The following is a 466,483-nucleotide window of genomic DNA, read 5'->3' on the forward strand; positions in this document are numbered from 1 at the left end:
GCATTTTACTAGATTTAGGACCACAAAATTGGCATATCAAATTACCCCATCAGTCCAGCACTGAAATAATGCCCATTTCTGAGAATTAGGTTTAGGCCTTGTTAGCAGGGGGCTAACCTCATCAAATTCCAATGTTGGGGTTGGGAAAGTGTTCACTGATTACCTCTCTCCCTTTTGGAACTTACTCGAAAATGAACACGGGAAGTTAGATGTGAATTAAAAAATTGTTTTTAAATTGAGATATAATTGACATATAACATATTAGCTTCAAGTGTACAAGATAATAATTCAATATGTGTATATATCATGAAATGATCACCACAAGAAATCTAGCTAACATCCATCACCAGTTTAAAATTTTTTTTGTTATAATGAGGCTTTTAAAGATATACTCATTTAGCAACTTTCCAATATACAATAAATACAATATTATTAACTATAGAAACCATGCTGTACATTACATCTCCAGGACTTATTTATTTAATAACAAGAATTTTTACCTTTTGGCTGCATTCATGTATTTTTCCCACCCCCCTTATCCCCCACCTATAGTAGCCACCAATCTGTTCTTTGCATCCATGAGTTTGGTTTTGTTTTTGTGTTTGTTTGTTTGTTTGTTTAGATTCCACATGTCACTTAGATGATATGATATTTGTCTTTTTCTGCCTGGTTTATTTCACTTAGCATAATGCCTTCAAGGTCCATCCATGTTGTGGCAATGGCAAAATTTTCTTTTTTTTATAGCTGAATAATATCCCATGTATATGTATGTGTATGTGTGTATGTATCCATGCTTTCATTCATCAATGGACACTTAGGCTATTTCCATGTCTTGGCTATTGTAAATTGTGCTGCAATGAACATAGGGATGCACATTTTTTTTTCAGGTTTTATCTTTGTTCCCACTGGATAAATACTCAGAAGTGGAATTGTGGAATCATATGGTAGTTATATTTTTAACTTTTTGGGGAACCTACATACACTATTTTCCATAGTGGCTGCACAAATTTGCATTCCCTACAACAGTGCAACAAAAGTTCCTTTTTCTTTACCTCCTCACCAACATTTGTTATTTCTTGTCTTTTTGATGATAGCCATTCTAACAGATGTTGAGATGATCACATTATGGTTTTGATTTTCATTTCCTACAAATCAAAACCACACTGAGATTCACCTCACACCAGTCAGGGTGGCTAAAATGAACAAATCAGGAGACTATACATGCTGGAGAGGATGTGGAGAAACGGCAACCCTCTTGCAGTGTTGGTGGGAATGCAAACTGGTGCAGCTGCTCTGGAAAACAGTGTGGAGTTTCTCAGAAAATTAGGAATAGATCTACCCTACGACCCAGCAATTGCACTGCTAGGAATTTACCCAAGGGCTACAGGAGTGCTGATGCATAGGGACACTTGTACCCCAATGTTTATAGCAGCACTTTCAACAGTAGCTAAATTATGGAAAGAGCCTACATGTCCATCAACTGATGAATGGATAAAGAAGTTGTGGTTTATATATACAATGGAATACTACTTGGCAATGAGAAAGAAGGAAATATGGCCTTTTGTAGCAACATGGATGGAACTGGAGAGTGTTATGCTAAGTGAAATAAGTCAAGCAGAGAAAGACAGATACCATATGTTTTCACTCTTATGTGACTCCTGAGAAACTTAACAGAAGACTATGGGGGAGGGGAAGGGGAAAAAAAAGTTAGAGAGGGAGGGAGCCAAACCATAAGAGACTCTTAAAAACTGAGAATAAACTGAGGGTTGATGGGGGGTGGGAGGGAGGGGAAAGTGGGTGATGGGCATTGAGGAAGGCACCTGTTGGGATGAGCACTGGGTGTTGTATGGAAACCAATTTGACAATAAATTTCATATTAAAAAAATGATTTGCATTTCCCTGATGATTACTGATGTTAAGCATCTTTTCATGTACCTGTTAGCCATCTGTATGTCTTCTGTGGAAAAATGTCTATTTAGATCCTCTGCCTGTTTTTTAATCAGATGGTTCTTCCTTCCTTCCTTCCTCTCTCTCTCTCCCCCTTCTGGTCTTCCTTCCTTCCTTCCTTCCTTCCTTCCTTCCTTCCTTCCTCCTTCCTTTTTCTTTCTTTCTTTCTTTCTTTCTTTCTTTCTTTCTTTCTTTCTTTCTTTCTTTCTTTCTTTCCTATCGAGTTGTATGAGTTCTTTATATATTTTGGATTTTAACTACTTATTAGACATACAATTGACAAATATTTTCTCCCCTTTAGTTGGTTGCTTTTCATTTTATTATTTCTTTTGCTGTGCAGAAGTTTTTTGGCTTGATGTAGTCCTACTTTTTAAGTTTTCCTTTTGTTGGTGTACAATCCAGAAAATCATTGTCAAGGATGAGGTCAGGAAGCTTACTGGTTGTTTTTTCTAATTTCAGTCTTTAATCCATTTTGAGTAGATTTTTGTGTGTGGTATGGTAGTCGTCAAATTTCATTCCTTTGCATGTGACTGTCCAGTTTTCTTAGCATAATTTATTGAAAAGACTGTCCTTTCCCCATTGTATATCCCTGCTTCCTTTGTAGTAAATTAATTGACCACATGTGCATGAGTTTATTTCTGGGTTCTCTGTTCTGTTTCACTGATCTTTGTGTCTGTTTATGCAAATACCATACAATTTCGATTCTATAGCTTTGTAATATAGTTTGAAATCAGGGACTGTGATGTGTCTAGCTTTGTTCTTTCTCAAAACTGTCTTGGCTATTTGAGGTCTTTTGTAGGTCCATACAGATTTTAGGTTTATTTGCTCTATTACTGTGAAAAATGCCATTGGGATTTTGACAGGGATTGCACTGAATCTGTAGACTGCTTTGGATAGTATCGACATTTTCATGGTATTTATTCTTCCAAACCTTAAGCAGGGAATATCTTTCCACTTATTTGTGTCTTTTTCAGTTTCTTTCTTTTTTTTTTTAACTTTATTTATTTATTTTTGAGACAGAGAGAGAGAGGGAGAGAGAGAGAGAGGAGCACAGAGTAGGGGCAGAGAGACAGGGAGAGAGAGAATCCTAATCAGGCTCCACACCAATAGCACAGAGCCCAGTGCAGGGCTTGAATTCACAAACCATGAGATCATGACCTGAGTTGAAATCAAGAGTCTGAGTCTCACCTGACTGTGCCACCCAGATGCACCTTCTTTAGTTTCTTTCATCTATGTTTTATAATGTTCAATGTACAGGTCTTTCACCTCTTTGGTTAAGTTTATTCCTAGGTATTTTATTCTTTTTGATGCAATTGTAAATGATATTGTTTTCTCAATTTCTCTTTCTGATAGTTTGTTAATAGTGTATAGAAATGCAACTGATTTTCATATATTATTTCGTATTTTTTCACTTTACTAAATTTGTTTATTATTACTAACAGCTTTTAGTGGAGTCACTAGGGTTTTCTGTATATACTATCACGTCATCTGTAAATACAGATAGCTTTATTTCTTTCTTTCCTATTTGATTGCCTTTTATTTCTTTTTCTTCTTTGATTGCTGTGACTAGGTGTTCTAGTACTATGTTGAATTAAAATAGTGAGAGTGGGCATCCAAAAGCTTTCAGTTTTTCACCATTGAGTGTAATGTTAACTATGGGTTCGTCTTATTATTTTGAGGTATGTTCCCTCTATATCCACTTTGTTGAGAGTTTTTGTCATGAATGGATGTTGAATTTTGTCAAATGTTTCTTTTCCACCTATTGAGATGGTCGTGATTTTTTCCCCTTCATTTTGTTAATGTGGTGTATCACATTGATTTGTGGATGTTAAACCATCTTTCCATCACTGGAATAAATCCCACTTGGTCACGTTGTATGATCTTTTTAATATATTGTTGAATTCAGTTAATGAATATTGTGTTGAGGATTGTTACATACATCATTATTGGGGCTATTAGTCTATAATTTTCTGTTTTTGTATGTCCTTTTCTGGTTTTGGTATCACAGTAATGTTTGCCTTGTAAAATGAGTTTGGAAGTGCTCCCTCTTATTTTTTGAAAGAGTTTGAGAAGAATTGCTATTACTTCTTTTTTAAGTATTAGAATCCACCAGTGAAGTCATCTGATCCTAGACTTTTGTTTGTTGGGAGGTTTTTTAGATTACTGATTCAGTCTCCTTACTAGTGATCAGTCTGTTCAGATTTTCTGTTTTTCTCCATGACTCGGTCTTGGTACATTATGTTTCTACAAATTTATCCATTTCTCCTAGGTTGTTTAATTTTTTATGTATAATTGTTCAGATAGTCTTTCATGATCCTTTGTGTTTCTGTGGTATCAGTTGAAATGTCTCCTCTTTCATTTCTGATTTTATTCATTTGAGTCCTTTATCTTTTTTTCTTGTTGAATCTAGCTAAAGATTTGTCTTTAGCTTAAAAACCAGCTTAGTTTCATTGGTATAAAATGCATCTTTCTTATGATAAAGCTAAGTTGTAGAATGCAATTTGGGCCTTAGGTTAAAATTATCCTTCTACTTCTCCCCCATTGCAGTTGTGCCTACCTTTGTAGGACAAGTCTGTGTAGACTGCATAAGTGAACAGAATGTAGAACTTAAGCTCCAGTTTGTCCTCAGGACAATATCGATACCAATGTATTAGAGATGTCTCCATTCCAGTGATAGCTCCTATCAGGAAAACTAACCATATCTAGGACCAACATATCAGGGTTCACTAAGTATACAAATAGAGGCACCTAGGGGGCCCAGTTTGTTGAGCATCCAACTTTGGCTCAGGTCATGATCTCACAGTTCATGAGTTCGAGCCCCACGTCAGGCTCTGTGCTGACAGCTCAGAGCTTCCAATTCTGTGTCTCCCTCTTTCTCTGCCCCTCCCCAACTTGTGCTCTGTTTCTCTCTCAAAAATAAATAAATATTAAAAAAAATTTTTTTTAATCCTTGTTATTTAGAACTTGATGACATCTACTTCTGCTGCATAGTATCTGCTGTCACTTTTTTTTCTCTCATATTGAAAGATCAAATCTCTGGGCAGAAGCTCTGAAAGTCAATGTGACAAAGGCCTGCATAGTGATTCCAATCCATAGTGATGGACTAGGGGGCCACTTTGAAGAGAGAGAGGTCCCTACCACAAGATGATTACTGGACCATCACAGACACACACCTAGAGGTTAAGAGGTGGCCTTCTATACCTACTACAAGGGTGTGTGTGTATGTGTGTGTGTGTGCACGCATGTGTGGTGTTTGTTCATTTAAAAATGTAGTTTAGGTGGATTAGTTTTATCTTGGATTTTTTTTTAATGTTGATTAATTCTACACTTACATATTCCATAAATGGTTAATACATAAAATCTATATAAAATATTTGTTACGTGATGAATTTTGTCCCCCCAAAATCCATATGTTGAAGCCCTAACTTCCACTTTGGAGACAGCACATACACGTAGAGGAAAGACCATGTGAAGACAGGGAGAAGATTATCATCTGCAACCACTCTTATTGGCACCTTCATCTTGGACTGCCAACCTCCAGAATTGTGAAAAAATAAATCACTGTGTTTAAGTCACCCAGCTTGTGGTTGTATTTTTATGGCAGGCCTAGTAGACCAATATAATATTCTATGTTATTCTATAAATTTTATACTTATCATAATTTTAGAGTAGTATAATATAATAAATGTAAGCATAATATAGTAAGTCATTAACAGGACATATTATGTGTCATATTATATAATTATTTTGATGTGTTCTACATTATAGTATACATGTAGAATACTAAAATAAATGTAAATATAATATAATATGAATATAGGTATGACAAGTATAAATATATGCACATATTTGGTATTTATTATGCTAAAATAAATATAAGTAATATGAACACACTCTCTCTGGTTGATGTTTGCATTTTTATTTGTTTTTAACATTTATTTTTGAGAGACAGAGAGAGACAGAGCATAAGTAGGAGAGGGGCAGAGAGAGAGCGAGACACAGAATCCGAAGCAGGCTCCAGGCTCTGAGCTGTCAGCATGGAGCCCGATGCAGGGCTCAGTCCCACAAACTGCAAGGTCATGACCTGAACCAAAGTTGATGCTCAACTGACTGAGCCATCCAGGCACCCCGATGTTTGCATTTTTATATCAAAACCAGTGGAATATCTATAGTACAGTTCACCATAGGTCATAGAATCCCCCATAGTTTTACAACCTTGCGTTTCACTTCAACGCAAGTGGGCTTCTGGAATTCAAGAGCTAGAGCAAAGAAATAGATAGCATTCTGTTGTCAGCAGTCCTCAGCAAGAAAGAGCAAATGCAGTGTGTTGGGCCATGAGGAAACAATGGCCTTCACCTCCATTTTTCGAATGCTACAGGGGAGAGATTCCTCACCAGAATGCCCTAAAGAAAGCAAGCTTTTGTTAAATGAGCCACTATATGAAGTGGGGTAAGATAGAGAATGGTTTCCCTCTACTCTCCTCAGCTTCTCATTCTATTATCTGGTTAGGTTTTACAATCACACCTATGGGGTGGCTGTCACACTTGAGAAGGGGCCACCAACAGCTTGATAAGATAAACCTATAATTATCCTTGGGAGTCTCCCCAACAACACACACTGCTACTTTATTTTATGCCCAGTGATGGGCAGTTTAGTTTTTATTCATAGAAATTTCTGAAATAGGTCATAAATAGGTTGTTAATTCTAAAACACTCTATGTCTTAGGTCAAAATTTAATCCCATTTATTATTTTAATCTCCAATTATGCCCAAGAAAGCACACTTGAGGTTGTACAGACAAATTTAGAAATCCATGATATGGGAGCCAAGTTAGAATGTATGAACCCCTCCACCCACCCTGCTACTTCTAGGAGGAGTTAAAGTGAAAAGAAATGCCCTTCCAAATTAGGTCAAAATTCACAATTTTCCCCTCTAGTTTCTTATTCCATTCAGTCTATTCAGTGGGATTTCACTGCCCTCTGGGTGAATAGGGTTCCCTTAAGTTTGGACTGTCTGGTCCTGAAGGGATGCTGGTACTTTCTTTGGCATCCTTCAAACTCAATCCCAGTCTCTCACGTGTCCCTTTAAAAAAACAGTCAACAGAACACATAAGAAGACAGACATACCTCATTCTATTGCACTTCACTTTATTGCACTTCACAGATACTATGTTTTTTAAAAATTGGAGATTTGTGGCAACCCCGCACCAAGCAAGTCTACCGGTGCCATTTTCCCAACAGCATCCGCTCGCTTTGTGTATCTGTGCCACATTGTAGTAATTCTTGCAATCTTTCCATTTTTTTTCATTAATATTGTATTTGCTATGGTGATGTGTGGTAAATGATCTTTGATGTTATTATCAGAGACTGAAGATGTGAGTGAATTGCTGCAATCTCAGATGAGTAGTTGATTCTTATGGATGAGCAAAGAAAGTGTTTCTTAAGATGGAATCTACTCTGGTTGAAGATGCTGCGAAGATGGTTGAAATGACAACGAAGGATTTTAAATATTACATAAACTTAGTTGATAAAACAGTGGCAAGATTTGAGAGGACTGGCTTCAATTTTGGAACAAATTCTACTGTGGGTCAAATGCTATCAAACAGCATCACAAGATGCAGAGAAATCGTTTGTGAAAGGAAGAGTCAATCAGTGTGTCAAACTTCACTGGTGTCTTATTTTAAGAAACTGCCACAACTGTCCCAACCATCAGCGATCACCACCCTGATCAGCCAGAAGCTATAAACATTGAGGCAAGACACTCTGCCAACAAAATGATTATGTATGACTCAATGAAAGCTCGGATGATGGTTAGCATTTTTTGGCAATAAGGTATTTTTAAATTAAGGTATGTACATTGCTTTATTAGTCATAATGTTATTGCACACATAATAGACTACAGTATAACGTAAGCATAGGTTTTATATGCACTGGGAAACCAAAAAAATTATTTGACTCGCTTTATTGTGATATTCGCTTTATTGTGGTGGTCTGGAACTGAACCCACAATATCTCTGAGGTATACCTGTATTACAGTTACACACATATACACCCCATACCCCCAACCCCTTAAAGACTTTAACCAAGCTGTTCTTAGGCCTTGGTGTATGAGGTGCATCAGTCAGTATTAGTTTTAGCTGCATGTAAAAGAAAACTCCTAGGTAACAGTAGCTAAAGCAATATAGAAGTTATTTCTCTCCCAAATGAAAGACCAAAAAGAAATACTCCAGGGTTGGTGAAGTGACTCCATAGTATCAATAGAGACATAGACTCCATTCTGTTGTTCCACCATCTTCCAGTCTTAGATGACCACTGGCCAGAAGGAGGAAAGGCAGAAAAACAAAAGGGGTCCTTCTCTGCTGAGTCATCTCCCTTTAAGCTAAATCCCACACATTTTTACTAATATTTCATTGGTCTGAACGTGGTTACATTTTGGGGTGAAGGTGTGGGAGGGTAGAAAAACAATGTTTCATTCCACATGTTTCACCCCCAGCTAAAACTCTGGGATCTGCTTCTAAGGAAAAAGAAAATAACTGATGAAGTTAGAGTAGACAACTTAGTTTCTAACATATAGTACAATCCGGATCCACATTGCTTCTGATCTACTTGTAGTAAGAGAAGAGAGGTGCCTGGGTGGCTCAGTTGTTTAAGTGTCCAACTTTCACTCAGGTCATGATCTCATAGTTGGTGAGTTTGAACCCTGTGTTGGGCTCTGTGCTGACAACTCAGCCTGGAGTCTGCTTTAGATTCTGTGTCTCCCTCTCTCTCTGCTCCTCCGCTCTCTCTCTCTCTCTCTTTCTCTCTCTCTCTCTCTCTGTCTCTCTCAAAAATAAGTAAACATTAAAAAATTATAATAAAAAGAGAAGAAAGGTAAGCAAAGAGAATCATGAAGAAAATAAGAGAAAACAGTTTGGTTTGAACCTTGCCTATATGGCAGTAGTTAATTCAGAACCAGCTATTCTGAGTCCAAAACCTATCAAATTCAACTCAATTAAAAGTAGTCTTCTATTAAGCTATTAATTCTACTGCCATGTTTTCAACATATTTGGGGGATAATATCCAGCTATGCACATGGTTTTATTGTCCAGAAATTTCATTTGACTCATTCTTGTCTTTGAAAAATTAAAAAATTTGCAATGTGGTCTCTTCATGTGACCTATCATGAATAGTTAAAACACTTATTCCCAGCCCCCTCTTTTGTACTTTCTGCTGGCACCCAGGAATGAACTGAGCATGGGGTTTAAATCATGGCAATGTTCCATGTCGTGTTTTGGACATATTTCTCCACATTTGTATCAAGAAATTATTTAAGTACAATTCATTTCATGGCTTCCTTCATTCTCCATATCTCCTACTGTCTGTATTTCTTCATTTCCTGAAAAGTCCCAAGGCATTTGTGGTTCTTTTTTTATTGCCCTGGAAATTCTTAAGCCTTTGAGTCTGGCGTTCTTACTTGTCTCATGTATATTCAACCAGAGAATCCAACTCAGAATTGTGAACTGTAGCTGCTGGTGATACATCCAAAGCTGATCCTCAAAGATCCAATAAGGATCAATATGATCTGTCCTCTGCACCCTTCTAAGCCTTATTTTTCCAGGCCTAGAGTAACTGTTGTTGCTTTGATTGCATCAAAGATACTCCCTTTAAACACCCCTTTGCAGCATCAATTGGGATAAACTTTACTGATCCATTTTGTTTTCCCCGTCATTTACTCATTCTTTTTGACTGCCCTAGTTGAGTTTTTACATTTTTTACCTGCTTCTAAGTTTGCTCCATTTTCTTTTCTATCAAGAGGAAACCTAGCACTGATGGGTAAAGCTTAACATTTCTCTTCTAACATATTCATCTAGATTTTCTTGGTGGGGGCCCATGGCAGGAGACCCACAGTGAGAGACATGAAGTCAAAGATTCTGGGTCTTCAAAAAGCATCTATTGTTCAAACAAATTTTGTGGAGTCTCATCAACTCAAGCTGAATAATTTCACAAAGGAAATATCTTCCCACCATTCCCAAACATAACCGAGGACTAAACTCAAACTATTGTCACCCAGCTTGTTTATGATGTTCTTTGTCTTCCCAGTGCTCTTCTTAAGAATCCTGACTCTTACATGTCATTTATGCCTTACACTCACAATAATTCTATCACCTTAAAACTCATATGCTCTTAACTTTGACACTTTGAAGTATATTTTTTATGCTGGTCTTGTCTCCAATATGTTCAAATCTTATATAACCACTTGGTATAATTGACTCAGTTCTCAAAGTATCAGTAGTAGAATTCCACTTGTTCATTGCTGGTAAAAAAATAAAACTATTACCTTTTGTACGTTAACCGTGTATCTCAAAACCTTTCTATAATTGCGTATTAGTGGCATGGGTCCTTTTGTCAATTCTTTCTAATTTTCCACGTAGATGACTGTGTTATCTGTTAAGAAAAATAGTTTTATTTCTTGCTTCCAAATCTGTATACATTGTATTTTCTTTTCATGTCTTATTTCATTAACTAGGAGTTTCGGTACAATGCTAAAAAAGAGTTGGGATAGGGGACAGCCTTGCTTTGTGCCTGATCTTAGTAGAAAAGCTTCAAGTTTCTTACCATTAAATGTGATGTTAACTGTAGGATTTTTGTAGGTATTCTGTATCAAGTTGAGAAAGTTCCCTTCTAATCCTATGTTGAAAGTTTTTGTCACAGATGCACTTTGGATTTTATCAAATACTTTTTCTCCATCTATTGATATGATCATTTCACTTTTCTTTTTTAACCCATGGGTGTCATGGATTACAATAATTGATTTTTGAATGTTAAACCAGACTTGCATAATTGGGATAAATCCGACTTGGTCATGGTGTATAATTCTTTCTATAAATTTTGTTGAGGTTTTTTGCACCTATGTCCATGAGACAAATTTATAATTTCTTTTCTTGTAATGTCTTTGTCTGATTTTGATGTTAGAGTAATGCTAACATAAAACAAATTTAGAATTATTCTCTCTGCTTCTATCTTCTGAAAGAGAATGCAGAGAATTGGTATGCTTTTTTCTTTAAATGTTTGGTATAATTCACCAATGAACCCATCTGGACCTGGTGCATTCTGTTTGGGATGGAAAGTTATTAATTGTTGATAAAATGTCTTTAATAGGTATAAATATTGTCTTTTCTTGTGTAAGTTTTGGCAAATTGTGTCTTCCAAGGAATTGGTCCATTTCATCTGAATTATCAAATTTATGAACATAGAGTTTTTCATAGTATTCCTTTATTATCTTTTTAATATCCATGGGATCTGTAGTGATGACCCCTCTTTTGTATCTGATGTTGATAATTTGTATCTCCTCTTTTTTATTTTTCTCGTTTTAATTTTTTTTTAATATTTATTTATTTTGAGAGAGAGAGAGAGAGAGAGAGACGAGAGGCAGGGCCAAAGGAAAGAGAGAATCCTAAGCAGACTCCACGTTGTCAGTGCAGGCCCCATCTTTCAAAGAGGAAGATCATGACCCGAGCCAGACACTTAAGCAACTGAGCCACCCAGGCACCCCTCTTCTCTTTTTTCTTAGCCAACCTGGCCACAGCTTTATCAATTTATTAATTTTTTAAAGGCAACTTTTGGTTTTGCCAATTTGTCCTACTATTTTCTTCTTTCCAATGTCATTAATTTCTGTTTTAATTTTTATTTCCTTTCTTCTGCTTGTTTTAGGTATAAATTGTTCTTCTCTCTCTAGTTTCCTAAGCTAGATTATTGATTTTAGATTTTCTTCTTTGCTAACATAGACATTTAGTGCTATAAATTTCCTGCTAAGCACTGTTTTTCCTGCATTCCACAAATTTTGCTGTCATTTTTTTCATTTTCTTTCAGTTCAAAATTTTTATCTTCTTACGAGGTTTCTTCATTGACCCATGTATTATATAGATGTATGTTGTTTAATCTCCAAATATTTGGGAATTTTTCAGATCTATAATTATATTGATGTAACTTAATTCCATTGTGATCTGAGACCATACTTTGTATGATTTCTATTCTTTAAAAATTTTAAAGGTGACCTTTATGACCCAGAGTGTAGTCTACCTTCATGAATGCTCCAGGTGGACTTGAGAAGAATGTGCTTTCAGCTCTTATTGTACAGAGTATTCTATAAATGTCAATTCAATCAAGTTGATTGATAGTACTGTTGTAGTCAATTATATTCTCATTGATTTTCTGCCTGTTTGATCTATGCATGACCTACAGAGGGGTGTTGAAGTCTCCACATATAATACTGGTTTTATCTATTTCCCCTAACAGTTCTATCAGTTTTGCTTCATGTGTTTTGAAGTCCTGTTGTTAGGTACACATACATCAATTGTTAGGTCTTCTTGGAGAACTGATATCTTTATCCTTATGTAATGTATGTCTTTATCCCTAAAAATTTTTTTTTCTGATGTTTGCTTTTTTCTGAAATTAATACAGCTACTCCAGCTTTCTTTTTTATTAATGTTAGTATAGTATATGTCTCTCCATATCTTTATTTTCAATCCATTTGTGTATTTATATTTAAAGTGGCTTTTTTGTAAACAGCATATGTTTAGTTTGAATTTTTGTATCCACTCTGAAATCTCTGTCTTCTAATTGGTGTATTTAGGCTATTCACATTTAAAGTGATTATTGATATAGTTTGATGAATATCTACTTTGTTTATAACTGTTTTCTATTCACTGAACTTGTTATTTTGTTCCCTTCTCCTTCCTCTTTTTCTGTTTTCTGTGTTTCAGCTGGGCATTTTGTGATTCCATTTATCTTTTAGCATATAAATTATGCCTCTTTAAAAAATAATTTAGTATAATTTGCAGTATTCATTTTTATTAATCAAATTTTACCTTCAAATAACAAGGGAGGCTGGGAAAGAAAGTGGCTTCTGTCCTGGTGATGCTCATAAGGTGGGAAATTCCTCAAATATTGGAAGGTTGTTCAAAATTGCTGAGTAGCTAGAAAGAATTACAAATGGCTACTACATATTTTCTTATACTTTCCACCTCTTTGTTTAGTGCCTAAAACAGTGAATTTCTTCCTACTTTATCTTTCAGTTATTAGGTTGTTGTAAAAATATTTTATTGCCCTTCGGTCCTACAATGAAGTTTTCTTTTCTTTTTTAAAAATATCATAGGGCTTTTAAATTCCAAAAATCCTCTTATTCTGATAGTTTCAGTTTTTGACTGCAATAACCTTCAAATCTATTTGAAGGTATGAATTATAAATTTTTAGAAGATTATCTTTTTTCTCAATATTTGTGTACTGATTTTGGTGTCTCTTTTACTATTCATTTTCCTCAAAATGCCTTGTAACTCATTTTTTTTGGTATTCATATTTATAAATGAAAGATTTGGTTCATCAGTATAGTAGTCATGAACCTTGGCCATTTTCAAGCTTTCTATTCTGTTGAGAACTGCCACCCAGGAAGAAGTGATTTAGGTTCCATAAATGTGGTAGAGAAAAACTTAAGGAATGTTTCTTTCCAGGAGATAAAAGGCAACTTTTCTGAAGGGCCTGTAGATAACCAGACAACCTACTGAATTACCTGAGATGGTGAGATAAAGAAAGGATCACTTGGTCCAACTCATTTTAACTTAAAGCTACATGTCCTTGTTGTTTTCTTCATGTCCACTCATGCCCATTTGAGTGTCAGATTTTGCTTTTTTACCTTATTCGAGCCACGAGGCTCATAGTAAATTTTCATTTCCCATAAGTCAGAATTTCCACCTTAGTTAGCTCTTCTAACGGGAATTAGCCTGTGAGATGAAGATCATTCAAGTTGGGACTGCCCCAACTATTGCACAATTCTTTAATGAACTGGTTTACTAACTGGCCTGTGGCCAGCTCACATTACCAACCCTGCTGGCTCAGTGCTTTGCATTCCTCTGAGGTTTCTAACACTCACCCCACTATCTACTGTATATTTTCAAGAAATTCCTCAAATTTTCTGTATGATAAGGATACCCTGCTTTGTCTTCAGTTCTATTAGATTTGTTCCTTTTCTTATATAACTCCTATTTTTCAAGGAGACTTTACAGATGAAAATAAAATGTCCGTCATCTCAGTGTGGTGGTGGCATTTGGTTTTTTCCATTTCACATGGGTAAATATATCAATGGATAAAATCAGAATGAACAGGTTAGCTTAGACTAAATATGCATTGGTCTGATTAAAAATTCAGCTTTAAAAAAAATAAAGAAAATTTAGCTTTTCCATTGGTACTTTGGAATTTGTACTTGTGCTAAAATTCTTAGACTTAGGCTTTTTTACTATATTACTGTAAAAAGCAAAGTATTACTTGATGTTTTTACAATTCATTTCAAAACTTCAGAGAATTTTTTCTTAGCTCTTTTCTGAGCCATAGATATGTCTGTTAACATAAATATATTTTCCATACACTGATTAAAATATTTATTATGTTTATTCTGGAAAGTGGAATTTTGAGTGACGCCATTTTTGCTTTTAGATTGTGTGTTGCAAATTTTCTACAATAAACATATATATAATTAAAAAGGGACATTAAAAATAAGTGTATTTCTTTCATTTTCCTTCAGTTTGCTAGAAGAATGTTATACCATGCCTGTGGCTACATAGAGAACTGATCACATTTTTGAGCAGTATATTTAAGGTATGGAAAAATCTAAAAGCATGAACAGTCTTATCTGTACCAGTTGCATAGAGATTTTGGGGTATACTATGAAGTTTAAAATTTCATGCATTATTTCTTTTCTACTTTCTCCTGCCAGCTGCTGTCCTTCAAAACAACATATTATTGAGATGACTCATGAGAATCAGCGTGAAATAGAACGTGTTATCGCTGGAAGTTTCTTCCTCCAGAGACTGGTTAGAACTGCTTCAGAGCATTGTATTAAGGAAGAACAAAGTTTTAAAAACTGAGATTGGAAATTAGTCTTGTCAGCACACCTAAAAAGAACTATAATTTTGTTAGGAATGTGCAACAAAAGAATCAATGTTAACTATTCATTTAACAATAACATTTATTATGCAGAAGAACTAATACATTACCAACCTTATAACATGAGATTTCTTCTAAGGTCTACTGTGGCAAATACAAAGCTTTGTAGATTTCATTATAATTTGGCTAACAACCCATATCTCTCAAATTTTCCCATAAATTATAGGAAATTATGTGCACAAAGATTATTTTATTTAAATATTATAACATTAGCCTTTCACTTTATTTAATATTTGGGCCTCTTCCTATAAAAAGCTCTGAGGAGTAAGAGACAGAAGATGACCCTAAATGTGAAAGTGACATTGGGAGGCATTTTCAAAACCTCAGAAAAGTAAAGAGTACAAAGTATTAACATTTTTAGTTGCTATGAAAAAAATAGGCAAAATTTGAAAGTGAGGTGAAAAGTTGGGTACAATGTCCCTTCAGTGTCATACTGAGGTGACAACCACCAAAGCATTATCTAGCAAAAAGCTTCTCATATCTCAGTGTCTGTCAAAATCGTCCAAAGGGCTTTGTAAAAATACTTTAATACAGATAAATGAATCAATTTCGCCTGAATTTTGGTGCTTTTCTGGACTCTATTACATAATTTTAATCAAGCACTGTACACACACCATCTTTTAAATTGAAAGTTACAGGGACATCCGGGTGGCTTAGTCGGGTAAGTATCCAACCAACTCTTAGTTTGGGCTCAGATGGTGATCTCATGGTTCATGATCTCACGGTTTGTGAGCTTGCCCCGTGGGCGAGAGCCTGCTTGGGATTTCTCTCTCTCTCTCAAAAAGTAAATAAATAAACATAAAAATTTTTAAATTGAAAATTCCATATTTTGTGAAACATAAAACTACTTCAAAATTTCTTGTGTTATTTTAACAGATTTCCTTTTGTTGCCTCAGATTTATGTGCTTTTACATTTTCTTAAAGCTGTATCAAAAAGTTGTGTTAGGGGTGCCTGGCTGGCTCAGTCGGTGGAGTATGTGACTCTTGATTTCAGGGTTGTGAACCTCTGTAGAAATTACTTAAAAGTAAAATCTTTTTTTATTTTCTTTTATTTTTTTAATTTACATCCAAGTTAGTTAGCATATGGTGCAACAATGACTTCAGGAGTAGATTCCTTAATGCCCCTTACCCATTTAGCCCATCCCACCTCCCACAATCCCTCCAGTAGCCCTCTGTTTGTTCTCCATATTTAAGAGTCTCATGTTTTGTCCCCTCCCTGTTTTTGTATTATTTTTGCTTCCCTTCCCTTATGTTCATCTGTTCTGTGTCTTAAAGTCCTCATATGAGTGAAGTCATATGATATTTGTCTTTCTCTGACTAATTTCACTTAACATAATACCCTCTAGTTCCATCCACGTAGTTGGAAGTGACAAGATTTCATTCTTTTTGATTGCTGAGTAATACTCCACTGTATATAGATATAGATATAGATATAGATATAGATATAGATATAGATATATATATATATATATATATATATATATATATATATATATACCACATCTTCTTTATCCATTCACCCATCAGTGGACATTGGGGCACTTTCCATACTTTGGCTATTGTTGATAGTGCTGCTATAAACATTGGGGTGCTTGTGTCCCTTCAAAACAGCATACCTATATCTCTTGAATAAATACCTAGTAGTGAAATTTCTGGGTCGTAGGGTAGTTCTATTTTTAATTTTCTGAGGAACCTCCATACTGTTTTCCAGAGTGGCTGCACCAGCTTCCATTTCCACCAGAAATGCAAAAGAGATCCTCTTTCTCCACATCCTCACCAACATCTATTGTTGCCTGAATTGTTCATGTTAGCCATTCTGACAGATGTGAGATGGTATCTCACTGTGGTTTTGATTTGTATTTCCCTGATGACGAGTGATGTTAAACATTTTTTCAGGTGTTGGTTGGCCATCTGGATGCCTTCTTTAGAGAAGTGTCTGTTCATGTCTTTTGCCCATTTCTTCACTGGATTCTTAGTTTTTTGGGTGTTGAGTTTGGTAAGTTCTTTATAGATTTTGGATACTAACCCTTTATCTGATATGTCGTTTGCAAATATCTTCTCCCATTATGTCGGTTGCCTTTTATTTGCCAATTGTTTCCTTTTTATTTTGATGAGGTCCCAGTTGTTCATTTTTGCTATTGTTTCCCTTGCCTCTGGAGACATGTTGAGTAAGAAGTTGCTGCGGGCAAGATCAAAGAGGTTTTTGCCTGCTTTCTCCTCCAGGATTTTGATGGCTTCCTGTCTTACATTTAGGTCTTTCATCCATTTTGAGTTTATTTTTGTGTATGGTGTAAAAAAGTGGTCCAGGTTCATTCTTCTGCATGTTGCTGTCCAGTTTTCCCAACACCACTTGCTGAAGAGACTGTCTCTATTCCATTGGATATTTTTCCTGCTTTGTCAAAGATTAGTCAGCCATAAGTTTGTGGGTCAATTTCTAGGTTCTCTATTCTGTTCTACTGATTTGAGTATCTGTTCTTGTGCCAGTACCATACTGTCTTGATGATGACAGCTTTGTAGTATAGCTTAAAGTCTGGCATTGTGATGCCTCCTGCTTTGGTTTTCGTTTTCAAGATCGCTTTGGCTATTCGGGGTCTTTTCTGGTTCCATACAAATTTTAGGATTCTTTGTTCTAGCTCTGCGAAGAATGCTGGTGTTACTTTGATAGGGATTGCATTGAATATGTAGATTGCTTTGGGTAGTGTCAACATTTTAACAATGTTAACATTTTAACAATGTTAACAATTTTAACAATTTCTTCTTCCTATCCAGGAGCATGGAATCTTTTTCCATTTTTTTGTGTCTTCTTCAATTTCTTTCAAAGCTTTCTATAGTGTTCAGTGTATAGATTTTTCACCCCTTTGGTTAGATTTATTCCTAGGTATCTTATGGGTTTTGGTGCAACTGTAAATAGGATCTATTCCTTGATTTCTCTTTCTGTTGCTTCATTGTTGGTGTCTAGGAATGCAACCGATTTCTGTGCATTGATTTTATATCCTACAACTTTGCTGAATTCATGAATCAATTCTAGCAGTTTTTTGGTGGAATTTTTTGGATTTTCCATATAGAGTATCATATGATCTGGGAAGAGTGAAACTTTGACCTCCTCCTGGCCGATTTGGATGCCTTTTATTTCTTTGTGTTGTCTGATTGCAGAGGCTAAGACTTCCAATACTATGTTGAATAACACTGGCAACAGTGGACATCCCTGTCTTGTTCCTGACTTTAGGGGGAAAGCTCTCAGTTTTTCCCCACTGAGGATGGTATTAGTATTTTGTCTTTCATATATGGTTTTTATGATCTTGGGTATGCTCCTTCTAGCCCTACTTTCTTGAGGGTTTTTATCAAGAAAGGATGCTGTATTTTGTCAAATACTTTCTCTGCATCTATTGAGAGGATCATGTTGTTCTTGTCCTTTCTTTTATTGATGGGAAGAATCACATTGATTGTTTTGCAGATATTGAACCAGCCCTGCATTCCAAGTAAATCGTGCTTGGTCATGGTGAATAATTTTTTAATGCATTGTTGGATCCAGTTGGCTAATATCTTTTGAAGATTTTTGCATCCATGTTCATCAGGGAAATTGGTCTGTAGTTCTCCTTTTTAGTGGAGTCTTTTTCTGGTTTCGGAATGAAGGTAATGCTGGCTTCATAGAAAGAGTTTGGAAGTTTTCCTTCTATTTCTATTTTTTGGAACAGCTTTAAGAGAATAGGTGTTAACTCTTCCTTAAATGTTTGGTAGAATTCCCCTGGAAAGCATCTGGCCCAGGACTCTTGTTTTTTGGGAGATTTTTGATTACTATTTCAATTTCTTTATTGGTTATGGGTATTCAAGTTTTCTGTTTCTTCCTGTTTCAGTTTTGGTCATGTATGTTTCTAGGAATTTGTCCATTTCTTCCACATTGCCCATTTTATTGGCATAGAATTGTTCATAATATTCTCTTATTGTTTTTATTTCTGTTGTGTTGGTTGTGATCTCTCCTCCTTCATTCTTGATTTTATTGATTTGGGTCCTTTCCTTTTTCTTTTTGATCAAACTGGCTAGTGGTTTATTAATTTTGTTAATTCTTTCAAAGAACCAGCTTCTGGTTTCATTGATCTGTTCTACTGTTTTTTTGGTTTCAATAGCATTAATTTCTGCTCTAATCTTTATTATTTCCTGTCTTCTGCTGGTTTTGGGTTTCATTTGCTGTTCTTTTTCCAGATCCTTAAGACGTAAGTTAGGTTGTGAATCTGAGATCTTTCTTCCTTCTTTAGGAAGGCCTGGATTGCTATATACTCTCCTCTTATGACTGCCTTTGCTGCATCCCAGAGGTTTTGGGTTGTGATGTTATCATTTTCATTGACTTCCATATGCTTTTTAATTTCCTCTTTAACTGCTTGGTTAGCCCATTCATTCTTTAGTAGGATGTTCTTCAGTCTCCAAGTATTTGTTACCTTTCCAAATTTTTTCTTGCGATTGATTTCGAGTTTCATAGCGTTGTGGTCTGAAAATATGCATGGTATGATCTCGATATTTTGTACTTACTGAGGGCTGATTTGTGTCCCAGTATATGGTCTATTCTGGATAATGTTCCATGTGCACTGGAGAAGAATGTATATTCTGCTGCTTTAGGATGAAGTGTTCTGAATATACCTGTTAAGTCCATCTGGTCCAGTGTGTCCTTCAAAGCCATTGTTTCTGATTGATTTTTTTTTTGATTACATGATCTGTCAGTTGTTGTAATTGGAGTGTTAAAGTCTCTTACTATTGTGGTATTACTATTGATACATTTCTTTATGTTTGTGATTAATTGATTTAAATGTTTGGGTACTGATTTAAACATTTGGCACATAAATGTTTACAATTGTTAGGTCTTCTTGGTGGATAGACCCCTTAAGTATGATATAATCCCTTTCTGCATCTCTTGTTACAGTCTTTATTTTACAGTCTAGATTGTCTGATAAGTATGGCTACTCCGGCTTTCTTTTGTTGACCATTAGCATGATAGATGGTTCTCTGTCCCCTTACTTTCAATCTGAAGGTGTCTTTAGGTCTAAAGTGGATCTCTTGTAAACAGCATATAGATGGATCTTGTTTTCTTATCCATTCTGTTACCCTATGTCTTTTGATTGGAGCAATGAGTCCATTGGCGTTTAGAATGAGTACTGAAAGATATGAATTTATTGCCATTATGCTGCTTGTAGAGTTGGAATTTCTGGTGGTGTCCTCTGGTCCTTTGTGGTCTTTGTTGCCTTTGGTCTTTGTTTATTTATTTTTTATTTTTTTATCTTTTCCCCCACAGAGAGTCCCCCTTAAAATTTCTTGCAGGGCTGGTTTAGTGGTCACAAACTCCCTTAATTTTTGTTTGTTGGAAAAATTTCTATCTCTCCTTCTATTTTTAATGACAGCCTTGCTGGATAAAGAATTCTTGGCTGCATATTTTTCCCATTCAGCACATCGAATATTTCCTGCCACTCCTTTCTGGCCTGCCAAGTTTCTGTGGATAGGTCTGCTGAAAACCTGATCTGCCTTCCTTTGTAGGTTAAGGATTTTTTTCCCCCTTGCTGCTTTCATGATTCTTTCCTTGCCTGAGTAGTTTGTGAATTTGACTATGATATGCCTTGTTGATGGTCAATTTTTGTGTAATCTAATGGGAGTCCTCTGTGTTTCCTGGGATTTTGATGTCTGTGTCTTTCCCCAGGTTAGGAAAGTTTTCTGCTATGATATGGTCACATAACCCTTCTACCCATATTTCTCTCTCTTCCTCTTCTGGGACCCCTATGATTCTGATGTTCTTCCTTTTCAATGAGTCACTGATTTCTCTAATTCTTAAATCGTGCTCTTTTGCCTTAACCTCTCTCTTTTTTACTGCTTCATTATTCTGCATAACTTTGTCCTCTATATTACTGATTCTCTGTTCTGCCTCATCTATCCTTACTGCCGCATCCATTCAAGATTGCAGCTCAGTTATAGCATTTTTTATTTCATCCTGACTAGCTTTACTTCTTTTATCTCCACAGAAAGGGATACTACTATTTTCAACTCCAGCTAGTATTCTTATTATCAGGATTCTAAATTCTGGTTCAGACATCTTGCTCGTATTTGTGTTGGTTAAGTCCCTGGCAGTTGTTTCTTCCTGCTCTTTCTTTTGAGTGAATTCCTTTGTTTCATCATTTTGAAGGCAGAAAAGGAATTAATGAGGTAAAAATTAAAATTAAAAAAATTAAAATTAAAAAAACATTAAAATTAAAAATTAAAAACAAATACACACACACAAAATCGCATAAGTGATGCTAGATCCTAGGTGTGTTTTGGTCTGAGTGTTGAAAGGGGCTTGATGGATTAGAGAAAAAAGGGGAAAGAAAAAAAGAAAACAAAAAAAGGAAATCGTTTGAAAATTTGAAAAAATGAATACACTTAAGTAGACTAAAATGAAATGATGGAAGTAAAATAGAATTTTAAAAAAATTACACAAAAGTAAAAAGTATAGTAGAAAAAAATTAAAGAGAAATATTTTTTATAATAATTGAAGATAAAAATGAAGTTTTTCTCCTTCTGTATTCAAGAAAAAGAAAAGAAACAAAAAAGAGAAGAAAGAAAAAAGAAAGAAAATTGAATAGATGGACCAGCAAACAAACTGAAATATGACTGAAATTACTTCGTTTTCCCCTAGAAGTCAAACTATGAAGCGCTTTATAGTCCATAAACTAAGCAAGCAGAGAGACTGTGTTCCTGAAGAGGGAGGTTGGCCCAGTTGGGTGGAACTTAGTGTAATGGCTCTGTTCTCCACTAGATGGAGCTGCTTAGCTTACTGGGGTGGATTGTTGTGGTGCATGTAGGTGCGAATGTACAGGTGGGGGAGCGGTGAAAATGGCGTCATCCATCTACTCAGTCTCTATTATCAGAACTCTGCTCTCCCCAATCAGCAATCGCACACCTGGTCTTTGTCTTTGGACTCTGTCCACTCCCTGCTTTCACACAGTTCGTGACCAAGCCCCAGGCAGCACCTCCCTCCTGAGTTTTGTCTCCAATGTGGCTGTTTTCCCGACCCCTTACTTCTAAGGGACTACAGCTTTGACCCGTTCTGCCCCTCTGTGGAAGATCTCACTGAGCAATGGCTGGGTGCCGGCTGCACCCAGGAACATTTGCAGGTCCATGCTGCCGCCAACACCCAGAGACTGCGGCTGGGTGCCAGCCCGCCCCAGAGAAAGTTCACAAGATAGTGTAGCCACAGCATTTCAGGGATTATTGAAAATCACAACACACATCTGGCACCAGGCTTCACCTTCAATGACTTTGTTCCAGCACCAGCAAAGTGGTTGTTCTCCCATGTCCACTGGGGCCTTGTCTTTGGGGGACCCACACAGCCTCTACCAGGCGTCCTTGCAGCAGGGAAACCGCCTCTCTCCTGTGAGGCCTGAAGAAAGCCAGACTCCACTCTGCTTCCGGGGATTCGCCCCTCCCAGCAGAGCACCACCAAGTATTGAGCTGCGGAGTTTCAGACTCTCCATTCCCGCTGTTTGTAGTCTTAATGGAATTTAAACCCTCTCATTTCTCCTTTCTTCCGTTTTAGTTCAGTCCCTGGGGCTGTTTCCACTTTTCCACTTTCTCTCCAGCTGCTTTTGGTGGGGGGTGGGGAGTGCTTTTCCCATATTCTCTCCTCTTTCCCCCACCCCCCCTTCATGCAAAAGCGGCTCCCTGCCCTCCGTAGTTACTCTCTCCCCCAATTTACCTCTCCACGCCATGTGCCTGCTGAATTCTGTAGTTCAGGTTGTGCAGATTGTGTTAATCCTCAGATGAATTTTTTTAGGTGCACAGAATGGTTTAGTGTTGGTCTGGCTGTATTTCATGGATTCGAGACACACAAAAAACTTCCATGCTGTTCTACCATCTTGGCTTTTCCCCCAAAAGTAAAATCTTAAAAAAAAAAGTTGTGTTATGGTCACTATTAATCAGAAATTATTTTCTCTTCATTTTCATGTAAATAATTTATTGAAAAGAGTCCTTTTTATGTTAACATGTAGAAAAATACATAACTTTGTGTATGTTCTTCATAAAAATTTGGTGGCATCAATATTAATGTAAAAAAGTACATATTTAGCAAAGAGAAATAATACCAGAACATAGAAACCAGAAGTTTATGTATACCTTCAGGAATTAAGTAAATAACTGGAGGATTTATAATTGCAAATTCAACTCCCAAATCATCACCAATTTCTTGTGAGTATTGCAAAATCACAAAGCTTTTAAATTCTTGTGTATCATTACTTGCCAAGTATTGTAATATTTGCAGGCTCACAATATTATAATTTAGTGAAATTATAGGCAACGTTTATAAATTGGAAAAAAAGTAGTATCAAAAATACAAGTCTTCAAAACCACCATGAGATATTATTTCACTCTTACTAAGACGGCTACTCTAAGAAACCCCAGACAATAACAAGTGTTGGCAAAAATGTTGGAACCTCTGTACACCATTTGTGGAAATGCAAAATGTTGCATTTGCTATAGAAAACAGTATGGAGGTGCCTCAAAATATTAAAAATAGAGTTAACATATGATCCAGCAATCCCACTTTGGGGCAGGTATCTAAAGAATTGAAAGAGGATCTTGAAGAGCTATTTGTCCACCCATGTTCATAGTAGTGTTATTCATAATAGCAAGGAGGTGGTATATGCCTAACAATGGAATATGATTCAGCCCTAACAAGGAAGGAAATCATGTCACAAGCTACAACATGGGTGAAACTTGAAGACATTGTGCTAAGTGAAATTAGCCAGTCATAAAAAGACAAACACTGCATGATTCCACTTATAGAAAGTATCTAAAGTAGTCAAATTCATAGAACTGTAGAATAGTGGTTGCCAAGGGGTGTGAGCAGGGAGAAATGGGGAGTTTTGTGTAATGGGTATAGAATTTGTTCTGCAGCATAAAAAATTTCTGAAGATGCATTGCACCACAATGTGAATATACTTAACCCTACTGCACTGTATTCTTCCAAAAGGTTAAGATAATAAATTGTATGTGTTTTTTTATTACAATTAAGAATAAGAAATACATAACTCTTTCTGGATAGGCCTAATTTTATGGCTTTATAAGAAGGCAGCTATAGGAATGTAATTTAAGGCTCACCGGAGGATTCTTTTCTCTCTAACCTGCGTTTCTGTCTTAGATGCCAACCTTAGAGCATCATTCCTTGTGGTTTTGAACATATTTCCTATTGTGAGTAAATATCTCAAATAACGACCTACAATTAAATATTTACTTTTTAAAGAACATTTATCCAGATTATAAAGAGTAAGCTTTGATACAATAAGGGAGGAAGACAGCATACAATACAATAAAAAAAGATACAATAAAAAAAGAGCAAGACAGCATAGGGTCCTTGGTGGCAAGAGAGTTGGAGCTGGTGAAGTCTGATTATTTACTAAAAAATTATATTTAACTTCACCTCAGACCTGCAGAAACATTTTCCTTTCTTATTTCCTGTTGCCCTGGGGAAAGTTGCTGTTACCATAGAAAAAGGGATTTTATGTGCATAACCTATGCATTCCTTTCTGGGGGCCAGCAGAAAAACATCGTGAGGGACTCACTTTCACAGCCCATTAGCATGCTCTCTTAAGCAGTATTTTTTTTTTCCTGTTTTTGAAGTTAAATCCCTATTGATTGTTTCTTCTCATTTCCACATCTTCTTTTAGTTTGACGGAGGAGAATTATGTTATGATCCTTACAAAGGGACCAGAAGTGCCGATCTATTTTAAGGTCCATTCAAACACAGACCACCCACCTCTCCTCTTGGTGCTGTGGAAGTTTCTGGAAGAAACTCCATTCTTAATTTTGGGATTCTTACACATGTACCAAAAAAAAAGGAGTTACAATGGAAACTGGGGGAGTAAGTAAGTTGGTAACTTTAACAGAAGTGTTCACTTGCTATTGCTAAAGCTGGAATAACAAGTGTGCAGTTACCAGGGGAATACAGAACTTTCTATCACAAAGTTGGCTACTTTTCTTTGCCAGGTGCTCCATACCTCTTCAAGTGTATTCCCAATACAGGAGCAATATTTTCTGTATTAACGATGTAGAGAAATGTTCGTTATTGACATAGCAGTATGGCGGTTAGTAAAAAAAAAAAAAAAATTAAAATAATTAAGACAATTTATATTACTTTCTGTGTCTATATTTCTCCCTTCTCTTCTGTCTGAGGCTTCAAAAGGGCATCCTTGAGGGTTTTGTGGGTCTTGGTTTCCTTTACTTTTAAACATTGAAGTGATTCATTATATAAAATTTGGATAGCAAGTTAAAATGTAAAGTAAGTAAAAAAAAAAAAAAGACAATGAACTCCTTATCCTGACTCAATTTTAGCTAATAATTTGATGCGTGTTCTTCCAGGATTTTTTCCCTAAGCATTTTTTTTAAACATAGCTGCAATTATTGAAGGCTTTACTTGAAATTATAAAAGGTAATTGGGGAGTCCTTGTTTAAGTGGCTGGGGCACATGTGTAACACTGCTTTACTCAGTATTTATTTTCCTTTATTTTCTAGCAGTAGGATTTATCCAAGCCACCCGTCATTCAGCTTTTCCTACTAATATGTCTTACTTTTGCTTTAGAATGCTTATTTTACCTCGTTGACATGCACGGTTTATATAATTTGGGAATTTTTAACCTGATTAAAAACAACTTATTTGATTGATGAATACTTGCTATGGGGAAAGATACCACGCAATAGTTTTGGGGCCACAGTATTAGAGTTTGGATTTATCTGCAAAATACTCACTGCTGACAGGTGAGTGCCATGGGACTTTAGATGCCCGGAGGACATTAGTGATGGTGGGATTGAGACTTTGTGGCTGTAGTCATGAAGTGATTGTTTCTTCCCTCTCTCATGATAATGCTCTTACCTGCATCTCATGGGGTTGGCTCTGAAGGTGATAGGGCTGAGGAGGTGTGCGAATGGAAATTTCAGGGAATTGGAAAATGCTGTAATCAGAGAAAGGATTTTGAACTCATTTAAGTTTCCATCAAAATATACTCTTTATAAAAAGCCTGGTGATATTAATAGCCTTTCTCTCAGGATACTAATAGATAGCATTTACTGAGTGGTTACCATATGTCAGGTACATGACATTTATTACCTAATGAAATCTTCTCAACGGTCCTATAAATTAAATCTTGTTACTGTTCTCATTTAAGCAATGAAGAAACTGAGTTATAGAGAAAATACATAACTTGCCCAAAGTCAGTAGCTAGTTAGTAATGAAGTCAGAACGTGAACTTTGGCAATCTAACCAGAGTCCATTTTCTTAACAGTGTTTTACTGTGATCCTTCTGATAGATTTAGATAAATAAACCTTCTCAAGAATATGAGCCTTGTTATTACTTTTTCCTGAAAAAGTAACACCAATTGCCAAATGCCAAATATAGAGAGCACTTGTCAGTATTTATTTTTAAGTCTCTGAAAAAGATATATTCTTAAAATTTTTTTTTAATTAAAATCATTACATTTTGTCTTTTGAAATGGATGTCTTCAATGGAAACTTAAACAATTGTTTGGGGCACCTGGGTGGCTCAGTCATTTGGGTGTCTGATTCTTGATTTCGGTTCAGGTAACGATCCCAGGGTCATAAGATCAAGCCCCATGTCAGGTTCCTTGCTGAGCATGAAACCTGCTTGGGATTCTCTCTCTCTCTTTCTCTCTCTCCCCCCACCCCAACTCCTCTCCACTTTTCACACGGTCTCTCTCTAAAAAAACAAAACACACAAAAAAACAGTTGCCTAAGCACACCATTATTGGTATCTGATTCTATACGTTCTCTGTACTTTTCATTGTCTTTGAGCTTCTTTACCATTTTTATAAGTTGTAGATAACTAATAGCTAGTACAAATGATTGCTGTCCAAAATCATGCATATGAATTTCATCTGGAATAAATGCAACTGATTTCTCTCTACCTCCTGGGTAGAGAATAAAACCGGAATGAGCCAGTTTTGCAACTATTTGCGAATTAATTTTAGCATACTTAATCTTAATATATGTGTGATTCTGTAAATCTCATTTGCATCAATTGTAACATCTATGACTTCCTCATTAGTTAATGAATGAAATAAGATCTTGGGCAGGTGTCCAATTTACTTTTGTATGAGAGTCATGATTATATCCTCTTTTAAAATCTCAAACTTTCTATGGCACCTGGGTGGCTCAGTCAGTTAAGCATCCAACTACAGCTCAGGTCATGATCTCACAGTTTGTGAGTTCGAGCCCAAATCAGGCTCTGTGCTGACAGCTCAGAGCCTGGAGCCAGCTTCAGATTCTGTGTCTCATGCTCTCTCTGCCCCTCTGCCACTCATGCTCAGTCTCTCTCTGTCTCTCAAAAATAAATAAATGTTAAGAAAATTTTAAAAATAAAATCTCAAACTTCCTTTTCTTATTTTATTCCAATCAGTCTCCATATTCTATACATTTTACCTCAAATGTATTTTAAGCCTCTCTTTCTGTTCCTTTTGCCTGATCTAGACCCTCATCTCATCAGTGCACTCTAACAGCAGTATAAGTGATATATAAATGTTTGCTGGATAAATGCATGAACACCCAGGTTTGGGATTAGGATCGTAATATTATTGTGGATGATAAGAACAGCTGGAGTGGAAATAGCAAGAGATACCAACACTCTAAAAAGGCTGTTTTTTCAAAAATGTTTCTGAAGTATGGTTTTGTTGATACTCTTTTTTCTGATAAGGCATTTTAGTGCAATATGCACAATAATATAATTGTTCTTGCACTCAAAATTCAACCAGCTTTCTGGTGGCTTGATGCCTGGTTCTATTTCTTCTTCCATCTCTTCCATTTCTTTGAGCATGGCTAGGTAACACCAAATAGTTGTTCATCACCTAGAGCTTATACCATTGGGATATTCAAATTAACAATAATCCATTCAGTTGTTTCTTGTATCTTAGGCTCAATAATAAGTTGGGTTTGACTGGTGGTAGTAGGAGATGGAGAAGGGGGCATCTTCAACATGCAAAATATCCTTTGTTATTCAGAGTATAAAATAGGTGATGGGAATGAAGGAGTGCACTTATCATGATGAGCACCAGGTGTTTATGGAACTGTTGAAACATCGTATGAGACACATGAAATGAATATTACACTGCATATTAACTAACTGGAATTTATTTTTTTATAATTTTTTTAATGTTTATTTTTGAGAGAGAGAGAGGGACAGGGTGTGAACGGGGGAAGGGCAGAGAGAGAGACACGCACAGAATCCGAAGCAGGCTCCAGGCTCTGAGCGTCAGTACAGAGCCCAACGTGGGGCCTGAACCCATGAACCATGAGATCACGACCTGAGCCAAAGTCCTACACTTAACCGACTGAGCCACTCAGGCGCCCTGAGAAGTATTGTTTAGAGGAAGAGGAGCTTAAGGAATTTTTTAAAGCTTTTATGCAAATTCCAGTTACTTAGTGCCACCTGGGTGGCTCAGTCCATTAAGCGTCAGACTTTAGCTCAGGTCATGATCTCACAGTTCATAAGTTGAGCCCCAAGTCAAGCTGTACAGACAGCTTGGGCCTGAAGCCTGCTTTGGATTCTGTGTCTCCCTATTTCTCTGCCCCTTCCCTGCTCATGCTCTGTATCTCTCTGTCTCTGTCTCTCTCTCTCAAAAGTATTAAACGTTAAAAAAAAATTTTTTTTTAAATGTTTTTTCCATTGATGAGGCAAAAATGGTGTTTTCAGGCTATTTCTGAAAATCTTTCCACAAATAAAATAACTACTTTGGGGTATAGTAATTATGTCACAATTCATGGGTTACAAATTGTGCTTTTGAAGTCTTTCTCTTGAAGAGCTATTTAAGAATATGGCTTCTGGATCTGGTAAAGCATACTTTTTGTATTATGACTACCAAAGAAGCAGAACTGCCTGCTAATTGGACTATGATAAGATTGATATATTACAGTAATGAACAATAACAAAATTGAGGAGAGTAAACTTCTCCATTGCACTATAATACATAACTCTTTCAAAGAATTATAACAAAACTTTTCTACAGTTAAGATCATATCGTGGACAATGAAAGCATTAACAAACCTCTTGAGGCTGTCAATTTGTTTGGTGCAATGTACAGTCTCAGAAAATTTTATATGGATAATATTTTATCTGTACAAAATTATCTTTTCACTTGACAGTTCTTCCCAGGAATTTTTTATAATAGTGACAAGCTAATTCAGAAATATAAATTATATCAGGGCAACCTAAAATATTTCTGGCATCTCTGTTTTTATAAGGTAAATATATAAATCATTGTGATTTTCCAGGGGCTCCTTGAGAAATCTCAAAGATAATTTTAATTTTAATTTTAATTTAAAAAGATATCGAGTGGTTGTTTTGGGAGCACATACACTAAAATTGGAATGATATAGAGAAGATTAGCATGGCTTCTGTGCAAGGAGGACATGTGAATTTTTAAAGCATTCAATATTTATTCAGCAAATGGTGCTGGGAAAAGTAAACATTCACATGCAAAGAATGAAGATGGACTCTAACATTATACTATCTACAAGAGATTGGCTTAAAGTGAACCCAAACTCTTAAAAGAAAATATATGAGAAAAGCTTCATGACATTGGATTTGGCAATGGCTTCTTGGATATGACTTCAAAAGCCCAGACAACAAAAGAAAAAATAAATAAATTGGACTATATCAAAATTAAAAACTTTTGTACTTCAAAACACACTATCAACAGAAACCCATGAAATGGGAGAAAATATTTGCAAATCATGTATCTCATTAGGGTTTAATACACAGAAATATATAAAGATTCCTACTATTCAACAAAAAAATAAACAACCAGATTTTAAAATGGGCCAAGAGAGGCGCCTGGGTGGCTCAGTTGGTTAAGCATCCAACTCTTGATCTCAGCTCATGTTTTAATCTCAGAGTTGTTGAGTTCAAGCCCCACATCAGATTCCACACTAGGTGTGAAGCCTATTTAAAAATTTTTTTAAATAAATAAATAAATAAATAAATAATTACAACGAAATTGAATTAATAATTCTCTAAAGAAAATATACAGATGGCCAATAAGCACAAGAAAAAAATGTTCAAATCACTAATCAATAGAGAAAAATGAAAATTAAACCCACAATGAAATATCATCTCACAACCATTGGGACAACTGTTTTCAAAAAACACAAAGTAACAAGTGTTGTCAAGGATGTGGAGAAAATGGAACACTTGACATTCCTGGTATAAATATAAAATGGTGCAGCCACTATGAAGACTGGTATGGTGGCTCCTAAAAAAAAAAAAAAAATTAAACATAGAATTACCATATGATTCAGCAATTCTACTTCTCAGTATATACCCCAAAGATTTCAAAGCAACTTCTCGAAAAAGTATTTGTACACCCATGTTCATAGCAGCATTATCCACAATAGCTGAATAATGAAAGCAATCCATGAGTCCATTGCAGGATGAAGGGGATAAAAACAAAACATGGAATTTACATGTAGTGGAACGTTATCCAACGTTAAAAAGCAAGGAAATTCTGGGGCACCTGGGTGGCTCAGTCAGTTGAGTATGTGAGTTCAGCTCAGGTCATGATCTCATGGTTCATGAGTTCAATCCCCATGTCAGGCTCTCTGCTGTCAGCTCAGAGCCCACTTTGGATCTTCTGTCTCCCTCTCTCTGCCCCTCCTCTGCTTGCACTCTCTCAAAAATAAATAAAACATTTTTTAAAAAGCAAGAAAATTCTGATACGTGCTACACATGGATGAAGCTTAAAGACATTTTAAGTGAAATAAACCAGTCACAATATGACAACTACTCAACGATTCCACTCACATGAGCTATTTAGAGTGGTGAAATTCATGGAGACAGAGAGCAGAATTGTGGTTGCCAGGAGCTGCAGGGGAGGGAGGAACAGGGAGATATTGTTTAATGGGTATGAGGTTTCAAGTGGGGAAGATGAAACAGTTCCGGATGGTGGTGATATTTGCACAACGTGAAAGTACTTATTGTGCTTAATGCTACAGAACTGCCCACTTAAAAATGGTTATGATGGTGCCTTTTATGTTATACATATTTTACCACAATTTAGAAAATGAAAAAGACATCCTAAACATTTATTTTCCTGAATTTAGGATCTGATCTTGAGGAAACAAAATAAAGAATTGTAAGAAAAAATTTGGTCATGGGCTCCTGGGTGGCCCAGTTGTTAAACGTCTGACTTGGGCTCAGGTCATGATCTCATGGTCTGTGAATTTGAGTCCCACATGGGGTGAACACGAGCCCTGCTTCAGGTGAACATGAGCCCCAGGTAAGCCCCGCTTCTCTCTCTCTCTCTCTCTCTCTCTCTCTCTCTCTCTGCCCCTTGCTCAATTTCACCCCCTCTCTCTCTCTCAAAAAAAAAAAAAAGAACAAAATGATTTGGTCATTTGTTTGAGACAGGAGCACAGTTACCTATGGACAATGACAAGTTATAGCTTAACTATACATAAATAAAAGTTCCAACAATATACAATAAAAACAGAAGAAGGTAACAAACTTGTAAGGAACTGAATTTTAGCTGTTCTGAAAAGATGTACTTTTTTTGAAGTCATCAAGCATATAATAAAGTCAGCACAAATGACAGGAAATTATTCTGATGATACATGGGATTTCTGCTACATTTTCAGATTACACTGAAGATAAAGAACAATCTTTTATTATGCTTGTTAAAAGCAGACTATTTCAAGATCAATTTATATTTTCATAGGGAGAAAATAAAATTCTAATATTACATTAATTTAGTCTTGGGCAGTAAAGAATATTAACATATCTTATTAAAAAACACATCAAAATTTTGCCAAAATCTTAATATATTTTGTCTGTTTTCCTTCAGACTCAGATATAAAGTATGGCAAATAAAATTCATTTTCCTCAAACCTCCTATAACTTGCTATACACACTCAAGTTTTATCCTTTACAATGTTCTTTAATATTCTGGCACAAACTCAACGCTACAATAAATCTATTCTGTTTTTCCTCAAAAAACATGCTAGGCTACCTGTCCTGATTGTCAAGGGTTGTATTTCTTTCCTTTTTTTTTTTTTTTCATTTTGTATGATTTCATTTTTTCTTAGTTTTTTGAGGTTTGTTATATGACCCATAGTATGATCTATTAGGAGAATGATCCATGTTCATTTGAATGATTATTATCTATCTTTCTTTATCCTGGGTAATATTTCCCTGGTTTGAGGTTTCCATTATATGGTATTCACATATCACACTAAGTTTGTGGGGGGTTTTATTGTCTACATAGTATATCTTTCAAGTCATTTTAACCTACCTATTGCAGGGAGGTAAGAAATTGCAAAAGAGCATGAGGAAATCTGGGGGTTGATGTAGTAATTCAACATGTTGCTTGGCAGTGATATCATGAGAGTTGCAGATCTATTAAAACTCATCAAATTGCATACTTGAATTGAATGCAGTATTTGGTACAAAAATTATACCTCAACAAAGTTGATTAAAGGCAGAATATACTAACAAAAAATATCTAGGAACTCTCCAAGTATTTGGAAATTGCACGTCTAAATAAACCATGGGTCAAAGAATAAATCACAATAAAAATCTAAAATATTTTGAGCTGAATAATAATGAAAAGACCTCATATTAAAATATTCAAGATGCAACTAGAGCAATGTTTAGAGGGGAATCTATAATTTTAAATGTTTATATTAGACATGCAGAAATATTGAACAACATTGTCTTAAGTTTCTACCTCAGAAACCTTAAAACAAGAATTAAATCCAAAGTAAGTCAAACAAAAGAAACAAAAAAGAGGAGATCAGAAATCAATGAAATTGAAAATGACCAACAATAGAGAAAAGTAAAAAAGCAAAAAGTTTGTTCTTTGAAAATATTCATACAATTGATAAATCCCTGGATAGGAGACATGCTGTTTTCTTCCTTCTGGGATACGAGCAAACTTATCAAAGAAAATTGGATATCTCAGTGTTCTAGATATTATATTTTACTCTGAATATTACCACGACAACTATGAGCATTAGTCTTTGTTAACAACTTTGGGTAAGATTTTGAAGGATGCAAAAGTGTTTACTGTGTAAGCAGTGAAGGTAAGTATATCCTCAGTATCCATGCAAAGACATGAAATGATGAACAAGCAGGTTATGTTCACAGTTTATGAAAAATTATCCAGAGCTGGGAAATAAAGCCAAGAAAGTACAGATATATTTTCAATGTCATATTGGATCACTATTAAATTTTTAAAAATAAATATTATGTAATTCTTTAAGAAAATTAAACTAGCACTTTTACTTGTATTTTATTGTTCTTTTTTCTGTTTGATTAGAGCCTAGACACCATGAAATTCATGTTATCTTATAGATTTCTGTGTGAAAGAAAAGTTAACTTCCAAAGTTGTGTTGCATTTTTTTTGTTTCTTACTGTGAAGTAACCAGTTTTGTATCTAACCCAGCAATTTTATACTAACATTACTTTACTCAAGTGCCAATGAATAGTTTTTCAAAATGTTTTTTGAATTAGGTTTAGCATTTTAATTGTTAATGTTAGGAGACAATTCTCCGTGGGTCTCTCACATATCTGCGTGTCTTATGGGTAGAGGTACTAATTGCCTTTGTTCTGAATTATCATTCCAAAAATGTTTATACAGCAACAGCCTTGGATGATACATTTACTTGCTTCTAGGATGAAGTGCAGTTTTGCTTACAGCCTTGGAAGGTAGAGATAGACCCCCCTCCTGAGCTGGGGGTCAGTCATGCTTAGTGTGTATACCTAAACTCAGAGGTCCTCTTCTAGAATGCAACCCACTACATGTGGAAGTGGCACCTGGCCATCTTCATATCACTATGTAGAAATTAGGGTTTGAAGAACCAGCACCAAATATGCTTATGCTTGTGCTGCTTGCTGTGCCGTAAGTAATAAATGTCTTTTTGCTTCTGTCCCAGGCAACTTGTGTCTTCTTCCAGCATCCACGAATCCACTGCAAGTAACTTTTTTGCCTGCAAATAGTGTAAACCCTCAGATCCTTCACAGTACTTTTTTTTTTTTTTTGAAAGAAAGAGAGAGAGAGAGAGAGTGTGTGCATGCACAAATGGGGAGGGGCAGAGAGAGAGAGAGAGAGGAGAAAGAATCACACGCAGGTTCCAGGCTGCCAGCACAGAGCCCCATACGGGGCTAGATCTCACAAACTGTGAGATCAGGACCTGAGCTAAAATTAAGAGTCGGACTCTTAACCAACTGAGCCACCCAGGTGGCCCAGACCCTTCACAATTCCTGACAATTTAATATTTTGAAAATGGACAAAATGGGTGCCTGGAGGGCTCAGTTGGCAGAGCATGTGACTTTTGATCTTGAGGTCATGAGTTTGAGCCCCATGTTGGGTATAGAGATTACTTTTTAAAAAATATAAATAAATAGGGGCGCCTGGGTGGCTCAGTCGGTTAAGCGTCCGACTTCAGCTCAGGTCATGATCTTGCAGTCCGTGAGTTCGAGCCCCGTGTGGGGCTCTGGGCTGATGGCTCAAAGCCTGGAGCCTGCTTCAGATTCTGTGTCTCCCTCTCTCTCTGCCCCTCCCCCGTTCATGCTCTGTCTCTCAAATAAATAAAACATTAAAAGAAAAATTAAAAAATATATATATATAAATAAATAAACAGTTGGACAAAATATTTGACTTGTGTTCACTTTATATTTGTATGAGAACTATATTTCAATTCTGTGTTATACTGTACTTTAACATGTTGATAGGTCATCCACTGAGATACCCAAGTGGATTTATCTGCTGGATTCAATAGAATGTCATTGTCCAGGAAGTGAATTCAATGAGCCACTAAGCCAAGCCATGTTTTTTCTTGGCTCCCCAGGGTTTCCTGATTAACGGTGGAAACTTTTCTTTGCTGACTCACAGTTTCTACTTTTTTCTTTCCTTTCCTTTTTTTTTTTTCCCCATTCTGAGTTTTGCTTTATTTTTGGTGTTTGGTCAAGTCTGTTGGTTGCTTTCTATAACCAAGAGCAGGGAGGAATGATATAGTAGGCTATCTTGACTGTGCAGTCAGTTGAGCACCTTGTGTTTATGTGAACTTGGTTTGTGTGTGGCCAATAAATGTCTCCTAATTGACAGGAAAAACGACTAGTAGTCTGTTTGTATGGTCTTGCCATTTAGTAATCTTCAAGGGGTGATGGAGATCTGTTCCTTGTCAGGTAAGAGACAATAGAGAATCTAGCTTGTTTTTCTGTTTGACTATTTGTGAACTCATATCAATTAAGAAAATATTTTTCTGTTCATTGGAGAGAATAGCCCTTTGATATCTGAACTCTGGAGTTTTTGTGTTGTGTTTACTTTTACTTGAGATTATAGACTCAAAGCTGCAAGCTCTCTCTGTGTTTTTGTGATTGAGGAAAGTCTTCAGCTTTTTTGGGGTGATTTTAAATATTTTCTTATTCCAGAGGATATTAATAAATTAGATTGTAAAGTCTTACAAAAGAAAAGAGCTCTATGCTGATTGGTTTATACAAGTTAATAAGTTACAATAATATAATATGTTCCCAGAATTTCTAGAAATTAAAGAAACTAAATTTTAATATTTTATACATACTAGTCTTTAAAAAAAAAAACCTTTCTAGAGGACTTAGTTCAGAAGCATTTTTATATAAGAATCCACATCCACATTATCAAGGTGAAATCTTGGACAAATTAAACTAGATTCATAAAATTGGGTTTCTCCACTTTGGCACTATTGACATTTTGGGCAGAAAATAACAATTTCGAAGCTTAAGCTCTTTCCAAAGACATCTCTCATTACATTTTCATTGAAAAACAGCTTTATTTATTTTCTTAATCCTAAAAAATTTGTGGAAACACAGATAACTTACTGTATTCATGGAACTAATGTAGGAAATCTTAAATATTTAAATGATTAAAAATTAAACTCATCTTGTACTAATTAAAATATTTTGCTAAATATTTTTACATGTTGATAAAATTAGTAAGAAGACAATGTTGATTTTAAGCTACAATTATTCTGATTTGTCCAAAGAATTTTCTATTTAAGAAGAATATCATTTCCTGATTTTTCAAATATAAATAAATCTCTATATTAAAAATATCAAAAAATTTAAAGACTGGAGTTTTGCCAAAACATTTCAGTGTTGAATTTTTCTTTCTAGCTCTGAACCATGTCTATTACTTGAATTCACAGTTAACTTTTTTTCTGAGTTTCACTCTTGGCAAGGGAAAACATACAGAAGAAGCACAATTTAGTATCTCTCCTGCTCTTCCCTTTTTTTGGAAAGACTTCACTTTATAGATGCACTATATAGTCCTAGTATTTGCACATAATGACAGAGCATGTGCATGAACAGATTCATTTCCAAATTTCCAAAGGGAAAAAAAAGTAAAAGAAAGGAGGGGGGTGGGGTTAGAAGCAAGGGGAAGCCAGCTTAAGACAGTTATAAAATTTCACTGTAAAAGTCTAATTACCTAAACTCTACAAGGAAAGGAGAAGGATTAGATGACAGAAACCCTATTTTTACATGTATACACACCAGAGAAAAAGCGTTACAGCTTATTGAAACAATAACTAGGGTCTTTAATGATTCAGTCAAACCATATGATTAAAAAGTTGGTACCCACTCAACACCAAAGTAGGAAAATCTGAGAAGGTTATCTCTTATGAGAAAAAGTGATCTGTCATTTAGACAAACAAGTCAGAGAATGTCTTCCCAAGGTTTTCTTCCTACTTGTTCTAAATGGTCCCTTAAACGATTTATCCGGTTCATGTCAGAAATACCCCAAAGTGGTCACAAAACTTCTAAATTCTCCTTGGTGACATTAGGCCAGTTAAAGAAATACGCACCTGCATGAAAGTGTGAAGGTGGCACAGGTATTGTCCAGGGTGTCAAAGAAGATCCTGGAATTCCTGCAGCACCTGTAGGAATCTGGCTGATGAGCTAGTCTCACAGCTTTGAGACTTCTGGCTCCAAGCAAAAGAAACTAAATTAAGTAATTATCAAAGAACCCGAGGTGAGACAGAAGAAAGGTCTTACTAGGTTTGGATAGGTGGCCCATGGCAAAACTTGTCCAGTAAGGATGCTGGTCTGATGGGACCCTCTGAACCTATCAGCCTTAGAGGATGCATTGAAAGACTATTGAAGTTATGTTCATCCCTTCCCCTCCAAACTTTGTCTCGTGGACTCATGACAAAAAGTGACAAGGACAAAAAAAGAACCAAAACATTGTTTTATTGATAACAAACCAGCTTTCCCTTCAAATATAAGAGTTTTCAAAGCTGACCAGATAACCAAAGTGTTCCTGAGAGGAATCCTCATTTCCAGGACACAAAAACTGTTTTAGAGACGACTTCACATAAATCTGATGGTCTTGAGCACCAATGCAGGACCTACCTCACTGCTGTGGTGGGAGAGACCCCTGAGCATGAAGTTCAAACCTCAAGGGTACATGTGGTTTCAGAGCTGAGGACCTTGGGCAGTGTCCGCCAGGGGCTCTCCATCAGATCTTTTCCTGGTCTCCAGGATTGTCAATGTCAATCCTCCAAAAGAACATCAGAAAAGACTGTTGATCAAGCAAAACTAAGTTTATTAGACTTAGTGTGATAAGGGAGAGTATCACTTTCAAAGGAAGTCCCATCTCAGAAGGGAGATTTCAAGAAAAAGTATTTGTAGGGCTTAGGTGACTAGGTTTATAAGGTTTAGAGCCAATCTTTCATGGCAAGTAACTGACCGTGATAGTTTTGACACAATAATTTGTGATGGATGGACACAGCAAGGTGTTTTAATGAGTAAACCGTTAAAGGATAAACAAGCTGTTTGCTCAAGCCAGCTACCTACTGTCCTAAAAGGAGAGCCCTTTATCCGAATGAACCAAGTATTTGCTGGGACAAAATTAGTTCTCCGAAATTCTTGGACAAAGAGTAAACTTTACTGATTTATCATCTTCTCTCCCTGGACCAGACTTCTCTGGAACAAACAGCGTGTCATGATGGCACAGGGAGTCTGAGGTCTCAGAACCTTTCTAGTCTGTGACCTCTGCTACAGCTTGCCAAAGGGTATACCTGCAAGGCATCTTTGTCTTAAGATGATGTCCCACATAAAAATCAGTTAATATTTTTCAGAGGAATAATTTTCTTCTGTCTCCTTATAATATACCCTTTCTTCAGAATGGTATTATCTTTCATTTATCTAGTAATAGTTCTGTTCCCATTTTCTGGCAAGGAAGATACTGGTTGTTAATACATTAAAGTGGAAAGAGGTTTCATCAGAGTATGGATCTCAGGTTCTTTCAGGCTTCCTGGGCACACTGGTCTCTCCTTCCTGAACTTGCTCCCATTTGCATCTAGCAAAAATTCACCAAACTTCTTCTGTTTTTTTTTCTTTTTTGAGAGAGAGAGAGAGAGTTTGTGAGTGGGTGGGGAGGTGCAGAGGGCCAGGGAGAGAGAGAATTTTAAGCAGACTCCACATGTAGCTTGGAGTCCATCACCAGGCTCAATCTCATGACTCTCAGATCATGACCTGAGCCGAAATCAAGAGTCATATGCTTAACCAACTGAGCCACCCCAGGCACCCTCAAAAAATTCACCAAACTTCTTTTCTTTAAACAAAAATTTTTTTTTAATGTTTATTTATTATTGAGAGACAGAGAGACGTAGCATGAGCAGGGGAGGGGCAGAGAGAGGAGGAGGCACAGAATCTGAAGCAGGCTCCAGGATCCGAGCTGTCAGCACAGAGCCCGACACAGGGCTTGAACTCACAAACCACGGGATCGTGACCTGAGCTGAAGTCAGACGCTCAACTGACTGAGCCATCCAGGCGCCCCAAAATTCACCAAACTTCTAGGGCTAGTAACAATTTCTTCTAACTTTAATATTTTCAGGTTTGAAAAAAAATTTTTTTAATGTTTATTTTTGAGAGAGAGAGACAGAGACAGAGGGTGAGTGGGGGAGGGGCACAGAGAGAGGGAGAGACAGAATCTTAAGCCGTCTCTAGACTCTGAGCTGTCAGCACAGACCCTGAAGTGGAGCTCAGATTCATGAACTATGATATCATGACCTGAGCAGAAGTCAGACGCTTACGTGACTGAGCCACCCAGGTGCCCCTATTTTGCAGTTATTTACATAAAAAATTTAGGTTAAGAAAAATTAGCAGCTTGCCCTTATGACTCTTTTGTAAAGCAAACAGTTGGACATTTTCCTTCCAACATGACTGGTAAGTTAAAAAATAAGATTATAGATGACAGAATGACTCAGGTTACTTTGTAACAAGAACTCTTTCATCGTTTTGGACTAAAGCAAAAATGTCTGTCAATCGTAATTCAGTGAAGCAGTTTGGATTGGAAGCCTAATACACATATTTTACTGCTTACATTTATTAAAACAGAGAAATTAAAACATAATTTGATGCAGCAAATATCAAAAACATGTCTATAACCCATCCAAAAGAGCTTTTTAGTGTGACAACCAGATTAAGAGGCAGACATAGGCAAGCAATATAGATCTATAAAGAAAATGATCATAGTGCACATACAAATGTCACTAGAAAGATCTTAAAAGTCAGGAGTGTGCTCAGTGATCAAAAAGAATGAAATCTTGCCATGCAAGAATGTGGATGGAACTAGAGTATATTATGCAAGGCAAAATAAGTCAGTCAGAGAAAGACAAATATTATGATTTCACTCATATGGGGAATTTAAGAAACACAACAGATGAACATAGGGGAAGGGAAGGAAAAATAAGATAAAAAACAGAGAGGGAGACAAACCACAGGAGACTCTTAAATAGAGCAAACTGAGGGTTGCTGAAGGGGAGATGGGTGGGGGGATGGGCTAAATGGGTGATGGGCATTAGAGAGGGCACTCACTGGGATGAGCACTGGGTGTTACATGTAAGTGGTGAATCACCGGGTTCTACTCCTAAAACCAATGCTACATTGTATGTTAACTAACTTGAATTCAAATAAATAATTTTTTTAAAAAGTCAAAAGTGTGGAAACCAGACAATGCCATAGGGATGCCTGGTTTTTAAAATTTATTTTATGGGGGAGCCTAGGTGGGTCAGTCAGTTAAGCATCTGACTTCGGCTCAGGTCATGATCTCACCATTCATGAGTTTGAACCCTGCGTGGGGCTCTGTGCTGACAGCTCGGAGGGCCTGCTTCGGAATCTGCATCTTCCTCTCTCTCTCTCTCCGCCCTCCTCCACTCACACTCTGTCTGTCTCTCTCTCTCTCTCTCTCTCTCAAAAATAAGTAAATATTAAAATTTATTTTATAAATATCCTCTAATATTTATAAAAAATTATAGTCCTAGAAGATAAACCGTGAAAAGAATGCAAGATATGGTCAAGTCAAAGATTTATGAAAGTGGACAGGAAGATCTTTAAATATCCAAGGAGACGAAGAAGTGAAAATCCACCCGAAATGATGAAGCAAGGGGCAACAATCCTAGTGCGGCTGCACACTTCTAGAACAAAAGTTCAGGCATTGCCTGACCAATGTCAGTGAACTGTTCCTGACAATCAGCACTTACACACACAGTTGTTAACAGAGACCCATGCCCGATTATTTTAAACTGAAAACTTTTAATATGTTAACCATCAACTCAATGCCTCCAAACAATTTTTTTTTAAATACAGGAAACCAGTGCATATGAGTAACGGCCTCTATTAGTAGGATGTGAAACTATTATAACTAAGCGTTGTGTCATATGCAGTAATGCTGTAATGTCTCTCTTTACACTATAGATATGCTAAGAGTCACATCTCTTTTATTGGCATGATGTTATGCTTGTCAAGGCTTCTACATGGACCCTGTCATTCTGTCAATTGTGTTTGGACCTCAACCCAAGGCTTTTCCCTCTCATCATTTTGATTAAAAAAAATATTGCATTGAGTTTTGGGGACATAAATATACTCTCCCCCACCCCGTAAACAACAACTTAAAATATTGTTTTGAGAGAGAAAGTTCAGGGTATTACAAGCCAAGAGGCATCCTAGTGGAAAGATCTTAACTCAGGAAAGAATGGCAGCTTATGTCTATATTAGGAAATCTGTTACTTATTTGTGACTTAAATTCACGGACAAGAACTCTGTGAAACTCTTCTCCATACTCCTTTAAAGGTATAGTGATTATAATTAAGACTTAGTTTGTCACTGTTGTCATTAAGAATTCTGCCTGAAAAAGGAAGGAAATTCTGACATATGGATGAGCCTCGAGGACATCATGCTAAGTAAAATAAGCCAGTCACACAAAGAGAAACACTGTAACTGTATGATGCTGCTTATGTAAGGTATCTAAAGTGGTTAAATCCATTGCAAGAGAAAGTAGAATGCTGGCTGTCAATAGTTGGGGGAGGGGAGAAATGGGGAATTATTTAACGGATACAGAGTTTCAGCTTTTTCAAAATGAAAAGTTGTAGAGATTGGTTGTACAACAATATGAAAATACTTAACATTTCTGTAATGTACACTTGGAAAAGGTAAAGATGGTAAATTTTATGTTATGTATTTTTTACTGCAATAAGAAAGAACAAAAGAGGGGGGGAAAGAATCATTCTAGAACTTCACCTTATTCAGAAGGCATCTCCAACAATTTTTTGGTATGATATTACTATCTCTTTAGTGATGATGCATCTTTTCACCCAGGGAGAATAAGGAGTTTATATAAAACTCTTAACAGAATAAAATCCATGGTGTTGATATTTTGCATTAAGGAATCTTGCATATTTGCTACTATATTTTATTATAATGTTTGCTTATTAGCCTCATAATTCCATTTTCTAAAGTGTATCTGTGTAGTGATATTAAATTCAATTCCTAGTAAATTTGTGTACTTTCTTCAACAATTTAAGATAACTTAATGTATTTATAAGTCTAGTTTATGACACTATCAGAGTTAAGTCATAAGGAAGACTATTTAACTTAGGCAATTGTATTACTGAAAAGAAAATTGAACATTTTAATGTAAAATGTTAAACATAAAAGGAAATTTAATAAGTTGCAATGTTTAAGGGAATTAAATAAGGTTCTAAAAACCCCCTTAAAAGTTAATTGTAAAAATTTGCTAAACTTTTAAAAAGAATTCAGGGAGATAAATTAAAAGCTTAAGAAAGAAGCAAATGAATAAAATAATCATTTAAAACATACCTAAGTAAACTTCTAAGTGGTCTTTTCCCCACATAAAAGTTGTTATTGAGGGCATCAAAGATTCACTTTCAAAAACAACAACAACAACAAAAACCCCAGCAAACCTCACTTTCATACTAGTAATGATATTTACTGTAAAGAAGAGAACTGGGTTGTAGCAAGTTAACAAATAGTTAACTACCAGTGACAAAGCGTAAGCAAGTCAGGCTGGTATCCTATAGAAGAGAAATAGAACTACATTCAATGATTGCAGAGAACCATGGCTAAAAATGTAGACGTGGAGTATTTGTCTTCCTATTTGAACTATAGCGAACCCTTCTTGGTAATTTTTAACCTCAGAACCTTTACTCAGTTCTTTATTCATTAACTGCCTCACCAGCAGGCAATTTGTGAGTTCCAGGGTCAGCCTGAACCTGTGGGGCCAAGACTACCAGGAGCCTTGATAATGAGCAACCTAATTCTCTCTTCCTCCCCGGGACAGAGTAACTTATAATTCTGCTCAGGTGCACAAGCAGTTTGAAACTGACTATGTCTCTGATTCTCAAAGATTTTCTCACAATCAAAAATAGATTTTCTTTGCTTTTTAAGTAATCTGCAAAGCACCCTGCTCAGTAACATGTACATTTAATAATTTGGGGGGAAGATAATAAGGATGACCTGGTGTGATACCATTTTAATGAGCCAGTTTTCTCTCTGAGCTGTGGGCTTCAGTGAATCCGAGGCACATTTTTAAATGACTCTGAACCACTTATTGATCACCCTCTGTGTGTAGATGACTATGTTAGCATTATTGACAATTTAAAAGAATAACAAAAGGAAAAGCCTTGGACTTCAAAGAGTTTCTAACAGCCTTTTTGGAATATGGAACACTTCTGGGCGGGCAAGGCCAGGGCAACATGCTGTAGCCATATGTCAGCTTCAGGGCACTAGGTCACACAGCAGGATAAGAGGAAAGGAAATGAGAACCAGAAGTACGCTACAAAAATGAAAGTGCCTCCAAAGAAATCCTCAGACCAATGGCCCAATGGAACATGTCAAGCAGGGGCTAGAGAAATCTGTCCCAAATTATACCTCTTACTAACCACAAGACCTTCTCCTGTTCCAACTATCTGTTCAATGAAGATTTTTCAGATTAAAAAAAAAAAATCACTGCTCTCCTTGAGAGAGTGAAAAGACAAACGGGCGATGTCAGACCACGTATGACAATATAACTCTGCTCACAACCTCTGCAGCAATCAGGCCCAAATGATCAGGACTTAATCAATGACTGCCAGCTTCCTGGTTATTGCCCTATCTCCTGGCTCAGGACCAACCAGAAAAATTCAGGTACATTTACCAAATCAAGCACGTCAAATACCCCACATCTAGCTAGCCCCTCTGGCTTCCCCATGCCAACAACTTCCAATCAGAGCATAGCTGACGCCTACCCCATCTTTTTTTTTTTTTTTTAAGTTAAGCTTCCTTGTCATGGAGTCTCTGCCAAAGCCAAGTGATGGTGGCTGACCCACACACCCATCCCCATTTGGGTGGTATTCATTTATTTCCACAGTTTCATGGGGAGCCCCACCTGTATATGATCAGCACCACCTGTTGCCACAGACCCCAGGTTTTGACCACTTGCATTACCCATGGAGGCCCCTAGTGCCTTGCTGCCCTTGACCTACAGAATACCAGCCTACATGGTAAATCAGCCCCGGGTCTGAACTCTGCTGTCTTCACAATGAGTTCCCCGCTATTCTTCCTCCATCTGATGCACAGACTTTGTTATTGGTTTCCATCTACTTGGCATTCTTGGTGGAATCAGATCACCTGTTTTCACCCCTCGTGCTGTGTTTTGTGCTTCTGCTTTGGGTTGTGCTGCCTGGAAGCGTTGATTGTTTTAAGAAGGAAAACCATGGGTGAAAACACAGGCCCTATAAGCCTGTTGCTCCAGCTGACCTCACAGAGTCATGAGTTTCCTGTTCTTACTGGCCAGGTGTCCATTTGGACAAACTCTGCAGAGGGTCACCAAAAAACAAAAAGTTGCCCCTCCCGCCTTGACTTTTGGTCTTGAAAGCTTGCCCTTGATCCAGAGAGAGTGTTTCCTCTGGTTTTATCCTGCCAGTGGGGAGTTCGGGGGTGCAGATTAGTGACTCTACAGTTGAAGGCCAACCTTCAGGTTAGAAGACTGAAATATTAAGTGCACGAGCATCATGTTTCTATTGACCACTGCCAACTATCAAGGAGTCCTCTAAGCCAAAAACCTCTTCTCCCGGGAACAAAGTCTTCTTATGTATTCCCTCATTGCAATCCTCACTCGTGTGTCTACCTTTCAAAATGGCATAATTGGGTCTTCAGTGGCTCTGCTTTGCAACATTTGATGTGAACAAAACCATTCACTTGAGAGGTACATGAGAAAAGAGAGGTAATAAGATTTCTTGGGTCTAATGAACAGCAAGTTTTTTGGGTTTTTTGTTTTTAATTTTTATTTATTTCTATTTGTTTTAATTTGCATACAAATTAGCATATAGTGCAACAATGATTTCAGGAGTAGAATTCTTAGTGCCCCTTACCCATGTAGCCCATTACCCCTCCCACAATCCCTCTAGTAACCTTCAGTTTGTTCTCCATATTTATGAGTCTCTTCTGTTTTGCCCCCTCCCTGTTTTTATATTATCTTTGTTTCCCTCCCCTTATGTTCATCTCTTTTGTTTCTTAAAGTCTTCATATGAGTGAAGTCATATGACTTTTGTCTTTCTCTGACTAATTTCACTTAGCATAATACCCTCCAGTTCCATGCATGTAGTTGCAAATGGCAAGATTTCATTCTTTTCCATTGCTGAGTAATACTCCATTGTATATATATGCCACATCTTCTTTATCCATTCATCCATCGATGGACATTTGGGCTCTTTCCATACTTTGACTATTGTTGATAGTGCTGCTATAAACATGGGGGTGCAAGTGTCCCTTCGAAATAGCACACCTTTATCCCGTGGATAAATGCCTAGTAGTGTAATGGCTGGGTCGTAGGGTAGTTCTATTTTTAGTTTTTTGAGGAACCTCCATACTGTTTTCCAGAGTGGCTGCACCAGCTTCCATTTCCACCAGCAATGCAAAAGAGATCCTCTTTCTCCACATTCTCTCCAACATCTGTTGTTGCCTGAGTTGTTCACGTTAGCCACTCTGACAGGTGTCAGGTGGTATCTCACTGTGGTTTTGATTTGTATTTCCCTGATGACGGGTGATGTTGAGCATTTTTTCATGTGTCGGTTGGCCATCTGGATGTCTTGTTTGGAGAAGTGTCTATTCATCTCTTTTGCCCATTTCTTCACTGGATTCTTTGTTTTATGGGTATTGTGTTTGATCTTTATAGATTTTGGATACTAACTCTTTATCTGATATGTCATTTGCAAATATCTTCTCCCATTCTGTTGGTTGCCTTTTAGTTTTGCTGATTGTTTCCTTCGCTGTGCAGAAGCTTTTTATTTTGATGAGGTCCCAGTTGTTCATTTTTGCTATTGTTTCCCTTGCCTCTGGAGACATGTTGAGTAAGAAGTTGCTGCGGGCAAGATCAAAGAGGTTTTTGCCTGCTTTCTCCTCCAGGATTTTGATGGCTTCCTGTCTTACATTTAGGTCTTTCATCCATTTTGAGTTTATTTTTGTGTATGGTGTAAAAAAGTGGTCCAGGTTCATTCTTCTGCATGTTGCTGTCCAGTTTTCCCAACACCACTTGCTGAAGAGACTGTCTCTATTCCATTGGATATTTTTCCTGCTTTGTCAAAGATTAGTCAGCCATAAGTTTGTGGGTCAATTTCTAGGTTCTCTATTCTGTTCTACTGATTTGAGTATCTGTTCTTGTGCCAGTACCATACTGTCTTGATGATGACAGCTTTGTAGTATAGCTTAAAGTCTGGCATTGTGATGCCTCCTGCTTTGGTTTTCGTTTTCAAGATCGCTTTGGCTATTCGGGGTCTTTTCTGGTTCCATACAAATTTTAGGATTCTTTGTTCTAGCTCTGCGAAGAATGCTGGTGTTACTTTGATAGGGATTGCATTGAATATGTAGATTGCTTTGGGTAGTGTCAACATTTTAACAATGTTAACATTTTAACAATGTTAACAATTTTAACAATTTCTTCTTCCTATCCAGGAGCATGGAATCTTTTTCCATTTTTTTGTGTCTTCTTCAATTTCTTTCAAAGCTTTCTATAGTGTTCAGTGTATAGATTTTTCACCCCTTTGGTTAGATTTATTCCTAGGTATCTTATGGGTTTTGGTGCAACTGTAAATAGGATCTATTCCTTGATTTCTCTTTCTGTTGCTTCATTGTTGGTGTCTAGGAATGCAACCGATTTCTGTGCATTGATTTTATATCCTACAACTTTGCTGAATTCATGAATCAATTCTAGCAGTTTTTTGGTGGAATTTTTTGGATTTTCCATATAGAGTATCATATGATCTGGGAAGAGTGAAACTTTGACCTCCTCCTGGCCGATTTGGATGCCTTTTATTTCTTTGTGTTGTCTGATTGCAGAGGCTAAGACTTCCAATACTATGTTGAATAACACTGGCAACAGTGGACATCCCTGTCTTGTTCCTGACTTTAGGGGGAAAGCTCTCAGTTTTTCCCCACTGAGGATGGTATTAGTATTTTGTCTTTCATATATGGTTTTTATGATCTTGAGGTATGCTCCTTCTATCCCTACTTTCTTGAGGGTTTTTTATCAAGAAAGGATGCTGTATTTTGTCAAATACTTTCTCTGCATCTATTGAGAGGATCATGTGGTTCTTGTCCTTTCTTTTATTGATGGGAAGAATCACATTGATTGTTTTGCAGATATTGAACCAGCCCTGCATCCCAAGTAAATCCCGCTTGGTCATGGTGAATAATTTTTTAATGCATTGTTGGATCCAGTTGGCTAATATCTTGTTGAGGATTTTTGCATCCATGTTCGTCAGGGAAATTGGCCTATAGTTCTCCTTTTTAGTGTGGTCTCTGGTTTTGGAATGAAGGTAATGCTGGCTTCATAGAAAAAGTTTGGACGTTTTCCTTCTATTTCTATTTTTTGGAACAGCTTCAAGAGAATAGGTGTTAACTCTTCCTTAAATGTTTGGTAGAATTCCCCTGGAAAGCCATCTGGCCCTGTACTCTCGTTTTTTGGGAGATTTTTGATTCCTAATTCCATTTCCTTACTGGTTATAGGTCTGTTCAAATTTTCTGTTTCTTCCTGTTTCAGTTTTGGTAGTGTATATGTTTCTAGGAATTTGTCTATTTCTTCCAGATTGCCCATTTTATTGGCATAGAATTCCTCATAATATTCTTATTATTGTTTTTATTTCTGTTGTGTTGGTTGTGATCTCTCCTCCTTCATTCTTGATTTTATTGATTTGGGTCCTTTCCTTTTTCTTTTTGATCAAACTGGCTAGTGGTTTATTAATTTTGTTAATTCTTTCAAAGAACCAGCTTCTGGTTTCATTGATCTGTTCTACTGTTTTTTTGGTTTCGATAGCATTAATTTCTGCTCTAATCTTTATTATTTCCCGTCTTCTGCTGGGTTTGGGTTTTATTTGCTGTTCTTTTTCCAGCTCCTTAAGACATAAGGTTAGGTTGTGAATCTGAGACCTTTCTTCTTTCTTTAGGAAGGCATGGATTGCTATATGCTTTCCTCTTATGACTGCCTTTGCTGCATCCCAGAGGTTTTGGGTTGTGGTGTTATCATTTTCATTGAGTTCTATATACTTTTTAATTTCCTCTTTAACTGCTTGGTTGGCCCATCGTTGGTTTTTTTTTTTTTTAATGTTTATTCATTTTTGAGAGAGACAGAGCATTAGCGGAGGAGGGGCAGAGAGAGAGAGAATATGAAGCAGGCTCCAAGCTCCGAGCTGCCAGCACAGAGCCTGATGCGGAGCTCGAGACCACAGACTACAAGATCATGACCTGAGCCAGAAATCGGTCACTTAACCAGCTGAGCCACCCAGGTGCCCCACCTTTCATTCTTTAGTAGGATGTTTTTCAGTCTGCAAATATTTGTTACCTTTCCAAATTTTTTCTTGTGGTTGATTTCGAGTTTCATAGCGTTGTGGTCTGAAAATATGCATGGTATGATCTCGATATTTTGTACTTACTGAGGGCTGATTTGTGTCCCAGTATATGGTCTATTCTGGATAATGTTCCATGTGCACTGGAGAAGAATGTATATTCTGCTGCTTTAGGATGAAGTGTTCTGAATATACCTGTTAAGTCCATCTGGTCCAGTGTGTCCTTCAAAGCTATTGTTTCTGGTTGATTTTTTTTTTTTTTTCGATTAGATGATCTGTCAGTTGCTGTAATTGGAGTGTTAAAGTCTCCTACTATTATGGTATTACTATTGATACGTTTCTTTATGTTTGTGATTAATTGATTTAAATGTTTGGGTACTCCCACATTTGGCACATAAATGTTTACAATTGTTAGGTCTTCTTGGTGGATAGACCCCCTTAACTATGATATAATGCCCTTCTGCATTTCTTGATACAGTCTTTATTTTAAAGTCTAGATTGTCTGATATAAGTATGGCTACTCCAGCTTTCTTTTGTTGACCATTAGCATGATAGATGGTTCTCTGTCCCCTTACTTTCAATCTGAAGGTGTCTTTAGGTCTAAAGTGGATCTCTTGTAAACAGCATATAGATGGATCTTGTTTTCTTATCCATTCTGTTACCGTATGTCTTTTGATTGGAGCATTAAGTCCATTGATGTTTACAGTGAGTACTGAAAGATATGAATTTATTGCCATTATATTGCTTGTAGAGTTGGAGTTTCTGCTGGTGTTCTCTGGTCCTTTCTAATCTTTGTTGCTTTTGGTATTTATTTATATATATATATATATATTTTTTTTTTTTTTCATCTTTTCTCCCCTCAGAGAGTCCCCCTTAAAATTTCTTGCAGGGCTGGTTTAGTGGTCACAAACTCCTTTAATTTTTGTTTGGGAAACTTTCTATCTCTCCTTCTATTTTGAATGACAGCCTTGCTGGATAAAGAATTCTTGGCTGCATATTTTTCTGATTCTGCACACTGTATATATCCTGCCACTCCTTTCTGGCCTGCCAAGTTTCTGTGGATAGGTCTGCTGCAAACCTGATCTGTCTTCCCTTATAGGTTAGGGACTTTTTTTCCCTTGCTGCTTTCATGATTCTCTCCTTGCCTGAGTAGTTTGTGAATTTGACTATGATATGCCTTGTTGATGGTCGGTTTTTGTGGAATCTAATGGGAGTGCTCTGTGTTTCCTCGATTTTGATGTCTGTGTCTTTCCCGAGGTTAGGAAAGTTTTCCGCTATGATTTGCTTACATAACCCTTCTACCCCTATTTCTCTCTCTTCCTCTTCTGGGACCCCTATGATTCTGATGTTCTTCCTTTTTAATGAGTCACTGATTTCTCTAATCCTTAAATGGTGCTCTTTTGCCTTAATCTGCCTCTTTTTTTCTGCTTCATTATTCTCTATAAGTTTGTCCTCTCTATCACTGATTCTCTGTTCTGCCTCATCCATCCTTGCTGCCGCTGCATCCATCCATCATTGCAGCTCAGATTTTACCTCTTTTATCTCTGCAGAAAGGGATTCCAATCTACTTTTGACTCCAGCTAGTATTTTTATTATCGTGATTCTAAATTTTGGTTCAGACATCTTGCTTGTGTCTGTGTTGGTTAAATCCCTGGCTGTCATTTCTTCGTGCTCTTTCTTTTGGGGTTAATTCCTTCATTTTGTCATTTTGAAGGGAGAAAAGGAATTAATGAGGTAGAAAAATTGAAATTAAAGAAATGTTAAAATTTAAAAAATATTAAAATTAAAAATTAAACACACACACAGACACAAATCGAATAGATAATGCTAGATCCTAGGTGTGTTTTGGTCTAGGTGTTGAAAGTGGTTTGACAGATTAGCAAGAAAAGGGAGGGAAGGAAATCGTTTGAGAATTTGAAAAAATGAATAACTGAAGTAGACTAAAATGAGATGATGGGGGTAAAATAGAATTTGAAAAAATATACACAAAAGTAAAGAATATAGTAGAAAAAAATTAAAGAAAAATATTTTTAATAAAAATTTAAAATAAATATGAATTTTTTCTTTTTATGTATTCAAGAAAAAAGAAAAGAAATGAAAAAGAGAAAAAAAGATTAAAAAAAGAAATAAAAAGAAGGAAATCATTTGAAAATTTGGAAAAGTTAATACACTGTAGTAGACTAAAATACAATGATAGAAGTAAAGTAGATTTTGAAAAAATTTACATAAAAGCAAAAAATATAGTAAAAAAATTGAATAAAAATATTTTAATAGAAATTGAAAGTAAAAATGAAGTTTTTCTCTTTCTGCATTTAATAAAAGGAAAAGAAATGAAAAAGAGAAAAAAGAAAAAGAAAAAAAGAAAAAGGAAATTGTTTGAAAATTTGAAAAGGTGAATACACTGAAGTAGACTAAAATAAAATGATGGAAGTAAAATAGAATTTGAAAAAATTTACACAAAAGTATTTTTACTATGTTTTTATGTAGTAATAAAAATTAAAGAAAAATATTTTAATAAACATTGAAAATAAAAATGAATTTTTTCTCTTTCTGTATTCAAGAAAAAGAAATGTAAAAGAGAAAAAGAAAAAAAAGAAAAAAGAAAGAAAGAAAGAAAATTGAATAGATGAACCTGCTGACAGATTGAAGTAGGACTGAAATTACTTCATTTTCCCCCAGAAGTCAGTCTATGTAGCTCTTTATAGTCCATAAACTAAGCCGGCGGTGAGACTTGTGTTCTTGAAGAGCGATTGGCCCAGTTGGGCGGGGCTCAGTGTAACAGCTTCGCTCTCCACTAGATGGCGCTGCTAGCCTACTGGGGTGAATTGTTGGGTGCTCCTAGGTGCGTATGCGCATGTGCGGTAGCGGTAAAAATGGCGCCACCCGGCTACTCAGCCTGTTCTCCCAGATCAGCAGTCACGCACCCCGCCTCTCTCTCTTCAGCTTTCTACCACTCCCTGCTTCTTCACTGTCCGTGACCAGGCCCCAGGCAGTACCTCTGTTCCAAGTTTTGCTCAGATGCGGCTGTTTTCCCCGGCCCCTTACTTCCGAAGAACTGCAGCTTTGACCCGGTCCGCCCCTTGCGGGAGGGTCTCACTGAGCAATGGCCGAAAGAGCAGTGGCCAAATGTCAGCTGTACCCAGGAATGCTTGCTGGTGCCGCTGTTGCCGGTGCCCCGAGACTGTGGCCAGGTGCCAGCCCGCCTTAGAAAAAGTTCGCGAGGTAGTGTAGCAGCAGCTTTTCAGGGATTGTGGAAAATCACAACACAACATCTGGCACCAGGCTTCACCCTTAACGACCTTGTTCCAGTACCAGCGAATGTGGCCGTTTTCTGGGGTCTGCTGGGACCAGGTGTCTTCAACAGTGTCTACCAAATGTCCTTCCGGCAATGGAACTGCATTTCCCTGTGTGGCCTGAGAACTTCCCGGACCCCACTTTGTTCCTGGGGATTCGCCTTTCCCACCAGAGCACCGCCAGATATCGAGCTGTGGAGTTGCAGCCTTTGCGCTCCCCTTGTTTATAGTCTTAACGGAATTTAAACCCTCTCCTTTCTCCTTTCTCCCTTTTTAGTTTAGTCCCTGTGGCTGTTTCCAATTTTCCACGTTCTCTCCAGCTGCTTTTGGGGAGGGGTGCTTTTCCTGTATTCTCCTCCTCTCCGCAATCGCTGTCCTCTCTCCCCTGCAAAAGTGGTTCCCTACTTTCAGCGGCTTCTTGCTCCCCAAATTCACCTCTCTGCGCCGCATACCTGCTGAATTCTGTGGTTCAGGTTATGCAGATTGTTGTGTTAATCCTCCAATAGGTTTTCTAGGTGTGTAGGATGGTTTAGTGTTGATCTGTCTGTACTTCATGGATGCGAGACACACAAAAAACTTCCATGCTGTTCCTCCATCTTGGCTCCTCCTAGTGAGCAGCAAGTTTTGATGGGAATAGAGAGACCTAAATGAAATTCTGAATAAAAAAATGTACTAAAAGAGTCTTTGGCCAAAGCAAGGAGCAATTTAACAAATTTAAGCAAAAACAAACTGGACTAATTTCCCTAGTAAATCCTTTCCCCCTTTGTCCTCCAGCTGCCTTCTTATAGCCAACTTTCCCCCTTGCTCTTGTCCTCTGATCTCTCTCCTTCTGTACTTCCATGGACTCTTCCTCTTCTTCCCCTCGTCCAGAATTTCCCTAAACCCAGACAAAACCGACAGCTATTTGTAGATGAGTTTAGAATTCTTTCAGGTACCTATACTCCAGGGTTACCTGGCTTACATGTACATGTACCTGTTGATCAAAACCTCAGACACCAAATTCTGGATGGCAAACGTTGGTTGGATCAACTCATAAAGAAACCTACAAAATCTCTCCTTTGACAGTAAATCTGAGAGTCAGAAAAAAGTCTCAAAAATGAGGTTAAAGTCGTCTAAAAGCCATGTCTGAAGCGTTTCCAATAAAATTTGATTGGACCATAATTGAATTATGGAAACAGAGAAAACATGAAACTATAGGAACAGGTCCTCGATCAACATTTAAAAAATCTAAATTTCCCTTGTGATTTAGTTCTGCTACAATATGTAGATGATGTCATAGTTTGTTTAGAGAACAAGGAAGCCTGTAGAAAAGATTACTTGCTCTCAGCCATAGAAACAAGAAACATGAAGTTTCAAAAGATGTTACAATTTTACTAAAATATCCCTCATTGTTCAGGGCATGACCTAATTGAAAGGGAAAAAACACTCTCCCCCCAATGGACTAAAGATGACCCAAACATATCCTATGACCATTGTAAGAAGACAATTGAGGGGATTTTTAAGTGTAACTGGATGTTGCAGACATTTGGTGCCAAATTCGTCTGAGCTTATAACATCTGTTTATGAATTGAAGAAGGTCTTTCAGTACAGGTGACTAGAGAGGTGACTGAACAATCCCCAATTGGTGAAGATCTAGATCTCTAGCCATCCCTCAATTGGTCAACCTCTCACAAGTGAGAAAATTACCAAAGATTGGTGGGAGGGAGACTGGGAAGCCAAATATCAAACTGACAATGACCAGACCATAAATGTAATCCAACTCTGACCCACAACCCCTGCTCCAATCAGCCCAGGACGATCAGAATGGAATCAATGCCTGCCAGCTTCCTTAATTTTTGCCCTCAATTCCAACTCAGGATGAACAAGAGAAAGCTAAATAATCTCCCCAAACCAATCAGATGAGACACCCTGTTTCTAGTTAGCCCTTTTTTCTACCATAAAGTTTTGTACGACCCTGTCTGCCTTTGAGTCTCTGCCAAATGCAAGTGATGGAGGCTGACTGTTTTGATAGAGCAAACTGAGTAAATAACTCTTGTCTATTCTCACTTGGGTTATCTTTGTTCATTCCACATCCTCCATTCAGAATTTTCCCATTTGAAAAATTTTGGTTTCTAGCTGTGAAAATTTCCTGAGCCCCATCAGTCATACCCACAGCCATTATAAAGATTATGCTACCTGATATCCAACACCAGAGTGAACACATCTGAGTAAAAAGGCATGTTGCCTATATATATATACATATATATATATATATATATATATATATAATCATTTGTATGTGCCCAAAGCTGCATGTGACTATGAGTTTATCCAAAAATGAATGAAGGTCTCAAATTCAATGGTCCTTGGAGTCAAGCTGACTTATCCATGCTTGCCTGTCTCTCTTTAATGAAACTGGGTTATGATCATCCCACTCTCCAAGTCACCTCTGAAAACTAACCCTGTAACCATAGATATGGATCCTGAGTAATAAATTGCAAGTGACTTCCCAGTCATCTCCACTAGCTGGTCTATTAAAAGGGTTGCTGGTAAGAAAGAAAGCTTAGGGAACATATTTTCTAATCACATGGTATTACAGAAATGTCAAAATTACACTCATTAAACACCAACCAGCCCAGGAAACATAACATATCCTCACCAATGTGATAGAAAATTATTCAAAAACCAGAAATAAGCAAAAGTGAGTACTGTGTATTCTTTAAGCATGGTGCTGGCTTGCAGTTCTGATTAACTTCCTATTGCCTGCATTATTTAAAACTCTGTAAGGACAGAAATTAACATGCAGACTTTTATCCAGTGCAGATGCACATAACTTCTACCCTGTATCATTTATCATTCTGTAAAATATAAACCAGCTTAGTATCTACCCCAGGAATCTAATACTAATATTCTTTCATGAAATTACCTCTAGATTCCTGGCTCCTTAAATGCTCTCTGAACTAGTTTTAACATCTTATTGATTCCCTCATTAACTGATAAGTTGAACAAAATCTTTGACATATGTTCGGTTGATATATTCATGAGACACGATTTTACCTTTTTGAAAATTATACTTTAACCATTAAAAATTTCAGCTGTTAAAGGAAAGATGTGGGGGGGCACCTGCGTGGCTTAGTTGGTTAAGCATCCAACTTTGGATCAAGTCATGATCTCATGGTTTGTGAGTTCAAGCCCTGCGTTGGGCTCTGTCCTGACAGCTCAGAGCCTAGAGCCTACTTCGGATTCTGTGTCTTCCTCTCTGCCCCTCTCCCACTCATGCTCTGTCTCTATCGACCTTGCATTCTTGAGATATAATATATATGATATTGTGGTACCAAATTCTATTTGCAAGTATTTGTTTTTAGAATATTTACATTTATAATTATTAACAAATAATTTTAAGCAAAAGGGAAAATCATGACGCTTGTACAAATATAAAAATATATACATGTTAAAGAATTTATTTTATTCATACCGTATAAGAGAACCAAAGAACTGTTATAACTAGTTCACAAAAAAAGTCGAATAACAGGAAAAAGTTATATGAAATAAAGGAATGTGGAGAGGAATTGCAAATGGAGGCAACGCTATTTTTTCCAAAGAGGAGAGGAAATCAATTAATATCATTACTAAACAAAATAGTATTTACATATTTATCAGTTACCTAAACATAAAAAGAGATGCAAAATAGCTCAAAGACAATGAACAGGGCTAGAATCTGATAACCTGGAAGGATATGATATAAATAATGCATAGTTTCCAGAGAAACACACAAAATTTTTTGACATAATTGCTGATAAAATTGGTCTGTAATTTGAACTTTATTTATTTTTATTTTGTTTTAATTTAAACTTTTTTAAATTGAAAAATATTTTTAAATGTTTATTTATTTTAGAGATTGAGACAGAGTGTGAGCGGGAGAGGGGCAGAGAGAGAGGGAGACAGAATATGAAGCAGGCTCCAGGCTCTCAGCACAGAGCCTGACATGGGGCGCAAACCCATGAACTGAGCTGAAGTCGGATGCTTAACCAACTGAGCCACCCAGGTGCACCTGTAATTTACATTTTTTATGCAAGCTTCACTGTATTTTGGCATTGTAAAGGGGGAAAACATTTCTCCATCCCTTCCATTAAAGAAGAAATTCAAGACACGTGGATGTCAGTGGAAACGGTGTAGTACAAACCACCAGGGTCCCGTGTCTCCCAAAGAACAACAAAAAACCTGGCAAAAACATTCAGAATCGACCTCATAAGAACCATGAAAGACAGTCAAGGGTTTGCAGCAACCAGGAGAAAGGCTACAGATACAGGGTAAGAGAATTTTGGAACATTAACTTTGCTTTGCCCTGTCCCTGTCCTCAGCACAACAGCTGTACTGATGTGGAAACATGGTTCCACCATGAACCAAGCAGATCTTCCTCCTAGGAATGGCGTTTTTCTCTTTTGACCTCTCTGTAGGTTTCCTGAGAGACTGATGCAAGAGCCCTGCCTTTGTTTCACCTGACTTGAAACTCTCTGGGTGGAGAAGCAGCTACATGGAGGATGTTCCTCTAAAAGATGGAAGGTCAAGAATGGGCTCCCATCAGCTGGACCAGAAAAGAACAATTGGGACAAAGGATGGACACACGGAAGTGGGGATAACAGCTTGGAGAGTGAGAATCTTTGGGGACTAAAGGCTTTGCAAAGCTCCTGCCTGTAAAGAAGAACCTAGAAAACCACATACATGCCCAGGGCAGGATGCCTGCTCTGAAGAGAACTAAAAAGAGCATTACCTCCCACCTCTGGGTGATCTTTAGGTTCAATGAAAGCAGGAGGTGAAAGTTAAGTGAGAGCTGTGGTAAACAGACCAGCTAAGCAATGAGGAGCACCTCAATCCTTCACCAGTCTTCAAAGACCCGGAGAGTACTGTTTTCTTCTTTCCTCTTTTCTTTCTTTTGGGTCCAGAAGTTTGAGGAAATCTCTGTCAACTATTAGCAAACAACTAAACTAGAGGAACAGAAACTTCAGAGTCAGACATGACAAAGAAAAAAGTCTTTACAAAAATAGTTTAGGGGCATCTGGGTGGCTCAGTCAGTTAAATGTCCAACTTGGGCTCAGATCATGATCTCACAGTTCGTGGGTTCAAGCCCTGCATTGGGCTCTGTGCTGACAGCTCAGGGCCTGGAACCTGCTTCAGATTCTGTGTCTCCCTCTCTCCCTGCCCCTGCCCCACTTGCACTCTATCTCTCTCCCTCTCTCAAAAATAAAAATAAAACATTACAAAAAAACAAAAATAGTTTAGAAAAATCACAAGCACAAACAATGACAACCCAGAGCAAACAAAAAGAGCAAAACTGGAGCGAGGGGAGAATTTAATTTCCAGAGTTCTTGCATCATAATATTCAGAATGTCCGGTCTTCTGGGCACTTGGATGGCTCAGTCGGTTAAGCATCTGACTCTTGATATCAGCTCAGGTCATGATCTCACAGTTCATGGATTCAAGCCCCACATCAGGCTCTGCACTGACAGCGTGGAACATGCTTGGGATTCTCTCTGTCTCTCTCTCTCCATGGCTCTCTCTCTCTCTCTCAAAATAAATAAGTAAACATTTTTTAAAATGTCCAATTTTCAATAAAAGATTATGAGGCATACAAAGAAAGAAAACAGCAAGGCTCTTTCCCAGGAAGAAAAAACAAAATGGATAAGAATTGTCCCTGCGGAAGCACAAACATTATACTTAAGTTGACAAAGACTTCAATAAATGGTCTTAACATGTAGTCAAAGAGCTGAAGGAAACCATGGACAAAGAAATGAAGGAAAATAGGAAAATGATATTTCAATAAATTGAGGATACCAACAAAGAGAAATCATTTAAAAAAAGGGACCAAGTGGAATATTTGAAACTGAAAAATAAAATAACTGAAATGAAAAATTCACTGGATTCAGTAGTAGATTTGAGCAGAGAAAAGAAAGAATGAAAGAACTTAAAGGTAAGTCAAATGAAATTATACAGTCTGAGGAACAGAAAGAAAAAAAGGATGAAGAACAATGAACAGAGTCTAAGAGAACTGTGGAACACCATCAAGCATATCAACAAACACAAAATGAATATCTCAGAAGAGGAGGGTGGGGAGGCAAGAGGAATATTGAAAAATACTCAATATTTCAAGAAAAAATGGCTGAAATTTTTCCAAGAAAGACACAAATCTATCCATGCAAGAGACTCAATAAACTCTCAGATTGAGCAACTTTTTATATTCTTAGTAGTTACTTTTGTTTTTTCTTCTAACTGCCCGTAGATTTTTGCTCATTCTCTGATTTTTCTAATATTGTTTTTATGTATACATGTCTATATCATCCATGTGTGTCTTGTGTCTTATTGGCATGTGTCTTATTGACAGATAATTTCATTTTTATATGAGCAATTCTGTCCCTTTGTTTATTTATATCCTGGGTTTCCTGTATTGCTTAGTAGTACTTTCTTCACCTCAAGATTATACAATTATTCTGTCATATTTTCTTCTAATCCCATCAATAATTTACATTTTCTGTGTGAGATTGAGGGACCTAAAACCTTTCTCTTTTAAATGTTTAACCAGTTGCATTGACATAATTATTGAATAATATATTCTTTCTCTCACTAAATTTTAATGCTACATTTCTCTCCCCCGCTTTCCACAATCTCTCTTTAGGATTCAATATATACATGGATACATTTGCAGATTCTCTTGATCTATTTGTCTATTTCTATACCAGTTTCCAACCATTTTCATCAAGCAGCCTCAAGAAAAGTTTTCACATCTAGGAGCACAATTTCTGCAATGCTATTCTTTTTCACAAACTTCTTGGCACATTTCATGTGTTTATTCTTTTATATTAATGTGAGAATGATTTTATTGAGTGCAAAAGTTAAATATCTTTGGGATTCCAATTGGCATTACATAGATGTATATATTATTCTGGGAAGACTGCACATGAAGTCTTCTCATCCTGGAAAACGATGTCTTTCAATTTAATCAGATTTGGTTTATGGTACTTAACATTTTCTCAGAAGTTCTTTTCATAAAATCTTATTTTTCTTGCTAAACATATTCTTACATATCATATAATTTTTCACTGATAGGGATGCAAGACATTTTTCTACTTTAATTTCTATCTGTGATTTTTAATATAAGAATTATTGATTTTTATAGGTTTATTATTAACCATTTATTACATTATCAATTATTATAGTTTATAATAACTATAAATAATAATAATTCTAGTCTTTCAACAGTGGTACTCATTCCTTGTACTTCTTGCAGTAGCTAGAATCTTTAGGAAAAAATTGAATAGTGTCAATAGCAGATATTCCTGCCTTTTTTCTGGTTTCAATGGCAATGCCTTCAGTATTTTTCTATTTTGTGTGATTTTTGTTGTTGTTGGTTTCTAGTAAAGACTCTGTCTTTAAGAAATTGCTTTCTGTTCATCTGTGGTTAGAGTTGTAATCAGGAAAGGGTGGTGAATTTTACCAAATTAAAAAAAAAAAACCATCAATTAAATGTCATTACATATTTTTTCTTTTTATAGTTGTAAATATTACATTGATGGATCACCTAACTATAATTATCTTTCTATGGTAAATTCTACTGCTGAGTAGAATCCAGTCTTCTTCTGCTCTGCAGGATCTGTTTCTTACCTTGGCCCTTGCTTATTACTATTCCATCCCCTTAGCCTACCTTCTATTTCCTGAGATCATTAGTCTTTCTTACATATTGTTATCTCTGCTAGGAATGCTCTCTCTCTAGTTCTTCACATGTCAGACATAGTCTCATCCTACAGACTTCTTTATCTCCTCAGGCTAGCTTTCCCTGACCAATCTATCTAAAGATGACTCTTTTGGGTACTCTCCATCTCATTAATTGATTTATTTGCTTTACATCAGTTTTTTAAAACTGTAAGTCTCTTGCTATTTCTATTTTAAGATCAATGGATTTTTTCCATAAAGGGCTATTCTATCATATTTCTGCTTTTTCTAATATTTTTTTACATATATGTGTCTCTCTCATCCATGTGTGGATGATCTGCATGTCCATGACTTTGCATATGTATCTTATTGGATAAGGTAGTGGATATTTTAGGCTTTGTGATCCCTATGGACTCTGTTTCAACTACTCAGTTCTGGCACTGCTGTGTAAAGCAATCGTAGGCAATACACACAGAAATAAATGTGGCTACGTTCCAATGAAACTATTTACAAAACAGGCAGCAAGCCAGATTTGGTCCATAGGCTGGAGTTTGCTGACTCTTGGTTGTTACTTTAGTTACTCTTGTTCTTTTCTCAGTTTACCCAAATGAATACCATGAACTTCTACTTGAAGCATTTGTTCAAGTAGAATTTTAGCTGTGTTGTTTTAGGTTTTTATCTAATATGTTATGTTTTCCATGAATTTCCTAATGATTTTACACTTCATTATAAAATTCATAGTTCTTCTTGGGTTTAAAGAGTATTTTCAGTTACAAAGCAACTAAGTTGATACTGTTTTTTCTTACTGATTTTAGTTTTTTTGCATTTTATTTTATTTTTTTAAATAATTTTTTTTAACGTTTATATTTGTTTTTGAGACAGTGAGAGACAGAGCATGTGCAGGGGAGGGGCAGAGAGAGAGAGGGAGACACAGAATCTGAAGAAGGCTCCAGGATCTGAGCTGTCAGCACAGAGCCTGACACGGGGCTTGAACTCACGGACTGTGAGATCACGACCTGAGCCGAAGTCTGATGCTCAACAGACTGAGCCACCCAGACGCACCTAGTTTTTTCACATTTTAATGAAAGAGCATTACTTACTCTCTTCATTTCAAGTTTCCCAAGTATTTTATCCGCCCAATCGCAGATAATTTTTTTACAATTGTTCTATGACTGTAATGAAATAAAAAATAAATATGGGTCGTAATAGAGATAGCTAGATACAAAATACAGTATACATATACATATGTTGGTGATTGTTCTTTTCAAAATCTCTGTATACTTAGCTATTTGGTAAATAGATATTAGTGACATCATATCAATTTCTATTATATTTTTTATCATTATAAATATCACTTTTGTTGAATACCTTTTAATTTTACCATATCTGATATGGATAATATCATTGTCTGATTTTTTAATTTATCTTTGCCTGATGTATCTTTCTCTATTTCCTTATTTTCATTATTTGTTTCTTGTTTCTAGATTTTATTTCTTTTTTTTTTTTAATTTTTTTTTTCAACGTTTATTTATTTTTTGGGGGACACACAGAGACAGAGCATGAACGGGGGAGGGGCAGAGAGAGAGGGAGACACAGAATCGGAAACAGGCTCCAGGCTCCGAGCCATCAGCCCAGAGCCTGAGGCGGGGCTCGAACTCATGGACCGCGAGATCGTGACCTGGCTGAAGTCGGACGCTTAACCGACTGCGCCACCCAGGCGCCCCTCTAGATTTTATTTCTTAAACCAATCAGAACATCTGTCTTTTTATGAGGGAATTTAACCAAATCAATTATTCAATTTGATTTTTTTTTTAAGTTTATTGATCTATTTTTGAGAGGATAGAAACACGTGCTGGAGCAGGGAAGGGGCAGAGAGAGAGGGAGACAGAGAATCCTAAGCAGGCTCCCCACGGCCAGTGCAGAGCCCGACATGGGGGCTCTAATTCACAAACCATGAGATAATGATCTGAGCTGAAATCAAGAGTCATATGCTTAACCTACTGAGCCACCCAGGCACCCCAAGTTTGATTTTGTTTTATTCAACTTGTCTTATATTTTCTCCTTAGTTTATTTTGATATAAACTAGTTTTCCCTTCATGTATTTCTTTTTTTTTTTAATTTTTTTTTTCAACGTTTATTTATTTTTGGGACAGAGAGAGACAGAGCATGAACGGGGGAGGGGCAGAGAGAGAGGGAGACACAGAATCGGAAACAGGCTCCAGGCTCTGAGCCATCAGCCCAGAGCCTGACGCGGGGCTCGAACTCCGGGACCGAGAGATCGTGACCTGGCTGAAGTCGGACGCTTAACCGACTGCGCCACCCAGGCGCCCCAACCTTTCATGTATTTCTTATACTGAACTTTAAAAAATTTTTTTTAGTAAATTATTCCATTATATAGCTTTCTTTTAATGTTTTAATCAGTCACATTTAAACCTCTAAGTTTCTCTACTGAGCTGCCAAAATGGAATAATAATCATTGTATTGCTCTGCCTTGACTCTCTTTTCTAGTCTCTTTTACTCTTTTCTACTCTCTTTTCTGTGTTTTTTTAATCTTTTGATTTATTTCTCTCACATGAATTTCTTTTCCAGTTTTCTTGAGAAATAATTGACATACATCAATGTATGAGTTTAAGGTATATAAGGCATGATGGTGTGACTCACAGGTACTGTAAAATAATTACCACTGTGGATTCCACCTACATCCATCTTCTCCTATAGTTACAATAGAATAAAAAGAAAGAAAAAAAGAAAAAGGGGAAAAAAGAAAAAAGGAAAAATATTTTCTCATTGTGATGAGAATTCTTAGGATTTGCTCTCTTCAGAACTTTCCTATATGTCACACAGCTGTGTTAGTAATAGTCATCATGCTGTACATTCCATCCCTAGTATTTATTGATCTTATAACTGGGAGTATGTACCTTTTGATCACTTTCCATTGGTTGTTCAAGAAAATATTTAGTTTCCATGTGCTTGTGAATTTTCCAGTTCTCCATTTGTTACTGATTTCTAGTTTCATGCTATTGTGGACAGAGAAGATACTTGATATGGTGTCAATCTTCTTGAATTTGCTTAGACTAGTTTTGTGGCCTGATATATGCTCTATCCTAGAAAATGTTCCATGTGTGCTTGAGAAGAAGGTATGTACCACTGTTGTTGGATAGAATGTCCTGTATATGTCTTTGCCCATTTGGTCTATTGTGTTATTGATTTTTTAAAGTTTATTTATTTATTTTGAGAGAGAGAGCATGGGTGCTCACATGTGTGTGAGAAGGAGGAGGGGCAGAGAGAGGTGGAGAGAGAGAGATAATCCCAAGGAGGCCCTGCACTGTCAGCGCAGAACCAAATGTGGGGCTCGAATTCACAAACAATGAGACCATGACCTGACCTGAAATCAAGAGTCAGATGCTTAACTGACCGAGCCACCTAGGCATCCCTGATTTATAGTGTTATTCAAACCCACTGTTTCATTATTGACTCTTTGTCTGGATGGTCTTATACTTACATTCCAAGCACTCCCTTTAGCATTTTTTATAAGACAGGTCTGGTGATAATAAACTCTTTCGGCTTTTGTTTGTCTAAGTCTTTATCTCTTCTACATTTCTGAAGAATAGGTTCTCCAGCTGTTGAATTCTTGGTTGACAATTATTTTCTTTCCATATTTTAAATATATCATCCCATCCTTTCCTGGCCTGAAAGGTTTCTGTTGAGAACTCTGCTGATGGTCTTATGGGGATTCCCTTGTATATAACTTTTCTTTTGCTGCTATTAAAATTCTTTTTTTGTCCTTGGCTTTTGACAAGTATAATATGTCTCAGTGTAGCCCTATTCATGTTCAACATATTTGGAATTCTTTGGGCCTTGTTGATCTGGATGTCCATTTATCCTCCCAGGTTTGAGACATTTTCAGTCATTATTGCTTTAAATATACTTTCTGTACCTGTATAGATTGTTTAGGAACCCAAATCAGGCCAGAGTGTGCACTGAATTCTCTGGTCAGGTAAGACCACTGGTTTGCTCTACAGACAAGGTAAGGCACAGGTTGTGCTCTCTGTTGAAGGGCGACTATGTATAGGGCTGTTGAATGGGCTATGCAGCTTCCTCTGTATTCTGGTTCTGTTCCTTGGTCAGACAGGCTAAAGGCTGTATTCAATAATGAGTGGGGCTATGAATTAGATTCCCTACTTGGGTGCAGTGGGAGAAGCAGCTCTAAAACCAATAAAGCTCTTTGCTCGTTGTCTTAACTGAAGCCAACGTGCTCTCCAAGTTCCCTGACCAAAAAGGGCCACTGGTTTTGTTCTACAAACTACTGGCTGTGCCCACCCTCTTCTTGTCTTGAATGCCTCTGGGCCACACAGCATCTGGGAGTTATTGCCAGCCCTCCCTGTCAGATGGGGCTAGAAGATACTCTTCACCAGGGGTGGGGCTGTGATTTAGCTCCTTGCCTGGCCGGGAGGGAAAAGGGCTGCTCCAGGATACTCTCAAACTGGCTTGGGAGGTTCTGGGAGCTATTTTCAGTCTTTGGCAATGAATTAATACCAAACCTTTGCACAACACCGGAATATTCCACACCTGGTATTGGGGGCTTTGCTCTGGGGGCAATCAGTTCTGCTCACCCACCTATTGGCTTGAGCATCACTGGGCTGCACAGATTCCAAGAGTTGTCACCAGCCCTTCTGGTCAGATGGAGACAGAAGACACTGTCCACAGAGGGTGGAGCTGTGATTCACTTCCTTACCTGCGTGTGTCCAAACTGGGTCCTAGGGCCAGTAAAACTTCTTTGAGGACCTGAATCAGGTAGATCTACATCCAGACAAGTTCCTTGGTCAGAGTGCACTCCTAACTTGGCTCTGTGGATGACCCAAACTGCTGGTTAAGATTACTACATGGGCACTGCAGATATGAACTCAGTCAAGATACATGTGCTAGTTGCTGCAAGCCCTTCCCCCCTTTTTTGTCACTGTCAGATTCCCTATGGCTGCTTCAGCCTCACCCCCATGTTCTAGGATTCTTTCAGTGGTGTCTTATTCTTGAGTAGTTGTTAGTTGTTCTTGTGACAGAGAGCAAAGTCAGGAGTGACCTATATCCCTGTCTTGATGTCACTCTCTCTGCTTTTTCTGATGCTGGGATTGCTGGTCTTTGACAGAGCTTATTACAAAGCAGAGCTGTGGAGGCAAAATATCCACTCTGATAATTCTCAAGGTCTCTAAGATATTCTAAACAAATGTAGAAAGAATGAGCTAATGAGGGGCTGGGTACAGGGAGAAGAATCTGCTCCCTCAGAAAATATCTGCAACGAGAAGATGGTGTCCAGCCAATTTCCGTGTTGTTGACCCTCTTCCTGTTAGAGGACTGCATCCATTCCCTATTGCATTGTTCCAGGGCAAAAGGTCAAGCATTCATTGGCTATGATTAGACTAGTTTAAAGCTTAACATCTGCTTGTAATTAGTATACATCCTTCCAAAATTCTGATATATGATAAATTCTAATCCTTCGTTTCCAGGGCCATTGCACATGTTTTTCTAATGTGTGTTTTCGTAGATATTTCATAAATTTTTTGAGGGTCTTGTGAAAGTAGTTCTTGTGAAAGTAGCACACAATATTGTCTAACATTTGGAAAATGCAAAAAGACCTCCCAAAAGAAAATACCCATAATCAATTTATAAAGAGGTAACCTCTGTTATCAGATTGTTTTTATATATTATTCTAATTCTGATTTTATATCTGTTTTTGTAATGAGAGAGTCAATCTATTTGCAAACTGTTCTTTATTTTTAGATGTGTATATCACAAGTATTTCTCATTCTATTTAGTGTTCTTCAACAGCATAATTTTTGTTGCTACTTAGTATTCCATTTTTCTCCATAATTTCTGGAGAATTATTTTCAAACGTATCGTAGAGTTGTGCCAATATTTTCTTTTCACCTTTTAGTATCCTCTGGATTATGTATTTATCTACTTCTTCATTCTTAAATTTGTTTATTTGTGTTTACCTTCTATTTATTTTTTATTAGGGTATTTAATGGTTATTATATTTATCTCCCGTTTCTTTAATCCATACTTGTAAAAACTTTCTTGGTAAAATTTTATTTTAACATATTCAATTTCAAAAAAATATATTTAATTTCAAACTCGTCCAAAAGCTGATAAGTAGGACTGGAAACTCCCAAGTATGCCCATTACCCAAATGCACCAATTGTTTACATTTTGCACATTTTCTGTATTATTTTATGTAAGTATGTTATATATAAAATGTATATCATATATGTATTTCTGGTGCTATTCTACATTATACTAATTTTTTCTGAAGTGTTTTGGGAATAAGTTGAAGATATACCTATATTTCTCTAAATATTAGAGAATTTAAATGTGTCCATTTCCTAAGGACAAGGATATTTTCTTGTAAACATAGTGCAGTTGTTAAAATTAGGAAGTTAGACATTGATAAACTATTGTTGAACCATAGTCTGTATTCAAAATTTATCTGTGCTGTAATAATGTCCTTTATAGCATTGTTTCAGTTAGCACATCTCTTAGTTTTTCCTTAGTCTGGAAGAACTTCTCTGTCTCTCCTTATCTTTCTTGGCTTGAAATTTTGAAGAGGTCTGAGCAATTATTTTGCAAAATGTCTCTCAATGTGACTTTGTCTGATCTTTCCTTGTGATAAGATGTGGATCATACATTTTGGAGGAAATATCACAGAAAAGATATTGTGTTATTGTCAGTGCATGACATATGGGGTAAAGTGACCTTAGTTTGGATCACTTGGTTAAAGGGGTGTCTGCAGCTTTCTACACTTTGGAGTAATTTTGTGTCCTTTGTCATTAATAAGTAATTTGTGAAGAGATAATCTGAAGCTATAAAAATGTCCTGATCCTTCTTATTCACTAATTTTAACATCTCTTGATGATTTTTAACTCAATTATTCCTTCTGCATTTACTGACATTCTATTATAAGAAAGACCATGTATTTTCTCCTAGTTACTTATACCTGCATGAGGTCATGGATTTCCTATGTTATTAAATTTGTTGTAATCCATTACTATATTTATTTTGACTACAACTCATTCCAAAATTACCCACTGTGAGTCCCTTGAAGTTGTCTTCTTTCTTCCTTGTTTTTTAACCTTAAAACTATGTTGTTTTTTTCATTAGAGCTTCAACTGTTTCCTATTGTTAAGTTTGTTTCTATGTGTACTCAAGTGTATACTGAATTGTTGATGTATAGGAGATGCCTCATTAAATTTCAACCTTTTACTCGAAAGTCTTGAAACAGCATAATCTTGACTTGGTAAGAAAGTTTCTACATTGGAAAATAATTTGCAGGTAAAACAGAACATCCTATTAGATGTCAAACACATCAACGTTCTCTCTTGTTTTTCACCATCTTAGTTTTTAATGCAGCACTTTTTGGAAAGGCATCTGTTGGTTTTTATCTTTAGGATAACTGTCTTGTTATGACATGGGAAGAGAACCTCATGAGATTTATAAATGTTCTAAACCCACCTATTTTCATGTTTAAGCCATGAGTCTGTATCATCCATCTCAAACTTTTGATTTTCAGGAACCACTTTACTATCACTTATAAGAGTTTGTAGATCTTTATACACTCCATGCTTTCATTTTTTAAATGTTGACACGATTATTTTTGAGTTCATCAATGTATTTGTAAATGTACAAAGGCAATGTAATTTCTTTCTAGATTTCTGTGTCAGGTATACAAAAAGAAAGAGGAGTTCAGATCTACTTTTATGCATTTGTAAAGATGAATTCTCTGTTGCTTAACATTCTCTTTGTCTTGAATTTTTTAAATCCTCTTTGCATGTACACTGGGATTCTTTCTCCTGTGGTCTCTGGTTTTTGACTTGTAATGGTGGGTTTTTTTAATTAGTTACCTAAATGTCATTGTGAATGAGCCTGCTGAAAATGCCAAAGAGCCAGCATTTGTTGGGGACTCTGCTCTCTATGGAGTCATTCCCAACCAATGTCCCTGGTTGTTCTTTTCTCTGCTCAGAAAAAGAAAAATTCCCTCATGGCCAGGAGTTACAGTCCATGTTTCCACCTAGGTTCTTCATTCTGATATAGCTCCATGATTCTTTGAACACTTACTTCCATTTTCTCGAGGTAACCTGACTGTTTTCAGTCAAGAATGGCATTTTGATACTGGTGTCTGCGTTCTGATCATTGCTGCTGATGTTCCTCTAGTTCCTGTCAGCAGAGAGCTAGGAAATATCTTAATTTATATCTACATACTATATCTGTATGTATTGCAATATCTGTGTTTCTATTTCTATATCTTAATAACTACAGTTTCATTTTTAATTCAATACCATAGTCACATATGGTTCTCCTCTTTCTATATTATTATCCCTCTTTCACTGTTTGAGTAGTGAGAAATCTGGATTCCATTATCCTCAATACTTTTACCCATTTGCACAAGTCTATAATACATAGATGTTAATTGCAGAATTGTTAACTCATACCACTGAGAAAAGTAAGCCTACTAACAAGAACCTTGTTCACAGATTTGATTTGAGGCAAAATGTATATACAGTTAGCTGCACAAAAACCTAAATCTATAATTGATGAATTTTGACAAGTTCATACATACACGTAATCCACATTCAGGGCTTTAGAGAGATGTCTGATTTTAGGACCAGGACAGGAAATAGAAAAGATGAGCTGGAGCATCTTGTAATGCCAAAAGTGTGGAAGTGTTGGGGAAAAAAAAAAAAATCATAGAGGCATATCAAAAGGCCACATAAGCAAAATGAAAGATATTCCAATGGTCAGAGCTACAGCAATTTGAGAAAAGAAAACAGTATTGGATTATAAGACAAAGTATAAAATACGTATTTAAGAGTCTATCCTGATAGTACTTGATTGAATAAATAAATAGACCTGAAGAGACAAATTTCCCATGCAGAGTGTTCCAAATCATTTGTGTAGATACTCTGCTGGCAAGAAATAGGGAGCGGGGCATGTCAGTGGCTCAGTTGGTTAAGCATCCCACTTTGGCTCAGGTCATGATCTCATGGTTTGTGAGTTCAAGCCCTGCATCAGGTTCTGCACTGACAGTGCAGAGCCTGCTTGCGATTCCCTCTCTCTGTCCCTCTCTGCCCCTCCCTCACTTGCACACACTCTCTCTCAAAATAAATAAGCTTAAAAAAAAAAAGAAATGGGGGCATAACCCCCACTTTAATGTGGATTGTGCATAGCAACTTGCTCCTAAAAGATACAGTATCAAAAAGAGGGGGAAAAGTTACTTTACAGTGGAAAAATCCACCTCAGCCTATAGGTCAAGGTTAATGTCAATAGTGAGGAATCATATTAACAGTAGGTATGCTTGGTAGAAAGTAATGGAAATGGCACTTTATCTCCGTTGTCTTCCTTCCAAAAATCTATAGACCCCATCTAATGATGAGAAAAATATCAGACAAATTCCAACAGAAGAGACTTCTCCAAAATCCTAACCAGCACTCCTCAAAACTGTCAAGGTCCTCAAAAATGAGGGAAGTCTGAACAATTGTCACAGTCTAGAAGAGTATAAGGAGACATGGTGAATAAATGTAATATGTTATCCTGGATAAAATCCTACAACAGAATCTGGGTTAAAACTAAGAGAATCTGAATAATATATAGAATTTAGATAATAATAATATATCAATATCAGTTTATTGTGACAAATATACTGATGTAAGATGTCAACAAAGGAAACTGTGAGATATAAGGGAAATTTGTAGTATAATCTCAATTTTTCTGTAAGCCTAAAATCTATAAAATGAGGTCCATATTTTTTAAAGTATATGTTGAATTATAAAAAGCCCACATGGTTTGGGATTGTGTGTAAAAACTCTTAGCAGTCTAAAGGTCAATTGTATTGAGTTATGATTTATTATTCTTTCCTTGGTTTACAATGTTAACTGCATTCTTTTAATAAAATAATTCAGAGTTATTTACTTTCACTCCCTCAGGTGAAAACTTCCACATATGCTCTCCAATACGCTGTTTTGTAACCTCTTATTGCAATATTTTTTAATAAAAATTCTTCTCTGCAACAATACATTATGGAGTTGGTTTTTCAGCTTTATTAAGTGAAGGACATTTGTTCTTCCCATGATAGGTTCAAATAAATCTTGCATTCAAAACGCAGATCTCACATATATTACTTTTGCTCTGGAAAGGAAGATGTGCCTTGTGTGATAAACAAAATAATACAGTGCAATATGTGACAACTGTGGATCTTGAGGGCTGAACATGACCCTGAAATGAGGAACGCCAAGTACAGCATTGTGCAAGTTATTCCAACAATGCTAAATTGTAACAGCCAGGGCAAAAATAAAGTACAATAAATAAGCAAAGCAAAACAAAATAAGCAAACAAAAAAGCACATCACTAATTGAAAATATTCATAAACATGTATGTAATAAAGCTTATCACTTTTTTTCAGAATTTCTCAACATGTCATAAGGAAATATTTGTGGGACTGTTTGCCATATTTATCTAAATATACAGCCAATTCCGGTTTCTCTGTTTGGGAGATACCTATTAAGATCAAAGACTTTTCCCAGATATTAAAGTTCTGCATAACCTCAGCCAAATTCCGGAAAGAAATTTATTTTTCCGTTTGGGCAGAAATTCATATTCTATGATGCTAAAGGGGGATAATTCAGTTCAAAATAGGGGGCTTTCACTAGAGTATGATGCTGTTAGAACTACAGACAGCAGCCTTTAGACACTAGAAGAAATTGGTATCACTAAAGAAAATCGTACTAATTCAAAATAGGACAAAAGCATAAATATACGCCCTTTGAGTATCCTATCAGAACATTGTCCAACACGACTGCCCAAGGATTATCTAATTCTCTAGGGGATTATCTAGGGGATTATCTAATTCTCTGTGTTTGACTTACTAGTTACATTTGATTAGGCCCAGGTTCTGTGAATTATGTGTCAATGATATGGATTTTTTTCCAGTAGAGATGCAAATGATTTCTCTTTGGTAGAAAAGATAACCCAAAAGGTTGTAGTTTTTATTGCCCTGTACGATACTAATCAGTTCTGTCTTTCACTGAGTATACTTATTTAAGCAAGTCTTTTTTTCCTCACTGACTTAATATAAATCAATTTCAATCTCATTCTATCTCTGTCTCTTTCTGTATATATGTACACACACGTGCACAGATAGATATACACATATAGATACATAATATGTATGTATAACATATATTATTATATATCACAAACATTCTTTAGATTAGCTTCACCATTCTGCTGGCCCCCTTAATGATAGATCAAATACATCTCTGACACACATTGATTCTACATTTGTATGAGAGTCCTGCCATAATAAAATAATTTGAAGTTATTTACTTCTTCTTCCCCAGGTGAGATCTTCCACATGTATTCTTCAACCCGCTAAACAGGTCACTGAGAAAAGATTTATGCATAGATTCATTGGTTTAGAACTACATAATGGCCAACAGAGTTCACCTCTTCCCTGCTGCCCCATATGCTCTCATGTATTTATGATTATGAGGTGGCTCAAGACAGTGTTTGTGAGCTCCATGAGTGCTGACAGAACACAGGTGGGCTTGACTTTTGCGAAGTTGAATAGATGCGTGAACAAGTTGAATGTACTAGAAGCTTGCAGAGCTTTTAAGCAGGTAGAGAAAATGCTTTTGTTTATTTAACATTTTACACTTGAAAAGAAAACCACTTCTTAAGGAAAATCAGTATTTACTCATTTCTTTAAATAAATATTTTTAATGTTTGTTTATTTTTGAGAGAGAGAGAGACAGAGTACAAGTGGGGGAGAGGCAGAGAGAGAGGGAGACACAGAATCCAAAGCAGGCTAGTATTTACTATTTTCTAATCAAATATTATCCTCAAGGTTAATGAGATAGATTTAATCTGTCAATTATACAGGGGGAATTAACATAATTAACATTATTATTTATCAAGTAGTCAATTTTATAAATTGTCCCTTTTGTGATATAGTGACCACAGAATCAAAATATATTAAATAGTTAAAATACATAAAACAGGGACAGAGTAACTACAATGTTAAATTTTATTAAATAGTCATCTAGACAGATTCATGAACAAATGTTTCGCTACTCTGTCAGCCTAGGAATAAAGTTCCATAAGGTGATGGTCATCCTTGAAACTCTCTTATGTGTAGCTTCTGGAACAAAATAAAGAATGTCAGTAAAATACCTGTGCTGGTGTAGCCAGTATTAAGGATGAGAAGGCCCTAATTGTTAGACTTTTACATAATACAGTCAGCATCTTACAAATAAATGGTCATAGAAGTACAAATCTTGTCCCAGGAAAAAATCCCTTGTTTTTTCTGCTTTAGTTCACTTGTTAGGTTCTCACAGAATCTGTAATTTACAAGTCACTTTCAAGAACCAGTATAGTGTCATGGTTAAAATTTGAATTAAAGACTTTTAACTCTACATTCAGTGTTTTCTCCAAAAGATGATAGTATCCATATTCTGACTTTTGATTATTTTAGGTCAGGGTTTATTAAAACTTCATTTCGTGTTTTAGCATGGGCAACAATATTTTCAGGGTTTAATTCCACAGGAACAGGATGTACGCATATAAAGTAAACTGTGAATTAGCCATGTCAATGAAAACATTAGCATGAGAAATGAAAACTTCATAACTAGTGTAGCACTTGAAATGGAGTTAGGTACCACCTGCAAAGAAGTGAATGTGTGTTTCCATGTCCATTCACATTTATATGTTTCATGACAAACCTTAACTTCTGTCTCCCACATAGTTTCAGTTAAAAATATTTAGTGCCAGCCACACTGGGGTTTCCCAAAGCATACGTAGTCAGAAAACTTGAGGGGTTATTATTCTTTTACTAAAGTATTGTCTTTATTACAGAGACAAATATTGCTTTTGACCAAAAGGCCAAAAAAATCTAGTAAGCTTTTGGGTTTTCAACTACTTTAATAGACATACATAACACTATCACTTGGACAGTCTTCAAATAAAAAGATGACTTATGAAATAAGTCACATTGAAAGGCCAGACACACTGGATTGGAGACTAAGAACCTCAGGTTCCAACAGAATTCACACTACAGGTGTGTGTGACATGACAAAACTAACAAATCACTGGGGACTGTTTTTTCCTCAAGTGGAACATCAGAGGGCTGGATTGACTTCTAGAAAATGTCTAGGTTCTTTGCTTCCATTTCACAATTCATTGACTTCTCTAAATTTTCCCATCTGTCATGAAAAATAAATTCCAAAAAAAATTCATATATTTATGAAAACATAAACAAGCATCTAAAGTTTAAATAGAATTTCTACTGGGGAGAAAAAAGAAAATGGTTGTCATAATTGGACCTAGTTTTTACATTACTAAAAAAGCTAAAATAACCTATATAATACAACTATGAATTTCTATTATTGGAGAAATGTTCAATTTATTGTACATTACCTGTAACCGTACCAAATAAAACAAAATTCTAAATATCTCTTACACTTGGAAATGCTGCAATATTTTTGATGTACTGGCTAAAAGTACAACTATATTAAGTGACAAAGGTTATAAAATAATTTCTAAAAATAAGCATCTCACAGACTCTCACTTATTTTTCTGAGAACATGCAAATACAAATGAATATGAAATCAATAGTAAAACCTACGTAGGTGAAATGCCCAACTTTGAAAACTAAAATTTATGTTCATCAGTATGAATTCTGTCAGCTTTGTTTTCCAATCCTCTCACTCTTTCCCTATCAAATCAAATTTTTGCTCAAGTATTATCTTCAGAATCATTTATAGCCAAGTCATTGTGTTCTTGCTGAATAATTTGGTACCTCAGCTAAGACAAAAAAAAAAAAAAAAAAAAAAGAAAAGGCAAATAATATCCAGAAGAATTAAAACATGGCTCTTTCTATTAGTGTTGGCATTTCAGTTCTGTTCAGAGACCCTCTCAAATTTAGCTGGAGATAGTTTCCATGGTAACTGAAGAATGTGCTCTGATGAGTCTTGAAACAGACAAATAAGAATCTTTGCTTCTTACAAGTGGGCAAAAATTTAATGCTTAAAGCTTCATGCTCTCTAATGCTTAATGGAAGACAGTTGAATCTATTTTGGTTTAGACAAAAGCTGAAAAAAAGCTAGTTCTGTCAATTACACAAAGTATAAAAGGTAGACATTAGTAAAGTTGAGGGTAATAGAAGATATTGATATACATCCTAACTGTTTTAGCCTTTTCAAGATATTGTTTTTCAAAAGAAGGAATATATTACTATCTTATATTAAATATTTTACACTACCATGAAGAATTTTAAAACCAATTTTCTTAATCCAAGCAAATATACCACTTTCCATTGTTATTGTCAATGTTTTAGTTACTTCCTAAAGAATTTAAATGCAGTTTATAAACACTGCAAAAAAGTCAAAATGGTGTTTAATTTTTTATGTGTGTATGGGGAATTTATTTGTTTTTGGTAGAGAAAAATTGGGGATCAGTTAATGGAAATGTGAAGTCAGTATGTGAAGGAATGAAACACTAGCAAACGATTGAGTTGAAAAATAGGTCCGCCTTTCAAAGTCTAAAAAAAAATACCCATGAACATAAAAAAGAAAATTAGTATTATTCAAGACAAATTATGACCCTACTGGAAAGTATCTCTGCATAAATTTGTATAACAGAGATAATGAAAATAGATAAATCTACTCTAATCCCCAAAACAAAATCAACAAAAAGGACAGTTAACTCCCTAAAGAGGAATCTGTGTCTTTCTTGGTTGTGACTGTAGTTACCAAGGTAGTGATTATATTTGAGAGGCCCCTGGCTACAAATCCAATCTCTTGAAGACCTTCAGTAGAATCTAAATCAAACAGACTTTTATAAAGGATTAACTTGTGCTCCCTAGTGCTCAAACACCCGACCTTGGCAAATGAAACTTGTTGCAAAGCAAGACAAAAATCAAGGTAATTGTTGAAAAATGTGCTTTAAAATTGCTTTCATGGCAACTCTCCAAAACAGAACTTAGAACATGTCCAGCTGGCCTTATTTAGAACCCTGTGACCCAGGCATTGTAACTGACAGCATAGCCACTAGACCATATGATGTATTTGTGTGATTTAGAGGGTACGAATGCTAATATTAGGGCTTACAGCAAATAAAGCACAAGTTGGATTTAAGCTACCTTAAACTCCTTCATCTAGACATATTTGTGCAGTATATTAACTGTACAAGGCAGCCCTAGTATAAGGTTTTGAGTATGCAATGATGTGTAGAACAGACCAGTGAATACCAACAGAAAAAGAAAAAAAAGATGGGGATCTGGTTATTTTATAGGACTATTAGTATTTAAACAAATTTGGTCAACATTCTTTAAGAACCTACTATGTGCCAGAAATACTGTGTAAGTATGATAGGAAAAGATAGGTTAAAATAGGCAGAGAGGGAAAGGTTAGGACCTGAGGTCCCTGGGTGAGGAAAAACACATATTTTGGAACAATGCTGGGAGCGTTTGACTACAGCAAACCCTCTCGAGCGGAAGGTCCCTCTTAAGAATGTGACAGACACCATCTACTCCCCTTCAGATTTCCCTCAGGAGTTTGACAATCAAAATACCTAACTAAAAAAGTAAACCATAAAACTTATGTTATATAGGAAGAACAGTATGACTAGTCTGACCCCTCACACAATGGAGTCGAGTCAATTAGGAATGGACAACCCAGCACCTAGAGTTATCCAGCCAGTAAGGGCAGAACCTGAGAAGGAAGGAGGAGGAAGGGAAAGGAATGCTGACCAGAACCTTATAAAACCAGAACCCTTGCCTATAGTCCGTGGGTATTCACCTTTGAATGCCCACTTTCTGTAAAGAGAGCTTTCCTACTATTCTTACTTTCTAATCTTATACTGTAATAAACTTTTGCCTGTTGCCCATTCTGTGTCCACCTCTTCATTCTTCAAAGTGGTGAGACAACAAATCCTTGATATTGAGGTAAAAATCCTGCAACATAAGGGATACAAGGATGGGATTTCAGAAGTACAAAAGAACTCTCAGTACATAGTTACTTCTTCAAATCACTACACTAAGAGACTTTACCAAACCAATCATGATTCTTGGCAGCCTAAGACCACATTTCTGGGACTACCCAGTCTTTCTGTGATGTGAGTTCCTGCCTGAAAAAGCTCAAGGCTGTCAAAGGAATTTACTGTTTGTTCTATCCAAAGCCTGATAATAGGCACCTGCCCCCACATTCTTAGAACACTTACTAAAAATAAATAAAAAAGTAAAGCTTACAATTGTAAATCCTTCTCTATCCCTTTGAGATATATGTTTACCTCCTACAATATAGGAGGGTCTTTCTCAAGAATCTGAAGCCATCCCTTTGAAATGTAAACTTCAGGAAGGATAGCATTTTTATCTCCCAGTCTCTGTGGGAGGACATAATCCTAACCTCAATAATTGCTAGCTACGAGACACAGCTGACCTAATTGCATTTACACTGATGACCCTCTTACCTACTTTTTGTAATTTTTGACTCCCCTGACACTGCTTGGATACTCCCTTTCCCTAATCCTTCATTCTTCAAGACATTCGGTCACCTCTGACCCAATTAGAAGAGAGCTCAGTCTTCCCCTACTGTCAGTATTTACTCAATAAAATCTGTTTTCACCACTTTAACTAATGTTTGACTATATTTATCTTTGACAGATCTAAAGAAACTATTTTAGTGTGGAAAAAAAAGTTAAAAAATGACCACTGGAAATTAATATTACACTGTATGTTAAGTAAGTGGAATTTAAATAAAAACTTTTTTAAAAGACCAAAAAAATACAGAATAAAAAATGCTATCATAGTACATTTAATTAATTAAGTTGAAAGTGTGTGATATTAGGTCTCCACATTGATACAAATGATAATATAATACGTGAGAAGAAGGGAGACCTCTATTGGGCACAAGAGGAAGGCAATGTGGTTGGAGTGGAACTTTAACTAGGCTCTATGAGTTTGGATTTGGATAAGGGAAATAAAGAGAATTTAACTTAGTATTGACATATGTTCATTTTATTCCAGAAGACATAATTGTCATAACCATGTTAATAAATTCCAAGATCCATATGGGGAGAGTTCTTGTCTGATTGCTGTTTGTACCTGCATCAACAATGTGTAAAATACAATGGTCTCAACAAAAATTCATTGAATTAACAACTTATTTAAATAAAGAGAGACTAAATATGTGAACTAAAAGGCAGCTTACAGAAACAACCAGAAATGAAAGAAGAGTCACTACAACTGATGTTACAGAAATAAAGAGAATCATAAGAGACTAGCATGAACAGTATACCAACAAACAGAATAACCTAGAAGCAATGGATAAATTCTAGAAGTATACAACCTGATAAGAAGGAATCACAAAAACCAGAAAGTCTAAACACACCTATAACTACTATGGAGATGGAGTCAATAATAAAAAACCTTCCAACAAAGAAAAGCCTAGGACCAGATGACTTCACTGGTGAATTCTACCAAACATTTAACAAAGAATTAACAACAATCATTATCAAACTCTTCTAAAAAACTGAAGGGGAAGGAAACTCATTTTATGAAACCAGCATTACTCCAATACCAAAGCCAGACAAAGACACTATGAGAAAAGAAAACTATAAGTCAATATTCCTGATGAATATGGATGCCAAAATCCTCAGCAAAATAATAGCGCATTCATCAGCGCATTAAAAGCATCATATATCTTGATCAAGTAGGATTTATCCCTGGGATACAAGGATGGTTCAACATAGAAAATCAATTAATATCATATATCCCATTAACAAAGTGTACAATTATCTCAAGAAATCAGGAAAAGGCATTGAAAAAATTTTGTACTCTTTCATGATGAAAACTCTCACCAAACTAGGAAAATACCTCAGTCTTCTAAGACTGAGAATGTAGCAAGGATGTACATTCTTGCCATTTATATTTAACATAGTACCAGAAATCTAGTCAGAGAAATTAAGCCAAATAAATAAACAAATAAATGGTATAACTGTCAGAAAATCAAAAGTAAAATGGTCTCTGTCTGCAGATGACATTATCTTATATATAGGAAACCCCACCAGAAAACTGAATAGAATAAATGAATTCAGTAAAGTTGTAGAATAAAAAACCAACAAATAAAGTCAGTTACATTTCTATACACTAACAATGAACTATCTGCAAAGGAAGTTAGGAAAACAATATCTCAATAGCCAATTAACAATTAACAAAAGTAAAATACTTTGGAATAAACCTAAGAAGGTGAAAGACTTGTATATTGAAAACTACAAAGCATTGATGAAAGACATTAAAGAAGACACAAACAAATGAAAAGACATCTCATGTCATCGGTTGGGAGATTTAATATTGTTATATAGGTCAATGGAACAGAATAAAGATCCCAGAAATAAATCCACGTGTATATGGCCACGTGATCTTTAACAAGGGTGGCAAGAATGCACAATGGAGAAAGGACAGTCTCTTCAACAAATGGTCTTGGAGAATTTGAATATCCATATGCAAAAGAATGAAATTGGACCCTTATCTTATACCAAAAAAAAAAAACAAAACCCTGCAAAATGGATTAAAGACTTAAATGTAAGGCCTGAGACTGTAAGCATCCCAAAAAACTACATCAAACTAAAAAGCGTCTGTTCATCAAAAGAAATCATTAACAGAGTAAACAAGCAACCTACAGAATGGGAGAGAATGTCTGCAAACCACATATCTGACATGAGATTGATCTCCAAAATATATAAAGAATTCCTACAACTCAATAGCAAAAAAACCTAGAAAACTGATTTTCAAAAGGGCAAAAAGCCTGAATAGCCATTTTTTCCAAGGAAGACATACATATGGCCAACAGGTACATGAAACAATGCCAAAGGTCATTGATTATCAGGGAAATGCAAATCAAAACCACACTGAAGTGTCACCTCACACCTATCTGGATGTCTATTATTAAAAAAAAACCAAAAGATAGTAAATGTCAGCAAGTTATGTGGAGAAATTGGAACCCTTGCCTACTGTTGGTGGGAATGCAAAATGATGCAGCCGCTATGGAAAACAGCATGGAGGTTTATCAAAAAATTAAAAATAGAACTACCATATTATCCATTAATTCCATCGCTGGGTTTTTATCCAAAAAAACTTGAAATCAGGACCTCAAAGCAATATTAGCACTCCCATGTTCACTGAAGCAGTTATTCACAGTGGCCAATAGGTAGGAACAACTTAACGCTCATCAACAAAAGAATGAATAAAGAAACTGTGGTACATACATACAATGAAATACTATCCAACCTTCCTATTTAAAAGGAAATTCTTCAATATGCAACAACAAGGATGAACTTGAGGACATTATGTTAAGTAAAATAAGCTGGTCACCAAAAGACAAACTGCATGATTTCACTTATGTGAAATTTCTAAAATAATCTAACTCATAAATCAAAGAACAGAATGGTAGTTGCCAGGAACTAGGAGGAGGGGGAAATGGGGCATTACTACTCAATATGCATAAAGTGTCAATGAAGCAAGACAAATAACCTGCTTTATAACATTGCACCTCTTGTCAACAGTTATGTGTTATACACTTTAAAATGAATTTAGAGGGTAGATCTCATGTTAAGTGTTCTTACCACAGTAAAATAAAATAAAACAAACAAAAAAAAAGATTTGAAGGAATGTCTTATGGTGCATCTAGATAAGTTCCTTGAATTCAGTGTGATCTTTTTTCAGTTTTGATTTTTAAGTTTCATGAATTAACATCATTGTCCTTTAGTCAAAGCCTGTTTGGCTCTACTGCAGAGGCAATTCATTTCTGAGATCTCTGTTTGATGTCTCCCTTATTAGGAAGACATTGGACTTTAGGTGGTTAGAACATAACATGTTCCCACTTCCCTGTGAGCTCCAGGAGTTGTTATGTCCACTTTGTTCTGGCATTTCTTCAGAGTCTATAGTTTCCTCTTGTGCATGCACAGATCAGTATTTAGTCAAAGACAGGAAGACTCTCCTGCAGAGCAACAGAACTCTTCCCTGATAGTTTCAATCTCTTTAGTATTATGTCCTGAAAATTGTAGCTCCCTTGGCCTCTACAAAGTTTGAACCATATCCTTTACTCACCAACACTACTCATGTTCAGCTTTGTTTGGACTTAGCCCCAGTGTGCTGCTGAGGAAACACTGTCTCCAGGCAATAAGCTAGCTATAGGGCTTACCTTCTTTGTACCTCTCCTTTTAAGACTGTGAATAAGAATGAACACAGACCACTAGTCATAAATAAAGTAAGTTGGAAATCTATGAAATGACATATTTTAAATATTGCAAGAAAAATATTGCCAACCTGAAGTTATCTTCCAAAATGAAGACAAACTAAAGACTTTATCTTAGACAAGCAAAAGCTGAGAGAATTAGTTACCAGAAGACATGCACTACAAGAAACAGTTTTCAGACTTTATAGAACAGGGGAGCCTGACTGGCTCAGATGGCTGAACATCTGGCTCTTGATTTCAGTTCAGGTTATGATCTCACGGTCGTGGGATCAAGCCCTGCATTGGGCTCCACACAGAGCATGGAGCCTACTTACAATTCTCTCTCTCTCTCTCTCTCTCTCTCTCTCTCTGTCTCTCTCTCTCTCCCCTGGCTCCATCTCTTTCTCTGAAATAAATAAATACATACATACATACATACATACATATATACATAAATACATAAGTACATAAATAAATGTGTGTGTGTATCTTATAAAATTTATAAGATGCAACTAAAGCAATTATTTATAGGGAAATTTATAGCTTTGAATCCTTATATTAGGAAAAAAAGGGACATTCTAAAGTCTATATTCCAAGGTTCCCCATTATGAAATTATAAAAAGAAGAGAAGTATTAAACCTAACATAAGTAAAAATAATGATAAGAACAGAAATCAATAAAAAAGAACAGAAAAAATTGAGAAAATTAATGAAACACAAATCTGTTCTCTGAAGCTGAACTGAGCAGTAACAAAACAAAGACAACTCAGATTACTGGTATCAGGAACAAAAGAAGAGAAATGGCTAAAAATATGACAGTCATTAAAAGAATAAGAAATTACTTTAAAAATGTATGCTGGTAGTCTGAATAACCTAGATGAAATGAACAAGTTCCTTGAAAAACAAAAATTACAAAATAGACTCAAGAAGAAATAGAAAAGCCCAACTGGTTGAGGACTTTTCTAAGAAAAACACATATTTACAAAACAGGCTCTTGAAGTCAAATAGAAAGTCCTAAATTTATTAATAAAATTAAAAAATTTAAGTTTATTTATTTCTTTTGAGAGAGAGAGAAAGAGAGCCCACACATGCACACACGCAGAGAAGGGCAAAGAGAGAGAGACAGAGAGAATCTCAAGTAGGCTCTGCATTGTCAGTGTGGAGCCCAATGTGGGGCTTGATCCCATGAACCGTGAGACCATGACCTGAGCTGAAATTAAGAGTCGGACACTTACCTGACTGAGGTATCCAGGCACCCCTAATGAAATTAAATTTCTAATTAAATATCTTTCCGCAAAGAAACTACACAGTGCAAAAAGGCAAGAAAATGAAATAAAAGGGCAAAGAGACTAGTGATGAAGAAGTAAGTCTCTCTTCATTCACAGATAACATGATCATTTATGTAAAAAATGCTAAGGAATCTACATAAAGCTACGAGAGCTAATCAGTGAAATCAGCAACATAGTAGAACTCAAGTCAAGATACAACCAATCATATTTCTCTATGCTATAAATAATTAATAAATTGTGTAAAATGATACCATTTACCACACCATCCCAAAGCATGAAATGCTTAGGAATAAATTTAGCAAAGTAACTGAAAGTAGTGTAACTGAAAATTACCAAACATTGGTGAGAAAAATCAAAGAAGACTGAAATAAATAGATGTTTGTTAATGGATTGGAAAACTAAATATTTAGAGTCAGTTTTCCACAAACCGATAAATAGATTTGATTTGACAAATAAATAAATAGATTGAGAACCACAGCAAGACTTTTTGTAGAAATTACTAAGATGATTTAAAAATGTAAATGAAAGAGCAAAGACCTAGAAGAACCAAATTAATTTTTTTAATTATGAAGTTGGAGGAATTAAGCTGCCTGATATCAAGACACATTATAAAGCTATAGTACATAAGTAGATATAAATAGACCAATGGAACTGGTAGAGAATTCAAAAATAAACCCAAGAATCCACGGTCCTTTAACTATTACAAAGCTGCCAAGATAATTCAGAGGAAAAGAAGAGTCTTTACAAAAATGATGCTAGAACAACTAGATTTCAATATTTTTTAAGTGAAAGCATGTGTACTTTATTTATTATTATTATTATTTTTAATGTTTATTCACTTTTTGAGAGACAGAGACAGAGTGTGAGCAGAGCAGGGGCAAAAAGAGAGGGAAACACAGAATCCAAAACAGGCTCCAGGCTCTGAGCTGCCAGCACAGAGCCCGACATGGGGCTCAAACTCATGAACCATGAGATCATGACCTGAGCCGAAATCGGACGCTTAACCGACTGAGCTACCCAGGCGCCCCCAAGAATGTGTACTTTATAACCTACACAAAAATTGAAATAGATCGTTGACCAAAACGTAAAACCTACACTACAAAATTTTAGAAAGAAATCCTAGAAGAAAATACTAGGAATCTTGGGATATGTTTCTTTAATAGAACAGCAAACAAAAAACATGAACTACAAAAGGAAAAATTGGCAAAATATACTTCATCAAAATTCAAAATGTCTTTTACCAAGAACTATGAAAGAACTGATGTTTCATCTAACTTGCGAACCAATAAGTTAGCCTGCCATAGTTCCATAGATGCTGTCACACAAGACTCTCGCATCAGCACTTAATTACTCATGGAACGGAAGAAGCATGGCCATTAGCCTATTTCCACCAATTCTCTTTGTCCCCAAATCCCACTGGAGTGAGGCAGATGGGCCCAGATGGATGCCTGAACATGCATCGAGTTGCATTGCTGAGGAAGAACCCTGAGCTTAGGGAACTCAAATCTTTTATGATGTGCATTATGCATAACTGCCTTTTGCTCCTGAAGGAAACATTACCTTTATTATCCTGGACAGTCAGCATACCCATCGTCTGCTCTGGAGAGAGACACCATCTCTTTCTTTCAAGTCTGAGTGCTCTACAAACATCCACTAAAAGATAGTCCAGAGAAAGTTTCAATTAGCAACTTGCTCACAATAAATGTAGAAACACGAGGGGCACCTGGGTGGCTTAGTCGGTTAAGCATCTGATTCCAGCTCAGGTCATGATCTCACGGTCTGTGGGTTCGAGCCCCAAGCCCGGTGTCGGGCTCTGTGCTGACAGCTCGAAGCCTGGAGCCTGCTTCCAATTCTGTCTCCCTCTCTCTCTGCACTTCCCCAACTCATGCTCTGTTTCTGTCTCAAAAATAAATAAACATTAAAAAAAAAATTAGAAACACAAGAAACCTATGAAGAATTGCCTCCTCAAATTGTTCTTCCAGAGATACTGTAAAGTACATGCATAAGGGCCCACCCATGAAAACATTTACAACATATATATGTGACATGTTCTGTGACTCAAAATGTATACATAACTTCCACTAATTGATAAAAATACAAACAATTTAAAAATAGACAAAAGATTTAAATATTTTACAAAATATATCTGAATGACCACTCAGTATGTGAAAAGATGTTGAACGTCTACCACTTGGCAATTTAAAAAATCACAACAGTAGTACCAATATGCACAATAACATAGATGAATTGCAGAAATACTGTGTTGAGCAAAAGAAACCAGATGCAAAAGAGCATACTGTATGATTCTAATTTTACCAAATTCTAGAAGGGACAGAAACAATCTATTGTGACAAGAAGGAGATCAATATACGCTTTTGGGTTCAGAATAGAGTTTGACTTCACAGAGCTAAAGGATCCTTTTTGAGTAATTGAAACATTCTGTATCTTGATTATAGTGGTGGTTATCCAGTTGTATACATTTGTCAAAACTCATTAAACTGTACGCTTAAAATCTGGGTACTTTATTGCATATAAATTATGCCTGCATAGAGTTTATTGAGGAGATAGTCCAGTGACATAAAAGATGACTTGAAATAACAAACTCATAGGTAAAGATACAATGCACATGGTGCATGAAAAATACGGTGTTGGATTTGAATACAGTGAAACATAGACTTAAATATAAACGTCTAGTATCTATACAAAATAGAATGCAGGGTTGTTTTTTTTTTTTTTTTTAATGTTTATTTTAGAAAGAGAGAGAGACAGAGAGACAGAGCATGAGCAGAGGAAGGGCAGAGAGAGAGAGAAAGAGAGAGAGAGAGAGAAACAGAATCAGAAACAGGTTCCAGGCTCCAAGCTGTCAGCACAGAGCCCGACGCGAGGCTCAAACTCATGGACCGCGAGATCGTGACCTGGCTGAAGTCAGACGCTTAACCGACTGCGCCACCCAGGCGCCCCTAGAATGCAGCTTTTTGTAGTCAATATTGAAAAGGTATTAGTAATTATAAAACAATTCAGTAAGGTATGTGGACACAGAATTAATATTTAAATCTTAATTGCTTTGCTACTTACAATTTTAAAATACAACAATGAATATTTCAAAGTAAGAATGTATAAGCAAAACCTAAGGTATATACTTGAAAGGAAATATATAGGACATATATGAAAAATATTTTTCATTTCCACCGTGGAACACAAGATAGACTTTAATAAAATAAGACTGTTTTGGTTGACTGTTGCTGCATTTAAAAACCACCCAAAAAGTAAGTGGCTTAAAATATTCACTTCTTTGTAGAAGAAGTGCTGGGGTGTAGCTGGCCTGTGAGGAGCTTGGCTGGGCAGCTCTGCTTTTCCCTATAATTCTGCAAACTGGCTGGGGTACTGCTTTTTCAGATTGTGACAACTGGGACAGATCTGCTCTACACATGTTTCGTCCACTCTTGGGACTCTAGTAAACATGGACAATGTTCCTCTAGTGGCAGTGGCAGTGGCAGTGGCAGAGGCTCAGAAAGGCAGACCCGTGACTCAAGAGCATTTCAAAGTCTGCTTATATCACTTCTGCTAATACATCGTTGGCCAACGCAAGTCTGCATGTTCAAGGACAAAGTCAATGGACAGGAAAACATTTCTCCTATGGAAGGGTAGAAGGGACTGCAAAGTCACATGGAAGAATTGCACTATGGACTAAATGTTTCTGTCCCCACAAAAATTCATATATTAAAGCCCTAACTCCCAACATAATAGTATTAGGATATGGGCCCTTTGGGGGACAATTAGCTTCAGATAAGGTCATGAGGGTGGAGTACCCATGATGAGATATGTGCTTTTATATGAAGAGAAAGAGACACCAAAACTTCATCTCCCTGCCATGTGAGGATACAGTAAAAGGGCAGCTTCCTGGGGCGCCTGGGTGGCTCACTAGGGTAAGCGTCCAACTTCGACTCAGGTCATGATCTTAAAATTCATGGATTTGAGCCCCAAGTCAGGCTCTATGCTGAAAACCCAGAGCCTGGAGCCTGCTTCAGATTCTGTGTCGCCCTCTCTCTCTGCCCCTCCCCCACTCACTCTGTCTCTCTCTCTCAAAAAATAAACATAAAAAAAATTAAAAACAAAAAACAAAAAAAAGCAGCTTCTTGCAAGCCAGAAAGAGAACCTTGACAATTACCAAATCTCTTAGCGCCTTGGACTTCCAAGTTCCAGAACTATGAGAAACAAATGTCTGCTGGTTGAAGCCACACAGTCTCTAGTATTTTGTTATAGCAGGTGGAGCTAAGACAGATTGTCATTAAAGGGATAGGTGAAGAACTGGGCCAATAATGCAATCTACCAAAAAAAAAAAAAAAAAAAAACCGGATTTTGGAAAGAATCTTCAGTTGTGGTGATTATTAAGCATTTGCACAAATTCTTCGACATAAGTGAATTCTTTGACTTCTCCCATGAAGAGGGATCTATGATTCTTCCACTTAAACCTGGGGAAGGCTTTGTCTATGAATAGAATGTGCCAGGAAAGATGCTACATGACTGCTGAGGCTTCTGAGTCAGCAAAGGCTGTGCTTAAAAAAAAAAAAAAAAAAACCCTCATATTTCAGAATGATGATTATTGTGCTAAATAAGTTTGTAAATTTGCATAATGTGTCAGTACACATGTTTTGGCTGGAGTAACTAAAATGTATCCAATAATTAACCAATACAATTGTGCTTACCTTTACAATTTAAAAATTGTTTTATGTAAAATTCAACAAATTAATAAAATAGACAAATAGACATTTAGTTCTGCTCCCAGCACTCAGCTTTCAAACCATACAAATCACAATAGTTAAGAATAAAAATAAAACAATTGCGTAAGACCAATTTTTCCTGATTCTTCTACAAAGAAGTTGTGAGGGGCTGGCGAGTGGCCACACTGTTGTTATAAGACAAAGTTAGGGGTAGATGAAGTTAAGAAGGCCCCGTCCAAGCCAACACAGTAAGGTACACAGAGATGAGTTCCCTAAATCATACAGAGCTAAAGGGAGTCAGTGCGGTACCATGGAACTGAAGTTGCCCATCCTAGACTAAAGCCCTCCCAAAGTTCTTCATCTTTACCGCCTTAAGAAAGAACTACATTGAGGTCCACAAATGCAGTCAATCTGCTCACACTGAAAAGCTGAATTCACGGCACTACATGTCAGCTGGCCAGGACATATACGAAAACAAATGAGAGAAATATTGCTGAATGGTGTCTGTGTGTTGTACAGAATTAGGGCAGCAGCATGCACAGCATCCAAATTAAATTGATAGAACACATAAGCAAAGCTTGAAGTAAAACTGCTTAGCAAAAAAATGTGAGATAGGTGGGTAGAAGTTGATAACAGCAATTGAATTTGCAGGAATTGGTGTAAACATATTGGTTTTTTTTTCAGCAGGACAAAGGCATGCTCTCCATGAAATGAAGATCGGTAATACCTAAGTCGTGTTTGCAGAGACTACCATATCCCAGGAGAACAGCATGAACTTTCTGGTCTGCTTGTTCCTTTAAAACAAGACACAAGAATATATCTGCCTCCTATTCTCTCTCTTCTTCCAGTTGAAAATAACTTCTTCACTCCTGCTATCGCTACAAGGTCTTCCTCTACTTTAACATCTGGTCCAAACCTCCTTGATTTGAGTCCTGCTCAATTTAATCAATCTCTCGCCTGCTTTAACATTTTTCACCAATTAGCACCCTTTTTGATGTTGCTTTGTAAGTATGCCTAAGGGTTATAGAATGTGTGGTTCTATCATTTTGACTAGATTGCAAACTCCTAGAGGTGAGCCTCTAAATTTTTTCCAGCTTTATTGAGATATAATTGACATCGTACAAGTTTATGGTGTACAATGTGTTGATTTGATGCCAGTTATATATTGCAGTATGATTACTTCTGTAGCATTAGCTAACATGTCCATCATGTCACATAATTACAACTTATTTTGGGAGGTGAGAACATTTAAGATCTACTCTTTTTGCAATTTTTAAGTATATAATACAGTAGTGCCAATTCTAATTACAATGCTATGCACTAGTTCCCCAGAACTTACTCATCTTCTAACCAGAAGTTTGTACTCTTTGACCAATATCTCCCTAATTCCTCCACCCCAAAGCCCCTGACAACCACCATTCTACCCTCTGTTTCTATCAGTTCAGCTTTTTTAGATTTTACAGATAAATGGTGTCAGTATATGTCTTTCAATGTCTGACTTATTTCACTTACCACTATGCCCTCAAGTTTCGTCCAAGTTGCCACAAATGGCAGGATTTCTTTCTCTATCATGGCTGTGTGTGTGTGTATGTATATATACATCTTTATCTATTCATCCACTGACACAGATTGTTTCCATATCTCTGCTATTGTGAATAATGCTGCAATAAACATGGAAGTGCAGATATCTTTTCAATATCCTGTTTTCATTCTTTTGGATATATACCCAGAAGTAGGATTGCTGGATCACATGGTAGATCTACTTTTAATTTTTTTTTAAGGAAACGTTATACTGTTTTCCACTGTGGCTGCACCAACTTACATTGTCACCAACAGTGCACAAGGCTTCCCCTTTCTCCACAACCGCATCAACATTTGTTATCCCTTGTCTTTCTGACGCTAGTCATTCTAACAGATGTGAAGTGATATCTCATTGCATTTATCTGATGATTAGTAATGTTGAATGTCTTCTCATGTACCTGCTGGCCATTTGTATGGTTTCTTTGGAAAAAAAAAAACTTTTAGCAAATTGAATCCAACAGCACGTTAAAAGGATCATCATCATGGTATTTATCCTTGAGGTGAAAGAATAGTTAACATACACAGACCAATGAATGTGATTTACCACATTAATAGAATGAAAGATAAAAATATGACCTTTCAATAAATGCAGTAAAAGCATTGGACAAAATACAATATCCTTTCATAAATTTCAATTCCAATTTCAAAAACTTGGGCATACAAGGAGCATACCTGAGCATAATAAAGGCCATCTATGATAAGCCACAGCTACCATCATACGTAATGGCCAAAGCTTGAAAGCTTTTCCTCTAAGATCAGGAATAAGACAAGGTGCCCACTCTCACTAATCCTATTCAACAAAGTACTGGAAGTCTTAGCTAGAGCAACCAGGGAAGACAAAACAAAACAAAACAAAACAAAACAAAACAAAACAAGGGGCGCCTGGGTGGCTCAGTCGGTTAGCGTCTGACTTCAGCTCAGGTCATGATCTCACGGTTCGTGGGTTCGAGCCTCATGTCAGGTTCTGTGCTGACCGCTCAGAGCCTGGAATCTGTGTCTCCCTCTCTCTCTGCCCCTCCCCCAGTCACACTCTGTCTCTCTCTCTCTCTCAAAAATAAATAAACATTTAAAACAAAACAAAACAAAACTAGGGACACCTGGGTGGCTCAGTCGGTTAAGTGTCTAACTCTTGATTTCGGATGAGGTCATGATCTCCCAGTTTTGTGTGTTTGAGACCTGTGTTGGGCTTTGCTCACTGACTGCACAGAGCTTACTTGGGATTGTCCCTCTCTCTTTCTCTCTCTGCCCCTCCCCTGCTCATGTCTGCCTCTCTCAAAATAAAGACAATTTATTTTATTTTATTTTATTTATTTTTTTTAATTTTTTTTTAATGTTTATTTTATTTTTGAGAGAGAGAGAGAGAGAAACAGAGCATGAGCCAGAGGTGGGCAGAGATTGCGGAGACACAGAATCCAAAGCAGGATCCAGTCTCTGAGCTATCAGCACAGAGCCTGATGTGGAGCTCGAACCCACCAACTGTGAGATCATGACCTGAGCTGAAGCTTAACTGACTGAGCCACCCAGGAGCTCCAAAATACATTTAAAAAACTTAAAAAAAAAATGTAAATCATCCAAATTGGAAAGAAGTAAATTTGTCTTTATTTGCAGATGATTATGATCTTATATATAGAAAATTCTAAAGACTCAACCCCAAAACTGTTAAAACTAATTAACAAATTCAGTAAAGTTGCAGAATACAAAATCAACACACAAAAGTCAGTTGCATTTCTATGCACTAACAGCAAAATATTCAAAAAAGAAATAAAAAACTAAATGAAAATGGGCTCAAATGGTTTATTTTAAGTGTAATTGGGGACCCAGGTGCAAGAGAGAAGGAGAGGGAAAATGAGGCAGAAACAATCTTGGAGACGATATTCAGGAATTTCCTTAAACTAATGAAACATATAAACACAGAGATTCAAGAACTCCAAGAAACACTAAGCAGGATAAATAAAGAAAACCACATATTAGACTCATTATAGTAGAGCTGCTAACAATAAAAATGAAGAAATTCTCATAAAAACAACCAGAGAAAAAGATCTATTACATTATAGTAATAGAAATAAAGTTGACAGATAACTTTTCAAAAGAAACACTGGAAGCAGAAGATAAGTGAATGATCTCTTAACACACTGAAAGAAAAAACCCCACCAGATTACAATCTTATACTCAGCAAAAACATCATTTAAAATGAAAGTGAAGTAAAGATGGTTATAGACACACAAAAGCTGAAATAATTGTCAACACACCCACAGTACAAGAAATACTAAAATAGATTATGCAGGCTGACATAAACTGACATCAGATGGAGGCATAAAACTGCAGAAAGGAATAAAAAATATTGGAAATGTAAACATGTAGGTGAACACAAAAGAGTTATCTGTTTAAATGTGTTTAAGACAATAATCAATATCTTCTAGGGTTTATAACAAATTAGAAGTGAAATATATGTTGGTAATAGAATGAGGGCAGGAGATTGGTAAATGTAATTAAGCTGTCAAAAGATTTCTGAATGGTAAAACTACTAATAGGACAGTCTGAAATAAGTTCAAGGATGACTCATAACAGGCAACATAACCACTTAAAGATTAATACAAAGCTATAGCTAAAATGTTCGAAGAGATAAAATACAATAACTTTTAAAATATTTGTTTAATACAACAAAAAGGCAGAGAAGAGGAAAAGTGGAACAAAATAGATGGAACAAAAATGGAAAATAAACAAGATGGCAGATTAAATCCAACTATACCAGTAATCACACTGTGATGGAATGTGATGAAAAAAAAAATCTTTTTTTTAGTGTTTATTTTTGAGACAGAGAGAGACAGAGCACAAACGGGAGAGTGGCAGAGAGAGAGAGGGAGACAGAATCTGAAGCAGGCTCCAGACTGAGCCATCAGCACAGAGCCTAATGTGGGGCTTGAACGCACGAACCCACGAGATCAAGACCTGAGCCGAAGTCGGACGTTTAACCTACTAAGACACCCAGGCACCCAGAATGTGATGACAACTAAGAGAAGATGGTAAGACAGATTATTTTAATGGCTCAACATATTCTATTCACAATAAACACACTTAAAATATGAACATTGATAGGCTGAAAAAAAAATGAAAAAATATATACCATGCAAATATTAGCCTACGTGGCTACATTATTATAAGACAAAACTTTGATGCAGGTGTTATTACTATAGTTAAAGATAGACATCTGATGATAAGAGTCAATCCACCAGGAAGCATAAAAATACTAATGATGTTAATACAACTAAGATACTAGCGTAACTCTCTCAGCAATTATTAAAACAAGCAGTACAAAATCATCAGCAAGGATAGAAAAGACATGGATAAGACTATTAACCAACATGATCTAAATAACATGTTTGGATTGCTTCATAGTACAATTGCTGAATAACTGTTTTCTGTAAGTACACAAGAATCTTTATCAAAAATCGACCACATACTGGACCGTTAAAGCATGTCTCCAAAAATTACAAAAGACTGAAAAATGGAATAATAAATTGAAAATCTAAAGCAGAAACAAAAGCAGAAAATCCTCCAAATATATTAACACCATTCTAAACATCTTAATGGGTAAGAAAAAAATCACAATGAAAATTAGAAAGCATTTGAACTGAACATAATGTAAGTATATGACTAAATTTGAGGAGTAGAGTTAAGTAAGTGCATAGAGAGAAACTACTTGCTTTAAATTCATATCTTAGAAAAAAATGAAAAATGTAGAAATTAAGTTTTTATCTCAAGAAGGTGGAAAAAGAAAAATAAGTTAAACCTAAAAAGCATAAAAAGAAGGAAATAATAAAAGTAAGAATATAAGATAAATAAAAGACATAATAATCAATAGAACCTTAAGTTACTTTTTTGAAAATATTTTTCAAAAAATTTCAATTTTAAAAATTGATAATCCCTTGGAAGATTGATCCAGAAATTATAAAAAAAAAAAAAAAGAAAAGAAAATGCAAATTACACTATCCAGAATGGAAAGGAGACATCACTACTAAAAGGAAGAAAGATATTCTATGTGCATTAAAAAAAAAAAAATCATAGAATATTGTAAATTTAACAGATTGAATAAAATAAAAACACTTTCTTGAAAAATATAACAAAGTTAATACGAAAAGAAATTGAAATTCTGAATAATCTTTTTCTTATTAATGTAACTGAAACCTTCCCACAATGAAAACTCCAGGCAAGGATGACTTCCAAATTTTTTCAAACATTTAAGGAAGAAATAATATGAATTTTATGCAAAATCTTTGACACAATAGAGGAAAATGAAAGACTCCCCAATCAGTTCCATGAATCTACCATAACCCTGATACCAAACCACCAAATTCTTACAAGGACATTATAAGAAGGAAATATAACAGGCAATATCTCTCACGAGTGCAAATTTTAAAATCCTCAACAAAATATTACCAAATAAATCTAGCAATGAATATGAATATGTTGTACATAACCATTATACATATCATATTAGAGATAGATATATATGCTATTGTTTTACATTAGAAACAATTGATTTTTATTTCAGGAATGCAGAATTCGTTTAATATTTGAAAAACAATGTTAATTTGCCACATTAATAAAACAAATTTCAATAAATGGAAAAAACAACATTTAAAAAAAGATTAAAATTCTGTTCATGTTATGAAAATGTATTCTTCTCAGGAAACTAGGAGTAGAATGTCCTTAATCTATAAAAGGGTACCTAGCAAGATCTATTTCTATCATCATATTTAATGGGGATATATTGAATACTTTCTCCCTAAAATCCAGAACAAGACAAAATGGATATAAAGAGAATTCTATCCAGTATTGTGTTGGAGGTCTTTGTCACTACACCAAGACAATAAATAAATTAATTAATTAATTAACATAAGTTTTTAAAAAATCATAAAATCAAAAGAAAAAGATGGGAAAGAAAAGAAAGGAAAGAGACTGACCTATATTATTTTATACATAGAAAGCCCCCACAATAATCTACAAAGAAACCCAATAAATTAATAAGTAAATTTAGCAAGATTGATATGGGTTAAATATACAAAAAAAAATCATTTGAATTTCTATATACTAGCAACAAAATTATTGGAAAAAGAAACTTACAGGTACCATTTATATTAGAATTTTAAAAACATTAAATTCTCAGATATAATCTTTCGAAGATGTGAAAAGCTTCTTCTCTAAAAAGTATAAATACTGAGAAGTTCATAGTATCTCTATTTATTTGTATTGTCTGAAAGTTAAAATGAGCCTTCTAGGGCAGGGACAGATTACATACTCATAGCAATAAACATATTAATTCTCCTCTGCCCCAATTCTTTTCTCTTCTGAGAAGAGATGAAAAGAGTCAGATTGGATGTCACCTTACCAGTACTGGGCTGAGGTCTATACTGTGGCCTAGGAACCATAAAAATATGAACATGAACTTTAAATAGAAGAAGGATAGCATCCTGACTTTCCTTTCTGAGAAAAGGAGAGAAAACTTTGCTCCCTAGGGTAAAAATTCCTTGAGAAGAGAAAGGGAATGAAACTGGACTCTTACCTTTCAGAATGTAAATAGATATCTTTAGGGGAAGATAAGAAAAGCACTTTTGAGTTTACCATCAAGGTTTTATCTCCTGGGCTTCAGGACTCATCCCCTTGAAATGAAAACTCAGACCTGTGTGAAAGTAAATCTCTTCAATTCTCACTACTTCATTATTATGTAATTTCCAAGGCTTGTGTTTTACCCCAGGTTTTATTTTTCTTTCCTTCAGAAAGCCTTACCCATACCAAAAAAAAAAAAAAAAAAAAAAAAAGTTCTCTATAGCTCCATCACTACTTCTCAAATGAAATTTTAATATATCTTAATAAATATCCATGGACAATATTTTCAAGATCTTAGTTATTGATGATGTATGTGATGATAAATGATCGATATGTGTGATACAATTCCAGTTCAAATCTCAGAAGGTTACTTCCAGAGGAAATTGAAAGGTTGATTTAAAAATATATATAACATGGGGATACAGCACGGGGAATGTAGTTAACAATATGTAGCAACTTTGTATGGTGACAGATGGTGGCTAGATTTATCATGGTGATCACTTCGTGGTGTATATAAATGTTGAATCACTATGTTGTATCCCTGAACCTAATGTAATACTGTATGATGACTACACTTCAAAAAAAAAAAAAATGTATAGGAAACTACAAAGATGTAGAATACTCAAGAAAACTTTGAAAAAGACCCATGTAGTGCATATGGCACTGGGTTTTAAGACTTACTATAAAACTGTAAAAATTAAAGCAGTATGATATTAGTGCAAGGGATAGACAAATAATCCAACATAATAGAAAACTGTATGGAAATAGATCATATATACACGACCAGTTGATTTAAGACATTAATTTTATTTAAATTTCAAAAGCTAATGGATTGTTTAAAAAGAAATAGTGCTGAAACAATTGGATATTCATATGTGTACTGAAAACCATAAATTTAAAAGATAAAATAAAACATTAAAGCATCTGGAACATAACATAGAATACTTTCATGGAAAACAAACAAAAAAACCTTTCATGGCATTGGAATAAACAATATTTCTTAAACAGAAAACGAAAGAACAGCAAACTATTTTAATTAATAAATACCATTAAATGACCAATATTAGTAGTCATCAAGGAAATATAAATTAAAACCACAATGACATAGCATTTCATACTCAATGGAATGACTAAAACATAAAAAGAAAAAAAACCCCACAAAAACTGTATAGCAAATGTCGGTGAATATAGAGAAACTGGAACTCTCATACATTCTTTTTTTTTTTTTTTTTAATTTTTTTTTTCAACGTTTATTTATTTTTGGGACAGAGAGAGACAGAGCATGAGCGGGCGAGGGGCAGAGAGAGAGGGAGACACAGAATCGGAAACAGTCTCCAGGCTCTGAGCCATCAGCCCAGAGCCCGACGCGGGGCTCGAACTCCCGGACCGCGAGATCGTGACCTGGCTGAAGTCGGACGCTTAACCGACTGCGCCACCCAGGCGCCCCAGGAACTCTCATACATTCTTGAGTGGTGAGAGCCATTTAACAATTTAGGAAAACTGACAATATCTAGTAAAGCTAAACCAAAATCTATCCCATGATGTAGGAACATCCATCATTCTAATCCTAGCTGTATATTCACAAAAATTGTCTACATGTCTATGAAAATACATGCACAAGAATGTTCAAAGCAATTTTGTTCATCATAGCCTAAAACTGGAAGTAACCCAAATGTCTATCAACTGGAGAATGGATAGATATATTTTGGCTAATTCATACAATAGAATACTACACAGTGATATATAATGAATGCACTACTAATAAATACAATTGTTACACAGATATTATGTTGACAAAATGTGATAGGCGCCCAAGGGTACATATGTGATTCTATTTAAACACAGTTTAAAAAACAGACAAAATACATAGTAATGATGTCAGAAGAATGCTTACCTCAGGATGGGGATGTTGACTAGGAAGGAATATGAAGGAACTTCATTGGAATGTTCTATATCTTGATTCAACTGATAGTTTCACAGTGTGTATGTGTATTTAAAAAATCATTTAACTCTTCATTTAAGATTACCATATTTTAGGGACACCTGGGTGGCTCAGTCGGTTAAGCATCCAACTTTGGCTCAGGTCATGATCTCACAGTTTGTGGGTTCAAGCCCCATGTCAGGCTCTGCACTGACAGCTCAGAGCCTAGAGTCTGTTTTGGATTCTGTGTCTCCCTCTCTCTCTGCCCCTCCCCCATTCTGTCTGTCTGTCTGTCTGTCTCTCTCTCTCTCTCACACACACACACACAAATAAATATACATCAAAAAAAGATTACTGTACTTTATGAACATTATTGAATATATGTTACTATGTTACAAGCCAAATGTGAAAAATGAGTATTTTTATCTGTTAAGAAGTGTGTGAGCTCTTTTTCAAACATGTTTTCTGTGAGACACAAGAAGATTCTTAGAAGGAAATACAGTTGTTTCTTGTTATGCATAGTAGTTATATTCTATAAACTCCCTATGAATATTGCAATAGCAAATACTGAACCATTGCTCATAGAATAAATACAAGGTTAGGTTCCTGCTAGCACCTGTTCACAACATTTTTGTCAACTGATAAATCTACAACCTTGTTTTATGTGTATTTCTGTTTAAAGACACCTTGTTTACTATATATTGTTAATTCATTAACATTGAACTCACAGCTGTTAAAAAAAATCAATTTGAAGATTGAATGGGTTTTGTTAAAGGATTCATGAATTGGGCAGAATCCCATCTAGCAAATAGAGGGAAGTGTGGATAAGTTATAGCAATGGAAGCCTTCCAGAAGAATGAGGATGAATCAAGAAGTTATTAGCAAAAGAAAAGAAAGAATTCTTCCAGGCAAGATCACTTTCCCTTAGGGGGCAGGGCAGGGCAGCGTATCTTATTAGGTGGATTACCTCATCTTTTGGGGGAGGAAGAGGGCCCATGTGACATATTCCTCATCGAAGTTGAGCAGAAAATTCCTGACTCACCAATTAAGAATACATTTCTGAAGGAGGTTGAAATTGCAGTTAGGTTAGGTACTAAGTCCAGATTTGGTGCCTTGACTTAAGCAATGCCATTTTGAGCCTGTGATTTTCTTTATAACACAGACAACAGCGCTATTACTCCTCCTGAACAAAGCTTATCTGAAACATATTTGTTCTGTATAAAACACATCACAGCCTTTTTGTTCTTAGAAACACTAGGTAGCACTTCAACACTATGCTGAGGGACCATTTGGAACAGCAAAATCACCAACAAAAATCACAAAAGAGGAAAAACTGTGGCTCTAAATGGACCCCAAAAATGATGGTACGAGAGCTGAAATGAGACAGCATTACCTTGTTCAACCTCAGCTGGGAACATGCATGTCAAACTCAAAATTTTCCCCATTCCATGAATGTCCACAAATTACCACAAAAATGACACAAGTATTGTTTTGGGGGAGGGGGGTCACAAATACATTTTAGTGAATAGGCAAATATGCAAATACAAAATCCATGAATAATTATTTGAGTATAACATGATGCTCTAAAGTACATAAATCTTTCATCAGTTCTCAAATTCAGGAATAGTGTCCCTTATGGGGAAATTGATTTGGAAGACATCTAAGTTGACACATAAGGAAGTATGTAGAAATCAATAAAATATCAAGGCAGTAATGAGAGTGAGAATAATAAAGCAAAATTGGATCTTTGGGCAATGGTTACACAGGGCAGTCAGAAAGAACAAGAGGAATCACTAAAAGAAATACTTAGAAGGTAACTGGACTGTGTAGTCTCCTAGAATCAACTAAAAACCCAAACGCATCATTTTTGCTTCCTTCTAAGCTTTTTCAACACATCTTCTGGGGGTCCTGATCTAGAATGATCTCATGTTTTATTAGTTTGTAGAAATTTATTTAAAATTTATTAATCCCATGATAACATACCACAACAACATTAAATAGATATTACAAAATTGATATTTAGAACGAACATACATGCACATCTCATAGCTTATCAGTCAGGATAGTATAAGTTTTGCTGCATGAACAGAGAATTCCAAAATCTCAGTGGCTGTACACAGGAAAGCTGTTTTGGTTTGGTTGGTTGGATGGTTTTTGTTTTTGTTTTTGTTTTTGTTTTGTTGTTGTCACACAATAAGCCCTTTGCAGGTCAACTGGAGGTTCTGCTTTAGCTACAACCTCATTCTAGGGAATAGCTACTATCTCAAAAATTGCCTCTGGAGTGTAGCAAAAGGAAAGAAATAGTTTGGAGAGTTTTATATCAGCAATAAATGCTTCAACAGAGAAGTGATACATACAGATTCTACCCATAATCATTGACCAAACATAGTTAAATAAACTCATCTAACCAAAAGGGACCTTAATATTTTGGTAAAGATATTTGTGACTGTGTTCATGAAGAATATTTATTTGTAGTTTCCTTTTCTTGTAATATTTTCATCTAGTTTTGGAATGAGGGTCATGCTAGCCTTATAAAATGAGTTGACAAGAGTTGTGTCCTTCTCTATTTTCCAAACGAGATGTCTAGAATTGGGATATCTCACTCTTAAATGTTTATTAATTTTACCATTCTGAGCCTGAAGGGTTTTTTCATACTTAAAAGGGATAAGAGCTATTAGATTTTCTAATTTTTCTCAAATCAGTCTTGGTATGTTATGACTTTTAAGGAACTTGTCCATTTAATTTATTACATGTATCAGCATAAAGTTGTTCACGATATTCCCTCATCACCTTCTACATCTGCAGAATGTGTAGGTAATGTCTCCTTTTGCATTCCTGATATGGCTAATTTTTATAGTCTTCTCTTTTTTTCTTTAGATCATTATGAATAGAATTTTATAATTTTATTGTTCCTTTCAAAAGAGTTTTTGCTTTTACTTTCTCTATTATTTGTCCATTATTCTAAGATTTAGAATGAGTATGAGAGAGGTGACATTTGGAGTCACAGTGACCCCACTATTGAGTCCAGTGTTTGGGGTGGGGGTTGAATTGTAAAATAAGGAGTTAGTTCAAGGGGTAGTTTCCCATAGATCTGGCACCCAGAAGCTAGAATTGCAGTGTAAACAGGAACTGAGAACATCAGTTAGATTTTAAAAATTCCTCAAACTTCTCTTGTAAATATCTAAGGTGCTTAGTGGCCTGGCAAATATTAACGTTCATGAGTAACGTTTGTTAAATAAATCCCCCAAAGATAGTGGATGACTTGGATGCCTAAGAGAAGGCATGACCAGGAAATGTTGGGCTGACCAGCAGAGGACAGTAGAGCCAACAGGGATTCTACAATGACTGTCACCAGGGTGACAGTGGAGATGGTGGAGATGGGATATTGCCATCACATCACACCAAAGGGACCTGGAAAGCCAGGGGTCATTGCAGCTAGTTAAATGAGGCATACTCTGGAACCTGCTGAAGATTCCTTATTCTGTGAACGAAACATTGCAACAACAGACTATTGTTTTCCCTACTTAATCTTTTTAACTTTTCGTGAAACTCCACTCAAACTCTGTGGGCATGTGCTTGCAAGAGAGGCCATTGATAACAAAACTTTGCTATCAGTGCAGATACATCAGCAGAGAGATTTTATGAGGTTTCTTGGTGAAATTCAAATCAAGTGATTGAATCACGTGCTTGATAATTTTTCCTGTTTGTATTTTATCTCCCTAGCCAGAGTCCAGAATATTTGTATCCCAAATGATGTATATCATATCTGTATCCCCTGATTTATCATGTTCTGGGCAGGTGTAATATTAATACATACAAATACTCAGACACACAATATGCATCATCCTCATACCTTTCAACCAAGTTCACAAATTATCTTTCATTTCGTCATTGTCTTGGATATTTCCCCTACAGGGTGCTGTAAGGCAAAGCCAGAAGAGCATTAAGGTTGGGTAAAGGTGGATGTTATGTGTGGGTTTGAGGTTGAAATGTGACAATATGACAGTAAATGATACTCTTAGTCACCCCTGGGTCCTCTTTTGTTTTAAGATACCAGTGTTCTCTCTCTTAAGCATTAGTGTAGATAATGTGAGTTGACTACATTTGTGAAATAAAAGAGAAACTAAGCAAATGCTGCAGGGGAGGTAATTTAACAAATTCACAAAAATCAACATTGTAATAAAACTGTGCAAATATTTAGCTAAATTGCAAAACTGTTATGAGTGTTCCCAGCATGCAATTTGGCATTATAACAAATCAGAAGAAAAAACATGTCTTTGTGAAATAAGCAAACATGAAATCAATAAAGCTATACAAGGTTGTTTGCTATCTCTAAAACAATTGCTTATTTGAATTTTTCATGAAGGCTATTTAATTAAATATGCTTGATATCTTGAGTTGCATGTCATCTCCAATTTCCTAGTGCTGTGCATGCTTCATATTTGAGAGCTGTGTACAACTTATTCCAAAAATATAGCTTCAGAGATCATTTGGACTGTTCGGGAATGATTAATTTTATTGCCAATATTATTTGGCCAATTACCAAATGTTCTTCTGTCCAGTCACCTCTATCCTTCTAAACCATTTTTGGGACCTCCACAATTTTTTGGACTGAAGATTACAAAAAACTCGGCAATTTAATAATATATCTTGAATGTATAATACTGCTTATGCTGATATAGGGCTTAGGAGGATGGGGAGGAAAAAAAGGTTAACTAGAATGTTTATGTTCTAATAGCAAGATGATGATATTAAAAGTAAAGAACTAATTAATTTTGCTTTTTTTTTTTTTAAAGCTTTTCCTTATCATGACTGTACATAGCCAGAGCAAGCCTGGGAAGTCTCTTACTCTCACTGTGATCAGTTTTAATTTGGAACCCTGGTTATATCGGTCAGCATCTGTCATTCTGAGCCAATTTTTTTCCAGCCTTAATTAAATTCCCACTTTCTTTCTTCTTTCACTCAGCTTTTAATTAATATATGCTACGTTGCTATAGGCGCTTGTAAGTTTTTTGTTGTTGTCATCCATGATATCTTAACTTCTTCAAACTAGTCACGTAGACATGTAGACTTGCAGCTGTATGAAACATGTAAATCTTACCATTTCTCTCTTTCAGTTCCCTACCAGCCAATTCCAGTTATATTTTGTTAGAATTGTCTAAAACTCACTCTAAATACCAGTCTGGACATATTTGCTTTGTGCACGTTAATGTATTACATATTTCACTCAGTTTATTGGCAACATAAATAGTGAGAATCTATCACGCTTACTCATTTTACATCCTGAGGGATGCAAACAAGAGTGATATTCTAAAATCTGGACAGGGTGAGAGATTATACACAGAAAAAGTCATCATTCCATATTAAATATACAATGAGGGCCACAGACAATGCTATAAGAATATTAATCACGGGTTGCTGAATTAGTCAGAAAACACTGTTTTTGAAATTCAGAGTAATAATGTTATTTTTAATTGTCATAATTATGGAATTCAATAAATTTCTGAATTATTAGCATAGTGTCAGGAAATAATTTTTGAAAAATTTAAAAATGATTCTTATACACATATAGAATAAATACTTGTCATAGATATAGTAGGTTAAACTTGTCCAAAGATCATTTTGAGAAACTGGTTACTTAAAGGCATTTTGGGAGTGGTAGGGGAAGAATGTTAATGCCCTATAGGACAATTAAACCATAACCTTTATCGTTACCATTTTTGACAAATAGAAATCTATAAGGTAACATGTCATTCTTAGTATCTATGTTCTAATCAAGCAGGAAAATAGCAAAGTCCAGCATAGGTACATTTTCTTAGAGAATTAAATAGTCTTTGAGTGGGTCTTTAATACAGTGGCCTATATTATATTGAAAAGTCATACTGTTCATGCCCCCTCTCCCTCATTTCCAAGTTTTGGTAAATTCTTTTTGACATTAGTTTACATTTTGGTTACTATAATTAAAACACAAAATTGGCCTCATCTTTCTTGGTATTAAAAGGAATTCAAGATTTATTTTTCTCACAGCAGGGCTAATAAGCTAATGTGCAGAGGGTCTTGAAAAGATAATATACTTCATAGTTACTAATTATTAGTATTATCTCACTTTTGATATTATTGAAGAAATGTTTACATATTTACATGGGATTCTATTTTCTCTTTTTCCTGGCATTAGAAGTTAGGAACCTGTCTCTTTCCTATCTGAATTTCAAGTGTTCTTGTACATTCTAACTCATGGTAGACATCAAACAAATATTTTCTGAATGAATACCTAGTTTTTGTGAACAATGCTCTTTGTGAATAATGAATACATGGTGTTCAAATCCATGTACACATGCATTTTTTTATTATGGCCATTAATGCTATGGTTTTCCTCCTTAAGCAAGCACCCCTTTTCTTTATTCCAACAATGCTAGGTCTCCTTTGTAGAAACATTAAGTTAGCCTTGAGAAGTATTTTTGATTTGCCTGTCACACTTATCTTTGATAGTAGACTGCGGGTGTTGTTCACTTTTTTATTAATAGTTTTTTGATATATTTTTTTTAGCCAAAAATAAGTAATAGTCCACCCTCCTATCTTTTTCATTAGCCTTTTATGGCAATGAAGTGTCAACACTTTTCATGACTAAGCATCAGATTATTAATCTTTTCTTTTCCTCATCTGTAAAGTAAGAAGATCATATTTTATTATTTTTAAAGAATCTTTGTAATCTGTAATCGTATATTGAAATATTGAAACATTGAAGCAAATTTTTTTTATAGTTTTCTCGCTTAAATCACAAGCAACAGGAGCAACAACAACTTCATGGACCTTCATGGTTGCAGTGGTTCTTAATTCAATACTGTAATACTATCTTTATGTGGCATAAATTGTGTAATGTATTCACTATTGTTAGAGATGGTATCATATAGACGAAAATAAAAAAGTAACAAGTCAGGACTGAGTTTAAATTCTGGCTATGCCCCTTACCAAGTTGAAAAGACCACACATGATTAATTTTCAGGAGTTTGTATGAACCTCCTAAAACTTAAAATCAACAGGAATGGGTCTTACAAATCCCAAATGCCTATTATTCTTACAAAATCTGCACATTTTCTCACTGATAAAACTAGAAATATGTGAAACAAGAAATTCATCTTATGACAATCATCTTATAGACACGTGATAGAAGAAGAAAGGGAAAAACATGTTCTAGTTACAGAAAATCACATAGAAGACAAGTTTGGGGTGAGTGTCTTCCTTGGGCTGTATCACAAAACACCATAGACTGAGTGGCTTAAACAACAGACTTCCATTCCTTGCAGTTCTGGAGGCTGGGAAGTCTGAGATCAACATGCCTGCAGATTCAGTTCTCCCTTGCTTACAGTTGGCCACCTTATTGCTGAGTCTTCTTCATGAGGGAGAGAGAGGAAGTTATGGTCTCATTTTCTTATAAGGTCACAAATCCCATCTTAGTGACTGTAGCCACCCTTGTGACCTCATCTAAACCTAATTCCAAACCTAATTACACTCTGATGCCTCACTTCCTAATGTCATCACATGGAGGGGAGGTTTCAACATTTGAATTTGTGGGGGACACAAACATTCAGTGCATAACAGTGGGTATTCAAACCAAATCCTATGAACTTGGGGGAAATATGGGGAATGGAGGGCCATGGGCATTCCTCTATGAGTCCCCCATGATGTCTGTTGTGAATAAAGAAAACATTGTATATATTCCAAGTTAGCAAGCTTCTCTCCAGGAGAGATTTTGATTTAGTGTTTGGTGTGATTTCTTGGAATATGCATTTTTATTAATCATTCCAATTGATTTTGATTCAGGTAGTCTCTGGACAACAATACTATTACACATTGGATTAGATTATCTGTGAGGTCATTTAAATATCTAAAATGCTGATTACAAACACCTAGGAATTCATTAAAATTCCATATGATTTTTCTGTGTGCTGGCACAGATTGTCAAAGAAAAAGAATACTACCTGTAAGTTATCATGACAATTACCAAGGAAGATTCACACATCACCTCTGAGATTGTTTTTCTAAGAAATCTAAACTAAAAGAGATAAATAAGACTTTTTTTTTTTTGTCCTTTGCTTGGCACAAGACATTTATTTTGCCTCGTTAAGAAGAGATATTCAATATTAGTAAATCTTCCTTTTCATAATTATTCTTTTTTCTTCATTTTCTTTTTTTTTTTTAACTTTTTAAAAATTTTTTTTAACGTTTTATTTATTTTTGAGACAGAGAGAGACACAGCATGAACGGGGGAGGGGCAGAGAGAGAGAGGGAGACACAGAATCGGAAGCAGGCTCCAGGCTCTGAGCCATCAGCCCAGAGCCCGACGCGGGGCTCGAACTCGCTGACTGCAAGATCATGACCTGAGCTGAAGTCGGACGCTCAACCGACTGAGCCACCCAGGCACCCCCTTCATTTTCTTATTTATTCATATTTTCTCTGGAACACTAAAAATGCAACTTTGTATAATTTCTATATAACCATTATCATTGGTAAGTACTCATGTGCCCTTATAACACATGGCTAGTTATTATTTTCCCTTTTATTTTTCTAATATTTTTTTTGTTTATTTTTGAGAAAGAGAGAAACAGAGAACAAGCAGGGGGTAGGGGCAGAGAGAGAGGAAGACATAGAATCCAAAGCACAGAGCCCAATGGACATGGGGCTCAAACTCACGAACTGTGAGATCATGACCTGACCTGAAGTCAGATACTTAACCAACTGAGACACTCAGGCACCCCTCCCTTTAATTTTTTTATTCAATTTTATGAAGGAGTTTAGGCCACAGTGTCCATTCTGTACTTCAAATTGTTTCTAGTTAGAGTTGTCAGCCTCATTTGCTTTTTTATAATGCCCCTGAACTGTCAATTCCATTAGTGTTCAAGGAGGGGGCAATATAGAGGAAGAAGTCACAGCATCCGATTTCTACAGTCTTGTGGAGTCTGTAAAGTTACTTTGTGTCTCAAGGATTCTTTTTGTTTGTGTTGTTTTCCACTTTTATGGTAATCTGTGCCTACCATTAATAATTTACAGGACATATAAGTTGGACCAATAGAGCAATATGTACCCAGTGATAGTCTTCTTTTTGCTCTGGTTCTTAATAGTACAAGAAATGAGTTTTCTTGGTGTAGTGGCCAACTCTACTGTCAAGAGTTCTTGGCCAATTTCCAGGTCAGGGCCTATTAAATGAAGCTTCTGAGAAGCCAGAAGATTTAAATACCCCGGAGTGAAATGCAGTAGCTCTATTCAAGTAGACATCAGCAAAGGTGACAGAACTTTCACAATCCCATTAACAATTCCTGAGTTCTCAGCAAATGTTGATGAGTTAATTCAATCACCCTGGTTAAAATAAATGGAGCTTAGATCCTGTTGGTTTTTCTTCTTCATCCACAAGACTTTAGTTTGCTTTTTTATTTGTAATGGAAGATATTAAGTAGGAAGGAGGGCTTTGGAATTGTACTAGTTTGGTTCATATTCTAGCCCCACTACATATTAGTAACTTTAGGGAGATTAAAGTCTCTGAGTTTTAGAGATTTTTTTCCCAACAAAGTAGGAGAATACAGCCTATCGCATAGAGGTCTTATAGAAATTGATATGAATTAATGAAATATGCTTAGTACAGTGCCTAGCATATACATTGCTCTAGTAAATGGTGGTTATTATTTAGCAAAGGGCCAAATATTGATGTAGGTGAAGGTGCATGCCTTTCTTTACTCACTATTTCCTAATCCTTGTTTATTGTTTTCATCTAAACTACAACAGATGCTTACCTATCTGCTCATTCTCTTACCCCTATGACTTCCACATCCATCTCTTCCCCCAGGTGTCTGATGGAGCCCTGTATTTTCCACTCTGGCCTCGCTTTTCTTGTTGGTGTGCTATTTTTTAGAACATCTTGATTCCATTGTTATCAAAACATAACTTACCTTTTATTTGGGTTCCATTGCTTTACTTCCATATCCTGTATATTTTATAGTGAACGTACCAACCAAAAGTGGTGGATAACAATGACAATGACTTTCAGGTAACATACTGGGGAAAAGATCCCATCTTTAGGAGTGAGTCCAGAGTGGAAACTATCATCACAATAGCAAGTCCATGTGGAACATTGTGGGGTGGCACATCCTGATTTTCTTTAACTTCACACGACATCATATAGATAGATGGCTACCCAAGCACTTATTGACTCAGTCAGTTCTATTTTCATGGTATACTCACCATAATCTCACAAATGATGTTAGTATAAACTGTGCATCTCCTTAAAAATGCAGACTACTGGGACACCTGGGTGACTCAGTTGGTTGAGTGTCCAACTTCAGCTCAGGTCATGATCTCACAGCTCGTGGGTTTGAGCTTCACAGTGGGCTCTGTGCTGACAGCTCAGAGCCTGGGACCTGCTTCAGGTTCTGTGTCTCCCTCTCTCTCTGCCTCTAACCCACTCGCATTCTGTCTCTGTCTCTCTCAAAAAGAAATAAAACATTAAAAAAAAATCTTTTTTAAATGCAGACTACTAAGCTCTCTTTCCAAACCTGTCTCTGCATCAGCAACAACCATCCCAAGTGATTGTTATGCAGTTTAAAATTTAAGGACTCCACTAGTGTCTCCTTAGACATACATGTCATACGACAAGCAATAATGTTCTTACAAATAACATTTACCAGATTTTCAATAAGGCCTGCATAATGAGTCATAAATTATGTCTTGGAAGCAAATGGAATCCTTTTCCCTTAGGTGAAAGAAATTGCTAAGCCTCCTGCTGTTTTACTTTGACCAATCCTGGAAACTGGGTTATATACATATATATTATATAATTATATATATTATATATTATATATTACATATATATACATATATATACATATATATTATATATTATATAATTATAATATAATATATTATATTATATTATATTATATTATATTATATTATATTATATATATTTTTTTACACATGTTTTGTCCATTACATATGTTGCAAGTATCTTCTCCAAGTGTATGGCTTACCTTTTTTTTTTTCAAATATAATTTATTGTCAAATTGGTTAACATACAGCGTGTAAAGTGTGCTCTTGGTTTTTGGGGTAGATTCCCGTGTTTCATTGCTTATGTACAATACCCAGTGCTCATCCCAACAAGTGCTCTCCTCAATGCCCATCACCCATTTTCCCCTCTCCACCCCCCCATCAACCCTCAGTTTGTTCTCTGTATTTAAGAGTTTCTTATGGTTTGCCTCCCTCCCTCTCTGTTTGTAACTTTCTTTTCCCCCTACCCTTCCCCATGGGCTTCTGTTAAGTTTCTCAAGATCCACATGTGAGTGAAAACATATGATATCTGTCTTTTTCTGACTGATTTATTTCACTCAGCATAATACCTTCCAGTTCCATCCATGTTGCTGCAAATGGCATGATTTCATTCTTTCTCATTGCCAAGTAGTATCCCATTGTATATATAAGCCACATCTTTATCCACTCATCAGTCGATGGACATTGAGGTTCTTTCCATAGTTTGGCTATTGTTGAAAGCACTGCTGTAAACATTGGGGTACACGTGCCCCTATGCATAGGCACTCCTGTATCCTTTGGATAAATTCCTAGTAGTACTATTGCTGGGTCGTAGGGTAGTTCTATTTTAATTTTTGAAGAACCTCCACACTGTTTTCCAGAGTGGCTGTACCAGTTTGCATTCCTACCAACAGTGCAAGAGGGTTCCCTTTTCTCCACATACTTGCCATCATCTGTTGTTTCCTGGGTTATTAATTTTAGCCACTCTGACTGGTATGAGGTGGTATCTCAGTGTGATTTTGATTTGCATTTCCCTGATGAGTGATATTGAGCATCTTTTCATGTGTCTGTTGGCCATCTGGATTATTCTTTGGAAAAGTGTCTATTCATGTCTTCTGCCTATTTCTTCACTGCATTATTTGTTTTTTGGGTGTGAAGTTTAGTGACTTCTTTATAGATTTTAGATACTAATCCTTTTTTTGATATGTCATTTGCAAATATCTTTTCCCATTCCATCAGTTGTCTTTTAGTTTTGTTGATTGTTTCCTTTGCAGTGCAGAAGATTTTATCTTGATGAAGTCCCAATAGTTCATTTTTGCTTTTAATTCCCTTGCCTTTGGGGATGTGTCGAGTAAGAGATTGCTACGGCTGAGGCCAGAGAGGTCTTTTCCTGCTTTCTCCTCTAAGGTTTTGATGGTTTCCTGTCTCACATTTAGGTCGTTTATCCATTTTGAGTTTATTTTTGTAAATGATGTAAGAAAGTGGTCTAGTTTCATTCTTCTGCATGTTGCTGTCCAGTTCTCCCAGCACCATTTGCTAAAGAGACTGTCTTTTTTCCATTTGATGCTCTTTCCTGCTTTGTCAAAGATTAGTTGGCCATACATTTGTGGGTCCACTTCTGGGTTCTCTATTCTATTCCATTGGTCTATGTGTCTGTTTTTGTGCCAATACCATACTGTCTTCATGATTACAGCTTTGTAGTAGAGGCTAAAGTCTGGGATTGTGATGCCTCCCTCTTTGGTTTTCTTTTTCAATATTACTTTGGCTATTCGGGATCTTTCATGGTTCCATACAAGTTTAGGACTATTTCTTTTAGCTTTGAGAAGAATGCCGGTGCAATTTGGACTGGGATTGCATTGAATGTGTAGATTGCTTTGGGTAGTATTGACATTTTGACAATATTTATTCTTCCAATCCATGAGCAGGGAATGTCTTTCCATTTCTTTGTGTCTTCAATTTTCTTCATAAGTTTTCTATAGTTTTCAACATACAGATCTTTTATATCTTTGGTTAAGTTTATTCTTAGATATTTTATGGTTCTTGGTGCAACTGTAAATGAGATCAATTTATTGATTTCTCTTTCTGTTGGTTCATTATTGGTGTATAGAAACGCAACTGATTCCTGTACATTGATTTTGTATCCTGTGACTTTGCTGAATTCATTTATCATTTCTAGCAGCCTTTTGGTGGAGTCTTTTGGGTTTTCCATGTAGAGTATCATGTCATCCAAGAAAAGTGAAAGTTTGACTTCTTCGCCAATTTTGATGCCTTTTATTTCATTTAGTTGTCTGCTGATGCTAGGACTTCCAACACTATGTTATACAACAGTGGTGAGAATGGACATCCCTGTCGTGTTCCTGATCTCAGGGGTAAAGCTCTCAGTTTTTCCCCATTGAGGATGATATTAGCTGTCGGCTTTTCATATATGGCTTTTATGATGTTTAGGTATGTTCCTTCTATCCCGACTTTCTTGAGGGTTTTTATTAAGTATGGATGCTGTATTTTGTCAAATGTTTTTTCTGCATCTATTGACAGGATCATATGGTTCTTATCCTTTCTTTTATTAACATGATGTATCACATTGATTGATTTGCAAATATTGAACCAGCCTTGCAGACCAGGAATGAATCCCACTTGATCATGGTGAATAATTCTTTTTATATGCTATTGAATTCGATTTGCTAGTATCTTGTTGAGAATTTTTGCATCCATGTTCATTAGGGATATTGGCCTGTAATTCTCCTTTTTTGTGGGGTCTCTGCCTGGTTTGAGAATCAAGGTAATGCTGGCCTGGAAACTGGGGTTATAAATGGAACCAAGCTGAGTTCTCTTCTGAGACATACTAGCATCCCCTGGAGAGCTCTTAAAAATCCTAATGCTCAGGCCACACTCAGGAACAATGAAGTCAAGACCTTGAGAGTGGGACCCAAGTATTTTTTAAAAGCTCCTCAAGGGATTACAACATGTAACCACGTTTAAGAATCCCCATTTGCTAGAGTCCTGATTGTCAACCCTTGGCTGCATATTAGAATCATAGGGATAGTTCACAAAAACAGCTACCTGGAGATCCATTTCCAGAAACTCTCACTGAATTGTTCTAAGGTTACCCAGTTTATACAATGGGCAGCCAGGGTTGAGAGCAAAGACATTAGAGCCATAATCTAAACTGGGAATGAGGAAGGGTAGTAAGGAGGAAAACTTAACTTTCAGATTTGACACAGAGAAGAAAAGGAAAGAGGCAAGGGGAGGATTAAATTTAGAGTTTCAGAGCAGGAAAGAGCCTAGTTTCCATCAAATGACCCAGCATAAGCACTGTAATAGAGAAGTAAGCTAGTATTTCAAGCACTCTAATCCTGAATGCACAGCCCTGGGAGAGGTTGTTTCTATTTGAAAGGCTAAGCAATTCTATACTCTAGACTTTAGAGAGGCAACTATTCTAACTACTATCAACACAGGTATGTTTAAAAATAGCGTAAGAAATACCAGAAATTTTTCATTGGTGTCCAAGACATGTGGTTGGCTAGGAAGACTGTGTAGACCCTCCTGCCCCTGCATGAACAGGGTTTTAAGTTTACCAAGATCAATGGTCTGTACCCTTGGTACTCAAAGTGTAGTCTAGACTATCAGCATCAGCAACAGGAGGTTTTTTAATTAGAAATGTACGATCTCAGGCCCCATTCTAGATCTACTGATGGTTGATTTAGGTTTTTAACAAGATATGCATTTGAACAAGATCTGTATGCACTTTAAAGTTTGAAATGCAGTGAATGACATCCTAGATTTAATATTTGGAACCAGTTCCATATTCAACCATGTAACTTAAGAATTTGTCCTCTCCCTCCTAAAATGTTAGTTGGATCCTGCTGCTATAATATTGTACAGTATCCCAAAATTAAACTTCCATACAAGGAGCTTGTTGGAGTGCCTAAAAGTACAGAACAGAGAATTGGAACTTCCATGAGCTCACAGAACAGCTTGTGTTTGCTTCCTGATAAGTGTGTGCATGTGTGGAGGAATGTTGTCTGAGATTTCCTTCATTGTAATACGTCTCACCTAATAGATTGTGCTAGTTTTTCCTTCTAAATATTGATGGATACATATAGTAGCTATTTTAAAAAAATGTTCTGATTAACCATAAATGATAAAATCAAGTCAAGTTGGTCACAAGACTAGTCCAATCTCTACATTTGATGGATTAGAATATTGGGGTCCAAAGACGCTAGGGACTTATTCAGGATCTATTGATTAATGATAGCTACGACTAGAACTCAAAACTTCTCACTCTAAAGTTTAGCCTTTTTTTTTTTTAACTTCTACTGAAAGAGGACTTCTAGGACCTCAAACTTTCTACCTGGGTTCTTCTTTCTAGCTTGTCTCTAGGCTTAGGTGGACCCTGAGGGCAAAGCATCCCCTGAGGGGAACTGAAACTAGCCTCTCAAGCAATAAGGACTACCTTGAACTACCAAGACCCCACCCATAATGGACTCTAAGACAATGATGGATTTGACCTTCACTGCCTACCTGCATTTACCCACCCACTTTTGCCCTCCATTTTCCTTGTATGAACCTGGAGGTATTTTTGGGATGTTGGAGACAGTCTCTGAGACATTAGTCCACTGACTTTCCAGTGTTGGCCTCATTGATATAAGTTCCTTTCTTGTTTCAACACCACTCATTTCTCTGCCTTTGGATTTTGTCAGCAGTGAGTGTTCAAACCTGTTGGAGACCCCTGAAGGTAGGTGCTCTTGCACCCTTTCACCCCTGCACCCTGGCTATAATGCCACCCTATTTCTTTAGAAAACCACTATGTCCTTTTCTATTTGTCTAGGATTAGAGGAATGAAAACAAAATTGAGGGAATGAAAGCCATGGTCATCACACTGAAAAAAGCAACCTCAGATCACTTGCTCAAGCATCTCTTACACATAAGCTGACCAGAGGCCACTATAAGATATGCTTTAAGATAAATGAAGGGCTTCTTCAGATGCCTGGGTGGCTCAGTTGGTTAAGTGTCCAACTCTTGATCTTGGCTCAGGTCTTGGCTCTTGATCTTGCAGTTCATGGGTTTGAGCTCCACATCTGGCTCGTGCTGACAGTGCAGAGCCTGCTTGGGATTCTGTCTCTCCTTCTCTCTGCCTCTCCCCATGCTCTCTCTCTCTCTCTCTCTCAAAATAAATAAGCTTAAAAAAAAAAAAGATCAACAAAGGGCTTCCTCCTTATATATAACTATATAAGCATAGTTATATTAATGTCACATCTCAAGAATCATTTCAATTTACATATGGCACTTTTAAATCTGTAAGAAAAAGTTGTTGGCTAGCTAATATGTCACAAATAATTGTTTTGTGTTAAAAGAGAATTCTCAGAAGAAAGTAAAATGATGACTGTCATAAAGATATAAAAAATAGTTCTCATATAGTGTTAAAGATTTTATTTTACTGATTAATTAATAAGAGAACCAGACAGATGTTAAAACTGGTTCAAAGGAAAAGTAAAAAAGCACATATTTATATGAAATAAAGGAATTAGGTTAGAAAGGAAGGCAAAACTGGTTTTTCTACAGGAGTTACAGAAGTGCAAACAAAACTCTACTGGACAACACAGTTTGCATTTAAATTGTTCATTATCTGCAATTTAAAAAGAGGTGTAAAATAGCCAAAGACAATGAACAGGGTTATTATTAGACAACCTAGAAGGTTGTATTATAGACAATCCATAGTTTTTGTTGAAGTACGAAATATTTTTTTCTGCAACTGATTAAATAACTCATTATTCCTTATTTTTTCATAGCTATTACAATGAATATGTGGTAATTTCCCATAAAAACAATCCACAATTATGAAACATGATCACTATATAACACTACAAAAAAGCAGACTCCAGATGGATGAAAGACCTAAATGTGAAAAGTAAAACAATCATGTTAAAAAAAGATAATATAAGAGAATCTCTTTGTGGTATTGAGATAAGGAAAGATTTCTTAAAGAAGACCCAAAAGGCATAGATTGCAGGGCAAAAAAAGAGATGAATATGAGTACATTAAAATTAAAGATCAAAATTAGAGACATGACATATTGGGACATATGATATTTACAATGTCTAGAACCAGAAAGGGCCTAATATGTAATGTTGTAGGAACTCCTACATACTGACAAGGAAAAAGCATGAACCCCAATAAAATTACAGACCAAAAATTTTATGCAAGACTTTCTTTCATTATAACATACCACTTGGTCCCAAGGTCCAGCCACTTGCCTTTAATTGATGAGAATCACTAATATTTTTTAAAATAAATTCAATAATTGTTGAATGGCCAACTAGGCTTAGTTGGCAACAACAGTCAAAAGTTGCTGTGATGAAGCACCAGCCTGGAAAGTTTTGACATTGGAGAAGAGGAAGTCAAGAAATGAAACACTGCATTAAGAGATTCCGCTGGGGAAAGGAAATGTTTGTGGCTGGAGAAAACAAGGTGACTAGTTTCCAAGGTGCCTTGGGAGTTGAAGAGCATTAACAGAACCAGCCAGACATTTATTTTGATGAACTAAAGACACAGTTTGCCATCTGGACTGGTCTATTACTGCTTCTCACTCCCTCTACTCATCAACCTTAAACTTGAGAAGCTACTGCACTTACAGACTTACAGACTAAGAAAACCAAGTCTAAAATTGTGCATATGCATCTATGTACTTATATTTGTGGATTTGATCATTTGTGTAAGTTTAGTATACTCATACATGATATAGTTTGCTTTATGCGATAAACAAATACTCAGGAGATAGAGCTAAATTAAAATCTGTATTTTGATAAGTGCCTATTGAGTATATATGTCTAAGAATAGGTGTATCACAAAGATCAGAGAAAATATACTAACTAAATAACTAATGATTTGAGGGCTCCTGGCTGGCTCAGTTGGTAGTGCATGTAACTCTTGATCTCAGGGCCATGAGTTCAAGCCCCACATTGGGCGTGGAGCCTACTTAAAAAAATTAATGACTTGGTACAATTTATGGGTGACAGTTACTAGTGTTTAGCATGATGCCTCATATATGGTAAATGTTTTGCAAGTCATTGTTGACCGAAGGGGCATAAATACCAGTATTCTACATCCTGATTAAATACATTTATTGTCAATGAATGAATTATTACCCCAAAAAACTACTCATTATCTTATTATTAAATTATTCTCAGAAAGAAAGATTTAAGAGCAACCAGTATTAAATGTAAGTCATCATTTGGGGTAGATATTTGCCAATATTTGATAAACTTATATCTAATGATATAGCATTGATCCTATATAGGAGATTAACTTTATATACGTAGGAGGTCTATTTTGCAACTACTTCATCTTGGAAGGTTCACTAGAATATCGTATTTTTAAAAATGCAATATTTTATGGGTGCTTTATTGAGTTATTTTATGTGTCATTTCCTATAAATATTCTCCAGGCAAAAATAATTATGGTAATGTACTGTTGCTCTCCAAAGTAGGACACTGAGGTCTCCCTCATACATTTATCTAAGTACTAAGAAGATCCAGAATTACTTTTGGAAGAAAATCTTGGCTGTGTCTAAAAATAGATTCTTGGCCCAACTCTGTTGGAAGTACTGTGGCCCTCTATTCAAATATGTGCCTCCTTTGTGGCCTTAATTTTTATAAGAAGGGATCTTCCTACTTCAACAATCAGTTGATTGTCAGAGCATATCAGTCTGTTTTTATTTGGCAAAATACAAGATGTTCATTTCAAATTCCTACCAAAGAATATGTCTTAGACTACTTATTGCCCAATTCTTACAATCCCTGTAGGGAGAAAAACTATTGGAAGGTTGGTAGGAATTTTTCAAGTACATTTCTTCATTTGTATTAATCAAGCCTTTTTATTTTCTGGGTTTTGACATCTGGAGCGCTGCTGACCCTGGAGAGACTGCTTCTTCCAAGCCACTGCCTAGAGATTATCATTAACAATGTACCTGTGAGAGCACCTTTCAAAAGCAAACCAACCAACCCAGAGCCCATACCCAGAAAGGTCCCCTTTACTGGGCTTTCACACCCAGGGCCACTATTCCCCTGCCCTAATCACCTGAAGGCCAGGTATCAGGCAGCTAGAGACAGTCTTTATACCCCAGAGACTGCTGAGATTATTCAAACTAGCCAATCCTAAACCTGCTTACCTTTTCACCTGTTCTTCCCACAGAAAACATAGAGCCTCTTCCCATGTTTCTCTCTCATTCCATCTGCTTCCTGACTGGTGCTTCTCTGTGTGGTCCTGTGTGGCATGGTGTGCCCCCTTCCTTGCTGTGAATCACAAACCATCTTTACAGTGGCAATCACTTCCTGATTTGTTGGTTTCACCAAACCTGAATAATAATAAACCTATATTTTGAAACACCTTTGGAGCAGACTGGACATTCACAATCAAGCCAAGTCTCAAATCTAACTGTTTGAATCTCTCAGTGACTGGCTTTTATTGAATAATCTTTTACACTCACACCATCCACCTATGTCTCAGGATTTTAAAAGAAGTAACAGTGCAAATCATGTTAATAAAAGTGACATTGTTGCTGATGACACAACCTACTATTGCCATACAATGGCAATGTATAAATTTATACAAAAGGAATATAGTCTCAAACATACTTTAAATCTTATATTTTAATTTGAGCAATATATTGCTTAAAATTTACTGAAATGTATATGCACATATATATTTTTTTACTGAAAAAATATTCTTTTTGATAATATATGGATTGTATCCAATGATGAATGAGTTGGAACTGGATTCTATTGGCTTGAGAGCTGACTGTTAAGTTTTCAGGAATTATATGTTGGTAGTTTGAAACTAGCCATGGTTGGAATAATGACACCATGGAAATTGGCAAATACTGCAATCCCCCGGGCCCCCCTAATCCCTGTGCAAAGCCTGTTGTTAAGCATTATCAGTACACCATTGACATGGTAACCTGTTTTCTCACATTTGTTTTATAAACGAGTGTATACTGGGGCACCTGTGTGGCTCAGTTGGTTGGTTAAGTGTCCAACTCTTGATTTCAGCTCAGGTCATGATCTCACGGTTTGTGGGTTTGAGCCCCACCCACATCAGGCTCTGCACTGTAAGTGCACTGTAAGTGCAGAGCCTGCTCGGGATTCTCTTTTTCTCTCTCTCTCTCTACCACTCTCCCCGTTCACCCTCTCCCTCTCTCTCTCTCAAAAATAAATTAACATTAAAAAAATCTGTTTAAAAAAGCTAGTATACACCTAAATATACAGGAAAAGTTTTAACACATTTAGAATTTCAGTCTAGTTTACAAGAAATGTTTTAAAAATTTTTAATATTTAATGAAAATAAATGTAAAGTTTCAGGCCAATAACCAAGCTGCCTGATATACATTAGACCTATAAAATGTATTATTAATTTGCTTTTCAAAAAAGTAAATAAATGCAACTTGATTCCTTAGGTTAAAGTCAAACAGTGAAATGAACATGTATTTGGCATTTATAGATGTTCAAGTTTAACCAGATACACAGTTCCTACTGTTATTTTCTGGTAAGAATGATGAGAGAAAGAGTCTCAAGATAGGGAGAGGTAAGGCCCAATGACATAAGAACTCCAGAGTTCAACATGATCGGAGACCTCTGTGGCTCAAGTTTAGGGGATTAACTTTATGGAAGAAATACCAGAGAACTGACAATATCTCATTCATCAGAGTAAAGATAAATCTGAGTTTATTTGACCAGCTGAAATCATTCCTTATGAGACGGGACACAGTGTCTCCACCTAATCCACTACCCTGAAGAGGAATCAGAATCAAAATGGCATCTGGATTTATGAGGAAATAGTTGTTTGACGTTTTGTTCTGCATTAGTGTAGTCAGACCTGAAATTACAAGTACAAAAGTCAAGGTTACAAGAGCTTAAGGATTTGTATACTTGCAAAGTATTTGGAACTTAGGTTTTATAACCCAGCTGTGTAATAAAGTCCCTGAAAAGTAAGGAAGTAATTTCCATACCTTCTGAGGCATTTGTGAAGCTAGAAATGTGGAACCTGGCAAAATACACTTGTGTAGGAATTACCTTCTCCTGCCAATTAACCTTGATTTTGATGATTCTCCAGGGACTGTCATACATGTAAAATTGGTTTTCTTTGTTATAGGTTCACCTTGCAGAAACAGAATCACACTTCTTTCTATTGTGGTCAAAAAGACATAACATAGGGGCGCCTGGGTGGCGCAGTCGGTTGGGCGTCCGACTTCAGCCAGGTCACGATCTCGCGGTCCGTGAGTTCGAGCCCCGCGTCGGGCTCTGGGCTGATGGCTCGGAGCCTGGAGCCTGTTTCCGATTCTGTGTCTCCCTCTCTCTCTGCCCCTCCCCCGTTCGTGCTCTGTCTCTCTCTGTCCCAAAAATAAATAAACGTTGAAAAAAAAAATTAAAAAAAAAAAAAAAAGACATAACATAAATTTATTATCAGCTTTTAAAAATTGTGCGATGCAGTAGTATTAACTACATACACATTGTGGTGCAACAGAACTCTAGAACTTTTTCATTTTGTAAAACTGAAACTCTGTCCATTGAACAATTCCTCTTTTGCCTCTCCTCCCCAGCTCCTGGCAACCATTATTCTACTCTCTTTGTTTCTAAGAGTTTGACTATTTCAGATACCTCCTATGGGTAGAATCATGCAGCATTTATCATTTTGTGACTGGCTTATTTCACTTAGCATAATGCAATCAAGGTTGTAGCAGATGACAAGATTTCCTTCTTTTTATTATTTTTTTAATGTTTATTTATTTCTGAGACAGAGAGACAGAGCATGAGTGGGGGAGGGGCAGAGAGAGAGGGAGACACAAAATCCGAAGCAGGCTCCAGATTATGAGCAGTCAGCACAGAGTCCTACTCGGGGCTCGAACTCACAAACCATGAGTTCATGACCTGAGCTGAAGTCGGTCGCTCAACCGACTGAGCCACCCAGGCGCCCCTGTTTCCTTCTTTTTAAAGGCTGAACATTGTACGCATATACCACATTTTCTCCATCCATTCTTCTGTTGATGGACATTTAGATTGTTTCCACATCTTGGCTATTATGAATAACACTGCAACGAACATTGGTGTGCAAATATCTCTTCAAGATTCTATTTTCAATTATTTTGGGTAAATACCCAGAAGTGGGATTACCGAAAGATTTGGTAATTCTATTTAAAAATTTTTGAGGGTCAACAATAGCCAAACTATGGAGAGAGCCAAAATGTTCATTGACTGATGGACAAAGAAGATGTGGTATATATATAAAATGGAGTATTATTCAGCTGCCAAAAAGGATGAAAGCTTGCTATTTGCCATGACATGGCAGCTAGAATGTATTATGCTAAGTGAAATAAATCAATCAGAGAAAGAAAAATACCATGTGATTTCACTCATATGTGGAATTTAAGAAACAAAACAGATGAGCATATGGGAAGTGGGGAAGGGGGGAAGAGAAGAGACAGAAACAAACCACAAGAGACTCTTAATGATAGAGGACAAACTATGGGTTGACAGAGGAAGAGGGGTGGGAGATAGGCTAGATAGGTGATGGTTACTAAGGAGGGCACTTGTTATGATGAGCACTGGGTGTTGTATGTAAGTGATAAATCACTGAATTCTACTCCTGAAGCCAATATTCCACTGTATGTTAACTAAAATTTAAATTTAAAAAATAATAAATTTTTCCTATAGTTACATAATAATAAAAAAACTATCTTTGAGAAGCCTCCATACTGTTTTCCATAGTGACTGTGCCAATTTATGTTCCCACCAACTGTGCACAAGGGTTTCAATTTCTTCACATCCTCATTGCCAGTGAGAATTTTCTTGTTTTTGATTTTGTTTTGATAATAGCCATTCTAATTGGCATGAGGTGATATCTCATTGCAGTTTTGATTTGCATTTCCCTAATGATTAGTGATATTGAGCATCTTTTAATATGCTCGCTGGTCATTTGTATATCTTCTTTGGAGAAATGTCTGAGTCATTTGTTCCTCTTAAAATTAATTATTATTATTTTTTATTATTGAATTGTAGGAGTTCTTTACATATTCTGGATAGTAACCTCTTGTCAGATGCATGGTTTGCAAGTATTTTCTCCCATTTTGTAGGTTGCCTTTTCACTCTGTTGTTTCCTTTGCTTCACGAAACTTTCCAGTTAATACAGTTATATCTGCCTGCTTTTGCTTTTGTCACCTGTGTTTTGGTTTCATATCCAATAAATCATTGCCAATTCCAATGTCATAAAATGTTTCCCATATGTTTTCTTCTAGGAGTTTTATAGATACAGGTCTTACATTTAGGTCTTTAATCCATTGAGTTCATTTTTGTATATGGTGTAACATAAGGGTCCAACTTCCTTCTTTTGCAGCTTTATATTCTATTTTCCCCACACCATTAATTAGAGAAACTGTCCTTTCCCCCTTGTATAGCCTTGGCACTTTCATTGAAGATCATTTGGTCATATGTGTAAGAGCTTATTTCTGGATTCTCTATTCTGTCCTATTGGTCTATATATCTTCTTGCCAGTATCATAGTATTTCGATTACTATAGCTTCATAATATGTTTTAAAGTCAGAAGGTGTGAGGCTCTCAGCTTTGCTTTTCTTTCTCAAGATAAAATCACACTATAAAAATTTTTTTAAAGTTTTTATTTATTTATTTTGAGAGAGAGAGAGAGAGGGAGAGAGAGCACAAGTTGGGGGAGGGTCAGAGAGAAGGAGAGACAGAATCTCAAGGAGGCTCCACACCATCAGCACTAAGCCCAATGTAGGGCTTGAACTCATGAGTTGTGAGATCATGACCTGAGCTGAGATCAAGAGTCGGACGCTTGACCCACTGTACCACCCAGGTGCCCCTTAAAAAATTTTTTTTAAAGTTTTTTATTAATGGAGTCACACTTTCAATAATGAAAATGAAACAATGAAAATTGACTAGGAGACAATCACACTTTTGACAATGAAAACTGGCTTTGAGATAATACTCTGTGTTAGCCTCTTATACATTTTTATCCAGTGTGGTAGGGTCAAAAAGAATTTTTAAGCAAAGAATAGTTAACTTTAGCTTAAGTCACAGATTCTGTAAATTTCAACACAGAATGAAATTATTGATCTAATGTTTTGGTACTTTGATGAAACACATTTTTATTTCCAATTTTGTTTACGTATGGTGTATAGGCTCTCATATAACTGTGGAATTTAAATTATTCCACTTAGTTTTAGCTTAGCAATTCCTTTTTATTTTAATTTTTTTAATGTTTATTTATTTGGGAGAGAGAGCGAGAGAGAGCATGAGCAAGGGAGGGGCAGAGAGAGAGAGAGAGACATAGAATCTGAAGCAGGCTCCAGGCTCTGAGCTGTCAGCACAGAGCCCAATGTGGGGCTCGAACCCACAAACTGTGAGATCATGACCTGAGCCAAAGTGGGATGCTTACCCGAATGAGCCACCCAGGCGCCCCATAGCTTAGCAATTCTTAGGCTATAATAAGAATTAGCCCTGGCTGACCTATCTAGTACCTTAAGAGAACCATTCAGTGAAAGACAATAGCATTAATCAATAAAATAACTCAGTTTGAAATATGGAGATCATACTAAATCTAGGCAGTTGATTGGGGGGCTGTGGACTTCATTATAGATTAGCCAAAGAGTTTCTCTTACAGCTTTAATATAGATAGATACATAGATAGATAGATAGATAGATCTATCCACACACACATATAATATACATACATTTGGCCCATCTAAAGTGTACAAATTGATGTGTTTTAGTATATTCACAAGATTGTGCAACCACCACCACAAAGTTTAGAACACTTTTTTTTTTTAAATGTTTATTTATTTTTGAGACAGAGAGAGACAGAGCATGAGCAGGAGAGTGGCAGACAGAGAGGGAGACACAGAATCTGAAGCATGCTCCAGGCTCTGAGCTGTCAGCACAGAGCCCCACACGGGGCTCATACTCAGGAACTGTGAGATCATGACCTGGGCCAAAGTCGGACGCTTAACCGACTGAGCCACCCAGGCGCCCCTAGAACACTTTTTAATCCCCTAAAAGAAACTCGATACACATTAGCTGTCCCAGCTCCATACCTCTAGTCCCAGCCTTAAGCAAGAGCTAATCTAATTTCTGTCTACAGATTTACCTATTCTGACATTTTGTGTAAATGGAATCATATAGTATGTGGCTGTTTGTAATCAACTTCTTTAATTTTGCTTAATGTTTGCAAGCTTTGTTCATGTTATAGCATGTATCAGTACTTCATTTCTTTTTGTTGCCAAATATATTCCATTGTATAGATATGCAATATTTTATTTATTCATCATTTGATGGACACTTGTGTTGCTTTCCTTCTTTGGCTATTTGTTAATAATGCTGTTACAAACATTTCTGTGTATAGGCCGAAGATTGCTAATGTAAGTGTTTGAAAATAAAGAAGGGAAACCTTGTGGATGTCTGACAGCGTAAAAAGAACATTATGCTTCAACAGAAAACTATGCATTGTTTATTTATTTATTTTTAATTTTTTTTTCAACGTTTATTTATTTTTGGGACAGAGAGAGACAGAGCATGAACGGGGGAGGGGCAGAGAGAGAGGGAGACACAGAATCGGAAGCAGGCTCCAGGCTCTGAGCCATCAGCCCAGAGCCTGACGCGGGGCTCGAACTCACGGACCGCGAGATCGTGACCTGGCTGAAGTCGGACGCTTAACCGACTGCGCCACCCAGGCGCCCCAAACTATGCATTGTTTAGATCACATTCCTTCAGGGATCTGATTCTAGTTTCTCATTGTCTTTGAGCTATTTTACAACTCTTTAAAGTATAGGTAGCTGATAGCAATACAAAATAATTCCCATCTCTAGACCTACCACTTTTGTTTTCATGTATACATGAATTTCCATATTTCTGATCTATATATGTGTGTTTTTTAAAAATACTCTCCCTTCAACTGGTTGTAATATCTTGCCAGTTTCCTCATTAACGAATGAAAATCGTGAACATGTTTTTATTTTTAAATCTGCATGGGAGTCATGATTTTACCTGTTTAAAAAAGTTCTTCAACAACATGCTCAATATTTGTCTGCCTCCAAAACTTCTGCATTTTCTGATGGAATTAGAGGTTCACTGGCTCTGAGAAGTATTCACCAGTTGGTCCAAAAAATTCTGAAATCTCAACAAAGGTAGCTAACATATCACTGTACTCTCAGATTTAAATACATTCTTTTTCTTTTTTTTAAGTTTATTTCTTTTGAGAGAGAGAGAAAGAGACAGGGAGAACGCAAGCAGGGGAGGGGCAGAGAGGGAGAGAGGGAATCTTAAGCAGGCTCTGCACTGTCAGCACAGAGCCCAATGTAAGGCTCAAACTCATGAACTGCGAGATCATGACCTGAACCGAAATCAAGAGATGGACACTCAATTGACTGAGCCCCCCGGGTGCCCCTCAAATTTAAATACATTCTGTCTAAGAGATTAAAATTTTCATGGATAGTTTTGAAGTTAGAGGAAAGTTTTGAGCAAAAGGACTCAAGGAGACCTCATAATTCTTAGAAATGTTGAGTACCACATTTATAAATTTTTCTAGCCTGCTTGAATCAGTGTAGAGGGCCAATCAAAACAGTACTTTAAGCAATGGTTGCCATTATCTTAACCAAAATAATGTTATAGCTTAACATTAAGCTAAGAGGAGAACTCCACAACCAAAAACATAGCAGATAAGATGGTGTAGCATGGCTTCTGATACCTCCTATTCATGGTCCCAGAAGCTTCCCCACATAGATGACAACCCTCTATACTGTGGTCACCAAATAGAGATTCAAGAATAAGACCTGTAGGGACACGCTAGACATTAGCAACTTATTAGATTCTAATATCAGTTATATCATCTAGTGTTTCCCAAACATCCATCCTCAGTCCAGCTGTACAACAGAATTACCTTTGGGACATTTTGGAATTTACTAGATTCCACCCCAGAGATTCTTATTAGGAGGGCTGGCATAGGATCCAGGTGTTTGAATCTGATCAAGCTCTCTAGGTGATTCCGATTTTCACACAAGGTTTGGATATAGTGGATACAACACCTAACAAAGGGAAATATTTTCTAAATATTGCAATATAATTTATGTGTTTTCTTACATTATTATCCAAGCATTCTTTACCAAGCCAAGGGTAGCTAACATTTGTCTTTCATGCCTCACACTATGCCAGGGAATTAAATCCAGATAGTCAAATTTTCTATCAGCAAAGAATATAGCAGAGTTTTATTATTTAATAAAGTTTCTAGGAGCAGCTGGGTGGCTCAGTCCGTTAAGTGTCCAACTTCGGCTCAGGTCATGATCTCGCGGTCCGTGAGTCCTGGTCCGTGAGTATAAGCCAGTGTTGGGCCCTGTGCTGACAGCTCAGAGCTGAAGACTGCTTCAGATTCTAGGGCTCTTTCTCTGCCCCTCCCCCGCTTGCACTCTGTCTCTGTCTCTCAAAAATGAATAAACGTTGAAAAAATTTAAAAAAAAATTCTATAAATCACATAACTGTTTTCTTTTGAACTTAACTAATATACAAGGCATTTATGTTTTTTCTTTTAATTTCTAAATCCTACCAAGAACTATTCAAAATCAATTGTGTGTCTGATTTCTGCACGGTGAGCCTAAAAGATAGTGATTTCTAAGAAACATTTTGTGTCAGTTCTGAGTGGTTTGCTTCTTGTATTTCTTAGGTTTACATCCCCAAACACATGGTTAGAATCTTGCAGAGAAGTCAAATCTTCCATAGTTGGAGAAAATTTCAGTGAAAGCAAAATAAAAGTCATTATAGTACGCATTGACCTTGTGATCAGAAAGGTTTCAGTGAGGTGACGATTATGTACAAATATTTTGGAAACTGTGTCTCTATGTAAATATGTAAGTTTCTGGGCCAGCACTCATCTGAGAGTATCTCAGTGTCAATTTTAAGCTTAGTGCTAGATTTTTAAAGGTGCACTGGCTTTCAGAAAATAAAGCTACATCACATAATAACTATTTATACATCTAAATGCCTCATTTGGCCTTGGTCCAACTCTACTCTGGGTGAGCATGTGCTAGTCTGTCATTTGGTTGTATGTCATTGGCTTTGCTTAATCTCTGAGGCTCTTGAGATGAGCTCAACTTATGAATTTGCAAAATATGTATACTTTGCTAAATTATATCATAGCACATTGTACTTAAATACATGTAATTTATTATAAGAAAATTATTCAGGCAGTCTTCACAAAATCATGGCAGAGTAGCTTGTTAAATTCTAGAGAAATGCAAAAATTCTTTTAAAATCCTTGAAACTTGGTTCCCTTCCCTTTAAAGCTACAACAGGTCAAATTTACATTCCTGGCAAAGATGATATCTTGTTTTTGTTTTGTTGAAACTGTAGTATTGAACTCCCTTCTAAAATTTTAATTAATATCAGCTCAATTTCATTTCACATTAATGTGTTTGTTTCTATTCTCAGTATCATAAAATATGAATTTCATTTCCTTTGAGGATTCAGCTAGGTGTTAGGCTGTTTTCAACTGTTCACTATGCTGTTTCTGTATTCATAAAATAAATAAGATGTTTACATTCTTATTTAAGTTTTGGTTACAATTCAATATGGGAAATAAATAGCATATTGACTTTTTGCATGGACATATACCACTGTGCCCATGGTGTCCATGGCTTTCTTTTAAAAGTAACTTGGTAGGGGTGCCTGGGCAGCTCAGTCGGTTAAGCATTGGACTTTGCCTGAGGTCATAATCTTGCAGTTCGAAGATTTGAGCCCCGCATTGGGCTCTGTGCTGACAGCTCAGAGCCTGGAGCCTACTTAGAATTCTGTGTCTCCCTCTCTCTCTGCCCCTCCCCTGCTCACATTCTCTCTCTATCTCTGAACAATAAACATTAAAAAAAAAAGTAACTTGGTAAGGGAGTAAACACTTGGTTTGTAGGGCAGAACATTATTAATGTAGAATTTAACAGTGTTTTGTTCTATTAAACAAAAATCAAGAGCAGGATTAAGACACAAGATTTTCTGGACTAACTGCTTTATTTTAACTTATACAAATACATTTTTAGAAAGCTATAGTCTTATAATTTCAGTTTGGAAGCATTTTCTTCTAACAATACCAAGAAAGCCCAGAAAGTATGTGATCCATCCACACATTTAGAATCTAATCAAAGACACTAGTTGAGTGAAGAAATTTGTAATGGCTTAATCAAGAAACAAAGATCAGCAACACTTCCAAATACAATTACAGTGCTGGGTACTGTCCTAGGACATGAATAAGAATATTGGTTTCTCTAGATCTGTCCAGTGATTAGGGTAAATATTTATTTATTATTCATCCAATTCCAAAATTAATGGTATAGAAACATGTAAGGCATTATGATATGTTTTCAAACTTTATGTTAAAATAATGCTAATTGATAAAAGTCTATGCTGGACATCAGGATTATGGCTAAGAACCTATGGGAAAATGTAAGAACAACTTCAGTGCAAATTTTTTATTTTTTCTAAAAGTAGATAATCAATCACAGGTGCAGTTCAAATACTAGGTTTTTTTTTTTTTTTAATGTTTATTTATTTTTGAGACAGAGACAGAGCATGAAGGGGGAGGGTCAGAGAGATAGGGAAACGCAGAATCTGAAGCAGGCTCCAGGCTCTGAGCTGTCAGCAGAGAGCACGACGTGGGACTCGAACTCACAGACCGTGAGATCATGACCTGAGCCAAAGTCGGAAGCTCAACCAACTGAGCCACCCAGGTGCCCCTAGGGTTTTTTTTTTTTTTAAGTGCAGTTTATTATAACTTGGATTTTATACCAAATGGGTCTGTAATGGACCTCCTCATGGTCTAGTTCTGTTACAAGAACTAGACTGAAAATGGAAATAAAGTCAGAGAAATTTCCTGCCTAATTGTAAACAAACTTTATTTACTTTAATAATTAATTCACCAAGACTAATGCCATGGAATAGAGAAGCTACTGACACACCTTTGTTATTCTTCGTTTCCTTTCTCCATATTTTACAATAAGAGTGTTTGGGACAACTATTTCCTCCAACAGTTGTGTGCAAAGAGCTATGCTATCATATGGCTTGAGAAATTCGCTTAGCATTTCTAAGGTAAAAGAATAGTGAATATGAATTCCAGTAAAATGTTTTCAATTTGAATTTCAATTTGACACTTTGCTAACTTCTTTCAGTGAAGGATTACTTTGCTTCTCCCTTTTTGTTTCTGTCTTGAAATATAAAGTTATTCTGAGGCAGAGTAGACAACACGTCAATCCCATGGATGCTAGAGTTCAGGTGCACCCTGTGGGTGGAGGATTGGCAGATAGAGTACCACCACCAGAATCCTTCTGCCAGAGGGGCTAATCTGCTGAAAGTAAAATGGGCTTCTGTAGAAATAGATAAATACCTCACATTTGTTTTTAACATGCATTTTATACCATTATAAAACTGAAAACTGAGAAGAATGATTGGAATAGCTATTGTTTCAAGCTTAGAAGCAGTGACAGTAATGAAAACATCTTACCAATGTAGAGTCCAATAAAACTCTTGGTTTACTGTGTTTTGTGTGGGCAACCGTAAAGTAAAAAAAGGGAAAAAAGAGAAGATGCATCACTTCGGCCTAATCACATTGTGTAAATCTATTATGCTTTATTTGTAGAACTAAGGTATTAATAGGAATCCCAAGAAGTTCTGTGGTTATTACTTGTAGCAAATAAAAGTAAGTAGCCAAACCTACCACGAGCCTACTTTTAGGCTGAAAAGCCAAGATAGTGGATGTATTATAGAATGAGAAATGGATCAAAATAATGGTATAAATTTTCAATGGCATGCTCAAGCCATGAATGTAGGTAGAAAGCAATGCTGAATCATTATCACTTTATCTAGGAAGCAATGACACCTTCTAGATAGAAAATTTATTGATTTAAGCTTAATTTTATAGTTAGTATCATAAAATCAGACTGATCATAGAGATCTCTGATGTATTCTGAACGTAAGCCTGAAGACTCTCACTATTTTACAGAAATAATATTTCACCTCTACAGTGGAGTGTGTGTGAAATATCAAAAGACTGAAATACTTACTGTAAGATAGAGGCTCCTGGGTGGCTCATTGGCTCAGGTCCTGATTTTAGGGTTCTGTGTTTGAGCCCATGACCTGTTCTGTGCTGACAGCGTGGGGCCTGCTTGGAGCCTCTGTCTCCCTCTCTCTCTGCCCCTCCCCTGCTTGTGCACCTCTCTTTCTCTCTCAAAAATAAATAAACATTAAAAAAAATAAAGAAAAAATACAGTACATGGTTATTTTAAATGGTGGACCTTTAAGATAATTGAATACCAACATTTACATCTGAAGGGGACAAAGCACCCTGATATTTGCAAATGTGAAATAAGCAGTTATAAACTTTTGGTAAAAAAGTTGCTTCATTATTTCATTACTATCAATTCTTTCTTTCTTTCTTTCTTTCTTTCTTTCTTTCTTTCTTTCTTTCTTTCTTTCAGTGTATTTATTTTGAGAGAGAACTTAGATGAGAGTGAGAGCACAAGGGGTCAGATGGTGGTGATGGCCGGGAGGGCCAGAGAGAGGAGAGACAGAATTCCACGCAGGCTCCTCATGCTGTCAGCACAAAGCCCGAGGTGGGGCTCGAATTCACAAACCTTGAGATCTTGACCTGCACTGAAATCAGGGTCAGACGCTTAACCTACTGAGCCACCCAGGCACCTCTGAACACATTTTTCTTATTAGTATTGGTAAAGAAACAGTAGTAAAAGTAAAATATCCTTTTATGCTAAAGTTATGTGTAAACTTACCTATACAAATTGCTCTTCCATTACTTTGCCTATTCCATAAAGAAACTGTAGACACCTTAACTTTGTTCTATTCTTTTCTCTCTGTGACCCTCTGTTAACATACAAATTAGCCCGGGGCCTTCCTGCTTTAAGGAGTGATAGGCAGTCTTCCGGTTTAGCTTAATTTAACCTAGTCTTAACATTTGATTCAGGCTTGATTTAGGCTTAATTTTATAACTGCACCCGATGTTTCACTTACACACATGAATAATTTAATATTTGACCAGTTACTCAGAGTACCCATTATGAAAACTTAAAGAATACATTGAGGAAACCCCTGAAGCAACATAAAATACATTTTATACTTAAACTTTTTTTTTAATTAATTAATTTAAATTAAATTAATTTTTTTAATTAAAAAAATTTTTAAGTAGGTTCTATGCCCAACATGGGGCTTGAACTCATAACCCTGAGATCAAGAGTTGCGTGCTCTATTGACTGAGCCATCCAGGCATCCCACATTTTGTACTTTTATTGACAAATCTTATGGTCCATTTTTACTAGTCATGGTGTTACTCGTTACAAAGGAAATAAGAATAATAGCTCACAATATTCTCCAGGATTTATGAAAGAAATTATATGTGAAAATCACTCCCCCTCCAAAGTGTACTTTGTATATCTCACATATCAATACTAAATATCATCTTTTACACCCTAATACTCTTCCAGCCCCTTTCCAATTGGAACATGCAAAATTTATGACCTTGAATCCTCAATACACTAATGATCTATTGATCATTATAACCCTTATAAAGTCAGTATATCTTTTCTAATTTATAGAAATACAAATGTCCAGGATAGTGCTGTCTGAAAGACATTTCTGTGATGGAAATGTTCTGTATCTACACCATCTAATGTGGTAGCCACTAACCACTTATAGCTACTGAGTCCTTCAAATGTGACTAGTGGGACTAAGAAACTGAATTTTTAATTGTATTTAATTTTAGTTAATTTAAATAGCCACATTTATTGGATTAGTACTGAGCTAGTAGACCCTTGAAACATTCAGAAATGTGTTAGAAATGTAAAATAGATTATGGGCAATCCAGAAATCTTAAAATTATCAGCATGATGTTTTAAAAACTGTCATTCATTCCTTCAGTATTATGAATTTTTCCAGAAGGTTCACATAAAAAAAAAAGAAAGAAAGAAAGAAAAGAAGCCCAAAGCAACCAAATTCTTTAGGCTGCTTTTCTGTATGAATCATCTTTTTGCAAAGAGGTGTAAGACTGATTTTATTGCCAACTCTGCCCCCTCTTCTACAGACAGAACTCAGTGATTAGGTTCTTGCATTTATTTAGGTTATTCTCCTAAAAAACATGGTTTCCATACTGCAAATAAGTGACAGGAACTTTTCCACTAAATTATCCCAGACAGCACAAATGTTCTTTCCAAAAGTGGAGACTAGAACCACAGCCCCCTCACGTTGCCTGCTACATCTGTTTATGCTTATAGAAGTGACATCCACTTGTAGACAGAGAGTGCCAATTTCTTGGGAAAGCACCCAGAATTTGGTGAAACTTGAAAAAATTTCACTGTTCAAAATGAAAGATACATAGAATTGAGTAGCTACAAAGGCCTTTTGAAATTAAGCAAGAGATTTTGCTCCCAGAGTAGAGATTCTGTATACAGATTTGCTGGAGTTCATATCAGACTTTAATTATTTACTAGTTGATAAAGCTGTGGGTAAGTTATAAAACCTAAACCTCAGTTTTCCCATCCGGAAAATGCAGATAATAACAGTTCTGTTGGGAAAACTGGTGTAAGACTTTGAAATGGGCAAATATCACTGGGTGTCCTTTCAATGGAAGGCTGGATGTTATCTATGGGACTTTGAGTTTTTGGTTCTACACCTTTGGTCTGCACCTTTGGCCTTTGACAAAGCCATTTTACTCTTCTGTAGGTTGTAGAAACTTATGGTAATGTAAATGTTCTTATCTATAGAAATGCAAAATTATTTTGTTTAGAGATACAATTGATTACTGCCCTGTAGAACAGATAATTCAAAACATTAAATTTTTGTGCCTTATAGAATATTAACCAGTCTTCTCTCTTTGCTGTTTGTCCCTAAAGGTCTCTTTTCCACATCCTTGTTTGAATGGGTTGTAGTATCTTGCGATTCCCTCCCTAATTAATGTGCCAAATGGCATTTTGGACACACTTTCATTTTATATTTCTATGAGAGTTATGGTTTACCCTCTTGAAAAATTGTCCTTTAGTCGTTTTTACTCTATGGAGTTTTTGGAGGATTGGCTTAAAGATCTACATTGACAGAAATGATCAGTTTCATAAACATTGCCGCAAAAAAGACACTTGGGGTATCTTTTTAGGGAGGAGGTAGGAGTGGGCACTGAGCATTTATAAAAGAGGAGGGTGGGGCTGAGCAAGTCAGAAGACCTCCTAATCCTTTTCCTTTTAACAATGGAGACTTGAGGTCAAGGTGGGTGTTAGGCCGGGCAAGGCGGCCTAGGTGTGGGCCAAACCGGCCTGGAGAGTAGCCTGGGGTTTTAGATGCCCTGGGGTCATGAAGTTAACTGCATACTTTGTGCAGGCCCAGTAGCAAGCGGACCAAGAGCCCAGTTTCTGCCGAACCAACCCCGGTAGCAGAAAGGCGGACGGGCCCCAAAAGGGCAGGCCTTGCCCTAGGCCGGGGAGGCCCCTAGCCCACGGCCGAGGGGGTGGGGCGGCCTCGCCTCGGGCCGGTGCTTTTCGCCCTCGGTTGGCCGCCAGAGGCTCCCTCTCTCTCCCTCTCCTGGGATTTTGCTGCCGGGCTCCCTCTCTCTGCGGCCCTAGAGTTAATCCCATCAGCCGAGGTGAGGCACCTGTTACCCTGGGCCTTCCTCACCCCCGCGGCCTCTATCCCACTACACCCTGGCTCCCGGGCGGCCCAAACGGCCCGCAGCGGGTGACCGCACGTGGGCCAAGCCCCTTCCGCGCCCCGACCCCCCTCCCCGGGCCGGCCCGAGTGGGCGAGCGTGTCGCGGCCCGGGCCGCCGCCCGCCCGCAATGGCGTTGGGGAGCGCAGCGCGCCTCCCGGGGCCGCCCGCCGCGGGCAGGGCGCGCGTGGGGGCCGCGGCGCGAGTGGAAGCGGCCGCCGCAGCCGCCCTCCGCGCTGCGCGGTGAGCGGCGGGTGGAGGGGCGCCGTGCGGGCCGGCGCGGATAGAGCCGCGGCCACAGTGGGGCGGGGGGCGCCTCTGAGGAGGGGGTGGGAGCCGCGGCCGTCCGACCCTCCCCGCCGGCGGCGGCTCCCGCTCGGGTAAGGGGGAGGCTGTGCGCGGGGCGAGGAGTTGGGGAGGGTGGAGATGAAGAGGAAAAAAATCGGGATGTACAAAGGCTGAGTTGCAGGCTGGGGGTGGGGGTGGGTTGTGGTTGGGGAGCGATAGGTTGAGGATCGGAGGCATTATCAGTGGGATCTATTGTTTCCTGGCACATTGGGAGGAAAAACAAAGGGATTTATTATCATTACCCTGTATTTTTTTTTTCTTTTTCTTTTTTTTAATGTGGCCAAGGAGCCCGGCTCTCTCGGTGCCACACTGGGATCCGCCTGGCAGCCGCCGGGAGCCGCAGCCAATGTGTTAGGACTTCAGGTGCTTTTTGGCACAAAGCTAGACTGCGACCTCCTACCATAGCGCTTGGCGTCACCTGCTCTCCCGGCCCTGCCCCGGGGCCGAGGGATTGCGTCCCGAACCAGGCTTGGGAACCGGCTGCCTCTCAAGTTGGTGTTATTTATGTTTGTCTTTTGTGAGGGCAGGTTTTGAGTCCCCCGGCGGCCTCATCTCCCCCGCCCCCGCCCCCTCGGGTTCGAATTGGCCGGGGAGGGAGTGGGGTGTATGTGTAGGGGCGGGGGGAGGGTGTGTAAGGCTTAAACAAATGTCAGGGTACAAGGAGATTGTCGATGCTTTACCAAAAAACAGGCACCACACTCTCAAGCCTTTCTTGTTTGTCTGCATGGGCCATGCATGCGTGCTGGGCCAGGAGCCGAGTTTGGAGGCGGTTTCAGTGAAAGTGTGTGCTTCCTCAGCTGATTGTGCGTGAGGGTGATATGGCTCGGCCTAATATTAAAAGACAAAACAAAGCAAAACAAAATGAAAAATCTTTAGCACGACATTGTCTGAGCCTCAGCAGCTCTTGAAGTATTTGATTACTGGCATATTGATATAAAATCCAGCTGTGGGCTAGTGGAGACCAGCAAGCATGCATTGCGTTGCATTTTGAGCTTGTAGGAAGTTAGAGGCAAGTAGGAATAAACAAATCAGGGTTATGAGAAGAGGTTTCATGTTATGTTTGCTTTCTGATCGTCACGTTCTCCTACATTTATTCCCATGATATTCTACACCTCACTCTATAATGAATACTATCCACTCTTAGAAAACATCCAAATATTAGATGTAACTGAACTTAGAGTGAAAGTTACTTTCATGTGAGAACTTTCTTCTGCTTGTTTTGGTCTGAAATGTACTAATGTTGTTTTGGGGATGCTGCAAATCAGAATATTGGACCAGAAAGAGTGAAATAAGCCTCTGTAGGCATATTATGGACTTTGTAAACATAGAATCCAAACTTTGAATTGTGCTTACCCAGAAAGATTAAATTCTACCTGATGTGGAGCATCCCAAATGAAATTCGTTTTTTTTTTTTTTTTCCTGGACAGTTTGATGGTATCTTAAAGATCTAGGGACTGCTGTTTTTTTTTTGTTTTTTTTTAAGACCATTCACAAAAGCAACCAAAACTTAGGCTAAAGTAGTGTGCTTATGTGTAACTCGTGTGTGTATTAGTGTGTGATTTCGGTAGGGACCTCCAAATTGTGTTTGAAACATTTTTGTTACCAAGGACCAATCAGAGTTATAACTTTTAAATTCTTGGCTTTTAAATGACCATTTCAATAAGTAATTTTTTTTTCTGTTTGATATATGACTGAGTCACTTTGAAAAGTGTATTCTTGGTTGACTAAACGTAAGTTTTCAAATAAGTAAATGAATGCAGAAATTCATTCTTTTCTATTACAGATGAACCTCTAGTCTTGCTTTGAAAAAGCCATTTTGTGTAACTCTTGACTGAATAATTTCCTAATACACCTGTTGGGAGGATCACTGATACACTATGCCATTTGAGAGGTACTTTTTCTTGACCAAATACTCTCTTGATTAGAGAAGAGAGGTGTTTTGTTTTTTTGTTTGTGTTTTCCTGGTCATTATGAACATTGGCTTTTCACCCCTGGAGTAAAAATGTTGAAAACCGAGTCTTCAGGTGAACGAACCACTCTCAGAAGTGCCTCTCCTCACAGGAATGCATATAGAACTGAGTTCCAGGCACTGAAAAGTACCTTTGACAAACCCAAGTCAGATGGGGAACAAAAAACAAAAGAAGGTGAGGGCTCCCAGCAGAGCAGGGGGAGGAAATATGGCTCCAATGTCAACAGAATTAAAAATCTATTTATGCAGATGGGTATGGAACCCAGTGAAAATGCTGCGGTCATTGCCAAAACAAGGGGGAAAGGTGGACCTTCATCTCCACAGAGAAGAATGAGGCCCAAAGAATTCCTGGAAAAAACAGATGGCTCAGTTGTTAAGTTGGAGTCCTCTGTTTCAGAACGAATTAGTAGATTTGACACAATGTACGATGGCCCTTCATATTCTAAGTTCACAGAAACTCGGAAGATGTTTGAGAGAAGTGTGCATGAGTCAGGACAAAACAGCCGCTATTCCCCAAAGAAAGAGAAAGCTGGAGGGAATGAACCTCAGGACGAATGGGGTGGCTCCAAGTCCAACAGAGGCAGTACTGATTCCTTGGACAGCCTTAGCTCCCGGACGGAGGCTGTTTCCCCAACTGTGAGTCAACTGAGTGCAGTATTTGAGAACACTGATTCCCCCAGTGCCATGGTTTCTGAGAAGCCTGAAAACGAATACTCAGTGACTGGGCATTATCCCCTGAATCTACCATCTGTTACTGTTACAAATCTTGACACCTTTGGTCACCTTAAGGATTCAGATTCTTGGTCTCCTCCAAGCAAACACGGTGATGATGCAGAGGATGCTCAGAAGAGTATTACAAGTCCAGTACCAGAAGTGGCTTCGAAAAGTACCTCTCTAGCTTCAGTGCTTGGTGAAGAAACACAGCAGAGCAAGGAAGCCGAGGACTCCACATCTAACCAAGAGACTCCTGACAGAATTGACAGAGATCTTCCTGAGGAACCTTGTGCTGCAAATAAGGCGATGCCAGAGTCTGAAATCTTTTCACCACAAAACGAACCTTTAGAAGATGCCGAAGCTAATTTAGTTGGGAGTGAGGCAGCAATGCATCAGAAGAAAGAACTTGCAGGTGGTGATTTTACCTCTGCTGATGCTCCTGGATCCAGTTGTGGAAAGGAAGTACCTGAAGATTCAAATAATTTTGAGAGTTCCCATGTTTACATGCACAGTGACTATAATGTGTATAGGGTAAGATCCAGGTATAATTCAGACTGGGGAGAGACAGGCACTGAACAGGATGAGCAGGAAGATAGTGATGAAAACAATTACTATCAACCAGATATGGAGTACTCGGAAATTGTTGGATTGCCAGAAGAAGAAGACATCCCAGCAAATAGGAAAATTAAGTTTAGTAGTGCTCCAATTAAGGTAAGTATGTTTTCTCAGTTTGGTTTTGAAGTTTTTCCTAAGTTTGTTTGTGTTTGGTTTTGTCTTTTTTTTTTTTTTTAATATTTGGGCCTAAATGTTTGCAGCATAGATTTGACAGCCCTAAGGATTTCGAGGTTGTTGAGATACCCGTGTTGTCAGGTGATTTTAAAAGTTTGGGAGAGATCCACATATTTCCTTAATATGCTTTATGGTTGCATAAACCAGTATTGGCTAAGGGTAAAGTTGAAGAAGTTTGGGGATTGTGAGATACATTCCAATGGACTGGAGTATGAATGACACGTACACTGAAAACCAGGAGGGTTTGTTTGAAACAGAATTACCTCTTTAACTGATTTTACCTAAAATTAGCCAGAAGTGAGAAAATTTCCTGAATCCGAACACTCTAGGATATGAAGTATAATGTACAATGGGAGAGTTATGGTGACCTTGAAATAATAGTCTTATTTACTTGCTTAAAACATCTGAGTTATCTCTTACTTGAGTGTAAGTGGATTGTGAGGAATGTTGAAACTTATCTCTTTTTTTGTACTGCTACTTGGTAGTGAAAGTTTGATTCATGGAAATATATTAGCGGACTTAAATGCTTTAATTGGAAAGCTATGACTGTAAGTAGCTTTGAGTTCAGGATTTGTGATGTAGCACTGAAATGAAATTTTATGAAAGGAAATTAAATTGATTTGTCATTCCGGGATATATTTTTACCTCTTAAAAACTGAATAAATGCCAGTTGAATTCAGATTCTCTATTCTAATGACTTCACTTAGTTAACATTCGGTATAGAAGAAATAGCACAATGTACATCAGTAGCGGGTAGTGAAACATTATTAGCTGATAACGGCAATAGGGGCAGGAGGTAGTGGGTTGAATATCATAGTCTCCTTGGAGTGGTTTTTCAACGTGTACTTGCGCACCAGCTCTGTCCTAAGATTGTGGCATGCCCTCCTAGGGGAATCTGGAAGGTTGTGGTGGTAGAATGTGTAGTCTGAAACCACTTCCTAGGGACTTCTAGCTTATCCAATATGTGTGTGTCATAGATTTGGAATTTGATACGGTATCTTTTAAAAGAATCTAAAATCACTGTCTGTTGTTATTTCCACCTTATGAAACTTCCATATAAGGCTGTAAGATCTGTAGATTTACAAAGCAAAGAGAAATTTGACTTTGTCTTAATTATGAAATACTATTTTGAAATAAAGTGATAACCTGTGAAATTATTTACGGATGTTAGCAGGCAAACTTTCATGTCATTAGTGTAAGACAAAAGCTCTGGGACAGAATGGGCCATGTCAAGTTAAACTATGTTTAAAATAACTGTAGATGTGTTATAAAATAACTAATATAGTGTGGTTTCAGAGTAAGCCAAGTTTCTTTGCTGTGCTTTTCCACTTTCCTTTGTGAGCCTCTCCCCTACCTCCCCCCCCCCCCCCCAATTCTAGGCTCTCTCTTTAGAGGTGTCTTTCCCTCAGGCCTAACCAGAGAGCTCCAAAATTTCACCATGCGTGTTTCCTTCCCAAGTGTTCTCCTTTGAACATCATCTTTTTACCCCTTAGGAAGAAAGCAATAAGATTAAATTGTTTCACATTGAGCAAGGCAGGAATAACTGAAATGAACTCTTCAAGGAGTTTGTTAAAACCAGTGACTAACTCCCTAATGGGGATAGCAGCTTATGAAAATTTATCAAGTCCAGCACTACCTACTCACCCGAAAGGGGCACCAGCCTTGTATTTGGGTCCTGTGCTGCCCCAAACGTAACTGCACAGTAATAGATGTAATGAATTTTAAAGGACTTCTCTTTGAAATATGGCTGTTTATATGTGAACAAATGAGGTTTGGGGTATGATATTCTGAAATTCAAGTGATTTTTCCCCCCTACTATTGCTTATAAAAAAAGCATTTTGCCTCTTAACTGTCACGTAATAAAGAAATTATGTATTTCATACAACAAAGAATGAAATAGATTACATGCATAAAAGTTTAACACATTTTATCAAGAACATAGATCAAGATTAAGGTTTGTGAAACAAAAATAATGCACTGCGTTTTAGTGGGCAGTTAACAGTACTAGTTGGAGTGGATTAAGTTTGCAAACAAAAGATTCATTCTTAGCCCTTTGTAATGAATAAGACAATTGCTCTTTGTTGTTGTTCTGATTGTTTAGCATGTGAGTGGATTCACTTGGGAATTTTGAGAGCTACTTTTCTACTGGTGGTGGTGATGGTAGAGTTTAGATTATTCTCCATTTAAGATTTTTGCCTCAGAGGGTGGTGATAATTAAATTCAATAAGTATTTATTGAAGGCTTGTCATGTGTCTGTTTTCATGCTGTTAGCTGCAGAAGACACACAAATCTGTAATGTTACCTCTTTCTTATGTGAGCTGGTGGAGTCAATTCTTAAACTTGATATTTAAAACCCACATAACAGTCTGAAAACCTGTGCTGAAATGTCTAATGTCCTATGAGGACTTTAACTGTCCTTGGCTGTGCTAAATGCATGGACTGAACAGGATTTGATAGACCATTTGGAAGGGAGAAAATGCTGAGCCATTCCCTATGTATGTTTCCTTATTCTTTTTATAAAGATTCACTTATGGGATGGTAGATTATGATTTCCAACTTAAATCTTTTTCCTTTGAAATTTAAACATACTTCCTCTTTTAGCAACAATAAGTGGACATATTCCTTACAAAAATGATCTTTAGAACTTTTACATTCTTTTCCTGATAGTCTCATCTTAAGTCTTCACCAGGGTAGAATTTCTCAACACTTTCAGACTTATGTTTTACGTCTTGTTTATGATCTTTGTATGTGTGATCATGTCCTCGGTTTTTATTTCAATTCTTCTATAGATGCCTTGAGTCTGTATTTTCCTAAGATACCTTGAATCTGGACCTAGGAAAACATCAGAGTAATAGCTGATCTTCCCTGTGTAGCATATTACTTATAAATAATTGTTGGTGAAATTTAGAAATGCATTGTTTCTTAATGGATTGGTTGATGTGTTTCATAGTGTTGTCAAAAATGGGATTAATAATGGAAAATATAAAATCCAAGTTTGAGATATGGAATGAGAGTGTTATGAACCATGCTAATTTGAGATGTGGAATTATGCCTTCATTCTCAGGAATTTCTCAAAACCAAGAGATCCAATTCATTGAATTTGCTTTAAATGAATCCAGGATAGAAAAGGTGACATTTTTCATTGTTTGCCCCCCCCCCCCCCATTATTTCAGAACATTTACTGAGCCCTTACTATGTGTCAGGAACAATGCAATATACAATAAAATGTAATAAATGCATAAAATGACTGGAGCTGATCAGGTCAGCGAGTGCTGGTAGATGAAATGTATAGCCCATTAAGGACGCTTCTCAGGCTATTCTGCTCAACTGTTCTTCGATATTCTTTCTTAGGTCACTGCAACCTTCTTAAGGAAGTCCTAACCCTTTCTCTGTTTCCGGTAGCCTTTTGTCCTTTGGATAGGTGTTCTTGAAACACAGCAGAGATGAAAAAGGTTATTTTCCTAGTTTACAGCAAGAGGGAGATTATAGGGTTAATGATAGTGTAAGATATATTGTGCTGTACTTTTTTCAGTGTTTTCTCAAACTGTCTGGAGCTTTACAGAGCTGAGATTCAAAGGAGAATCACCAAGGGCAGTATTGCTTCTCTAAACCTTACATGATACTTGTTGAAAGTGGGTCTCAGCATTCTCTATCTCTTCTGGAACTCTGAGTTGGTACACAGGGCATATATGAGACTTTATATTCAGGATACTGTTCAGGATGTAGTGCTGAGATCCAAATTTCTGTCTTTTTCTTTCTTCAGATAGTCTCCCTTGGTGCTCTTAAACTTTAATATGCTTATAAATCACCTGGAGATCTTTTAAAATTCAGATTTCCAATTCAGTAGGTATTTTGTGGGAAATTATCTGGATGCAATGGTTAGCCTCCAAGTACACTACCAGCGTTCCTACAGGTTGTGGAATTGACAGGCTCAGCAACCAAATTAAATGTTTGAATCACACTGTTTCAAACACACAGCCAGTAGCAAGAGGAAAGCCATGGGGTAAGTTAGCACACTTAAGGTGCAAAGGTTGAAAGGACCACACTATGGGAGGCCTGGGTACACAATATTCATGTGTCCTGACTCTCTTTCACATCACTCTTCCCATTGAGGGTGTGGTTATGAGGGTCAGAGTTGATTTTTGAGTAAGGGCTCTACGTACTAGTAATACTCTGGGCTCATGATAATTCTTGCTCTATAGAAGAGAGTAGGTACAAGCACACTTACATACAACTGTAGTTTTGCCAGTTTCCCTGGTTTTATTTGTGTTTCTTGGGTAAAGCACCTGTGGGTCTGGAATAAGACCAGGATGGGCGTCCTCGGTGGGTGGCTGATATGGAGATGATACAGCTGCCAGTCCAGAGATAGAATGATGATGATTTAGTCTTCCCATGTCTTTCTTTCTACAAGTGAACCTCTCATTTGTTCCATCATATTTTCTACTTGGGGATGTCTTATGGCTTACTAACTTAACTATTTTTAACACATCTTATGAATTTTGCCTTTGTTTTAGAAGTTCATAGGCTTTTATTATCTATACCTAATTGGGTCTCTTGAGTGTTGCCTTTACCTCATAAGCTATTAGCTTCCTTACCATCAATGCTATCACTTCTTATGAGTTTTATCCATCCCATTTATTTTCTTGACCTTTATAACAGAATTTAATATTCTTGAATAATACAGCAGATTCACAGAACATTAGGTCTCAGGTGAGACTGTGCATTCTCAAGTGGGTGCTGAGGCTGCCGGTCAACAGATCAACTCTTTGGAATCTGATTGTGAAGTACAGTCTTTTGGCTTCTGAAAGGAGCCGGTCACAAAATGTTGGGGAAGCCCATTTAACACATTTGCTTTCCAGACCCATCTGCTGTGGCTGTTTGTGTAAAGTAATATTCTTTGCAGCTGAAACAGGTGTAAGGAGAAAGAAGTTCTTGATAGACTCAAATTCCATTTTCTTCTTTTTTTTTTTGGAACCCCTAATTAATAAACAAGAGAGAATATAAGGATTGTCATCTTATTTAGTTTTTTTTTTAACTTGGATAACTTTGATGTCATAATATTTAAGTTGGACTTCTTTAAAATTTTGATGTCTTGTACCTGTGGCTTATAACTAGGTAAATATATAAAACATTTTAGTGTACTCTCTAAATCCAATAATGAGTATTTGCTGAATTAACCCCTTTTCTAATATTGAGTGTGTACACAAATACCTCTTTTCTATTTCACTAAATGTTGGTCATTTGGTATATAAAAAGGGATTCTTTACTACAGCAAACTAGTAGAAAGGTTTAGTTTTTCGGTTTTTGTATCATCCATAATGTTTTGTCTTCCCATGTAAACTTACCTACAAAGGATGCTAGTTGTTGGGTTAATGGGTTTTAAAGGTAAGAGTAGCTGAATTTCGGGGAAAATAATTTTCTGTTATGTTATCCATACCTTGTTTACCTTATTAACCCAGTTACATGCCCATCAATAGTAATTTGATTTAAATCTCATCTTCACTAGATTTTTTTTTCTTACTTCTTCACTACTCAAGGACAAAAAAGTATTGGAATTTCTTTAGAGAAATACAGTTAGATATGGGATAAATTCTGTATGAGCAAAACAAATATTGGTATATTAAACTCTGAATATCATTTGGTTTTTGTGCTGTTATTTACTTAATATTTTTTTCATAATTTTCTGTGCCCTTCCTTTTTGGATCTGTTTCGTTTTTATTCTTTTGCTTCATTATATTCTGCAGTTCTCATTTTGAATGGGAATAAATGATTCATACTTTTTCTTCCTGGTCACTTAAAAATTTTCCTCCTGGTTCTCATTTTTTTCATTTTGGTTTGTGACATAGAAACTTAAAGATGAAAAATACTTCAAGGTAATCTAGTGTAATTTTCCACTCAGTTCAGTTAGCTCTTCAATAGCACATTGCTGACAGATGATCATTCGGCCTCTGCTTTAATAATTCCACCTTTGGGGAGTTTATTATTTTTCAAGGTGAAAGGAAAGTTAGAAGAAGTGTGTGTGTGTATGTGTGTGTGCGTGTGTGTAGTTGTAAAACATTGTGAATGTGCTTATTTTCATTTATTTTTAATTTGCAATTGTTTTATTGAGATAAAATTCAAATAGCATAAAATTCACCATTTTACAGTGCGCAATTCAGTGGTTTTCGGTATATTCACAGTGCTGTGCAACCATCACTGTTATCTAATTGTAGAACATTTCCGTCACCCTAGAACAAAACCCTGTGCCTGTTAGCAGTCACTCCTAATTTCCCTTTTTCCTGTATCCCCTAGCAAACACTAATCTACTTTCTGTCTCTATGGATTTGCCTCTTTTGGACATTCATATAAATGGAATCATGGGCATGCTTTTTAAAAGGGATGTGGGGAGGGGGGCGGCGCCTGGATGGCTCAATCGGTTGTGTCCGACTTCGGCTCCGGTCATGATCTCATGGTTTGTGGGTTCGAGCCGTGCATTGGACTCTGTGCTGACAGTTTGTTTAGAGCCTGGAGCCTGCTTCAGATTCTGTGTGTCCCTCGCTCTCTGCCCCTCCCCACACACTCTCCCTCTCTCTCTCTTTCTCTGTCTCAAGAATAAATAAACATAAACAAATTTAAAAAAAAAGGATGTAGGAGACACCAGGAGTTTGGCTTGCGATATGTTAAAATTTAAGATATCCTGAGGACAGCAGACTATGGGAAAGTCTAAAGGGCAGGGGCAAGAGAATTTTCTGGGTGGTGACATGGTCTAAAGATTAAGTGACAAGAGGTGGGAGCAACAGATGCTGTCTGCCCCTTATGCAATTTCATGGAGAGAGGAGAAAAAAAAACAAAAAACAGAGGAGACAGCAGGATCCAGGAAGGGATGAGGGTATTTGTAGGGATGAGGAAGAATGGTGTCTGTGGCAAAGAGGATGGTTGGAGCAACTCCCTTGTGGGACACTGCGCTTCTATTCGCGTTATCTGAAATTGCTACTGATGAAGCCCAAGTGTTTGCTTCAGCATGAGGTATCTTTAAAAGCACAAATAGTACTAATGCTGATTCCATCTTTATGTTGGTTTTAGCACAAGGGACCCTTGTCCTTTTCTGGTGATCTGGTCAGCTTATTTCCATCCTCCTGCTCTTACGTTGTTGCTTTCATTATCCTTTTATGTTGATTGAAATTGTTCATAGACTCTTTATATTTAAAATTCTCCTCACTCTCCAATATTTTAATAAAGATTTCATATGCCATACTTGCTGTTATCTGTAATATAACCATTTAGGAGATGAGTAATTTGGGGCAGGCATTTATTTAGTTAATTGCACATTGTTTACTGAAGCATAGTATATATATTGCTATTAAATATTATTAGCTGGTAATGAAAGTAACACCAAGAGTGACTTGGTATTCTGTAAACTAGACAAATCTGCCTCTTGAGGCCTTGGTCTTCTTATTTATAATTGAGACTGTCTTACTTGTGAAAGACCCCTTCTCAGCTTTAACATCTTGTGGTTCTCTAATTATCTCTTACACATATTTGTATAATAAGTACCATTATCATAAATGTGCTATTATTTCAAAGGGAAAATTTTGGACATCTTTTGTTGGAATGTGGAAGTGAATTTATATTGCTCTTGAGAATGATATTTATGCTATAGATTACAGTAAAAACTTTAAAATGGTTAAAGTTTTAAATCCAAGGGAGTACATTTTCATAGAGTGGCTTTTTAGAGCAACTCAACTTTTGAAAGTATGGGTTGAACTATATATTAAACACCCTGCTGAAGAACCTAAGAATAAAGAAATGTTTTGTAATATGGTTGCTGACATATTAATTGCTTCACTCACTTTTGTTCTGGAAATAGCTTCATAGCACAGCTCAACATGAGTGAGATATTGATAATTTTTTGAAAAATTCCTAATTTTCCAGTCGAACTTTCTCATGCATCTATTCCTACAAAAAGGACAATGAAACAGGCAGAATATAAAGATCTTTTATAAAATAAAAATTTTATTTTTCAGGAGGAGGAAAGTTTTTCTCTTCACTTACATCTGTTTTCAGAGAGATTTAAGAAAAGCATTTGTAGAATTAAAACTTTCCTCCAGATATCTATGTCTCAGGAAAAGTGGTTTTAAGTGAAATGGCTCATAGACCTGTTAGTCTCCTCCCTTTTTTAAGTCAGATAATGAATTTTATTTTGTGGGAAGATGATCTTTCAAGTTAGTTTCTACACCAGCTGAAATACAGTGGCTATATTGGAGCACATATAGGTTGACAAGGGTCAAAAAAGATAAAGAATCGTGATTATGGAGCCTTCTTTCCTGGAGTGACCAGGTGAGAGGTTGCCAGAGTAACTATCTGTGGAGTTTTCCCCTTGATTCTTTTGGACTGGCCTAGCCTTAAGAACCTGGGTGACTCACTGCCTTCAATCTGTCACTGTACAGCGAGGGGGACCCTTGTCCACTTCAGAGCTCTCCTCTAAAAATTACTTTCTACTTCTACTCCTCTTTCAAAGTATGTCAGGATAGAGTTGTGGGGAGGGTACATTCATGCTGGAAAATTTGTCTAATCTTGAATACAAGGATTTTAAATAGTACTGAGTCAGAGGTCCCTGTTCAGGGTTTTGAGGAGTTTTCTTTCCTGTGTAAAGGACCTCCACAGAGGAGACGGAAAAGCAGGCTTATTGGTTGGCATTTAAAATCCACTTGTGAGTCACTGCGGTATTGATGGGTTCTTTTACTAAGCAGTTGTTTCAGATAAAATGGATGTGCAAAGTTGTTTTGTGGAAAGAAAAAGACATAAATTCACACTGTTCACTTTGAATCTATCTATCTATCTATCTATCTATCTATCTATCTATCTATATTGATGTTAGAAAGTTTAAGATTGAGCACTAAACATTAAACACACAAACAAACCTTATGAAAAATAAAAACTGGATCAGAAATGAGAGTCTATAACATAATAGGGAGAGCAGAACACAAGAATGATGACAATATAGATTAAGTCTTCATTAACTTTTGATATATGTGCATAACGTTAAATTAGCATTAAAAGGGAATGCTATTTACAGTTTTTTTGCTTGGGATCTAGAATTATCTATGATTGTTTAGGATAGATTTCTGAAAATTGGCTAAAATATACTGCCTGAATTATTATTTAGAAAGGTTGTATTAGTGTATAACTAGCATTGCATTGGAATGGTTTTCTCATAATCCCCACACCAGCACTTGGTGTTATTTATATGTTTTATAGTTTTCAGTTTGGTGGGTGAGAAATGTCTCTCATAATTCCCATGTATTATGTTGATTTATTGATGAGATGAAGTGTTTTCATGTGTTTACAGGCTATTTTTGGAGATGAGTTGTGAATATTGTGTTTTTGGTCAATGTGTTTTCTTGGTCCATGATTATTAGTAAGGAGTACATCAGAGTTGTTATTTGTCTTGGTAGAAAGTTAAAAGAACTCACATGCCTAGTAATAGGGGAATGGTTAAATTCATTATGATATATACATTTGGGTAATAGGACAAAGCTATCGTAAGTCATGTTTTCTAAAATTTTAAAGATAAGAAATATTACTATGCCCAGTATGTTACAGGGTAAAAACACTGGTTGAATACTTAATACGCATTTTTATCACAATTTTATTTTTAATGTACGTATATTTGTACCTATAACAAAGAGTCCGTTAAGTGTCCGTTAAGTGTCCGACTCTTGGTTTCAACTCAGGTCATGATCTCAGGGTTTCATGGGTTTGAGCCCGTATCCGACTCCACTCTAGCAGTGTGGAGGCTGCTTGGGTTTCTCCGTCTTCCTCTCACTCTGCCATTTCCCACTAGCGCCGTCTCTGTCTCTCTCAAAATAAATAAACTTTTTTAAAAAACTAGAAAAAAAATATTATTGAGCGTCAACAGATTTTCACTCTTAGGAGTTGAGAGTGTGGAGATGTCAAGTTTAGTATCTTGACTATATGTAATCCTATGAAAACACTGGCATGCTCTCAGTTAAAAACAGGAATTTGAATTCTAGGACTCCACGGTGTCCTTTTGAATATGTTTCCTGTTCCAAAACACCAGCCAATATGTCGTTTCCTGTTGTTCTTTTTAACAAAAGTTTTAGCCGTAAAGAGATTCATTTGATGTATGATTAGACTATATGGTAGTATATAATATTTTTAGTTAGAGTCAAAGGGTCAGTTCCTCTCATGAATTGGAGAGCATTTCACCTTTGAAAAGCTTTGGTAGATAATCTGGAGCATGTAAATGATTAGAAAAATATTTTTGTCAGGTAGCAGAGTTTTCTGAAATTAGACGTTTTAAAGTATTGCTTCTGGTCTAATTAGATCAATTGATAACTCATCTCTTACAATTTTAAGCAGTTCTGGCATTTTGTAAGCTCTGGTGAAGTCCTAATTAAATTCCCTTGCTGTATACTCTGGTGCTGCATTACCATTTTTCATTAGGTATACTTTACTTACACCTTATTACAATGTGGCTAATAAATTCTATTTGTATTTTATTGAATACTGATTTTATAGTAATAATACTTATATGATTGTATATAATTATAAGGATTATTTAAAGGAAAAAAGGCAACATTATTATGCACCCAGCTAACTTTGAGATGAAACTTGTGTTTTTCCATTGGAGATTCTGATGCTTGTGGAATTTTTATGTTGCTGGTTCCTTCTCTGAATAATGAGTTCTGTGAGTAGTATTTTTAAGGAACTAGAGAGCTCTCAGGAGATTGCCCCATTTGCAGATACAGCAATCAGAAGTTTTAGTTTTTTTTTTTTTTTAATTAAAACAGTTTTTTTTAATGTTTATGTATTTTTGAGAGAGAGAGAGACAGAGTGGGAGCAGGGGAGTGGCAGAGAGAGAGGGAGACACAGAATCTGAAGCAGGCTCCAGGCTCTGAGGGCTCAGCACAGAGCCTAACCAACAAGGGACTCGAATTCACGAATGGTAAGATCATGACCTGAGCTGAAGTTGGACGCTTAACCGACTGAGCCCCAAGCAGGTTGTTTTATGGCTGTGTTCTCTGAACTGTCACACTGCCTGGCACACAGTAGGTACACAATTGGTGGTAGTAACCTTTGATGTCCCTCACCCACTCCCCTTCCCCTTTCCTTTTCCCTCCCCCACCTGAAGGACGATGGTGATAAAATTTGTACATGTATAATGATTGTATAATTTCTTTGTAAGTAAAATTCTTCAAGTTAGCAGTTATAAATGAAAGCCGAGCGATTCCATTATAGATTGTAATCTTTTCTGGTCCCTGTTCTGGCTTGCTGAAGCTGTTGTGCTCTTTCATTTGGGAAATCTCAATCTATTGCCCTGTAAGATAATGACAGTTTATAAGTAACCAGAAACAGTCATTAAAGTATGGTTGCATGAGATATAGCTGTGAGGGTTGAAGGGGGAGAGTATTCATTTTGCTTTAACTTTATTTCTGCTTTGAGTGATCAACCAAGCTTGTAATTAGTTGCCAGAAAATACAAAAATTGAGGCTCCATACTAAAGTTGTAAAGCTACTTAGAAATTTCAGTCATTTGCCACAACTATGGTAAATTGTGTATGTGAGTATATCTGTATTCTTACATGAAAATTATTGAAAATTTAATTAAAGAAGGCAATTGAATTATTTTTTACCATTTAGTCTCTTCCCCACATTTTATTTCCTGAGCTGTTTATTAAAATGTGTTTTCTTTTGTACTTTTCTGTGATTAGAGAGGAAATACTTTTGGGGGGGGTCATTTCTGGCCCCAGTCACCTTGATAACTGATTTTAGAGATGTCTTTGGTTTTAATTCCAGACCTAAGTTATAGCTCTGTAATTATTTTGGTAGCCAGTTGTCTCATTCTCTAATCAGATTCTTGCTGAGTATGACTTAGTTTATCCAGAAAACAGCTTTCCATTTTTCTCTGTGACTTGTAAGTAATTAGTAATAAACTGCATGGGAACAAATAATCCAAGGTCTTCAAATCATATTTTTTGTCTGTATGTTTCTTCCACGAATTATATTATCTGGGAGAAGTCTGACAATTGTTATTAGGCTAAAATATGACATCCTTTGTTTACTCATGTAAATTTGCTTAGGTACAAAATGTATGTCATTTTCCCCAGACAGAAATAGCCTTTAATGACACTCTAAGGAAGAGAATTGCCAGGCTGTTTTCTGCATTTTTATTAAATAAAAATACAATAACTTTTTTGGGGGTTTACGTATATTCCTGGTGACATAAAAAAGTGTTCTTTAAAAAAAAGAATTACATTTTGGGTGGTAGTAGTGTTGGTAAGAATATGTGACAGTATATTATGTTCATGTTATTTGAATTGAGCCAGTATGTGAAATACTGTTATGTACTGTATGTTATTACTGCTAACGATATTTTCATTTTGAGATTAATATGATTATAACATTTTACAATTACTGTCTGGGCATTAGTCAAGGTTGATAGATCACTTATTATTCAGGTGTTTATAAATAACTGGTTATGCTGCAGCTATTTAGAGAAGTGTTGTCTTCTAATTGATTGATAAGTCAACAGACATTACTGAATATACTTAATATGTGTTGAACATTGAGCTCTGATGTGTGGATATTAAGATAAATAAGACAAGCCCTTGCTTATCAAGAAATTTATAGTCTTGTGAAGGAGATGGAGAATAAAACATTTATAGGCTAGTTCCGTAAGTATTGTGACATAGTTATATTCAAGAAGTGACTGTATGTGTTTTATTCTCCAAACTGGGACACTTTTCACAATAAAAAAGAGGTGAATAATAATAATACATATTTGAGAAAGTAGATAATCTGAGTGTGTGTACGTTTTTATTTATTTTTATTTTATATTTTATTTATTTATTTTTAAGTAATCTCTACACCCAACATGGGGCTCGAACCCACGACCCCGAGAACAAGAGTTGCACACTACACTGACTGAGCTCGCCAGGCACCTCTATTCATTTTTTAAATAAGAGCATAGGCAAGTTGCTTAGTCTTCTTTATATCCTACAATGTCTAAGGTGACTATATGATTTATTGTCAAACTGGGACACTTTCTGATAGTGAAAGGACTATTGTTAACACGTAGGCAGCAACAACAGGCATAACCTAGGACTGACCCAGCGTGGCCAGTACACGTGGTCACGTGCATATTAACAGGGCGCAGAGGTGTCCCCCTTCATAGGAGGAAGGAATCATCAGGAAGGGCTTCTTAGAGGAAATGGTACTTCATTTATTTATTTTGAATGTTATTTATTTATCTTGAGAGAGAGAGTGAGAGTGTGCATATGAGCAGGGGAGAGGCAGAGAGAGGGAGAGAGAGAGAGAGAGAGAGAGAGAGAATCCCAAACAGGCTCTGCACTGTCAGCGCACAGCCTGATGTGGGGCTCGAACTCATGAACCCTGAGATCATGACCTGAGCCAAAATCAAGAGTTGGAGGCTTAACCAGCTGAGCCACCCGGAACTCTGGCACTTGACTTTAAAGATGAATAAGAGTCCATCAGGTAAAGTAGGATATCCTAAATCGAAGAAAAGTATGTTGGAGGTAACTGTATGTAAATCAGAACTAAGGAACATTAGGGGTGTGCGTGTGCGGTGTGCGTGTGCATGGTGTAAGAATGTAGGCAGGTAATATTTCAAGGAGAGACTTATATACTAAATGGTTGGAATTAAATGCAAACTCTGGGGAGTCACTGAAGAATTTAAAGGGATAGTTGACCTCATCATTTTGCTATAGTGCTTCCCTCTTAATTGTTGCTGATTCTGGAAAGCTGGAGGAAGTTCATCAGTTCTCCATTCTTCTGTTCATTCCCACTGTTCTTGCAGAAACATTTATCTTAGATGCTTTCTACCAACTTATTTAACCAACTTATTCAGATAACTGATATTTTCCATACTGATGGGGGCCCATCTGACTGATTCTGGCTTACTTACAGTCTGCTATTTAGTATGCCCTCACTTTTCATCCTGCTAAGTTGAGTTGTAGGCTAACTAATGAGTTGGTTATGTACCTTTCTAAACCTGTTTTTGTTGGTTTCTTATCTTTCTAGGTATGTGTTTAATTGAATATTAGGTATATCGATGAAATATGAGTGTTAAAAGAAATTTTTTTCTATAAAACCCTATATTGAAATCTTCAGAAAGGTCTGATAAAGAGGTTACCTAAAAATCTTGCTGTTGAATTAAATGAAGGTGGAATGGATTAATAAAACTGTTTGAACAAATATCTAAAATGATCAACTACTCCAGTTATCTTTCAAGTGTCTTTCAAGATTTTGGTCCACTCTAAGAAAGTCGGGGCGCCTGGGTGGCGCAGTCGGTTAAGCGTCCGACTTCAGCCAGGTCACGATCTCACGGTCTGTGAGTTCGAGCCCCGCGTCAGGCTCTGGGCTGATGGCTCGGAGCCTGGAGCCTGTTTCCGATTCTGTGTCTCCCTCTCTCTCTGCCCCACCCCCGTTCATGCTCTGTCTCTGTCTGTCCCAAAAATAAATAAAAACGTTGAAAAAAAAAATTTAAAAAAGAAAGTCAAACTGGTCATTATAGCCGGTGCATAATGCCAGTTGTTAATTTGTAGACCTAAACTCAAAGCAAAGGTCCTGGCGTGATATCCAGAGATCAGTGAATGAATGTACTTTTAGATGTCTTATGTTAATATAGACCTGATGAAATATAAATCAGATTTTATGGTTCTTTAACTGCTTTTTTCAATTAGTTGACAAATTCTTAGTCCAAATTGCTTCTGCTAAGAGGGCATCTTCTTGTAAAGAATGTCTGCTGTAAGCCAGAACTCAGCACATCTCCTGAACTACATACTGGAACGTATCCTCTTTCAAGGCGTCTGAATTCTAGTGGGAAAGATGGACGGGTAAGTCAGTAGTTATAATGCAGTGAGAGATGCACTGTGTTAGAGGTTTTCACAGGACACTGAGCGCAGAGAAAGAGCACCTGGGTTCTGGACATAAGTTAGGGGAAGCTTCTGGGAGAAGGTGAAGATCTAGCTAAGTTTTGAAGGTTTAGTAAGTGTTTGCTGAGAAAGGGGCAGGTGTGCAAAGTAGTAGGAAGGCACAGAAGAAAGAAAAACACATTATCTGTCACAGATCTTTTTTTTCTTTTTTAGTTTATTTATTTATTTTGAGAGAGTGTGTGTGAGAAGGGCAGGGGAAGACAGAGGGAGAGAGAGAATCCCAAGCAGGCTTCACACTGTCAGTGCAGAGCCTGACACGGGACTCAAACTCACGAACTATGAGATTATGACCTGAGCTGAAATCAAGACTTGGATGCTTCACCGACTGAACCACCTAGGCACCTCTCTGTTGCAGATCTTAAAGTAGTTTAATATTGTTGGTGCATAGTAAGGCAAGTTTAGATCAGGAGGGTTCCTTTGTGCTAGACTCAGGAATTTGCACACTTTTCTGAAAACTTACCAGTCATGAGAAGGGATTTTGAGCATAGAAAAAGGCATGATTGGATTTGTATATTAGAAAGGTCACTGTGATGGAGGGTGGAAGATGGATTGCAGGAACAGGTCTGGAGATGGGGGTGGAGTGGATATGCAGGAGTTCAAATTAACAGGGCTAAGACTGGTAAATATTTATAAGAATGGGGTCAAGACAGGCAAAGGTCAAGCTGGGGCAAGACATAAAGGCAGAAGATGATGAGAGGTGCAGTTTTTTATGAAGTTAACTTTTAAGTACAAAAATCATATGCAACTATTTCTTATTCATCTCCTGGATTTCTCCTTCCCTCCCCAAAAAGCACCTTGGCCTAGGGCTTGGTTTATAACAGGTAGTTAGTAAATGGGAGATAGTGAAGGAATTAGCTGGATATAAAGAGGGAGTTGATTGTCTTTGATCCACCAGTTGCAAAATCGGATGGGTGAACTAATGGGGCCCTCAGGGGAAGGCAGTGGGGTCTGAGAGCTAGATCCAGGTATCTATGGCATTGGGGTACTGTGAGGAGAAGAAACACGAGGATCAGGAAGTGGGACCTGGTGAGAGTATGGGGAGGCAGCATGATGGGTCAGGCCCACATTTTGGAGGAATAAAGTTTGAGAAATAGCGCTTTGTAGAAACTTCCAAAGAGGAGAAGATTTAGGAAGATTTTAAGAAGTATAAAGGTTTAACAGCCTTGTTGGTGGGTTGGTAGGTGAAGTAGGGTTCTCTGAGTAATTCTTCTGAGCAGAGCTGGTGGTATTTATGGATTGAGACTACGGAAGAGCACTTCTATTCAGGGGAGGCCAAAGAGGTACAGAGATGTAAAGATACTGACTCACATTTATTTCTGTTAGAATAAGTTAGTACTGCTGGGCCATTTAAAAACTAAGAGTAACTCAGGGCTGTGTACAAGCTTGGTGGCAGATTTGGAAGAGAGTTCAGGGCCAGGAAGAACCAGCGCTGTACTTAGCTGTCAGGGTCTTGCAGGGTAAGCCTGGGTTGTTAATGCACCCGTCCAAAATAGTCAGGTAGGCAGATGGTGGACACCTTCTGTGGAATTACTTTGCCTGGTCAGCTGGAAGTTTTTCTTTTTCCTTTGTAGATTTTTCTAGCTGTGTTTTGCCCTCTGATACTGGATCTGCAGTGATCCCAAATAAAGGCTCCAAAGTGACAAACATGAATATTATTCTAAAGCATCAGGAAACTGAAATAGTACTTCTTTCAGTCTTAATTTGCATTGCAAAAATAAGTGCTCATCAGTAAGATATTGTGTTTGTTTTCTTTTCTGAAGGCACGGTGAACTTCAGATGATATTCCAGTACTTCCTAATTTGATTTCAGGCAGTAGCCTTTTGACAGGTCATTGTAAATTAAAATCTTTTTCCTATTGGCCTGATGTCATACAGGGAGATATTGTTTCTACAAAGGGATGCCACCTCATAAAAATACTAAAATTAGTCATGAAAGAAAACATACAGTGCAAGTTAATGCAAATAGAGGAAGTATACTAACCAACACAATAATAACGGAAATGTTGCTTTTAGGGATTTTTCTGCACGAATTAGACTGGCCGTGGGTTCTTAAAATACCACTTCTATGTGTATGAATGTGTGCCTCTAAAAGTATTTGAATGGGAGTGGCTGTTTCCATGGCTATTTCTTCTTCAGTGAATTTTTGCTGCTGAAGACACCCTGACCTGGCTCTTGGCATTTATTTCACTTGAGGTATGTGTTGGGCTGGGCATTAGCCGGCTTTAAAGACAAGTTCAGTTTTCTTTGTTGTTATGTAAAATTACCTAGCAAATGCTTGTGCTTAGTCCATTCTATCTCAGGGGTGGCTGGAAATAGATCTACTCAGTATTGCCCTTCTTGAGAAAGAATGGATTGTAATGATTATTATTTTTAAGCAAATCTGTGTCTACCAGCTGAACGGGACTTTGGATTTTGTGTTGTATTTTGATTACTGATTCTGTAAATGGTGTCAAACAGATTGAATTGGTACCAACTCCATAGCCGAATTCTCTAAAATGAAGGTGCTGGATTAGAGGATCTTTAGATCTAGAAGTATCTTGTAGACATAAAATTTCAAGCCTTTATTATAGAATTCTTAATTAGTTACATGAATATTCAGACCCCTTACTTTCATGAATGTTGTTTGGAGGTGTGAATTTAGTGTTTGCTAAGTCTATGAGAATGGAGGTAAGGTTTTGGAGAGTTAGTTCTGGCAGTTAAATTTAGCTCTGTTAAAATTGAGAAAAATATATATTCACAGCATTTGACCTTGGAATTATAGGTAGGAGTGCTTGAGAGGAAGGGAAAGGGGGATGGTGGAGCTCATCATGACAGTTGATGAATTAAAATGAACCACCTACTCTACCAATAATAATTATGATACATCTTTTTTTATGCTGCTCTTCATTTACAAAGATGGAGACGGAGATTCCAGTCTACCTGGGGCATATACCTTTTTTTTTTTTTTTTTGGCCAGGAAAGGTAGTATTGTTTTGATTCATCTACATTCTATCATCTGATCTCCTGTGTGACTGGTATCGTATAACGTTGAAACAGATGGTCAGGAAACAGTATGTATCTGCTGAGTAGCGCTATGTGACAAAATATGTGACTATATGATTAAAAGTCAGGAAAGAATTAGCTTTCACTCTGAAGCACACACACATACACAAGTTGTCTTTGGCTGTATATGTATACCCACGTGTCTATGGATATATAGATTTATAGCATATATAGTGTCCCGCCACCATGTAGGAAAATTTCAGTGCTTTATTATTAAATTTTTTTTAACTTTTTTTTAATTTTATTTTTGAGATGGAGAGAGACAGAGCATGAACAGGGGAGGGTCAGAGAGAGGGAGACACAGAATCTGAAACAGGCTCCAGGCTCTGAGCTGTCAGCACACAGCCCGACGCGGGGCTTGAACTCACGGACCGCGAGATCATGACCTGAGCCGAAGTCGGCCGCTTAACTGACTGAGCCACCCAGGCGCCCCAGTCCTTTATTATTAAGAACAGTTACATTATCAAACTACAAAGCTCAAGGAAATTCTCTGGGAACATAGTTTGCCATGAGTCGACTGGAAATGTGCACATCCATAAGGAGATTAACAGAGAAATTTATTATGGTTCAGTTTTTAACTGAAGCTGCTTCTCTGAAAAGTCTAAAATACAACAAGGTGAAGTTAAAATATTCTGAACTATTTGCAGAAATGCCACTGAAGCATGTAAAGTATCAAAGTGCTTCTTAAGTCATCACTGAATTCAGGTAGACAGGCAGAGAGATCAGAATAGAAGGTGCAGTGGGAGTCATTCTCCTCCCTGCTCTCAGCTGTACTGGAGACACTTCCAGTGTAGTTGAAGCTCTGTGCCTATATTTAAAAATCAGTGTGGTCAGGGCCTCTCACCTGTCAAACTTGGATGTGCTGAAGAATGGCATCATAGGGCAAAAAGCAGTGAGATGTAGGAGATTAGGCTGCTTACACCCGCCCAGGTAAAGTCACCTGAGTAAATTGTTAGTTTAATTACTTTGTCTCTATTCGGTGACCACCGAGGGATTTCTTCATAATTGAAGGAATTTTCCTAACCACATGAACACTTCACAGTAATAGAATAACAGGAAACAGTCGTGATTCCAGAGCTATGAATCTCTATAGGTTTGTGAGTATAGGTGTGCTATCCATTACCAGTGGACCAACAGTCGAAAAGTATTTGAGTGCCTAGCCATCCTAGATCTCCAGGAAATTCGTCTGTACTCTATCTCATAAACTTTCCCTTTAAAAATCCGTTTGTTACTCTGCTTCAACCAGATGATCCACATGACTGTGAGTTCTTTCAGGGCAGGGAGCTCTTTGTCTTTGTAATTTTTGTGTCCCCTTTGTGGCACAAATTGAGTGTTCAATAATTAATTGTGAATGAATGAAATTTTACAGCCATCTACCAATATTAGTTATATGAGCATATGTCCTGTTTTCCAGAGTTCTTAGGCATTAGAGTAATGAACCCTGTGAATTCTAAGTATATGGTGATAAGTGGTTTGGTTTAATAAAGAACTACATGCATCTCATGTAAACTGCCTTTCAGGGAAAAATTGGAGAACTAAAACATTTCTTTTTTCTCTTTTCTATTTGACTTTTGAGGTGAAGATATTCAAGATATCTAATGGCCTGGTTCCTCAGCCAGGCCGTTAGATAGGTGGCCCTGTGATTGATACTGGCCTTTCCTATAAAGGGTGATATAAGTAAAAACTGGTATAGCATTTTGGATAGATTGCCAAGCCATCTCATTTCTTAGTTTAATTTGGAATAACTTTGAATTAGTTTTCTTTTATAGGTTTGCAGTATTGCATATACTTATTTGTTGAGGGTTTGCTTTGGGTATGATGATACTGTAGACATCTCTCCGTAGGCTCATGGAAGGATTTAGTTTTTACCTTGCCATTATCCCAGCAAATTTATGATGGTACTTATGGAAAGGGAACAGATACTTGAAATATTATTTATTTAAAGGACATGGTTAATTCCTTTTCTAGTGGAGGAGATGCTTTGTGAAATTCGGGCATCTTACTGTATCCTTGTCTAAGTCTGGTAGTGTACAAATGTGGCGTTTCAGTCTTTTATTTATTTGGGCTTTGCTTTTGTTTAAAATGTTTATTGTGAAATTATATGCTTAGGTTTTTATATTATTATAATTATTTTATGTATAACTTTGATTTTTTCTTACTGCATTTCTATTTTCGATGTTTTCCTTTTATATGGTTTAATTTTTCTTCTGTGAGAAAGTAATTAGAGCCCTGGAATCTGCTGTCTTTGTCTTTTGTAGCTTGCTATGCATAAACATCATATGGTTGGAGTTGATATGATCAAATAATTTTTTTTCTTTTAGTTAACAAAATTAAATTGCGATTCTGTTTCAGCAACAGAAATTTAAATCTGGTTTTATTTCAGATGTATTTTGGTTATAGTTTCCATAATAAGATCCAGACTCCCTAGTTAAGTTGATACGTATCATTTTGTTATTAAATTGCCATTTTGAGCCTGCATTTTCACCCATAAACCTCTTTATAGAATCCCCCCACTGCCATCTACTTAATATTCAAAATTTTGTCCTCATTTCTAGGGTTTTCCCTCTATGCTTTTTTTCATTAGTTCCCTTTTTTACTAACATTTCCTGCTGTTTTCCATTTCATTTTGCTTACATAAACAAATTAGTTTCTTACTTGAAAGGCTTCAGTATATATATATATATATATATATATATATATATATATATATATGAAACATTTTGTGGATGGTATTTCCCAAAGGATTCCAAGTAATTTGCAACAAGAAAACACAATAAAAACAAATAAAATTAAATAGAGAATCAGGATTAAAACGAAGAGGAGCCCAACTGTGGAGACTGTAAATCAGCAGAAATGGTTGCTCTGTTTGTGCTTCACATGTGATCTTAAATATCCTGTAAATCATAATGAAAAGGAGGTATACTCAGTTACATATTTCTTTTTTTTTTATTTTTTATTTTTAACATTTATTTGTTTTTGAGAGACAGAGAGAGCACAAGTGGGGAGGGGCAGAGAGAGAAGGAGACAGAACCTGAAGCAGGCTCCAGGCTCTGAGCTGTCAGCACAGAGCCCCACGCAGGGCTCAAACTCACAAACCGTGAGATAGATCTTGACCTGAGCCGAAGTCCGACGCTCAACCAACTGAGCCACCCAGGCGTCCCTCAGTTACACGTTTCTAACACTGAGGACAAGCGGCATTTTTTTTTTTTTTTAACCTCAGAAGCAACAAAGCTTTTGTTTTGTTCCTAAAGTTTTTACGTGGGACATTATTATGTTGATGATAATAATAAAAAGAGCTAACATTTACCATGCTAGACACTACTTAAGAGTTTTTTTTGTATTCATTTGTTTAGTGTTTAGGATAGCCAGTCGCTTTACAGCAGCAGAAACCCACACCCAAGGTACTTGAGCATGGAGTGAGCCCACAGTTTATGGGTGGACCCAGCATGTAGCTGAGGCGATCTGCCCCAAGAGCCTGTGCTCTATCCTAATGTAAGATAATTTTTTTCTCTTTCTTTTTTGCAGCTGAAATAGATGTTGACATACAATGTTATATTAGTTTCAAGAGTACCACATAGTGATTGGACATTTATATAGATTGCAAAATGCTCACCATGACAAATGTAATTCCTGTAATAAGTGTCAGTCTTTAGAATGGGCTCTTCGTGATAAGCTGGCTATTTAATTTTTTAAAAGTAATCTCTGTGCCCAACGTGGGGCTTGCGTTTATGGCCCTGAGATTGAGAGTTGCATGCTCTACTGAGCCAGTGAGGTGACCCTCATCTTTCTATGTTTTAGCCCATTTGGAAGATAGTTTTTCTGTCAATGCTCTTAACTGAGTTCAGAACTGATTGCCATTGCATAGTATGATTAAAGTAAAGTCACATTCTCAATTTGAGACATATAAAACTCTAACATTTTTAGTTTTTCTTTGTTAATGTTATTTTATTGACTAGTCTTTGAAAAATTTGAAATAGTGAAATAATGCACACTGACAAATGGGGAACCAGAGGCAGAGTGTCAAATCCACAAGATCAGGGTAAATTAAGAGATGATCCAGGAGTAATTTGAATGTAGAACTCTGTTTAGGCCACATTTTTGCCTTTTCCTGGATTTATTTATTTATTTTTTGTCCAGAATAGAGTACTGGACCATCAGTCAGTTAATGTGTTTTTCCTGTATCGGATTCACTGACAGCTCAGCAAGTATAATTGAGTCACAGCAGCATACCCTTAACAATTTAGACATCAAACACTTGCTTTGAACATATTGTCCGTTGTTTAATATTAAATCCCCTAATATGACTGTTCAAGATCCCTAACATGTGGTATAAATTTGAAAGCTACTCAACCTTAAATGCTGACATCTATCCTGAGTTTTATCATCCAGTTATTACAATACCCTTATGTTTACAAATTATTATTATTTTTGTTAAAAAGATCTGGCCTTTGAATTCAGAACAGATTCAGTGCAGTTAAGGAAATACTTCAAGAAGAGTGTAATCAGCAATTCACACTACCTTTGTATTCTGTTTAGTCTATTATCTGATACTTTGTCCTTTTTTTGCCCTTTGTTTTGTACATTATTCTTTTAAAAAATACATACATGTTTCTGGCATAATGAATATAATCTGTTGATTAGCAACAATTCTAGCAGTTTTATATAATAAAATGTGAGAATAATAGATGCAGTGGCTTAAGCCTTCAGACATGTAGACTGTATGCTCGTGAATGATGTACTTTATGTTTTCATACATTATCTATAAAGAGGTCATTTTCACTGCCTGAAATTGGGGCACCTTAGTTTGTTCTTTTCTCTCTTCCAAGGAAAGAGAGGATGGTAGACATTGATTCCTTTCCAAAGCTCTACTTAGAGCACCAGAAAGCAAGGGCTTTGTCCAGTCTAGAGTCAAATGATAAGATGTAGTATATCCCAAAGATGTATTTTACTGGATATTAGGTCTTTAGGGAGCACTTTGAAAATATGGTTGTGTAGTTAATTACGTTTGGGAAACGTTATACTAGAGCGTCTTCTGTCACGGGACTATTTAGTAGCCTATCCAAGGCTCCAAAAGAGACCACACTGTTTTATTTTTTGAAAAAATGCTCTTCCCACCTTATTCGTTTTCATTTAGCATCCCCTGACGTCAATTAGCATTCCATGGCTCATGGACATACTTTGGGATAAATTGTTGGACAGTTTTCAACGCAGAATTTTTCTTTTAAATTGCATTTTAAAAGTTTAGTTGCTCTTACTGCCTTCCCCTCCTTCATTGATTATCCCTGAAATCTTTATTTTTATAATTGTTAATGTTGGGTGATGATAAAGTGGTTTCAATTCACGAAAGCACTGCTGCTTTTAACCTGCAGTAAACCTTGTTGATTGAAAGGAGTAGTCCATTTTTGCCATTTCCTTGTAGAAACCAGAGATTCCGGATTTACAATTTTCTGTTTATCTCTGGAATCAGCCCGGAATATAGCATGCTATATTTTCTATCTAATGATAACCATATTGCTGTAAAATATAAGAAAATTAAAAACATTGTTTTCTTATTGTTTAAATAATCAGTGAGAGTGAAGTACATATTTTCGGCTATGTTTGCACTTGGAGATTTGAGCAGTAATCTCACCCCCTCGAGATAGCCCATTTGGATAATTAAGCCTAAATTAAGGTAGTTTTCTTCAATAACTAGGTTTAAGTGTTGCTGTGGGTACCAGAGAACGCAATAGGCTTGCAGTGAGGATACTTTCAGACTTTCCTTGCTGTATTCTCCTGTTGGTAATCATTAGCTATGATGATCTTTTTCTAAAGGGCCTTGGTTTCCTCTTCTGTAAAATGAAAGATTGCTATTAGGTGATCTTTTTAAGATCTCTTCCAGCTCTTAAAATCAGTTTTCTGTACTTCTGTATCTAAACAAAAATTGCAGTTCTTACTCCTGTTTTTTTGTTTTTTGTTTTTTTGTTTTTTCTTTGGCCTGGAAAGCTTTTAACATCAAATGAAGCATAAGCCAGTAACATTCTCTGTTCTTTTTTTTTTTTTTTTAATTAAAAGTTTATTTATTTTTGAGAGAGAGCGCGAGCCCGACGCAGGGCTCGAACTCATGAACTGTGAGATCATGACCTGAGCCGAACTTGGACACTTAACCGACTGAGCCACCCAGGGGCCCCTCTTTGTTCTTTAATGATACTGGATGTCCAGGAAAAAGGACTTCTCTATTTTCATCTGACTCTTCTCTGTCTTATTTCATGTACTGGCTTCTTTATTCTGTGGATTTGAATAGACCTATAGTATCTTATTTGTGTGGGACATATTTATGTAGGATTGTAAATAAGGAAACCTGAGCAAAGATCAGATTGAAAAAAATTTGGAAGTGCTTTACCCTGGGATAATATTTAAGTTGTTTAGATTGATATATTAATAAAACCTTCTACTACGTATGGGGACAATGAAAAGGATATATACATATACATTTATTCATTTCCACGAATAACCTAACTTAAAATAATTAAGAATTCTAAAATTACTAAGGGGAAATGGCAAAACGTTAATTCTGTAATGTGTTCAGTGTAACGAATGACCAGCTTATAGTCATTAATTGCTTCTTTGACTTTGGGAAAGTCATTTCTCCAGTTCCTAGATTCCTCGGTTCAATGTATGTACTTAGAATTCTCTGAATAAATTTACACATATAAAAGTAAAAATAGGACCACATTGTTTTGTCTTTATGATGCTTTTTTCATTTTTCAGTTAATGGTCTGACAGTTAAAGCTGTTGTAAGGTCATTCCACATGTATCTGTATATAAGGTCTGTGTATAATTTTAAATAGCTCCTTAGTATAAATATGATTTATTATTTAATTTTTCCCTATTGATGGATATTTGGTTATTTCCAAACTCTGTTTTACTTCTGTGAACAGTGTTGCAGTTGACATCTTGATATATTTTGTGCACATATGTGAGTGTTGTTGTGGGATGGAATCCTAGAAGCACTGTTACCCAGAGTCCTTTCCCGCCCTTCAAACTGGGTTACATCTGTCTCTCCTAAGTTCCCAAAGCTCCCTGTGCATCCCTCTAGCACAGTACTGAACCACTGGATGTCCTTAAGGAATATAGTCTGTGACTTATTTATTGTATCCCCAACACTGAGCACATTGTAGTTAAAAATAAAGTTGAATTTCCAACTAGAAAATCAGCATCCAACTACTCCATTTTATTTACTTAAATTTTTTAGATGTTTATTTATTTTTGAGAGAGAGAGAGAGAATGAGCAGGGGAGGAGCAGAGAGAAACAGAGACACAGTATCCAAAGCAGGCTTCTAGCTGCACAGTGTCAGCACAGAGCCAGATGTGGGGCTCGAACCCACGAACCTCGAGATCATGACCTGAACCAAAGTCAGAAACTTAACTGACTGAACCACCCAGGGGCCCCTAACTACTCCATTTTAAAGTTTTGGCCTGTACTTTTTTTCCCAGTGTATTTGGAATCATGGCAACATAGCTCTCCTGAAATCTAGAGTTGTCAACATGTAGAGTAGCTCCTCTGATCTTTGCAACTTAAATTTCAGAAGTTTGGCATGACCCAGTTACATAGGTGTGGTTTCTTACAGAATGAAATGTTTTACAAGTCTCTTGAGATAATTCTCCTAATTAGAAATCGGGATGGGAACTCTTATGTAATGAGCATTGTGGTAGAGTGAAAAGAATCCGGGTTTGGGAGTCATGTTTGAAAGCATCTTCTCTGTGGCATAGGGCAAGTTTATTGATCTCTTTGAGGCCCGGTGTCCTCATCTGTAAAATGACATAGTATTACATATTAAGATCGCGTGTTAGAAGGACCAAAGGAGGTCTTAAGTGTGAAATGCCCAACATGGGCCTTGGCACATGGTAGGTACCTGGGAAATGTTAGTTCCCTTTTCCAGGTACCTTCAGAAATTTCCTTGAGGGAATACAGCCTCACGAGGCATCCACAGTAGTTTTCCAGACTGCTGAGAAACTCTGGTAGAGTAGAAGGTTGTTATAATTGACAGGTGTTTCAGAGATTTTAGACAATTGCTGTTCAGTTTTGTTCATTCATGCATATCTGCTACCTCCCTCTTTTTTTCCCCCTTGGGATTGAACATATTGACTGTGGCATTGCTCTCTTTACCAGGGGAAAAGTGCCCCTAATTTAGCACTGTTAACGATACCATGTTTTTATTGCAAGTTCTTGTCTTTTTTTTTCCTGACATCCACCTTAATGTAGTTTATTAGAAAAATTTCCTTGATTGATCCTTCTTCCAAGTGGTTAGATTACACTTGTCAAAAGATCAGAAATGTCCCTGGTTCTCATCTTTCTTCATCAAACCCATTTTAAAGCTAATCTGTAAATTTCATCATACCATTCTATAAACAAACACATACTTTTAAAAGCATAAACTACCAGAGATGGAATCAGTTGGTTCTTTAAGTAGGTTCTCCTTTTTGGGGGCACAGAACTGAAACGTGCCATGTTGTATGTAGCTTTGAGGATTGAATGAGTTTTTGCAGTATTTTCTTGGATACCCTTTGACAAGGGTACACAGTTATGCTACTACTATGTCTTGTAAGGGAGAAATAAATGGTGACTTTTCTTCCCCAAACTGTGAAAGAAATGTATAGGAACTTTATAAGCAAATGCATTATTAATCGTTTAATGGTACAGGGATGCTAAACCAGGAATTCATTGATGTGTGATGTACGGCTGTGGAGACCATGAGGCGTAGTAGAGAGGATGACAGTTTTGGAGGGAGAAGATCCAGGTTTGGGGCTTACTGGTTGTGTAACAGCACATCTCTCTTCCTAGTTGCAATTTTTTTCATACAGGAGAAGGGATAATAATACTTTTTCATAATGTTGTTTTGGGAATTAAGTAAGTGAATATCTGGAAGCAATTTCTAAACTTAAAAGTATTGTCTATATTGATTAACCGAATTGTTACTATGCCAGTACCTAGCACAGTGCTGGTAGACCATGAGTACACAGTAAATACTTGCTGAATAAAATGAACCAGGAGGAAATTAAGCTGGGACAATTTGCTTCTTAAAAGAACATTCAGGTTACTGCTTTTTATTTCCTTCTTTCTTATTTTCCCAATCAAGAAATAGCAATCTTCTAATACATTTCTGGCAGAGATAAGATTTGATAATGATAATGGGCTGCTCCATATCCCATTGGGCATGTTAGGTAAGAAAAAAGACTGAATGTACAAATTATTTATATTGCTAAACACTCTAATAATAAGCATTTATCAAACATGTACTATGCACTTATTATTTAATCAGTTAGGTAAACAATACCTTGTGTTCAAACCCAGGGGAATGTGTAGTAGCATTGTGGCTAACTCACCCGACCGTGCAAGCCCATCAAATATGCTGTCTTTTTCTTTCCTCCCTTGACCTGTCCTGATTGGTGATTGCTAGCCCTGTAAGTACAGGGTTGTGTCTTGTTCACTCCTGTACCACCAGCACTTGGTACAGTGCCTAGGACGTAACAACTGATTAATAAATATTTGTTGAATCGTGAATACGTATAGATCCTGATTTAGCAGTGTTTGTACAGAGAAGAACTTGAGTCATAACAATCATAATGGCTAACCTTAATTAAACAACACACTGTGTCATTTCCTCTGCTAAGTGATTTACAGGCAGTAACTCATTTAATCTTCTCAATACTTTTGAGAGGCTACTGTTAGTATTCACATTTTACCGATGAAATATTGGCATGTCAGAAAGCCTTGATAATTTGCCTGGTATCTTAATAGCCATCTCCCATTTCTTTATTTCTTCTACTTAGGAAGATCCAGCATAGCATAGCCTCTTGTTTTTTTTCTTTTCCTTTTGCCACAGTGGAGTTAACTTGAGTTTAGTCTGTTTCATCCAGATGTCCAGCATCCTCCCTAACACTGTTTCTTTTCCCTTGTACCTTATTCCTAGTTACTCCAGAGTCTGTCCCTCATGTGAGCTGTGAGCCAAAGATGATGCTAATCATAGTTCCTAAACATTAGATTGGTAGGAATATGTGTTTAAATAAGGGAAAAAGAAAACTTCGAGCTTAAAAGTAAAATGAACCAGTGCTGTTAGCTTCTAGAGTCCTTGAAAATAATTAAAAGTTTATTCTGAATTCCACCAATATCTTCCTCTACTTTGTTAACTTTCTCTGCTTACAAACCTGTTTCTCTTTCAAGATCAGAATTCAATATCAAAAAATAAAGTATTATATATATAAGGTTTTGGTAGATTCATAGAATTTGGAAACTGGAACAGGCTTATTTTTTAAAATGTTTATTTATTTATTTCTGACAAGAGTGTGTGCCTATGGGGGATGCATAGAGTGAGAGAGGGAGAGGGAGAGGGAGAGGGAGAGGGAGAGGGAGAGGGAGAGGGAGAGAGAGAGAGAGAGAGAGAGAGAGAGAGAGAGAGAAAGAGACAGAGAATCCCAAGCAGGCACCACACCGCTGTCAGCACAGAGCCCCATATGGGGCTCGAACTCACGAACTGTGAGATCACTACCTGAGTCGAAATCAAGAGTCAGATAGTTAACCGACTGAGTCACCCAGGTGCCCTGAAACAGGCTTATTTTATTTTTTAAATTGGGAAAAATAGGGGCGCCTGGGTGGCGCAGTCGGTTAAGCGTCCGACTTCAGCCAGGTCACGATCTCGCGGTCTGTGAGTTCGAGCCCCGCGTCGGGCTCTGGGCTGATGGCTCAGAGCCTGGAGCCTGTTTCCGATTCTGTGTCTCCCTCTCTCTCTGCCCCTCCCCTGTTCATGCTCTGTCTCTCTCTGTCCCAAAAATAAATAAACGTTGAAAAAAAAATTAAAAAAAAAAATAAATTGGGAAAAATCTTTTATAAACTAGAAGACTTAAAAAAAAGTTGGGATACTGAAAATCTTAGTGTTAAGTCTTCCAAAAAGCACCTTGCCCAACTCTCACCTCTCTGTAAGCCATAAAAAGTTTTTTTGTAATGAAGAAACAGACCTCTTCAAGCAATAGTAAAATCAGAGAAGAGCTGAAAATTTGAAGATTACATTATATACACGGTCACTGTGATTCTTCATTTTGCCAGAAAGAATGAAAGACAAGTAGCTTTTACTTGGTTTTGATGTTTTCTGTGAAAGACCAACATTAAAAAAAAAAGTTGAGAAACAGTAGGGCAGATGGTCACATACAAGAGACAATGATAAAATGGAAGTAGAGAGAGGAAGAAATTTTTTAAAAACTGTCTTTAGAAGCTATTGCAGAGATCAGATGGGACAAATAGAGTTGGTAACAAAGGGACCAAACAGAGCTAGGTTTTGCCATGAACAGGTACTATGGTGAGAGTACGTTGTGGGCAGGGTTGCCTCGACTTCAGTGAAGATATGGACACGAACTGCATCTTTACATGTATCTTTAGCCTTAATGACTAGTGTATGTGATGGCATGATTCAGTGATGATTTGAGCCTCTGCAGTGTGCCCTCTTTAAAAATGTCTATGTTTGTGTATTTCAGAAAGGAGTCTATTTAAAGGTTCCCAAAATACGATTTCATACCTAAATGGTCAAACCTCAGTTAATTGTCAACTTTTTTTCCCCACCCCTTTTTTTTCCTAGGCTGACCCATTTCCCAAAATTAAAAGCCACTTGTATTTGGGGGGTCTGATAGGCTTCTGTTGCCTGGCAAGTGTGGGAACCTAGTTTCCATTTAAATCTTGATTTTTAAACAAGTTTTAATTTTTATGCATTTAAAAATCTTTAAAAAATCATCTTGATAATAAGAGTTGGGGTGCTTTTTTTAAAAGTAGTCCAGGAAATGAGAACAAAATCATTGAATTTTTAGCTTGGGAATATGGCTCATTAGAAAGAGGAGGGGCGCCTGGGTGGCGCAGTCGGTTAAGCGTCCGACTTCAGCCAGGTCCTGATCTCGCGGTCCGGGAGTTCGAGCCCCGCGTCAGGCTCTGGGCTGATGGCTCAGAGCCTGGAGCCTGTTTCCGATTCTGTGTCTCCCTCTCTCTCTGCCCCTCCCCCGTTCATGCTCTGTCTCTCTCTGTCCCAAAAATAAATAAACGTTGAAAAAAAAAATTAAAAAAAAAAAAAAAAAAGAAAGAGGATGGATTTGGTTATGTAACTTTCAGGTTTTACATCTTTGTTGTAACCTTTGGGCTAAAATCACTTTGATTCTCAGTTTCCTCACCTGAAAATAGGAATCATTTCTGCCTTATACAGTTTTGTAGATTACATGAAATGCATATAAATGGCCTAGTTTATTGTGTCTGATGTATAGACTCACTCAATAAATGTTACTTTGGGGCATCTGGGTGGCTCATTCAGTTAAGCATCTGACTTCAGGCGCAGGTCATGATTTCACGGTTTGTGGGTTCAAGCCCCGGGTCGGGCTCTGTGCTGACAGCTCAGAGCCTGGAGCCTGCTTTGTATTCTGTGTCTCCTCTCTCTGCCTCTCCCCCACTTGTGCGCTGTCTCTGTCTCTCAAAAATAAATAAATGTAAAAAAAATTTTTTTTAAATAAATGTTATTTTTCCCTCTTCCATCTTTCCTTCAGTCAGATAGAACATTTCTCTCTAATTCTGTCTCTGGGTGAGTCACTCAGAAGCCATAAGAGTACAAACATTCGTTTCCTTAGGCTATAGACTTCCCTTGAAGTTTAATTTCAACTTCAAATTTGTTCTCCTTCTGTGTTGTATGGTGGGAACAGCCACTTCCTAGATGTGGTGGTTGGGGGTGGGGGGTGGTATGGACCCATCTAGGAATAAGTCAGCCATCTCAATTAAAAGGCAATCATCATAATTGAATAATTCAGAGCAGAGGTTGACAAACTATGACCTTTGAGACAAATCTAGACCTCTATTTGTTTTTGTAAATAAAGTTTTATAGGAAACAGACCCATTCCTTTAAGAAATGTCTGTGCTATAGAAGCAGAATGAATGATTGCAAAAGAGATTGCATAGCCAGCAGAGTCTACTCCCTGCCCTTTTCAGAATAAGTTTGCCAACTGCTGATTTAGAAGATTGTGATAGTTTCTTTAGGTGAATATTTCCTGACAAACTTTGGTTATTCATGTTTGAACAACTGTGTTGATTTTCTCATTAAAAAAACCATCTTACACCTTCTGAGAGTTTGCTACACTGAAACTATGTAAGCTACAATATGATCTGGAATGCATAGATCTCATTAGTTCACTATTTTTGAGCTAGTTAGGGGTTTTGGGCAGAACGTGTAGTCTTCATTATTACTATTTCATGTATTTTTTTCCCAAAATTTCTGGAAAACTGTTTCAAGGTTATTAAAACTTAGTAAACTGCTGATTAAAATAATTTAATAAGCATTTCTTTTGTGTTATGTGGACATCTGTTTTTGAAAGTAAAGCTTTTGTCTGCATGTACTTCATCTGATGATATATTTTGAACCATTACAGTTCAAGGCAGTTATTGAGTATGTTTCAGACACAAAGGTAGGCTCCTTGTTTATATTTACATTTTAAAAGATAGGTCTATGAGGGGTGCCTGGCTGGCTCCGTCAGTGGAGCATGGGACTCTTGATCTCAGGGTTATGAATTTGAGCCCCATGTTGGGTGTAGAGATACTTTAAAATAAAATCTTTAAAAAAAGTCAAAGATAGGTCTATGAATTATCATCATTTCTGTGCTTGGCAGGTAGTGATAGCTTATAAAAGAGGTTAGAAACGTGTTGAGAATTCAGCATCAAGGAAGGTCAAATTGTGACTTACATTTTAGCGAAACTGGAATAGTGATTTCTTAATAAGTTGTGAGCTTGCTCATTTCTGAATTTGTTCCTTTGTTTATAAAATGCTGCCTCCTTCTATTTATGTGAGTGTCCTGCCTTTACTCCCAGTCTATTTCTAGTAACATGTCCTTGCTGAGGCTGTCCTTCCTTCCCTGCTTTCCCACCCCAACACATATAGCCCACTTTGATCACCTGCCTCTTTACACCTCTCATATATTTAGATGAAATAGTGCGCAGATGTTGTTACCAGTAATGCTAAGCATCATGTCCTCTACACATTTATTAAACATATAACTAGTGTAGTTTGTGACTCCAGTAGAAATATGCTCCAGTAAAAAAAATAAATAAAGATCATTACTACTGTTCCTTGGAGTTGATTCATGAGTCTTTAAATCAGCTATTTAGTACTTAAGAGGGAAGAGGGCCCCTCATTTCCTAAACATGCTATTAAAGTAAAGCTTGGACTAAAACCATTGTGATGATCAGAATGATCAAATACATTCCTTTGATAGATTTGTTCATTTGTAGAAATCCCAATCCCTTTTCCAGTGCTGTTTCTATAGCCACTTTTTGTATACTTTGTTTGACCCTCTTATTTATTTATTTATTTATTTATTTATTTATTTATTTATTTTCTTTATCAAAATAGCAGTTTGCCTGGATTTGGGATTCCGGTTACTTCTGAGAAGGATTTTGAGAGAGCTACTCTAGAATCTTAATTGAATTCCATCATTGTAGGGATGGATGAATGAATTCCATCATTTTCAGATGCATATGGATACTTAGATTCCAAGGATTCAAAAAATTGAAATTCTTAACCAAACTTTGGGTTCTAAGTCCAGCTTCTCCACCCAGTTCCAATGGGTTTGAGGGAGGATGGTCTGTGTTGTCTGTGTTAGTAAAACTGCTTAAGAAAATACTTTTTGAAAGCACATGGTAGCCAAGAAGCAGACTTTTGTTACTAAAGATCCATTGATAGCCTTGATTGCCTTTCCTTACATAAGGTACATACCGTTACTTAACTTTCACAAGATATACATGTATATTAAAAAAAGAGCAGTTTGGTAGTAGTAAAAGCATTTAGGGTAGGTCCCTCAGCTCTTTGCAAGCTTGAGTAACCTCATGTTAGCTACTTAACCTCTGGTACTTTTCTTTCCTCTTACAAAATGAGCTTGGTTATATGTTCTTAAGTGGAGATTGTAAGGCTTATTTTCATGACATATACAAAAGACAGGGATGCTTAAGGTCAGATGAACGTAGTGCGGGTTATCTGGATAATTAAGTTTGAAACCTTGAAGAAAAACGTTTTATGGGGGTGGAGGGACATATTTTAGGGAGGATGTCTAAATAATTTAAATTGATTCATTGTACTTGTCCTAGTTCACTGAAAAATTGCCAATCTTTTGTTTTGTTTTGTATGAAATTCACATAAAACTGCCATTTTAGTCACTTCATATTTATGCCCAGTTCCACAAACCTCCTCTTGCTGTTCTGTCACAGTAAGAAGACAATAACATTCTATTAAAGTATATCAGTTGAAGTAGGCTAAAATATTTATGAACATATGTTTTGAAATTTGGAAATGTTGGAGGAAGAGAATCAATAAAGATGTAAATTTGTTTTGTTAAAACAGTTTGAATCTGTTAAATATTTTCTTAGTAATCTGCTTGACATGCACAAAGCACTATAAATAGAGATAAAAGAGCTTGTTAACAACGTTTGTGCAAGTACAGAATTTATTTTTTGGATTTTGTTTCATTAGTCTGAATATTAATTTCAATTTATTTTACTAGATCAATGTCCTGGGATTAGTCCTGGGAACTTAATAGTCATCAGAAAGCTAATATGATGCTAAGAATGTAGAGAGATTTTTAATAAAGCTTAAAATTACATAATGAAAAAGATGTATTAAGACTCCTCTCAAGTAATGTAACATCTGGACTATGGCAGAGGTTCTGAAAGTGTCTTTTCCTCTCTATAACTAGCACTTTAAAGCTCTCTGGGAATACCCTGGGTAAGTTACACCTTAATGCTCCTTAGAAACCTGTGGCCTTAAGGTTGTGGTCCAAGTATGGTCCAATTTTTTTGGTTCTTTAAGCTGAGATAGGTTAGTATTTTCAAAAAGTTCTTAATTACTAAGGGAGGGATGGTCAGAAATTATGACAAGATTTGTCCAGATATGTTCCAGTTTTGGCTAGAGTGAGTGAAACCAACTTAAACCATTGAGTCTATAGGAGCACTTTGCTGGGTTTACCTGGGGCAAAATCCAGGGCTAGCATTTACCTCTGGGAGTCTAGTGTCTGATTCTCCTGGAATGTTTGCCTTTTGTTTCTACCCACCCAAACTTCCATTATTCCCCACTGATAGAAAAAGGAAGAGAAGCAATAACAGGTGAATTTCATGAAGACCATTTGGTTCAGTGGTTATATTAATAAGGATAGTACTCAGATTTCTTGCTGGTTCGGACTCTAGCAGGGAATGGGACACCTAGCCCATTAGTTCAAGGAGGCTCCTCAGTATAGGGGGCAAATGCTGTGACTCCCAAATAGAACAAGAAAGGGATTTACCTAAAATAAAAGACTACTTACTTTACAGACTTTGAGACTGCTATTAGGCCAGTTAGTGGCTCATACTGTGGTAGGAATTCATGAAAGTGTGGTGATGTCTGCTGTGACAGCGGTGTTAACAAGGATACACAGCTCTAGAAATCTTAATAGTGCAGGAGCCTCACCTATGGGCAGGTGGGGTGACGATGGGGAAACAAGTTAGAGAGCCTTAAGGAAAGGTTAATTGTGGCTTATCATGTTGAGATCATTCACTCCTCTCCGCTGGAACATTTCTCTACTATTATGTCCTCTGGCAAGTAGAGTGGGCATTTCAAAATGACATATGTTACCTTTCCCAAAAGTCCCATTCTTTTAAGAGGTAACTTTTTTTTTTCCTTTTTAGAACAGCAATTTTCAAACTTTTCGGTGTCAGGACTCCTTAACACAAAAACTATTGAGGACCTCAAAACATTTTTTTCTAGGCGGATTATATCTGTTGTACAGTGAAGAGTAAATTAAGTTTCTATGGAAAGTATTTGTCTCTGTTCACTTATCTGCAGTAATTTATACCTCTCCCCACCAAACTTCACTTAAGAAGACAGAATGGTTTCTACTTGTCATTCTTGGAGTACAAATAGTGGATGTCGCAAGTTTTACATTTCTGTAGTATAGTGTATATATATATATCAGTATAGTTCAGAGAGCCTGGATTAAGCCAGACATAATGGACTAGCCCCCTCTTTCTGATGGTTATTTCCATGTAAACAGAGTTCTGTTTTGGGATCCCTTTACTGTTCTGATGATTGATTTGTCTTTATTTCTTTTTTTTTTTTTTTTAATTTTTTTTAACGTTTATTTATTTTTGAGACAGAGAGAGACAGAGCATGAACGGGGGAGGGTCACAGAAAGAGGGAGACACAGAATCTGAAACAGGCTCCAGGCTCCGAGCTGTCAGCACAGAGCCCGACGCGGGCTCGAACCCACGGACCGTGAGATCATGACCTGAGCTGAAGTCGGACGCCCAACCGACCGAGCCACCCAAGCGCCCCGATTTGTCTTTATTTCTACATCACTCACAAACTCATTTTGTCAATTGTTGTGTAAGTTTTGGTATCAGATCATGTAAAATTCCCTCATCTTGTTCTTCATTAAGAATGGCTTTGCTTGGGGCGCCTGGGTGGCGCAGTCGGTTGGGCGTCCGACTTCAGCCAGGTCACGATCTCGCGGTCCGGGAGTTCGAGCCCCGCGTCGGGCTCTGGGCTGATGGCTCAGAGCCTGGAGCCTGTTTCCGATTCTGTGTCTCCCTCTCTCTCTGCCCCTCCCCCGTTCATGCTCTGTCTCTCTCTGTCCCAAAAATAAATAAACGTTGAAAAAAAAAAAAAAAAGAATGGCTTTGCTTGTTTTAGCCCTTTGCTTTTCTGTGTTTTAGAATCAACTTGTGAAATTCTTAAAAAATCTTTTTTTTTTCCACTTTGGTTGGAACTTCTTTGTTCATGAAGTTGGGAGAATTTTTATGTTTTCTAATCCTTGGCTATGAAGAGGTATATGGCTATCCCTTCTGTTTCTTTGGATCTTGTTTAATATCTTTATTTTGTAAGTTGTATAATTTTTTTAAAAAGTAAACATTCAATTTTATTTTTTAATTTATAAGTTATATAACTTTTGCTTAAATTTTTTTCTGTTGCTAATGTAAATGGTCTCTTTGTTTTTTTATCCATGAATTGAAAGCTAATTAATTTTTAATATTATTGTGACGATGACTTTTTTTTTTAATTTTTTTTTTCAACGTTTATTTATTTTTGGGACAGAGAGAGACAGAGCATGAACGGGGGAGGGGCAGAGAGAGAGGGAGACACAGAATCGGAAACAGGCTCCAGGCTCTGAGCCGTCAGCCCAGAGCCCGACGCGGGGCTCGAACTCCCGGACCGCGAGATCGTGACCTGGCTGAAGTTGGACGCTTAACCGACTGCGCCACCCAGGCGCCCCTTCGACGATGACTTTATGATACTATTTCTAAAATTCTTGTAGATTTTTTGGGTTTTCTAAAAATGATGATCATATAATAGCTTAATAATTATAATTTATTTCTTCTTTTCTAAGCCAATGCCTTTGTCTTCTTTTTCTTGTCTTATTAGGACTTCCCTTAAAATATTAAAAAAAAATTTTTTTTAATGTTTATTTATTTTGGGAGAGAAAGAGAGACAGAGCATGAGTGGGAGAGGGACAGAGAGAGAGGGAGACACAGAATCAAAAGCAGGCTCCAGGCTCCGAGCCATCAGCACGGAGCCTGATGCGGGGCTCAAACATGGGTTCAAACCATAAGATCACGACCTGAGTCAATGTCGGACACTTAACTGACTGAGCCACCCAGGTACCCCAGGACCTCCCTTAAAATATTGACTAGAGGTGGTTGTAGTGGGCTTTTTTGTCTTGTTCTTCATTTTAATGGAAGTTATTTTAATATTTTTTTTATTATATGTGACATTTGCTATTATGTTTTGGTAGATATCCTTTTCAGGTTAAGGAGGGTCTATTCAATTGTCATTTATTTGGTGTTTTGTTTTTTAAATTTTGAATGGATATTGAATTTCATTGAACTTTTTTTCTGGATCTATTTAGATGATCACATAGGATTTCTCCTTTGATTATCTTAATAGGTGTTTTTTTTTTATTAAAAAAATTTTTTTTAACGTTTATTTATTTTTGAGACAGAGAGAGACAGAGCATGAACGGGGGAGGGGCAGAGAGAGGGAGACACAGAATCTGAAACAGGCTCCAGGCTCTGAGCCGTCAGCCCAGAGCCCGACGCGGGGCTCGAACTCCCGGACCGCGAGATCGTGACCTGGCTGAAGTTGGACGCTTAACCGACTGCGCCACCCAGGCGCCCCTTCGACGATGACTTTATGATACTATTTCTAAAATTCTTGTAGATTTTTTGGGTTTTCTAAAAATGATGATCATATAATAGCTTAATAATTATAATTTATTTCTTCTTTTCTAAGCCAATGCCTTTGTCTTCTTTTTCTTGTCTTATTAGGACTTCCCTTAAAATATTAAAAAAAATTTTTTTTAATGTTTATTTATTTTGGGAGAGAAAGAGAGACAGAGCATGAGTGGGAGAGGGACAGAGAGAGAGGGAGACACAGAATCAAAAGCAGGCTCCAGGCTCCGAGCCATCAGCACGGAGCCTGATGCGGGGCTCAAACATGGGTTCAAACCATAAGATCACGACCTGAGTCAACGTCGGACACTTAACTGACTGAGCCACCCAGGTACCCCAGGACCTCCCTTAAAATATTGACTAGAGGTGGTTGTAGTGGGCTTTTTTGTCTTGTTCTTCATTTTAATGGAAGTTATTTTAATATTTTTTTTATTATATGTGACATTTGCTATTATGTTTTGGTAGATATCCTTTTCAGGTTAAGGAGGGTCTATTCAATTGTCATTTATTTGGTGTTTTGTTTTTTAAATTTTGAATGGATATTGAATTTCATTGAACTTTTTTTCTGGATCTATTTAGATGATCACATAGGATTTCTCCTTTGATTATCTTAATAGGTGTTTTTTTTTTATTAAAAAAATTTTTTTTAACGTTTATTTATTTTTGAGACAGAGAGAGACAGAGCATGAACGGGGGAGGGGCAGAGAGAGGGAGACACAGAATCTGAAACAGGCTCCAGGCTCTGAGCTGTCAGCACAGAGCCCGACGCGGGGCTCAAACTCACGGACCGCTAGATCATGACCTGAGCCGAAGTCGGCCGCTTAACCGACTGAGCCACCCAGGCGCCCCTAATAGGTGTTTTTGATGTTAAGGTGCTTTTGAATTTTTGGGTTAAATCTAACTTTGTTACATTTTAAATAAACTGATTGCTTTTATTTACTAACATTTTCTTCAGGAGGCTTGCACCATTCAGTCTTTGTGAGTGAGAGAGGCCCATGATTTCTCTTCCTTCTACTGTCCTTGCTTGGTTTTGGTATAAGGGTTATATCATTCTCATGCAAGGGACCCAGGCAGCGGTCCTCTCCTATTTTTGAAATAGTTTGCGTAACACTGGATTGATATCTTTCTTGAGTGTAGATAGACATTTTTTTTTTGTTTGTGAGATTTAAAGTTTTCATTCAATATCTTTAAAGATTATAGGCACTCTTAATTTAAAAGCTATGTTTTGGTCAATGTGATAGGTTATATTTTCCAGGAAATTGTGCACTTTGTCCAGTTTTCAAAATTATTAGTGTAAAGTTGTTTATAATATACTCTCATTTTTAAATTTCTGCTGCATCTGTAGTTTTTAATATTACTAACTTGTCTTATTAATATATCCCAGATATGCCATATTTAGTCTTTTCAACAAAACTAACTTGTGTCTCTCTTGATCTTCTCTGTTATTTTTTGTTTTATTAATTTCTGCTGTTTATTTTTTCTTCCATTTTCCTTGTTTTTTTGGTGTGTTTATTTTTGTAAATTCTTAATTTGATCCTTTAACTCATTAATTTTCAGTCTTCCTTTCTAATAAGAGATTTTAGGACTGAATTTTACTCTATGTACTGCTTTAGCTAACTCTCACTAATTTGTATATTAATATGTTTTTATTCACTTTTAAGTATTTCCTGGCTTTTATTGTGATTACTCCTTTACCCCTAAGTTATTTAGAAGTGTGTTCTAAAAATTTCGAATTCATATCCCCCTATTTGGGTCTTTATTATTTATTTTGAACTTAGCCTTCATTATGATCAGAGAATATGGTCTATATGATACTGAGTTTTTTTTTGAAATTAAGACTGGCTTTAAAACAGTTAGCATGACCAGTTTTTGTAGCTATTCTCTATGCTAGAAAGGAGTTGGTAGTCTCTGGTTCATGACAGCAGTTTTCTGTATGTGCACGTTAACTCAAGTTTGATACTTATGTTTGTTGAGTGTTTTGTTAGCTTTATATATTAATAGTGAGAGAATTGGGTGGCTCAGTCGGTTAAATATCCAACCTCAGCTCAGGTCATGATCTTGCGGTTTGTGGGTTCAAGCCCTGCATAGGGCTCCCTGCTGACAGCTTGAAGCCTGGAACCTGCTTTGGACTCTGTGTCTCCCTCTGTCTCCGTCCCTGCCCCGCTCATGCTCTCTCTCTCTCTCTCTCTCTCTCTCTTTCTGAAAAATAAACATTAAAATTTTTTTTAAAAAGTGAGAGAATTGTATTTCTCTCTAACATTTTTTTTATTTATGTATTTTGAAGCTATTTGTGAAGTATATACAAGGTTTGAGTTGTTACGTTTTCCTTTATATTTTCTTTAAGTCAACCTTTCCTTATATATTATTATATGTCATTGCATTATTTCTGCTTAAGGTCTATTAAGTTTGATACAAATATAGCTATATCAGCCTTGTTTTGTAGTCCTTGTATATCTTTTTAAAAAGTTTTTTACTTGCAAACTTTTTGTGCCCTTATGTTTTAGGCATTTCTTAGGAACAATGTACCACTGGATTTTTAAAAAGTCAAACTTTTCTTTTAAATACGGGGTTTGGTCTACTTAGATTTATTATGATTACTAATGTATTTGTGTTTATTTTGAGCACTTTTTGTGTATACCCCCACTTTTGCTGTTTTTCCTTTTTTCTTCTCGTTTTTAATTTTTTCTTCTGACTTGTGTTGTATTCTCCACCAGTTTGTAAGTTATAGGGTCATTTTTAATTGGTTACTCTAGAAATATATGTTTTTATGTGTTTATGTATGTATACATGCATATGTGTGTATGTATATATATATATATATATACACATACACACATATATTAAAGTCTAACGTTATTCAATGGTTTTACTCCCCTCTGAACCACAAAAATAATTTTTATTACGCCTTATGTTTATAAAGTTGTCCATATTTAAGGTCTTTTAAAAAACTTATCATTAGGCAATTATTATTAACACTGTCATTATTTATTTTTGTACAATTTACATACCTATTTTTCATTTTATTTTTCCACAATTTATTTATGTATTCCAGATTTTCCTTTGGGATTAATTTCCTTTTTTCCTGAAGTGTACCTCCTTTAATAAAGGACTATTGGTATTAAGGATTTTTACCTGAAAATTTATGCTTATTTTAAGCAACATTAAAAGCATACTACCTGATTCATATTGTAATAAAACAAATATAGTGTAAAATGTTTGCTTCTTAAAATGTATATCAAAGTGAAATGATTTTTGTAATATCTGTTGCTTCATTTTATCCATACCCCTGTATTCTTCCTGTGGCATGGATAATCAAGAATAGCCTGTAGGAGATTCAGAATCTTTTTCTATTACAAAATGCCCAGAATAGTCCTTTTTTTTTTTTTTTTGATTCCCACTGGATAGTACTTTCTTTTTTGCTCTAATTTCTGTCCTATAAAAATATCTGAACCCGACTTGTGTTAGTTTTCTTAGTTCCTCTGTCTTGGCAGCGAATTTCCTCATAAAAGAGGAATAGATGTTCTTAGTCCATTCTCATTTGTTGCAAATACGTTGTTTCTGCTGGTTTTAAAAATCAATGCTTATTTGAGGGAGAAATGGGACTTAGTATATTTTTATTTGTGTATTTGTAGTTCTGACATCGTGATAACGTGCTTGACTAAGTGTCTCCAGATTCTACCAGATTCCCATAAACATGCCCCACTTTTGAACCAGTCCTGACTTAGGCTTTGGGGCTATATTGAATTGAGTTGGGGAAGATTAGGTGTTCATGCTGCTGTTGGAGGATGAAACTTTCTGTCTTGCCTCCTGTGCTTGGTTATCTGCCTTCCTGGTACCTTGGCAACCTGAGCTGGGATCTCGCTATCTGCTGCCAGGCCTGTCTACCTGCCAGCCTGTAACTGTCACAATGTTGCTCACTCTATCCTTCCTGATGCTGTGTTCTCCAGTTACTTCTGGCCCCCAGCTTGGTTGGATTCCTTCCATCTGTGAATGCTGCTGGATAAACTTCTAAGCCAGTCATTTCAGTAGGCATGTCTAATTTTCCAGGATGGTCCATTTTGTTGCTATGTGAACCCTTATTCTAAAGTACCTGTGGGTATTTCAGAAAGGACAAAGTTGGTTTGTTACACAAGCTTTCAAGGGAAATTAGCTGCAAGTAAGAAACCTTCTTATTGGAAACATATTGAGTGTTAATATTCTTGGGTTGCAGTTTATTTCCAAACAAAAATATAACTTCCACCTGGTGCCCTAAGAGTAGAATTTTAAATCTTTCATTTTGTGTGCATATTTCGATTTCTTAATTTAATTCTTCATTTTGCATATCATATTATTTTGTCATATTCAGTTTGACTAAACAAATGGATTATTTTTGTACAGTACTGAAATATTACCTAATTGAGTTCTTTCATGTTTTAGTTGTTACCAAATGATTAATATTGGTAAGTCAAGAGAAGTTGCAGTATAGTATGACTGGTTAAAATTTATAGTAGGAAATTTTATAAATTTGATGCAGCAGTGGTAAAAAAGTGTTTTTCAGAACGTGGATTTTGTCCCTGTGAGTTACACTTCCAGGTACAAAGGCAAATGACCCTAGTAAGTGTATCAGAGTTTTTTTCTCAAATAATTCTGTCATCATACTGCTATCTTTAAGTAATTTTTCTTTCTTCTTGATTCTCATGCCTAATGGCTTTATGTTAACTATTTTTTATGAATACTCACTTTTTTACTTAAAATATAAAAGTAGTGTATATATAGATTGCCAGCCCCCTGAGAGCAAGGCTTATCTTTCATTATTCCACAGTCCCTTGCTCAGTGTGTGTTCAGAGTGTGTAGTAGGGCTTTAACCAATGTTTCAGTAAAAATCAATCAAATGAGTTAGTGTGAAAATTTAGATTCAAAATTTCATTTGTCAGTATTTGCAAAGATGTGGGTTATTAGAAGATAACTACTTTCCTGTAGTTTCTTATACCCAGATATCAGTGTACATAAGTTTTTCTTTTCATAAATTGTTTCACATCAGAGTGGTTTCCATTATATTTAAATATATGTTTCAAAATAGAATTATCATTGTATTTCTTTATTTTTTTTTAGCATGTATGAGACTTATTAAATCACAGAATTCTCAAGTTTTGTGTCTTATTTTGGAATAAGTAGATAATTTGATTCCTTATGTCTATTGTTTTAAAAGCATACTGCAGCAGATTTATCTGTTAATAGTGGACTTGTTCTTGGCAGTGTATCAGATGGCTGAAGGGGAAGATAGTTTCTGCCTCAGTCATTCATAGCATAAAGGGATAGGACAGCTCAGATTCCAGCCAAGCTACTCAGCCATCATCCCTGACCAGGGTCAACCCCAGAGTTCCTCATCCCTTAAAAATTTTTGTGTTTCTGAGTACAACGCTGTCAATATTACTGATAGCATTCTTGGAAGACTGTGTCTGAAGGAAGGGAGAGTCTTGTAAAAAAGTGATTCTGCGGGGGGGCACCTGGGCACCTCAGTCGGTTAAGCATCTGACTTCGGCTCGGGTCATGATCTCATGGTTTGTGGGTCTGAGCCCAGATCAGATTCTGTGCTGACAGCTCCGAGCCTGGAGCCTGCTTCGGATTCTGTTGCCCCCCTCTCTCTGCCCCTCCCCCACTCGTGCTGTGTCTCTCTTTTTCTTTCTCTCAAAAATAAATAAATACTTCTAAAAAAGTGATTCTGCTGAATAGAAAAGGAAAAAAGAATGTTCTTGGGGAATGTTGATGGAAGGATGAAGGCCATAACTGTAGGCAGTTGGAAGTGTGATTAGCTGGTATTGTCGTGTGGGTAGTGCAGGGTTCCAAAGGTTAGGGTGTTAATAAAACTACATTATCTTTAATTCATTTTCTGTATATTATCTGTTACCTTTGACATTATCTGTGTAAAATTCAGGGGCAAACTTTTGTCCTTGAACAAATAAAGGAATCTGGATTATTATTCTTTCTGTTGCTGTCAAAGGGACATATAGTGATTAGCTTTGGTGCTGGTAAAAATTGGTATCTGGGTTACCACACTTAGCCAACTTTGCTGGAACCCATTCACCATACCTCTTTTTGTAGGAACAACAGTAATAGTAGGAAGTAGGCCATACTAAGTGAAACAATTTAAATTTTTCTTGCTACCTTTGGCCAAGTTATTATGAGAAAGCATCTGTAGATTTGATAGGTCTGCTATCATGATTTCTGAGTAGAAATTTTATAAGCCACTAATAATCTTTTTGATGTTAAGAAGTGCCTTAGTGGGTGAGGCATTGATATTTTATTAATCGTTAATCAGCTGTAAGTGTGACTTATAAGTACCCACCAAAGGTAAGACATAATGTGTGCTTTGTACATAATGTGTGAAAATGCCTAAAATGTTGCTGGTCTCAGTAGACCCCACTCCCCCCCAACACTTGCCAAGAACACAGTAGAAGCTAGGTAAAATTTGTGAATCAGGTACCTACTGTAAGTAGTTTATAAATTTAGCAGCTGACACTGTGGCCTCCATTCTTGCATCTGTCTTCTGGCCTTGAACTAGATGTCTCTGTAGCCTGAACCTCCCCCTTCTTCCAGACATCTGTGTGGCTGCTTCCTGATATCCCGGTCACAGGCCTTCCCTGTTCTCCAGTTCACATTAGCCTCTCAGCCTCTGTCAAATCACACTTCTTGTTTCCACAGTAGAACTTATCAATACCTGATGTTATCTTCTTCAGCTGTTTCTCTCCTTTTAGAATTTATGCTCCAGGGGCTTCTGGGTGGCTCAGTTGATTAAGTGTCTGACTTTTGATTTCAGTTCAGGTCATGATCTCACAGTTGTGAGGGTGAGCCCCATGTTGGGCTCCGCGCTGACAGTGTGGAGCCTGCTTGGGATCCTCTCTCTTTGCCCCTCCCCTCCCCTGCTCTCTCTCTCTGTCTCTTTTTCAAAATAAATAAATAAACATTAAAAACATACTTAGCATTTACCCCTTTAAAAATACGCTCCAGGACACTGTCTCTCTCATTCACCTCTTTATCCCCAGGGCATAGGCACAAGACAGGTGCTCAAAAATGTTCACTCGCTGAATGCATACATTTTCTCATTCAGACATTTTGTTGGTTGTTGTTATTTGTTATGGAGGTACTGTGGGAGTTATTACAGGAATAAGTGAGAGTTGAGCCCTAAAACTTAACAAAAGTCTGTATCAAATTAAGGCTCTGAGGCTATTATACTGTAGCTTCATTAAGTCATCAGCAAAATTAAGCTTTGTGATTGCATTTGCATTTTTGTTACATTGATTATACATTTATGCCCATTCATAAAAATTAAAACCTGGCTAAAATCCCAGATTATATAGACAATTTCTTTTTTAAATTGACTTGGTTATTTTCAAAGAAAGGAAACATTTTCTGTATGGCTGCCCAAATTCCATTTAAGGGCTTTTGTAATAGTAGTATGGTTTAAAAATACCAAAGACGAATGTAGTTATATATTTTACGGATTACAAAGTTGGGAAAATATTTAATGAATGACTACAAAGTTAATGAAAATAGTTAATGAACAACCAGTAGAAAGTAGAATAAAAGTTTTCATTTATATCTAAACTAAATCTAGAGTGTTCTTTCTTTATCACATTCTAGACTTAGTTTGGATATAATAGAGCAAAGAAAGTGTCAAGATTGGTAAGTTTTTCATTTTACTTTTAGAAGGGGTCATTTACTTATACTTTCAATATTTAGTAACCACCGATAGCTGTAAGGATTAAATGAATTCCTATTCTGTAGAAGTGGCCACTTTTAAGACTGTCATTAAATTTGCCTTGTTTAATATAATGTTTTTAGCACCCCTCAGCATAGTGGTTGTGTGCAGAAAAAATTATCCAGGTGTCATATGGATGTTAAAAATTAATATTTAAAGTTAAGATTCAAATTCCTAGTTTTACCTTTGATGTGTAAGTTCAGTTTATATAAATCATATTATTCTTGTTACAGGTCTATCAAATTTTAACACTTTAAAGGTTTTGAATGATACTTAGTCTGTTTACAAACTTAAACACCTTAAACCATTTGGGGCGCCTAGTTGGTTGAGCATCCGACTCTTGGTTTTGGCTCAGGTTTGGATCCCAGGGTTGTGGGATTGAACCTTGTGTTGGCCACTGCACTGGGCATGCAGCCAGCTTAAGATTCTCTCTCTTTCTCCGTCTGCCCCTCTCTCCTGCTTGCACCTTTGCTCTCTCTCTGAGAAAAACAAAAATAATTATTAAAACACTTCAAACCATTTAAAAGTCTATATAAAATTTATTATATTTGACTTAAATATGTTTCTGAGAACCAGCATATTTCTTACACATCTCACAAGTTAAACTTATAAATATGGTGACTCCAAAGTTCCCCTAATATGTCAACACTATGTATACAGTTAGAAGACTTACGATCATTGATCTAAATCAGTTACTCAATTTTGTATTTTGATTGAAATAACAAGACTGACCTATCACTCTAATAGACCAAATTCTCTTATAAGTTATAAATCTTTGGGGCACCTGGGTGGCTCAGTCGGTTAAGTGTCTGACTCTTGATTTGGCTCAGGTCATGATACCATGGTTAATGGGATCGAGCCTGCACTGGGCTCTGCACTGACAGTGCGGACCCTGCTTGGGATTCTCTTCCTCTCTCCCTGCCCTTACTCCCTCTCAAAATAAATAAATAAATAAATAAATAAATAAATAAATAAATAAATAAATGTTAAAAAAAGTTATAAATCCTTAGGACATAATTGAACTTATTATCATGAAATAGTAATGATAGGAGTTTGATTCTCCTAAATATTTTTACATTTAATTATAAATCTCCTTAGGATTATGTCATTGCAAGTAATTTTCTCAGTCTTTGAGACTGCATAAGGAATGTGAGCAGGATGCTTGTCAGGTTCTTGTCAGTTCATTTCATAGATACATTAAACTTTATTTATAGGTAACAGGGACATACCAAGTTGGTCCTTTCTTAACCATATAGGCCACAACCCTATTCTACTCAAGTAGAAAATGTAATCTATAATGTGAAGTTGGATTTTGTATTTCTTTGGATCATAAGATAATTAAATATCTTTTCCCCAGACTTTAAAGACCTTTTAAATTGATGGAATTAACTTTTTTTTTTTTTTTTTTAACGTTCTTTATGTCTGGCTGGAGCACAGAAATCTTACTGATATTAAAAATATCTGATAGAGTGCTGGCATTCTCTTAAGACTTTGTTCAGGTACAACTACCAAAGTCATTGTACAGATACTAGGGGCGCCTGGGTGGCTCAGTCGGTTAGGCTTCTGACTTCAGCTCAGGTCATTAGTTCCAGCCCCATATCGGGCTCTGCGCTGACAGCTCAGAGCCTGGAGCCTGCTTCAGATTCTGTGTCTCCCTCTCTCTCTTCCCCTCCCCTGCTTACATTCTGTCTCTCTCTCTCTCTCTCTCTCTCTCAAAAATGAAATAAAACATTAAAAAATTTTTTTCAAAGTCATTGTACAGATATTAAGTAAAAATGTTAAAAATGATCACTGACCTCTGTTAGTCTCTTGACCCTTCTTCAAGGGTTTGTGTATGTTCTCTCTACTAGGGGATAGAAGCGGGGGGTGGGGAGGGTAGAAAGTGCTCTCAAAGGTGTGCTGTCGCTAGTCCTAAAGCGTCTTCATATTATAAATGATAGTGCCTGTTCCTTTTGGTTTAGGTCCAAAATAAAATGAAAAGAGAATTCTAAAATCTTTTTAGAAAATAGGGGAAGATAAAGGAAATAACACGAAGTCCTACATTTTGCCAGGTGTTGTACATTTATTATCCAACTTAAATTTTATTTCATTCTTACCATATACCTGCCAGGTAGGTGTTATTAGTTCCTCATAAAGTGTCTTTATTTATAGCTAGATAGTAGTTCAGTGATGATAAGAACTTGCCAAAGGTCATAAACCTGTGAAATGGTGGAGCCAGAATTTGAGTCTAGATCTGTGTCTAGATCTCTTTCTCTGCCTTGTCAGAAGACACATGACAATAAAATGGATATTGTGGTCATTTAAAAAATCCGTTTCTTCTGGTTGATGTTTCCTCATATTTGCTTGCTTTCCCTGCTAGTGTGTTAGTAGAAAAGCCAAGTGTAATGCATTTCCTGAATTGCCCCTGTTGGTTTTTGTTTTGTTGTTTTTTTTTTTAATTTTTTTAATTTATTTTTTTATTTTTTTTATATGTATGAAATTTATTGACAAATTGGTTTCCATACAACACCCAGTGCTCATCCCAAGAGGTGCCCTCCTCAATACCCATCACCCACCCTCCCCTCCCTCCCACCCCCCATCAACCCTCAGTTTGTTCTCAGTTTTTAACAGTCTCTTATGCTTTGGCTCTCTCCCACTCTAACCTCTTTTTTTTTTTTTTCCTTCCCCTCCCCCATGGGTTCCTGTTAAGTTTCTCAGGATCCACATAAGAGTGAAACCATATGGTATCTGTCTTTCTCTGTGTGGCTTATTTCACTTAGCATCCCACTCTCCAGTTCCATCCACGTTGCTACAAAAGGCCATATTTCATTTTTTCTCATTGCCACGTAGTATTCCATTGTGTATATAAACCACAATTTCTTTATCCATTCATCAGTTGATTGACATTTAGGCTCTTTCCATAATTTGGCTATTGTTGAGAGTGCTGCTATGAACATTGGGGTACAAGTGCCCCTATGCATCAGTACTCCTGTATCCCTTGGATAAATTCCTAGCAGTGCTATTGCTGGGTCATAGGGTAGGTCTATTTTTAATTTTCTGAGGAACCTCCACACTGCTTTCCAGAGCGGCTGCACCAATTTGCATTCCCACCAACAGTGCAAGAGGGTTCCCGTTTCTCCACATCCTCTCCAGCATCTATAGTCTCCTGATTTGTTCATTTTGGCCACTCTGACTGGCGTGAGGTGATACCTGAGTGTGGTTTTGATTTGTATTTCCCTGATAAGGAGCGACGCTGAGCATCTTTTCATGTGCCTGTTGGCCATCTGGATGTCTTCTTTAGAGAAGTGTCTATTCATGTTTTCTGCCCATTTCTTCACTGGGTTATTTGTTTTTCGGGTGTGGAGTTTGGTGAGCTCTTTATAGATTTTAGATACTAGCCCTTTGTCCGATATGTCATTTGCAAATATCTTTTCCCATTCGGTTGGTTGCCTTTTAGTTTTGTTGGTTGTTTCCTTTGCTGTGCAGAAGCTTTTTATCTTCATAAGGTCCCAGTAATTCACTTTTGCTTTTAATTCCCTTGCCTTTGGGGATGTGTCGAGTAAGAGATTGCTACGGCTGAGGTCAGAGAGGTCTTTTCCTGCTTTCTCCTCTAGGGTTTTGATGGTTTCCTGTCTCACATTTAAGTCCTTTATCCATTTTGAGTTTATTTTTGTGAATGGTGTGAGAAAGTGGTCTAGTTTCAACCTTCTGCATGTTGCTGTCCAGTTCTCCCAGCACCATTTGTTAAAGAGGCTGTCTTTTTTCCATTGGATGTTCTTTCCTGCTTTGTCAAAGATGAGTTGGCCATACGTTTGTGGGTCTAGTTCTGGAGTTTCTATTCTATTCCATTGGTCTGTGTGTCTGTTTTTGTGCCAGCCCCTGTTGGTTTTATAGACTCACTTGTTGGCAGGGAAAGATGCGTGTTCTGTAGTGCGGGCATCCACTTGCAGGATGCATCCATAGGTTTGCATCCGTAGGTTTTTCACTATATACGTTTGTTTTAATAGGTAAAGGGGAGAGTTGAATAATGATATGATACAGTCTGGAAGGAAGACTCCTAAGGTCACTACCTTTCTGTTTCTGGTTTGTCTTCTGCTTCATAAAAAGGAAACAAAAAGTGTCCAATAAAGTGATAGACTTGCCCTTGAGGCGGATTAGGATATGCTACCCCAAAATACGCTACACTGCTTTGGTGTAAGGATTATTTTGAGCTGAAGAAAATTCAGTCAGAAGATGCATCAAGAGTTCTCTGTCCCTCCCGTATCTGCCTAAAAAGCAGGGTGTAAATTTCTGTTGTGAAGGTATCACTCGTACTGTACCATGGAGAAGAAAGAGGGTGACTCCTATCGCTGGATTTGGGGAGTTGGTACCGAGATGAGTCTGCATAAATAAACTTTATTAAAATAGCCCTTCCGTTAGTTTCCCCCATATATTTTCTAGCTGCTTACCCACAAATTGTCGCTTAGTCTCAATCCCCTTTTCTTTGTTAAAATGTTATATAAGCCCCTGAGTGTACTTCCTCGTTTTACTTCTTTTCTGTGACCTCCCATGCACCTAAGATATTAATAAAAATTGGATGCCTTGTCTCCTGTTAATCTCTTTTGTTAATTTAATTTGCAGGCTAATCATTACTGAACCTACGAGAGTAGAAGAAAAGTTTTTTTCTCCTCTACACCTAAAAGGGAAACTTGAGCCTTATGAGGGGTGGCTTGTTTTTCATATAACTGGGTTATCTTGTGGCTCTATCAAATGTTATGCTTTTCAAAATGGTATCATGACTAGTAATATTAGTGTATTATTCTGATTACCCAGTGAGTTGGGTAGGACAGGTTATTATTTTTTTAATGAGTAAATTTAAAAAATGAATAACCTGAGTCCTTACCTCAGGCTAATTGAGAGTAGAAAAACTATAATCTTTTAAACAAAACAGAAGACTATGAGGTTCCTTATTCATAGAAAATTAGGTTTAGGAGTTCCAGCTGGTTATCCATGGGACATTTGAGCATCTAAGGAGTTAAGGTTTATTTTAGAAACAACTGGTGCCCCCTTTGCAGAAACTACTTAGAAATATTTTACCCACTGTGGTAGCAAATAGGGCCAAATTTGGATGTAAATGGTTTCTTAGGCAGCAAATTACTATTTAAAGTTTGAGTTGAAGTATTTGGAAAATGCTTGCCTTAGCCCTGTAACACACTCTTGTTTTACTTGTGATTTGAGCACATCTCCTAGAACAAATTTTTGTTGGTTTAACCCATGTATCTGGGCTGATCCCAAGATCCGCATGTCAGAGAATGCTCATTTTGCCTCAATTTATGAATTTCGTTGATTGTTACAGAAATGCCTGAATGTTCCATGTGTGCCTAATATGCATCTTGTGATAGATACATTGAATCTACCTTTTGAATCTTCAGTATATTTTAGGATGCAAACTTAACAACTTTAGATTCAAATGAATTTCCCGGGATTCATTGCAGCTCAATGAATCCCCTCCTCTTAACTGAAATCTAATCAACTATCGGGAGTGTCAGTACTCATTCTCCTAGAATCCTCCTCCAGCTTTTTCTTACAGTCCTCCTGAGTATCCATCCTTTGTATAGAATGGGTGTTTAAAGAATACTCATTTAGGGGCACCTGGGTGGCTCAGTCGATTGAGCGTCCGACTTCAGCTCGGGTCGTGATCTCGCAGTTTATGGGTTCGAGCTCTGCTTTGGGCTCTGTGCTGACAGCTCGGAGCCTGTAGCTTGCTTCAGATTCTGTGTCTCTCCATCTCTCGGCCCCTCCCCTGCTCATGCTCTGTGTCTCTCTGTCTCTCAATAATAAATAAAAACGTTAAAAAAAAAAGTACTCATTTATATCCAGCTCATCTTACATAAGTCCATGCTGTATTTCTGTGTGATTTATTGTTCCTAAAATTTATAAGTCACAAAAATGTGCTACCGCTCAGATATGTTATTAATTAATTTCATCAAATATATACTGTCAGTTCTAGTGGCTTAGCTGTTCTTAGGTTTTTAAAGAAATTCATGATAAAGCAGGATTGTTTGATATTATTATATTGGGTTGTCAGTTGAAACTAGTAGGTTTCAAAAAAAATCCACTCAATAGTTTTACAAACATTCAAAAAGAGTTTTCCCTTATATTGGGGTTTATGACATAGGCCCCTAAATTGGATTTCTTTAACCTCTTCGTCATAAGAAAACTTCACTTTTCTGTTTGAAGAAACATAGAGGTCATTCCATACAAGGAGAAAATCTAGAGTTCTATCTATAAGCATATAGTATTCAAGTTAAAAAAAAAACTCTCAAGTTGAAGATTCAGATAAATAGCTAGCAAAATCATCTTGCATTAAAAAAATACATTGAGGGGCGCCTGGGTGACTGAGTCAGTTAAGTGTCCTACCCTCGACTTTGGCTTAGGTCCTGATCTCATGGTTCGTAGGATTGAGCCCTGCGTTGGGCTCTGGGCTGACAGCATGGAGTATGCTTGGTATTCTGTCTCTCTTTCTCTCTCTGCCCCTCCCCAACGCACGCACACATGTGCTCTCTCTCTCTCTCTCAAAATAAATAAACATTTAAAAAAATACATTGAGATTATGCATGTGGATTCTGAAAAATAAATATACCTTCAGTGCAATGAAATCCACCTTAATTTTAGACTTGTTCTTGGGACTCTGACTAATTACACTGTCATTGACTTGAGTATGAAGGGACTGAGTATATTCCCACCAGAGTCAGTCTAGCATATTAACACCATTCCTTTGAATTTCTGTGTCTGTGAATTTCCATGGAGGCCGAAGACTTGCCACAGAATAATGGGATAATACATAGTACCTCTTAGAGAAAGAAATTTTCTTTCCTGGATTTGCTTCCTCTTCATGTATGGTTTCTTACTGCAACAATTTACTTTTGAATATATGAAGTCATATCATTTAACATTCCAAATAAAAATCTTTTAAATATAGCAAACATCTCTATTCAAGATCCTTGAGGAATCAAGCATCCAGGTTTATAGACTCACATAGCCTTTACATGGACAACCAACTCTCCAAATATGAAAATAAAATATCTTTAATATAAAACATCTTTAAATATAGTGTTTTTGTGCATGTGTGATGTAAATATGACATTTTAGGCATTTGAAATGAATTTTAGATTTTTATCAATTAAGCAACACTTACTCTGCATTAGGGAAGCATGGAATGAAAGTTTGTGGATGAGAATTTCAAAATTCTGTTATGCCAGATAAATCAGTTTCCAACTATAATTACTATTTTTATAATAATTTCATTGAGATACAATTCACATACCATGAAATTGTTTCTAGTATGTTCACAGAATTACTCAACCATCACCATAAGCAATTTTCGAAATTTTCATCACTCCTAAAAGGAATGCTATACCAAGTGACTCCCCTTGTCCCTATCACCCCATCCCTAGGCAACTTCTAATCTACTTTCTGTGTCTCAGTCTTCCTGTTCTGCACATATTATATAAACAGTTGTAAGGAATGTGGTCTTTTGTGTCTGGCTTCTTTCACATACTAAAATGTTTTCAAGGTTTATCCATGTTGTAGTATGTATCAATACTCTATTCCTTTCTATGGCTAAACAATATTCCCTTCTGCGGAAATACCATATTTACTTATCCATTCATTAGTTGATGGCCATTGTTTTACCTTCTTGGGTATTATGAATAATGCTGCTATGAATCTTTATGTATAAATTTTTGTAGGGACATAGGTTTTCATTTCTTTTGGATGTATGCCTAGAAGTGTAGTGGAAATGGGTTTTTTAATCCTGGCTCTAGCATTTAAACCTTTTATATCTCTGATTTCTTATATGGCAAGTGAGATTTAGACTGGACGATCTCTGTCCATTTAAACTCTAAGGTGTGTGTGTGTGTGTGTGTGTGTGTGTTCTCATTCAGCAAATGTTTGCTGCATATCTAATCTGTGGCTGATTTGTGCAAAGATTTGGGGATAGTGCATCTTCAGAGGAGCTCGGAGACTAGTAGCAAGGTAGGGAGAAGGGGAAAAAAGCAGAATCGTAAGTTAACAGATAGAAGCCAGAGTTGTGCATGCCCAGAGGGTGGTAATCGCTGAATGCTGGTGGACCACTGAGGGGTGGCACCTCACCCATTTTGGGCCAGGGTGTAGGTGAAAGAGAGGTCTGGGAAAATCTCATGGTGAAAATGACGCTTAAGCAACCCTCTGGAAGCCAGCCAACTAGATTAATGGGTAGATGACACTTTATAATCAAAGCTACTTGGTAATCATTTTATGTTTAGAATTTTGGCTAAATGGACTGTTAAAGTTGACTGAGCAAGAAAAGACTGCAACATTTTTTTTTCTTTACTGTTCACTGTCAGACTTCCTAGTTGTTTTTCTCATTGCAGAAGAATGTAAAACAAGCTGATTAAGCTTAAAAATAACTCTTAACTCTTACTCAAACTCTTACTTGAACTAGTCACTTTAAAAAGTATTTGGGATCAGCATGAGCAAATTCAATTTTTTTCAAGAAGAAATTAAACTTAATTTATTTAAATTTATTTTATTTGCTTAATAATCATTTAAGTTTTGGGCACTTAAAATACCTCCTGACAAGGAAATGCCTGGGAATGGTCTAGGCTGAGGGTCTCTTGATGAGAAAGTCTCAGAATGGAGTTCTTTGGGGGTAGAGATGCAGATCTCTGTACTGCATAGTCATGGCCAGCTTCAGCCTGGGTATGGCTGGAAGGGGGGTTATGAGCTTGAATCTTGACCACAATTCCCATCAGACTATGATGCACTGGCTGAGCACCAAGTGTGTGGAGGGCAACTTTCCTCCAGGAGACATGCCAGGAGAGGCAGATTTTTTTGTTATTTTTTTGTTTTTGATTTTGTTTTTGTTTTTGGTTACTTTTGAGGGTCTTGGCCTCACCTTTTTCTTTCTTTTTTATTTGAGATATAATTGGCATATAACATTGTGTCACGTTAAGGTGTGCTATGTTTTGATTTGATACATTTATCCATTGCAGTATGGTTACCACTGTGGCATTAGCTAACACATTTATCGGGTCCCATAATTATCATTTCTTTTTGTTAGCATATTTAAGATCTAGTCTCTTAGCAACTTTGAGGAATCTAATACAGGATTGTTAACTGTAATCGCAATGTATTAGATCTCCAGAACTTACTCATTTTACTGGAAGTTTGTACCTTTTGACCCATACCTCCTTAATTCCTCCACCCCTCTGACCTTGGTAACCACCATTCTGCACTCTGTTTCTTTGAGTTTGACTTTTTTTTTTTGTTTCCAAATGTAAGTGATATCATATAGTATTTTTCTCTCTCTGCCTGACTTACCTTACTTATACTGTCTTCATGGTCCATCCATGTTGTCATAAATGGCAGGATTTCCTTCTTTCTCATGGTGAATAATATTCCATGGTGTGTGTGTGTGTGTGTGTCACAGTTTTATCCATTCATCCACTGATGGACGGTTAGGTGGTTAAGTTGTTTTCATACCCTGGCTGTTGTGAATAATGCTGCGATACACACGGGAGTGGAGATACTTCTTCCAGATCCTGTTTTTATTTCCTTTGGATATTTACCCAGAAGTGGAGCTACTGGATCATATGGTAGTTCTATTTTTAATTTTTTTTTTGAGGAACCTCCATGTTGTTTTTCATATGGCTGCACCAGTTTACATTCCTAGCAGTGTACAAGGGTTCCTTTTTTCCACATCCTTGCCAACTCTTGGTATCTCCTGCCTTTTTGATGATAGTCAGTCTGACAGACATGACGTAGTACTTTCATTGTGGTTTTGATTTGCATTTCTCTGATGATTAGTGATGTTAAGCACCTTTTCCTGTATCCGTTGGCCATTGGTAGGTCTTCTTTGGAGAAATGTCTATTCAAATCCTGTGCCCATTTTAAAATGGAAATTTTTTTTTGTTATGGAATTGTATAAGTTACTTATATATTTTGGATGTTAACACTTATCAGAATATGATTTGCAAATATTTTCTCCCATTCTGTAGGTTGCCTTATCATTTTGTTGATTGTTTCCTTTGCTGTGCAAAAGCTTTTTAGTTTGATGTAGTCCCACTTGTTGATTTTTGCTTTTGCTGTGAGAATGCACAGTTTTCTTTTTTTTTTAAATTTTTTTAATGTTTATTTATTTTTGAGACAGAGAGAGACAGAGCATGAATGGGGGAGGGGAAGAGAGAGAGGGAGACACAGAATCTGAAGCAGGCTCCAGGCTCTGAGCTGTCAGCACAGAGCCCGACGCGGGGCTCCAACTCCCGGACCGTGAGATCGTGACCTGAGCCGAAGCCGAACGCTTAACCGACTGAGCCACCCAGGCGCCCCAGAATGCACAGTTTTCTGTTCATCCTTTATAAGCAGGGGAAGTGTATGTAACTTTGGAATCTTTCATTTGTGGTAATCTGTAGTAATCATGGTGATGTTCCCATAGGAGTATTTGCAAGTGATTGCTGGTCACTGGAGAAACAAAACAACAACCAAAAAAGGTGATCTGAGAGTTATTCTAACTTGTAGAAGCAATAATCTAGTTGAAGTATAAAAATCTTATTTAGTGCTAGTAAAAAGGAAAATACAACAGTCTTTGTCCATAAATTGAAATATCCAGGTTTTTGAAATTGGTCAGGATATAAGAATTCTTTCTTCTCCTCTTAGTTTCTTTTTTGTCTTTTATAACCATCATTTCCTTTTAAGCTTGGTTTAAAGATCTGCCTTGAAAGAAGTCTTCCATTTTTAAAAACTCCCCTTATGTTATTTTCTTACATATGGATCTATAGTTTATTACCTAGTTTGTAGTCTCATAGTGAATTGATTTAAAATAAAAGTACAGAGATATTTCTGCCCAGGCCAATGATAGAGGCATACATAGAAGGTGACTCTGGGACATGAAGACAACATTTAATTTTAATTCATAAATGTAGTTGTCTGTATTTTCATATGTCCTTGTTTTTGTACATATTATTTCAAGGTCTTGTTATTATAATTAGGCAGTTTGTCTCTTCTGCGTTTTAGTTCCAGATCTGTAAGTGGGTAAGATTCATACTGACCTTAGCTTTCATGATTTATTACATCGTTGCAAATCAAACATAGAACAGAGAGAAGGGAAATAACCTTTTGTAGATGAAGCAATGCATTCTTAACTTATGCTGTTAGGACTTTTTTCTTTTTCTTTTTTTTTTTTTTTGCTACTAATGTGACAGGCTGCTCATTCTCTGGCAGTGACCTCCACCTTGGCCCTAAGTCAGCTCGTATGATGGCTCTTTGTGCAAATATTTTCTCAACCTTCAATTTGTCACAAGTAGCTGGGCATTATCCCATGAATAATAGATCTATAATTTTTCTAGCATTACCAGAGTGGCTAGGATACTAACTTGTTCCAGCTGTGTTTCCTGGATTTGGTTTTTCTTCTCAGGAACTGGTTTTTCTGAGCAGGAAGAAAAGGAATGGCCAGTTAAATAGATTGCAGTAGGGGTGTACTGGCCTGGCCCTGAGGAAGATTAATTTGGGGATAGGTTGAGAGTGCCTGAAATACTGTAGGCTTTTGATGATCTGAATGTTCAGTGTCACCATGTCAAGGGATCAGGTAGCTACAATGTTACCAGCAGGAAGATTGAATCTTGGATAGAGGGACTTGCCCAAAAGTTGTTCCGTTCTGAATTTAATACACACTTTGATTCCAAGCCGCATGCTCTTTCCAATCCATTATAGTGTATAAAAACCAATGAAGTATTTAGATTTTTAATGGCAAAAAAAAAAAAAAAGATTATTTCCTGGACAGAGCAATTAAAAAAAAAAAAGAAGTAGAAATTACTCCATTTCCTCAATGTTTCAGTTATTTAAAACACTGGTGAGATTTCAATTTCTTCCGGTTTTTGTCCTATGAGATTTTTGTCCATTTACTTAAAAACTGTGAAAACAAGGAACCTTCACAAAACAAAGTGAAAAATATATCCACTTGCATCATAAAAATGATATATGTGTTTGTGTATTTTGGTTATTATTGTTATAACCAGTTATTTTGTGCCTTAGATTGTAAATGCCTATAGTTAAAAGGGCCAACCTGTTATTTAACTAATGATGCGGAGTCTTATACTGTATATTGAAAGAACTATAGGATTTTGGATTGGTAGAGTGGGAGGACAAGACCTTCCTAGATAAGAAGAGTAGCTTGAATAAAGTCATGTTTCAGGGAGAGCTGGAGTTATGTGATCTAGTGTAGTTGATGGGGCCTTTTATGCTAGTCCTGGGATGTGGACATAATTGAAGGGTAATAAGGACCACTATTGCCTTTTGTTGAGAAAGGGAGGGATTTTTAAAAAGTGCTTTTAGTAAGATTGTTGTTTAGAGGATGTAGAGCAAATAGAAGGCCAAGAGAAAATCTGAAAACAATCGCAGTAATGTGATGTGTTGAGAGCCAGGAGGGTGTTTGGGACGTGAGCCTTCCTTTGAGGGATACGTCGATAAGAGAGGAGTGGATATTATAGATTTGGGGGGAATTCAGTTGTCCGTGGTGGAGTATGTCAGACTAAGATGAGTACAGTCATGGAAGTAGGAATTACCATTTTGAATCAGGGTTTGTGACGGGAGTAGAGAGTTCATGGGGGATAAGAGAGAGAGAGATCTTGGGATCCATCAGATTATAAGAGGTCTCAAACATTAGGAAGATGAGTTTTAATTGTGGTGTGTAAGTCAAGACAAGTCATAGAGAAGGGAAAACAAAAAATGGTGTTTTAGAAATTTCAATTTGAGCAATTGTTGACACCATTTAAGAAATGGATTGTAGTTTCAGGTTCTTAGACTCTGACAGTAATAGGATTTGCAAGAGAAAGGATGTGATATTAGATGAACTGAATGAGTTAAAGGATGAATCAACCCTAGAGGTTCTCACATTTGAATGTGCTTAAGAATCACCTGAGGAGCTTGTTAAAAACTCCCCGATAACACTTTTTAAGGTTCTGATTTTGGAAGGATGGGTGGAGGGTGGACATCTGCATTTTTAAAAAATTTTATTAAAAAAAATTTTTAATGTTTATTTACTTTTGAGAGAGAGGGAGCGCGTGCGGCGCGCGCGCGCACACACACGCGCACACACATGCGCGCGCGCGCGCACACGCACACACACACACACACACACACGTGCACGCAAGTTGGGGAGGGGCAGAAGAGAGGGAGACATAGAATCCAAAGCAGGCTCCAGGTTCTGAGCTGTCAACACAGAGCCTGACACGGGGCTCGAACTCAAGAACCACAAGATCATGGCCTGAACCAAAGTCAGATGCTCAGTCATTGAGCCACCCAGGCACCCTGGAAATCTTCATTTTTTAAAGGTACTGTAGGTAATTCTGATGTAAATGGTAAACAAAAGTTTCTAGTTTCAGATACCGGGGTAATCATAAAGAATGGAAATTAGGGGAGTAATTCTGAGGCAGATGGTGGGTTTGGTTGTTGACAAATTGAGTGTGATATTTATATTCTACAGTGAGTTTGATGGCAGGACATCTGTGTGGAAAGAGCTGTCCTATAAAAATAGTTCCTTGCATTGCATAGAGTGGATTGTCTGGCTGTGAGAGTGGATGATGTATCCAGAGGAAGGGTGCTGGAGAAGGTTATGACCTTTTTTTCCTGATGAATTTACCCTAGAAACACCAGGGCACTGATGGATCATCCTTAGTTAAGTCATTTTAACACAACTTCATCCTTGCTTTTCTTCTAAAAGAACACTGACATTTCTTGTTTTGTTTTCTCAGGTTCTGGGGAATAGACATAAATGTCTTTGGCAGAGTCAGGCTGCTCCTTGACATAGCTAACAGTATTTTCAACCAGCTTATCTTAGCTGTTCAGTTGAGGCACATTAAAATAATTCATAAATAAATAAAACACTGTTAATAATTATAGTTCTGTGGTGATATGGCAGTGACTGTATACCCTCTACCTGCTTACCTGTTTCAATATAGGCATTGACGTTGTTGTTGGGTTGATAGTATCTGAGATATCCCTATTGACAAATAGTTCTTGATCCATATTTTTCAGGACCCTCAGAAAGTTTTCCAGGTAATTTTAGCTAGTCTCAAACATTAATTCTTACTTCTTTTAATTTGGAAAGCAAATACTATGTTGCACTGTTTAAATTCCGCTGGGTATATAAATTGCTGTGGTCTCTAAATCAAATAAGTAGTGACATCGTACTTCAGTCCCTAAATTGATGTGAATCACTGTGATAAAGGAAGTTTAGTTGATTCATAGAAGAAAAAAAAAAGTAGCTTGGTAGCTTGAAGCCCTTCTTTTGGCTTTGCTATAGATTTTTAAAATGTTAAGCAAGCTAATTCAGCTCTGGACAAGCTGGAGGTCTTTGAAATTGCACTATCTGAGTGGAAGAGGCCTAATACAAAGTGACTTATTCTTAAACATACTCAGAAATGCCATGGGCCAAATTGAATCCCATGAAACCTAACCTATATGCAGATAGTTTCCAGCACATGAGCCAATTGTGTTTCCAAAGTTTATGTGTAAGGCAGCTGTTTGGAACTCAGAACACATTTTTTTTTTCCCTCTTACTGAAACAGTATAAAAAAGTATTGGCTGTGTTCCCAGGCCAGCTCACAAATCTTTTTAACCCCAAATGTACCTTAAGTTTTAACTGTACAGTTTAGTTTCATTTTATTAAGCTAATATTTTTTTGCTTGTGTGAGAAATGAAAATATATCCCAAATTAGTTTGAAAGAAATAGGTTATCTTTACTTAGCTGGGTTAAGAGTCTTCTCAGAAGACATCACTGGGTTAAGCTGGGAACCAGTAATTTATTAACCGTACATCTGTAGATAGCTATCCTCTCCCCATTATAAAGACACATTTCTAGGTTATTCGTTCCTTTGGTGATAACTGTTTCAGAAAGATGGCTTCAGTTTCTCACTATTTACTTTCTCTCCTTTCTCCTCTTCTCTCCCCAAATGTGGTTCATTATTAAGTGCATGTGTGTAAATCAGGGTTGCCTATAACAGATTTGGCTGTGAAATATCTAGTGCGCCTGTATTTCATAACCAGAATTAATTAATAGGTTCAGTCACTTTCTGTCTTAAACGAGGCTGGTGAGGTCTTATGATAGAAAGCTTGTTTGGGAAATTATCTGTTATCTGGCAAGGATGGTGATGTTTGGTGTTGTCCAGGGCAAAAAACTGAAATACTCACTAAATTATCAGTGACATAAAATTATATGAAATATTATTATAGTATTGTTTATTATGTTGGATTGTAATGATTTGAACTTTAGTGAGCCATGCATAATAAATTATCTCTATTACAAACAACATGTTTTATTCTTAATCCATATTTCGTTTTGACTGGTCATGTTGATGTATATGTATGTATTCAATGAAAGGGGTTCTGTGAAACAATGATTGAGGCTCTTTTAAGTCAGCCTTAAGGAATGTTTTACCTTGATGGGATTGCTGTTGTCTTGAGTGGACTTGAAGATATGGAACCTCTCATTCATTCCATTATTTCACATGTATTTACTGAGTGTCTACCATGTGTCATGTTCACTTCTAAGTACTGGGAATACTGCAGTGACCAAAACAGATATGATTCCTTCCCATGTGTAGCTTATATTCTTGCTGGGAGTACAGAGAGAAAACAGTAACCAATAAGTAAATATATAGCATGTCTGGATACATTGTGAAGGTAGATCCCATTTGGCTAACAGATTGGCTGTGGTGTGTATGAGATTCAAGGATATCATCAGCAGAGATTTTGGCTTAAGCAAGCAGAAGTATGTAATTGCCTTTCCTTACTTTGAGAAAGACAGCAGGAGATGGGGGCTTGGAGGTACTGGTGTAGATCAAGAATTGTTATTATGTATTAAAGTTGAGCTACTTGTTAAGCATTGAAATTGAGATATTCAATAGGCAGTTCAGGGAAGAAGTCTGGGTTGAAGATAGAAATTTGGCAGTTTTCACTAGAGAGTGGATATAAAAAAAAGAGGTCCAAAGTATGAGCCTGGAGCACTCCAAAACTGAGGGATTGGGTAGATGAGGAATCAGTAGATAAGACAAAGAAGAGTAGCCAGTGAACTTCGAGAAGAACCAGGATAGTCAGTGCCAAGTTAAACAATGTTTTAAGAAAAAGGGGATGATCAGTTCTGTTAAATGTTATGTATGGTTCAACTAATACAAGAACTGACCACTGATTGAGCAACATTGAAGACAAGTCCTTTTCATGTGAGATGGAGACAGAAGCCTGAGTGAGGTGGGTTCAGGAGAGAGTTTAAAGGAAATAAACGAAAGCCAGATATACAGACAATTGACAGTAAATTCCAGAGGGCACAGAGGCAGCATTTCAGGAGCTGAGGAAAAATGGAGGAAGGAACAAAATCTGGCAATACAGAGTGCATCATGGGGATGAGAGACCAGGTGGAGAAGAACAGCCGGGTTCCTTGGGATTCCTGTAAGGGTGATTGATGTGAAGTGGAACACAGGGCAGGATGTGTTCAGCTTGATTGTCTTCTAAGTAGATTGTGATGCAAAGCCACAGAATGTGGAGGGGTAGGGAAGGGTGGGTGTTTGGCCAAGATCACCTAGACCTCTGGGTTACAGCCTTGATCTTGGCCAATAAAATGGTTTCTTATAGAGCTCTAGCTTACCTGAGATTGAATTGTGCCAAAAAGACAAACTGTGGCTATCTAGTAGATAAAGAGCCTGTATGTTTTAAATCAAGTTATATTATAAAATAGACTAGATTTTTGTATGGCATGTTACTAGCTGTTGAAAGAATAAATCCTTGAAAGAATGAATAAATGTTATGGGCTGTCCTTTCAGTAAATTTCTTATTTACTGATAAATAAGTTTAGGTGGGAATAGTATTTTTCTTATACATTTACTCCTTTTCTCAGAAGTTGCTTAAAAATCCTACATTGCCACTTTACTCCTCAATATTTTTTCTGTCTCGGTCTTTTTTACTCATTTTAATTCAGTGAATGTATGCTGAGTACTTCTCTCTGAAATGCACATATTTACAGGGAAATCATGGCCCAGTGTCAGTATTCTGAGTACTATTTCAACTTTTCAGTTGAATTCTAAAATTTCTATAAATTCTAGACTAATTCATTTTTCAGTATACATTTGACTTAGGTGTTGAGAGTAGGGAGGGGTTCCTCTAAAACATCAAAATTTGTAATGATAGAATTTGAGTTATGTTAAGTTTATGGAGCTTTCTGACAAATTTCTGCAGGAAAAAATGATTCTTTTACTATTAGAATTTGCTTATTTGAGTAAACTCCTACTATTTCCTAAGTCAAATCTCTCACTTTTTTTTTTTTTTTTTAGTTTTTAAGCCATAAATTGCATTAATTTCCATTTAATAATGGCCAGGCATATTCTATATGTCTCCATCAGCAAGTGTTTGTAGGACGCCATGGCCACGAATCAGTGCTGTCTCATGTGAATTCTGTCGGAGGTCTCTCAATGGGATGTGTGGTTTGAGTGTGTCACCCTTATGTTTTCACTGAAGATAATAAGCACTGATGTTAAATGCTATTTAGCAAGTGGATACATAGGATTGACAGTAATTTTAGGTTACCTAAAGATAATGTCTTAAAAAATTTTTTTTAGAAAGCTGTTTTCAGTTGACTTGCAGTTACTTGTGATCTGTTATTATCAAGGTCATCTCATGGAGGATTCCCAAATACTCACCGAACCACGTATAGTTGTTACCTCTTAATTGTCTACAGAGGAAATATAAAATTCGGTTGTGTCTTAGGTGGAAGGGTGAGGGTCATCACTCAGTTTTGTTTTGAATGGTAATTGTGCAGCTGTCTTCCATATCCTATGGCCATTTAACATAGGGGAAGCCAAATTCTAGCTTGTTGTTATGTAGTCATAACTCTCAATTATCTAATAACAGGAAGACAGTAGTAGTTGGGTGTAATTTATACTGGTTGACAGTGTAAAAATTATTATCTTTTGGCTTTGGAAGACCTTTTAGTACCTACCAGTGAAGATTGAAGTATTAGATCTGAAAATTAATACTTGTGAAGAGCCACTGGTGTAATTGTTTAGATCAGTGTATTTTCAAAAAATTTGACCACAACTCATAACTCATACTAAGAGTTCATTCAATGTTCTAACCTGGTGCACCATCTCACATATTTATTTCTGTGTGTGTATATGTATGTTGCGTGCATGTATGCAACTGTTGTATGTGTGCATATAGTGTTGAAAGTTATAATATATGATAGGTGATATGTATACTAATACATATAAAGTTTATATATAAAATATATATATGTATGTGTGCGTATAAGTGTTAACAGTTACAATATCTGATTGGTGATAAAAGTTTATATATATAACATATATATAAAAGTTTTGTGAAATATTTAATCTTCTCACCATGCAGTATGTTAGAATATTTTCATTCTAATTAATTTTTGAAAAACATACTGTACATGAACTAAGTTGATTTCATAACCTGTTACTGGGTCATGTCTTGTCTACTGGAATAATCCTGGCCTAGCTGATCTGTTGAACTGTGACAGTGTACGTAAAAATAACTTTCTTGTTTCCGGTTCTTATGAGAAAGGTGGTAGAAGTATTAAATGCTTGCTAGAAGTTTACCGATCCTATGGAAGTAATCTTCACCATCATATAATTTAAGAAACACTTCGGACAAAGTTATTTATTCATGCAACTGATCTTACTGAGTGGCAGCTGTGTGTCAGGCCCTGAACTAATCACCTCATATTCTGAGGTGAGGAAACAAAGGCTGTCTCTAGCTCGGAGGAGATTGCTGTGTAGTGGAAGAGAAAATAGACACATATAAATTGCCATGGAGCTCTGAGAGAGAATGATGGAAGACGGTTGCCTGCTCATAGTTTTACTCGCCTTATTTATGTACAGTTGCAAGAAGGAAAATGTCAGCTAGAAGCTGAGGTTTTTGGTCCGAGAATGCTGATCCTATTTGTCAGGTCGGGGGTACTCTCCTCTCTAGATGGCCTCTGAGGCAGGAGCTCTAATGTGCGCTTTTTCAAAAAACTTATGCTATTAAAAAATATTTTTATTTTTGAGAGAGAGAGAGAGAGAACAAGTGGGGAAGGGGCAGAGAAGGCGGGGGACAGGATCCAAAGCGGGCTCCTTGCTGACAGCAGAGAGCCTGATGCGGGGCTCGAGCCTGAGAACAGATAGATCGTGACCTGAGCTGAAGTCCAACACTTAAGGCATTGAGCCATCAGTGCCATATATGATCTTTAAAAATATGTTCTCCCAAAAATAAATATAAACGTGAAAAACAATAAAAATAAAGTAAAATAAAAGTATACATTCTATACAAAAGTCAGAATCATGAATCCCTTCTGTGAATAATATTTTAATCCACCTGTGACAATAATTTTAGTATTTTACTGGAAGAGAGAATGAAATCAGGTAGGTAAACGTGAAATATTGGAGAAGCGAAAGAAAACAGACCAGGTCCTTCTAGAACTTGAGCAATGGAACAACAGCTTTAACTAAAAAGAGAGTGACAGTAGTGGTAAAGGCGGGGCACAAACTTGAAAGAACCTATGTAACATATCCAATATTACTCAACTACAAAAAGGTTATTAGTTTCCTCTCTATCTACCTATTTTCCCTGTTGTATTTTTTATCTGTTGACCTCAAGTCAGTTTCCACAGCTTCAAAAAATTCCAGGGGCACCTGGGTGGCTCAGTCCGGTTAAGGGTCCAACTTCAGCTCAGGTCATAATCTCACTGTTTGTGAGTTCGAGCCCAGCGTCAGGCTCTGTGCTGACAGCTTAGAGCCTGGAGCCTGCTTCAGATTTTGTGTCTCCTTCTCCCTCTGCCCCTCTCCCACTCACACTCTGTCTCTCTCTGTCTCTCAAAAATAAATGAACGTAAAAAAAAGTTTTTTTTTAAAGATTTTATAGTCCCTCTTCCATTGAAAACTTACAAAGGGCTATCCCTTCCCCTCCACCACCTGCTAAATCTTATTTAATATTATTTTTCTCAAAACTTTCTCATAGACATCCACATATAGTAGAATTAAATCGGAAAATAGGAAAATTTTATGATCCCATTTCATATATAAAAGAAGAGTATAGGGAAACACTCTCATTCATGAGAAATCCTCTTCTATAATAGCTACCATTTGTAACAACCTCAGTTTTATTTCATGTCTGCTATGGAAAATATTAAAAGCAGAAAAGGTGTCCGCATTAAAATATATAAACACATGTATATACATATAATTACAAATATGTTAACCATGGTAAACCACCTAACAGGATTTTATGTGAAAGTGATAAACAGAAGGGGTGCCTTGGGTAGCTCAGTTGGTTAAGCATCCGCCGTCAGCTCAGGTTATGATCTCTTGGTTTGTGGGTTCGAGCCCCGCCATCCAGCTCTCTGCTGACAGCTCAGAGCCTGGAGCCTGCTTCAGATTCTGTGTCTCCCTCTCTCTGCCCCTCTCCTTGCCCCTCTCCCTCTAGCATTCTGTGAGTGTGTTTCTCAAAAATAAACCTTAAAAAAATTATAGGGGTGCTCGGTTAAGCATCCAACTTCAACTCAGGTCATGATCTCACCATTCCCGAGTTCAAGCCCCATGTCAGGCTCTGTGCTGACAGCTCAGAGCCTGGAGACTGTTTCAGATTCTATGTCTCCCTCTCTGTCTCTGCCCCTCCCTCATTTATGCTCTGTCTCTCTCAAAAATAAATAAACATTAAAATTTTTTTTAATTATAAAAAAAGAAAATACTCAACAGAAAAGGAAATTATTTGTCACACAAAGCAAGAAAATCCCCGAAAGAAAATGATCTTTAAAAATATGTTCTTTATATGATCTCTCTTCATATGAGAGAGAGAGAGAGAGCGTGAGAAAGGGAGGGGAAGATGCAGAATTCAAAGCAAGCTCCAGGCCTCGAGCTGTCAGTTCAGAGCCTGACATGGGGCTAGAACTCACGAACTGCGAGATCATGACCTGAGCTGAGGTCAGACGCTCAACCAACAGAGCCACCCAGGCACCCCTAGGATGCATACCTTTAAAAAGCTGAGGTTTCTACAACCCAAGCACCCACTGATAGATTTATGGATAAAGAAGATGCGGTACACACACACACACACACACACACACACACACACACACAATGGGATATTAAAAAGAATAAAAAGCCATAAAAAAGCATGATATCTGGTCATTTGTGACAACATTGATGGATGTAGAGGGTATCATGCTAAGTGAAATAAGACAGAGACAAATACCATATGGTTCGCTTACATGTGGAATCTAAAAACCAAAACAAATGAACACACACTACACAAGTTAAATAATGGACCAGATTTATAAATACAAACTGGTGGTTGCTAGAAGGGAGGAGGTGGGGGAGGATTGAAATAGATGAGGGAAAGGTATGGACTTCCAGTTATAAAAGAAATAAGTCATGAGGATGAAAAGTACAGCCTAGAGAATATAGTCAATAATACCGTAATAACATTGTATAGTGACAGGTGGCAACTACACTTATGTGAACTTTGCATAATGTATAGAATTGTTGAGTCACTGTGTTGTACATCTGAAACTAATATAACATTGTGTGTCAAACATACTTCAATTTAAAATGAGCTAATGCTGACAGAGCAGGAAGATGGCGGCGTAGGAGGACGCTGGGCTCACCGCGCGTCCTGCTGATCACTTAGATTCCACCTACACCTGCCTAAATAACCCAGAAAACCGCCAGAGGATTAGCAGAACGGAGTCACCGGACCCAAGTGCAGACGAGAGGCCCACGGAAGAGGGTAGGAAGGGCGGCGAGGCGGTGCGCGCTCCACGGACTGGCGGGAGGGAGCCGGGGCGGAGGGGCGGCTCGCCAGCCAAGCAGAGCCCTCGAGTCCGGCTTGCAAAAGCGGAGGGGCCTGACGGACTGTGTTCCGACAGCAAGCGCGACTTAGCGTCTGGGAGGTCATAAGTTAACAGCTCTGCTCGGAAAGCGGGAAGGCTGGAGGACAAAGGGAGGGTGAGCTGCGGAGCCCCCGGACGACAGAGCTCAGTTTGGCGGGGAACAAAGGCGCTCGCCAGCGCCATCTCCCCCGCCCATCCCCCAGCCAAAATCCCAAAGGGAACCGGTTCCGGCCAGGGAAATTGCTCGCTCCGCGCAAACACCCAACTCTGTGCTTCTGCGGAGCCAAACCTCCGGCAGCGGATCTGACTCCCTCCGGCTGCCACAGGGCCCCTCCTGAAGTGGATCACCTAAGGAGAAGCGAGCTAAGCCTGCCCCCCCTCCCGCCGTGCACCTTGCCTTCCCACCCCAGCTAATACGCCAGATCCCCAGCATCACAAGCCTGGCAGTGTGCAAGTAGCCCAGACGGGCCACGCCACCCCACAGTGAATCCCACCCCTAGGAGAGGGGAAGAGAAGGCACACACCAGTCTGACTGTGGCCCCAGCGGTGGGCTGGGGGCAGACATCAGGACTGACTGCGGCCCCGCCCACCAACTCCAGTTATACACCACAGCACAGGGGAAGTGCCCTGCAGGTCCTCACCACACCAGGGACTATCCAAAATGACCAAGCGGAAGAATTCCCCTCAGAAGAATCTCCAGGAAATAACAACAGCTAATGAGCTGATCAAAAAGGATTTAAATAATATAACAGAAAGTGAATTTAGAATAATAGTCATAAAATTAATCGCTGGGCTGGAAAACAGTATACAGGACAGCAGAGAATCTCTTGCTACAGAGATCAAGGGACTAAGGAACAGTCACGAGGAGCTGAAAAACGCTTTAAAGGAAATGCAAAACAAAATGCAAACCACCACGGCTCGGATGGAAGAGGCAGAGGAGAGAATAGGTGAACTAGAAGATAAAGTTATGGAAAAAGAGGAAGCTGAGAAAAAGAGAGATAAAAAAATCCAGGAGTATGAGGGGAAAATTAGAGAACTAGGTGATACACTAAAAAGAAATAATATACGCATAATTGGTATTCCAGAGGAGGAAGAGAGAGGGAAAGGTGCTGAAGGGGTACTTGAAGAAATAATAGCTGAGAACTTCCCTGAACTGGGGAAGGAAAAAGGCATTGAAATCCAAGAGGCACAGAGAACTCCCTTCAGACGTAACTTGAATCGATCTTCTGCACGACATATCATAGTGAAACTGGCAAAATACAAGGATAAAGAGAAAATTCTGAAAGCAGCAAGGGGTAAACGTGCCCTCACATATAAAGGGAGACCTATAAGACTCGTGACTGATCTCTCTTTTGAAACTTGGCAGGCCAGAAAGAATTGGCACGAGATTTTCAGGGTGCTAGACAGCAAAAATATGCAGCCGAGAATCCTTTATCCAGCAAGTCTGTCATTTAGAATAGAAGGAGAGATAAAGGTCTTCCCAAACAAACAAAAACTGAAGGAATTTGTCACCACTAAACCAGCCCTACAAGAGATCCTAAGGGGGACCCTGTGAGACAAAGTACCAGAGACATCACTACAAGCATAAAACATACAGACATCACAATGACTCTAAACCCGTATCTTTCTATAATAACACTGAATGTAAACGGATTAAATGCGCCAACCAAAAGACATAGGGTATCAGAATGGATAAAAAAACAAGACCCATCTATTTTCTGTCTACAAGAGACTCATTTTAGACCTGAGGACACCTTTAGATTCAGAGTGAGGGGATGGAGAACTATTTATCATGCTACTGGAAGCCAAAAGAAAGCTGGAGTAGCCATACTTATATCAGACAAACTAGACTTTAAATTAAAGGCTGTAACAAGAGATGAAGAAGGACATTATATAATAGTTACAGGGTCTATCCATCAGGAAGAGCTAACAATTATAAATGTCTATGCGCCGAATACCGGAGCCCCCAAGTATATAAAACAATTACTCATAAACAGAAGCAACCTTATTGATAAGAATGTGGTAATTGCAGGGGACTTTAACACCCCACTTACAGAAATGGATAGATCATCTAGACACACAGTCAATAAAGAAACAAGGGCCCTGAATGAGACATTGGATCAGATGGACTTGACAGATCTATTTAGAACTCTGCATCCCAAAGCAACAGAATATACTTTCTTCTCGAGTGCACATGGAACATTCTCCAAGATAGATCATATACTGGGTCACAAAACAGCCCTTCATAAGTTTACAAGAATTGAAATTATACCATGCATACTTTCAGACCACAATGCTATGAAGCTTGAAATCAACCACAGGAAAAAGTCTGGAAAACCTCCAAAAGCGTGGAGGTTAAAGAACACCCTACTAACGAATGAGTGGGTCAACCAGGCAATTAGAGAAGAAATCAAAAAATATATGGAAACAAACGAAAATGAAAATACAACAATCCAAACGCTTTGGGACGCAGCGAAGGCAGTCCTGAGAGGAAAATACATTGCAATCCAGGCCTATCTCAAGAAACAAGAAAAATCCCAAATACAAAATCTAACAGCACACCTAAAGGAAATAGAAGCAGAACAGCAAAGGCAGCCTAAACCCAGCAGAAGAAGAGAAATAATAAAGATCAGAGCAGAAATAAACAATATAGAATCTAAAAAAACTGTAGAGCAGATCAACGAAACCAAGAGTTGGTTTTTTGAAAAAATAAACAAAATTGACAAACCTCTAGCCAGGCTTCTCAAAAAGAAAAGGGAGATGACCCAAATAGATAAAATCATGAATGAAAATGGAATGATTACAACCAATCCCTCAGAGATACAAACAATTATCAGGGAATACTATGAAAAATTATATGCCAACAAATTGGACAACCTGGAAGAAATGGACACATTCCTGAACACCCACACTCTTCCAAAACTCAATCAGGAGGAAATAGAAAGCTTGAACAGACCCATAACCAGCGAAGAAATTGAATCGGTTATCAAAAATCTCCCAACAAATAAGAGTCCAGGACCAGATGGCTTCCCAGGGGAGTTCTACCAGACATTTAAAGCAGAGATAATACCTATCCTTCTCAAGCAATCCAAGAAATAGAAAGGGAAGGAAAACTTCCAGACTCATTCTATGAAGCCAGTATTACTTTGATTCCTAAACCAGACAGAGACCCAGTAAAAAAGGAGAACTACAGGCCAATATCCCTGATGAATATGGATGCCAAAATTCTCAATAAGATACTAGCAAATCGAATTCAACAGCATATAAAAAGAATTATTCACCATGATCAAGTGGGATTCATTCCTGGGATGCAGGGCTGGTTCAACATTCGCAAATCAATCAACGTGATACATCACATTAACAAAAAAAAAGAGAAGAACCATATGATCCTGTCAATCGATGCAGAAAAGGCCTTTGACAAAATCCAGCACCCTTTCTTAATAAAAACCCTTGAGAAAGTCGGGATAGAAGGAACATACTTAAAGATCATAAAAGCCATTTATGAAAAGCCCACAGCTAACATCATCCTCAACGGGGAAAAACTGAGAGCTTTTTCCCTGAGATCAGGAACACGACAGGGATGCCCACTCTCACCGCTGTTGTTTAACATAGTGCTGGAAGTTCTAGCATCAGCAATCAGACAACAAAAGGAAATCAAAGGCATCAAAATTGGCAAAGATGAAGTCAAGCTTTCGCTTTTTGCAGATGACATGATATTATACATGGAAAATCCGATAGACTCCACCAAAAGTCTGCTAGAACTGATACATGAATTCAGCAAAGTTGCAGGATACAAAATCAATGTCCAGAAATCAGTTGCATTCTTATACACTAACAATGAAGCCACAGAAAGACAAATAAAGAAACTGATCCCATTCACAATTGCACCAAGAAGCATAAAATACCTAGGAATAAATCTAACCAAAGATGTAAAGGATCTGTATGCTGAAAACTATAGAAAGCTTATGAAGGTAATTGAAGAAGACTTAAAGAAATGGAAAGACATTCCCTGCTCATGGATTGGAAAAATAAATATTGTCAAAATGTCAATACTACCCAAAGCTATCTACACATTCAATGCAATCCCAATCAAAATTGCACCAGCATTCTTCTCGAAATTAGAACAAGCAATCCTAAAATTCATATGGAACCACAAAAGGCCCCGAATAGCCAAAGGAATTTTGAAGAAGAAGACCAAAGCAGGAGGCATCACAATCCCAGACTTTAGCCTCTACTACAAAGCTGTAATCATCAAGACAGCATGGTATTGGTACAAAAACAGACACACAGACCAATGGAATAGAATAGAAACCCCAGAACTAGACCCACAAACGTATGGCCAACTCATCTTTGACAAAGCAGGAAAGAACATCCAATGGAAAAAAGACAGCCTCTTTAACAAATGGTGCTGGGAGAACTGGACAGCAACATGCAGAAGGTTGAAACTAGACCACTTTCTCACACCATTTACAAAAATAAACTCAAAATGGATAAAAGACCTAAATGTGAGACAGGAAACCATCAAAACCTTAGAGGAGAAAGCAGGAAAAGACCTCTCTGACCTCAGCCGTAGCAATCTCTTACTCGACACATCCCCAAAGGCAAGGGAATTAAAAGCAAAAGTGAATTACTGGGACCTTATGAAGATAAAAAGCTTCTGCACAGCAAAGGAAACAACCAACAAAACTAAAAGGCAACCAACCGAATGGGAAAAGATATTTGCAAATGACATATCGGACAAAGGGCTAGTATCTAAAATCTATAAAGAGCTCACCAAACTCCACACCCGAAAAACAAATAACCCAATGAAGAAATGGGCAGAAAACATGAATAGACACTTCTCTAAAGAAGACATCCAGATGGCCAACAGGCACATGAAAAGATGTTCAGCGTCGCTCCTTATCAGGGAAATACAAATCAAAACCACACTCAGGTATCACCTCACGCCAGTCAGAGTGGCCAAAATGAACAAATCAGGAGACTATAGATGCTGGAGAGGATGTGGAGAAACGGGAACCCTCTTGCACTGTTGGTGGGAATGCAAATTGGTGCAGCCGCTCTGGAAAGCAGTGTGGAGGTTCCTCAGAAAATTAAAAATAGACCTACCCTATGACCCAGCAATAGCACTGCTAGGAATTTATCCAAGGGATACAGAAGTACTGATGCATAGGGGCACTTGTACCCCAGTGTTCATAGCAGCACTCTCAACAATAGCCAAATTATGGAAAGAGCCTAAATGTCCATCAACTGATGAATGGATAAAGAAATTGTGGTATATATACACAATGGAGTACTATGTGGCAATGAGAAAAAATGAAATATGGCCTTTTGTAGCAACGTGGATGGAACTGGAGAGTGTAATGCTAAGTGAAATAAGCCATACAGAGAAAGACAGATACCATATGGTTTCACTCTTATGTGGATCCTGAGAAACTTAACAGGAACCCATGGGGGAGGGGAAGGAAAAAAAAAAAAAAGAGGTTAGAGTGGGAGAGAGCCAAAGCATAAGAGACTGTTAAAAACTGAGAACAAACTGAGGGTTGATGGGGGGTGGGAGGGAGGGGAGGGTGGGTGATGGGTATTGAGGAGGGCACCTCTTGGGATGAGCACTGGGTGTTGTATGGAAACCAATTTGTCAATAAATTTCATAAAAAAAAAATAATAATAATAATAAATTGAAAAAAAAAAAAAAGAAACTGATCCCATTCACAATTGCACCAAGAAGCATAAAATACCTAGGAATAAATCTAACCAAAGATGTAAAGGATCTGTATGCTGGAAACTATAGAAAGCTTATGAAGGTAATTGAAGAAGACTTAAAGAAATGGAAAGACATTCCCTGCTCATGGATTGGAAAAATAAATATTGGCAAAATGTCAATACTACCCAAAGCTATCTACACATTCAATGCAATCCCAATCAAAATTGCACCAGCATTCTTCTCGAAATTAGAACAAGCAATCCTAAAATTCATATGGAACCACAAAAGGCCCCGAATAGCCAAAGGAATTTTGAAGAAGAAGACCAAAGCAGGAGGCATCACAATCCCAGACTTTAGCCTCTACTACAAAGCTGTAATCATCAAGACAGCATGGTATTGGCACAAAAACAGACACACAGACCAATGGAATAGAATAGAAACCCCAGAACTAGACCCACAAACGTATGGCCAACTCATCTTTGACAAAGCAGGAAAGAACATCCAATGGAATAAAGACAGCCTCTTTAACAAATGGTGCTGGGAGAACTGGACAGCAACATGCAGAAGGTTGAAACTAGACCACTTTCTCACACCATTTACAAAAATAAACTCAAAATGGATAAAGGACCTAAATGTGAGACAGGAAACCATCAAAACCCTAGAGGAGAAAGCAGGAAAAGACCTCTCTGACCTCAGCCGTAGCAATCTCTTACTCGACACATCCCCAAAGGCAAGGGAATTAAAAGCAAAAGTGAATTACTGGGACCTTATGAAGATAAAAAGCTTCTGCACAGCAAAGGAAACAACCAACAAAACTAAAAGGCAACCAACCGAATGGGAAAAGATATTTGCAAATGACATATCGGACAAAGGGCTAGTATCTAAAATCTATAAAGAGCTCACCAAACTCCACACCCGAAAAACAAATAACCCAATGAAGAAATGGGCAGAAAACATGAATAGACACTTCTCTAAAGAAGACATCCAGATGGCCAACAGGCACATGAAAAGATGCTCAGCGTCGCTCCTTATCAGGGAAATACAAATCAAAACCACACTCAGGTATCACCTCACGCCAGTCAGAGTGGCCAAAATGAACAAATCAGGAGACTATAGATGCTGGAGAGGATGTGGAGAAACGGGAACCCTCTTGCACTGTTGGTGGGAATGCAAATTGGTGCAGCCGCTCTGGAAAGCAGTGTGGAGGTTCCTCAGAAAATTAAAAATAGACCTACCCTATGACCCAGCAATAGCACTGCTAGGAATTTATCCAAGGGATACAGGAGTACTGATGCATAGGGGCACTTGTACCCCAATGTTCATAGCAGCACTCTCAACAATAGCCAAATTATGGAAAGAGCCTAAGTGTCCATCAACTGATGAATGGATAAAGAAATTGTGGTATATATACACAATGGAGTACTATGTGGCAATGAGAAAAAATGAAATATGGCCTTTTGTAGCAACGTGGATGGAACTGGAGAGTGTAATGCTAAGTGAAATAAGCCATACAGAGAAAGACAGATACCATATGGTTTCACTCTTATGTGGATCCTGAGAAACTTAACAGGAACCCATGGGGGAGGGGAAGGAAAAAAAAAAAAAAGAGGTTAGAGTGGGAGAGAGCCAAAGCATAAGAGACTGTTAAAAACTGAGAACAAACTGAGGGTTGATGGGGGGTGGGAGGGAGGGGAGGGTGGGTGATGGGTATTGAGGAGGGCACCTTTTGGGATGAGCACTGGGTGTTGTATGGAAACCAATTTGTCAATAAATTTCATAAAAAAACAAACAAACAAACAAACAAACAAACAAAAAATAAAATAAAATGAGCTAATGCTTCTAGTTTTAGATAATTCTGATTTGTCTTTCTAGAAATTGCATTGCCTTATATGTAATCGTTAATTACATATAATTAAAAAGTATTTTTAATTATATGTATCAGTTACTAAAAGTATCAGTTACTTTCCAGCCAGATGTAAGATGACCAGTAGGGTTTGAGCATCAGCCTTTGACTTTGAGTTGTTTTCTTGGCTGGATAACACTTGAGCCACCTTCCTTTTATCCATGAATTATAATAACTGGCATTAATAGTCTGGTTCCTTGGTGACTTCAAACTGAGAAGCCAGTGAGATTTAGTTGTATAAGTAAAATATCTGCAAATGGGTAGAACTTGATAAGATATCAACCAGAAGACAGTATCATGTAGTTGATAAAGTAAGGAATTTTGAATTTTGAATTTTTTTCTCTTTTAAACCTAGATCTGACTGTGTCTCTGCTGTTTGTGTTAAATAAAATAGCTCATTTTATTCAGCAGAGTAATAGGATTTCACTTTGTTTAAAAAATTGTAGGAGCACCTGGGTGGCTTAGTCAGCTAACAAGCGCCCGACTTCAGCTCAGGTCATGGTCTTGCAGTCCGTGGGTTCGAGGCCTGCATTGGGCTCTGTGCTGACAGCTCAGAGCCTGGAGCCTGCTTTCAGATTCTGTGTCTCCCTCTCTCTCTGCTCCTCCCCTGCTCATGCACTCTCTCTCTCTCTCTCTCTCTCTCTCTGTCTCTCCAAAGTAAATAAAAATGTTAAAAAAATTTTTTTTAAAAATTGTAAATTCAGTAAAACTATAAAAATAGTTGAGGATTTGGAAATTAAAACTTATTAAGAAAATAGTATCTTAGCTATAGAAAAAGTAATACTCTTTTTGTATTAAGTATGAGAACAGAAGAGATACTTTCTCCAGTAAAAATGAAGACAGGTTCCTTTGAGCTGGCAGTCGTCTATTTATACTATGTAAATAATCCAAAAGAAGAATATTCTTTGTAGCATTATTTATACTAGTGAACATACATATCTTACCCTTTATATTCATCCTTATCCTAAAGCGTGACATTTACATATCTTTTCTAAATGCTATATTTTATAATCAGCAAAAGGGATATGTATGGAATTACCATAGCAACATGGGTCATGTAAAAATGTTTCACACAATAAAACTCATACCACTTATGTATGAACCATTTTTAAATTCTCAAATAATGCCCTTACCTTCCGAAAACATGTTTAGGATAACTTTTTTCCCTTTTGACTTATTTGCTACCTTTTTACCAATTGCTTCTTATTACATACCTTTGTGTTGTTATTCAGAGTGCTAGGTTTACTCTTGTAAAATATTGTCTCTTGAAGTACAGCTCTCTTATATTCTAAATTATTTAATATTTTAGCTTAAAGGTGAGGAAACCCATCCTTACATGTATAAGTTTTTGCGTGTTGGATTTAAAAAATTGCTAACAGTAAATACTTCAGTTGGGTCAGAGTTTCATTACCCTTGACACTTGCGGGCAAAAAGCCTAGGAATTTGTCATCTGTGTATTTCCAGATGGGATTCTTACCTTCTGATATTTGGTCTTCATAAGAACTAAAATGCCAGAAAATTTTGTTAGAAGCAGATGTTGGGAATATGTAGATATAACTCAAATGTGTATGTAGTAATTCTGGAGGAAAATAGCTCAGTTAAAACAAACAAATAAAAATCAAGAATATTAGAGTCCCTTTATAATTTGATCATAGGACCTTCATATCTTTTCATATTCTAGTATTTATTTTAGATGTTTGTAATTTAGCTGTTTAAGAAGAAACTTATCTAGTTTTTTTAAACATTGCTGGATAAGAGGCTACCTCAGTTTTGTAAATTTTTTTTTAATGTTTCTGAATGGTGTGTATTTAAGTAGTGAATTGGAGAGATGAGCCCATTTTTAGCAGATCTTATCAGATTAGAAAGCCAGGCTAAATAATTCCTATTGAATATAAAAACGGGATTTAAGTATCTGAATTATGTGGGTAATTATTTGTTACTTTTCTTAACCTTTGTTGTAAACAGTGGAAAAGTTAAATGAGAAACTCATATTTTATGAATTTTAAAAAACTTTTTTTTAACGTTCAGTTATTTTTCTGAGACAGAGAGACAGAGCATGAGCCTGGGAGGGGCAGAGACAGGGGGAGACACAGAATCCAGAGCAGGCTCCAGGCTCTGAGCTGTCAGCACAGAGCCCAGTGCGGGGCTCGAACTCACAAGCTGTGAGATCACGACCTGAACTGAAGTCGGACGCTTAGCCGACCGAGCTACCCTGAGAAAATTCTATTTTATAAAAAAATGAGGGGAGAGGAGCGAGGTGAACGGAGAGAACACAGAATTTTTAGGGCAGTGAAAATACTCTATGATATGATGGGTCTGTGCGATTCTACATTTGTCCACATCCATCATATTCCAAGAGTAAGTAAGGTAAACTATGGACTTTGAGTGATCATTATGTGTAGGTTCATCCTTGGTAAAAAATTTACCATTCTGGTGAGTGATGTTGAGAATGGGGGAGGCTATGCATGTGTGGGGGCAGGGGGTTTATGGGCAATCTGAATACTGTCTTCTCAATTTTGTTGTAAACCTAAAACTGCTCTTTAAAAAAAGACTTTAAAAAATGAAAATAGGAAATTACGGGTCAAAATATATGTTGAGAGGAAACCATTCTTTAGGTGTAAAGTAGAATAGTTGTAACTCAAATCCATGTACTTTTCCTTATCCTAACATCTTGGAGTGATTGACACTCTGCCTCTCCACCCCCACCCCCTTGGGTGCTGGGGTATGAACCCATATTTCTAATATTGCATAACTCCTGATTTAGACAGGTATTTTCTGTGCTTAGCTGTTCAGTACTTTTAAATTTGCATTGCCTCTTTTAGGTTATTTACTTCTTGGTAAAAACTAATGATTAAATATGGTGATCCCTTTGACTTTACAAGGGGAAAGAATCAAGATAAATATAACCCCCAAACAATGGTTATCTCAATTTTAAGGAATCTTTTAGTCCGAGTTTTCAAATTTTAGCTTGCATCCAAATCACCTAGAAGACTTGCTAGGAAAGATTGCTGGCTTATGGGGCACCTGGGTGGCTTAGTTGGCTAAGGGTCTGACTCTTGGTTTTGTCTCAGGTCATGATGTCACGATTCGTGGATTTTGAGCTCTGCTTTGGGCTCTGCAATGACAGTGTGGGGCCTGCTTGGGATTCTCTCTCTCTCTCTCTCTCTCTCTCTCTCTCTCTCTTTCTTCTTGTGTCGTCTTCCTGTGCTCTCTCTCTCTCTCTCTGAATCTTTCTCAAAAATAAATAAATAAACATTAAAAAAAAAAAAAAAGAACAGACTGCTGGCCCTTCTTCCCAGATTTTCTTATTTAGTAGGCCTGAACGTGGCCTAGAATGTACATTTCTAACAATTCTTCAGGTGCTGCTTCTGCTACTGGTCTGGATGCTGCTCTGAAAAAGACCTCCGTATTAGCATATGTACTATACCACTCTAAGTTTCAAAAAAAGATAAAATCATCACTCTTATATGATGTACAACAATGAGTTTTCTATGTCTTGAACACATATGAAGACATATTTAAACCATAATGAAGAGGGAACAAGGCAGGTGTTATAACCAATTTAAAGGAGAGGTCAGAGAAATTAAGACTCGTATGATATAAGGGAACATTGACATGAATTTACAAATGAACAGGAAATTGGCCTTTTCTGTTTGGAGGAGTCAACTGAACCTCTCCTGGACAGAATGTAGACAAGAATAATGTATTTTGCTCTCAGTTACCTATGATAATCAGTTATCAACAAGTTACTTGGAGTTATAAAATAGCTCAAAGTCAATAGAAGACTAGAGTCAGATACCAAGGCAGGGTGTGCCCAACAAAGTCCATTTTTCCATTGGAGCACACTGTATTGTTTTTTCTCATCCTCAATTTCCTTATAGTGGTTTATTGTAAAACTTGCTCTTACGGTAGCGTTCACCTTTTTAACAAACCACCCAGGTGATTCTGAGGCTCTCTAAAATTTGTGAGCCATTGGGGCGCCTGGGTGGCTCAGTCGGTTAAGCATCCGACGTCGGCTCAGGTCACGATGTCACTGCTCGTGGGTTCGAGCCCCGCGTTGGGCTCTGTGCTGACAGTTCAGAGCCTGGAGCCTGCTTCAGATTCTATGTCTCCCTCTCTCTCTGACCCTCCCCCGTTCATGCTCTGTCTCTGTCTCAAAAATAAATAAATGTTAAAAAAAATTTAAAATTTGTGAGCCATTAACAGAGTAAAGACTTAATATATTTATAACACTTATTTACTAAATCACATGTTTTCTCTCATTATACTAAAGTTATTTTGTATGTGGGCAATTCATTATTTGAAAAGTCTAGGTCAGGTTGCTCCCATTAGCTGAAAATTTTAACCTATTTATTGACTGTAAAGGACCTTAATACATGTTTATGTAATAAAGTAGTTATGACATGTTTGACTATAATTAGGAAAAGGCTCTGTTTTGATCCGTTATAAAATGTGTTTCACAAACCATTTGATTAATAAAAATATTAAACATTTTAGTTGAAGATCTTTAGTAGGGTGTATCTTTTTTTTTTTTTTAATTTTTTTTTTCAACGTTTATTTTTATTTTTGGGACAGAGAGAGACAGATCATGAACGGGGGAGGGGCAGAGAGAGGGAGACACAGAATCGGAAACAGGCTCCAGGCTCTGAGCCATCAGCCCAGAGCCCGATGCGGGGCTCGAACTCACGGACCGTGAGATCGTGACCTGGCTGAAGTCGGACGCTTAACCGACTGCGCCACCCAGGCGCCCCAGTAGGGTGTATCTTAAATCAACATTTTTATACATGATAAAATGTGTCTCATAATTCTAAAAGGACCCAGTTATTTTAAGAGGCCAGGCAGTGTAATATAAAGAGTGCTGAATTTAGGAGGTCAGGCATGGTCTTTTCCCCTTTTGTAGCTAGTAAGTTATAGAACTAGTAATTAATGATCGTGGTGGGAACATAAAGATAAATGCATCAAGGCTCTTGTGATTAGGGAGTTTGCTTTATGGACCTCAGTTTTCTCAAGTACAAAACTGGGATGATAGATTGAAATAAGATTCAAGATCTCAAACACTAACGTTGTGTGACACTTTGGATATTGTACAGTGGAAATCATTAAGTGTGTGCTAAACTATAGTTCACCAGTAGTCTTTTTCACTTTCCCCTTTGCTTTTCAAAGCCTGATTGGTTATATATGGTTCCTTTTTTAAGTAGTTTCGTTAAGTTATAGTCAATGTCCAATAAACTATACATGTTTAAAGTATTCTATTTGGTAAGTTTCAACATAATGTATATACCTATGAGATCATCACAACAATGAAGATAATGAGCGTATCGCATCCAGAAGTTTCTTTGAGTCTCTCTATAATCTCCCCCCTCCCACTCCAGGCAACTACTGAAATGCTTTCTGCCATTTTAGACTAGTGTGCGTTTTCTAGAATTTTATATAAATGGGATTATAGAGTATGTGCTCTTTTTTTTGTCTGGCTTTTTGTTCAGTGTACTTCTTCATGTTGTGCACTAATCAGTTCCTTTTTTAAAAATTGCTGAGCAGGATTCTCTTTTATGTTACACCATAATTCGTTTATCCATTCACCTGATGATGGACATAGGGATTGTTTCATTTGGGGGCATTACAAATAGGGTTGCTATGATATGTGTGGATACAAGTTTTTGTCTAAACATACACTTTTCTTTTGAGTAAATACCGAGGCATGGGTTGACTGGATCATATGATAGGTGTGTGTTTAACTTTTTAAGAAAGTGCCAGACTTTTCCAAAATGCTGGTACCACCTTACATTTCCACTAACAGTGTATGAGAATTTCAGTGCCTTTACATCTACACCAGCACTTGATGTGGTCAGTCTTCTTAATTGTAGTCATTCTAATGAATGTGAAGTAGGTTTTCATTTGAACTTCCCTAGTGACTAATGATGTTGCATATCTTTTATGTGCCTTTTTTTCTTGCCATTCATGCATCTTATTCTGTGACTGTGATGAAGCATTTTCCTAATTCTTACTCTTAAGTTTTAAAAGTTCTTTTAAAATATATATTCCAGATACAAGCCCTTTATCAGATACATGCTTTTGCAAATATTTGCTTGTCCTTTTATTCTCTTAATAGTGTCTTTTGGATAGAAGAAGCCTTTTAATTTTGAAGTCCAGTTTAGTAATTTTTTTAATGAATTTTTTGGTGTCATATTTAAGAAATCTTTGGTTAACCTAAGGTCACAAAAATATTGCTGATATGTTTTCTTTTTGATTTTTATAGTTTTTGGTTTTCCTTTTTTTTTTTTTTTTATAAGTTTATGTATTTACTTTGAGAGAGATTAGGGGAGGGGCAGAGGGAGAGGGAGAATCTCAAGCAGTCTCCATGCTGCCAGTGCAGAGCTGGACGTGGGGCTCGAACCCAGGAAACAGTGAGATCATGACCTGAGCCCAAATTAAGAGTCAGACACTCAACTGACTAAGGCACTCAGGTGTTCCAGTTTCTGTTTTTACTTTTAAGTGCATATTGAATTTTGAGTTAATTTTATATATGCTGTGAGATATGGATCAATGTTCTTTTCTTGTCATATGGATATCCAGTTGTTTTCTACCTTTTGTTGAAAAGACTCCTCTTTTGCTACTGAATTGCCTTGTCAGAAGTCAGTTGTCCATATATGTAGGTTTATTTCTGGACACTGTTCTGTTCCACTAATTGTCCTGTGTTGATGCCAATACCACATTGTATTGATCACTGTAGCTTTGTAAGAAGTCTTAAAGTAAGAAAGAATTAGCCTTCCAGCTTGTTCTTTTCCAAAGTTGTTTGGCTCTTACAGGTATTTTACATTTCCATATGAATTTTAGAATTAGCTCATCAGTTTCTACAAAAGAGCCTACTTCTGTTTTGATTTGAATTATTTGAATTTATACATCCATTTGAGGGGAATTTAAATGTCATGTTACTGAGTTTTCATGAACAAGGTGTAGCTCTTCATTTATGTAGGTCTTCTTTAATTTCTCTGGGCAGTGTTTTGTCATTTTCAGTGTACCTTCCTGCAGATCTTTTACCAGATTTACCTCTAAATATTGCATATTTGTACTTAGCTTTTTGACCATTTGATACAGTTATAATGCTGGTTTCATGTCCTTATCTATCATTTCTAAAAATTGTGTCAGTTCTAGGTTGGTGTCGATTGATAGACTTTTCTCAGCATCATGGTTCAAATTTTCCTGCTTTTGCGTTTCTGGAATCTTTGATTGGATAACAGACATTATTGGGTGCTAGATATTTCGGTATTCTTACAAATATTCTTGAGCTTTTTTTCTAGGATGCAGTTATTTGGAAACAATCTGATCCTTTTGGATCTCTCTTTTTAGGTGTCTGTTGGGTAGGAGAAGAACAGCAATTAGTGCATGGCTCATTATTCTTCACTACTGAGGCAAGGTCCTTCTCAGTACTCTACATGGTGCCCAGTAATTATGTTTTCCAGTCTGTCTGGGACACTGGATATCTTTGGGGGGAAAAATACCTTGATTTCATGATACATACAAATATTAATTTGTGATGGGCCATACGAGATTATAGAATATTTTCATTGTCTGAAGATAGGAAATAGTTTATTATGTAGGATATAAAAAAGCGTAAAAAATTGATAAATTGGGTATGATAAAAATTAAAATCTCATACAAAAAGCATTGCTTAAAAATGAGAGTTATACTAGAGACTAGAGAAAATATTTGCCATACATGTAACTTTTTTTCTCAAAAAAATTTCTTTAATGTTTATTTTTGAGAGAGAGAGAGAATGAGAGAGAGAGAGAGAGAGAGAGAGAGAGAGAGAGAGAGAGGCTTTATGAGTTGGGGAGAGGCAGAGAGACAGGGAGACACAGAATCCGAAGCAGGCTCCAGGCTCTGAGCTGTCAGCACAGAGCCTGACAAGGAGCTCGAACCCACACACTCCAAGATTGTGATCTGGGCCAAAGTTGGATGCTTAACCGACTGAGCTACCTAGGTGCCCCTGCCATACATGTATCTGATAAAAGACTTCTATGTAGACTGTTTTAACAACTCCTACAGCTGCTTTAAGATTTTATCTTTATCACTGGTTTTCAGTCAGGTGATGTTGTTGTACTCTGGTGTGCCTTTCGTTGTGCACATCCTAATTGAGCTTCTTCTATTTGTGAATTTATTATTTTTATAAGACTCTGGAAAATTATTGGCCAGTATTTCCACAAATGCTTTTCCTCATCTTTCCCTTTTTTCTTCTTGATTCTAATTACATGTACATCAAGGCTGTTTAATATTGTTCCACAGTTTGCTTAGGGTCCATTTTTTGCAGTCCTTTTTGTTTTTTTCTCTCTCATTTTGGTTAGTATCTGTTGCTATGTTTTTAAATTTACTGTTATTTTTATTTCAGGTATTGTGCTTTTCATCTCCATGAGTTCCATTTTTTATGCCTTCCATTTTCCTTTTTGTCATACTTTGTTTTAAATAAATACTTGAGCCTACTCATATACACTTTTAAAGCTTCCTTTTCTGCTAACTGAATTATCTTTTACATTTTGGGGTCTGTTCTGTTTTCTCTTTTTCCCACCTATTTATGGATCATAGTTTTATCATTTTACTCATGGTCATGCCTGGGATTTTTTGATTGAATGCTGGATATTGTGATGTTAAGCATCCAGATTTTATTGTGTTCTTTTAAATTTTTTGGAATTTGTTTCAGGTAGCAGCTGAATTGTGCTTTAGCTTGTATTTTTGAGGTTTTTTTCAAAAGCTTTGTTAGCATGGGTCTGGTGATGCCTTTATGTAAGCTAGTTAGCCCTACTTCTAAGTAGGGGTGTTCAGTGAGTCTCTCCACTCATTGTCTCTCAGACCTGGAAGGTCTCCCAGCCCAGTGAGACCACTGGGAATTACTTCGTTTACAGCTTCCCGGTCCTTTGCCCAACCGCATGGTGTTTTCCTCCTACATATGAATAGCTTAATGGGCAGCCACAGACTCAAGGGGCCTTTGTGCAGATTTCTGGAGCTTTTTCTCTGCCAAGCTCCAAACTGTCTGGTATTCTGCCCCACAAACTCCCATCTTCTTTAGTCTCCCCAAATCTTCTTTCTATCTCTTTAGCTCAGTGAGACGGCCATTATTACTTTCAGGTAGTTCCCTTCCCTGCACTCTGTTATGGAGAGTCCTCCTGGAAGAGGAGTTTCACTCATTTGTCTCTTTTTCTTCACTCATGGATCATAGTCCTGGGCTAGCTATTGTCTCCATGCCTGAAAAAATATCTTTTTTTCCCCAGTTTTCTAGTTGTTTATGATAGGAGGGCATGATCAGTTCTACTTATTCCATTATGGCAGAAGCGTGACAGTTTCTGTTTTTACTAGAAGTATTTATTGCAATCATGATTTTGAATGAATGTGATCTGAAGTTATTTATTTTTGTTGTTTTCTGGGTAATTTTTTTTCAGCAGCAGAGCATCACCCCCACCCCTCCTTTTTTTTTTTTTCCTGAATGAAATTCTACACAGGATTCCAAACACAGAAAATAGTTAAAACTTCATCTGCTCTCATTTAAGCAAGGATTGGATCTGGCTTAGTTTCCATCTAACCCTGAAGCAGTCTTGTACTCCTGAAAATAAAATTTGAAGACCAGTGAACTATTTACCTCTCTCATTTTACATATTGAGGAAACTAACTTCTAGAAGGGTCAAATGTTTCGTCCTAAAGTAATGAATCTTAAACTACCTTGCTCATTTTTTCCTAGCATTTGAAATAAGATCTCCTATATCCAAACTTAGTGTCTTATTCTCTTTAGGTCAGCCTGATTGAAAAAAACAATCCCTTTGACTTTGAGCCGTTTCAGCATGAGATTCTTAGAGAACTCCATTTTTTTGTTAACCTTTGTGTAGTGCACTGAGCCCATATGGGCTCTATTGTAACTTCTAGCTGTTTAAACAGTCTTAGAATAGTTTATTTTAAAACCAGTTCAGCGTTTTGGTTTATTCTGCTCTTTCAATACTTGTGTATGTTAGATTTCTGCTTATCCATTTTGCAAGAAGTCCAGATGAAGATGGCCACGTACAGATGTTTTATTCTTCCCTACTCTTTCAATTATTGTGCTTGTGTTATTTAATCTCCTGGAAACTACTTGGACTATATGCTAAAAAATGCTGTACTTTGAACTCTAAATAGTAGACCATTGGCTGTGACCTTGAATTGTTGGGGAAGTTTTCATATTGAAGGAAGCTGAGTGTCAACAGCTTGCACTGTATTTCTTGGCAGAAATCTGCTTTGTATGCACCTGGGGCTGCCTGCAATCAGAATCTAAGAGCTTACAGTTTTAATTATTTCATTCTGAAATCCACTCTGTGTTTCTTCACTGCTTTCTTAGTGGGGTCTATACTATAGAAATGGGACATCACCACAGATGGATGGGAAGTAGACAGGTAGAATAGATGTGACATTTGTCCATGCTTTCATCTGCCGGTTGTAGTTAATATTGAAGGATTGTGTTGCTGCTTTTCTGTTCTATTTTTTTCTTACTGAAAAGGAAATCAAAAGAAAACACCAAATAATTTATTTATGCATTATGTCCTTGTATAGTTTTAGAGTTAAGATTTCCTTTGAGACACATTTGTAGTGACTATTTGGGGCTCAATGACCAAATGAACCAAACCCAATAAACCCAGCGAACACCCCCAAAGAAATTGTTGATGATGTGTAACTAGTTGAGTCGCATTACTTTACAGAGTAAGAAGAACATGATTAGTCTTTGGCAAAACCAGTTGAGTTGCCTTGTCTTTTTATGAAGGCTAATCATGCCATGTTGATATAGCTCTTCCATGAGAAGTGCAGGAAAATTTCCTTTCACTCCTCTTCGTGTACTCAGTACCCTGCATAGGGCTTTTGACACCATTGGTGTTCAGAAAGTGCTTACGGAATGAGACAGTAAATCTGTTCTGTCACATTTCAGTGCGCACATGGGCGGGCTTGGCAGATTTTGAGAAAACTTTTTTTCACGACTGTAATAATCTCATATTAATTTTTGTGTGTGCACTTCACATACACATATATTTATTTTCTAATTGTAGTAGGTATCAGTAGCCATTTCCTTTCTAACACTGATTAGAAATTTTGATTAAAAATCATATTTTTAATGTAGCATTTGATGCTTTTACTGTGTACTCTTCTTGTATTCTACATACCTTGAATGTATTTAGTTTTGTTTTCCTTTTCTCAGGTGATAACTTTACACCTATTGGAAATAACATTTGGTCGTGTTTTGACTGATAACTAACATTTATAAAAGAGCAATTTAGGAGGGATTTTCACGCATGTTCTCTTGTTTGCTGTCTCAACTTCTTTATAAGATGGGTAGGTAGGTAAAGCAAGTGAGGTGGGTAGGTTAATTATGTGTTTCAAAGTTATACAACTAGTTAAGTTGCAGGATTGAGACTTTGAGTCATTGTTTCTATTGATTCTAACTATCTCTGGATATTATGTTTTAAAAAGTACATAGTCTATTTGTTTTACTTAACTTTTATTAGGATCAACTTATAATTTTGATTAAAAAATGATAAGGAGATGACACTCAGTGGAGATAATATAATTTCAAAGGCTGATTCTGATATATACATATATAATTACATACATATATTATATATGTATATATTTTACGTATGTAATATATATTTAAATCTTATTATTGTAATTCTCTTGTTTCTGGCTCTGTGTATTTACAACCTCAGTTCAGTAATTTGTTTCTGATATAGGCAGATGGTGAGAAAACAGTGATTCCCAGATCTGTTATTACTGCTGTGGTAATTTGATGTTTTACAGATAAGAATTTTGACTAGTGGGAGGCTAGTCTGAAATTCACATCTCAGGGGGCCCATATTGTTTAGATTTGGAAGTGTACTTGCACTTGAATTCAGAAAGTCTGTTGTAAACAAAGATTTGGCCTGCATTATAATTAAAATTTAAATCTTTATGTAGCTATTCCTTTGAGCAATTAAAAATAAAAAAAAATTTATACTTTATTTTTGAGATTGAAAATTTGAAGCTTTTTTTTTTTTTTTTTTTTTTTTTTTTTAAATTTTTTTTTTTCAACGTTTATTTATCTTTGGGACAGAGAGAGGCAGAGCATGAACGGGGGAGGGGCAGAGAGAGAGGGAGACACAGAATCGGAAACAGGCTCCAGGCTCTGAGCCATCAGCCCAGAGCCCGACGCGGGGCTCGAACTCACGGACCGCGAGATCGTGACCTGGCTGAAGTCGGATGCTTAACCGACTGCGCCACCCAGGCGCCCCTGAAAATTTGAAGCTTTTTAAAAATGGTCTTCGGGGCGCCTGGGTGGCGCAGTCGGTTAAGCGTCCGACTTCAGCCAGGTCACGATCTCGCGCTCCGTGAGTTCGAGCCCCGCGTCAGGCTCTGGGCTGATGGCTCAGAGCCTGGAGCCTGCTTCCGATTCTGTGTCTCCCTCTCTCTCTGCCCCTCCCCCGTTCATGCTCTGTCTCTCTCTGTCCCAAAAATAAATAAACGTTGAAAAAAAAAAAAATTTAAAAATGGTCTTCTCCTCTCTCATACTGAATGAACCATCACAATGATAGGCATGCATTTATATATGAAGGCAGAAAAAGTGGAAGTCAAAGGTATTAAATTTTGCAGTGAGTAAGAGCCTCTGTGTCATATAATACATTGGAAATAATAAATTCTGAGACTCTTAACATATCTAATTGCCCTATGACTCCCACAATGAATCCTTGTATAAGGGGATTAAATGATACCTCGAGGAACTTTATCAACATTTAAAACCAGTTGAAACACAAATTTTAATTTGATTTATTAGCCTTATTTATTTATAATTATCTTTGATTTTCCATATTTCCCATATTTTTGATTAGTGTTTTTTGTTTATTGGTTTTACTGCCTTCTGAATACTAAAGTCTACCTATGTTGGAAGTTTTCTAAATGTATTAAAGACAAATTCATTAAAAAATTTATTAATACCATTAAAATCTTATATTATGCTCTCATATTCCAGAGGCATATTTGAAAAATAAATAAACAAAGGACACTTTAGTGTTCATTCTGAGTGACATTAATTCTGGTGTGTCTCCCCTAAAAGTTAATCATTGACAAAATTATTTGAAGTATTTTAGTATTTTTGCGAATGTCACAAGCTATGCTTTTTAGAGAAGAGAACTTTGTAGTAAGTGTCTTCTCTGCAGTGATTGTAAAGTGGTCTCATCTGTGGTAAATACTGAGGTTGATTTTTTAAGGGGGATATAGCTGACTCTTCAGAAAACTTTGTGGCGTGAAAATTGGCGTTCATACCCAACCTTACTAACCCCCAGTGGCTAAGGAGAGGGCCCAAACTGTCAAAAAAAATATGTGATTAAAAATATATGACCTATAGTATCTTAAGTATATGAATACTACTACAAAATGACAATATTACAGAATAGGATTTCTTTATACAAGCATGCCTCATTTTATTGTGCTTCCTTTTATTGTACTTCACAGATATTGCGTTTTTTTTTTTTGTTTTTTGTTTTTTGTTTTTTTTTTTACAAATTGAGGGTTTGTGGCAACCCTGCATCAAGCAAGTCAGTTGGTACTATTTTCCAACAGCATCTGCTCACTTTGTGCCTCTGTGTCTCATTTTGGTAATTCTCACAGTATTGTATTGCATTGTATTGTATTGTATTGTATTGTATTGTATTGTATTCTTTTAAGCTATTTATTTTTGAGAAAGAGGGTGTGGGAGAACAAGTCGGGAGGGGCAGAGAGTGAGAATCCCAAGGAAGTCCCACTGACAGTGCAGAGCCCAGCACGGGGCTTGAACCCATGAACCATGAGATCATGACCTGAGCTGAAACCAAGAGTCAGACACTTAACCTACCGAGCCACCTGGGTGCCCTGATTCTTGTAGTATTTAAACTTTTTTATTGGTTATTATATTTGTTATGGTGATTTCTGGTCAGTGATCTTTGATGTTATTATTGTTATTGTTTGGGGGTTCATATTAGACTGTGAACTTAACTGATAAATGTGTTCTGACTGCTCTGCCAACTGGCTGTTCTTCCATCTCTTTCCCACTCCTCAGGCCTTTCTATTCCCTGGGACACAATATAGAAGTTAAGCCTATCAATAACCCTACAATGAGTTATTCCTTTCACTTGTATTCTGCATGTCCAAGTGAAAGGAACAGTCACATGTCTCTCACTTTAAATCAAAACTAGAAATGATTGTGCTTAGTGAGGAAGGCAGGCCAAAGGCTGAGAAGGGCCAAAAGCTAGCCCTCCTGTACCAAATAGAGATCCAAGTAGATGCAAACGAAGAGTTTTTGAAGGAAATGAAAAGTGCTACTCCAGTAAACACATGAATGATAAGAAAACAAAAGAGCTGATTTTGTTATTGCTCATATGGAGAATGTTTTCATGGTCTGGGTAGATCAAACCAACCATAACTTTGCCTTAAGCCAAAGCCTAATCGAGAGCAAGGCCCTGACTCTCTTCAGTTCTCTGAAGGTTGAGAGAAATGAGGAAGCTGCACAAGAAAGTTTGAAGCTGGTGGAATTTGGTTCACAAGGTTTAAGGAAAGAAGTGCTCTCCTTAGCTTAAAAGTACAAGACGAAGCCCCTAGTGCTGATTGGAAGCTGCAGCAAATTATCCAAAAGTTACAGCTAAGATAATAAATGAAGGTGACTACCCTAACCAAGAGACTTTCAGTGTAGATGAAACAGCTTTATACTGGAAGAAGATGCCATCTAGGAGTTTCATAGCTAAAAAGTCAGTATCTGGCTTCAAAGCTTCAAAGGATAGGCTGACTGTCTTATTAGGGGCTAATGCAGGTGGTGACTTTAAGTTGAAGCCAAACTTCAATGGCCAAAAAGCCATTTCAAAAATCCGAGCGCCCTTAAAAATTATGTTAAATCTGCTCTGCCTGTGCTCTGTAAATGGAACAGCAAAGCCTGATGATTACAACATGGTTTACTGAATATTTTAAGCCCACTGTTGAGACCTAATGCTCAGAAAAAAAGATTCCATCTAAAATAGTACCACTTCTCATTGGCAATGCATCTGGTCACCCAAGAGCTCTGATGGAGATATACACTGAGATGAATGTGGTGTTTATGGCTGCTAACAGCATCCATTCTGCAGCCCATGGATCAAGGAGTAATGTTGACTTTGAAGTCTTATTATTTAAATACATTTTGTAGGGGTATAGCTACAATGGATAGTAATTCTTCTGATGGATTATAATACTCTCACTCTGGGAGGGTAGTAATTACAATATCTCTGGATGGGAGAGTAAATTGAAAACCTTCTGGAAAGGATTCATCATTCTAGATACCACTAAGAACATTTGTGATACATGGGAAGAGGTCAAAATATCAATATGAACAGGAGTTTGGAAGAAGGGGATTCCAGCCCTCAAGCATGACTCTGAGGGGCTCAGGACTTCAGTGGAGGAGGTAACTGCAGATGTGGTAGAAATTGCCAGAGAACTAGAATTAGAAATGGAGCCTGAAGATGTGAGTGGCTGCAATCTTATGATAAAACCTAAATGGACAAGGAGTTGCTTCTTATGGATGAACAAAATAGAAAGTGGTTTCTTGAGATGGAATCTGCTCCTGGTGAAGATGCTGTGAAGATTGTGACAAATGACAACAAAGGATTTAGAATCTTACATAAACTTAGTTGATTAAACATTGGCAGCGTTTGAGAGGGTTGGCTCCAAATTTGAAAGAAGTTCTGCTGTGAGTAAAATCCCATTAAACAGCATCACATGCTACAGAGAATTGTTTTGTGTGAAAGGAAGACTAATCAGTGCAGGAAGCTTCATTGTTGTCTTATTTTAATTGCCACAACCACACTAATCTTCAGCAACTATCATTCCGATTAGTTAGCAGCCATCAACATTGGTGTAGGACCTACCTGCAAGAAGATTATGACTTGCAAAAGCCATCAGATGATGGTGAGCATTGTTTAACAGTAAAGTGTTTTTAAATTAAGGTTTGTAATTTTTTAAACATAATGCTGGTGTATACTTAGTATAGGCTACAGTATAGTATAAATAAAACTTTCATATGCACTAGGAAACCAGAAAGTTCATTAGACTCGCCTTACACACAATATTTGATTTATTGTGGTGGTCTGAAACCAGACCCACAATATCTCCGAGGTATGCCTGTAACTTTGAGAGTCTTACATGTTGATGTGAATAATATTTCACTTAAGAGGGCTTTGGAGGCAGAAGTCAGGAGATCTGGTGGTTTATCCAAGTCCTGAAAGTCCTAGGAAAGAAAGGAAGCAAGGAGGAGTTGAGAGGTAGCTGGGGTGGGTATCTAAGTAGGGCACCTGAAGATTGGAGTAAGCTTAGCCTTAGGGAACCTGAAAAAGGTGCTAGGTGCCTGAAATCAAAGGACAGTCTAGCTGGGGATTCCTGTTAGGGGGACACAGTGATCTTCAGTGAAAATTAGGAGTGCAGTTTAGACCTGAGAATGGATTTGTGGGCTCTGAACACAGAGTTAATAGGAAATATACAGAGTTGAAAGCTATTATGTGGCCTAAGATCAGAAGTAGAATGATCTAACAGGATTGAAAAGTGAAAGAGGAAATTCACATCTCCTAGGAAAAATAGAACAATGGGGGTCAGAAAGAAATCAGGGCAGATTTTCATCCTGAGTCAGCTAATTGAATGGCATTTGGGTGTCTAACTTACCTGTGTATAGTTTATGCTCTTCTGATGTCCATACACTGTAATGAAAGTGTTCATCTGAATTTACTCAGTATTCGTATTCCATTAGTGTTAGTTACAATGACTAGTAAAATGAGTCAGGCTCGTAACTCCTTGGATAGCCACATTGCAGTAGTATTCAGTGGTTATGTCTGTGGGAATCTGATCATGAGGCCTTTTGATTGGAGAGTTGCCTATGTTGCTTACAGAAACCCCATCAGATATATGTAACAAATAAATGTTTCAAAAAGTGTGTAAGAGTAATAAGCAGAAAATCGCATTTTAAAAATGTTGAATTATTCAAATTTCTTTTTTCTCCTTAGGATTCATGAATAATTATATTAGTAAGGTGCTATTCTTAGTTATTCTTAAAACAATTGTTTTCTTCTGTTTTCAGTAGTCAGATTCAATCCTTTATGAAAAACAAGTAATTATTTTTATGTCTCAATTAATGTGAAGAGTCGTACATAAAATGTAGGTCCACAATTGTCTCTAAAATGAACAAGGATATACAATTTCCTGGTTCTGTTAGTTGTTACAAAACATGGTTACTCAGCTGTTATTCTGCTTCCTTATTGATTTAAGTGAAATCATTTAGAAATTAAGGTCTACCATGTGAATGGAAAAACATGATACTTTTAAGGATATATCCCTTCAATTTGAAAACGCTGATGCAGAAACAAAAATATAACATCTGTTTATTCCCTCGATACTCGAACAAAAATCTTCTCTTTTGATGAGAAATTCTGGCTTTAATCTTTATATAGATTTTTATAGCAATAATTTAAAGTAGGGAGAGGCAACTCTCAATTCCAAACATAGGTCAGATACTTCCTGATTTGCTTGACTTATGACATTACTTTTCAACCTTGGCTGCTCTTTAAAATCACTTGGAGAGCTTCTTAAAATTATTATGTGGTCTCACCCCCAGAAGTTGTGATCTATTATTAGTCCGGAGGGGGCTTTGAAATGTTTGAGTTCTACAGGTAATTCTGATGTATAGTCAGAGTTGAGAACCACTGCCTTGGAAACATTCAGTTGAACTTTCTTTGTCTTTATATGAAGTCAGAAAGGGACAAAGGAAAGGAGTGACCTGTAGCATGAGCTTCACATCTATGCTTATTCCAAGATCTCAAAATAAAGCAGCAGGTGAAGAAGCCCTGGGGTTTACATCCTGTGCACCAGGGCACATAGGCTAGTATGTGGTTCTGGAAGTAATGTTTTTGAATGTTGAAGCGTGGTGGCATGTCTTGCCAAGAGTGATGGGAATGATAGATTATTTTTGCATTTCTGGTTCTGTTTGACTTTGAGTAAAAAGTTGACCATCTTTTGCTTTTTTAGCATTTTAGGAAAAAAAAATTATTGTGCCAAGAGTATCAGGTAGTCTGTCAGAAAAATATATGAATAGAACAGAGATGCGTATATCATTTCAAACCAAAGAAATTTAAAAGCATTCCTTTTCGCTTTTTGGCTAAGTTATGGCAGGGCAATCACTGGTAGTTTTGTAAAGAAATTTATTTTAACACAGCATGAGAGCCAAAAAAAGCTACTCTTGGAGGGAGAGGGAGAGAGGACACACGTGGGTTATAGTGTATCTCTTTTAAAATCTGTGAGAAGGGTTTAAAATCTTTAAAGAAAGCTTACTTTGCCATCATCATATTTGTGCTATACTTCTTATCTAAACTTAATTATAGACATTTCTAAATTAACTAATCTTATGAATACACATTTATTGAATGAGCTCCCTATATTTGTCACTGTTTAAAGACTCTGAAAAGAAGAATAGAGATCCGTGTTGTTAATAGCAATTCTGGACGCTGTATGCCTAAATTAACTTTTTTTTCCCCAATCCAGAGCAGTACATAGTATAACTGGTGTCATATTCATACACACACACACACACACACACACACACACACACACACTCTTATACAACATGGTATTTGCTGCCTGTGGTCATTATTTAAACATCCAACATTGGCTTCTGCGCACTGCCATGTTGAAGTTAGGGACACACTGGAAGTAAGTCTTTCCCAATGATGGCAGTACATACCCTATCAGAAATCTGATGGTTTTTCCCTCTGGAAAAGAAGGAATATATCTTTCTGACAATCAATTAGAGATTTTTGATTATCCCAAAACAGAGGTGATGGAAGTAATTTTGGTGGAAATGTATACTCTTGTTAGGGGAGTGTGCTAGAATTTGCATTTTGTTGGTTGGGAACCAGGCTACTAGACTCGAAGCTCTATTTGGGGAGGGATTTTTGTCTGTTTTGCTCACTATTGTATCCTCAATAAAAGTAAAATGTTTTAGATTTTGATGGAGTCATTCATTTACTTTTTGGCTTTTTTATTCTTCTTACTTGTTATTTGACTTTGTGATTATATGATATGATCCACTTAAGTTTTCTCCACAGGGCTAATTTGGTAACATTTTACAGCTTATTAAGGACAACTTAGTAAAACTGATGATTTGTGAATAATTTATGAATTAATTTTATAGGGAATAACAGTTTAAAAACTAATAACTTCAATATTAGTCTTTAGCCTTTCTCTTATAGTAAGCTTTTATAAGAGTTGAAATAAGATTTTAAAACTTTCCCAGGATTGTAATCACAGATATGAACTGTATTAAAGAATTCCATTCAGAATCATACTGGATTATTCACATTTCAAAAAACTGTGTAAAATTTTCTACAGAATGGTTTTAAATTACTTACCTAGTAAGTTTAAACCTAATTTTATTGTCAAAAACTCAAATTTCACATCATTTTAGGACCATATATATTGTAAAATATGATATACGCTAGCATCTGGTTATGGTCAACATCTACCAGAAAAGTGAATATAGAATTTCTTTAAGATCTCTGGTTCAGAAAAATGTCCTGGCTGTATTTATAGCAGCCAGTAAAATAATTGCTATAAACTTACTAGCACAATATTTGTGAATCTTCCCCCACCCCCGCCGCCCACCGCTGCTACCATGAACAGACACTAATAGAAAAATTAATTAGCTTTTTTCTATTATCTGGCATAAATTATTCTCATCTAAAAATACACAAAACATTGATGATGTACAAATTCAGCATCATCATTTTAGAGATGGGGAGGGTCTTAGAAATGATGTATACCTACTTTTAGCATTTTGATTATAGATAATTTTGTAACAAGTCTGGTGATATTTCTGTGGAGGGGTGTTTTTAGTAAGCTTTTGGTGCCTTAATATTCTTGCAGCAGCCTTATTTGTTAAGTTTTGCCAAGAGTACCATTTGAGAGATCTAAACCTCTTGCTCCAATTTAAAATTCACATAAGATTGAAAATAAATTGAGATCTTACAAACATTTTTTTATGCCTTTTGATTTTTGAAAAGAAAGCCCTAAATAAGGTGCACAACCTGTTATAACCGGTGCTTAAAAATATTTTTACAACACAAGAAACTGTTTGTTCAGTAGGTAATGCCTTCTGGTACTCTGGAGAAAAAAGAAAAGTTACTTCATTTTAATTCTAAAGAGAACGCTGCCAGAACCCTCCCTCTTCTCAGTTCCGACAAGGTCAGCCTGAGGTCAGACAGGGTTTGTTTGCTTCTCCAGCAATTCAGTTATCTCCCCACTGTCCCTTTCTCTCATCCTTGAGAAACACAGTCTCAAGGTCTAATTTGTGTGTGTGTGTGTGTGTATTTTAAACATATGATCTACCTTTCCATCCTTTTGCAACTTTTTTTCTTTGAATGGTCATCCTACATTTTGAACATTTCTTTTTTTAAAAAAAAAATTTAAATGTTTATTTTTGAGACAGAGAGAGACAGATCATGAGCAGAGGAGGGGCAGAGAGAGGGAGACACAGAATCAGAAACAGGCTCCAGGCTCCAAGCCTTCAGCACAGAGCCTGACTGGGGCTCGAACTCACAAACCATGAGATCATGACCTGAGCTGAAATCGGACGCTTAACTGACTGAGCCACCCAGGCGACCCAATTTTGAACATTTCTTTGGAGTATAGAGTTTTTTGCCCTAGACTGTTAATTATTCTAGGCAGGATTTCTCAATCTGTGTACTATGACACTTGAACCAGATAACTCTTTGTTCTGCGAGGCTGTCTTGTGTGATGTAACCTAGTCAGCAGTGTTGCTGGTCTCTACCCATTAGATGTCAGTGGTACTTTCTCCCTTCTCTTGTGACAACCAAAAATGTTTCCAGATATTCCTAAATGTCCTCTGGGGGACAAAATTCTGGTTGAGAACCACATGTGTCCCTCCTAACTATATATGCAGGTTAAAAAATACAATAAATTTTTACTAAATTGAAATAATAACTTTATTTCAAGGTCTGATTACACTGGGTTGAAATGGTAATTTTTATTTTATAGCTTGTGTGTACCAATAAATATATAAGAAGTTAGAGAGTAAATATATAGAAAACAATTTGATTATAAGAAAAACAGAACACCTTTGTATTAAATCACCCATTTAATGAATGATGTATGCTATTAAGAACCTTTCCATGCTAGAGAGCTTATTAAAAAAACCCCAGCATTTTTGGTACTATATGTACTATTCAGAGGGTACAAACTGTCAATAGTTCTGAGAATGTTGATATCAAAGACTGTTTGCAGATAGTAAATTTCATACCTTCTTCTAAATGCAATCTAATTCCTGAACTTCTCCCACTCTTTCTTTTTAAGTTTGATAGTTATCTTTGCTTTTTATTTTATTTTTTTTTACTTTTCTTTTAACGTTTATTTATTTTTGAGATAGAGAGAGACAGAGCATGAACAGGGGAGGGGCAGAGAGAGAGGGAGACACAGAATCTGAAACAGGCTCAGGGCTCTGAGCTGTCAGCACAGAGCCCGACGCGGGGCTCGAACTCACGGACCGTGAGATCATGACCCGAGCCGAAGTCGGACGCTTAACCGACCGAGCCACCCAGGCGCCCCTATCTCTGCTTTTTAAATGAAAGGGATTTGTTCTCTTAATTTTACTCTGTCTTTTTGGTTTCTCACTGAATCCTCCTTACAGTGAATTTGTAGCAAGAAGCAGGAGGGTCAAGTTATATCATATTTAAGTTGAAGTTTGTGACTTTTAGTATTGTGCTACTCAGTACTGACAGTGTGTTATGAGCAACACAGATCAGTATCTTCTGTAGTTAGTAGGTCTTGGAGCAGTTTTTTTCTTGTCCTCTCCTTTGGCTTGCTTTATAATATATAATCAAAGCATGTGGTGTTTTTTAAATTTTGAAATGCTGCTCTTTTAAAAAATTAAAACTATTTCAACCAGGAAGAAATACTTCATATTGAATTATATCTTAAATGCCTCTCATTGGTAGAAATAAAAAATATTAAATGTTTCAGATTTGTTTCATGCTGTGCTTCTATTTTCTGTTGCTATAATGGATAACATTTTCAAAATTTGAAGATAAACAGGAAGATTTGTTAAGGGAACAATATTCTCATATTGATATTTTGTGTTTAATTGTATGTGTTATTGTCCATAAAAATACACAAGTTCCACTGATATCAGTGTTGCATATAGCAAGTGGATAGAAATGGTGAATTGGATGATGTGCCTGACAGAAATGCGGTCTGAGAAGAGAATTTTCCTCTTTGAATAGAACTCTCTTTACACTTGGCCTGGATTTCTTTAAGATAACAATAGTGCCTTTCAGAATTTAGCCTTTCTTTAAAGATATTTTTCATATCAGCATATTCCATCTAAAATACCTCATGGTTAATATGTTAAATTTAAAATGAGAAGCATTCAAACATTAATATCTGAATTAAACACACCAAAATTAATTTTATACTTTTAAATGTGGAAATTATAATACAGCATTCTTTTACAAGGTAGTTTTTTAGATTATCTTACAAGTAAAAGCAACTTGAAAATTTTGGCAAGCTTGGTCTTTTTCAGAGTGAGTATGACTTTCTTTTTATAGGAGAGTCCTGGCAGATTGTGGTCTATTTTGTGAAGTACTGATTGTAAGGGGAAATAAAGATGCTATTTATTTTTTTTTATTTTCTTTAAACTGAGCAATCAAATTAAAATATATGATAATGTTTCAAAAGTACTCGTCATATATATATATATTTTTTAAGTTTATTTATTTGAGAGAGACAGAGATAGTGCGAGTGGGGAAAGGGCAGAGAGAAGGGGCAGAGAGAATCCTAAGCAGGCTCCATGCTGCCAGTGCAGAGCCTGATGTGGGACTCAAATCCATGAAACCGTGAGATCATGACCTGAGCCCAAACCGGGAATTGGACGCTTAACCGACTGAGCCACCCAGGTGCCCCTGTGTTTTTATACTTTTATGTTTATTTTCTCTGTAAACTATTTCTCTTCCTTAATTCCTTAATACTTTTTTTACTTTATTCAATTAAAATTTATCCATCACACATTTACTACTAGCCAGGAATTATCATGAGGACTAACATTTAAAAACAACTAGAGGGAACAACTGTTCAGTTAAAATAATTCACAGCTGGGTGGCTAAATATTCTGAAAGAGAGCAGACTAGATGAATCAGTATCAGCTTGGAAAGAGAACTCTTTTTTTAAACTCTGTTCCACTTTTTATTTGAATGACTTTAGATGACTCCCAAATCATGAAGTCTAAGTCATATTCCACTTACTACATGAAGTTCAACTTTGCAACTTCATGTAAAGTTGAAAGAAACAGCTAATGGGTTGAGTGGGTAAATTAGGACTGAAAATTATCTCCATGGGCTGATATGCTATCATAGCAAAAAAATATAATTTAATATGGATACATGTGTATGCCTGCATTTAAGGATGCACAGAATAGCCACTTAAGTTCAAGAAAACACAACAAAATGTTTTTTGTTGACTACCTATTTTTTTTTTTTCAACGTTTTTTATTTATTTTTGGGACAGAGAGAGACAGAGCATGAATGGGGGAGGGGCAGAGAGAGAGGGAGACACAGAATCGGAAACAGGCTCCAGGCTCCGAGCCATCAGCCCAGAGCCTGACGCGGGGCTCCAACTCACGGACCGCGAGATCGTGACCTGGCTGAAGTCGGACGCTTAACCGACTGCGCCACCCAGGCGCCCCAATTGACTACCTATTTTATAAGAACCAACAATATGATAAAGCAGCTAAAATTGCCACAATAATAATGGGCCATAGTAGTTAGTTTTAAAATCAGGTTTTCCAAGGGGCTCCGTGAACTGGGTCATCAGCTCTTCAAAAGTACTTGTTCTATTTTGGACATCATTTCTTAAGGAATAGTAGGACATCCATCCATGTGAGTGAACAAGACATGCTTTGAGAAAGAGGAATTTTATTTGGAGGAATGGCATGAGAAGTCTGGTGAAGGGGAATAGCGGGCAACTTGATTTGAAGGAAAGATTTCTGTAAATGGGCATAATCCTTACAGAAGGCAGAACTAGGATCATTGAGCTGGTAGAAACTTTAGGGAGGTTGGTTAATAATAGTTTCAAAACTTAGAGCCATTCAGTATTGGATTGATTGGACTGATTCACAAAGTGACCAGAGGTAAAAAGTGAATCTCCATGATTGCAGACTCCAAAGTTAAAAAAAAAAAAAAAATTAGTGTTTATTTATTTCTGAGACCGAGAGAGACAGAGCATGAGTGGGGGAGGGTCAGAGAGAGAGCGAGACACAGAATCCAAAACAGGCTCCGGGCTCTGAGCTGTCAGCACAGAGCCCGACGCGGGGCTGGAACTCAAACCGTGAGATCATGACCTGAGCTGAAGTCGGTCACTCAACCAACTGAGCCACCCAGGCATCCTACAGGCTCCAAAGTAGTATAGTAACATCAGTTGTATTCTTATATCCTAATAGCAAATGATTGAGAAATGAAATTAAAAGGGATTCTATTGATGGTAGTGCCAAAACTCATAAAATACTTAGGTGTAAATACAACAGAAGACTAAGACCTCTACAGTGAAGAATATAAAATATTGCTAAAAGAAACTAAAGAAGCCTAAGTGAATGGAGAGATTAAACCATGTTCAATATTATGTCTTCAGCAATTGGAAGACACAATGTTCTTAATTTTATTTATTTACTTTTTTTTTTTTAATTTTTTTTTTCAACGTTTATTCATTTTTGGGACAGAGAGAGACAGAGCATGAATGGGGGAGGGGCAGAGAGAGAGGGAGACACAGAATCGGAAACGCCTGTTTCCGTCAGCCGTCAGCCCAGAGCCTGACGCGGGGCTCCAACTCACGGACCGCGAGATCGTGACCTGGCTGAAGTCGGACGCTTAACCGACTGCGCCACCCAGGCGCCCCTTTATTTACTTTTTTATTTGAGAGAGAGATCTCAAGCAGGGGAGAGGAAGAGAGTGGGAGAGCATGACATAGGGCTTGATCCCATGATCCTGGGATCATAACCTGAGCTGAAATCAGGAGTCAGACACTCATCGACTGAGCCACCCAGGCACCCCAGGGAGACACAATATTTTTAAAAAATTTTTTTTATATTTTATTAATTTTTGATAGACAAAGAGAGGCAGAGCACAAGTTGGGGAGGGGCAGAGAGAGAAGGAGACACAGAATCTGAAGCAGGCTCCCGGCTCTGAGCTGTCAGCACAGAGCCCGATGCAGGGCTCGAACTCACAGACCACGACACCATGACCTGAGCCGAAGTCGGACGCTCAACCGACTGAACCACCCAGGCGCCCCGACACAATATTCTTAAGATGGAAATCTTCCTCATACTGATTTATAGATTCAGTGTAATCCCACAGTTTCAGCAGGCTTTTTTTGGTTGAAACTAACAAGCTGATTATAAAATTTATATGGAAGCTAAAAAACAGAATAGTCAAAGCAGTTTTTAAAAGAATGAAGTTGGATAACTTACTGTACTAGATTTGAAAACTTAACTATGTGAGAGCCACAGTAATCAATACACTTTGGTGTGGTAAAGTTCTATAGAACAGAGAATTCACAAGTAGACCCACCTGTATATGATCAATTGATTTTTAATAGAGGTGCCTTTTGTGAGACAGTTTCTTATGATTCTCTGAAAGTTCTAATTATCTTCTAAGCAAGAGGCATTGGCGGCTTTGTTCCAGATCATCTTTACAAAGATGTTTATGTAACAAATAGCTTTGGGAGATTGAGAAAGTGCCTTTCTGTGCAACAGAGACTGGATTTGTTTTCTCCCACGATAATAAACGTAATGTCTCCCACTTAGGCAGAAGCTGGGCAGGTTTGCTAGCTGCCCCTTTATAGGAGTTGTTGGAGTCTCCTGAGTTTGTGGTTCCTCAGCCGTGATCAAGACCCACTGTGTGTGCAGCCATCTTCACTTGAATTTATCTGTACATTTCCTCCTTGGCACTTGGGGGACAAAAGGAGCCAATGTAAACATGAAGCTCATACTGCCTGCTATGACAGGAGTTATAAGGTACTTTGACCCAGGAGTTTTGGGTCTCCTGCTAGCATCAAGGAAGCCATGGCAGGGCTAACTTATAGCTTACCAGTAGGATCATGTCAAACCTTTCATAGTTCTTAACAGTACCGCAGGAATTAAAAGGGGAGAGGAAAGTTGTTTCAGCCGTTTCAGCCAATGGCACTGGATCAACCGATTATAAATCTGGAAAAAAACTGAACATCAACCTTTATCTCATACTAGATGTAAAAATTAACATGAGAGGACTCATGGACCCACATACACAACATGAAACTACACTGCTGATAAAAGCACGGACCTTAACTCATGCAACCTTGGGGGAAGACACAGCAAGTCATATCATAAAGGAAAATATTGACTAATGGGATTTTACCAAGATAATAAACTTTGTCTCTTAAAAAATCCACTAGGGAAGAACAAAGTGAGACTGGCAGAAAACATTGACAAAGCATGTATTAGACAAAGGACTTGTATCCAGAATATGTACAATACTTTTTCAATATAATAATGAGACGAATAATCCAATTAAAAAATCATAGACAAATGTTTGGACACTTCACAAAAGACAATCTATGCATGATCAATAAGGAATTAAAAAGATGACCAGCATAATATGTCATCAGAGAAACACAAAGTGAAATCACAATTTCATCCTACTACCTGCCCATTAGAACGTGAGCCTGTTGGAACAACAGGAACTTTTATCCATTACTGAACTTATGAGCATAATGTAATATTGTGTAACTGCATTGGTAGGCAATTTTTTAAGAAGTTAAATATACAGGTACCATTAAAACAAAAACTTTAAAAATGTGTGTACATATACTGTATAAGCCAGCCATTCCACTCTTAGTTATTTACACAAGAGAAATGAAAACATATACCCACACAAAGATTTATACATGAATGTTTAGAGTGGTTGCATTTGTAACAGTCCAAGCTGGAAACAACCCAAATGTCATCAATAGATGAATGGATAAACAAACTGTGTCATACCCATGCAGTGGACTGTACTATTCATTAGTAAAAAGGATACACAAACAGCTGATAAATGCAACTTTATGGATGAGTCTCAAAATAATCACACTTAAAGAAGCCAAACAAAGAATATATAGTACGTAATTCCATTCATATGTAGTTCTAGAAAGCCCAAATGAATCTATAATGACCGAAAGCATATCAATCTTAATCTTATAACAGTGGTAGAGTGGAGCATGGATTATAAAGGGTCACAAGGAAGTTCTTGGGGCTGGTTGGAATGTTTGTTTTCTATTCTTTTTTTTCTTTTTAAATTTTTTTTAATGTTTATTTATTTTTGAGAGAGAGAGGCACACAGAGTGTGAGCAGGGGAGGGGCAGAGAGAGAGGGAGACACAGAATCCGAAGCAGGCTCCAGGCTCTGAGCTGTCAGCACAGAGCCCGACATGGGACTTGAACTCACGAACTGTGACATCATGACCTGAGCCGAAGTCAGATGCTTAACCGACTGAGCCACCCAGGCACCCCGTTTTCTTGATTGTTATAATATTTGCATGGGTGGGTATATAGGTCAGAACTCATCAAATTGTATGTTTTAAATATATGTAGGTCATTGTATGCCAATTAAATCTCAATAAAATGGGAAAAGGAAGACAATGTTAAATATTTTATTAATTTTAGAATATTCAGTTTTCTAAGTTCAGCTTTCTCATACAAAAGAGGTACATTGTTATTTGCTTCATAGAGTTTTGATTGTGGTCTCATGAATGATTTGCCTATGTATTTCAGGTCCATATAGTCCCATATCTTTAGGTTGGGGGATAACATAAAAGCAATTTAATTTCAGTTGGCCTCACTTTCCTCAACTAGTAAATTTAGGGTTATATCAGATCACCAAGGATTCTTCTGTCATTGAAAGTCTGTAATTGTAGTTACAGATCAATTGGTCTTTTGGGATTGAGTCACTTCATAAGAAAACATTATAGAGAGATCAGGAATATCTAGTTGTATAGATTGTGTTAATTCTTTTAGAGATTATTTTGAATAATTTTAGACTAACCTGGTAATGCAGAATTGACAACCAGAAACAGCTGCCCAGAGATGAAAACCCAGTCTTTGCCTGTATTAATTAGTATTTAAAATCAGGAGTGCAGGGTACAGGGGTGCCTGGGTGGCTCAGTTAGTTAGTGTCTGACTCTTGATTTCAGCTCAGGTCATGATCCCAGGGCCATTGGATCAAGCCCTGCATCAGGCTCTGTGCTGAGTGTGGAGACTGCTTAAGAGTCTCTCTCTCTGCCTGTCCCTCTCTTGTTCACACACTCTCTGTCTCTGAAAAATGAAATAAGATAAAATAAATAAAATAAATAAAATAAAGAGTACAAATGCAGTGTAAGAAGTGAATTTTTATTGTATTAAAATGATTTCATATTGATTACCGTGTATTTGGAATGATTCAGAAGAGCAGTCTCATGCTTTGCTCAAGGAAATTTACAAATTAACACAACAAATTTTATTAAATATTATTAATTGCACATGCAACATGTAGTAATCTAGTAAGTTTTTACTAGAAATTGTGTGATGGGACAAGTATTAGATAAATGTCTTAGGAGTAGGGGAAAGAATAGGTGTTCACTTGGCTAAATAGAATGTGGGGCAAGGATGTGGGAAAAAAAGGCATCTTTTTTTCATGTTCGGGAGAAAATGCCTTTTATGAAGTTTAATGCTCTCGAATATGCTTATAAGTTTTATTCTAGGATACTCATTACATCAAGAATATCCTGTGTAATACATACAAATTCCACAGACAGACGTTCCCTGGTGACAGAAACGAACACCTACAGAAGTTGTTTGTATCAGGGCCTGCCTTGATATAATAGCCCTCTTTGAGTGGAGCCTGAAGCAGGAAGATAGCTTTACTCACCAAACGTTGTGGTTTCACTCGTTAGGCCATGCTTGGACAAACAGGGAGATCAGTGTGAACAGTCGATTTGTGGGTTAGTCTCAGAAGAAATTCTCAGAAGTTATTTTTAAAAAGCCAAGGAAAATAGAGCTCCTGTTTTTGGTACATATGTCACAGCTGAGCCTCTTCGTTTGAAGAGCTTCATTGAATATTTTTTTGCCTTTTGGAGGGTAAGCTCTAGACTATATTCTAGACACTGTAGCATTGATAAAATGTTAATATACAGAGGCTCTGTGTATTCTTTGCACCAAATACTTTCCTTTCTCACACCGCTCTGCCGTAAATCTTTTTCATAGAGTGAGGAAGTGTTTCATGGATGACCAAGCCAGTTTTTAAAAGATGGTATAAAAACATCAATTGAAATTTATTATCATTATTATTTGTTATTGTTAGTAAGTCCTGCATTAGTGGAACTTTCTAGTATTTTGGAAATGTAAGCAAGTTTTGGAAGTAGGCTTGATTTTGATTTAGAGAAAGTATCTGGAAAAAAATTAGGAAAATTGTGATTTAGATAATCAATTATCAAGCAATAGCTTATGATGTTAAAATTCTAAGCAGTTTGATAGAATGCAGGTTGAAATGATAATTAGGTGTCCAATCTTCGGTACATGACGGGAGCCCAAAAGGTTTGCACAGTCTTAAGAAATTGCCAAAGAAGCCATGTATGTATGTAAAGTGAGAGGTTTTTTCCTTAATAAGTTCAAGTGAGAACTATTAAGTATAGTAGATTTATAACACTTTACTGCTGAAATTATTACAATTAATTTCAAATGAGAGTTTTATCTAACAAGTCTCAGGGAAGAAAATCTTATTTTGAAGCATGTCTTTTCTATCTTACTCATTAGTTATTTGCTTTTTAGAAAATTATTTAGCTGTGTTTGATTTCTTATTTCTGACACAGGTTTTATTGAATCAGAACTGCCATACATTGCCATTTTAGTTGGTTCTTAGTGTATTAAATGATTGGTACACGTCTTACAGTTTTGTGTTACACTTTAAGTGACAGTAGGCCCAACCTGAGCATTGCGGCTGGTACCAGCCAGGGGGCTCTCTCCATTGCTCCTCAGAAGCCTGAGGAATAGGGTGAATTTGGTAATGACAGTGTGAGAGAGGCTCCATAGTCCTCTGTCTCTTCTCAGACTCTATTTTATCCCTCTGAACTTGTCCTTTACTTAGAACGTTAAGTTTCTTTAAGGATCACTTCAGGCTGCCTTTGTTCTGTACACAGTGCCTAGCCCTGTGTTACTGCTCTTTTTCCAAAACTTGGTGTTTCCAGATTCAGCTCTCTGACTTATGAAGCGAATATTGATTGAGCAAATGTGTCAGAGCATCGTTTTCTTCATCTGTGAAAGAGATAATAACATATATCTCAAGATAAGTGGTCAGATCCAAATGAGATACTATTTAGAAAAGGCTTTTTCAGTGGGAGGGGAGATGGGCTAAATGAGGAAGGGGCTTAAGGAATCTACTCCTGAAATCACTGTTGCACCATGGGCTAACTAACTTGGATGTAAATTATAAAAAATAAATTATAGAAAGTAAAAAAATAAAAAAATAAATAATAAAAAAATTAATTCTGTTCATACACACACAAAAGTAAAGCTTTTTGAAAGCCCAGTTCAAATGTTATTTATTTTAACTCACTGCTTAGTCAGTGAGTTGAATTGAATTGATAACCTTTTTGCATTTGATGGTATTCTAGATAGCCAGTAGTCACTACCCCATTAAGTTTCTTTGAGACTGTAGTGAAAGGAAAACTGTGTATCGCAACATGTTTTGTGAAAGCCATTTTTGTAAACTTTTGGGGGGGGGGATGGTACAGATTGAGATTAGGGAATGAGACTGACATATATTTTACACATCTGATTTCTTAGAGGGAAATGCTTTGTACTCGGTCTAGCAGAGTTTTCTTGTCCGGGTGTTAGTTCTGAACTTCTTACTATATGATAACAACAAGGTAGAGAGATGTGGCGACCCACAAAGGGCCAAGAGTGACTCTGGCTGTCTCCCTACTTAAAGCTTCCAGTAATCAGACCAATTTGACCACCGAAGTAGTAAGATTTGGTAAGTCTGGCCCCCTTAACCCTTTGCTTTACTTTAGAATGAAAAAAAGATTTACTTCTACTTTACCCAAGAGTGATTTTCTAAATATTTAACAACTAGAATAACATAGGCACCAAGGAGTTAGGACTGGCACGGCGTTCTGGGGACACCCTGTCCTCCCAGGGTTTTGATCTTTAGTTGTGGGTACTCAGGGGTCCTGGCTGTGGGGACCTGGCAGCTTGTATGGATAAGTGGTGCTCGCACCCTCGGTGAAATGGCGACTGCTAGCCAAGTAGTTCAGGAACCAAATGTAGCTCTTGAGTTTCAGCCTCAAGTTTCCCTGAGTGTGGCCATCTACTGGAGTCATTATACCTCATTTTCAATTTTGTTTTACAGAAATTTCTTCCTTTTTTTTCTTGAATCAGCTGTGGGAGATAGTTGTAGGTATAACCGAATATAACATTGATTGCCTTTTTAGGAACTTACATATAAAATGTTAGCTTTAACACTTTAGTCTGGGAAAACTATTTAAAGAAACCTTATTTTGAATCTTTTCATAAAGTAATGATTTTTAGTTTATCTTAGTTATAATATTGAGGGTTTTTTTTTATTAAGTTTGTTATAAAAGCAGAATTAAGAGAGCGTCGAACCCTAGATAGTATTATATAGTCGTGGAAGTTCTAGTTTATGTATAATCAGAATTGGGAAAAGAACCTAAATGATTTCAATTGGATTGGTCCCCCTCATCCTTGGTCAGCCACTCCGCTGGTAAATGCTCAAACCAGAACTTGATTCCTGTCTCCTGTTTTCCTGTAACCTGTTTGGGTGGAAAAGCGAGGGCCCTCTTTACAGTTTGTCTTCTTCAGATCACATTGGGAACAGTTATGACAGATGAGCTTCAAAATATGTAGCATGGTAGTTATTGTCTCTATTTTAAATTTAGGGTTAGCTGAGGCCCAGAATTTCTTGGTTCCTGATCTAATTTCCCTATTCACACTGGTTGAGTCAAAGATGCAGCTTGTCCCTTTTTCTGCACAGTCTTCCTCAGTCTGCTTCTGGTTGCTTAAGATCACAGTGAGAGTTAATAGATGGGGCAGATCTGTGGAATTTGCCTCAAATATGCAAGTTGTGAAACCTTATCACCAGGGAAATAAAACTAGGTACTTACATTTTTACTCAGGCATAATCTTTTTTTTTTTGTTAAATTGAATCAGGAAACTGAGATCCAGGAAAGCAAGCTCACTCAGGAAGATTTCCTCATCAACCTGACAGTGGGATTAGTAGGTCTAATTGGATCCCTTCCTCAATCTACCCACATCCAAATCTTACCCCTTAAGACCCAGACCATATGATACCTCATCCATGTAGCCTTCTCTGGAGAAAGTGATACGTGACCTACAATGGTTAGTCTGCTTCTAGAACAACAAAATGGGGACATCTGAATCCAGAAGTTACATTTTAAGGAGAATCTGTTTTGGTGAATATAGTCTTCGTTATCTGGAATGTTGTCACCATCTGGTCTGTTCTTTTAGTATACTTTTTAAAAAATTTTTAATGTTTATTTATTTTTGAGAGACAGAGAGAGACAGAGCATGAACATGGGAGGGGCAGAGAAAGGAGGAGACACAGAATCTGAAGCAGGCTCCAGGCTCTGAGCTGTCAGCACAGAGCCCTATGCGGGGCTTGAACTCACAAACTGCGAGATCAGGACCTGAGCCAAAGTCAGACGCCCAACCAACGGAGCCACCCAGGCGCCCCTTAGTATACTTTTTAGTACACTTAAGTATTTTTTTAGTACACTTAAGAAAATCTGCTTTTATTACAAGATATAACGCATACACAAAAGTGTATAAAACAGTTGTGCAATATGTATAATTATGAATAAATTATAAAATAAACACCCATGAAACCACTCCGACATGAAAAGTCATTCTAACTTTGTTTTTTGTTTTTAATTTTTCAACGTTTATTTATTTTTTGAAAGACAAAGATGCAGAGCATGAGCGGGGGAGGGGCAGAGAGAGAGGGAGACAGAATCCAAAGCAGGCTCCAGGCTCTGAGATGTCAGCACAGAGCTCCATGGGGGGCTCAAACCCACAGACTGTTGAGATCATGACCTGAGCTAAAGTCGGATGCTTAACAGACTAAGCCATCCAGGTGGCCCTTAACTTTGGAAGGTCACCATGACCCCTGATTTAATGATAAGCACTTTGTTTTATTTAGTTGTTTGTTTTTATACTTTGTTCCTTTTAAAATAAAATCACTTTTTAATTCTTGTATGTATCCCTTGATAGTACTTTGCTCTTTACTTTTGCCTATTTTAAGTACATGCCCAAGTCCTTTATTCTTTTTTTCATTCTACAGGGCTGTCTTGTCTTATCAATTTTTAGAATCTCTGCATAGAGCTTGACTGCAATCCCTTTGTTGCTTACATAGGTTACAATATCTTGTCTCACTCTCCTTTTCTTTATTATGTTTTCATTGAATAACAGTTTATAATTTTAATTTAGTCATGTTTATCAGTTGTTCCCTTTATGGAAATAATGATTTTAGAATGCTATTTAAGAAATGTTTCCTTCCCCCCAAATCATGAAGATATTCTCTTATATTTTAAAAACTTTACAGTTTTCTCTTTCACATGAAGGCCTGAAAATTTCATCTGAAGTTTGTTTTTTTTTTTCCCTGGATAGTGTGAGGGAAGGACGTAATTTAATTTTTTTCCATATGGATATCCAATTGTCCCAACATTGTTTATTGAAATGACTGTTCTTTCTCTACTTTCATGAAGTGCTACTTTTGTCCTAAGTCGACTCTTTCATATGTTACGTATCTGTCCCAATTGTCTTTTGTTTCTGTACTGCTATAGCAATACTGTGTTGTCTTAATTTCTAGTTATTGATCATAACTCTTCATATCTGTTGGAGTTCTCACACTTTCTTCTTCTTCTAGGTTGCCTTGTTTACTCTTGGCCTTTTGCATTTCCATATACATTTTAGAATTAGCTGGTCAATTTCCACACAGACCCTTTTGTAATTTTAGATTGTGATTACATTAAACTCATAGAACATTCCAGGGGAAAACTGACTCTTTAATCCATTTGAATGGTGTATCTCTTCATTTACCTAGGTCTTCTTGCATGTCTCAGTAAAATTTTATAAAGCCATCTTTATGTATTTGCATACATCTTTTGATGGATGTATTGCCACTTAGCAAGATTTATGGTGTCTCGGATGAAAATAAAACTTAGTTGTATGTCTGTATAGCAGCAACAAGCAAAATAAGATTTAAAAAGATACAATTTGCAAAATCTTCTATTCCAGGGATGCCTGGGTGGCTCAGTTGGTTAAGCGTCCAACTTCGGCTCAGGTCATGATCTCATGGTTCGTGGGTTTGAGGCCCACATCAGGCTCTGTGCTGACAGCTCAGAGCCTGGAGCCTGCTTTGAATTCTGTGTCTCCCTCTCTCTCTGCCCCTCCCCTGCTTGCACTCTATTTCTCTCTCTGTTGCTCTCTCAACAATAAATAAACATTAAAAAAATCATCTATTCTAAATATATTTCAACTTAAGGTTTAAGTTTACCACCTTATCTTGTGCTTTTAACTGTAAAACTTGACACTATTAGATTCTTCAAAGACAGTAGTGCCCATTTACCCACCAGTTGATTGTAAAATTGTGTCAGTTATTTAGAATTATGAAATATTCTGATTTGAGAAGTAATAGATATTTGATTTTATAGTGTCAATAGCATTACTATATTCTTTTGCATATACTCATTTAATCCTAACAACTTGATGAGAACAGCATATGGTTTCTGTTTGATAGCAGATGAAACCTAAATGTAGGGATGTTAATTAATTTGACTATTATAGGGCTAGAAAGTTGTGAGTCCCTTGGTCTGAACCAGGTTGTAACCAACACCAGAGTTCATGACGTTTTCACCTCCAGCATTTTGCCACATATCAATAACTCCTGAGGACAGCACAGTACTTCAGAATGGGATGGTAATTGATTATGACAATGAAAAACCTGAAGCACCAAATAACTAATTAATATTCACTTTATTTTGTTTCATTAAGCAAGAAAGAAAATACTAAATTTTTGGAAATATTTCCATTCAAAGCTTTAAAATCAAAGTTTAAGCCTCCTGAGCTTTATGATACAAATGGATTCAAAGCATTTTTTTCCTGTCAAAGGGAGAATATATGACGCCTAAGTATAGTGCTCATTAATGTTATCTATTTGTTAAAGTAGGAAAAATATTTTATACTTAAGAACTCTGCTATTTTTTATAAAGCTCAATTTTTTTAGAATAGAAAAATGTGAAACTTTAACTTATATTTATATATCTTTTCTCCTTCTGTCAGTGACTGTCACCTTGCCAAATCTGTGGGAGTTTTATGATCTGTTATCCTCTGAGATCTGTGGATTCATTTAACATTTTGCTGTGATTTTATTGGTTTTGGAATCAAGAACTAAAAACTGAATATAGTTCACTATTCATATATAAGATTTAAGGATGCTTAGTTTTTAAAAGTTCCTTTGGTCCCTATTAGATTTATTTCTGTTTGACTAATGAGTAGATGGAGGAAAAAAAAAATCAAACATTGCATATGGTTTCTGGAGGTATGTTTTAATAAAAAAAAAATCAACTCTGGTCAATGAAAGCTTTCAGAAAATGATTTTATGAAAAACTTTCATTCTTTTAAGTTAAGAGTAGTTTTTCCTAATCCTGAATGTCAGTCATACCACTTTTTTCCTCTTCTCTGTTTTCCATTTTTGTTTGTTTCTTAAAAATACTTCTTAGCCACAAGGAGACTTGCCTGAGAGTGGTCTCCTACTTAGGGTGGAGATCAATAAAATGGTAGCTGGCAAAACTCCAGATTGCCTACTATGTAGGCTAGGATGGAATAAGAGAAAAATAAGTAAATGCTGTTGTGATTTTGTACAATATACTCTCAGCTCTCTTAATAAGACTAGCACAAGCAGTGTCTTTTTAAAAAAATTTTTTTTTAACATTTATTTATTTTTGAGAAGAGAGAGACAGAGCATGAGTGGGGGGAGGAGACAGAAAGAGGGAGACACAGAATCTGCAACAGGCTCCAGGCTCTGAGCTGTCAGCACAGAGCCCGACGCGGGGCTCGAACTCACGGACCGCGAGATCATGACGTGAGCCGAAGTGGGACGCTTAACCGACTGAGCCACCCAGGCGCCCGCTAGCAGTATCTTTTACACCAAGGCTTGCAACCTATTGGAAGGGCATGAAATAGATAAAGCATTGCAATCAGTTTTTTAGTTGAAGAATACAGTGGACATTTTTATTTTAAAGTGAATATAAACCTAAGGGGATTTTAAATAGGACAGATGAAATAGACAAATTAGTGTATTGTGTAATGAAGTTAAGTATTTGTTCATGAAGATTTAGTATCAGTTCCACAGATAATATCAAATATTGTATGTCAAGATCTAGTCCAGGAAACAGAAACAAATGTTTTAAATAGGAAGATATTTAATGCAAGGGAATTAGGTGCTTATAAATTGACTGAAGATATAAAGAATGGGTACTAGGCTGTTCCAACTGGAATGACTTCCAGACAGTATGGAACCAATTCACGTAAGAGCTGCATAGACCTGAGGCTGTTGCTCAAGCTGTGAGTTTATGAATGTAGCCCATAGCTGCAGTCAGGTATTTAGGAAGCCAGAATCAATCTGCTGCTGCCGTGGCCACAACTGCCTCTCGACACCCAGAAAATTGGAAAGTGCCATCATAGGCACTGCTGTAGAAAACCTCACATTTCCTTGTCTTTGTTTGCAATTGAAACAGCCAAAAGGGTGCAGGAAAATGGCCTCAGCTTCACTTCTGCTTTTATCATCTTAGACATGTTCCTTTTATTTGCAGAACTAATTCCCCTCTAGAATTCTAAGAGAAAAGTTCTTAGCTTATGGTTCTTTCCAACTATGTAGAGGAACATACAACTCTGTTCACCCCTTTGATTGCTCAATACTCACACATACTCTTCTATTCATCTTAGGTGTCCAGATGACAGTACTAGTGGCAAAACCATGCTGCTGTCACTCCTAGACAGGAAAAGAGCTCACTTCTCCCCACATGGATTAGAACAGTCACTGTACCCAGTGAATGGACTTTCTTATCCAATAGAGATGCATACTGAAATAGTTGTATGTTGTCTGGGATTTGCCCTAAAATGTTCTGGGGAAAAAAAGTGGGAGGGAGAGCTGAGACAAGATTGGCAAAAATGTTGATAATTCTTGAGACTGGGTATGAATGCATAGTGGTCGATTATTTTTCTCTATTTTTTTGTAATCTTTGAAAATTTTTGTAACTAGAAATTAAAAATACATAAGCGTAAATCTTTGCTCATACTTCTTTAGCCTAAAAATTGGCTGTTATAGTTGGGAAGAGTAACAGAAGCAGGGAAACTAAGAAACTGAACCACAGCAATAAAGACCTCTACAGAGGAGAATATTGATTCTCCTCACTTTCTGAAATCTTTCATTAGTGATTGCATTCTTAAATATATAGCATTGTCACTCTCATCTTCCTATTTTAGAAAGAAAATACAACATAGGGTTATGATAATAATTAACACCCACATTTTTATGACCAAAAAGTAATTTCCTATCATTTGATTGAATTAGGAATTGAAGCATTAAAGGTAGACATGATGTATTATATATGAGAAGTCTCAAGGCCAGATCTTCCAACCCCAAATATCAGGTTTGTACCACTGAAGTAATACTTAAGTTGCTATCAGACCACTAGCATCTTTGGACTTAATGCATGTATTTTCTTCCATAACCCTTTTTTTGAGAATAGGGATCTGAAAGAATGGTGTGTGTGTGTGTGCTCATATGTGAATGTGTGCATGGTATGTGTGTGCACGTGAGTGCCTGTGTATGTGTGTGTGTATTTTGACACCAGATTAATATGAAAAGTGGATGTTGAAACTTCCAATCTCAGCTCTGACAATTAGAGATCTTAGTAGTTGTTACTTCCATCCTTCCAAACAAGAAAAAACTGGACAAATTAAAAAAAATCAATACCTCTCATCATAGACCTAAGGTTGCAGGGCAAACCATTACCCCGAAATCTGGAGAGATGGGGGCATGCGTGGGGTGTCAGCCACTATCTGCTTACCTGGAGCGGAAGCTTCTGAAGCGGTAACACTTAATTTTGAGAAATTACTCAAGGCTGAGTATGTAGTAGTGTGCTCCAGTCTCAGGGTGGGCTCCAGCCCTCGCACGTTCATGAGCCTTGCCTACTGGAACTCCACCGAGTTCTCAGAGTGAAGATCTGAAAATGGTGCCAGTATGGCTCTGACTGGAGGAGTGGATGAGTAATCATCATAAAATACACCCAGAGCCTTCTCCATAAAAAGGCTACTCTTTAGGGCGAAAGACTTTGTGAGAACCTTGCCCAAGAACCATGGGAGTCAGACATTCATCTCTAGTCCCGTGTAGCCTTCCTAACTTCTCAAAGGAGGTAAGGCAAATGCTATTCAAGAAGAAACACTTGTAATGGTCACAGGCCAGAGGCATGGGACTCTTAGAAGACTGACATTTAATCAGAAGATGATAGAATGGTAACTCTCACCACATTTTTCCACAATTCCAACCAGTCTCCAGTATAATAACAGTGAATTACAGCTGAAAGAACTAACTGCGAGACACAGACTCCCTCTGAGGAGGAATATGTAGGGAAGCCCAAAGTCAGGAACTCGGGACAGAAATACTACTAGAGGAATGTGTTACCTCTGGCCCCTATAGCCACAGCAAACATTAAATGTGACCCAGAGCATAGCCAGATGAACATAAATCTTCCATAAAGTCCTGTTTACTTAGTTCCTATTTCCCAATACAGTACATGTGCTTTCAACAAAAGAATTACAAGGCATCTCTGAAGAGATAAAGCAGTCATCAGATACGATACAGTTACCAGAATTATCAGGCAGGTAATTTAAAGTGTAACTATAATTAATATATAAAGTGCTCTAATCAGAAGTAGATGACGTGCAAGAATAGATGGCTTATATAAGAACAGAAATGGAAACTCAAAGAATCAGAAGAAAATACTAGAAATCAAAAGCATGGTAACAGAAATGAAGAATGCCTTCAGTGCTTTCATCAGTAGACTTGACATGGCTGAGGAAAGAATCAGTGAGTTTGAAATAGGTCAGTAGCAGCTTCCTAAATTGAAATCCAAAGAAAAGCAAAAAAGCAAGCAAACAAAACAAAACAAAACAAAACAAAACAAAACAGAGCATTCAAGAACTGTGGGACAGTTTTTAAAGGTTTTACATACCTACCATTGGAATACCAGGAGGGGGATAAAGAGAGAAAAGAACAGAAAAAGATACTTGAATTGATAATGGCCAAGACTTTCCAAAATTAATTAATTAATTAATGAAAACCACAGACACAGGATGCTCAGGAAATAGCAGGTAGCAAAAATACCAAAAACAATCAGATAAACAAGTAAACTAAAAACGAAGACCAGCATCTCCCACATCGTACTTAAACTGCTGAAAACCAAAGGCAAAGAGAAAATCTTGAAATATGCCAGATGGGGAAAATACTTTACCTTTGGAGGATCAAGGACAGGAAAGGTGGATGTTAAAGTGAGGTTTCAAGTATTTAATGGTACACATATTCATATCTTCAGTTTAGCAATGATTTTTTAAATGCCCACCAGGTGTCATGGTTTACGCAAGGTGATGCAGGCAAAATAAGACCTGATAACCTCCCTTTCCCCCCACCCCCAACCAAGTAGTTACAATCTAGTAGAAGAAAATAAGAAAAGTATAATAATAGTAATAGTAATAATGATAATAATAATAATACAAGATTTTAAAGTTATCACGAGGGAGGTACTGTACACACAAAGTATCATGGGGACTTAGGGGAGGAAAAGCTAGCCCTGGCTGCCGGTGGGCCAGGGACAGCTCCGTGAATGATGGCGTTAAGCAGGCATTGTACTTACAGGTGGTCAGCTTCCTTTCCTGTTGCCCACAGGAGTTGACCCCAAACTTGACCTTCATCATTTTTATTACACTTCTTTAAATTTTCACCTGCCCGTCACTCAGGCTATCTTGCCTTCTGTTCCATGGAGAAAATAGTGACAACAGAGAACTTAGGCTGTTGTTACTTCTACCCTTTTTCTCACGCTACGTTCAGTTTTCATGAGGCACTGGTCATTCTCTGCACAAGTTATTTAATGTGCTCTCACCTCTCTAATTCTACAGATACTGCTTCAATCCTGGCATATCTGTCATAATTATTTTGTTGCTCTCTCATTCTTCTTCCCAGTACCATCTTTCCATCATTCTCTACATTCTCCACGAAACTGTTTAATCATCTCTCCCCCATGCTTAACCTTTTCTACGCTTCTCGCATTGCCTACAGAATAAAATCTTCCTCTTTAGCCTGTCTTTCAAGGACCCTCCTGTTCTGCCACAAACTACGTTTTGTGATTTCGGAGAGGAGATATCCCGTGAAATGTTTTCCAAACTTATTTGACAGAAATATCCATTTAATGTCTCCTGGGTCTGTAGTGTTTTTTAGAGTACACTTTGGGAAATGCTGGGATTGAATGAAGAATGTGAACTTCTGGGAATGGGAACAGGAGGAAGAAGCATGACTGAAGTCATCTTGGTAGTAATGAGCATAGAGAATTGGCCAGCTGCACACGAGGTCATGACATACATTAGTACATGATTCTCCAAATGCTGATGTCTCCTCCAAGATTTTTAGGAGTGAGCCTCTGTGTCTGTTTATAATCTGCAAAGACTCTGTCATGCAGAAAAATAGGAGGAAAAGCCTTTCCGCTCTTAATCTCAGGAGAAAATAGATTTTAACCACGTTTCTGGAAACTTGCATTGGCAGAATTTAAAGTCTTCCAGAGAGCTCAGTTTTATTTCATTTGTAGCTATATTTCATTTTAACAATTCAAATGTAGGATTATTTGGCAAATTTGAGAATGATGCATTTTCTTTTCTTATGAGTTTTTGTGCTCTTCTTTTATAACCTCCCTGAAATATGTGCATTATCCAATTGTCATCCAAATATCTGAACGTGTACTTGATAATATTCCTATCACAAAAGCTGTGGTTCTTTCATTTGCAATTTCTTGTAACTAGGAATCTCCCACTTTAGTACAATGGGGATAATTGACTGTCTTGTCTTTAAGGAGTACTAAACCATTCTGAAGTGACTTACATAAAAAATATTAATTATAGTTTGTTATTACAGATTATGTTTTTGTTACTATGATAATTTAAAAATTCCTTATTTCTTTAAACTGCTTTCAGTAAGAATTGCAGGACCTGGGCCGGAGAGCCAATTTGAGAGACTGACCACACTCACTGAGTGTTGCGAATGTAAATGATAACTCTTTACATAGGACCTTTGTATTGTTAGAGGGCAAAATGTGAGGCAAGTCATGTGGTTCATTCTTGGGAACAGAAGACTTAGGCCTCACTTACAGGTGGGGAGAAGGTCCTCATATCCATCTGGGCCTGACTGTCTCTGGTTGCAGGCCTGTGTGTGACAGAGCCTGGGGGAAGCAGTTATTACGTGGCTATCAGAAAAGGCAGCTAGCCTTTCAGCCTAATTGTATGTGAAATGTATGTACCTGAAATATACCTATGCCTAAGCATTTCACTTTAGGATTATACTGTAAGTGTTGACTTTTTCAGGAGATGCAGAATTAAGAGTGGAGAAGGAAGAAAAGTGCTTAGGGAATATGTGATACAAACACATTCTGGCAATGAAATGGGTCTCTTTCTGAAATTTTGGCTTAAAACCCTGAAATTCCTGCTTGTGCTACTACTTTTTGAAACTTAGAAACTTCAGTAGGACAGGCAGAGGGCATAAACCGTATACTGTGATTCATTTCAGTTTTGGATCATTGACAATGTGTCCGTATTCTTTGTTGTATAATCTCTAAATATCTGTGCCTGTACAACATACCTGTTCTCCACAAGTACACAGTAACGGCATCCTTACGATGTGTTGATATGAAGTAAAACTTCTTATTGATGGTGAATTTGGTCAGTAGATTGTCTAATGTTATTTTCATGATCAAGAAGAAGAGAAAGCTATCAGGCTACCAAAATACAGTGCTTTTAGCATCATCCACATGTTGAAATAAATTCCAGTTATAGACTTTTAGGTGATAACTCTCATTTTGGAATTCTTATATTTCTACTACATATAAAAGTATATTCTTGCTGAAAAATGTTCCATTAAGAAATATTTTAGGTATTCCATTTGCTATCAGTTTTACTAACTTAGAACCATATTTTTTAAATGTTTTCCCTTCACACCTAAAGACATGGAAATCTTGCTACGGGGTAGCTACAGTAACATGTGTAAAATTTGGGACTGCTAAATTAAGTCTTTTTTTCTCTACTTTCTTTAAAACTGTATTATTGTATTCCTTTGTGGTATTTCCATCACTTAAGGGAATGAGATTTCAAATTGAATTCTAGAGAGACTTAAATTCCCCTTGGGTTCTCTTTCATTGGAGGTATGTGTGTGCTATGAGGTGATTAGTGGCGCCTCATTGGGATAATTCTGGCAGAGTGGTAAGTCTTCCTTCTGCCTTGAATAACTGCAGAGAAAAAACAAGACACCCACCACCAAATAAATACCCTTGCTTGTGCTTTCTATACGATTAAAGTACTTTGGACAGTAATACATAACATACAGCACAAATGAATGAAAAACTTAGTGTAAGGTACTCCTCTACTAATAAACTATTAAAACATGCTTTCTAAACAAGAACTTAACTTCGACCTGGCTCAGGCTGCCTCAAGCCGCTTGTTTTCTACTCCTAATTCTAACTTTTGTCTTAATGATTCTCCCCTGTTGTGTCCTTGAATACATCTAAGCCTATTGTTCAGTAATTCTGTTAGGCTTTGAAGTAAATGCAGAGGTTAAGATTTAGTGGCTCCCTCCTTAGCTTGGCCAACATGGATATGCCACTTATCTTAGAAGCAAAGTAACATATTGGGGGCTCTTTGTTTCACAGTTTGACTGACAAGGAGACACACCAAAAGAAGCCTTAGGCTAACGGAGAGGGAAATGAGGCACTTACTGCTTTTTTAGTTGTTTGTAGTCAGTTTCCAGTCACCGTCCCCCAGTGGCTGCCCTCAACCGCTGCCTCTCTCCTCACGTTCTGAAAGCCACACTGTATCCATCATTCGCATCTTCTGTGTACCGAAGAGACTGAGGCCACCCGAAGTGAATTCCTTCTCTTGCACCTAAATTTTTGCTCTACGTCGGCATGCGTGCTCTTTTCCCTTCTGTCTCTTCAGCAGTATGCAAGTCATTGAAGCTCAGAGAAACAAATGTGAGCATTTTGCCCCTGCAGTATATATATAACATCAGTAATATCATGTCCATTTTCTGTTTTCAACGTGAAAGGTTCTGGTGAGTCTAAAAGAAGAAGATAGATATGAAAATGGCTTGAAAACTATAAAGGGTGTACAGTAAATAAGTTGTTATTAGCAATCCTTTCCATTGGTTGTTGGGCTTGATATGATTTTTTTCCAGTTTTTGTTAGCGGAATAGATTTGGTTTAAAAGGATGCAGCAAAATTTGAGTGGATTCGGTGAAGAGCGAGGGTGAAAAGAATAGAAAATGGGTCCTAAGAGTAAAACTGAAAACAGTTGGGACTTATTTTGTCCTTGTAAAATTAGGCAAGATGCCTAACTCCTCCAAGCATATGAAAGATTATTGTATTGACCCATACTATTCTTTATCTCTTCAACAATGAAATGGAGAAAATGGTCTTAAATTGAAGCAGCAGAGAAGAGTATCATTTCTGAATTAAGGAGTTATTAAACACTGAAAAAGGCTACTAAAGGAGACTGGAATTCTCAGCATTGAGTATCATTAAGGTTAGGTATTATTTCTATTAAATGTTTCAGACACTTTTTTCTAAAAGCAGGTGACCTGATGACCCCTTGAGTTGCGTATAACCTTCTGGACCCTACTAGTTAATAACATCAGAATTTAGAGCATGATATGGAGCACTTATTTTTCTCTTTTCTATTAAAAGTTTTCCTTAGGGGCGCCTGCATGGCTCAGTCGGTTGGGTGTCCAACTTCAGCTCAGGTCATGATCTCGCGGTCCGTGAATTCAAGCCCTGCATTGGGCTCTGTGCTGACAGCTCAGAGCCAGGAGTCTGCTTCAGATTCTGTGTCTCCTCTCTCTGGCCCTCCCCACTTACACTGTCTCTCTCTCTCTCTCTCTCAAAAATAAATAAACATTAAAAAAAATTTAAAAAGTTTTCCTTAATATGTTCATTGTCTAAGAAGATACTTTCTAGAGGGAAAAGATGGACGTCTACATGGGTAATAGTTGGCTTGAGTCCCAGGGATTCTCTGTCATGGATTCCAGGTGATGGGGACATCAGCTGCTGTTGAACTACCAGCTTCTCACTTCCTTCTTCCTACTGCCAGTTCAAAATTGCTGGTTTGTAGATAATCCATCATCTTTGATTAAATTAGACCAGAAATAAAAGCCCACAGATCCTCAGGTAAAGAGCAGACTTTCAGATCATCCTGACCTTGCAATTCCAAAATTAATTATTTTTACTAAAAAATTTTTTTTTAAATGTTTATTTATTTTTGAGAGAGAGAGAGACAGACAGACTATGAGCCGGGTAGGGGCAAAGAGACAGGGAGACAGAATCCTTGAAGCAGGCTCCAGGCTGTGAGCTGTCAGCACAGAGCCCGATGGGGGGCTCGAACCCATGAGCTGTGAGATCATGACCTGAGCTGAAGTAGAATGCCCAACCGACCGAGCCACCCAGTTGTCCCTCCAAAATTATTTTTACATGTGTATAACCAACTGGGTTGATCAAGTCTTCTTTCCTTGTTCTTTCTCAGAGAAACAGTGACCTGCAGCCGTCTTTGACCCCCCAGCCAAGTGCATTGTGATATTTGTAATTGAAAGCTTTTTGCCTGTCTTGGTTTTGGTGCTGGCCTGTCTCCTGGATTTTTTGATTTCAACAATGGAGTGATTCAGTAAAGCGGAGAGGGACCAGTTGCAGCCCTCCAGGTGCTGTGTAATGTACACCATTGTCAGCAGCTGCTGAGTTCTGTCACTTGTACCTCCACTGGAGTTAGGGTCATTCCCACCCCAAGATTAAAGTCAGTATGTCATCTCTTTGCATTGCTTTTAGTGGCTCTTTACTTCTATAGTATAAATTAATAACTCGTGTGAGTAAGGACCATTAAGTGAGTATTTTGGAACAAATGTTTTAAAGTACATTTTTTTTAGTCGTTGTGCCTAAATACAGTTTCAGTTTTCAGTGACATGACCTTTAACTATATTTTTCCAACTCCACGTAAAGCTTTCCTTTTCAAAAATTCACTCCTTTAACCATAATTTCCTCAGTTCTCCGGGATCTTTTTGTGACTGCTTTGAATGAGGTCATTGTTTATTCACAGTAAAGAATGTTTCTGATACTGCTTTGTTGTAAATATAGTCGAGTGCTCAAGCTGACTTTCTTGTTGAGCCCAAAAGTCTTATTATGAGTACACTTCTCTCAGGTTTGACCTTTGCTGAAACCAAAGGAGATTTAGAATTGTCCCAGCTTCACTAGGTTGTTTCAGCTACTTTGTTTTCCTTATGACTTTGCAATAACTTCTGCCAGTTAAGGAGATTGATTCATTGAGGACCTCTTTATCTTTTTGCATTGTGATATGAGGTGTAGATTTAAAGGGAGCATATTGTTGAGGCAGCTCATTCTTTTAGGTCTTGGTAGTTGGAAGTAACCCATCTAGAAATCTTGTCTAGAAGGTGTTTGAAGGACAGGGATGCCTGGGGGATTCAGTCCGTTAAGCGTCTGACTCTTGATTTTGGCTCAGGTCGTGATCTCATGGTTTGTGCATTGTGCAGAGCCTGCTTGAGATTTTCTCTCTCCCCCACCCCTCAAATAAACAAACAAACAAACAACAAACATTTTTTTTAAAAAAGGTGTTTGAAGGTTAAAAAATGTAATCTATAGGCTAACCAGTTATAACAAAATGTAAGTATAAAGGCAAGCTGGTTAATCAATATTTCCTGTTTTTCCTTAGACAGAATACTTTTTATTTGAATAATCAAATTAAAGTAGGACTTTAGTTATATTTTTCCACATTGAATATTTATTTTAGAAAGGAACAGCTGTCAACAGAATTAGAAAGAAGACTTCATAGTGTTTTAATTCTGCATCTAATATACAGAAAATGTATATTAAACGATGGCACAAAAAGTCTAACATAAAACCAGCTGTATGTGGAAATATTGATGTTTGTCTTTCATTGACTAAGATGATAAAAATTCAGGAACATTTTTCTCCTTAATAGTTAGCATCCATTAAATCTATTTTATGACTTCTTGTATTATAACCCGTTCATTTATTTATCATTTTTTGAAGTATTCATTCAAAAAAATTATGTGACTGGTAGGATTTTAAGATAAATCGGATAGTCTTTTCCTAGGAGCTAATTTGAGAAATTTGGGTGTGAAAGATAAATAAATATTATGTAAGAAGTACAATAGGTATATTATTTTTTTTAAATTTTGTAATGTTTATTTATTTTTGAGAGAGACAGAGACAGAGTGTGAGTGGGTTAGGGCAGAGAGAGAGCGAGGCACAGAATTCGAAGCAGGCTTCAGGCTCTGAGCTGTCAGCACCGAGCCTGGTGCAGGGCTCGAACTCATGAGCTGTGAGATCACGACCTGAGCCGAAGTCAGACGCTCAACCAACTGAGCCATCCAGGCGCCCCAGGAATATTATTATAGCAACTTATTTTATATCATCTCTGCTTTTTAAGAAAACCTCTGGGATAAGCTTTACCAGTGATTTTGAACTTGCAAATGTGTACTGGGTGATCTAAGTTTCTACAAACCAGCATCGACTCCAGGTTTACTTAATAATATATGACTCACATATGTATTGCTCTTTTCCAAGCTGATGTAGAAGCGATCTTATTCAGTGAAGTGTGTGATTTCGTTTATACAGTTATCAAATTCACAGAAGCTTTTTGGTCATTATATGCCCTTTTAGCTGATGCTAAATGAGTATCCACTCTCATAGGATGAGTGTGTGAAAGTTGTTGATTTTGAAAATCAACAATAAAAAAATCAACTGGATGAAAATCCAGAATCTTGCTATTGGATTCCAGGTTGTATTTTTTTTTTCAGCTTAAGTAATAAAAATTTATTGAGAATTCCTAGGATGGTAGTTATTGCCTCCCAGCCTGGAAGGAGTAACCAACACTGTAGGAAATCACTCAGAAATCACACTGTCCCAACACCTCTGGCCAACACAGGGAGGGGCAAAATCATTCCCCTGAAAACTGGTCAGGCTTTGTTCATCCAAGAAGGGCTGGGAGGCCAGGTGCAGAAGGGATCATCACATGATACTGGGGGTGGGACGGCTGGTGTGCTGGACCCCAAGCTGGCTCCTCAAAAGATCCCTTTCTTCTTTGGGGTTAGAGTTCCTGGTCACCAGGCTCATCTCTTACCCTTGATGAGGCTGTCACTGCCCTGGGTAAAACTTTGATCCTGTCGGTTGTTGGCAGTGAGATAGATACAGTTTTGTGATGTGGCAATCGTCTTGGAGATGTTCTGGGCTGCCTGGATCTTGCACAGTTTGATACAGCCAGGCTTCTTGCTCTGGGCTTCTCCAGGGTGAGCAGGTTTGGGCTGTCATGTGTCATCAGTTCACACAAGGGCCGGTCTCGGTCTCAACCCGTGGCCCCATCCTTCCTACTCCAGCCCTTCCCTGGGCTGTGAGATCCAGATCCAGGATTCCGGGTTTTAAAGAGCACATGTGACCTCTCACAGGACTGCTGCTGTTTGAAAAAGAAGTTTGAGTCTTTGGTGAAAAAGCTCTTGGGTTTGGCCTCCTTTCTGTTGGTTACATCTTTAATTGGGTGATATTGTCAACTCTGTGCATAATATTTTGATTTGGATCCACTTTCTGCATTTCTGTTAAACTCCTCCTAGAAAACTACTTGGAGAGTTTATCCTAACTGTTCTCACCTCATGGTCAGGATGTAATCTTTTCTAGAAGCCCTGTGTATTGACTTCCCTTTCAGAACAAAAGTTTTTGGGCATTACTGTGGTGACCAGCTGTTTTTGATACAGGCCCTTTCTGACTTTTTATTTTCATTAAAGGATTTTCATTTGCTATGTGAGAGCAATTTAAGTATGATTCTGGCCTGTGTCATCCTACTGACCCTAATTCTTGTTGCTTTAAATAGGTCAAGTCCTTTTTGAATGATGAAAAAATTAAACATTTGTGACTGACTCAAAGCAATACCAGTTTGCAAAACTATAACGGAAAACTTTTTTCTAAAATATGATTCTGGTTCATGTTTCTGAAAATTCTGCAGTCTTCTTCCATAGGTATCAGCATTTTTAAAACTTTTCAGTAAGTTTTAATTTTCTTTGTTTTATGTGACTGAGTTGGCATTTGGAGAATTAACAGTATTCATAAGAAATTTGGGGGGAAGCATTTGTCAGAATATATTATTTGGTGATGATGGGTGGTTATTAAGGAATTCATTTTTATTAAATGAATTCAATAAATTTTTTGGTAGAGAAGCCTCTTTAACTGCTGTACTGCTCCTTTAATAAAATACAGTGAATTTTTGTTTCCTTCTTTGCCTAGGACAATGGAAGATGGTTTCATAGTTTTTAATTATTTGATAAGTAGCCAAATTAAAAATATTAAAAAGAGTAAATACCTTTTTCTGAAAATTGCAGAATTCAGCTACCTTGCTAAGCATAGCAGGTCAGTGAAGAACATACCAAGGAATTTGTGTTTCAACTATTACATATTTTTTTCTATCTTGTTCTTTTTCTGTTGTAATATACTTGAGCCAGTAAAATGCCCAGACCGCCGTGAAAGTCCTCATTCTTGGACTTACGCAGAAATTCTTAGATGTTTGTAACATTAATGAGTTAATGCTCACAAGATGTGGCATCCATGTTTTTCTCACCTGTATTTTCAAAGTATTATGTTGTATATAATTTGCTAGCGTGGCTTTTGACTTTTGATTCTCAAACTAAGGCTGCTAGAAGCAGGTGAAGATGCGGATGTATTTTATCCTTTATGTCATAGAATTATATTAAGTCATTAAATTAGCCTCCTCCTGCTGGGTATCTCCACATGGGTGCCCTGTCAGTGCATCTTCTCTCCGGAGCCGCCTTTTTCTTGTGCATTCCAAATTTTAATTATTGGCATCAACCAATTGTCAGGAACTCAGGACAGCAGTCTTGGAGTTATTTTTAGTTTTCCTTTATCCTCACTTCGGTGTCCGATCAGTTGCCATGTGCCATCAATTCTAAGTCTGCAATATCTCTTTTTCCTCTTCTCCTTTCTTTTGTCACGGCTCCTGCTGTATGCCATGCTCTCACGGGTTCTACTCAGGAAAAGTGCAAAGGCTGCTTGCCTCTGGTCCTGCCCTCTGCCAAGTCATTATTGACTAAACCCTCAGAGCAATCTCCATGCTTGATAAAACATACTGCCTTCATAGAAACTGTTTCATTGCTTCTTAGTAAGGTTGGAGGGACTATTCCTCCACTTGCCCCCATTAGAGTGCTTTTCATTGTTTGAGTCTCTGTGTGTTGAGATGGATGTGAAGGATCTTATTGTTGAAAGAAGACCAAACAAAACGATTAACATTTTCACAAATCAAATCTGAGGAAAGGTAATAGAAATGGGTCATGCTGTTATCAAGAAGACTGGTATGTGTTTTCAGAGGGAATTGGGAGCCGAGTAAGTGGAACCTGGACCTCACACTAAGGTAGTATATTTATATTTTTCTCACAATACCTCTGGCTCTTGGGGAATCTCCTTTTTGTACATGGAAGAAAGACTGCAGCAAAATTCAACACGTTTTTAAATTTCTCAAGACCAACAACGTAAAAATACTAGATAACAGTGCAAACAATATTAACAACTGCATAAAAAGGCTCATTTTATGTGTAACTTTGCTTTTAAATTCTGGTGGGAAAGAGAATGGGAAGAGCTCTTAATAACTTGGATCCCTGAAGTTGAGGAGAAGATGGCGGCTCAGAATCTCTGTGTGGGCCACTTGCCACACTGCTTTGTGTGGTGGTTTGTAGTGAGTATGGGCCATAGGATCTTTCCTTATGTAGATTTCTGCTGCCCTTGCCAGACTTTGGAAGTCCTCATCAGCTGCACTGTTCAGGCAGCAGGCAGTAGCATGGAGAAATGGAACCATACTGCTTTGGAAAGCACCCTAACAAAATACTTCATAGACTGCTCTCTAGAAGCATAGATGGTTAATCTCATGTAGGTATATTGAAGATCGGAAAGATTTGAAGAGCAATCGCAAAACTAAACTGAACTAAATCTAAAATCACTAAAACTGAAAAGAGAAATCTAACGGAGAGAATGTTAAAAAAAATAGCTTCCAATAAGCGTATATAGATAGCTTATGTTGGGTGACTGTGGAACCATGACATTTTAGAATGGGTACGTTGATCATTGTAGATTAGATTTTAGATTACAGTTTCCCCCAGTGGTTTCCCATTGTATTTGGAATTAATTCTCAGTCTTTACCATGCCTGGAACTAGGGTGACCATTTGATTTATCATCGAAATCAGAGCTCTTTTGAGAGTGAAAGAAAGTGCTATTACTAACTGCACCTGAAGACCCAGGAGTACCTAGCCCTGTCCTAGGTGAGCTAAGATGTATGGTTACCTGAACTCTAAAGTCCTCTTCCCTGGTCCTTGGTCCTTGCTTGCTCCTCCCACCTCATCTACCACTTTTTCCCATATTCCACACTGGCCTTTTTTTCTCTTCTCGGGCTGGTCTACGTTTGTATTTGTCTTAGAGCCTTTATAGTTTCTCTTCCTCTACCTGAAACACTTTGCCCCCAGACTCTCATTAACTTCTTGTCATTCAGGTCTTGGGCACAACTCTCATTTCATCAGTGAGGCCTCCCCTGTTCATCCATCTAAAGTTGTCCGTCCCAGCACACCAGGCTTTGTTTTTCATAGCACTTAATGCTATCTGAAATTTTGTGTGTGCGTATTTGTTCACTTATCTGTTCGTTTTTCCCCATAAAATAAATATCTTGTTCGTTACCCTACTTCCTGTGTTTAAGACAGTCCCTGGTATGTAAGGTTCAAATACATTTGCTGAATGAGTAAAAGCAAGTGAATGATTAAAACCTAACTGATCTACGCCCTGATGTATTATTATATATCAGGACATTAAAACAAAAGTTTTTTGGGGGAAAAGAACCTTGGTATCAGAGACAGATAGGACTTTTCTTTGGATTACTTAAGCTTTCACGGACTGTCCTTCCTTCCCTGAACCTCAATTTCCAAATCTTTTAAGAGGGGATTATATCTGCAGTGCCCACCTCACCATTATCAGTGTGAAATAAATGTTTGAGAAAGGACTTTGCAAACTGTTAGAGGGCTTTTATAATTAGAAGGTATTACCACACATTTTTCATTTCTCTGCCACTTAAAATACTGCTGTTTTCCAACTTCACCATTTCTACTAAGACCTCCAGGCTAGAAACCTTAGAAATACTCTTAACTGTACCCACCCTTTTGTTCTTGACGTGGAGTTCAGTCTCTAAGCTCCGTTAATTCTTCCTTGGAAACCTCTCCAATTTCAGTTTTTATTACCACTACTTGCCACCCAAAGTTAGTGCCTCATCACTTTTTCCTAGATTACTAAGATAACATTTAACATGTTTGTTTTCTCTTCCCCATCTGGTTTACCAAAGGCAGGTTCATCTTCCTTAAAAGAGATGTTTCAGTTGATCTCCGTAAGCTATTTGAAAACATCTGCATTTCGAAGCCTGGCCTTTGAGGTTAAGGTCATACTCTGCATGCTAATTTCTGTCTCATATCCATCTCCTCAGTTTCTTATTAATACACTCATTTCTGTGTGTGTGTTTTTTTCCCCACTTGTTTCTCATTCATACATAAAATACCCTTTCCGTTCAAGTACTTTATCCTCCAGGAAGACATCTCTGACAACACACCCCGCATTTAATCTCAACACACTTCAAAAACTTCTTGCACTTTTTTGGTGCACCTGTTCTAACTTACATTTATTGAGTCCTTACCATATGCCAGGAATAATATTCTAAATGTTTTCTTTAATAATTACAAAAATCAATACAAAGCAACCTAAGAAAGGTTAATGCAGTTATTTACTAACCTGTGTTGTTATTTAACTGTTGCATATAAATGTGTTTTCACCATAAAAAATTCATCTCCTACTTCTTCACTTTCATGTACTATTGACAATATTAAGTTCTCACTTATGCTGGTTAAAATTGCATATGTGTTTTATATTTCCTAAAGGCTGATTTTCTTATCATCAGCACACTTGATACCTATGAATAGTGTGCTGAAGAACTTCAGCGGCCCAAGAAATTCTTATCTAAACAATTAAATTAGAATGACGGAAGCTCAGTGAATTTGCTTATTAGCTTGTAGTCATTTGTTATCCTGGAACAAGTTTATAACCATGGGATTTATGTGGTATTCACTCTTCCCCTCAAAACAAACCAACACACTGGTTTTCACTCATGCCAAGATAATCTGAGCATAATACTTTGAGCAGCATAGCAGATTCCGCACCCCCCCTTTCTTTTTAGTACTTGTTTCTTCAGACCCCGGAGTTTACAGTGGTCAGAGGTTAACAAAGTGTTGCATTCTTATTAACCGTAGTCAGCTTATAGTGTTATAAAACACCGGGGTTTTCTTGCCATACGATTTTGCTGCATTTTTCAGTTTGTGAATACTGCATGCATTATATTACCATGTTCCCAGAAGTTGCCTGGCAGTATAGCCAGGTTTGGCTAAAGTAATGCTAATGGCATTTACACCTCATGAAGCTTATCACTGATCTGTTTAAACCCAATATTGTAACTAAGTATATTTTTTCAGGTAGTTGCTTTAACAGCAGCTTTTAAGAAAAATTGAATTTGTATACCATTGAATCTCAAAAAGGCCAAAATCTAAGTGAAATACTTGTATTTGGACATTTAGTCAGGACAGTTCTAAAAATAATCAGGGACACCATCACTAACATTTGTGAGACAACTTCACATTACATATAAACATTGATTAAATTATTAGTGTGTTTTACAGCTTTTTTAAAAAAATGTTGAATTTTGATCTGTCTTTATGACACCTATTGTTTGGAGACTTCACTTAGAAAAGAAAAAGAATAATTTATGACCTCATCAAAAGCCACATCAGGGAATATGTTTGGCTTTCATGCTGAGTTTTATTTTTTCCTTTCTTCCTTTCTTCCTCCTTCTTTCCCTGACCCCTTCCTTCCTTTCTCTCTCTCTATCCTTTTCTTTTCTCCTTTCCTTTCCTTTCTTTTCCTTTCCTGTCCTTTCCTTTCCTTTCCTTTCCTTTCCTTTCCTTTCCTTTCCTTTCCTTCCCTTCCCTTCCCTTCCCTTCCCTTCCCTTCCCTTCCTTTTTCTTTCTTTCTTTCTTTCTTTCTTTCTTTCTTTCTTTCTTTCTTTCTTCTGCTGTTTGTTCTCAAGAAATTCAGTATTTACACTCACATCATTTGGGGGACTTCAAACACTACGTCATTCAGCCACAGCTGTTTTATATATGCCACAAATTGTAGCTGTATGAAATTGATTTTGATTTTTTTCTGACTATGGAGAAAAGCAAAGAATACAGAAAAGAAAACAAAACAGGGAAAATTTAAAGTCTCTATAGTAATAGAATAATTCATTCAGCCAAAATGCTATAGCTTAGTAAGCAACTACCTTACTTTTAGTGCAACATCAAATACTGGTGATTTGTTTCTCATTTAGTGCAGATGTGGACTATTCTACCTCTCTGGGGTGGTTTATAAGAAATTAGGGTCATGGTAGAGAGGTTTAATCTGGGTTTGCTCCATGAACTTGAGGCATGTTTCCCAACGAGGAACTGGCAGATGAATTTTATGTACATTAAAGAAATAAATACAGACAACTTGGACGACCTCTAAAACTTGGAAAACCACCCCTGTGTTTTATTTTTTCTAATCCTCCCTTAAAGACTCATTTGTTAATAATCTTCTTTACTTACTCATTTTTATGCCTTCCACTTATGCAATTTTCTACTTGGAATGACTTTCTTTGTAACAAAATCCATTTGATTCCATCTTCCTATACCTTTTTAGCATAGCATTGAAGAAAAGTTAATTAAATCGAACAATTGTTCTTAAATTTGCTTCACTTACCTCCATTTTAATCATCCATTCTTCTCATTTTGTACGTTAGTTATGGGTGGTAGATCAGGAATTAGAAAGGCTTTGTTCTGAATAATTGGAGTGACCATATTTGCCAATTAGAGACATAGAGAAATGGTTTTGAACCTACCTGAGCACTAGAAATTTGTGGAGAACATTTGGAAACATGTATTCTCAAGTATGTACCCAGAGATTCTGACTATTAGCAAGCTCAAAGTGAATGTGAATAAGTGCTAGAAATAATTGACAACAGTTTTGTTCTTAAGTCACCTTAAATGAAACTCTAAGGATTTGTTTAAAAAGAAAGAAAAAAGATTTTTTGTTCTTCTGGAGATTTATTTCTCCAAAGTTCTGTCTTTCGCTGGACTATTTAGTTGGCATATAAGTAAAGAAGAATGATTTAGGCTAAGTTAAAATAATGAACTGGACTACAAATGGATCCATTACTAGATATTAAATGTTATACCGAGTATGGTAGAAAATGCAAAGATGTTTTTCCTAGAAGGAGAACAGTATCTAAGATGATAGATACATTTGGGCTGGAGATGGATCCAGCCTTGTAAATGAGACTTTTCTCAAAGGCAGAGTGTAAATGGAGAACTGAAGAGGGCCTCCCACGGAGTTGTCAGAAATATGGTCTTTATTTAGCCTTTGGTTAGAACGGAGGTGTCTGAAAAAGAGATTGAAGCAGTTACCGGAGAAGTGGGAAGAAGACAGGGAAGGTGTCATGACAGGGCAAAGGAACATTTCAAGGAGGGAATAGTCAAATGTGTTGAAGCTGCAGTAAGAGGTCAAGTAAAAGGATTAGAGAGTTGGCTTTACCAAGGTGGGGGGGAGAAAAAGGATGGGGTCAAGGGAAGGTTCTCACAGCAAAGAGACATTCTTCAAACTCTCATTACTCATCTGTCAGCTCCATATTTTTTTTCATTTCTAATTACCATCCTAACTATTTTTCACTCTTTTTCTTTACTTTTATAGGTGACATTGCATGGTTAAAAATAATCAACATTTTATACGAAGGTATATTTAAGATTCATTTCACAATCATCCTAGCTGTCTTCTCTCCCTTTTACCTCACTTGTAAATAGCCATTCTTATTAGTTACTTGCTTATCCTTTCATTTTCTTTTTATAAAATGCCAGAGAAATCTAGCATGGTAACTTTTTTTTTATTGACATGTAATTAACATACAGTGTTACAATAGTTTCAGGTGTACAACATAATGATTCACCAGTTGTATCCATTACTCAGTGCTCACCATGGTAAGTGTAGTCACCATTCATCACCAAACAATGTTATTACCATTTTATTGACTGTATTCCCTGTACTGTACTTTTCATCTCTGTGACTTACTTTTTTTTTTCTGTAATTTTCTTTTTTCTTTTTAAAAATTTACATCCAAATTAGTTAGCATATAGTGAAACAATGATTTCAGGAGTAGATTCCTTAATGCCCCTTACCCATGTAGCCCGTCCCCCCTCCCACAACCCCTCCAGTAACCCTCCACTTGTTCTCCATATTTATGAGTCTCTTCTGTTTTGTGTGACTTACTTTTTTTGTAACTGGAAGTTTATACCTGTTAATCCCCTTCATCTATTTCACCCATCCTCCCACCCGCCTCCCCTCTGGTGACCACCACTTTGTTCTGTATTTAAAAGTTTGGTTTTTTGTTTGTTTGTCTTTTTTTCTTTCTTTGTTTTGTTTCTTAAATTCCACATGGGTGGGCCTAGAGGAAATAATGCTAAGTGAAATAAGTCAGAGAAAGACACATACCATATGATTTCACAGTAGTTTTTTAATCCTTATGAAAATTCCACTCTCTCTAAAATACAAGAAAGTAACAATGTATAATGGGGACTAGGTTCTCAGCCCAGAATTTACAGAGCCTTGAGCCAGTATGCTATGTGACTGTGATTAAACTGCCCAAGCATACATCCCCAGAGAGACCATGGCCTGAGCACCCAAGTTCATATTTTATTAATTCATCTTTCTATATATGTTAATCCTAGAACATAACATAAACATAAGGCAATTTATATGTGGTTGAACATGGCAGAATTTTTATACATCAAGTGTCGGTTTTGAGGACAAAATATTTTGTGATGTATTAGCCCCCACAAAATAATTTTGTAGCTCAAATACTTCACCACTTGAGGTACGCCTGGGTGGCTCAGTTTGTTGAGTGTCCGACTCTTAATTTCGGTTCAGGTCATGATCTCATAGTTTCCAGTGTTTGAGCCCTGTGTCGGTTTCTGCACTGACCATGCGCAGAGCCTGCTTGGAATTCTTTCTCTCTGCCCCTCTCCTGCTTGTGCTGTCTCTGTTTCTGTCTCTCTGTCTCTGTCTCTCTCTCAAAAACAAACAAACAAAAAAAAACCAAAAAAACAACAACAAAAAAAAAACTCCACCACTTGAACTTGAATTTGAATTTTATTTGGTTTCCTTCATTCCCAATGTGCACTGTGTCCTTTTGAGATTCTGGAGATCTTGGATCCTGATGTCAATGCCCTTTTAGCCCTTTGGCTCTTGTCCTACAAGAGTGGGAGGGGATACAGGAACATCAAGGAGTTTCTTAACAGTGTGTGACTGAGACGTTTGCCTCTGATGTGGGAAAGGGTTAAGGTGCAGGAAGAGCTACAGTCTGAGAGAGATCTAACAGACAAGTTGGAAATAGTCCTGGAAATGGAAAAAACCCAGCATATAGACTGATGATTCTCTAAAGCCCACCATCCCCAGTTTTCCCATACAGTAGAGGGTATGAGTCTGACATTAAAACACCAGCTCTGTAAGTACCATGGTGCCTTCAGGCCTTATTAAGGCTAAAGCCTAGCCTGTTACACAACCAGGTTTACCTGAGAAACTGAAATCCACGTATCTGAGTTGTTACCACACAAATATAAGACACATACATGCCCTGGGTCGACAGAAGGTCTCACATAGGACACCTCCTGCTCTACAGTGGGATTTTGAGGCAGCTGCACAGTTTGGCAAGAAAGTGGCACAGAGTTTTGGAGAGTTATATAAATTGGCCTTATGGAGCAAGGTTTAAGGTACACATTAGGAATTGAACTCGGTTGCTAACTAATAAAGAGCAGATACGTAAAAGAAAGGTGAAGCTGCCATGACCCATTATCACCCAGGCCATGCCCCCTTCACCACTGCCTAATGAGAAGGTCTTTCGTGAGTAGTACTGTAAACTGAGATCAGGTGTTTACATGAATGAGATAGTGGAATCACTCAGTCTTGCTTTATTACGTACCACAATTAAGATATGGGGTACCATAGTTAAAGGTAGAAGGTCAGAAGCACCCAAACTTCCCCCACAAGCTATAGTTAGATTTAGATGCTGGCATCATCTAAGTGTGGTTCTGTACCCACAGAAAGTTGACGCTTTTGCCCCATACAAACTTGACTGGTTCAGGTGCCCAGACTGGCCATAGGGGATTCGTATTCCAATTTAGATATAACTTTAACATAATACACTTGTGCCATGTGGCAGCCCGCTCATACATACTGTATACTCTCCAGATGAGGCTTCTTAGTGAATGTGAATATCCATTAACCCCATTGTAATTCAGACTATTAACGTACAGTGGTTAGGCTAGCAGATATTCCTAGTTTATGGGGGTAGTTAACCCAGGAAGGTTGGGAGCCAGTAGGAGTCACTGGGATATGGAGTAGTGATGAGGTGTACAGATAGAAATTTTACCTCCTGGGGGACACCTGGCTGGCTCAGTCAGTAGAGCATGCAACTTTTGATTTCAGGTCATGAGTTCAAGCCCCATGTTGGGTGTAGAGCTTACTTAAAAAAAAAAAAAAAAGAAATTTTACCTCTTGCTTTAAGTATGTGATGTATATTGAGATATAAACTTATTACAACAGAATCCTCTTATAACATGCAAATAAAAAAATAATTTGCCTTATAATGGGAGTGCCAGGTCCAGACAATGAAAACACTGGGGTCAAAACAAACAAACAAACAAACAAACAAAAAAACACCTGCAATTTTCTGGCCTTCTTTGCCTTCCTGGCCTTGTGTGCTGTGTTTAACACAAAATGCCACCAATGGGAAGTTCTCTGTGGAAATCTATAGGAAGTTTTAAACATGTATGAAATATCTATAAAAATATGAAGTGAATAGGCAAAAATTCTGTGATATATTAATAACTACAGTTTGGAAGGCTATCAGTTATGTGATAAAGTAAGTAAAAAATACAACAGATCTTTAAAAATATGAGTTATCATTTTTGAATGGTGTTTAGTAAGTCGTGGCTTTGTCCTCATTAGCGACATAATGTAGAGCAATCCAGCTGTTACTCAGGAGACAAAAAAACTTTATTTATACAGAACAGTGTACCTGAAAACGGCTCGTAATGTACCTTAAAATAAAAACAGTGACATACTAGGCTAATGAATATAGAATTTGATTAAAATACTTTCATGATTTGAACAAACCTGGATTATAGGGAAAATATGCTATGCTAAGACCCCAAATTCTTTTAAAATTAAACCACCAAGGCAATTTAATTGAAGAATGTCTTATTAGCTTGTGTTCTCTGATACTTGTTTTGGTTCTTATTTTCCTTTGAGAAGAAAATTCTCAAAAAAATTGGCAAGGGCAATTACATATATCTTGAAGATAGAAGAGATCCTCCTTTGCATAGCTGACCAGGGTGCTTGGAGTCAGGGGAACGAATTAGGTGACTTTTTAGGGTGAGTGGAGCATACTGCTTAAGATGCTTTTTTTTTTAAGATTTTATTTTTAAGTAATCTCTACAACCCACATGGGGCTTGAACTTAACAACCCTAAGATCAAGAGTTCCATGCTCTACTGACAGATCCAGCCAAGTGCCCTAGACCCAGTGGCTTCTTAATTATAAATGAGTACTTTAGATTTTATTCAAAACTCCAATTTTTTCCCATTCTAGTCTGAAAGTATTATTTCTCTAATATTTTCACTTCTCTCATACTTTGGTTAATACCACTAAAAGTGGTATAATGGTATTTTATAATTATTGCTATTTCTATTCTAATATCTTTTTTGATTTTTAAAAAATTTAAATCTAAGTTAGTTAACATAGCACGTAGCAATGGTTTCAGGAGTAGAACCCAATGATTCATCACCTACATATAACACCCGGTGCTCATCCCAAGTACCCTCCTTAATGCCCATCAGCTGTTTAGCCCATTCCCCCACCCAATTCCCCTTGAACAACCCTAGTTTGTTCTCTGTATTTAAGAGTCTCTTATGGTTTGCCTGCCTCTCTGTTTTTATCTTATTTTTCCTTCTCTTCCCCTATGTTCATCTGTTGTGTTTCTGAAATTCCACATATGAGTGAAATCATATATTTGTCTTTCTCTGACTGACTTATTTCACTTAGCATAATACACTCTAGATCCATCCATGTTGTTGCAAATGGCAAGATTTCATTCTTCTTGATCACTTAGTAATATTCCATAGTATATATGAACCATATCTTCATTATTTGTTCATTAGTCAATGGACATTTGGGCTCTTTCCATAATTTGACTATTGTTAGTAGTGCTGATATAAACATTGGGGTGCATGTGCCCCTTTGAATCAGCATTTTTGTATCCTTTGGATGAATACCGAATAGTGCAATTCCTGGGTCATAGGGTAGTTTCTGTTTTTATATTTTTGAGGAACCTCCATACTGTTTTTCCAGAGTGGTTGCATCAGTTTGCATTCATACCAACAGTGCAAAAATGTTCTCCTTTCTCTGCATCCTCTTAAACATCAGTTGTTCCTAGAGTTGTTCATTTTAGCCCTTCTGACAGGTGTGAAGTAATATCTCATTGTGGTTTTGATTTGTATTTCCCTGATGATGAGTGATGTTGAGCATCCTTTCATGTATCTGTTAGCCATCTGGATGTCTTTGGAAAAGTATCTGTTCACGTCTGCTGCTCATTTCTTCACTGGATTATTTGTGTTTTGGGTGTTGAGTTTGATTAGTTCTTTATATTTGGATACCAACCCTTTATCAATATGTCATTTGTAAATATCTTCTCCCATTCCGTAGGCTGCCTTTTAGTTGTGTTGATTGTTTCCTTCATTGTGCAGACACTTTTTATCTTGATGAGGTCCCAATAGTTTATTTTTGCTTTTGTTTCCCTTGCCTCTGGAGACATTTCTAGTAAGGTGTTGCTCCAGCTGAGGTCAAAGATTTTGCCGCCTGTGTTCTCCTCTAGGATTTTGATGGTTTCCTGTCTCACATTTAGGTCTTTCATCCATTTTGAATTTATTTTTGTGTATGGTATAAGAAAGTGGTTCAGGTTCATTCTTCTGCATGTTACTGTCCAGTTTTTCCAACACCATTTGCTGAAAAGACTATTTTTTTCCATTGGATATTCTTTCCTGCTTTGTTGAAGATTAGTTGACCATGCATTTGTGGGTCCATTTCTGGGTTTTCTATTCTGTTCTGTTGATCTCTGTGTCTGATTTTGTGCCAGTACCATACTGTCTTGATGATTACAGCTTTGTAATACAGCTTGAAGTCCAGAATTGTGATGCCTCCAGTTTTGGTTTTCTTTTTCAACATTACCTTGTCTGTTTGGGGTCTTTTCTGGTTCCATATAAATTTTCGAATTGTTTGTTCTAGCTCTGTGAAGAATGTTGGTGGTATTTTGATAGGATTGCATTGGATATGTAGATTGCTTTGGGTAGTATTGACATTTTAATATTTGTTCTTCCAATCTGTGAGCATGGAATGTTTTTCCATTTCTTTGTGTCTTCTTCAATTTCTTTTGTAAGCTTTCTATAGTTTTCAGCATACAGATCTTTTGCCTCTTTGGTTAGGTTTATCTCTTGGTATTTTATGGGTTTTGGTGCAATTGTAGATGGGATCAATTCCTTGATATCTCTTTCTGCTGCTTCATTATTGGTGTATAGAAATGCAGCCAATTTCTGACATTGATTTTCTATCCTGCGACTTTGCTGAATTCATGTATCAGTTTTAGCAGTTTTTTGTTGGGATCTTTCAGGTTTTCCACGTAGAGTATCATGTCATCTGAGAAGAGTGAAAGTTTGACTTCTTCCTTGACTATTTGGATGCTTTTTATTCGTTTTTATTATGTGGTTGCTGAGACTAGGACTTCTGGTACTATATTGAACAACTGTGGTGAGAGTGGACATCCCTGTCGTGTTCCTGACCTTAGGCGGAAAGCTCTTAGTTTTTCCCCACTGAGGATGATATTTGCTGTGGGTCTTTTATGGCCTTTATGATGTTGAAGTATGTTCCTTCTATCCCTACTTTTTTGAGGGTTTTTATCAAGAAAGGACGCTGTATTTTGTCTAATGCTTTTTCTGCATCTATTGAGAGGATCATGTGGGTCTTATCCATTCTTTTATTAATGTGATGTATCGCATTGAAAGATTTGCAGATATTGAACCAGCCCTGAATCCCAGGAATAAATCTCACTTGGTTGTGGCGAATAATTTTTTTAATGTACTGTTGAATTTGATTTGCTAGTATTGTGGAAACCAAGAAAATGAAAACACTTCAGTCCAAAACCTTTGGGATGCAGCAAAAGTGGTCATAAGAGGGAAGTATATAGCAATCCAGGCCTTCCTAAACAAGGAATAAATGTCTCAAATATACAACCTAACCTTACACCCAAAGGAGCTGAAAAAGAACAGTAAATAAAGCCCAAAACCAGTAGAAGAAGGGAAGTAATAAAGATTAGAGCAGAAATCAGTGATATAGAAAACAACAACAACAGTAGAGCAGATGAACAAAATTAGGAGCTGGTTCTTTGAAAGAATTAACAAAATTGATAAACCTCTAACCAGACTGATCAAAAAGAAAAAGGAAAGGACCCAAATAAATTAAATCGCAAATGAAAGAGGAGAGATCACAACCCACACCATAGAAATAGAAACAATAATAGAATATTATGATAAATTATATGCCAACAAATTGGGAAATCTGGAAGAAATGGACAAATTCCTAGAAACATATAAACTACCAAAACTGAAATAGGAAGAAATAGAAAATTTGAACAGACCCATAACCAGTAAAGAAATTGAATCAGTAATCAAAAATCTCCCAACAAATTAGAGTCCAGGCTTGGATGACTTCCCAGGGGAATTCTACCAAACATTTAAAGAAGAGTTAATACTTATTCTTTTGAAGCTGTTCCAAAAAATAGAAATGAAAGGAAAATTTCCAAACTCATTGTATGAGGCCAGCATTACCTTGATTCCAAAAGCAGGCAAAAGACTCCACTAAATAGGAGAATTACAGACCAATTTCCCTGATGAACCTGCTTAAGACTTTGTTACTGTACAGATTCAAAATCCAGTATCTTCAGACTCTTTTACCTTTTGTTTTGATGAAAAGCACATGGTAATTAACTTTTGAGAGGGTATGAGAAGGGAGTTGCAAACCCCAACTTCGCAGGTGCTGCTTGCTTCTACAAACAGAAGGTGCTCAGCTCCTAGATGGGTGAGGGTTGGCTTCACTTTCAGTTATGATTGTCACAGTACAATTATAAAACTGTATGTTTGTTACCCCTCTCTGCCTTTTATTTTATTTTATTTTATTTTATTTTATTTTATTTTATTTTATTGCTTCTATCAGAGCTACTAATTGTTTCAAAGAAAAATAACCACAACAGGCTTTGGTGTCACAGAGCACTTATATCTCTGTTTCTCCATTTATGAAAGGGGGAGTGTTGCTTGGTAGCGGTAGTGACTGTGGGTGTTTGATGGCAGATGGGGGACTGCAGGGCTGCAGCTGCTGTCTTGCAAATATTGTTGAAATAAACTTCCATTGCAAAGTGAGTGGTCAGATAGAGTGGCGTTACGATGAAGCAGAGTTGAAAGTCTAATGTGAAAAAGAGCAAAAGTGGTTATCTGAGCCGTTGAAACTTCTATCCTGAGTCGTTGGTCAATGCAGTTTCATAGTAGAAAATCAGTGGACTGTGACCCTAAGAGGCCTCCAGGGAGTGATTGGGAAAAGTGTCACTGATAGAATATTTTGATGAAAGAGAAAGCAACTCCATTATTTATTCTAAGAAGGTCTCACTTCACAAACTAATTGTGTACAACCTTGAAATACATGCCTCACTCTGTTAAAGGTACATTTGACCTGTATTTGCTGATTCACCACAGGTTCTCATGTGTGCATAAGATAAAGTTTGGTTTGATAAGTTTACATATTCAAAGTTACTTGGGCTTGCCATAGACATTTTAGTCACAGTTTTCTTAAAACTACAGAAGAGCCAAATGCATAGGTGAATGGTTGTTATCAGAAGAGTTGTGGAAATTATGGAGATTTGTCTTCTAGTATACTTGAGTTTGATGTATATTTATAATGAAAGACAGTATTATTTTATCATAAATTATATTCTTATTTTTCCTTTATATTTTAAATAGGCATACTATTTATTTTGAAATTATGTGTAGGGGTAGGTTTTCTCATGTGAGTTCATTTCAAGAAAGTAAAGAGGTCATTACAAAATTTAGTATAAAACGGGGACTTGAGATCTACTTATCTTTGGTAATAGTTAACTTGGACTTCTTACATTGTTTAACTTTATACATTCAACAGAATTTCTTCTTTTATTTATTTATTTTTTAATTAAAAATTTTGTTTTTACACTGATTTATTTTTGAGAAACTGAGTGAGACAAAGAGTGACTGGGGGAGGGGCATAGAGAGTAGGAGACACAGAATCTGAAGCAGGCTCCAGGCTCTGAGCAAGAGGTCAGCACAGAGCCTGATGCGGGGCTCGAACCCACGAACTGTGAGATCATGACCTGAGCTGAAGTCGGACACTCAACCGACTAAGCCACCCAGGCGCCCCTTAATTAAAATTTTTTAATGTTTGTTTATTTTTGAAGGAGAGAGAGACAGGGTGTGAACAGGGGAAGGGGAGGGAAAGAGAGAGACACAGAAACCAAAGCGGGCTCTAGGCTCTGAGTTGTTAGCACAGAGCCCGAGGGGGGGCTTGAACTCAAGAGCCATGAGATCATGACCTGAGCTGAGGTTGGATGCTTAACCAACTGAGCTACCCAGGCACCCCAGAATTTCTTTTAAAGTAAAGTCTGTTATTATTATTTGTACTACTTATGTTTTATAAAGTTGTTGCAAACACAGTATTAGTTACTACTGAATCATTGCTCCATTGCATGGAGTAAGAAGAAATATTTGAAGAGGTAATGGCCAGAACTTTCCAAAATTAACAAAATATATTAAATTGTGGTTCCAAGAGGCTCAGAAATTCCCAAATAGGATAAATATTAAGAAAATCCATGTAGGCACATCTTATTCTAATTGCCAAAAGTGAAAGGGTAAATGAAAATCTTGCAGATGGAAAAAAAGATAAATGACAAGACATAGCAACAAAGGTAAGAATTTCAGTAGAACTCTTTTCAGAGTTTTCTATGCAAAATATAAGACAAGGTATGAAACTTTTAAAAAAGTACTGGACAGAATACAACTTGGCAGCCCCAAATTATACACTTAGTAAAGATATCTTTCAAAAACAGAGGTGGAAAAAACCTTTTAAGGAAAGTAAAAACTGAGAGAATTCATTACTGGTAGACTTGTGGTGCAGTGTGTTAAAAGAAGTCCTTTAAACACAAGGAGCATGATACCAGAGGGAAACTTGGACCCACATAAAGAAATGAAGAGCCATTGAAAATATAAAAAATTGAGAGACTCTAGGTACCTCTAGAGATTGGAATGTGCAGTGGCATAAGATCAGGAGATTTGTTTGAAGGTATGAAAGAGGAGTAGATCTTCTCCCTAACAGTGCACTTAGTTCTATTCTTCCTTTTCATTATTAGGAGAAGATAAGAATCTTCCCACCTAAAGAATTTGAGGAAAACCAAATATGTGCAGGCTGAATAGTAAGATTACAAGTCTCCTTCCCTCCTGTTGGGAACAACAGGATTCTCAGGATTCCTCTCTGAGAAACTTCCTATGCCAAAGGAAAATTCTAGGTGATAATTGAAATCATCCAATTAGACGTCTAGCTGGGTTTTCACTTTGTAAATGCACCTTGAGATCACACTCTAGTCAGCTTTACATAAATATAGTGTTGTGGGCTGAAATTGTGTCCCCTCTCCCCCAATTAGTATGTTGAAGCCCTAACCCCCAGTGCTTCAGAATTTGACTCAATTTAGAGATAAGGCCTTTTAAGAGGTGATTATGTTAAAATGAGGCTATTAAGGTGGTTCCTAATCTAATCTGACTGGTGTCCTTATGAAAAGAGGAAGTTGGACACACAAAGAGATATACCAAGTATATGCATGTGTGCATGTGCACGTTTGTGTGCATGTGCTGGTGCGCGCGCACACACACACACACACACACACACACACACACACACAGAAAAGACTTTATGAAGACACGGATAGAAGGTGGCTGTGTAGAAGCTAAGGAGAGAGGCTTCAGATGAAACTAAACTGGCCAACACCTTGATCTTGGACTTGTAGTGTCCAGAACTGTGAGAAAATACATTTCTGTTGTTTTAAGTCACCAGTTCTAAGTGTGTACAGCCAAACATCATGGGTAGATAATCAGTCAAAGAGACAAAAATTGGGAGTAGAAGAGAGTGGAGATAATGCAGGAAGGGGAAGGAAACTTAATTTAAAAATATGATAAGTAGTGTAAGACAGTGTGTCCATGAAACAAGAATAAAGTGTTCTAATAAAGTGATACAGGACAAGAAGGAGCTTTTGGACAGTAAAAATGATGGTGGATACTTTAAAATTTAATAGGTTTTTCAAGATAGGGTTGAAGAAATCTCCCAAAGAAGTGGAAGAAGTAGATATGGAAGATAGGAGAGAAAAAATATTGAAGGTAATCCAGGAGGTCCAACATCCAACTAACAGGAGTTCAGAAAATTAGAGAACAGAGGAAAAGGAAGGAGAAATTATCAAATAAATAATACAAGGAGATTTTCCTAGAGTTACAACCTGTGAATATCGAGACATAAAGGTTTATTAAATGCAGTAAAGAAAAAGCTTTCAACAAGGCTTATAATTGTGAAATTCTAAAGCACCAGAGATAAAAAAAGAGAACTTGAGGGGTGCCTGGGTGGCTCAGTTGGTTGAGTGTACCACTTTGGCTCAGGTCATGATCTCACAGTTTGTGAGTTCGAGCCCCGTGTTGGGCTCTGTGCTGACAGCTCTGAACCTGGAGCCTGCTTTGGATTCTGTGTCTCCCCCTCTCTCTGTCCCTCCCCTGCTCATACTCTGTGTCTCTTAATAACAAATAAACATCAAAAAAATTTATAAAAAAATATTTGTAGAATATGTACAATTTTTGCCTCATTAAAAGGAAAATATATAGTTAATAATTTTGTCATTTTGTCATAATAAATTTGTCATTTCAGGTATGAAATAATATTGTTATAATTATAGCTACATATAAAGATAAAGACATATATAAAATATAAGATTAAATTTGGATTTGACTTTCTTTAAACATTTTCAGTATATGTATTTCAATGGCAGGCTTAGTTCAAAACTTGGATTGCTTTTTCCCAATGAGAAGATGACAGAATTCTTCCAAAATAATACAGGCCATTTTCTGTGTTTGACTTTGAACAGAATCTTGTGTACCAAAAACATTTGAAATTTCATTTAAAAATGATTACAAGGTAAAAAGGCTTTTGAAATATATAGCCTTGTGTTACATGTTCTCATAGAATTTCTTTTGTACTTTAGTGTCAGAATAGGAACATTAATGTATTCATTGGGATTAATTAAAGAGATAACTTGGAGGGTAAAGGCAAAATGACTAAAAATGTTTTTCAATCCTCCCCTGATTTTGGTGTTAACCATTGAAATTATAGATCAACAGAATTTCAGTGCCGTCTTTATGAAAGCTCCTGAAATGGTCTTCTGCCAGAACTACAAAGATATGTTCGTAAATAATTTCTTCCATCTTCAAAGTCCATTTTCTGTGAAAAGTAATAAACTAGAAACCATCATTAAAAGTTTTAAGGATATCACAATTAAGACTGTCCAAATATTTTTCCTAATGCTTAGTACACTTCTTGTTTGGAGGGTCTACATGAAAACCCTGTCTTTTATGCTGCTTAAAGCAATTTGAGGGCTGAATGGGTTAAAGGTGCATTTCTAGATCTACTGCATTTAACTGTTCCTTTTCACCATGGCCCAGAATGCCGTAATGATAGTGATGGGTATGTTACATGCATAGGCCAGGCAGGAGGACATGAAAATATTTAGCTTTTCAAATCTTTTCAAATATCAAAATATTTTGATAGCTCTACTCAAAGAAAAAACAAATAAATAAAACTAAACTAAAAACCTAAACCCAGGATTATCAGAATATCTAGTCACTTGTTTGGTTAGAAATTCAGAAACATCACCAAAACCACATGGGATCACAATTGTAAACTATTCCAAAAAATACACTGGAATCAGAAACTGTTTGAAAGTGCAACTTAGATCTGATACTGCTTATCAAGCTTCACACAGTGATTTTTTTTTAGTCCGTAAAATTTTATGTCTTCTTATGTAAAATTATTCTGGAAGGCTACATATAAGTGTCAGCACATGAAACTTCTTTTACAAATCATATGGCAGGTAATTTAATTTGGTGCATCATCTTTTAGTGGCACCAGTTTCACAGGGAAATTTATTGCCTTGCTTTTTGGTGGATAAGGGAAGGGCAGAGAACTCTTCCCTCACTGTTGATTTTCAGTTGCCTTCAGTTCAAAAGAATCCTTATGACACCAACAGTGAAGCAACAGAAAGGAGTCGATCCCATTTACACTTGCACCAAGACCATAAAATACTTAGGAATAAATATAACCAAAGAGGTGAAAAATCTATACACTGAACACTATAGAAAGCTTATGAAAGAAATTGAAGAAGACACAAAAAAAATTGGAAAAATTCCATGCTCCTGGATAGGAAGAACAAATATTGTTGAAATGTCAATACTACCCAAAGCAATCTACTTATTCAATGCAAAAGAATCCTTATGCCCATGTGGCATATTTTAGACTGGCATATCCTGAACCTCTTCAACCCTCTACCTCAGAGTACATGGTATAGTTTTTTTAATACAGAAATCTTTTTTATTTGTTTATTTATTTATTTTGTGTGTGTGTGTGTGTGTGTGTGTGTGTGAGAGAGAGAGAGAGAGAGAGAGAGAGAGAGAGAGAGAGAGAGTGTGTGTGTGTGAGCAGAGAGGGGCAGAGAGAGAGGGAGAGAGAGAGAATCCCAAGCAGGGTGTATGCTGTCAGTACAGAGCTCTACGTGGGGCTCAGTCCCACAAACTGTGGGATCATGACCTGAGCCAAAATCAAGGGTTGGCTGCTCAATCAACTGAGCCACCCAGGCGTCCCTTGAATACAGAAGTCTTTTAATCAAGGCCAGTGAAATCTTAGTTGAAGATTAACATGATGTATGTTTTGGATACCAGTTCAAAACTAATTACATACGAGGTCCCCTTGTGTAAATATATCTCAAATTCAGTAACAGTTTATTTTTATGGATCCTGATAAATCTCAAATTAAATAAAATTGAGATTTTTTTTTTTTCAAAGTTTTTGATTTATTTTGGGACAGAGAGAGACAGAGCATGAACGGGGAGGGGCAGAGAGAGAGGGAGACACAGAATCGGAAACAGGCTCCAGGCTCCGAGCCATCAGCCCAGAGCCTGACGCGGGACTCGAACCCACGGACCACGCGATCGTGACCTGGCTGAAGTCGGACGCTTAACCGACTGCGCCACCCAGGCGCCCCAAAATTGAGATGTTTTAAGTGAAAGCATGTATCTCTGTACTTTAGTATATAGCACTGTTTTATTTCTTTTTGTTCTTTCCTCTTTACTAATAAAAAATTAATCATGCCCTGGAGTGTCTGGGTGACTCAGTTGGTTAAGGGTCTCTTGGTTTAGGCTCAGGTCACGGTCTCACAGTTATGAGATGGAGCCCCACATTGGGCTCCTCACTGGCAGCTGTTTCTACCTCCCTCTCTCTCCGCCTCTCTGCCACTCGCTCTTGTGAATGTGCGTGCTCTCTCTCTCTCTCTCTCTCTCAAAATAACTTAAAAGAATTATTTATGCCCTTTTGATTTCTTTAGTGCCTTGATATTTCTAGACATTTAGTTTTCCTTTAGCTTTGAAATATAAAAATTAAAATTGTCTGATTAGGAAAACTAGTGGATAAAATAGATAAAACATTGATTTTTGAAAAAATCACACTTTTCAAACATTCAAACAATTCAGAAAACTATAAAGCAAAAATAAATATTTTGTAGAGTCTCATTTTCCAGAAGAACTACTGATAAATTTCCTTTGTATTGTTTTATAAATTTTGTATATGTATATACTTTTTCATATAAAAATATTACACAGGCCTGTGCACACCCACACATAGTATTTGGCAACCTGAACTTTCACCTTAAGATATATTGTAATATTAGTTATTGTGGTTGAAAGCATAGTATCTCGACCGACCTATAGTGTGGAGGTGGAACCCCAGTTCCAGCATTTACTATTTGTGACACCTTGGGCAAGTTACTTAACATCATAGTGTCTCACTTTCCTTATGCTTAAAATGGTGGACGATATTAATGTCTATCTCATAGAGTTGGTGTGATCATCAAATAAGTTAATTATATAAACGTGCTTTACTCTTGCTGTTATTTTCAGATTATCCTGTTTTAATATTACTATAATTTATCTGTGTTCCATTATGGGCTATTGAACTGCTTACCCATTTTACATTATGGAAACAATGCGTCACACACTGTTCTTAAGATTTTGTCCACTTATAATGTAAGTATGTAGGATAAAGTCCTAGGAGCATAATTCTGGTGCCAAAGACTACTGTTTTAAATTTCCTTGGATATTGGCAAATTGTCCTTCAAATATATGAGACTGCTTTTCTCCTGTCTTCTCCAATACTAGACATTACTGATTTTTCAATTTTTTTTTCAATATATGAAATTTATTGTCAAATTGGTTTCCATACAACACCCAGTGCTCATCCCAAAAGGTGCCCTTCTCAATACCCATCACCCACCCTCCGCTCCCTCCCACCCCCACCAACCCTCAGTTTGTTCTCAGTTTTTTTTTTTATTAAAAAAATTTTTTTTTCAACGTTTATTTATTTTTGGGACAGAGAGAGACAGAGCATGAACGGGGGAGGGGCAGAGAGAGAGGGAGACACAGAATCGGAAACAGGCTCCAGGCTCCGAGCCATCAGCCCAGAGCCTGACGCGGGGCTCGAACTCACGGACCGCGAGATCAGGACCTGGCTGAAGTCGGACGCTTAACCGACTGCGCCACCCAGGCGCCCCTGTTCTCAGTTTTTAAGAGTCTCTTATGCTTTGGCTCTCTCCCACTCTAACCTCTTTTTGATTTTTCAATTTTGATTGAAATGTGATATGATTGGTGATGCTAATTTGTATTGCAAGTTTTATTTAAATATAAGTAGACTTGAATTCATCTATTCATATTTTTGAGACATTTGTGTTTTTTTCCTTGAAGTACATGTCTATATAATTGACATCATTTTTCTATTGGTCCATCAATGTTTTCCATAGTGTGTTGTAACTTTGTCTTTAAAGGCAATAGCCATTTGTCAGCCCATCTGTACTATAAATAATTTTCTCAATTCATTATTGAATTTTGAGTAATATGTTTGTATCCTCTTTTATTTTTTGGCCATAATTAGTCTAATTTATTATGTATTCAGATTTACATATTTTTATTTTGTTATTGCTTCTGAGTATTACATCATTTTTCAAAAGGTCTTTTGCAGAATAGGATTACATTTAAGAAGATTAATTTATTTGTTTAGTGCTTTTGTAATTTTAATTTTACCTTTAAATCTTGGATTCATTGCAAACTTAACTATGGTCTAAGAAATGAAATAAAGGGGAAAAAAAAGAAATGAAATAAGGATCTAGCTCTATATTTTCCCCCTGATGGTATGTTTTACCAATACCATTTATTAAATAATCCATCCTCTCTTCACTAGTTTGAAGTATACTTCTCCTAAAGTTTCGTGTGTGTGTGTGTGTGTGTGTGTGTGTGTGTGTATTTGACTTGGATCCTTCTGGACTCTCCATTTTGTTTCATCAATCTTTCAGTCTACTATTACACTAGTAATAAGCAATCTTAATTATTGTGTATTTCTAATACTTTAAAATTTCTCTTACATCCAGCTACCCTACCCCAACACTATCTTTATCCAGAAATTTCTATTTTATTCTTCCTTGTGAAGTTAAACATTTTTGTCATATTTAAAAATAAAAGTACCATAATATATGTAGGTTATTCTAAGTGAGAATCCATTCAGTTTATAAACCCAGTGGGAATATCTTAATATTAAGTGGGACTTAACTTTTGAGATGATAATTAATAGGACATTTTCTTCCATTAGATATTTTTTTGTCATTATGGTTTACATATGAGAAAGCTTTTAGTTTATGTACATTAATTTTATAGTCTGATGCCTTTCTTAATTATAATGTTGCTGACATTTTCCAATTGATTTTTGTGTTTTAGTTATATCGTTTGCAAATTATAGTCATGTCTCTTTCCTTTCAGTATTTATGCTGTTATTCCAATGTTTATACCTTTTGTTTCTTTTTCTTGTCTCATTTCACTGGATGAATTTTTCCAAAAAGTGCCATTTTACTTTCAACTTTTTTGAGTGACTTTGTTCTAAATGAGCTTTTTTTGTGAATATATAGTTGGCTTTAGTTTTAAGCCATTTTGAAATTCTTATATTTTTAAGTGACTGACTGCTCAGTAAACAGTTACTGTTAGGAGAAAAATGTTTGATCTTAATTTTGCCAGTTTACTTTGTTATAGTTTTTGTTTCCAATCCTTCCTTGTTTGCAGGTTTTTGTTTTATGATGTATATCTTCGTTATTTATACCTAGTAGTGATCTTTAAAAATTTAATTTATATAATATGTAATTATTTTTTAATCAGGTAGAGGTTATTAGTAAGTTGTTACTAAATGTGAGGGTATTAGTATACTTTGAAAGGGGTTAGAATATGCCATCCCAAAATATGCCACATTGGCATAAGGATTATTTTGAGCTGAAGGCAACTGAGGAATAGCAGGTGCAGGGGAACCCTTGCCTTTCCCCATTTTTGCCTAAAAGCAGGGCATAAATTTTCCTTTGTAAAGGTGAAATGAACATCCATTTGGAAAGGTGACCCTCCCTTTTTCTGTACCAAGAAGATGAGAACAGTTCTTGTCACAGGAGAGGGCTTGAGTCTGGATAGCAGACCTCACTAAACAGTCCTTGTCTGTCATACATTTCTGTCATCATCTCACAATTTGCCACCCCTAGGAGCCCACCCCCCACCTTTCTTTTGTTTCGTCACTTCTCCACAATTTACTGCCTTTTGTTAAAGTGATTTATAAGCCCCCCAGGTCAAATCAACTCTTTGGGTTTTCACTGCTTTTCTGTGAATCCCCTGTGCATTTTAAGGACCTCAAAAAAGAATTGTATGCCTTTTTCTCCTGTTAATATGTCTTTTGTCAGTTTAATTTGTAGTACCCAGGTCAAGAACCTAAGAGAACAGAGAAAAAGCTTTTCCTGTCCCACCACTTCCAATCCTTTTTACTTCATTTCCCTCTCATAGTTTAAATTTTTATTTGCTGTGTTAAAAGATAATTTTCAGGGTTGCCTGGGGTGGCTCAGTGGGTTAAGTGTCCAACTTTGGCTCAGGTTATGATCTCATGGTCCGTGAGTTCAAGCCCCATGTCGGGTGCTGACAGCTCGGAGCCTAGAGCCTGCTTTGGATCCTATGCCCCTCACCCCCATTTCTCTGCCCCTCCCCCACTCGTGCTCTGTCTCTAAAAAATAAATAAATGTTAAAAACAATTTTTAAAAATAATTTTCAGAGTAAAGGTAAAGTCATGTTTTTTTTAAATAGATTTAAGAATGAACATGTGTTAACAAATTTAATTTACTCATATGTGGGCACCAAATAATAGGTACAGAGGAAGTCAAAACCGCACAGATTTATATGAGGTAAAGAAATGTTGAATGATTTGCAAATGGAAGCAAAGCTAGTTTTCCACAAGGGGTAGGAAGTCAATTTAAAAACTATCTGTCAGCTCAGAATTTACATATCACTTAACTGTAATTTACAGAAAGTTGCAAAATAGCTGAAAGCCGGTAACAGAACTAGAACTCATTAACCCAGAAGGGTATGCTTTGTAAAATGCATGCTTTCCATTGAAACACAAATTTTTTTTCTCTGACTTTACACAGGAAATGTTTATGACATTTATTTTATATATTACTGTGTAATTTCAGGAGTTGTTTAGCCTTCATTCTCTATATCAAGGGTTAAGGCAATTTTTCTTAAAAGGGCCAGGTAGCAAATGTTTTAGGTTATGTCGGACACATATATACATATTCTGTGTCTTATTATTTTAATTTTCTTCTACAATCCTTTACAAATTAAAAACCATTAGTCGCTTGTGGGTTGTACAGAAACAGGCCGTGGGTCGTATTTCGCGGACCTCTGCTCCGTGAAAATGATTAGAAGTTTACACCAGTCTTCTCATACCACCAATTTATGTTTCTTGAGATCTTTGTTTCGGTAAATCTCTTGGCTGACTGGCACTCATTATCAAGTATGATAAGCACAAACACCTATTTCCTGAGAAAGCTCATTAGTACAATGTAGTTATTTTCTATTAGTCTCTGCATGTTCCTCAGTGCTTTTATGTAGATCAGTGGCACACCAAGGGCAGGGCAGTGGGAGTGATGTACCCTGGGTACATGCTATTCAGAGTTGCACCGTCTGCAGAAAGCTTGAAAATAACAAATGAAGTTGAATAAAAGTTGGTCTATCCAAGTGCATTTCAAGAGTAGACTTCTGCTTCCATTCATGATATACTAACAAAGATTGTATTTATCCTCCTTCTTGAGAAAAGAACAAAACTGGACAAATTGTATGAAACTGTGGCGGTGAAGATCAGTGATCCCTAAGAGGTGGGAACAAAACAGCTCTGCTTCTCTTGAAGAAAGTGACCAGACCGTGGTGCAGTTAAGTGGAACCCTGGCAGAGCTCAGCCCTATCACTGAGGTGAAGGGCCAGAGCTGGGAGTCTGGGGAAGCTGAGGTAGCTAGAGTTCACTGGGCAGAATACTGATGAAGAAGAAATTGCTGCACAGGGAGAGAACTCCAGAGGCTCCTCTGCAAAGATGGAGTTGAATACTGACAGGTCAGTGCATGCAAATGAGAAAAATACCCAAAGCACGGTTGGAGGGAACAGTGCCCAAATGTCACATCCAGTGTTGAATAGCACTTATTCCCAGCAGCTAGAGTGGAAAACCTCCTCTAATTCTATAGGTGTTGGTTAGAGTATTAAAGAAAGGGCCTTACCTTCTTGGTGGGTTAAAAAAAAATTAAACCTAGACTAAATAGAACCCATTTCTTCTTAAGAAAGCTTAAAATCAAGACCTGGACGCATCATTTTCCAGATAACCATATACCAGAAAAAAAAAAAAAAAAACCTCAAGAATTTTGTGGATATACAAAAATATCCAGCAACCAAGAACCTGATTCACAGTATCTGGCATTCAATTAGATATTTCCAAGCATACAAAAAGAAGCAGGAGAAAAAGCAGAAAGAGGAGAAAAAAAAAAAAAAAAAACCCAAAACAAAAACCAATCAGAACTCACTCTGAATTGATACAAATGGTAGAATTAATGCACAAGTGTATCAAAATAGTTGTTTTGACTGTGTTCCCTATGTTTGAGATGCTAGAGGAAAAGACTGAAAGTATGAGGTAGAGACATGGAAGTTATAAAAAAACAAAGATCCACATTAAACTTCTAGACATAAACAATGTAATGTTTGAGATGAAAAATGCACTAGATGGATTTAACTGCACATTATATAGTTGACAAATAAAGATGAGTGAAATTGAAGACATAGCAATAGAGACTCACCAAAATGAAACACAGAGAAAAAAGACTGGGGGAAAAAAAAACCTCTGAAAGGTACATCAGTAAAGCAAGAAATAACTTCAGTGGCCAAATATATGTGTAATGACACCAGTCACTGGCAAAAATAGCCAGAGTCAGCTTTTTCAAAAATTAACAAAAGAAATAAACCAAAGAAAGGTTGCAGCAATCATAAAAGCATTTAATCAAGGAAAACAACTGAATCCAGGTAAGAACAGCAAACTTTGTGGTGTTTTAAGGTGCTCCCTTACCCTCCCTCCTCAAACTCCCCATCTCTATGGTGGCCTTGAAAACTACCACCCTGGCAGCCACTGGAGGGAGAGAATAGCATTGAAGTGCTCTTGAAACCCCATTCCCACAAAATTGTCATTTGACCTGTCCAGTGATCCTCTGGAAGACGCTGCTCATGTAGATTGTCTTGATTTGATCTGACTCAGGCTCTTGGAGTGCTAACAGCCTTCTTTTTTTTTTTTTTTTTTAAGTGGGGGGTGAGGGAGGGTTGGGTCGGTAGGGGTGGGGGAGGGAGGAATGTTTGTTACAGACAAAGGTTGTTAAACATTCCTGACATGGTAGATTTCATAGGAACAAACAATAGACTAACCAAAAAGGAATACCTGGGGAATAGGTTGCTCATAGGGTGCTTTGAAGAAGCTGTGACATAATCCTGGGGATCTAGAAGCCTGTGCAAATATGTAGGGCAGTGGGCATGCTCAGGAAATACCTGTGACAGGCATCTGCTCTTACCTTTGGCCGACCTTGAGGCTCTGTGCAAGCTGGAAGTGAAGGCTAAGGCAGAGTTGTCTGCTGCCTGGTGGATGTTGAAGATTCGTGGCAAAAACTGGGAGACTTACTGGTTTCAGGTGGCTAAAGAAATCTTGTCTAAACTATCAGCTCCCTACTAAGCTAACCAAGCACAGAGCACAAAGAATATATCGACCTTTCACAATTAGTTCAGAAAAGCCACTAACCATCAACCACTGCCACCACAAATAGTAGCAAGAAATATATGTATAAGTGGATTCCAAAAACAAAGTGGGGAAGGAAAAAATTTTTTAAAAAATAATGCTGACAATTAGTTACCAAGCATTTTTATTCTTCTAAAACACATATGTAAATATGATATTTCATTTTATGTGTTTGAATTGTATGTAAATGGTATCAAATAAAAGCACTCTTCGGTAACATTTTTCTTAATTAAAAAATTTTGAGATTTGTCTTCATCGATGCATTAACTAGTCTGTATAGTTAATTTGTGTTTATTTGTGTTCACTTAGTCTGCATAGTTAGTTTGTGTTTTCCAGAATGTATTCATTTTCTAGCTGTGGACATTGAGATTGTTTAGTTTATCACTATCACAAACAGTGCTGCCGTGTATATCCTTGTACATATCTACATATGCACAGGAGCAAATGTTTCTCCATGTTGGCTTTCTCTGTGTGGACTGGTCAGGTTTTAAGAATTGTATCCTTAACTTTAGATCCAAAAGTAATCTGTCCCCAGATACTGACTCTATATACTGACTCTTCCAACATTCACCAGTTCCTGTTCCTCCACATTCTTAGCAATACTTGGCCTATCTGATGGATTTAAGCTGGAATTCATTGTATTAATATATATTTTTCTGATTACTAGTAAAGTGGGACATCTTATGTCTTTGTTATCTGTTCAGTTTTCTTTTTCTGTGAGTTCTGTGTTTATATCTTCCCCCATTTTCTTCTATTAGTTGATTTCTTAAAACTGTTTTCATGAGTTCTTAAAATATGTATTGAATACCAATTTTTCAGTATCCTTTCCCAGTTTATAACTTCTAATTTTATTTTGTGTATGGTATCTCATAGTATAGGAATTTTGAATTTTAGTGTAGTCTTTTTTTTAAAAAAAAATTTAATGTTTATTTTTGAGAGAGAGATAGAGACAGACTGTGAACAGGGGAAGGGCAGGGAGAGAGGGAAACACAGAATCCAAAGCAGACTGTAGGCTGTGAGCTGTCAGCAACGTGCCGGCATGGGTCTCAAACCCATGAACCGCGAGTTCATGATATGAGCTGAAGTCGGATGCTTAACCGACTGAGCCATGCAGGCACCCCTGAATTTTAGTGTAGTCTGAATTACTGATATTCTATTTCTTCTTTCTCTGCCATTTTTAGAAGTCTTTCTCATGTCATAAATATCTTCTTTTGTATTTTCACCTAAAAGTTTTAGGGGCACCTGGGTGGTTAAGCATCTGACTCTAGATTTCATCTCAGGTCATGATCTCATGGTTCGTGAGTTTGAATCCCCTGCTTGAGATTTTTTCTCATCTCTTGAGATTCTTCCTCATCCTCATGTGCATGTGTGCATGAGCACACATGCTCTCTCTCTCTCTCTCAAGATAAATAATGAAATTTTAAAAAAAGCTTTAAAAGTTTGCTTTTCAGTTTATGTCTTTAATCCACTTGGGATTTTTGGAATTTATTTTACACATGATATTAGGTAGGGGTAGAATTTAATGTATTTTTTTCTTTCTTTTTTTTTTTTCATCTAAGTAACCAAATGCTTTCCCCAACTTTTTTCTTCAAATAATCTTTTTAAAATTTAGAATAGATAAGGGCCTTGTCTTTTACCAATATTACTGAAATGATAATGTAGCCTGTGTTTGCTATTTTAAGGCTGTGCTATATTTTCCTAGTGGTTTGGTTTTAAAAAATAAATAAAGGCTTAATTTCTCCTCCAAACAAATTTAGAAGAGATTTAGATTTTCAGGAAACTTGCAAAGATAGTACAAAGAATTTCCCTGTGCCTCATACCTAGCTCTCAGGTTGTTAACATCTTAGTGTGGTTTTAAAGCATACTAAGGAACAGGTTGTCCCACACAGTCCAGACCTTATCTTTCCACAGCAGAAACATTACAGAGGTTCACTTTATGGTTCTTATCTTTTTAAAAGATGGGATACATATTTTAAAGGTGGTACAAGTGAGAACAGGGTGATTGTGTCATAAATATGGACACAAATATAAATGTTTTTAAATATAATATTAAGTATCTCTTACACTATGTGTGAAACGGATTTGCAGTATGTTCTTCAGATTGCATTCCACAGACCTATCCAGATTATTTTGTACTAACTCAGTGGGAGGACGGGGGGTGGGGGGCGGAGAAGAGGAAGGGATGGCAATTTGGACATCTGGTGATCATGCAAAGCTACAGACTGTAACAAAATTTAGAGATTGCTGGATGTATTCTCTGCTTTCTGCTTTCAGAATGGGTATGGATCTGTTGATGGGGAGTCAGGCTCAAGAATACTCGTGCTCAGTATTTGTAAACATTCCCTTAAGTGGAAGCCTATCGGGTTGGTTGGTTGGTTGGTTTTGGTATGTATACTCTAAGTTTAAAAGAGTTGTGGTATATAGCAAGAAATAGATTTCTTGGTTCTAGCAAAACTCCATCCTGTATAAGCCCATGTGCCTACTGGTAGGAAACTTTGGGGTCAGTGAATCTTAACTGTGATATTTGGCATTTCTTTCTTTCTGTCACTTTGCTTCCAATAATAATCTACATTTTGGCCAAGTAAGTTTAAAATCTCATATAGGGGCACCTGGGTGGCTCAGTCGGTTGGGCTTCTGACTTTGGCTCAGGTCATGATCTCACAGCTCGTGAGTTCGAGCCCCACGTCGGGCTCTGTGCTGAGAGCTCAGAGCCTGGAACCTGCTTCAGAATCTGTGTCTCCCTCTCTCTCTACCCCACCCCTGCTCACGCTCTGTCTGTCTCTCTCTCAAGAATAAAAAAAACATTTAAAAAAAAAACCTCATATAATCATATGGCATTGTGAGGTTTTTTTGGGTGGGTGTGGGGTTGTAGATTTTTTCTTCCGTTTGATACTGTAACTGAAATGACTTCTTCATGAACTATATTTGAGATATTACAAACGTCAGAAATAAAGATTAAGAAGACCAGACATGCTATTTGTCTATGTTACAATTACTTTCTTTTTGTGCTGGCTTGATTCTGTTTTATCTAACAAGAGGTAACCGAATATTGGGTTACCTTTAATTAATTAGTGAAAAAGGAGCTTAACAATAAACCAATAACAACAACAATAACAACAATAATAATATTAAAAAGTAACAGGAGTTAACCTTAAGTCTGTAAGCCCATTTAAGACAACAAAAGAGTTCTATACTAGAATTCAGAAAAATGTAATTTTACAAAGATCAGTTATGGTATCCTTAATGCCTTTGAATGCTCCTCTCAGATTAGGCTTTTGTCACTATTGTACATGTATATCAGCAGGTTAAACCTTCATTTTCTTATTGGTGGATATCTGCAGATCAGTTTGCAGAGAGTTAGAAGATGCTTATTCTAGGTTATCATTGGATAGATAGATTGGATAGAATTCCATAGATGGGAGGGATCTGTTGCCTAGAATCTGACATTTCCAAGGGGTTTGAATCCAGGAAGATGGAGAAGGTTCCTGATCTTGGCAGTAATTCTCAATTGCATGCATTTGGAAATTAGCAAAAGACCTAGGATATTGTCATAGAAGGCTTGTCATAGAAGCAATACATAGACAATAGCAATACATAGACAATACATAGAAGTATTGTCATGGAAGGCTTTCAGGAAACTATTAGGACGTGTGGAATCATTTGGTAAAAATGGAAAATTTGGGGAAGAATTTTAGTCAACTTGGTAAGTGGTGGTTTGTTTCAGCCTGTTGTCTTCTCACTGCCAAAAGAATATTTAAATTATTTTGAGCACTTATAGCTGTACAGTTTGTTGATATAAGAAGTCAATTGAGTATCCCCAAAGCCCTCCATTGAAGTTCTAAACACTAGAATGGGAAGTAAAGGTTTATCCTAAAACCTACCCCTAGTTCTGCTGCACTAGGCCAAACATTTCTTTTGCTTACCCTTACACTTTTCTACTGCACTTCACTAATAAAATATATATACTAGTATTTGGATACTCAAGAAGGGGTATATAATACATTTGAACTTCAGCTCAAGAGCCGTGAAAAGAACATCAAGGAAAATAGTGAACATAACCCATAAAGTAGTTGACACTTGAGACAAGAAGTCAGTGAAATTCATGAAAATGCTATTTCAGTTCAGAAAAAAGAATTTAGAATGCAGGAGGGCCAAAAGCGTAAAGCTGATCCACTGTAAGTTGAGCAAATTATTGTCATTCTGCTCTGTGGAGCCATCTAATGCCCTTATTGCAATTGTACTGAAATATGAATCTGCCTTCTGTAACAGTTCCTCACCCTTGAAGACATAGAAATAAACATAATTCAGATGTGAATGCATAGCACCCAGGTGTTTACTTTTATCTCATTGAGAATCTGGTGATGTGTTTGGATTTCTTTCTCTAATCAAGTATGCTCTCAATGTTTATTTAAAGATAAATATTTTGGTTTTTGAATTGTAACATTAATTGTAGCTCAATAGAAATTCTAGTGTTCTTACTCTAATTTTATTTTAAACTACAAGTAAAATAAAATAAATTTTCTTTATTCATAGCGCTATTGAATCCCTAATGTGGGCAGTCTCTTTGCTAGATTGTGGGCTATAATGCTTATGGGATTCATAGATTCATGGGAAAAGTAAAACATAATGAAATATTTATAGTAAAGGGATAGATGGTCTCATACATTTGTGTTTCTCATGGAATACTGTTCTTTAGGATGTCTATAAGTGTGTTGTAAAAAAAAAAATGTCCAAATAAGTTTAGCCAATTTTGAGCTTTGTAGTTTTGTTGTTGTTGTTGTTGTTGTTGTTGTTATTGTTGCTTTGTAATCTCAGGTCTGATCTGTAGCTTTAATCTGATAATACTCACTTTAAATGTAATGTTTAATTTTTTCCCAGTGTATGAAGCCAAGGAGTCCTTTTTTTTAGGTAATAGCTATAGACATCTCTTGGAACTTTGTTAAGGCCACCAGGCTATGATATCGAGAAGACTAGAACTTGAATGGAAGAAGCTCCTGTTCCTAACTTCACCTATGTCAGTCAGGAAAGTTCACAAGTGAAGTCAGGTCTACATCTTGTTAAAGATGTTAAAGATGTTAAAGAACAATCTTTAAGTTGTTCGTAAGATGAATGAGAGGATCATGAAAGGGAATTCTGGTCATTTTAAGTACTTTGAGATCTTGAGATTGTTGGAGATATTGATAAAGAGTATGTCAGGAAGAGGATGAGAAGTGAGGGTATTAAAAATTCTTATAAGATCTGTTATATTGTTGGAACTCTATCTGGTGGCTTACAAGAAGCTATTGGAGATCTTTAAGCAGAGTAGGGTTCTGATGAAATCTATGTTTTCAAAGAGTATTCTAGTGACAGTGCGGGGTGATTAGAGTGGTACCTGAGTAGTATTGGGAATTGATATGTAACAGCCAATGTAATTTATCAACCAGAAGGGCATTTGTCTCTGGAAGAGAGGGAAGAAACTCTAGCTGTCTAAGGGGATGGAATACACTAGACCTGATCCTCTGATTTCTACTTTAAAAGAGACTTGAATGGATGGTGATGCCCTTACAAGAGCCTCCTTTTTTTAAGAGCATGGTATTCTGTATTATATGCTTTTTAACGTGAAATTTCAGAAGTCTCACTAAAGTTTGTATGTACTCAGAAAACACTGTTTAGGGAACCTTAAAGATCAAAGAGGAGGACCTACACCCTCGATCACCTGTGTTCTTGAACCTACTATTTTTTTTTTTTTTTGGAGGTTTAGAGTTTGAGAAGCCTAATGAACAATATTGCACTTCTGTGATAAATTCTGAACCACTTGAGAGATAGCCTGATAAAAGGTATAGTGGTGGAGATCAGAGGATCCCCTTTTAAAGACTGGATATAAGGGTGCCATTTAGGTTTGTTGGAACAGTGACCTTCCTGAATTTTGAACTCCAAAATTAGACTAAGCCACTTAGTGTCTGCTGGCATGGAAAACGACAGGTGTCTCCATCCAAGAGAAGTTTTTAAGTGACAGCACTGAGGCGACGAGCAGAGAGTGTGCTCTCTGTAGCAGCCTGCTCCCAAAGAGAAGAGCAGACAAGTGTAGTTTCTTACCCTAAAGTACAAGCTGGAGAAGTAGATCATTCTTACCTGGCGTGGTGTCAGTGAGTAAGGGGGCCTAGAGGCATACGCTCCTTGATGTCCCTTCCCGTGAAATAAAGCCAGGGGAAAGTGGTCCCTTTTCTCCTAAGTAGTCAGTGGCACTGCTAAGACCGGAAACCAGTAATTGAACTATAGGATACTTTCAAATCGCAGATTTATTGTAGGTATAGTTTTGGGCCTAAAAAGGTCAACTTAATATAACACAAGTGGAAGAGCAGATCTTCTGAGTCACCATGCTGACACTGTTTATAATCGAGAACGCTAACGTATTGCTTTATCTATAGAAAATTAAGTGAATTTCCTCACTTCCTGTTTTTTTTGTGTGTGTGTGCAGTAAACCAAAATATGAGACTATTGAAGATAATAAAGTTCATAATCCAGCTGTCTTAAAACAATGATCACTTTTACATATTTTCTCTTCAAATGCCTTTCAACACATGCAACTCAAATGTGAAGAATATCTGTGTCCTCCAAATTGGAATTATTTTCTGAGGGAGGGCTCACTTTGGTTCATGCGAAAGGACTTACTTTGCTACTTGTCTTTTATGTAGAGAACCATTCTGAAGGAATACAAGGTAGTATCAGGAATACTCTGTAACACATCTGGAAATTGTTGTTCTAGCATCAGCTTCGGTTAGCTGTGATCTGGATGGGTTTGTCTGAAACTAAAATAAGAGATGAGACCAGATATGGCAAATACGTGTCTTTTGTCCTTCTCCTAACCTGATCAGTTAGCAGTGACTGCACTGAAGATGTCTGGAAGATGCTGGACTTGGCCAGCATTACTCACCTGGTTCATCCACCATAGGAAGGAGGGGGGGGGGGAGTGGCTTGTGTGGAGTATATCTGCATCTGGATTTAGGTAGCTGCCAAGATCCTATCTGGTTGTAAAATTCTTTGATTGTGTACTTTAGAAGCTAATTTTTCTTCTGAGTGAAACTAATTTCTATTTTTACTGAGTTTTAACTAAAGTTGTATGTTTCAGACTGATGAGTATGTCGTACGTATCTATAGATGTAGCTCAGGGGACCAATCCTATTTTCATATGATGACAAAATCATTCTACATAGACACACACACACACACACACACACACACACACACGCATGCACACACAAAGGCATTGTGAACTAAGCCCAGAAAACTTCAACTGAAGCACAGTATTAGTTTTTTGCTGAGCGTGAGGGTGATTTTTCCACTGAATAAACCCTCGACCAGATGTCTGAAAGAAGACAATATGCAGTTGACTTTCTTATAACATATTCTTAGACTTAAAGCCAGAGTATTCTCATAACTAACCTCTCTCAAACCTCTAGATCTTTATTATTTTGTTTGAGGATCAAGACTTCGGTAGTGTTTTAGTATTTAAGGTCAAAACTCACAAATGTTTTTTTGGTCAGTGATACCTTAACTGTAAAACCATGGTTTCTACACTGCTTGGGACATATATGCTTATTACATAAAAAACAAAACCAAACAAAAAACCAAACGAACATGATTGTGTTTTGCATTTAAGATTTATAAACACAAGGTCTTTTTGTTCTTTAGTGTTATCATTGCAAACATCAGTTACCGATATATAAATTAACAATGAAAGTGGTGTTAAAATACACTTAAAATAAATATAAAGCCAGGCAAACTTGCTTTTACAACAGTGCATTGGAAGACATGCTCGTTGATCATTCAAGATTTGGTAATGAGCGTTTTTAAAATAACACTTGTTACTTCTCATTTATTTACCAAAGCTCTGTATTTTAAAAAAAGGCCAGAAAAATATAAATAAAATAAAATAATTTATAATCCTAGTTCTCAGAAATTATTATGTCTACGCATATACACGTAACGGGGATCGTTCATATTCTGTGTACGTATACACACATGGTTTTTATCATCTTTTTACATACCATACATTTGAACATTTTTTGTGTAATTAAATAATCTTGTAGAGCATGATTGTTACGGTACATCTGTGAGGATCAGTGAGTTCCATCTTACGGATATACCATTATTTATTCATCCTTCTTCTTTTGGACGTTTAGATTGCTTTTAATTTTTTTCCTTTTTAAGATAATACTGTGATTAATGTTTTACATAAATATTTCTGTGCATCTATGATTTCATTAGATTAATCCTTAGAATTTATTAGGTCAATCGACTCTAAAGTTTTCAAGATTTTTAACCTTCTGCTCTCCAGAAAGTTATGCCAGTTTACTTTCTCCACAGTATATTAGATTGATTAGATTGATAGTTTGTCTATCCCATTGCCTGGTTTTAATTCCTTGTAAATGAAAAATGACTTATGTAATTTAATTTATTTTCTTTAGCTACTATTAAGTTTGAACCCCCCCCCACCAGCAATTTATTGACCTTTGCAGTTGTGGTGGTGTGTGTGTGTGTGTGTGTGTGTGTGTGTGTGTGTGTGTGTGGTGTTTATTCTATATAGGGGTGCTTCTTTTATACTTTGGTGTTTTTAATAATGCTTCCTTTACTTAAAGCACTGTGGCATGGGGGAAAGAGCATGAAGTTTTAATACAGCCAGACCTGTGCTTGGATTTTAGTTGTCACATATATATTTTCCATGTGTCTTTGGGCAGACTGTCATTTATGAGCTTGAAGTCCACTGATCTGCAAAGTAGAAACATTATTGGATTGAAATGAGACCCTTAACTCAGAAGAGTCCCTCAGTGGTAGCTACAGTTATCCTCATCTTACCTCCTTCTTATCACCTACGTGTCATTTTCTTTTTAGGTATTTTTGAGTGAAATTGAAGAAGGAAAAGGCCCACCTCAGTCTGATGTTTGCTTATTAACAGAGTGGGTGGGTTCGTCTCATGGTTCATCTAATGGGCGCTGTTGAAATCTTCTTAATTCTTATGATAGCAGGCTCATTGATAGACATTTATGATATGTATACAGTGAGAGAGCCAGCAGTGGAACAGCATGCATTTTTGTTTGTTTCTTCCAAAGTGAAAGGGAGAGGCGCAAATCTCTAATTCAGCTCATTCTCTAATACAACTTTTGTCTACATCAGGTTGACTCACAAGAGGCAAACAGCAGTTTGAATTATCAAATTTAGGACACATGACATACACATTTACCTTCCCTGGGGCCAGCGTGGCAGGTGGAGATGATGTGGGGACAGGTTTCGGCAGCCTTGAGTTCTAACACTGGATGGTTTGTGTTTTCTTGGCTTGGGAGAGGACAGGCACCAGCAGATGCAGCCTCTCATGGATAGACCACCGTGGCCAAAAGGCAGAACTGTGAAAGTGACTGCTGGAATTTATTCAGCAAATCTGCCACAGTTGTGCAGCATTAGGGCCTTAACTGACCCCTTATCATTTAGAGACAGATGCTGCACTCAGGGCTACAAAGGGAGCAAACCACTTTTATATATTTACATATTTAAATCCACACACTTTAACCACCTGCCGGCCCCTCATTTCAACCAGAGAACTCAATATTAGACATTATTATATCTCTCAAATGATACATTTTCATAACCAGTAAAGCCAATTACCCTTGACTACCCTATTCCTACCAATAAACTTTTTATATTAGCATTTTGGAATACATTAAAAAAGTGTCACTTCTACCAAATGACTTCTTTTGTCAGTCACACTACACTGACCAAAAAGGGAGCATTATAAAACTTCTTGCCAGGAGCTCACTGACCTTTAGAAAAGGAGGGCAGTGGTATTTTCTTGTATTATCTACAATAAGATACACAATTAATTTTAATAATAAATACTTGTTCTTCCACAATACGTGATCCCTGACGTAAGTAATCATGAAGACCATTTCATTACATCATCTCTTCTAGAATGTAGCTTTGCAAACGATAATGCTAATAACTGGGTATTGTAACAGGTTTATTCAGCTAATGGATGACCACCAAAGAACATCCCAAACTGTGCATATGTGAAGTCTTGTTTATTTTGTAGTTGTCTTATTTTAAAGCTTTTTATGATTGGGACTCCCTTTGCCTTTTGAAGGTCACTTCTCTTTTGCTCCAAAGCAGTTCCGATTTAAGCTATCATCCACATATAGATCACTGACATTATAAAAGACATTTTACTGTTAACAGTAGATGATACTGATTCTGATAAAGGTTTCACGGTGTATGCATACCTCAAAACATCATGTTAAATAGATGCAACCTTTATTTTGTTAATTATATCTCAGTAAAGCTGGATAAAAACCAAAAGAACAAAACCAAAACCAGTTGGTTACAGGAAGATGGACAAGCCTATACCACCTCTAAGGAGTTTATTTGAATAGAAAATGTGGTCACAGATAAATACAGTATGTAACAGAATGTGATAAACTCTACAGGAGAAACCCAAAATAGATGAAAGAATGCTTTGCAAACATATAACAAGATAGTAACTTAACAAGTTTTGCACGATAAGGTGAGTGAAAGGAAGTGGTGCAGGTAAAGGCTGGCCATGTAGGCTGGAGTCAGGTCTTGGAGAATTTTCATGTCTTTCTAAAATATTTGAACTTTATTCTTGAGGGAGTGGAGGACTTTGGGAGGCAAAAGAAATGCAAAATCACTCATTAATTCACCCTCTCTTTCCGTTCCCCACTGCAAACCTTTCTCCCAGGTCTGTTCCCGACCCATGGTGACATTATTGGAATCACACTTGAGAAATGGTACCTGAACTTATAGGAGAGCAGAATGCAGTAAATACATTACAGGGTAATTCATTATTAAGGATCTGAGCAGTCATGGAATAGGAAGGAGTGAGAACAAGAATCCTTTAAAAAATAGAATCAACAGGAGCTTTTGACTAATTTCAAGTGGGTGTGGGGGTAGGGGAGAGGAAGAGAAAGATATATTAATGACCAGTGCTTTTTCAAGCCCACCTGACCAAAAGGGTCCAGCTTTTGGGAGATTGCTGGCTGGAGGTGGAGAACAGAGGACACAACAGTTTTGCTTTGGGGCATTTTGAGTGTGAGGTGCTGTGAAGGCATCAGATTGGTCCGGGAGTGCGGACTATTGGTGTGGAATCAGGAGCCCAGGTAGCAGTGATTCCTATTCTCTGTCTACAGGGCATTCACCAATTTTTGACAAAATACTGCTTAACTTTGCTGGCCTCTTTTTTTTTTTTTTTTTTTTGTATAGACAGTTTTGAGGTTATGGAGACAATTGATTTAAGAACCATTGTGGTTAACACAGTATATACAAAGCCATCATTTTTTTTTATTATTAAAAATTTTTTTAATATTTATTTTTGAGAGACAGCGAAAGACAGACACAGAGCATGAGCAGGGGAAAGGCAGAGAGAGAGGGAGACACAGAATTTGAAGCAGGCTCCAAGCGCTGAGCTGTCAGCACAGAGCCTGACGTGGGACTCGAACCCACAAACCGTGAGATCATGACCTGAGCCAAAGTCGGAAGCTCAATCAACTGAGCCACACAGGTGCCCCAGCCATCATTTCTATTACAAGATTTATGAGGTCAAAGTTAGTGTGATTCAAGGCTTAGTGACCCCCAGATTTGACCATGAATCCTATGGCAAAGTATTCCTATGGAAGCAATGGCAACTTTCAACTCAAAAACACCAATATGACAGCACTGTCCCCCGTGTTTTGAGAAAGATTACTGATTGTCTTGTTTCCTGTCACTCCTGTCCTTTACATTTTTTCTATAAGGAAAGCATGAGATAGATACCATTTGTCGATTTAGTGTATGTTGACATTTTCAACATCAATCCAGAATCAGTAGATTACATTTGACTTCAGTTCTTGGAGAAGTCTAAATGCAACAAACAGTTTGTTTATAAGAAAGCAATGTCTTTCCTGCTTTGTGAGGTAACAGGATTAATTTCAGCATTGGATCACAGCTGCCCAGAATGTAATAAAGTTCCTTTTTCATCTAGTCTTAGGTTTACAAGCTCAGCCTTGTACCGTATCATCAGTGTCCTTGTGTATATATGCATTCCCTAACAATTGGTTGCTTGTACTTCGGTGTTGTTTTGTTTTTCCACTTTTTCCACCATGTGATGTCAGGCCCCAGATTGCAGTGTAAATATTAAGCATATTTTACTCATGACCTTTATAAAAATTAAAAATTTCAGTTGGCCCTGTAGGTCTCAGATGGTGCTAGAACAGTTGGTGCTAGCTGAAACAGGTTTTTTGTTTGTTTGTTTGTTTAGCTCTATCAGCATTTGAACCTGTTTGAGGTTTTAGAAAATTGTACCACGTTTGTTTTTATCATTTTACCCCCAGTATATGGTGATAGACCCCAAGAATGGATTCTCTCTTCCAGAGACCAGCACACTATTTACATGCAGGATTTAAATAGGCCTTTACCTTGCATGATCTGTTTGGCAAAGGTAGGTCTTTTATTGCTGTTGTCACTCATGTGCCTCCGGTGTCCTGGCTGACCTTGGAAGAGGAACTTCAGTTCTTGTTCCTTCTGAGACTGATGAAGCCTCTGTTGTTTTTGCTTCCCCGTCACTCTGCAAAGGCAGTGTGCCCATATCCCTGCCTTCCTTCTGTTGTAAGATCCACCGGCCATACCAGTAATGGCACTTTGGGGAAAGTCTCAGTACCTCCAGGGCCTCACCTGCCTCTAAGTCCCCCAAAGGGGTGAAGAGAGAGCTTCTACCTCATCTCTCTCCTTCCAGCTCTGGCTGCCATTAATCCTCTTCATAAACTCCCATGCCCTTTCAGGGATAGAGCGTGTGGATTTTATTCACACAACTGACCATGTGCTACAAAGCTCTCCCTACATACTCTTGTCCCATCTCTTACCAGGCATTTTCCATTCCAGCTTGGCCATATCCAATTACATCCTGTTCTACAATTCTGTTCTCTCTCATTCCTACCTTGTACCTGGTACTCTTTCTGCCATAATACCTTCTGCACACCTTCCCTCCTCCATTTGTTATTTGTTGATGCTAACTGCAGCTGGCCGAAGTGTGTGCTTTTAGGCTTTCTCTGAAATCCTTTATGCTTGCCTCTCCTCCCCTCCCCCAGGCAGGTGTAGATGTCTGTGCCATGTGCTCCCATAGTATCGGCGTCATCTCTCTGTTACACTCTTAGGCTGCTTGTAGTCACAGGTCTGAGGCGAATAAGGTATCTCCAGTACTGACCACAGTGCCGACCCCTGAGGTGGTGCTCGGTAAGAATTTGAAGTAATCAGTGGCTCAAAAGGAAAAGAAGTGTGAAGGGTAATTATTTCTGTTGTCATTATTCACGAGCTCAGTAGTTTGACAAGTTTGTATTACCTATTTTGACTTTTAGAATAGAATGTGAATTATATGGGAATTCTGTATCTCGATTCCATTTTTTAAAATTATTTTTAAAGTGTACTTTTTCTTTGATCTCTGAATCATTACCATTTTATATCAAGACATGGCACACGCACATGTGTGTAGGTGTGTTTATTTGAAACTCAAAGTGTTAAATAATAATGCACACTCTACTTGTAGTGAACACTGATGTTTTCTCTTCTTTCTTTTCTGTTTAGCTTTTCTCAATGCTGTTCACAACCCATTAGATTGATTTCACAATTCCTGCAGGACACAACACTTTGGAAGCCACTGCTCTAAATAACCATACTTTGCCTTGTGATGAAGACTTGAAGTATTTGGTGTCTCAGTCAGGGTTCGACGAGAGAAATTCAACCAGTAGGAGATATATATTAAAGGATGATTGCCAGGAATTGACTTATGTGAATAGAAGGGTTGATATGCAAGTCTGAAATCTGTAGGGCCGGCCATCAAGACAGGATGGAGGGTAGAACTCTGCAGCAGACTGAAAGTGCTGTCTATATGCAGCATTGTTTCTTAGAATTTCTTCACTTCTACTCTTAAGACCTTTCAACTGATTGAATCAGTCCCATCCAGATTAATCTCCCTAACTCAAAGCCAACTGATTTGGGACTTTAATCACATCTCCAGAATACCTTACCGTGATATCTAGGTTAGCATTTGATTAAATAAATGGGGGCTGTAGCCTAGTCAAGTTGACACATCAAAGACCATCACATTTGGTGTGAGGAGTCTGGTCTTCAACACATTTTATCTAAGGAGTACAAACCAATTTTCATACACCACCCCTAGGATGCTGTACATCACATTCCTTTCCTTTGCTACACTAAAGTGAACTTTTCTGAGATTTCTCACCTACTTGTTTGGCCTTAGATAAGTCAGCCTCCTCAGTGTTTTTGAAACTTCTTCCATCATCTAGGTAAATGCAGTTTCTGGGAATTCTATAGAGACCCATGTGTTAGGAGCCAGACTTTTAGTTTAAATCGGAAATATTAAAATTTTTTTGGAGAGAGAGAGCACACAATCAGGGGAGGGACAGAGAGAGACACACACACAGAATCTGAAGGCGGCTCCAGGCTCCGAGCTGTCAGCACAGAGCCCAGTTGTGGGGCTCGAACTCACAAACTGCGAGATCATGACCTGAGCCAAAGTTGGACGCTTAACTGACTGAGCCCCCCAGGCGCCCCTTGAATTGGAGATGTTTAACCCATACTGTTACTTCTAATGATCTTCCAGGAGATCTTCCAGGGCCTTAAAAGGCCCTTATGCTCTGTCTCCAGGCAAAATCTAGGGCCTGGGGTGCTCTTCCCAAAGTTCCCAAATCCTTCAGGCTTAGTGTTTAGTTCTCATGAGACCTCATAGCCCTTTTTTTATAGGTGCAGTCACCCTTGGGGGCTTCACATGGGGGTTGTAAATTTTTATACTTGGGGAACTTCTATATCCTAGGAAAGCCTGGCTTCCCAGCTAGCCTCAAGAGAAGCCCTCACACCCCTTTTGGTGTGGCCAACTTCCTCCTTTTCTCCCCTTTAACCTCACCACCCACACAAACTCTAGTACTCCCCTCCATTGGCTGTCCTGTTTAGACAGTTCAAAATAATCTCCTTCCATGGGCCTTGAGAAACAGAGCTGGCACTGGTAAGGGTAGAAGAAGTGAATACCAACTGCTAAGACAAATGCTAGAACAGATCCTGACTTACTAACTCATCTTGTTGCTTCTGTACAAGAGTGTTAACTTGTGTGAATGAGAAGTCAGTTATTTATCTTAGGAGATTACCCCATTGCCCCCAAAAAAGGTGCCAGTTGGTGCTAATTAGTTCAGTTTTTCCGTGATGAAGACACCTGTCCAGCGGGAACTAGACCAAGGCTACCAATTTATGTCATGCTGGCCACCAGTTGTCAGTTTGTAAAACATATGTCTCCAATTTAAACTAAGTCTGGCTGAGCTGAAAGAGAACATTGCTAATTTCTCATGGATATGTTTAATTGTTTATAATAATTTGGAAAATACTGTGAAAAACATGAACATCAGTGGAGTCACCGAGTTTTCTGTTAAGCTGTTGACTGGAAAAACACACTAATTTGGGCTTCATTGTCTTAGAGTTTGTCCAGATTTAGAATGAGCTAAATTTATATTTATTTATGACAGAATTTCTCTCTGATCACTTCAATAGTATAAACTGTCTTTGCAAGGAGATATTAAAACTTTTCAAGTACTTAAACAGTACATATTTGCAGATAAATGATACTAATTATAATTCAGTTCTCTTTTCTCAAAGTGGAGAAATAAGGGACCTTATAGTCTTTTTGTTTCATTGATAATTTGAGTATATGTAGCCTTAATAAAATTCTACCTATTTTGAAATATTTTATTAAAGATCTTCTTATATATAGCTTTATCTTTCCAAAGAGTCAACCATAGCTATTCTAAATTTAAAGAGTTAACATCCTCCATATTTGGTTGTTGATTATCTCTAAGTGTGCAGTTTTTGGTGCCACTGATGATAGAGAAATGTATATTTGATTTTATCATGGGTTTTATACACATTCTATGTCTATGTCTAGGGATATGAAGATTTACAACACTACAAGAGATATAAAAAAACATTATCAATATATGATTGTCTTTATCAGATGTCAAAAGACTAGTTTGGGAGCCAGAGAGTTTTCTGTTTTAAAGGCTTTGTGACGGTTAATTTTATGTGTCAACTTGACTGGGTCACACTGCCTAGATATTTGGGTCAAACATTCTATTGTCTCTGTGAGGGTGTTTTTGAATGGGATTAACATTTCAATTATTATGTGTGTTGAGTAAAGCAAATTGCCCTCTAGATTGGGCAGTCCAAGCCCATTGGTGAATGGGCTTCATCCAACCAGTTGAAGGCCTGAATAGTGAGACACTGACTTCCTCTGAGGAAGAGGTACTTTTGCCAGTGAGCTGCCTTCACACTTGAACTACAGCATCAACTTTACCCTGGTTCTCGAGCCTGCTGGCTTACCCTGAAGATTTTGGACTTGTGAGCCTTTATAATTGGGTGAGCCAAGTCCTTAAAATAAATCTAGTTTAACACAAATACAAATATTATATGTATATTATACCATATATCATACACGCACACACACACATACACACCTAGACACACACACACATCCTGTTGGTTCTGTTTGTCTGGGGAACCCTGACAAATATAGGGTTCTTTGTGTCACCTTTTGAGCTAGCCTACTCTGTACATATCATTATGTAGAGAATGCTTGTTTCTTCACTTCTTGTTATTTAGTTATCCATGAAAACACTTGGCTTACATATAGTGAAATACACCTTTTGTTCTTATAGACTTTTCGTTAATTATCCTTATGTATACCACGTATGTTGTTCTCTGAGCTTCAGATTTCTCATAAAAATAGGAAAAGTATGGACTGTCTTACTCTTTCCTGCTTTATTTACTGGATCAGTTGGTACAAGGGTTAAAGATAATTTGTGTTGGGGCGCCTGGGTGGCTCAGTCGGTTGAGCGTCCGACTTCAGCTCAGGTCACGGTCTTGCGGTCCGCGAGGTCGAGCCCCGCGTCGGGCTCTGGGCTGATGGCTCAGAGCCTGGAGCCTGCTTCTGATTCTGTGTCTCCCTCTCTCTCTGCCCCTCCCCCGTTCATGCTGTGTCTCTCTCTGTCTCAAAAATAAATAAATGTTAAAAAAATAAAAATAAAAAAATATATAATTTGTGTTAAGTTTATGCTGTCTGTAGTTTACTTGCAATTACTTCAACATATGCATTGCAATATTTACGGATGTAACTTTGTTTTAGGAGCCTTTAGATATCATTCCAGGTATACTGATCACAAATCTTCACCCTAGGATTAGTTAGTATTTGAAAGACCCTAATGAGAAGTCGACTCTACCGAATTGGGCACTTTAAATCTACACAAGAAGGCTTATTAATGTTATTTATTAATGTTAAGGATGTTACAAGTAATTAGTGAAATGAATGATGTTGAAAATATATGGATTGGCCTTAGAAATATTTTGTGTTAATGGACTTTGACTTGGGCAAGGCAAGCAAGCTGGCAGCTTTTGGAGTAGCACCTAACGCCAGTACTCATGTGGCTCTATTTTCTGATATGTAGGATTCTGTTGAGTGGTCCTAACAGAAGGTTAAATATATCCCACTGTAGAGTATTGTCACAGCTGCTTTAGTACACCTTCATGCAGGTTACTTGTCAGAGAAACTTGAGAACAGAAACCTGGGACTTTACTGTGTTTACAAGATAGAGCTCTTGGTCTGTTTTTTCACCTTCCTGGTCGTTAATGTTATTTGTGTGCAGCAGAAAGCCCTCACCTATTTAGAATCTTTGGAGACTACCGGTGTTGGCCTCCAAATACCTGATAATTGTGAACTCCAGTTTGGCTTACATTACTTTGCAACAAAAACCTAACATACTCTGGCATGTACTAGGCAGTCAAGAAACAAGAATTCTCACTGTCATAAATCAATGAACTGCCTTCTGGGGGAAGAAAGGGAAAGCCGAGTTTGTATATTGCCCAAAAGCCATTAGGATGCTCCTTTCTGTAGATGGTTTGTCACCAAATTTGTTTTCAAAACTTTAATATGTGGATTATCTGCTCCATGCTTTCTTTTAGCTTCTATTTACAGTCACTTTCGCAGAGGTGCTAAAATCATGTGAAGGTGAGTTCGAGTGCTGCTGAGGAAGCTGGTGATAAGTGGGGCCTGTTTGTGGAAGCATGTGAATGCTTGGCTGATTCTTGGGAGCATGCTGTGCCAAGCCCTCATCTGAAACGCAGTGTGCTAGAACCTGGAACGTTTTCCATCTTTGATGTGTCAGGAAGATGAAGCGGAACCCAGACAGCAGGTGGAACTGAGACCTTGTGGAAGCATTGCGGGAGATTCCTTCCAGTCAATATTTACATAAAATTCTGAATTTATTTTGACCTGCATTGATTAGAGAAAATGTGTCATAAGGAAATATTTTTTTTTCTTATTGTTCAAAAAGTGTTGCTGTTGTTTTTGAAAAAGTGCTGTAGCTCAAACCACCAGAAATATGAAAAAGAATGATCTTAGTTAAAATCTTACAATAAGCTAATTTTAACTTTCTTTGTTTTTTATAGCCTTGGGTTACTGGGTCAGAAATGTCATTGCTAACTGTATTTGTGAACTTGTTACCCCTAAAAGCCTGCGTCTGCTGCAAAGCAAGGGATGGGGTCTTGTTTTGTTTCCTTTGATGAAGGAACAGAATATCACTTGTTGGCTCTGAAACAAGAAGTCAGACTTAAACATCCTTTTGTTTGCTTTTCTCAGTAAATTAACACAGGAACAATATGAAGGTGACTGAACTAAATATATATAGTGGTGAACTATATATATAGAACTATATAGTATATATATCTAGTGATGGTGTTGAAAATTAGGGCCTACGGTGCTGTTAGCCTTTAGAGTTTTTGGCATTCTAGTAATAATCATAGTTGGGTTCTGATTATTACTTGACTATCCATATTTTTGCAAAGCAGTTATGGTAATATAAATAGAAATGATAGAACCATTTTAAGACTATTGAAAGAATCAAGATCATATTGATGAAAGGGGAAGTATTTACCTAAGTCAACATCCTTTTATCTCTGAGGTTTTTCCTGGTCAAGGCAAACAAAGCCAGGCAAGTGAGGAGCCATTGTGTAGAGGTAGTGCCGTTGTTCTGGACCTAGGTAGGGATTTTGGCAGACCAATCTGTGTAATAATATCCAAATAGTTATGTAGATTTTGGTTTCAGGGACATTAAGTATCATCGTGGATGAAATATTCAAAATGTAGTTATGAACAAGAATGTGAGATGAGTGTGGGTATCTGGGGATGTAGTGTTACCTCTTACATTGCCCTGGGCAAGCTTTCCCTCCTCCACACTGGACCAGCAGGCATGGTTACATGGATTTTCTCATTTCATTTTCATAACTTTATGGGGTAGGTACACTTATAATAACAGCCATTTTGTAAATAAGGAAACTGAGACGAGCTACATAGCTAGAGAATTTAGGAAGTCTTTAAATTAGATTAAAATTGGGCTCATACCAATTGAGACTATATATTTAACATATATATGTATATATATGTAGATAAAGATATGAATGTGGGTATAGATAGACATATATACAGTGTGCTTTTTTGTTTTAATAGCATGTATTTCAGAGCCTTTCATGTCAACAGAGATCTTTTTAACCTTGCATAAAGTTACATATTCATATGTATCATAATTCAGTAAGACATTTTCTTTATCAGTGGACATTTAGGCAATTTCCAACTTTGGGTTATTACAGATAGTGCTGTAATGAACTCGCTTGCATGAACATCTTTGTACACATTTGCAAATATCTCTCTAAATACATAGATGTAGCATTATTAGGTCAAAGGATTTACATTTAAAATCTTGATAGTTGTTCTTAAATTATGTTTTTATTCCCCCTTACTTTACAAGAGTATTCTTTTTCCTGTATTCTCGCAAACAGTAGACGTCACAGTCTTTTTTTTTAAACCATTCGTTTGGGCAAATTCCTGGTATTTCCTTGTTGTACTTGACGTTTGCTTAATTTTTAGTGAAGCTGAGTGACTTTACATCATTTATTGAGCATTAATGTTTCTTTGTTGAATTCTAATTAAAATTTTCCCTACTTATACATGCAGTTGTTTGAGGTGGTAAAACTCTTTGTATATTATGCATATTCATATTTCATCTTGATATTTGGCAGTTTTTCCTCCTAATATTTAACTTTTCTTATAATTTCATTATGGTATATTTGTTGTCTACAAATTTTTAGCATTGAATTTTAATCAAATAGTTTATTCATTTCTTTTAAGATTTCTAGGATCTGTGGCTTTGTAGCAACATCCTAAGAGGATCTAGTCAATTAAACATTGTCCATATTTTCTTTAGCCCTTTTATAGTTTATAATTTTTTTTGTTCTTAACCACTTTAAATTTTACTTTTGTTATTGATATGAAATAGGATTTTTATCAGATAGATATTTCATTCTTTCCCTACTATTTATTGAATATATTACCCTAACTAATTTGAATAGAGAAGTAGAGGAGTAGAACAGAAGAGAATACAAAAATAGATCTACCTTGGGGCCAAAACTTCATTGCCTGAATAAATGAAGTTTTATTGTATGTTTGATGTCTCATAGGGTCTGTTTCCATCCTATTCTTCTTTTCAAGCAGCTTGTTAGTCTTTCCATAAAAAATGTGACTGGGATTTTAATTTTGACTGCTCTGTATTCATAAGTTGGGACAAACTAACATTTACAGTAATTTAGGAGTGTAGATGCCTTTGCAATATTAAGAATTTTATCCAGGATATAGTATGCCATTACACATATTTAGGGTTTTTATATTTTTCAGTTAAATTTTATAGAGAAGGATATCCTTGCACATTTATAATTAGTAATTCCTGGGTATTTTATAGTTTCTGATCTTTTCTGTTATATTTTCTAAATTATTTTTTGTGTTTTTGTGTGTGTATTTTTTATTATGTTTCTTTAGTGAACTCTTTTAAGTTCTAATCATGTTTATGTTAAATCTTTTGGATTCTTCAAGTAAATGATAGCTTAATCTGTACATAATGAATTCTGGCTTTTCTTTTTCAGTTTATAGGTTTTTCCTATATACCCACATAATTTACCACACTATGAGTAAGTTGAAGATGAAAAGTGTCTTACATTATTTTTTTTCTACAGAATGAAATAGTGATATAGTCATCTGATTGCTAGATGCCTCAAAAATTATTTAAAATACCATTTTCCAGTATGGAGTCATACAGTTATTTATTTAGTTTCAGGATACCCCCAAATGAACTTTTTAAACCAGCCTGATTGAGGAAGAACAGTTGATAGCAGAGAGTTTTGGGATCCTGAAAAATGTTAGGAACGTGTTAATTTATTTGAAACAGTTCTCCCGTACTTATATTTTACACACACACACACACACACACACACACACACACACACACACACATATTTATTAACTTAATTACTATGTGGTAGCAAAATTGAGCCATGTTTCAGAATGGATATCATTTAAATCCAAGTTCTGCAATCATCTATATATTCTTGGATCTTTAGCAGATTTTGAGAAGTAGCAAACATTAATGGAATAATTTCCAGTCATATCTGCCAGTAGTTTCCAGGACATGTGAGCTCCAGATCCAGGTAACTTTTTGTGTGTTGTTAAAGTTTGCTCCCCTAGGCATGTTCCATTGTAGTCCACTCAACTCTCTGTGTTTCTAAAAATATAGATATAGATAAGGATTATTTTGTCTAGGATCTTATATTTGAAGTAAACAGTCTACATCTTCTACACTCGAATATATGAATCCTTGTTTATTCTTTAAGACTCAACCTAGAGGCACCTGGGTGTCTCAGTCGGTTAAGCATCTGACTTCGGCTCAGGTCATGATCTCGTGGTTTGTGAGTTCAAGCTCCGCATTGGGCTCTGTGCTAACAGCTCAGAACCTGGAGCCTGCTTCAGATTCTGTGTCTCCTCCTCTCTCTGCCCCTCCCACGCTCATGGTCTGTCTCTCTCTGTCTCTCAATAATGAATAAACGTTAAAAAAAAATTTAAAAAAAAGACTCAATGACTTAAATATTTTCCCTTTCATGAAATTCTTCCCTTTCTCAGGCAAATGAGAAAGATTACTTGGTATAAACTTCTGTTACATCATTTATCACATTATAGTATAGCTGTTTACTTTGATTTCTGTATCCCCACTAACCTGTGAGTTCTCCAGTGTCCAGCACAGTGCTTGGCATAGAGCTGGCACTCAGTAAATTGTTGATGGATGCATAAAATGTGAATAAGCGATTACCAAAACTTATAAGGGAAGTGAAAGATCAAAAGGGCTGTCTAAGAGAATGTTATCAATCTGACAACTTAAGAAAAAGATTAGAGGGTTCTGTGGAAGGGGCATAGGAAGCATAGTTTATGAAAAGATTAATAAAAAAGGTACAAACCCTATAGTTTGGAAATATCCATTTTGATGCAGTGATGTTTATTATGGTGGAGAAATGTGGTAGAGACCAAATGAGTGGCACGAGGCCATGAAAACATGCTGAAAGTCGGGAAGAAAAACGGTATTCATTCTGGTACAAATATTATAAATGGCATGATTTTGATAAATTTATACCATAGGAACCACGCATCTGCTTCTATATATACATGTATTTCTGGTTTATAGGTTACCATATATAGCATACAAGAGTTGCCAGTTTTCCAATAATATGAATGTAAAACACACCTGGACCAGCAAGGCCAACTTTCTAGGTGACATACTTGATTTCTTTCATCTCTGACCTTCTGTCCTGCTTTCTTTTTTGATTATGACTTTTTATATATATTTATTTAAAAAAAACCTTCTCCTAGATTTTAAGCTTTTGGGGAAATTACAGAGTTTTTTTCAGGTATAGTTTAGATGCTTAATAATTATTAAATGTAATTGAAAATGTCAGTTTTTATAATACATATTAATTAGATTGATGAACATACATTTCTTTCTTTTAGATATTCCTCAGTGAAGTAAATGAAGGATAGTATACCTATTTCCAGTTACTTTTCAAATAGAGTAAATAAGGACAATCAAGTTTCTTATGGCTACATCTGAAGACCACATTTAGTGATCTTTCACATGATTTAGGTGAGAAAGAAAGAGCTGGCAATATCCTAGTTCTGTGCAGCTCGTGAGCAGTATTTTGATAGTTGTTTCATTGAAAGGCTCAATGAGAATCTAATTTGGATATACATTCAAGTAAAATAAGAGATGAAAATGAGAGCTTAACCTCGCTCAGCACAGTATAGAATAGAAGTCGGTTTCAGTGATTCTGTGATTGAAATATAATTATAGTAGTACCACAACATCGATGCTCGCATAGGTCATAGCATGAAACGGGTTCATTGTGGGTATTTGCTTAGGTAGCTTCAAGGTCCTTCACCATAGTTTCTTCAGGAACCAGCAAAGCCTTGCAGCTAATATGATATACTCTGATTCTATAAAAAGCAATGAATTTTGCTATTCAGATAATACATCCTGTGGCTATTGTCTCTCACATTATTAAAGGTGGTAGAATGATATACATTTTAAAATGTAAGTTATTTTTATTCTGATTCAATTTTCCTTTTTTTTTTAATTTTTTTAACATTTATTTTATTTTTGAGACAGAGAGAAACAGAGCATGAATGGGGGAGGGTCAGAGAGAGGGAGACACAGAATCTGAAACAGGCTCCAGGCTCTGGGCTGTCAGCACAGAGCCCGATGCAGGGCTTGAACTCACGGACCGCAAGATCATGACCTGAGCCAAAGTCGGCCGCTTAACCGACTGAGCCACCCAGGCGCCCCACAATTTTCCTTTTCTTAACATCTCATTGTACATAACTTTTAACTTACCTGGTTTTCAATACTTAGCAGGGTTTCTTAAAAAAATTAAGAAAGCCATCTTTTCTGGATTATCATCTTCTTGTGACCTCTTACTACAGGTTTTCAGCACATACTCCAATGAAGACTATGACAGGAGAAACGATGAAGTGGACCCTGTGGCTGCTTCTGCTGAGTATGAACTTGAAAAGCGTGTAGAAAAGCTGGAACTTTTCCCAGTGGAACTAGAAAAAGGTATATGAGCTCTACAATGTTTGTAATATCATTACATTGCTATTTTAGTAATACAGAAATGATTTTATTTTCCTCATCTGTAGTCCTTCTACCCCCAAGGGTTGGATAAAGTTTTAATTCTCATGGAAGATTTAATTTATTTATTACATTTCAAAAGTAGTTGAGATGAGCTCTGTATGGATGGTAGACTCCTTCTTCCCTCCCACTCCCAACAGAAACCCATCTGCTTTAGTTGGCTGGAATGGTGACTAGTGTAGGGAGGTGTGGGTAGGGCCTCATGTTTGGTTGGTACCCTTACAAGGGTGAGAGTCCAGAGGGAGTGGGTGGATGTGAGCTCATGGGGCAGGTGGTTGTTTTGTTTTTGTTTTTGAGTTCTTGACGGAGGGAGAGTGGTCATGGTTGGACTCTGAGTGTGGTAGATGGGAGAGTGTTGGACTTTTAGAGTATGGATTTTGGAATGAAGGCAGTGGAATCTTATCTCTGAAGGGAGAGGCCTAAGAGAGAGCAGGGAGAATGGGAGCCAAGGGGCTTCCTCCCAATTTCTCCCCTTGGAAACCCAGCCTGCCTGCGGTGGGAAGTGAGGACCCATGGCCCCAGAGACTGCCATGTCTATCCTCGTGTAAGATGGGCACCCAGGAATGGAGGGGGACCCAGTGAACAGGGAGATAGCATATCTCAGAGAGTCTTGGAAAAAAGCAGAACAAACAGATGACAGCTTGAATAACAAAATGAAGCAAATGAAAAACCAAATGAGGATATCAAGTATGGCTTTAAAAAGACATTCTTTTTTTTTTTTTTTTCAACGTTTATTTATTTTTTGGGACAGAGAGAGACAGAGCATGAACGGGGGAGGGGCAGAGAGAGAGAGGGAGACACAGAATCGGAAGCAGGCTCCAGGCTCTGAGCCATCAGCCCAGAGCCCGACGCGGGGCTCGAACTCACGGACCGCGAGATCGTGACCTGGCTGAAGTCGGACGCTTAACCGACTGCGCCACCCAGGCGCCCCTAAAAAGACATTCTTAAGCAAAGCAACAACCAAAACGATTTTTGTTTTAGTTTATTTATTTATTTTGAGAGAGAGAGCAAGTAGGGGAGGGGGAGAGAATAAGAGAGGGAGAGAGAGGCTCCCAAGCAGGCTTCACACTTCAGTGCAGAACCTGATGAGGGTCTTAAACCCACGAACGGTGAGATCATGACCTGAGCCAAAATCAAGAGTCAGCTGCTTAACCTACTGAGCCACCCAGGCACCCCCAAAAACGATTTTAAAATTAAAAATTTCAGTAGAGGAATTGAAGAGGAAAAGATGGTATTGTTGAGATTCAAACTGGTAGCCTAGGTCAAGTGTAAGAAATAAACCAAACTAATTCTTAAAATGATAGAAAAAAGGTCCATGAGAAATCACAAAGGAGACCCAACATGCACATTGTAGGTGACAGAAGGGGAAAAGAAGGGGATGAGAGATTTATCAGACAAAACAAGGAAGAAATTTTCCTGAGCTCAAAAAAAACCTGAGCCTCCTATTTGGAAGGGCCTAACCAATTGATGAGCAGTGAGAGGACTTAAAAAACATCCCACACTTAAGCGTGGCTAAATCCTCATCTTCTTTTTTTTTTCTTTTATATATACACATATGTATATATGTATATATATGTATATGTAATATAATTATATTATATATAATTATATATTATATTATAATAATACATTATTTAATACTTATTTAATATATAATTATTAAATATAAATCTAAATCTCACTCTATGTTCACATCTAACTCTCTCCCTTCCCTCCTGTCTTCTTTCCTTTGTCTCTTTCCTCTCCTCTCTCTTCCCTCTCTCCTCTGTCTGTCTGTCTCTCTCTCCTCTCTCTCTCCTTTCTTGTCCCCTTGGTTTCTGTCCACCCCCCGTGCTCCTCCCCCCGGTGCCCTCCTCCCTCCTCCTCCCCTTCCCCCTTTCTCCCCCCCCCCCTCCCCCTCCGTTTGTTCTCCGTCTTTCCGCGTCTCTTCTGGTTTGCCTCCTTCCCTCTGTCCCTTTTTTTCCCCCCTTCCCCTCCCCCCTGGTCCTCTGTTGAGTTTCTCAGGATCCATATATGAGTGAAAACATATGGTATCTGTCTTTCTCTGCCTGACTTATTTCACTTAGCATAACACTCTCCAGTTCCATCCACATTGCTACAAAAGGCCATATTTCATTCTTTCTCATTGCCAAGTAGTATTCCATTGTGTATATAAACCACAATTTCTTTATCCATTCATCAGTTGATGGACATTTAGGCTCTTCCCATAATTTGGCTATTGTTGAAAGTGCTGCTATAAACATTGGGGTACAAGTGCCCCTACGCAACAGCACTCCTGTATCCCTTGGGTAAATTCCTAGCAGTGCTATTGCTGAGTCATAGGGATGCTACTGCTTAGCAGGGATGAAAGAAACAAGGTACAACTTGTTGTAAACAGCAAAGGTCAGGGAAAAAGAGTTGAAAACTGTAACTATTAGGCATCAAATTATTTGCATTAAAAAAATGTAAAGAATACCTGTCATTGCACCAAACATGACTGGCTAATTGTTCCCATTAAGAGACACTCTCATTTGAAGTTAACAAGGATGTAAGAGTGATACTTACATTTTCATTCATTTACAAATGTAAAAACCAATCCTAGCTTATGGCCCATACAAAAATAGCTGGAACTGGCCGTGGGCCATTGTATTGCTTATAATATACCAAAAACGAGAACAATTCAAATATTCATTAATGATAGAAAAGAGTAAAATGAAAGAGCCTAAGTTCCATGCAGCAGTGTGTATGATTGTTACAAACATGAAATTGAAGTGGAGAAAAAGCAAATCACAGAAGAATCCATTCAGTGTAATTCCATTTATTTAGATGTCAGAGCCAGGAAAAATTAAACAGTGTATTGTTTAGAGATACACAAATAAGTGGTTTTAAAAAGCAGTATTTAAAAAAGGAGGCAGTGAGGGGTGCCTGAGTGGCTCAGTTGCTTAAGTTTCCAACTATTGATTTTGGTTCAGGTCATGATCCCTGGGTCATTGGATCAAGCCCTGTGTAGGGTTCCATGCTTGAGCATGGAGCCTGCTTGAGATTCTCTCTCCCTCCCTTTGGTCCTCTCCCTGACTCATTCTCTTTCTCTGTAAAATAAATAAAAATATAAAAATAAAAAAGGAGGGAATGATTGACACGATATTTAGGGTAATGGTTACCGAGGGAAGAGTTATGATATGAGGGAGGGGTGCATAGTGGGCTTTTTGTGTGTTGGTAATATTCTGTGTCTTTGTTAGTACGTGGACGTTTGTTTTATTTTCTTCTTTAAACACGTTTTGTAGATAAATGTTTTCATAAACTCTCATTTGTGTTTTTCATAATAAAAGTTAAATTAAGAAAAATTAAGCTAGAAGAGAACCAAATGAAGTACAATTATTTTTAATTTTTTGAGCAGCTTCCATACTGGTTCCTGAAGTGGCTGCACCAGTTTACATTCCCAGTAACAGCACACAAGTGTTCCTTTTACACTGCATCCTTGTCAACACCTGTTATCTCTGGTTTTTTGGCTGATAGCCATTCTAACATTCTAATAAGGTGGTTTCTCATTGTGGTCTTGATTTGCATTTTCCTGATGATTAGTGATGAGCACCTTTTGATGTACTTGATGGCCATTTGTATGTCTTCTTTGGAAAAGTGTCCATTCACTTCTTCCGCCTCTTTTTAATTGGATTTTTTTTTTTGCTGTTAAGTTGCATGAGTTCTTTATATATTTTAGATATTAACCCCTTATCAAATATTTCCCCCCATTCTGCAGGCTGTCTTTCATTCTGTTAATGGTTTCCTTTGCTGTGCAGAAGCTTTTAGTTTGATGTAGTCCCACTTACTTATTTTTGCTTTTGGTGTCAAATCCAAAGAGTCATTGCCAAGACTGATGTTAAGGAAGTTACCTGCTATCTTTTCTTCTAGGTGTTTTATGGTTTCAAGTCTTAAATGTAAGTCTTTAATCCATTTTTGAGTTGATTTTTGTGTACAATATAAGATAGGGGTCCATTCTCTTGTATGTGGCTGCCCAGTTTTCCCAGCACCACTTTTTGGAGTGGCTATCCTTTCCCCATGGCATATTCTTGGCTTCTTTGTCATAAATTAATTGACCAAATATGCATAGGTTTATTTCAGGGCTCTCTATTCTGTTCCATGGATCTATGTGTCTTTTTTTAATGGCCGTACCATACTGTTTTGATCGCTAATGCTTTGAAATATAGTTTAAAACCAGCTTTGTTCTTACTCAAGTTTTCTTTAACTATTTGGAATTTTTGGTGGTGCCATACAAATTTTACAATTGTTTGTTCTATTTCTGTGAAAAATGTCACTGGAATTTTGATAGAGATTGCATTGAATTTGTAGATTGCTTTGGGTAGTATGGACATTTTAACAATATTAATTCTTTGAATCCTGACTATGGACAATCTTTCCATTTATTTGTGTCTTCAGTTTCTTTCATCAATGTCTTATAGCTTTCAGTATCTAGATCTTTCACCTCCTTAGTTAAGTTTATTTGTAAGTGTTTAATTCTTTTTGCTGCAATTGTAAATGGAATTATTTTTTTAATTGCTCTTTCTGATAGTTCATTGTTAGTGTATAAATACCTAAATATGATATAAACTATAGATCATAATACCAACAGAGAATTATACTTTTAAATTCAAGAAACTCTTAAAAAATAAATAAATTGAGGAAACACAAAAAATATGACTGTTAAAACCAGAAGTTTAATTTGGAATGCTCTTTAAATGTAGTAATTAGTATAAACAATAGAAAACAAAAGATGACAAATAATGTTTTGCTTATATATTTATATTATATATAATTATATAAAAATGAAAACTAAATGTAATGACAAGCCAAACTGATTCTAATTTTAACATGTTAGAATTGATAATGTTATATGTAAGAGGAGGTCAGGTGCCACATACATGTAAAAAAATTAATAGTTTTTTCTTTATATTTACATTAAGAACATAAAGGTGAAAATGGGAACATTTCATTTACAATAGCATAAAAACAACAAAGTACTTATTAATCACTGAGGAAAAAGTATTTATCTGTTGAAAATCCATATTTTTGAAAGATATAAGATGTAAGCAAATAGAAGGATATACCATATTCTTGGATTTTTGAAAAGATCAGTATGGAAAAGTCTCTCCTATTCTGCACCTCTGATACCTATAAATTAATGTATAAATTTAATGCAGTTCAAGTGGAATATATCAGAGTTGGATTGAAAGAGGATTGCATAATGTAAAACTAAATTTTATATGGGAAAATACAGACCTAAGGGAAGTATGAAAAAGAATGTGACAGGTTTTAATTTCTTAAATATCTGAATATAATGTAAAGCCTCTATAATCAGAACAAATCGTATTCGTATAGCAATTGATCAATGGAACAAAATAGAAAATATAGAGAAAAATGTTAGTATGCATGAGAATTTAATACATGACATGTGTGATTTGCTAATATGCCATTGAGGCCTGCGCAGGTCCCAACCTGTCTGTGGTTTGGGGTTGCTATCTGCCTCATAAAGCAAAGTAGAGGGTTTGTCGTCTGGGAAGACAAAGTCGTCTTCTCTGGAAAAGCCTCCTACATAGTTGGCTTTGGCTTTGGCCTCTTCCGGGAATAGGGAAAGCAGGGATTGAGGCCTTATGAGTCTGGGTTTTCAACTGAGGTAGAGAGAAAAGACAGTGCTTATAACTAGACAGTCCAGAGTTGGGTATAGTTACCTCCAGGACTCGTTATTGTTAGCCCAGCCTAGTCTTTATGACATGATAGAAGTGGATTTCTTAACAATAAAATAGGGGCACCTAGATGGCTCCACTGGTTAAGCATCCAACTTTTGATTTTGGCTCAAGTCATGATCTCATGGTTGTGAGACTGAGCCCCATGTCGGGCTCTGCCCTGAGCGTGGAGCCTGCTTGAGATTCTGTCTCTCTCTCTCCCTCTGTCCTTCCTCCACTTGTGCTCTCTTTCTCTCAAAAGAAGAGAAAATCAATAAAATAATAATAATACAGTTAAAAAACAGCATAGGGTGTTTTACAAATGGTTCTGGCATAACTGAACATCTGAATGGAAGAACATAAAGTTGGGCACCTTCATTTTCATTACATAAAAAATAACTATATGAGTTAATTAGATATTAAAAATAAAGTAATAAGGATTTTGACAAAAACTTAAAATTTAATGCTTTCTTCAATTACAAAAATACCTGCTTTCTTCGATTGCAAAAATCATGTAGGCATGTGGATGGAAAGGCTTAACCAAAAGAGGGTCCAATCAAATCATCCAAAATTTTAAGCTTTTAAAGGCAATATTGTCAAACAGAGGCAATCTTCATTGTAGATGACATGGAGTTAATATGTATAATATGCTAAGAACCTTTGCAAATTATCAGAAAAGAAAGATAGGGAAAACTCAGTAGAAAAATTGGCAGTTTAGCGAAAAACACATCTAATGACCCACGCTCCCATGAATACGAGCTGAAATTTCATGAGCAATGAGCGGAATGCTAAGCCAACATGAGCTTCTTTCCTGAGAGAAAAAATAAGCTCTGAGCTCCAGAGTATGGTGCCGGCGTCTTCCATGGAAACACATCCTCACAGTCTTTTCCATCTTTTCCTGGCTGCTTTGCCTGCTTACTTAGTGCTCTGCCTGTCCCTCTGCAGAGGAAGACCAGGTGGCTGCTGGGTTCTTGACAGCCACAGGAATTAGTGCCCTTCCAAGAATGTGGCTCTGGACTTGACCTATGCTTGACACATCTCCCAGAGAGCCGTACAAGGATGAAATCAGTCATCTGGTCGCTGTGGGTTGATTGTATTCTTCGTTTAATTGTGTTTGAGTTATCATCTTGTCTTTCGGGTAGTCTGCACTGGAATTGAGGATGGCTCAAGCTATTACCACTTTTTCTACTATTGGGTTTACAGCTCTGCAAATCTGCGTAATTTTCCAGTGACAGCAACAAGGGCTGCTAAGGCAGGAAGATAATTTCACTAAAGCCTGAGTTCAGGCAGGGAAAATGCACTTAAAAACTAAGAAATCACTTTCATGCAGGATAGTGGCAGGAAGGAGCTGCTTAATGGCGTGATGGCACAGAGAATCTACATTTGAAAGGAGCTCTTTGAATGTACTGAGCATGGGAAAGTTTCACTTACAGCTCAACATTGGCTTGACAGTGTGATAATTCACAATGAAAAGAAACTCCTATAAATATAGTGAATGTGAGCAAGAATTTGGCTAAATGCTTAATATGTAGCAGCTTTCATATATGAGAGGAACTCTATGTATGGCATCATTTAATGTGGATGAGTCTACAGTGATCGGCTCTTAAAGCAAGAGCAGATGCTCTGGGGAGAAAATCTTGCATGTGTGTAAACACTGTGGGAAGGCTTTGGGTCACCATTCAGCCTCTCACCAACATGAACAAATTCCCACTGTAGCAAACCCCGTGAGTATGATGGATGTGAGCAAGAATTCAGCTGTGCAGCTCACCTTCGTACACACAGGAGAATTCCTGTGGGCGAGAAGAAACTTTGTCCACGTGACTAGTGAGGAAGGGCCTGTAGTACGGATGTAAGTTTCCCTTTCACGAAAAACTCATTCTGGGGAGAGCCCCTAAAGCTGTAACAAATGTAGGAAAATTTTTAACCAGAGGCAGCCTCTGGATGAACGTGAGTATCTGTACCAGAGACATGATGAGAATAAAATCAGAATGGGAAGTCACGTGTGGGCAAACATTCTAAACATAAGGGCTGAAGGAATGTCTACGGTGGTTATTTGCACACTAGTCACCACTGAAGCTCTACACTGGAGAGGTACCTGTGCCTCTAACCAACGTGGAAGTACCTTCATGTGGGGGTCACATCAAAGAGTTCCTCCAGGGAGAACTCTCTATGAATCTTTCTTTAGCACACAACTGAGTAAACAGATCACACTTGTGCTGAGTGGCATGATTTTGAAAAATGTAGAATAAAGATTAGGATTACTAATTGTACTTAGGAACACTTAAAGCAGAAGTCGGTGTCAAGGAGTAATAACCAGTGAGATGAACCCTACTGAAAAAATTGCTAATTAAGAATACTTACTGTATGAGGCACTTGGGTGGCTCAGTCGGTTAAGTGTCTGACTTCGGCTCAGGTCATGATCTCACGGTTTGTGGGTTCGAGCCCCATGTCGGGCTCTGTGCTGACAGCTCGGAGCCTGGAGCCTGCTTCTGATTCTGTGTCTCCATCTCTCTGTCTGCCCCTCTCCTGCTCATGCTGTCTGTCTCTGTTTCTCAAAAATAAATAAATGTAGAAAAAAATTAAAAAAAAAAGAATACTTACTGTATGAAATATTACTGCTAAAAAGTCTTCTGAAAGTGTCAAGCATTCTGTTGACTCTGTGAGCCAGTTTTCCTTTAACAATCCACACTGCTGATTAATCGGTTAGTGTCAGTTTTTCTATGCAGCTAGCTAATACAACAATGGTTACAAAGACTTTGAGGCTATCAGAAAATAACTTTGAATGTTAACCCAAAAATGTGGAATGCGAAATACTGTATCTTTTATTTCATTGATGTGAAAATATGTATGTTCACAGAAAAGACAAATGGAAATATGGATAAACATATTATTGTCAATGAATTTAAAAACATATTTGTCAGTGTTGTTCACAAGGCAAGGAACATGGAAACAAAAGAGAATGCCTGTCAGTAGAGAAGTGGTTGGATAAGTGACGACACCATCTCACCAGGATATATTATACAATCATTAGAACTGAGTTAAGGCTGTTTAAGTTGATATCCATGATATATCATTGAATTAGAGAATTAAGCTGCAGAGAGAACTAGGTATAATGTGATCTTATTTGTATAAAGCAAGTAGGAAGGAAAAATAAGCCATTTCATAGACGCACACATACATATATGTACGTGTACTTGTATTTATGCATATATATATACATATACGTTGTAGTTGTTGATACTTTTATATGCTTGTATAGTAGGACTAGGGAAAGTCATGAAAGACACATGCCACCTGATTAACATGAATGGGGATATGAAACAAGTAAAAGGGAAAAGACCACATGAATGAAGGGGAAATTTTAGATATACTAAGATCACATTTATTTAAAGTAATATATATGTGTTTTGGTATGTATGCTTTTGTGTTTAAAATATTATTTAGAGAGGCTGTGTTTTAAGGCAGATTGATTACTCAGTAATCCAATTATTACTTTTTCTTGGGATGACAATGAATAGCCACTTGCAGTAATAAAATGAGATTAAACCCACAAGCCTTTTGGGGGGTCTTATTTGATATCTTTTCTCCGCAGCAATAGAAAAAAAATATTCTGCCAAGGCAAGCATGTCCTGTAGTCCATAAAGAACAAAATTAATGGCAATAAATAAGTCTCACCAGCTAACTTACATATAAAACTTAGGTTGTTGTGGTTTTTTTGCCCTTTTTCATAGATGAAGATGGACTTGGTATAAGCATTATTGGAATGGGTGTTGGAGCAGATGCCGGGCTTGAAAAGCTGGGAATATTTGTCAAAACAGTAACAGAAGGTGGTGCTGCCCAGAGGGATGGCAGGTAAGCTAACTACTATCATTAATAACTAAAATCTTCTAAGAAATTTTTTTGGGAATTTCTTTCAGTGGCTTCCTTCTTCTGATTTTTTAGGACAGAATTTTGGAGTGTGTCTCGTCAAAGGAAAATGCTAAAGCCTTTGAATTACTTTATGATTTGTAGGCAGAATACCTGCTTTCTTCAATGTATGTTAAATAAATAGGTGGTTGGGTCTATCATCTGTATCTCTCTACCTTTGATATGTATTCATTCATCTGTCTGGTGGGAAGTGGGCAGAAGTATGGGTGTGTATTATAGAAGGATATGTACTGTGGAGATGAGCATTTAGTGTCATTTCAGAGATATCAAAACAAATGGTAATATTTTTGGCACTTTTGAGAATGATAGAGGTAGAAGGAAAAATAGGAACCCTAATTCTGCAATGATGGTAATTCTGGAGCTAACATTTCTCAAAATGTATTCTGACTAAAAACAGGTTCTTGATTGCCAAGTAAACTTGTGGAATTAAAATCTCTCAGAGAGGAATCTGAGAGCCTTCACTTAAACACCCACTTTGGGTAATTTGGATGCATGCCAGCACATCAGATGATTGTTGTTTTATGTCTTAGCTTTCATCATCTCAAGCTACAAGTATCTCTAAAGATTTTGATTAAATCCTCACACTAGGCTCCTGCTGCATCAAGTTGGGGCTGAAGCAGAGGTTGGCTATAGAAATAAAAGTTGATCCAAAAATATGAGTGCCAGGGGCGCCTGGATGGCTCAGTCGGTTAAGCGGCCGACTTGGGCTCAGGTCATGATCTCGTGGTCCGTGAGTTCGAGCCCTGCGTCGGGCTCTGTGCTAACAGCTCAGAGCCTGGAGCCTGTTTCAGATTCTGTGTCTCCCTCTCTCTCTCTCTCTCTCTGACCCTCCCCCGTTCATGCTCTGTCTCTCTCTGTCTCAAAAACAAATAAACATTAAAAAAAAAATTAAAAAAAAAATATGAGTGCCAGATTCAAAGAAATGTTAACTTATTTTTTTAGGAGCACTTTGATTTTTTTTCAAGGTTTAAGCATACATCACTTAACCATCTTATCAAGAAATGATAAAACATGTTGAAAATCATTTGCAAATCTCTGGTGAGACCCATGGTAGCATTATTTCTTTTGTAATCCTAAAAACACATTGATATACACAGATATTTTCCAAATGGAACTAAATTGATTTATTTAAATAGAAACCCACACCAGTATCATCTCTTTTTCCGTGAGGCAAGGGACCACGTCTCAGTCAATAGCCTCATTTGTATTCCCATAACACTTGAACAGAGAAGGTCTGAAATTAATCTTTTGCGTGAATGTTCAGTTGGTTGAATGTGTATCACACTTAAAATAAAGAAAGTGGGATATTAATATTTTGCGTTAAAAAGTAATTTGTTAACATTTCCCCCTTTTCAAGTAGTTATGGAAATAACCCTTTACCCTTTGAAGGAATTATATGATGGTAGTAACAAATATTTCCCATTATTAATGAAGAAACTTTCTTCCAAGTGAGCTAAAAGTTGTTTGTAAGATCTGTATCTTTTCTCTTTAAGTTTCACCAAAACTTTAAAAGCTTTCTAAAATCAGAGGGAATAATTCTTATTGTTAGCATTCAAACAGTATGAAATTATTATGAACCATCTGTCTAAATGGGTCACAAAACCAAACCAAAATACGGATTAAAAACCAGAAAGGTAGAGGGGCGCCTGGGTGGCTCAGTCAGTTAAGCATACTCTTGGTATTTGGCTCAGGTCATAATCTCAGGGTTTGTGAGTCTGGCAGTGCAGAACTTGCTTGGGATTCTCTTTTCTACCTTTCTCCCTCTGCTCCTTCCCAGCTCACTCTCTGTCTCCCTCTCAAAATAAATAAATAAACATTTTTTTTTTTAAAAAGAAAAGGTAGAAAATTTTGCATTTAGCACTTAGTTGCCATTGTTCTAAACTTAGATCTATTTGTTTTTCCATCACTCACTTTTAAAATTAGGTTTGTTTTTTCTTAACCTGTTTACTGATTTGTTGTCCTACATAGTTGCAGTATTTACACTGATGTGAGAAGTTTGCTTTATAGGTCCCAGTGTGTATTTTCTTAGTCCTTTTAAATGGATGTTTACCTAGTACAGTAATCCTGCTGTTGTTACAATAGATGCTTAATACATGCCTCAGTGAATATATTAAGAGAGGCAACTTGATGAAATGAACAGAATCTTTGGGATCATGTGACCAGCAGTCTTAATTCTATCCCTTCTACTTACCGGCTATGGGATATTGAACAAATTACTTAATTTTCATGTTATCTACAACTGCATCGTTGTTGTAAGCATTAAATATGCTTATGTAAATTAAAGCCTTCCACAGTGCTGTTTGCATATGGAACTTTTCTTGAATGAAGTAGGAATAAAGTAGGAATTGAAATTTATTGAAAAATAGTTATTATGGGAAGTCTTATGAAAAACTATAGAAAGATGTATAAAATATGCACAGAATTGTTAAGTTTTAGAGTTCAGAGAAACTTTAGAGATCTTTAAATTCATACTTTTCATATTATATGTGTATAAAAATTGAGGAGATCTATATAGTCTCATTATTAGACCTATGGCAGTGTTCACAACTTTTCAATTATATTATTATTCCCACCATTAGTGGTGTGCTCATTTGCACAATATTTAAATGTTCTTTGTTGTTTAAAATTTATCAATATAAAAAATTTACAAAGGAACAGTTGGTTGCTGCCTACAGTTAATTTTAATAGTTTTTAAAAAAGTTATGTGTACTCATGGATATAGAAAAATATTATATTAAGGACTTACAAATCACTGTGATTAGTGTGATGCCATTCTTGTGTGGATATGGTTTCTATTCATCCCACCCAACTTCTCTGTCTCTCTCTTTTTCTTTCTCTCACAAAATGTAGGATTAATACACACCAAAGTATTGAATGGCTCTAGTCTGTGTGAAATTTTTTAAAAATTTTAGTTAATATGGAATATTTAATTTTTCTATAGAGAATTTGTAATTCTTGTATATGTATTTTAAATATTTTCTTTTTTTTAATGTTTATTTATTTTTGAGAGAGAGAGAGAGAGACAGAGCATGAACAGGAGGAGGGCAGAGAGAGAGGGAGACACAGAATTGGAAGCAGGCTCCAGGCACTGAGATGTTAGCACAGAGGCCGACACAGGGCTCAAAGTCAGGCACCCCTATATATATATTTTGATCTACAATTAAAAATAATAAAGTTTTCACCATGTGGCTTCAGGAAAGTTGTTTTTTACACTCCAGTTATGGACAAAATTAATGTTCTGGATTAGATGTTCTTTGTAATTCCTTTTAGCTTTAAAAGTATAAAAAGTCTTTTTTTTTTTTAACCTTTCTAGCTTGCTTTAGCTTCTTAACTCTATTTAAGAAAATGATTTCAATTTATTCTCAGTTTTGTCACATTTCCTTCAAGGGATGTTAAATAAACAGACTTATAGACTTACATAGAACATTGTTTTCTCCCTCCTCCCTACTTACTGCCCCTACACAAGAAATCTTTTCTGTTGCGATTGATTGCTTTTACCCCTTCCAAACATCTCATAAACACACCATATTTTGAGCACTTTAAAAAATTTGCCGTGGATATTTTATCTCCTGCATTACCCAGGATGTAGTTAAAAAGTTTTGAGTCTTCCTTACTTTTTGATACTATCTGTGACCTACATTTGAAATTTCTCTTGTCAAGCTTTTCATGCCTATCTGTACCTTTTCATATGATCCCTGAAACGCAGGGGGTACTCAATAAATATTTGTTGAATGAGTTAATACTTGTGTGTTAATCACTTTCAAAACATTTACTTAGGCCTAACCTTTTTCTCCCTTCCCTTCTTTTGCTTTTCTCTCCCTCTTTGTCTTTTTTGTGCTGACCTGCCTCTTGCAGAGTAACTTGCAATGTAGCTAAATGACATGAGATGATAGCCATTTCCACCATCTGTTTTAGTTTTAAAGTTTTAGTAAAATAATACTAATAATAAATATTAGTAATAAGTGATGTTCATTAAGGTTAATTTTAGTAAACTAAAATTAATTTTTAGTGAAAATAATATTATGAATAATACCATTAGGTTTTGCTGCCATGAATTTTATGGTCGGTACACAGGACGCTAATTATTTCTCCAATCCTCTTTCATGAATCTATAAAGCAAAATCATCTTTATAACAACACAGGTGAAAGTGCTGATAGTAGAATAAGTCATGTGGATAATAACTGACAAAAGATAGTAATAATGCTGTGCTACAGAAGCAAATTAAAAATGCACTTGGGATCTGCTTTGTTTCTGGCTCCTATGTTTGTTTCTCAGGCTTTTGCATATCAACATTTTAGAACACCGTCCTGTTCAGTCTTTTTTGAAAAAGTTATCAAATGTGAAATGACGGTTGCTATGTAGTTTACCTTCATTCAAGCCTTTCAAGGTTTTCAAACCATTTAAATTGCTTCTGACCAGCTTTAGGGTAGCACCAACACGTAAAACAGATGAAGAGTTCTATTCTTAGCTTTCCCTGCAGTAGACACTCCCTCTTGCTCCCTCTGCTCCCTCAAGCAGGACCCATCTGTGCCCCTGAGGCGCCCTCCAGCCTGGGAGGACCTGAATGGAAACTGCCGTTTTAATTGTGTCCATCTGTCATAATTCCTTAGCTGATGGTTTCCTCTCGGTGCACACACTCTTGTGTCACTCTTCTCGTCAAATATTTTGCTTGTTCGCCCCTTAGAGAGTTGGGATATTACTGCTTTCATATGGATGTATTTTCACATACACTTACAACTTCAGTCTCTGGCTTTTAGGGGAAAACTCCTTTGACCAGAGTTCATTAATGTTGCTCCAGCTGGTCTCTCTTTCACTCAGCGTTGGTTGCTGTGTTTACATAAGCCCTATGAGGTAGAATTTTTGTTTTTGCTTCCCCTTCCCAGATCTATCATGTCAACAGATAACCATCCAGTAACATTAAACAAACCCTACCATTGTCCAACTTCTATATTTTTGTTAGCCTTACCCCCACTGGTTCTGGGTGTTAGGTTCAGAGTGGAGGGATACCGGAAACAGCACTGAGGTTGAAGAGCAGGAGCTTGAACACTGTTGTTTATTAGCACATGGAAACGATTACCAACTAGCCAGGTACGTTCCCCTAAACTCCATTCCAGTAGGCAGTGTTTCCAGGGAAAAACAGGCTATTTCCTCTGCTATTCTGGAGAATTTTTGGAAAGCCCAGATTATCTGCCTTCTTTGGGCTCTGGGATGGTCTGATTCAGAGATCTGTCCATTTTAATTTTTACCACCAGGACTCCTCCCTTGTCTTTTTTTTGTGCTTCTAATTATGCACCAAGATTTGAGAGATTATCAGTGTTACTGTGCTGTGAGGAGAACCTTTTTCTCTAACATAATAACCATTTATGTATTAAATACTCTTCTGGCTTATGATCTAGTGGGTTGTAGGGTCAGTTTACGGTGGCAGTAAATCTAAATTGCTACCCTTTCTTTTTAGCCAATAATTATTTCCCTCATCCCCTGTCCAGGCTTCTTTACATCTCCTTTTTCTTCTGCTCATTTTTAGTTTCTTAGCTTTGTTTCCCACTTAATCACCACAGAGTCTACCCCTGTAAAAAGGTCAATTAAAATACCTCTCAAAATACCAAACTCAACAGAACTTCCCTCTCTCCCTCTCTTTTTAAAATTAGAGGTAGTTTTTATTTCCTTGGTGTTTTTTATTTTATTTTATTTTTGTTATTTGTTTTCATTTTTTTTCTGTAATGAATGTATCACTTTTGAATGAAGAGTTTTTAAAACAGGTACTCTTTTCATGAAAATAATAATCAAACAGTACTGAGCTCTCTTCATTCCCTTAATGCTGCCTGTATTGAGGCAGGCAAGAAGAATTATGTAGGATCAGGAAACTGCATTTTAATCATGGGATGCCTCTTCCCCACACTGGTGTGACTGCAGAGAGCAAATCTGTGCCAAATATCTGTTGTCACTGTCACTGATGCACGGAGTGCTTTATAGATAGCTTGGATCACTTCTGTCTTCTCAGAGACCATTTTCGGTACTCTTGATTCCTTTGTGAGATCCATATTTCCATCTCATATTATTTTCCTTCTCCCTGAGGGACTGCCTTTAACATATTATCACCAGATCTGGTGGTGGTGGATTCTTTCTGCTTTGTATGTCTGAAAAATTCTTTTTGTTTTCCTCTTGCTTTTTAGGATATTTTTTTCTTTGTGTATAGAATTTTAGATTAATAGGTATTTGTTTTGTTTTGTTTTACCTTTTAGTACTTTTCCTAGACTTTTTTGTTTTCTGATTTTAGGCACATGAGTGCATGAAGAAAAGTACATGTACACAGATGAATTAAGAAAATGAGAAAGTGCTATAAATGTTGTTTTATTTTCTGCTTATTTAAGTTAATTGTATATGACAAGCAGTGTAAAATTTCCGTTGACAAACAGAAGCTCAAAACTCTGTGTGTTAATTCCCCCTGTCCTTTACATTTTTTTAAAGAAAATGCCTTTTTTTGCCTTTGGGCCATAGGTTATAGATCATTGAGTCTAGAACCTTGAGTTATTTTATGGTTATGCACATATGTGTTTTTAATAAAGAACATGGACTATAATGCCTTCAATCTAAAGGAAAACTTTTTAGACTATCCACAGTCACTATAAAATGCTATCATTAGTTGTCAAATTAGCATTTGTTAATTTTAGAAAACACTTTAAAGTTTTAATATAGTACATGTTCATGGTTGAAAGTTTAGAAAACACAGAAAAATATAAAGGAGAAAATAAAAATTTCAGTAATCCCACATCTAGAGTTGACCACTACTAAAATTCTGCCAGTGAATTTCCTTACAGATTTTTTTCTGTGCATATTCTGCTTTTGTTTACTTACTTAAAATTAGGATTGAGATACTATCTGTTGAGTACTTACTATATATCAGGCAGTCTCCTATGCTCTTTATATTTTGTAAATTATTTATTATTGCTGATAGCTTTGATTAAATACGTATCATTGTTATTTCTGTTGTATATATAAGGAAATTATGACTTTTCTTATACAGTCACAGCAAGTAAGTGGCAAAGCCTGGCTATAAATCTAGCTTATCTGACTTTAGAGGCTATACTTAAATAATACATTATATTATATCACATCATTAAACACTTTTGTACAACAGACTTTAAGAGTGTATCATGCTATTGTATTATATATGGAAACCATTTACATATTGTTATACTAGCATCTTGTTTCAAGGTGTTGATCAGGTTAGCATTTTTATATAAAAATCATAGTGAATATGTCTGATTATTTCTTTGAAATTACTTCCTTAGAGTGGAATTATTGTGTCAAGGCGCATTACTTTTTAAAAAATTTTTTTTTTAATTTTTATTCATTTTTGAGAGCGAGAGAAAGGGAGGGAGGGAGGGAGAGAGATAACATAAGCAGGGGAGGGGCAGAGAGAGAGGGAGACACAGAATCTGAAGCAGGCTCCAGGCCTGCTGTCAGCACAGAGCCCCACTCGGGGCTCAAACTCAAGAATCATGAGATCATGACCTGAGCTGAAGTCAGATGCTTAACTAACTGACTCACCCAGGTGCCCCAAGGTGCCTTACATTTTAAATGCTTTAGAAACATGTTGCTAAGCTGCCCTTCAGAAAGGTTGCTCAGTTTGTACCTCCTTAGCAGTGTTAAGAGTAGTCTGTTGCACTGAATCAAGACTGAGTATCGTGTTATAAAATCTTTAATACATTGATAGCAAGATATTATCTTTAAATTTTAATTTCTTCTTTTTGAGCTTCTTAAGATGTTTACTAGACACATCTTTTTTCTGCAAATTATTTTCCATTTGCTTTTTCCCTGTTACATTTTTTACAATCGTGCTATCATCTGTTCTTTCAGTGCTAATCTTAACAACGGTCAAGTCCAATAATCAGAATTAAAGAGCAACTCTAAACTAAAACACAGTAAAATTCTGTATTTAGTTTATACCCTTAATTTTCTGTCCAATTTACTGCTTTGAAAATTATTTACCTGGTGTTTGAGACATCCAGTAACCTTTTCTAAGACCTAATCTTCTTAAACTTTTCAGTGTCATATCATAATCACTTATTTCTAATGAGATCCTTGGGATTTTTTTTGTTTTGTTTTGTTTTTTGTTGGTGTGTGTGTGTGTGTGTGTGTGTGTGTGTGTGTGTGAAAGAGAAAGAGAGAGACAGACAGACAGCTGTATAGATCTTTTTCCTTATATTTTTCACCCCATATTATAATTCTCCCAAATTAGCTTCTTGAACTCATTTTTGTATTCAGTTGGTGAACTGATTTTTTTCCATGACTATAGAAATTACTTTCAAATTCATATCCCAATCTTGGTGGATATAGAACCTATTTATTATATCACTTGTATCTTGTTTTCATCTCAAACTTAACATAAATTGAATTCCTCTTTTCCTTTTTTTCCTTCCTTTCCCTTGATAAGAACAATCCATTTTTTCTGTGCTGACCCTATTTTTCATTACTTTAGATGTAAACCTTTCTAGTCATCCTTTATTGTTTTATTTATTTTACCTATATAATATCTTATTGTATTTTTTATTTCCCCGACTTGGAATGTTCCTCAGATTCTTTTGTGTTCATTCTTTGTGCCATATCTCTGTGTCCGGTCTTTCTCTTATTATGCCATATTTTCTGGGGCTTCATTTAGCTGATCTTTCCCAGTTTATCCTCACCTTGTTCCAAGATTATTCTTTCTACAATTATCACTTTTTGTAGCCTTTGTGAACAATAATGTATAGTTGCTCTCTATTTTTTGCCAATCAGGGGCCAAGGTCTTGTTAACATTGAATACCAATGTTATTTAAGTGCATATTCAATTCTCTACTTCAATCAGGAAGATTACATTATTGTCTGCACCATGTCCTTCCCCAACCTTCTTGCACATCTTAGTCAAAATAGTAATTACTAAAACTACAATGTATTAAGGCCATATAATACATCAATTACTCTGCTAACCCTTTCACACATATTTTTGCTAATCATTACAATCAGTATGGTAGTAATAGTGAACCTTCTTCATCTAAACTAAGGATTAATTCTTTCAGGAATTCATAGTTGAAGAAACCTAAGGTTTCATAGAAAATGGATTAAGAAAACTGTGTGCTGAGGTAAATGAATGAAAACATCTAAATAAACTTTTGCTAAAATAAAGCAATCAAAATGCATTATAAAGAGACTGTTACACATTTTAAAGTTTTGCTATAAAAAAATAAAGTTTTGCTGTAATAGGTACAGTACCATTCATTTACATTTAACATTTTGCATGCTATATACTTTTAAATAGGATACCTTTTTCCAACCCCCATCCGTCCAGCATTAGGAAAATGCTTGTGAATTTGTTTTATCCTGTTGGTGGTGATATGCATTTAAATGGTGATATGCATTTAATTTCCCATCCCCCAGTCTATCACCTTTTTTTCCCAACTATTCATTGCTTTTCCAGTTTTGTAGATTGGGGATTTTTGCCATGTGGGCCTGAGAGCTGTAACTTGAGTCTTTCGTCTCCTTCATTCATTCTTCACTTCCACAGTACTTGCAGGAAGGGTGGGTGGGCCTGGATTTACTTCACCTCAGGTTTCTTTCTCTCTTTCCAGGACTACTTTGTAGAAACTTTCACTCCCAGCCTGCCATCTGCTTTCTAGCTCTTTTCTTTTTCTATCTTCCAGTAGTTCCTTTTTCTATTTCTTTACATCTCACAAATTTAAAAAATATTCCTAAAACAACATACAGAGGGGGAAACAGCATTGGGGACTTTTAGATTATCAATAAGTGAAAACTTTAGGATTGAAATTTTGGTCTCAGCAACTCTGAGACCCAGATTCTTTTCTTACTTCCATACTTCCTTTTATACTCTTCACCCTTCCCCAAGTCCTATTTTTCTCAACATTCATTGTCTTTTACTTCAGGGTTAAACTTAGTGTCCCATTCATCACTGAAACCATTTAAAGGTCACTGGTTGAGCCCAGCTGAACTCTCGGCCTCTGTACACTTGAATATAATGGTCTGTAGTACATCCATTTATGTTTTTTTGTCATCATATCATGTGTATTGAGTGTGTATCCATAGATTCATTGTTAAATCATTGAGAGCAGGGACCACATGCAACATACTGGTACTAGACTTTTGATAAGCACTCAAACCCGTGCACGAATGGATTGATTCCACTTCTAGTGTTCAGTCTTTTTTGGCCAAATTTCCTTATAACTTTAGTTTTTAATGATTGTTCTGTTATTTTTCCTAAAGGTAATTTCCAGTAGTCTCTAGTTTTTGTGGGGGGTCACATCTCTGTTTGTTTATTTTGATAGCATTGTATATGGCTGGTGACTTTCTTGGCTTATTTGCAAGAACACCATGACTTCGTTGTGAATCCATCTATTCTCAGTTTTTTTCTTTGCTCTGGTTCCACTTGACCTTCACCTCACAAAGTCAATAGCCCTCTCCTCTTAATATCAATCTATTTTTTTATACCTTTCTTAGCACACTTACTGTAATATTTTGTGTAGCTTAGCACACTCCAGGTCTCCAGTCTCTGCAGCATATACACATACCCCTGTACTGGCATACGTGTGTGTGTGTGTGTGTGTATGTGTGTGTGTGTGTGTGTGTGTGTGTGTGTGTGTGTGTGTGTGATATTCTCACACAAGCCCCATACTTCAATCAGATTTGTATCCCAATAACTCTCATTGTTCTTGGAATACAGTCAAGATTGACTCACTCTTACTAAATTACTGACTGAATGAATCAATCAAATCAATGAAGCAAGCATATTATTTTCTCTACTTATATTTTTCTAGCACTTGTGCTATCTTCTTTCTGATTAGACTACTTAGAAATGTCCCTTTAATTGTATTTGTTTCATTGCATTTTATCTAAATTATTCTGTACAAGCATGTGTACTTTCAGAAATTTCTTTGACCTTGCTTGTACTTCTTTTATTCTTGTCCATTAAGATAATCATCACCCTGATTTTCTTTCACCTGTGATTATTCTGTCTATTGACGATGTAAAAACCTATATTTGCTTTTCCTTTTATTTCCCCTCACCAGTAGATGCCAGTCCTGTACATATTAGCTTAAAAAGAAAACCCGTTATGGGGCGCCTGGGTGGCGCAGTCGGTTAAGCGTCCGACTTCAGCCAGGTCACGATCTTGCGGTCCGTGAGTTCGAGCCCCGCGTCAGGCTCTGGGCTGATGGCTCAGAGCCTGGAGCCTGTTTCCGATTCTGTGTCTCCCTCTCTCTCTGCCCCTCCCCCGTTCATGCTCTGTCTCTCTCTGTCCCAAAAATAAATAAACGTTGAAAAAAAAAAATTTAAAAAAGAAAACCCGTTTTAAAATTTTGCAGTCCTTTATTTATTACTCCTTTCAGTCATCCTTAAACTTGTGTCTTTTCTTAAAATATCCTTCTTATCAAATGCTCTTGCCTAATTAAAGTCACGTTATCATCTTTTCATTTTATAAAAATATAACAACGATTTTCCTTTTGAGAATTTGAGCTTTTTAGCTTTATTTTTTCTGGAAGGCCAACTGTGTTCATCTTTCAGATTCTACAATTCAACTTTAATTTGGTTTTTCAAAATACGAAGTATACTTTAAATATTTGAATTAGCAATAATCACACCTCGGATAAACCACATTGACTATGATACTGCCACTGCACAAAGCTACTTTAAATATTTGAAAGAAAAAGAATTTTCTTCTTGCCTTTATCTTCCATAGATACTAGTAAATCAGGCACTTGAACTGCCATGAAAGGTTCTTGGAGAACTGCTGTACTTGTACAACTGTAGTCATTGGTCACTCGGAAACATTGAGGAACTGTTGTCATCAAAGCATGTATTGAGCAATTGTTTCCATAGCATTATGCTTTATTTTATGCAAAGGTTAAGAAGAAATAAAGTCATAGTTTTAGCCATTAAAGTAGTTTAGAATCAACTTATAAGACAAAGTCCCCACCCTGAACACATCCCTATAGAAGTTAACTTTTATAAAATAACACAAGGAAACGTTAAGTCATGTTACACAAATTATGTATACACATGCACAAAGGTAGAAAGTTAAAAAAAAATGATACTTAGATTAAGTAACATTTAATCAGGAAGGATGTTTTCTAGAAAAATATTTAAATAACAAATGGCCAAGAGAAGATGTCACAGAAAAGGGAATGGCATAAACAGAATAATGGGAAGGGAGCCAGTAAGTGGAACATTTGCATCTTTTGGGTCTTATCAACAGCAGTGTATAAAAAATGTTATCTTAAAAATGGACATTTAACTTTGTCCCATCCAGAGAATAAAACTGCATGTAACAGGAGTTCTTTCTTTTCCTTAATTCTCCAAAAATGGCTTAATAGGATTAGCAGTACATAATTACTGCTCCAGGCTCAGATGTAAGACCCAAGAAGTTTGCAATTTATCTGCTCAGGGAGACCTTATACCTCAAGAAATATTAAACAATTATCTGAAAACATGTAACATTAGGTGAAGGTGTAAAACATAAGGTGTAGGAGAGGTTCAAAGGATAGAAAAAGACCGCTAGGCTCGAGTAAACAGGTTAATGCCGAAGGAGAAGTTAATATTTGAACTGGGCCTTTAGAAGAAGGCTTTCAAGAGGGCAGAGAAGGGATATATGGGCAAATGTGTAAAAGATACAAAGGGAGGAATGTGTACAGTCTTCTCAGGGTATGGCTTGCCTTACAGTTATTATTTTTGTGAGGGTGTTGTTTAAAAATGAAAATGTAGTTGAGTTCATACTAGTTGTTGGTAATATGTTACTAAGGTTAGGTAAACAAATAGAGATGTGACAATTTTTATAACAGTATTCTCAATATTGTTAAGATGTCACATGGCCTCATATTCATCTGTAGATTCAAATAAATCTCAATTAAAATCCCAGCAGGATTTTTTTTTAAAGAAATTGATTAGCTGTTTCCAAAATGCATAGGAAAGGCAAGGTACCTAGAATAAAAGTTCTGAAAAAGAATAAAGTTAGAGACTGACCTTACCCAATTTGACAAGATTGAATATAGAGCCTCAGTACCCAAGACTATGTAATATTGGTATAAAATAGAAATATTTAATATCTAATAAATATATAAAAATAGCAATATATGGAATAGAATAGAAAGTAAGGAATAGATGGAGACATATAGGGGCACCTGGGTAGCTCAGTTCGTTGAGCATCTGAGTCTGATACCAGCTCAGATCGTGACCTCATGGTTCATGTGTTTGAGCCCCACATCGGGCTTTGTGCTGACCTGCTTGGGAGAGGCAGAACCTGCTTGGGATTGTCTCTCTGTCTCTCCCTCTACCTCTGCCCCTTCCCTGCTAGCTCTCTCACTCTCAAAATAAATAAACGTTTAAAAAACAATAAAAAAAGGATTGAGACATAGAGTCAGTTGACTTTCAGTATAAGTACCATGATAACTCAGTGCTAAAATATATAATATTTTTCAACAAATAGCAGTACAAGAATTAGATATCCATTTGGGGAAAAAAACTGAGCCACGAATGTTACCATACCATAATTAATTACGTTGGATTAATTAATTAGCCAAAATTAATCATAGGTCTAGACCTAAGAGTTTAAACAATTAAACCTATAAAAATAATGCATAGGTGAAAATCTTTGTATTGTCACATTTAACGGGTCACAAAACATGGACCATCAAAGAAAAAAAACTGACACGTTGAATTTCATTAAAATCACAACTTTTATACTTTGAGAGGCACAGTTTCAGAATGAAAAGAGAAAGTATAGACAAGGACAATATATTTGCAAAACATATATACAAGGGCTTGTATCCAGAATGTGAAGAGCATTTACAACTCAGTAACAACAACCCAATTTAAAAAATATGGACAAAAGATTTTTTGATAGCTGTTTCACAGAGGAGGATATATGAATGGCCAGCAGCACATGAAAATATGTTCAACATCGTTAGTCACTGATGAATGCAGATTAAAACTGCATTGAGATACCACTGCACACCTGCTAGAATGGCTAAAGAACACTGACAATATAAAATGTTGGCAAGGATGTTGAGAAATGGAATACTCGTACGTGACTGGTGGGAATGTAAAATTTTACTGCCACTTAGGACAATAGTTTGGCAGTTCTTCTAATGTTAAACAGATACTTAACCTTTCAATTCACCAGTTAAACTCTTTGGTATTTTCCAAGAGAAATGAAAGCATATATTTATGTTAAAACTTGTGTGTGAATGACAATTTTAGTCCTAATAGACAGAATCAGGAAGCAGCTCAAATGTCTATCCTGTGCTTTACTCCACGTCTTATGAACAAGAATTTTAGAGGAGGTGCAACTCCAGGAATCTGTCCTTTTCCATGTTCCTCCATTTTATTCTGTTGCAGTCAGGCAGCCTAGGAACTGGTGCTCTAGACTATCCTGTCCAGTATGGTAGGACTACTACTACCTCATACTGTACTTTTGTGCAAACGTGAAAAATGCACCTCTCACAGAAGTATGCCACCTTATGGGTGCATGGCTTGACAGCTAGCATAAAGGCTGAATTTCAATTCTCCTAACTCCCTCAGGTGGGAGCTCTAGTTCAGTTTTATTTGTACAATACATAAAGGAAAATATGAAACAACACAAAGCCATGACTCACAACCTTATCATGAGTAAATTAATCTGGCAGAGTGTTTAAGGTAGGTGAGTCCAGAGTTGGCTAAAGGACTTTATTGTTTTTTTTTTGTTTGTTTCTTTTTTTTCCCTCTAAGACAAGTCTATAATGTTACCACCACAATGCTTCCTTAGACCTAGAGGAAGAGTAGAAAGAGGCTATATGGGCAAAAAGTATGAAGGATGGTTCAAATGGTTAAGAACGTCTGAGCAAATCCCACGTTCTCCCTGCTTTGTAGAAGGAATGAGAGTAGGGAGAGATAGTTGTGGATGCATCCATCTTTCCACTTACGGGGAGTAGAGAGTAAGCTCGAGAGAACTAAAGAGGAGCATGCTTTTCTAAAGTCCTGAGAAGAATGATTAACAAAAGGAGAAAGTGATCCTGGACCTGCTCTATGGGAGAAAAGAGTAATGGACTTAACCACATGGATCAAATGGGAAAAAGGGAGATACATGCTGCATACTAGAATTTTTAATTTGCTGTAATATTTAGTCTATTAATTAATTTTTAATGAACCCACCCTCTAGCACAATAGTCAACCAAAGATTCTTAAATACGAACACTTCCGATTTCTTATGCGTACAGTAATCCAGTCTTGTGCATGGTGAAATGGGAAAGGGGGTAGAGGCACATGGGGGACAGAGTGATAAAAGTTTAAATGTCAAGAAGGATAATGTGGGATAAAAATGTCAGAATTAGTTTAAGACCCAATGCTGAAGAAACTTGACAGCTACACTGAGTGATTTAGAAATATATTTTATTAGAATGATGAAGCTGGTAGTGCTTTGGATAAAGTTGTTCTTTAAGATTAATGTTTAACATTTGTATTGAGATGTAATTCACATGTCATCACTTATTTAATTATAGAATTCAGTCATTTCCAGAATATTCAAGATGTGTGTAACTATTACCTCAATTAATTGCAGCACATTTTGACCACTCCAGAAAGAAACCCCATGTCCATTAACAATCACTTTCCTTTTCTCCCAGCTCCCTCCCTTACCCCCACTTTAGGCACTGATCTACTTTCTGTCTGTAGATATTTGACTTTTCTGGACATTCCATATAAATGGAATCATCCTACAATACGTAGTTCTTGTGACTGGCTTTTTTTCACCAGTATGGTGTTTTCAAGGTTCATCCATGTTGTATCATGTATCATATTTAATTCCTTTATATTTCCAAATAATAGTCTATTGAATGGATATACCACGTTTTGTTTATTCTGACGTCAGTTGATGGATATTTGGGTGTTTCTTCTTTTTGGCTATTATGAATACTGGTTTGAACATTCATGTACAGATTTTTGTGTGGACATGTTTTCATTTTTCTTGGGTATATACCTAGGAGAGGAATTTCTGGGTCATGTGGTAACTCTAGGTTTAACGTTTTAAGGAACTGCTGGATGGTTTTCCAAAGTAGCTGCATGTACCATGTTATATTGCCTCTGATAATGCATGAGGGTTACGATTTCTGCACATCCTCATGAACACTTGTTATTATCTGTATTTTGGTATAACCATCTCTGAGTGGGGGTGTGAAGAGGTATCTTATTTTAGTTTTGATTTGCATTTCCCTAATGGCTGTTGATGTTGAGCATCTTTTCTATGTGCTTATTGGCCATTTGGGTGTCTACTTTAGAGAAATGCCTATTCAGATCCTTTGCCCACTTTTTTTTCCTCTTAAGATATACTTGACGTATAACATTATATTTCAGGTGTATAACATAATGATTTGTATATGTTGTGAAATGAACACCACAGTAAGTCTAGTTAACATCCATCACTATACATAGTCACAAATTATTTTTTTTCCTTGTGATGAAGACTTTTAAGATACACTTTACATAACATCTTTCAAACATGCAATACAGTATTATTAACTATAGTCCCCATGCTATATGTTACATCCCCATGACTTATTTATTTTGTAGCTGGAGGTTTGTACCTTTTGACCCCTTCATCCATTCCATCCACCCCCACTTCTCACCCCCCCTACCTTCTGGCAACCACCAATCTGTTTTCTGTATATGTGAGCTTTGTTTTTGGTTTGTTTGTTGGTTTTGGATTCTAGAGTCTACATATAAGTGAGATCATATGATATTTGTCTTTTCCTGACTTAGTTTTAAATTAGGTTGTCTTTCGGTTATTGGGTTATAACTATTATTTATAATACTGTAGATATAAGCCCCATATCAGATATATGATATATAAATGTTTTCTCCCAATATGAGTATTGCAAATTAAAACAATGATGAGATGCCACTACATACCTATTAGAATGGCCCAAATCCAAAACACTAACAGCATGAAATGCTGGTGAGGATATGAAGTAAAAGAACTCTCATTCATAAATTTGTGCTGTTATCATTTCAAGCTTTTTACAAATTGCACATGACTTCTTAACTGTCTTCCTGATTTTAATCTTTCTTTTCTATGTCATTCTCTTCTCATCCTTACCCCAATGGAGGAATATAATAGCAGTTTTCAAATATATGAAGGGATATCATGAAAATCGGAATTGATTCACTCTGTGTAACTGTAGTAGTAAAAGAATTTTACTCTTTTCTTCTAAATTATATTATGAATAACTTCAAAACTGAATGCATTGCAGAAAAAATTCAGCTCATTCTGTAGCTTCTTTTTGGCCTCAGATGGTAGAAACCTAAGCAAATAAAAATCACTTCTTCAAACCTTCTTCAACTTGCTATGCACACTCAATTTTTGGTCTTCATTATGTTCTGTCATATTCTAGAACGGGCTAACCTACTGTCCGTCCTTCCTTTCAAAAGAAATTCTTCCCATTACTTCACCTACACAATTATATTTTTTCTATCACTGTTGCTGCTGGCATAGCGTCAATTATCCATACTACATTTGACAGTTTACTTAACCAGCTTCTGGTTAACAACCTTTGCAAGTAGATAAGAACTTGATAATAATTGCCTATCATACACAAACAATACCAGACTAGCAACCATAATTTCTGCAGCCACACACACTATTTTTACATCTTCTTGAAGTGTAAAGATAAACACATTCATGAATACGATGCAAAGCTATAGTAACTTTATAACATTTTATTTTTTTAAGATTATTTATTTGAGAGAGAGGAGCAGAGATAGGGGTGGGGGGGGAGAGAGAGAATCCTAAGAAGGCTTCATGCTGTCAGCGCAGAGGCTCAAGCTCACAAACCATGACATCATGACCTGAGCCAAAACCAGGAGTCGGACACTTAACCGACTGAGCCACCCTATAACATTTTGATAGAAGCAGAGTTGTTTATATTAAAAGCTATGCTTTATGACTAAGGTTTTGGAGATCACTAAGAATCTTGGAAATCATGTTTTAAGCTGATACTTTTAAAACATAATTACTATTGATATAAAAGTCAGAATTATGATTCAGTTTAAACACAATTTTTTTATGCTTGTGAAACTTTATGTAGGGATACTGTACATGGTGCCTGGTGTATCCATATCAGAATATTAGGAAGTTCAGATTAACTAGTCTCTTTATTTGGAAAATACAAGCCCACACCTTTACAAAATCATGGAGAAAACATAGGTATGTATTTTAAGCAAAAATTATTAAATTAGTCTTATTTGTCTAAAGATTGACTTTTATTACGTGAACTGGGCTCTCTATAAAAATTTTTCTGAGCTTCTAGAAGAACCTCTAAAGATTTTTTTTCTTTGTTAAGATACTAGAAGAGAAGATTTCTGAAAATGCTTACTATTCTCTATGAACCAGATTATCCTTCCTTTCAATTCCAAGACTTTATAATTTAATTTATTAATACCCTTCTATGTTAGGAACATATTTCACGCACACACGGTGAGAGATAATGGCTTTTCTCAATTACAGGAACACAGAGAATATGTAACTTCAGTTCTGCAACCTCAGAAATAGCTTTAAGTAATCAAAGAAACATAAAAACTCACCAGTCAGGATTTCAAAAGGCTATTTTCCTTTCTAGTGTCCATGAAATTTTATATGAAATAGCCTAAGCCCACAAATAGTCAAAAAACAAATTAAAGGAGAGCAACTCAAATTCTTTACCATCTCCCACAAGAGATGATAGATCCCCAGAATCCTGATAGCCGTCTCAAGAAGTCAGATTATAAAATTACAGTGGTACTCATTACTGCTACCAGTGGGGAATTATTTATTGTTGTTGCTGTCTAGTGCAAACTAGATCCAGAACCAAAATGACCAAAACCAGAAAAAATTCAAAAGTACTAAGTTAGAAAAAAACCATGTTAACAAACATAGCGCATTATTGCTGCTTTGGAATCACTGTGGAGACCAAGCAAATAGGTGCCTGGGCTTAAACAGCCCATGAAGTGCATTTCTGTGATGACAGTTGAATTGGCTTTGTGAATCCACTGTGGCATCTTGGTGGAACCTCCAAAGCTATTGTAGGCTAATATTCAGAGAGTTAAAAAATGACTTTGGTACATATAAAATGAACATGTATTAGACTTTACTAAACTCCCTAATTAATGAGAGAACCAGTGAGATGGTAAATGTGATTCAAAGGACATTTTAGAAGAACATAGTTCAAGGCAATATTACTTAATAAAGTAGTATTAGAACATTAATAAAGTAACATTGCTAAGTTAGACATAAAGCTAGTTAATATTCTACAGGGAAATAAACCATGGCCTATGAGATTATCTTTTTAACAGAAGAAAAGTATCTGAGTTTTTCAGGACAAAAATCTACAAATTAACATACAACTTAAGTATATCCAGGATTTTAATCAATTTTAAACAGTGGATCAATTAAAATACATTCCCCCAAATTATCCTTGGTTGGACCTGTTAAATAATGCACCTACATCACATAAAAAAGATAGGTTGCTCTCCTTTTTGCCCTTGTTTTCAAGCTTTAAATAACTGAACACATGGCAGCAACACATGATACAACCAACACTTGCCCAGAGTAATTATATAGACAAGTTTTATTGATGGGAAGAGTCAATATGATAAAGATGTTAGTTTTCCCTGAAGTAATCTAAAAATCAGTATGATTTTATTCAAACCTCAACAAGTGTTTTTATAGAACTTGTCCAGTAAGTCCAAAATTAATTATGAAGAGAAAAAGCTCAAGAATAGTTCAGAAAAATTTGAGGACAATGAACTAAGTAGAGGGAATTGTCCTAAGAAATGTCAAAACTTATTATGAAGCAATGGAGTATGCAGAGATAGACAAACAGACGAGTAGAAACTAATAGAAAACCCAAAACATGTTGATACACATTTGAAACCCTGACAGACGTAGCACTACAATCAATGGAGAAAAAGTGAACTCTTACTAAATGTTGTTAAGCGGATTGTTTATAACACTTGGAGAAAATAAAAATAGATAGCTAACACATATTATAATAAAAAATAATTTCCAGGGGTGCCTGGGCGGCTCCATCATTTAAGTGTCTGTCAATTTTAGCTAAGGTCGTGATCTCACAGTTTGTGGGATAGAGCCCTGTGTCGAGCTCCATACTGATCAGCACAGAGCCTGCTTAGGATCCTCTCTCTCCCTCTGTCCACCCTTCCCATTCTCTCTTTCTGTGTCTTTCAAAAATTAATAAATAAACTTAAATAAAAAAAATAGCTGGGTAGATAACTAAATGCAGAAAAGCAAAATGTTAAAACTTGTAGAAGAAAGTATAGAATGTTTGTATAACTTTGAGGCAGAAAGGGAATCCTGAAAGAAAACACAGAAATACCTAATACAAAGCTGAAATTACAAATGTGATTATAGTTTTAAAATTTTTTTTCCTCAAAATACCATTTTTCAGAGAAATCTAAAAGGACAAGCTACGGATTGGGCCAAAGGTATTTGCAGCGTATTTCATTGAGAAAGTGTTAGTACACAGGATGTATAAGAACATCTTCAATAAATCAATAAGGAACAAGATACTCAACCCAAAAACATCAACAAAAATGGTTTAAAAAAAACCATGATCTAACAGTCTTGCAGAAGTGGGCAAATAACTCGAAGATCTGAAAAGTACATGCAGCCACACTAGTAATCAAGGACATGCAATTAAAATCACAATGTGATATCTTTTTACACTTACAAGATCACCAGTATTTTTAAAAATTTTTTTAATGTTTATTTATTTTTGAGAGAGAGACAGAGTGAGAGCGAGGGAGGGGCAGAGAGACAGAGACACAAAAAATCCAAAGCAGGCTCCAGGCTCTGAGCTGTCAGCACAGAGCCCAACGCGGGGCTCGAACTCACGAACTGAGAGATCATGACCTGAGCCCAAGTCAGATGCTCAACCAACTGAGCCACCTAGGCGCCCCGAGATCGCCAGTATTTAAAAGGTTCCAAATCTCACCAAGGTGAGATTGGTGAGAGTGTGGAAAGTCAGAACCTTTCATACAATGCTATTGAGAATATGGATTGGCATAGCATTTTGAACAAAATTTGTCGGTCTGTTTAAGTTGAAAAAGCCTATGTTCCTTGATTCAGGAATTCTATTTCTAGCTATATATTGTAGAGAAATCCAACACGTGTCCATAAGGAGACATGTATGAGCTAAAATGGAAAACAATACAACTGTCCATCTGCAAAATAATGGGTGAATATATTTTGGTATATTCATAAAAGATAATGCTACACAGGTGTTAAAATGAACTAATAGAGGAGCCCCTGGGTGGCTCAGTCGGTTAAGTGTCTGACTCTTGATTTCAGCTCGGATCATGATCTCACGGTTTCGTGAGTTTGAGCCCTGTGTCAGGCTTTGCACACTGACCTCATGGAACATAATTTGGGATTCTTTCTCTCCCTCTTTCATCTCTCTCTCCCTCCCTCTCTCTCTCCCTTTCTCTCTCAAAATACAAATAAATAAATAAATAAATTTAAATGAACTAGTAGAATGGTTCTATAACCATGGATAAATCTCATACGTAACACTGGGTGAAGCATATTGTGCATATCATATATATGTGTTATTTCTACATCTAAACCCCAATAGGAAGACTAAGCATCAAAATTAGTATGATGGTTACCTCTAAGGAAACAGTGAGCAGACTAGAATTAGAGGCAAATAACAAAGGGGCTTCAGCTTTTCCATAATACATTCCTTTAGAAAAAAAATGACTCAAATATTGCACAGTGCTGAGATTTGATAAAGTTGGGTGTTTGGTACATGGGTTTTTATTAGCTAATTTTCTCTGCACTTCTCCATGATTGAAATACTTGAAAATACTTCAGAAAATAAAAAAGAAATACTTCATTTTGAGACATAAAAAAATGGTGTATATATAACATATATATATATATATACACACACATATATACATATATATATACACAGACATGTATACATGTATATATGTATATATGTGTGTGTATACAGACATGTATATATATATGTATATATGTGTGTGTGTATATATATATATAAGTTTAAAAGCATTATGTACTAAATAACACTAATACTGTGTGTTGCTCCTAAACATAAATAAATACATACATTTATATACATGTGTCTGAACACATGCACTCATATACGGTTATGAGCATTATATATTTCAAGCGTACAACTTGAATAGGAAGGATTCCCTGCAATTCCTTGAGGAGGAAAAGTGGAAGGCAGGATTAGGTATGAGGCCCATAGTGTATTTCAGCTGGATGTATTATGTTTTATGTAATTTATTAAGGACAAAAAAATGATGTAAGTATGCCATACATTAGCAGTTATGAATTCTTTGTGATAGGATTATGAATATTGAGTAAACTGAATCTCTCCATTTAGTATTGCTTCTATCTATTTTTTCAAAACAATCTTTTTAAAACATTAAGCATTTGGCTAAGATCTGGAACTTGTGTATAAAAAACAAATTTTGGATCAATAAGAGAGTCTTAAATATCAAGTGTTTTGTCAACTCATGTATTGAAAATGGTAATGTATTATTAGAAAAGTTAATTATGGGTAATTTTTCCCCTCTTCCCAAAGAATACAAGTCAATGACCAGATTGTGGAAGTGGATGGAATCAGCTTGGTGGGTGTCACACAGAATTTTGCTGCAACAGTTCTCAGAAACACCAAGGGCAATGTCAGGTAAATATGTGGTTTCAGATATGTATAATTTCATTACTTAATATTATGTTGAATTTTAGCCTGCTAGAATTGTACCTATAGATGTATGTAATTTCAATGAGAATTTTATCTAAATACTTAAAACTTGCCTTTAGTTTTTAATGTTTCCTTCTTATTTGCTTATATTTGTTATATTTGTTAAATTACATTTGTTTATACAAATGTAATTTAAAACCAAAAATTATGGTATTTTAGAAAGGCATGAAGATACGAAGTATACAGTGTGAATCAATATGGTCAATTACTGAACTATGTTAGTGTTCCTAACTAGATAGAATTTCTACTTACATCCTCAACAGATACGAATTTAGACTCTAAATCCTTTTAATAAAACCAGTTATACAATAAGTTGAAATTGAGCTGATTATACCTATATCCAGTGGTACATGGTTCTTAGAAAGACTGTCCAAATTATGTAAGGTTAATAAATGCGTTTAAAAAATCTCTTCATAGACTTTATAGGACTAATCTTTGATAAACTGTAACTTTGCCAATTTAAAGTACAGAGGGTACATTCTTTTAGACCTTGAAATTTATATTTGATCCTGGGATTCTGAAAATTGTAGCTTGGAAAACAAATAAGAAAGTAGTCCTGAGCCAGCTAAGGTCAAGTTAAGAAATCCATTTTATTTGGTCATAAGGCATTTATGTATGTATGTATGTATGTATGTATGTATTTTTTGTTTTGTTTTTAATTTTTATTTATTTTTTTAATTTACATCTAAGTTAGTTATGTATGTATGTATTTTTTAAAGTTTATTTATTTATTTTGAGACAGAAAGAGAGTGAGCAAGCGAGCCGGGAAGGGGCAGAGAGAGAGAGGGAAAGAGAATCCCAGGCAGGCTCTGTGCTGTTAGCACTCATGTGCTGTTAGAACTCATGAACTGTGAGATCGTGACCTGAGCTGAAACCAAGAGTTGGATGCTTAACCGACTGAACCACCCAGCTGCCCCATAGGGTATTTGTTTTTAAATACAGTGTTTCTTATGTCTTAATACTTTTCCATCAATCCTATGAAGGAACATATAGGGGACATTACTTAGTATGGGTAAGTCTCCAAATGTTTTAGTGTTATCAGCAGAATGGAACTGCCAAATATTTTGAAAATACCAAGTGAGTTAATATTGCTGTAAAGACAGTAACATGAGGATTTTTTTGCAGCATGCTTTATGTTGCACAAACATGGGTTTAAGTTTTAGAATTTAGACTGTTTCATTTGGAAAATTTCCTTTAATGCTGAAGGAAATGTTTAAGGAACACATCCGTGACTTTTATGGGTGCTGTGTTGATGCTCCAAGAATACCCATAGTCCTGAGAAAAGGATGTGAAATAATTGGAAAGAGCATAGATAAAAAACTGTCTGATGCTCCCTCAGGACAGGTGATTTGTCTTTCTGCAGATTGTTGTCTGTTTTTGAGACAGCACTTTCCTATGTCAGTATAGAACTTGGTTTAAAAGCTACCCCAATTAGGCTTTGAAGTGAATTTTAAAGTGAAGTGAGATATACATTAAACGTAGAAGATTATTTTTCTTTTTCTTTTTTTTTATAAGAACATTTTTTCAGTTGCAAAGAAGTTTACAGTTACATGAAATCCTAGCCATCCCTTTCCCTCAAGCCTTGTCCAAATTGCAAATGACTTCTTAACTCTACCCTGATTGCAGTCTTTCCCTTCTTCAGTCTGTCCCTCTCATCCTTCCTCCTAGTGGAGGAAAATAATAGTTTTCAAATCTAGGAAGGTCTGTCTATCATGGAAAAAGGAATTGACTCATTCTGTGTAACTCTGGCACTGGAAGGTCTAACACCTATAGGTAGAAATAATAATTCTGCATCCATTATGTGCCTCTCTTCTTCAGAAACCTTCAATGGCCCTCCATTCTGTACAGAATCTAAGCTCTTTATCCAGATATTAAAATTTTTTCATCATCCAGTCTTACCACTTACCTCTCTCTATGTTCATACTTTGGTTCCGTTGGACTGGTGTAGTCATATTCCTTCAAATGTGCCTTGTGAGTTATTGTTTTATTATTGTACCTTTCTGTCTGCCATTTTTTTCTGTTTAAAACACTGTCTTCTGTTTAGAACCTATTTATCTTAAGGCACATAGTTCAGCTCCTTTGCCCTGAAGAAGTCCTCCTTGACCTCTATATTACCTAGTGATCTCTTCTTCCTGGTAACACTCATCATTCATACTATTTTTTTGACCTTGAGGTGACAGCACATTCTACTTTCATATTTTAAAGGCATACATTTTATTTCCTCATTCACTTTGCACAAGTCTTGATACTGAAATGGGACCTTTGGCCCCCTTTGTTCCCCCAAATTATTTAACTCAGGGCCTTAGTTAATTGAATATAAGGAAAAAGTCTTTTCTCAATTTTAATTTATTAAAAATATTTGAATCCTCTGAATATATTTTAGGTGGTAGTTCTTCATAAAGTATTAATACAAAAATAGGATCCAAAAACAAGATCTGTATTTTCATGAACTTTTTAAAACTGAGAATTTAAAATATGTATGGTTTTGAATTTCTTATTATTTGGTGACTTTGCTATCATATCTAGTGGTTACTAAAATTTATTCTCAAAAAATGATATCTACAAAATTAGTCAGTTTAGTTTGATTTTTTTCCTAACTAGTAGGCACAGACCTGGGAGGAATGTGTGAGAGCCGTGGGTCTAAAGATCCAAGTAGGAGAAAGATGTGAAGCTACAGGTGATGAGAAAAACAAAACTGAGATTTGAATGGTGATTATTTCTTAAGTATTGGAGGTCAAGATTTTTACTTATTTCCTTGAAATGTGTATGAAATTGGTGTCACCATTTGGATGTGAATCGAAATTATACAGTGAAGTTCTGTGACTTCATCCACACTTTCAGAGAATTATTTTCCATCTGACCTCAGTCTACTTTATTCTAGTAAAGTAAAAATTACGATACCTGAGTTCATGAACCAATACTACTAACAAAGACCCCATGAATATGACATTTTTAATGCTCTAGAGAAATTACAACTATTTTAATGTTGCAACTTTCAAGGATATATGTACGTTTTTCAACCCTACATCATTTGTATGAATTAAAGCATACATTAGGCCATGGTTAACAAGTGGTTCCAGTAAATGATTATTATTTCCTTCACTTAACTGATATCGCTTAAAAGGAAGCACTCACTGTAAGTACTGTGTTTATATCATGTAATTATGTAATTGATTAGGAAAGGACCCACAGGATTCAAATAGTTTATACTCAGAAATGATGCAACACAGGAACAGCAGGAGAAAGATGAACATTAACAGGGTGGGCATGGAGGACTCAGGCTCATCCTTCCACTGGGCCTCACAGGACTTGGTCTCCAGATTCTAAACCACCACAGGCATGTGCATGAAGCATCTTGGTATCAAGAAGTGCAAAGTCTACGTATGGTAGGGATTTCTCACTGAAATCATTGACAGCCCCTAGATTCTACCAAATCCCGGTCGAAGTAACAAACCCGGTTATTACCAGTTTTGACAAGTTAGTCTGTCTTGCCTTCAAACAATTCATGGACCCATATTTGCAAAGCATCATTTGTCCCTGGTTAGTACATTTCACAGCTCTGACCAGTGTTCAGTACCATGCTCTAGGCAGTTCTGAAGATGAGTACTTTGTCAATCCAGGTGGTCTCATGCTATATAATACATATTACATATAACACATTTACTGCTCTCCTTTTGCTTTAGATTCTTACTATTTAGTATGTTTCTATTGTATGTTTCTTCTTCAAAAATTTTTTTATTTGAACATATTTATTATATATTTCAATTTTACCTGGTGAAAACCTAAAAAGAAAATGTTGTGAATTATTTAAAAACCTATAATCTTTTTGGTGGTCGATAGAATGTAACTTGCCAAATGTAATATAATTAAAAAGTTAGAAAAAAGTTCTAATCTTATTATCAGATCCTGCATTATGTGAAAAATAATTTAAAGGGTAGAGATTCAGATCATTTGAATCAGCAGGTTTATCCACTTATTCACAATTCCTTTTTATAACAGAACTTACTAAATGATGCTTTTCTTGGAGATCCTTAAAAGAGCCTTATGTCTGTTGGTCCATGTAAAGTTATGGGAAAAATACTTTTAAACTTGAAATTATAAGGTCATTAGAAAAATAATGATTAGTTTGAAAGACATAAAAATACTGGTTGTGTACCTATGGAAGGAAAGTAGGAATCTATAGATACTAGGAGACTAATTCAAAGTTATACAAACTACCTTCCATTTATTTTTGGATATCTTTTATATTTGGATATTTTGTGTATATATATATATATATATATATATATATATATATATTTGGATATTTTTTGTATTTGGATATATATATATGTATATATATATGTGTGTGTGTGTGTGTGTGTGTGTGTGTATCCATATATAGTTTTGCCACAGATGTCCCAAATGTAGACAGTTGACTCAGTCTCTTATGTTACATCTCTGTGGACAATAAAAAAATGTATTTGAATTATAGTGAAGCTAGAGGATAGGTAAAATCATACAGCTGATTCTGGTATTATTTAATTTATTAATTGATATTTCTTTATGCACTTAGTGCTAGGAATAATTATCTTTCTCTAGTAACTGCCTTTTTTCACATGAAGCCAGACCTCGTGGATTCAGATTCTGGTTTAACTACTTAGATACATGAGTTCATAGAAGTGCTTAAATCTCCCTGTGCTGTAGTTTCTTCACCTATAAAATGGGCATCATGATAGTACCTACCCCATATATTGGTGATGATTATTAAATGAATTAATACATGTAATAAATGCCTACAAAAAGTTGGACCTCACTGAAATATTGGTGATTATTATTTCCTTCTCAAAACTCTGATCCCTTCTTAGATGTTCATGTAGATTGCTGGAAAACTGAGAGGCAGTTGTATAGCCATTTCCAACAAAGGCACAGGGCCTTACAGTCTGCAGAGGAGACAGACCCTTGTTACCAGTTTCTCTTTAACTCTTTGGAAGTACCAATATAAATCATTTCTTCATATCTTGATTTTTCAGTTTTAGATGAAAATTTAATAATTGCTTGTTGTAAAGCTTTCACCTAGCAGGGTTTTTTTTTTCAGTTAAAAACTTTTGCAAGAGTTTATAACATTTACTTTCTAATACATAGCTACAATTGTCATGGGTAGTTTTTCTATAAATTCATTCAAAAAGTTAAAACCAATAGGCAGTATTTATAATGTTATGCTTATGAAAATATTATTCAGTTTAGAATCAAGTAGTATGACTGAATTGATAGAAAATGAAATGTAATTTTATGTCATTCAATCTGTGTCACTGTAAGGGAGGGTTTCAAAGCATAAAGGTTCTAATGGAAACTGACTTAATTTATTTCTAGCCTTCTTGATTTCCTCTGGGTCATCCATAGCTGCCAGGGTGCTTGCATGTCTGAAAATGGATTATTTTGCCCTGAAATATGGCTAGGTATAGTATTTGAGGTTCAAAATCTTTTTCTTTTAGTATTATGAAGACATTTTCCATTGTATTTTAATATCTACAATTGGTAAAGAGAATTTTAATATTAATCTGATTTGTAGTCCGGTTTTCTGTCTTGGATTTTACCCCCTCTTAATTTTATTTTTGAAATTTTTATCAGGCTGCAACTAGATCTGTGTTTGTTTGTTTGGTGTAGTTCTACTTGGGAGTCAGTCTGAACACTTGAGTTTGAGAAATTTTTCTATTATTATTTTATTATTTTCTTTATTTTTCATTGTCTTGGTTTTCTCTTCTCTAACCAGTATTAAATGGGGATTAGATATCTTGGCCGTATTGTCTAACATCTTCTTTCTGTCATCTCCATCTGTTTACGTTTTTGTTAATATATTCTAAGAGTTTTCTCAATTTTATCAACCATATTACCAATTTATTTGTAAGCCATGGCCTTTTTTTTATCCGTTCTGACCCATTCTCTATTTCCTTTTTCTACTTAAAGTTTGTCCTCTCTTATCCAACCTTAAGAATTATTCACCTTCCTACTTGAGACCTTCATGTGGCTTTCAAATGTAATTAAGTTTCATGTAGCACATCAAATGTAATATGTTCAAATTATTATCCTTTGTACCATTCTCTGTCTCCTCCAAAAAAAAACAATCATGTGATCTCTACTTGGCTAATTCTGTCTTATCAGTTCTCAGTTCAAAAGTCACTTTTTCAGTAAATGTGTTCTTCTTGTATTAAGCTTTTTATGTTGTCCAAGTCAGTTTCTATCACATTACCAATATTTTCTACATAGCATTCATCAAGTAATCCTCTGATGATCCACTCTTCCTAGTATTGCCTCTCTTGTTCAGTCCTCCACCTCATTGTCTCCTGACTAGCCTTGATGATTAGAGTATAAAGAAAGTAGTGATGTGTGACTTCTGAGGGTATGCTATAAAAGGCATACCTATACCTTCTGCCTTGGATTTCTGCATCACCAGCTCTGGAGAAATCCAGCTACTATATCAGACAGCCTTCTGGAGAGGTTCACATAAGGAAGAATTTAGGCCTGTTAACAGCCAGCACCAAGTTGCCAGCCATCTGAGAGGGGCACCTTGGAATGAGATCCCTACCCTCAGTAAAGCCTTCAGGTTACTGCAGCCCCAGTCAACATCAGATTGAACTTAGTGAGAAGCTCCAAGCAGAACTGCCCAGTCAAGCATCTCCTGAATTCTTGGCTCAGAGAAACTAGGAAAGATAAACCATCTGTAAGTTTTGGGATAATTTATGTCAGAGAAGATATAAATTAGAACAAAAGAGAGGACATCATTACAGACCTCACATATAAGGATTAGTCAATATTATGAAGAACTCTATGCTGATAACTACAACTTAGAATAGTTAAGTTCTTCGAAGACAATACTATCAGAAAGTACCAAAGGTCACTCAAGAAAAAATAGTGTGTGTATGGGTGTGTTTGTACACATGAAGATGAATTCAGAGTTAAAGCTTTCCAGTAAAGAAAATTCTGGTTCCAGTTTGTTTCATTGGTGAATCTCACCAAACATTAGAGAGAGAAATAACATGAATTCTATACAAATTCTTCCAGAACATAGAAGAGGGGACATATCTCAGCTATATTTATGAGGCCAACATTACCATTTAAGTGAGAAAAAGACATTTAAAATAAAAATTATTACTGCCAATATTTTTCATGAATGTAGATACAAAAGTCCTTAATAAAATTTTAACAGGTTAAAGTCAGAAATATACAAAAAGGAATACATTATGGCTAAGAGACATTTTTTGGGGGGAGGGGGAATGCATGTTTGATTTAATGTTTGAAATTCAACCTATGGAATTTTCCATACTGATAGAAAAATGGAGAATAATCATATGCTCATTTCAGTAGATGTAAGCCACAGAAAACTCTCAGGAAATTTGAAATATAAGGGAATTTCCTCATAGTAATAAATATCATTTAAGTGAAACCTATAGTTAATATCATACTTAATGATGGGAGACAAATGCTTTCTCTTTAGTATAAGAACAATTTAAGAGTGTCCACTTTCACCACTTCTATTCAGCATTGTGCTATGGGTCATAGCTAGGTCACTGAGGCAACAGTAAGAAATGGCAAACATTTTTGTTTGAAAGGGAGAAGTAAAACCCTTTATTCATAGACAACATGTTCATCTCTGTAGAAAATACCAAGGAATCTATGAAGGATGCCGCTAATAAGTGAGTCAAACAAGATTACAGGGAATAGGTTGATGTACACAAATCAGTTCTGTTCTGTATACTAGCAACAACAACAAAAAATGAAAATTCAGATTACAACCAACTTTTGTGGGGTGCCTGGGTGGCTCAGTTGGTTAAACCTCCAACACTTGTTTTCAGCTCAGGTCATTATCTCATGGTTTTGTGAGTTCAAGCCTGATATGGGACTCTGCACTGACAGCACAGAGCCTGTTTGGGATTCTCTCTCTCTCCCTCTCTCTCTGCTCCTCCCCCACTCACACTGTCTCTGTCTCTCTCAAAATAAATAAACTGAAAAAAAAAAAAAAAACCAACTTTTATGATAGCATCAAAACATGAAATATTTAATACCTGACATGATATGTTGATGACTTCAGCAAAATGTTTCTGAGAGAAAATAAAGACAACCTCAATGAATGAAGCAATAGACCATGTTCATGGATCAGAATACTCAGTGTTGTTAAAATTCCAATGTTTTCCAAATCTGCATACTAAGCACAATCTTAGTGAAAATCTCCATAAGATTTTTTGTAGAAATTAATATTTTTGACAAAGAACAAATTTGGAGAACTTTCACTGCCTCAAAGCTACACTAATCACAGCAGTCTTGTGTAGGCATAAGGATAGAAATATAGATTAATGGAACAGAAAAGAGAGTTCCAACATATGCATGCATAGACACAAACAATTGAGTTTTGACAAATGTACCAAAGTAATTCAGTGGGGGAAATTATAGTCTTTTCAAATGGTGCTGGGACAATTGAATAACCACATTTATAAAAAACAAAAACACTTGACCTTTGCCCCACAGCATATACAAAAATTAATTCAAGATCGTAGATCTAAGTGCAACAGCTAAAACTATAAAATTTCTAGACAACAGGCAAAAAATCTTTATGACCTTGGGTTAATCAAAGATCTGTTAAGACACAAAAGCAAAAAATATAAAAGAAAGACATGATAAATTAAACTACATCAAAATTTAAAACATTTGTTCAAAAAATACCATTAAGAAAATGAAAAAGCAAGCCAAAGACAATATTTGCAAAAACAATTATCTGATAAAGGGCTCTTATTTAGAAGATATGAAGAACTTTTATAATTCAATAAGATGATATATAGCCCTATTAAAAATTGCAAATCAATTAAAGAGACACTTTACCAAGGAAGATCTACAGTTAGACACATGAAATACTGCTCAACATCATTAATCATTGGGGAAATGCAAATTAAATCCAGAATGAGGTGCTACTACACACCCACTAGTATGGCTGAAATTTAAAAGACTGATAATACTATGCATTGACAAGGATGTGGAGCAGATTTAACATTCATTCATTGCCAGCAGGAATGCAAAATAGCACAGCCACTTTGCAGAACAGTTTGGCAGGTTCTTATAAAGCTAAGCTTGTACTTACCATACCAGCCAGCAATTCTATTCTTAGCTATGTATTCAAGAGCAATAAAAACATACATCTACCCAAACGACTCATACTTACATGTTCATAGGAGCCTTGTTCATAAGAGCTAGAAAAAACTCAAATGTCCTTTAACTGATAAAGGATATACAAATTGTATTGTATTCCTGTATAATGAAATATTTCTTTGCAATACAAAGAAACAAATTACCAATATATTCAACATAATATTTGACTGACAGAGCTATTATATTGACCAAAAGAAGGCAGACAGAAAAGCTTTTGTACTGTAAACTGCAAGCATTTAAGAGGGAATATTTTTGAGGCAATGAAATTGTGCTATACTGTGGTTATTGTATTTGTGACACAGCTGTGTGTGTGTGTGTGTGTGTGTGTGTGTATTTGTGAAAACTCATACAAAATAAATTTGGTGAATTTTATTATATGTAAATTTGACTTCAATAAAACAGATTTTTTAAACGTATGCTAACAGTTCTGATTAATTTAAAAAGCACCATGCTAACTAAGTATGTTGATGGTGATGGTGATTTGGAAAGGAGGACAGTGTCTACTTAGGAAAGGCAAATGCAATCAAACTGAACTTCCTCAGCAGTACGTATGTGTTATTGTGCTGTATACTTTTATGTAAAAAAACATTTTATTATTTATTTTTTACCAGAAAAAAAAATCTGTATTAAGTTCTTCTCTGGACTCTTTTCCTTATTCAGTCGTGGATTTGCGATATAATTTTAAGAACCCTTTTTTGGGGGTCTCCAGCTTTAAGTGGGACCTTTCGAATCTTGTGTACTATTATGTAAATGACTTAGTGTACCTGTTCTTGTAAAACATATTGCCTCAAAATTTTGTGATTTGAAACAACACAGTTTCTGGGATCTATTTCCTAGTTTTTTCCTGAGAGCCTCCCTACAGGGATGCCTCACAACATGGAGACTGAATTTCCCAGAGGAAGTGACCCAAGACAGTACCCAAGATGGAATCTGTCATCTTTTTATAACTTAATATCCAAAGGGACATTCCATTAGTTTTGTATTTTGTTTGATAAAAGTGAGTTAGCAAGTCCCTCTTATACTCAAGGGGACAGAATTACACAAGACTCGAACATCAGAAGCCAGAGATCACTTGGATCCATCTCGGAGGCTGCCTGTTATGTAGTGATCAATAACTGGTTGGATGGATGGACGGACGGACAGACTAATTAATGTTATACCACAATAAAATGTATTTGTTTAATGTTGCATACCCTTGTGGATGGAACTGGAGAGTGTGATGCTAAGTGAAATAAGACATACAGAGAAAGACAGATACCATATGGTTTCACTCTTATGTGGATCCTGAGAAACTTAACAGGAACCCATGGGGGAGGGGAAGGAAAAAAAAAAAAAAGAGGTTAGAGTGGGAGAGAGCCAAAGCATAAGAGACTGTTAAAAACTGAGAACAAACTGAGGGTTGATGGGGGTGGGAGGGAGGGGAGGGTGGGTGATGGGTATTGAGGAGGGCACTTTTTGGGATGAGCACTGGGTGTTGTATGGAAAACAATTTGACAATAAATTTCACATATTAAAAAAAAAATGTTCCATACCCTATCTTGAGAAGAACCCTGAAACATTTGAGATTATTTAGGAAAGACTGACCAGGATAGTGAAAGGTCTAAACACTGTTTCCTTCTATATATAAAAATTAAAGATTCTGCCAACTTTTGCCTAAAACAGAAAATTTTAAGAAGACATAGTAACAATTGCAAAACATTTGAAAGAGTAGACTCTAGGAAAAGACTTAGGTGTTCTTACTTAGGTATTCTTTTTACTGCAGACAGCCATCCTAGTACTGGAGGACAGCAGTTATAGGAAATTGATGTTACAGGAGAGTGTGCTTCAGTATGAGAAATTTCTAATAATATATTGTGTATTTGTTTTTCAGGGCATTTACATTAAACTTTAAATGCTTTCTTCCAGGTACTGCTATATGATCAATAACTATGCATTCATCATGCTTTATCCCTAGCGTATGTTTTTTTTTTGTTTTTTTTTGCTTTAAAAATTTTTTTTAATGTTTATTTTATTTTTGAGAGAGACAGAGCACAAGCAGGGGAGGGGCAGAGAGAGAGAGAGAGAGAGAGAGAGAGAGAGAGAGAGATACAGAATCTGAAGCAGGCTCCAGGCTCTGAGCTGTCAGCACAGAGCCCGACGTGGGGCATGAACCCACGAACTGTGAGATCATGACCTGAGCCGAAGTCAGACACTTAACTGACTGAACCACCCAGGCACCCCTAGCATATGTTTTTAATGACTTTTTGACACTGAGCCATATGGCACTTTGGAGGTGAGGATTTTGGAGGAATTATAGTCACACATAATAAAAAATGAATTAATCTGAAGGTCTTAAATATTGCCCTGTCCATTTTGGAAAGGTTAGAACACTCAAAAGAAAAATATAAATTAATGATGAGGTTTTTAAATAAATATGCACTTGATATTTTGGATTCATACCTGGACATGTAATTTCTTTTTTATTTGTTTACTTGAGAGAGAGAGCAGGGAGAGGGACAGAAGGAAATAATTTTTTTTAATGTTTTTATTTTTTTTTATTTTTGGGAGAGAGAGAGAGAGAGAGACAGAGAAACAGAGCATGAGCAGGGGAGGGGCAGAGGGAAAGGGAAATACAGAATCCAAAGCAGGCTCCAGGCTCTGAGCTGTCAGCACAGAGCCCGATATGGGGCCTGAACTCATGAGCCATGAGATTATGACCTGAACCCGAGGCAGATGTTTAACTGACTGAGCCCCTGAGGCACCCCTGAGAAAGAGAGAATCTTCAGCAGGCTCTGTGCTCAGCACAGAGCCGAAGCAGGACTTGATCCCACGACCCTGGGATCATGGCCTGAGCTGAAATCAACAGTTGACTCTCAACCGACTAAGCTACCCGGGTGCCCTCACGCCCCACCGCCTTTTTTTTTTTTTTTTTTTACTGTTATTTGTTTAATGTTTTTATATTGTGAAAGTAAGGCATACTTGTCCAAAAAAAAAAAAAAAAAAAAAAAAATCAAGCAGTACTGAGTAGGTAAAGGTAAAAGTCTACTGTTTTCCTTGCCCGAGACCACCTCCCCACCTACACGTACACACACACTCTCACACATGGATCCAATTCCCCAAAGAAATAACTATTAACAGTTTGGTGTATGTCATTCCAGATATTTCAGATACATGTACATTCTTACACATGTGGGATTATAATATCCTTATTGCTTTGCAATTTTGTCCTGTTGGATGAAGCTAAAAACTGAATTCTTTTATCATTCAGCTCCTATTTTTAGATTTATTATTTAGATAAAATAATCATTAATTTACCACTTTAAAAAGATAAGGAGGGGCGCCTGGGTGGCGCAGTCGGTTAAGCGTCTGACTTCAGCCAGGTCACGATCTCGCGGTCCGTGAGTTCAAGCCCCGCGTCAGGCTCTGGGCTGATGGCTCAGAGCCTGGAGCCTGTTTCCGATTCTGTGTCTCCCTCTCTCTCTGCCCCTCCCCCGTTCATGCTCTGTCTCTCTCTGTCCCAAAAATAAATAAACGTTTAAAAAAAAAAAAAAGATAAGGAGGGGAGACTGGGTGACTCAGTCAGTTAAGCATCAGACTTCACCTCAGGTCATGATCTCATGATTCGTGGGTTTGAGCCCCGCGTCAGGCTCTGCACTGAGAGCTCATAGCCTGGAGCCTGCTTCAGATTCTGTGTCTCCCTCTCTGCTTCTCCCCCACTCATGCTTTGTATCTGTCTTTCAAAAATAAATAAACATCAAATAAATTCTTAAATAATAAAACAATAAAAAGGTAAGCAAATTTAGTGCACTCATATTCTGAGCTACTTCCTATTCTTTCTGCCTTTCCTTTTTTGCTATATAATTTCTTATAACATTTACATTCTATTCTAGGACCAATATTCTCTGATTTGTTTACCTTAGTTTGTATGTATGTATGTAATTATTTATTTATTTTTATATATGTTAGTTAACATATAGTGTACCATTGGTTTCAGGAGTAGAATTTAGTGACTTGTCGCTTGCATATAACACCCAGTGCTCAGCCCAAAAAGTGCTGTCCTTAATGCCCATCACCCATGTAGCCCATCTTCCCACTCATCTCCCCTCCATTTGCCCTCAGTTTGTTCCTTATATGGAAGAGTCTATTATGGTTTGCCTCCCTATTTTTATCTTATTTTATTTTTCCTTCCTTTCCCCTATGTTCATCTGTTTTTTTTCTTAAATTCCACATATGAGTAAAATCATACTGTATTTGTCCTTCTCTGATTGACTTATTTCACTTAGCATATTACACCCTAGTTCTATCCACATTGTTGCAAATGGCAAGATTTCATTCTTTTTGATGACTGAGTAGTATTCCATGGTGTATATATACCTCATCTTTATCTGTTTGTCAGTCGATGGACATTTAGGCTCTTTCCATAGTTTGGCTATTGTTGATAATGCTGCTTTAAACATTGTGGTGCGTATGCCCCTTTGAATCAGCATTTTATATCCTTTAGAGTAGTGCAATGGACATGTAATTTCTAAATATGAAAACTAAAAAAAATCTTTACTTAATTGGTATATCTGAGATTTCCATTTGAAATGCATTAAATCTTGAAATGTTTTGCTTCATTCACATCATTTTAAGATGAGGTTTTTGTTGCCATTATAGCACAAAGAGAAATTGAGAGTGTCACTTTTTCTCAGAGTCTTGATTTTATAATTGTGCATAACGGAGTGTCATTTGTAATGGAGGGCAGTGAGGGCACCACCATGTTCATGGGAATTCTCAGTCCTTGTAGATTTTGTGTTTACATTATTACTCCCTTGCAGTCAGACAAGAAGAGCAGCTACTATGTATTTGGGACCATAGATATTATAAGTTCTAAATTATATGTATGTGTGTGTGTGTGTGTGTATATAATATATATAATACATAATTATAATATATAATATAAATATAATATAATATGTATTATAAATGTATATCTATAAATATAATATATACTATAAATATACTATAACATATATTATAAATGCATATCTATAAATATATTTTGTAAATGTATATGTACATATAAATATATGTGTGTGTGTATATATATATATATATATGTGTGTGTGTGTGTGTGTGTGTGTATGTAGTCAACAACCACTGGTGATAGAAAGAAGATTAAAAACAGTGGAAATTTCAGGACACCTGGGTGGCTCAGTTGGTTGAGTGTCTAACTTCGGCTCAGGTCATGATCGCTCAGGTCATGATCTCACAGGTCATGAGTTCAAACCCCACATTTGGTTCTGTGCTGACAGCTTGGAGCCTGGAGCCTGCTTCAGGTTCTATGTCTTCTCTTTCTCTGCCCTTCCCCTGCTCACATTCTGTCTCTCTCTCTCTCTCAAAAATAAATAAACATAAATAAACAAACAAACAAACATTTAAAACAAATAAAAAAAAACAGTGGAGATTTCAAAAAATTGTTTTAAAGGGGACTTTGGCTTAATGAGACATTTTCTGATGCCAATTTTTACAGATTAACACTTAAAATATTTTATTTTAAATTGTTGTATGTATAAATATTTAAACCTGAAACATCAAAGCTAACTTTAAAATAGAGAAACGTCACTTCTTGAGAAGGTATAACACTTTTAGAACATATTTAAGTTTATACCTATTACGTAGTGTATAGTCCTTGAAGTAGCATGGGTTAGGCAATGTTTTTTGTTTTTGTTTTTGTTTTTTAAGAATTCAACTACTTTTGAAATTCAACTACTATATTGAAGTATAGTGGCAGAAAAAAGTTTTTATAATTAGAACTTGGTTAGATAGAACATTCATTTCAAGAAGTAATGCTTACACTTAAGTTTAAATATTTCAGATCTAGATATTTAAAGGCTAGCTTTTTATTTATTTATTTTTTTAAATTTTTTTTTTCAACGTTTATTTATTTTTGGGACAGAGAGAGACAGAGCATGAACGGGGGAGGGGCAGAGAGAGAGGGAGACACAGAATCGGAAACAGGCTCCAGGCTCTGAGCCATCAGCCCAGAGCCTGACGCGGGGCTCGAACTCACGGACCGCGAGATCGTGACCTGGCTGAAGTCGGACGTTTAACCGACTGCGCCACCCAGGCGCCCCAAAGGCTAGCTTTTTAAAAAAATATATATAATTTATTGTCAAGTTAGCTAATGTACAGTGTATACAGTGTGCTCTAGGCTTCGGCGGTAGATTCCCAGGATTCATCACTTACATACAAGACCCCGTGCTCATCCCAACAAGTGCCTTCCTCAATGCCCATCACCCATTTTCCCCTCTCCCAGTGCCCCCCCAATCAACCCTCAGTTTGTTCTCTGTATTTAAGAGTCTCTTATGGGGGTGCCTGGGTGGCTCAGTCAGTTAAGCGTCCGACTTCAGCTCAGGTTACGATCTCGCAGTCCGTGAGTTCGAGCCCCGCCTCAGGCTCTGGGCTGACGGCTCAGAGCCTGGAGCCTGTTTCAGATTCTGTGTCTCCCTCTCTCTCTGCCCCTCCCCCGTTCATGCTCTGTCTCTCTCTGTCTCAAAAATAAATAAAACGTTTAAAAAAAAAAAGAGTCTCTTATGGTTTGTCTCCCTCTCTGTTTGAAACTATTTTTTCTCCTTCCCTTTACCCCATGGTATTCTGGTACCACATATGAGTGAAGTTCCACATATGAGTGAAAACATATGAAAGAGTGTTGATTCGTAGGGGCACATGTACCCCAACGTTTATAGTAGCACTTTCAACAATAACCAAATTATGAAAAGAGCCCAAATGTCCATCAACTGATGAATGGATAAAGAAGATGTGGTCTATATATACAGTGCAATACTACTTGGCAATGAGAAAGAATGAAATCCTGCCATTTGCAGCAACTTGGATGGAACTGGAGGGTATTGTGCTAAGTGAAATAAGTCAGTCAGAGAAAGGTCTAGCTTTTTTTTTTTTTTTTTTTTTGACGTTTATTTATTTTTGAGAGAGAGAGAGAAAGGTAGAGTGTGAGCAGGCAGGGGCAGAGACAGAGGGAGACACAGAAACCGAAGCAGGCTCTAGGCTCTGAGCTGTCAACACAGAGCCTGACGAAGGGCTTAAACTCACAAACTGCAAGATCATGACCTGAGCCAAAGTCTGGTGCTTAACTGACTAAGCCACACAGGTGCCCCTGAGAAAGGTCTAGCTTTTAAGAGCAAACATTTTCCTAGATGAATTTAAAAAAATGTTAATGTTAAATAAAAAGTATTATTATATTAATCCAAATCCCAATATAGAAAGGAGAAATATGTAAGAGTATCCAAGTACAAAAAGAGTCAAAACCTTGGTTGTGTAGGACTTTTGCCTCTAGATAGTAACACAAATCTTAGTGAAAACAATTAAGTCAAGTATTTTCAAAGCTGTCAAGTTCAGAGTAAGGACATAAAATGTGATCAAACAGAAAAAAATGAGACATTTTCTACAAAAATGTTTAAAAGTATCATGTGACCTTATGATCCAAGACTCCAGTATAATGAGAAGAGATGTTATGGATCTACTATTCTTGTTTTTAAAATACATCTTGTAGGTTTTTGTTGTGTGCACGATAAATATTTGTTAAAAATCTTAATGAAAGGATTGATTATATGAACACTAATAACTATATCCTATTATGGCTTTTCATTTTACCGACTTGCTTCATTTTACGTGAAAAATTTTTAAGTTTTGACATCAGCTAAGTGCCATTTTTGACTAGTATATCACTTTTATTGGAATAACATGTCTGAAAAACAAGACACTCACAACTCATCAGTTTTCAACATAACTTCTCACATCATTTACACTGAACATGTAGGATCTTTATGATTTCAATTCAGCAAATTGTAAATGCAATTTTATAGTTGTTTAGTTTTTGTTTGACAGCTCACCAGAGAATTCAATAAACTAATGAGATGAAACCTGTGTAATCTCGTCATCTGAACTCTAAGGGACAGTGCATGAACATGGCTTGGTCTGATAATAGATGAAAAGAAAAAGGAAACCTGATTTATCTGTCTTTACCTCTTGTATCTCAGCCTGAGGGGGAGAGGGGGCAGTTCTTACTAAAATAATTCACATCAAAACAACATGATTGTTTGAAACACCAGAAAAAAGCCATGCTGAACACATAAATCCTAATTCTATATTTTAGTTTTAGCCTTTATTTGTCAATTATAACCTTAGTAAATACCCAACTTTTAATTTAAATATCCATTACAGTTTGGCTTCTGTTATCTCATGCTTTATAGCTAAAAATAAAAAGACCAAACATTTAAGAACATATAGAAAGGTAACTTGAATGTTAAGCAAAGTAAACAAATTTAGATAGTAACAAGAAAAAAAATACAGATGACTTAACTGGATGATTTGACTACATGCATGTCATTTCAGTTGGAGACAATGTCTAAAATATAAACCAAAACTGTGCATATCAGTTGATTTGGTCACGTGTTTAGAGGGACTGATTGTTGCTGACTTTATTAATTGTTACATTTTTTAAGACTGAAAAATTTCAATTTATTTTTAAAAAAAAATTTTTTTTTTCAACGTTTATTTATTTTTGGGACAGAGAGAGACAGAGCATGAACGGGGGAGGGGCAGAGAGAGAGGGAGACACAGAATCGGAAACAGGCTCCAGGCTCTGAGCCATCAGCCCAGAGCCCGACGCGGGGCTCGAACTCACGGACCGCGAGATCGTGACCTGGCTGAAGTCGGACGCTTAACCGACTGCGCCACCCAGGCGCCCCTGAAAAATTTCAATTTAAAGTGAGCATATAATGTATACTTTTATATTTCAGTGGTAACTGAAATTAAGTTTCTCAGAACACACTTTAGTGCAGATATTTTATCTTTACTGTGGTTGATTCTCAAAAAACTACTCCGTTTTCAAATCTAGTGTGATTCAAATAAGAGGTAACTGGGACAGGGTGCACAGATAGTACTTTTAAAGGTGTTCAACTCTATCTAGCTATTAATACATTATCCAGGTAAAAACAACAGTAAACATTTGTTAAATACTCTCTAGGCACCAGGTCCTTAGTTAATCTTTTTATATGTATTACATAATATTTGAGTTACATTCATTTTATTACAATATGGGAACAGAGGATTAGAAATGTTAATACATTCAAGGTCACAGAGCTGGTCCTACTGTCATGTTTATGGCTTAGTGAATTTGTCCTATTAAAACCTTCTCTCCCTTTTACAGACACTTTTAACCCCTAAATTAAACTATCACAGCATATCTATAGTGCAAATTCATAATTAAAATAATAACCTTACTTTAAAATTTGCATCTTCTGCCCGATTCTACATGTGCTATATTGTACACACACAGATACAGGAGTCCATATTTATAAAGACACCTTAAAAACGGAAATATTTAAGAACATATAGAAAGGTAATTTGAATGTTACACATTTTCCAAGTGGGAGATTTTATCACTTTCCTCAGAATGGTAATAGTGCCTAACATCCTTTCATGTCTGTACCACATTTTTAAAAAAAGTTTATTTATTGGGCGGCCCAGGTGGCTCAGTTTGTTAAGTGACCAACTTCAGCTCAGGTCATAACCCAGGGGTTCAAGCCCCTCATCGGGCTCTGTGCTGACAGCTCAGAGCCTAAGCCTACTTTGGATTCTCTCTCTCTCTCTCTCTCTCTCTCTGTTTCTCTCTCTCTCTGTTTCTCTCTCTGCCCCTCCCCTGCTCATGCTGTGTCTCTCTCAAAAGTAAATAAAACTTTAAAAAACATTTACTTTGAGAGGGAGAGAGAGAGAGAGAGAGCCTAGGGAGGGGCAGAGAGCAAAGAAGAGAGAGAATCCCAAGCAGGCTCCGTGCTGTCATCTAGGAATTCCACGCAGGGCTCTGACTCACAAAATGTGAGATCATGACCTGAGCCAAAACCAAGAGTTGGATGTTTGACTGACTGAGCCACCCAAGCGCCCCTATACCATCTATTATTCTTTTATTGCTCCTTTAGACACATGGAGTAGATGCCAGTTATCACATGAGGGAAAAATCAGGCACGCAGATTAGTTTAGTTCCACTTCTGGGTGCTTTCACTCTGAACCATACTTATCAAGATGACATTCTTCTACTGCATATATGAATTATAAATTATACTAGGTTATAGGTTTTAAAGGTGTGTGTAGCTAAGTGCTATAATGCTACCCCAAATAGCTGCCTGAATGAAGACATGTACTTTAATATAACACTTTAAAAAGTGTATTTCGTGAGATGGACTGTCTATTTTATGTACAATTACAAATCACTTTTATTTTTTCAGACTGTAAAGTAATTTTGAATACAGACTAATATTGGGAAAATAGTGAATAATGTTAAATTGTAGGGCAAATTCAGAAAGCCATGCTGTGATTTGAGCAACTATGCCTTCTTGTTTAAAATGCTGGTTTCTTATGTAGTATGGAACAATTCTTATTTCCTCTGAAACATTGATTATGCATATATTTGGGGGGGGGAGGTTTTTTGTTTTTTTTTTTGTTTTAGTTTTAGCATCACGAATAATTCCAGGTTGGAATTAGAGATCATGTTTTGAGGACAGGAAAAAGCTTGCACATTGTATTGGAATTTTGATTTATTATATAATTATATAATTTAATATATATGATATACTCTAATATTGTAATTTGGGCCTTAAAAATAATTTTCTACTTTGAAATTTCTCACCAATGACTCCTTCATTCACCTCTAGAACCATCAGCACTGGTTCCAACTCATTGGCAAGTGAACCAAATCTTATCTATTTCTCTCCCTGAATTGTGATCAGAGTAATTTTAAATACTTGCCTTGCAGAGGAAATAAACTCCTGCATTCTTAGGGAAAACTGTTCAACTGAAAGATCTGACAATGTAATTTTCAAATAAGTTTAAAGAGTTGATGACTTAAATGAATGTGAATTCTTATTTACCTTTTACTTTGAGCTTGGCTACTATTTTCCATTAATAGTGTTTGGTACGTTAATTGCTTCCTTCAAGCTCCTGTCAGCTTTCTAGTAGGTAAGTGATACTCCCTCAAACCCCACTTTGGTATGCATTTGAAGAAACATAAAGGGTCAATCTAGGTTTTCCTAAATCTATCATTTGAGGATATGAGTTTATTAATTGCCTTATGTTTATATATCATTTCTGACTTTTAACCAAAAATATAATGAATTCAAGGTAGTCATTATATGTCTAGATTAGTTGGGCATATTAGAGACTTTATGTATCTTCCATCATAGAAACTGAATATCTCCAAAAGAAAGAAAGAAAGAAAGAAAGAAAGAAAGAAAGAAAGAAAAATGTCTTCATAGTGGGTATGATCTTATATATGGAAAAATTCTAAGGAATCTCTAAAAATCTATGATTAATAAGTGAGTTTAGCAAAGTCACAAAATACAAGGCCAAAATTCAAAAATCAATTTTATCTCCATTCTAGAAACAATCAGAAACAAATTTAAAAATCCATACCACTTACAATAACTTGAAAAAGCATGAATAGAGGTAAATTTAACAAACTATAGCCACAACCTTACACTGAGCACTGGAGCGTATTACTGAAAGAAAGTAAAGAAAACCTAAATAAATACAGACATGCACCATCTTCATGGATCAGCTCAATATTAGGATGTCAGTTTTCCACAAATGGATCTATAGATTCAAAGCAATCCCAAATCAAACATCAGTGGGCTTTTAAAAGAAATTGATAAGCTGACTATAACATTTATATTAAAATGCAGATAACTTATAAGAGTAGTCAAAATAATTTGGGAAAAGATACACAGAGTTGGAAAATTCACACCACCTAGTTTCAAGATTTACTATACAGTAATGGAGGCAGTGTGGTATTGGCACAAGGATAAATACACCAATAGAATAGATTGGAAAAGTCCAAAAATCAGCCCACAGGTATATAGTCAACCGATTTTCAACAAATGTGCTGAAGTAATTCAGTGGCAGTATTGAATAGTTTTTTCAACAAATGGTGTTAAAACAGCTGGTTATCTATTTGGAAAATAATGAAACTCTACCTTTATCAAATATCATGCATGGAAATTAATTTGAAAGATAATAAAGACATAAGATAAAATCAAAACATTAACACTTCTAGAAGAAAAATAGGAAAAATCTTAGCTATCTTAAATGAGGCAAAGATTTCTGAGGAAACAAAAGGGACAAATCTTTTAAAAAATGATAAATTGGACTTCCTTGAAAGACACAATTAAGAAAATTAAGAGGTAAACCACAGATTGGGAGAAGATAATAAATCAGACAGACAGATATACATGCATTATTTGTATGTATCTATGTGTATTTGTTATTTAGAGTATAGATAGATGAGGATATGCATCCAGAATATATAAAAAACCATTACAGCTCAATAGTAAAAAGCCAGACAACCATTTTTTTTTTTTAATTGGCAAAAGATTTGAAAAGGTATTTCACTGGAAAAGATATATGAATGGTCAATAAGTGCATGAAAAGATACTCACATTATAATTGGTCATCAAAGCATTGGAAATTGAAACCATTATAAGGTTTAAAGTGTAAGGTTAAGGGGCGCCTGGGTGGCGCAGTCGGTTAAGCGTCCGCCTTCAGCCAGGTCACGATCTCGCGGTCCGTGAGTTCGAGCCCCGCGTCAGGCTCTGGGCTGATGGCTCAGAGCCTGGAGCCTGTTTCCGATTCTGTGTCTCCCTCTCTTTCTGCCCCTCCCCCCGTTCATGCTCTGTCTCTCTCTGTCCCAAAAATAAATAAACGTTGAAAAAAAAAATTAAAAAAAAAAAAAAAAGTGTAAGGTTAAAAGACGAAACTAAGTGTTGATGAGGATGTAGAGCAACTGTAATTTTCATGCTTTGCTAATAGGAATATAAAATGGTGCCACAACTTCGAAAACGCATTTAGCTATTTCTTTAAAAGCTGAGCATATACTACCATACAACATTAATTCCACTATTAGGTATTTGTCTAAGGGAAATGAAAATCCATGTCCCCACAAAGGTTGGCACACAAATGTTTACACTAACTTTGCCCATAATATCCAAAATGCAACTCGACTATCCATCAATAGAAGAATAGGTAAGCCAAATGTAGTACATCTGGTACCAGGAATAACAAAAAGAATGAATTATTGATACTTGAAACAGCATGGATAAGTCTCCAAAACATTATGGGGAGCCAAAGAAGTGAGACACTGATTCCATTTTTATGAAACTATAGAAAAAACAAATCTAATATGGGCCCAGGGTGAGGAGGATTTACCAGAAAAGGAAATGGGATATTTTAGGTTGATAGACATTTTCTATATCTTTATTAATGTGGTGATTACAGTTTTATATGTTAGTCAGACTTATCAAATTGCACATTTAAAATAGATGCATTTTATTATGTGTAAATTATAGGATGAATAAGGATGGAAATTAGAGAAGTTACAAATTCTACTTATAGTTGATCCCCTAGGAAAAAAAGTCAAGTGATAAATGAGCACCTGAGCAAGATTTCAGAATCCTGTTTGAAACTACATAAAAATACTGCTATAAAGACAATTACTAACATCTAAGTATAAAAATTTTTACTTTTAGTGCATTTGTACAGAGAATGGTGGTATATTTCATTTAAACTTATGATCAAACATAGCAACCTATTGTAATCAGAGGAAAGCGTCAGTTCTAAGTATAGAAACAAGATTAAACAAAGAGACACATCCAAAATAATGAAATTAAATGATATATAGAAACTAAATCTAAATCATGTGTACTACTCATATATTTTTAGAAAAATAGCCATATATTAGTGTGAAAAGATGTAAAGAAGTGAATATTAATTTGTTGAGCCAGACACATAGTATTGATAAGGATGTATCATAAGTAACTGTAGCTTGCGATAAGTAAATGACTTCCCTTCTTTTTACTTTATACTTTTTTTCTTACAGTAATTAATATGAACAGATATTTCCTTTGTCCCTTTATTTCTTGAAACCACACCCTTCCTCATAGCGCCTCTTTCTCCAAAAGTGAATTTTCAAATTTATCACCTCTCCTTTAGTTTTTCTTTTCTTTCCCCCTTCTTTTTTGTATCTCCAAAGTTATAGTAACTTAGCAAAAGTTAATGCCCCTCTTCACTTACCCACCTAAGGCTTGTTTTTGAAGCAGTTTTTGCATTGTAAAGAGGACAGTATTGTGGAAATGATTCTCAAGTCCAATTGTATGGGAAATTATGAGTTTGCTTCCACTTTGTGGGGCATCAAAAATGTATGAAGTACTGTAGAATGGATTATATCTCTTCAGTCTTCTCCCAAAGTAATTTGTTTATTGTCCTTTACCTTTCCCCTTTCTTTTCCTTTGGGCTGTGTCTGGAGTAACCTGTTCAGTTGCTCAGCGAACCTCCCCTTCCCGCCCAGGCATACCATTTAGAGTGCGTTGTGATATTATGTTCTTGAGCCTTGATGGACCATGATAAACTATCAAGCTTAGTTACTTTTTCTTAGCTCTCCTTTCTGCCTGGAGAGTCTTACTGTATTAGTCTCCTTTCACCTTCCTACAGATTTGTTATTGGGCGAGAAAAGCCAGGACAAGTGAGTGAGGTTGCCCAGTTGATAAGCCAGACGCTGGAACAAGAAAGGCGCCAGAGAGAGCTGCTGGAACAGCACTATGCCCAGTACGACGCCGACGATGATGAGGTAAGCGGCGCTTGCAAACATCCTTCCTGCCTTTCTTCCCACCGTGTTCCTACTTTACAAAACTCTTTTCCGGGAAAAAGTAGGATAGGTTCTTTGCAGTTTCTCAAGGAGAACGTGCCTACATTCAACTCCACAGAAAATAAATATTACTTACATTTGTTATTAACTGATGAATCAAGTAATGGTATCCTATTTACAGCATGAAGACTTTGGAGTCAAGGAAGTCCTCTTTGTGCTATTAAAAGAAATTCACTGAAACAAAAAAGAGCGAAAAAACCAAGATGCGAATGGTAGCTGTCTTTATTGTTGGAATTTGGTGATGTTCTCTCTCTGCTTTGTATTTTTTTGATTTCCCCCCAATTTTCTACAGTGAGTTTGTAATGCTTTTTGAAAAAAAAATGAGTAAACATTTTGATTGAAAAAAGACACACGCATACATACACAAACATACACAGGAAAGTACTCAAAAATGCTGAGTGTTTTCAGGTTTCTTTTTTCCAGGAGAAGAAAGGTCTTTGGATCTGCTCACTGTGATTTGTGCTAACATAGTGCAGAACAAAGCCTTTCCACCAGCATATATTCCTTAGAGTAGATACATATTGGAATAATTTTGCATCCTGCTCTCTGTAGAAGATCAAGTAAATGAATAGAAGCTAACCCCCAAGTGAAAATGGCTCTCTGGAACCCTTGTGCGTTATAATGTAATGCAGATGCTGGTCTATTTCTAATGTAAATGCCAAATGTACATTGATATAATGGGACAACATGCTTTATTATAAACATGTTTAAACATGCATGTGTTTCATATTGGCATGTCAAAAAAAATCCATCAATAATTTAATCATAGTATTTCATACTTCATAAACATAGTAAATATTCAGGTAAAACATATATTATTTATACCAGCTGATGTAAGGACAGTGCAACTTCTTATATTCAACCTCTGCTCATCTGAATATATTCTTTTTCCAGAGCTTTTTTTTTTTTTTTTTTTTTTGGTTTCTAGCCAGGACATAGTGAAGATTAATAAACAGACATTGAAATTTTACGTATTTTTAGTCTGGAATGTTTTAACCCAAATGTATATTAGTTTTTTATATGAGTGTAATTTAATGAGGATGTATTCTCCGTTTATTATAGTAGAAAAGTAAAAGTGGTGCATCAGTTAACTTTTGACCAAAGAATAAACATTACAAAGTCTTCAATGTGAATGAATTAGTCTCTTAGAATCTTATATAGTTGATTTAACTTTTCACTTTCAGAGTGCATTTGAAATGGCAAGTATTTTTTTTTATTCTGAGATATTACATATGAAAATGTTATTTTGGATTTAAAAATTAAAAAGCAAAAAAACCAATTTTGTCAGATATTTAAATTTTCATCTTACCTATTAGTCTTCAGTTCTCTGTGCTAGTGTTTTGTGTTTTATCAGAGACACTGATTTGGTTTGGCTGCAAGCCTGTTTTAGGATTGTAGAATCATTCTCTGCAGGTTTGGTTTTTACCTGCTCATTCTGCTAGAAAGAATTTGGAGGTGAGGTTCGGGGCAGTTCTGATGACATCAAGTGGGGGAAGACGAGGAAGCCAGGCTTCCCAGGCTGTGGGCCTCAGTATCTTTGGCTTTAAGAGATTGGGCTAAAATTCTGAATTCTTTCTAGCTTTTACTGGTCCATGAATCTGTGAAATAAAACATCAAGTCTAACAAGGAAAGAGGTAAAATAAGATAGCTCTTTAAGGCTCTCCTAGTGAAAATTTTAGATCATGTGCTACATATTACATACTTCCAGTTATTTTGAGGAACTGATTCCATTCAGCCCCAAAAGTTTTCACCTCAGGCCCCTAAAGCTGTTTGCTTGATGTTAGATTTTCTCCAATTTGAGTAAATGCAAAATGAGTGTTTGTTACTCAACTTTTATACCTAAGAGCACATCATAAAGATTTTTTTTTTTGTTTGCCTAGTTTTTTTTTAAAGAAAGCAAAGTTGATTGTCACCTGAGCAGGTATTTTTCAGGACTAAGGAAGGTAAATAAATATTCAGTGCCTGGCACTTTGCAAGGTGCATTTCCCTGGATGATTTCATATAATCTTTACAGCACACAGAAGAGACTTTTTTTTTCTAAAAATGAGGCAAACAAAGCAAATGAGGCTTTTTCTAGTCATACAGCCAGTAGTTGGCAGATTTAGTATGGGAATAGAGTCTTCCTGTCTCCAAAGTTGGGACTTTTTACAACACTTTGCTGTTTTTGAATGGAGTGGGCTGATGGGTCTGTCTTTGTTCAGGCACACACAGAATAACTGGGGAACGAGAGATGTTGGAAAGAGGATTCCTGTTTCGAGTGATGGAGTTTCTTGTAATACTTAGGTTATGTGATTCTTTATTCCGTATTTCTAATAATGGGGGAATCAAGTGCTTGGAGAATTAATCTTATTCTAGGTAGATAATCCCTAAGTATCCTGTGAAGACAGGACTTTAGAGAAGAATAATTGAGTATATGATTTTGTTTTTTAAATTAGAGTTTAGCTGTAGGTTAAACTTTTTCTTTTGTCTTCAAGTTGTAGAAATAGAAATCAGATGCTTGCTACTATGTTATTCCAAGTAACCTTCACTTTACTGAAAAGGTCAAGGAGTCTTTTTCTTTGTCTCTTTCTCATGCTCCTCTCTGACTTATAATTCTCCCTTTCTTGTGTGTTGCCAAAACATGCTCAGTTAAAACCAACTGTTAATTTTCTGTGCATAGGAGAAATGAAGCTGTACAAATAATGAAAATCCACTCTTGCGTAAATATTTTATCTCCTTGATTTAATTTTTTTACTAATAGTACCAAATAGTGTTAAATCAATTTAAGTGGTATGCCCCTATTTTTTATTTACTCTCTCCCTCTTTGTTAATGAAAAGTAAAATGGCCAACCGACATAATGAAGGTGAGAAGGACCAATATTGGTTATCCAGTGGGTAAATGGTCCTTGAATAACTGAGTTAATTTTATATGTAATTGAACAATGTATTGATTTACACATCATTGTTAATTCTGAATTGTGTAATCAATCACTTGGCTTCTCACTTTTCTTATCATTTATGGAATCATCTTGTGATTTCAAAGTTAGAATCATTTTTATTTCACAATATCCCCTGTGACATTCCCTGGGCCAGCCAGGAAAACCTCTAATTAAATGCAGGACAACCGAGTTCATCCAACTAATTTCCAGAGCCAGCGCTTAGATCAGCATTGTCTACTGAAGGATAGATAGCTTCTGGTTTGGGTCAAATCATCCAAGGTTGATTCTAACTTGGAACTTGTCACATTGACAGAGGGGAGTTGCTTGCTTGAATTGCCTATGGGGAAAACATTGCAATGTGAGAAATATATCCTGAAATTATAAAAGTACAGTAGTTCTCTATCAAAACCATATTTAGGATTAAGAATACCTCATCATGTATAGTGTGTGCTTGCATATAGCTGTTTTAATGCTTTAGGAAATTATAAGTGGTAATTCAGCAGAATTCAAAATTTATAGATAATTCCCAAACTTTATTGAAATCTCTGCTCTTTATGATTTTTTCCCGAATATTTAAACCAGAAGAGTTTAAAGTAAGCAAACAACCAAATCAATTTTAATTTACATTCCTGTTTCTGGTTACTCTCTGTTAAACATTGTGATAAAAAAATAAATAAATAAAAAGGGCTCTGCCTGAAGAGCAGAGAAGAGTAAAAGCCTGAAGAGTAAAGGGCAGGATCCTGTAAAGAAGAGGAAGATTAAACCTGAATAATTGAAATATAGATCTGAATATATCTGTAATTAGCAACTGCATTTCTGAATAATAGAATTATTGTTCATTTCTTTTTCTTTCTTTCTTTCTTTAACAATCTGGAAGGTAACGATGGAGGATTTCAGTAAGCCCCTCACACAGTCAGCACTATCCCACGAAATTCTGGGGGTATGGTAAATTTTTCAACTAGATTTTAATTTTCAATAACAAATTTAATCTCCTGTCATACTCCACAACTATCAATGTCTAGCCTTTCAATGGTGGGATGATGTAATTTTGATATATGTTTTGTGTAACATGGGTCATGTATGTAAATTGTAGGTAGATGTTTCTATCCAAGATCACTATGCAATGTGAAATACAGTTGGGCTCAGACTAGAAATGAAGTATGAACTGGTGCTGTACCACTTTTTTGAATTAAGAAATACCTATGGTCGTTCACATTCAAATAAACTATTTTACATGCACTTTGCAATTATATGATTATTTTGGTTTGCTTCTTTAAATATACTCTTAAAATATTATGTTTATTACATTTTAAAATCTTAGATTATAGGTGTTATTTCAGAGTCTCTTCGGGCAGTAGTTTATAACAAGGTTAATCATCACTCTAGAAACCGAGGCTCCTTCTCTTAAAGTATAATTTAATCTCACTTCCATAATTTTTTTCATTACTGGAATTAATATCATTATAACTATATCATGAGAACAGTAGTTTAGTTTTTAGAATCTTTTAAAGTACTGAATATGATTTAGAGCAGCTGCCTACATGGATATGCATTTTTATTGCTTGTGTTAACATTAATAACATTAATAATTAGAGACAGAAATATAGTAGAAGCTATGGTTTGCATAAGTGTTGAATGATTTATAAGAATATAATTTTTAGGTGAAAAGTATTACAGGGATAACATTAAATTTGACTCCTGCTGTTTGCTGTTCCTGGTTGGAAACAGCTTATGTTGTGTGAAAAAGAGATTGCAGTTACTATGGATGGCCTTTTAATAATGTGGATTGAGTTTATACTGTTCTTAATGTTGAGAACCTATGAGTGGGGGGCATTCTCTCAGTTCTGAAACGTTTGTGTTATAGCAGGCACCAGAACTTTAGTGTTTTTTCTGTCCTTTATCTTTAGGCTGCTCTCTTTAATAGGGAAAAAGCCTTCTTTAATTTTTGTTGTCAACTGTTTTAGAACACTGTGGCTGAATTGCAAGGAGTGTCTGGCAACTGCAATAACAATAACAACTATTTCCTTAAGGTTTGTTTTTTTTGGTGGAAAATAATGCTTACCTGTACTTTTCTGCTTCCTGTGTGAAATTAAATATTCTATGTGTCTTATTAACTAGCTGTGTGCTCAGAAGAACTCTAGAGCCGTGTGTTTTCTATGTTGAATGATAGTTGGAGAAATTATCATTTGAAAAATAATATTTAATTCTGAAATATAGCACGTATTACAGGTACAGGTTCTGCAAGTTGGACTCAATCCTTAACGTTTAACCATGGATGTTTTTAACCCTTAACACTTTAAGTATTTTGTAATTTATATTAAAGGGGAAGAAAAAGATACCCAATAACAAGGCTGTAAATGTTTATACAATACAGTGTTTTTAAATCCAATGTTGTTATTTTAGAAAATAATCTTTGGATATAGAGTTTTTAATTTTTCAAAAACTAAATGCACAGTATCTTTAAATTATACAAGTACTTATTTGCATGATTTACACAGTGGACATAGGAAAATGTCTAAAAACGTATTACACTTCAGGTGACAAAATAATTCTCACTATCTTTAGCTGCTAGTAACAGAAATGGGAGAGCTTAAAAATGGAAGTCAAGTATGTTTAAAGTGGAGATTGGATTATGGTGATAAGAGGAGCCTGAAGAATAGGAGAAATATAAGACCTTTTTAACAACTTGTTTATAGACTCCAATTTGGATCTTTAAAACCATTAAATTTAATTACACCCTTTAGTTTGTGATCCCCAAATCTACAGTACTGGTCATTGTCACTGAAACCTAGAATCATAAGATGCTTGGAAAACATTTAGATGAAGATTGTATCCATGCTTGATCTAGCCTAAGCAGTGTAAACGTATACACACACACACACACACCATCTCCTGGAGTTAGACATCCTCCTATACTTGAAAGATCTTCTTTAGAAATATATTCTTTGTATGTGAAAAAATTATTATTTATAATATTGAGCACAGACAGGAAGATGGATAGTGTCAAGGGAAGATAGAGGTTAAAATAGAAACCTTTGCCTACATATTGTCATCTTTTTTGTAGCTTATTTTCTTTATTTTATCATAATGCAAGTGATTTGAATATCTTCATGTTATTTTCTTTCCAACTATCACATTGTGATGATATTTATTCATGAGTGAGTTACAAAATACTAAATAAACTCTATCAAATTTTCTATGCCATTAAATTCCTCTGAGAATATAGACTTTGCACATCCTAGAAATCATGCTAGAACAATTCTATAGTACAATGACGAACAGGCTTTGCAGTGTTGGAGATGTCACAGAAATAACAGGAATGACAATATTTTTCCAACTTTAAGAATATTTGTAAGTTGAATATAGTTTTATACCAAAAAGTTATAGGATGCAAAAAGGCACCACTGGAGATGGGCCTTATCAGCCTTACTGTCCAGTGGGCCCGAGGGATCCTGTGGCTTCGCCATGCCTCTGCTCCTTCTCTCTTCTCTTCCTGGAATGCCATTCCCTGCACTCATTCTTGGTTGCCCTTGTATGCCCGGTGATCCTGTTTACTTTTCAGGGCTCAGTTTAGGTTTCATGTGTCTTCTCTACAAAGCCTTCTTAGACTGTCTCAGCTGGGCTGGGGCCCCTTTTCTGTATGAGTCAATAGTACTGCACATCTCTCTCTACCATTATTTACCTATAAATATCCCCCACTAGTTTATAATCTCTTCAGTGACAGGTTTCAGTAGCTGGTTGATTTTTAATACATACCAGCCTGAGCCTAGCGCTGGGCAGATTAGAGGAAGCCAAGAAATTGAACTGAATTGAATCACTCAAAGGACGTTAAGATGAAAATTGGAGAATAGAGTTAAATGAGGAGAATAAAATTTAGTTAGGAGCATAATCTGAAATAAGGAGGCAAGACTGGCGTAGAGTACATGGGAAAAGGATTGTCAAACCTGGCAAGACTAGAGATTAGAGATAGGGACTGAGGAATAATCTGTACTTGTCCTTTGGTATTTGGGATTTAGCACCTTTCTGTGGGATTTTACCTCCACATTTTAATTGTTTTGAAAGAACGTGAATTTGCAAGAAGACCTTGTCTCTATCACACTGCACCAAAATTGTTTGCACATAAAACCAGAAAAAAAATGAATATACATACTTCATTCCTTGAAAATCTTTGGACTTCAGCAATAAGAATTTGGTCACTCACATTGACATGACTTCTTTTTAGTCATAACTGCATAAACATACAATAGAAACAGAGTAGTTGAAATGGCCTAAGTGATGTCAAGATCAATATTGCATAGATAGCCATCTTCTCTTATTTTGCCCAATAGCCATCAATCATAGAAATCTCTTTTCTTCAGCAGTAAGAACTAAATGGTGACCTGACCAAAGACCAGTGTTTCAAAGCAGCTTTATTATGGAGGTTTAGTAGGTCTGATAAGTATTACATTTATTTTAAGCTGATACTGATGCTTGTAAGGGTAGTGGTAAAAACTCTTAATAGATTTCTGAAATTCCAGGTCTTAAAGAGCTTAAAAAATTATCTTATTGACATAAAATTGACAGAGTAAAATGTTTGGATCTTTAGAATATAATTCGACTTTTTATCATTATATATTCATATTTCATATATTAGCGTCAGTGTTAATGAGGGATAATTCATATACAATAAAATGCACCAATTGTAAATGTATTTATGTAGATAGACAGTTTCATGAATAACCACCACCACAATCAAGATACAGAACATTTTCATGACCTCAAATAATTTTCTTATAGAACTTTGCAGTTACTCTTAGCCCAAACCAAATATCTATCTGTTTTCTAACATTATAGATTAATTTTGTCAATCCTAGAATGTCATTTGAACAGAATCATAAAGTACACACTTCTCAATATCTGGCTTCTTTCATTTTCATAATGTTATATTTATTGTAAGTATTCTGCATATTATGATGAGACTGTAATTGATACTGCTTTGAGTTACAGTAGACAAAGCCCAGGGCCTACCCAAAGTGGGATGTCTAATTGGAAACCCCCATAGTGAAGCTTGAGTCCCATGGGCTACACTACTATATAAGATGAAAATAAAATCTAAACTCCACTATGTGAGAAACTGCCTTGTTAAACCTTGGTGCTGGATAGAAGGGAAGAAAAAATTTTTCCTGAGACATGTTGATCACAGCAACCTGAATTTATGCTACCTTTAAGAGAAAAAAAAATACCCTTTATCGAGTATTCATCTTCAATCAAAGCCTAAATGTTAAAGTTTCAAAAAAATGAGCTTACAGGGGCGCCTGGGTGGCGCAGTCGGTTAAGCGTCCGACTTCAGCCAGGTCACGATCTCGCGGTCTGTGAGTTCGAGCCCCGCGTCGGGCTCTGGGCTGATGGCTCAGAGCCTGGAGCCTGTTTCTGATGCTGTGTCTCCCTCTCTCTCTGCCCCTCCCCCGTTCATGCTCTGTCTCTCTCTGTCCCAAAAATAAATAAACGTTGAAAAAAAAAATGAGCTTACAGTTTCAAAGTACAAATCACCATGAGTAACAGACAACAGAAGAGGGTGGATGCAGGGAGGAAGTAAAAAGGGAAGGGAGAAAAAAGGAGAAAGGAAAAAAAGATAAAATCCCAATTATTTTATCAATTATACCAAACTGGAACCGGTGTCTCCAGTCCTGTATAACTTCTTCCAGAGGACAAAAATGAAAGTAGAACAACTCTGATACTAGGAATATAGTAAAACCTTGAGGGTGTGAGATGTATGAGGTAATGAGGTATAACCTTGGTACCAAACCATATGATGATGATAAAGAAGACTTACAGGCCTATCCTATTCATAAAACAATGCAAAAAGAAAAAGCCTAAATAAGATATTAACAAATCATATCCAAGAACATTTAAAAGAGAGATTATAGTGACATAGAGTTTAGCCAGTAATGCAAGTATGGTTTCATATTTGAACATCAGTCACTACTTGTATTTGACATCATACTAGAAGGCGAGAAGTAAAAGAAATAGATTGGAAAAAAAGAAATACATTGGAGAAGAAAAAATAAAACTTTTTTTTAAGTTTTATTTATTTTTTGAGAGAGAGAGACAGTGTGAGTGGGGGAGGGGTAGAGAGAGAGGGAGACAGAGAATCCCAAGCAGGCTCCGTGCTGCCAATGCAGAGCCCAATGTTTGGCTCAAACCCATGAAGCCACGAGATCATGACCTGAGCCGAACCTAAGGGTCTGACACTTAACCAACTGAGCCACCCAGGTTGCCCCAAGAAATGAAACTGTTATTATTGCAGGTGATGTGATTATCTATTTGGAAAACCTCAAATATACCTAAAGATCAATTACTAAAATTATAAGATTTTAGCAAATTTGTTGGGCATATAATTAATATAAAATATAGCATGTATTTCAATGTGTCTACAGAGAGAGGATATAACTTATAAATTATTAATTCCTTTGGTAAAAGGCAAGACCTTGCCTAATAAAACATAGGCAAGACCCTCAGGGAAAGAATTTTATTGAAATATATTAAAGAAGGCTTATATGAAAGGGAAAAGAAGCCTTATTCATGGATTAGAAGACTCAGTAGTTTAATTGAGTCAATTTTCTCTAAGTAGATTTATACATTCAATGCAATGCCAGTGAAAAGAATTGTAAAGAATTTAAAAATAGAATTTGGTAAGCTATTGCTATAATCCATAGGAAATCCGAACAATGCACCAGGAAAAAAAAGTAACATTTCACATGCCTTAGAAGAGAGATATTTATTACTAAGCTGTAGAAATTTAGTCCCTGGAGCAAAAGAAGGAACAAGTTGGTCAAGGAGTCCGGAAGCAGTCCCTCACATACATGAAAATTGGATTAGTCATGCAGATCACACTCCAGGTGAGCTGGGGAATGTTAGGCTTCTTAGTGAAGAGAAAACAGTGTAGTTGCAATCCCCAATCTCAGTCTGTATCTAAAAATTCACTCCAGGTGGATCAACTATTTAGATGCAAAAAGAAAATTTAGAAGACACTGTAGAAGACTATCTTTATGACCTCATTGTAAGAAATGTTTCTACACAAAACACCTAAGAAAGCAAAACTATAAAGGAAAGGATTGAGAAAATTGTATTAAAATTAAGAACTTCTGTTCATCAGAATACCTTTATGAAAGCAAAAAGGCAGACCAGAGGCTGGAAGAAAATGTTTGAAAAATAAGTAACTGAAAGAGAGTCATATAAAAAGTACTTCTGTGAGCCAATAAGAAAAGAATAGCATTGGCTTTAATGATCATGTCATAGAAGAGGAAACCTCAGTGGCCAATGAACATATGAAAAGATGCCTGAACATATTAGCAATCAGGATGTAAAAATTAAAAACCAAAATGAAATACCATTTGATAGCTACTGAATTGATTTAAATGGAATATTTTAAGTTTTGGTGAGGATGTGGAGTAAAAGGAACTTTTATTCTCTGCACACAGGAATATTCATCGGCCCGTCCACCTTGAAAAACAATTTGACATTATCTAATAAGGTTGACTTCTTCTAAACACTTAGTAAAAGTCTTATATACATGAACTGTAAGAATTGTTCTAATACTTTTCTTATAAGAGAAAAAAATTGGACACAACTGCTATCTCTACCAACAAGAGAATGGGCAAAAATACTGTGGTGTATTCTTATAGTGGAATGATGTACAGAAGTGGTTTCAGCAATCCCATGGCAACTGGTAGAATCTCAGGGACATACCATTCAAAATAAAAAAGGCACAGAAGAATACAATAGAATTCCACTTATATGAAGTTTAGAACCATTAAAAACAAATGATACATTGTTTTGCTATACGTAAATATGATAAAACTGAAGAAAAACCAAGAATGATAAAATCCAGCAGGATTACTTTGAAGGGCAAGCAACTAAAACAGGAAAGCACACACAAGAGGACTCTACAATGTGGTGATACTGCTCCTTTTCTTGTACTAGGTTGTTCATTGGTAGTGCTTTATCTTTATTCATATACTGTCTATATGTTTTGTAAATATTCTGTCAACTCAATATTTAATGAAAAATTAATATCTGCCATGGACAGTTCTTACATTTAGCCGTTATATGGATACAAAATGACTCCGACCTAGTTCCTGCTCCCCAGCATTTACAAAATGACCCTACAACTCTGTCTCAAACTTGCCTCAATGTGACAATCTCATGGTACTTCTTTAAAATTACACATTTCCCCACCCAGCCTCAGACCTAGTGAAACAGAATATGCATTGTAGCAGGCCTCGGATTATGGGCGTTTGTGGGAAGGAGTTAGCTGCGATCATAGCTGGAGTTGTCCAGCCTAAAGACGCCAGGAAAGCTGACCTTTGAGTCCTGGTGTTGCAGGGACTTTGTCAGAAAGAATTGCTGCCACGAACCACCAGACAGCCGTGAGGAAAGGAGTAGACTTATTCTCTCTGAAAGGAAATTGTAAAATCGAGATAGTGTTTATCATCAATTCATAGATAATCCATAGAAGTACCATCAATGATGTTTGTATTGATTTTACCTTTTCATTTCTATAACTTCTGGTTAGCATTTTTGCAACCATATGCATCACTTTGCATTTTCCAAGATTCAATTAGTTGTAGAATTATAGAATTATTAAAGTAATCGTATAACATGTGCCACTTTGGTTCCTGTAGTTGTTCTCTTCTGCAGATTATAAATTCAGGGAAATACAAATCTCTCTGTCCCTTCCCACAGTTCTGCTGGCATCAGAATAAGCGCTTCATTGTTTCCTTGGCAAGTAAAATGAAACTCAAGGAAGGCTGCCAATTTGAAATTGCAGTGTGACATTTGAATTACAGAGGTCTACTTTGGTCTGTTGACTGTTTAATTCTGGATCTCAGTGGGAAAAATAGGAATCTTTAGTTCCCTCCTCATATAGAATGTATTTATCAGGGACTTAAAGACAGTGGCATTATATATTAGTGAGTAGGTAGCATTTGTTAAGAGGAATCGAATTAGGAATATTGACTCATGGAAAAATATAGTTTACACTCCCAAGAAGCTCACTATTTTGTTTTGGAAACAGTAAATATATATGGTAAAGAATTTAAAGCACTTTCAAGGCAACCTGTCAAAAGGCTAGATAAGCATAGTGTAAAAGAATCATCACAGTGAAGGATGTACAAAATAAAAGTATGAATTTAGATTTGTGGTGTTAATTTTTATTTGCAAGAAGTTTTTTGTGGTTTTTGTTTGTTTTCTGTAACCTAGAAGTTGGGTCAATTTTGGATATGTTCAAGAAGTAAAGGGGCGCCTGGGTGGCGCAGTCGGTTAAGCGTCCGACTTCAGCCAGGTCACGATCTCGCGGTCCGTGAGTTCGAGCCCCGCGTCGGGCTCTGTGCTGATGGCTCAGAGCCTGGAGCCTGTTTCCGATTCTGTGTCTCCCTCTCTCTCTGCCCCTCCCCCGTTCATGCTCTGTCTCTCTCTGTCCCAAAAATAAACGTTGAAAAAAAAAAATTTAAAAAAAAAAAAAAAAGAGGTAAAAAGACCAGTTTACCTGCAGGCAGAGTATGTGGAAAGGAATACTAGTTGGACCGTCTTTAAAAAGGTAAATTGGACAATATTTTAGGGACTTTAAAAATCAGCTGAATTTCTAGACTTTTTTTCCCATTAATAATTGGGAAACAATTCTCCATGAGACCTTCATATTTCTAAGGCACTGACTGCCCTTTGTTCTGGACTATCCAGTGTTTGTGTAGTGAACAGTCTTAGAAGGTACAGGTAGTCTTCTCCCCTGGAGCAAGGGTGGTAACGTTGCCTGTTATAAAAGATGCAGGTTACCTAGCTCAGGGTTCCTCTCCACACACACCTGCTTATGCAGGTATCATCCAGCCTTCTTCTCAGCACTCTTCGGAAATTGGGGTTTGAGGAATCGGCACAAAAATATGTCTGTGTCAACTAGTACAAAGACCTATTCTGGGTTAGAAGAACGTTCTGACCTTGGTCGGACCACAGTCCTAGAGAAACACACTGACATCTAGCTTGAAAGGAAGGGATTTTCAATTGTCACACTCAGGAGCCTGGGAAATCCTTAGAGCTTTAGTGAGTTCAGTGTGGAGGTTATGAAGCAAGGCATATTATGCTAATTAAGGAGAAATAGCAACAGTCGGGCTGCCTTGTGACTCAGCCCCTCCTGCAGTTTATTATGCCAGCTGTAGTCATTCAGACAGTACAAGGTCTCAAAGTATTTTGTGGTGCATCTTAGTTGCTATAAGTATTGTCAGAACATGAACGGGGGAGGGGCAGAGAGAGAGGGAGACACAGAATCGGAAGCAGGCTCCAGGCTCTGAGCTGTCAGCCCGGAGCCTGACGCGGGGCTCGAACTCATGGACTGCAAGATCGTGACCTGAGTTAAAGTCTGACGCTTAACTGACTGAGCCACCCAGGCGTCCCAACTAAATTCTTACAGTCAGCCTCACCGCGTTGGAAAACTTCCCCATTCCTTATGTTCTAACCAAACGAAACTTAGGATTGGACTCCAGGTTGAGATAGCGCCCATAACAGTTCCTGCTATGGGAGTCAAAACTGTGACTGCTGGGTCAAAGACTCCCCAAAGCTAACTGGGTTGTATCAGTAATGATATACAGCGCTTTACATATTGCTTTAGGTGGTAGACATTGGAAGTTTGGTTAAAACAGGAGTAACTACCGCACTGCTCAAAACTGAAAATAAGTGTGCTTTATTAGTGACACAGGGCTGCCCTCTGCCTCTACGCCCCTTGATACCTCCCCTTTCTAACACGAACTCAGCTGCTCTAAGGAGGAAGGTGATTAGGGATCAGGCTGAGATCTCTTTTGTCCTCCAGGGAGACTAAATGCTGTATGAACCCCTTGAGTATGCTGGGGAACTTTGGGAGGAGAGACACTCAACCTCATGGTTCTGTGGATACTGGCTCACAAATCATCACCTCACCGATGCCATCATGAGAAAGAATGACCAAATTCAACTGATGTGGTTTGGGCAGAGTTCACAATGGGAAGGGAAACAAAACGGCCTTGTGGATGGAACCCATGCAACATAATACCACTGTGGCTTCCACTGCTATATGTATAATGGAACTGATACGTTACACATACACCTGCCCTTCTTTGTCCCATTAGTGCCAGCGGAGATTTTACTATTCAGGGATTGCCACATGGAGAACACTAATAGTAGCATATGTAGGTCACTCTCCCTGTTTCCTCCCAGACGGTCCAACAGGAACAGTATAGAATCCCAGGAACAGTATAGAATCCCAGGCAAAGAAGGAGCAATCACAGCTTATTTAAACATGTAATGGCTGCCAGACTACTCAGCCATTTCCCAGTATAACAACACTGCACGTCTGATGCAGCAACTGAGAAAAGAAAAAAAAAAAAGTCAGTTATTAACCTTCTACTAAGCTCTTGTGGGAACTGAAACTACATGTCTGACCCATGGAGGCCTTGTGACCCTCTGGTCTAATAGTTTCAGTTTGGGATAGGTCAGCTTGAACTCCCTGATCAATAAAGTTGGAAAGACCCAACAAACCTGGCTTGTCAAATGGGAATGATAGATTCAAGAAAGCTACCAACCTGGCCCAGCAGCATCTTAGATTTACATGAACAAGTAGCAGCTTTCCAGTTTGTAGAAACAAGGCCTCTAGCTCAGTGAGGCCTTCAGTTCCTAGAAGTTTACTGAAATGCCTGGGCTTGGTTCACTAAGGGCTCAGCTAAGCTGTCCAAAGCTGTCTGCTAGGTTTTCCAGCCTCAGCACTAGTTATGCACACCCCAGAAGGGACATGGTCACTTTGCTCAATGGGCATAACTCAAGGCCATTCTTTTGGTTCTGCCTAGTACTCCCCTTGATGAACCTTGTTATATTTTTTTTTTTACTGACTCTTGAGCTGTTGTCCATTACCTGATTAGTCTGTCACTTGGAAAATTACGGACTAACAGGTTAAGTTTGAGATGGCAAATCATGGAAACAGATTGTGGCAATTGATCAGACTCTTTGAGTTGCTCACATAGCTTCACCACAAGGGTGGTCATAAGAGGCCTTATGTATTTAAAGAAACACCATCATTATATCACATAACCCTTAGATGATTCTAGAGATCCTTCTAAAATGAGACTGTTCTTGATTACTAAGGGTTGCTTTCCTGAGTGGTAGCTGACTTATTTGTTATATGCATCGTGCAGGCAATTATTCTTAGGGTTAGACTCATTTAATTAGATAAGATGGTGCAAAATTTGTTCCTGACTTTAGGTGATGTGATCAGGGACACCACCTCAGCCCTGGAAGGCATTCAGATCAATCTCAACTTGCTGGCCAGGGTTGTTATAAGATGGTAGGATTGCCCTGAATCCTAGACTTTCTTTTGGGGGCCAGTACCAAGTCTGGGCAATCACTGATACATCCTGTTATATCTGGACTAATACCTTAGGCCAAGTGAAATAAATAAAAAAGCTTAAGGATAGAGCCACCTGAGTTTCTAAGGTAAACACCAATGGTTTATAGGACTTATTTAGCCAGTAGGGTCTGAAAGCCTGGGGAATGTGGTTGATCTCAGTTACTATACATTGGACTCATTCTGCTGCTTGGAGTTCATTTAATAGTAGTCTTAATTATATGAAACGACTGAATGGATTTAGTCCCAACCACTTTGGGTCACACTGATCAGTGTAGCTGAGAGAGAATCATACTAATGGGAAAATTCACCAAAAGCCAAGATGGTATAGAAACAAGAATAGATATTATTGGGGACAGTTCCCCAGTGGGCCTGACTTCTCTGTGTGTCATGTGAGCAGAGGCACTGATAGCCTTTCTTTCATACTACCTTTTTAATGATGTTTGTATAGTGAACAGCCTTGGAAAATAGATAGTCTCTCTTTAGGGCATGTGAAAGACTTGCTTATTACGCATTATTAAAATATATATATATATATATATATATATATATATATATATATATATATGTGTGTGTGTTCCCTAAGTTCAGAATTCTTCTTTTGGGGGTTATATTTCATTTTTTTCAATAAATGTAATTATAGTTAGAAACTTAATTATTTTGGGGCACCTGGGTGGCTCAGTCAGTTAAGCGCCAGACTTCGACTGAGGTCATGATCTCACGGTTTATGAGTTCAAGCCCCATATTAGGCTCTGTGCTGACAGTTCAGAGCCTGGAGCCTGCTTCTGATTCTGTGTCTCCCTCTCTCTCTGCCCTCCCCTGCTCACACTCTGTCTCTTTCTCTCTCTCTCTCTCCCTCTCTCAAAAACAAACAATAAAGAAGAGAAACGTAATTATTTTAAGAGAATTTCTTCCAAGAAAGAAAGAAAATAAAAATCTTTTTAAAGATATTTGGTATTTGAATACTCATCAACAGATTCAATAGAGTAAAATCATTGAAGGGGGAAAGATTATAGAGCCTGAGATGGATAGAATTGGGATATTCCTAGAAAGTAAAACTTTAGAAACTGTGGTTGAAAACTGCCTCAATAGTGGAATATTACAAATTGTAGTACATGTAACTGCTATTCCTCAGCCCTCTTTTTTTTTTTTTTAATTTAAGTGTAGTTGACACACAATGTTACATTAGTTTCAGGTATACAACACCAGTGATTTGACAAGTTTATACATATTGCTGTGCTCACAAATGTAGCTACCATCTGCCACCATGCAATGCTATTACAGTACCATTGACTATATTCCTTATGTTGTACCTTTCATCCCTGTGACTTATTCATTCCGTAACTGGAAACCTGTATTTCCTACTCCCCTTTACCTATTTTTCCCATCTCTCTACCTTCCTCCCCTTTGGCAACCATCAGTTTGTTATTTGTATTTATGGTCTGTTTCTGCTTATTGTTTGTTTGTTTATTAGTTTTATTTCTTATTTTGCACACACAAGTGAAATCATAGGGTATTTGTCTTTCTCTGACTGATTTCACTTAGCATAATATCCTCTCTGTCCATTCATGTTGTCACAAATGGAAAGATCTCATTCTTTTTAATGAATGAGGAATATTTTGTTATATATATAATTATACATATGTACACACATATTCATACCACATCTTCTTTATCCGTTCATCTATCAATGGACGCTTGGGTTGCTTCCATATCTTGACTGTTGTAAATTATGCTGCAGTAAACATAGGGGTGCATATATCATTTTGAATTAGTGTTTTTGTATTTTTGAGGTAAATACCCAGTAGTGGAATTTCTATTTTTAATTTTTTGAGGAACCTCCATACCTAAGTTCAGAATTCTTAACAAAAGATTTTAGTTCCACCCTCTGCTTCATTTTTAGGCCATGTTCTCCTGGCAGTACCCTGGGTTTGAACTTTGGAAACTAGTTCTTATTTTTAGAATCAAGATGTTAAAAACCATCAAGGTCTTAGTTCCTTTCTGTTTAATGGTCCTCTCAATTTCTCTCTTTGGTCACATTTTACCATAAGCAGCAAGAAGAAATCAAGCAGCACCTTCAACACTTGTTTGGAAATCTACTTAGCTTGATCACTCCGTTCACCGGGGACATTTCTTACTTTCTTCTCATAGAAGGTGATAATGTTGCTAAGCTTTCTGCCACTACACAAGAACCCCCCCCCCCATTCCTCCAGATTTCCACTTACAGTGTGTTCCAGACAATTTAGGCTTGCTTTAAGATACTCTTCAAAATCCTCCCAGCCTTCCTTCACTGCCTGTTTCCAAAGTCACTTCCACATTTTTCTGCATTTGTAATGGCAGTACCCCCTTTCTGTTGGTGTATAGCAAATTATGACCCAAACTCAGAAACTTAAAATAGGAAATATTTCTATATTACAGTATCTTTCAGTCCATTTAACTGGATGCCTCTGACTCAAGATCTGTCCCTGGCTGCAAATAAGGTGTCGGTCAGAGCCCCAGTCATCTCCATGCTCTGCTGGGGGAAGATCTCCTTCCAGGCCCACTCGCAGGTGTTGGCAGGACACAGAAGATGCACTTCCAAGCTCCCTTAGGTGACCACTGGCACACCTCAGGTCCTTGCTGGCTGCTGGCCAGAAACCTCAGTTCCTTACGATGTAGGCATCTCCATAGAGCCATGCACAACCTGGCAGCTCGTTTCTCAAGAGCAAGAGGACAAAAGAGACGCAAGTCATGGTCTTTTTGTAAACTAATCTCAGAAAGGACATCCCATCACTTTTGTTGTATTGTCGATTTTAGAAGCGAGTCACTAGGTCCAGCCCACATTCAAGGGAGAATGGATTATAGAAGAGCATGATTACCCAGGAAGAAGGATCCTTAGGGATCATTTTAGAGCCTGCCATAGTGGAAAATAGAGCCCCTGCTTTTCAGGAGTATACTTTATAAAAGGAAGGAAGAGAGGAAAAAATAAAACTAAAGAAGGCATTTAAAATACTGTAAAATCAGATGCTAACTTATAAACCGTCTATCATAATTGCTAGGGAATTTTAAGAAGGGAAAAGATGAGTTTGAGTTGTTACAAAAAAATTTATAGGCAAATCTTAAATTTACCTAGTCAGAATTTTAGGAAAAATAATTTGTGAGCAAATTATCTGAGAAGCTGAGTGCTTGAGGGCGGGTAATGTGGAACTTAGATATAGATGTTAGATGTATCTTGCTTAAGAAACATTCTAGAAGGTAGAATGAAGTGAAATATCAGAAAACATTCTGAGAACAAAGACTGACAAGAAAATTTTGAATGACTTGAGAAATGAGAGGAGTAGGGAATATATATTTTGGGCCAGGCATCATGGTGGATGTTTTACGTACTTAATTTCTTTGAATCCTCTCAATATCCTATGAGATTGGTATCTTTGGGGCCATTTTATAGAAGAGGTGAGCATAAAAGATAGAAGTTAAATGACTTGCCAGCTACCGTGCAACTGTGAAATTATTTTTTCTCTTTTGGGGCCCTTGTCTCGCCAACCCCAGAGCCCATGCTTTTTTTGCTGTCATTGTCCTGGAGAAGCCAGGGATGGTGAAAATGATCATAGTCATAAAGTCATCTAGTCTTTCAGCAAATTCTTGGCATTATGATTAATACTTTGAAAGTATCGCTACTGGAAATTCTCCCAACAACCTTATGAAGAAGATGCTGTTATTCCCATTTTATAGATGAGCAAAGAGACCAAACGGCCTAACATTACAAAACTAGGACACACAGAAGTCAACTGACAGAAAATGGAAAGAGATGCCTTTGCAGAGAAGGAGCTACTTTTGCTGAAAGCCATCTGGATGACTGGCACAGATTTAGGAATTTTAAACATTAAAGTGTTAGTTTGAGGTCTTTCTCCTCCAGAGAAAAAGCAACTCTCTTCTATTCTCTAGCAGAACTGAGTCTGAAAATATATATAACCAAATTCAGATCCAGTAAACAAATTCCAACAGAAACTGCATAATCAAGGCTATTTTTATGATTAGCACCATTTAGTTTCCCGGAATTTACCAGAGCAAACATTGCTAGAGCAAAAATTACTGCTGATGGTTGAACCTGACAACAAGAGAAAATCCCCAAAAGGGTCATTTAGGCCTGAGCTGCAGCTGTGCTCCACCATATTTCTTACTTGAAAGCTGAGAATTAACAGGAAAATCAGGGCTCTGCTGTGCTGTGCAGATGCGGCTAAAATTGTATTAATTTATTCAGCAAACATTTGTTTAGTGCCTACTATATGCCAAGCGGTGTGCTAGCCACACTGGGAGTGCAAGAATAAATCATACCTGACGCTCTCAAGGAGCTTACAGTTGAAAGCGGATAATAGGAGAAGGCAGATATAAAAAAAGGCCCAAGTTTTATGAGTGATGCAAGGATATAGTAGAAGCATAAAGGAGTGGATTAGAAGAGCCTTAAAGCAGCAGACTCATAGGAGGAGGGAAGTAGATGGGTCTTCATCTTGCATCACTAGGGCAGGAGGGCAGGGGCAAGGGGACGGGGCATAAGTGAGGAGAACAGAGGCCTGATAGTTTTCTTGGTCTTGGGCAGAAGCTGATGCCTCCTCCGAAACTGGGACTATAAGAGGGGCAGGTTTAGGGAAAAGAAAAGCTTTGCTTCAGAAATGGCCAATTTGCTTATCAAAGATTCATGTGACACAGTAGCAGGGTCTTGTAGGGTATTGTATTTCTGAGACCAGAACTTAGCAAATATCTGGGTATAAGATGCAGACTTGGAGAAGCTTTAGTATATGTTGCTGTTGTAGGATCACCACCACGACTGGCAGCTATTGCTTGTTTTGAGCATCTACCATGTACCACAACTTGTACTGAACACCATGTAACTTAACCTCACAATAACCTTGTTACACTAAGGAGATGTTTTTATCCTCACTCTATAGATAAGGAAATTGAAACTTAGACCTGGAAGCTAACTTCACCAACACTGTAGAGCCAGGATTTGAATCCAGGCCTAAGTGACTTCAAAGTGAAGATTGTTTAGTTGGTCTCCACTTAACCAACTCACCAATATAACAGATCATGCCCCTTCCTTCTGTAAAACCTAAAATGAGGTCTACAGCTCTCCTGAGTGTTCAAAGCTCGAGAATGTCTACACGCTTTTGCTCCCACCAGTCAAAAGTTAGATACTCACTAAGAGGCAGAACCTATCAGCTAGCTGCACTTATTACTGTTTTAATAAAATAAGTGCTCTGATGTAATACAAATATAATGGAAGTTGTCTAGGAATAGGAGATGAAATGCTTTGGGAAGAGACAATAAAGATGGGTAGCTCAAGAAAGCCAGATGTGAGAAGGAAATGTAAAAGAGACAGACCATAAACATCTGAGGAATTTTGCATTCATTTTGCCTTGGAAGTTATCTTTTCCATCCATTTTAAGACACTGCAGTAGTTCTATAGATTGGATGCTGTGGTTCTGGTTTATATAAGAAAGAGTGCATGAAACATCAGTGAGCAGACCCGTAGGCCAAACCCTTCAAAGGAGACTTCTGTGCACTTGCCCAGAGTGAGCATGTTATGAGAGAAAAGAAGAGGACAAAAGGTTTGGAGCTCACTAGAGACAGGTGCAAGTCTTCAAAGTGAATTGGATGAAAATGTTCAGAGATGTGGAAGGTAAACCTCAACACAACAGGATTATGCACCAGCATTTTGGTTGGGGAAATGTGAAAGGAATGTATTCCCATTTTTTATCCCAGAAAGCTTTACTTTATCTGTAGACTGAAAGCAGCACAGTACAGAAGAAAGAGCAAGGGCTTTGGAATGTGTTGGATGTAGCATCAACAGCATAACAAATTGTCTATCATTGGGTATAGTCTTGAGTCTCAGTTTCTTCTAATTACAGTGACATAGTAATACCTATATCTTACAGTTTTAAGGAGTGTAGTATTGGGCACTCAGTAAGTTACCAAAGAATTGCTATTCATTTTTTGTGTCTTTGGGAGGGCGATAAGAAAGTATAAGAATAGAGGCACCTGGGTGGCTCGGTTGGCTAAGTGTCCAATTCTTGGTTTCGGCTCAGGTCATGAATTCACTGTTCTTGATTGAGCCCCACATTGGAATTCTCTTTCTCTCCCTCCCCTGTTCATGCTCTCTCTCTCTTACTGTCTCAAAATTAAAAAAAAAAAAAAAACACTTAAAAAAAAGGGAAGTATAAGACATTAATCAAGAAGGTAGATGAGGATTTGTGAAAAGGAACCCTTACTATCTCTGTCAGTTCTTGTACTTCTTTTAAAGTGGATTTTCAAGTTGGGACAAAGGACTTTCAGGAGTCTCTGTTTACTTGAAAGATGTTGAATCTGGCCAGAAATAAGGAGGAGATGGATAATCAATGGAAATACTTTGTTGTGGAATATTTTTTTTTTGATGCAGTATTTTCCATCTCCTCTGTAAATGGCAGATTCAATCCAATCTAATTTTGAGGTTTATGAAATTCTACTAACCTATCATTCTATGTAATTTATTTTCAGATTAACCATAAAAGTAATATCCATTTTCAGTAAAGATCAAAGAATCAGAACACATTATTCTTAGTCTACTAAATGTAACTTTTTAACTTCTAGAAGATTATGAGGTTCTGTGGTAAATGCATCCTTTATTATAAAGTCTGTTTATGTTGGGAATGGTAAATGATCATCAAGAGAGAATGGCAAGATTTTTTTTTAAGTTCTTATTTAAATTCCAATTAGTTAATGTATAGTGTAAACCCAAGTGTGCCTCTTAAATCCCCATCACCTATTTAACCCATCCGCCTACCCACCTCCCCTCTGGCGACCATCAGTTTGTTCTCTGTAGTTAAGAGTCTATTTCTTGGTTGGCCTTTCTCTCTCTCTCTCTCTCTCTCTCTCTCTCTCTCTCTCTCTCTTTTCTCCCTTTGCTCATTTGTTTTGTTAAATTCCACATGGCATGAGAGTTTTTAAACACCCTATCCAGAGCTTCTAATAAGTAACAGACACTAAAAAAAAAAGCTATCTTGACCTTAGGATGCTTATAAGACTAATTAAAAAGACAAAACATTAGTAAATGGAAAGATGCAAAGAAAGATAAAAAGAATTTCAGCAGGGGTGCCTGGGTGGTTCAGTTAGTTAAGTTGGACGGACTTCAGCCCAGGTCATAATCACACAGTTCGTGGGTTTGAGCCCTGCGTTGGGCTCCGTGCTGACAGCTCGGAGCCTGGAGCCTGCTTCAGATTCTGTGTCTCCCTCTCTCTCTTCTCCTCCCCCGCTTGTGCTCTGCCTCTCTTTCTCTCAAAAATAAATAAACATTAAAAAAGGTTTTTAATTAAAAAAAAGAATTTCAGCAGAATTGCAGATAATTTGTATACTGAGGAGAGAAGATTGGCAAAGTAAAAAAAAAATGAGTCAAGAGGAAGAATTCTCTTAATAACTTACATTTATGATGGTAATTTTGATAACTAAAATGGATGACAAAGCCAGAACTATACTTAGAGATAAGAATTACATATATTGTATATACCCTAATCCTGTTATTCACTGTAAGAAGTATTAAAAAAAATAATAAATGTGACAGAATACTGCCTTCGTAACAAATGACTTAACAGGGTCTTCTTTTCTTTTATATGATTGAAAACCCCCTTAAGAGGTTATAGGTATTACCAAGCAAATGCAATTGGCATTCTTGAGTATATTCTTTTAAAAATATTTGTTGAGATCCTATTATATGTCAGGCCCCGTTCTAGGCACATGTTTATATTCTTTCCCTTACATGTAGTGAAAAAGTATCTATTTTCAAGCTGGCAAAGGGAAATCAAATTGTTCATTCCAACTTTATGTTTGTAATGTGTCACATTGTCATCAGATTTTAAATTTAGCTTAAGATTTTATTGAGTCATTCAGGAAATCCATCAAATCGATGATGTAGAAGTGCATTTTATATACCTGCTTTAGGCCTTTATATTTTCTTAATATTTATTTTATTTTTGAGAGAGACAGAGAGAGCGCACGGGGGAGGGACAGAGAGAGAGGGGGGGACAGAGGATCGAAAGTGGCTCTGTGCTGACAGCAGTGAGCCCAACGTGGGACTTGAACCCATGAACCATGAGATCATGAGATCATGACCTGAGCTGAAGTTGGATGCTCAACCGACTGAGCCACCCAGGCACCCCGGTTTAGGCCTTTGTAATAAAGGCATGGATTTGCTGCTAGTTGTAATTAGGTTTAAAAACAAGTCTAATGTCTCTAAACCAAAACTTCTGGCAAGGTGTCAGGATTGTGTACTTACCAGCCTTACTACACTTCTGTTAATCAACATTACTGGGATTTACAAAGTACCTATTGGTTCTAAAAACATGAATAAATAGGAGATGAGTTAATTTACAGGAAGTCATACCAAATCTGGATTTTTAGGATTTAGGGGCACCTGGGTGGCTTAGTTGATTGAGTGTCCAACTTCAGCTCAGGTCATGATCTCATGACTCGTGAATTCGAGCCCCGCCTCAGGCTCTCTGCTGACAGTGCAGAGCTTGGAGCCTCCTTCAGATTCTGTCTCCCTCTCTCTCTCTCTGCCCTTCATGCTCTGTCTCTCAGTCTCTCAAAAATAAATAAATGTTAAATTTTTTTTTTTAAAAAAAGGTTTCTATGATTTAATCTTACCAATAAGTGCAAGGTACCTGGAATCACCAGCCCCCACTGCTCAGCTACTGTCTCCTGCCAGTGCCAGAGACACTTGGAATGGTGTTTATGATTTACACAGTTTCAGACTGGTTTCTAAAGAGCCCTGGGGTTCTGAGTACTGAGGCACTAGGTCATACAGAGATCACTTAAGTTTACTTTTCTGTGCAAATGCCACCAAAATTGAGGCTGTCATAGCCTCCATGTGGAGAACTAGTGTCTGAAGGTTGCTGAGGCACTTTGTTTATCCTAGTGAATGGCCCTCAGATTCCTTACTGGGAATCATACCTACTTCTGGGCCCCACAATTTAAAACAAGTGTGGAGTGGCACCTGGGTAGCTCAGTCAGTTAAGCCTCCTGCTCTTGATCTCAGCTCAAGTCATGATCTCATGATTAGTGGGATGGAGCCCCGTGTGGGGCTCTGCACTGACAGTGGGGAGCCTGCTTAGGATTCCCTCTCTCTCTGTTGCTCCTTCTGTCTCTCTCTCTCCCAATATAAAAAAATAAACATTAAAAAAAAATAAAACAAGTGTGGAGGACTAAGAGAGAAGTCTGAGTATGGGCCCAAGACAAGAACAGAGAATGAGACCTATGAGGAAACCAGAGTTATTTTACTTGGAAAGGAGAAGTCAGAATGACAATTTAATAATGGTCTTTCAGACATTAAGAATTATTCCATTGAAGTAAATGACCAGACTTTCTTCATGTGCAAAACAGTAAGAGAAATAGAATTTCAGTGTTAGCAAGAAGAATATAGTAAAGATCCAAAAGAAAAAAACAGCAATCAGATGCTAAGCCTATTTAATCAAAGGAATAGATCATTCCACACACTTTATGAAAGTGTTTTTATAGGCAATATGAATTCCTGTCTGTTTCATGTATTAAATGTAATACTACCTGAAAGAACAGGGGCAAATTAAATGAACTTTGTTTTTTGACCCTGTGACTCAGTGATTTATCTTAAAGTTACATCATAAGGTATAGATTTCAAATAATTATTTTGAATTAGAGTCTCATATCCCAGTGCTGCCAGGAGAGAAGCTACTTTCTAATGATGTTAAGGAAGTTAGTGGTGTGGAGCAACATTTATTCCAGGGGTCATGAACTCGCATACTCACAGGGGTCTGCGGGTACCACGGAGTGAGCTAACAGCATGGAACAACACGGGGTGGTAAAAGTTGTGTATTTGAAGGTGTGGGACCCATCCAAAAGGGGACAGCCGCTGCTGACCAGCCAGTTGTTTTCATGTTGCAACATGCCCATTTTGCCAGATTTTTTGCTTTCTCCAGGAAAACTGGAACTCTAGAATCTCATGTGAATCTTTTATTTAGCATTGACAAAATACTAAGGTTCATCAAAATACTGTTCAGGCAAAGCCGTACACGTCTGTGGGCTGTGAGTTAGAAACCTGTGGCTTTCTTTTCGGTCACTTGCTAACCAACACGTTTGTTAGCAAACAAACAAAACAACTGATTGAACTCTAAACCTTAGAAGAATTCATCTACTAAACCTTTGTAAGGCTTAATTAAGGTCCTTTCCAGCTCTGTGAATCTTTTGATCTTCTCTTCCTTCTTCCCTGCTCTCAGTAATGGGTGACTTATCCACTTAGTGGTGGGAATTTAAAGGAACTACTTATTTCCTTAGCAATATAATTTTATTTTTTAAAACCATCAAATGTTTAGACTGAAAACAACTTTTGTTGCTATACTAAAGATGCTACTGATGGCTATTACATTTTTAGGAATGCACTTATGTATGGCATAGACATGTCACTTCAGATCTTTGAACTAACAACTGTTTCTAACATTGGCTGCATGAGGCATGCTTGACTTAAAAGCCTACTTACACTTCAGCATTTGGTGACATATTTTACTTCCCTTTTATAAAATATTTTCAAATAACCCACTTCCACCTGGGGTAAGGACGGCTCCATTTCTGAAATCCCCTTCCTTTCAGACAGGAGAATATGCCACAGATGAAGAAGAGGATGAGGTAGGACCTGTTCTTCCTGGCAGCGACATGGCCATTGAAGTCTTTGAGCTGCCTGAGAATGAGGACATGTTTTCCCCATCAGACCTGGACACAAGCAAGCTCAGTCACAAGTTCAAAGAGGTAAGCTGCTGATCTGCAAACTATTTTTTATACATGTCCATTTCATTATTAAATTTACATTTTTGTTTGAAAAATGTATTGAGAATCCGTTTTCAAAAGAAAACCTTTTGATAACAGGTTGTCTTGAATCTCATTGAATTTCAAGGTACAATTTAAGTAGATCTCATTCCACAGTCCTTAATTTTTAAATGCTTATTATCTGTCGTAGTGATAGCTTACAGCTTGTCTGTTCCATATTTTTAAGCTGTAGCTTAAATGTCTGGTTTTCATGATAAGTTCAGGTTGTATTTTTTAAATTTTTATAGAATTTGGGGGACTTGATGATAAGCTCTCTTCTAAGGCAGTGATTTCTAAGAAAGTTTTTTTTTCTTTTCTTAAAATAGACAAGGTCCCAAAAGGAATCAGACGACATACCTAAGGAGTTTAATTGAAGAAATTAAAGTTTAATGAATGAACCTTGAACAGAATTAATATAACTACCCAGGGACGGTGAGGTGCACAGGGACTGGCAACAGCAGGAAGTTGTTGTTCCAACTTCTTCCCAAAAGAAGGCTTTAGTGGGAAAAGAGGAAAAGAGATTCCCTTTTTTTTTTTTTTTTTTTCGAAGAAGGGCATCTTTGTAAGATGCAGCCGCTGCTAAAAACTACATCCTGAGGATAAGGGTGGGTCATATACACTCAGCCCCTTCTCTCCTCCTGCAATTGCCTCCTATTGGCCAAACCCAGGCAGGAGTCTGAAGAGGTCAGCCTCCTGAGGCAGGAACTATTAGAAAAGGGCCAAAAATGGATCCTGAAAGGGCAAATGCAGGCAACCACATAAATTCTTCTTCTTCGAAATTAGCTACTCAGAACTCCAACATGTAAAACAGAGACAGTGATGAATGGGTCCCCAAGCATTTTATTCTTCATTGTTTCAGGGAACATCCTCCATTATTGAAGGCAAGTGTGTCATTATTTACAGCTTCCCCACAATAACCCTGAAGCACTGAGGCTTGAAAACCATTGTTCCTTCTTTCCAGCCTGTTAGGGACTTGACCTTTTGGAAGAAAAGGTTCTCCTATACATGAAAAACAATGTTGATAATTGCAAGTTTGTAATTTCTAATTTTATTTCTAATTTCTAATTTTCTTTCATTCATAATTTCTAATTTTTTTTAAATATAATGTCTGATGTATCGTCTAAGTAGGTCAGTTTTATATGTTCTGATGTTATACCTATCCGTGTCCTATATATTGACTTACCTTTTTAATTCCTTATGATAAATTTATACTTGTGAGACCAATAACAAAGTGAATGTACTTTTAAAATGTAAATTTTTGGGGTGCATGGGTGGCTCAGTCAGTTAAGCGTCAGACTTCAACTCAGGTCATGATCTCACGGTTCATGGGTTCAAGTCTCACGTCGGGCTCTGTGCTGACAGCTTGGAGCCTGGATCCTGCTTCAGACTCAGTGTCTCCCTCTTTCTCTGCCCCTCCCCCACTCGTGCTGTGTCTGTCTCTCAAAAATAAAAAAAACATTAAAAAATTTTTTTAAATAAAATGTAAATTTTTGTTCAGAAAAAAAAAGCTCTTAGGTTTATTATAGAATTTTGGAAAATGCACAGTTGTATAAACAAAAAAAATCATTCATGATCCCAATTTTGTGGTATTTATGATTATACAGTATATACTATGTTAAATTCCTACTCCTGATACTTATAATTGCATTATTAGGATTTTCCCATGTCATCAAATATTCATCCATAAATGATGTTTATTCACTATATGGATCTCTTACTGATCTACTTAATTTTTGTCTTGTAACATTTCCTTTGTTTTGAGTTTAAAAATGTTATTATTATTAAAAGTTACACTGCAATAAATATTTTTGTACTTATCCTTAGGATAATTTCTCACAGTGGAATTATTCAATCAAAGAATATCAGTATTTTGGGAACTTGTGGTACTTAATACCAAGTTGCCACCAAAATGGCTTTTCTCAGTGACACAGAAATTTATTTATGCCACCCAGTGTGTTGAGAGTGCCCATTTCTCTTCCACCTATTATTATTTGTCAGGTTGAACCATTTCCATTTGTATAGTACACAGAGTCCTTGAGGCAAAATATATGGGTTTTCCAGATGATTTATGACTGTTCCTAGTTCTAAATCAGATACAAACCCCTTGGTGACAAATGAAGTACACTATTCTATAATGATCACAATGCTCCTTTACATTAGGAGTAGCAATGCCCATCTTAGGGCCAATTCTTACAAAGGGTTTCTAAATTAACAGATATCTTCAAAGAGCAATGCAGAAAAACAAAGTTCTGCTGGAAGCGGCTGAGTGGGAGGAAGAGGTAATCTAGGGACCTCTTTCTCTGAAGCTCCAATTTGGCCCAAGAATACAGATTATCTAGAAGTATAGATGGACCACTTGTTCTTTAAAAAACATCTTCGGGAATGTTGTAACTCTCAATCCAGGTTTGAGGCAGTGAAATCAAGGTAGTATATCTGGGCAAAGGCCTGTAATATAGCTTACCCATGTTGCCAATTGAGTATGGCCCTACTTTTTGGTAGATGATTGAGCTGGAAGTTGGGTCCACATTCTTTTATGGGAGCTAAAGAGTATAAAAAGCAGAAATAGTATATGGAAGGTTATATCTCCCACTTTCTGAGTTGAGCCAAGGAGTCAATGCTCTGCAAATATTGTTTGAGGTGTGCACACCATTGTGCAGACAACCGCATGATCTAGACCTAGGGGTTGGTGAACTATGACCTATTGGCCAAATCTAGCCCACTGCCTTGTGTTGTAAATAAAGTTTTATTCAACACTGCCATGGACATCTATTTATTTATTGTTTGTGGCTGTTTTCAGGCTATAATAGCCAACTTAAGGAGTTACACGGAGACCATGTGGCCTGCAAATCCTAAATTATTTGATATCTGGCTTTTTACGGAAAATGACTGCTGACTTTGGTGTATGCCACTGCATAATCTGGACCCATTCTGTGTAACACAGCTGATTTATTTTTAGCTTGAGTAACTGAATCTGTAGTTTTGTTTTAATTTTGGTTCTTAAGAATTGGAGGTTTGTCCTCACCTCAAGATTAAGGAAATACCACATTGTTTCACTTCTAATTCTTGTATTCTTTTTTGTGATATATTTAACAGATTAATATATTCATTTCTTCAGGAGATGGCCACTGAATATCAGCTGTGTGGCATTCCATCTCAGCATTTGTGTCTTGTACACTGCCACTCTCACAGTTTTAAGTTTCTTTGTGTGATTAACATAAATGTCCAAGTAATTTACAGCACTAGATATTTTTCACAAGATTCCATACAAATGGGGTGGAGGTGGAGAGTCATGTGTATTGGAGTCTATACAAAGTCTTCTGTTACAGAGAGTTCTCTCGATTACATTATATCAAACAGAAGCACATGCTGTACTCTTTGAGCAAAACGTATTAGACTGACATTATCTCAATCAGTCCTACTTTTGGCCAATTTCCTATCTTCTACCAGCCTCTATGCTCCTCTGTTTTTGCTTGCTCTTGTAGGTTTTCACATATTTCTTCATATATAATTAGTGGTTAAATATTTGGTGAATCAGTGGTATAAAGCATACACCGTAATTTGTATAATTCAAGACAGGCACCTAATTTAATTTCTCCAAGTAGTTGACAAGATAGCTGGCACTTTTATTCAACACTCATTTATGCATTTCCCTCTGCTTGGAAGGCCAGCATTATTATCCACAGAATTGGTGCCTTTGCACTCTGGACTACTTTTGGCCTTATAATCAGTTCTGTTTTCTCATTCTTTGGTACAATGCTGTTAGAATATATATTGAATTTTGATGGAGTAAATCAGATTCATCTAACTCTTCAAAATTCTGGTAGTGTTCAACCTATTCAAGAAAACATTTGAATCACTTTATTAGTTCCCTTGGAAAAACTTCTTTGCATTTTTATTGTAATTACATTAAACTACTAAATTAACTTGCAGAGAGCTGGCATTTTTATCACATTGACTCTTTTAATCCACATTTATGTAATGTATCTGTTTAATTGAAGTCTTTTTTTTCTGGCCCTCTCTAATATTTTATCGTACCCTCTATTAGTTACACAAGCTATAAGTAACAGAAGATCTTAACTAGAGTGGATTAATCAAAAGCTGCCACAAAGGTTCTCTATTAGCTTCAATATAAGTTAAGAAGTTTTCTCAATTTCTCTATTTTTAGAAATGACTTTTATAAGATAGACTTAATGACTTGCATAAAACTAATTTCTGCTCCCTGAAAGTTTGTTATTATTCAGCTATAAAACCATCTGTGCCTTTGTGGAGGAAGATTTTAAAAACCTTTTATAATAATAGCCATTACTGTCTTCAAGGTTTCAAGTTTTTCTTGGGCCAGTTTTGGTATTTTGCATCTCTCAAGAATTTTATATATTTCCTCTGGCATTCATATTTTCTAACATTTTGATCTACAATATACTTCTTAAGTACTGAAATCTTTAATATCTATAATTATTCTTATTTTCTTCTTTTTTATTTGAATATTTTCTTAGTTTTTTTATCTAGAATTTTTATCTATCTTGTTTGCCTTTACATGCCTAATTTTTTAATTAAAAATACTTATTTTGTTATTTCCTACCAGTATCTTATTTTTGCCCTTCTTTCTTGTTTTGGTATTGATCAATTGTAGTTAGTACTCTATTTTTGATAACTCTTGCATTCTGATAAATATATTTAAAGCTATACTTTATCTAAATATTCATTTTTAGTTACATGTTCCAATTTTTTTACATTTAGAATGCCATTGTCATTTAGATGTAATTTCTCTTTAATACTTTAATATAAAAGAGGGGTTTCCTCTTTAATATAAGAATGATTTAGTGGTATATTTTACTTTCCAGACATATGTAACTTTGTTTTGTTCTTCTTTTGTTATCAGGTTCTAACTTTATCACATTCTGGTCAGAAAACATGTTCCATATGATAGCTACTTAGAATTCTCAAGACTTCTTTTGTAGCTTAATTCATAAACAGTTTGTTTAAATAGTCCTCATGTATGCAAAAAAACAAGTATTCTGTGCTTGGGTATGGAATTTATATGCTTTTCATTTATGTAAATATTATTAATAGTAGAAATATACATTTCTTCTCTGTAGCATGGCTTAGATTTGTCTGCTTGATCTACAAATTCTGAAAAGCACATGTTAAAATCACAAACTATAGTTATTTTTCCTTCCTATAATTCTATCAGTTGTGGTTTCACATATTTTAAATCTTTGATATTAGCTACATATATGATCAGGATCGTTACAACTTTTTGATTTATTGTAACATCTGTTTTGTCCCTTATGATGCATTTTACCCCAAATTTTATTTGTCTGATAGTACAAATTCAACACTGCCTTTCTCTTGCATCATATTTGCTTCACAGCATCTATTTTTTCTATCTTTGTTTTAGCCATTTCATACCCTTTTGTTAAAATGTGTTTCCTTTAGCCAACCTATTCTTAAATCTTACTCTTAATATTACTGTGGGAGTCTTTGTCAGTTAATTCATGAGTTTAACCCATTTACATTTACTGTAATCACTTTAATATTAGAGCTGCCACCTTATTTTATGTTTTTCAATTTTCATACTTTCTTCTTGTTTCTTTTTTATCTTTTACCTACTTGCTATTACACATACATCAAATTTTTATCTGTTACTTAAAAGTTATACATTTTCATTCTGTTCTAGAGGTTACACATGAGTAGTTTTGACTCAGTCATAGGTTATTTTCCTCTAGTAACATAGAATGCAGATCAGTAGCTGTGCCTCCCATTTAACAAAATAATAGCCATAGCGTACTCTCCTCTGCCTTTCCTTCTCTCTTCAATTTTTTTTGTATTTCAGGAGTTTTAGTTACCTATGTTTATAGGCATGCCTTTTACAAAGTAATTAGTTCCACCTCACTTACACTTCTTCCTAACTGTACGGGGATTTCAGTGCTATCCTGATGTTAATTCACCATTATCCTGGTGCTACTACTTTACCACATGGCACCAAAGGTTAAGTTAGTGGCCAGGGTGTCTAAACTTCAGAAGAATGGAATAAAGTGTCCCTGCTTTATTTGCAGATGCAGGTTTACCCAGGTCATATGTATAAGATTAAAGATTAATTAGATTGCTGTCTCCCATTCCTGGTTATAGACACTTTCTTGCTTCATACTCATTTTTTCCAAACACATCTGGAAACACCTGTTTTCTGTTTCTTAAGTGTTTCTTACAAGTTTTTTTGTTAATTGATGAATGAGACCCTGACACCTATCAAGTCTCCTTTTTTTTTTTTTTTTTTTTTTTTTTTTCATTTTTGGCATCTTCAAAGTTGCATCCAGGAAAGGCAGCAAATAGCTTTTGTTAGTGTGTGATGTTGCACTACCCTGGCCATTTTGCCCCTACCTAATTCAGTCATTTTACCTTTATTTTTTTATTAATTACATCATTCTGTTATCCTTCGGAATGTCTGATTTCTCTTATTCTAACTTCTGACAATAAATTTTGAATTTACCTTAATACTTAATTGTTCAAACATGAAAGCACTTAAAACTATGAATCCCTCTTTGTTTAGCTAAGTCTTTGGCAACATCTTTCAGCTTCAGTGTGCATTCTTCTTGTTGCCATCATTTTGCAAATAGTCTATATTTTTTATTTTTATTGTTTTTATTTTCTCTTTTTAAATAATTGAGGAAACAGGTTTTAATTTGTAACTTTTTATTATTAATCCAATGTTTCATTACATTGTGGTTAGATAATATTGTCTACAAGTTTTGATTTTTGTTAAAAAGTGGTGCTTTTGTTATAGATTGATATGCGTATTTGTGATAAAAGTAATACTGTGTTTTCTACCCTCTGTATCCTTGTCATTTTTCCTATTTAACCTAGTAAATTGAGACCCATATAGTAAAACTACACCTCATTATGTTCTGTGCCTAATAGCTTTGATTATCTATGTTAATGTTATGTTGAAAGCACATAAAATATGACTCAAAGGTTTTTTTGTGTTTAAGTATTCTTTGTTTGATGTTACTAATCTACTTTTGTTTGTAGTTGCTGGATAAACATACTTTTATATACATGTGTACTTTTGTCATGTAAATTTAATTGAAATACTTTGTTTTATTGTAAATTTTGAAAATGTTATCTTGGAGTCTGCTCTTTTAATAAGAAACTTTAGCAATTTAAATTAATTGTTATAATTATCAAAGTTTAATTTATCTCATCTCATTTATGCTTTATGTTTCCTTTATGTTTATTGATTTTTAGGAAGGATTATCTTCAAGTTTTAAAAAAATCTCTATTTCTATGATTTTCAAAGTTAAGAAGAAAACTACCCTTTGAGTGTTCTAAAACAATATAATTTTAATATTTTTGATACAGTATTGGTTTCTAAGACAAGATTGTTATTGAAATACAATTGTCACATTTTAAAAACTTACATATTTTCAATTAGCTTTATAATGATACATACAACAAATAGTTACACTCTTAGTTTACTTGGTTTCAACTCTTAGTCTCTTTACATCAGAATTTCTCATTTCTCAGAGTATATCCTTAAGTAATTTATTAAGTATTTATGCAGGTATAGCTTTCATGAGCTTCCCATACTGAGAATGGAAAAAATCTAATTGTTATGACATAGAAATGATAATTAGTTAGGCTTAATATTTTGCTTCACAACATTTTTTTCCTGACAGTGTTGTAGGGCAGGCTTCACTATTTTGAGTTAGCATTGCATGTTGTAAAGGAAAAGTGTAACACCAATCTGGCATTTGGATGCTTGTATTATTTTAGCCTTGTACTTTAAATTTTTATCATAATTTCTTAGAAATAGGCCTCCTTTCATTGATTTTTTTTCCCTCTTAATCTGCTTTTCTTGTTTTATGTTTGTGTTTTGGTTTGGTTTTAGTTGATTAATATTTTCTTTAGTTCTGTTATTTTTTTCTCTGTTGCTGTTTCTTTTCTAGAAACATTTTGTGTTCTATATTAATTATCTTGTTCATATTTTCTTTTCTTTTTTTTTCTGTCTGAGGTTGTTCTCAAACGTGTTCTGTCATATCAATGATTCAATTTTCTGTAGCATTAAATATGCTTTTTACTTCAAATTCCTTTATGCATTTTAACATTTCTAATATGACTTAATTCTCTTACTACATTTTTGGTTTCCTTATTCTCCATCCATTCCTCATGGTTTTTCACTTTCTCTCCAGCCCAGTATTCTAGAGAGTTACCTTAAAATATTTTTACTTACGGGATACATCATTCTTCCAGTTTACTTACTTATTTGAGTTTTCAAGTTGATATTCTCTCTACCTGCACTTGAAATATTTAGTAATAGTATGAAGTTTGCCTTTTTCTCCTCTGTTTATCTGGAAATGAGACAAAAGCCTTTCTGTATAGTCAGCAGCCATCTACTTCTTTAAATTAGGCATCCAGGGGCACTTGGGTGGCTCACTTGGTTAAGCCTCTGACTCTTGGTTTCAGCTCAGGTTATGATCTCACGGTTCCTGGGTTCAAGCCCCACATCAGGCCCCTTGCTAACAGTGCAGAGCCTGCTTGGGATTCTCTCCTTCTCCCTCTACCCCTCCCCCACTTGCTTGCATATACTCACCTGCTGTCTTTCTCAAAATAAATAAATAACTTAAAAAAAATTATGCATCTCATTTCTAGTCCCACATCAAGAGGACATATCTGTGTGTCTTGTGCCTAGTTTCTGGTCCGGTTGCTATTTTCTGGCGGTCTATCATCTAATGTAGTTCTCTGAGTTTAGGTGAGATATTTCTAAATCTTGCCACTCAGTTTTCTAAGTTAAAGGGAAAAAAGATTATTCCCTGCTCTCAAAATGCTTACTTGACCACCTCTATCTATACTGCTCCACTTTGGAGCATGTATATGCAGTGTGCCACTCTTCAGCCACCTTCCTGCATTCTCTTCCTATTCTAGTAGTTGCGTTCTGAATGGATGTGGAATACTGAGAGAGTTGGCAAACCTTGTTTGAGGACGATTCCTGGGAAAGGCAGTAGAGGTTGCCCAACTTTCTCATTGGATGGACTCCGGATCTCCAGCAGTCATTGAGGATGGACAAATCATCTTCCTTCCTTTGGATGGAAGCTTGGATAAGTTTTTCTAAATTCAGCTTTGTGACTTTTTCATATTCTAGTACCAGATGTTTTTAGGTTTAGTGTCCATTTGAAGCTGTGAGTTTTTCTTTTGTTTAATGTATTTCACTGGAAATTTAGTGGGAAGAAGGAAGGCGCTGAATCAGAAACTGCTGGTCAGGAGACATTTAAACTCCTTGTCCAGTGTTTTCCTTCACATTCCTCCTCAGAAGTCATGGGAGTCTTGAGGGAAAAATTGGAGTCTAAATATTGTACTATTTCACTTTATTTAAGGCACAGAGAATGTATGAAAAATAATCTAGAGAAAGTTGTAAATGCATTAGATAATAATATAAAGTTATCTTTATGGAACTTTCCATTATCATGTAGAGAAACTATAAAATACTTTATATAAAATAGTTTACTTAGTAGCCAACAGATATTTATTTAAAAAGAAACTGTAATTACATGCTTTCACCTACATCCATTTTCACCTACATCATTAATAACTAGTTTATGAATACCTACTCGGAGAGTGAGCTTGTTGGAGTAGCTCACCCTATGCTACATATGCTGCAATTAGTGTTATCATTCAGATTGGATTATTATACTATTCAATCACCCAACTTCAGCTAATTTTGCATCAGCTATTCCCTGAGGAAACACTTGTTAAAGTAAAGATAGGTACCGTATGTAAAGCTTTGAGCAGAAATTATAAAAGAATATGGCATAATTTCATTCTAATAACACTCAAGTATAGGCAAAAACAGCTCTCATTCCTTCCTTTGTGGAGCCTACCCTGGCATAGATAAGACAGACTTCAATCAAATAATTACAAAGATAATTCTAAAAATTTTGATTCTGGTGCTGAAACCACACTTATAAAGTACTGTGCAAATATCACTTATTGTCTCACCCTTGTAAAATAAGAACAGAGAATATTGCTGTCATCTGATTATAAAATCTCTAGCACTAGGGATGCCTTAAAATCTTTGCTGCAAATATAGTATTTTCCACTTTTTAAAGAAAAATGTTTTCTGTTCTTACACAGGATAGGTAAAGAAAGTACAGAAGTTTAGTCTTACCATTTCTATTTCTGTATGAGGATGTTTCTATTTCTAGCGCAATTATATTCAAATTATATTGATTCAGTGATATGGTTCATGCTCTGGATTCATCTTTTTGAAAGAAAGAAACAAAATATACACAGCAGGTACTCCTGCAGAATGTTATATAAGAGCTACTGTTCTCTGTAGGATGCATATGTTTATTTGTGACTTCCACGGTATTCATGTTAAAAGATGACAGAAGAGATGAGATTGGTCTTGTAAGCTAAGACACTGATCTGCAATCCTTCACCTTTTCTTTTTACTGATATCCTCGCTTCCCAAGTGTTTTCTCAAAACCTAGATTCTCCGAAGCCCCAGAATTCCAACAGGTGTTTCAGGCTGGGTTTCTGTTAACCAGCCGTGTTGACTTCCTGTCCCTCCAGTCAGTCAGCCTGACCAGTCTCAGGCAGTGATGGACGAACCCCTGGACCTGTCTTTTGGAAAGGTTATTAAGCGCATGGAGAGAGACCTGCTCAAGAATAAGGAAACACCGCTGTCCACCAACTGTGCTTCTTTTGTCAAGTCACTTCATCTCTTTGAAAAGCGGTTTTCTCTTCCTCTGTCCATGAAACGGAGGTATCTCCGTCTCATCCTGCCCATGTGCCAAAGTGGGGATAAGAGGCCAAAGCCTAAGGTCATGTGACCTGGCTATGGGAATAAAAGATTGATCAGGCCATGTCAGAGCAGGGTCCCTGTGATGTTTCTCTCAGAGTGACCTGGGAACTGCTCTCAGGAGGTCGTGTTTATTAGTCTCCCTACAGTGTTTTGAGAGTAGATTCTGTGTCATGTTTTTGTGTCCTCAGAGAGTAGCCCAGCACATCGTCTCATTAAGTAAATGCTAGTTGAATAATGAGAGAGCTGTTTCTTCCTAAGTTCCATGAATAATCACAGCAGCTGATTAAGCACCATTTTTGTATTTCCTGTCAGAACACTCAGAGACTACCAGCAGTGATCCATGGTTTCCAGCTGGAGTAGTACTTTCTCAATTGGGAGGTCACAGTGATGACAACAAGCCTCAGAGTTTTTGTGAAGATTAAATGAAAAGTGTATCCCAAAGCTGATTAGGTACCTGGTGAAAGGGGAAAGACAAGTAGGGAGAGTCAGACCTGAGATATTTTCCACTCCAGCTCCTGCTTCTACTGGGAACTTGAAGAAGCCACATAATTTCTTTGAGCCTCCGAGCCTCTGACCCCATCTGAACAATGAGGTGGACAGTGCCTGTCCTCCTTCCCTTTTATTATTTACAACAATAAAACAGATAAGGGGTCCCACAAATGTAAGAAATTCAGTGGAAAGAACCGTGGACTAAAATGTACAAAGCCTGGCCTTGACACTTACTAGCTCTGCAGCTTGTGCTACTGACCACAGTTTCTTCCTGTATAAAAATGAAAGTTCAATTAGTTTGTTCTTCATGCTTTTCCTGCTAATAGAGATGGACTTGCAGAAATTCTCTTAATACACATACAGGCTTAAAATAATCACATGTTTATAATTTTAGGCCTTGTGAATACTAAGAAAACATTGCACTAAAACTTTTGTCCATCTTCTGAATGACGTCTGAATTTACAGACTTCGTTCCACTTTCCTGTATCGAAAGAATTCAACTGTACTCAGTAACAGTGCAAGCTTTAGTCAGTGTTCTCACTTTATTGGTAATGAGTTGTACTCTCTTCTGTCAATCTGTTTTGGTGAGATGGGAGGGTGGGGTAGCCAGAGATCAACCTGGCTGTTCACAGTTTTACCTGGGTTTGTCCTGCACACCAGTGGATTAAGCTAATATATGCATTCATAGGAATAAAAATACTCACTTGAGACAAGAATTACTAGACTCTGCAACCATGACAACCATCTCCAGGCTCTTTCATTTCGTAAATGTCACACCTGTAGTATTTGCAAGGGCCTTGGACTTCTTCCCATCTAGCCTTGGGAAAATGAAAAATGTTCATTTTTCATATGGGAAGCGAGGCCCCAGGGAAGCAGTTTACTAGCCGTCACAACAATTTGAACAAAGAAAATCCAAAGTCCCAAAGTTGCATGCCATATACTTGGTTACCCTACGCGGAAGGGAGTTTAACCACTGAGAAAATAAAATCTGGCACTTCCCCATGGTTGCGGTGTTTGTCGTAAAATCTGCCCTTTTGATTTCTTGCTACTCTTCAAACAGAACCAGAGGTATTTGTTTTATTTCAGGTGTGACATTTTGTAGCTTTTAGCACTTTTAACTAAGAACTGGTGTTGGGGTAATTAAAAAAAAAAAACTAGGTTCTTAAAATCATGCTTGTCTTAGTGTTGGATCACTTTGGAGGTCTTATTCTCTTGTAACCACTGTGCTAAAAGCTTTGCATGGGTTATCTCATTTAATCTTCCAATAAGAAGGTTATGACCTATGAGGAACTGCATTTTCCAGCTGAGGAAAATGAAGGTAAGAGAGGTTCGGTGATTTTCCAGCATCAGGTAGCTAGTTCATGGTAGGCCTGAGATGAATCCCAGCAGTCTAACTTAACTACTCTTCACGCTTGGCCACGGTAGAAAGATCAAGGAGTTGTTCTTGTCACTAACAATTGCAGATCCTTCAAAATCACCTAGACACATGGATTTCCTGGATGCCCATGTGTGCACACTGAAGTATAAGATCTCCGTGGAAAAGAATTCTGATAGCGTGAGGCATGTCTAATATCTAAGTATTTTGCTACTTCTGGTTTTTAGTTTATATTGGTGAGGGAGATTAGCACTAATATTTATTAGAAGGGGAAAGAGTTTTTCCTCATAGCATAGCAGCTCTTCAATAAATGGATACTGAATTAATCCTATTTTCTAAGGAAAATGACACTGGATCAGGAACCAGAGATCTAAGTTCTTAGTTGTGGTTTTAACAGCAGTTCACGGCAACAATGTCAGTTTGTATCTACACCCCTTAGCTTTCCACATCGTAAAGGGAGTCCAGAAATATAAGCATCGGTGATTCTGCAGTGGCATTGTTCACTGTAGGGCTCATAGCTGGAGTATCTGAGCGTTTGAGCCGGGCTGCCTGACACTGTCAGGTCCTGAGAGATTTATCCAGGCTAGGACTTTGGGTAAGCTCAGAACTCATGAGCAAGGTGGAAGGGAGCTGCCATGATTTTGGAGCAGCACTTGCTAGGCACGTTGTTGCTCTGAGCAACTCCTAAAGGTTGGTAGGTTGAGCATTGTGCCACTAGGTCTGTGGAGAGAAACTGAGAGAGCTAGGACTGCCTGTTTGGGGCCTCCTAAAAGAATGACTGCAGCACAGAGAATCCTTCCTCTTTAGAGACTGTTGGTGCACAGAAGCCCCTACGAACCAATAAGGATGAGAGGAGCAAGAGCCACATGGGCAAGACTGCAGGAGTCTTCAGATCCGGAGATCAGATCTCCCCCAAGACGGAGAGCAGTGACAGAGCTATAGCAGTGTAGACCTTAGGGACTTCAATATAACAGGAGACCCGAGGAAGGAGCATCCCTCTCCATCCTTCCCATATGCCCTACTAGCTGGGTGAAAACTAGGAAAATGCAGGTTACACCAAAGAGAGCTGAGGTTTATGAGGTGTCGTGACCTCCAAGGTGCACGTTTCTATCCCTCCATCAACTGACTCGCTTTTTCTAGTAATAAAACCTTAGATGTATTTGATTATGGTAATATTAGACATTTACAGTCCTTCTGGTACAATTCTAAATCCAAAATGCTCTGAAAACTGTTTAAAATAATTTTGTGGGTTGGGGCACCTGGGTGGCTCAGTCGGTTAAACGTCGGACTTCGGCTCAGGTCATGATCTCACAGTTCGTGGGTTCGAGCCCTGCGTCGGGCTCTGTGCTGACACCTCAGAGCCTGAAGCCTGTTTCAGATTCTGTGTCTCCCTCTCTCTCTGCCCCTCCCCTGTTCATGCTCTGTCTCTGTCTCAAAAATAAATAAACATTAAAAAAAATTTTTTAAATAATTTTGTGGCAAGTTTAACTCATTTGGTAGTAAAACTGACTGAAACAGGATGCTATTGTATACCACACTTAATGAGAAATACCTATGTTTGGTGGCAAAAATATTCGTGTATTTGATCACAGACTGCCTCCACAGACCAAGTTGTGAACAATGTGCAATTTATGGAAAATGCAGCTTACTGCCTTTCTGAAAGTGGGAGAATTCTGAATTCCAAAATCATCTGGCCTCGAGGATTTCAGAAAAAAAGACTTTCAACCCATGAATTGTTTTGGGTTTTTTTTTTTTGTGTGTAAATTTTGGTGCATTTCTTTATTCCTTAAAGAAATAAATATTTTGTTTGTTCTTCTCATCCTTACAGAGAAAACGAAGTGGGGGGAGGGGAGAAGCAAAACAAATGTAAATGGTGGTTCTCATGCTGATAAAATGTAGCCAAAGCTTTTGGGGGTGTGGGTTCCTCAGTAGGAGTCGGTTTTCGGAGGAGTGAAATCTGGATCTCTACCTTTCCAGCAATCAAAAAAAAAAAAAAAATCACCGATGTCGCTGTGGAACCGCGGCACCGTCGTCTACCGCCTCACAGCTGCCAGCCAGAGCGGTGTGGGAGCTGCTCGGCCTTCTGTGCGTGTGGCTCGCGGGACCATAGCGCCATCTTTCTTCCAGATTTGGAATCGGATCTTCACCCGGCCTCGGGCCGACTTGCCTGCTTGAACTGTGACATCCACAAGACTCTCCGCACCAAGACAATTCCTTGACACTCAGATCGGAAAGGAAGAGCTGCAAAGGGGGCTAGAAAATGTGTTTTCTTTTCTTTGGTCCCCGAGCAATTAAATTCGTAACCTAATCTGTTAGGGAATGTGGGCCATAAACCCTGTGTTTCGTTAGTTTGCACCTAGTGAGTCATTTTACACACCAGACATTTTAATTTACAACCTGCTGCATTGCAGCGCTTTTCTAGGCCTTCTGCTGTGTGATAAGGTATTCTTCTGGCCGCTGAGGCTTAAAAAATATAGATACACTCTCTTAGTTCAGATTTTTTTCTTTCTTTTCAATTTTCAGTTGCAAATCAAACATGCAGTTACAGAAGCAGAGATTCAAAAATTGAAGACCAAGGTAAGCACCATTAAATGGTGTTTGAATTGTGCTTTTGAAACTTTGGATGCTATGACTACATTCAACCCTGGGACTAAAGGATTTGTTCCTGTGCATTTGAAAGAGTACAGATGTGAGAGGTTCATTTCCACTGTTAGATAGGTAGACAAACCTGCCAGCGAGAACACCTACCCCGAGGGGGCAAGTGCCACCGTACTCCCTCCGTGAAAAGAGCACAGTATTTTAAAAATACATATTTACATATTTGCACATATGTGGCCGGTTCCCTCTGAGATTTCCTCAAAGGTTAAATATTGTTAAAGGTTCTAGCATCCGAATTACATTTGACCGCTAATTATACTGTTATCATCCAAGCTCTTAGGTTGTATCTCTCTTTATTTATCTTCTTTTAAGTAGGTTCAATCATTTATTTATTTTTAGCTTATTCATCAGAGACAATGTATTTTAATGTAACATTCTTTTTCATGGAAAAAAATTCCAGTTCTATTAATTAAATATGGAATTTAATACAATATGTGAATAATTGACTTGAGGTGCCAGATGTTCCTGGAAATTTTTAGACAAGTTTAGTTTGTGTTATTTAAATTTGTGGGAAAAAAACAGTTCTTGATAAAGGGAGTATGTATTCTTAGTTTACATATGAAATAATACAAGATTCAAAAGGGCATGTTTAGTTGGTGAATTATAAGGTACTTGTAAATTACTAGAATTGTGTCTAATTTTATCAAATATGTCATTTCAAAGATTTAAAAATGTTTTTGAATTACTTTTAAAATAATATTCTTTATTGTTTTTATGGTCCTTTAAAAATTAAGACATGATTTCTCCCTCACCACTAATGATCTGTTTTCCTGTTCACGCTGAACACTTATTTTGTTTTTTCCATGTGTTTTAAATGGAGATGAATTAGCAGGGCTATTTTGGTTAAATGGTATTCTCAGCTAATAACTCTGTAGCTCCTTAGTCAAAACATGTCTATACATCATTCATGGTGTCAGCCAAGCTCTGTGAATAATCATTTTTAAATTAGTAGTGGTTGATAAATAAACAACTTGAATACAAAACATTGCTTAATAAAAGATGCAGTAAAAACCTAGTCCTATTTTAAATTGCTATTGTTTCTTAGCACAGAATGGAAGAATAGACTTTTTAAAAATTGTCGGTTATTATGAGGGGGAAAGATTTCCCCTGTGCATTGTAAGTGCTTTAACAAAGCTTATATGTTAGACCAAAAACATTTAATTTAGAAAATCCTATAAATAAGAAGTTTGTATTTTGTTCTTTATTATATTGGCATGTAATATTTATAGTAGCTTATTTTACTATGACTCTTTATATCCATGTTGAAAATTGAATTCCTAATTTTGAAATATTTTTTTTATTTTTGACTTTGTAATCTGTTTTGTCAATGCATTTAGTTTACAATATACATATATATACATATATATGTATTTGCTGAATGTGGTATGGTTTGGGGATGTCTTAGATTTTGAAAATTGTTAGTTGATAATAACTCTGCATCCTTTTGAATTTGAAAAGAAGCATGTGAAATAGGTAAAACACTAGTTTAAAGGTCAGTTATCGTGAATAAATGACCTTTGACCCCTCACCTAACCGATCAGACTTGAATTTCTGTAGAAATAAGGGGGTTGGACTAGTTTACTATCTTATTCCTAAGAGTCCCTGGAAGCAGAAACACAGAAAGCTTCCTTTCTGTTTCACAGGAGGGATTTAAAATAATTCAGCAATAATTTATATTTTTACTTTCAGTATCTTTTATACTTTCATGCAAATTGTAGCTTATAAGGCTCTGGAAATTCAGAACACTGTCAGCAGAATAATGAGCTACAGACTATGTTCATGTCAATTGAAATAAAGGATGCCATCATATTATTAAAAGGGATAAAAACGAAGTGAAGATAACTAACATTTATCAGATTACGGCCAGGAGCGGTTCCAAGTATGGCGTTGTGTTACATCACAGTTCTGTCTTATAGGTAATATACTGGAGTCTTAGAGAACTTGAATTAGCTGCTTAAGGTTTAAAGGCCAACAATAATGGCAGAACTGGGATTCAACTCTAGACTGAATGACTCCAGAGACACCCCCTCCCCTCATAACTATTAGGCCAAACTGTACTTCTGCCCTTCTCTCCTTCTCAGCATGCGTCTCCCCCTTTCGCTTTTTAGTTAATTTTTTTATATGTAATTATATGAAGAAAAAAACTCTAAAAGAAAGTACACTGAAGTTCATCGGATAGAATCAGTCAGACTCTAAAACATTATTTATTTACTGTTCATAGAATTTCAAACCACATGGTATGATGGAAAGATCATGGGAGTTGAAATCAAATCCAGGCTGTATTATTTATCAGATGTGTGACCTTGGGCAAGCATTTCAATTTTCAAGGCTACCATTTTATAATTTCTGAAATGCTGCAAATACGACTTGCTCTTCTCATCTCAAGGTTCTAGATGATTAAGTATATGTGACAGTAGAACTTAATTTAAAACATACTATAAAGACATGAAGGATTTTTGCTACAGAATACCCAGATTATCCTTATCTTGACATTTGCTTTCTCCAGCTGCAAGCAGCAGAAAATGAGAAAGTGAGGTGGGAACTAGAAAAAACCCAACTCCAACAGAATATAGAAGAAAATAAAGAGAGAATGTTGAAGCTGGAGAGTTACTGGATTGAGGCTCAGACGTTATGCCACACGGTGAACGAGCACCTCAAAGAGACTCAAAGCCAGTATCAGGCCTTGGAGAAGAAATACAACAAGGCAAAGAAATTGATCAAGGATTTTCAACAAAAGTAAGCAGCTTCTAATGACTAAAGAATAGATGTGTGCATCTAAAGAAGGTGTATATCCCATCATTTTGTAACATTTAGTAGAACAGAAAAAATAATCTTGGTTATCCCTTTAAGAAGCATAGTTAGAAAGCATAGTTTTGGAAATCACTTCTATGGTGTTTTCATGTAAGATAATATTTTGTTTATTTTACAGTTATTTGGCAGTCGGTTATCTCTGGATTTCTTTTTGATAGTCATTCCTAGTAACTATGAAAACATTTAAATTTCTGTCCTTTTCGAAACAACTCTGTGACCAGGAAGCAAGAAGCCCAGTTGAAGTCACGCACACCCACCGTACATACAGAGAGAGCAGCAATTGGGCCTTGATGAGGCTGCTTCTGTCTCTGTTAGAATCAGTAACTGCAGAATTTTCCCACTTCAGATGGTGTCAATACTGACTAGCAAGACCCCCTGCCCTGCCATTTTCTCTTTCTCAGCTGTCGAGAGAAAACACAAGGGCCTCAGTCCCCTGCAGAAGGAGAGTCCCGGCACTACACTCTGCTTTTGCATTTCAACAGCTCTTTCCACACTCACGCTGCTTTGCTTCCCTCTGTTGGATTTTGGTGTCATTTCAGGGAAATTTTTACGGAATTTTTTCATCAGTTTACTTCTGGCCAGTTAGAACAACAAAAAGCAGTGCCGGTACCCTTCCCCATGCCAAGCCTTAGAAGCTAAGTGTATGCATAAGATTCATAATGTCTCTGTCATTTCCTATCACAGAAAGAATGTTTTTAATATTTAAAGGAGATTGCTATAAAATGTTTGTTAAAAAGGGAGAAATTACCCTTTGTGATCATGAATTCAGTACATCACTATTTTAACCCTTCTTGCCAAAAATATTATACCTAATTTTATTTCATGAAACAACCTTATAACAAGCATTGCCAAATTTTCAGGTTGTAGTCCAGGCTCTCAAAATGGAGATATTTTCTCCCTCTCCCCATATTATCCTCAGGTGTGTAGGCGACAGCTCCCCTCCTCCCCCTTGCAGTGTTTTTGACCCACCCAACCCTTTGCCACTGTCATTCACAAAAGGAAAATTATAATTATCTTTTGTAAACTCTTACCATCCAGTTCTATCAGCTTACTAAGCATATGACTTTGTAAGTGTGGAATTATAACTACATGATGTGTAATTATCTCCACTAAACTTACCCAAGGTGGGTCATTAGTCCAGTAGCTTCTCTCTAGACCTGTCTGGGTGTTCTAGAGTCAGGAGTTACAAATGAAAATCACAGTAAGCAGATTCAAAGCATTTTTCCTTACTTTGAGATCCATTAAAATATTTTATTTGCTTTCATTACTAGATACCTTTTTTTTCTAACTATGATTGAGTTTTGTCTATTTAAATAGCTGTCCAGTTATTTATCCCACTGTGCCATTTATTGCTTCAAATAAGAATGTTCACGTTTCCTCATTTATTGGGTATCTGATGCAATCAGATCTTTTGTTTTCTTCTTAAGAGAACTTGATTTCATCAAAAGACAGGAAGCAGAAAGAAAGAAAATAGAAGATTTGGAAAAAGCTCATCTTGTGGAAGTTCAAGGTCTGCAAGTACGGGTGAGTTATGTGCTTGGGACTACTAAGGAATAGGATGGTTTTGCTTAGTACTTGGAGAGGAGTGCTGGCTTAGAGTTTCATGGATGGATTTTTTTTTTTCCTTAGATTAGAGATTTGGAAGCTGAGGTGTTCAGACTACTGAAGCAAAATGGGACTCAAGTTAACAATAACAACAACATCTTTGAGAGAAGAACATCTCTTGGTGAAGTCTCTAAAGGAGATACCATGGAGAACTTGGAGGTCAAGCAGACATCTTGTCAAGATGGCCTAAGTCAAGGTTTGTTTAACCTACCACAAAAAATTGTTTTTAATGGCTGTAAAATTTGGCTTATATTCTTCTTTTCCTTCCCAGAGATTTAAAAGTTGAAAAATCTTTTCTGCCATGGGAAAGAAAAAAAGGTTTATCAAAATAAGAACCTATTATTTCTTTCTTGTTTTATCAAAACTCAATGATTTCATGTAAGGAAATAACAAAATTGAAACTTAAGGCAAGCCAAGTGTTTTTAAGCCATCATAAAATTGATAGACTTAATAAGCTACCTTAAAAAAATAAACTACCTTAAAATGATAGTTCGCCCCGTTGGGTGAAGCTATACTACTTATGTATTAAGTAAAGCTTACGATTTTTAAGTTATTAGAATGAAGATCTTTTTCCTAACATCAGAAGGCTGATTACCTACTTCTGGTACTTGGAATTCATTGAGTTAAGAAGTTGTGTATCGTTTTATGCTTTTACCTTGGTGTCCTTATATACACTTCCCATTCTTCCCTGTCAAAGACCAAATAAGATAGAAACGCTGGAAACATTTTCTGTTGTAAATGTTTGTCTTGTTTTACATACCTACCATAAATCAGTCACTTACTTTCTTGCACAGACATACATCCATACGTAGGTTGTGTGTATATGAATGTGAATGAATGTTTTAATATTTGTGGTATATTTATAAATTAGAAAATGTATAAAAATTTATCAAGATAAATACACAGGAGTATATAAAACCTTTGGTTTCATCTTTTCAAGTTTGTACCTAGTGGTCCTTGGAAAAAGCGAAAATAAAACAATGTTGTGAATTAGCATTGTCATCTTAGGACAGACAGCTTACAGTCGGTGATTTGCCATGCAGTAAAACTGTCACTAATGACCTATTTAATTCTTTGATGATCTTTCTCACATATTAAAATGTCTCCAACGAGACTTTCCTGATACACAAGTGCTCATTAACACAAGTTAATGAACTTTTAGAACTAAACTCGTAGCCATGAAAAATGAAAAGTGTTGGACATCTTCCTTCAGAGTGAGATCTAGAGATTTGAGACCAATTTACTGCATTTATATCTTTTTGCGAGGCTTTCCCTTGATAAAATATGACGTGCACACGACGCCTCTTGGGCAGCTCTAAGAGGAGTATTTGGCACCAGCATCACCGCTAACTGAAGACCTGTGTGTCTTCGGGAAGGTCACTCAGCGTCTCTGGGTTGGCTTTACTCTGTATAATATAAAAATAGTAAAGCATCTTTTTTCTTCACACCAATATGTGTTTTGAGGTTATATGACTTAGTCCCTGAGGTGAATGAAAGCAAATTTATTAGAGCTTTTATAGGATTCTGGTTTTTGTATCTGGAACTCTATAAAGATTGATTTCTAAAGACAAATGCCAGAAAAAAATTAGTTTCTTTTTGAGTATTTTAATTAAATTGTAGTTTGTAGCAAACATGTATTTCTACTGTGGCATGCACCAAGTATGATCAGTAACCAGTAGCTTTCCAATGTTCAATTCATTTCTGTTCATTTCTTTCAATTCAGAAATCTGTATCTTCTCAAACATATAATTAATGTTATTTATTAAATTATGTGACTACAGAAGATAAACAAACTATACTATTAACACGCTGCTTTGGATCAAAACCTTATATTTCTTCTGAACCCTTTTCCTATTCTACACCCTCCATTTTGCCACATAATTATCAGTTTCCCTAGCAACACTGTCGGTTCACAGTGAGATGCAGAGACTACTAATTCTTACTGAAACCAATCCATGCTTGTGCGGTTGAGGTAGAATCAGTCATCTTAGACATTAGCAGCATACATATCAAGTGGCGCTCTTCCAGTTTTGCTGCCGAGGACAGTCAGTGATAAATCTCCTTGAATTTCAATTGCTTGATCACATAAACTAAAATGGCTTGGTCAGTAGCTAGATAGGAATGCTCTGGAAAGCACTTTTCTAAATTGATCCTTTGCGTCTGTTGCTAGGGAACGCTGAAGACCTAGAGGTTTGGAAAAGGAAGTAAACTGCGGACCTGACACAGGCCATTTGACATTTCAAGATCCACGCTCCCCCCCTGCCCCCCCCCCCACCTTTCTGCAACAAGATAGGTACAGCCGTTGCCGTCAGTTCTGTTAGTTTCTGCCCCTTAAATACAGGGCCTTTTCTCCCCACTTCCTGTGGACTGTCCAGTTCTGACTTGCTTTCTGAGCACTGGAGTGTTTTATTGATAGGGTGAGTGCTTTAGCATATTTTTAGGCCTTGAGGCAGCTCAGTGAAGTAAAAGGATTATCATTTAAAGTCAATGAAAAATTATGTTAGAATGAAATAGTGAAAGAAGGAGAAAAGAAGGAGAGAGTGAAGGAGGCAGAAAGGGAGGAGGAGGAGGAAAGGAAGGACACATAAGCAGCCATTTCTTCACAGGACTCATGTTCTTCCAGGAATGGGCTTCCCAAATGAGGAGCGATTAATTACGTGACTCTCAACATTGAAGTATTGTAAGTTTTTAGAGTGATAAAATCGTTTTCAGGCCATGCAGAAGTTTACCACAGTTACAGTTCTATTTGAGCACCATTTGTGTGCTTCTCTCTATAAACCAAGCCTATCCAAGTATCTCATTAAAATTTTGATAGAATATATATACAAATCCATAACTTAATATCCTCTAATATATTTTTCTTATCATAATACATAAAAGAAATAGAACAGTTCTTTTCACCAGGAGCCATGACAAGTCCTTATTAAGGATTATTAATTATTAAGAGTTATTAATTAGCACTTATTTATTAAATAAACGCATTATTTTTCTTGTGTTCTGAGACATGAAAAGTAATTATTTTGCCCTCCTGCCTTGTTTTATGTTAGTCATTTCTTTTTCTTTTTTTTAAGTTTATTTATTTTGAGGTGGTGTGGGGGGAGGCAGAGAGGGGGAGTGGGAGAGAGAGAGAGAGAGAGAGAGAGAGAGAGAGAATCCCAAGCAGGCTCCTTGCCATCAGCACAGAGCCAGATGTGGGGCTTGAACTCATGACCCATGAGATTATGACCTGAGCTGAAGTCAAGAGTCAGATGCCTAACCAACTGAGCCACCCAGGCACCTCTTGTATTTGTCATTTCTTAGTGCCTCAGTAGTGCTGGTCTATGTAAGAGTTCTCTACTGTGTATCCAAGGGCCCTTAGTGACTAGAAATGTCTGTGACTATCCAGGTTTTTAAGTCAGGATTAGAATAAGAGCAGAGAACAGTCATGTTAGAGAGATCTTGGTAGAAAAGGGTTGTAGTCCTAGTTTGATTAAATTCCCTGGAGATCACTTTAACTTCAGAAATTCCAGGATCCTTAAGATGAAACTGTTTTCATCTTCAAATATTTCAAAGGCTCTTTTGTGAAAGTTTATGCATATTCCATAGAGATAATGAAAGAAAGACTAAAACTAATTGATAAAACTTACATATGAAGGCAGATTATGATTATCCTTCCTCGAGAGGTTAAAAGTAAGTTTGATACCTTTAGAAAAGTATTTTGAACCCTGAAAGCCTAGTGGCATACTGACTAGTAAGAAGAAAGATGGCTCCGGGGTAGAAAGAACAGTGTTTGTCCCTGCTAACTATACAACAAGGCATGTAACTTATAGGATAAAGGATGGAGAAGGCTAAGTATTTGGCATAGGACAAATACATACAAGATACATTTTAAGAGATGAGAAGGAGTTTGAAGAAAAGGGAAAAAATGAATAAAATTAGAATGATTTTTTTTTCTGATTCATAGACTTTATGGTAAAGAATGAGACCTGATGTTAAAGGTATGCTACAGGGTATTCTTGGACCAAAAGTAGGCTTTGAATACCTGAAGAAGAATTCATACTTGTTTCTGTAAGCACCATGACCCATTGATACTTTGGAGGCATAACAGGAACTGGGTCACTTATAGGTTTGTAAATGTAGTTCAAGTATCCCTGTGAATTTTGGGTATTACTACCAAATGCTTCTTCTTTCTCATACACACTTACTCAACCATTGGGCCACTAGAGAACACTAAATGTTATTTTCCCTAAAGTGTAAACATGGAAGATTATATAAAGCGTTTTATTCATAGTTCTTTAGTTACTTACCATTCTGTAGCTCTAGTAAGAACTGTGCCAGAAGTCTTTTTCTTCACATGGAAGAAATGGACTGAAGGTGCAATATGGCAGATTGTAAGAAAGTCTAGACTTTCAGCATAAATTGTATCTGGAATTAATTACTGAAACCTGGGTGTCTTTAAAAAAAATTTCTCAGCTACTTTCCAGGTAATTTAAGTATGTCCTGGATAAAGGAGTATAAGGATATGAAAATAATACCTTCTCGCTTCCTCTCCTTTCCTTTACACTTTTTTCCACAAAATGGTCTGACTGTTGCAATAAAGCTCTAGATTTCCTAAAAGTACATCCCTAAGATGGTAGTCTGCACCTGAATCATGGACCCAGGACGCTTGGTCTGAAACCTAGGCCTTGTGGACATGTCAGTGGAACTGTGAGCCTGCTTAGATATTCAAGCCAGTCAGTTCTCTGATCATCAGGCCCCACCCACATATATTTCCTTATTGTGAAACAGCGGTTAGCTTATTGGTTTGCATGGAATCTGATTTCTCTGAATTCAATCACTTCTTTGAAATTTACTCTGATTTAAATAAAGTCTTTATCAGGAAGAGCCAGGTAACCAGATGCCATTAAGAGTATCTACCTTTTTTACCCATGTGTTTTTATCCTTATACTTCATTCATTCATATATTGCCTAGAAGTAACTTGGGGAGACACCTTTATATGACAGGATTGGATAAATTGATAGTGGCAAGATAAGAAAGAACAATAAGGGTGAGGAAAGAGTGGAACCAGAAATACTGCAAGTATTTATACCATGCTTATAGTATTTCTGAGGCAAGGCCTTTTACCTGGCTCTCAGCTTTCTAGTTGTCAGAAGGAAAGGGGGAAACTTTGTTCATTACATCATTCACAGTGTTCCTAAGATAAAAAAACAAACCATCTGCTTAAGTGAAGTACAACTACTGGCACAAATAATGCATGATTTGGAGCAAAAGTGATATTAATATTAATAACATCCTTAATTGGTGATTGTTATTAGGACATTTTCACAGTGGCCTTCAACGTTAGACTAATGGCATCACACAAATATATAATGTAGTGTTGTGTAAAACTAATTTAAATTATTGGGGAGAGGATGAATAAGACATGACAGTACTTAACTGTTAATCTAGTTTGGTGCTCAGGTGCTCTTTCATGTATAGACAAATTTAGTAACCATGGTTAAAACTTCTAGAATGTATTACTGAGAGAGAATGTTAAAAAAAATCTCACCCTATAATTGTTTTGGTTTCTTTTGGTTTTGTCAGTTTTGCTTTATACGTTTGAGGTGATGTTAGTAGGTACATACACCTTAGAATCGTCGTATCTTCTTTGGCAGATTGACCTTTGATCTTCAGAGAATGTCTCTATTTTTGGTAATTCACTTTAATATCTACTTTGTCTTATATTTAAAGAGCTATATCAGCTGTCTTTTGGTTAGTGTTTGTATGGTATATCATTTTCTTCTACTGTGTACTTTCAGTGTCTTTTGTAAACAGCATATAGTTGGGTTTTTTTTATTACAATTTCTCAATCTCTTTAAATTTTCCCAATTCTTTATTTTTAAGATGCATTTAAAAGTTGTTATTTATTTACTTATATGTTGAGTTTAAATCTAAGCTCTTACTATTTGTTTGTAATCTAACAAAAACATCCTTGTTATTTTTATCTGCTTTCTTGCTTTCTTTTGGGTTAGTCAAGTGCGGATGTTTTTCTCCAATTTACTCTTTTCTTATATTAACTTTTCTTCTTTTTGTGGATACCTACAGATATAGTTTAGAATATTTGCAGAAGAACGTGTCCTGAATATTCATTAATATTTTTCCCATTCAACTGATTCTTTTTTTAATCCTCAGACTTTATCGGTATGATTAAAAACATTCTCTTAAATGATGACAGAATTTATGAACATGAAAGAATATTGGTGACTCTCCCTTATAACCAGTATTTTAAATTTGAATATTTGATATTTGCCAGCTGTATTGCTAGTCCTTCCTTATTTTATTAAAAACAATCCATTTATTGGTTCCATGTGAAGTCCTAACAATTATTTTTTAGGGGAATGAGTCCCTACTGCAATTGGATATAAAAAAAAATCTTTCATAACACCTGAAACTAATATAACACTGTATGTTAATTATACTAGAATTAAAAAAAAAAAAAGTCTTCTGCAGTTGGAGTGTGACCTGCATTACTGAGTAAAGAGTTAATAAAATTCTTCAAAAAGTTGGGGTTTGGGTTTTTTTTTAATTATTTTTATACACTACAGGTGTTGTAGTTCTTAAATGAGCTTTTAATAAATACTGAGTGGCAATAAGTTAGAGTTTATACACCTTGGCAAATGCCTAGGGTATGGTTTTCTATGTAACTAATGGATTACAGGTCTGTATATTTAACAAACAGTTAAGCTGCAGATGGGGTTAATACATTTTTATAAGACTTAAGGTGTGTAACACAGTTTTGTTCTGGAATAGAGTTCCTTTTCTACTCTAAGGTAGGCAGAGTAAATACCCACTAGCTGGCCAGGATTCTCATCATTAAACAAACAAACAAACACCCTACTTATTCACAGAGATAAATACTGAATCCAGAAATGTATTTTATATACATTTATATATATCTATATATCTAGATATCTAGATATATAGATATATAGATATATATAATGTATTTAGAGGAGAAACATACATAACCATCTTCTTAGATGAAGACATTTAATGAAGTTGAACATTTATTCACGATCAAAAGTTTATTAAACTAGAACTTTCTTAACTTGATATGTGAAGCTAACAAGTCTATCAAGCATCAGTTAAGTGATGAAATGTTAAAATCAAGAATTTCCTTTAAAAAAATTAAGAATACTGTTAACATTTCACTGCTTAATGTACTATGACCTCTTGTATTCAGTGTTGTCCTAGTAAGTACCAGACAAGCAAAAGAAGTAAAAGATATAAGGAATAAAAAGAAAGAAGCATAATTATTATTATTCACTGATAATAAAATTGAATACATAAAAAATGTTCAAGAATGCAGATTTTTAGAATTAATAAGAGTTTAGCAGGATGGATGCCTCCAAGAATCATATATATATCCGTTAATTCTAACAAACAGAAAATGTTATTTTTGTACAAGCCATTTAAAATAGCAACAAAAAGTATAAGGTAGCCGGTATAAATTTAGCAAAAGAAGCTCAAGACCCACGATAAGACATTCAAGAAGACCTATATAAATTGGAAGAGTTAGGAAACCTCAATATTGTAAACATGCCATAATGCCATATTAACCTATAGGTTTCATTCAGTTCTGTTGAGAATTTGAACAGGGCTTTGTTTTTGATGTTTGGAACTTGGCAAGTTTTTTTTTTTTTTTTAATTTTTTTTTTTAACATTTATTCATTCTTGAGAGAGAGAGAGAAATAGACAGAGTGTGAGCAGGGGAGGGGCAGAGAGAGAGGGAGACACAGAATCCTAAGCAGGCTCCAGGCTCTGAGCTGTCAGCAAGGAGCCTGACTCAGGACTCGAACTCATGAACCGCAAGATCATGATCTGAGCTGCTTAACTGACTGAGGCACCCAGGCGCCCTGGTAAATTGTTTCTAAAATGTGTATGGAGGAAGAGCCTGGCCCAGAATAATCAGGATATACTTGAGGAAGGATAGTGTGAGGGAGCTTGTTCTCTCAGATGCTGAGATTCATTATAAAGTAAAAGTGATTAAGGTAGTGTGTAGTCTCAGTAATTGACAAATAGATCAGTACAACAGAGTAGAGTCCAGAAACTGACCCATTCATGACAATTTGAGACTAATGTAGAACTGACACTGAAGAATAGTGGGGAAAGGATGGACTAATAAATGGTGCTGAGAATATCGACCATTTACATGGAAAAAAAATAAAATTGGATCCAATTTTATTCCTATCATTCATGAAATAGATTCCAAATGGATTAAAGTCTCAAATATGAAAGGCAGTATTTCAAACTTTTTGAAGAAAATGTAGGAGAATGTGTATATGATTTAAAACACAAAAATTCCAAATCATAAGAAAAATTTATTAATTTGACCACAGTTATATTAAGAAAACCTGATCATTGAAAGACACTATAGTATCTTTATAAAGAACATGGAAAGAGATGCCAGAAAATGAGAGAATATATTTGTAGCCCATTTAAGGAAAAGAGTGTTATGCAGAATATGCTCAGAACTCACAATGATCATAGGAAAACACAACTAACATAAAAGAAAAATGGACAAATACATAAGCAATCAATTCACAAAAAAAGAATAGTAGACTTTGGTAAGCATTCAATCTCATTAGTAAAAAATAAAATGATTTACGGGGTGCCTGGGTGGCTCAGTCGGTTGAGCGTCCGACTTCGGCTCAGGTCATGATCTTGCGGTCCGTGAGTTCTAGCCCCGCGTCGGGCTCTGTGCTGACAGCTCGGAGCCTGGAGCCTGTTTCGGATTCTGTGTCTCCCTCTCGCTCTGACCCTCCCCCATTCGTGCTCTATCTCTCCCTTTCTCAAAAATAAATAAACGTTAAAAAAAATTTTTTTTAAATAAAATGATTTGCAAATATAAAATTTCACGGTAATATGTGATAGCCAGCACAAAAGAAAACTCATACAACTATGTTGCTAAAGCAGTTTGGTGTCATCCAGTAAAATGGAAGGTATGCCAAGTCTGTGGCCCACTATGTTTACTTCTACATGTATATATGCTTTCAGAAGTTCTTGCAATGTGTACCAAAAGACAGGGGTGCCTGGGTGGCTCAATCAGTGAAATACTTTTGTGAAATAACTAGGAGAAAAAACAGGGGCTACAACTAGAAATGAGGCATAGAGAGGGCTTCAAAAATACTAATTTTATTTTTTAGGCTTGATGGTAGGAACATGGGTGTCTTTTTCCTTCTTTTTCTATATGACTTATGTATATGGTATAATTTTTATGTAAATAAGATATTTTAAAGGAGAACTTTTTAAGTAGCATAATTGAAAGGGAAGAATGAGGAAAACCACAAAAGATTTTTGGGGACTTATAAAATTTAAGGCTTAATAAGGGGAAAAAAGCCAACACCAAGCAGACATTTACAGCAATAAGGAGGTTCCTAAGGTCACTGGACTCCTCCAAGAAATCATTTTATCCTGAGGCTGTAATCATATGTTGTCTTTGTCCTTTTTACCTTTCCCTGAGCCCTCAATGTTAGTGGCTCTTTTCAGATACCTGTGGATATGAATCCGGGCTAGACCCCTACCACATTTGATTTATTTTCTAACAGAGTCCGAGAGTACATTAAGCATTCACTTTTAGCATTGGAACCCAGGATTTTAAAATAAGGTTAAAGGCATGATTAAAGCCAGAATTCATTAAATGGAAAGTCATTAAAAGGAAAGTGAATGCTTGCACTACATTATCAGGAGTGTCTTCTACAAGAGCATTAGATACAGAGCAATGAGGTAATTATTCCATGCTGTCACATTGTTTAGTTCTAAATTGGAGCAGGAGAGAATTCTGGAGTGGATTCAAGCTTGTTTTTATCATGCATACAGATATAATTTCTTGGTAAACTTTCATCATTTTCATTTTTCCTGAACAAATCATTTTCAGCAACTTTTAATCCCCGATAAATAATTTTGACCATGAAATATTATTGAGTTGCACTAATTAAAGAGTGAACATTCCCGGTAAATCACTATGGAAAATTTTAATGAACAAGCCAAATGAATGAGAAATCAATACTTATTGATTGTTTTCTGGCACATCATTAGAGCCAAAATCTGTTCTCTTAATCAAAAAGCAAAGCACCTAAATTGCCTGTCTAGTTTTTTGCAAGTTTTGCATCTGTCTTTGTGTAAGTCATTAAGACTTTTGTTGCCAAATCAAGGAGGCATTCAGAAGGAGGTATTCAGTTGCAAAATGACAACTCTCCTTGGTTCCTATTTCTCACCGCCTCTCTATAAGTTCACAGAAGTCACCAGACCCTTCAATCCAGTGAGGTATGCATTCGTACTAGAAGATATCTGAAGTTGTTTTGATAGAAAACAAGTTATTTTGTCAGAAAGAGCTTAAGCTTAGTAGTTTTCTATCCATTGTAGGAAAAGCAGACTGCTTTATATTTTGACTTTTAAATTTTGTTTGCTTGGAATCAAACTATAGGGTAGATTATGATCTTCTGGAAGTAAAGACCATTTTGTTTTGTTAATTTTTTAACGTTTATTCATTCCCCGCCCTCCCCCCAGAGACACAAAGCAAGCAAGCATGGGAGGAGCAGAGACACGCGCGCGCGCACGAGCACACACACACACACACACACACACACACACACACACAGAATCCAAAGTAGGTTCCAGGCCCTGAGCTGTCAGCACAGATCCCGATGCAGAGCTCGAACTCATGAACTGTGAGATCATGAACTGAACCAAAGTCTGCCGCTTAACCGACTGAGCCACCCAGGCGCCGCATGATAGTTTTAACTCAAATGTGAGATATAGCACCTTTTCAAGGAAACTTGACAAGATAGTTGTATCCTGAAGTGTTTCTTACATTTTATAGACAGTGCTCTGGTTCACTATGAAATTCTCATCACATAGACTGGAAGATACTGTACAGTTATGCTGAGGTAAAAAGAACTGTGAAAAACAGCCTGGGAAGTCCGGATGGGAGGATGCAAAAGAATATGCTGCCCGAGTGGTTTATGTATACAGTGCATGCTGGTGGGCTCCTGTGGTTTGTTCAGGGGGGGCCACAGATTTCACTTAAGCCATCTACCAGCCAAGAGGGAGACGTGCTCAATCAGGGTGTCACAGCATCTTTAAAATTAAAACGAAACAATGAACAGAGATTTCTGGAATTAGGACCAGAAGATTATCTTGCGTGTATGGCTCTGAACAACGTCCAGCCGAATTGTTTCAGCAGTTATAAAATCCTTAGGGTTTTTTCTGTTAAGGCAGGACACTGATATCAAGACTGAATTCCAGTGGACATGAAATAATTTTCTCTCTCAATACTGTACACTAATTATGTCTGAGAACCTACAGGAAATGTGACATATGAGAAAGCTTAAGAAACATTAGAACATAGGTACGTGGAAAACCCTATTGCCTGTGAGTTTTGTGATGACAGTAAAGGCCGTATGACCATCCAAAAAGTCACTTGGATATTTATTTTGGTTTTACAATTAATGTTTGATTTATTCAAGCTACATTATCAAAAATCTAGTTCCTTAAGTTTTTAAATTTGGTTTGCAAATCACTAAGGGATCTTTGAATAATATTTAGTTCCTGTTTATAAACTTATCTAATTAAACACCTATAAACATTTTAAATTGCATTTACAAATTTGTTACGTTTGATTTCCTTTTTAACTACTGTTCTTAGTGACTGAGAGTCTTTGCAAGTACTTAAATTCTCATGCATCTGTTACATTATGCTTACAAGTAGCATAACCTTTGAGTTTTCTTAAATCTTCTAATGCTGTACGCAATTAGTCTTCCTGTAGTTGAAAGATACTTTCCCATTAAGGAAGCCAACAACTGTCATTTCAAGTAATTGAGGTTATTTCCTACCAAAGGCATAAGATGTGAATTCTTATACTAATCAAGGAAACTATTATATCATGATATATAATTGGGGGGAGGTGTTGCCTATGTAGCATGCTTGGGATTACTAAGTATATCCAGAGATTTTTGACTGAGAAAACTGGTTAGATTTTTGTAGGCCACCCTGTGAGAACACAGAAGCTTGTTTATCGTTGCTATGTCAAAGATGCTATAATTTCAAGAAGAGGACATTTACATGTCCCACCTTCCTAGACCCAGCTTAATGCACATGACCTCATGGTTCTACTCACAGAAGGCCTCAGTTCCAACCAGTTTGCCCATTTGATTAAATTTTACAATTCTTTGAATTTTAGTACTTTTCTGTCGGATTCTAAAGATGTTTGACAGTAAAGGCATCCTAAGATATTTAATGCCTTTTCTTGTTACCTAAATATAAATTCTGGATCCTTTCATAGTCTCGGAATCAATGACTCTTATAAGAGTTGCAGATGATATTTGGTGGGATTTAGGTTATCTCACATAGTTGGTGGTGGTGCTTTTTTTTTTTTTTTTTTTTTTTGCTTTGTTTTGTTTTTCTGAATTATAGCCACTATCTCTATGGGCAGTCTAGTGGCATTACTAAGGAGTCAGGGGCAACAGAACTTAGACTTCTCTGCCCTCTTGAGAACAGGGAGCTAACTAAGTTAACTATAAGCTGAAGAAGGTGAAGTTGGATATCAGACTGCACTGGAGAAGCATTAAACTAAAACAAATAACTCAGTTATTATGTTTCAAAGGTCATACAGATGACCTGTATAAAAAAGTAATTCTTTAATATTTTTCAAACATCAGCAAATGAAATGTACAGTTGATACAACAGTAAACTCGGACCTACTTAATAGATTAAGAAACAGCGTTAATCTTCTCCTACTTGTTCTGAAACTGGAAGAAATTAGCTTCCTAAAATTTCATAAATAGTACTTGGGGTGTAAAAATTTATCAACTTTTAGGCAACTATAAGGAAAGCAACTAAATTAATAGAGTCCGGGGTGAGAGTTGGCCATGGGTGGGTTCTTAAGTAAAGTGCTGTCATAAGAGATGAAGTTGGTCTTGTAACTTGGTCTCAAATTACCATATCCGATTCAATACATCTTCCCCTGTGCAATACTAAAACGAAGTAGCAACTGGAAGCTAAGCCACAGGGCCTTCATCCGGCCAAATCATCTGGCAGTTAGTAAAGGAGCAATGCGGGCAAACGGTCTCCATAGATGTCGTTAAAGACCAGCCTTCTCACACAGGGCAGGCTGATAATCACCCGGATTTTGACAAAGTTTCCTGGGCTAATAACAACATCGGGAAATATTCAGTCCTGAAACACTAGAGCTCTCAGATTAGAATGGAATGAAGATGGGGCACCCGGGTGGCTCAGTCAGTTAGGTGTCCAACTCTTGAATTTGGCTCAGGTCATGGTCTCACCATTGATGAGTTTGAGCCCCATATTGGGCTCTGTGTTGACAACAGGGAGCCTGCTTGGGATTCTCTCTGCCTCCTCTCTCTGCCCCTAGCCCACTCATGTTCTCTTGCCCTCTCTCAAAATAAACAAATAAAATTAAAAAAAATTAGAATGGAATTAAGATGTCTATAAAAAATGAATGTGTGTTTTTTTTTACTAATTTTAAATGTGTAAGTAATATATAAATGCAAAAAATACATATGATACCAAACATTTTAACATTTACAAATAAGATAAAATTACGTGTTGACCAAGCTCTCCAAATCTAACACCTTCTTTGGGGGTAACCACCATCATCAGTATGAAGTGTATTTTAACAGTTCTTTTTCTGTTAAATCATATGCATATATTTACCATTGGAAAATTATTTTATGTTGTTCTGTTTAAAGTACTTAATATGAAAGTACATATTGTTCTACAACTTGCTTTAGTCATGTAAGGATATCTTGCTAGCCTTTCCACGCCAGTAAAATACATTTATTGAGTGTTTATGTAGCAGTCCCTCTTCCAAGCACCGGCATATCTATTAATGCATTTAGTTCTCATAACAACGCAATTATTATTGTTATGTTATTATCATGCCCATTTTGCACTTTGGGATTCTGAGGGACAGAGAGGTTAGGGAAATTGCCCAATTCGGTGCCAGAGAGCCACGGTTCTGGATTCTGTTCAAAGAAGACTAACTCCAGATCACTCTCATGGTAACTGTTTCACAGCACCTGAGACACATAAGCCTACCTCTGAATGCAGTGTGGATCAACCCCAAGCCCCATGGGCCCATCTTTTACGATCTTGGAGTGACTGTGAGTGATATGCATATACTGTTCAAGTTTTAAAATGCCACCAAGTGTTTCATGATGTTCAGCATTGTAGCTGATAATAGCGTTATGTGTGATAGTCAAAGGTAGCTCTTTTTTTGAGGAGAAGAATGCACGTAAGAATGCAGAGCAGACCCCATCATCAGGCTGCTCCGTTCCCCTCCTTCCCTTGCCATCTATATCTGATCTGTGGGCAGCATTCCATTTACGTCAAAAATAACGTCAATCTAGTGAAAAAACTGAATGACTCATGGCATTACTGTAGGGAACCAATCACTGTGTAATATGATATATAACATCCTAATTTCACAGAACATTTTTCATAACAGCTGCTAAAATCATAATCAAATCCATTAAATCCTTTTAAAGGATCCAATTCGAAGCAATATTGAAACTAGTCTTAAAATGCAGGTATATTGAGGTGGAGTCCTTCCCACGCTTTATGGTTAACCTCTTCATATCTTGTCTGTATTTGTCTATATTTATTAATCCATTTGAGTTTGCTCTTTTTTTGTATTTCTAGCTGCATTTGAGTCAGAGATAGGCTTTTTTTTTTTTTTAAGAAACTAGAGGATCTGGAAAAAGAATAGAGAGAAAAAGAGAGATGAAAAGGAAATTTTCCTCTGATTCTTATGGACAGAACTCGATAGATTAGAGAGAAGAGGTAGAGGAAGGACCCAGGGTCTTGGGATTATAAAAGCAGTGTTACGTTATTGATTAAGGTCTCTGCAGAGAGTGAAAAACCATGAGAGAATGCAGCCACCTAAGCCCTTGCATTCAGGAGCGTGTAACTTAGAAAACGTTGAACCAGTTGGATTTCTTTGGCCACGGCGCCATCCGCAAAACTGACAGCTAATTTTTTGATGTAAGAATTTTATTCCTTGGATATATACAAAGCCAAATAAAATCCCTCAGGGTTTTTTTCTTCCTTAAATATTATATACTTATGGAAATTTGCAGAGTTAGCCCCTGACTTGTATTTTTGTTTGGAACATAAAGCAAGACTAAACAATTCGATGAAGGCAAAAGATTACTTGTGAAGTTTACTTTCAGACTGGAAAGTGACCTTCCAGAAGGAGAGGCTTCTGAGGGCTGAGCTCTATCCAGTCTCTTCCACAGATTAATTGTGTGATGCAGTTAGTAAACAAGTTAGTAACCTTTGAACCTGGATTTCTGGTCTGGGAAAGAAGACTGGGCTAGAATCCCTAAGTTTCTTTTGAGTTGTAATATTCTGGTTCTTATATGACATGGTAGCCAAAGCTAGCTTCTAGTTACCCAGCCACATAAGTTCTGTACACATTTTCCTTCTGTTCCACATACCTCTTCTAATACTCTTAAGGGGGATGTTAGTGATGTCTTTAGTAGTTGCTTCCTCTCGACCACTTTCTCTCCAGCTTTCTGCTGGCATAAAAGCTGTTGAAGTGAAAGTTCTCCATTCCATCCCATTTTTTCTGATTCTTTACTTCAAAAAAATGTGTGCTTAGAATGAAATATAAATTGCTGATTTGTAATTCATGAATCACTCTTATAAAGTGACCCCAAGACCTTTGTTTTCAGGTCCTCAAAAATTAATTGGATGCAGGTGTTTGTTGGCCACTTGGATAATGGACATAAGGCATGGTTTTTCCAGCTAACTTCATCTTTAACAGATGTAATTCCAATAGTTTGCACCTAGTCAGTGCTAGCTGACATTAAAGCAGATATTCCAGATTGCTATCTGGGAGTTGTCTGATACCAGTACCAGGCAAATTGCTGAATAGTAAAGGAGCCAGAAGCCCCAGGATAAATTCTCTACACTCTAAACCCTGCTAAGTAGCTTTCATGTTCCCTTACTTTCTTTGTTCAGTACCTACCGATGGGGCAGCTATTGCAGTCCTAGATGGTGGGTGCTATGTTGGGTGCTCCCGGGCCAGGATTCTATTGCAGAGGGAGCCATTTTACAGCCATTTTACATTTAGAATGAGCTTCCTCCTTGGGTCTTCTTGTCACCAAGTAACTAAAGCTATTATTAAACCAACCAAATAAATCATCTGAGAAATGATTTTTTCCTTAGCTTTCAACATGTCCTCCTTTTTATGCTTTCTTAACACATATGTGGAAGATTAATAATAATATTTCGTATGTAGCCAATTGGAGAAATGAATTTCCTAGATTAGTCATGTTTTATGTGATTTTACAATCCCAAAACACTGAACATTAAATAAAATCTTTTTCTCGTAGCTTGTTCAACACTAGCTGAATTTGGAGGGCACAGGGTAGTAGCCTGGGGGTCAAAAAACTAGAAAAATCTTGGCTGCTTATCCATCAACTAGCCACGCAGAAGAGGGCAAGTTACTCAAGGTCTCTCAACTACAGGAGAGGACAAAATAAACATCCTTGGCTGCTCTTTTGTGTAGGGCTGTTGTGAAGAACACATGAGCTGGTGTGTGTGACTGTGCTTTGTTGTCATAGAAGGTACAGTCCAAATATGAGATAGATAAACTGTGAAACATGCTTGTACGCCGATATATCTAATTATATTGTTGCTTTCATCTGGGTGGTGTTTCCATGTTTTATATGTAAACAAGAGCTTGTAAGGTTGATTATCTCCCAATTATCACAACTAATGAACTCTTAATCAGCAGCTGCAAGTTTAGATTCTATTGAAAGGAAGAAATTAAAGTGATCAAGGAGATTATTTTTTCTTCATTGACATGTAAACAATAGACTACTAATTAGAAAATATTTAGCTGTCCTTTATATATACCTGAATGATCTGACTTTTCTGAATATTCACTTTTCTTTCAAATACAGGAAATGAAAAGTCAGAACCTTCTGTAAATATTGTCATTCAAAGGATGTATTTCCTAGGAAAAATAGGTTTAATATTATTTGTTAGAACCGTATGCCAGATGCTAAATTCCACATGTAAGAGAGGTATATCCTGAGATGCTTCCTTGTTTTGGTCTTATAATATATTTAGAGTACACCTTCATGCTAGCACTATGAAAAGGAGTTGCCTCAGGTAATGCTACTGTAAGAAACTGTGTTATTCCATTAATTCCAGTACCTATTAATTTTCTACAACTCAGTTATTTGCTTTATTTTTAATAGTTTAAATCCAGAAGCACTTAATTATTAATTCTGTGAACATTATGACTTCATTTAATGACTGCCACTCTAAAAAGATAAAAAAGGATGGATGAGCAAACTACATTATTTCTAAGGAGCAATAACATTCCAGATAAATTCAACCAGAGAAGAGTTTTTCCTCAGCCAGTGCCTACATAGATTGATGGATGGGTGACATTTCCTCCTCCCCTTTATAATGGCGGCTTTGAGGGGCACCTGGGTGGCTCAGTCGGTTGAGCATCCTACTTTGGCTAAGGTCATGATCTCACGGTTTGTGAGTTCGGGCCCCGCGTTGGGCTCTGTGATAGCAGCCTGTTTCGGATTCTGTCTCGCTCCCTCACTGCCCCTCCCCTGCTCATGCTCTGTCCTCTCTCTCTTTCAAAAATAAATAAACATTAAAATTTTTTTTAAAAATTTAAAAAGATGGTAACTTTGAGTCCTGACTTGGACTCCAGGCAGCAAGATTAGAGGTGGTGAGTTGGCCCACAGAGGATCGTGCTGGCTCTTTGGATGTTAGATCTTTTGGTTGCCTTGGTCATCTTTGGTGTTTGTTTCTTCCATTATGCTTTGTACATTTCTCCAAAACCTCACTGATTTATTTCTTACCTGCAGGGTATCAGGCCGGCATGGTTGTCACCTATATTTTGCCTAGTATTACTGATTACCTTGAGATTTTGTTATCAGCATCTGTGGTCAATCCTGTCCAAAGGTTCCCCTCACTGGTTATTTTGCAATATTCTTCTCTTAGACTTGAATGAGGCAGTCCCCGAAACAGAGCGCCTGGATTCAAAAGCACTGAAAACCCGAGCCCAGCTCTCTGTGAAGAACAGACGTCAGAGGCCCTCTAGGACACGACTCTATGATAGTGTCAGTTCAACAGATGGGGAAGACAGTCTGGAACGAAAGGTGAGCACCTTTGACCAATTTCTGACTTTGCAGTGCTGAGCTGTATCCTTGTTCCTACAGCTTATTGAAGGTAATGATTTTTCTGCAACCAGATTCTATGCCCTAGATGGAAACAGCTGGAATAGTTCACTGCTTTGTCTCCTAAATTCTTACTCAACTCGTTATATTGTTGTAATTCAAATTCTGTCTGTACTCATTCAATGAACTACCCCAAGGGCATTACCCATTTTGTCATATTCGTGATGGTGCTTTTATATTCAGCTGTTGGTTTCACCTAGTGGGAAATAATGTACAAGTAACTGTTTCTGTATGTCTTAGGATCTGTGTTAGCCACAATGGCATTGTGATGAATTGTTGTAAACTATGCAGTCTCATCTGTAAACCAACCAACAAACATTGGTTTTCAAGGGATTTACTAAAAAAGTTTGGTCTGATTTCAAAGTAAGTATTACATGGAGCTGATGTTCAGCAGCATAACCTCCTTTATAACCTCTTATACCAACAGCCTTCAAACAGTTTCTATAACCACACGCACATTACCAAATCACTTCTGCCCAAGGGTTTGAGAACTTCTCCAGAATCAGATTCTGGTGCTCCATCCCTCACTCCAGTGGCAGGCAGTGTGCCCTTCTCGTCTGACCACATAACTGAATTTCAAGGAGGACCGCTGCAGCCAGAACAGGAGCCTTCCTCCTCTACGTGGGGAGACACTTCACTCTCCTCTCCTTCAAAATCTGATCACGATATGGAAGAATCTCCTTGCCACCATCAAGCCACAGTCAAGCAAATATCACAAGAGAAAGGTATTGTTGATTTTTTTGTTGTTTTTGCTTTTGTCTGACTTAACTAACACCTTGATTTGTGCAGTACAAGGATGGCTTTTTTTCTCATAGCCATAAGCCCTTTGTCTTCTTACAGCTAATAATTAATATTGCTGTTGTGGGATAAGAGCACATGGCTCTCCTATTTGTTTATTTATTTACTTATTTATTTAATTTTTTTTTCCTGCCTGGTTAGTGTTTTTACTTCTACAGCTCTCCATAAGTTTATTATTGAAGGAAATTCTTCAGGAAGCCTACTAGAGATTTTGTAGAATAGCAGCCTGGAGTTTCAATAAACATTAACATACACTGGAAAAAAATATATGTGTATGTAATATATATGTAAAAATATATATGTCTATAACATATATAAAAATATATATACATACACATATACATATGTACATAGATATATGAAGCTGAAAGCAGTTATAGGTTTTAAGCCATTAATTGGTTTTTATTTAGAAGAAATCTCCACGGTAGTGATTTATATTGCAAAAATTATGACAGGAAAGCTATAATGGAGGGCGATTAATCAATTAAATTTTAAAATAGGCTCCTAGAATTAACACCAAAATTTCAGTCATGCCAATAGACGTTTGTTGTTTTAATTTATAGAAGTAGAAGTAACGAATTCTCGTTAAACAAGTTACCTGATGCAGAGATGTATAAAGAATAGGTTCATTCTTTTCCTACTGTGTCTGATGTGCCCCTTTACAGTAACCAAGTAAATTTGGTCATATTATCTTTCGCATCAGAAATACACATAAGTATATATTATGTATATATATGCATGTGTGTGTGTGTGTGTGTGTGTGTGTGTATGTAGATATAAAAACAAAAGCACTTTTTGGTATGTTTGCATTTTGTTTTGTATGCTTTTGTTCACAAAAATGAATCATACAAGTCACATGACTGCAGTTTTATTTTACATATAATAGTATTTTCAGAACATCAGCCTAGTGCAACATACACAAATTTCAATGACAAGAGAATTTTCTGTAGTGAGCCTATAATATAACCTAGGCAACCATTTTAATATTGATGGACATTTAGGCTGTATTCTGGAAGATTTCTTTTTGTATATTTACTTGTTTGCTTACTACTGTAAAAAAAGTTATAACAAGCACCCGTATATTCTTGTATACTGATGCTTTTATTTCTGTAGAGTACATTTTCGAAAGTTGAATTGGTAGTCAGAGTATATTGTATTCAGAGAAAAATGTATAGCTTTAAACTCCTTTATTATTAAAAATAAAGACTGAAAATAAATAAAATAAGTATTCAAAATAATAGGAACAGAGCAACCAAAAAACAGAAAAAGAAAGGAGAGGGTAAAAGATATAAGCAGAATTTAATTTTTATTGAAATGAAAAGCCTATTCTTAACCCCCCCTCTCCCCACAAAAATATAGTACAAGTGTAAATTATTCCAGCTAAAGGTGAATAGTCCTTTGGAATGACACATTAAGAAAAATATAGACAAACAAACAAAATAGCATTGGAAAAAAGAAAGGAGATACAAAGATTTTAAAAATTATTTTTTAAAGGTAGTATGCAAACTCAGTACATTTAAAAATCTAGAGAGGGGCACTTGGGTGGCTCAGTTGGTTCAGTGCCTGACTTCAGCTGAGGTCATGATCTCAAGGTTTGCAGGTTCTAGCCCTACGTAGGGCTCTGTGCTGACAGCTCAGAGCCTGGAGCTGTTTTGGATTCTGTGTCTCCCTCTCTCTCTGCCCCTTCCCCGCTCATGCTCTGTCTGTCTCTCTGTCAAAAATAAATAAACATTAAAAAAAATTTTTTTAAAGAAAATCTAGAGGAAATGGAGTTTGCTACAAAATTGGTCTACTCCAATTGGTCTAAGAAGAAAACTTGGATAAACTAATAGTCACAGAAATATGAAATATGTTTTCACAAAAGTTTCCATTTAGAAAGTCACCAGACCCAGGTGGTTTTATAACTGAATTCTACTTAACCTATAAAAAAAAAAAAATACGTAGGCTCTATTTTATGCTGTTATTCCAGGTAGGGTGTTTTTCATTTATTTAAATAGCTGGAGTCCTAAAAACCAGTAAAGACTGTGTGGAAAAAGGAAATCTTATGCATGTTGATTCCTTTTAAATATGATGCTAATCAATTGAATATAGGAGTGCAAGTTAATTATATTTCCACAATCAGGTAGCATTGATTCTGAAAATGTAAGAATATTTAAACATTAGAAGATCTAACTGTAAATCATCATACAACAAAGGAAAGGTAAAGTGTTATACATTAATAGAAGTTGAGAAGAATTTGATGTAATTCATCAGACATTTTCAGTAAAAACTTGTTACAGTAAAAATGGAATTAGAAAAACATTTCTGAATATGATTGGTTACTTACCAGTGATCAGTCACTAAAGAGTGAATCTTAAATCATTTGCACAAAAGTTAGGAATAAGACATGAGTGCCAACCATCATCACGATTTTCAAGTCTGTTTTTGAGAATTTCTAGTTGCAGGAAGAACAGAACATCAAATAATCAGTATAAAATTGCAACAGAGAAAACAAAAGTATCTTTATTTAAAGATTATATGAATATGCATCTAGAAGATTAAGTGGCCAGATATAAAATAAATATACAAAATCAGTACCTTGATGTGTGTAAGGTTGAAATGTCTTCAACTTACCTTGAAATGCATTTGAAAATTAATTGATTAATGGATGACTAGAGGCTATCTGGTAAAGCAATGTGTAGTAAATGGAAATTGGAGGATATATGGTGGATATACATTTATCCACTCTAAAAACTTTTTATCTTTTGAAAAAAAATTGAGTGGCAGAAAGATAGGTCATTTTTGTCTATACTGATTTAAAGATTTAGAACAGTAGACATTTTGTGGAATGTGATAAGCTGATCCTAAATTTATAAGAAAGGAGAAAAGGCCAGAATACCTGAGACTCTTGAAGAAGAATGAAGTGGAAGATCCTGGCTTACCTGATACCTGGAATTATTAAAAAGCCACAGGATTAATTATGCATATTATTTGTACAGAGGTTTACAAACAGACTCAAGAATAGAATAAAGAGCATAGAAGCAGATTACACACAGATACACATTTCAGATATATATGAAGTTATTTTATGAAAACTGCATAAAAAAGGGTGGATCAGTGGAGAAAGAATAGAGTGTTTAATGAGTTTTTCTGGGACAATTGGTTATCCATATTTTTAAAAATTATATTAGACTCCCTCATCTCATACCTTGCAAAAAAATTCATTCAAGGTGGATTTAAGACTTAACTGGAAAATAAGTGGAAAATGGCAAACTTTAAAACTATTAAAGAGATTTTTTAAATGTTGATTTATTTTTGAGAGAGAGAAAGCAGGGAGAGGCAGAGACAGAGGGAGACAAAGAATCCCAACAGGATCTGCACTGTCAGTGCAGCACCCAGCATGGAGTTCGAACCCACGAACCATGAGATCGTGACCTGAGCCAAGATCAAGACGTCGGACACATGGCAACTGAGCTATGCAGGTGCCCCCAAACCATAAAACTTTTAAAAAGTCTGTATGGAATATTTTTGTGACTTAAGGGTAGGGAAAGATTTCTTAAACAATATACAAAGGGGAGGGGAAACATATATAAAAGATTAATAACATCAGATGATAGTAAAATTAGGAACTTCTATTTCTCAAAGACATAACAAAGAATCCCACAAAATTGGAGAAGATATTTGCTGCCTGTGTAACTAATGTAGAAGTAGTATCTAGATTATATAAATAACTTGTATAAATCACTAAGAAAGAAATAACACAAGAGAAAATATATAATGTCCTGAACAGGCATTTCTTAGAAAATGAAAACCAAAAGGCCAAGATATGTATGAAAGTTGTTCAATGGTATTAGTAATCAGAAAAGTATGAAATAAACCAGATGAGATACCATTTTATACCTACCAGATTGCCATAAATATTAAAAGTCTGATGTTACCAAATACTGGAAAATGTGTGAAACAACCAGAGACTAAATAGTGCTGGTGGAATGTAAACTGAGGCAAACTCTTTGGAAACCAATTGGCATTTACCTAGTGAAGTTGAAAATGTGCATGCCCTATGACCCAGCCAGGGTTTATATAGCCTACACTTGCCTACTAAGAATCATGTACAAGAGTATTCAGAGCAGCCCTACTGTGTGATAACAAAACCTGAGAAAACCTGAAAACTGGTAAGTACTGGAATAATCACTAGTAAGAAAAGTTAAATGAACTATAGTATATTCATATGATGAATCTGTGCAGCAAGGAAAATTTGAATAAATCACACCGAAACATAATACCAGGGCTGAATCTCTGGAACAAGACATTGAGAGGATAAACCAAATACCATAGGTATTATATTGCAAGGTCTTATATTGCAAGGGACCTAATACCATAGGTGTTACAGAATACCTATGATTTTATTTCTATAATGCTAAAAAAAATTAGTGGATTACTTAGAGATATTAACAAAATGTGGAGGTTGTAAGTGGGAATGACAAAGTCAGTTACTTGGTGGGGAGTGTCCAGGAACTGAAGGACATAATTCATAAGTATAAACTAGGTGGCGGGGGAGAATAAATGAAATGGGTGTTTTTTAATTGGTTTTTCTTTATACTCCACAACTATCTTATAAATATTCTTGGTTACAGTAGTCAATATGCATAATAAAAGATCCCATATAGAAAGTTAATTGATAGACGTTCATACACAGTTACCTTCAAAGAGTTCTTGAAAGGTCAAAAATAGGCAAAAGAAATAGTTTCTTGGAGAGAAAATTCACATGACTTATAGAAAAAGATGATCAGAGAAACGATCATTTAAATTAAATACCCATCGGATTGCCAAAACTTTTAAAGAATTCCACCAACCAATGTCAGCCGTGGTGTGGGATACATTGCAGGTGTCATTGTACATCACCATGTTTTTGAAAAGTGCATACTCATCTGTCTCTCCCAAATCAAAAATTGTAATCTTTCTAAAAATACATCATGAACATAGAAATACATTTGATTTGGGAGGCTCAATCTGTTATAACTCTTGGTAAGCACCAGAGCTTTATTCCTGATATTTTCCTCCTTGGTTTCCTTTCCTGAACCTATCGATTGCTAGAATTATCTTCCACAGACTAGTCCTAAGCACAGCTCTTCTAGAAGTTTTGGGGTAAAAAAATGGAGTACCTAGAAAGTAAAAAAATACCAGTAGAGGCAAAAAAAAATAGGTCGATCCTGCTAATTCATCATCAAAGGTAGTTCTCAAGTTGGTGGAGGGCTTGCATGGTGATTTTGGCCTACTTTCAAAAGAATTAAAGACTTCAAAAACTCTCACTAATTAACTTAAACTGTGGATTATAATGGCACTTTTACAGATACACACTTGTGGCAATTCCATCTCTTTAGAAAACTGCATATAGACCGTAATTGAAGACCATAAGAAGACAAAACAGCAGACACATATATTTTGGAGCAATAGGTTAATACTTTTGGTCTACTGTTTATCAGACATCACTGGTTATCTGTAAGAACTTACATTATAGTCAGGGAGTATGGATCACTCACACATGAAATATGACTCCTAAATTTTTTTTGTGGCTAAATATTATTTAGATTATTTCTCTCTTTTATTTCTAACTTATTATGATTCTTTGAACTCAGCAGATGTTTCCTTTCAGATGGGAGGAGGAGAACATGGATTTAGATTGTGCTCCACAGTCCACTAGCAGTAATGTAGGATTAAAATGTGAGAATTCCATCCTTTCCCGAATGCCTCCCTGGTCTGCTGCTCTCTCTTCTTTGGGATTAAGCTCTCAGCTCAGGAAACAAGATGGGAGGTGGGTAGCTTCTTCTCCAGAGACCAAGTACTTGGGCTTCCCCCGAAGCCTTCCTGGGCTGAAGGTGCCTCATGCGTAACAAGGAAGAAGCAGTTCATTGAACTTTGATAAAGTAGTAATTTTATAAATAGTCAGTTACTAGTACAATAACCACTGTTAGATACTATGAGCAGATAAAAGCGGTGAGTCAGATTTTTTTGTTCCCCTGATAAAAAATTTCCAACCTTCTGTGTTCATTGACATTCATCCATTCATTTATGTGTTTATTAAACAAATAGTTATTGAGCAGCTACTCTGTGTCAGGCATTGTGCTAATGGCTGAATATACAATAATTAACAAGATTCCGTCTTTTCCCTCAAGGAGTTTGCAGACGAGATAGAAATAGAGATAGAGATAGAGATAGAGATAGAGATAGAGATAGAGATAGAGAGATAGCGATCTTATTATTAGTTTGTGTTATGACAGATCCTGTCTCTGACACCCCACAATCATCACCTTCAGTGACTGGGAAGGCCCTATTCTCTCCTGCCTTCCCCTCTCAGGCTCTGTTATACCTGGAAAGATGTCAAAGAGACCATCAGTCAGCTGACTGTCAGCCTATTACTAGTTGGTACCTTGAAAGTCAAAGGTCTAGTCTTCAGCTTTCTAAGTCCAGAAACTTAATAACACATTCAGATTTAATCAAGTTCAGAGTGACTGATTCTTGCTGTTCTAGCTTAGAAAACACTTATTTCTAGACCAGAATACTAATTTTCTGATTTACTTTGGGAGGTACAGCTGATATAATAACCAACATTATTCATATGTTCTGTTCTCTCTCCCCTGCTTGGTAGGTTCATAAATCAGAAAGTTGCTCAGTGAGCATAAAATGAGAGTAAAGTTAACTGGATGTGTATACGGAATATGCTCATTAGACTAGGCTGACTGATGAATGGCCTATTTCACCGCAGCGCCACTGTTACTTAAGCATTTTTGTGTCCCTCCAGGACTCTCCCTCCCCACTTCCCAAGAAACGGACCTCAGTATCATTAAAATGTTATGACATTGCAGGGGCTGATACAATGTGGATTATCAGAGTGGGATCTACCTTTGTTGTCCTCAAAATCCAATTTGAGGAATAACATTCTGTAAAATTCTTAAGTCCCTTGCAATATAAGACTAATCTATTTAGAGCTGAACTCAACAGAGGTTTGGTATGGTTAACCCAGTTTCCCTCTGTGTGTGTGTGTGTGTGTGTGTGTGTGTGTGTGTTCACATGTGAGGTTCTTACAACTCATTGGCTCATCAGAAAAAGAACTAGAATGAGGTTCGGCAAGACCTCAGGTCTACATTCTTACGTAACTCTCTAATCCTGGGAAATTGTGTTCTTCTTCAAACCCAGATTAAATCTCACCTTCTTTAGTGGACTCTTAGTATACTCTCCCCATTTCCGGGCACAGTGAATATTCACTTCTCTCTGATCCCACAGAAATTTTCACACTGTTACCTGTGCTTCTATCACTTTGTGTATGATAAGTAACCTAGTTGTCAAGGATGAGCCAGTTTTCTCATTCATCTTTTTCATCTTTGTGTTCTTGGCCCCCATCAAAGAGTGTGGCATATAATTGATGCTTCATAAGTTTCTTGAATAAATTAACCGGCATGCCTCTCCAGATAACCAATGCAGGTTATCAAACCAAATCTGGTCCCTACCTGTTTTTATAAATAAAGTCTTGTTGGAACACAGCCATACTCATTTGGCTATATACTGTCTACTCTGATGCTACAATAAGCAGAGTTGAGCATTTGTGACAAATACTGTATAGCCCAAAACCTAAAATTTTTGCTATCTGGCCCTTTACAGAAAAAGCTAGACCCCTGGTCTGGGCCTTTATGTGCTTCTACTCATCATTGCTGTATAAACTCTGAAAATATCTTAGTCTCTGGTTGCCATTTAGCTAGATTTTTTTTTAAGTAATATGCCATTATGTTTGGTCTATTAATTTACTGCAAGGTAATAATTAAGTTGCAGCTGTATTTCACTACAGTTTCAAGGCTAACAACGTGCTGGAATTATTGAACAACTAATTGAAGTTGGATGTTTTCTAAATTATGTCAACACCACATTCACAAATCATCACTTTGTTGTATTTGAGGGACCTCAGTGGAAAATAGGGTATAGAGAGTCCCCATTGTAACTAGATAAATGATAAACATCTATCCCCACTTCAGTTAAAGCAAGAGGAAGTATAACATTATTTGCAGAGATTTGTAAAACAAGTTATATGACAGTAGAAAGCATGAAAATATTTTCCTCATGCTCATTCTTTGAGTAGCCTAATAATAACATTTTGGTCTCTAAACTTCCATAACAATGGGCTTTTGTTCAGATAAGGTTAAAAAGAATAAATTAAGCACTATCATTTTTCTACTTGTGATTTCTAGAGGTTATTATTCAAAGTGTATATAGGCCTGTTAGCATATTGCCTGACACAGAACATGCCTTCAAAAATATTTGCTGAATTGGGGTGCCTGGGTGGTTCAGTATGTGAGGTGTCCAACTCTTGATTTTGGCTCAGGTCATGATCCCATGGTTCGGGGGCTCCACACTGACAGTGCAGAGCCTGCTTAGGATTCTCTCTCTCTATCCGTCCCTCCTCCCCCCCCCAAAAAAAAAATAAATAAAATAAACTTAAAAAAAAGTTGGCTGAATTAATGTCCTGGCAAGTAGAACCTGGCTTTGCAAAATCTTTACAGGATTCATTTATTATTGATATAATGCATTAGGCTCTTATACATGTAGAAATTATAAATTTTATCATTGGTGAGAGGAGGGGCCAGGTTACATCTAGCTGAGATTGGTAAATAAGACGTGACAAGGAATGTACAATTAGAGTGAGCATTGAACTATTTGGGTGGGGTGAGGGGAAGGATGGGAAAGGAAGGCAGATAAGGCAGGGCAGTGGCATTAGCAGAGACAGGCACACAGGAGATGGCTTGAAAGGAATGGGGCTGCCCCAGCCTGCCTGAAGCAGTTTGTTTATGCAGTGTAGATGATTGCAATTAAATTGAACAGGAAGGTTAAATCATTAGCTGTAGGATTTAAGTGCTGTAGATACGTCTCTATATTACTAGGCAACCACAGATGTTTGAACAGAGGGATAAAAAGGAAAAGACATTAGGTGTGGGCAAGATGAGTCAGGAGACCCTGGGAGGGATAACCTCTAAAGAGGAACAATAGACAATGGCAGAAAAGGGCCATGCAAGAACCCCTGAAGTGTAAGTTGCCCAGACACAGGGGAAGAAAGTGAGGAGGACAAAACTGATCACAGGGTTTCTAGCCTCCGAAAATATGGCCCTGTCATCAATAGAAAATAAGGAATCAGAAATATTATGGGAGGAAGACAATGAACTCTTTTTTTTTTTTTTTTTTTTTAATAAAGAAGGTCAGGAGAGAAGCTGGTCTGGAGGAGCAGCTTTGGGAGTCCCCAGAGGAAAGAAAAAGGGAGTCAGGACTCTGACTGCAGTGAGAGGAAGGAGAATGCAGCACAAGACAAGAAAGAAAGGCCTTAGCATGTAGCCATGGGGAGATCATTTACTACCTTTAAGAATGAAGGCCAGATTGCCAAAGTGTAAAGCTGCCGTGCCCAACCTGAGGGCTCAGACTTCCGATTGCTCTTGAAGGTAGTATTGGAGAGATTTCAAAAAGCCTGATGGAAATTTTACATAAACCTGAATCAATAAACAAAAACAAAATTGCTTTTTTTTTTCTTTTCCTGAAATCCAGCCAATCCAGTGTTGGTTTTTATGTAGACTGGAAGTCCTAATATGCATTAAAGATGTATTTGATTGATTTAAAACAGGGAAGTGCATTATTACTTAATCTTGCCTCTTCAGCCTTGTGAAAGCCTTCATTTAAGTGTTCCTTGGAACACAGTTTGGCAAATGTGTGAGATAATGACATGAGGTTGCCTAGCAGCAGGCTCTGTAATGGGCAGAATCAGGCTTTTAGTCCCAAGATGCCCAAATAACTGCGACACTAATAGGTTACAGAGTGTTTCCATGTACATCGTCTCATCTGGTCCTCTCACTACTCGTTAAAACATCTCCCAGCTACCTCTAATTCAGAAAATAATTAGGCAGTCTCCTTTTAAACTTTGCACAGTCCTAGCCATTAAGAGTCGCCTTAGGATTGATCTGAAGGAATCTGGCACCTTTTTTTTTCCTTTGGCTTCTATTAAGAAAATCGAAATCCTACTTTTTAAAAATTCTATGTCCATTAGCAAAATCACCTCATAAGGTATTTGTGCCATGACCGTGGAGTTTCTTTATGTGTATATCTCACATCTGTGGCTATTTAATCCCGTTACCCTGGGTGATGATGCAAATATTCATAATAAATATTTGAGACAAGAAGTGGATTTTGATGTGGACATATCTCTGACTCTTCTGTTCCATTAAGTACATTCCAAGGAATTATTGTAATCTAAGGATCATTAAAAATATGAAGAGCTCATTGCTAAAAATCTTGAGAGTTTGTAAACATCTTGTGCTTCTTTAAGAGCTTTGAATGTAGACTCCTAAATAAAAACTGTGTGCGCACTTCATGTTTTGTGTGTGTGTTTAGAAATTTCTCCTGAAATACAACTATAAGCAAAATTAATTAGCAAGGTTAATTAAACACTTCTGTAGGAGCACTTTTCTGTCTATACTCCATACCAGAAAATTGCTGGAATATTTTTAATTTTACAAAGATAGAGACAGACACCAACAGACAATTAGGAAAGAGTAGTTTCACACACCAATATGCATCAAATTTAAAACACCCTTTGTTAGTCATCTCAGATGACTGGATGTGCTAAAACTTAACACTGAACAACATCCTTTGCTAAATAGTTCCAGATAGAACCTTATGAATTATCTACTATGTTTAAGGAGGAATAAATGCCACCCATGGAATCTAGCTCTTACATTTGACATTGAACGCCATTCTCAAAGCCTCTCCTCTGACTGGTTTTTGGCATCATTTTGAGTATTCCCATCCCCCAGCAGCTGCTGCCCTTGAGAGCCAGCATAACTCAAAGAGGCAAAGATCATTCAGCTTCAAACACTGAGGAAATTTTGGCATCTTCCTCATCATAGGAGGCCAGCCAAGTGCTCCAACCCAGCTTCTAAGAGAAGCCTTTCAAAGATATAAATGTTTTATAGCTGAGCCCCAGCTTAAAAAGTCTCCCCCATGATCTGCCCTCCTCAGTTCCAGAACTGGCCACAGGCCATTAGCAAGGGAGAGACCAGAAAGGAAGGCTTTGACTCTCACTTTCTCCCTGAATCTCCCAGACTCTCAGGCCTGACTTTCTGTACTGGACTTGGGAGAAATGGGGGAAGTGGTCTGGGTTCCTGTCAGAAGGCACCGAAACCCAAAGGCAGGAAAGGTATGAAGCACAGAGCCCAGGCATTATTTCTTTTTAAAGTGTATTTATTTATTTATTTTGAGAGACAGAGAGAGGGCTCATGTGTGCCCTTGTGCATGAGGTGGGGTGGGATAGAGACAGAGGGAGAGAGAGAATCCCAAGCAGGCTCTGTACTGTCAGCATGGAGCCCAACATGAGACTCTATCTCATGAACTGTGAGATCATGACCTAAGCTGAAATCAAGAGTCAACACTTAACCAACTGAGCCACCCAAGTGCCCCCAGAGCCTGGACATTTGAAACAGAGTTGAAGCCAGAGAAGGAACAAAAGGAAAGTCATGTCAGTCCCCTTCTTTGAATGTAAAGAATTACGGGTGCCTGGGTGGCTCAGTTGGTTAAGCGTCTGACTCTTGATTTCAGTTTAGGTCATGATCTCGAGGTTCGTGAGATCAAGCCCCATGTTGGGCTCTGTGCTGACAGCACAGGGCTTGCTTGGGATTCTCTCCCTCCCTTTCTTTCTGCCTCTCCCCCACTTGCATGCTCTCTCTCTCTCTCAAAATAAATAAACTTAAAAAAAAGAATTATTTGATAGTGTTTATTCTTGCTTACTTTGTTCATTCCAATATATCTGAAGCCAAAACTCTTTGTGATGAGTGTTGGGCTTCTGTCCAACAGGACCTCTCCTGGCTTAACTGAATGTTCCTCAACATAGCTGTGTTTCCTCTGGCTTAAAAAAAAAAAAAAGGCATACATTATTTTCTTTTATACTTTGGAATTGGGGTAAACTCCTTAGATTCCAAGATGCACTGACTTTTGACTCATACCCTAAAAAAATAATAATAATTGGTCTTGTTCACATGTGTGTGTATCCTAGATGGTGCCAAAGATCCCAAATCACTAAGGGCATCCAGTTCACTGGTGGTGCAAGGAGGAAAAATTAAGCGCAAGTTTGTGGATCTGGGGTAAGCATTTCATGATGTAACACACAAACCCTCTGTGAAGGAAGGACTAAAAGAGAAAAATGTCAGTTTCCCCTTTCTGACTTTGTGCTGTCGTTATAGGGCACCTTTGCGAAGGAATTCCAACAAGGGAAAGAAATGGAAAGAAAAAGAAGCCAATAGATTTTCTCCAGGTAGCAGGTATGGGTGGGTGATCTACACTTTCTGGCCCCCTCCCATTGTTCACCAAAATCAGTGGTCAGTATCCATGAGCTGAGGCAATCTACCAAGAAGTGAGATGAAAGAGAAATTGTACAATCAGCTTGTTTTTGTCTTGCCCCAGTTATAGCCTACACTGGCTTTGGGAATATCCACTGGCTTAGTTGCAGAATTACAGTCACATGTGCAGTTTCAGTAAATGTTTATCTAAATACAGCATCAATGTGATATGTCAACTGGGCACATTTCAGGTTTTTTGCCTGGCTACCCACAGTACTAGCGTCCTGTTTTTGTTAAGTCTGAAAGGGTAATTTTACATTTAAGAACCTTGTTGGCTTTCAAGACTGTTCTGTCCCCATGCATGAAAGAAAGACCCTCGTCTCTTGCTGGACTTAGCTGTTTAGTTGATTTTTTTCAGGCCCTACCAACTCTGCTTATTGTTCAATAAAGACTTCCCTGTAGAGCAGTAAGCTTTATACTGCATGCTGTCAACTTTTAACTTCAGATTTGTATCAGGAGACAATAAAGCATGGAGCTTGACTGCCTGGGTTTGGATAAGAGCTCTCTGAGTTACCACCTTTAAAATCTTGGACAAGTTATTTAACCCGTTTGCCTCCACTTCCTCATGTGAAGGGTAAATAACAGTAGCTACCTAATTACTGTAGTGTAAGGATTAAATGAGTTTTCATACAAAGCATTTAAAATGCCTGTCTCTCTGTCCCCCTCCTGCTCACACTGTCTGTCTCTCTCAAAAATAAACATTAAAAAAAAATTTAAGGGGCGCCTGGGTGGCTCAGTCGGTTGAGAGCCCGACTTTGGTTCAGGTCATGATCTCACGGTTCATGGGTTCGAGCCCTGCATGGGGCTCTGTGCTGACAGCTCAGAGCCTGGAGCCTGCTTCCGATACTGTCTCCCTCTCTCTCTGCCCCTCCCCTGCTTGTGCTGTGTCTCTCCCTTTCTCAAAAATAAATAAACATTAAAAAAATTAAAAAAAAATTTTTTAAACTCTCTCTGCCCCTCTCCTACTTGCACTCTGTCTCTCTCAAAAATAAACATTAAAAAAAAGTGGGGGGGCACCTGGGTGGCACAGTAGGTTGAGCATCCAACTTCGGCTCAGGTCATGATCTCACAGTTCGTGGGTTCAAGCCCCGTGTCGGGCTCTGTGCTGGCAGCTCAGAGCCTGGAGCCTGCTTCGGATTCTGTGTCTCCCTCTCTCTCTGCCCCTCTCCCACTCACACTCTGTCTGTCTCTCTCAAAAATAAACGTTAAAAAAATTAAAAAATAAATAAAATGGTACCTGGCACATAGGTATTTAAAGCTAATAATAAAGATAACAATTTTCTATAATTATTATTTGCAAGTTACAAAGCAGTTTTACATTTATCACTTTATTTGGTCCTTATAAAAAGATTGGGAGGGCAGATAATAAATAATACCATACTGTATTAAGAATTTCACCTTCATAGCATTTAATTGATTTGCCCACAATTATGCAGTGGGCAATTAATGCAACAGGACTTGTGCTTCCTGTCGAGATGTCTTTCCAACACAACGCCTCACCTCCAGTTATTTATGTATCTAATGATGTATAAATTTCTTTATGAAATTTGGGGATCATCTCATTAGTGTAGACTAAGTAGGAAACAGAATGCTAACAATAAAAAATCGTAAAATCACTTGGGGACCACTTTCCTGTTTTATAGGTTGTCCTCCACTCTTTCTTTTTTCTTTTTTTTCTTTTTCCTGGCATACAACTTGGTGAGAAATTGTACCTTCTTCCTGGGATTCTGGGACAGTAGGGTGGGGGATGAGAAGAGATAATTCCCAAATTAATTGTGTTAGTCCATTGTTGTTTTGTTTGTTTGTTTGTTTGTTTTTAACGTTGTGCACTGGAGAAAGGATAAAAAGCTCTGTTGACATTGAGGACCCCAGTCTCGGGAAAAATAAGTCAATGATACAACACAAAAGCAATTTAACTTCATGTGGTTTCAGAGTAAGAAATATAAAATAGTCTACTATGTGCCTTAAAATTAAGTTTAGAAAACTATAAATATACTCAGGATTAAAAAAAAAAGGCAATAAATAATGAAACTATTTCAGGGAGAGAGAGATGCCAAGATACACAACGGGAAAGAAGCTGGGACACCTCTCTGGTAACACTGCAGTCCTTTTGGTCCCTGGACTTCTGAGACAGTCACTACCTGTCACCTTCAGGCTCCACCCTAAAAGGGATGTAAGTGAGGCATCCAGTAGTGGGGAGAAGGTTTGACTCAATTTCATCATAGTGGCCAGCGGGTATCACCCCCTTGTACAGAGTGAACAGCAAGCAAATCTTGATTCTGTTGGTGAGTGCTCACCTTTCTCTAGGCAAACCCCAGGGAGTCAAGGGTGGGCTATCCCTACAGCTAATGCCAGCGTTTGCACCAGCAGCCAGCCAGCTCTGTTTTTAAAATATTAACTCTGGAGTCTTTCTGCTTCAGTGGTCACAAGTATTTACACACATACCAATGCTACAAAATCGTTTTCAATTAGAATCATAAATGTACAATTATCTGTAATTATAGTAAAGTTTTGACAAGACTGACAGGAATTCATAGAGTTGAAATCCTGAAAGAACAAGGGAAGAAGAGGGACTTTTTCTGTGTGACATAAATGACTTTTTGAGCTGTCACAGTAATTGGTTAACGCTAATCAAATCTAATGACAGTCTGTGTTCTCCTATAGAGATTGATGATGGGCCCAGAACCTTTTAAAACATATGGCAGGAAGCAGAGTTACTGCCCTGTAGGAGCTTAATGCATTGAGTTGGTTTCATGGGGCCCCTGCAGGTAGGTGGCTGATAAGCACCGTGAGCTGCAGGGTCCCCTTCCAGCTATGGAGGACTGGGAATAAACTCATCACCTCTATGCAGCATTCTCAGAAAAATGAGGGATGATTCATGGATTGAGTTTGTAATCTTATCTCTTAGGCTTTTCATTATTAGGCTGTAAAAATCTGATGAGGTCAGTCAATCAGTTATAGCCTGAGGCTGTCGGACTCTAAAGAGGCAAGACAGTTTGCTAAGTTCCGTCTTGGTCTTCGTTTTTTCCTTCTTCAGGAGTTAAAAGTTTACTTTATTGTATTCCTTGTGGAGGCATAATGACTCAAATACATGAGCAACATGAAACAAATAGATAAGGTTAAGTAATTATAATAATAAATGAGCCCTTCCAAAAATATGGCTTGGTTCTATCCTTTTCCAATATGTCCTCAGTGAATGTGGATTTAAATAGGCAGCATAGCAGATAACAAAAGCAGGAAGCATGTAGTTGTCAGAGCTTGTTCAGACCAAAGAGTAAAATAAAATACTATCCTAATTCTAGTGTAAGTAGCCACTGATGTCAGTGGAGGTGCCTGCTTTGGAGCTCTGTGGAAGAAGCTCCCAGTTGAGTTGCTGAATGGGACGATGGGAAGCCCTGTGAGCAATTACGTGTCTCTTAGAACAAGGCTAGACATGTGGGAAAATGACAAGGGAGGGAGATGGCACTCCTTTGTGGAAGTGAATTTGCAGTCATCTTAAAAGTATGAACTGTGGGAAATCACGGTGCCGGAATCCAAGCATTCATCCTTGCTTTGCAAGGCTCTGAATTTCTTGGAGCTTCGTTTCCCACCAAAAAATAATTAGGCGGATTCAAACTCCGTAGTCTCTGATCCCCATCCATCTCTGTCTATGCTGTCCAATATGCTAGCCTCCAGTCAGATGTGGCTTTTGAGCACTAGAAATGTAGCTAGTCTATACTGAAATGTATTGTAGGAGAAAATGCATGCAGGATTTCAAAGACTTAGGATGAAAAAAAAAAGTGAAATATCTTATTAAAATGTTATAATACCAATTACATATTGAAATAATAATATTTTGAATATTTTGGGTTAAATAAAATAAAATTAATTGTACCTTTTTCTTATATGACTCCCAGAAAAGTTTGATTTATATATGTACTTCATATTTCTGTTGGATAGCGTCGATCTGTATGATTCTATGTAAAACATCTTCTTTTTGAGTTCTAACTTGTCATTTCATTGATCTATAAATTAGCATGTTTTCATGTTTGTTTATTCTTCTTTTATTTTTTTTAATTGAAGTATAATCAACATACAGTATCATATTAGTTTTAGGTACAGTGTAATGATTCAACTACAGTTCTATACATTACTCAGCACTCATCACAATATGTGTACTCCTTCTTGTCTATTCTCTTTTAAATCTATACCTGTTCCTCTGTGTTCCACATATAATTTGTTTATACACAGAGGTACAAAAGATACAATAACATAATTTATTTTAAAGGCAAATTGGATAGGGGGAAAAAAAGGTAAAGCAAAAAGTAAGGTTGGTACTTAAAATATAAAATCTTCAACAACAACTGCATAATAAGTATAACAGTGGCTTTCAGTAAAAGCAAAGAGCATGATGTCAGAGTAAAGAGCCTGGATTCAGTCATAGCTGCCGCTTAACGTCTTGGGCAAGTTCCTTAACCTGTCTGTCCGTTTCCTCATCTGTAAGATGGAAATATTCATACTTCCTCAGGTCATCAGGAGGATTGAGAGTCACATTTAAGCACATTTTAAGTCCTTAATAAATGTCAACAGTTATCATTACTAGTATTATTATTTAAAACCATTCTGATCAGAGGAATGTAAAACAGAGTATTCTCTGTATGTATTTTGCTGGCCATCTTGTTCATCCATTGTTAATTTTAGTGATATCTTGAAGAATGAGTGGACTGGGGATTATAGTTCAGACAACCCTTCATAGATATTTCTCGCAAGGAAATCTTAGGTAAATCAAGGCATTACAGTGAGTTTGAGAACATTCCAGTGACATGTGCCTGGAGGGCAGCTCTGCCCTGTTGCTGAGCAAGGGCACACAGCCTCTGCTCTTGAGCTGGAGTGGAAACAGTCCCTTTCAGAAGTGTTGATGAGCAAGACGAGCAAATGTGCCTGAAGAGAACAGCACCTCGCCTGTGCCTAACAGAGACACCCCACAGAAGAGCCAATATTTCTCTTAAAAAAATATATTAAAAGTATGCTTTTAAAAGGTGCGCCTGCGTAGCTTGGTGAGTTAGGTGTCCAACTTGCGATTTCGGCTCAGGTCATGACCTCACAGTTCATGAGATCGAGCCCCTCATTGGGGCTATCAGCGCAGAGCTCCTTGGGATTTTCTCTGTGTCTTTCTGCCCCTCCCCTGCTCACATACCTGCTTTCTCTGTCTTAAAGTAAATAAATAAACATTTTTCAAAAATTATTTTAAAAAATAGGAAACAAAAATGCTATTGTAAGTGGCCAGAAAAGAATGGCCATTAGAAAATAGCAAAATAATTTGAGCCTGGCAGGTTGTTGGGTTTTTTTTTAAGTAATTTTATTTAATTTATTTTTAAAGTTTATTCATTATGTCTGAGAGAGAGAGAGAGAGAGAGGGAGAGAGATAGCAGGGGAGGGGCAGAGAGAGGGAGATACAGAATCCAAAACAGGCTCTAGGCTCTGAGCTGTCTGCACAGAGCCCAATGTGGAGCTCAAACTGGTGACCCATGAGATCATGACCTGAGCCGAAATCATACGTGTAACTGACTGAGCCACCCAGGCGCCCCAAGCCTGGCAAGTTTTAAAGCAAATGTTTAAATCATGAACAATGGTGATGAAAACTCAGTAAAGCTCCTACAGAGTGCTTAATTTTGACAGTATAACTTCTGCAGATTCTCTCCTTCACTTGATATTTTTCATGACCAGAGGTTGCTTCATTCTTAAAAAGGGGATTATTTGAGTTATAAATTAAAACTAATTTATTAAAGTCTCCAGTTTTTACAACTTAACCTTTTTTTGAGTTTCAGTTCAACTTACAAATCTTTTTGTTTTATTTATACACCTAGTAAAATTTTGTAAGAAAATAAAAGCAGTCACTTTTATGGAGACCTCTGAATAACGTTAGCTTAGACTCAGTAGCACAGACTTGTTCCCCCCATAATTGCCTGTTCTGATTTTAGAAAACTGCGTTTATAAATGTAGTTTATTCAGTTTTCTTTTTAAGTACTTGCCAGCGCTTGAAACTTGACAAACTTTTACATTCCTAACATGTCAACGCTTTTCCACTTGAAAAAACTCAAAAATCTAGTAGATTAAAATGGTAACATAGTGACTGTAAACATCCAGTGCTCTTATCAATTTGGTTATTTTACATCTTAAACAATTAATCATATTAAGATAGAATCAACAGACAAACTTCTCTCTCAGATTTCTAATAATACAAATTTTCTTAAATCCTCAGCAATATATTTATTATTCCTAAACCTAACATTTTTATTTTGATAATATCAATTTTATTTTACATAATCTTCTTGATGTTTCATTTTAAATCTTCCCAGGGCGCGTGGGTGGCTCAGTCGGTTAAGCGTTCAACTTCCGCTCAGGTCATGATCTCACGGTTTGTGGGTTCAAGACCCGTGTCAGGCTCTGTGTTGACAGCTCAGAGTCTGGACCCTGCTTCGAATTCTGTGTGTCTGTCTCTGCCTCTCTCTCTCTCTCTCTCTGTCTCTGTTTCTTTCTCATCCTCTCTCTCTCAAAAATAAATAAACATTTTTAAAAAATTAAAAAAAAAAAACCTCCCCAATATGGAGGGAACTCATTAAAGGAACAGTTTCTCCATCTCATATGAATGTAGAGGAGGAAAAAAATATAACCTTTTTTCCTTCTACCCTCTTGGGTTCTTTGGTTGGAGTCCTGTAAATGAAATTGACAGAAGATAGATTAACAAGAGAAAAGCATACAGATTTATTTAATGTAAGTTTTGTGTGATGCAGGAAACTTTATAAGGAAATGAAGACTCAGAGAAGCAGTTAAGCCTGAGCATTTTAATGCTAGATTAGTTGAAGACTGAAAAGTCTTGGAAAATATGATAGAACATAAGGGTATGAACTAACAGTAGTAAACAGTGGGGAGCTTAGCAAGGCCTATTCGTTCATTCATTCCTTCAGATTTCTCTAAGTGTCCCTTCATCTACAGAGATAAAGATGTTCCTTTCCTCCAGGTATATAGGGAGGGCACCTCTCATGTAAGGGTCTTATGACCTGCTTCGGGAGCAGTGGGGGAGGTCAGAGTACCTACCATTTGTCAGATTCCTTTACCTTAAAATATTTGCTATGCCAAGTTACCATATTCTGTGGTTAGGATGTCCAGAAACCCTGTCACAAGTTAAGGTTAAACAGTTACCATCTCATATGGGCTATCGGTTATGGATCAGAGGTTTAGACCGTAACTCAGGGTCTGGAAGCAGGATATGTCTAGGGTGGTTGGCCTAAGCTGCACATGGACACCTGCTTGTCATAGCTGTTAACTGTCAGGGTCTCCAAGTGCCCTTCAGAAGGAGCTGGCTTTAAAACTTCAGTCTCCTTGGTGGATGTTAGAACTTTACAGAATTACTTGATCTGATTTGAGTAAATGGAAGTCTGCAACCCTTCCTCTGATTGCCCCTAACTTTCTCTAATTAACCTCCATAACTACCTGCTTAAAGTCTATATTATGCTTATACTTTTTATGTTCTGCCAGTTCCTGAACTCCTAATTTATCTTGATGACATTCAGTTCTATTCCAAATAACTTCACACACCTTGTATTTAATGTAAGACAAACCAAAAAAAAAAAAAAAAAAAAAAAGGAATTACTAAGGAATGTTTACCTGGGCAACTTAACTTTGGGGTGCTGACCCCAGGATGAACTGGTTTCAAGATGTATGGAATTGGGTTAGCTGCTCTCTAGAGTTGTGAGCTATAAACCACTTAAATGCCGGGAAACAATTACTCCCTCCACCTCACACACATCACACACACACACCCTTGGCAATTTAATATTACAGAGATTTAATTTGAAGCCATTCTTTTTCTCAGTTACTAACAATAAAACAATCGGGGTTACATCCGTGACTTGTAATTGCATTTTTACCAAAAATGATAGTGAGACTTTAGTGTACAAGTTAAAAAAGAAGATGAATTACAGAACACATACCTATTTTGACCCTCTGAAAACTATTTTCAGATCCAGTAAACATTCATTTCTACCAATCTTGATTTTTCAAGGGGATTATTAAGGATATATGAAGCTTATGCACCTTACACCGTAACCAGCTCTCAGAGTCAAAAAAGTCAATAGAGGGAGCGAGGGAAGGAAGAAAGGGAAGGAAGGAGAAAGAAGGGAAGAATTTTATGTTATTCTTGACAGATTTCTCCACAAAGTGAAACAGACTCTGAGTGGTCAGTAAGGCACGACTATTTCCAAACTCTCTCTGCTCCTTTTGTAGGCCCAAGAATTCATATTGTCCAGAGGGACATTGGTATTTATTTTAGAAAATATGTCTGGTAAGCTGATGGATCTGTAATTATAAAGTAATGGAGAGTTTGCTTTTTTAAGTGAATATACTTTGGGTCCAAGCAAATGGAAGCATACTAACCATTCGGTATACTAGGAAACACACAGAGATTATATCAGTTCATGGGGTTTTAGAGTCGAGACTACACAAAGAAATGAGGGGTACAGGATACAGCCTCAGCAGGGGCACAGTCAGTCTGGAAAATCCTCTTCAAAGGAGGCCAGGACCTGGTGGTTTGCAGCTTTGAGGACCATGGTTGTTTCCTTAGAAGTAGGCTTTCTTTGCTTTCTACGTGACTGCTCCTCCATTTCTTCCATCATCTTGCATAGAAAGCTGGAGAAGAAAGCCTCTGAATGTCACTGGAATCTGAGCATCCATGATGTCATTCATCACACTCACTATGGCCTCTGCATCGGTCTTCAGTGCTGCACGTACAATTTGTCATGGGATTATTAGTCTTGAATATTTTCCTGGAATTGAGGCTTTTATGAAAAAGTTTAATTAGATGTGGTCTTGGAATTTTGTTTAAAATGTTGTATGGTCAGAATAGATGTTGAACCGAAAGTCCTTTTCAAATAAGGCATTCGAATGACAGCAGGTAGGCAAAAATATTCTTATTTCCCGCCTATTAAAAAGAAAAATGGCGATGGTGGTGGCTGTCCCAAAAGCATTGTTTCAAAGGCAGTTCACTGGGAGTAGGACAAGATAGCCATGCTGTCATTAATTATAACCTGTTTATAAACTTTAAAACAATATCCATATATTTAAACCCTACTGTGCCTTTTTGAATTATGGGTGGAACTCTTAAAAAAAAAAAAAAAAGCTTCATGATACTTTGATTAATTGATCCAGAAGTTTGTAACCAAAGGGGGAAATAATCTTTAGGTCCAGTTTATCTCAAACATGTCCAGTTATAAGAATGTGGAACTTCAGAAAAAATATTTTTGTGTTTCTGCACAGTTAGAGGCTTCTGAACATTTTTACTGGACTCTGGGACCTGAGCTTCAAAGTCAAGCCTCAAAAGCTAAATTATGACTGGATAGATAGTGAGAACTGCACAGATTTACCTCCCCAAAGGTAAAGTTTCAAGGAGTAGGATGGGGAGAGAGGATGAGACCCAGCTTGATGGAGACATTCCCAGGGTTGTTCAGCCTGAGCTGTTGGTCTTATCTCCCCCCAAGACAATATATTACTTTCTGAAGGGTAAGGACCCAAGATCCTTCCCTAGTTGAATTTGTTTACACTAAAGAGATAAGATTTCTCTCCCTCTGCCAGAGGGGAGGTAAGAACAGCACTATGTCCCTTTCCTATATAATCACCCAGATTGGCATTGTTTAGATTCCTTACCTACAGTGTAGACCAAGTATGGGATGACAACTGGTTTTCATTGTGTCCCTCTAGAAAGAAGAAATTAGGGCATGGGGAACCAGTGCAATCATTTTCTGTAAGTAAATGGTAACTTGTTCTGCTCCAGAAGCCTCATCCTTGCATCCAGGATAATATTAATAAATGTAGATATTATTAAAAACTTTAAATGTCAGCTCAGACATGTGTTAGAATATAGATTCCAGGCAAACTCCTCCCTTCCTCTGTCCCACATTCGAATTCAGGAATTCTAGGTGCCTATGAATCTGTATTTGAGCATCTGCCCTAGATGATTCTTACCAGACTTGTTTGGGAAACACTGCACTGGTCCATGACCCAGGAATAAAAAGTGCTTCTTGCAGAATACCAGTCTGCCTCTGCTAGTATGATGTCTCAAGTTCAATTATTCTACCCCCTCTGCCCCATCTTTTAATAGTAAGTAAGTAGAATTAAGGATACAGAATTTTTTTGTAATTTAGACTTTAGGATGAAATTGAAGGTTGACCAACATCTCTCATTGGGCTTTCTGTCTTATCCTTACAGTCCCTTTTATTGTTTGTCTGTTTGTTTTTTAAGGAACTCACCATCATAATTATCAGGTATTCTGGAATCTTTAAATGACCAACTATTTTACTCACCCAAACTACGATCTCAATATTCTACCAAAATTTCACTGATGTCTCCATTCTCTTTAATCGTTATTTTTGTAATTCTTTTATATTTGTATATTGCTTTGCCGTTAACAAGATGCTTTTACATTTATTGTCCCATTTGATTCTCAGAGTAGTCTTTGGAAATAAACAGGGACTGTTAGGAGTGTTCTACTAGTTATGTAAACTTGAAATGAGAGTTGAGAAGCCTGTGGGTCCTGAGTTGTCTGGCTGTGGTGTGGAGGCACTTTTAACTGAAAAGGAATCTCTTTGTTGGCATGACATCAACAGCTAACATATAATAAACATTGTAGCAAATACCATTGGGACATATTGAGGGTTGACCTCTTCTAAGATGCACATTAACTGCTGTCCATTCCTGCCTCAGCTCTTGGTAATTATTTTTCTCTAACCAAAAGATAAATGTAAATATGCAAGTACTTGCACTGATAAGAATATCAGTCTTCAAACTGTGTTTCTCAAATGACTTTGAATCCTTTCAGTGTTAAACAATAACCATAGACCTTCATACTTTCACAGATTCCCAAGCACTTTCACGCATACTATCTCATGTAATTCTTAACAACTACATAGGAGATACATAAAATACCCACGTTTTACACAGGAGGAAATAGAGGCTAAGAGAAGACCAAGGCCATGTACTCGAGAGGTGGTAGACCCTGGACCTCCAAGTAGGGTATTAAGACTTGTGGCCTGGTCTCCTCCTAGAAAAAGGCACTCAGATTATGATGAAAAAGCAATAAGGGATGTGTTCTGCTTCAAGCATCATAAGCCCTGACATTTCCAAAGTATTTAAATACATCATTTTCCAAAGTCTCATACTCTTGGCAGCATGAGTTCAGAGGAGGCCAGGAAAGAATGCTGGCTAAGAGCTAATGGCACTAATGGTAAGGCACTGCTGTGTCACCCAAATAAGGGGACTGCTGCAATGGTTAACCTCATAGCAGTTCTAGAAAGATGGTGCCCCTCCCTGACTTTAATTCACCCACATCCATTTATCAGGCAAATTTCCTAAGAATTCACTATGGCAAAGCACTATGAAAATGTTGACCGCGGGGCACGCGGGTGGCTTTGTTGGTTAAGCATCTGTCTCTTGGTTTCGGTTCAGGTCATGATCTCACAGTTCGTGAGTTTGAGCCCCACATGGGGCTCTGTGCAACTTAAAAAAAAAAAAGGTGGTGGGGGTGGGGAAATGTTGACCATTGTTGTAGAATCCATTTCAGTTCAAACAAGTTAGCTACTAAGCTTAATGTCCTAGTAAAAAATGCAAATTTTTTCCTCTGTTGTGTAGAACAATATCTCAAACTCTTACTTCGAACTTGATTCAGAGTCCCTTCAGAATTCAGTTAAACAAGTGTCACATCTGCCCTTTCTTTGTCTAACGTGCCCATTTGTCTCATAATACAGGATCTTCAGAGGCAGGCTGGAACACTGGAAACCGAAGCCATCCCCCACAGCTCAGGTCACCACCCGCTCACCATGCATGCCTTTCTCGTGGTTTAACGAAAGCCGAAAAGGATCCTATTCCTTCAGAAACCTGCCTTCACCTACAAGTCCCCTTCAGCCTTCTCCTGAAACTCTAATTTCAGATAAAAAGGGGTCCAAGGTAGACAACACATGGATTTAAAAAGCAAACAAGAAAACCCCAAATCCTTCCTCCTCTTCAGTCTTTGGAAAGCATTCTCAACTTGTGTGTTTACTCTGGACCTGAGAAACCAATGTGATAACACTGCAATAAACCATGCATGGTATTTCCTGTGTGGGGAGAAAGAAAGCCTCCGTTAACCATCACCTTCTTTAATTCTGTTCCATTCTAGATTGTATGTTAATCTTTGATTTGCCTGTCTTTTCACATACTGCTGTTTAATCTCAGTTTGACAGTTAAGCCATGCTGGGAAAGATGCATTTGAGTCATGGACCAGTATGATAGATCTGTTTACGAAGTATGCCACTTTAAATTACATTACAAGACTATTTTTACCGCGTTCTTCGAGATTTACTGAAAAACAAATAAATTTGGGACTGAATACGTGTTCAATATATCTAAATGAAACTCTTTAAAACAAACCAATGCTGCCATAGCCCCCTTGCTTATATCTTCTTTTAAATCAAACTTCCATGTTGAAAACTTTATAATCTCATCACCAAAGTTCTTAACTTTAGCAGAATTAGAAAATACAAGGCATGGATGTTGTTTGTTTCAAATGCACAATGGTTATTTCCAGCATGACGCTGCAAACCTTACCTAACATTTTATTGAAGCACATACGGTGGCTAACTTTCACATGTTGTTTGGTCTCCTTTTATCTGTGTTTGCTTTTCTTTCTCAAACAGAAATGTGTGATTAATGTTACTTGAATTTAACTCTTTTCTTGAGGTCAACAGCTCACAGGGTTTTGACAGGGTTTGGGGCTGTGTCTCTGTTGACAATATCAAATAGTAATGTGTTGTGTTAAATGCTCTCCTGCTTAAGTGTTCTACTAGCCTAGCTCTCCACGTTCTTGGATTTCGTTTCCATGTCTGAAGTTTTAGCAGACCTTGGGGTTTGTTTGGAACTGATTTCTCCAGCCTCTGGCATGGTATTCATTTTTGACAACCGACTGAACCCAGTGGCAAGGGAACCTAATGGAAACCTAACAGTCCAATCCCTATGGAAGTGGAATATGAAACAAGATGGTGTTGGCCAAGGGCTTCGAGTTCCTAGGAAGCCAGTCATTCTAGAATTAGTAGCAAGAAAGTCTGGGCAGCAGTAGATCACTCTGATCTTGTAACATTTTTAGTACTGGATCTGAGAAATCTAAATGTAGTTGGAATAACTCTACTAATATCTTGCCACGGAGAGACTCCAGATTTGGTGTAAGACATTTTCACGAATGCAGCTATGTGGTCATTGTGAACGTATTTGACTTTAATATCCACTGAACGTTTTAATGAAGATCTGAGGAACTTTTGTTCACACCCCTCCCCCCACCCCTTGCCCAGCTCCCCCCCCCCCCAGGTGATTATTTGGAAAGTGTACCTGTTCTGTAGCCTCTTTGGTGCTCTGTCGATGCTGTGTGAGAGTTGTGTTTGAGCATGTAACTACTCATGTATTTACACTGAGACTGTGACCTCCCCCAGAACTCATCGTCTTGAAGGTTATATCCAGGGGAGGATCTGCCATTTCTCACAGTATTTATCATGGCCAACAGCAAGCGATCCTTCCCAGGGGGTGCTCAAGCTACCTTTCTAATATGGATGGCCATCTGTTCCTAATAACTCAGGCTCTCCACACCATCTTGTATTTTTACTTGCACTGTTACTCATCACAATTAGGGTCAAAGAAGATAGGCTTATTAATATTACTCCTCTGAGCAGTTGCAGAGGATAATGAATGCCGTATCCTTGAAGAGAGATTAAAGAATCATTTCTCCAAAACACCTATCCTCCTATCTGATGGAGAAAGCACCCAGAATTCCCTATCAATTGCAAAAGGCACAGTGCTCTCAACCACTGCCACTTGAAGGTCATCACCAAACCAAATATGATTTTCTCCTAAGATTACTTAAAGAGAGGCTTTTTAGAACTTGCAAATACACCTACCTCTGGTTCCCTCGCTGTGCTCATTTAACACTGAGCTTCATCTACTTTTACAGAATTTTACCTTCAATGATGACTTCAGTCCCAGCAGCACCAGTTCGGCAGACCTGAGCGGCCTAGGAGCAGAACCCAAAACTACAGGGCTCTCCCAGTCCTTAGTGCTGTCATCAGATGAGGTATGCTCATGGCACTCAGATCCTCCACTGTTCCCATCACCTACCACCAGGAAGACGTTCTTAAGTAGATTTTGTTATAAATCATTGGGATCATGGTTTCATGGTTGATAGGAAATCATGATTTCTCTCCCTCTCTATCTCAACGTGAAGACAAAGGACTGTTTCCGAGCCCTTTAAGCCCTCCAGGGACCTCCTCCACCTTTCTCTGATGTAATTGAGATGATGCTAACCAGAGGGGTGGGGATGGGAGCCTGGGCACTAGAGAGCACACATAGGGAACAGCTCAGGAATCAGGGGAGTTGACAGACTATCCATCCCCTTTCTCACTCGCCTCCCCCCCATCATCACCTCTGCCCAGGACTCTGATATTCCCTCTGAGTAGGGCATGGCCCCTCATTGAGAACCTCTGCAGTGGAGACAGAGAGAGGTATACAGTTCCCAAAAGGAAGGAAAACTGGGTGAGAATCACTTATTTAGAAGCCAGGGTCAAATTAGCATTGCCAAGAATTCCCAGAAGATAAATGTGTACAGAGAAGCAGGATATTACATTAGTGATTGACTTAGTGCCCCAAGAGGTAAGGAGAGGAACAAATACCAGTATTTAGGGCAGAGGGTGGGAGGGAGAGAAGCACTGTAAATAAAGACATTGTTGCTGCGAGTATTTGTTCTAAGTTATTTCTTTCTAACATGATTTTTGTTTCATGAAACTTTTTTCTCTTAAATGTTTCTGCCCATACTCTTCAGGCTTGGCGTGATTTTAATTTTAAAACTTTGTACTGTGTATGTTGTGTTTCCTATTCCTATAACACTTTTCTTTTTGATTCCTTTGTTGCTCCCTCACTCAGAGCCTGGATATGATAGATGACGAGGTGAGCTATCAGTGGGCTGCGTGTGGTGGCTTATGTGGTATTGTTCGAACCTTCTCTTCTCTCTCTGCAAAATGATTTAAAACTCAAACGATGCAAGAATACTGGTGTCTGTGGTGGAGGATTTCCTTGTCCTAAATAGTTTCACTCTCTGCCCTTGTCTCTATCTAAGTTTAAAAGATATTTCTGAGTCAAGAGGATCACCACATTCTACCTCCAGAGTCCCTCGACTGATCCCCCATCGCCATTACCCTGACACGGTCCATTCTGTTCCACCTCCTTTGCCTTCATCTCGGCTTACCCCATCCCCTTGTCAGTGTTCCCCGAGGTGACCCTTGTCTTTCCTCCCAGACCTGTCTTCATCTTCATCGCCTCTCAGCTTAGAGGTGCTAGGGACCAAGCTGCCCTCTGCACTATTAAAAGTGATGTTCTGCGCTGGGCAGAGCCTAAGATTTGGAATAAACCACTACCTGTTGAGCTCTACTGGTTGCTAACTGCGTGGTCTCGGACAGATCTGTAGACTTGCCGAGCCTCACTTCCCTCGTTTATTAAAAGTCATTATGGACATTACCTGCCCTGCCTTCCTCACAGGTTCGCTTGCTGCTCACATGAAATCATGGCTGTGAAATTTCCCCTAACAACGCTTGAGGACGTAATGCCGTCCCCTTCTAAGGGAAAGATACCTCAATATTTTTAAATGTATTTTTATATATCTCCAACGTCTTATCCGAGGCTACATGCAGAGTGATGCATTGCATATAGAGATGAATGAAATACTCGTTTTCTGCATCTCATAATCTTTCCAAAGTGTTCTAGCATAACACTTGCAACATTGGAGTGTATTTTTCAATATAAAACATCCTACATTAATAATGCCGCTTTATCTGGGGGAATTTTTAAATTTCCAAATACCTAAACAATGTAGGTGATAATTACCTGTGTGTGTGTGTGTGTGTGTGTGTCACACACACAACTAGAACCATAGCTTAATCATTTTACGGTTTAAAAATAAATGTGGCTCTAGTAGGCAAGAGATTCCTTTTGATAGCGTAATAAGCCGTGCCGAGCCCTAGCATCTTGGTCCTTTAACAACGCTGCGTAACATTCCTACCTCAGATCCTTGATGATGGACAGTCTCCCAAACACAGTCAGTGTCAGAATCGGGCCGTTCATGAATGGAGCGTGCAGCAGGTTTCTCACTGGCTAATGAGCCTAAATCTGGAGCAGTATGTATCTGAATTCAGTGCCCAAAACATCACTGGAGAGCAACTCCTGCAGTTGGATGGAAATAAACTTAAGGTAAAGAATTATATGTCTGTGTTAGGTTACCAGGTATGATTTGTATTGCACATAGCACCTAAAATGTTTTCATTAGATAAGAACATCTGCATATCTGAGAGGTAATTCTCATCAACGGTCAGCAGAAAGGACGTTGCATTATTTCTGAGTAGTAAATGAAGTTTTGGAAAGTCGTCAAGGATTCTAAGCCAAACAGTAGGCTGCCAAGTAGGAGAGCTAGGGACTCACTCCATTGCTTCCCCTAGCAACACATGGTCCATGTATGAACTCTACTGACTCCCTGTGTAGTATGAGTTGTAATAATGGCCAATGTGGACTCTCTTTCATCACATTAGAGTTAAAACCTAAATCCATGAATCTTTCCGTCTTTATTCATTTCTTTTCCGCCCCCACTCTTCCCTGCACACCTCTCCAAAACGGGGATGATATTCTCCACAGAACTTTCTTCCCCAAGTACGCGCAGGCCGTGTCTCCCCCCGCTCCATCCCACTCTCATTTCACCTGTCCAGTTCATCCCTTTTAGAGACTGAGGGGGTACCTACCCCTGTGGAAAAGGGCAGAAAGAACTTACATTCGGCTCCCCACCCCCAACCTCAGCCCCCTGCTGGGCTGAAGGGCAGATGAGTATCTCTTGACAGTCTTGAAAAGGTTAGAGATCAATCAATAGTCTGTGAATATGAAGGCCCCATTGAAGGCTGTCCCTGTTGGGGAGATGGATGCATCCTGCTGTTGATTCTGAAGGTCATGAAACATTTAAAGTACGCAACCAACTCCCCTTATTCTGAATTCCAAGCTCATCGAGCAGCCTCCTCATTAACAGGATTCCTTTATAGGTCTGCCTACAGGGAGAAAATGGCTAGTCATGCTGACATGAGCATTCCAGCCTCAAAGACATTTTTGGTCCTCATTGTAAATGATTACATTGGCAGAAAGGAAGCCATTTCATTCTCCCTGCCCTTCTTGGAGGCTTCTATGGCAGCAGGTGCCCACTCCTATCTTTTAAAAATATTGATGAGTTTAGCAATATGTTTGCTTGTAAATGTCTACAGCCCAAAGGTTGGGGAAGCAGAACTGTGCCCCCTTTTAAAAATTCATTCACCCATTAATTACCAGTTTGGAAAGCACTTACTTAATGGGGTTTAGGGCCTACTGGGCTAGGAACTTCAAAGGACAAATAAAGCTCAGCCCCCAAGTATGGAGATTTTTGGCAAATGTCATCAGCTTTTCCTAGTTTCTTACCTCTTTGGTTATGTTTAAATTAGTTCTTGAGTTTGAACATATTGTGATATCAACCTCTTCCTGAGCAGAGAGGTCACTGGTTTTCAAATTCAATTTGTTTATGTATTCCCTTCCTAGGCTCTGGGAATGACGTCATCCCAGGACCGAGCAGTGGTGAAAAAAAAACTGAAGGAAATGAAGGTATCTCTAGAGAAGGCTCGGAAGGCCCAAGAGAAAATGGAAAAACAAAGAGAAAAGCTGAGGAGGAAGGAACAAGAACAAATGCAGAGGAAGTCTAAAAAGAACGAAAAGATGACAGCTGCCACAGAGGGCGCTGGTGAGCAGTAACACACACCCTCTCTCAGACAAGTCTCCCCTCTTCCTGCCCCACTCTCCTCCGGAGGATTAAGGAACTGATGGCAGGGGTGATGTGCGCTAGGCAGATGGGGGAACCACGTGTTGCATAACTGCATTTTCTGCAATAATCGAATACTATTTTAATTTTTGCCTACTGAAATAATCCCAAGCCTCCTTTGGTTTCTTGCCAAACCAAGGATCTCATTTGTGAAAGATGCAAAATAGCTGTGTTTCTCTCTCTCTTACTATGCTCTTGTGTTGTGTTGGGTGGGTTGCGTTGCTTGGAAAATGGATGTCACCCTGCCCAACAAAAGCATGAAACACCCCAGGTATTGTTAATGGAGGGCCGTGACTTTTCAGTCTGGGAATCCTGAAACTGGGCAATAGCACATATCTGCATGGCTGACAGCACCACTCTGCCATGAGATCTGGGCTCCAGAATCTACCCCAGCATGTGGGAAAGTTTCCCCCTCATTTTTGTGTCTGGACAGTGAGACAACCCCACTGTAGAAACATGGGTGCTCTGTAACATGATTACGTACTGTGGCCAAAGGCAAGCAAACTCTTCTGTTTGCGGGGCATCAGAAAGAGAGAAAAGAATTATAGTTATTTGTTAACCCCAGAAGGAAGCAAAAAGCCTTAAGAATGTGGATGTGGGTATTACCTTGGGGTTCTGAGAGTAACATTTATCCTCCAGATTTAGCCGAACAAAGAAAAAAATCAGACATTAGCACAGCCATGGGATATTGGGATCCATTGTTTACTTTGCTACTGCTGCATGTTCAGTACTTCAGCAACACTGACACACATAACGTAGTTCCTTTTTCCCCCAACAAATTGAACAGGAAATTGATTTTTAAGGAAACCAACGTTTTCAGGTTTCCTCTCCTGGGGAACATTCTGGCTAGTCTTCGGCCTGACTGTGACACAATCAGGAACTTGTCACATATTTTCTACTTAAGATTTCCCAAGTGGGCTCAGTTAGTGTTTTAACAAATGTACTTTTAAGAAAAATAGAAATACCAGTTAGAGAAAATTTAGATTTGAGTAACGTTCAACCAGAGAAGCTATTTTATTGAACACACGGAATGTTCCCGTAAAGGAGAGCTGACAGTGACATTTTAGAGATGTTTCGAATGTTTTTTCTGAGCCATTCTCTTTCACTCTTTAGAGATTTCCACTTTACAGTTCAAGTTTGTTTAAGAGAGTACACAGGATACAGTCTACCAGTGGAGACAGTTAATACTTATTTTAAACCCAGTATTAAGGATTTCAGTATTTCATCAAATTAATTCAAGTGTAGGAGATTAGGGCAGAAGGAGGCGAAAATAAATTTATCTGGAGAGATTTCAAATGATTGGTTGTTGTTTGTTGTTTTGCTTTTTATGCTTGTGTTTCTGGTTGTCTTTCCTACGTTGGCTGTAAAAACAAGGTCATCCACTTTCCAAGGGACGAGTTTCAAAATAAGAGTTGAGGCCAGATAAATTCTTGGACTTGTATTTTACTTCCTTTACTACATGGTGGGGGTAATGGTGGGGGTGGGGGCGGGGGGAATGGGACCTCTGTCCATATCTTTCACTAGAAATGTTGTATACACAGAGCTTGAGGGAAGGCTTTTGAAGGTTACAGGTCATAGATAATGTAAAAGGGCTCTTGCCCATATAGCACCATCTTGTATTTTGAATATTGTGATTTTTTTTTTTTTTTTGCTTGCTTGAATATCTGAAATCTGGAATTGGCTGAACTAGAAATTTATAATGCTGTTCTTTCCCTAAGGCCTGTTTCCTTTTCAGTGACAGAGTATTGTCTGTTATACTTCAGTCCTTTTGTCGCTGGTACAGATCATTCAATACTCAGAAACATTGACACAAGTTAATATTGTGTTTTACAATTATCAGAGTCACTATGTATGTTTTTCTGACTATCTTCATTTGGAGTATGATAATGAAACTGCCATACTGGATACTCTATTAATATTTGAGATGTGTGGTGCTTTGCTATTTATTAATATCATGAGAAACAAGGAACCACCACTATTCATGAACTACAAAATTCAGCAGATCTTGTCTAATACTAAAAGACTACATTAGTCAAAATCTGGGAATACTAGTGCTTGCTATTGTAAATTTTGGCCATTTTTGCTTATCTTTGGGGGAAAAAAGGTGATCTGGATCACACTGGAAGTTTTTCTCTGTATTCATTTTAAGAGTGGAAATAGAGGAGGATTATTTTAAGTTATGTTTATACTTTGGTGTTATTTGAAAATGGATGTACATACTGGAAATGTCTGTAAGTCTCAATCTCTGCACATAATTTATTGCATTTCCTTAAATGTCTTAAAAGTATTGTTCTTGAACTTTATTTGTACACTTCCAATGTTTAGGTCAGTGATCAACTGAAAATATTATAAATCAGATTCTTATTCCTCAAATCATTTAGTTTGTATTGTAACTATTTTGGTTTGTTAAGTTAAGTTATGGTAATTTTAGGTCTTAGCGAGTTACTTTAATATTATTACTACTTAAAACTGCTGAAATCATAAAAGGCACTCGATTTGACTGTCCGACAAAGGACAGAGTGTAAACGGATTGATCAAAGAGTGTGAAAACAAAGTGCAGGACCTCAGATCTTATGAACATTTGGTTTTCGTATTATTTCTTCTCTTGACTCTAGTGCATGATGCCTGACCGGGGTTCCAGTGTCTTCGACAATTCCTACTTTAATGCTAGTGCTCTTCAGCGTCCATACAGTTTAACACAGAATTGTTGCTTCATGATCCTTAAAGACTTTGCAGTTTTTTATTTATCAGCAAATGAACAAAAAGGGAGTATCTGGTTACTATGAATTATATTTCCTAAATGACAGCTCAGTATGACTTTAACAATAGCCACATTGTTTTGGGGTATAGGTAATGCTTTGGGGGTTAGGGAATGCGTGGTGAGGCCAAGCCGTAGACAGGGAGCATTGTATGGGCTGAATGTCTAGGCAGAGTTTTCCATTAAAGGACTTTAGTTATTATAACAGATTATTTAAGACCACCTCTCTTAAAGTAACTCACAGTTTATGTACTAGTTTTCTCATTCTTTTCTTTTCTTTTTTCTGCCTGAATCGGAAGTGTACTTCAGAGTGATACATTAGGGCAGAAACTGAACTTTGTTCCTTCTGATACACTGATGAAGTCCGCCATTTATTTCATGATAATAAAGCTATCGTTCTAGGCTAGGCTTCTTTAGCTGGGGTTGACCTGGATTTCTGGCCCTCAACATCAAAGAAGCATCTTTAACCCACGAGACAGACAGTTCGTGATTGCAGTATTACAGTGCTCATTCCAAACTCAGCTTTTTAAGGGGCCTGGAATGGGAACACCTACTTTGTGTTTCTTTGTTGTTGTTGGAAACAAAGTGGCAAGAGGACAGGAGAGGAACCAAATTAACCCTTGCTGCTGCCTTTCATCCTCTAGTCCTCTCTAGCCCGAAATCTTAAGCTCTCCCAGGCCCGAGCTACCATCATAGGTTGTTGGATATAGCCCCTCAATTAGCCCTTATGGTTTTGGCTAAAGACAGAATTCTTGACTAGGTTTTTTTGTGTAACAGGATTAACATGTGCTTTAAAATTATATTTTTAAAAAGTAAATAAAATACTGCATTTATATGGATATTCAAACTCAATTATAAATATTAAAGGTTCTATAGACCAGGCTTCAAGAGAAGAAACCCAGTGTTTGAAGATTCTAAAGAGAGATGTCCCAACAATTCTGGAACAAGTGTTTATAATCTGGATATGTGGTAGCCCCTCATTACATTGGCATATTCAAGAATTACCAAATTCCATCTGAGCCGTTAAATTTACTGTCCTAACAGGGCCCTGGTGAGGGGCATTTCACTCTGGTGGACAGCAGGCACTAAGGTTCAAGTCACCTGGTTAATGGTAAGTCCTCAGTGCTTTCTGAATGAAAGGTGAAATGGAAAAGAAAAGCCCAGGCTTTTTAAAAAATATCTTTTCAAATTTACCTTTGATCAAGGATCTACCTGTACACTCTTCTGAAGCTAAGCATTTAAGGAGGAAGTCCAGAAATAAAATGTCCATATTTTCCACTAGAATTGGTTTTTTTTTTTTATTATGACAACGGGGGTGGGGAGTAAATTCTCAAAAGAAAACAGTATTGTAAGAAATATGAATGTGCTTCAGTGACTCATTCCTGGAAAAGAGCCTGGGTATATAGACAGATTTTTTTAAAAACTATATTTGTCTTAGGTATTTAAAGTCTCAGGAAGTTTAGTTTTGGCTCAAAACACTGGGGAAAAAATAATACTGGACAGTGCACTAGTAGTATTTGAATAACTTATAGTAGCAACAGAATAGATCCATCCAACCAGGAAGTCAGAGGGCAAGGGAAAAGCTTACAGAATCAATTTCTCCCTGGAAATAAAAGCATCAAGTTCCACCTTATAGTAAACAGAGGGTTTTAAGTGCTTGTGCGTGAGTGTCTGTGTGGATGTGTTGAGGGAATGGTTGTTACTTGAAGGCTCGCCTAGGTGAGTGGCCTGTGACCCGCTTCCACATCTACAGAGTGGGGAAGGAAAGAAATGTGATGATTTCCGATCCTTGGCCCTGCCCCAACCCCAAAACTGCTAGAGATTCAAGAATGAATGAGAGGTAAAAAAAAAAAGAGAACCAGAGGCAACTTGTCAATAATGTGCATGCTGTGTGTGGAGATGTACAGAACTACATATGTGTGAATGTATTTCCACCTTACACGCACACATATATACATACATATGCGCACACGCGCTCACACACACACACACACACACACACTGCAATCACATGGCATAAAATATATGTACATTGTATAAGGAACTTGGTAATTCAGTTAGGACTCCAAGCAGTAATCATAGCCTTATCGCCACTTTGTGTGTGTGTATACATGGAATGGCTCATAAGATTTTAAGAGATTTTTTTAATGTAAGTATTTCTACTAAATGCACTTATCCTTCTACATGTTTATATATTTTGGTAAAATTGATTTATTAGATACTTGGTATTTTAGTAAGATAAAGTTTCCTCAAATGTTTAGTTAATGCTTTGATGTCAAGATTGCACATTGCTGAGTTGAACCTCAGAAACGTAGGCAGCTTTGGGCATTTTCAACTGCGGACCGCAGTCTCTTGGCTAAAAATTATACCTGTGTTCTTGTGCATTCGCTCATGCTCTTCGATGACGTACTTGGTAGCTATGATGCTTAAGCCACTAACTACTGGCTCTCTGATGGCAGTGTTGCCATCACACGGTCATTTCTTTACTTTTTTTTGTGGAGCGATGGCACGGTTAGGTCATTGCCAAATATAATGCAAGTGGATATGAGCGTGCGTATGTTGTTGGAAGGTGTGCCCTTCTCTTTCTTTCAGCTGCTTTATCCACATACCCAGGTTTTCTGCTAAGGATGTAACCGTTCATCCATGAAAGAACAATTGGCCAAAAATAGTTAAATTACCTTGACAAGTGGGAATTAACAGGCACTCCAACTAGATGACACCTACCAACAACATCAGGTTTAGTTAGTGCTTTGCAAAACCCCTTAAGTATATGTGTGTATATGTTTTCCTTAATATTATTTATGGTTATCACAAGCATTGCTTTTGTATTTTTTAATGGTGTCGCAGCTAAGCCACTTGTACGTCTGCTACATATCACTAACAAAACCAGCCAGCTGAAAAGAGAAACAAGAGAGAATGAATTCTATTCCATTTTTAGAAGTTGATTTATTTTAATCTTTCTTTATATATCACTAAAGGAAAAGAGTTGGTTGAAAATCATTTTGCGTCCGATAAGTATGGATAGCATGCTATCTGAAACTTTTAATTTGTACATTTTGGTGTCTGATCATTTGCATGGAAGAGACAATATAGTGCCACGTCTGAATTGTTCTCTTGTGCTTGGTTAATATGTACTTCTCTAGATTGTTCCGTTTCAAACGACATTTCTTACTCTTTGGTTTTCAGAGGCGTTCAAAGCAAACTATCACAATGGTCCTCTGTTTTCTGACCAATCTAAAAATACCTGTGATTACATTTAATTTGTCAGTGTAAATAAATCTCTTGCCAATGAGTATTATTGTTGTCAGACAACGAATGCAATAAAAAGAGAAATACGGATATCTGTCAGAGTAATTCTTTTTTTCTCTTCCATTTTCACCTTCAACTAAAACAAGCCTTGACTGGGTAAACCTGTATTAACTGTCAAAATATATCTATCAATCAAGAGCAAAAGTGCACGTTTTCCATGGAAATGAAACTAAAAATAAGTTTGAGCCCCAGAACAGTGTAAATTGGCAGCTAGAATTACATTTGAAAGCGTAGTTCTGGAACTGGGCATAAAGTGAAAGATGCTGCACTAGAAGCTTCCTCGGCCAGCTTCCGGTTCCCGCCACGGCTGCACCAGCGCCCTTTCTGACGCCTGTCAGCCAGGAGAGGTCTGTGACAAGTGCATTAAAGGGCTGGCCTCACACAGCATGGGGCAAGCTCAGAGTCAGCCCATCCCACAGGACGGGGTTCTTTGCTGCGATGTTACTTCGAAAACCTTAAAAGTTCTGGAGATTTGAACATAGCAAATGAGGGACATTAATTTCTCTCTCTTTCTCTCGTACACACACGAACCATAATTGATCTGTGACTAAACCTTTGGCAGTGCAAAAAAATAAGTGAGTTTTAGGCCGGCTTGTCTTCCTCAGGGTCTGCTATGAAATTCCTCACTGAGGGGAGGCATGTGTCCCTTTCTGGCTGAGCCTGAGTGTATGCTGTGTCACACAGGATAGCCTTCTTTCTTTTTTAGGGGGTAGGTTGGGGACAGAATTTGCTTATTCTGTCAAGAACAAGAGAGAACAGAGTATGGTTACTTCACTGATGATATCAAACAACTCTTTTTAAAAGAAGCGTGGGCTTTTTCAGCATACGTACAACAGCCATTGATAGTTTCAAAAAGAGTATTTCAGGAAATCCAGCTTTGAGGGCTGTAAACAGCATCACTGAATAATTGAGCACTCGTAGGGCACATGATCTTATGCTCACTGAAATCGTGACTAAAATAACTCTAATCCGATATGAGGAAAAGTGTTCTCCAGGCCAAACAAAATGTTCCCGTTTATGACTCTAAGTTAACATGTTGGCACTTCTCAACTTTTCAGCCAGCCGTTTTTCCCAAACTACCAGACCGTCATCGTGGCAAGTGCCCTAGAACTTTGTTTGTAATGTGACTGCTGTAGCATCCCAGGG

General features: G+C 36.9%; 1 protein-coding gene, 1 non-coding gene and 1 pseudogene across 6 annotated transcripts; 2 read left to right on the forward strand and 1 right to left on the reverse strand.

Moving 5' to 3' along the window:
• Positions 1 to 29,268: 29,268 nt before the first annotated feature.
• On the forward strand, positions 29,269 to 29,375 carry LOC115509458. Its single transcript, XR_003967360.1, has one exon. It is a non-coding gene; the product is annotated as a U6 spliceosomal RNA (small nuclear RNA).
• Positions 29,376 to 129,616: 100,241 nt separating this feature from the next.
• Positions 129,617 to 463,529, forward strand: PPP1R9A (protein phosphatase 1 regulatory subunit 9A). 5 transcript variants are annotated; one of them, XM_032592406.1, is made up of 22 exons: positions 129,617 to 129,822; positions 131,115 to 132,725; positions 307,465 to 307,597; positions 317,100 to 317,220; positions 339,922 to 340,026; positions 363,796 to 363,931; positions 367,805 to 367,867; positions 368,892 to 368,957; positions 389,951 to 390,106; positions 405,349 to 405,402; positions 407,990 to 408,219; positions 409,722 to 409,818; positions 409,924 to 410,095; positions 427,916 to 428,073; positions 428,579 to 428,876; positions 441,005 to 441,092; positions 441,192 to 441,269; positions 453,125 to 453,323; positions 455,353 to 455,472; positions 456,318 to 456,341; positions 457,455 to 457,637; positions 458,994 to 463,529. In XM_032592406.1, exons 2-22 carry the CDS (start codon positions 131,334 to 131,336, stop codon positions 459,201 to 459,203), a joined length of 4,083 nt encoding a protein of 1,360 aa, XP_032448297.1. In that variant the 5' UTR covers positions 129,617 to 129,822; positions 131,115 to 131,333; the 3' UTR covers positions 459,204 to 463,529. The 5 variants fall into 5 exon arrangements, with proteins under 5 accessions (XP_032448297.1, XP_032448293.1, XP_032448294.1 ...); XM_032592402.1 differs by lacking the exons at positions 367,805 to 367,867; positions 368,892 to 368,957; XM_032592403.1 differs by lacking the exons at positions 367,805 to 367,867; positions 368,892 to 368,957; positions 456,318 to 456,341.
• On the reverse strand, positions 328,841 to 328,971 carry LOC115509558 (annotated as a pseudogene).
• Positions 463,530 to 466,483: the final 2,954 nt, after the last annotated feature.

Source organism: Lynx canadensis, chromosome A2, assembly GCF_007474595.2.
Source record: "Lynx canadensis isolate LIC74 chromosome A2, mLynCan4.pri.v2, whole genome shotgun sequence".
NCBI classification, from domain to species: Eukaryota; Metazoa; Chordata; class Mammalia; order Carnivora; family Felidae; genus Lynx; species Lynx canadensis.

What these genes read in the sequence shown, in the direction of transcription:
- PPP1R9A (XM_032592406.1), top strand. Translation starts at nt 131,334, where the DNA reads ATGTTGAAAACCGAGTCTTCAGGTGAACGAACCACTCTCAGAAGTGCC. An exon ending in CCCAGTGGAACTAGAAAAAG is followed by an intron (nt 307,598 to 317,099) that starts GTATATGAGCTC and finishes CCTTTTTCATAG; the next exon opens with ATGAAGATGGACTTGGTATA. An exon ending in TGGATATGATAGATGACGAG is followed by an intron (nt 456,342 to 457,454) that starts GTGAGCTATCAG and finishes TTCCTACCTCAG; the next exon opens with ATCCTTGATGATGGACAGTC.